Raw genomic sequence first — 576,716 nt, 5'->3', positions numbered from 1 at the left:
TAGAAGCTGGAGTTTGAGTTTTTGGTCGTATAGAAGACACACAATGTGAATTTAATCAGGAAGCTCTTCAGTTTTGTAGAGGAGCGGTTCTCTACATGCGGTTTTGTCTCGACATTGCTGCTGCTGCTGCTGCAAAGCCGCTGCTGCCAAGGCGCGTCGGGCAATGCTGCGCTGGCGCCCCGGGAGCCATCCGCAAGGTAAACAACCTCGTGCACCTGCACGAGGTAAAAAGGGCGCAAAAAGGGCAGAAGGTCATCTCTAGGGCACGAACCGCACGCACTCATTTGCCATCTGCGCATGAGCAGGAGACCCCCAGATGCCCCAGCCCGTTTCTGGAAGGTTCCGAGAGGGTGGACTGTGCATGACAGTTAATCTGCATGGGAAGTGAGGAAGCACCTCCCAGAGGTGGGGCAAGAACCTATAAAAACTGCAGACTGTGTGACTGGGGGGGGGGGGGCTTGCTTGCGACAACTGAGGAACTGGAGCAGAGTCAGCGGAACCAGACGGGAGCTTCCCGCCGCTGCCCCCCTCCGCCACTGAGACTCCGAAGAGAAGAGGACCAACGGGACACCGCTGGATCCACGGGTGGTGATCTCCCTCTCTCTCTCTCTCTGTCTTCCCCTTTTCCTCTCTTTTTCCTAAACATGTGACGCGGGACGTGTCTAGTTAGTTGATTCCATTTTGCCTTAATAAATCTTAAAACTGGTTGGCTGGTGTCGTTTCATCTTAATTCAGTCCAAGGGCATCATGAACTTGGTCGTTTGGCCCCAAGGGGAGGGAGGTCGTCCTGAATGACTCCCTTTGGGCCGTGACAAGTTTAAACTAATACATGAATCTGTGCATGATATGATCTGAAAGTCCTGATCTAGGTTCGTGTACTAGACTGGATTTGAAAAAATGAAGCAGATGGGCAATGCCCAGTCTGTTCTGTCTAACAGAGCATGGTGCCTGAGGTACCTGGTGGTGTTAAGGCTTGAGTGTGTGTCTGACAGCAGGCATGAACACACCATATGCATTGTATTGCTATCGAATTTGATGCCAAAGATCTGGCATTCCCAGAGTGGGCACGTTTGTGTTCTGAGGACTGATATGCTGGGGATTCCTAAACATACAGTCTCTTTGTGTGTCTGGCTCTGAATGAAATATTAAGAATTACTTGTTTTTTATTCAGTTTTTATGTTATTTTTTTTTAATAAATTCATTAGCCTGATGCATCAAGATGCAGCTCTACCATGATGCATTTTTACTGAAATAAATGTGATTAGGCTCTGAATTAATCTTATTTCGTACTTTTTCATCTGTTTGGATGGCAAAGTATGTGTCTTCTCAGATGCAAAACTGTGTACTATTTGCGGTAAGTATAGATAAATATAATTTGACCCTCAGGGTGGTGGTGAGGAAACCCAGGCTGCCCATCAGTTGAGATCCAAGTCTGCAGAACCTTAGATCCAGCACACAGTTTTCTTGCTTTGTGTCTCATAACCATTTGTCTGTTGAACTGTGTTTGGCAGGAGGGACCGAAAGCAAAAAAGGCAGAAATAGAGAGATTAAATAATAGGTTTAGATCGAGTACATTTAAAACATTCAGATCTCTAACCAAATAGAAAGGGATGTATTTCTGCAAAAATTACTTGCATTTTTTTGCTTTATAATGCAAATAATACTAACATTGTTTTATCAAATACATCTATTAATCTTAGAATGCTTTATCCTTTGTGCCTTTTTGAAGAAACTTATAACATGCCCCAAAAACCTGGTGGTGATTTGAGGGGCAAGTACTGATTTTTCATGGCAGGTGTAAAAAACTGTTTATAATGGTTGTGAATAAATTAGATTTGTCAATACTTGTATAGTTAAGAAGATTTTTCTTTTGAGGTGCATTTCAAGATGGTGATACTTCGTTCATAAATTGTACAGTTATTCGATAAATCATATATGGTGGCGTTAGAGAAGATTCAATGGCTTAATCACCAGACCTGATGAGGACCTTTTTTTTAGCATCTTGAGCTGTGGAGAGTAGGGATCTATGTTTCTAGCTGTTCCAAAATTCCCAGGAGACATACAAGGCTTTGATCACTGTCCAGAGACATATAAGTCTTGCTTATGATAGAACTAGATTTTTCCAGTCTGACCTGCTGCAAGTTCTGTTCATGTCTGACAGACCAAAATTGTCCCAAGAAGAGGGCTCAATGGAGATAAATTAGCTTTTTTTGTTTAGAAGACCTGATGTCTGAAATCTGCTACTGCCAGAAACCAAACATGCTGCTGAGCTAGGAATTAGCTCCAGAAACAAAATATTCTTAAGATCTGTTGTAGCAAAACTTTCCTTCAAAATTGTGCATTTCCTTGATCATCAGGAAAAAGACAGGGTTAGAAGAGACCTCAGGAGACCAACTAATTCTTCCCCCTCATCTAGATTTTATTGCCCTACAAGCAGGTTGCAGCTGTACTTTTTATGCCATAATAGATGACATTCTAACCTGTTCTTAAATATCTCCAGTACTGGAGATTCTACAGCAGATTCTGGTAGCTGAATATTCTCACTGTTTCTCTCTCTCTCTCTCTCTTTTTTTTTTTTTTACTATCTGTCCTAGTTCTTCCTTGCTGCAGTTTGTTTATTTTACAATCTGCCATGGACTTAGAGAACAGTTTATTCTGAGTAATGTTAAGACTGAGGTTATCTTCCCTGCATCTTTTTTCCCTGAAGTAAATAGACATACAGTTCAATCTTTCAGCTGATCATTCCTACTTTTCTGCAGACACTCTCTTTATTTAAGGAAAAAATTGATCCATTCTGGACATATTATTCTGGCCTTACCATTTCTGAGGAGAATGGATATTTTCCATCTCCGTCACAGATGTCCACATTGGGGATGTGCCTCTATGGAAGCATTGCTGAAGAGCTTTTCCTTAGGGATACCTATGAGAGGGATCCCTGTTCTGTCTTTCTGCATGCACTGTCCATGAATCTCTGAGTACATAGTCCTCTCTGAATTTTCCTCAATTATTTAACTGAGAAGGAACAAATAATTCCTCCTCTCAGAACTTGGCCTACATCCTCCCTTTAGGTAGCACAGACTATTTTTTTGTTTTCCAATCTAGCTCTTGAGCAGAGCCTTTTTTTTCTTTTATGAATGTTGTTCCTTTTCTTCAGCTTAAAGACCCTTGCAACCTTCGCACAGTGAATAGCTGCTGTTTTTCTGTTAGCGTTGACCATCGTGTTACATATGGAATATTGACATAGTCACAATTCCTCCTGCCTTGGTGTGAAGCACATTATGACCACTTGACCTCTTCAGATACGAATTAAGGCCACTGGTGAAATCTGAGGGGTGTCATATCTAAACCCACAAAGTCTTCTAGGACAGTTAGAACAAGTCCTACAATAACAGATCAAACTTCAAAAGAAGGAAAGATAGTGTCTTAGAATCAGAAACGTTCCTTACCAGTCCTTTGTTCCTCAGAAATTGGTTTCTCCCTCTCCTTTGTACTGTATCAGCAAAGTTGATTAGAATCATTTTTCAAGCATCGCTGGATGTCACTACTACTACTGTTGGTGTTAGTCTGGTGCTCAGAACTTTCAGGAGACCTCTAGTCTTTCAGAGGACTCCAGCCTTCAAAAGAGAGTCTCAATGTCAGAGGAAAAGGACTTGCTCAGTACTTACGCTGCTGAGAAGCTGTTCTTCATGCACACATACACATGCTAAGTATTATTTTTTGAGATTTGGGGAAATCTTCCAGGCAGCCTCTTTAAAGAGATGGCCCTCTTGGCTCCTACTTATTGCCTTCCAGATTTCAGAATTCTATAATATCATATTCCTTTTTATACAAAATTCAGGATCCTGAGAGAGAAAGACAATATACGTTATCTGCCAGGTCACTACACTAACACAGTTATCTTGCCTCCAGTACATGATTTAGTTAATTCAGAACTAGCTTGCAGTACTCACACAAAGCACTGCTTTGTGGTTTGTAAATGCTAAAATTTTGCTACAGAACAAAGATAAGACTGTAGCTGTCTTGTGCATGATGCCTGCTGAGATTGCCAAAGTAGATCATACCTGTGAGGGCCAACCTCTAGATGCGTTTGCAATGTGCTTTACATGCATGAACTTTTGTGCACCCTGAGTGGTGGTGGTCAAGGTTGGCAGAGGAGGATATGGTGTTGTGCTCCTGTGTACCGACTAGCCAGGAGATTTGGTAGAGTGCTCACAGGATGATGCAGATTGTATTTTATCCTCTGTCTGGACTGACTAGTAGATTTTACATCTAACAGTCGTTAGATTTAAAAACTAGAAATAGCCACTGAAAAGGGAACAAAACCCTGGTCTCCCACACTCCTGAATGTGCAGCTTAATTGCAAGGCTAGAAAATATTGCCTACTGTCTTCCCCATGTTCTGTCCTCAGTGAATCATTAATTTCTTCATGCAAAGGAAGCAAGAGTGACAGCTATCTTTTTCTCTATAGCTTAGCAGCCAAATCTTTCTTCTGGAGTATATTGATTAGTTTATATTCCTTTCACTTCAGCACAAGCAAAACTGAGCTCAAATTTTTAATATTTGGAGTGAGATCCGGAGGGGAGGATGTCTCTGGACAGTGATCAAAGGCCTCGTATGTCTCCTGGGAATTTTGGAGCAGCTAGAAACATAGATCCCTGACCTTGTGATATAAAGAACCTTGCTGCGCAATTTGTTGCTTGTGTTTTGCTTTCTTTTCTATTTTTAAAGGTACCTTCAGAGGAAACTTTGCAGATGTGAGTTCCAAGCAGAGGCACATTTCTCCATTTGGTCCTCCAACTATACGAGGTAAGTGCTGTGCTCACTACTAGTTTAGGCTGGAACAAGATGTGGCTACTTTCAGAAGAATATTGTTTAATGTGCTGAGTAGTGTAGTCTCTTCCTTTGTCTTATGGGAAGCACATTAAAGCAAACCTACCACAGGAAAGATGAGTTCCCTGACCCAGATCCCCTTCCTTCTTTTTAAGGTTTATATTTTGAGGTCCCGTTTTTTTTTTTTTTCCTGCTTGTGTTTTACAGTAGAAATTAGTCTGCTCTTTTGGTCTTGTTACCACTTGCTTAACACTTGTTCTATGCATTATCAGTTCAGAGGAGAAAAGCCCATTTAAATATGTAGAATTCTCATTTATTTCATTTAAATGCAGTGGAAGTTCTCAGGCCCTCAAGCAAGTCCTTTAAAAAAAACTGGGTAATCATCAAATATGACATTCCTGATTTTTTTTTTTTTTGTAGAAAAAACCCTTTCCTAACACATGCATGGTCCTTCTTTGTTTCATATCTGAAAGCGTAAGATAAATGAGCTCAAATCTGCACTTGTATTTTGCATGCCTTCTTTTAAATTGGAGCAGAAAAAAAGTCGATAGACTCTCCAGTTCCTGAGATCAAGTCCACTTTGTTCAGCAAGAATCAATGCTAGTTGCAATCTGAGGGCAAGTATGTGTGCATGACTGGTGCAAGTGAAGTCATTATGAAAATATTGACAGCAAACCACTGACCAGTTTAACCATTTAACAAAGGCAGTCTCAGTTTTAAAGGGTAGTGTCAAAAAGAACAGGAGTGAAGTCCAAACATGAAGGTTAGAGGGTAACCTTTTTGCTAAGAACACATGGAGGAAGTGTCTTGGCAGCCTATATAGAAATATTATCTTTCTGTGTTAACAAAAGATCTTCCCATCTAACCCCATGGTAAAAATAAAGCTTTTGCTCAGGGTCATTCTTTATAGTTCCAACTCCCCTCTCATGGTTTTATTCCTTTGGTTCTCCTGAGCTGCCTGCTGAACCAGCTCAACCCTGCTTCCATGTTTGTGTGAGTAAACGGAGTCCCCTTCAATGAACCCAACAGGAATGGAAGTGTCTTCACTATCCTTCCACCAGCTTACATCATGAGTGAATTTAGCTGAACGTCGTCTTTTCTTATTTACGCTTTTTGTGTATTTGAAGCTGAGTAAGTAGCATGCACAAAGATCTAATCATGCAAATACTTCACATAGAAGCATGGAAATTTGCTCACATTTTGTGGAAAGCCTTGAGTTTATACATCCAAAATAAGCAACCAAAATAATTTTGCTTGTCTAATCTCCAAGCCTACAAATATTTTCCCCATTGGTTATTTTGGTTGTATGACAATGGCATGATGGCAAGGACTGTAAAAGCAATCCCTATGTGATTATCAAATTTCCTTCTCACTTTCTCCTGTTCTGGCCTTAAAAAATCCTGTTAGTAGTAACTAAGTTAGTAAAGATGTTTGTGCAATGTTTAGAGCATGCTGCTCCTGCATCATTATCACTCTATGAGACAATCTTTAGTGTTGATTGTACTATTGACTTGCTGGCGTTACTCTTATCTGAGATCAGTTTTGATGCTGATATTTGTTTAAAAGTAGTTCTTTTTCATATGAGATATTTATTTTCTATCTGAATGTCATCTTCTTTAAAGCCCCTTTCAGTTGCTGGCACTGTTTTAAAAAATTCCTGGTGTTTAGAATCCCACACACACACACGCGCACGCAGCTTTTTCGTAACCAATGCATTGTTGTGTAGTTTTGCTTTAAACTCTTAAACCTGTTAAGCTATGCTTCGTAATTTTTCAGCTGCTACTTTTCAATTTTTTTTAATAATAAAAGTTAAAGTTACATTTTAAATTGGACAGTGGTAAGCAACTATCAGTGAAATCCTTCATTTTCCCTCTACCAGACTGTCTACTTACATGATCTTTTATTCTTCTTTTGGAAAAGCTAATCTCAGAAGCTTTGTTGCTTTTCTTTTCCCTTTCTCTTTTTCAAAGAACTTTTTGTCAGAGGCATTCTGACCAGCCTTACACGATTTTATTTATATGGTTACTGAAAATTTCTTACTTGTAAGAGGTGGAGAACAGATTCTGTCTATGCTGCAGTCACAGTGAGAATACTGATAGTGCTGAGAATAAATGGAAAAGATAGCCCATTTAAACCACAGAGATGAAAAAGACGGGAAAATGTAAAACTTATTTTCTTCAATGCTTTTAATGTTTAATCAAATTTTTGCATTTTACAGCCAGTCATTCTGGCCCCTTTCACGAAATCATCCTGTATTGAGATTGCAGAAGTAAACAGTAATTACTGATTTGATCATCTGTCTCATTGTATTATTATATTTACTTTAAAGAATATCTCTGGTTTAGAATAATTGTTGTCTACAGAAATTTCAGATAAATTGCTGACTTCATTTTACTGTTTTACCTAAGAACATTTCCGAATCAATTCTGTAAATATACTAGATACAATCAGTTTTTCCTTACGACTGTAATCTATGATATAGCTTACAGACCACTCTGTTCATGTCTTCAGTACACCTTAACAAAACCATAAGCCTTAGGAAAATGACTTCATTTTTCTTTAACTCCTTCACTAAACCCTTTTCTGCTGTGATGACATGAAAATTTGAAAATTTTTGGGCTGCTGCTATCTTACTGTAACGCTCACCAGTCCTGCAAGCATGACTGCTCCACTGAGTTTCGTGGCTTGCTTGTTTATATTTATTGCACATCGTAAATCCGTAGCCATCTGAGATGAGAGCATCCTTTTGCTCCATTTCTACAGTGTCTGTCAGAGTGGGGTCATGTTATGATTAGTTATTAATAATGAACAACAATCATCAAATAATCAATGGTAATTTCAGGTTCTGGCTTGCAGTGGCTTCCTATGATTGGCACTCTGGAGTCTAAATTCATTGCATATCAAATTTATATTATCATTGCTGGTTTCACATACTAATCTCTGGGATGGTAATGAGGCATTCTGTTCCTCAGCGCCTCTGCTTGAGCTGCAGTCCACATACCACCTCTGGGCTTTGTGCTTGCTGTGCTAAGGAGGGGGATTGCGCAGGATGACGTGACAGATCCTTTCTGGATTTGATGTCGCCTTTTCTGAAAATGTCAAATCTTCCCTTGCTGCTTTTTAAATGTAAAATGTTTTATTCTGTTTAAATTTATATTATCATTTCTTGAAAATCTTAGTTAGTTCACCTATATTAGTCTTTCCCCAGGTGGAAGTCATCAAAATGAAATCGCTAGAAGAACCTATTATGAGAAAGCCTATTCAGAAATGGTACTGATAGCTTCTAGGCAAATGGGTCATATCAATAAATTCTGTCACAAAACACAGTCCTGCAGCAACATGTCAGATACGTTGCACATCTCTGGTAACAGGATTAGTTCTTGAAAGTACTTCCAAATGTATTAATGTGAAGAGTGTGTTTTTATATGCTGGTGTGAGTACGGTATTCTAGAAACTTAGAGCGAATGAGGGGAAAAGAATAATGTTTTGCATATATATTGAATTCCATTCACAGAAGTGACATTGAGGTTTGCAGCAGATCAGAAATGTCCTGGAACTGCTTTACTGGTATCAAGGAAAGGGACAGGGAAAGATCAGATAACAGCTCTAGATGATATGGTACATGAGTAACCATTTCAGATCTGTGACCTCGCAACCTGCTGAAATGTGGCACAAACGACAGGTGTGACGCTCCCCCATATCTCACTGCAGAATGGAGATATAAAGTGTTTCTACCTTGAATCTTTTACGCTGTTGCGATACAAAGAGTAGCAGTTGTGATCAAACAGCTAGGTTCAAAGAAGGTGTAATTGAAATTTATGGTGCTTAGAAGGTATCATAGGCATCAAAAAGAAAATGACAATCAGGAATCTATTCAAAGAAAAGTACATATGTACTATATACATTATGTTCACATTTAAATGAGAGATGTGACAAGTTGCAGTGCAGGGAAAAGATCAGTGCAGCTATTTCGTATTTGTACTGACACAAATACTGACACATTGAGATGACTCTATAAGGACTACATTTGTCAGGGTTTTCTGCGAACCAGTTGTCATTTCCCAGGATCAGAGCTGCATTTCCAGAGCTGCAATGGATTCTTTTCTGCCTTTCAGCTCTCCCACATTTTCCTGGCATTGATCAATGCTGCATGATGTCTGCTTGGCGGAAAAAGGCCATCTTACCTCTCTGTTCTCAGAATCTGGCTCTGCTTTTGTTGCTGGGCCCCTGATTATTTTGGGTCCGTGTTTCTTCTGCAGTTGCTGCTGCAGCCTCATTACAGAAGAGTTGGCCAGAAGTTCCAGTCCTTATGTAGTATGACTTTTAAAATGGGCTTCTTAGTTAGATTTTTTGCCAAGGTTAGTTATTTCTAATGCATCTGAATTTGTAGATTTGTCAAAAGTTATCATGCCTGTGGCACATTTGTATAAAGTGGTATCTTTATTGTGCCACTGCTTACCTATTTGTTTTTGTATTTTGAATTACAGGTATTTAACATTGCATTTGAAGTAAGGCACTGGTGAAGTTTATGAGTAGCTTTAAGGGTAAATGGCCTTTTAAGAGGCTTGAACTGAAGTGTAATGACTACCAGAACACTGCTTTCATCATTTAGTGCTTGGAGCTTGATGAGCAGCCAGAATAAATTCTCCTGCTCTCATGAGCTTTCCTTCTCTGATGTTTAACTTACCTCTTTTGTTATATTTAAAGAATGATAATTCTGAGCCGTAACTTGGGCTTCTGATTATTAGATACTTCGTATTACTTACAAGTTTATCATTGGCTTAACTTTGGTGCATGAATAAGCTTCCAAAAGGTCTGACACTTATAAAGAAAAGAAAGTCTCTAAATTTGTATTCAGATTTTGCTGATGCCAGATAAGCTGTGTGAATATCTCTTTTAAATAACTGGCTAGGGCTTGGTTTTTGTTGTTATTGTTGTTTGCTGTTCTGGGGGATTTTTTTTTCCGAGATCTGGAAGTTCCATTTATGGTTCCGGAAAGACCAAGTATGTAGAGAAAAGAGGGATATCAGAAACACCCGAGATATTATTTTGATTTTTCAGGACAGGCTTTTTTCTAGGGCTGTTTCTTTCCTAAAATTGAGATTTCTTTTATTTAATTTTTGGATTTCTTATTTGTTTTAAGAGTAAGGCAGAGTTTATTTGTAATTCTTTCACGATGGCATTGAATTCTAATTTTTTTATTATTTTTATTATTAATCTTAATAATTTATTTAATCTTAATAATTCTGATAGAAAGACTTCTAGCACTTCCTCAGTTGGGCAAACTAGTTACCTAAACAGAAATATTATCTGCAGTTGTACTTAAATGCACGTATGAAGAACAGACATTTAAAATGATTACTACCCTCATGTAATCTCATGTAGTGATACTGAAACGTATGTATCTAGCAGTGACAGAGACATCCCATTCATTTTTTGTCAAAATAAAAAAGGCTAATGCAATTTCTAATGGTTTGCTTATATCTTCTTAAGTTACATTACAATGTGTGTGTGTGTGTGTGTGTGTGTGTATGTATATGTAAGAGAAAGGCACGCAGATGTGCATGCACTCCTCTCTGGGCTTTAGTGTCCTGAAAGCAAATTAATACATTTCTGCCCTACTGGCAGATTATAATGGTTATCAATCTACAGGACATAAGTTACAAAACTCATTTTCTGAAACAGGACAAAAAGCAATTTGGGGCACCAAATTGTGGGAAAAAAAAGCTATATGGAGTTATGGTACTGTTTTGATAATACTACTTCAGGGTGTTGTGTAATATGAGTGAATTGAGGTGCAGGACTCAAATTGGTTAATAGCTGTCTTATACAGTACTTGCTGATTTTTTTTTTTTAATTATTTTTTTTTTTACGGATATACTTTAAAAAGGACCAAAATGTCTGGTAAAATTTCCTTTTCATTTCCCAGAAGCTCACTTTCTTAAGACATACTAAATTATCTGGCACATATATTCAGCATTTCTGGGAGATTCGGAGGAAAGATAGCACAGTACAGAGTTCTGGTAGGCAATGAAAGAAATGGTGGTTTAGCTGTCTCAGTCACATCCTTAAGATAATTTATCATGAGGGCACTGACTGACAGCAGTGACAGCTGGAGTTCCTGAACCAAGTCTCTTTTGGGCTTGCAAGTCGATTCTTTCTAGACCATCTGGAAGCAAACCTGGGCAGTGTGTCACCTTTGTAAGCCCTGATATTGCCTGGGTGCTGAGATGACTTACTTTGCCACAGCCGTTGCCAGCCAACTGTTATGTAGGCACAAAGACAAAATTTCCTTCTTACCCACTGGCTGTCATCACTTTTTTTTTCAAACTTTTGTTTTTGGCTGATCTGGCCAAGCACCTCCAACCTCATGCTTTTGCTTGCGAGAGTGCAAGAGACCCATTCCCCTCCTCCCAAAACATGATAATGTGATGCTGTAGGTCAGGTGTTGAGTAACGAGAAGAGCAGTCAGTTGGCCTCTCAGTGGTGCTTTTCCTTGCTAATCATAATTGGCACTGGTGTCTGAAATGGTCCATTTTTCTCCATCCCCTCTTGTTCTCCAGTTACAGAAAATTTCAGGTATCAGTTATCAGAGTTATAGTTTTCAGCAGTACAGAAATCAACTTCAAAAAAAAGTTTCTCTTTCTACCTCTTTTCCTCAGTTCACTTCCTTACACCTAGACTTTGATCAGAGCCAGGGTGTGAATCTGTGGTACACTTGGAGTAATTTCATCAAAATTGGCAGAGCTACTCCTGACAAATACACTATTAGTCTAGTTTGAATTTGTTCCCTCATCTCCTTCCATGCCTTGCTGCTCTTTGGAAAGGAAAAGTGACTGTTTGAAAAACCAGACTGTGATTGGCAGGATTTTATCCACCAGAATACAGCTGATATGCATGCCTTGCCAAAAGCAGAAAATTTGAGATACCCAGCTTCAGATCGTTCAGGGTCTGAATGCTTCCAATCTATTGCTGAAACTGGGTTTCAATACAGCATGCAGTCTTTTGCCAGTTGGTCTGCTATTTATGGGCATTGTTATGCTGTGCATAAAGCCGGCTGTCTCGAAGTTGTTTCGAGAACTGTGCTGATGACCTACATTGGAAGGCAATGTTTAATTCCTGATTTTTGAGACATGCAATTTATAAAATTTCTGAGTAAAATTGCATTCTGGATCAATGTGAGCAAGGAGAATGGTGAAGCTGCCATTTATCTCTTGCAACCCTTCCAAAAAAGTTCAACCTCCAAAGAGGTTAAAAGCCTGAGATTTATTATTTTCTATGCCGGTTGAAGGCTGTCTTAATGTTCTGTGTACAAAAGACCATTTGGTTGTTACTGAAATTGCTGACTAAAATACCCAGGGCTGACATACTTGTCAGAAGACTGACAAGCAGCTGATTCAGTAAAGGCTTTCAGCCTTTTGTTTGACATTTTGGTGGTTGGGTGATCGTTCTGAAGGGTGTTGTTAATGCGTTATTTTCATCTCATAGCTCAGGCAGATATAAGGTTGTTTATAGCTCTGCCGTCACCAAAACATAAGACAACAATTTCTTCCTTTCCATGCACTTAGGTGAACTTTGTTTTTAGAAATACCAATACTCTGAGAGAAAAGATTTTCTTAAAAATCTTTAGACTCTTTTCACTGCAGACCATCATCACTGCAGGCAGAGGAGAGCCAAATCTGTGGCCACTTCCCAGGATTTCAGTTTTAATATCTTCATGTGGTATGATGAGTACTTCATAATTCCCATAATACCCATGACAAAAACCAAAAAAACAAAAAAACAAAACACCATAAATCTGATGCAAAATTTCGTGTTCCTCTAGTTTAGAAGCTACGAGGACTATCTCACTGTGAGAGTCTTGGATCTGTAGCCTCTGCTCCTATTATCTGAGGGACATTGGTCCTAGCCCAGATCAACTTTCATGAAGTGCAGCATTGAGTGCAATGGCAGCTCCAAGAACAACGGCCCCTGCTAAACATGGTGGTACTTAACTCTGTTGGTTTAGTTGCATGAGAGGCATGCATGCCAAAGTTTTACTCTTTAGATTCCCCAATGTCTAATATGAGGATTTATGGTGTCCTTTGTTGCGTGAAAAAGGCACTCCAAGGTTGCAGTGTGCCTTCATCTCCAGGAATCTGCCTGCTGTCATAGTTTTGACTGTGTGCAAGACAGTAGTTTCCGCTGCCAACCTAGCTTCCGGTTCTGTGTTCAGCAAAGCATGTATAAGAGATTTCCTTGCTCTAAGGCCTCTTCTGGCAGTGCATTCTCGGCTGAGCCCTTGTTACCTTGCCACCATCACTGAGAGTCTGTCTGAGAGCTATCACCCATTTCTTCCTTTATTCTTCCTGTCACTGCTGTTATGTCTGTTGCATGCTGTTATGAACTATCTGTAAAATAAAAATAGTCACTGACTCTTATTCTGATAGCTATTTAAGGAGGGACAGATCCAAGACTCTCTCAACTTAACACATCTTTCTCTATCTCCAGGTGGATGCAACATATGAAGTAGTTATAACTCCATAGAATCAGGACAATTACCATTCAAAACCCTCACATTGAGGATCAATATAACTCTGATTTTTTTTTCCAAAGTATTGTCTGTCATAGCAATAATTTGTTCCATCTGAGGTTAGCTGGTGTTACTGTACTTAGGTGTTTGTCCAAAGAATAGGTTTTTTATCCTCAGTGGAATGCATTCAGTTCTTGGTCACCAACCATATCCAAGTTGGGTCTCCAAAATTCAGACACTGCATTTTACATGAGTTCTATCTTTACAATTCATTGAGGTGGAGCTGGATATTTTGACAAAAGTAGCCTTTCTACCTTAAACTAGTTTCATTAAACTAGCACTACGAGCTGTTTTATTATTTATCCCTCTATTCCCACTTTTTTTTCCAAGATAGCACTTTTAAGATGTCTCAGTGCCACTATGCCTTTGAATTCTAGGCTGAGTTTGGCCAAGGACCATGCATTCTTCAGGAAGGCATCCTCTCTGCCAAGCACAACAGTTCTCACTGCAATGCACTTTCTGGACTTCTGAATAGTTCTAGCTAGTGTCTGTAAGCCAGTGCCCTGTCCAGCTTTGATATGACAGACTCCATATCTCCTTGCTGGGTCACCTACTTCAGCATCCTGAAGGAGGACACTGGTTTTGGAAAGAATGGAAACCCCACAGGAACATGCGGTTTCAGAGCTTGCAGGGCATTTCGGATCTGCTTCTAAGGTCATCATGTTTGATGGTGACAATACTGCTGTGTACCATGCTAACAAAGTGGCACAAGATTCCCACTTTTCTGCTGGGAAGTATTACTGGTGCCTTGGGCACATGAATATCCTTTGGTGAAATGGGAGTGTCTCTTACTGCAGGAGTCATCATTCTGCTCAGCCAGAGTTCCTCTGGCTTTCCTTTTGGATTGTCACCTTCCAGTGAATGCATAACCTCTGTGTTCGCACACCAAGCAGTTCTGAAGCTTCTGGAAAAATGGGTTCATGTGTTCCCATTCTGAAAGGACCTTAGTGGTACCTGAGGAGTCCCATGAGCCAAAGTTTTGAGCCTTTGGTGGTTTGTTCACTTGCATCGTAAATCTGAAAGCAAAGCTTCCTGTAGCTGATACTTTGTCCAAAAGAGCAGAAGAAATCCAAGCTCTTCGGGGTGACCCTTCTGCCACCACCCATAATTTTTTTCCAGAGTTAATGCATCTGTCTGTCCCTGCAAATGTCTTGTCAAGGTATTTTCCAAGTTTTACATCAAGACAGTTTTCTTAGCTAAGTCCAATTCCTATAAGACTGAGGCCATACCTCACTCCTTTGATTTTAAATGGGCTTTCTTCCTATCTTTAAAGGATGCAGTCATTCAGATGCCATAAGGCCTGCTTGAATTAATAACCATTGTAAGGACTGCTTGAATGAATAGTCATAGTTCTAAAGGAAAAGCCATTTCCACATAGTCAAAGCTGTTCCTACCATTACAGAGTAATACAGTACCAGCTGCATGGGGGATCTCAATGAGAAATGTTTTCCATTCAGACATTTGCTTAGTACACCTCAAAGTACATTGGGGGTCAATCTCAGTCTTTGAAGTTTTGCATCACTGCAGAGGAACTCACTGTGGACGCAGCTTGCTAGAATGGTCCTTCAGTTACTGCTTGCCTGTAGGCCACAAAGATGCTGTTAATTGAGTCTGGATTTTGCACTGCTCAGGAGAGACATGTTGCCTTTTCTTGCTCTATTTGAGCACACTCAGACAAAACTGCAGGAGCAGAAAAGGAGGAAATACGTCCCTGACACTTCTTAATAGGGCACTGATTACGGTTTCTTGACTTACAAAAATTCATGTATTTTTAAAATAATGATAAAAGTACTTGTCTTCCTTTCAGTCTCCATTTCTGACTGACAGCTCAGTTTCTCTCTTGTTACCATCTCTCTCTGCATGGACTGGTCTTTGTATTTCAACTCCCTAGAAAAAAAGCCAAGACTAATGGGGCAAAATGTGATTTAGAAAATCAAAGTCCTGTTAGTGGCAACTGGAAAATTTCAAAGAAGGTTTTAAAGTTGTTTCAAGGTTAATTATTGTAATTATGTATTTTTTACATTATCAAACTGTATTATAAAAGTTAATATTAATCTTATTTTGCCATAATTGACAAAGGGCTCTGGTTTCCGCAGCCTTAAAACATGTTCTTCATACCTAGTCCATATCATGTCATATCAACATTTCTTACAATTTTTTGATTATATGTAGAGATCTAGGAAAAAGTTTAGTGACAATAATTTGTGGCAGAATTAAAACTGTTATATTGCATTGCAGGTTTACTTTAGTCAACCTATTACTCACAAGCCCACAAAATAAAAATTGTAACAACCATTAGTTTTGAGTTAAATCTTCACGGTGATCTGTGAGACCACTTGAGTTAAAGGTGGATGAAAGTTTCAGTGCATCTTTTGAACTATGAGCCTACAGGAAAAAAGCATGCCTGGAATCCCACCTGTAAAAAGCTTGAAGCAGGCGCTTGTGTTTATGCGCATCTGTTTTGGCTTACCTGATGCTCTCTGAGCAGCTTTGATGTATGTTTCAAGCAGACATGTTCACCAGCTGAAGACTGGGCTTGGAGAAGTCTGCAGAACAAAAGTGGTGCTCTTCCTTCCAGAAAGAGCTTCTCTGACAGCAGCACCAGTCTGGGACCATATGCTTCATCACAATGAATTGCATCTGCCAGTGGGATGTGACTGTACCAAAGACATTGTCTTTTTGATGTGTCCTTTCTATGGTCTTATCTGTGGGCTTGAAATGGAGTCCACATGAGACCAAGATATGGAGAACTCTGGCCTCCTTTGAAGACACTGGAAGTTTTGCTAATGATTCTCTCTTACCTTTGGAGTTCATCATATTGTTGTGTTATATGTTCTGTCCTACTGCAAAGGAAACAGCTTCTCTTTCCTAATCCCCTCTTGTCCTCGGTAGGAAGTGAGTTCTCCCAGGTTTAGGCTGCAAGGTCAAGCCTCACATTAAAAGAGACTGGTTTTACTTTCTTTAAATCCAGATTCTTCTTGTTACTTTATTCCTTCGTGAGCAGGGCTCACCCAATACTCACCATTTGCTCTGCAAGTAGCAATCTGATTAAATCCACAACTTTACCTGCTAGAGGCTGTTCTAGTCTCAGAAGCTGTGATTGCTTCCATGATTTCAACCTGTTCTTGCTTAAGCAGTATTCCCAGGTGTTTTTAAAACATGCCGTTACAATTTGAAAGGAGTTAGCCTTTTCAGCTTCATGTTATCTCAGACTTCAGGCAACAAGACTTCCTTCACTTTGATAAAAACATCATGTGAAGATGCATTTGAATAAACCTCCAAAGCTTTGTTTTGCTGTAACAGGGGTAGACAGCTCAGTTTTTCCTCTACTCAAGCTCATGTAGCAAGCAAACTCCTTTCAAAATCCTTTAGAAAAATGCTAGTACTAGACGTTCTTTTGTCTTGGAACTGGTTAGCATCTCTCTCAAGCATCTAAGCCCCAAACCAATTCCTTCTTCCATCATCTCTGTGGTGGTTTTTTTGCCTCTGTTGAAGACAGCGAAACCATCTTCAGCTCAGGTCTCTTCATATATATGTATTTATTTATATTTATATTTTGTCATAAATTATATTTATAATAAATCATATTATATTATATAACAAAGTATACTTTATAGTAATTTTATTTTATATTACATTTTATTATTATTCTAATTTATATTTTAATATACTATATTTTTATTTTTATATATAGATATGTGTATATATATATATTTTTTTTTATTGACATAACCCCTTTTTAAGGATATGTCTTAGACATTTGCCTGTGTCACACAAACTTGGGCTCTTGTGCTGTCTGACTCCTTCCAGAAGAAACAGCAGTAACTCTTCTTTGTTGTCTTGAATTAACCTGTTCCCTATAAATTCGCTACTTGGTTGTGCCCACTGCTGATTTAATCTCTTGTCTCTTTGTGTTTATGTTGACCATTGAGAAAAAAATTCCTCCAAACCTGCGGGCTTGAATTCCATCTGCCCATTTCAAGGAAGGAGCTACAAAATTTCAGAAACTTTGGTTTTCCAAGAACCCTTCAAACAGTTCTGCAGTTTTGAGGATGTATAAATTTCTTGATGCTAGAGTATCTATAGAAAAGTCTAACCTTGAGGCTGCATTTTCTCTCCAAGGAAGAAATGTACCAGAAATAGAAACACTTCAGTAATATTACAGACTGCTTAGTCTTGCTTTCTCATTGCAATTTCAGTCTTCTGACCCAAATGCTAAGCAACCAACTGAACGATGTCAATCACAACGCTGCCAGCCTGGAATGAGACAAAATGAATTTCTTTTATTTGCTCTGTTATATGCTGAATGACTGGTATCAATTATTTTCCCTTCTGTCTCCATCGTTTTCTGGCATTATGTGGTGTTACAAAAGGCAGATTTGCATAGCAACTGAACAACAACAGATTTGTCAATCTGCCTGTTTCTCCTATTACTACCAAGACAGTTAGTTTTGTGCTTATTCTAGAATGTCTTACACAGAAAAAAATATTCTTTTGCAACTGTGCGTGAGTGATAGCTGAGACAGATGCTTACTTTGGCTAGTTCTGTCTTAGCCCTGCTTTCTGTTAGGCTTCAGGTAGTAACACTGCTCCTGCTGCTGTTGATAGCAGAACACTTCTCCTGACAGCCAGATTGCCCACTGACCCCACGGCAGTCAATGTCTTGCTGTGATTTGACTCTTAGTTGAGAATAAATCATGTTTTGCCTTTTGGGTGCAAATTTTGAATGATGGCTTCTGGCCTAATGTATTGTAACTTGAGTCAGTGAGTGTGTGGGACTACTGTCTGAGGATAGTGACATAATTTCTATCTTATTTAAGTATAGTTGTGCTTTTTTAACAATTGCTTATACTAATATTAAAGGAATGTTTGCACCATAATAATCAACTCTGAAAGGGACTATATGTCTTAATTTTATTGAGGAAGTCATTTTTAAAATAGTTTCAGTACTATTTTTGATTTTCCTTATCCATGTTTGCTAAATGCTTAACCATGTTATGCTAAATGAGAGTATTAGGGTATCTCAGGAAGCATGAGCTTCTTACCAGCTATTGTTCCTGATCTAAGCTGTACTCATTCACTGAGTGAATGCATTTTAATCTGGTGTGTCAAAGGATTAGTCTAGGAGGACTTTCTCTCGGAAAGTTTTCTTGGTATGTCCTTTGCACGTGACTTGTTTAGTTTTCTGTGAAGGATTAGTGGATCACAGGCATTGTCTATGGAAAACATGTAACTTTATATTGTGGTTTCACATGCTTTCCTACAGATATATATCTATATCCCATATCTTTGTAAAATCTAAGTATTTGTGGTTTGCGATTAGCTGATACTGGGCTATAATAGGATATGAAATTGTCATTTAATAATAAAAAAAATTTAAGAGTATAATATTGTTGCTATTCAAGTTATGAATTTTATTTGGGAAACTGTCAGTTTCCGTTTTTACAACTATGGTTTTGTGGGCAAGATGATTTCAGGTGAAATTTTGTGTAATGGAAGCTTCCTCACTTAGGCCTCTAACATCCTGACTAGATAGACATATTATGAAGCTGGATATCTAAGTGATGTTATTGTGTGTCTCTACATAATTGCTGGCACCTGTAGTATATGAGTGCCAAAGCAAAGGCAAAATAATAATAAAAAAATCTGTAGTTCTTTCTATAACTCATTAAAAAGCTTGAAAACTGATGGATGCTGTCTTTTTGCAAAATACATACTGTGCAAGTGAATTTACATTGTAAGTGAGAAATATCTCCCACCACATGAACTTGCAGGCTAATGGCCTCAGCAAAATGGATATAGGATTCTTTTTTCTGTAATAGTAGTAACATTTTCAGAGATAAAATTGTCGAGGGGTTAATACCCCAGATTAAGTCTTTAGTATAATTTTTCCCATGCAGAAGATACTTCTTGATATATCCTTTAGGGTATCTATACAAAATACTTGGCCTTATTTGTAGTTGTCCCAGTTGTAGTAAAGCTGCACATTTCTTTCTCTCTCTTTCTTTATCTAGTCATTGGCAGCTGGAAATTTTCAATAACATTATGAAAAAAAATTGCTATTCAGATCTCAAGCTAATGCAATGTCATCCTGACTTTGAGTTTTACTCACATGTGTTAATTAGTGTCCAAATCACTGCATTTATTTGGGAGCTGGTGACAAGAAGAGGTGGCAACAACTGGCGGGTCTAGTGTTAGAAATAGGGAAATGGTTACAATGGACTTTTGGCTGGATACATGTGGTATAGGAACACCTAAGTTCTGTTTCTGTCTCTGATTTGTATATTGGTTTTAAAGAACAGCGCACTCAACCCACCTGTAAGGGTGCACAGCAATGGTTGTTCAGACTAATTGGCCTGAATTTTAACTGATACAAGTTTATGCATGTAGAGGTTTAGGTGTCAGCAAAGTTTGCCAGGGACGAAAAGAGTTTAAGACATTTGCAGTATCCAAGAAAGCATTGGGGTAACTAGTTCACCTCCATATATCTTGGTTGAAAATTCCTGTGGAAATTTTACCCTCTGATTTTGGTGAGACTGTCCATGCACTGAAGGGACCATGCTTCGGAAGTGGAGAGGAGAAGTAAAGTCTGTTGCTCTATATTGCTCCGCTTCCTTCTGCTGGATGTAAGCAGCTTTTTATATCAAGGGATACTTGACTTTTTGAAGGAAAAGTTTTCTTTGATAGAATTCTGTCTCCCTTTGCAAGCCTAAATTTTATACATTCAAAAAAAGCATGAAAACCAGGTGGAAGTTAATCAGTTTTTTAAGGTTCATGCAACACAGAAGAGAAAATGCTTGGAAGGGAGCAAAGTACATATTGTGGTTCAAGTGGTGTTGGCATTCAGGATTAGTTTGTAGCTTCAGTATTGAGTCTCCTGCATTCTACGAGTGCATATGTGTGCATTTAGTGGTGTGCCTGTGCAGAAAAACTTGAGGAATTGGGTCCTTTAGCATTACAAGACATGAGTCAGATAAAATTGTACATTTCTAGACCGTGTTAATGAAAGTTTTAAATAATTCATACAAGTCATTGAATAGAAAATACTTAAAATAGGTTTTGTGAAATTTATTTTCAGTTTTGTAATATACCCACCCACATTTTTGAAAATTGTAATTTAAAGTGGATAATTCAGTAATGCTTGTAAGAGTTATTACCCTGGATTAATACTTGGGCATTTTAGAAAGTTCCGCATAAAACGTTAATGCTTTTGTTTTTAGTGAAGTCATTTCAGTGAAAAATTGATCCTACTGTTTGAGAGATCTTCATATCTACTATCTTTATCTGAGTTGCGAAGATGTGTTTCAAAAAGCTGTGATATTTTACCTTTTCTAGTGAAAAAGTAAATGATGACTTAAGTTGTTGTGTGGTGATCTCTTACCAGCTTGAAAAATCCAGGATGGGTTTAGTAAATTGGCTTATTATAAAGATTTGGGATGGTGGTGGATGGGCACCAGTGTGTGTTGCATTTATTACTGTAAATTTAATTCCTACTTGACAATTTCAGAATTTAACTCTTTTACCTTAACATAAGTGAGGAATAACTCTACTGCCAGCGCTAAGAAAATGTGTTCAGTTTAGTTGTTGAAATGCTCCCAAGCTGATTTGTGCCAACAGAGTAGGAGCAAAACTTTGGTAATTAAGACAGCACAACTCTTGGGTACAAACAAGGCCCCAGGCTCAAATGCTTACAGAATTTGAACCACTTCCTGCTGGCTATATTTAAATCACCCACAATTCCTGTGCATAATCTTATTTCAGTTTTGACTGGCTTATTTTAAATTTCAGTGAACTATAGATTTGACGTAGAATTAATTAAAACAAAAAGGCTGGGCAAATTAAAGTGCTGGAGGCCAACCGCATCCTGGATTGTATTAGCAAGAATGTAGCCAGCAGGTCCAGGGAAGTCATCCTTCCTCTCTATTTGGCCCTTCTGAGACTACATCTGGGCTATTAAGTCCTGTTTTGGGTTCCCTGATACAAGACATCGATGTACAGGAATGAGCCTAGTAAAGGGTCTCCAGGATGGTCTGGATTTGTTCAGTTTTGAGAAGAGAAAGCTTAGAGGAGACCTCATTGCTGACTGCAACTATTCTCCTGATTGGAGGACACAGAGAAGGCAGATGCTTCTTAGTGGTGCACAGTGACAGGGTGACAGGCAATGGACAAGAGCTGGAATGTGGCAAACTGATTAGATGTAAGGAAAATATTTTTTTCTGTGAGGTGGTTCAAATACAGGAACAGGTTGCTAAGGGAGGTTGTGAAACCTCCATCCTTAGAGGTGTTCAAGACTCAGTTGCCCTGAACAACCTGATCTACTGAGACCTGCTTTGAGCAGGCAGTTGGACTAAATAATCTCCAGAGATCTGCTTCAACCTAAGTTATTCTATGATTCTGTGAAAATGTACTATTTGGAAACCAAATAATCATTCACGCTGGACTCTGATTTGGCTTCACAGAACTACCTTAAATCTGGTGAAAGCCTATGTGTAGATGAGGCTGTAGGACAGTTTCACTGAAGTTTTTATCCTTGATTTATCAAGTTGGAAGGTAACAAGGAGGTACCTGCTTTCACACACAGAAACTTGGAGTGCTTTCTCCCCACCAGGATGCCATACTCAAATAGCTTTCTTGATTTAGTGACTGTGATATCCCTCCCAAACTGATAACTAAAGATATATTCCTACCTGTAACTATCTACTACTCTGGGACCTCTCAGGCCCTCTGGGATCTGCAGGAGTTCATGGGATTGGGAGCCTGACTTCTTGTGCTGCCCCACCTCCTGAGGCTTCAGCCTGCCCAACTGTGGCAAAGTCTACTTTTAGTGGAGAATCCAGTTTGTCTCTGTGTCTCTCCTTGTGCCAAGAATAGATGCTAATCATGCTGTTTTACCAACATGAGCTGGACCCTTTCTGAGCTTGTCTCCCATCAGCTCCCACCAAGTCACTGTCATTCTGCTCCACAGTGTGGGACCTCAGACTGTCAGGCAAAAGCATTTTTGCCCCTGGATTTCTCTGGGATTTAAGCAGCCCCTTCTGTATCACGTGCTGCTCCCAGTCAGTTTTACATAGGTTCTCCTTGGAATAATTTGTATAGTTCCCTGGAAGTGGTGTAATGCTGTTTGCTGGAAAGAAATTTCTGCCTTTTCTTCTCCCAGCTCTTAAGTTTCTGCACCAAAAGGAATTGTTCTGCCTTTCTCATTCCTCATTTTTGGTCTTGTTTGACTGAGGTGTCCTCTGCACACAACAAAGGAAGTTGGCATACCTCAAGCAGCCTTGGTTGATTGCAGTCCTGCCGTCATTCTCATGTCAATGCTCTGTCCTGATCCTGCTTTCGATATCCTGTTCAGATTCCTTGAGCTTGGGACTTCACCTTTCTCCAAGCCTATCCAGGAATTTTCAGTTTATATTTGTTGGATGACCAACAGTCTTTCCAAGATCTTTTCCAAGAAGGAGTCTAGACTCCTATGAATGCTTCTTGAAGATGAGGCTGGGAGCTCAGATAGCCAGGTAGATACTTGCAAAGTTTATCTGCAGCCTGGGACTCCTTGCCCACTAAGGAGGCTATCGCTGATCATGGCCCAGAAAGCCAGTCCTTCATTTGCTTCAGAGCATGCTTCATTTTTCTGAGGTAGACATGAGTAGATGTTTTCTCTTTTGAACTGCGAACTGTACACAGATGTACATTAGAGGTGGGGTGCAATGACTTACCAGTAGTAATGAATATGTATACATACATGCATGCATGAAAAAACTTTGAAAATATTGGAGTTCCACCTAACAGATCAATGTATTTTGATGATCCAGTGCATTCTGATAATATTTTATGTTGTTTTTTTCTACTCTCTTTTAGAGTGCCTCAGATGTAGATAACTGTATACCAGGGCCCACGTTGTTTGTCTGAGCTAAGATGACATTTAATTAAAAATAAACAGTGGTACTTTTCGTTCTTACAGGCTTTTCTGGGAGTCAGCTTCCTGTCTAGAGTCACAAAGGGGCTGAGGAAAGTGTTTCTGCTCTAATAAGAAGGATTATATTATAACCAAGAAAAGCAAAACAAATGAGTGATAATAGAATGTGTTTGAGTCAGTTTGTGGTGTAAATTAAGCCTTAGTAACACCGCTGACCTTTGCCTCCTTGTAATAGAGGCAGAGAGCCACATGCACTATATGACTCATTTAACCTCCTGTGGCATGGCTTTGTTTTTCAGGATGCCCACTTTCAGCAGGGAAGAAGGAATATTAATGCTTTACAGCACAAACATGCCACCTGATCCTGAAGTGGTACGTAGGGCCTCTTTTTTGTCCCAGCAACCAGCTCCTGCCTTGTAATTGGTGTCATTACACATAGGTCATGTTAATTGCATGTCTTACATGACTCATTTTACAATAAATTCTTGTGGGTGATCAGGAAAAATCAGTGCTGGTGATGATGCACTTGGAAGACCACAAGGAGTCTTTGCTATGAATTTCTTGCCTGCACTGCAAGGTTTGAGCAGGGGAAGAGAGACTAACACTTGAAAATACGTCTGAGGGTGATGTATTTTAAATCTGACTTTTTTTAAACTCCTTTCGTTTTCTGTGTTGCAGAAATCCAGTGTAATGAAGCAGTGAGTGGAATTTCTCTTTTTAAAATAAGTATATATATTCCTGTGTACCTAAAATAGGTTTTATCTTTTCTTGGTGTTTAGATTACTTCATGAGCAATGGGCTAGAGCATCACTGGTAGGAAATGTGGAGGTAGAAACCTAAAGCAATAGAAGCTCTTATATCAAGAAAAATGTCAGTAACGTTGTTGGTGTCTATACAGCAGTCCATTTTTCCTGGAAATTTCTATTTTCCCTTTCCTGTGCAAAAAGTATTCAGAGAAATGCTTCTGAAATGCAGCATTTCAGGGAATGCATTCAGTTAGCATCGGAAGAGATTTGCTTTTCTTACCTGCTCAAGAGGGCTGGAGCACCTCTTTCCTCTGCCCTTCTTAGAAATAGTTGAACTGACTGATTCAAGTAGTAACTGCTTGAAACTATTTCGTAAGAGTTTTCCTAATCATCTTTGTTCTTGTTTTCATTGTTTCTTACAGTTCTCTTCTAAAGAATAGAAGGGAGCTTTTTTTTTTTTCCTTTTTCCCCTGAAGGATGAAAAAGAGCAGTGAATTAGGCATAAGGGGTAAGCGCCCTTGTTTCGAGCATTGAGTCAAATGTTCCCTCTTGTATGCTTTGGGCTAGAGCCCAATGGTTGTCTAATCACAGTCCAAGTCCTTTAGTGACCCTGGTTCAGAGACACTGTCAGATATAAATTGACCTATCCAGAGCTGTGGGGGCATCCAGAACTGTATATCTGCATTAGCTCTAGATATACTTTATTCTAGTACCTTGTGTTACAGGTGCTTGAAATTCTCTCTGAGACCTTGCAGGAAATGTTTGAAGTAACGAGATACTCTCACTTTCTTTCAGAAAAGGGCTGAAATACTTTCTCAAGAAGTTTCTAAGCATTTCAGATTAAAACAAGTTTGAGATTAGACATCTGCCAGGTGATCTGAAGCTGTGATTGCACTTAAATTTTAGCACCTACTCATTGTTGAACTCATTCTTTTTCCATATAAAGAACTGCCCTAGGTGCTTTTACTGAAAGGCTTAATTAATGGGTTTAATCTGTATTGTATTTGCTAACTAAGCAGCAAGTGGAAAAAGTTTGCCATTTTAGGAATTCCATTAAGGAATATAGGTTTTAAAGGTACATCTGTGTCTTTTAAGCAATGAAGAAATGCTCCCCCCCCCCCCAACCCTGTCAGGAAGTTACTTTGCATAGATACAAATGATCCTATTACAAATGAAAACTGGAGCAGTATTGAAGGGATGGAATTGCTGTGTGACTACACTTTTGATTCTTCCTCTTTTCGTATTCTCAAAATTGTTCACTTCATGATGAACAAACTTACTGAATGTCTATACTGGGGGGTGAGTGCTGTAAGTGGTCTAAACTTTAGAGATAAGGTTATCTTCTACTGCTCAATTACAAAAGGCTTGATCCTGCAGACATTAAGGCAGATGAATAACTTGTGTGAAGTTCTGCCAGCTTTATGAGGCGTACTAAAATGAGAAAAGTTGGTCATGTGCATGGATATTTGCAAAGGGGGATCCAAGTTAATGCTGCATCATTCTAATAGAAAGTGTGTGGTGTTAGTTAGGTTATACTGGTAAGCTATAATCATTCCAATGTTTTACATATGCTTTTCTTCTCCTTTTCTTTTGCACACACTTTAAAGCAGAGCACGTTTAGGAAAATAATAACTTCCATACTGGATAGCCAAAGATCTAGTGTGCCAAGGATACTGTTGTGTATAATAATCAGTATGGGATGCTTAACAAGATATAAAAATTGGGCAGCTGTGAAGTAGCATATTCTCTTAGCTATCAGCAATTGGATACAAAAGCGTATTTCTCCTCTTCCATTTCTTGCATTGAAAGAGAACTCAGATGATGATAAATAGTCTTTGGCTTGCATATATAGGTAAATTTTTCTTCTCTCCTTTATCTGATTTGTGTCTGGATAACTTGTTATGTGTCCTCCATCTTTCTGGGAAGCTTGTTATCCTCGTTTGTCTGTCATCAGGAAGACCAAATTTTGTGGATGGACAAATTCAGGATTACTTGAGTTCCTTTAATCTTGTATTTGTAAATTCAGTGTGCTGATTAACTGTATAGATAATTAAAGAACTGAATAATTGGTGAGGAACTGTAAAAAATAAACCAATTTTTCAAGCAGATTTGTTGTGCTTGAGGGCTTTTTTGTATCAGATTATCTGCATGATACTAAAGACCAAATATCTAACCCACAGCAGAACTGTTTATTTCAGCTGCTGTACTGAGGGCATGGAAGATAAAACTGGCCAATTCACATATGCTTTCCAGGGATCATGTGTTGGAAGAATGTCTCTCTTTTCATTTACCATCAGAAAAGAGGGGAAGGAATCATTTGTTTTTCCTTCTGGACCATTTTCTCTGCAAACACTGACAATCATTTCTTCCTTATGTATTCTGCTAACGCAGATGATGCATTAGCAGTATCTGCTAAGATAACTAGATTTTTCTCTCATTAAGTGTGGAAAGTATTGACCTTGGCTTTTTATCTGCTCTTTCAGAAATTCATGTCTGAGAATGGATGACTGCGAATTATAGTAAGAAAAAAATCTAAGGCTGAAATGTTTATAAATAAGACATTTTGTTAGAAAAATGAGGGAAAAGAAACTAAATCAAACAGAAATGGTCTAAAAGTGAAACCTCCCATAAAGGTCAAAATCCTTGCTGTCAGAGAAGAAATATGCTGTGGTCAGAGCTCCAGCTGTGCTGGCCCCAGCCTTCTAGAGCTCCAGCTTCTCCTCCTCAGAAACCCACTCCCAGCTGTCTCTAGAGCTGCTCTATATCCTCCGTTTCTTTCAGTACGACCAGATGTGAATAGGCATTTTCATCTTTGCCATGCCTTATATAGAATTTTGAGAGAGAAGAAGCTGCTATTATTAACATAGTACGTTGTTGTGTGCAAGATGAAGTTCATAATCCTCTACAGAAGTGTTCAGTTCTCCTTTAAAATCAGGCAAGAGGTTATGAAGCTTCATCCATAACCTTATATTTCATTTAGCTGTCAGTGATTCTTGGCTTTTCAGTAATAGGAAAAGGTAATTTTTATTGTGTGACAGCTACGGCTGACACCAGGTCTTCAACACATGAAAGAGAAAGGATAAAAGATGAGGTGGTATATTTAATTTTTTTCTCTAAAGTCACTGTGGTGGAGTTTTGAGGATTGGGAGCCAGTGAACTTAAAGAGAATTGGAAGTGGCCGTTGTATGAAATGGAAGGCATACATACACAATTATCCCTGAATTTTTAGAGTACTGTCTCTTCCCACCTAGCAGTTGAGAACATTTTTATGGTGGAAATTTTTTTTTTTGGTAAATAGCAGCCACTGATACTCCCCAAAACTCCCACTTGAAAGACCTAGCTCAGCTCTGGGGATATACTGTTATGCAGTATTTGACAGCTGCGTTTGAAAGTGGTTGTTGAACGTTTTCACTAGCAGATGGGTCTAACACAAGACATTACCTTTCTGAATAAGAGGCAGCAGCTGCTGCTTTATTCTAATAACTCTAAGGTGCTATTGAACTATTTTATTACTCATTTTAATGATAAAATATAAATTCTTGCAAATTTGTGACAAAAAGCATTCAGCGGTGTATCTCTGTTGACAATGTATGTGTTATAAGGAACAATAAAAAAAAATTTTTTTTTTGAGTTCTCTGTGCAATGCTGAAAAAATTCACACCCTGTGCTCATCTGGTTCGAAAGTCTGTGCGAGGGAAAATTTGGTGCCACTGAAATTAAAGGCAAAACTCCTGCTGATGTAGCTGGGCCAGGATTTGAGCACTCCTAACCAAGTTAGAGCTGCAGGACTTTTTCTGAATCATTTGACAAAAATAGGGAGCCATGGCATAAAGGGAATAAATATAAAGCTCTATCCAGAGGCAGCACTGAAGTCAATGTCTTTATAATCAGAGGGACCTCAGACATCTTAGAAGGCAGAGAGTCAGCTGCTTGCTTGGTGGTGGTGGGGAAGCTCAGAGTTATTAAGGCCTGTTCACATAGCCTTCTCATATCAACTGCAGCCTAACTGGCAACAGAAATCTAGACTGAAGTAGGCAGACTGAGGTCTCAATTTATTTTGCAGTTACCTAATTAGAAAAAAAATAGAATTGTGGCACCATTCTAGTGCTCTTCAGGCTATCTGTCTAAATCCTAAGGACAAGACTATGCTCCTCTGGCTTAAGATGTCTGCATGAGCTAGCTGTGCATTCGCCCTTGCAGTCAGTGGAGGAAGGAATGTAGCTGTAGAGTGTGACTCATCATCAGGTGTCCATCCAAGGGTGACATAAATTGTACCTTGGTGTGCCTGTTTCTGCTTTTTGACTAAAAAGGTAGTCTAGGCAGCTAGCTCAGGTGTAGATGCCTGCTCAGTAGACTTCTAAAGATAAATGAGAACAAGCCATATCCTTTAAGAACAACTTAAAGCATTTCTAAATGCTCACCATGGCCCTGTAGTTCTGTTTTGCCCCCACTTTTGGTGCTTAGACCAGTATTAGACCAGCAGCACGTGAATTCTCTTCACACTAACTTCAGAAACAGGCTTCTGTGCTGAAACGCAACCGAAGTCTTGTGTATTTTTTTGTAGTATAAGAGTTTTCTTTTTCCCACCAGAAAAAAAGAATTAACATGGCTTTTAATTATTCAGCTTCTACTTACACTGCTATAATACTCTAAATACTTCTGAGATTTGCATAGTAAAAATGCTTATACTGATGATTACCATGCAAGGAATTGCACTGCATGGTTGAATATTAATCACTGCTGTTTAGTGATATATTAAGATCCTTCTGAGTTCATTCTTTTCTACAGCTCAGCTTGCTGACATCTTTGAATTTACTGAAAATAGACTTTCTGTTGCATTGTTGAGATGATTAATGAAAATATCCAGCAGTATTGGGCAGACCAGTGCAGAGCTGTGTTAACTGCATAGGAGTTACATAACTATTAGTTTTCACTTTCTGTAGCTTTTGACCTTGGTTTCCTAGCTTCCTTACAAAAATGTTACATGAGATACTGCCAAAATCTTTATAATTCATAAAATCTACTGCTATTCCATTATTCACAAGACAGGTAACTTCATCAGAGCTGTACATTAATTTGATGTGACTTATTCATAAAGAATCCGTCTTACCTTACAATTTCATTTATTATAGTACTTCTTTGGGAATTATGTAACTGAAAATTCCCCGTACCTTTATTTTCACTCTTTTCAAAGATATGGTCTGTGTTTCTTTTTCTCATCATTTGCTATCTTTTTTTTCCTTTGAGGGCCTCAACGATAAGAATTTAATTGTTATGAGACTGCTTCAGCCTTAAGTATTTTAGCATGAAATTCATCCCACCTGGGCAGTTTGAGAATATTCAGTTTACCAAAGCTATTCTATTTTCTAGGCTGAGATCCTTTGCTATTAAAATAATCTCAAATGAAATTGAGCGATTGCCATGATTAATGTCTTGTTTTCCTTACACTTTACTAAACTTTTCTGCTTTCGAGGGACGTATGTTAGTAGTTGCTGAGTAGTGGACCCACACTATGACTCTTTTTTCCTCTTACTAATAACAAACTTTTTTCTTGTTATCCTTTGTATCCTCCAGTAGTAGCATTTTGTTTTGTGTCTGGACGTATTTTTTGTTTCCTTATATGACTGTGCTATTCTTTCATACTTACTCATAGTTATCTGAATTAGATTTTATTCTTCCTGTACTTCCTTCTTGTGTTTGAAGTAAAGCCAAGAGGTCTCCTACCTGATATCTTTCCTCTGTAATGAAATAGCTTGGATTTATATTCTTAATTTGAAGTCCTCCTTCTTCATGTCCACTGTTTTGTGTGGGTTTTTTTTTTTTTTGTCCTCCTTCCTTGTTTCCCTCGTAAACACTGTGAGCCCTATTGTTTCATGCTTGCTCACACTCAGATTGCTTTCACTGTCAGTTTTTCCCTACTAGCTAGAAGCAAATCTTCAAGAGTTTTCTAGATGTTTTCTTCCAGTTTCTGTGTTTAACATACCCAGAACTTCTTAGACACTTAGCGCCCTGCTCTGTTTCTTTTGCAAAAAATATGTGATTTTAAAATTGCCCATTTCCACCAAACCTAGTACTTTGCTGACCAAAAGCCTGCTAGAGGTTTCCTTCTCTATTCATTGCTCAGAAGGTTTCAGAGCTCAACAGCCTGGACTTAAAGTTTATATAGCCTTGATATACCTGACAATGTATTATTCCTTGCTTCTGTGTGTAATTTTCCTGAACACACTGGAGAAATGGTCTTATACAGAAAAAAAGTAACAGTGCAAGTTTCTTCTCTCAGGCAGAAATCAGAAACTATAAATTCAGAATGGGGAAATTATCATGTGGCAGTTCTGCAGATGTGATCTGGAGGTTTTAAAAGATCACAAACTGAGCTGATGGTATGTTGTCCTTTGCAAAACAGGTAGATGACATATTGGGGTATATATGTGAACAGATAGTATATATTGGGTTATACATAGGAACATGGGTCCCAGATGCATGAAGGTTTGGTCTAAGCAGTGCCGATCAGGGTTCTACTGGAGCAGTGCACTCAGTTTTGGGAGAGCTGCAGACCTCCTGGAAAAGGTCAGGGAAGCAATGAGAATCAAAGGTTTGGAAAACAGAGTCTGTCATGAGAGACTGAATAAACAGGGAAGCTTAGCAAAAAGAAAACTGAAGAAGATACTAGTCTTCAAATACATAAAAGGTGCTGCCAAGAAGATGAGAACAAACCATTTATTGTGTCAGTGGAGGACAGAACGAGAATTAGTGGGCCCAAATTGCAGTAAGAAAAATTCAGATTAGATGTTAGATTTTTATTTTCTTAATGATTAGGATATGGAAGTGCTAGAAGAGATTGTCTAGAGAGGTTGTGGAGCATCTGTCCCTATCTTTAAGAACTGATTAGACAAATTCCTCTCTCGTCTTATGGCAGAGGCATGGACTAAGTGGTTTACTGAAGTTTCTTTTGGCCCTAATTTTCTGGGTTTTTGTTGTTGTTGTTGTTTTCTTCCTGTGAACTCAACAGATTTGCTTTAGTTGTCACAGATCTCTTACATGAGACCTATGTTTCAGCTCAGTTTTCAGATAGATAATGGAGATAATGGAAAAGTCACATTAGTCCTCTTTCAGCCTTCCTTGTGCTATAGGCTGGTTATGGATCATATGTTCCAGATGTTTTTCTAAAGAATTTGCATGTTCTCTTCAATATTTTTAATCTTGGCAAGTCTTACTCCCAAAGTTATTGCTACCTGAAGTGTTTGCTTGTGCTAACACCCTAACTCTAATTCCATAGCTTGGCTGCGTATGGAACAGCATACCAGCTACCCGTTTCTGCCATGTTTGTGTTCATGTTGCTGTGCAGAAGGCTTCTTCTACAGCTTTTGCTTTGTTTTGTTTTTTCTTTTTAAACCATATTTTCCTAATGGTGTGGGGGTTGAATTGCAGCTGTTTTGTGTGGATTTATAAATGGAGGGGAGAGCCTAGGCAGCTCCTCCTTCACTTTACTGTCCTTTCAGAGCTTAGGCTAAATTATAGCCTTTGCATTTGGTGGAGCTCTAGCCATCATATTGGGGAAAAAGTAGTCAGAGCCATGCCTTTGTTCCTCTGACCTGGCCAGCATAAGAGAGAGAGCATACTTTTCTTTTTGAAAATATACTAGTATTCTGCCCTATTATATCTTTGATAAGGAGCTTTCCCTGGAGTTCAGTATCTTAACTTCAGGTACAACATAAACCTGTGGCTTAAGGATGCAATCTGGCTTACCACATCTGCAGCAACTCATCAAAAGTCCAGGTTATCACATGAACAAAGTTTGATCTAATCTAAATGATTTAGGAGTCACTCTGGAATAAATTTCATGTTCTTAGTGGCTGATATTGTTGTGTTAGCAACTAGCCCAACACGTCTTTAGCAAAAATCCATTATGCTTTTGTCTGTTTCAAATAGCAGAAAAAGAGAAGGAGGATTAAAACTGAGAAGCAAAAAAACAGTACATGGCAGCCCTATCTCATGTAAAACACAAAATTGCTATAACAATAAAACTATTTTTGTGTTAGTTTGTGTGACTTCTGCTCATCTCTTGTGCTTATCTACAGACATTAGTGCTCAGGAAACCAATGGAATTACTCTCGTAAGTAGCTGTCAATCTCACTAAGTATTGCAGAATTCATTTTTGTATATTAAATCTCTAGTAAAAGAAGGGGAATATTTGAGTGGATGACAGCCTTCGGATTGGTAGCATTTCGATATTATCTTAATACATATTATAAAGCATTTAAGGTTTGTAAAGGGCAGAAAAAAGAAAACATCACTTTAAAATATGTATTTGCAATACAAATTTCACACATTTCTGGGGTGTTCACCAGTATCATCATAATTGCTCAGCAATTATCACACTCTTAAGTGTGATGTGATTGTTTATTGCTGAGACCTTCAGAAATTGCAGAGGCTCTTCTAGCCTTTGAAAAGACATGCCTATCTTTACAGCTTCTTGGGGGATATTGAAGAGAAATACAGGAGACTGCATATGAAAGTATTTTGATTGTATGTAAGTTACCTGCATAATTTGGCATGTAAGTATAATCTAGTACTCTTGCGTTTTTTGAACAGTTATTTAATCAGTGGCTGAGACGGTAGGAAGCCATGCCAACTTTTTAAAAAACTTTTAAGTATGGATAGTGACTGTTTTGAATGACAGGGTTTTTTTGACCACCAGCTATGACTGTAATGCTGCCTTGTATCTTTTAGTTCTGTAGATACACTATAAATTTTTCCATAGTAAATGCATGCAAGTCAATTAACAGAATATCTTAGCATTGCATAGGTTGCAATTTAAATGTGTTTGAAGAAACCAACTCTCATTCGTATACTTTGCATACTCTGTTCATTTTGAGAACCAATTCAGATTTGTTATTTTCTCAGTTCTCCATGAACTTGATCCAGACTGTGTGTCTGTGCCATATGGAATTATGGAACAGAAGTTATACAAGAATTTAAATAGCAGAATTCATAAGTCAGTAGAGTCTTTAGAAGATGAGGGAAGAAGATCTCAAAGTAATGTGGTCACTGTCTTATAACCAAGCAAAGAAAGAAGTGAACCACAATTCAGAAGCACCAAGGAACTTGGAGAGCTTTCAAGCTCAGCAAGGGAGTCATTGGTTGTTGAATGCACAAGTCGATTGATGAAGCTGCCCATAGAAATGGAATGTGTGTGGGTTTTTTTTTTTCTTTTCTTTTCTAATCTCTGCTTCAGTGCAGGCATCTTCACCACAGAGGGATGACATCTTGCTAAGGCTGATAACACCACTGTATACATAAAGGTCGTGTTTTGTTTCCTGAAAGCAGTTTGTTCCTTTCTCCCTGATGTTATATCTGATTTAAAAGTTCAGATGCAAAGCAGAAGGATAATTGTCTTCACATCTCTTCACTCATGGTTGATTTTATTCATAAGCCTTTGTGACTTCTGTTCTTAACTTAGCATGCTGCTTTCTGGCATAAAATAAAGCTCTTTGTTTGGTTTTGAATTAGCATAATATGGATAAAACCATGAATAAAATGACATGATACAGAGAAACAACATCTCCTAGCAACTTGTGCTGTTTTCTGTTAATATTTTTATGTTTAACTTCAGGGTGCCTTTTAGTATTGCAGTCCAGTAAGAGATTTTTAAAATGTTAAGCTGTATATGAACTGATGCTGATTGTTTTCAGGGTTTTTTGACAAATAATTTCTTATCTTTTCAGTAAGGCTCTTCTTTCTCTGTGTTTTTCTCTCCTGACAGGCATTTGCTACTTATGGTCCAGGACGGTCTGATTGCCTACAGCGATGAGGAAGGAACTGACTACACATTGAAGTTCCATATAAGTAGGTACCTTTCACCAGTCTCTGAAAAGCTAATGGTTGCTTTTGTTTAAAGGGACAGGACATGGTATCTGTTTTGGCATGGCAAGCAATACACTATATATTCCACTTTGAAAATAGACCATGAAGCCATCCCTTTAAGCCTCAGTAGCCTCTGAAACATCCATCCACCTCACTACAAGACAAATATTATACATCTGCAGTCTTTTGTGTTTGTATTCTCAGGTTACAAAACTGTTTTTTTCTAGCAACTAAAATGTTCTGGTTTGGAGACATGGATGCATTGCATTTGTATAACAAAATTGGGTAAAAGGAGGTCAGGGAACCTTTTTGTCTTCTGCATTTGGTGCCCGAACTATTTCTCTTTTCCACTAGGATGTATTAAAGGCAATGTATATTGTAGGAAAGACAGTGATGTTCTCTGTGAGAAGGCTGTTGAATTTGTCCATTAATAGCAAGAGCAAAGGTTAAAACAGGTGCTGTGCATATGAGTCACAAAATACTTTACCTATTCCTAGTATTCCATGAACTTTCTGCAAGGAACAACCACTTTCTGTAGAACACTGCTTTGCAATGAAGGCTTTTGCTTCTCTCCATGTCAACAAGTCTGGGTAAAGGTTAGTACGTTCCTGTGCTTGCTTTGAGGAGGCCCCTTGTCTGGGAGTCTCCAAGAGCGGTAGGTACTGTTTTGGGCACTAAATTTTCTCATGCTAATATCTGAGCATGCTGAATTTCACTAGGTGAATACCTTGCCCAGCTGCTAGCTCAGCTAATGTAGCTCATTCCCTGGGAAGTCTTATTCTTATAGCTTTACGCTGAAAATTCTGTGTCAGTTCCTGCCTCTGTTTTCTTCTCTCTTAACATTTTGTCCAGCTGTTCTATGAAAAGATAGGGCTTTTTTTTTGCTGCGCTGAAGCTAATGGTCTGGCAATTCTTTTGGTCATGCTGTATCTTCAGTTGGCAGTTCTTACATGCCAGCTTGTCATTGCAGTGGATCCTCTGTCCTGCATACAGTTCTTCTCTCTTCAAGAGGTCTGCAACCTCTGTCTAGATCTGGTTGGTGGCAGCACACTCTTGTCCATGCCATCCTGGTTGACTTCTTTGGTCCTGCTCCACCCAGACAGTACATTTCTCCTGTAACATGTTCCAGCACATATTGTTGCTGTGCACCAATCAGAGCTACATGACTGGCTTATTCTGAAGCTTCTGACAACATTTGTCTTTAATGTTTTCCTTACTGGTAGAGAAGAGCTGCTTTCAGAGCCTTATCTATCTCTCAGTTCTACCGTCTTCATTCAGAATATCCTATATAGTTCCTCCAAGTAGACTACATTTCTCTCTCTTTAAAGTATGATAGCACTGTACTGACATGTGGCCAATCCAGCCTCCTGTCATCTTGCTCAGTTTAGACAGGAAAAACTATGGGATTTCTTCGTGGTTTTCATGGGCAGACTGTATTTAGACATCTACGGAACAGCTACTTGCAGGATTGTTATTGCTGATCTTTACTGTCTGCGCTCCTTGCTAATCCTTCTTCAGAACAAAAGTTGGCTAAACCTCTTTTTTTGGGTTGTGTCTTGCAGATCAAAGTGACAGCTGGTTCAGATACAGATGCCATTTTCCTAATCCCATAAACTCTAGATTCATTCATATTGGACAGATATAGTGCACTTCTGTTCTTAAAGGTAAGGCAGTTGACGATGTTGATGATTTCTGTTTTGCCTTCTTTTCTGAAATGACTTTGGCTTTTATTGATGTGCTACATATTATAACCTGGGTGTATAATTTTCTTCACCATTTATGAAAATACAGTACAATTCAATAATAGTATCATAACAGCAATAGCTTAGTGATTAGTAGTAATTTAGTAAGGTGGAGAAACCTACCCAAGTATATTACTGTTTGGTGGGAGGAAATGTATGTAGCACTGATGAATGACCGAGTTACCTATGTGTCGTGAACTGACTTTCCTGTTCTTGGGAACAAGATGCACGATTTCTGTTTTACCTATGTATTTCTGTAAATACTGTGAGAAGTTGAATAATTTTATTCAGTTGGAAGTATTTCAATACTATGAAGTATTGAAAAGTTAATGTTACTATTGGGGTGCAATTGCAATATAGAAAAGAAAAAAAAAAGAGAAAAATTAGGGATAGATTCTGTAAAGCAATTATGCAGTAGGTCCAGATCCGCACACCTAAATAGGAATGCAATACTAAATATCTTTATGTCCCACCTGGAGCCAGCCCATAGAAAATAGTGGGAACAGGTGTGAATTCAGAGGCCTGGTTCCCTCTGGGGCTGGGTCTCTCCCTTTGAGGATGCGCCTGGGATTTGCAGCCCTGGTACCCTTAGAGATGCCTAGGTCTTATCTAACTAGTAGCTAGGAAGAAGCAAGCTTCTTTTGGGAGAATGTTTGAATGCAGCTGACATGTTTTTCGTAATAATTTAGTAGGATGACTTTTTCAGGAAGGGGAAAACTTTAGTCCTCGCTGCCTCATGAACCGAAAGGGTTGATACCTTTATTTGTCATCTAGTAAAGTGTACTTGCTGCTACACTAGACTTGGATAAGATTGTTCTCCTCCTCTCCTGGTGTATCTCTGTCAGTGTACAATAAGGTGTGTGAACTTCTCAGGACCTGAGTGAGTGAATGCAGGAGCAACTAACCTATGATGGGATTTATCTTACCTAACTTTAGGTGCCAGCATGTTGGCATTAATTTTTAGGCTGGCATCAAGACTCCGTCACAGTCCATGAAAATGTAGTCAGCGGTGACTCATCTGACTAATGTGTCTGCTGCAGTTAGTTGCTCTTTGGTCTCCTTTGACTGTATTGGTTTGCCCTCTCTTAGGGCAAATAGAGGGAGTTTAGACACCTACGTTAGGAGATGAATACCATGCTCGGTGCTAAGCTGGGAACATATGGTCATCCTGGACATCCAAATGAGCTTGTATATCCAAGGCCTGTTTAATGCAAAATTCAATGCAGAAATCCTGAAGCCAGGGACAGAACTACAGCTGCATTTGCAGAGTTGTGATCTTGTTGGTGTTCCCAGAGATAGCTACCATGCTAGTGCCTCAGGAAACTGAAGTAGGGGAACTCCCAGTTTCTGTTTTTCACTCAACTGATGGCATGAATTACGTACCAGCAAGGATGCTGTCCAGAGCTGAGACAGTTCTGAGCATGCACAGTTACTGTTCCAGGGCTGTGGGTCAAACTGAGAAGTGCCTGTGGTGTTTAAATGTCTTCAAGATGACCTTCAGAAATACAATCCTGCAGTAAGCCAGATTATTTTTAACGTCTCTGTTCCAACGCTTTTCTGAAACACGTTCTTCAGCATTTTTTTCTGTGAAGAGCTTCATAATTTTCTTTCTTTCTTTTCTAGCACAGGATACATTACACAGTTACTTTAGGAAATATTCCTTCTGAATTTAAGACAATAGTAAACCAGAAGTGATCCTTAAATTGTCTTCTTTCATCTCAATTTCATAGAATTTAGTGCACTTTAATTTTCTTTTGCTTCTCCTATGTTTTCATCATTATTCTTTTATTATGTTTCTTGCTGTCCTTGTGATGTTGTCACACTCCACATTCTCTATTCATTTTATATTTATAAGCATTTTCCTTATTTGAATTTTATTTGCCTTTGAAGATTTTCTTTAATTAATATTCCACTTTTGTGCTATTTTTATAACTATTTGGCCAGGAGAAACTATTAGTCATTTATTGTCAATTTCTTACAGATTTTTTTTTCATTTCAGGAGGTAAGTCTTCTGAAAAAGCAAATGTATGTGTCTCCATATATTGCTATTCACATTATTCAAACCAGTGGATATTACCATTGTCAGCTCTTGATTAAATAACTGTTGTAAGTAGTTCCTCCAGATACATATATATATATATAAATATATATAATCATGACACAAAGTTTAATCCTTAATACTGTTTGTTCTGTTCAGAAAAATTCAATCATCTTACTTTTAACTGGCTAATTAAATCATTTACAGTTGTACGTCATCAGGAAATTTTGCTAGCTTGCTGCCTTGCCCCACTTTTGCAGACCAATATTATAGCTGTAAGCACCAAAACAGTAAATGAGACTGTCGATGGGATCATGACCCTAGAAAAACTTCACCCTGTGGGAAATATATCTTTGTTCTTGGAATTTGTTTGGTTTTTTTTCTAGAGGGCATAACTGTTTGTACAGTTTGTATAGTATCTTGTTCTAGGCCAAATTTAGGTTGGGTTTGGTAATGGAATTAGCATGTTTTTGCCTGTGCAGAAGGGGTCTCTTTTACAGTAACTGACAGGCGTGCAGTAAATCCTGGATTCCTTATAAGGGCAAACCTTTTTATGTAGAAGAGGCTGAGAACATGGCAGTTTTGAGTGGCTGACTGGTCTGATAAACAGACATTTATTTTAGCTTTACAAAAACACATTTGGATATGTACATGAAGGCTGCCTGGAGCCAGCTCTAAGCTGCTATCTGGACTTTATGCAAGGTTTATTGCAGCGATTACTGAGCATTTCCACAGAAGGGTAGCAATTACCACTGCAACCCTTACATTAGATGACACACACATAAATAGAGAAATACTGGAAGAGAAAAATAAACCCAGTCTGAAAAATACCCACAGACCAGAACTTCTCTGAGCAACATGCCAAGAGAGGATCAGTAAAACTGAGGTGCTGTACCTTCAGCCTATGGTACCCACTATTCATTATGCACTTCATGGGTAGAGGAGGACAGACGTCTGGGAGTTTGGGATGCAAGGCAAAACATACCTCATCCAAGCGAAATTAGATACTGCCTCCCCTGTGCAGTATGTCTGCCTTCCCTTTCCTCTGACTGCACTTCTTTTGCAGGAGCAGTGAGTAATTTGTGATCAGATTTACAATGGAAAAATAACAGGATGAATAGGAATCGGAGCTGCAGCCTGGTCACCTGCGCCCGTGAGCTTCCCTACGGTTCTTAACCTGACTCAAAACGACTGAGAAGAAAGAAAATTGGAGAGGGAAAAGGGTGGAGCAGACCCTTTTCCTGAGTGGGACTAGCTAGGTTTTGAGCCTGTCGTCTCTTGAGAAGTATGAAGGGATTAATTAGTCCATGTAAGCCAACAGTCTTCTGAAAGAACAGTTTGGTGAAGGTCTGAACTGGAAACAGGAGGATTCCTTGACCCAAGTGAGTAGAAAGAAGAAGGTTTGCATGGAAATGCTGTATATTGTAGCAGTTTCCTTCCCCCACAAACACCCAACATCAATTTTTATTGCTTTTGTCTTAAGTGCTAGCTGTGTTTTTGTTTGGTATACTACACAATATGTTTACTCCTCTCAGTGGCTTGTATTGGGCTTGTTCAAAGATGTATCCCTGAAGATCACCATTGTGTTTTTTTGAACTTTTGTATGAACTCTAAGGAAGAAATTATTTTTTATGGTGTTAGACGTAGGGAGAAAGAGGAAAGTTTGAGGCTTCCCAGTTATTTTCCTTTTCTTTTAGTGGCCTTTCTTTAAAGCTTTAATCTAATAACAAATAGGTTTTGGCCTGAAAGTAGATGCAGACCATCCAGATTTCAATAAGCATTGGGTGAGTGTAAGCAGAGAACGAAAGAAGGGGAAAAGGCAAGCGAAGAGGAGGGGGTTGGAAAGACAGACTGCAGCTGACAGATGTTGATGATACAACTGAATGAGCACTAAAGATGTCACTGCTTCCCATGCTGTCTTTTCTAGCTGAGTGTGCTCAAGCTCTGAAAAGGGAGGGAAACATGGGCACTACACTATGCCCTGGATTCTGATCACACAAAACCTGTTTTATTGTTAACTTATGGTCTAGCCACTATTACTTCTTCAGTTTTCTTTGTATTTGCAATTTCAGTTTCTTGACCCTGTGACAACTTTCTTTGCTTCTACTCGCCAAGTAGCTCACCTTCCTAAAGCAGTAGTCTCTCCTATCCACTATCCCTTAGAAAGATAGCATATTTAAAACTTATATTTAGTTTTGTTTGATAAATTCATTCTGAGAGTTACATAGTATGTGTATATCTACGTAGTAGGTTCCATCAGTGATTTCTAAGTACTGCTGCATTATGAGCAAACAATTATTATCTTGAATATACTAGTAAGAGGTAGTACTAGTATAGGTTTTGACAGTTCAAACATCCTAAAAGTAGTGATAAAATCAGGGGATACTAATAATTGTTCATGAGGAGAGAGCATGGCTGATAAGAGAAAGATATTTTGTGTTTAAGCACAATAAACAAATTCTAGGTCACATTTTTTTACCTTTTTTATTTTCTCTAAGAAAATCAGCAAAAATAGGTAGAATGAAATCCAGTGGAGCTAGCTAACAACATATTTTGTATCTGAAAATTTATATACGAAGAGTTTTCCATATGAATTTTTATCTCATTGAATATTTTAAAATGAAATTAACTTTTAATTTCTGCTGAAATTAACATATTTGATTAAGTCTGTTTTCAAACATTCATTGGATTGTGAATGTAGACATGAAAAATGCAAGTCAAGCAACTTTTCATTTCTAAATTTCCTCTCTTAAACAAAATTCCATATTTGGCAACTGAATTTGAAAAAAAATTACCATCTCTAGTAGCCCCTAATTTTCTTTACAGTCTTTTCAAGTGACATAGAAATTTGGGGGGAAAACAGTGAGAGGAGGTTGGATTAGACAGGCATAGTCTTCCTTTGGGAGTGATGTGAACTTAGAAGTTATGTAAGATTGTGAGGCATAACATAGTAGGAGACTGGATACAGACGTTTAAACAGTAAGTCTTCTGTTTCTTGGTTCTCTCTGAAAAACCTGATTCTGAACCATTTTTATTGGCTGATTTATTTTTCTCGGTCAGTACTAAATACATACATTTCCTTTAAATGCCTTCATGTTAGGCAAGGAGTGCCTTAAGACGCTTGAGTGCCTCAGCCTTTTGCAGAAGGTGCGAACAAATCGGGTGAGCCAGTCAGAACGAAACGGTGAGCAGAAGGTACAGCCAGTGAAGCAATCGGGCTCAGTAAGCATTGCCCGCTCATTTGAGGATCGTAGTCACCCAGGTGAGAGGCTTGCTCACATTCACTGAGCAAAGAAATGCAGCTGCAGCCCTTGTCGAGACACTGCCGCATGCAGTCAGGCATCCCCACAGTTGCCACCCTCTCTGCAGGTTTGGTAAAACATGTGTGTGCAGCTCAGTAAGCTCGGTTCCTTGGCTGGTGTCTTCATGCATATCACACCTCCATCAACGGCTTAAGCTGATACACTGGGCTGTGAACTGGGGGAGCCGAGTCCCGTGTTCCCTTGTGCTGCTCTGGTATGATGTGATAACCTCTACAGAGTGGTGAAATAGAGAGTTAGAAGTGGTGATAGATGAAACCATTCCAGCTAGATTTGTCCAAGTTCATCTGTCAGAGACCTAATTCATGAATCTGAAGGATTTGATTTGCCCCCTTTCCATCAGTGTAGCTCTGAAGTAACTGCAAGGAAGCCCCATGGAGTTATAGCTGTGTTCATTTGATGTAGATGAGGGGAGAACTGTGAGTGCAGCAGCACTTGGTGGTTTAGAATAGGGTATATTTGTTTTAATAAAATATCCTCAGACCAGATTTTATGGTAAAAAAGAATATGTGTCTATTCAAACCTTGCTGTACATTTGTGTACTTTGTTGTCTGCTCATGCACATAACACGGGACACATTTGAATCATGATATTATGTTTTCTGATGTGCAGGTTGGGTGTAAAAAAATCTGTTCATGCTAATTAAAATGTTTTTTTTAGGTGGAGTACTGGAGCTAGATATATTTTGAATAGGTTTATGTGAGATGGTATCAGAAAAAATAGGGGACTAAACTTGATGACCGCGCAATGCTTCTGTTGCAGGTTTGGAAGAGTCACCATTATTTGCGTGGCCAGTTTTCCTGTTTCATTTACGCAGTTCTGTTACCTGCTTGCGTGTACAAGCCTTTGGTTCATACAAACATGTACTTGTGCTTGCAGTCCTCCTTCAGAGAGGGCATTTTGAAGTGTGCTATGTTGGTGGCCAGGGCTTCCTGCTGCCCTCCGCCTGGATGCAGCTGGATCGGCTATTTGTTTTACACTGCTGCAGGAAGCAACCCTCCCCCTGTCCTTTTGGAGCTAAGCAGCAGCTTGGATATTTCATGCGAAACGTAAGCCAAGTGCTCAGCTGAACTGTAGAAGTGTCTGGGAGAATCTGTGGTGGCAGGGTGGGCCGCCCCCCCCAGCCTCTTGTCCTTTGCTCCCAGCGAAGCCAGGGCAGCTGTTTGCTTTCTTGGTCTATTGAAACACATGGGCAGGAGCCTGTTTAATGCTACCAGGTGAGTTTTTCCATGAGAAAAAGGAAGATTAGCTGGGTGGGAATCTGTGCACCAGGCAGGGAGAGAAAATATAAAGCAACGACAACAGGGAAGCTGGAGAAGCAAAATTTAGATAATGTTTCAAATAGTCTTTGAGATACTGGTAATTCTGGTGGTTTCTCCGCTCTACAGGCATTTACAGCAACAAATGGTTCTGTAGCTTATTTCAGGATAAGAATTGAGCTGACCGGCGTATTCATTCAATTTAACCAAGTCTAACCAAGATTTTTGAGAGATCATCTTGTATTCTTACTGTAATAAGGTTTTACATTGACTCATTGTGAATTTTCTGCAAGGTTCCCTTGTCAAGCTAAAGAAGTTTGCTCCTCCCACTTCTAAATAAATGCCAATATTTGCTATCGTTACTCGTGCCTGTGAGAATGAATGGTAATCTGATATCAACATGTAATATTTAAAATAGCCTAATTCTTCATGTAGTGAGTCAAATAGCCTCAAAGAAAAAGGAAAAGAATGACCCCCAGACCTGTTATTCTTGCCAAGTAGTTCCATTCGTCTTCAAAAACTTCTGCCAATGAATTCTAAAACCCAGTGTCTACACTGACTTTCCCATTTCTTCAAGTTGGGAACTGTAACTGGAACTTTGTTTAAACAGTGATTAATTCATAAGAGGCAGCCGATTGCTGAAGCACTGGTATCACGGGCTAAAAAAAGGGGAAACTGTTCTGTATTACATGAAACTCTCAGAGTTTGCATGAATCAAATTCATCATGGAAATCAAAGAGCTTTGGCTGCAACACTCCGTGGCTCTGCCTAGAAATACCCAGGGAGATTTGTTCATTTCATGCAATCTATACTGTTTCTATAAGATGCTGCATTAGCTTTTCTTTGTAAAAAACAAAACAAAGAAATCTCTTGTATTGCTGCTGTCCCCTTTCTAGATGAAAACAGGTCTTTATCTTGTGGCTGGATATGGATCACCTCTTGCCTTCTTTTTTTTCCCTTTTACCCTTCGGTAAACCAGCATACTTCTGAAGATACTTAGCCTCTCCAAACACTTCATAACCTGCCCTGTATTGAAGAATGCAGAATTATTTACAGCAGGTTCCTTATACAGCACAGCTCTTGTGCCATCCTTGTGTAGCTCCAACGGGCTTTGAGAGCCAGCCTGCCCTGCCCAGGTGCTCCGTCCTGCGGCCAGGGAAGTTCCTGCAGTGGTGTCAGACTTTGTGAAAGTGGTTGCAGCGCTAACTGAAACTTATGAGAAATAAGCAGTTTAAGTCGGGAAATGTGTGGAGATATGTATGTTTGCAAGTGACTTCTATGGGTGTGTTTTTTTCTTTTCGTTTGCCTCCTGTCAGTTTGGCCTTGTGGCTCATCCATTCAGTAGCAGAATTGGAAAGCAAGGCATTATTATACTTTCAGGAAGTGCTGTTTTCACTCTGTGGCATGTAAGGTCTAACAAAACTGAAAAGTACAAATTAAGATCCATTAAAGAGATTTACATGCATTTCCTTTGTGGCAGCCGTATAGATTTAAGACAGCTTGCTGAGGTTTTATTTGTTATTGAAATAAAGGAATTCATTATGCAGCTTTGCAGTAAGCGCAACAAACAAAAAGATAGGCTTTGAGAGCTGAAGCAAAATATTCCTGCACAAGAGAGAAATGCCATCAGGAGAAGGTTACGTGTTTGTCAGGGCACTGCAGAAGGAAACGTTATACAAATAAATAGTCTTGGTTGTATTCCTAACACACAGATTTTCCAAGTTGTGTTGCCGTAAATGTAACCAATGCACAGCCATAGCTGACTTGTATATAATGAGCATTTTAAATAACAGTTAAGGACTATATATATCCATAAAAAAAGAATATGACTTTAAAAAGGCAAAGAAAATAGTGCCTCTGACTTCATTGACCAAGGCAGAATAGTAAGCTTGTCTAGAATCAGAGTGAGTGAAAATATTAAGTGTGAGCACTGGTCAGCTTTTCGTATTACATGAGATTTTTTTTAAATTAATGACCTTCATTTAAACTAGAAATTGCAATAGATCCACTGGATTATTGTTATTTCAACATGGAATCAAGCCTCAAGACTAACAGCTACAAACATACTGCGACATAGTCCATCAGAGGAAAAACAAATCTTGAAGCATACTTGCTGAAAGCCTACAACAACCTCTTAAAGAATTACCTAGAATGTCACAAATTTCACAGCACATAGCGAAGCCTAAAATTTTAAATGGAGTTCTGCCTGCTGTGGCTGGTGAATCACAACCAGTTATACTCTCATTTTTAACTTGAATACAGTTGCTGTTCTTCTAATGGTTGCAACTTACTTAATGCTATTTTGTGTAACCAGATAAAAAGGTATACCTTTGTGATCTCAAAGATGCGTCCTTAGCAGGTTGTCCCTTTGTTTTAGCATTTTCTTCTCTTTTTGCAAAAGCTTTCTGTTTCTTTTTTTTTCCTGAATTTAGCATTTCCAGATTATCTCTTTGAAAAGAATTTCTGTGTCAGGATAAAGCCCATTTTTGCTGATCTATTAGGAAACGACAAGATAAGTGTAAATTGGCTGAAATGCAAAGAGCTTTGAGAAATGACATTGTAAAAAAACTTTAAAATGTCGCAAGCTTCACAAATGCTTTTTTTTTTTTCCCAAATGACACCATCTCTCTCTTTTGCTCCCCCACAGTTATCTTCCCAGTAACAGAATAAGCAAAATGTCACATTTTTATTGCATTATTTTTTTTCTAGCTGGAAAGAACTTCTTTATTCTGTCTTTGATATTAGAGAACAAAGATACTAATCTATGTCTAGCTCCATGGTTTAGATTTATGTTAACTTACGATTCTGAAATGGGTTGATAGGACAGTAAGCTCCAACAGTGTGATCATGCCAGAAGCAGGACAACAATGCCAGATTACTTTCTAGCCTCTTCCCTTTCTTGTGGTTTGTTCTTCAAAATAACTTATGGTGCATTTATTCTGCCCTGTAGGAGATGGTAGCAAGTGCAGCCCAGGGCTGGGAGGTTGTAATGCCCTGGCCGTGCTTCTGCTTGGGTGTTTCTTACCCTCAGATGTTTCTAAGGGAGACTTGGGTTGATACAACTATTTCTGCAGTGGAAGTTTTTCCAGTCTGGGGGTTGTTCTTAAATATACTGATAGTTTTTGTAATCTCTTTTTGGTGAGATGTACCATCTGTGCCCCTGAATTGCTCCTCAGCCTTTGGTGAATTCACCTGAGGAACCTAATAAATTTTAATGGGATTGTTGCTTTTAACAAACACTCAACAACATGAGGAAGGATTGCATTTTCAGACCTTTAAGTTCATGCTGTTTCTATCAGTAAAGACACACTTTAGCCTGCCACCTCCCAGCACAGTACTAGTCATTTGAAAAAGTAAGAGATACAAAACTTTGCAGATTATCAGCAGGACAGACATGCTGAACAGAAGGAAAAAAACCATCATTGCCACTAGCCCTAATTATTAATAAAATATTGTTGCTAGTAAAGCCTAACTTGAAATTCTGGAGGAGAACTGTCTTGTTGTTTTAGTGGAAGAGAGACAAAGTGTGTCTATAAAATCCAACTGCAAATGTTTTCCTGTGCTGCCTCATTGATTCCCAATGTCTTGCTGTGCATCCTTTATGATTAGGGGTTTATGAACCAAGCAGGTCACAGCATCGTGCTCAGCTTTGGTTAGCTCCTCTTTGCCGAGGGCCCTGTGTGTGCCATACGGCAGGTATGGCCTGCAGGCGGCAGCCGCGTCCCTGGGGCCTTCAACACGGTAAGATTGCCGCAGCCGCTTTGCGTGTTCGCTTTATCAACTTCAACAGGAAAAGAATCAGCAGGTTTGCTGCAGAGCTCCATCTTTATTTTTCAATGCGCTTCACTTGTGTTTTAAAATCTTCAACTACACCATAAAAAATGGTAGGGAAAGGGAATCAAAGACCCTGGCAGCTGTTAGATTTCAGCTGGATCTTTTCACCAAGAAAGATGCTGAAGGGAGTTGCTTTGGGCCACCCTCTGAGCTCATTCATAGGATGTTGCTGCTAAAATCAGCAGCAACAAGGAGTCTAGCTTCACAAAAACTGTGGTGTTAGTCCTGTAAATTCCCTTTTTTGGTGTGTGACTGTCTCTGAGCTGCTCTGTGGAATTATCTGATTTTAAAAGTGACCAGACCAGCAGCCAACCCTCAGTCTTCCCTTTTTTGTGGACAATATTTTATTCTGCTCTTCTTATTACTGAATCCATATTAACCACCTCTTGCTTTTCTGCACTTCTGAAGGTGAGACATCCCTGCTAACGGGTGGTGCAGACCCAGATAATAGCATGTATTTGCTCTGGTGCGTACAACAACTGTTTTGTCACCAGACACACAAGCAGTGAAGGTTCGTGCTGCACACTGTCAGGGATTTACCTAATACTGAATATAATAGTTATGGATAATGCAGTATTCTACCTCTTTTTCCTAAAGGTTGAAGTTAAATGCCTGTGTATCGTTCAGGCTGAAATATCATATCATGTTGGTATAGTGTTAGCACAGTGACACTAACACACATCCTCCTAGGCATCTATTTGCCAAAAAGAAGAGGAAAGCTGCTCTGTCTCAATAACTTCCCTATTTTCCCACTCCCTTTGCAAGACATTTCCTCCTGCCCACATGAGGCTGGTGCCTGCAGGCATAAAGCTTTGGTTTATTAGCCTTATTGAAACTATCAAGAGAAGACTTTAAATTTGAAAAGACAGGCCTCAATGAACTAAAAGTGGTGATGGTGAGTGTGCAGAGGAATGAATTCCTCTGGCAAGGGGAATATCTCGTTTTGGTTAAAGACGTAGCAGGTTGCTAAATGTTATGGTATGTCAGGTTGTTAGAACTGGAATGTGTTTCAACCTGACAGAAAGAAAAAATTACTTTATACTTACAAGTGATAATATATTTCATAAGTGTTGTGGTTTCAAAATATGTGCTGTATACGTGCAAGGTAATGTTCAGATAATTTAATTTCTTTTTAAAAAGATATTATGTTAAAAGTTTATTCATGATTTGTTGTTGGTTTATGTATGTTATATAGTATTATACATTAGATGGATATACTACATCTTATGTATTTTAATATAGAGATCCATCTGTTACTTAATGTGTAAATTAGTGAATTTGATGAGAGGTGGCCTTGACAAGGAAAAATGGTGCCATTTGTTGTTCACGTCATGTCAGCATACCAAAATTGTGAGTATGAAAATACTTGTTTGTTATAACTGTATTTCATTTTAGTAATATAAATAACTTATATGGTGTTTGTTTTCTGGGCAAAAGTCAAATTCCTACAGTAAGCTAGTAACTATCTCACCAACACCCATCTCCGTAACAAATTTAGCAAACAAAAAACTTAACACATGAAGTAGAAACACAGCTAAATCAATACTACTTGGCAGTAGCTGTGCAGGTGCACAAAAAAATCCTTCCGGTTTTGTTTGTCTTTTGTTCACTTTTTTGATTTTTGCCATACTAAGTTTGGTTTCTGGCTGTACTAGGAAAAAGTATTTTGAATGGACTTCAAAATCAATGAAAGTGTAATCTTTGCTCCAAAAATAACTTCACAATTATTATTCATCACATCATCAGTTACATTCTGTTCTCAAATGACTTTTAACCCATCTGTGGTCTTGCTGTTTATCGGCTGAGCTTGCACTCCTGTTTCTGACAAGATTTTTGCTACTCAGCTCACAGTCCGTAGTTTTCCAGAGGTTTATTTCAATTTATGTATGATCTTTTCAGGGTTGCTAGAAGGGGACACGGAATGGATTATTAGCTATATTCAGCAAAGTATATTAGAACTATTGGTGAATGCTTGTTGAAGTTATAATGAACACTGAGGAAGGAAAATCTATTGGGAGCTTGATGGTAGCTTTCAACGGATATTTAAAGAAAGGAAAAGACGAGTTTTTTTTTTTTTTTTAATATGAATCATGAGTTTTAGAGTCCCTACGCAAACATCAATATATACTCTTAGCGAACTAAGTAACCTGCTGCCATAGCAATATCACTAGGTCTCTGTTTAAGGCTGTAGCAAATAGAGGCCTAAACACATTAGAATAATTTATCAGCAGGCAGCGCTCAAGGTGGGGCACAGCTTTGGGGAAGATGCCTGTTGGGAAGGCCCGGAGGTACCGGGGCATGGTTCCTGCTGCCTTGCTGCCTGCATGTGAGCACGGAGCCAATGGAGCTCTCTGCCTGTTGGCTGCCCATGTTGCCGGGGAGCAGCAAGGTCTGGAGCTGGAGCTGAGGCTGACGCCAGCGCAGGCAGTGCCCTCGCTGATGGGGCACAGCCTCAGAGCAGGCAGAGCCAGCTGCTGGTAACAGGGTCCACTGAGAGCTCCAGATGTGGCACACAACGAACCAGAGCCAGGGTCCATCCAGGGAGCCCAGTAAGGAGATGTAGAAAAAGACAGGATGGGCAACAAGGGTACACCATGAATCCAAAGTCTATCGAGGAGACAGTGCCAGAAACTGCACTGAAGGCTACAGCATATATCTGTGGGGTTCATCAAGACAAGTCACCTATAGTATGGGTCTCAAGTCCACCCAGGAGACAGGGCTAGATTCAGGCACACCTACAGCATAGCTCAGGCAGAGACTGAAGACCTGAGCTGAAGCGGAGCCCATGAGCAGAGGGTGTGGAGTCACCAAGTGAGGCTGGTCAGGGCCATCAGGTGCCAGCTAGTCACAAAAGGATATTTTGCTTCACAGATTAGCAGGGTCTCTGAGCCCCTGCTGAGATCTGAACAGAGTGGAAAGGAGATGATGCTGCCTCTTATAGGAGACAATTTCTCCTTCTCTGGGGCAGAAGGCAGTGGCAGCGTCAGCGTCAGCCAGTGTTCGCTAAGCTCATACGTGCTGGTGATCTTGCTGAGCTGAGAACCCACCGGAACGTGGAAACCGAAACCCACAGCTTTTCTCAGAAGCAAGGCTGCCCCACGGTGGAAATGGGCTTTTCACTGAGATCAGAATGCAGCGGAGAGGAGGGAGCCAAGAGCAGCATCTTGGCCCAGAAGGGAAATCTGGTCTCTGCTGAGCAGCAGGAAGCACAGCAGCAAAACTCCCATTGACCTCTGAGCTTGGTTGTGGAGAGGTGATAACCTCTGTTACCTTACTGCCATGGAGATCTAACTCAGGCAACTGCTACTTATTCTGCCACCCTGAGAGGCAAAACATTGCTTCCCATCAACAGCAGGACCACCAAGCCATCACTAAAATCTTAGCAGGGTTTACTGATCCTGCCATTCTGGAAAGTGAGAGTCGGATTCCCATGAGTGGAGAGTTCATCTCGGCCCCAGAGAGTTTTGAACTCTGTGAGTACAGGCTGATCCCTGGCAATTTGGCAGACATCATTGAATGTCTGTATTAGGCTCATAGTTGACTCAAGATAAAGCTGGTGAAACTCTTGCTGGTTAATTATTTAGTCTGTTGTTATGTATTCTCATCTCTCGTTTCACTGAGATGTCCTTCGTCATGGGAGAGACAATATAATACAGCAGGGAGAGGTGGCAGCTGCTGAATAACCAGCTTTCATTGAGCACAGTGGTCCCTGCTGCTCCTGGAGGACCTCCAGGAGTGGTCGAATCATTCACCGTGGGCCAGGGGCTGCTGCCTAAACCACTGAGAAAATTTTGCTGTTACAGGAGATGAGCTCTTACCTCCTTGCTGCTGAAGACTCCAGTGGAAGCTGCATCCATGGAAAGCTTGGGACAACCCCCCTTTTTTTAGTTTTAGTCCTGTCCACAAAACCTGACTCTCAGCCTCTATTCGGTGGTTAGCTGCAATTGTGTTCTACAAGTAAGGGTTTTGATGCAGTAAAAATAAGTTATTATGTTATACTTTTCTTTGTTTTCTTCTCTTGTACCAGTCTGTGGGTCACTAGCCACACTACTAATTAGAAAATTTTATCCAAGAGTATCTTCAAGCCAGAACAGAGGAGCTGTTGGGAACTCCAGCTGAGGCTGCATCTGGCCCAGGCTCCTCTCCTGCTATGATGCAGTTTAAGTGGTTTTCTGTGAGTCATTACCTGAGATGAATTAATATGTAGTTCAGTGAGTGTTAGAATTAATGAAGACTGGTCTCTGATGGATTTTTATCTTATGATTGTGTTCTCTGATGTCTACGAAAGTATGAACTCCAATTGAAGCTTTTTGTGCAGCTGGAGCATTGAAAATCTGTTTCTGCGTAGGCGTTCTGTTAAGGATGACTGCATGTTATAGCTTTTTCTTCAGTGGAGGCACTGCTTTGGGTCTCTTTTCTTTCCAACTCCCTATTTCAGTGAAACTTTGGGATGTAATGACCTTGGAGAGTTTCATCCTGCTGTTGAATGTGGTTGAAATTGGCTAGCGGGTTCAAAGGCAACTGGAGGAATGGAGAGGCAGATTATCATGTACAGACACAGTGTAATTGCATGAGATCTGCTTCCTTCAGAACTCGCTTTAAAAAGAGGTGGGAGAGGTGTTGTGCAGCAAGTTCATCTAGAATGTGGGCACTAGAGGGGTGGAGAAGAAGACCTCAGTCTATTCCATTTTATTTATAAATAAAGCTAAGCTCAAGTAAGCAAGCATGGTCAGTTTGCATAGCATGTTTGGAAAGGCAGGAGCTTATTCCTAAAGCTTGATTCACTAGACTGGGACACTGTGAACTAATATTTAACATACTCATAACTGGCAGTTCCAACTCAGCAAAGAGATATTGGACTTGTCATTAACATTTCTGTGAAACCCATTAGCTCAGTTTGCAGCAGCTGCCAAAAAATTCAAAAAAATCTTGGTCATCATCAGGAAGGTTGTAAAGGACAAAACACAGTGCATCATTTTGCTGTTGTGTAAAATCCTGGTGTATCCATTTCTTGAGCACTGTGTGTGCAGTTTTGGCCTCCCAACCTCAAGGAGGATGTAGTGCAATTGCAGAAGGTAAATATAGAGGGGCAACTAAAATGACTGTGTAGGTGAAGCAGCTGCCTTTGAGGAGAGACTGAAAAAGGTCTAGGTTTCTTCAGTTTAGAGATAAGGGTGAGATAACTGCTAAATCACAAAGGCAACAGATAAGGATTGTTGGAACTGCTGTTCAGCAATTCCAAAATGCAGGAACTGAGAGGCACTTGGTGAAAATAGCAGTAGAAAAATTTAAAACAGACAAAAGAAAATATCTTACAGTGTAGGTTGTGAACTTCAAGCATTTGTTGCTGCAGAAAGCTGTGGAGACAGATAGTATCAGAAGCTTCAAAAAGGAGTTAGATGAGTTTATGAACAACGGCTCCATAAATGGATAGTAAAAGCACTGAGCAGGTTTATATGTCCAAGATCCATAATTCAGTAAGTCTGGATGCTAGAGGCGTTATGAGGGGGTAGACTGCAGAAAGTGGCTAGGCCTGTGATATTCCTGAAAAGCAACTCTTATAGCTGCTGTTGGAGATGCAGCCCTGGGCTAGATGGACCTTTGGTCTGACCTCATGGGGCATTCTTTATTCTTGCATAGTTTTCACCTTGCATGGAGACTCTTGTTGTGAATCCTCACACAAGGCAAAAATGAGAGTGTGGATTGGAAGTAGTGACATATAAAATACCAGCTAGATTCCCTAATTTTATCTGGTCTGTGTCAAAGACAATAAGAAGTTCCTCCCAAATATTGGTCTAGCATGATTATAAATCCAAGAGGCAATGGATGGAACCATATTAGGCTAATTGCTTGAAGAATAGAGTATAGATTTTTCTCAGCCTACCTTCACAAATTATTCTGAATCACATGTTTAGCCATGGCTAATAATGGAACTAAGTGCAGAAGACAAATGCTGGTGAGTTTTAGTTTACACCCCCCCCCCCCCCCAAAAAAAAAAAAACCCAACTCTGAAATTGCTTGGAACATACATTATTAACCAACTTTTCTTCTTTAACAAGAAAATGCCTCCTGTGTCAGCACCACGCTGTAAGTGTATTTAGTTAAAGTAAGCAGAATAAGGTGACTAATTTGAGGAAAAGGAGAATTGTATTCATCTGCTGGTAACCAAAATTAGTGCAATGAATTTTGTGTATGTAAAGATAATGCATTAACTTCAAAATGAAGATGCCTGATAATCTGGGGGTGGTAAGTTATTTCTGAATCAATTCATGAAGCATTTTCTAAATGGTATTGCAAGAAGTTGCAGCAAACTAAGAGATCATTTCTAGAGCCAGGAACTAAAATTGTCAAAAATCTCTTGTAATATGGTGGCTCTAAAGGCAGTGTCTTTTTCTCAAATGTAGCAAAAATAATAACAGAATAAACCTCCTTTGTTTATATTATATAGTACAGGGTGTTGCTTTGCCCTTCTTACATCATGCCAAATATTTTTTTGTCGCAATGAATTTTTCATCAGCACAATAAGTTGCATTTAAAATAACACAAGAACTTAAATGCCCTGTGGAAAGTCTGGTACCTACAAGTTTTCAAGTATTAATTGGTTACTATTTTTAAGTGCTTTGGGGACAAGAAAATCCTTAGTTTTTTTACAGAACCAGATACCTTATTCACATTTCTTGTCCTAATCAATGAAACTTTTCATGGAGGAAATTAAGTCTAGGAGAAACATGTTCTTTCAAAACTAGATGTGTTTTCTGAAAATGTTAGTTCACCAGCTGTTCTTTACTATCCATCAGTCCATTTAGGGCTAAAGCTAGCTTCACACTCAGTGGTTCTTAATGCTATGAATCATTCCACTGTTTATAAAGGGATTGGTACTGATATGAATAAGGATACAGATCAGAATGGAAGCATATGGCCCTTGTTCTATGCAGTTTCCTCTTGTTTGTTGGAAGAAATAAGTTAAAGATATGAATGAAGAGAGTGAGATTGAGACATGGAAATAAGAGAAAACCCTGTATAAAGAATGGTTAGGAAAACACTTAGAAACATGAGGATGGATTTTTGAACATTTCTCATGAAAGAACCTGAAAGATTTAGTGGCATCTTGGAGGGCAAGGAAGGAAGGTAGTTAATTTTGCCTCTGAGATTGCATAAGACAAAGTAGGATGTAGAGAAATCACTAGCAGGCAGAGGGCCAAGAAGATGAAGTAATAGCTTCTGACTGAGGACTTCAGTGATAGCAGGGACAGTATTAAGCACTAGTTCTTACTGCTTGCCCATCTGGAAAGCCTGCAAAGAGCAGGTAGCTGCTTCCTTTCCTTGAGATGCCAGGGCTGTGCCAGATCCTGGCATGGCTGTTATTTCCTTGATGTGTGCTCTTCCAACCAGATGCTTTTCATCGAAGGTAGCCTATAGGGCTGGTGCAAAGTGTACAGAGATGATCAGCATGGATAGACATGGCATAGGCTGCACAGGCTGTTCTTGGGCCAGCATGTGAGTGGTGGAAGCTGAGGTGCCTCCTCAGGGCAAGAAGTCAAGACAAAAGACTTGGTTAAATATAACATACATTATTTCTGCCAATAGAAACCTGTTTATTGCCCAGGCCAAACTGCTTTTGCTTTCCACATGCACATGGACAGTGTGAATAAATCTTCTTTATTGAATCTTGTGCAGATGGTACAAGCTTTGTCCTTCCTCTGTCACTGGTATAGCAGTGTGGGTGGGCAGGTACAGGAGAAGGCCTGAAGGGTCCTAAATGTGACACACGGCTTTGAGTGTCAATGCTCTAGGTTGGCTGCTGATAGGTGTACATGGGGTTGTCATGTTGTTTGTGATGACCCAGGAGAGGGTGCTGTGTGGGCCAGCAAGTTCCAAGGTTTTCCTCACTTTAGTGCTCCTGTGGCGTTTTCCCCAATGTGCTTCTGTTTTGCCCCTCTGGAGCCTGTGCCACACAGAGGGCAGGACAGGACTGGAGAAAGAGGGCTGGCAGGCAGGAAAGGCAATTACATACTCTGCCCCTAGCTGCTTCTAGAAAGGGTTAATGAGCTCACTAAAACTCTCCCTGGCAGGCAGCAAGCAGAACCTCAGTCTGGGTCCCGGAGAATGTAACGAGTGGGGAAAACCAGCACAGAAACAGCAGGCAGCAAAGTAAATGAAGAGCCATGCTGGAGCATCGCTCGAATGGTTTATGGAGAATAGCAGGAAAAAACATACAACAAAGACCGAACAGAGATACGAAGGCTTGGAGACACTAAGATCAATTTTGGTTGAATGGTTTGACCATATACCATTTTTAGACTGTTTGACTGGTAGCTAATAAGCAGAAGAAATAGATTTTGAAATTTTAAAAGCTGTGCCTAGCACTGAAAGGAAGCAGGTAGAGAGAGACAGAGGGTTAATACTATTAGAGCATGCTCCTAAGCTGAGCAAGGAAAAGGAAAGTGAAGAGGATGAGGTATTAACACTGTGTGTGAACAGGGAATAATCACTGAGTAGCTTGGCTATACACAGCAGATTGAACAGATGACCTGGATTAGAATTAACAATATTATAATTTATGATGTCTCATTCAGTCAGTACAGTTTCTAATTCAAACTTCTGGTGGTTTTAATATGCTCTTCTCCTATCCCTGCTATTTTTAACACGTATGCTGGTTTGCCTTTAGTGCTGCACTGATGTAAGGTAAGTGGCAGAAGCAAAGCAGTACTTATCCAAAAGTTGAAATTCCGTTTCATTTTTGTGTTTCTCCTTTGATCACTGTGCCTTTCATCTCTACAGTCTGAACTGTCTTAAAACAGTGGGACTTCTATTCAGATTTACCTCCATCCTGTGAAGGTTTGCAAGCTGTTATATGTGTTTCTGCTACAGAGAATAGTCCTCTGTTTGTATGCGCTCTCAGGTTCCCATCAGGCAGGGAATCTCAAACATACTAAGTCTGACTTAATAGTTTCTCACCACAGGGTCCTATTATTTATCTAGGTAAGATTTTTATCGCAGAAAGAATAGAAATAATGACAAAGGGGATGGTTTTACAGGTAATGTAAACCAGTAGATTTTTTTTTCTTCATTTCTATAGGTCAAGTTAAAAGGCGAAACGATTTCCTCCTCCACCCCAATGCGCAAGTAGAAATACGAAAAAACTTTTCTCTGTTATAAATTAAACTTGAAATCAGTGCATCTGGACAGCAAGAAGAACAAATAGTCTAATCCAAAACCCATCTAATCTACAGGCTCTTGAGTCCTGTTGAATTCAGTTGGCTTTACATCATGGTCTAAATTGGAAAGATAAAGATCAAATTCACTCTTCATCATGATGATTTTTCTGCTGAATATTAATCATAGTGTCATATTGTTCAGACATCGCATTGGCTTTGTGCATACTATGGGGCAAGCATGAAAAAGTTTAACATTTTTGTTTGGTTTGGCCTTATGGCTACAACCAAAGCTTGTCCACATTATCCATTTTTTTTGGCACCAATTTCTTAAGGCAGTGAAGTCAGCCTCAGTATTGATGGTTTGGGGCAGTAAGGATCTGCATTTCGCAGAAGTCTGGTAACCTGTATTCAGAATGTGTATGTATCTGTCCACATATGCATTTATCTGGCTACAGTCATACGAGGAAGGTTTTATGTAAATGAAAATGCATAAAGATGATTTTTTTGTTGTTCAGAAGATTGATGATGGGTTGGAGGCAGCCAAGTGAACCTGAACTGTTGCAGGAACATATTCTCTTGTGAGCCTTTGAGCATCCGTAGCTCTGGTATCAACAACATTTATCATTGTGTCCCACGTAGCACTGAGCACATTGGGGATATTTGTCAAAGAGGCATCCATAACAATCATAATTTCTGCTTCCACTATTGGATGAAATCCAAAGACATAACATTAAAATGATGAAATCATAGCTGTTATCCAGACTTTTTCGGAGTTTGATAAATGTTTAGTTCATTAGAGGTTTGAGATAAATTGTACCTGAGTTGTTCTCTGCTCTCATGAAGAGCTTGGGACCGGAGGACAGGGAGAGACATGGAAAAAGTCAGCAAGGTTGCAAAAAGGGATGTGTGTTACAATTCATATTGACTGCTGAAATGCTCCTTAGTTTTGTCATTTTTTTCTTCCTGGGATTGAACTTTAAGTTTTAAAGTATAATCAGCCCATATTTTGTCTTAAAGTTTGCAGAGAGCACTAGAAGTAAAGTGCAGGAGCACTAGAAGTAAAGTGCAGGAAGGCTGCCGTGAGTTACATTTACTTTTCTGTAGAAGAAACCATTAAGGAGGAGAACAACTGAATACAAAATGCAGAGGACAAGCAAGCAATGCAGGAATACAAATAGGAACCTGTATTCAACAAAACATTGAGAAGCAAATTCTCACTTGTCTGGCATGTTATGTTAAAAAATGTTTTAGAAATATGTAGGAAATGCCCTGGATGTGAGCATTTGTTAGCCTCATCCAGTGTCCTGTTTCTGACAGTATCCTGGAGATTTAGAGCATGATATAGGAAATAAAATGGTAGACAACTGTAGAATGGACTTGCCATGGAAGAAGGTAAATTTTGACCATCTCTTAGAAGTGAGTCTATGTATGGAACACTGTGGAATTGAATCTTCTTCATGGGTGTGTTTCTTTCTAATTTAGGTAGATATTTATATTAATAAATTCTACAATAAAGAAGTAAATTCAGGTGCTTGACAATAAAGGTATCTTGTGGCAGTGAATTTCACAGACTTCCTGGGTACTACTTCAAATAGCTTTTCAATGTGTTGCCCATGAAATGGGCTGAATAGCAGAGCCTGATCTATACTAAAGCATTTTTTATTTTGTGTATTGTGAATTATGTGTCTCATACTCACCTGCTCTGTAATCCATGTGGTCCCTTTCGATCTTTTTTTGGAAAGAAGTTCTCTTGATATTTCCAGTTGTTCCAGTTACCTTTTCCATGTTCAATACTACAGAAATCAACACTTTTTAAATAGCACAATCATGTTTAAGGTGAAGGCATTCTACTGTTTAACACAGATGGTTTTTATGGATCGCAGATAATTTTTATGGATAGTTGAGTTACACAGGCTCAGTCTTAGACCTGTTAGCCCTGGTTGCCATCTGCTATTCCCCTAAAATTATTTGCCCTTGAGTTTTCTCTCCTTTTGCCTCTTGAACCCTAAGCCCTATCCTAAACCCTACTCTCTAACACCTGGGAGTAAGTCTGTATATTCACCACTGCATATAATCCTTGATGCCTGATGGTGACTCATTTAAAAAGATGATTTTTATACAGCTGACTTCCAAGAAGAAGAAAGCATGCTATGATATAATTATATCTCTGTTTTTAAATTCCCTTTGTCTGAATCCAATAGACCAGAAGCAGAGTATTTTTAAGTGGCTCTGGAACAGTACTTTTGTACTAATAATTCTTTATTTCCCAGAAATGTGGCTTTCTTCAACCAAAACTATTTCAAATTTGATCTGAATTAAAAGCTTATTTCAACAGAAACATTTCTGTGGACCTTCTAGATAATGAGGCCTGAATGGGAAGAATATATTCCGCTATCCCCCTTTTATTCAGTAGTTCAGTGGTTAGGTCATTCACCCCGGGCATGGAAGGATTGCCTAGAGATCTGCAGTCATGCCGAGGAGTGCACTAGTCAGTGGTTTCTGCAATCTGCCTTGGTTAAATAACCTAAAGTCAGTGCTTGAACTAGGTAGTTGAAGACATAGGAGTATGCTGTGGAGCTCACCAGAAGTTGGAGCCCAAGTTACTCACAGGCTATCAACGGCCCCTGAATTTGGTGCTTAGTGGAGACCAGACACTAGGAGTCCTGTCTCAGGCTGGAGCCATCTGCTAAGAGGCGGTGGCTCCAACCTGGTGGCTCCAGTAAATTTAGAGCTTAGCAAGATGTTGTTCACAGTAATGTAGTTTTGATGAGCTATCTGAGGCTGAGCGCATATGAAATGAAACAGATCCTTTTTTTTGGTTTTCTTGTTGTTGTTGTTGTTTTTGCTTTTAGAATTTTCCAAGGAACGCAGCCAGATTTTCAGTTTGAAACTAGCTGAACGGAGACTTGTACAGCTTCGTTGCAGGTTAGTGCTCGCTGACTCACACGTTACATCTGCTTCATCTGATCAACGTTAGCCTCTCACCTAAAAGATGTATTTACATCTCCTGGTTGAGTATTGCACCACAGTCTTCAAGCTGGTGCTTGATGCTTGCTGGTGAGTCACCCGCTGCAGCCTTGTGCTAGCAGATTTAACATCCAGCTATCTGTCCTTGAGCTTAGACTCCATTTTCCCTTACCTTCTGGGATTGAACTGGCTTACACAGGGCTCTCTTGAGTGTAACTGCACTTCCTTTTGGGGTGAATTCTTGGGATACAGAAGCATTTTCAAGTATTTTTTCTATAAAAAGCATTTGCTGGCTTTTGTAGGTCTAAGTCCTAAAATAGGTAGTATGGTACCGTGATTTATAAACAAGAACATTTTAACCCTCAGTCACTTTGGTAATTGATGCTTCACAGTCATTTATTAGTCCACTTATCACTGGTGAATATTTAAAATAATAAAATGCTGTTATCGTTGCTTCATGTTTTTGTGGCCAAGTTCATTTCTTCTTATGCCATTTCAGAAAGAATGTAAACAAAACCCTACCTTACACTTATAACTTTCCTGTTTGTGGGTGAGCGAGAGGAATGCTGGGAAAATTGTTAATGCTGCAAATTAGAGGTGTAAATCTTGCAAAATATGAAAATAGATGCATTTTTGCAGTGTCATGGGCTTTGAGCCCAAATGGTTGGATTTTCCATTAAAACCCTATAAATAACTAACCCAACTTATAAAACTTATAATCACATAAATATGTTTCCATATGATGATGTCGATTTTAGTGGCTTGTCATTAACCAGCTGTGTGAATTAAAAAGAAAGTGCTTGCACTCCAGTTTTCTCACTTTCTTGCCAAATTTCTGTGTGCTTTTTACGTGAAAACAACAAACTAGTAATCTGCTTGTAAGACAGACTATGAGCATATGTAGTTAACCTAAAGAAACTCTAAAACCATAAAATTATGGATAGGAAAATAAGCATTTGTACTATCCAGATAGAAGCAGTGATATAGCTGAGGATGAGCAGTTTATAATGCAGAATATCTTTGAACTTGCTCTAGATGACATTGCAGGCATTGCTGTATGTGGAAGTATACATATTGATCCTGTGCTATGTTAAATAAACATCTTGTTCCATGTTGCAAAATGCACAGTAAATAAGGATGAAAGGAAGATGAATTTTGAAACAGAAACCTCACTCTCAACTTTTCTGAAAAAATTGTTTTCTCAGCTGGCAAGAAAAACCATTGTGTATCAGCTATAAATCTCATAGTCATCAGTAAAGTTGTTAAATAAGAAACGTGACTATCCTTTGAAGATACCAAGTCACCTTCACAGTTTACTCTTATCTCTTAAGTAATGACCTAATTTCTCAGAAGCTGGTTTCCAGATACTAACAGATTCCTCAGATGCAAGAGAGGTGCTGTTAGCTGGTATGCCAAGGAACAGAAGATTTCTAGTCCAGCAGGTTGAAGAAAATAACTTATTTGATACAGAAAGATGTTCTGAGCCCTGCTGAAAAGAAGCATAGGAAAAATGAGAATATAGAAGGGTTTTATTATGTTTTTGAAGTGAAGAGGGTAAACAGAAAAAGAGCAAAGCAGTTCTTAGGAAGGAAGAATATATTTGGGAGAAATAGAAAGGAAGGTATTAAGGATTTGATATCATTACATAGAATCATAGAGTAATGTCGGTTGTAAGGGACCTCTGAAGATCTTCTGGTCCAACCCTTACTCAGAGTAGGGAAACCTAAGGTCAGGTTGCTTATGGCCTTGTGTAGTCAAGGTCTAAACTCCAAGGATGAAGTTTCTGCAACATCTTTGAGCAACCTGTTCCAATGTTTGACTAATCTCATGGTGAAGAAATTTTTTCCTGGTATCCAATTATTTCTCTCAGGCTCTCCTTGAATGTCATCCACTCCAGCCCCCTTCTCGCTGGACTTGCTCCAATATGTCAGTGTTCTTGCCCTGGAGAGGCCAAAATTGGACACAGTACTTCAGGTGTCATCCCCCAAGTTCTGAATAGAAAGCAGTAATCACTTCCCTTGACATCCAGCTGCCCTACTGCTAACACAGCCCAGTCTGTGTTTATATTCATGTCGTGTTTTGTTATATTATTCAACTTGCCAGCCTTGCTTTTCTGCAGAGCTCCTCCCTAGCCAGTGGGTGGCCAGTCTAGGGTTAGTCTTCCCCAGGCACGGGATTTTTGGTTTGCTGTTGTTTTGCTTATGGCTCCTGTCATCAGCCTCAAGGTCCATTTGAATAGCAAACCTGCCCTCCAGGGTACTGATCACTCCACTAAGTTTACTATCATCCATGAATAAATCCATTGACAAATATAGTTGAGGCTTTGTGTTTACGTAGGTGCTCAGTTCTTTCTCCTGTCTTAGCCCTTTGAGGCTAGGACACAAGTCCTTTAGGGCCTTGTATATTAGAAGAATTTTTTGAGAGTTTTTCTTTGATGTGATAGAGTCAAACTGGGGTTTTGCATTGTTTCCTATGTGAAAATCTACTGTGTCTTCCGGTAGCTAGGTATCTCTTTTCCTGTCTGTAGCTGCCCATCAAAGTAGGGATGTCAGGCTTAGAAGAAATTATGGTTGTTATTTAGGTAACTGGGCTGTTGTGTAAGGTATTACAAGTAAACCATGATAAAGCTATGCAGGATTTTTCATTGAACATAGGAAATGAAAGTCCAGAACTTTTCACTCTGGGTTTCACTGTATCCTTTTCCACAGCATCTCAGCCCAGGGTTCATACTGGAGAAAGAAGCTGGTGGTATTTGGAGCCCTGCCAGCAACATCAGCTTTGTGCACAGAGACCATCACTTGCAGTAAATTGTGCAAAATAAGGTCACTCATGGTTTTTGTCAGTGAGTGCTCTCAGTAAATTCTTAGCACCATCTGCACCCTTTCTAACTGGATTGTTCTTCATAAGCCTTGTTTGTTTTGGTGGCCTTACAGAGCATACTGCCCTTTGGGGACTGGCACTGGGACTCAGAGGCTGTGCTGGCCTCTGCCAGGCTCTTTGGTCTTTGTTTTTCAAATTCTCAAGAGCTTTCTAGGTTAGGTAAACCTTCAGACTCTGCAAATACAGGCATATTTAGGGACCTCAGTTACAAACAGCTTATCCTAACGCTAGGTCAGCAGCCAAGGTATCTCAAGACTTTGGCCTTGTTTGCCTGTAGTTAGTGCAGATTGAATGTGTGTGGCTTTAAATTGCATTAGGTACTTCTGACTAGTTCCTTCTGTTGCATATCCCTCTTCCACTTCAAGAGCACCTCATTTCAAATTAGTTTAATACATTTTGGAAGAAAGGTAAGCTACTTCTGAAAAAGGCAATCCATCTGCAGTAAATCAGTCCTACAGGGAATTAGTCAAATTCAGCCATTTCAGAATAAACCTCTGCATGAATAGTCTCTTACATCTTCTTTATTTCAAATATTGTGTTCAGGAGAAGGGGTGAGGTGTCTGTGCCGCTATGCATGTACTTCTGAATTTAACCCAACCAAAAATGATTTGTACCTGTTCTTTTTTCCCCAGCTTTATGGGAAAGGGAAACTTTTTAACCAGGCTTCTCCCTGTCCCCTTTGAACCATGCTCTAACAGGACAGCTGGAGATTCATGTTGCAGAGAATATTATTTAGATGCTGGACAGGAGGTGATGCAATACTTGGCACGCAAGGAGAAGAAGCTATTGCTGAAACATTTGTACGTGCTTAATTCTGGGCCAGCAAATCTGATTTATACTAACCTGGATGCCAGTGAGCTTCATGGGTCAGAGTTTCTCCTGAACCACTTTGCAGTAGAGCTAAGAAAGGACTGAGCTGTTCTGAAACTGATGAAGTGACAGGGGTGTGAGTAAACCCCATAACTACATAGTCCTTAATGTGTCAGACTGGGTCTTAGCTCCACTTGCTGGTTTATACTTCTGTTTGTATTGACTTGGCTTGCTGCAGAACTAATGATGTGTGTATATTGTCACACTGTTGTGTTTGGAAGGGTTATGCTCAGGAGTGAAACTGTATGTATAAAATATATCTATTGCATCCTCACCTAGTAAACGTAATAATGACTGAGTCAAGTGGTAGTTGAATAGATGGCCACATCCTGTCCCAGTGAGACAGATGTGGTATCAGTTAGCAGGGAGTAGTGGTTACTGGAGGTACCTGAAAAGGTGTTCTCCTTTACCATTTAACCTGTCTGAACACTGTCTTCTCACCAAACTGACTTGAGATGTTGGTACTTTGCTCAAATTGTTTTTCCTTCTTAAAGGGTCCAGCAAGTCAAAATGTAATTTCTCACATTTGAATCTAGCCCTAACCTATAATCTCATGCAGTTTGTTCAGGTGAGTTATGCCTTCAGCTTCCTAACGAGCAAAGCAGACAGAATGTCTGCAGTGTGTCTGTTTCAACACTTATAGTCTCAGTTCTGAAATTAATTCAATTATCAGTTAATTATTAATTTATTTATTATTCCTGATAATTTGCTTTAAAGTCTTGTTCTTCACATAAATTACACCCCACTCCCAAAGAAAAATCTCCTTGTGCATTTAGTTCTACTCAGTGATATTTTTCTAGCATTATAATTAATTTTGCCTGATTTGAGGAGTGATTATTTTACTGGACGTGGCTTCATAGAAAATAGTGCTGTTTATATGAAGCAAAATGGTGAATTTCACAGAATAGCATGTTCTTCATAAATATTTTAACAGCCAGTTTCAACTAAGCAGTACTTGATAAGACACTAGAAATTATATGGTATAGTTCTTCAAAATCAGAGAATATCATTGCCCTTTGTAGCTTGTTGGAGTTTTATTTTTAGAGAATTCAAGTCCAGTATAATTATAGCCATATCTCAGAAAGCATTTTTGTATATGCAGATAGCTTAAAGCTTTTGGCCAGCCTTGAGCTGGCCAAACCTTTAAAGTGCATCTGCCTGGATGTGCTCTTATTAGATGGATCCCCAAAGACAATGACCAAAATGGCTTTTAAACCCAAAAGAGCCTAATTTTGTTGAATATTAATTAGGAATAATTAAGGTTTTAAACAGAGAAAATTTTAAGTGACCAGGTAGGACAAATTATATATAAGAATAATTCACAAACATCTCTCCCCTTACTTGTTATTCAAAGGAATCCTCGCTTCCAGGCATTGCTTCTGCTAGCTCAGCGGTGGGGTGAGTTGCAGCATAGTCCACACAGACCCCATAGTGTCTAGTACGATTTCTTTCTTTCTTAAGTTCCAGAATCTCTGGTGCTTTACTGCTCTGGTCCTTCAGATCCTAACTCCTTACTGTATAATGTACTTCCCTTTTTCTGTGTGCTGCACCTTGGAGCCTGCTGTCCCTGAAGACTCAGTCGTACTCTAGAAAAGGAGCTACCTCCCTGCTTCTGCAGGGTGCTTCTCAGACCAGTTGTTTCTTTTCAAATGAACATGCACACAATCTGAGAGCAAACAATGAAACGGATACTGTCCATCAAAGTGAAATTATGAGAATCTGAGACTTCTTTAATACAGCGTGTTGCTGTAAATCCATTAGTTTTATTCTCTTGAAGTTACAAGTCTAACATTAAAACATAGTATCATTAGGATTTTAGTGGTTGCATTCTGGACTGGCACAGAAATAAGAAGCTGTAATATATGTCATCTTTGATAAACATTCTTCACTGGTTTTTAAAATCTGAGTATTTTTCATTCAACTTAGGTGGAGCTGAGATTTTTTTAAAGTACCTGTATTTAGGTTCTGAGTTGTGCTGACAAAGCCTGGTGGCTCTGTCTGCAGCATATGATCCCCAAATTTCCAGATGGCTTTTGTTCCTAAAGAAGTGGATTTTGTGATATTTTCTAAGTGTGTATGATTCCTTATTCCACAGAAAACAGTATGGGTGGTGTTTCTTAGCCTATACAAGTCTAGTGAATTTGAGTCTTATATTTGTCATGGAAAAGGTCATCTCAAAGGTCACTTTCCTCCAGTCTTCTCCTTTTGCTCATGCCTATTGCAATTCTGCCTCTGTAGATTATTTTTCTATTGCCTTTACTGATTGCTTTAACATTTCCAAGTATTTGAATCCTTTGACTTTTATCTGGGATGTGTGTGTTTCCAGCATTGCACTCCTCTTCCAAAAAACATTCTTTATAATTGAAATTCTGTAGTGATTCACTAATATAAAAATGAAGAGACAGAGAGAGTAATAATGGTGCTGTGCTTGCATATCATTCTGCAAGGGCTTTAGGGAGAGATGATCTGTTCAGTTAAAATAACTGAACCTCAATATAGTTGAGGGTGAGAGAATAATGCTTTTTTTCTATTTGTTGGTATACTAAAAGATATTACCTCTCATTATATGTTGCTACTCAGAAAGTACATATTAACAGTTAAAAATTGTTTCTAATTCAGTTTCTAATTCTAAGCTAATTCAGTTTTTGGAATTATAATACCATCCATTAATAAGTCGACTGTTCTGTCTTCAGAGTTCCAGCCAGGGGAAGTAGTAGCCAAAACAACTTTGCTTTCCTGCTGCTTGATACTAGCTTTCTGAGGCTCATTCCACCTGCAGTAGTCACTGCATTCAGAAGAATATCAGATAGGTTACTATATTTGGCCCGACAGCAATAATTGTTGAATTATTGCATTCCTTCCCCTTTTGCTGCTCCTCGCCAATAATGCTGGATTTGGAGAAGAAAATTCTGTGTTTGTATAGGTCTGTTCCAAACTAATATTTCCTCTCACAGCTGAAAGCAATCCAACCATGACCAATGCTATATTACTTATACATATCTTACACAAACCTGTACATCTGTAGGACATGTTATTCCAGATTCAATTGCTTCCATTTCTTCAATCTTTTATATGCTTTTTTTCTCAACAGCACGTTTGTTAAAAAAAAAAAAAATCTGGAAGGCTATTAGGAGAGACAAAGGACACGATAATGAGATTTCTAACAGAAGTTTTCTCATAATGAACATGATTAAAATTTGGAGAAATCAATTAATGATGCTAGTTAACAATGAAGTTTTGCTTTTGGAATAATATAATCTTTGATCATAAATTTCAAGATGAATACTCAAAAATTGTCCTTTAAAAGACAACATTTGGTAAGAAAGATCAAACAATTATATGTAAATTGCCTAATATCTCCTTGCACTGAAAATAAGAGATAACTGTGGTCATCCAAGGTCAAAAAAAAAAAGTTTAAATTAACAGTTTAACAAAATTAACCATATGAAAGCAGACCCTCGAGTCAGCTGCAGGTCTTCCTGACCTCTTTCCTAAAACATGATTATGCTTCTCCTGATATGACCTCTAAGAGAGAAGGATATCGTATTCCAAGATATATATACATAACCTAACAAGAAATGGAAAAATTGTTGAGGAAACAGCATTTACCTTCCACCATCCTGCTATTCAGGTCAGCTTAATAAAGTCAAAGCAAGCTGAGTCACAACAGTGTGCGTCTCAGTTGTTTTTCATGAAAGCTCCATGCTCACAGCTGAAGCTGGTGTAGCAAGCAATGTTTTTTAAAAACAACTGCTGCATTCTCAACATCAATGCAATCTCAAAGTTGATAAGTTTGATTTGAGGGACTAGCTAGGCCTAAGGCAATGGAGCCTATGCACAAAGAGAGGGGGGAAGGGGTTGTTTGGTTTTGCTTTAGAGTTAGGTCCTTCCTTCCCTATTTCTTCTCCTTTTTTATTGCCATTTGAAATGTCTGATCCAGTTTCAAACTAGCCATTATCATATGGGACTGAAATATTATGAAAATACCTATTAAGACATTAGCAACAGCGAAACTTGAATGCAGTCTGGCATTCAGCCTATGACTCCTTGTAAGGTAAATTTATTTCACTGTGTACATATATAGCTGCTGAAATATTTCATCAGTTTGAATCTACTGTTGGAACTGACTCTGCACGTTTTCATTTATCAATTAAAACATGCCATTTTCAGTCATATAAATTCTCTAGTGTTGTTGACTGCACACAGGCATTGTCCTGATGTAGCACATTAACAGTTTATATTTTCTACTGGTAAGACAAATGAAGAATGATACAGCTTGTGAAATAAAACACATGTGTTTTAATCATATTTGAATGATGGCAGGTTGACTGTGGTTTATGCTGGTACATCTCTATATCTTAAAATGTAGTAAGCTTGATAGATCTGTATGTCCTGACTTTTAATGATTTATTTTTCCTACTTTCATATCTAGAGATACATAGCATTTTTAGATATGCTGCATCTTCCAAACTATAACTCTCTCTTACTATTTTTATATTTTTATGAAGACATAAGGAAAGTGTCTCTACATAATGTGTGACCATAATCTGATTGGGTTTTGTGATATGTTTGTTTTGGCATAACATGATTCTGCTAGTGTCCTGAAGGCTAAAAGTACACACATCCCACAGAATCTGTGGGTAAATAAATATTCTAGAATCAAATATTCTCAACTGAAAGCACCAACACATCTGGGTTTTATGACTTAGCTGATCATGTTTGTGAGAGTGGAGGGGAAAACATGGGTAACTTCTTAGAAAGCTAAATCATACTACATAGGGACATGTAAAGGCAATACAAGCCCTCCAATTTACATATACAAGGAATGGACAACCAGCAAAGTCTACGCACACCTGATGTAGTACAAGCCCAGTATCAAGCAGACCACTCTATTCACCACCAGTAGTCTCACAGTACTGAACATAAGTTGGAGCTATGGAGTATTAATACAGTCTGGGTTGACAGAAGTACAAACTAGGAAAAAGGAAATCTATCAAAACTGTATTGTTGCATACAAATGGGATTAAAATAGTCTATTTAACAGTTAACAAAATTACCCTTGGATTGACTAGTGGCTTGGTAAAGGACAAAATCCTATTATTAGTAGAAACTTAGACATTGACCCTAGTGTATTCTCAAGGCCATACTTGAATAAACAAGGCACTGCTTATGTAGTATGAGGTACCCAATATTGAAGAACTACTTCAATTGAGCTGACATCATCCCCTATCTTAGGAAACTACAGGCAACCAGATATCTGATGGAAAATAGGTGCAGGTAAGACCATCCTTTCAACAGAGACAGTCCTGACAGTTTCTTCCCTCCATCATCTTACCATTTTCCAGGGGAAGAGCAGGTATGTGTTGAGCTCAAGTTCAATAAAAGATAGGGAACAATCTTGTGGAAATCTCAACAAAGGAAGTCATGAGAAAAATGAATAATTACATGCACTGTGTGCAGAGACTTCTGTAAAAGATACACTTTAGAATCATTCTAATGCCAGAGTGCTTAAATTAGTCCACAGTTGTCTCTGAATAGGGCTGCTCTATCAGGCTCATTTTATAGGCTGATAATCAATAAATGAGCACTTAATTCATAGATCTCAATAAAGTGGCATCTGCTATTAAAGCACAGATGGGAGGGAGTTATGCAATGAGCTGGGAGCAGTGGTAAGAGGAGGACAAAATTCTCTTGATTCTCAAAATAATGCCCTGGCTACTGTGAATTTTTATAACAACTGTGTCTTCTGCAAAACTTATGTGAACCATGAAGTGAAAAGGTTTTTCTAAATACCCAGAATTCCCCCTGATCCCTCTTCACTCAAAAGGAGTCAAAGTCCTGATGATGTTTTCAAATCCTCTGCTGTTTGTCTTAGTTGAGGAACAAAAGCAATGTGATATTAATTATGAGTTAGTTGTGCACCTTAGACATAGAATTCAGAATATCATATACTTCCAGACATTATCCTGGTGGTTTGCCGCAAGTTTAGAAAGAAAAATTGTTTGCGTTAAATTTGGCTACTCCTTCACAAAAAAATCCAGCATACAGTTTCCAGTTTCCAGAAAACTGTGCCATAGGGGCTTCCTGAGCTACTTTTTTTGTGTTTCACGGTTCATGAGGGAGTTTTCTTTCATTAATTTACCTAATCCTTTTCTGAAATTTTGTAATATTCCACAAAATCCTATGACAACTAGGCTGCTTGATTGCACTCTATATTGAAAGAATACTTAGTTATGTTTGTTTTAAACCTGAGTCCTGATATTTTTCATCTGATGTCCCTTATCAGTTCTATTATGGGGAGCAGTGAGTAAATCACTCCCTATTCACTTCCTTCATGCTGCTCTTCATTTTATCAACTTCTGTTATACTCCTTCCATAACTCCTTTTCCTGTCTAAAGTATCTGATTCTGTTTGGTCATTTTTCACAGAGAGATGTTGTTCTTATCATTCTTTATTTTTCTTTTTCTAGTAATGGTGTATTTGCGAAATGCAGAAGAGCAGCAAGCTCTGAAGTTGATCCCATAACTGATATATGCGGTGGCATAATGATGATCTCTGTCTTCTTCTCTGCCTGCTTCCTAATATTCCATTCTCCTTCTGATTCCCAGAGAGTGCTTTGCTATTTGTTTCCACAGAACTATCTACAGTGACTATTAGATCTCTTTCTTGAGTGTAGCCAACTTATTTGTTACCGTGTGTGTAGTAGGGGTTGTTCATTCCAGGTATTTATCATTTATCGATGCCTTAATACTAAGGGCAGCAATGATGTGTCAAGCACTGGAGTTGAAGGTGAGGTGCATCATGGTAACAAGAAAATACAAAACAGTAATAGTAGAAGGTAAATTGCAGTAAGTTAAGGGTGATGTGTTATTACTCTCGATTTGGAAGGCTCTAGTGATTTGATAAGGACGAGCAAGTGTCATGTCTCACAAGTTCTCTTTGCTAAGAGAGCTTATTATTGCCAAGGACTACAGTAACATCACATACTAGGAAATCAGAGAAAGATGTTTTCAAGACAAACTTGTTTTTTATCACGGTTCTTGGAAACTGTGCGTTTGTGCTACTTCCCTGTGGCTGACTCATGGGGATTGTACTATGTGCCTAGACATAGTGTCTAGTGCCATGTCTTGTGACATCTCACTTAATCTCCATCTGCCTGACTAGAAAGTCCCCTATGGAGCCTATGTTACGCTTACCCTGACTTGCCTAGAAATTGTGAGTGTCAAAAACAGTGCTCTCTTTAATTTTCTGCGAATGTCTGTGGCTACTGAATGATTATAACTGGAAACTTGGAAAAGATTCATTGAAACCCTGCTTACTTTCTATTAATAGGCAATTAAGATCTTATTAGAAAAATTATTGTGACTGGAACTGCTTTAATCCTCTCTAACAACTTCATCTGTAACAGGGTATGTTTTCCAAACACAAAGGTTGTCTCAGAGTAGTTTTTTTTTTTTATCAGTCTTTGCACAGCACACACCACTCAATGGTTTGTATAATATCCAGTAACAGAAGGAATCTGGGTTACTCTGGTCTAAATTCTAAAGATAATTTGTTTTACAAAGGGTGGAGGAAGGGGGTTTATAAGAAGATGACTATCGCGCTATTTGATTGCAGGAGCTGGTTGAAGGGTGAGTAGCAGGATTCCATCTAAAGTTACTCCTTGTCAGAGTGCTAATGCACAGCTCCTGAATACAGCATCAATTTGCCTTGTTACACAGCCTTCCCTTTAAGGATCTTGAGGATTTCAGCAAGTGGATAGAGTCTTTCAAATGTAAGTGTTGAAAGATAAGTATCTAAAACAGATGTTGTTTTTTCCTGGGATCTCCAGTATCCCTGAGAATTAGGCATGAGTTACAAGACCCATTTTACAGAAGAGAAAGCTGAAGTAGTGAGACATTTGGGCTCCCAGGAAATCTGCTGCAAAACCAGAGTGACAAATACCTGTCACTGCAAATTTATGCATGTGTGCAATCTATGATAACTTTTAAGATTGGCATTAACAAAAAAAGATAGAATAACATTTAATTATTACAGGGCCTTAATTTTCTTTTAGTGGTGTTGATAAGCAACTTCTAAATTGTAATTCCAGGACATTCCTTTATTCTGTCCTTACTCCTTTGTAACTTTCAAGCTGCTCAGTGCAGAGGAGGCGGAAGAGAAATGATTTTTTATTACTGTGTCAGGAAGCAAATTCTGAGAGGTATCAGTCTTATATCAGTAATTTATTACTAGAAGTACAACTGAATGAAAGAATCATTCTAAAATAAAAGTGACATCTATCAGAGCTTCATGTCGGCAATGAAAATAATGTGTATGCTTTCCTTTGGTAGCACAGCTTTACATATACAAATGCTTGCTTTTGCAACTAACAGCAAAATCTGACAGGTAGCAAACTTATAATGTTATTAACAAAATACTGCTTCAAGAACATCTGACAGGTTTGCTGAAAAGATAATTTGAAAATGTAGTCTTGTAAATCACTGATTAAATTCTCAAACAAACATTAGAAAATGCCTATAGAAAGCATGATCTAGGCCACAAATGGGAACGTATTGTAAAAATATTAATATAGGAGGAAAAAATCAAAAGAAATTAGAGTGAGCAAATGATACGGAATATGAAATTGATGTGATATATAAAATAATCTAAGGGGCTGAAAAAAAGGGAGGTCATGGCATGATAAGATGCAAACAAGCAAAATTAAGATAATTAAACCAAAGATACAGAGTTAAGGATAACTCTTCCTGCAGTTGCAGAATTAACCTGCATACAGCAAAATGCTAGAAGTAAATAGAGAAGCAGATACAATCCATTTAATTTATGATAGTTGCTTGATATATGGATTCTTTAAATGAAACGTAAAGGTTGCTATTGGGAAGAATTATAAATTTAGAAATAAACTTTAGAAAAATGGATGTCTTTCAAGCAGGTAATGACTTCTCCTTTATATCCTATGGAAAATATTAGAATTCAGTATATTTGTTGTACAATTTAATAATCTTATTTTATATTAGGGCCAGTTTTGAAGGAAAATTTGGTTTGGCAAGTCAGACAAAAATATTTTGTTTTCTCCTCCACCCATATCACCAATTTAAAAATAGGAAATACAGCTGAACAATTTCTAAAGAGCTGGGAGCTTAAATTAGTTTTAAGCATATATATTTGCTTATATTCCTCCTGAGAACTTGCCTCAGGAGTCTGCCCCAAACTATTGCTTCTTTCCTCTCTAGTACTCAGCCTAGTTAAGGAGCAGAAGACCATTCTTCTAAAGGGGAGTGAGAGGGCAGTTTTCAAAATCTGATAGTACGCTCATGGTCTATGTGAAAAGTCACACCCAAGAGCTGTGAGAAGCCACCAGTTGCCAGCCTCCAAACTGATGCCTTGAGTGACCTTTTGGTTCTACAGTGTGTCCCACTCCAAAGTCTTATAAGAACAGGAAGACTGGCTTTGACCTACATAGAGGTAGGTCATTAACAGCTTAGTCACTGGGAAGATAAATTTTAATGTTACTTCAAAATGCACAGGTCCCTAACGATGACAGATCAGGTTCTTCAGATCATTGCTCTGAAAGATGCTGGACTCTGTATTACCACTTCTGAGAGCCATAGCATCAAAGACACCATATCAAGTTACTACCCCCCGCTTTTTTTAAAATATCTTATAGAAGTCACCTCTCTTTACTTTGATATTTTTACTTTGATTTTGTACTTTTGAGATACTGCTTTCTACTAAAAACTTAATAGCTGCATTGCATTGAGGTGTGCAATTCAACTTCAAAGATCACACTGATGTACTCTTCTCAAATTCCTCCTCCTTGGCAGAAGTGCTCTCAGGCTTCTTGTTGGCAGTGGGAAATAGGGCCAGATTCCTTTGTGCTGTACACACCAGTGGCCAGACTGAGCTTTTGGTACTAGGCCAGACCACTGCACTCCATCCATCTACTTTATTTTTCCCACCTTCCCACCATGTCAGCAACAAATTGTTGACCTTCCATTGAGCATGATAGGCTGTAATTTGAGAAAAAAGGAAAGTGGAACAAGTTCTGGAGCACTCAAGCTACCCTTCCTATGCAGTCCCCCTTGACAGGAGTCATGGATCTAAACTTCTCAGTGCCACGGAGCTGGTCTTCATTATTATGAGTAGGGCTTTCATATGTGACTAGGAGCCACATGCACACTTGGAGGGAGTGCAAAAATGAAACTTTTAGGGGAAATTAGTTCAAATGGTGCCTACACATTTGGGGTCTCTAAGGTAGCAAGGGCACAGGCTAAGGTCCAAATTCCCAGTGGGACTCTCAGATCACAATATTCATAAATTGAGTTTTATTTCACTTAAATAGAACACAGGAATGTAGAAACATACATATCTTGTTACACGGTTCCTTAAAAATAGTTGCTGATAATACAGGATTTCTACTATGAAGAAAGAATCATACCTTTTGTCAGTCTTTGGTTAATTTAGTAACTCGCAATTTAATCAAATAGGGACTATATCCCGAGGAATTTCTCTGACAAAGGGTCTCCTAGAATCTGGAAAATTATCCAATTATAATTTTAAAGCAACTTACAGCAAGGATGACTGACTAAAGACAGAAGGTGCTGAGGGGGTTAGGAAAAGAGAAAGAAAGTGAGAGTGTGTGTGTGAGAGAGAGCAAGCTTCGCTTTCTCATATGAGTAAAGTGAGGGAGGAGATACCTGTTCTAAAGTTTCTGGTTAGTGAAGTCAAGGCCCCTGGTGCTGGGTCTGGATCTGCTTGCTTTCCTTCCTTTCTTCTTCTTTTCTACTCTTATCTCTCTCTTGTTATGTGCAGACCCCATATTTATAGGAAAGACTTACAGTGACTCTTCCAGAGTCTTTTTAGATATACATGTGTTAACAAAAATGTTAGCTTAGGCAGCTAACAGTTAAGCTCTTAGTTTGAAAGCTCTGTTGGGGCAGTACCAGCAGAGAATAAAAGATTACTGTTAATCCTGCACTGCATTAGGGGAGTGCTAGGTGGCTGCTGCTCCAGAGAACCAAAGGGAGGTTCCAGAGAGCCCTTATCCTGCAAATCCCACCCAGAGCAGGATCAGCAGGAGCTAACAGAAGTTCTTCCTAGCTCTCTCTAGCTATTGGGAGTTGTCCCCAGAAGGAGACTGTATTATCCTGCCTGGAAGGAGACTTGCACTTCATGTGTTCCCATGCAGACTATAGGTTTTGCAATCCCTGAGCTTGTGCAGGAAAGCGTCCAATTGATCCAGAATGAGATTTGACTTTTGAGATTGACTGCCAGTCAAGCCCATTTACTCCTCTTTATTGTGGACAGCTCATGCCCCACTCAGCCTTGGGCCTGGCTGGGCAAGCCTTACTGTTTAACCCTTGCAGCTCCAGATCTGACCCTGTGTGTCAGCCAGCGTGGCTGCAAGCCGGTTGCTTGCCTGGGCGCAAGCTGGGAGCTCTGTATTACTTTAGTCACCTCTGGATAAAGGAGTTTACAACAACTTTCTTCTGGTATCAGATAAAAAAGGAAGTAAAATTCCACACCAGGCTTCAGAGGAGAATAACTTGATGACTTTTATCAGATAAAAGAATCATATAAGTAGTACCAGGGTTCGTGACTGAGAAGAGAATGCACTTTGCTGCAACAAGGTCTAGCACTGGAAGTATTTTTGCTTTATCGTGGGCCAAAGTAGTTCCTGATATATGTTTCTGCCATTCTGTTTCCCCATGACCCTGTGGATATTCTTAGAGTTCCTGGCATTAGACAACACATCTATGGAAAGAGCATTATTTTACTTACGTACATATTTGGTTCTTAAGAAACTGTCTCCCAGACAGAATTGTAAAGGCCTGTGTCTTGAACACTTCAGAGCTAAAAGTAAGCATGCAAAAGTCCTAGCTGCCCAGTTCAATATTGTCTATATATTGTTCAAAGGAATTTGAATATTTTTCCATGAGCATTCTGCCTCTCACAGGGTGGTTTTAGCACCTGAATGTGGATTTTTAAATGATTCAGTTTCTGCCCTTTTGCTCAAATGAACACATGTATGTCCATTCTCAGACATTTGATCATTTGCTATTTATCTGATATGCAAAGCTACATTGCATGTACAGTGAACAACCATCCACTTTATGTTCAGCCTCTGAATCAGCAGTGACAAATGTTGCTCTCTTTGACTAGGAAGCTCAGTGCAGTGATCTGAATTCAGAGGCCATGGTCCTCTGCTGAGCACAATTTAAAGTGAGTACATGCGTTTCCTTCTCCTTTTCCCCTGCGCTGAGAGCTGCCTACAAGTATTGGCGACCTCTCTGGCTTAGGACTGTCAGTAATGTGTTCAAGGACTATGTGCCTCTTCTCTCAGACTGTGATTATCCCCACACTTGGTGGTGCACGTTAGACAGCTGTTGTGCCTTGTTCATCCACAGTACTACACCTTGCTGTTTTTGCTGGGGCAGAAAACTTTTTATTTCTATAAACCAAAATCTTTAATAAAGGAAAGTATTAAAATAATGTTTTAAGTTAAAAATCGGATGACCTGGATAAATGATGGTTTGTAAGAAATGTTGAAGCTAGGCTCTGGTCCACCGGCTCAAAAAGTTGGGAGTCAGTCTCTCAGGCTGTGTTGAAAGTGCATGGACACATTTCTCTCAGACTGAGTGAGTAGTACTGTAGTTGACTGCAACAAAGAAGTTATTATATTGGACATTAGAATCCCGAACAACTATCGAGACAATGATTTTTATGATGTGACATCCATTTCATTTTATTAATACCTTTTTGCATGAATTACTGAAAGGCTCAATAAATTAAGTGAAAGCTTATGTTCTGTATATTGTTGTCTAAACGCCATCTGCTTAACTTATTAAATAAAATAGTTGCAGAGTTCCAAAGCCTAGTGGTGAGCTGTTTCTTGGCATCTATTAACATCACGTGGCTGGACAACAATCAATCTCTGCCATAAGCAAATTTGTGAGATCTAATCAAGTATGACTGTTAGATACATCCTGCCCTCCCTCGTAAAACCAGAATGAAGAAAAAGGGTACATACAACCATATAATTTTCAGTAATATACTGTGTATTTTCAAACATGAATTTTTAAATACATGTTCAAATAGTTATTTTTGACAACCCTCACAACACAATGTACAGTACTGTGTTTCCTAATTTCCAGTGAACTTTTTTTGTTGGAGAAAATTATCTTCTTTCAGTTGATCTATCTCTAATGTTCACTTGATGTTGAGTATCTCCTATACAAGCTTAGATCCTTGGTATTCAGTGGCTGTCTATTACAAGACATCTAGCAAAGAAGTAGTTTTCTGATGGTCTGTTGGGAAATATTAACAATTCTTGAAAATGGTTGTCTGAATGAACTTCGGTTCTGTATTATGCAAATGTAAAATACAACAAATTAGATCTCATATAATTTGTTGCACTGAGAAACAAAGTAACTTACCCCCCTTCTTAGGGGAAGAATCTAGTGTCTGAAAAGAGATTTCAAGTAAAAACTATAGTGAAAGCTCCTCAGAAAGGAGATCCCTAGTAGCAAGTCTATAGATTTCTTTTATTGACCATCTGGGGACTTTGCTGTCAGCTGCAGACTGGGTATTCAGTGGTTAAACCACTTTTTACTATTTTAATAACTGGAAGGTCAGAAGACCATTTGTTACTTGTTGCCATGGGGTTGACTAATGACACCCTACTATGAAGTCCCAAGGCATTTCGGGGGATTGGGGGAACACTCTTCGTTTTCCCTGGTCTGTTCTCCAGGAATTGCTGATGGTCTGTCCTCCTTGCTATTACAGCAGTTCTTCTGGTGAATAAAAACAAAACTATGTTTACTTTTGCCCCTGAGGCAACCATTTTACCTATGTGATGACCTTGTGAAGGTCTGATCCCTTCTGTTGCCTGTGCCCTCCTCCTCTTTTAAGTGTTGACAGGACAGCTTAGGCAGCACTTCAGTACCTGCCTAAACCTTGCATGCAAATGACTCCGTTAGCTTCAATGGAATCATTTACATAGCTAAAAACCCGCATTTACTGAGGCCCCTGTAGGTTTTTGTTTGTGTGTTGGATTTTCTTTGTAACAGAAGCACTTCCATCCACAGTCCATCATTGTAACAATAGCCTTGTTAAAGAAGGACCCGGGGTTTGAGGCTATAACAATTAATGCTTTTTCTCCACTTTATTATGGAAGATATGTTTTGAAATAAATTTTAAATATTTTCTATTAAAGCATTAAGAACTTGCTAAGGCAAATGAAACAAGTCTCTTTATACAGCAAATATAATAGTAGTATATTCAATACAAACAATTGCAGTGATGCCATAAAATGAGGCAATGATGGCAAAAGGAGAATTTTCTTAGAGCAGTTAACTGTTCTGCAAGGGACACATTTTTAATCTTGCTAATACTAAGCAAATTGAGTACACATAAATACTAAGCCCAATTCTGTTTTTAGTTATACTTGTGTTAGTTTACAGTAACATTGCTTACGCCAGTAACATGCATGCAATGAATCTTATGTAAAAGAAAAAAAAATACTTCAGTTGGCTACTTACCAGCAAATTGGGACATCTTAGAAATAGTTGTATGTCTTTATAATAACATAAAGACTAATTCAGAAGTGATTAACAGGTTAAATGATATGCAACTAATTATATGTAAATACAAATGAGATTCCGGTAAAATTATAAAACTCACAGATAAATGACAAGGCATTTATCAAACAAGAAATCCACTAAAGGAATTAATATGGTTTTGTAAACCATATGTAAATGCTCAATTCAAGACATTTATCCATGAAATCCTGATATAAAATTTATTGTTGCTTATTTTTATTCATTAAGTTTCATTTCAGTAGGATAGTGAGCTGACAATGAAACTCTGAATGGTTATAGAAAGGGAAGTATGTACAGGTTCAGATAAAATGTGAACTCACCTGAACTAAACACTGAAGAATGAGTGTTTACCTCTGAAATATAATTACCAGTTTGTCATTACAGCATCCATATCACTATATAGTGTATAAACTATAGTTTAATATAGAAGAACTCCTTGTATAATCATTTGTCCATTAATATCTAGCTATACAGAACTATTGACGCAAAATGTTCAAATAGTTCTGTAAGCAACAAACGTATGCTTTGTAAATACAAGCATCCATGCCCTTTATCTTAGGTTTCTGTCTGAGTAACTCTGAAAGTACATCTCATACTCCTTTCAGAAATGTCAAAGTGTCAGATCTCCTCATTAGTAGATGTCCTTGTAACATTATTTTATTTTTGTTTTTTAAAGGCAATTGTTTCTCCACAGAAAATACTGAAGTTAATGCAATAAACCTTTTTAAGAGCACAGCACTTCTGTCCACCTTAGCAGGTTCATCTGGAAGGCTATACAGGCAGCCCAGTCTGTTGTTAAACAATGTGCAAGGTCTGAGTGCACAGTTCAAGGTTCAAGATTCAGATTTCAAGTGGAGATTGTAGTTATTTCAAGATCCTATTGGAGGGGAGGAGGATTCAAAATTTAGGGACCAACCATTATTCAGATTTGGCTTTTAATCATGTTAACATTGCTCTTTTCATAACCTTTTCTAGGTTATGGCAATGAGGTTGGTCAGAAGCAGGAAAAGTATTCTGAGCAAGGTAAGACTTCACCAGTTTCTGCTTGGTAAAGAGATGGTGGGAAGGGAAGGGTTTGATAGAGATCTATAAAATCATTACTGACATGAAGAATGTGAACAAGAAATAATTTGTTCACTGTTTTTCAGAATACAAGAACTTGAGGCAGCCAATGGAATTATTTTATTTAAAACTCAATTAAGTGCTTTTTCACTCAGTGCACAATTATGTTGTGAATTCATTCCCTGAGAGATGTTGCGAGGGCTGGAAGTGCAAATGGGTGTCTAAAGGGACTATATGTATTTATAAAGAATAGTTCTACCAGTGACTAAAAAAAACCTCTGGATCAGCCTCAGGAGGCCCATATCTGATGACCGTGAGGATATACGTGGGTGATTTCTTAAAGCAATTCCCAAATATCTTCAGCTGGCCACTTCTGGAGAGAGGGTTTAGGCTCAGGAGACCAGCGTCTCACTCGGTATCGTAATCATTCTTGTGCTTCCTGGGCCTCTCTATTGCTCTGGTCTCTTTGCCAGTGCAGGTCCTGAGTGCACCTCTCCAGCTGCTGCTGGCACGGACCTAGATGGATACCCTACCACACCCCACTGCTAGGGTCTACTGGGGAATTACCATGCCATATTTTGTGTGCTCGGAGCCTTACAAAGCAACTTCAAGCTTCCTATCCATGAACCTGTTCATGAAAGTATCAAATAATCGGATGAACAAATTCACCAGGCATCATGTGTATCCCAACTGTCTTTATTCCTCTGAATTTATAGTATTGACCAACTTTTAGTTGCCTGCAATTTCAGCATTCATGGAATAAAATTTAGAAAAAGAAAAGGTGATAAAAAAAGGGTGATAGCAAGGAATATGGCTTTAAACAGCTAAATTGAGAGACATATGGACTCAGAATTTTATCCTGTTAAGATTTCTGGGGAGGGAAATTCAAAGTGAATGTTGATTGCACAAATAAATGTAAAAGTTCAATATGAAAAAGCCATGATGTGCCATCAGCTTTCTCTCAGCTCTCCTTATTTACACTAGTAGAGAATGGGACAAAAAATGATAACACTGGATGACTTAGCAATAACAGTTATCATCTGTATATTCGAGGTATACACACTGAACATTAGTTTATTCAAGATGTATTCTTGCTAGGAATACTAACTTCCTGAGATCAAGACTGGTCATTACAGGCTGTATTAGACATACATTCATGCCTGACAGCCAAACCAGTAAATAATAACAAATGCATTTGGTCTTAGCAAAAATGTACCCGATTTTTCTTATATAGTTTTTCATAAACCATGGGTGCTTCTTTTTTAACAGCACAGACTGCTATCTTCTGTAAGAATCAGGAAGAAAAACAGCAGACTAAAGATCTTTTTAGTCATGTCTTTACATGCTTTGGATTGTTTTGCTACAGTACTTAGATGGTGGTGTTGGTTTTAGGATGCTAGCTACTTTCCTATATCGTGTTTTAACTGGGAGGATCCAGAGAGACCCTCAAGTCTTTCACAAAGCCTATCTGCATGCTTCTTTTAAGAAATGCGTGAGAGTTATTTTCAGATGAACATGGTTTGGGTTTTTAAAGTTACCTCCTGTGTTTCATTAGATTTCAGAAATGTTTATGGTAAGAATGGATATCCACTGTTAGAATTCAAATGTAGTAGAGTATCAATAGATAATATTGTTCTGATTAAAACTCAGTGGTACTTTTTACTGGGAAATTACCATTTGAGGATGATTAGCAGTGGCTGAAGCAACTGGTTGTAAAATAACAGGCTTTTCTTACAGCGTTTGTTCCTTACATTTTAACTTTTATAAGTTAACAACAACAGATTTTTCAGCAATGGATTTTTCAAAGATTTTAAAATATTTACCTACCTCCCCCTAACTTCAAGGCAGACATAGCTGCTTTTGAAATCTTCACTAGACATGCTCGTTCTCAGATACCTTGGAAAAATTAGACCATGGCACATCTGCAAATGAAGATGCCTTTGTGGAAGTTTATTTTCCTTAGTGCACGTTATTTCTATTGGATTGTATTATGCTTTAAGTACTTAGGCCACCTCCAGTTAATGTTGGGCCACTGTACAGGAAAGAATGCCAGAATCCTTTTAAGCATATCAGCAGGAGCAGGCTGCCATTGTCTAGTGTTTCAGGCAATTGGTTGGGCATTTCTTGAATTCCAGTTACTGTGCTTAGGATTCTTTCTGTCTTTTTTTCCCATATTTTTTCCCATTTTTTCCTATATTTCTCTTTTTTTAATACATTTTACTTTAAGTAGTCACTGGATAAAGACCTCTCAGACCTTCTTAAATATTTGACCTATGTGTAAGGAAAGGAAATTTGGAAATGTATAAAAAGGGTTAGGGCTGTTTTTTGTAATGGCCAACACTTGAGACTTATGTGCAATATAAAAATCATTTGTCTCACTATCAAAATCCAAATCTACTTCACAGAAATACATTTGCTTTTCATTTTAGGTTTCAATAATCACCGTTAAGTTGTAAAATACAACACTTATGATAAATAATGGAGTCATATCTCTTCCAATTTAAAAGTCTATAGTCCTAGTTTTGGTGCAGTGTGTCTCCTTATTCAGCCTTGCCTGTAAAGACTGTGCTAGTTAGAGAGAATGACAGCAGAAACCTACAGGAAGTCTGCTGTCTCCATGTATATACTTCCAGTGATGCCTAAGGCAATAAAATAGTGGCAGAGCCCTGTAAAACGCACATACACGAATACCTATGCTTAGGATTTCAAGCAGAAATGCATCTTAATTCCACTCTGGCCTGAGTCTTTCCAGATGTTGGCCATCTGGATATAAGCTAACACTACTGTGTCTGATATAAGGTACACTTACACATTCATATAAAGACCTGTATAAAGATTCATCAGCTCCAGTCTAGTCTATGTCTAGTTATCTGACATATTTGCTTAGCTTTTCCAGAGAGAAAGAGAGAAATTCAAACACACAAAATGAAGCTTTTAAAGTTTTAATAACATGGGCCTGGGCTTCTGTTGGTTGAATAGTTCCAACTGAAAAGCAGAATGAAAGGTAAGTCTCTAAAGAAAAGGTCTGAGACATCAAAAGACACCCTTGCAATCAAGGATACTCTTGAAGGGAAATGATATTACATTCAGAAAGATAAGACACCTCTGAGAGAAAGAAGAACTAAGTACTATGAAAGACAAAGAATTAAAACATTAGAAGAAATTTAAAGGGAAAAGTGTACTAAAGGTAGCAAAACCCCACTTCTTGAACAACTTTAAAAAAAATTAATTCTATTTAGGCAAAGTAAAAGGATTTCGGAGGCCAAACCTGAGCTGGATTTTATCCAATCACTTTTGAAAAAGGAGATAGAAATGAAGCTGGAGTGAAAGACCCAAGAAAATTAGGGCACTAAAATAAATGAACAAGAGGAGAATATACATAAAATGCAATAATGATTAAAGGATTGATTTTTTTTTCTTTGATGTTTGAGAAGAGTATTTAGGATTTTTGAACAGCCTAGCAGTGAGAGCAGTGAGAACAGTAGTAAGCCTCAGTAACAGAGCTTCTCCATTCTATTGAAAGGACCTTAACAGAAACCCGGTTCATTGACTCACCGCTTCAATGCAGCATAAATCTCTAGCATACACAGAAATAGTATGTATATGGCCTACAGATGATTGTTTGTCAGTAGTGCAAGGACAAAAAAGGCAAGGATGGTGATTACTGACTCAGATTATGTCATCAGAGAGAAACGGGAGACGGCAAACATCAGCTCTACCCAGCGCAATGACAGTTCTCTGGGACTTGTGTGTGTTGCCTTCTTGCAGGAAGTTTGACTCCCAGATCAGCATGCTGTTGGGGCCCTGAGGACACCAGTAGTCTGTAACGGCCCTGACCAGCCTCACCAGGGGCCTCTACCCATATCCCCTGCCCATGAGCCTATGGGCTCCGTTTCAGTTCAGCCCTGGGCCTTCAGGTCCCGCCTGAGCTGTGTTGTACATGTGCCTGTTTCCAGCCCTGTTTCTGGCCTTGTCTCCTGGTTGGACCTCCGATCTCTGTATAGATAGCTTGTCTCCTGGACAGACATATGTTGTAGCCTTGTCAGCCCTGGGTCCAGCTTGTCTTCCCTTAGGGAGCAGCCAGGCCTTGCTGCTCCCTGACACGCACAAGCAACAGACTTATCAGCCTTCCTTGGAAAACACACGTTATCATCTGCATGACCAGGCAAACACCCCACTTATGTATTATTATAAGCTGAAGTATTTAGAGTAGTGCAGATTGCAAAATATGTCAGCCTACACATATTTACAGAGTAGTTAAGAAGACAAAGAAGTGGAAGGAGTGGGTATGCTTTTCAGGAGGTTTACTTGAACAGAAACAGGGAAGAGCTGAGCTTGAACTATTCATTGTTTAAAAGCTTACAGTCAGTCAGTTCTTGAATGAATGCTTAATTTGAAGTGTGCCCAAAACTAAGCTCTTCCAGGACAAAACGTTAAAGAGCAGAGCAAGGGATTACTGAGAAAGTGGGCAGAGAATAGGAAAAGAAGGAGAAAGAAGCTATCACGTCACTTTAGGGAGCTTGTTGGAATTGGAGAGTAAATGAAAAACATAGTGCAGTCCTAAATAAGTCTCCACAAAACCCCACAGAAAGATGAAAAGGTTTCATTCCTTTTAATGGCTTTTCATTCCTTTGAAAAGACATCATTCTTCATTACTGAGGTGCATGGTGTGAGAATGAGAGACAGTGGTTATTACTTGGTGACATACTGGAATGAGTTGCTCAGAGGCACTGTGGAGGCTGTGATCTTGGAGATTTTAAAAACCCAAAGAACTCAATCTACATTCGGTGTTAACCCTGGCTTGTGTGGGAGGTTGGACTCAATGATATCCTGAGCTCCCTTCCAACCTGAAGGATTGCATGAGTCTGTTGCATCTTCTCTCTTATGTATAAGCAGCCAGGAGGAGAGTAGGAGGCGAGGCCTTGTGAATGTGTCCAAACAGAAGCTTCTATATGGAACTTTAACTGTTACCAAAAACAAGCAATAAACAAGGAAAAACTGGCTACCTGCTTTTTTTGTAGCAGTTCTAATTACTGCTTGTTCTCAAATGTAAAATAAATGCAGAAATCAAGAGATTTATTGCTTAGGGTTGTTTTAGCCAAACCCTAAACCCATTGCAGTCAAAAGAAGTTTTTCTTTGGATAGCTACTCTGTAAAGGCCTGCTACAGACACCTAAAAAAGTCAAAGAACAGCAGTTGTTGGAAACTTTAATAGCAGCTTTGTATCAGTGCTGGTTGCACACCTGGCTGATAATCCCACTGCTGGAGAGAGTTGTCCCAGCTGTCCAATTATTTTTTACTTCTGCAGAGATAATTGAGCTATCAAAAGTGCTGTGCCATCAAGCACACAATTTACCCAATAAAATTAAAATCATCAGACTCAAAGAACCTGAGCAGAATATTTGTTTCTCAGAGTATGTAGTTAGTGGGCCATAGTACAGAACCTGACAGACACATATGTGGTTCAGAAGCTGTGTTAAGGATGTTAATTTGGTGCACATACACACACACATATATATAATATATATATATATATATATTAATTTGTATATATACATATACATACTACAGAGAGACAGAGTATATGTGTGTCCCTGTGGTGCCTACTGGGAATACATACTCAGCCTTGCTACTGGTTGTAGCTGGGACATGGACCTACGGCAGCCTCACCCTGTGGGGCAACTGGATTTGGGCACCTTACCTAGTGTATTCCTTGCTGTGTCATGTATGAGGGTCTAGACTGGGTAAGGAGTCTTGGATAGTCTCATGCCAGCTGAACTGGGTGTATCTCAGCTGGTAGAAAAATGAAGCTGATTTTTAGAAAGGTCTGACTAATCCTCTAAGTGCTTCCCATTTCAAAATGTGGGGTAGTGAAAGCACATACTCTCTGGCATTAGTTCTGGATGCGTAAAAAGATTCTATTTTTTATGGCAGGTGTTAACATGTTAGAATAACCAGACTGAGAAAGAAGGGTAAGTGTAGGTCCACCATGGGTTTCATAATTTATATCGCAGATAACAGTATTCAGATAGTTTAGTGAAGACCGTCTTGATGCACCAGGATTGCTGCCCAATAACATGATGGACAGATCCAGAAACGTCCCCATATTTGTCTGGGATAAATTTTAAAAGTTTTTCCCCTCTCTGTCCTTCCATCCACCCCCTAAGCAAGAATCTCCAGTTTGTAACTGCTCTTTTGTCAGTTTATCTTTCCCTCACTATTACTTTCCTGACTAATACCACCATCTTAATGTTTACTGTTATCGGTGAAAATGCTGGTTGTATTTTTCAGTGGAGACCTAGAAGATTTCTCATCAAAATCCTGTTTTCATTCTAGAAAATGTCTTTATGAAAAAGCATTGACCAGCTTCAGTTTTTATGTCTTTCTTTAAAGCATCCAGTATTGATTAGTGACTGGTGCATGTGTCACGTTTGACTCTGTAGAAGAACATCCATGGGGCAAAACCTTTTTTCCTTCATAAAAGAGAGGTTGTTAGAACACCAGTCAAATTTTCAGACAAAACCTTTGCAATTCCTTCTTGGAAATAAATAACAGAAAATTTTGATTATGAGTCAGACGCTGAAAGCAAGAATGGCAGACTCAAACCTCAGTCTTTTTATCAAGGAAGAAGATGAGTCTTTTTCAGTCTCACTAAAAATGCATTTATTTCTCCTATCCTCACCAGAACACTGCTGGTAAATCCAGCAGCACTCTACCAGTCATGTAAAATTACATTCACGATATGGAAGGTCCTCTGCCAATAATGCTTTTTGTTTTAATAAGATTACTGAGAGATGTGAGAGAGAATGATTATCAAAAAGTTCAGCATTTCTCCACATACTTTCTTTTTTTTTCTGTTCTTTTCTGCAAAATAGTTTCAATGACAGATGCTGATCTAGCTTCTGACACAATTTTAGTTTGCTCCTAGCTGAGTTCCGTCCCTCCCCCCCGCCAATTATGTACAGTTTCTTTTGGCAAAAGGGAGAACTTCAACTAGACTGAACTTCAGGATGTGTCAAAATGTAAAGGCCATGGGGCCTTCTGTATGCTTACATTGCTTTTGCAAACATGCATAATGTCAGCCTTGAAAAATTACCCCTTCTGCCAGAGGTTGGGCAGGAAGCTGCACCCTCTCTTCCTACACTTTAACTTGGCTATGTTAACCCATGTTTACGATTGCCAAGTGTGATTGCTGCAACACACTGCACTGAAAAATAAAAGTGTTAACTAAGTCAGCAGTCCTACAGGGGGAAATGGAAGTTTCCAGAGAGGTCTCTGGGCTTACCTAAATGCAAATTAAGATAGTTAGGTCCAAGGAGAGAGGTGTCTTTCCCATAGCAGCTTCCTGGTTTCTGTACGTGTGGAAACAACACAATCTTGTGCAAATCTAACCCCTTCCTCCCCCCAGGAAAGCGTACAGTTCTATCAATAGATTCTGAGATATCACAAATTAGAAGGAAAGTGTTATGTATTTGCATGCTCCATAAAACCCAGCAAGGAACTGTAGTCTAAACTGTGTTTGCGTTGTAATTCTGTTCCTCATACGTGGTTATGAGTATTCTTCCATCGCTGATACGGTTCACTGCTCCTGTCTGCTCTGTGTGACTATGCCAGGTTGTTTCCTGGTGGGTGAATTCACCAGCTGAACAGCATAGGTGAAACCCAGAGCTATTGATAACATCATGCATTTCCTTCCCTACTGCCCTGGTGCAATTTGCTGGAGTTCGCAGCTCATTCTTCTATTCCAGGCTAGGTGACAGTAAGCCATGTCCCTCCGTGTAGCAGTAAGCTTTTGAGCAGGCCTTGGTAAGCTTGATGTTTTTTTAGCTACCTGGAGTTTTCTTTATTAACACAAGACCCCAGAGTGTCTTACTGCTGTCAGTGAATGGGTTATTTATTTTATATACAATTATGTCTATACACTCCTACTTTCTCCCCAAATGTGTGGAAACCTGTGTAAACAATCCTCCCACTAGGAAACACAGTCCCTGTTAAAATGGTGAGAAAGAACACTAGGAAACAGTTAAAATCTTTCCTTGACTATTTGTAATTTTGCATGTCACCATTTTATTCGTGACCCTCACTCCTCTTTTTCTTTCATGTTATGTGAATGAGTTGTATTTTTCCCTTACCGCTGCCAGGAAGCCAGCTGTTAGCACCAGGGTCTAAACTAACAGCCAATTTCAACTTACTTTCTCTCATATATAAAAGAAAAAATCCTGAACTATTGAATATCCCCATTTAGTATCTTACTCTAGCAAGTCCTCTAAATGGGGCACATGCAACTACCGAGGAAGCAGGTTGGGACTTCGAGACTCTGGTCAGTTTAAAGTGCTGCTTTTTCTTATTCTAACCTCTACTTATCCACTGCTTGTCTTCACTTTTGGCTCTCTCCAGAATAATAATAATGTGATTCTTCCATCTTTCATTTTCCTTCGCTGTCAACTAAGGAATGGTTGGGGAAGGGAATGTGCACCGAGGTCTTCTACACTAACACGGTGTATTTGTTTGTGGCAAATGGTATAAAATGTATTAAAATATGCCATCCACTTAGTAATAATGTGTTTTGCATAGTTAATGTCTCAGGAACAACTGTTGACACAGATTAGCTAAGAAGCAGGCTTATATTGTATGAGAATTAGACTGTTGTTTCTTCTAATGGCCATTAATTTTGCCTGCCTATATTGAGGCATTTTATGTTTTTTAACCTAAAGTCCATTTCACTTGAAATGTCTTAGAAATTACACAAATAATAGAAGGGCACATACTTTAAAGCAAAAATTGCCCCCATGACAATCAAATATGAAGAAGCACATAGGCTAAAAGGCATCAAAATATAGTCTATTTTCAGTTCGATTTCTGTCCAGTAATTTTTGTTGCTCCAGTAGACAACGTGAAAGATAATCACTTTGTCTTTCTACCAAGTGAAAACAAGGGGTAGTACTGATCCAACAATTGCTATGGAACTATGTTTCAAGAAATCTTTATTTTCAGTAGAAGTAAAAAATGAACTGAATACCAGTATGACTCTCTTCTGCCAAGGAGCTGTCCCTCAAATACTTACTGTTTCTTTTACCATTTTTTTTTCCTCCCTGGGATTACTCATTGCAGATGAATGGAGGTGGGCATATGATTTAATCAAAGTGATAATGCTAGTTACTATCACGTCTTTTGAACACTCAGCTGCTATCCTTGTGCCGTGTTTGCATGCACACAATTCCAGAGATCTAAACTGCATGACTGCTGTCTGAGGCTTTAGGAAGTATCTTAGGAAGTTTGACATAATGAAGACAGAACAGGACTACCAAGAGACAAATTCTTTAAAGTTTCTCTCTCTCACTCATTTCCATTTTAAAAGGACACTATTTAATTCATCGAGTCTACGTTTCTTTTTCTTTAAAAGTTTTTGGGTTGTAAATGTGCTGGTCCTCCTGTCTTGATATGGGTCACAAGATCTCTTTTTCGTGCAGTCTAACAAAGACACATAAAAATGGATACAAATCCTGAAGTAATGTGTGGTAATATCAGTGCTACATCCAGAAGTATGATGACAATTTGTATGAACGTGTCTCAGTTGTGAACCTGCTAGCTCAGGTACCAATAGCTGCAAACTCTCCAAATCTGCGTAAATATTTAAGACTAAACTGCACCCATTCCTTGGTGCCCTGTTTGCATGGCTCACAACACTCAGCAGAGAGAGTTTAAAGCTAGCTTTGGACTTCTGCATGAGCTGCAGTCATATCTTTTTTTGCTGCATAGATGAACTCTAAGGCGTTGTACTCTACATGTCTGTGTGAGCTATAACAGAGAACATGAGGCTAAGTATTCGTTACATCTGGTTTGGCTTTTGCTTGTGTTTTAGAAGGTTAATTCCATACCAAATGAGCTGCTCTGTGGCTTGTTGTCTCTGTTTTGCAAAGTTAATGGTAAAAATATTTGTAAAGAAAGAACTGAAACAAGATCCCTACATAAACTGTTGAACATAGGAAAAAAGAAAAGGTCTGTTTATTAACAGGCTGGACCAGTTATTTCTCTAAATGTGCAGCATCCTTGTGCACCATTTTACTCTCTGTCAGTGCTGAAGGTCCATATCATTGTCCTGGGCCGGGATTTACTATTTCTGTAGCATTCTTTGCTCTTCCTCCTTTAATAACGTAATTCTTTGCCTAACACTTGTTATTAAAACAAAAATCCACAGGAGACTGAAAATGATTCAGTGAAGGTGTTTTGCTGTTGAACTTTACCTGCTGGAGATGGCTATTTTATACTGGATTTCCTGAAACCCATGTTTTTCAAATGTCACCGCTAAAATGACCTGTTTCTGTTCTGCCAAAACGTTAATTGTCTTTAGATTTGCTTATTAGTTTATTTTCTCTTTGACCTTAAGCATATAGATCACTGGAAATGCAGAGTTAAAAGGGAAGACCTCTTCTGCTGCTATCCAGCCCACGTCTTTCTGCAAGGGAGAAAAGCTGGGTTATTCTTCATTGTTATTTTGTTGACTCTGACAAAGTCCAATATTCATGCTGTGCCAAAGAAACAAGCTCTTTTCATTGTTCCCTTTATCTGTATGTAAGGCACAAATGAAAGTATTGCAGCTTGCAGCTACCTAAACATGGCAATTTAGACTCTGCACATTACCTTCTAGAAATGCGTTATTTGCCATGTCATTTTAAAATAACTCCGCAGACACAGTGTTATCAAACACTCTCTTTTACAAGATTTGCACGGTTCTGAGGACAGCTTTGCTCCTCATTTCTGTTGTTCTCAGACCACAGCCTTTCTGTGATGCTCCTTCCTATGCGCTCTTTCGTGTTCCTTTCTAGCTCTATACAGACAGTGTAAACTATATTACCACCAACTTTTCATGATGATTCAGTGGAACCCTGTAATAATGAAATGCTTTAGATATGGTAAAGGTACCTAATATCTCTGTAGCAGTGCTAAAATAATTAAATGCAATGTATGTGAGGCAGCTTATGCCAATGGTTTCTCATGCTCTTACTCCGCTTACATTGATGTTTCTGTCCCCCTTGCACTTTGGTGCCATCTACTACAGCTTCTTAAAATTTAGTTCCCATAGATGCTGTTTTACCAACAACTCTCTAAAGTAGTATGTTGTTTTCATTCAAAATGCTTTGACTCTTGCTCCATAACACTCCATAGTGTCATTCTGCAAACTTTCTTTGTCTCCTCTCGTACTTCTGCCAATTTTCAGCAAAACAATCATTGACTCTCTCCACTCTATTCTTGATAATAAAATATTTCTTGTTGCAATCCAGTACAGATCTTTCTCTCTTCTAGTTGAAGGCCATTCACCTGAAAAATCTTCTGCAGTCAGAAGACTCCAGCTGCCCCCTTTCTCATTCTAAGATGGCGATAGTTGAAATGTCTTTATGCACCAGCTGCAAACCTCATTTCACACTGAATTGTAGGTAGTGGGTCAGTAGACGTGTATCAAAAGTGTCTGTGTGTATGTGTGTGCAGAATTAATGCAGAGACTTTGCACTGCTTCTGAAATCTGACTTCAGAAAAAACTTAAAAGAAAAAGCAAAATAATATCCATCTCATCTCTATTCAAAATGATTAGTCAAGGTACTCGTGGACCTCTCTGTGCCCAACTGTAGTCTGGCAGCAGAGGAAGGGCATAAGTGAAGGAGAAAGCTGTCACCTTCCACACACCAGGCTCAAGCAGGTGGATGGGGGATGAGAGTGTAAGAGCCAATCTTATGCAAAGCTCTGCCCCATGCCAACTATTTGCTTTTCTTCCCTATGTCCTTCCATGCTGGTGAATTTAGGCAAATTTTAAATGTGGATTGCCGTTTCCTAACCAGTGAGGAGCACACTGCTGAGCTGTGCCAGCAGAGAGGGGGAATGTAGAGCCAAATGCAGTCCAAAGCCAACAATTTCTACTCAGATGCTGCTGAAGCTAATGGCTGGGAATGAGGTTCTAGCAGCCCACAAGAGGGTGAGAGACAACAGTATCAATCCCAGGGAAAGAAGGAGAAGGGTAGAGTGACAAAGAAGATGACAAAAAAAGCAGTATATGGGCTCTGGTACAGAAGTCTGGATATCATTATTTAACACTTTCTTGAGTGTGGGGGCCTGTTTTTGAGTACAACCTTAATGCACCTACTCAATAATAAGAAATGAATATGACTAGGAATGACATGAGCATAGCTGTTAAGGGCTCAGAACTCAGGTCGTTGCAGTTCTGTCAAAGTGATTTCCCTGATGTGGCAATGGAGTTGTTGCTATTATGCCAGCCCAAACCTACGATCTGTCCTTTGCTGAATTAATTTCCACGTGCACCAACGCATAGCCACAAGAGGGAGATCTGCCCAAGGCTGCTCCAGAGCAACCTTTCTTGCACACCGCAAGTATTACAGCAGTGAGGTTTTGGCACTAGTTTGGGGGATCAGGCAGTTTTTTTCCTGCAGACCAATGGAGCTTCTCGTGGCATCTCTGGAGTCCTCTATGCCTGCCACCTCGGCTGAACAACCCCAGGGCAGGGCAAGCGGCATCTCCCTGGTTTTCTTTCAGGATTCTGCAACTTCACATGATCACTCTACCAGCTATTGTTCAGCCCTGCTTGTCCTCCATTCTTTGCGTTTCTGTTTGACCACTCATTTTATCACTCTGCATTTGGCTGGCCTTCGGTCAGCGCCTGTTTCCTTTCTACACTGCCGCAGACAATACTTGGGCTGGGAAATGGAACTGGTGCTGCTAACTTAATCTAATGTTTTTATACAATAATTGTTCATAATTAAACCCTTTCTCATGCAACTTCTTGAAATGTTTTATTGTCCTGCAGTTTGTATGCAGAGGCTGTTTGGGGTAAGGCAGGTCATCCTCCAAGAGACTTTTCAAGCCTCCACATGATTGGACTCATTCAGTGCATTGCTATCATCCTGGACCCCTTTTTCCATCATAACAATGATGTCTTCCTATTTTTTTTTAATACAAAATAAGTAAACAAACTGACAATAAGTTGACAAATCAAGCCTTGCTGAGTCTCTGAACTTGAAAACGAGACTAACATTTCCAGTTGAATTCTGCCATCTCTGTTTCTTCCTTTGAGGATTTCTGTTTCTAAGTATAAATTATTGCATCATAGCACAAAAACTATAATTGCTCACACATGTTGATGCATTGTGAGTTACAGTACATGAATACAGTCATCAGTTGTGGTTTGATTTTTAAATCCCAGTGAGATCTACTCAAAAAAAAAAAAAAAAAAACTTGTAGAAACTTGGCTCAGTGCCTTTACACTTATTAGTTTTCACAACTTGCTTTAGCAAGTTGGATTTTGAAAGATAAAAATGTTGAAATCTATCAATTGTATTTCTTTGACTATGTTCAGTGATAGCTGTACTATTTTTGTGTTCAGTCCCTAAATCTGTTGTCATCATTTAGACAGACCTCCTATTAAAGGAAAAGTGAAGTTTTTATGTTTAGAAACCATAGGATTGGATCTGAAATAACTAGCCGTGTGTTAGTATATCATCGTATTTTTTTTTAGAGAAGCAGTCTCAGTAAGCAAAAGTAAATGTTATTAACTGTACTAATGCATGTTTCTGTAAGAGGGCTGGTAGGTTGCAGAATTGTAGTGGTCACCTGGTGACAACTTTGCTGTCTCACAATCAATGCCGGTAACATCCAATTCAAGAAATGCCGTTTGTCAGATCTATTACAAATATTTTTCTTTTTCTGAAGCTTTTTATTGTTGGGCTGCTACACTGTTGCATCTTTTTGTATCTGAAATAGCAGGCATGAGGATTCCAGGTGAGCCAGAAAGGTAATTTTTTTTTTTTTTAACAAGTCACCTAAATATTTTCTTTGTGGGCTACAGCATATCTTTGATCCAAAAGGTTTCATATGTACCTAAAGATCATACTGCTGAGCAGTGCCCATTAAATAAGTAATAATAGTAAATATAGCCAGGAGTTACTTAGGGCAAAATTAGGCAATATACATATACTTCATTTTTATTAACTTTTAGTTTACTAAATCTTTATAATCAAAACCAGCTGAATTTAATTTTTTGCTTCCAACAAAATTTCAAATCTTCAGATGAAATTTAATCACAAGTGCTAGCAATCACCACATAGTTTTTCATTATATCACAGCCACAAATAAAACAAATGAAACTGTGTAAAACCTAAAACAAATCTTTTGAAGAACAAGTCTCACAGGACTCTGTCTTTCCTCATACCACGTACAGTAACTATACTGTGTGCTGTATTTCAGTGAAAAGCAATTATAGTATGGACATCATTGCTGTAGTTAATGCTGAATATGCAAATTACTACAACAATTTCATGGTATAGTTGAGTGTAGTTAATTATTATGCTGACTGTAGCATCACATGGGCTATGCTGCAGTACAGTACCCAGTGACTCCATGCGTTGTAAACTTAACATCTGAAAGTCTTAATAGTGTATCTTGGTACATGTGATGTCAGTTTTAGCAAAGTTCGGGTAATCCATTTAGAAATAAATGAAGCAGGAAAAGCGAATAAATACTGGCTTCTCTGGAGATCACTCCATCTGTTCACCTTAGGACAAAATATGAGTATCTTGTCTACTTCAGCTAGACACATAGCATCCCACAGGGAAATGCTAGCACAAGCTTATCTTACTCTGACAGGAGGTTAGGAGTTAACAGGAATAAGAGAAGAGCAGCAGAAAATTACCTACAGGAAAAAACAGGGCAAATGGGGAAAAGGTGATGTGCATGCCTAATACTGTTAAATCAGGTAATATGATTGGCACTGCAAGAAAATTTATCTGCAAGTCTTCTGTATTTTTCAGGTAGAAAATAAATAGGCTTCTACAGTGCTTGGGGAGTCCACACTATAGTGTACCCTTGGGCCTGAGTACTCTTGCTGTTGGCACAGAGTAAGGCAACACATCTGCCTTTGAAGTATTTCCTTTATTATCCTGGCACACAGAGAGCTGTTGCTAGCAGGGGAGTTTGCAAATGGTTTTCTGTGACTCAGTTGTTCAGATAAACAGTAGTATGGCACCAGATTCCCCTAGTCAAAATCATGGAAAACAGCCAGTCCTGTCAAGACCAAATACGTGAAAGGCAACTAATTGCACAGGCTAAAACAATAGCAGGAGGAACAATCAATCACCAATACAGTAAAAACAGGGGTTTTTTTGTCAAAAACATCAAGATTGAGGAGCCCACCAGAAAGACTATGTGGCAGTAGGCAACTGCAGAGAGGCTAAAGGAATTCATTGCATTGTTGTTCACTGCTGGAGAAACTGGGGCGATGTTCATGAGAGAGCCCTGCTTCGTGACGTGCTCCAGAGAGAATTTGTCTGACATTGAAGTGAACAGAGAAGATGTTACCGAATCAATAGATGAAATGAAAAGCAACAAGTTGCCAGGGCCAGGTGGTATTCATCCAAGAGTTTCAGAAGCATTCAAGAGGTCAAAGAATTCAAACAGCCGAAACACAGTTTGTCATTAATCTCACACTTAAAATGGCCTTGGTACTCGTGGATTTGAAGGTGGCATTTGTGATGCCAATTTTCCAGGGATAAACTAGAGAACTAGAAAGCTAGCCAGTAAGCCTAATGTCTGTACCAAGCGTATTGGTAGAAATTGCAATAGGGACTGAAGTTAGTGGACACCAAGATAAATGTGACGGACTTGAGAAGAATGTTTATGGCTTTTTGAAGGCAGGACTTCCCAAAGCTTTTGGAATTTTTTGAAAGGAGAATGTGAATAAGTGTGATGTATTTGATGTTGTCTACTTGGATTTCTAAAAGACATTTGGTGTGTCCTTCATCAAAGGCTTTTACAGAACTTAGGCAGCTGTGATGTAAGACAGACAAGTTTTTGCATAAGCAAATAATTGATTAAAAGATGGGAAACAGAGAGAAGGTCTAAATGCTTCCTGTAGTGGAGGGAGATCACCAGTGGAGTTCTCTAGGGATCTATGCTGAGACCTGTGCTGTTCAGTACATCTACAGATGACCTGGAAAAGAAAATGGAGGACAGATGTACTTCAGTTCAATGGTGATAAAAATTTATTCAGGACAGAAAGGACTGGCATATACTGTAAAGAACTGCAAAAGAATCTTTTAAGACTAATGCATCATTTGGATAGCAAATGAAATTCAGTGTGGCTAAATATTAAGTGATGCATGTGGAAAAAAACCAGACCCTCTTCATATATGAAGTCATGGGCTCTGAGCTGACCAATATAAGAGAAAGTTCTTGGGACTGTGATGGGTAATTCCAGCAAAGTATCAACTCATTGTTCACTAGTGATAAAAAAAAAAAAAAATCACGTACTAGGAATTATCCAGAAAGAAGTAGTGAACAAATCAGAACATCATTCTGCTACTGTAGAAATTCATGGTTCAACCACAGAATGAGGACTGTGTGTGGTCCTAGTCCCGTTAGCTCAAGAAGTATATTGTAGAACATGGAAAAGTTCAGAAAAAGGGAACAAGGTAAACATCAAATGGAGTGTTAAAGGGGTAACAGTGATGAGTTAATTAAACCTCTCAGTGGTCTGCAAAATATTTTCCTTATTTTAACTTTCTACATAAGTAACCTAGAACACAGAAGGAAAGTGTGAAATTCTGATCCACTTAAATCTAAAAATGCCCCTCACTGGGATGGCAACTGTATTTCATCCTTGAATTTTTAAACAAGACTCTGCATTGTGTCTAACCTTATCTGCAATAGGATTATGACTAGCATTCTGGCAGTGTGAGGGTGAATCTTCTTAAAGACTTAGTTTGTATGAGTGCAGTAGAATTTGCAGAAACATAGAATATTCTAATGTGAAATCAAAACTAGTAATAACAGGGGGCTGGGGAAACTTCTAAAAAACAATAAAATATGATCAAGAATGAAATCCTATTTTATTTTTAAACAGTGCTCAGTTCAGTTTGTGTATGTGACAGAATTTTTCTGAACGATACTGTTTTATCTAAGTATTTCTATTTCAAAATGTGCTCAAAATATGCTGATCCAGGAGGATGGTCCAAATCTTAGGAAAATATTTTGAAAATCTTAGTTGCAGGCGCTGCAGTGGGAACAGTTGTTCACTTGGGCTTACAATCAAATAAACTTTTTAACAACCTCTGTGGCAGCCCTTGGACACTGAGAATCCAAAGAGAAGTCTGGAGCCTGGTGCTGTGAGGATGCAGTCAGTTCTTCTGACATGTGGCCAATATTTAGAAGAACTCTGTGTGTTCTTCTTGGTGTCTACTTCAGTAATGATTTCTATAAAGTATTTTCTTTATAATATGCTACTTCTGCTCCATTAAGAGAACTAACAAAGCTCTCATTCCCTCCAGTGAGAATAAAATTAGATCCTGCATGAAGATTAAGATGCCAACTCTTGTCATTTCCAAATTCAGTTTGATGTCATTTGGGATATTTTCCTGAAAGCTTTAGCTAAATTTTTTTCCCCCTCCAGAATAGGGTATATCACACCTTTCACTATTATCACCAGAGTAATATAATTAGCTATTTACTCTTTCTGTGAGAAAAATTGCTCTTCAGAAAATTGGCTGTTCATATCAGTGAACACTGGTGAAGTAAGTAGGATGAAATAGACTCAGAAATACCAACTTGTTGTCATTATGTGCTGCTGGTAGCGAAACAGACCATGATTTGAGTTGATGTGGCAAATTTAGAACTCAAAACAGGGAAAAATGGCAAGCATAATTATGAACTATTTTGTTCAAAGAGACTCTTCCCTTCCCACTCCTTAGCTTTTCCAAAAACAAAACAAAAAAAGCAAAGAACCTGGAGAAACTGCAGTATTTGGAAATATAAAAGAGGACATATTTTGGTTGAATATATTTCAAATTTTTCCAAGAGACTTTAGATCCATAAAAACAACTTTAGCCTCTAAGTCCCGGTAGGTAGATAATCAAAACCCATATCGTTACAACATAACTCTGAAAGTGTCTTAAATGTGAAAGTACTTAAATGTGTGCTCGTAACTATCTTTCAAGTGCCAACACATGTCTATTAACAGTGCTTAATGGTTAGCTGTCTAAGGCTTACCAGCATCTGTTTTGGTGACTCTTCCGTGAGCCCAGTCGGGTACGTCATTACAAAACTGACTTTTGGGATCACCACATAAAACACTGCTGCTAAAGGAGAAGGAGAAGAAAGTATCCTCTATTTTAAATAGTAACCCAATATTTGGAGAAGTCATCGACCATGTTGGAAATCCTGCTCCTTTACCTCTTCTTCCTGCAGAGAATTGAACTTCCGTCTCCTGTAAGTGCTCCAGCTACCAAGTTCCAGTGGTCAGTGTTGTGCTTACTAGTATTTACCTTGATACCACCACTGCTGCTCTTTCCTCCTCCCATGTTCTCAGTGGTGTCCAGTGAGAGGATGAGAGGCAACAGGCACAAACTGAAACACAGGAAGCTCTGTCTGAACATAAGGAAAAACTTCACTGTGAAGGTGACTGAGTACTGGAAGAGGTTGCCCAGAGAGGTTGTGGAGTCTCAATCCTTGGAGATAATCAAAAGCCATCTGGACAGGGTCTTGGGCAATGTGCTCTAGGTGACCGTGCTTGAGCAGGCGGGTTGGACTAGGTGATCTCCAGAGGTCCCTTCCAACCTCAGTCGTTCTATGATTCTGTGATTTTGTGATGTTTTACAGGAGATGGATGGGCATCTAGCTCTGCAAGAGGACTGGAGTAGAGAGTCTCAAGTAAGAGTAGGTGCTTTCTTAGTTTAGGGAATTTAGGTACCAAAGTCTCTGAAAGAGGGAGTGCCAAGGCATAGGCTATATATGTTTAAGTGTGTCTCATTTAAGTGTCTCTGTGCTGCCCACAGTGTTTTTTGTGGACCTTTTTTTCTCAAATCCCTCTTCTGCAGCATGGCTGCAGGTTCCACCAGACAGCAAGGTACCTGGATGCCAGATATCGTTATGTTTAGTGTGCAGTCAGTTTTCTGTCAAAATTTTAGGCCTCCTCATTGAGAAACTGCAGATGACATATCTGAAAGTTCTTCCCTTTTGAAAACTCCTACTGATTTTCACTTCTTGAAGCAGAATTCCTCTGCCTTTGTTAAATTTTTGTGTGTCCACTATGTGCTATGTTTGCCCATTTAAGAGAAATATATCGAAGGCATGGCTATAATATTTAGAAAACCTTCAGGCTTATCAGCGTTTGCATCTGGCATACCCATGACATTTTGTATGTCCTGCTGCATATAATGCCACAATACCTTTGGGGTATAGAATAGTACATGGCCAAATAGACTAGAGTACTTGAACTGAAGAAGATTAGATCATTCTGTCTGACAGCAGTAAGGATACTTTGTTGTAAACAAACTCAGCAAGTGGTATCACATTAGTGACAGATAACTGAAATGTGTTAAAATATTGTTGAGATAAAAATACGTTGGAAATGAACTCAGAAGTGAATATTATAGGTAGTCTACACGAATCCTGATAAATTTCTTTCTGATGGATCATCTATAAATATCCAGATACAGCTTTTAAAAGCTATTTGAAGCAAGCACATTTTGACTATAACTCCAGTTTGCTGCTCCTACAGTGGCGCTTTGTTTGAATTCCTTATGATTAGAGCCCTTAGTATGTTTCGTTATTGTTCTCTCAGTGTAGTTCATATGCAGAGTCTTTCTCTCACTAATTTTGATTTAGTAGAGTTTTCAGGTACTTTTCTATAGTGGCAGTGGTAATTTCTTCATTTCTTCCAACTCTGGTTGCACTCAGATGGTGAAGATAGAAAGCATGTTCCTTGCATTATTTTTCATTTCTATTACCTCTTTCAATAACACTGTATGCATGACTGGTACTGCGGGATCAAAGACTCATAGCTTTTGTATTCAGAAACAAAGAATGTTTCTTTCCTAGAACACCTGTAAGAATCTACATATACGATTCAGTGGCGGTGGCATGAAAGATTTTTAACTGTGTAGAAGTCATGTGAGGTGTCCTTAAATCCAAGTAGAGATTATATTCATTTTCTGTGCAACAATCTGCACGTAAGTATAAATTACATTGTTTGTAAGATTTCAACAGAAGATGATATAATTTCCCATAAAGTGCTAAGGGAATGTGACTTATTTTATATTGCATATACTCAGTTGCAATAGAAAATATTAGTGGTATTCTTTGACACTTGTTCCCCTTTTTCTTCAGGGCAATCAAATTTCTGCAGGGAAGAAAACATAAGCAGATGATTATTTGCCCAAATCAAGTAAGAGGCTCTAGAATGGAAAAAGTTAATGGTTGAATCTACCATGTCCAAAATTCTTGGAATAAAGAATATCTATTACAGGGCTAAGCAGCATGAACTAGCTACTGAGCCAGTTTTGGTGGGTAAGTCCCTGCAGTTCTGTGTGCTAACAAAATTGACTGACTCAGCAAATCGCTGATGGCCCCAAATGAATCATATTGTGGCTTAAAACATTTTGTTAGGGAGGCAGCCCTGAGCAGCATTACACATTCTGCTTGCCCAACTTTAAGTAGGTGCATAAATCTCCATTGTGGCAGTAAACACACTCTTTTTTAGCCATTGTTTGGGCTGTGTTATCACAGACCCATAGAGTTTTAAGTAAGCATTGGATCACTCTGTCTGACCTACTGTATGTCCTACTACACCTCTATTAATAATCCAGAAGGCCCAGAGCTGTGAGTCTATGTTGTGTGTGATATAAAAGCCTTTCTGTGCATAATAAATCTGGCTCATTGGACTCACCTTATGTGTGTAAACCAGGTGGGTGTCATGTGCACCAGTTTCATCAGACTCACTGCAGTCAAGTGTCAGAGTCCTCTTTTCAATGCAGTGTCCGTAAGGGTGGATGAGAGCCCGTACTGTAAGATGGCCACGTTTTGCAGCTTGTTCTATTTTTCCACCTTCACCCCCTGTTGATCAGAATAATCTGTGTCTGAAGAAACTTGCATTTGGCTAGTGTGCATTTTTCCAAAGAGACCACATTAATTAAAAGCAGTGCCTAATTTCCATTTTGAATTTGACCGATGTCAGATTCTGCCCACTAGTACATATTTTTTTCCTTTAGTTTAAGGGGTCCATTAGTACTTGCTGTTTTTTCTACCATGAAGATACACTGTGAGCAAGTTGTCTTTCATTTTCAACCTGTGGTAAAGTGATAGCCTAAATGATTTAAGAACCTTTTCTCCAAACTATAGGTTGTTTTTGTGACCTTTTTCTTGTTTCTCTTCAAGTCTCAAAGTCCTTTTCAAAATACAAATATTAACACTGGATGTGTTATTCCAGTAACAAGTCTCACTAATGCCACAGTCAGAAGTGATTTCACCTGGCTGCTACTGCTCACTGCTTTCCCATTTATCTGTCCTTTTGATGTAGTATAACACTGGAAGTCCATTGCTGAGTATTTTGTCTTCCCTCCCATGCAAGCAGTCTGATGTTCCTCCTTAGCCAGATAACTTAGCATGAAAACACATTTTGTTTGAATGGCCTATTCAAGTGTGTGATTCAGATGATTGCTCTATATGACTGACCTCTTCTCCCAGTGAGTTTGCTCAGTTTACCCAAACTATAGCAGCTTTCTGCACCAACACTAGGAATCAGCTGTCATCCAGTCAACACTGGTGTGCACTGTGCTGCCCTCTTCGTTTGACATCCGGTTAGGTGAAGCATGGGCCAAGGGAACTCACACGTACTGGTAATCCTGGCAGCGAGCATACAGGCACCTGTCTACACTATGGACATACCATATAGACATATAGACATATAGACCATACAGACATATCCACTGTTTGCCTTTTTGCTGATCTTTGTTTCATCTGAGTTTATTTCAGCAGTCATTTCCTTTTTGCTCATCTCCAGATCTTTGATGGGAAGCTGGATAATGTGAGCCATGGTCTTGCAGTGCTTCACTGGAAATTCCCCCAGGGAAGGACAGCTCCCTATTATTTCTAGGTATTTCTAGCAATTTCTATCCCGTGTTAGATATTTCTCAATTAGCTCTTTTTTGATGAGTAAAGTATGCATAAAATGGTACCATGTAGCATTAGTCCTTTGGTTAGTATGTCACTAGAATGGCACTAAATAAAATGCTTTACAGAAGTCTAAGTTTATGAACAGCTCGGCAGTTACCTCTGTCTTCCAGACTGTTATCTCCTAAAAGTAGGAAATGAGACCTAGGAAGACCTGTATTCCATAAAAGCACAAATTGTGTCCTTCAAGACTTTGTCCATGCTCTTTCCATACTTACCCTGGTATCAATGTCATATTGACGAACACATTGTAGTGTAAATCAGTCTGTTTGTCTTTTTTGACTTTAATAACGGAAAGGGGAAGTTTATTTTTTGCTCTGTATGCTGTGGAATGATGGATTTGCTGCCCTTTGCATTAGAGGTTTCTGATCCTTTCCTTTGTTTGGCTGGGTAATGAATACAAGTGACGCAGGGATGGGAGGCAGGATATGAAGTGTGCCTTACTGACAGCAAGCTTTGTATGTGCTTCTCCAGAGCTGCGTGTAGCTAATTGCTGTGCTTGGGTGCTGCAGCAAGCGCTGTAATGCCTCAGAGAGATCCTGTGTGCATTCCCAGTTGTTTGTGTGCAACAGGCAGCTCTTAGGAGAATCTGTGCACGAGCATGAGAGGGCAAGGTTTGTCATATCCTGCTATGAGATGTTATGATGTAAAATCAATGCAGCTTACAAAGAGCATTCCTTTAACACTTATGGGCTGCATAACACCCTTTGCTTGGTGTTGTCTGAGACATACATTACTTATGTTACAGGTAAGTGTCCGTTTTTCCTACGTGGACAAGTATTTTGCCACAGCAAAAGATAGCCTACGTGAAGCAGGCAAGTAGATATTTCACGCAGGAATGCCAACAAGAACTAACTTCACAATTTGCAGCCATCAAGGGTACCAGCAGCAGAATGCCCGAATGATAAAAGGCCACATTATCCTCTGTAATTTCTGCTACAGAGGTTTTTGTGATGTGGTCCACGTCACCTCTGGATAGTGCATGAAAAACAGGATGAGAATATGGCTTATTATCTTGTCTATTTTTTTAGCCAAGAGAAGCTGAATAGATTTGAATGCAGATATGAACCTTTGCAGAAAACCTGCTCTGTGGAGAACAATTCTGTATCAATACCTTTGTTAAAGATCTCTGCCACCAGCCAGCTGCTAATCAATAAAGCATGCACAAAGGGAGACTTGCTCTTTTAAATAAAAATCTAAATTGCATTTGAAGTAAATGCAATATATCAAGCATTTTCTTACACCACCTTTTCCCACTTGAATCACGGCATTGTATTTTGCAGGGAAGGGAGATTAAATGCTTCTTTTGAGTATGGGTTGGGAGGGGGTCCTTCTACTGGAACTCTCTATTAATACGCAATTTCTCCTATAAAAACGTATATGAGTCACACAGCAGCTGTGGCAAGACCAGCACCAGGGAAGAAGGGTTGCAACAGAAGGCAGCTCACTGCTCCAGCATAGCAGCAAATCCCACCCCCAGCCCAGCTCAGGAAGACCAGAGCAGGAAGGGGAAGTGATGAGCCTTCTGGAATTTGTCTATTAACACCTGTCTGGACTGTATGAACCCCTTCAAAGAGAAGCTCTTTGGGAACTTCTTTGTATAGGGCCTCATTTACCCAACAGAAAACATTTGTAGCTGATCGAGGGTCAGCTGTCTGCAGCTAAGCCAAGCTGCACGCTGCCTGGCTACAGCTGCAGACACAGACAAACTCTAGTCAGTGTTGTGTCAGAAATAAAACTCGAGAGCAGTTCTTGAAGGGTGCCAACCAGAGGCTGATGACGGTTTTTGCATTTCAGTGCCTGCTGTTAATCTTCGTCCCGTACCTGTGCAGCAGCCTCAGTCGCTGCAGCCAGTTGCGTGCAGTTTGTTATGCTGTTGGGTAAGCTGGGTTAAGAAGGGAGATTCATTTTATATCAGTTCATCAGAACTGATTCCAGTGTACCTAAACAGGTGAAAAGACACAAGTGTTCACATAAAGAATTAAATGTGTTTTCCTAGTGTAAATGAAAGGTATGCAGCCTGTTCCACTGTTTGGCTAGGAATGAAATATGCAATATATTTACAGCCAAATAGAGCAATCCTATGGTCTTGAATCAGTGAAACATAACCTACTGTTAAATGTCCTCATCGTGACTCCGTTGCATAGTATTTATAGCAATAAAACATAAACCTTAGAAAATAAAATGCAAATTTTGCAAGCTCATGAAAAACCCCTCCTCCAATATAAGGCAATCATACAGCATGAACTAAGGTTTGAAAATCCTCTATCATCTGTACAGTTTGTTGTTACTGCTTGTTTTGGCAAGTAAAAGAAATGGAGGGGGTCCAAGTACTTGGAAAGATATTCTGGATCACTGAATACATTTCAGAGAAGTTTAGCCACAGCTGAATAGTATACTCAATATTTGTGTTTATATAAAAGTAATACCTCTGGGAGCAACCCCCTCCATTCACGTGGATTTGTTAGAGATCTTGGTCTCATGTCCTGGACATAAAATAGAATACTACAGGAATATCTCATAGCCAGTCCTCTTCCACAGAAGGGCAGTAGGGAAGCTACGGAATGAGCCAAAGAAATGATGAAGTTTGCGCTCTGACCATGCCAAGCATCAGATTTGAGTTGGAGGATGAGGGGTAAGGAAGGTAACCACATCTTTTTCAGGTATAGCAAGGTCTTGTTTGTAATAATCATAGTATCTTCCCCTTCCTAATCTTCATGTGGGATGATGATAACTACAGTGATAATGAAAATCTCCTCATCTAAACAAAGTTTAAAGATTGGAAGTTTGCCTGAAAAAAGGCTTTGCCAATTGATGACTCCAGCACCTGCTTCTTGTTACTACTGCAACAGAGCCAGCAGAATGAATCATGTGCTACAAAATAAAGTCAGGTCAGCTGGTGCAGATCATTTAAATTGCCTAAGCCGACCCAGCAAGTCTCACATGATGTCTACAAGCTATATCATTGGCAGAGCAGTGGCAGAGGATGGTGATGAGACTGGGAGAGGAGAACCTCTTCTATAGGCACTGCTGGTTGGAAGAGGATGTCTATCTCCTCTCAAAGAGTGGGCTTGCTATAGAAAGACTTGCCCTAAATCACCAAGCTATGTCATCCTTGTGTTACAGACTCATCTTTTCCCACTCATTACCCTTTTCTCAGCTTCTGCTTCTTACACCATCTAGCTTATGATTGTGTTTAATATTTCTTTTTCTGTATCTTTGAATGTGTGATAAGTGGGGGTAGGCATAATCAATAGAAAGCATTTTCTGTGCACTACAGTGATGCACCAGGTCATTCGCATATTATGCTTACTTATTTAAATAGCTAGTGAAACCTGGGTTCATAAGAAAGATAATTCAGCTCAATTTTATCTTATGTACTGAATGTCCTGTATGACATACTTATCAGAAAACAGACTGTCTTTGCAATTGTTTTATATAATTTTGTAAATATGAAAGGCAAGTCTGACTCTTAAATCCATTTGCTACAAGTATTTAAACTTTTTCATTTAGCACAACAACTATTTGTTCATATTAAAAAAACCAACCAAACAATAATCTACACTGCCCCAGTCAATATCAAAAAAAAATTGGCTCAGTGACTGAACTGTCAGTGCTGAACTCAGGGATATAGAAAAAGAATCTGTACTTTAAACTTCCCTCTCTCTGAACAGATGCTAATAACTTTGCAGAAGTACCTTTTTTGACCTTTGTTTTTACAACCCAGAATCTGTGATGGTTCTTTAAGTGTTTTTCTGTATGGAAACCACTCTGGATATACATGGGCCCATGTAAATCACGCTCAAATCTTTGAACAGAAGTGCTGTTTGGGCCAAGTATGTGATTGGTAATATAAGTTCATTCAGCCTTTCATCCCACAAGGCCATAAAAGGAAGAGTGACAGCAGTCATCTAACTCCCTCTAACTGCCTCTGAATGCCTGCTAATCTGTAGTTCCTTCTCTAACCTGTCCTTCTCAAGCCAGTAGGCATTACTTCCCCACAAAGTCTACTGTTTTTCATTCTATTTTTTCTTTAGTTCTTTAAAACATTCTTTTCACCATGTTCTGCACCAAGGTGATTTGAAAAGTTGGACTGAATACATGAGAGACTCGCATTCCTCCCAGAGGGGCAGAGCTTTTGTCTGCATGGTTTTGAGAAGACCCACTTGGCTGCTGCATGGGTCAGTCATTCTCTTCCAGGAGAAAGAAATACTGATGCTCACAACAAAATGAGTTTGCTCTTCAAAAGCAGAAAGCAAGAACTTAAATCATTTCTATTGGTAACTTCCATGATCTGTCACTTTTGCTGTCAGCAAGGACATGATTCTCAAGACAGGTACTAGCAAGAAGCTGGACCAGCTTGGTTCTTAGCATAGAACTTCCTATGGTAAGGAGGGGAAAGTGTAAAGGGTTAAAAAAAAGCACCCAGATTGCCTTTATTTTCTTATTGAGAACTGGGCTCAAAATGCCATTTGATCATACACGCTGGTGATGCTGGTTGGCCAGCCAGCTCAGCTTTCAAGGTTATTTTGGTCCCTAAATTTCCTATAATTTCTTTATCCTCATAGGGTATTAGTATCCTCAGTAGCAGATGTAACACTGAAATAGGCAGCAGGAATCATGACTGCAGTTAATTTATTGTTGGTGAAAATTATCTCCTCTCCAGTACTATTCATAGTAAATTTAGTGAAGAATTTGTTAAGTTGCAGAAGCAAGTTTTCTTACCACTTTATTTGCAAGAGACTGCTAATAAAAATGGCCTGGGTACTGCTAGTAAAAGTGGCTTGATTATCCTGTGGCCTCAATTTCGAGAACTCTCAGAGAAGCTGTTAGAAGTAGCAATGATGAACACCCAAAAAATAAAGACAACACAGATCTTGAATCATGAGGACTTCAACTTCTCCCCAAGCCGCTTCATCATCATCATGACATAAGTGCAGACAGTTCTGCTCTTATATTGCTTCCCATTGGCTTCAGAGCTTTGCAGGAGGTGTTGTCTATAGCTGGTACCACCCTGAAGACTGAAAAATCAGTGATCAAGATAAAAGGTCCATCAATCATTTGTTATCTATTTAGTTGCTGCAGACAAGCTAGTGGTGCTTATTAGAGAAAGCATCTTGAAGTCATCTAAAAATGATAATCGCTACTATCATGCCAGTTGCTAAAGAAGCATAATAAGAGATGCTTTGAACAGCTCTGGTAACTGGTTTAGAAGAAGGCTAAACAGTTTTCTCTCATGACAACTATAGATAAAGAACTCAGAAAGCAAGATTATCAAAAGTTTTCCTCCGTTTCAGTCCAATGTTCAGCAATGGCATTTGTGAACAGCTTTCATTCCTAAGCTGAATGGGAATAAAAGGCTAAATTTTCGGAAGGATAGCTTAGTTTTCATGAGCAACTCTGGATGTTTTGTGCATATAACTGTTTATATTTCCATATAATTTGCCATAATAATTGTAATGATGAAGAGTTCATGACAAATTCTGAAAAGAGAAAAAGAGCTCAGCTGAGGTTTTTCCCCTTTGAAGGCATAAAACTCTTAAACTATTGAACAGATGACGTGCAAACTCCCAGAAAGAATATCTGCCCATATATATATCCTGGTCTTTTGTTGGAAGCTCTTCAAATACCAGGGCCAGACAGTTAGAGTACCTATCTATTTGCAGCGATAAGCCATTGACTGTGCTTTGCGAAAAAAAGATTTTTTTTTCCTTTTAAAAAGCTACCATAATTTATAGATACAACCAACTTGTGATATAATTGAGGTTTGGAAGAGAATAATCATTGGGCAGGTCCCAGAAGCCATCTCTTTTGGGTATTCTCATCAATTACAGATTCTTTTTGTGCCTTTTTTTCACCCTTTTCATGGATCCTTCCATGAAAAGTACATAGCCTTGTTTGATTGGGTATATGACTGATAGTCAACAGATTTGGAAATCAAAGGAAAAAAATTCTACAACTGATCATTTCTTTTTCCAAAAGAAAAATAAAAGTCCATCTTCTGTCTTTGACTTGAGAAAACTGGACTGCCTAAGGTTCAAGATTGTAACATTACTTTCTTTTCTCTCCTCTTTTATTTATTTTTATTTTTTTCCCCAAACTCTGGGACATTTTTAACCTCAGGGCACATGCTTCCATATTGTGGACCGTTGCCCATAAAATATCTGTGATTCGCAGCAAAGTAATACCATTCAGTTTATCTCTGCAGTACTAAGGGTGTTTATAAAAACTGTTCATCAGGCAGTTGCTCATATGGAGCAACAATGCAGTTCTGTCTGTTCAATTAGCTCATCAAAAGCACAGTTTTTGGGACAACACTACAGTCCTTGAATGTCATCTTTTACAAACAGCTGAATCTGATAATAAACTCAAGCAAATTGTCACTCACTGCAGCTGAATTGGACTGCAAATAGCAATGACATGCCTTCCAGAGGAGAGGTTTCAGTCCATCTGGATGGTCATCTGTAACCACGAAATAAACCTGTCAGCCACAGATTTCAGACTGTTTCAGACTATTGCACCACATGTCAGTTTGCACTTATGCGGTTCCTCAAGCCAGTCGTCACCCTTTCTGCATTACGGAGCTGGCAAAGGTTGGTATAACAAGCTGTGGAATGGCAAATAGCTACGTATGCCTCCTATCTCTGCTTAAAATGAGAATGTGCATAAAGATGTATCTTTCTCAGAAAATCTCTGTTGCTCATTCATATAGCAGGCTGCTCACTGGGACCATTGGATGGTCCTTACTATGTGATCCCAGGTGGAGATGATACACAACCATTTTTGAACATGAGAAAATCAGGGTAGCCTGGAAGACATCTAGTGAAAGACCTACTCACAGTTAAAAATACCTCAGAACCTTTTTTTACTTGTTTTTTTGCTTCTGCAGAGAGTTTGATCTCAGAATTCTTGCAAAAATCAGGAATTAGGTCTCATGCATGAATTTCCTCTGATCCAGGTTATAAGAAAGGGTAGATGGAATTTGTCTGCTTTGATCCTAATAACTTCTACCTCTCTGAGGCAATTCTACCTAATTTCTTGCTGTTCATCTCAATCTCTATGAACAAAAGAGGGGAATATTTTCTACATAACTTAAGATGAAATAGATATAACTCTGAGCCTTCATTGCTTAAGAAAGTACAACTAGTGTGGAAGAATATGTTTATATTTACTGGGCAACAAAGGCTGCTGCATATATATTAAGCTCACGTGTTTCTTTCTATAATGGTTATTATAGAAGTCAAATTCATGGTTTGGTCCTCATCTTCAAGGCATTCTGTGGGTGATGTCTAGCATATATAAATGGCTGCCTAAAGCTGAGATTAGGACCATAGGCAACAGATTCAGTCCTCTGGCAGAATGAAACCAGAGAAAGCCAGTCTTATGCAAAGGTGCTTGGGGACTAGTCTATCACTTTGAAAGAGATTCCTTGGGAACTAAAGATGATCACAGGTGTAACACCTTATCCTCCCACTACCAAATGCGTTTCTGTGACCTTGCTCTCTCCAGCAGAAATGCAGAGCAACATCTAGAAAACTATCAAAGGATACTCGGTTCCATATGGACGTTCCCCTTTGCAAAGAGCATGAAAGAACAAAGAATTCCTCACAGGTTATTACCCACTGCTTTATGCTTTATTGGATGTTACTTCCATAGTGCTGATGAATCACTGTGCAGCTAACAGAAGCAGCCAACAGACTCAGCAGTTTACACAGCAGTTCTGGGCTCTGCTTTCACATCTTCTGAAGACTTTGTTTGAGATTGTCATGGATTCCTGGGAACCTCTGAGGAACTCAATGGTGCCTGCTGCTGACAAGTAGGAATAACCATGTAAGCACTGCCACAAGAGGCCTTAACTACTTCTGAGAAGCTTTAGTGAGCTCTGGCAGCTGCCAACAAGCTCTGTTGGTTGTCCCTAATCAGAGGGAGGTGGGGGTCTTTGTTCCAGCTGACTCTAGCCAGTGCTAGGGTGAGGCCTTTTAAGAGCCAGGCCTAGAGCACAGCTAATAGAGGCAGCAATTTTTGCAATAGTTTCTGCAGAAGGGTGTAAAGAAGGACCTGGTAACACTAATCAGACTGCACTTCCTCAGCTATGGTGTTAACATGCCACAGGGCATGGTCCCCAATAGCTATTCGAGTAACTGTCCCTGCAACATCAGAGGCTTAGACCCAGCTGGAACTTTGGAAGGAGGGCATGGCTCTGCAAGTCTGGGGCTGCAGACAGTGCCTGGGGCCTCTTGCTGAAACTGATGATCTCTCTGCCTGCAGGAGGTGTGCGGTGGTTGAGGAACTGAGCTGCCAAGTCAAGGAGCTGCAGGAGGAGGTCAGCAGACTGTGCAGCACCAGAGAGGATGAGAAAGAGATTGACTGTATTTTCTCTGAGACTCTGCAGCGTCAGGAGCCCAAACCTCGAACTGTAGCAGGCAGGCAGAAGTCAATGCCTATCGGGCCAGAGAGTAGCAACTCCCATGACAGTGAAGACTGGAAGCTGGTGATTTCTGGCACCTGATGAGGTCTCCCGCTCCACTGGAAGACTTGCAGATTCATAATAGGTTCACTCCCCTCATAGCTAACAAGGAGCTGGGAACACTGGCAAACAGAGCATCTGTATCCGCTGAGCCCCAGCCATGTAGGAGCACCAGGAGGAAGTGGTGAGTGTTAGTAGTGAGAGACTAGCCCCTTGCGGCAGTGGAAGGAGGCCCCCCATCTACCAAGCTGACATGCTGTTTAGGAAAGTATGCTGTTTAGGAAGGTTTGCTGTTTGCCAGGGGTTTACATTCAGGATGTTGTGGAGAGGCTGCCAAAGCTTGTCCAGCCCTTGAACTACTGCTGCTTTTCCATGTGGGTACCCTCTTCCAGGGATGACCTGGGAAATATCAAGCATGACTACATGACTCTGGGGCTATTGGTCAAGGGCATGAGTCCCCAGGTGATGGGCTCCTCAATCCTGCCACCGAGGGAGAAGGGCCTGAGAAGGATTGAATGGATCCTGCAGATCAACAATTGGTTGCAAAGTTGATGCTGTCAACAGGGTTTTGGTTCCTACAACCATAGGACCCTCTTTAAGGATGAAAAACTGCTTGGTAGATATGAGATCTACCTGACAAAACAGGGTGGAAGTATCTTTGCCAACAGGCTGGCCAATCTTGTAAGGAGAGCTTTAAACTAGAAATGATGAGGGTGGGAGAGAACGACCAACAGTCAAGTAAGGAAGTGGTGGATGGGGTTGGCGACCAAAGGGTCTGGGGTAATGTGAACAGAAGGGACCTTTTAATCGGCAAAACAGGGCTGAAGAGGAATCAAACGAAGAGTATGCATGTAAATAAGGAAGTGCCCATGACACCACATTATGGGGAAAACTCTCATGCCCTTTCTAGGAAGTCAGAATGCTGGGGTGTCTCTCTGAAGTGCCTGTACGCTAATGCACACAGCATGGGGAACAAACGGAAGAAATTAGAAGTCTGTGTGTAGCTATAGGGCTACGATCTCATTGGCATTATAGAGACATAGTGATACTTTGTATGACAGCTCACACAACTGGAGTGCTGCAATGGATGGACACAGGCTCTTCAGGAAGGACAGGCCAAGAAGGCAAGGAGGGGAGATGACCTTTATGTGAGAGAGCAGCAGAAATTCATGGAGCTCTGCTGCAGGACAGGTGAGGGGCTAGCTGAGAACTTACGAGTCAGGATTAGCAGCATGGGTGACATTGTAGTGGGTGTCTGCTACAGAGCAGTTAATCAGGAAAAAGAAGTAGACAAGGCCTTCCTCAAACAATTGAAGGAAGCTTCACGTTCACATGCCCTGGTCCTCATGGGGGACTTTAATCACCCTGATATCTGCTGGAGGAACAACACAGCAGGGCACAAGCAATGCAGGAGACTTCTGGAGTGCATGTTGATGACAGCTTTCTAATATAGCTGGTTGAGGAGCTGATGAGAAGTGCTCTGCTGGACCTCATACTTACAGACGAGGAAGAATTGGTCAGAGATGTGAAAGCTGGGGGCAGCCTTGGCTGCAGCAACCATGAGATGCAGGATTTCAAAATCTGAGGAGGGGAAAAAAGCAAAAAGCAAGATTTCAACCCTGGATTTCAGGAGAGCAGATGTTGGCCTGTTCAGGGACCTGCTTAGAAGAATCCCGTGGGATATGGCCCTAGAGGGAAGAGGCATCCAAGAGAGCTGGCTGATATTCAAGAATGTCCTCCTCCAAGCTCAAGAATGGTCCATTCCAACAAGCAGGAAATCAAGCAAGGGCTGCAGGAGGCCCTGTATGGATGAAGAAAGGGCTCCTGGCTAAACTCAAAAATACAAAGGAAGTGTGAAAGCAGGGACAGGTGACCCAGAAGGAATAGAGAGACACTGAGCATGCAGGGATGGAGCTAAAACTGACAATGGGTGTGAAAGACAAAAAGAAAGGCTTCTATAAGTACATAAGCAGCAAAAGGAAGATAGGGAAAGTGTGAGCCTGCTGCTAAATGAGAGACCGCGGATACAGAAAAGACTGAGGTACTTCATGCCCTCTTTGCCTTGGTCTTTACTGGTAAGACCAAAATTCAGGAATCTCAAGCCCTGGAGATTAGAAGAGAATTTTGGAGCAAGACTTATCTGTGGTGGAGGAGAATCAGGTTAGGAAACACTTAAGCAAACTGGGCATTCACAAGTTCATGGGCTCTGACAGGATGCACCTGTGAGTGCTCAGGGAGCTGGTTGATGTCATGGCAAACCCACTCTCTGTTCTCTCTGTTAAGATGCAGGGGAAGGATGCATTACTTGCACACTGCAATACCTGCACACTGGATTCATGCTATAGCAGTTCTTGCAAGAGAAAACCTGTGGAAAGCATAGACAACTTGGGGTGCTGAGATAAAAAGCCTGTGCAGACATAAGTTGGCTGCTGTGGAGTAGCATAGACTCATTTAATCACTTCTTGAACACGACACATCATACTCCCAGGTAAAAGTTCGGAGAGGAAAAAAAAAAGCTTTAAAAGTAGGCTTAGTTTCTCAAGTTTGGAAGGCAGGATTGAGACAACAGATGGGTTAAAATATTGCCCCTAAATTCAAGCATTAAGGAAATATGTAGACGACAAAGCCTGGCATTTTAACATAGGTAGTTCTGCATTTTAACATAGGTAGTTCTGCTAATCTGAAGTTGTCTATTTCCTAGAAGGCCTGAGTGACTGAAAACTTAAATGGTAACTTACGTACTAAATTCTGTACAATATGAGAAAACAGGTGGTCTTTCCAGGAAAATGAGAGAAACTGGCTTCACTATAAAGGATTCCACTTTTATCTGCAACATGATAGTGTAAAACTTATTAAGAATAAGCAGTTCAGGAAACATCTTGTTCCGTGCTTCTGACATTTTATGTAGTCCACCAACATCATTTATATGTAATTATACTAGTTTTAGCAGGATCTCTGGAACTCTAATGAGAACATGTCACAGTGTTGCCATATATTTATGCTTTTCTGAACTATGATCTTTGAGGAAGATCCCAGCTGAGGAATTTATTTGCTGGGTTGGATCACTTCTGCTTCCATATAATAGAATATGAATCTTTTTTTTTGTTACCATTGTTGTTCTTGTGAACCCCAAGAACAGACTGGGCACCCACTATGAAAGCTGATGTACAGTCACAGTACTTAAAAGTGGTTTCTGCCTCAGAGAACTTACAGTCTCTATCTGAAACAAAGGATAAAAAAGTGAAGACAAGCATGTAGAAGGAGACTTTGAGACAGTGTCTGCCATTAGACTGGGCTTGCTTTCCACTCAGTAGCAGGTTTACCATTGCTTGTCGAGGGATTTTATGCACTACAGCAAAGAGGTGCATGTGAGGTGGGTATGGAAGAGAAAGGCCTAAACGTATGCACGTTCATGGGAAGCTCCATGAAGGCTTGAGTTATAGCATTTTTGAACAAATAAACAGATGAGTGATACATGGACTAATAATAGCTTGAACCTCATCCCTGGATAATGAATGGAAAATGATTCATGTGTGCTGTCAATGTCCCTGTATTTCTGACAGTTCCCCTCATGAAAAACAGAAACTTCATTTTCAAAGAGCTGCATGAGCTGATTGAAGTGCTGGGTTTTGAAGAGAATCTTGGCAGTAGTATATAAATAGGTATGCCTGAGACAAAAATGCCTTTGTCATGGCCAAGATGTTACAGTAAGTGAGATACAGAATAGCTATGTCCTTAGCGAACATTCTAACACCATGAATGTATAAAAAAGGCCATGTTTTTGAGATGGTTCTGAGGGCAGAGCCTAAAATCTAGATTAAAACTACCTTCCAGATTATGAATGGCAGGATGGTAAAAGTCCTTTTAGAATATGGAAAAGAGGCAGTGAAGAGAAGGCTTGAAGGCAAAGACTGAGAGTTTGGTGTTAGCTATAATAAGCTTGAGATAATGGCCAGATATTGCTGAGGGGATATCAGAATGATGTGCCTTGATCTTGCACGATGAAGATACCTCTACACTCCACACCTTTCTTCTCATATCGAAAAGAGTTATCTGTGGTTTTTCAGCTAAAGATGATAGTTTTATTTGTAGCTGATACCACCAGAAATACATGTACAAGGAGAAAGAAAAGGGCCAAAGACAGAACTATAGGAAGCCATTTGTCTCTACTCCAAAATTTTGGAATAGAAAAGAGGATGCTGTTCTGTAAGTCAGGCTGAAGGAGCATTTGGAAGGGATTGATAAGAAGGGAACCAGAACAAAGAAATCGAGAGAGAATGAGATTTTAAGAGGAGCTGCTCTGGGGCCATCAAAGGTAGCTAACAGGTCAAGGGAGATAAGAAAGGAGTATTGGTTCCGAGCTATGAAATGGAAATAATCAACTCAAACACAGGAAAGGCAGCAAATGACTTCAGCAACTGTTGAAAAGAATTTGTGGGTTAGAGCGGATCATTAGCTGAACATGAGCCAAGAATATCATGTTGCTATGAAAAAGATGGGCATCATGCTAAGAAGAAGAAATGAGAATGTTATCTATGAGCCCCATAAAGTCATCCTTCTGTCAGCTTCTGGTTCTGGTAAAGGTGTTATTTGAATAATGGGACCAATTGTGGAGCCTGCTGTAAAAAAATGATAACAAGTAAGAGGCAATCTGGAAGAGAGGAACAAGAACTATTGGAAGTGTAGCAATGACCTTTGAGGACATGAGGAAAGAAGTAGGATTTTTCAATCTGAAAGAAAAACTAATGAAAGGTGTGATTACAGTCTATATATGCATTACAGGTAGTTATAAAAATGAAGAAAATAAACTGCTTTCTGGCATCCACTGCAATTAGGACAAGAAGTGGTGGGTTTATGTTGTAACAAGGGCTATTTAGGTTAGGCAGCAGAAAAAAAATGCAAAAATAAGGATAGCAATGCATGAAGGCTGTGGTGTCCCTATCACTGGATGTCTTCAGGAACAGATAGGCAGCAGCCAAGAAAAAAACTAGGTACAGCTGACCTTGCCTAAGGCCATAAGGATGGTTCTGATGGTTTCTTGCAGTCTCTTCTGTCTCTAAGACTTTATGAAAACTTGAAGTTCTGTGAAAAATCTTAAAATGGAATAGCTAACATGTATTTTCCAGTATTTAAAATGTTCAGATGCATCTGTTACTGTAGGTGTTGGTTTCGCTGATATTTAACATTTTTTCATGTCTAATATGGTTTGAAAGCCTAGGCCATACATAGGGACTTCTGTAATCATTAATATATGTAGGCCAGTAAATATGGTTTTTGCCATTACTAGTAAAAGTTCTTGGTACAGACCAGACAGTGCCAGGTCTCAGGATGTGTCTGGGTCTGTCATGGCCTGGGCTGGTTTTAGCCATGGCACCAATTGCCCTGTGGCCAAGCGCCTATTGCCTGGCCTGCATTAGCTTTGCTTTGGGGATGCCCTGGGGGACAAGGCTGGGGCCGGCACCTACATGGTCACTGCAGAACAAGCAGATGCCTACCAGGGCTGTGTTCCCTTTTCCCTGTAACAGTATTTTGAGTGTAACATATAATATTTCTTCTGTTTCAGAATAATGATGAATCTTTTCATATGAAGGATTGATGCCTTCCTCTTAAATAGAATTGCTTAACTTATTAAATGCTTTTTTTACTGTATAAAAATCAAAAGGATACTTGATGGATAGGATACAATGTTTTAATGCTATATTTCAAAGAGGGCAAATAGAAATATTCTGAATATTAAAGGACTATGACTCACACATGCTTGGGTATTTTCTGTGGCAGTGACAATTATGCAGAAAAATCTCTGTGGCCTAAAATGGCACAGTAGTAGTATGTAAGTAGCCTTTCACAGTGACAGTGGTGTACAAACTGCTAGAACCATCACAGCAACAAGAACAACCCTGGTCAGCCAAAGCACTTCTACAGGGGCCACAATGAATTAAACTAATGTAAGGAAACAGCTTGCCTTAAAAGCCCAGCCATGTCCAGTGGCTGTGTGTTAAACACAATCTTTGAGTGCAGTATTCCTTCTCTTCTGTCTCTGAAGTAGCTAGTTGTTTAGCTTTTTTCTTAAAACTCTGAATAAGGGCAAGGGAATGAGGGGAGGTATGAGCCTGCTGTTCATGCTGGGCCCATCATATTCTCATAGTTCAACACTTACTGAATCCCGAGAATAGGAATTATCAGAAGAGGATCAGGTGCCTTGAAAGAATGTAAATCCAGCCCTTTTCCTGATTTTTGTCTGTTTCCAACAATGTTCCGTTTTCTTCTCATTTTTGAAACTTCTTGTTTCTTTTCTTTGTTTGTGAAGATATCTCCCAGAATTTTTCAATGTATTCAGAAGCCAAAGAGACTTATTACATGGATAATTTACCAAACTTTCCCATGAAAGATGTATTTTGTCTGTCCTTTTATTTTTTTATCATAACTCCTCTTGTTAGTTCTCCTTATAAGTCTAATACAGCACTGAGGGAGGTTTTGGAAATTGCATTTATACATAAACATGACTTATTAATATTATTTGGTGGGCTGAAATGAGGAATAAAAAGGATGGGGAAATGCTGGCCAGCCCGTTATCTACGAGATTTGTGTGTCTGGAATTTGAATCTGTTTTGCACATATTGACCAAAAGCATTAAATCATCTGTTCCATCATTTCAAGTGGTGACAAGTTAATGGTAAGTAGAAACTGAAATGAGTTGCACTGAGGCAAGCTGTGAACTGGTCAGGTGCTGTGCACTCCCAGCGAGTGGTTCTCATTGATACCGTTCTGTCACTGCACCTTCAGTTCCTAAGTGACCACAGCAGAACTCAAGCTGATGCCAAATGCTCTCACTATCTGACCACTGTTTAAAACACTTCAATGGCAGTTGCAAATTTGGCTTCTCTTTTTTCATCGCAACACTGAGCTCCCTGTCAGTATTCATCACCGAATCTTAAAGTTGCATCCTCAAATGAACATTCTTACCTGGACTGGTAATAAAGCCATCTCTTAGATTCTGATGCTGTTCATTAAGGAAATAACCACAGCTGTTGACAGTTGTTTTGAAATCAAAATCTTCCATGTAAAAGTGGTAATTCTGACAGTTCTTTTTTTTTTTTTTTTCCAGCTCAGTTAAAGATCAGGATGGAATGCTCTGTTTGTAGATAAAGCATATTGTCTAGGTGTTTGTAATACTAATTTAGTATTGTTGTCTTCTACAAACATGGAGAGAAATTTATCTTTTATTCTTCATGTGCTGCAAGAGATAACTGAGGATATGCTGATATACGAAGTTATTGTGTTTGGCAAAGATGAAGGGCAACCACAAGTAATTACTGACAGACCTCACAATCTAGAGCGACTGGATGATAAGAAGGGAAGTGACATTCCATGTATATAAATGTAATATGATGCACATAGAAGAAAACAGCCCTAACTTCACATGAACAGTGGCAGATCTGAACTAGCCGCAGTCACTCAGGAACCAGATATTGGAGTTGCAGTAGATAGTTCTGTGGAAACATCAGCTCAACGCTCAGTGGTGGCAAAAAAGGAAACTAAATATTAGAAATTAGTAGAAAAGGGTAGAGAATGACACAGGAGACCTCATGTTGCTACTGTGTAAGGCTTATTGCTATGTAAAAGCATAGCACACCCAAGCCTAAAATGCTGTTTGCAGTTCTGGAGACTAAGCTCAAAAAACTGAAATTCATAAAATCATAAGAGGTCTGGAGAAGGCAAATAAGGAATGACTAGTGACTGTGTCTTAGAACAGGACAAGTGACAGTAGGTGGGAGCCTGCACAAAACAGGAGAAAGGACTGCTTTTAAGAAGTCCCTTCAGCTGCAGCATTCCTCACCCTAGGGCACTGGAGGTGCTCTAAGTGACTGCATAAATCAATGCCAGACAGGTCTATAAAGGGCTGTATACACATACCAAGATCCTCTGCTACCGGGTGTCTGTGAGTCATAAAGCATTGGAGACTAGCTGTATGTTTGCCAGGCTACAACCTCCTGTAAGCATTTGATGTTGGTGAGTGCCAGAGAGGACACCTAGGCTAGGTGGGCTGTTGCCCTAATCACTGCTCATATACTGAGGAGCCCGAGTGCTCCCAGTGGAGGGGCTCTATCTGAATGCTGTTGGGGAGAGGATGGATGGGTTTCAGGCATAGTACTGAGAAAGCACTTTAGTGTTTTGTTGCCACAGTGAAAGGTGATATATTTTTGCCTTTTCACTTTCTCTGCACTCCTTGCTTTTTTTGTGCCTTATTGCTTTTCCTCACGTGCTTGCTTTTAGTCTCTTTCATTTCTTATTTCTTTGTCCCAAGTAATCCTCGAGCTCTATACACAGAACAGAAGTGAGCATCCACATCAGTAAAACTATTCCATAAAAAGTTTCCAGCTTTCCTTCTTTGCTCTTGGTTTTCTACTGTGGAGCTGAGTTTAGCCTAGAGTCCTTGATCTTCTAGCCTTCGGTCCGTATCAGGGGATGCGGTAGGAGGAAATTGGTAGAGAGTCACAATTCTTGTCTAAAGTTGTCCTCTGTTACTATTACTTTGCTGAAGAGCATGCGGTCTGTCATACGCTTGTTCACCTAGAGCTTAGAGACATGTTTGCAAAGCGGTCCCATGGCAACTGCACAGCTGGAGCTATTGGTGCATCATTAGTGACTGACACCTTGATGGGGTCTTGGAGGAGTCAGCCCATGCTTTGGCTATGCTAGCAATAATTAACATTTGGAGGGATAAAAGGTTTTTTTTGTTTTGATCCAGGCATTGGAACAAGGCTCTTGGATTTTTCCAGGATGGAGCTTTTCTAATAGGGTCACCTCGAATGGAACTAACACAAACATATGGGGTGTTGATGGATTTTCAAAAGTGGTGTATTGCTTCTTTTTTAAGTGGGTGGAATTAAAGCTGGCCTGCAGCAAACTCTGTTGAAAATCCTACATTTAATATTTGTTATGCTCTCATTAATTCTTTTAGAAAGTGTTTTAAGTGATATATTGACATAGCACAACATTTTCTCCCTTCTCTATTCTGAAATAATCAAAAGGACTTAGGTAAAAGACATGGGATGTTTTTGAAATGAGACAAGAGACGTTAATTTGGCCTCCACTCCTCTGTCTTGGCATTGAGATAGTAATTTGTTGGCAAGTTAAAACATTCCCCTTTAGCTTTTGATGACCCAAATTAGTCTGAGCCTGTAAGTCATCAGTCTTTCTTCATTTACCCTTCCTTCCTTGAGGCCATTGCTATTGATTCTATAAGAAGCAGGGTCTGGTATCATCAAACCCAGCTGTACACATGCCGAGTGACTGCTGTGACATAACAAATTACATTTTCCACAGGATTTAGTCAAATGTGTTTTCATTTATAATCTTACTGAAAAAACCCCTAATCAGTAGGACTTGTTTGTTCCTCCAGCACTTTAATTTCAGTTACAGGGCAGGGAGTTGCAAGAAAAAGCAGAAAATAAATACCAAGGAAAGATATGTGTTAGTCAGGAAATTAAATTCTGAGAAACCGAATGCAGCCTTAATGACATTTTAATTAGATATAGTTAGACACTCCATTCATAAGTCCTGGGTCTTGTAGGACTCTCCATATATCTCCATTATATCTGAGCACCTATGGCTTTTTTCCATCACACTTGAAGAGACCTTTTATCAGCCTTCCCAGAAAAATCACAGTGCATATCTTTCTATGCACTTTCTATATCTTCTGGTGTAACAGTAACACCCAATGGTAGATCCAAACTAAACCAGAGTCCTGTTGTGCTAGCCACTGAGAAAATACACAGATATAAACACTGAGATTGTTATTTTCTAAGGTATGATATTTATGGATGAAAACACAGTGTTCGTACTAATCAGTATTGTTGTGCTCTTAAACAGATCAAAAGATCTGTACTCTTGATGTTGCCTAGCTATAAAACACAGGCTATATGTTAGTTATGTGTATTTTTGGATGAGTGATCTGCATATTACAACTGAAAGGACAGTTACTGTCTAAAATGAGAAAATTCTGTTTTGCTTTCGTGATCTCTACTAACAAATTCAAAGTGTGTTTTGCCACCCTCTCAGTCTTTCCTCACTGACTTCTCCAATCACAGTCATTATGCAGAATACCTATTTTAGTGGTGTGCAAGGAAATGTAGGCACTTCATTTGCTTAAAGGGCTTCTGATCATGTCACTCTAGAAATGATACAACCTGGTCTTGCTCCTGGTAAAGTCAGAGAAATCTTTGCCAAGGATTCGCTGTTGACCAAAAATGCAAAATTTGTGATGCAGATGCCCTTATTGTATCCAGCAAGGAAGAAAGATCCCAGGGAATTAGCCGAGCTGGTGGCTTTTCCTGGCAACCTGCTGCAAAGCAAGGCCAGACCTTCTCTAGCACAGCTCTGTGCCTGCTGGCCCTGGGAGCGGTAACCATTAAACTTTGAATAGAGGTATGTTAATCTCATCTTTTCATCAACAAAGAGCATGGGAAAAGTGGCAAGAACGTGTTGGTGTGAGGGAGTATAGGCTGCACAGCCAGGAGGTGAGACTATTACAGGAGCAAGTGTATGAAAAGCCAGAGGACCTGAGGGTACGGCCATTGAGATGTCAGACACAGCCCAGGGAAAGCAGGCTTCCGTAGTTCATCTCAAGGAGCTGCTTGCTTCCATGTGCATCTGCTCTGACATGGCATTGACTTCTGGTTCGTGGAGAAATCTACCTAAAATCCTCCTATAAATCACTGCTAATGCATATGTACATAAGTAATTCCTTTTTGTTAGATGATTTATCGTGCCACAACCAGAAGTTGCCAATTCCGTAAAGTCCAGTGGGCTACTTGTTGTTCTCCTATCTGGATGTATTCTGGAGCCCACCTGTTGTCTCTTTCTTTGTGCTAGATGTCTCCATTTGCAAAGCACTCAGAATGCTTTGGGAAGATTTTTCTTGAGAAAGTCCTTAACTTTAGAATTAGTTCCCATCTTTTTGTCCAAGCTGCTGTGTCTGAGACATAAGTTGTCTATTTTTAAGAAAATTCAAGAATGTTGGCACACATGAGGGGTTTGAGCTGCAGCTGGATGAAGATGTTCTTTGACATCCTTATTTTGTTGAGGTGATACAAGCCCCCAACACGAGCATGCACACGCACTCATACTGTTGTTGAGAGTCCTATTTTTAATGTTGTCTTTCTGGTACTAGAAGGAATTGATTATTAGAATAAAGATAGCATTAGCCATGTAGCTCCTACATATTACTTTCTCTGCTTCACTGTTGTCTTCCACAGTTGCCAAAATCTATGCAAATCTGACATTTTTATGCAAATTATTTCATTAGCTAGTTTGTCTTGCTACAACTACTTTAAAGCTCCAGCCTTTAAAATCCTTTGTGAAGCAGGGCTGGTGATTCAGCAGTCGTAATGAACAGACACTTGCCCTGTTTATACAGCACCATCCGTGCACATACCAACCCACGCAAAAGCTCTCAGCTTCTGCTCTGAACTGAGGATGGCCATGTGAGAGGAGAAGTACTTCGGGGCATGTGGATATTGCAGTCTTGGTGGTCTTTAGGTATCTGCTGGTAGCATTTAAAGCATGATAATAGACTTATAAGGCCAACATTGCTTTCAGCCTCCTTACTCTAATCTGGTATCTTTTATGAACCTCAGAGTCCTGTTAGGTAGAAAAAAAACCTCAATGAGTCTGGGCTAATTACGAAGCAATGGTGGCTCTTATTCTTTGACAGGACCTATTCTAAAACACTAGTATGTGTTTTAGAATAAGGCTTGTTTTTGGAAAGTTTAGGCTTGGAAAAATCATATTCTGGCTTCCTGGAGCTTACTCAGGCTAGGTGTTGCTTTCTTCAGCAAAATCTCTTATGTGTTTTCATGTGTCCAGCCAAAACGATAAATAATCAACCCAGAATATTTTTAATGGAGCAGCTTTTATTGACCAAAATACAAAGAAAATCAGTAAAAACATTTTTAAATACAGTGTCTGTGATTAAAACTAATTCAGTAATTACAACTGTTTCAGGCAACGGAAAGCAACAAGAAGGATACAAATTTAACAAAAAAAAGTAACTTACCCCAAATAGCTGACATTGCATCCTACTAAAGTCAAACACTCAAATGCTACGTAATACTAGAATTAGAGTTACCCAGTGCATTTTCAGTGTACCTCCTGGTAACCCTACTGCTTCCTACATTTTTTTTCCCCTCAGGGAGCATCAGCTTCTTTTAGCCTCAGAACCAACAAAGTTGCAGCGCAGGCTGATTTATGCAATTTGAATGAAAGACCAGTTTGCAGTAGAAAGAGCTGCATGCTTTCAAATGGCCCGCCCGCACTAAACACACGCAATTGACTTCTTTGCTAGCAGAGCTCACACCTGCTTGCAGAGCGCGGGGAGCCCTGTGCTCCGAGCATTGCTCCAGCGCAGAGCACTGCGTGATGGCGAAAGGCGCGACCGCCGGCGGCTTTAGCTCCATGCAGGCTTCCCGCAGCAATGGCGCTCTGCCCCAGGAGCTCTGCTCGTGCTGCTGCAGAAAGGCAGGTGGCCTGCAACTGCTGTTGCCATTTGTGTAAAACAGGAAAGGAAGAAAAACACAAAAACCCCCCAAGCCACCATTTTCTTTCCAGTTGTTAGGTGTTTTGTTTTCACAATCCCTGTGAATAACACCACCTAGCTTTTACATTACAAGTGATTGACCAGAGTGTAGGAGCAACAGAGGAAAAGCTGACTTGAAATGGACTTCTAACTTTCCTCACTACTACTAAATGATTTGATCTGATAGGGAACGTATGGCAGCAAAAAAAAAAAAAAAAAAAAAAAAAAAATCATGATATGCCCTGTATACTTTAAAGTTCCTGTGTGTGTTTTGCTTCTCATGTAAACCCGCTTGATGAGTGCTTCTCTTCCTGCCTGCACTGTGAGTGTTATAGAGTGAAATGGCAGTGTGTGAGTGAGAGCTTGGCCATACACTTTATAAATGAACTCACTGAAGTCAGGAGGTGAGACTTTTTGTACAACCAGCTTTCTTCTGATTAGACTCTGTAGTTTATTTCAATTTAATTTACATGTATTTTTAATGGATTGAAAATGTGCTATATTTATTTAATATTTATTTAATATTGTTTAATATTTATTTAAAATAAGAACAGACGCAGCAGTTTGCTCTGATTTAGCTAAGCCACTTTTTTTAAAGCCACCTAAGGGCTGAGCCTACTTGGGGAACATACTCCGAAATCCTCGGGCACAGACAACCCCCCAGTCCCTTCCCCTGCCGTACTCCCAACTGCTTGGCACTCACTGGTTGTTCGGCGTGCTTTCCTGGGGGAAATTGGATGTAGGGCTCCTAGTCCTACATCAAAGCGCCATGGCCATTTTGGCAAAGTATGATGACTATGCAACTGGTCTGGATTTGTTCTCAAAATCGTGATGCTCCATCTCTACGAAGGCAAGTCTTACGCCAGGTATCACCTCTACCACTCAGCCATAAAAAGGCCAATATAAAAGCCTCAAGCCTAGATAAGCCCTATACTATGTGCTTTAGACCGTTTGGCAGTAATACGGTCATACACACGTGCTCTTCACCCAACTCGCCCTTGTGCTGCTGGGCAGTCTGGTAACACAGGGATCCAGTATTGATTATGGAAGGGCAGACAGAGGGGAACAGCCAACGTTGCTGATTCACAGCCCACCCTCGCATGAGGAGGGGTCTCGGGGCTAACCAGCAATAAATCAAAGTTAAAGTAGTCTATAAGGGAGAGCTGTGCACAGCTAAAAGCAGCAGAATGTAATGTCATCCGGCATGGAGGAAAAGACATGCTAATATTTTTATTATTTATTAAATTAAAAAATCCACAACCTAGGTTCAAATGTAGTAAGGCCACGTTTATAACTTTTCCTAATTTTAAGCCAATGTTCTGACCTATTTAAGAGACCAGAGTTATTGATGTTTCCTATTAATTCCACTCCTCAAACTTTAGGACTGGATTTCTCCAAGGCACTCCTTGTTCTCACCCCATCTTGCTCCTCATTTGGAAGGTGGCGGTTCAAGGAAGTGGCTGAAATGAAAGACAGAAAAACACACACAAAAATTGTTTGATTTGAAGATATTCTTTCTAAAATATTGTGGGTTTTTCCCCCCTAGAAGAGTTATGAAGGTGAATCAGGAAATGGATGGCTTTTTCAGGTCACATGGATCAGCACCCCAGAAGTCATCATTTTCACCAAATATCTGATCATCATCTTTTAGGGACTTGAAATTAGATGGTCCTTACTTAAAGTTTATTTAACAACTTTTAACTGCCTTATCTGTCAGAGACTTTAATGAAAAGAAAGAGGCAATTAGTAAAATAAGCTCACAGAACGCATTTATAAATACAAGTGCACCTTTATTTATACTACAGAGTTGTGCTGAAAACATCACCTTAAGCATTCATAAAATTATACCATTTTGTTTAAAAAGATCCTTAAACATACAAATACTATGAGAAATACTGCTTTATTCTCTCTTTTGATCACAAACAGTAAATAAAAAAAAAACTGTCCGGAGAACATCTAGCTCTCAAAAGTTGAGTAATTTAGAATCTCATCTTGCTGTTCCTAATCTCTAGATATTACAGATGCTAGTCAGCGTAACCTTCAGCTACAGCACATAATCTGAGACAATAATTTGACAAAAAAAACCCCAAACAAGCGAGAGTTTGCACCCGTGACATTCATTTCCCTGTGATGCAAACTGAGTATTGCAACGGTTCTTTTGCCCATCAGAATTGTGTTCAGTCTGAACTAGTCTTTTGTCTGCTCCTGGGGTGTGCACTGCACAGTCTTGCCTGTCTTACTTTTTAACAGTATATGTCCCTACTGGAACCCTCTGCACAGGGCCAATTTTAATCCTCTGCTTTCCTGCGATGGAGAAGGCATCCATATTTTTCCATATAACATCAGAAGTCCCTGACATTTAAATATAGCAGATTCATGATGACCCAGCCTTGGAAGATGACTATGCTCAACGGAGGCAAGAATACTGAGGAGTGGCACACCTCTGACCCGGCAGGCCAAACATCTTCCTAAATCTCAGTAGAAAAGAATTAAGAAACAGTGGTGGTGAATAGATCTCTGGCCTTTTTTAGTGAAGAGGGTCATCAGCACCTCTGTGTGTCTCCATCCCTCTCAGCAAAGTCACATAAACAAGGTGCATTCATGATGCTGGAATGCACTGACTTGGTGCTTTTTTGGAATTGGTTCAAAAAAGGGAGCTTGTTTACATGCCCCGTGGTCCTGCTGATCTGCTCTGAAAAGTTTCTAGTCAGCAACAGGGTTTCTCCTGAGCAGATGATGATGAGGTCGGAAAAAAAAATTAACTGTGGGATTTCAAAGTTTCTTGCATATGTCTCTGCTGAATTCAACAAAAACAACTAATGTTTTCAATGGAGTGAAAAAGCAAGCCTTTGAACTCTGTTATTGTGGAGCAAGCTAGCCCTTTTCCCTATGATGGGGGCACAGCTCAAGGCTTAGTTTTACTGAAGCTAACTCCTTTTCTTCCTCCTCTTTTTTTTTTTTTTTTTTTTTGACCTAACTTGAACTTTGGACTTTTACTATCTGACATTGTTTATTAAACCGATAAAAGGCAGACATACTGCCCAAGGTGCTCTTCACTGGCAATCTGAAGCCAGGCCTTCCCTTACCCCATGGCTTTCCTACTCAAACAGATGGAAATCCACCCCCTTCCCTGCTTTATATCCTGCCACCGCAGGGAGGAGCTGGAACCTGGCTTCCCACCAAGCTGGCCGAAAGCCGGGTGTGCAGCCTTTGCTCTTCCCACTGCACCACCTCCCAGCTTCCTCATGCTGCCACCCCTGAGCCTGCTGGGCCCTGGTTTGTTGGAGGGAGGGATCCAACAGTGAAGAATTTAATGATAGAAAAACAGAGTGCGCAGGAGGAGGAGGAGGATCTGTATTGGAAGAAGGCAGGATGGAGTTGGGACTAGGTCCTGCAAGGATGTTTTTCCTCTTTACATCAGCTAGTAGAACTTCCCCTGCTTCTTTCCCTTCCCCCAGCATAATACTCCTAGATCATGTTAGGACATTCTTATTTATCGCATTCTCATTTAGTAGCACATGGAGGCTTAGCCTGGGATCCAGACACCACTCTGCAAGGTAGTTGTAGAGACCCAAACCAAAAATCAGTGGGACTTATAACTCTAACATGCCTGGGGATCGTTTTGCTTAAAATTTCATGTCCGACTTCTTCAACCCATCTGACTTAACTCTGCCCTGGGACATAGGGCTTAAACAATCTTACGTTGTAGAGCTTTATTGCAAACATGGTTACTCTAATGAGCAGTTTCATGGACCTTTTAAGTTCTTTTCCGTCAAGCTTCTCAAAACAAAGTAAAATGAAAAATAATTAATCATTGATCTCTGTACTGTTCTTTTGTGAGATTGGTGGTGAAATCTGAAGCATGTGACTTAAAAACTCTGGGGATTATACAGAGAAAGTACGATTTCTGGGAATTTTTATTAGGATTACTGTACATCAAAATTCAGTATCATTTAATAGCTATAAAAGTCTCTTTATCCTTTTTCTTACGTGTGTACCTGTTCTTAGACACCCAAAGTGCAGAAGAGTTGTTAGGGGCTAAAAGTACATCACTCTAGGTATTAAAATTTTGATTTTTTTTTTTTTAACTGGAAGAGGGTTTTGCGTGTACAGTGCCTACTTTTCCATGTTAAAATACTGACACTTTGTTTTTAAGGAGTCAGAAAAGCACATATATGTCCTATCAAAAAAATCTACAGCTATTGTAATAGATGAAGATATATAGAAAATGTGAGATTCGGTGGCGTCCCCAGACACATCCTAAAAACATTCCAAACAAGTTAACAGACTGTGTATATGAATCATCCTACATCTGCAGTTACTTTGATGGCAATTTCAAGACCAGACACATTATTTTCTACGTGAGCATTTTCTTGAGATAAGGGAATTTCACAGGAAAGTGACAAAAATATACATTAAGTCTGAGTGATATAAAACTGTGTTGTTATAAATAGGGAAGCATGCTTGGCTGTCAGGATTACATGACTGGAATGGAGTAAGAGTTTGGCCTTTCATATTTCTGCTTTTTTTTTTTTAAACTAACAAGCAGCCATTAAGGATCTTCCAAATTCAAGAGCTTTCATTTTTAATGATAATTATGAACTTTCATTAACATTTCTCCTTGAACACGTTTCTTTTATAACATAGCCAAAGTTAACATTCTCCCTCGAGTTGGATGTTTCAGGCAATTTGGGTTTGCATTTTGGCTCGCATAGAGCTTTTGATTCTGGCTGCTTTAATTAAGTATATTTTACAGGATTACTCTACTGTGTATCAATTCCATGCTTTTGTTTGTTTTAATAAACTCTCGGTGCTTTATTCTTCTACCCGGAGATCCTGCTACAACTAACAGAGTCAGCTTGTGCTGCGGTTCGCAGCAGAAACATGCAACTGCTTTCATAAAAGGAGGAAAAAAAACCACTTTGATGGAATGCATTAAAATATATGTATGAACAAACACAACCTACCGGTTCAGTACGGATGGATGAGCTAAACGCAAGAAGGGCACGCACAGAAACGCCGCCTGGGTGCCGGGACGGCAACGCACGTACCTGCGGAAGATGCGCCAGCCGCGCCGCGCTGCCACGTCTGCGGGCCGCTCCGCTGCACGGGACCTCCGCCGCCAACTCTCCCAGGGCCTAAAAATAAACTTTCGGGGCCGGCACGTCGCCCTGTACGTAGCCGGGAAGGCAGGCGGGGGGGGGGGGAACACCCGCGGGCTCTTACGTGGCCGCGGGGCTCCGCGCCGCGGCCGCCCGCGCGGCTCTCGCTTGCTGCGCGCCTGCGGCCCCGCGCCGCCGCCGCCGGGGGTGCCGCCCCCGCGCTGCAGCGTCCGCGGGTGCCGCCTCCTACCCCGGGGCGCCGCTACCTGCGGCGCCTCCGCGCAGCCCCGGCAAGCAGAGGTGGCCCCGCCGCGCTGCCCTTCGCTGGCCGCCTCCCTCCTCTTCCTCCCTCCCCCGCCGCTGCGCGCCGGTGGTGGTTGCGCGGGGTTGTGCGGGCGCCGCGCGCGGAGCTGCTCGCCAGGAGAAGCCGCAGGTCACGCTTTTTGGGCTGCGGTAAGTTTAAAATAAATAAGTAAAAAGAACTAAAAAAAAAGCCCAGCGAGCCCCGGGCGCAAACATCTCGGGCTGCTCAACCAGTTGCAACTTCGTGGCGGGCCCGGAGGGGGCAGCGCGGGGGCGGGCGGGCAGCCGGGCGCCACCCCCCCGCCAGGGGCGCGGCGGGGTCTGCGCGGGGGCACCCACGCTGCGCGGCGCCAGGGCCTGCGCGCGTGCCTGCGCGGCGCTGCGCTCCGCCCCCCGCGGCGGGGCTCCGGCTCCGGGGCGAGTGCGGGGGGCGGCGCGCAGGGGCCGCGCCTCCAACTTGCCGGGAGCCCGCGGGGCGCGGATGCGGCGGCAGCAGCCTGCAAGGTGCAGCCTTGCCGGCATCCCCAGGTACCGCTGCCTGCTCCGCCTGCGCGGGGGGCGCCCGCCGGGCCGACCGGGGCTTTCGGGCAGAGCCGCCTCGGCGGGCGCGGGAGCTGCGCGGGGGGCGCCCGGGGGTCTGCGGGGGCTGAGTGCCGGCAGGGGGAGCCGGGAGCGCGGGGCGCACCGCGCCGGGGGGCGGCCGCCTCCGCCGTGCTGCCGAGGGGCGGCCGGAGCCGCCTTAGGGCCCCGCGGGGCGGGAGCGGTAACCCCCCGCGGGCTGCGCTGCCGGCTCGGGAGGGACCGCGGAGGCGCTGCGCGGGTCTGCGCCCGCCGCGGCGCGCACTGAACGGCTGGTCGCTGGGAAACGCGTTGGAGCGGCGCTGCCGGCTCCCGCAGGGGAAGTTTCCTGCGCGTGCTGCCCGGGGGGGAGCAGCAACCAGCGGCACGGAGACCTGTGCTGGAAACTTGGGGCTTCCGCGGGATGCTGCGCAGCCTGTTCCTGCGGTGCGATGTGAAGTCCTGGTGTACTTTTATTGTCACTGTGGTTTAATGCGGCAGCTGCACCGGCTTTGACCTGTTGTGTAAGTGTATTTTGGCACCTTTTGGGGAGCAGAGCTTGAGTTAGCGTTCTGTGATAACACAGAAGGAGACACCCCAGTCGGTTGTATTAATCCTTATTTTCATGAGGATTACTCACCAGATAAATGATAGCTATGGTGGTTTCTCATACCAGCCCAGATGCTCAGCATGCACGTTAGACTTACACAACCGTAATTGCCCAGTGTGCTTCGGGGGGGGGGGGGGGGGGACGGGGACGGGGGGACGGACAGGACTGTGAGTGGCGTGCGGTCCTTCAGCAAATGGTACTATTAACAGGAGAGGTTTATGCATGCATGCATGCACACAGAGCCTTGCTTCGCTAAAGACCTACTGTGTTTACAGCTAGAAATTGCAAGATTCCAACTCGGAAAAGCATTCATAAAGCCTACAACTAAAAATTCTTGTTAGAGTTATAGCAAATGCAAGCTCTAGCCACACTAAAATAGCTTAATTGAAGACTGGGTTTTCTGAAAGCTGCCTGAATGCTCTTAATTTGAATTTTTGTATGTAATACTAGCCCAGTTAGAGCTCTGTAAAACAGAATTTTCACAAGGGAAATTGCACTCAAGTTTTAATTCCAGCAGTTTCAGCGTCTTTAGGGTGATAAGTAAGACTCCCTTGAATTGCTGATGTGTTTCATATGTTTTCCTGAAGAACCTGATGCATGATACAGTGAAAAGCGTATTACCATCTTGAAGGGCTAAGATGTGGCCTAAAGCACTTTGTTCAGCCCGTGAAAGATTTTGCTAGGCTTCTGTGTTTTTGTGCTGTGTTCCCTTTCCTCCCCTCCAGTAGGTAATGATAACCTAATTTTACTGTATTTACTTACGGGTTTATCTCTCTTTAATGTGGCACATCTGTGAGAAGTCCTACTGAGAGCCAAGCCTTTGCTCTGGAGGGTGGCAGTTTACTTTTCTGTTCAAGAGGTTGTTTTGAGCTAAGCAGTGTAAACACTTGCTTTTAAGTTGTGCTGCCTCTTCCTTAGGATGTTGGAACAGAGTTTTGTTTTGATGAAGCTGAAGGCATTAATATCACTTCTTTTAATCTTTAACCAGTGCTGTTTTCTTAAAATGTTTACGGGTAGTAAGAGTGCTTGTGCACTTTGTAATCATCCATAAATTTTGGTTGTAGCAGGATTGTTGAGCTGGTTGCCCGCTGCGCAGGGGGTGATAAGCACGTATTACTGTTGCTTCCAGGAGAAAAGGCGTTTTCTCTCCAGCTACTTAGCAAAGCATGTGGATTCTAACCCCTATTGATATGGTATCATAGAAATATAGGATTATCACTGAACGAGGTTCATTACTTCTTGGTGAATAACCTGTGCGCTGCAAGCTGTAAATGGCAGAAGTGCAACATAAGCATCCTGCCAACTTCAGTTTGGCTGTTAAAAGTTGTGGGAAGGAGTTCAGCAGACGGATGAGCTCCCTGGATGAACAGGAGCAGACCCTTTTCTGCACCCTAATCTTTCAAGTGCGACATCGCCGAGTGTTTGCAGTGAGTTATTTCTGTGCTGTGAGATGCGTAGGTGGAGTTCAGCTGATAGTATGTGTGCGTGTGTAAACCCAGTGCTGTGTTATTTAGCATAAAACAGCATTTAATACTTGGTTAACATGGTGTGTTCACTGCACTTTGAGTAGCACTGATGTATAATTTAGCTGTAGATTTAATAGCTGGTTTATAAAATGCTGATATTATCTTAATATTTAGTAGATATATGCTCTGAAGTTACTATAGCAACTGAGATAATTTGGTATGATTGCTGCTGTAATTAGAAGGAGGAGCACTGAGGAAGTCTAATTTTCTGTAACTTCATTTTATGGATATGTATAAGTGGAGTTCTTGTCAATGCTGAGTTTCTCCAAATTATTGTTAATCGGTCCTTTTCTCTTCATTATTATCCTTTTGCCCTCTTTTGCATGTGTACATATTCCTTATTGAAAATAATTTTAAGCTGCAAAGTGTGTCTTTGGTCTTTTCTAAAAGGATTTTTAAAACTGAAGCTGATTCCAAAGAATAAAGGTTTTTTGCAAACATCATAAACATTTTTCAAACTGACCCTTGTGAGATAGCTAGCTTTTTGTCAGCTGTTTATGGTAGGCTAGTTTTCACTTCCAGCTTGCAGCATTGCAGATGTGACTGGTAAAAGACAGGTGGCAGTCTACTATCTGCAATTTTTACAGAAACCTGGTGAATTGCACAGCTTGAATTCTGCAGTTTAGGTATAGTTTGCCATTAAAACAAGCATTTTTCCATAAAAGGTTGGGTTGTTTGTTTTAGTTTGTTTGCTTTGCAAATGTGTCCAGTTATTTATTTAAGAAATTTGCCAGGTTGCATCTAAATGCAACCTTAACTAACATTTGCTTAATGTTAGTCAAGAAGTTAGCAAATGTAAACCAAGCTACTGTCCCCAGAACTGCAGTCTAATTAGTGCTTTGGTCTTGATTTTACTAAGACTGTATATTCCAAAGAACAAAGCGTGTAAATCTCTTGTCATTTAGTGGATTTATTAATGTACTTGTTTCTAATTTGTATCTTCTCTGAGGTCCTGTGAAACAATGCAGCTGTCTGCTGTATAAATCAGCTCTTTATCCCTGTACTCATTATTTTTGAATAAATATGTTAATAAAAATGCTAATAAAATGTGAGAGATTCTGAAGAGTTTTGGAGGGTCAGGGAAGAAATCTCTACTTATATCCCGGTGTATGTTAGAAAGTCAGGTAGCTTCAAAGGACGTGATGTTCTGTGAGTGATAGTAGTAGCATTCAGGAATTGATGTGAAGTCTGCCTTGAAAACTTTGCAGATGTGTTGCTGTGTGTTTAACTTGGGTCTTTAACTGTTGTCATGGGTTTAACTCAACAGTAGCCTAATGGGAATTGCTGCTGTTTCCCTTGAAGGGCAGTGATTGCGTAGCTCTGAATATTTGACATAGAATTTGATGACTTTGAAATCCTTGCTAGAAGAACGGCAACGTGCAACCATTTAGCACTATTTTATAGCTTTAGCAGAATTTTATAGAAATAACTTCCCGAATAGTGAAATGCAGCCCACTGCTGCCTTCTGTGCTTGTAATGTTGGGGGTGCGTCCACAGGATGAACGCATTACACTGTGTGTGATGGCTACTGAATTGGCTTATAACATGAACGGGATGGCCTGAAGAGATGCCGTATTGCATGGCCATAGCACAAACTGTGGGATTTTTTGGTTTTTAAAGCCTCCTACTTTCTGAATTCCAAAACTGAGCTGCCTCATCTGCTTCCTTCCTTTTCTGTGTTGCAAGTCTAGAGGCACCATCAGCATGCTACTGGAAGGTGCTTTCTGGTTAGAGTTAGGTTTATCTGAGAATTGAGGGTGCTCAGTAGACTTAACTGTGAGGCCTCTGTAGCTAGAGAGGGAAGGTATTTTAACAATTTTGCTCTCTGTTCTTATGGCCCAGGGTAAGGTTGTTGCTGAATCACTGTTTCTATTGCTGGTGAGCTCTCCAGACAAAGGTATCTGGACAAATATTTGTGTTGTGGTTTAAAAAAAATATTCAGGTAGTTGTTCTGTGTTGCGTTTTCTCCAGCATAAAGTCACTTCAGAAATTCCTGCCTCTGTGTTTTTCTCCTCTGTGCTGTTCCTGTTTTTTTTACTTTTTGTAGCTTCTTTTTTTTTCTTCTTTTTTCTTTCTTCTTTTTTTTTTCCTCCTGCTTAACCCGGATCATTTCAGTGGCCTGGTATCAGTGGAAGCCCAGTGACAGTTGTGTTGCCAGTGACACAGGAACACTGCTGAAGTGGCTTTGGTATGGGAAAAGGCACCTTGGGATGGAGCTGTTTGTGTTGAACTTGTCTGAAAATTCAGAAAATTCTTCAGAAAATTCTTGACTTCTACAGTTACAGGGAGGTAGCTCATGCATGTTGCCTTGTGCATCTCAAAGCCTGGCAAAGTTTTAGTCTTTCTGCATTAAATAATAGTCAGAATTGTAGGCTGTGAAAAGAGACTGGATTTTGTCTGTAGTCAGTGACCGCTGTTTTCTGTGGTGGGCTTCCTGGCAGGTCCTCCCAAAATTGCCAGCGCTGCTGGGCTTGCATGTTGCTTTATCTGATTTCCGTTCTTGATGTCCTGGTCTGTTATGTCATGTTCAGCTTCTTATTTTGAACTCGCAGTAGAATGATATGGTTATCTTATCAAAAACAGTGGGTGAAAAATTGTGGTTTTAATCTGGCTTCTCTTGTTCCTGTGTGTGCTTTTCCTCTCTCACTTTTCCAACCTAAGCAATGATTTTGAAGTAGCTAGTATGAATGTTTAAGGGGAGCCTGAAGACAGTAAGTGCAGAAAATTGCTATTAGCATGTGATGTCTTATCACCTAGTACTGCCAATATGGGACTCACGTTGTAGCTGAGATAAAAAAAATGGCATTTTGGCTTTGAAAAGGAGTAAAGAGGACAGTTTCCTCTTAGTGCTCTTCAAGGCATATCAGCCCTGGAGTGGGCCAGGAGACTGAATGGTCAGCCTCGTAAACTGCCTGGAATGCTGACATAGCTAAAGGTGGTATTGGTAGGCTTGGCATCTTTTGTTCCCATTTCTGACATTGCAAGTACACATCCTGACTCTCCCTTGATAATATACTTAAGTTTTTATCTCCCGTCTTTTAGTAAAGCCATCTTTGTGTGACCTGACAAACATTGGGTGCTGCATTCCCCAAAGACAGGCAGCTGTAGGTACAGTATACTGTATTACTGGGAGAGTGGTGATGTCGTTGTGTTTTTTGTCCTCTGGCAATTCTGGGTCTTTATGTTGATCAGTTGTCTACTGGCTCCTTTTAATTGTGCCAATGTAATTGATTATGTGGAGCCGTGCTGAACTGATCCTTTTAAATACAATTTTTGTCTTTGAAGTACACATGGCCAGTGATCCCAGTAAGGCCTTACGGGCAGTGGTCTCAACATCGCTGAGAGCATGGGATGAATATTGTGACATGAGGAAGGAGGGGAGAGGAGGATTTTGCGTGTGGACAGCAATTCTGATTAGTCTCTTGAACAACGACGAGATTTAGGACTGACAGAAGAGCTCTGGTGGATTTTGCCTTGGCGGGTTAGTTTGTCTGTGTAGCCTTTTGCTGTGTTGCTTTTGTGTGAGGCTACGGGCGCTCTCGTGGAGGCTGCAGGTGGACAGAGATGCAGATGTATGGACATCCTCACTGGCAGTCCAGGCTTGCAGACTGAGGTAGCTGAGGTGCAACACCTTGTTGCGTTGCCCTTGAGGGTACTGGAAGTGGGGAAATTCAGGGTAATTGCCTGTCTGAAACCTGGAGCTCAGGCCACCAGAGCTTGTCTGTCGGACCTTAGACCCCCAAAACTTTGGGACTTGAAGGACAGAGTGACATAACTGTTCTGGACACTTGCTTTGATTTGTCAAAAGCACCAGTTCCTACATCCAGATCTAGAGGGGTGTGAGAGAGAGAAATCTGGATCAGAATATATGTGTGTGTGTGTGTATATAAGTCTTGGACTACAGGTAAACACTTAATTCTGATTTTTGACTTGAGTCTTTGCTCTTGTCTCTCAAATCTGGTATCATGAAGTGCTTTTGCAATAACTTGAGTGAAATGGGTATTTCCATTGAATACCCATATGAACATGTTGCCTGCAGTGGACTATCTGCATCTTGGAAGACACACGTTCCTCCTCTTATAGATGGCTATTGACAAAGCTCTTCCTTTAACCTCAATTGTACAGTTGCTGAGTTTTAATTTTTTTTTCCCCAGAAGGTAAAAAAGAGTTCCAGTTTGCAGAGATGTAGTACTAATGCTTTAATACATGGAAATACAGGAATTGTGTGACTTCAAAAAGGGGAGCTCCGTTTGTTTGCAGGGAAAAATTCATATGCTTTGCTTACCTTTTTGATCTACTGTGAATTACTCGGAAATTGGACTTGGTTCATAACTGTATGTATTTGTTAGTTTTGTAGATGTAGGATTCCTCAAATCATTGAAAGGTAGGTCTGTCCTTTCGGGGAAAAAAAAAAAATCCTACTCTCACCTCTGAAACTCCTTTATCTTCTATAAAAAGTCCGTTAAAAGTCAGACAGTTTCCTCTCTTACTGCTACTCTCATCAGCCTCAACAAAAAAATGTATAGTTTTCTTACCTTTTCCAGTAAGCTCTGGATTACTGACAGTGTGAACACTGAAAATTTGGTCACTGGTCTGTGAATTAACATTTGAAATTGATGGAAGAGTTGAGACCACAGTTGTTTCAGGTGCTCTGCACACAGGGACATTTTTAAAGACTTACTTTTCTAGACCTGAAATCAGATCTAGAGAATTCAATTACAAACAAAACCAAAGGATCCAGAAATTTCTGGTTGTAACCAGTGGATCTGGTTCCCTTCTTGCAAGCGAAGTGCTTGTCTCCCCTTGCCTTCTTTCTGCATTGTGGGAAATGCTGCTTTATGGAATATTTGAGTCCCTTGTAACCTTCTCACTTATTTGATGACTACAGCATTTTAAACCTTGTAAGAAATTATGGATAAGAAGTGTTGAATGCTCTTGCTTCTGCATCAATAATCTTTTTCTGCAAATGAATCTTCATAGGAAGAACAGCGATTCCATGAGCATTTGTATAAATTTCTATAGAGATCTGATAACTGAACTGAGCAGTGTTGGGGAAGAAATACTTGGCTGTTCCTGAACATCCTTCATGCTGTGTATTAAGTACTTTTAATCCCAGCCTGTGTCCCAAGGTGTCTAGAGGTGGTGTCTCCATTCATGCAATGTTGCTCATACTTTTTTGTATGTAATGACCATTCCCAGCGGGTTCAACTGTATTTCTGCACATGAAGTGAAGCAGGTGAGTCACTCTGCAGAGCCATCTAAATAGTAAGATTTCTGGTATCTTGTGCACTATGTTATGAAGTAAACTGGAAACACTAGCTAATTGTAGACTTCTAATGTTTCTGTTGAGTAGGAGCTGACTGTGACCTGCAGGTGATATGTTCAGTTTGCTGAGGATTATGAAGCACCAAAGAAAGATTAACGCATCCATATAATAAAGTCAGTGTGGTGGATAGATACTTCAGAAATGTGTGAAAAATGTATTATAATTATATCTGGGCTATGATAGGCAAAACTCATTTGGGTAGTAACTTATATGTAGGAACAGTTCAGTGGGGGTCTGAGAATGAAATTCATCTAGTGACTGGATCGTAACGATGCTCCCTCCTGAAAGTAAAACCTATGTTTAATTCATAAGCTTTCTGTGAATTGTGAAATGCATCTATGACATTTGTAGTTTCTTAAAGAAATGTTCACAAACAGCATATGTAGAGATTTCCTGGCTTACTGTATGCATGGTCAAAATTAACCGTACCTTCCAGTTCTTTTACATATATGTGTGTGTGTGAGTACATATACATGCACACATGTGCATATACAAATGTGATGGCAGCCTACTCCAGTTTCTGAAGCAGCAGTGTTGGCTACGTCGTATTGTCCCTGTTGTGTTTTAGCTAAACTGCTGCTATAGCCTCCTAGACGAAAAAATAATAGCGGAGGGATAGACAAACCTTTCTAAAGGGCAGTAAACTAGTCAGCCCTAGTCTGGTGGTTAGTGCACAGGACCATGCCAAAAGACAAAGTGAACTGAAATAAAGATCCGAACACTGGTTTTGATAGTTTTATTTTTGAGCTCGAAAGCTCATCTCTTTGAAGAGCAAAGAAATGTCAGAATCAAATACTGATTATGTGGAGTATCTAAAATTCATAAACTTGTTAGCTTTATTCGAGCAAGCTGGACTGCAGGAAAGGCTGGAGCCAGCTTAGCTTGACAGTGGGCGAAAAAATGAATAAAATAAATGTAACTTAATCATTAATCATGGCTATACAGAGATCTTTTAAAGGCAGAAGGCATGATATGATTTGGCTGGATTCAGAAGATGTAATTTGAACTGTAGGCTTTTGGTATATTATGAAATTATATTAGCATAGGCGGGCTAGAAACATGGCCAAATGAATTGGGCTACAGTAATAAGAACTCACATGCACTAGGAATTTGGGGTTTTAATACAGTGTTTTTTTTTTTTTTTTAAAAAAGCTGATGAGCATTTTCTAAGTGCAAGTGGTTCTTAAAGTTTACCTTAGGTATTATGATGCATTCTTGCTGCAGATTCTGATTAAGTCTACCTATGGTTTAAGATTTAAGTACAGTTATTAAATATTAATTACTAAATCTTTCAGACTGCTTCCTCTTCTGCTCCCTCAGATTTGCAGCTGTAGTTCCAAAAGTGTGATCGGTAAATCCTAGTATGTTATCCGAGACCATCTACAGTACTACATTGCTTTTATAGGGTGCTCTATTAAGGGTTGGGTGCTAAGGTTGCGTAATGATTGTGAAGGGGAATATTGAGGGTGGACGTGGACACTGGTTCATGGTCCAAACAAATTTGGAAATAAATGTTCTATGGGATATAGTAGCTAAATTTTAGCATAGTTTCTTTCTAGTCAATAAAATGAGTTTTTGTGCTCTGTGGAGTTCCTTTTTGCTTTGTGTAAAGCAAATCTTGAGGCAAAAAAAATCTGAATATCCCTTGCTTTGTTTCTTAGTAATTTGACTTAATTCTACTAGCTCTGCCATGTGCAGGATGGAGTCTAAGGTAAGGGAGGCCGGGGCACTCCTGCGTTCTGCTACTAGATTATAAATGTTTTCTGAAACAATCACTTGTTGTAGCTTGCAAGATTTTTGGTGTTTATATGTTAGTAAAGAAATGATTCTGCAGGTATTCAGGGCGATTCTTTCGTGTGTGTAAACAAAACTGAATGGCAGTGCTGGTGTAGTTTGCAGATCATGCTGTGACTTGCCCATCGAGGATCACAGTCTCTGTATCTAGCATAGGGACAGGAGGAGAAGTGGGAGAAGAAGAAGGACAGAGGATATATTGGATGTGTGGGGATGAAAAGCTTCAGAAGAAGCCAGAGCCTCTCCGTTGTAGGACATTGTGGACCTGGTGAGTGCTAGTAAACTGGATATGGACAAATGGGAAATTGTGACGGCCTTTCTTGCTTCTCTCCACCACTATGTGCAGGTCCCCCACACCCTGCTCAGGCTTGCACCCTCTCCCTATGTTCTTCCTCACCCAGCCTTGGCTGTTCATGGGCTTGGGTTCCTTTTTGAGTAGTTCGAGAAGCAAGGTTAGCTGTGTCCACTGCTCCGGTTCTGTCATTCTAAAGTACGCAGAGATATACAATTAGCTGATGAAATACTTGATGGAGAGTTTCTCTCACACATACCTGCACGAAGCTTGATGGCGGTGTTGCGAATGCAAATAATGGGCAGGCAGAAGGATTTGGTGTATAATATGAGTTACAGAAACAGAATCTCTGATCAGAGAACTAGGTCAGGATAACTGGATTCATGTCACTAGCTTTGAGGGCAGATGCTGTTTTCATTTGGATGTCGAAGGTCTGTGGATCTGCAGGGCTTTCAGCCCTTCTCCAGGTACTGACTTTCCCTTCGCTTTGTTAGTTACTTGGTTTGTGCTTCTGAGAGTTATGTGCTTCACAGTACAACTCGGGTGGTTATACGAACCGCTTGATGCTGTGCATATGTTATGGAGGCAAATAAGTTTTTGCAGTTATAAAATGCACTCTCAATACATGCTTTAGTTTATGGATTAGCTTTGGTTATCTATTTTGGGTTTGAGAAGTCAGTGTGAAATAGCTTGTTTTAGCGCTTAGAGAGATCTGTGGTTCAGCGTAATTTCTTTAAACACAGAGCCAGACTACTACTCTCCACCTTCTGTTTCTGAAAAACAAATGTTTCTTCCAAAAGTGATCAAGAAGCCAATCCTCCTGGTCAGCTGAGGACTTGTGATGAGAAGAGCAGCTGTGAAATGACATTGCTCGGTTTGCTGTGGGAACCCGGTTCAAGTAGGCTGCAATAGCATGGGGGCCTTCCTGCCTGAACGCCATTAGTTATGGCCAATAAGGAACAGATACATGTTTGCTTAGATTATCTCTAATACAAAGTATACTTGAAGATAGTAGAATTTTGGTATGGCTTTTGTCATTCCAGTATCAGCATGTCCAAACCTTCCCTCCCCCCACCATGTCTTTTAAGTATCTGCTTGAAAATTTTCCAAAGGTAATTTTATTAACTTAACATAGTGCAGACGTCTCTGGCTGTGAGGAATAAGTCACAGTGACTTGTGGGGTTGTGTCAAAAGTATCATTAGAAGGCTCAGAAGGAAGGGAGCAATTAATGAACAGGCTTCGCTATGAGCAAATGTCAGCGGCTCCTCCAGGGCTAAGCTGCCGCCTTGCCATATTCATTAATTGCTCTTTTGAACAAAGTTGGGTTTAATTAAGCATACCTGAGAAAACCCGCAAAAACAGATCACAAGTATTAGAATGGGAAAAAGTGGCCTTTAATAAATAAAGACTTTTTCTTTCTCATGGGTGTTCTTGTGTTTCATGTAACTGTTTCTGGCTTACATTTCCTCCTGACTCTTGGGGTTGTCTTCACTGGAGCTTTTGACCGAGGATGTGCTGCCTTGTTTACTTCAGGCCGCATACCCAATACTATGGTCACATTTGAATTTCTGTGATTAAAAATTTATTAAAATCTATCATAAGAAGGAACAACTCTCAGTATGGTCTGAGTCTGCCTGTTGAAACATGGCCCGTATGGGGAGTACACAGGAGCAGAGGTGCAGAAATCTTAACCCCTTGTTGTTAAGGCTCACCCCAAACTTGCCGACTTGGCACCGTGGTTAAAAATGTCTCCTTGGGAAAGCTGGAGAGCAGCTCTGTAGTATGAACCCTTACTTAAAACTGGATTGTCCATTGTACTCGGCGAATTATGGGTCTAAATTTAAATTTGCATGAATGGCGGTTCCCAGCATCCATGTTTTTATGTAGAATGCAGTAATATGTTTATTACTGTGTTCATTCATTCACTACGTTTTTGACTCTATTTTCTCGCTCAGTAAGACAGAGGTAGTTGAGGTCATTATAGTACAGACAACTGGAAGAGTCCGTCTAGAGAGTGGAAACTACTTCAGTATGATTTTTCTGTGCATTGAACTGAAATTTGCAATAATATATTTAAAATACTGTTCTTTTGGTGTGAGAGACTGTGGAGAAGAGGGAGAATAGTATACACTGCAGCTGACCTCTTCTAAATACTCCATTTCTAGATACTTGTTTTGGGTTTGTTCCTAAGCTTCTATCATTTAAAGATGGTCAAAATATGAGGAAAAGTTTTGCAAAAGGACTTTGTGGCAATTTGAGCCAACCGGTAACTGGAGATTTTAATTACCTTACACTGTAAAAGTGGAGCTGTGCCATTGGGCAGGCATGTTACAACTTGGTAAAAATAGCATATCCCATAGTGGCATTCATCCAGCAATCTAAAATTAGCCTTGTATTCTGGACATGACACTGCTGGTGGTCACAAGCGCTCGATAACATTCAGCACCCTCCATCATTCAAGCAAATCAGAACACACTTATTTTAAGTGTTTTATGGTTTTATGCCAGGCTGGCTTACTGTTATTCCTGTTAGTCCGGCATCAGAACGTGCAGTGTGTTAAAAGAAGGTCTTGGCAGAGACATCTCAAACGGTATGATCCAGCCCCGCGTGAGTGGAAGTTGGTGGCAGAGCTCCAGTGAGTGTCGGCCTGGAGTTTGAGTAGAGCCCGACTCATTTCTGATAACGCGCGGGCAGCCAGCGGGCTTCAGCACGGCAGCACTTCCTTCCATGTTGAAGCAGCTCGCCTGCAGCATTCCCGCGGAGTTGGGTTGCGTGGGCTGCAGGAAGGGCGCTGCTCCCTGAGCTAGGGGCCAGTAACACTTGGGGGGAGAAAACAACGCAGGTATTGCGGTCCGATTAATTTGAATGTTTGTGGGCCTTATAATAGAGCATGATTAGTTGTATGGGGAAAGGCTACATTGACTTTTTTGTTTCCATGTATGACAGTCAGTATATTGATATAGAAATGTAGATGCCTGTCAATGTGGAGGGAGATAAGAGAGAGACAACAGAGGGTAAGCATGTATATATAAATACTGTCTTAGAAGAAAAATATCTAGAAACAAAATCAGTGTTTCCTTTTTCTGTTACACTTTAACTATATGTTGCTATCATTTTTAGTATTCAAACTGAGTGTCTTAATCTTATACTTTATGGAAATGATTACTAAAGAGACTTTCAAATTAAGGTTTCTGGCTCTAAAAATCATGATTCTGTGCTTCACTCCCACTTTTTTTTAAGCATAGTTTTTTATAATTATTCACAATATTTAATAGGTGAAAATTTTAACAGCTGCTTGGTGGATTAACTTTTTCCCCCATCCTTAGTTGAAATGATATCTAATATCTTCAGTTGACCTCACTTTTGAGAGTGAAGCTATCACTGGCATGAAGAGTTTGGATGACTGGACGTACAGTTCACTGCTGCAGTAAAGAAAAACCTATTTACAAATATGCAAGGGTGATGGAGTAGGTTGGGGGGGGGGAGGCAGAGGTGCAAGTTGTTCACAGTCATTGCAGAGGCCCTTTGGGTTTGCCTGCCAGAGCGAGGTAATGGCAGGCTTTGAAATAGCGCTGGAGTCCTGGATGCTTTTGGGGTTCGGAAACAGAGAGAAAAACTGTATGAGCTGGTACTGCTTAATAAAGGTGAGTATTTTGATGCCTTAGGTGAGTTTTGATTTTTGCTTTTGGGCGAACACTCAGTAAGTGGTTTTGGGAAGAAAAGTAGGCTTTTACCCAATGAAATGGGCCTATAGTAGGGTAGGGTGCCACAAGGCTCTTGGGTCCTTATTTGTTCCTTGGAGGAGCATAAGTTCTGCAGATCTGTTTCACTTTCTAAGTGAGATTTATTTATTTATTCACATTTCAAGTTCTTCACCTGCAGGAAAGCAGTAATACCTTCTAAGAAACTGTCTAATGCAGAATGGGTTTTTGGGAAAGCTAAATACCAAGCTGTGGCATCTAGTGAAGCCGTAGTTGGTATAATACATTTGCCCTGCTCTGGGGGGGTGAAATTACTTTGTATATGCTGTTTGCCAAATATTTTGTAAAGGCATTCCGACTTTTTCCGTGGGAGGTGCCGTAGAGGTTAATAGGTCAATTATATCCAATTTCAGTGAAATGGGGGGTGGGGGGGTGGGGTGGGGTGAGAGCACATAGAACCTGCTGCTGCTCTGACACAGAAGAAATCCTAATGGTGTTGCAGAGCTCTTCTGGGTGGCAACTGCATCAAAATGGCAGAAATACTGCAACAAAAAATTGCATTTAAAATCTGAAACTTCAGAAGCGCTTTGGTTTCTTAAGTCTGTCTTTTTTAAGCAGTGCTGATTGCTTTCCAAGGCTTGCAAAAATGATCAGAAAATGGCCAATTTGATGTCTGCTTCAAATATAATAATTGTGCGGGTTTGGAGGGCTGGGGAAGATGCCTCGTCCCTGGGCTGCCTGCTCGCCCCCGGTGCTGGGCTGCTGTGTGCATTGGCGGCCGCGCAGCGCCGCAGCAGAGCCCTCCCATTCCCAGGTCGTCTCTGGGAACACGCCATGTCTGGGCCTGGCAGCGCTCCGCTGTTCTCATGAAGGGCTTGACCTTCACAGGAGTAAATTATTCCCATATTACTGATGGGTTTAACACTGGTTTTAGACAGAGTTTGTTTTCGATATGGGAGGGGGGAAGCCCCCACTGTGTTATTTGTTTGGTTGACAGCTGCGGCCTTGCGTGGCGAGTAGAGAAGACGGCTCCTTCTGCACGATGTGATGTTCGCAGGCGGATTGACAAACAGCTTGAGTGGCATTGGAAAACACAAGATGTTATAAGAACTCCTTGGCTTCGCCAAATGTAAACACTGTTGGGGGGAAAAGGCTAGCTTTTATTTAAATTATAATAATAATAAAAAAAAAAGTAGGGGAAAGAAAAGGAAGCAAGCTATGCTTTAAGCTGTTTTCTTGTATGCTTAACACCTGGACTGTCTTCAGAAAACCCTGTGTCTTTCTGCTTTTATAATTTCAGGGTGGTTATTGAGCAAGCAGTAGGATGTTTTTTTCCTTTTCCTTTATCTGATGCCTTACTGAGTTCTGTGCTGTTTTCCAGCTTTGTTAGGAAGCTAAAATTCCACTTTTTAGCTATCAAACTTAGAAATCATTACCAGCGTTTATTGACTTCTAAATGCTTTTCTGTTATCTTAACACTGTCAGATCCCCTTAATCCCCTTTCTGATAATCATAATCGAAAACAATGAAATTGCTCAACTCTTGTGGACAGGTGAAAGACTGGAGAAGATGCTTATCTGTGAAAGCTTCAGCTTGAGTGATACCCGAAGCGGCATGTGCTAGCAGTGGGAACAGCGTGCGCGGAGGAATCTGTACTAAAAGGCCGCGTGCCTGCTTTAGTTTGTCCTCTGCATTCGACCGAGAGACGTTTTGCAGAGGTCAGATAAGAAAGTCATGGTGGGAGTGACACCAGAATCCATTAATGGCTGACTTCAGATTTTTAAATTTCGGTATTTATTGACTAGTAAAGTTCAGCTTTTATGAAAACAATTAATACTCTGTGTTTTGAATCTTGAAATTTGATTTATGTATGAAACTCTCCTTCAGAAGACTAAGTGCTCAATGGCAAACTGCTGCAGGGTGAGGAAGTGAATAAGAGGAATTAAATGCAGCTTTCAAGGAGGGATCCGTTCTGTTTATCAAAGAGCCTTCCCCAGAAGGAGTAGTTATATCCTGTTAGACAAAGAAATGGAGAAAGGCTAGGGAAGAGATAATTAAAACTAAAAAGCAAAGAATTTTTTAATAGAGCTGAAAGTAGGACATAAAACTTGGAACCTGAAAAAGGCCTGATGTGAAGACGTAGACTCTGTAATACATTGGCAAGTCAATATATTTTTCTTGTATTTCAGTTTGTCGTCTTCTGCTTGGAACCAAAGCTGCGTACAGACGGTGCTTGTGGGAAATGGGTGATTATTTTCCTTGGAAGATTGTGAGTTGCTTTGGGTATTAATTAGGGTGGTGGAGTGGGTAAATTGATAGATTAGACAGTTAGAAGTAATATGAAAAGAGCTTTAGATGGGTAGTTATTTCCTGTCAGCTTTTTCAGTTTGGGGATGGCAAGGTCTCTCACGTTTCAGAGTACAGTATGAAAGTTGAGAGTGATGACAGAAATCTGTTTTCTAATTTCATGGAAAAGTGCAGGCTGGAGCAAATCTTTGGCCATTTTGTTACAGATTAATCCATTCTCAGAGTGAGATGGCTAGAAGCATTCATTTTGACCCCTTCCCTCCCTTTAAGTTAGGCATTGATAAACACAATAAAATGCTGCCCTTATTTCCTCAGCTTTGTGTGTTTTTGTTGTGTTTGAATGCTTTTGCTCTCATAGGTCATCCCTCCTCTGTAAAGTTACCAGTGGCAACACTTTCTTCTTAGATGTCCTGTGCTACCAGGTACTGGGAGATTAAAATGCTAATCAGGATGCTAATGTGGATTGTGTTATTTTGTGTTCATGTGGAAATTGCAGTTATTAGTATACTTTCTGGATGCTGATTGTGCCATGTGGCTGCGGGTCCTTGCTACTGCCTGTTGCAATTTGTTGCATTTAAGCTGATCTTACAAAGTTCCCATTGGGTTATGGTGGTGTGGGTATGGGAGCAGATGCCTGTGTTCTGGTTTCTGTCTTCTATGGTAAGAAGAGCAGCAGGCAATGCTAATGCTATGGGATACATTGGGAAGGTGGTGCAGGCATGCTGCAAATGGTGTTTGCGGTGGGGAATGTTTTCTCAGTCAAATATTTCAAAGTTTCAAGTGCACAAGAAAGTACAGCAAATGCAGCAAATCATTATGGGGCACCTGGCATTTAAATGAAGACACAAAACTCCTCAGTCCTGACAGTTCAATTTGTTACATTCACACTAATCATCCTGGTCCTATAAGAGGCCAGGAAGACCTGCCCCTCCATGAAATACCAAGTGTAGCCTGGCACCAGGCACTGAGGTCTTCTGGAAGGCTGCTCGAATTGCAGTTTGGGGGAATCCTGGTAAGATAGGTAGGATGCTATTTTGTTTTTAACAATAAATTTGCAAATGCTTGCAGAAACATTTGTTTGGTGACTGTAGTTTGCTGGCCTCTCTGAAGCATATTTGCTGTATTGTGATGATTAGAAAATACTAATTTCATTGCACATAGAAGTCCCTAATGAAAGGTTGACCATTTTCTGCCACTGTTAATTTCTGAACTTTTTGCAGATGTAATTGCTGCTATGATTACAGAATGCTCATTTGAATCTGGGGACACATGCAATACACTTTTACCACTAGCCTAGTCAAATAATTTTTAGTGAGACAAAGAGCTAGTTGAGCAGCCAAATGGGTTTGTTTATTTCAATAGCTTAATTGCATTAGAATCAAAGAGCTTGCATGGGCAGGGAGTAATCTGTGTCATTGCAGGACTCCATTAATCACCTCCTTGACTGAAGGCAACAGTTTGGAAAAGTGACTTTAGATAATTGAATAACTTTACTCTTTACACCATTAATGATTCCCAGCAGGATGCTAGTGTGCAATCACAAACATCTGTGAATGTGAAACTTTCTATTTCCCCAAACAGAGGCACATTAAAAAAAAAAAAAATAAAAAGGAGAATTTGTTTTTTGCATGAATGGCAGCAGGGTGTTCTTTTGAAGAAAAAAAAAAAAAAGATTAACTGGAAATATATCTGCTTGGGCTTTTGTATGTGATCGTGTTATCTGAGGTTACCTTTAGATCTTTATGCTCTTGATGGCATTACTAGATTTTTAAAATTCATATTGCTTGTTTTGGCTCCATGGCATCTTTTTGGCATTTGATGTCCAGTAGTGAAAGAAAATATATTCCACTTGCCAAACAACTTAAGGATGTTTGTGTTTTAACAACATGTTTAAAGTAAATATAGTGCTCTACCATAGACATGGCACAATGTGCATTAGTTGGACAAAGATGACATTTCCAGCCCTTTTGGAAATAAGCTTAAGAGAACAGTGAACAAAAATTGTATCTCCAGGCTATCCTAATACTCCTAAACTAGTCTTTTGGACAAGCATGTAAATATGTGAGGAAAAAGCGCTGAGCATTGACTACCCTTCTCCTTATTTGCAGTATCTCCTAGTTTCCTCTTGGTTCCTTACTGTGTCGAGGGTGTGTGTCCCTTATTTGCTGTTGCCATCACAGTATATGGGTTGGCTGGGACTGGTCAAGCTGTATTTGTTTTCAGCTTGCATTTTCTAGCACCTTTTCTGGAGCATCCAAACTTTAAAAATATTCAATTCTTGAGAATTTTCGTTGCTTGACCTAAATACCCTATGGAGAATTAACCTGAGACTAGTATCTTGAGAACTTCGATACAGCTATTTTGCAATTCATTTTTTCACTCTTCTTGCAGTGAAGAGGCCTTGGCTAAGAGTACCTGGTGTATATATATGAAAAAAAAAAAGAGTGACTCCTTCATCGGTCAAAGATAATTGGTTCTGTACTGAACACGCGTTTTATGCTGTCTGTGGACAGGGATATGACAGGTTTAATCAGGTTCACAAAGCAGTCAAAATTTACTGTGTAGCTGAAAGGTGAAAGGTTTGCATCTGTTAATCAGATGCATAGTGGGATAAAATAAAGATATCCTTAAGTCTGAAGTCTAACAATTTACAATAAAAGGGAGAATAAGACCAATTGTGTTTTGTTCTTGAATGGATGTGCCGAATGATAAGCCTAGGTAAATACTACCTGTTGCTCCTGAACAGGCTGAGGGAAGGTATATCATGGGAGAACAGCACTTTTAAAGTTTCTGTTAAATCTCTCTCTGATGGAGGCTAACCGTGACCCTAGAAGCCTGGGTTTCTTCTGTTGTACTGTCTCTGCATTGATACTGGGGTTATTGGTGACTGCAACTTAGTTATTTATCTAGCCTCTCTTCTGTGCTGAAACTGCCAACGTTGGTGCCTGGTTCTGCTGATGGACCTAGTACAAAACTGGGCTCCGGCCACCAGTTTTATGTATGCAATCAGCAAGCAGCGATAACTAGTGATTTTAGCAAACTGGGTCATGCTGGGCCTGCAGCTGCTGCGGCATCTCCAGGAGACCTTGTTGTATGGGTGCGTGGGAACTGCCGGGACCTCGCAAATGTGGGAAACGGGAGTGAGACACTCGCTTCCTTAGATTCAGCCTCGGAGGTGCTCTAGCTGGCAGCTTATCTCTTTGAAGACCGTGATGATTGAAGCAAACAGACTTTTACATGTTTAACAAAGCCAAGCAGCCTTCACAAGAGCAAATAGAAAAAAGTAGGTAAATTCCTCTGCCTCAATATCTTCACTACTGTAACTTTTTTGCTCTGAGGCTGTAATCCTCTGAAGTCTCGGTGTCCTTTCCTAGACATGGCTTTTTTTCCAAATTGTGGAGTCCCACCCTCTCTGGTGCTTCTAGCAAACTCTCTTTTTCTTCTAAGTTGGTAATGGAAAAGGATAGTCGTGCATTGTACTCTCACCTAACCTTATTCTGCTTCTACCGTTGCTGACTCCAAGTTTTGATGTTAGATTTTTGTTCCCCTATTTTAGGGGAGAATTTTATAGCTGGAAGCTGGACTCCTGGAGAGAATGGGAAAAAATAGGTAGAGTGAGCAAAAGCAAACCTGGATATTTCAAAAAACCTCTAAAAACCAAAAACCCCAGCCCCAACCCCGTGCCTGAACAAATTGCTAATAATCATAAGTAGCTATAGATTAAGACTGAGATGCTATATTTGGTGGCGATACCTGTTTATGCGTGTTCCTAATCCTAGATCCTTGTTTCTTCTGTGGCTTAGGTGCAGCAACAAGAACTGTTTATAAGCTTGTAACATGACCCAGATCAGGCAACTGGCCTGCTTGAAATGATTTTTGTATTTTTCTGCAGAGTTCTACATTGTAGTGATATTTTTTAAAACAGTAGTGTTATATTAGGGCAAGAGCCAGCTTCTGATAAAGTGAAGAGCTGAGAGGAGCATTTTTGTTCTGGAAGTAGTCCACTCGAAGGGCTATTTGGGGACTAAGGCACTTGTCGGTGAGTTTAAAGAATAATGAGTTTGTCAGAGTTGCTTCATAATAAAACATGATCAGCTGTGTGAGACAGAGATGCTAAAATCTATTTCGGATCTATTCTGAAATAACAGAAGAGTGCCTTTTTATATATATATGCATGGTTATGGGTGTTTTGAGTACTGTTGGCCTAATTCGGAAGTACTTGCACATACCATTATTTTCACAGATTCCACTGGGGTTATTGTACATAATTCTTTTCCAGTATTGCTCTGAAGTGTGTAGGTGTTATTACACAACAATTTTGTGCTTTTCATCTTCAGCTGTGAATTTTTACTGCTGCATAATAAGTACTAATATTTGTACTTGAAGTCCATGATGGGTCAATACATGAAGGAATTATGGAAGGAGTTCTGGATGATCTGGGTTCACAGGTTTTATTAACTGAAACAGATTATCTTTACATAAAAAATAAGGGTAATTCTATCTGCTAGAGGAAAAAGTAGAATAGCTTCTAATAAGAACTACAATAACACTCTTTCTTTTTTTTTTTTTTTTTTTTTTTTTAAAGGCAACTGTATTTTGCCATAGGTTAAATGTGTGTGCTGATGTAGCTTCTCAAACAAAAGTACAGTTTTCCTAGATGGTGTAGCATTAGCATAAAGTAGCTCTTTTGAAATGGGAGCTTGAGTCGTGGCTTTCAGACTTCTGCATGGAAGTGACAATATGCATTTCCCAGCGCAAGAGAAGAGGCTCTTTTGCAGCACTTTAAGCATTACTTGTTTTCAGTCATGAAAATTGTGTGTGAACTGCAGAAAATGATTAGCTTCAGTGTAAAAGTGGAAAAAAAATCGGAGTGAAATTAATATTCTCTACTCATTGGTAATTTTGGCAAAGAACAAGTGGTGAAAAGGATACACCTAGCTATTTTGTGTTATGCAAAATTGTGCTTTTATCATCTGGTTTGCATTAGAAAGTGAATGATACTGGTAAAAGAAGTGAACAGGAGAAACGTGCAGCAAAGCTAGCTACTTTACTGTATTTTAAGGTAGAGATGTAAAGTCCACTGACCTTTTTCATGCTTGCAAGCTTGATTAGGGCTTGAACAGTATCCTTATAAGAAACAGGTTTTCAGCCTTGGGATACTTGGGATTGTGGAAGGTATTCTTTCAGAATAAAACCAGCAGGCTCAAGTATCTTTTTTCAGTTTTTTCTAGGAATATACAATGATCATTTTTCAGTTTTGAGACTCTGGAATAAATTAAAGCAGTGAATTTAAAAACTTTCTCCCCTGTGTCCTCTAATCACTGTTTTTTTGTCTGTTCTTCATACTTGGCTGTATTTGAGGGAAGAGGGTAAGAGATGCCCTTTTCTCAGAATCCTTGAAAGATGCTGGTTTTATTTCCAAGGGGGTGGATGTTGCACAGTTACAAGCCTCAGCTGCCACCTCTTTCAGCATGTAGGGAACTATTCCCCAGTTTCAGGGAAAAGCATGTGAAATTTGTAAGATGAAGGTTGCTTTTTAGCAAATTTAGTTTTAGTATTTATTTGCTCACTTCTTAGCTTGTATTTTGGCTACAAGTTGTTTGTTTGTGAAGAACAGAACATAATTTGTTGCTAAACAAGAAATAAGCTAACATAGGCTCATGTTTCTTTTCAACAAACCATGTATGATGCTTTCATTTATTTATTTTGTTACTAAATGCCATCTGCGTTCTTCCACTATAATACTGCAATTTTAGCAGCTCTGTGCTATGTTGCTGGAGCAGTACCGCATATGTTAATAACTTCTTTATTAGTTGGCATTGATCTGTGCTCCACGCTGTTGGTTTTGTCGCATGCACCTTTTGTTCCCTTGGCAAGTGAGGAACTGAGCTGCTGGGTTAGACTCTAAACCCCGTTGACTTTCGCTACCTGCCCAAGCCCGCTTGCTGTTCGGAGTCTTTAGCGTTTGATGCTTTTTCTGTTTAATTACTGTTTTTCTAACTGCAGAACTTCAAAAACAGGGTATGGAAGTGAACCACAGTCAAGAATTCTAAGTTGGAAAATTTATAACCAACTCTAAAACTGGAAAACATAACTCAGAGCATGTCTATGTTGCTTCAGTGTAGTCTAACTAAGGGATGGGGAGCTTTGCTAAATAAGGAAGCTGACCTCCCCTCTATTCTCTGCTTTACCTGGCTCCTGGGGAACCAAATTAACACAGCAGACTGTCCGTGTGGGCAGCTCTGTTTCGTGGAGTCATGCTTGCATGCTGGGGAAAGTCTGCTGGCAGCAGAGGTTCAGGAGGAGACCAGGGTAGACACACGCCTACTGTGTGGAGGAGTCAGCTTGGCCCGGCAGTGATTGCCTCCTGCTCGAGGTAAGCCCTGTGGAGCTGGAGCCAACTGAGTACCTCCGCACCCTGCTCCAGAAAGCTACAGAAATAGTTATTAATAGTATCATAATAATGTTCATAGTATGTCAGGGAGCTGAGAGGGAGTAGATGATTTGCTGGATTCATGTGGAGCCGCGGCTCACCTGGGAGGAAGGGGCAGAGCTGCAGCTGGTCCCCAAGTAGTGGTTGTGGCTGTGGTGCTCCCTGTGGTAGCATTGTTGACAGAAACACCTCTGTTTTCCCCCCTCCTCTCCCGAAATCAGTTTTATCATTGGGGAAAAAGTTTATTCAGAAAAAATAGCCTGTGGATGTTTCTTGCTGGCTCAGCAATTTCCAGTGACTCGATATCCTTCTCGGTTCATGAGTCTGCAGATGTATGTGCAGATATGGAACAGTTTGGGCAAGAGGAATTCTGTTTTTGTGTGAAATTCAGAGTTCCCAGTGGATCTACCGAGCTCTGCAGCCTCAGCTGCATAGTACGGTGCTTAAGTCCTGTGCCCCATATTGCCGTTGTCCTAAAAGGAAGCCACGTCAGTCGGTGGTTATGCCAGCCTTGTATTTACGACTTCTGTTGTAATAATTATTATTCACTGTTGAGCCAATTGTTGTTTCAGCAGATGGTAAAAGTGATCACCCTTTGCCTTGTCTGACGGGTCTCGGCATCCAACCATGCCAGAAAAAAATGGAATCCACTTAGTGCTGAGCACTTCTGGGGATTTGGCTGCTTTATTCAGGTACTTAAATGAGAGCAAAGTTCCAAAAAATCTAATCAGATTTTCCTGTCTGCATGCATTGTATCATACGAACTTGCGGTACTGCCAAGTTTGATCTGTAGGGGCGTTATGGAAACTCATGTCAGCTGTTCCATGTATACCCACACAAAACACCTGACATGGATTTCATTATTGTGCGTAATACACACGCACACACATTTTTCTCTCTGTATTTCATGATGAATGGAGCAAACGTGGAGACAGAACAAAAGAAATTTTCTTCTTCGTTGAAATGCTTTCAATCTTTAGGGTGCAAAACCAGATGAACTGCAGGAGTTAATTTGATTATTGGCCAGACTCCTTGCTCAAATAATTGACAGGAGGAGTCTAGTCCTTTTATTATATTGCGGCTGACTGCAAGAGGAAAAACAAGTCACAGTGATGCATCATATCAAGAACTTGAAACAAGCTGGTCAGTTTAGAATTCTATTTACGTTGTTCTTCTGGCATGTACCATTACTGGAAGTCTTTTTAAAATAATTCCTGGCAATCCAGATGTCACCTGGCATTTTGGGATGGTAGATATGTTTTAGTCCAATGAAAAAAAAAATAGCAATCCCATCTTTATTTGATTATAACAAGGAAGAGGTAGAAGCAACAGAACTCTGCTATGGGTTGCAAGGTCAGCCACTTTTGGGTTGTCTTCTTTTATTTTAAGAATAACATAGGCATCTGCTTTACCTTTCGGGATTTGTACGTGATATAAGTCTTTGAGGATACATGTCTACTGTAAATTAAATATTTCTAGGACCGCTCTCTGACACTGAAGCCAAATGGCACAGGGCATCCTGCACGGATCCTGTTAAGGGGCTCTTCAATAAGGAGAGTAGCATGCAGGCTGCCTATATGGACTATCCTAGTCATTACTGCTGGGGAGAATAACAGCACCGATAAACTGTTATAGATAATGAAGTTTCTAGTGCTTGGGAACATTTTTTGGTACTACTTAATCAGCTCGTATAGATGTAGCCTATTAGAGGAACCTTCTATTAGAAGCCACTAGGCTTTTAAGAAAGCACATTCAGCTGGGGAAAACTGATAATTATGTTCGGGTTGCAATAAAACTGCAAGCTGCACTGGTGGCGCTTGCATGCAATGAGACGCTAGTTGTGCATGAATTGTCTGTGCCCTGTGTTGGCCTCCTTGCTGTCTAGTTCTAGGTCCAGTTTTTAGCATGTTGGCTTGGCACATACATGTGTGGAATCTGTGGTCTGCGAACTCCTGCTAATGGACCCAGGCTCAAGGTGTGACTGAGCTCTCTACCAAACAGTGGTGGTGCCTTTAAAGGAAACAAAACTGAATGTTTCGCAAGGTTGTTTAGCCTATTTGTGTGAAAAATCGTGTCCAGCTTATTTTGATGTGAAGTCTCTACTGAAGTATATGAACAACTGTGATCGGATCTGCAATGTATCAACTTGCTTATGATAGAGGGGAGTGCGGTAGATAATGTGTTTTTACAGCAGCTATCCCAGGAGGAGCTGCAAAGCAGCTGGCTTGGAGGCTGTTATGGGTTTGCAGATGCGGGAGCCAAGATGGACTTCCCCATTGGTTTTGCTGAAGAACTAGTGAGAAAAAAGTTATTTAATAGAGTCCAGTAATAGCATTGGACTATATGGTGCTTTGAGACTGGGATTTGCTTTGTAAACTGTCCTTGAAACTGCTGAACGGTTTCTGCAACAGGTTCTAAAGATAAAATTGATTAAGGCTTTTAGAGAAATGTGCGCTATAACAAATGTCTATACTTAATCGAGCAAAGTCCAAGCAGGTATGTGTTATAATCAGCAGATGAATATTATCAATTTTTCTTCCTGTGCTGAGCCTGTTGGCAGGGCAGCTATGAGAGTGGTCTGCTCTCCGCACTGCCTCGAGGGACCGCAGTTACACCTTTCAGAGGTGTTGCCAGGCCACCCTTGCAATCTATATTTGCTATAATTACAAATGAAATAAGAGAGCCTAAAAGTAGAGGTTGCATTTAATAACACATTATAATGGCATAGCAATGTATGGAGAACTAATCAAAACTTTTTTTAAACTGGTACTAAATTGATTCAGTGATTTGTGTTTGGCTCAGTGCTGTGTGCTGGTTGACAATAACATTTAAAAAATTGCCTTGCAATTTTCTCTTAATTGCACACGGTATGCTTTAGGGTGACAGCAAAGATATTAAAATATGAGTAACAGATGTGATATTTGCTAATGGAGCGCCAAATCCCATATATTTTCCTCATCCTGTTATTTATCTGCAGACGAAGCCTTTACCTTTTAAAAGGAAAGAATCCACTTTTTCATAGGAAGTGTTCTTTCCCACCCTCCCCCTCAGGGGGCTGAATGGGTCGTCTTTGCCTTGTAGATCAGTAACTGAAGAATAGCCAAGCATGACAGTTGTATGCCACAACATTATTGTTATTTAGGATTATTAAGTTGTAGCCTGGCCTTCAGTATTTTAGATGTGCATCATTCAGGGTCTGAGCTAAAGACTGCTGGAGGTAGGTTAACTCTAGGCAGCTTTTGTTTCCAAAAACCCAATTCTACTTGTATTTAGTGCATGTTAGCACGTTAGTATATGCATATGCAGATCCATGTTTTATATCCTGAATTCCTATGCAGCTGGTGACACCCTTGATCTACCTCCTCTCAGCTGCTCTGTGCAGCCTTCGCGTCTCCTGCACTGTGGGATGGTAGCGAAAGAGCCCAGAGTTGTCATGGCTTCCCCAAGAGGAGATACTGATTTTGGAGATGTGGTAACGGAGAGGTACTAAGCGTGTTTCCCAGCTATGGCTGTTGCAGCCTCTTACCCTCTCCCTCGAGAACTGTGGTGTCTTGGTTAAAAACTTTTGAAAAATTGTTTCTATAACTCATTGCTCAATCAATCTGAATTAAAATCCTTTTAAGACAAATTGCTTGTCTATGCTCAGGAGTAAGTAAGACAAACTTGAGATTTTGAAAGGTTTTTTTTCTGATTTACTTAAACAGGGGAAAAAACTGTTAAACATGTATTAAAAATGTATTTTATGTTTTACTAAAAATGGTTTTCTGCCCATTTGCTTCCTTACTAACAGTCAGACAGCTCCAAAAAACACTGTTTAATAAAACTTTTCCATGGGGGGGAGAGTCTTCAATGAAAGCATAGGAAATTTAAGCCCTAGAACAGTACTTCTGTTTCCATTTCCTCTTAGTTTTCTGCATAAGTCTGCTAGGAATGAAAATGTCATCTGAGCCCTGTAGCTAATGCTTGTTGTGATATAAGAATATCCTGTAAAATCCTTTTCTTATTCTACCATAGCAATCTTCTTTACCACTCCTGTTAATATCTAGAACTCCATCCCAATATATTCCATCTGCAAAAAGCTAGTGTTCGTAGTTTATGACAAGTATTCACAGAATCACAGCACGGCTGAGGTTGGCAGGGACCTCTGGAGATCATCTAGTCCAACCCCCCCGCTCAAGCAGCATCACCTAGAGCACGTTGCCCAGGACCCTGTCCAGACAGCTTTTGGATATCTCCAAGGACGGAGACTCCACAGCCTCTCTGGGCAACCTCTTCCAGTGCTCAGTCACCCACACAGTAAAGAAGTTTTTCCTCATGTTCAGGTAGTTTCAGGTGATGCCCGTTGCCTCTCATCCTGTCACTGGGCACCGCTGACAAGAGTCTGGCCCCATCCTCTTGACACCCTCCCTGCAGGTATTTGTACGCCTGGAGAAGATCCCTCTGAGCCTTCTCCTCTCCAGCCTGAATGGTCCCAGCTCTCTCAGCCTTTCCTCATCTGAAAAATGCTTCAGTCCCTTAAATCATCTTAGTGGCCCTTTGCTGGACTTGCACCAGCAGGTCTGTCTTTACTGGAGAGCCCAGAGTTGGACATTCCAGGTGTGGAGGTTGTCCATCTGTCACAGAGAGACTGCGTGGTTCATGTAATTCCTTATTTTATATATTTTATATTTTAGTAGCCTAATTTAGTCACTCACCTGTGCTTCCATAGAGGTAGAGTGCAGCTTTCTGAAGAGCTTTTTTCACAGTGAAGTGCTGCGAAGGATTTTTCATTTTCTGCGTTAATCATTCTCTTTAATTCCTTTTAATTTTTAATCATCTTAGAAGGAAATAGATCAGAAAACTAAGTTTTACTGCTCTATTTAAATTATCATAGCACACAATTTCTTGGCCAGATGCCTTTTTGCTCCCTTATGATTCCGTATAATAGATACTATATAAAATAAAGTTAGACAGAATATATAGCAGCAAGTACTAGAAAAATAGCACGATGCAATTGTTGTCTGGGAAACTTTCCCCCAACTGTCAGGTGCTACCTCTGCAGATAATAACCATGTGCTGCTTTTTCAGGGTAGTGATTTCCCACACAAATAATAGTACTACCAGAGATGGATAGGACATAGGTGTATCAGATGCTACTTAAATTTATCATCTGGGTTATCATCTGGCTACAGATCTAAATACTCTCAGTGAGTAGAAGGACACTATATCTAGGCTGAGACTTATAATATGACTTGGGGCGGTCCAACCTAATTACCAACGAATTATTGGGGACCCCTCCCCACCCACTGTAGATGAGAGGGACATGATAGCTGCAGACTTTGAACAGCTGCATAGGGTGACATGAGTTGCTTCCACTCCTAGGCTTCGTGGGTGTTAGCTCAGGCTTGGGTGCCTGCGTATCTGTTGGTACTAGCACATAGCTATGTGTGGTCTGCAAACACCATGTGTCTGTTGAATTGTGCTGGCCAACTTCATTATATCTGATAGGATCTATCACATGTGATAGGACAGGCTCGTGTAGCAGCTTTAGCTCGTTATCTACCTGTACGGCCTCTGTCTACCCTGTGCACTTCTCATGGGTGTGGCTGCGCTGAGAGATGGTGAGGTGTGAGGTGTTACAAAGATTTTTGCTAGGAAAAAGAAAAAAAAATTAGAGCAGTAAAATGGAACTCAACTTGTTTGACTTTTCTTTGGCTCTGGTTATGATTTTGCAGGATTGGTACCGAGCATAACTTTGCCAGTGTGGCTGCCCCTGAGTGAAAGAGTTTTGTTAGAATAAAGTTCCTATGCTAGTAAGACACTCCTAATTTTTTCATAGGATGCTGTGCTGTATCTACTCATGCTTTTGTATCTGGATCATCTTGCAGTAGCTCACTTCTCCCAGCAAGGATTTGGGTGCAGAGAGAGAGGGTGTTGTAGGGAAAGCAGCACTTTGGTTGTCCATACTTTCCCTGAGCTGGGATTAAACAGAGCCTCCTGTGCTGACAGTCTGGCCACCGAGATCTTAGGGATTGTGTTTTTTTTTTTTTTAATATGCCTATATGTGAGAAACACTGAGGAATTCTTGTTCCGCGTATGTTCATTGTACGTTTGATAGCGGCAAAAGTATTTCTGACAGTCTTTTATTGACAGGTATGTGACAAGTGTGATCCATTAATGTGAAAACCAGAAGCTTTTGTTTATAGTGGATAGTGATATTCTGGAAATAAGCTTGTTAACTTCTGTGCCAAAATATCTGTGTAGTAGTTTTCATTTTGACAAATTTTGGCTTCATTTAAATGAAGTGCTTCTCAGCCCTCTCCTGTTGCATTGGATAAAACCCAGGAGCTGAGTATTCTTCACCTTGCCAAAATGAACCGTTGCCTTCGTAGTGTCCTTAAGATCCTAAGAAAAAGCTGCTCCTAAACTGGCCAGCTTTTTCTGGAAATGAGCAAGGGGAGGCGGGAAGGTAGTAGTTATGGTCAGACCTTAAAATAGTGTGTGTTGTGGAAGGAAAATATCAAAAAGCCTTCACAGTTCAGATGCTTTTCTCATAAAGCCTTCTGCAGCTTTCTGTGGGTGTGGGGGAATGAAGGGGCTGTGCATGCTTCATGTTGGTGTCCTTGGGGGCTGGCTGGGGGTAGTCCTGGCTGGAAGAATGAGAAATGCTGCGGTGTTTCCCTGTTCCTGCCCCTCTTTGGCAGGACCCAGCCGGACATGCAAACGGCGTGGAGCAGCCAGCGGGTCTGATGGCAGGGAGGTGCAAGGGAACAACCTGGCTGTCGTCGCCTCCGGCGTGCTGCCTGCTTGACCAACTTGCTGAGTGCTTTGTTTCTATAATCAGCCTGTTTTGTGCTGTATAAAACATGCACAAGTTGGGTTTTTTGTTTGTTTGTTTTTGTTTTTTCTCTCTCCAGTCTGGTCTGTTTGGTGTAATCTTGTGCCGAGATAAAGCGTGGAATTTCTCACTAAGCAAGGGGACTTGCGTAGCTGTTCAAAAGCCTTGTGTGACTGCAAAATACATACAAAGACAGGTGAAAAGCGTATTTTGTCTCCTTTTAGGACATTCAGGAATTGTTTATCTAGCTAGTTTTAAACAAAATAGTTTAGAATGGAGGGAAATAAGTTCATGTTCGGTTCAAATTACTGTGGATTTCTGACTTCTACAGATTAGGTTTTTCTAAGCACATATGAGTGAAAGTGAGTTCTTGATTGCATCATGCACTTCAATGCTAATGTGTGTAGTATTCGCTGTGTTTGAGTATTCAGAAAACAAGATACCTAAGTTAACTGTTGAAAATTGATTTGGGAGCAGTCTTGGCTATGAAATGCTGCGCCAGGTACCCTGTCATTCCACTCTTTGCAAGTCATGGACCGATATCGTTGTTCTCTTCCTAACCAATGTGGGCATTTTTCGTCATGCTAGCTTACGTATTCTTATCATAAAAAGATGAAAACAGAAACTCAAGTGATCGTTATGCAACTGGATAGTCAAAATAGCATTTTATTCAGACATTTTCAAATATGAGTATATACTTTATAATCTTCGAGACTGCTTTTGTAAAAGAAAAACACACTGAAGTGAACAGACTCATTTTCGAGGGAAAAATCAAAAAGAAAAATTCTTCAAGACCCCACATCTTTTTATCTGTGTGTCATTTTCATTGGCTGCTACATAATCTACGTGTCAAAAACTGACCCTTGACATGTAAGTATCTCCTTTTGTAGCGTTCATGCGGAAGGCTATTTGTAATAGTAAAATATTTTCAAAACTATGAACCATGGAGTCTGGGAATGGGACAATATAATAGTGTATTGAGGTAATGTTATGTTGACTAAATGACTAAAGAAATATTTGACCGGAGGTGGTTGATTAACAAGATAAGATAAATCTGGCAAATCTAGAAATGTATGCTTGTAGCAGGAAAACTTTGAGGGTTTGCTTTCTTTGTTTGTGTGTGTGTTATAGTGAAGACATATGAAATCCCAAATAGGCAAAATAAATAATTCCTATTTCAGGATATTACACTAGAAATAATATTGTACATTCTTCTTTACTCTAAAGGGCTAAAAAGTGGGAAAAGGTTGATATCAAGACTTTCATGAAGTATGTTATTAAAACAGATGAAAAAAATTGTAATTTTGGCAATAATCAAAATAACAATAACTTTTGTGGTATAGAGGGTTAGGGTTTTTTCTACATGTATATTTGCTATTCATTGTTAACCATTTGCTTAAGAAAACTCTGCCATTGCTTTCAGTGAGCATCTTGAGGGCTTGCGAATGTAGGAATATGAATGCAGGTTTCCAAAAAAAAAAAAAAAAAAAAAAAAAGGGGGGGGGGCAAAAAAGGGAAATGTTTAAAGAAAAACTGAGTAATCAAATTCTGTTTCAGCTGCGCTACTACTGGTGCTAAACTAGAAGATACTAGTTCTGTAGGTGCTGTGCTATTGGGTATGACTGCACTGTAGTTGGGAAGCACGACTGACGCACAGCATACAAGCTGCAAGAAGGACTGTTTTTCTGATCTGTTTGCACGGGAGTTGTACAATAACCATAGCTATAGAATTAGGTGTGTGCATTTCCCTGTGTAAACAGGCACTGCCCTCTGCTCAAGATTGTATGGGTGCAGCTTTCTGCCATATTGCCAAGACTTTGGACTTAGCATGTTGTAGATAAGGAATCCTTGTTCCATGTCACATCTTAATTTACGACTTAATTTATGGATGTTTAAGGCATGAGGAATGGCGGCATTTGGTTTATTATTCAAGCTGAAGTGATTTTTCTGCTGCTAGCTAATAATGTGTGCTCACATCAGGAGGCAAGAGAAGGGATGTTGGCAGTGGCTTGGGATAACTTTGCTGCCCAGGGTCAGAAGCCGTGAAGCTGCAAATGAGATTAGGAGGACTAAGCCAATGCTTAGAGTACAAGTACAGCCCCCTTCCCTGCCCCCTCCCCCCCCCCCCCCCCAAAAAAAAAGAATAGGTTTTTTTTTTGTTTGTTTTTTTTGTTTTTTTAAATAGAATGGAGTTAAAGTTTTGGGTCTCCAACTTGTTGTGCTTTGACTATGTTTCACTGGGCATGACTGCTTATTCCTCTGTTGGTGCATAAAATACTTGTGTGTGCTCTCTAGAGCTCCTGGGAAAATATTGGACCAGAAACTTGTAGCTTGCCCAACACTTACCTGTAGAAAGGAGAACATCTTTCAACATTACTCATTTTGATAAAATTTAACACAAAAAGTAGGAGAATATTTTTAAAAACTTGCATTCAAAATTATGGAGCATTTTCAGTATGAAAAATTTTACCATAGATCCGACATGTGCAAATGTGAGTACTTTGAGTTTCCGTTTTGATCCTGTTTAATGTGTATGTTATGCTGTCAAGGTGTTTCTTGCTTTCCATTTTCTTTTAAGGACACTAGCATCCTTTTAATTGTGCACTGGCTGCTCGCGGGAATTTCTAAAACACTTACTCCGTTGCTTCCTAACGCAGGATCAGTAACTTCACAGATAATTAAATGAGCCACCTCCTAAACACAGATATTCTCCTTTATCTACTTTGCACTCCTCCCTCCCACTCATCCTTTTTTACAGCCTCTGGTTATGCTAATCTGCCGAGCTGCGTATTAACATACAGGTGCCAGAACGCCTGGTCGTAGCCAGCCAGCGATCCCATGCAAACAGCAGCACCGCAGGCTTTGTAACCTCATAACTTGAGATGCAAGGGCATATTTGTTTACCCTAAATATAACTGATGGCAATAGAAATACATGTTTTTAAAAAATTACTCTTAAATATCAGCCAGCTGTTGTTACGATAGTTTGCTTGGATTTATTGTTTTAAAAGCATGTTTGGCACTTTAAAACTGGCATACACTGAAAATACTTTAAAAAATACTTTTAGCGTATTGAAACTGTGGTTTTTATTAAAACACAGCTAGATGTCTGTCACAAATGTGTAACCTTGAACTGCTAAACTGATCTGAAATTTATACGTCTTGTTATGAAACATGATATTCTGCAGAAAAATACATTAAGTTGGTATAACAAATGCCATCTTCATTAAGAAAAATGTGTATTCGTGGTTTAATGTTCTTGATCTAAATCAGCACAGTTACTGTACACGTTAAGTGTACTTATAATTATTCCTGAATTGTGTTTTCAGACTTTCTGATATAAGCGATCCCCTGCCCACCCCCTCAAAAAAAAATTCCTTTGGAAGGTAGAGCAGATATATTCCTTCCTAAGACAATTCTTGTTTGTTTGTCTGACTTGGATTCTCTGTAAAAACTCTCTATTAAAACAAATCAGATTAGTTAATATTATTGGACATGATGAAAGACCTGGTACCTCTGGTGTTGTTGTCTTAGAAGAAAAAATGAACAATGAAATTGAATTCGGTCAGACTGAGAACTCAGTAGCAGGAACGTATTTTTGATGAAGTCTGTATGTGTCTTGATATGTATGTTTAGGTTAATGTTTGTTCACATAGCTGCCCCCAAAACATCCGCGGACAAATCACCAAATGGAAAGGAAAATACTGGGAGAAGGAGAGATCATCCCAATAGTAAAGACTGAGCAAGCCTATGGATTCCTCTACTGCATCTCCTGTAGAAGTGGCAGGACCCTTCTCAATATTCCAGAACATTAAAACTGGTATCAAACTAGTTTGTGTAGATGTCCCTGTCAATAATATTAGAATGTTTGAATTGTATATGAATATTCTAATATGGTAACTGTATAGTTATGGCAAACTTATTTACTCAATTAAAATTAAATCTTAATTTTAGACCTTTTCCTTCCAGCAGGGCGGTGTAAGCGCATTGTGGTGAGGGAAGGCATTTGGGCAGAAAAGGCGTTCCTGAGCTCTGCTTGGGTAAGCATGGCTCTTGCTGCTGCCACCTCTCCCCATCAGTGCTGCTGCTTTTTCCCTATCTACCTTCTCCTACTATGACCGGCACCGGGGACTGGCCACCCTTGCCTTCATCCTTGCTGCTCTGCAAGCCTCAAAGAGCTTTCCAGTTTATTCTGTTGCACTGAATTCTTTCCCTCACATACAATTTGGGGAATACATAGTTGAGAGCAGTTTTATTCTGAAAATCCCAGCATGCTGGGATGACCAACAGTAGCAGTTGTGGTGGTTCCTCACAATTTAAGGCAGCCCTGGACTGGAATAGAGTTACTATGGTGGTTGAGTCCAGTGGAGGGGAAAAAACAGAACTGATGATATCCTTCCCCCTGCAACCACCTTTCCTTACTTTTTTTTTTTTTTGACCTTGTTTAAGCCAGTGATTTGCCTATAGGCTGCTATGACAGCGTACAGATTAGGATTAAGCATCTAAATGGTAAAATTGATTGCAATCTAACATGACCTGCCTAGCTTACTATTTTCTAGTTTGAAGGATCTACGCAAAAGTTTGTGGGTTTTTTTTCCCTTTTTTTCTTGTCCCATGTTTTAAGACCTCATCAGAGGTGTAGTTCTTACTGTGGTGAATGGTTCCAATTGTTTATATGTAAACTGTGTATATTCTTCCCCTTTGCAGATTAATAGTACTCAAATGGTGATAGTTAAACTCATTTAATTTTCTCTTATTATGGCTGAACTGCTCTCTAAATCTGCTTCTTAAAGGAGTTGATTTAACCAGTTTGGACCTGTAAATGATGGTGGAATTTTTTTTTCAAACTGCCTTGCCAGCTGCTCAATATGTAGCTCTTCATGAAGGCTCCCTTACTAATGAAAATACTTTAACTTAGCAATAAAAATGAAAGAATGCTATTACAATCTCAGAAGATAATGATTCAGGCTAGTAAAGTCAAGTTAGTTAAAGGTAGCTCCTCTGAAGTAGCTGGCCACAAATAGGACCAGCCTCAATTATTCTTTTAGGTAGGGGTCTTAATATATCCACTCACTTCCTGCATTTTCAGTAGATCTTCCTGCATCGAAGAGACTAAACAACATGTTAACACATCCCAAAATTTGGATTCAGCTACATTTGGCAGCCACCTACTATCATTTTATGATATTGGGCCACTTGAGAAGGCTTCTAGGAACCTTCTAGGAGTTGCCTGCTAGTTTGGTTGGGAATTCTCTTTGGGAATCTGATTTTCCAGAGGGTATAGGTACCTGCAATGTAGATGGTAGTAGCCTTTATTGAAATCAAAGTGTTGTTTCATTTGAAGCTGGTGGCAATTATGATATTGGATGGAAGATCTTGATAGTGGTAGGATCTGAGTTCTTAGAAGGAAATAGCTGAGTAAGTAGAACAAGGGAGCAGGGGAAGAAAGAAAACAGTAGAAGTATTTCTAAATAAAGCATTCTTGCCAAAGTATGGAAGGTGGGCCACAACCAAATGCCTTATTTGTTTGAAATCTAATGAGTTTAAAATAGTTGCAGATGTCACCTTGAATATTGGACTTATTTTTGCACTTTTATAGTCATATGAAGAGAATAAGCAGTATTTTTTGAAGAGCGTAACATTTAGACTGGACATGTCTTTAACAGTCAGCAACTCCTGTAGCATTGTTTGCCAAAATTTTGAGGCCTTAATTTCAGACTGCTATGTTGTTTTATGTTCTCATTTGATAATTTGGCACTCTGCATTTGTGTTTCTGCCGTAGCGCTGAATTTGGATAATGAAACACAGAGATGTACAGCAACATTTGACAGTGTGGTTTCCAGAATAGTCTCAGCCAGTCTAAGGATGGTTGTTGCATGGATGTGAAGATGCTTACTGTCATGGGAAGGGCTTCCCTCCTCTTTTCCGATTCATCCTGCTTCTAGCCGTGTGGCCCTTTCTGTGGGCAGTTACCCCACCTTTTATGAACTGTTTTAATTCATTATAATGGCAACTTACTGAATGCTAGAAGTACTACAGAAGAAGCAGGGGTTTGTGTCGCTGGTTGTTAGCAGGAAGAAATTCCCCCTTTGGGACCAGAAAGCTGTTCTGTTGGCTCGCTGCGTCTTGTCAAATTGTGTGTGGCAAGCTGTAGTATGTACTGATGCCGAAAGACATTGTCCCCAGTATTTTTTTGCTTTGGCTCCCAAACCAGGGAAGAACAGAAGCAGAAACAAAATAACTAGTTTTTGGGGAGATTAGTTCCTGGCGTGACTGACCTGGTAGCTTTGTGAGCGGTGGTGCTTGCACTGGCATGTTCCTAGCATGGGCTGGGAATGGGAGTTTAGCTGTGGGGGCACCTTGCCCTTTGGTGATACCTTGGAAGTAGGACAAAGCCAACCTTGCATCTTCTCCCCTGCTTAAAATTCCTGGATGCAGCAAGGATTACTTCCATGCATCCAGACCATGAAGAAGCTAGCTTCCTAACAGTATTTATCCCCTCTGTGTGTGAGATGATAATTCTCCAGTCAGGCAATTTTCCATCTAGAGGATCTCTGTGCGATGGTTGTGGGCTTTGTTATATCTGAATCACTAGAGTTGGCAATAATTTTATAGGGTGTTTATCTTGCATATTTATGCTGAGCTGCTCATGAAAGCATTACATACATGTGTTGAACATTCCTCAACTGAATTTTAGATTTTGAATTTCTAAATATGCACTCTGGAAGACATGAAAATTTCACAAATGCAATTAAAAGAGTTGATTCCATTTTTCGTGTAAAGGTGGTGCAGGGTTAGGACTCTAATGAATACTTGTTCCTGGCTGTTGGGAACAGTTAATCTCTTGTATGTAAGTGTTTGATCTGAAAGCTTATCAGAGTTACCAGTACAATGTGTTATTCTGTTAAAAGCACATAAGTATTTTAGAACTGGATGTAAGGTGCACATTGCATTTTTACAAAGGGATAGGCAACTATTTCTCGTGGTTTCAGTCTGCTAGTACACTGAATTTATGTACAGACACCCATATAAATACTTTTCTTATTTTACATCTTCTAATCCAGATTGCCACTAATGGGAACAGAGTATCAATTGAAATTGGGAGGGGTTTTAGTTTTGGAAGGAGAGAATGAAGCTGAAGTAGCAATACTTTTCTTTCTTTGCCCACTGACCAGATTGTTGTGCATTTAAGTATGAAAATAAAAGTCCTCCTAAGCTTGTCAAAGCTCTTTCCAAAGAGGTCCATTTCTCTTTTCTAGTCCCTGTACTTGTATGTGATCCATTCTTTTCACACTAAAAAAAAAAAAAAAAAAAAAAAAAAACAAAAACCTAGCTAGGAAATATTTTCCATCAGAAGGATTATACTGTAGTTCAGAGCTTCAGTTGTGTTGCTGGGGGAACCTGGGTATCATTAGATGTAGATATCATTATGATGATAAAAGTCACACTGTAATTGAGGTGACTTCATTTAAAGTTAATCAATGTGGGAGCTGGTTGACAGTGGTCTCAACATGAGTCAGCCACACGCCCTAGCAGTGGTGAAGGCCAGCAGCATCCTGAGTTACATCAATGGGAGTGCAGCCAGTAGATCGAGAGAAGAGACTATTCCTCATCATTCACCATTCTTTTGACTGTATCTGGAACAGTATGACCCTTTTTGGGCCCCCTAGTACAAGAAAAGTGTTGAAAAACTTGAGCAAGTCCAGTGGAGAGCCAACAAGATGGTCAAGGGCTGGAGCATATGAGGGAGGAGAAGAAACTGGGGGACCTGGACTTCTTCAGCCTGCAAAAGAAGGGGCTTTGGGGGCACCTAATAGCAGCCTGTCAACATGGATGAGGTTGCTGAAAGGCTGCTTTATTGAGTTGCATGGCAGAAGAATAAGAGATAATGGTTGTAAATTGAAACAGGGGAGGTTCCAGCTCCAAGGGGGCAGAGGGAGGATGAAAAACAAACACTCTGTGGATAATTTAGCACTGGAACAGACTGCCCAGAGAGATTGTAAAATCTTCATCCTTGCAGTTCATCAAGAACAGACTGGATGAAACCCTGAGCATCTTACTCTAAATTCACTTTTGATCCCACTTTGAGGGCAGCATTGGCCTAGAGACCTCCTGAGGGCCCTTCTAACTGGAAGGATACTATCATTATATGAAATGTTCTCTAAGTGATAAGTGCAAAGTAGGACATGCTGTAGATGTGGAAGGATGGTAGACTGCTGAAAAGGATTTGGTGCAGAGCTAAGACAAGTTATTAGAGAAAATTTGCAGGTAAAATTTCTGTCTTTGAGATTACACTGTATTCAGATGTTATGGGGGTTTAAAGAAAGTGTTCATATTCAGAATATATTTCAAATCTAATATGTAGCTATTCATGAACTAGCATTATCTGATTACCACAAGGTTTTATAAAAACTACCTACAAATTCTACTACTAGAATTTCTCCTGTCTCTCTTTCTCAGCACCTTTAAAGGTCATACACATGCACATTTAAATTACTTTGATTTATTTGCATTTGTGTTCTTCCTGTGTTTCCGGTGTGTTTTCTTTTTTAATAACAAGGCAAGTTCAGTCTCGAAAGAAAGCAGTTTCCTGCTTGCCTGACAACTCCTGTTGGAAAGGTGTTTAAGGTCTCAGTGTTCTTATAGGAATCGTCTGGATAACAGCCAGTTTTTTTCCCGTGTCTCAGTTTATCATCAAGACAGGTGATGTGGTATTGATCGTCAGCTTGTATAATTCTCTTTCCTGATAATTGCCTGCTGTAGTTAGAGAGATCCATCTTGCTGCTCAGCTCATTTTCTGTTGAGCTCTATGTCTTTTTATATGCTATTCTTTCCTTCACATTTGATATAAACTTTGATGTATACCTAAAGTAAAACCTAATGATCTACAGTTGTCCACATCACTTTTTTTCTTCGCTCAGTACTTAAGGCAGATGTTAGGTGTTTTGCTTTCCATTCAAATGGTACTTTTCCTTGTCTTGATAGATTTGCTTTTAGAGCTCTTAGTTGTCTGACCCTTAACTTTGTGGGCTGTTTCTTCCTGAGTTCTGGGATGAAAATTATTGTGTTTCTTCTATTAGAGCTCACTTTGCTCGTAAAGTTTTGCATCCTCCTTGGACATTCTTATTTCCAGTTATAAACTGTCATGTCATTCCTGTTCTTAGTCCTCACTCAAAGTAATTTTTTTAATGTAGTAATCATAAAAATGAATGTCACCATATCTAGGGTCACATCCAGATTAATCAATACTATGTTCTTATTTCACTTTTTCCTTTATATTTATGTGACTAAAGGAGAGAAGGAAGAAGAAAATGTTTTGTGTCTGCAACATTTCCACCACAGATACATATGATGTGGAGTAATGGGATCCCTGCAGAGCTGGAGTTGGTAGGTGGTGAGGAGCAACTGTAACAGGAAAAGGAGGACACTGAAAAAAGTAGGAGTGAAACAGGAGACAAGTTGCTTGAAAGTGGGATGGAAGAAATTGTTGGTGTTGGTGACTCGAAAGCTTCAGTTACTTATTCTCAGAGTTATGCAGTCTTAGTCTGTGCATCATGAAGAACCAGTGGCACAGAGTTGTCGTTTAGCAGAACAGATGCTGAAGCTAAATTTCAGAAGGAGTATCACTGCAATGCACCATTTTTATCAGTATGTTTAGAAAGCTAAAATCATTCCTTTGAATTGTACTTCATTTGCTTCCAGCAGTTTGATTACCTAGTGTGTGGATTTACAGTTTAAGTAATCTCTATGTGATGAACTAGAATGGATAAGTTGAAATAGAAATAATAGTGGGTTTTTTTTTTTGGGGGGGGGGGTGCTCCTTAATATGGAATATTTGTTCTAAGGAAATGTTACTGTGTAAGCTTCAGAGAGAGCAGAACAATTCTTTTGACATATATGTCAAGTTATTTAACCTCTCTTTTTGAACTTATAGTGATGCTAATACATATTCTGTGTGAATTGGAAAATTATCCCCCAAATGTTGCTGTGGATTGAACCATAAACTGTTGATGATAAGAAACTAATATAGAAATGGCCCTACTTTGTAATATTGGAAAGAAAGGCTGTTCAGTGCATCAGGCTCATTTAATTCCTTTGTACGTCCATTCCCTTCTTTCTCCGTCTCTGTATGCTGGAGTAATTCTTGAATGTGCTAGATTTATGTACATGTCTACATACAAAAAGACATTGTGAAAGTCATTGTTTGCAACAAAAGGCATTTGTGCAAAGAAATAGGATGCCTAATAGCTACCATAAATGAGCGGTATTTTTTCCAACTCAATCCTGTTGTGCAATCTATATGAAAAAGGAACATGACTTAACAATGCCTGTTAGCACTTTTTTCTGTACTACTTCTAATCCTCTCCTACTTGACTCTCCCTCTGTCAGGATGAACTTAAACGGACAGCAGGCTCAACTTGTTCTGTACTTCATCAGTTTTAGTGCTTTTTGCCTTTTCTGTTCTCCCGGAGGATTTTGTTCTGTTGGTTAATTTTAATACCTTGAGTATGGCTTGAAGACATTGCTAGCAGGATTTTGATCAAAGGCTGTTTTTTTGGATCCTATAACCCTATTTATGCCCATGTACACAACGGGGTCCATATCTGTAGAGTAAGAAGTGTTAAAATACATGTAACTCACTGCAGTAAGTTCTGGTCTCTCAGTCTGGAGTGTGTAGAGGGTGTTGGGTGCCATGCTGTTGAAGTATCTGTTTTGGATGACTAGCACTGAAAGTACATACAGCATGTGCTCTTTATTTTTCATCGTCTTCCTCATGAGAATTGAGGAGAAGACTTTAAAAAGCCCTGTCCCTCCTCTCAAGACAGCTGTGTGCTTTGCTCACAGTATGGGTTCACTAATATGACGCTGATAATCTTTGTTTTCAAATTTGGTACCACAGAACTCACAAACATTGCAACTTGTGAAATCTGTGTTGGAGAAGAGAGCTTCGAAGCATGGGATACAGATGGGTGTCTTGTTTTATAATGCTAGAAATTGCTAGGTATTTTCCTATGGTAGCCAGTCCTTTTTCATACATTTGAGATTTGAAGTATTTCCTTGCTTTTCTAGTGTAGAGGATTCACTAAAAAAAAAAGGAAAGTAAGTTGTTGCTGGTTGGACTTAATACCCCAATTTTACATTGAGGGCTAATTGAATAGTTAATGAAACCAGTAGATGAATTTTAAGTATAAAGAGTTTAAAATACTGAGGTGTTTGTTAAGTTGGGTAGCATTCGTTTGAGTAAAGCTGCATGCCTCTGCCCATAGAGATAAATCGCTAGAGGCTTGAGTTTTCTCAGGTGCTGGAGCCCAAAAAGTCCTTTGATGTTCATGCTGGTTGCCCAAATGATCCTCCCCTCATAAAGCTGGGACTTGCATTTATGTAACTAAATGTGGATGTGGTATAAGCATACTTTCCTGAAAACTTTGGATTAGAAGCAGTGATGTCCTAAACAATTTAGCAGCTTACTTAAAGGGCATGGAGGAATGATGGATAGGCAGTTAAAAATGAACAAACACACCTTCCCTTTCCTGCAGCAGAATTAAAAATCTTGCTGGATTAGAGTAAAATAGTTCAGGTGGATCTTTAATTTACTCTGGGAAGTAGATTTTTTTTAAAATTTTTTTTAGCTAGTTTACTGTTGTAATTTCTGGTACACAGGTAGGATCTATGTTGCTTTTGCACTCATTGTTTTCTCTGAGAAAGTCTGACAGCTTCCAGTCTGTGTAATGCTTTTTTCTTTTCTTTTTTTTCTTTTTTTTTTTTTAATATATATAATTGTTACAAAGCTTGCTTTCCAAAATACTAAGCATTACTGCTAGAGTGATAAAACCTTCAAAATCAATAAACATTGCCTTCCATTTTTTTGCACAAAGCCCCGTTTTAAATATTGAATGACTTGATTTTAAGGATACTTGACTTCATTGTGAGTCTTGGAAGTGAAGGCCTGGTTCCCTCGTTCGGTATTTGCCTTTCTTCCATTTGCTGAGGTCACTTCAGTTATCGATAGAAGCCGATTGTCTGACTTATCATGGCTAATTTGGGCTTTTGTCCAAATAAGTAGAGCCAATATGAAAATGTTTTGTGAAAGGAATACGAGAAAATCAAATATGCAGCTTGTGAGGCCTGTAGTGGGTATGTTCCAGAGACTGTAGCTGGTCTGGCTCACTGAAGAAGAGACCCAAAACAGGGAATTTTAGACTGTGCTGTAGAGAAGTTAGAACTTATAACAAAGAATTAGGGGACTTGCATGAACTGCGAGACTCATATTGGTTCCCTGCAGAGAGCAAGACCAAAACTAAAGCATTCCCAATGCTGGAAAAATCCATGGCCTCAGGCTGCCAATGCAGTAACGGCTTGTCACACTGTGCTTTCTGAATGAAATAAGCTGTTAATAAATGATGTGGGCAGTAGTTCAGTAGGGCATTTTAGTTACACGTTTGCATCCTTCTGCCTTTCCTGTAGATTAGAGAGGACTGTTAAACATTAGCGGCAGCAAGATACCCCTCGTATGCATGTTAATGGATTATAACTTTTTGTAGGTGCAATTTGTACCTGTCCCTCAGTGGATTAGGGAAGTGGTGCGTGAGGAGTGGGTTGTTAAGCACCAGTAGCCAAGCTTTGCTAATTAGCACATCTTTAAGTGCCAGCTCCGTTTTGTCCACTGCGAGAGAATATAAATTGTGCTTCTTTCGCCCTTAGTCTTTTGGGCTGCTCGTGCAGTGTATCCGCGGGACTGGAGGGCAGATCAGCAGTTTGCGAGTCTCATGATCAAATGAAGAACATGCATGGTTTAATCATAGTTACCAAAGCAGGGGTGCTGCCAAGAAGCATCTAATTGGTTAAATAAATAACCCTAAGCTTTTATTGCTGAAAGGCTTTTTTTATTGAATTATTAATGTTGTATCACCCTCCAGATCAGTACTGGTTAATGACCTATTTGCCTGAGGCTGTTAATATTTTCCAATCAGCTGTAAATTTGCTTTCTTTGCAAACTTGTAGCTTATGTTATCTGTTCTCTTGGTAAAATGGTGCCGATCGTAAAAGTGTTGCTTGTAAGACAGCACTGAAAAATAGCTTCCAGTGTAGTCCAACTTTATTTGGTTTTATTTTTGTTTTGTTCCTTTTTTTGAAATAGTTAATTCCATTCACAAGAATGGTTATGAAAGACATTTCTGTAGGGAAGGGGTGACAGAAAGAGGGAAGTATTTTTAGAGAACTGTTTGGTGTAGATTAAAATGTAGGTAAGCTTAGTCAATTTATTTAGAGTATTTTCCTGTGAAAAAGGAGGAGGAATTGGAGCACTGTATGATTTCAGTGATGAGTAGTATAGTGAGTATCCAGTGATACCTCGATAGAAGTGTGCACAAAGAAAGGATGCAATATAGCATGGAATGGTTATGAGCAAGTGCCCAGAAATAGGATGAAAGAGGGTCTGGTGATCAGAGCAAGGCACTGAAATGTCTTAAAAATTAAGTTCAGGTACTGTGTCTTTATATCCAATTTTGGCAAAGACAGCAAAAAATCTCTGTGACTGCATTTATGTATATCAGCAAGATAGGTAACCATCTAGATAACTACGTGAAAGGATTATTATGAATGTTCATGAATACGTGGGTGTATTTCTGAAATGTCCCATTATATTAAAAAAGAAAGGCTTTTCACATGAGAAAAATATTTGATGTTATTTAACATTAATGGATGATATTACCACATCTGTGTTCAAACTCATGTTGAGTTATGTGCTTTTTGCTATCTGGAGCTGTTGTCCATCATGTGAGGCTTAAGTGAAATAGCTACAAGGAATACTTCCTTTTGTCTCTTGCCAGATGTTTTAAATTTTTTTTCTTTTGAAAATATATATGAATGGACTACGCTGCGGCCATGGCAAATAACTGATCCCCTTTGCCCGGAGTCGTTTGCAAGGAGGCACAGATGAGTGGACACCAAGAAGTGAACGTTGCACGAGGGCTGGGACTCTTCACTGCGGAGAGGAATAGACTAAGTGGTGGGAGGAGAGGTGACTGAAGCTTAGGAAATCATGAAGGCAGCGGATAAGGGAGGTGTGGAAGTACTGCTTACTAATTTCCCGCAATACAAGACCTAAGAGGAGCTTGAAACTTGAGGAAGCTCCTGAAGGCGGTGAGCTCCTGGAACTTGCTGCCACAGGAGGTTGTGGAGACAGATGGCAACAGACGGGATCAAGAATGGGTTTGTCAAATTCATGGACAACTGTTTATCTCTCTATAGATAAATAATATCTATTTATGATACTAAAAGTATCATAAGTAGATGCTAAAAGTACTAGCCTCCAACATCCCTAATTAAAGGATGCTAGATGCCAGAGGAGTATGAGGGGGTAGTCCCAAAAGCTTCTCTTACTGCTCTGTGAGAGACACAAGACTGGGGTATATGGACCACTGATGGGACCCGGTGGAGCATTCCTTATGTTCTGAGAGAAAACAGCACTGAGATGTGGAACATTTTTAGCATTAAAAGTTTTAAGACTTTCGCCAAATTCTTCTGCCTGAACCCTTCAGTACAAAGGGAATGGGAAGCTCCCTCAGCTGGCTTCTTGCTGCTGCTGCCTGCCAGTGGTATTTTTTGTTTTACCAACATGGCTCCTACCCTGAATTTGGGATCGTCTTTGAGGGGAGGGCAGGTAATAGTACTTTCTCATTCTGATAGTCTCTTAGCTATAGGAGCAAGCTCTTGGGCTCATAGAAAGGTGGATACATAGAGCAGCTATGAGGATATGCAGCCAGAAGTTGCCCAAAGGCTCTAAAAAAAGCCAGTCACCTTCATCCCTGCCTCCTCTCCTGCTGCACCTGTTTTCTGCTGCTCTTTAGAGCCAACGATTCAGATGAAAAGACCCAGCCCTCTCTAACTATGAAAGCACGTAATAAGTAGTTTCAAGTAATTAGATTTTTGTATGTGAATATGGTAATAGTACGGCCATGAGGAGTATTCTCAATTTTTGTGCATTTGCAATTTTCATGCAGTCCTTATAAACTATTTTTTCTATTCCTCGTTGCTAGGTGAAAGACCCAGGCAAACAAAAGGAGAAAGTGACTCCCTTGCTCATTTATTATACTCAGAAAAGGCTGTTAGATGCATGGAGGGAAAACCAAGACAGCATTCTTAATTTCTTTTTTATTCTAATGGCATAAGATTACTTATAGCAAGGTAGCATTTTTAGAAATAAATGGACTTTAAATGACTTTTAACTCTATTTCAACAAAATGTTGATATAAGAACTCGCTGATTACATCAAGAATTGGGTCCATTTTCCTCACAGAGGTCTAATAAGTTACAAAATCAAAAATATATATTTTTTTCAGTGCAATGAAAGGAATTATTGATTTCTTTGGCTTTTATGGAAATAGCTCTCTTTTTACAGGCTTTTTTTTATGAAGTCCACATGCATAAGCCCATTTAACTAGAAATGTACGGCAGAGAACAATATTGCGTTGGCTGTCAGACAGTCACACGCTAGGTTAGGTGACGTGATATGTCTTTTCCATTTTCAGTTTCTTTGTAACGTGTATGGTTGCATGATGCAGCTTTGTCAGTGGAAGAGAGGTCTTAGCATGTGCAGAGGAAGTAATGGTATAGATAAAGGTAGAATTTGTTGTATAGATGACTTCCCCCCCCCCCTCCCCCCCCCCCCCACTGATAGGTCTTTGTGCAGTATACTCTTTTGGTTGTTGCCTGTAATGAAACAAGTGTATTTCTGTACAGTGAAAAGATATACAAATGAGTTGGTTGTAAGTCTGCATTCTTATTATGGGATCTAAAGCCTTATAATCTTGTACCTTATGAAGAAACATAGTGAATGAAACTAGTATTTGTTAAGCTAATAGTTTTGGATTGCAAGTCGACCATCATTGCAGCAATCACATTACTAGATGAACTGCCTGTGGGCTCTGAAATGAGCTGCTTAGAATATGACATTCTGCATCTCCGTGTTAAACTCCTATGGTGTCCAGGAGTTCTTGAAACAGAAGTGGAAGGATATGGTCACACCTGGGATCTTTTTCTTTAAAGGCCAAATCCTGGTTTTGTTCCCTGTGTAGAGCTTCTGCTGAAACATGAAGCAGAGCAGACTTGCTCTTCGTCATCATCAGGAGTTGGATCATGGATTAAGCCTCTAGAGTACTAGGTATGCCAAGACTTATTTTGCTGTGCCTTGAGGCTGTTGGCTGAGGAAACATACCCTGCCTGAAGAAGAACATAATATTCAGTATATGTGCTAAGTTCTGGCCAGCTGGCACCTAGAATAGAAAAGAACAAAGCTTTGTTGCCACTTCTTTATTTGAAAGAAGAGAGTGGGCGTGTTTTTTCTTTTAATAATAATAATAATGGGAGTGAAATAATTGGTACGGTGAATTGGTCATAGTAGCAGTATCAGTGAGACTTCTGAATCCAAAAGCTTGAAGTCAAGCACCTAAAAATGGGATGTTGCCTGTCCATATTTGTCTAGTAAACTTCATAGCAATCTGTAGTCTTGGTATGTGGATATGCAGGTGATAATGATTTAAATCTCTTGTTGTCTGACATAAAAACATATTAATCATGGGACTGATAGCTATCCATATAAATTATATTATATATATCTTTACTTCATGCTGTTTATTGCCTACCATTAAATGCAGTTTTTTGTCAGTGCCTTTGACAAATAATACTGCAATCAGTACTGCAGAAATCCAGTGCTCGTTTGTGCAAGAAGAGAAAGTTTGTAAATAAATCCAGTGAATTATTCTGCACTGAACTATTTCGGTACTTTAAAAGGAGGATTTTTTTAATAGAAGTGCTTTTTTTCTGTTCTGGACACTTTACCTAATTATATGTATCACTTCAAAAAGTTAGGTTCAGAATTAAAAAAAGGCAGGGAGGGGAGGATTTTCTTACTTTGGCCACTGACTTGCCGGACCTATTGGGTCCCTCACACAGTTGAGCTTCTGCTTTACTCGATTAGATGACACTCGGTCATGCCCCTGTTAGCTCGTGGTGGGAGCCACGCGGGACGTAGTGCACGACTTGGTGTGTGCTTCACTGCTGAACTTGAGAACACAAGGCTTTGCTCGCCCTTTCCCTCTTGCCACTTCCCAATATCTGACGACTCCTGCATCTGCTGTTGAACTGTCCTTTACCTAGGGATCCTTCAGTGCTTGGCAGCTCTGAGCTGGGGGTGGATGAGGAAGGAAGCCCGAGTCGGAGCCATGGCTCGAGTTTTTGGCTTTGGACGTGTATACATCCCTGCACCTTTTTCTTCTCTAGACTAGGGTGCTGCTGCTTAAACAAGCTGCAAGTCAGGAATACTGAATCCAATACACATCCAGTACCTTGGTGTAGTGACGTGCAAATGCCTTGGCAGTTGTTCTGCTGGACCCAAACTGTCTGTGAAAATAATGATTTGATGCATTAGCACTGTGCTTCTGGGCTGGGGAGATGGATGGGACTGGGTCCAGGGCCAGGCCCGTGCTGGCTTTTTGGGTTTGTCTGAATCTTTGCTGGAGCTCCTGGAGATCAGGCGCTCCCGAGTCTTCGTGAACACAGACATGTGAAAGAGGAACAGGACGATTAAGGACACTTGCAAGGTAGAGTTAAAATCTGATTTTAAACTTCAAATATGAGCTAAGTGGTTTTAATATATTTGTTTGTGAATGCTAAACATGCTATAATTTTCACTTAAACTTTTAAAATTCAGTTTAGTTGTCAAATTCTGCTCTGGCCAAAACTGAATGCGGTTTTTAGTCATAACTGCTATTTCAGTGCTGGCAGAAATTCAGGTGTTGGTGTGGGCTGCGCTGCCCCGGTGGAGCTGGGCCCTTCTGTGGCACTGTAGATCAGCGAGGATTGCTGCAAAGTTCGCCGCTGCTCACGGGCGTCGTGGGCACTGAGGCGCAGCGCTTGCAAGCGTGCTTCTCTGTGAATTGCAGGACTGGCTAGTGTAAATATAAAAATGGAACTTGTGCTTGAACCTTCCCTACTGTTTTGTTTTATTTAATTTTCTATTGGCAAACAGCTGTTTTGAACAGATGCATTCAGTGGTACTCTTTTCTTTTTTTTTTTTTTTTTCTTTTGAGTGATGTGTTTGTGTGCTGTACTATGGTTGCTGGATATCTCCTCTTGAAAACCAGAGAAGTTCTTATTTTGAAAAGGTATTTTTTTTATTTTAAATAATTAGCTAGTTAACTTAGTTTTATAGCTTTCACTTTTATTGTGTTAAGTATGTTATTCTATGTGAAGTGAACAGCCTCTTTCATTGGTAGCAAAGTAGTTTGATATTTTGACACTGACTTCGATCAAGAACGATCACTCGGCTGAGTGCACTTAGGCCTAACATAGGGTTAGTATATCCTTAACACTTTGACTTTTTCCCAGATATATCAGCTGAGAATCATGAGGCAAATGGAAGCAAGTCATTATCACAGACATCCGTGCTTTTTGCTTGCCAGCTTCAACAGCATGTGCTTGATGCTGTGTGCATGCATCTTTTTGGTTGTACTTGTCATATAATGCATTTTCTACTTTTCTGAGTGTTTTCTTGAAAATTCTGTTTGAAAGAGAGTTGTTTGCTCTTGTAAGATAAGAAAATACAGCCTAATTAAAGGGTCTTGTAACCTTCATATTTTATGTTAATGGTACAATGGCTTCATGATAGTAAAACAGTCAACTTGAGATAAATAACTCTGTAAAGCTGATTATCGAAAAATGTGAAGTTTAATGAAGAATCACAGGAAATAAGAATCAATGGAAACAGTGTCATCCTTTGTCTTTTGCTTTTATGTTTTGTTCTTCAAGGCAGAGTTGAAATGATGTGTTTTATTTTCATCATGTGTTTCTGAACACCTTGAACTGAAGGGATCATATTTTCATATATATGCAAGAGCTTGTTCTCTGCTTAGAGTAAAAGAGGGCAGAAAGTACTGCACGTGGACTCAGCTAGAAGTTGTTCCTACTGTACCACGTGTGTTGTTGGAGTGTGTATGCCTGTATGTAATAGTTGAGCTGCAGTGATGTCTGTAGACGTGAACACAAGGATGAGTTGTATTTATTTAAAGTCTGCTCTGATGATTCAAAAGTGCAAGGTGTTGCAGGAGCAGGGTATGTAAGATGATGACACTTACAGCTCTGAGGAGTTGTAACATAAAATTAAATGAAGCCTGTTAGATTTCTAAAGAGATTGATATCTGTTCAACATATGAATTTGGAGAAAGATTAACATTTAGGGAACCATAGTTTTGAGTTGTAGTCTCTTTAAAAAAAAAAAAAAAAAAAAAAAAGAGAGAGAGAGAGAAACAGGATACTGGTAAAATAATAGATACTCTGGAACATGAAGATGGTCATGTTGGCATAGTTTGGGTGCGAGTGCAGAAGAATAACTCTAGAAAATATCTGTAATATACAGCCATTAAGATTATTGCACATGCATTTCATTTATAAATAAATTCTAGTGCCTAGATAACTCTTGGGAAGATCCAGTTTGAAGTCAAACTTTGACTGTCTGACATAAATTTGTGCTATCATAATAGATGCCAAATACTTAAATGTTTTGGTGAAGTACAGAATCAGGAAAAGCTCATTGGCCCTTAAAAATGAAATGTGCTTTTTTTGTTATTATGGAAAATCAGAGCATGAATGTCATTGAGTTGTGGTATCCATATTCCTGGAAATGCAGGTGATACACAATGACTGGCCATATGAGAAATAATTAATCTTATCTTCCCCATAATCTGTATGTGGGCTCTAGAGGTTACATTTTTTCTGGCTAGTTCTTTCCCCTGTATTACTCATACCACAGGGGTAGAGGCTTCTAGAAAGTGGGATTTTTCTCTGTTTATGTGATATCTTATTACAGACTCGAATGCATGTTCTGAAGATACTTCTTCTCTTTCACAGCTGTATATAGCCCCTATATGCAATTCCCCAATGACCCCATCAGCCTGCAGAACAACTGAAATTACCGATGATGTTTTGACTGACAAATAGCATCATTAATAGAATATGTTGTTACGGACATTTAATGATGAGTAGAATAGTGGTTAATGACAACAGTAAAGTTAGCACTTTGCGTTCTATAAGCATTAAGTAAGTGATCAGATATTCAGTGTGCCTCTTCAGTGTTAAATGACAAGGAAAAAGGAGAATCTTTGTGTTTAGAAAAAAAAATTGCTGGGCAGAAAGAGGATTTCTGGGAGTACCGTTTTGATTGCATGATGGTAACGAATGGTAAAAACACTGACTCTTACTTGACTTCCTTCTGCCCCCAAGATCAGTTTATTTCAGAATACTTTTTGTTAAAAGTTCCCATATGCAAGGAATTAAGGGTACAGTATACCTACATTGAATTAGTCTTATAATGCTGTTTGTATTAAAAGCTAAGTGATGATGCCAATGATGATACCATTTATTATTCATGAAAACAAGAAATGTGGGTATGTAACTCCTTACGGTGAGACAGATTCTTATAAATGGAAATAAATTTACCTTTCTTACTGTATACATCTCAGCAAGTCCATATTTTCTGTAATTGTATAAATGGTAAGGCATGACTAGCTTTGACTCTATACCTTGTAAAAGTATGCCTGTTCTTGTTTTTTCATAATGCATGCCAAGATAGACACTTTAGTAGGCAATCTTAAACTGGCAGAAGACCAACCTTATAAAGCAAATGGCTTCAGATGCATAAATGATGAGCAGAACACTTTTCTCTTTTTGTTGAAATTTGGATAAGTTTAACGTGTAGAATGCAAGTTATCTGTGCCTTGTCCTTTGTAACCTTTAAAGTGGCCATCTCACTGAAAACTTTGCCAGATATTATGGATAGCAAAACAGTCCTGATGTGGTATTTATTTGATATACAGTTATAGTAGCAAACTATCCATGACTTTTCATGCTAGATGAGAACATTCTGCCTTAGAAGATAAGTGGCGAGTTTACTCAGAAACATCTCAGACTAAAAGCACATGCACAGTAAGTTTTGAAGATCCTGTCTTAAAAAGAAAAAATAAACTGAAACTGGAAATGTCATCAACTATATTCTTGTGATCATTCATCTAATAAACATTATTTTGAGGCACTTACTAAAACAAAAGTCTTTTTCCTCTTTATGTTAAAATGGTATATAGGGTACCTCAGGTGTCTTATTTTTGCTTTTAGGTTTATGATACATGTGAATGTTAAAGCATATGTGAATGTTGATATAAAATCTTTTTACAGCAAGTGAGCACACATCGTTTTTATATATGAAAAACATTACAGAAACAGAGTTAAGAGAGATGCTAATAAAGATGAAGTAATGAGCCAAGAAGATGCATGTTTTTACATTTCTTTCTTAGTTTTTAAGGAAAGAAGTCTAAAGACAGGGAAGTACAAGCCTACTATGCTGATCATTGTGGCTCTGGTGTCATAAAATAACCCACTATCTTCATAATATTAAGCAGATGTCTTAAATAGAATATTTTATTTGAGTTTATTGAAACCAATGAGACGCTTGACATTGAATACAATGATGAGTATTGTGGTATTTTAGGCTGCATTTCATTGGCATCTGTATAAAGCTGTGCATCTTAAAGTAGTTCTGTATTAAGTATTCATTAATCTTCATTGTTGTTGAGATTATCTTTAATCGCTGTTTGAGGTATAATAACAGGCACATAAATAGGAAATAATAAGTCTTGTTTCTTGCTGAAAGAGATTTTTGAATTATACTGAAAAGAAAATTGTTCTTTATATGAAGAATTTACTTTATTGTCTCCATCTTCTGTTGATGTTTTTCCTTTGTAAGGAATTAGACTGACCTACTGGGAATTCTGATGGAGGGTGAGAGGCTCTGGCAGTTGTGCAAAGCCATGATACTTATTTTTATCCTGGTAATTTTATTGTCAATGAAGTTTTAACCAGCTAATACAAGTTTTTGTGCACAATTGAACAACAATTTTACTATGTTTTGTTTTTATAAAACAAACTAACCTTTTTGTCTTAGTTGACCATATCTCTTTAGAGATAATATCCTTTGACATAAAAAACCAACCAACCAAACCAAACCAAACAAAACAAAACCCTAATAAATTGCATCTATTCTCCAGAAATTCCTGGGTTTCATATTTAGGTTAGTAGCTGGGATCAATCTGCCATTTTTCCAGTGGCTCACTTTCTCATGTCATTTACATATATCGGAACACTTGCATATATTGGGTTGCTTACTTGGCTTTATACTATATACTGAGCATTATATACTATATACTAACTATATGCAGATTTGTTAATAAAGAACATGTTAATATTTTATTATTGTATATCTATTTTATTTTGAGAAGGGTAATTATCATATAAGTGGTCCCTGACTGCCATATTGTGCCTTTTGAGTAGAGGGCAAAAGGGAGACTTGCAATAATGAAGAGCTGTAATCATGGAAAGTTCTGTTAACCATAGAAGAAACAAGCAACAAGGCAAAATGTTTCCATCTTCAAATAAAACCACAGTCTATGAATAGAAGGGAGTACCAAGGAATAGTGAAATAAATTTGTCTTGTGGTATAAATGGTGATATTTGTGCTAGCTTTTTTTACATCATTGTAGCAAAGAAGTGTAGGATGGAATAGGAGAATAGTAAAGGGATTTGAAGGTGCTGATGTGCGGCTCCTCTTAGGAGGGATTGAATGGAAGAAAGGCCTGATGATAGGTGAGCAGGAGTGGCTGGATGCAAAGGCAGGTAGGAAGCAAAAGTGGCCGATTTGGGAGGAAGAGAGAATAGTCCATGTAGGCCTTGAAGGTGAAGAACATCAAACTTTGTTTTTAGCACAGCTGAAACCTTCAGAAAAAGGGTGGAAATAGTGCCTTAGTGAAAAAGATGTGCTGCAACAATATTTGTTTGCAGCCGTGTGCTGAATGGTTAAGAATAGGTCACAACTGGGTGTTTTGTGGCCAGTGAGGGATGTTGCAGTAATAGCAGATCCTTTGCGTTTCACTTGTCAAGTGGGTCTTGCACAGATGGGTATGGAGGACCAGACTGTCAAAAAATGTATGTGGACAGACTATTCATACATTAGCTAAAAGGTCTTGAGTTTCAGATGCTTTCTGTATTTTGGCATAAGTGAATGGCTATATGTAGTGTTCCTTCAGCTCATGTCTGTCTGTGGCCTTCATCTTCTCCAGCAAGTTGAACTGCAGAGTGACTTTGACAACTGCTTTTGTGGAAAGCATGCAGTGTGCTAACCGTTTGTGAAAATGAAGCGGGGGTGGCAGGGGAGAGGATGCTTTAGAAAAGTGGCTGCTGAGGTGAGAAGTTATAAGCGGGTTCTGAAAGAACATCATCCTTCCTGCTTAAAAAAAAAAAAAACTCTACAAAATATTTTCAAAAATATAAGTAATTCCAGGTCTTTTAGACAATTATGCCTTCAGGAAGTACAGACATCTGGAGAATGATTTTGTTTCTCAGGTAATATTTCCAAGAAGTAAAATGCTAATTGTTTTACAAAGCACCTTCAGGTAAATTTTTCAACATTTTCAATGTGGCTTTGAATATGAGATTCTAAAATTCAGCAGTAGTCACATTTATGCATCTTTTCAAGCGACTTTAAAAAATCTTTCTTATTGCTGTATAGAAAAAGTTTTGTGAAAGCCAGAAATAGTTCCATTTCGATTGTTTCTGTAATCTTCGTGAAGAAAAAAGAACCAAAAAGCTTTTTCTTTTAACTGATGTTTTACTTAAATTATTGTATAAGTGTGTGTGCCTTTGTTGTTGCAGATGGGTCAGTTTAAACTTGTTTCTGGCCTCAGGTTCCCCTTCTGCCCCCAAATGTTTTTTTGCCTTGGAGCTCACTCAGCCTATATGAAGTTTGTGACAAAGTAGTAGGAGGTTGGCAGTGGCTGAACACATGTTCTGTGTTTTTTCTAGATGTCCTGGCTGTCCTTGGTTATTCTTGATACACTTAGGAGGAGAGAAGCTCTAGTACTTTTTTTGTTTTTTAAACCTCCTTCCTTTTCTGTTTTAGTTCTCAAGAGGAAGGAAGTCTTGTTTAGTATTTGATACCCTTCTGTTGGTCCTCCTTCATATGACTAAGTGCTGGAATATTTATGACTTACCAGTGCTTAGAGAAGGTTTTAAACTACTAAGAAGTTGCTGTTTCCAGCCATTTTGCTAAAGAGGGTTTAGCTTTTTCCAAATGCAGGTTGAAAAGTTTGTGTGCTTATGTCTGGCAAAGAGCAGCTCCTCGTACAGCTTCTCTAAGAAGTCCTCCTTCCAAATGGCTGCTGCTAAAAAGGCAATGCCAAATCAATTCTGAGGGGCTGCTAGTTAGGAAAACAGTGTAGATTGAACATGAAGCACTCAATGGTCCTTGTCATTCTGCTGTTGTTTTTTTCACCTTTCTGGAGCAACAGCTGCCTTTTGTCATCAGATCTCAGTAAATTGTGTTTTGTGACTGGCACTGTAAGAATGGATTAGGGTTAAACATCTTGATGGGGTTGTGGTTAATTCCAAGAATTGATTCCTAATACTTCATCATGCATGCAGTTGCTCCTCCCAGCCTTAATTTCAGTTTTTGGAGAAAGAGAATTTGTGCTGATTTCTTGTAACACTGAGAGACCACTCAGGTTATATGAGTGCTTGCTGCGGAGATTGTGGCCCTCTCTGTGCCTCTCTTTGCAATATTTGTTTCTTGCAACTACCAGCAAGTTGTGTTCTGGTGAACACCTTGAACACTGCTCATTTTCTTGTTTCTGTTATGCCTCAGTTCTTACCTTCAGTTTCTGTATTGTTTTGAGTCATGACTGCTTGTTTTATGTCTTTTTTTTTTTCACCCTTGTATGAAGATAACGATGGTTATCAGGGGAAGTGTAGAATATGTCGTATTCAGTTCTGCACAGGTAATGGACTTTGATTTACCAAGTCTAGAAACAGAAGCTTTGCAGAAGGTGAATAGCTGTCCAGTGAAATAATTTTGTGTCTTGTCTTGGAAAGATTCTGAGATTCTGAACTTTAATATCATAATTACGTCCTAGGCTGGCATGAAGCATCATCTCGTGAAGAGACCTATTTTGTGAACCATGGAGGAAGCCTATATGATAATGCAATGGGGGGGGGCCTACATTTTAGAAAACTAAGGTTCTTTAAAAATCTTGCCCTGAGAGTGTGGCTGATTTTCGTTACTTTAGTGCATGATACCAACATTTTAGTCATAAAAGTAATCAGTTTGTTGATGTTGAAATAATTGTACTTGAGGCCTGTGACTGGAAAGGAAACAGCTTGTTGCTGAATCTTACATTGCAATTATCTAGTCATCGACTTGCACAAGTTTTTTTTATTATGGTAAAATATTTTAAGTGTTCTAAGTTATGGTTTGGATGATTATGATCAGTAAATGGGATGGTGGGACATGGTATTAGAAGTAGTAGCTACATCTCTTGCCTATTTCTTCTATTTTGTGCATTACAGCTATCCAAGTACACCTTGTAAAATAAAACTAAATGGTCAACTCTGGTGTTTAGGATTTTTGTTGCTGTTCTTACTTCTGTCACTTAAACCTTAGTTTTAAAACTGATATTCTAAAAGATGGGAAGACAGGCTGAGAAATATGGGTCAGGGCATCCATAGAAATGGCTGTAAATACTGTGTCCCTTTTGTGGCTGGACAGGACCAAATTTTATTAGGCCTTTGAGGGTTTAGTAAAATGAATGCTGGCTGGGCCATTTTTACTGACTTGTATCCTTTTGTTATATTTTAAAAATATTCATCCTTTCTGTTCTGTTTAACAATAATCCATGACATAAAAGTGGTTCTGTGAGCTGTTTGGCAGGCTCAAGTGTGTGTGTATATAAATAAATAAATATATATATATATATATATTTTTTTACCAAAAATCAGGAGGGAACTCAGATTGCTGTCTGCAGGATGAGGTACTAGCATTTTTAAATTACTTGCTGCTTTGAACTCCTGGTGGAGAAAGCTCTTTGCCTTCCAAGGTGTGGCAGATAATATATTTAAGAGGAATTTTGGAAGAGTTGCCATGATACTTTAATTTGCGCAACCTTTCTATTCAGAAGAATATTTGAGAATTCAGAAGACATGTCACCTTTGTAGCTCACTGAAGTGAGAACTTTGGGTTCTCATTAAGGAACCAAGATAAATAATGAAAAATTGTATTGTAAAATTAGATCACTAAAACAGTGCAATAAAACTTTGAGTACTCTTAAAAGTGGGCCATGAATGAAGCTTTACTAGATTAATTTTGTTTGGGAGGTGGTTTATTGTGAATGATTTTTGCATAAGACTTCAGAGATGTTGATTGCTGGTTTTTTTGTACGTCTGAAATTCAAAGAGTCCAATGTATGTAATGCATCTCAAAAAAAAAAAATCATTCCTGCAGTGAATCTTTGCGCATGTGTAATAGATTATTTGTTAAGGAGGAAGAATACCTAACATTTCAATAAATATCAGCGATTTTACATCTTCGTGAATTTTCTTGAAGAACAAATGTAATTACTATCTTGCAAAGAAGAGCTTACTAATATCTTTAGGTAAATCTATCTTGAACAAGTCTGGAAACCCCGTTTGGATGAGTAAGTAAAGAATTGGAATAACGTAATGTATCTGAGTTGTCAAAATCCATTCAAAGCCATTCTTCTGCGACATATAATTCTGCTCTATTTCTCCTCTCACATCCCATTAGTTTCAGAAGGTCTTGCAGCATTTCGTAATATATAATAGATAGAGCCATTCCATGAAACAAATACTTTAAAAATAGAACTCTTAGAAGGACTGAGCAGACAAATGTTTTTCTTTTTTAGGATGGTACTGTTGGAAATGTTACATTCATTAAAAATCCACTTCCCTCACTCCCTCTTCCAGTATTTTAAGGGCTAGCTTCATCTTGCTGCACAGTACCAAGTGTCTTGCTCTTTGATTGTCAGCATTTCTTATGAGATGGAGAACTGGCTTCCTCATTAGTCCTTTGGGAATAATTATAGACATTGAAAGGCTGAAGCTGGAGTTGAATGAATTCCTGTCTTGTTTGTTTGTTTTTTTTTTGTGGAGAGCAGTGGGAATTCTTACAGTGACCTGAATGGAACTTTTACTGTGGCTGCAACTTTCCAGCTCTCCTTGTTCCTTTGCCACCACGGGGACAGCTCTGGCATTCTTAACCAATTTTATTCTGTAAATAAGTGGACCACACATCAGAGGTAGCGTGTCAGTAAAAATAAATTGAAAGAAAACTCAACAGCTCCCTTTGGTTATGCTGGTGCAAATGAAGGTGATGTTTGTTCTGAGACAATTTCTACGAAATACATTAGAAAGGTGTGGAACTTAAGTTGGTGTCCTGACTTTTCCCACCTTTTCCTTTCTTTAAAGCTTAGACACAGACAAGTAAAAGAGTATTTTAATAAAGGTCTGATATAATCTGTTTGACAGAAAACAAGATAAGGCAAAATGGGAGAAGATGCCTTAAGGAATGGACAGTGTCACCATACACAGTTTATCACAGAATGAATGCAGTTGGAAGGGACTGCTGGAGATCATCTAGTCCACCCCCACCCCCCCAAGCTCTCCAGGAACCTCCTGGATTGCCTGTGCCTTGCTGTGTTGAGCCTCCAGCGGACATGGGGGCGGTTAAAGTCCCCCATGAAGACCAGGGCCCGCAAACATGAGGCTACTTCCAGCTGTTTGTGGAAGGCATCATCTACTTCCTCCTCCTGATGAGGCGGCCTGTAGCAAACGCCCACAAGAGTGTCACCCATGCCAGGCTGCCCCTCGGGCCTTACCCAGAAGCTCCCAGCCAGTGCATCGTCCAGCCCTAGGCAGAGCTCCGTATATTCCAGCTGCTCTCTCACGCAAAGGGGGACTCCCCCTCCTCGCCTGTCCTGCCTAAGGAGCCTGTAGCCACCCACGGCAGCAATCCAGCCATGCGAGCTATGCCACCACATCTCTGTTGTGGCAGTGAGATCATAGCCCTGCACCTGCACACAAATCTCTAGTTCCGCCTGTTTATTGCCCATGCTGCGTGCACTGGTGCACAGGCACTTTAGAGAGGCATCTGAGTGTGCTGATTTCCCCGAGGGGGTGCAAGAGGTTTCCCCCAGTCTTGCCTTGTAGGCACAGAGGAAGTTCCGAGGAAGTGCCTGTGTGAAGGCGTTGGGGGGCAAGAAGGGAAAGGAAGGGCTGGAGAGTTGTCCTTTGTGTGCTGGGGGGCCTGTGGGGGTGCCCTGGCTGCTGCCGTGTCCCATCCTGTCCGCAACACATCCCTGTTGCCCAGGCGTGCGCGTGTTGGCTGGCAACCCTCTATGAGGCGAGGGGCGGGGGTGCAGCGGGTCACAGTGTGTGTGGGGGGTGGTGGGTGGTGGGGCCGGGTGGTGGCCCCAGTGTCCTGGTGCTGGGCATGGGAGGAGGTGCTTGAAAAAAGCAGTGCTGTGCGTGGGCAGTGCCGGCAGCCAGCGTGGGGAGCTTGGGAACACTCAGAGGTGAGGCTGTGCCTTGGCTGGCAGGGCCCAGGCTGCCCTGCTGCTGGGAGCCAGGGATGCTGGCAGTGTGCCAGACTCTGTCCACGCAGGCTGAGGCCTTGAGTCTCCTCAGCTCCTGCCAGCATGTCCAGGCAGGGTGCTGCTTAAAAGGCAGGCAGGGTTTCTGTTTGCCCTGAGATGCATCCCCAGTGTGCTTTCTCCCTCCTTCCTTCTTGTTTGCTTTTGCTAGTGGGAGCTTTCCTGTGCAGCAGCGTTGCTGTGGGAGGAGCAGGAGGTGGTGGGAGATGCCTGTTGCAGGCTCGGCATGTGCTTGCTGGAAGCTCTTTGGGCGAGGGAAGTCCTTGTGGAGAGGGGCTGTGTTGAGCTGGGCAGCTGTGGAGTTGGGAGATGCCTCTGCAGGGACTGAGGCCTTGCTGTGCACAAGGTGCTTAGGCAAGCCGTGGCTTGCAGCAGGAAAGCCAAGGCAGGAGTGGCCTGCAAGGGCTGTGCAGCCCAGGTCTCTCTGCCTGCCACTTGCGCTCTCTGTTGCTTGCTGCCCCCTGCCGGTGTCCGGTGACCCCATGCGTCTGCGGCAGCCGCACAAGGCCAGAGCACGCCATGTGCAGGCGTGGCTGTGCTAGGGCTGGGGGAGGCTGGTGCTGGCAGTGGGGATGCTGCCAAGGCGGTGGTTTTCGCCTGCATTTTGGGTGGCAGTGGGCAGCCCCCCTTTGCCCTAGATGCAGTGCTATGAGTAGCTGAAGTCAAGGCAGTGGTGGTGAGCACAGGCAGCGTCCAAGCAGCCTCCTGGCTTTTGGGCAGGCCTTCTGGTGCCTGTGTGCTTGCAGCACTTGAGCCTTGGCTTTTGCTACCGGAGCGCTTTTTGAATTGTCCCTTGTTTTGACTGGGGGAGCGTGCTACAGCTTTTGCCTTATGACCAGTCTTTTTCTGCAACTCATGCCTCCTAAGGCCCTAATGTCATAGTTTCGGTGCCCTCTCCCGCCCAAGAAAAAGTCCAGGTGGCAATGGGTGGAATGATGGGGGTCATTTGCTTGGTACAAAAAGTGAGAGAAGCGGTCCTTCTTCCAGCCTGTGCCTTAGCGCTGGAGTAGAAGAGAGCTTCTTTGACCAAATGGGAAGAGAAAGGAGCTCTGATGTTGCAAGCCCCAAGCTCCTTCAGTGGGTGACTTTGCTGGTGCTCAGCCTTGGCTGGATTTTGCAAGTGGCACGTACAGTGCGGCAAGCTGCTGGCTTGTCTCAAGGCTTTGCTTGCGAGAGAAATGCCAGCCCTTGGTGAGGCAGTGGCATCCAAATTGCTGAGGCCAGCGGAAGCCTTGTCCCATTTTCCTCTTTGGAAGGCTGCTTGTGCAAGAGTGCTGCATTGGCCTTGCGCGTGCTGGTCAGTGTGTCTGTGTGGCCCGGTGGGATCCTGGGTGAGCCACGAGGTTCCTCCCCACCCATCTCTCCTGCTTGTTGAGGTCCCGCTGCGTGGCAGCACAGCCCTCTGCTGCATCAGGCACTCCTGGCAGCTTTGGATCATCAGCAAACTTGGCTGAGGGTGCAGTCTACCCCTTCATCCAGGTCACTGATGAAGAAGTTGAACAGGACTGGACCCAGGCTTGAGGCCTGGGGGACACCGCTAGCTACAGGCTTCCAGCTTGACTTTGAGCCACCGACCAGAACGCTCTGAGCTCGGCCATGCAGCCAGTTCACAACCCACCTCCCTGTCCGATCCTCTAGCCTGCCCTTCCTCAGCTTGCCTCTGAGGGTGTTATGGGAGACAGTGTCAAAAGCCTCCCTGAAGTCAAGGCAGACCACTTCCACGGCTCTCCCCTCATGTCCCCAGCCAGTCGTTCCATCCAAGAAGGCTCTCGGGTTGGTTGCGCATGACTTCCCTTCTGTGCATGCATGCTGCCTACTCCTGATCACCTTCTTATCCTCCATGTGCTTGGAGGTGGTGTCCAGGCTGAGCTGCTCCATCACCGTTCCGGGGGTGGAGGTGAGGCTGAGTGGCCTATAGTTTCCCGGGGGCTCTTTCTTTCCCCTTTCAGAAGACTGCAGTGGCATTTGCTTTCTTCCAGTCCTCAGGAACCTCTCCTGATTGCCTTGACCTATTGGTACATTTTTTGCTTGTGCAGGGCTTGTGCAGTAGCATTGTGCTGGTCAGCGTGTCTGTGTGGCCCCATGGGATCCTTGGTGAGCCCCCCGGAGCAAGTCCTGGGAGAGGGAGAGTGGTGTCCCAGGGCCTGGGCCTTCTCCAGTGAAGGCCCAAAGGGCCCCGCAGGAGGCAGGCCCCTTGGGGGAGTGCCTCGAGGGAAGCCGAGGCCCAAGAGGGAGCAAGAGCTGGCCTCAGGAGCCCCTGTGAGAGCCCTGGCCCTCTGCTTGCTCCAGGGGGGAGCTGACACTGAGCAGGCCTGTGCAACGCTGTTGAGAGCAAGTGCCTGTTGGGGGCCCAGAAGGGAGGGGAAGGGCTGGAGAGTTGTCCTTTGTGTGTTGGGGGGCCTGTGGGGGTGCCCCGGCTGCTGCCATGGCCCATCCTGACTGCAGCGCATCTCTGTTGCCCAGGCACGTGTTGGCTGGCAACCCTCTATGAGGTGAGGGGTGGGGGTGCAGCGGGTCACAGGGGTAGTGGTGGGGTGGGGGGTGGTGGGGCTGAGTGGTGGCCCCAGTGTCCTGGTGCTGGCCATGGGAGGAGGTGGCCGCAGAAAGCATGCTGTGTGTGGGCAGTGCTGGCAGCGTGGGGAGCACTCGGAGGTGAGGTTGTGCCTTGGCTGGCAGAGCCCAGGCTGCCCTGGTGGTGCGAGCCGGGGATGCTGGCAGGGTGCCGGGCTCTGTCCACGCAGGCTGAGGCCTTGAGTTTCCCCGGCTCTTGTGCAGGCAGGGTGTTGCCGAACGGCCCGGCAGTGTTTCTCCTTCCTCATATAGTTGGCAGCACTGAGTGCATTTGCTTTTTTTATAGGGGTTTACACACAATGTTTCCATTGCCCACTTTGAGGAATCGGGATGGGGTGCTGTTCAGTATGAGTAGTTGCTTTTACTGACTGTTTGCATGTCATTGTGCAGATGACACGCTTAGAAAAGGAGCTTGAATTTGCTTTGTTATTGTCATAAAGAAGACTTTTGATAATTTTAAAGGGATCACTCAGTAGGCTTTCAGGTCTGTAGAGAAAATACTGTGTTGACTGTAACTTTCTTCTTTAGCTTTCACTTATTACTGTAATTTTGTTTTTATTGATAAAGATGGTTTAATTTACAAATTGCAAGCAAAGCACTTAATGGTAAGAAATGTCTTATGTGCCCAAAAGATATGCTGTCTTCGAAATTGTAATTAATTCTGTTTTATTCAAAAACAACCAGAAATTATATAATAATGTGCATTGCTCACACATCAAAATTTTAAGTAACCATTTGTCCGTGATGACCCTTCTCGTTTACGGATGCTTCATGAGATGCTGAAAGGAGCCATGAATTGGGAAGTTGTCAAGATATGGCAAAGAGCATTGTCTCTTACTGCTGTTTTAAGTGTGTAAAGCTGTGTAGCCAAGAACAAGGTGCTTAGAGCCAAGCTGATTAACCTGCCACTTGATGACTTCTCGTATGCTTTCCATTCCAATGTTTTCTTTTTTATTTTCTCTAGTGTTTCTGTTGCTGAATCAAGATTTTTTCTTTGGTCCTCTACCTTAATGCCTCAGATGGGGATTGCTTTTTTATTTTGAGGCTCCGATTTTCTTTCCTATTAATGTTATATGTGAAAATGAGGCATATTTTTTGAGCACTCAGCATAAAAATAGATGATCCTTGTACTCTGTGAAAAGGAAGGTGACCTGTACACCAAACACCAGTGTACCAAGAAGTGTTTATTGCTTTCTTTTGTTGTTGTTTTTTTTCTTGAAATAGAAGGCCTTGCCTTTTAGTTGATAGGAGGCTAAGTAATTACTAAACTTTTGTTTTGTTTTGTGCATATAAAGACCATTTTAACTGCTTGGAGACTTATGATCAGCCCTTCATACAGAGATTTGCATAATGAGGTGAGAATAGAGTGCTCATATTTACTATCCCTGCTCCATTTGGTCTCTGACTCCAGAACGGCCTAGCTTTGTGTCCCAAACCATGCTGATTTGCCCCATCAGCTCTTTTCTCTAGCTAGCTTCAGCCTTGAAACACAAGCACAAGGCCCGCAGGTATTCTGGGGAAGAGCATGGCCCAACAAGGGAAAAAACAAACCTTTCAGATTTATCTCAGTTGTAGCAATTTGCAAAACAGTATGAAAGATCTCTTTTGGAAAATTGGTACAGGAAATTTTCTTCTGAATTATTGCCGAACCTGAGCAGTGTCCTTAAGAGAGTATTTCAAGGAATGAGGAGACACTGTGAGATAGCTTAAAGTTACTGTAAAGAAGAACATGTTTTAGCATAATATTTACATATTTGGAATCTGATTTTGAGTCACTGGGGGTGTATTTGGTCTGAGAGATGCATCCTCCATCTGCAACTCAGTTAATAACGTTGAATGGTATCTGGACTCACTGGAGTAACCATCTCACTGGAGTAACCATCTCAAGTTAATTCTTCACCTAGAAACATATAGATGCAAACAAAGGCAAAAGGCATCTTTTGACGTTGTCGTCTTTTGTGGTTTTTTGATTGTCAGTGAGTGCTGATGGTAGTAGACAGACTGGTTTTGGTTTCCTTTCCAGCACTGAGGAAGGAATGTGGGGAAAGAAGGAGAGAAAAAGGAAATGGAAAAAAACAACACAAATGTTGATTAGGAATTTTTTTTGGAAGAGTTGAGTCTCCTATTCACTGAAAATCTCAGAAAAGCCAAATATTTTACACTTTTAAAAATATCCAAAAAGCATTAAAAATTTGATTTTGATGTGTTTTTCTATTAACAGGATATTATAGTTCTGAAACTAGTTCAAATGGTTGAATCATTTTAGATTGAATAAGATAGAGCAGAAAAGCCCCCAAAATGTGAATTAGCTATCAGAAATTCTTAATCTTTGTGAAAGCAGGAGCATCACTATCAGTCTTCTTTTTCACAAGAGAATAGATGTGAAAAAATAATGAGAGGGAGGACACAAAGTCATCTTCAAATGCAATTGCATCTGATCTGGAGCCGCAAGCAATATTTATATGCACATTTAGTGCATAGTATAAATAAAGCAGAAATTTAAAATAGTGTGGGAGTTTAAATGGTATTTTCCCATTTCCTAATACATGCACATTTTTGTTTCATCTCATCTGAGATAAAGATTGTAAAAGACTGTTTTATTATTTTTGTTGTTATTTGTTATTTTCAAAACTATATGTATGTTTTACACTGTTACTTTGTTAATATTGTGTTTAAATACCATTTTAACATTGTTTTTTCCTGGAATAATTTGATATACCCTCCTGCATGGTCTAACTTTCATTTACAATCACTATGTGTCAATGCTGCCTCAAGCACAAGGGAATGGAGAGCAAAATCCATTTGTTCTGAAGAAGATCAACCCTTGTGGTAGAAAGTTAGAGACTACGTTATGGTATGGGCTACTGGCAAAGGTGGCATGGCTCCTACTAGCATGATAGCATTGTTAAAGAATAGTGAATTGAAACTGTCTAGAAATGGCTGCTTAGCACAACTTATATAAAACTTGCTTAGCATGAGTGGCTGGATTTGCTGAAGCCTTAGGCCAAGTGTGGGAAAAGTAATGAATCTTTACTTAGTTTAATAAAAAATAGTGCCTCAGAGCTCATTCAGGCTGGGAAGATAAGGGAGCCACACGCAGTCTGCGCAGCTGTGTCACCGACTCCGAGAGGGAAGATGCCAAAACAATGGGGAAAAATAAGACCTTGGGAGACAACCGCCAGACCCAACAAAAACAGAGGTACAACCGTCATCAGAGACTGTAAAAAACAAGAATAAGGAGAAAAACAGCTTGCCTCAGAATGACAATGAGACCCAATGAGGAGCAGGAGACCCCAGACCAAAAAATTATTATTGGTCTAACTATCGCGTGAGGGGTGGGAAATATGAGTCGAAAAGACTATAATTACCCAGAATTTGTTTATGTTAGGGTCCCTCTTCGGAGGCACCCAGCTCGAGCTGTAATTACGGCACGCGCGTGATTAAAATTATCTGATTTATTTGACTTGACTCTGAACTTTTCTGCGGGAATCTAGGGTCGAGCCCTGTTATGGTGGCCGACAGGCCTAATTTCCTTAACAGCATGACTGTAGGCTCAGTGCGTGTATTTAGCCACTGTTAGAGGTCTGAACCCTCTTCTCACATGCAGCTTGAGTATCTTGCAGAATTACCTGCAGTGCACATCTTTTCTCTGTGTGGGATCATGTCAAGCTCTCCTGCCTTTGAAGAAGGATGAGGATTTTTTAACATGGCAACTTTTCCAGCAGTCTTATTTATATTTCTGAAGGAAGGATCAGTCCTAACATTAGGATTTCCACATCAAGTCTGGGTGCTTCTTACTTCTCTCTTCTACTTGTTTGTGCTATTTATTCCCACACTTGTTCTAGGAAAATTTCAGGGACGTGCTGTAGTGCAGATGCACTGTATCAGATGTCTTCTCCTTCGTACATAATTACAAGTGATTGGAAAGAGCGGAATTGTAGAAGTGCTTGCATGCAGGGCATATCTCCTCCCATCCTGTCCTGATAAGCAAAATCTTTTGTGTCGCAACTCAGCTGAATGTTGCTAAAGGCATTTATAATGGGAGTTTCCTGTCTGTCAGGCAGTTTGCTGCCATTAGTTCTGTATGTGTTACTGATTTGTACTGTTAATGGTGAATTAACATCTAAATTGTAAGTGTTGTATGGTGACTTGTCAGAGAATAATGAGAGCAAATGCCAGATATTGAAGATAACATTGCATTTCATCCTATAGAGCCCTCAGGATAATGTGCTTAATGTTTTTACATACTTTTCTGCATAAATTCCCACAGATTCTTTAGTGCAAAAAGCCAGGTCATCCCCAACATCAACTTTCAAAGCCTCTTGCTCTCTTTTGATGTGTATATTGTGGTTACAGGCAATAGGTATCTGAAGCAAATCTGAAATACAGGAGCAAAATCAGGTCCAGGTCTTCTTGTTTAGCTGCCTTGGGTGTATATGTACGATGTCAGTGTGGCAAATGCAGACTGAGGCAAACCATGTTCTTCTGTGGCAGCTTTTTTCTAGTGAGTGATTTAACTTTCAAAAGCAATCAAATGAAAGTAACCCAAAAAAGCTATGGAGGCAGCATAAAATAAGGTGAATGTAGTTTGCCACTTGGAAGTAAGGGTACGTTCTGTGAAGGCTGGAGATGCTGAGTGGGGTGGGCTGTGAAGGGAGGTTTAACGGTGGGCATGATGCAGAGTAATGGGGCCCGGGGTCTGCTCCCTGCTCTGTCATTTAAACCTGGTGCATCACAGAAGATAGACATTTGCTTTTAATAAGAGCTTATGATAAACTGAGGTGTGCAATAAGATTCTCGACAGCGATCCTAGTCATCCATTTAACTCTTCTCCTACCCTAATTTTTCTTAGTACTAAACAAAACAAAAAATAAGGCTCCGTTGTGGGTTGAGAAGGAGCTTGGCAGCTCTTATCTTGTGTGCCCTCACTGGGATGATGCCTAAGGCTGAAGTGTTTACCTCCATATCTTTGCTTTGCCTGAGGCGTTCGCGATTGCTTCAGCACTGCACATGCTCTGGGCCATGGGAGCATGCCTGCGGGTTGGGTGGCAGAGGGAGGGACGGGCTCTTAGAGGAGTGCCAAGGCATCGGGCGCCTTCACTGCTGGTGGGGAAAATATTTGGCCTGGAGTAAGAATGTTTCAGAGAGGTGGTGGAATATGTCCAGATCACAACCACCTTGTGGTTGTCTTGCTATCTCCCCGGCCACCTTGGAAAACAAAACAACATCCAGCTTCGTGCAGAAGGCAGAGGAGGGGAGCTCGGCCGGCTGGTGGGGACGGTGGTGGCACCTGTCAGCTTGCGATCTGCAGTACCAGGGGGACTGTGCTGTGTGTTGCGGCTCTGGTGATAGATTCTGTCTTTCTGTCACGTGTGCTGAGATGGAAGGAGAGTGAGCATCCATCGTTGAAAGAGAACAATCGGAGCCAAAAAAATTAAGAGGAAGAATGTGAAAGCACTGTAGATTGAAAAACCTCTTATTAATTTTCTCTCTTATCTTTCTAGCATACATGATTCCAATGCATTTGGGATGGGAACTTAAATTGTCTGAAACTTGTTGATGTGTGTCCTACCAAAAAACCCTAATATTGTTTAAAACTCCTCTCTCCGTTTCCAAAATCAGAGTCTGGATCCATTTTTTCCCTGATATATCACCATTAAAATTAATAGGCTTACCCAGGATTGAATTTGGCCTCCTGTCTTTAAAGTGTAGTGGATATGATTTTTTTTTTTCTTAATCATTTTGGAGCATTTAGATTACCAAAGTGGATCACCCAGCTTGTGGAACGAACTGACATTCATGAAAATTGGCACACTTGTTAAACACTGAACATTTTAATGGCATTTTGCTGGGGTATTATTACTTTAGCTGCACAATTATGGGAGCCTGCTGCATATTAGCAGATGCTTTCCTTGTAACCTCAAGCTCTTAGCACTGAGTTATTTTCTTCTTCAGACAATCATCTCGGATTCTCCCAGACTACATACCATTTTTCATTTTTTCTCTGTTGCAGTGCATGCTGAAGGCAATAGTGGCTGTAATACTTTCTGCATTGTTAGGTAATGCACATTAGCAGCAGATGCAATATTCAGGATTAATCTTTTTGTTATTTTTTGGCATCTGCAGTACCTATGTGAATCTGTTCAGTCCTCTTTCTCCAGAAGGCAGCTGGGCTCTGATTGAGAGAAAGCAACCATAAAGTTGCTTTTCCAGAAATTGTCGCTGTACTTGAGAGTTCAACCTTAACTGGAACCGCGGTTTTCACAGTGCAGCTCACCGAGATATTTTAAAACTTGCATCTTATTCAAGTAAACTGGGATATATTAAAACTTCAGTTCTGAAACAACTGTGTATCATCTTCCCGTTTGATAATGGTGAAAGGGAGACAAAGCAAGGCTGCACTACAAATCACTCGTTTAGCCAGGAATACAATCCAGGTTTTATAAGGCCAAGCATCCTCCTTGGTTCACTGGTAAGCAGGTGTGTCTGAATTAAGTATGCTATAGGAAATATATCAGCTGGTATCCTGCAGTAAAAAAAAAGTCTTTCAGGGTAGTTGGTTTAAAAAAAAAACCTAGGTAGATATTTTCCTGATTTTTCTTTTTTCTTCTGAAAGTTGCCAGTGATCTAAGTTTCATTTGAATATTTTAAGTCTTTTGCAAAAATTAGTGAATCTTTCAAACTATCAGATAAAACTTAATATATTTAATACATTGTTACATATCTAAAAGTCTTCTTGGCTAGCATTTCTTTTATACAATGTCCTCACTTTTGTTTTGACCTTTCTTAGCTTACTTGCCCTCTTTGGAAAATAAAGTAGCAGTGTTCTGGTTAATGAAAGAAAGAGGGTGACTCTATTGGGTTTTGTGCAGACTAGCGTTTTCTGTTTTGTTTGCTTTTCCTAAAATGGCATAGATACTGAAGGACTAAAATCTCACTGAACACCACATAAGATTTACATGCTAACACCAGCTTTGAGTATGAGGCCTAGGTTCCAGGATCAGTTAGACAGGACATGAAATAACTTGGTAGAATTCCAAAAGAGAAATAACTCCGTATTCCATGGGCAGCTTCTCTTATCAGAGTGGGTGCAGTAATGTTGAGGATGCTTTTTTCTTACAAGTGGAAATGGTGGAAGAGATAGATGCAGCATAGTACTGCATTTTGGAGAAGAATGGAGATCCCTTAAGATGGTTACACAGTTTCCTGCCTGCAGTATGCAGTTAGCCAGAAAGCCACAATGACAAATTTTGTCACTCTAAGAAGAAGAAATATTTTTCAGAGAAAGTTTTGCTCTCAAACTCGGAGATCGGAGTTGTATCAAAACTGATTAATTAAAAAAAAATCAGTTTTGTAATTTGCAGAAAGTTAAAGACCACCTTTCCCCTCCACCTTGCAGTTTTCATGAAAAATAGTACTTCAGTGTGAGCAAGACCACAATAATTTCTCCTTTATTTCCATTTTTCTCCACCTCTATTATTTCAAAATGGATAATTCTGTTCACTTTGTCAATGTTCTTAATGATTCATAATTCTTTAAAATGTACTATTCTGGCAATTGTGGTGGGTTTTGGTAAGAGTTAAGCAATGCTTTTGGACTAGAGCTCTGTGGTGGTTAGTGAAAAGATTAAATTTACACTAACATGTCTTATCACTTTTACCTAGACAGAATACGAGTAGGTTGGGCAAGTTCAGCAGCTTTTAACAGACTATTATTAGTCACATCCCTGCAAAACCAAGTAAATGTTATGTCACTCAGTTTTATGGTTTCCAGCCAGAGAACTCTGGTGACTTCACGTATTTTGATCTATGCTTTCCCTGTCAGCAATACGTTTCCTGCCCTGGAACTCCAGTTTCTACATTTGTTCTTGTTTTGGCTTAATAGAGAAAAAAGAGATACTGTAATTAGCATTAAAGCTGTGGATAATTGAGGAATCTGATTTTCCTTACCAAGCCCTTCCCTTCCAGCAGAACTGGAAAAAGGGAACCATGACGAGTACTATACACGTAGGCATAAAGAATATGACCAGTGCTCTTATTCCTGGGAACTGGCACAGCATACAGAGCGAGTTTGCTTCATGGGACTTCCCCCTCTCTCCCCCCACAGAGATGCTTTTCATGTGAGCAGTGAGTCTGGTATGTTCCGATTATGTTGGATCAACTGTGTATGTGCCATAAGTCTGACAAAGTGTGGATGAGTCAGATCTATTGCCTGTGTGATTTGCCCGCGAGAGTATGTATGTATGTATGTGTGTGGGTATCTGAGTTTCTTAATGACTGGAGCCACAAGGCAAGAGCATTTCAAATGCTTGGGTACTTGGGAGTGCTCCTGTTTTGCGCAGGTGTGATTCCTGAGCATGAATAGGGAAGTGGTGGTACCACTCTGTACTTTGGCCTTCTGTTTGAGAACTTGCGTTGAAGGGTCTTTGCCTGTTTGGGAGTTGTGAGTGTGTCGATGGGTTCTGGGAAGTTTCCAATGGTGCCTTCTGGGACACGGAGGAGGACACTGTTGATTTTCATTGTCTCTGTGTTTTTTTTCTTCTCTTCTAAAAATTCTTAGATGTATTTCATTTTGTTTTTATTTTTCTCAAAAGCATATTGTGGTTTGAAATGGCATATAAACAAAATGCAGCATGGTAAGAAGGGCATTCCTGTTTCTTTCATGGTCCTTGTGGCTAGACTTCAGCTTTAATCGTTGCCATCTTTCCACTTGAGTTCTTTAGTCCAGCAAATATGCTGCATCTCATGAGATTTCCTTCCTTATCTGAGGACCTCTTCAACATGGAAAGAAAAAGAATCTGTTTCTGTGATAAGTCAGTAATATTAACTAGCACCCATTATAAGGAGAAATGTTAGTTTTTGTAGGAACAGAAGGTTGTATACAGCAGCTGTTGTAGCCATTCATCCTTGATTCATCCCTGCAAGTGGGATATATTTGCATCATGCAGGCGTGTTTTGGAGGAGGGGAAAAGTAGGGAGGATGTTTCTTACTTTTTTGTTGTTTTATTTTTTCCCTCTCAATTTCAGTACTTGTTCAGTTCTGACATGATTTTCTCTCCTGGTGCCAGATAGCAGCAAAAGCAAGAAGTGTCTAATTCATTGAATAGTATTTTAAATAGTACATAAAGTTTACTTCTGCATGTTCGGTTCTTCTCCTGTGCTATGGTAAAGGGCGAGAGCACTGAAGTGGGCAAAATCCCCCCTTCTCCCTAACACTCTGAAGCTATTAACTCCGGGCCACTATCATCAGCAAAATCAGTTTGGCAGGATGCTCTAACTCAAGTTAGGATGTCTGTGGAGCAAGCTTTGAGGGCTGGCAGTCCTGGGAAAGCAGGCGTACTGTGTTAAGAGTTGTAAGGGAGGCAAGACATGAACTTGTAGAAATCCAGACTTTATTTTTTGTTTCTCTGCGTGTGTTCTCCCTAAATCACTAAGGCGAATTCAGACTTTGCTCCCAAGTTTTGTTTATATAATTGTTAAGATTAGATTAAATTCGTTGCTAGAATAAAAGTTGAGACTTTTATGTAGAAATCCAAATCATGAAATGAGTGGTGAGGGGACAGTGGGAGGGTTGACATGCATGTAGAAAGCACTGATATTGCCAGGTTTATTTAAAAAAAAAAAAAAAAAAAGGAGGTGTATAGCCTTCTGTGTAATGTTTCAAAGCCTAAAAATTCAGCTTCTCATTCTGGTGTAGCGAGCGTATGCATAAATCACTGGATTACTTTATCTTAGAGACGTGATGCTTGTAGTTGTCTGCACGACTTACTCTATGGGTAATGTTTATAATTAATTACGCGACACAGTGAAGGGCTCGCAGTACTTTGTCATCAGTGCACGCAGGTGGCAGGCAGTTGGGTGCTGCTGAGGCGTTTGAATATTTTCTGGTGCATAGTAATATAAAAAAGCAGAACTCTGTCCTCTCCCAAGATTTAAATTTGCCCTTACCTTTCTGAAAAGTGGGAGGCAAGGAGAGGGTGATGCATTAGCTTCTCAACAATACTAAGCTTCAGCTACTGCCTAGATGCTGCAATTCAAGATGACTTTCCCTCCTTCAGCTTCAGTTGATCCCCGTGCTGTAGAGACACCATCTAAATCCGCTCTTGGCAGCTTCTGCAGCAGAGTTTGACACGGCCAGGTTTGGTGGAGGGCTGTGTGTGTGTGTGTGTGTGTGTGCATAGGATATGAATTTGTAGTTTAGAAGGAAATAAGTAAATGATAAAAATCTCAAGTACTTGGTGATAGCGAGCAGGGCGTTGGTGAGAAAATGTGACACAGTAAACGTAGGTCCCTGGCTCTTCCTTAGCTCACCTGGAGGAGCCTTCCTGCATATGAGAAGTTTCCTTGGTCCAGAGCATTTTTATGCAGTACTGCTTAGGTATTCAGTAGGTTTCTTGAGACTTCCATAGGTCAGAAAAGCACTGGAAAAAAATGTGAGCGCTGTCAGTCACCTAGTTTAGTCACTATGTAAGTGAATAAACAGTGACTCCGGGCAGCCCCATGCCTTTGACTAGATTCATGGGTGAACCGGTCCTTGTTAGTATCTTGGGTGTGCATCAATGCCTTTCTGAATCAAAGATAGGAATGCTTGAATTAGGTAGACTGTTACTGTTCTTCACTTGTGAAATACCTTTTTGTTGAAGTGTATTTTGCTGCTGTATGATTCTTGTCATGCTGTTCCAAGTAAGATAGCAATTGATTATCAGCAGTACACTTTCTGTTTCAATAATGAAAAAAAGATAATTTTTTGGATGTTTATATTTTTATTTTTGGTTCTTACAATGGATTAACACCTTGAAGTGTTCTTGATGATGCATCTGGGTTTTTTTTTGAAAATTTTTTGGTATTGTTTTGAGACCTTAGTAACAGTGTTTTTCCCTTGAACTTTTTCCAGTTTGTGAGAAGGTGAGCAAACACTGAAGTTCTGCCTGCCTGATATTTGTCATGGATTTCACTCAGGCCCACATTTCATCCTATATTTGAGGCCTGTTTAATTTGAACAGTGGTTAGGGCACCAGGGGAAATGTTGAGAGTTTTTCTCAAATTCATGTCTTATGGATTTTATTAATTCTTTGATCTCTTTTCTGATTCTTATCACCACCCGATCTGCCAGTTATTTTAAAGAATGAATTTTTTTTCCTGACTCTTTTTCTGTTTGGGTCATTACAATGTAGCTGAGTGCCTTACGCTTCTGATTTATTGTCTTGAAATACAGATGTTTTATGACTGCTGTAAATGTCTGAGAATTGGCGATGAGCTGTCTTTTCAATCCTTACTATTTCTTTGTTTCCTTATGACCTAGGAGCTGATGTGATAGAGCCAGGACCCCCGGTGCTAGTCTCTGTGCAAGCACAGACCAGAGGCAGTAGACGATTATGGAGTGATGGTGACTAACGGGCAGGTAAGAGACTGTATTTTGTTCAGTAGGTAGACAGTGATGTCATGGACAGATTGTAAGATGCTGTCTGAGAAAGTGGTATTGAGACAGCCTTTTAGGTCTTTACAGCTATTCTGCCTCTCCCTCCTCCCTGGGAATGGGAGGAGTACAAGAAAAACAGAAGCTGCCATTCTTTCTTCTCCAAGAAGAATTCTCTCAAATTATGCTTATACTTCAGAAAGGGGATCTATGTAAAAGTGAGGATGCTTATTTAAAGAAAAGCTGAAAGGACAGCTGTAAGAGTAAAATGTTTGCAGGTAGCAGAGATGCAATTTCAGGATGCTATTTTGGAGGCTCCACACAAATGCTTACCGTCAGCCTATAAAAGACTTAGGAAGAGGTAACCAGTATAGCTAAATGACAAGGTACAGGGAACTAGTAAAAGCAAGAGGACACTCTTACAAAAGCTGAGGCTATATCCAAAGGAGGAAAATAGAAACAAAAAAATCCTATCAGGCTAAACATAAAATTAATAAATGCTTTTTTCAAGCAGGAGATAGCAGGAGGCCTGCTGAAGAGTCTGTGAGGTTTATGTGTGATCACATTATAGAGGAAGAGATCTAAGATAAAGCTACAGGAGAAAACTAAATACTTAATTTTATGTGTCTCTGCTCACCTTTGAAATGCTTGGGCTGGGTCTTGTTTTGGAACCTATCTTATGGGCACTTCTCAGGTTGCCTTTGTCCACTGGAAGCATTTGTAGGAGAGTTTATGGAGCAAATTTAATGTTCCCAATTTAATAGGACTGGATGCAACTCACCCAAGGCTTTAAGGAACTGAAGGATGAAGTAGACCAGCTACAGACTGTCGTGTGCAGCCTCTTGCTTAAAGGGGTCTCAGCAGCTGAAGATTTGAAGTTGTCTAATTTGATGTTAAATATTAGAAAGTATTCACAGAGGATCTGAGAACCTACAAACCAGTAAACCTCATGCTTAAATTGGGTGGATTAATTAAAAAAAAGTAGAAAGATTAGGTTAGTGGATGTGTTAGGTCAAATATAGATAAATATTATGCAAATATTGTGAAAGAATTGACTTCTGTAAAGTGGACCCTGATGAAGAGGGGGCTTAGACAAGCTAGTATTAGCCTACAACTGCTTGAAGGGAGATTACGAAGATGACAGAGCAACAGTCTTAGTAGTGTCTGGTCAGTTCTCATAGTGGTTAGAAATCACCTGTGGATTTCTACAGAGATCTCTGTGGGTGCCCACAGGGATCATTACAGTCATAAGTGTTTTGGAACACAGAGCGAAGGGTGGTAATAGTTTTTTTTCTGATACTGAGTTATTCATGGTAAAAGAAGAGAGGGCAGAGTTGAAAACTGCAGAAGAACCTTACCAGACTACGTCGCTACTAAAATGGTGGGTGACATTCAGGGTCAATACTTGCCAAATGTTTTGAGCTGGCCCTTGCCAGGCAAGAATGAGGTCTTGGGATTAGAAGCAGTAATTTCATGAAAAAAATCAGCTCAGTACTTAATAGCAGTCAAAAAGCAAATTTATGTCAGGAATAGCTGTGAAAAGATAGAGATGAAAATGTCATTATGCCAGTCTCTAAATCAATGGTGTGTGTGTGTCTTGAAGACAGTGTGCAGTTCTGGTTTCCCTATCTCAGAAAGAAGTAGAGTAGAAGTGGAGAAAGCTCAGAGAAGGGCAGCAAGAATGATCAAGGCATGGAACAGCTTCTGTGCAAAGAACAGCTAACTATAAACTAGATTTTCTAGGTTGCAAAAGAGACAGTAGCCAGATGATAATGCTAGAAGTCTACAAAATCATTAGGTGTGTGAGAAGCATGAATTCGAAATTACTGTTTAGTACCACCTTATGTTTTTAACAGAAGAACTATTGGGTAAGACAGGCAGGTAGCAGCTTGAAAGCAATGAAAGGAAATTACTCTTTGCCCAATATCTAAGTCAGTTCTGGAAGTGCTTGCTACAGGATGTTGTGCATGCTGCCTGGTTATAAAAAGCTACTGAGCACAGTTAGAGAAGAAAAATAAAAATCAGAGCTGACAAATACAAGGATACTACCTCTAGGTTAGGAAGCTATTTGCTGCAAAATGTAGAAAAGTTGAAGCATGTGTTCTTGGGGTGAGAAAAAAGTATATTTCTGTGCAATTACTCTGTTTTTTCCCAGTTCCCGAGGCCTCTGTTTTTCAGCTGCTCCTGGAGACAGGGGACTGGGTCAGACTGGATATTTAGTCTGAGACAGTGGGGTCCTTCGTTCAGGCCGAACACCCAGGCTGGCCCACTAGGGCCATTCATATGCACTGAGCATTTTATAAATAGTAAGGTTGCAGGATGTAGTCCCAGCAGAGAACCCTGGTAGACACAGTTAAAAAAAAAAAAATGCCAAGCTGTTATGTAATTTGAGGTCCTGTGCTGCACTCAGAGTTTTCCCTCAATGCAAGATGAATGTCTTTTAGCTTATTTTAGCATTTGATAAATTACAATTAAATTAGTCTTAATGTGTTCAGGCTGTTTCCCTGAGAGTTCAATTCCTAGTCCAAAATCTCACTTTTTTTCTGACTGTGTTCTCTGTACAGTCTGTACGGCCTGCCAAAGAGGGAGGAATAACTAGAATACCTTTTCTCACTACATTAGTCCTAGTGACACACATTTCTGTGTAGAGAGGGTAGATTTTCAGGGGAGAGATAAGCGAGAAGGAATGACAAAGCCTGGAGAGAGTTCAAAGAGAATGAGGAAAGAATGCTAAATTTGGAGATACTTCTGGGTTAGCGAATTTGCATGAGAGGCAAAATGTTAGAGTTATATTATGATGATTAAAAGAGAAAACATAAAGGCTGTAGAGGTGCATAATGACAGCAGCTAAAATGGTGAAAACCAATAATAGGTGCTGGAGAAGAGAAGTGAAGATTAGTGAAAAATGGGTAATTAAAAAAAGAAAAAGAAGGAATTGAATGGGAAGTTTTAAGTGAGAATGAGAAACTACTGGAGAAGGTTTTCAGCGTTAACAAAACATGAAATGAGGACAACACAACTGCAGGAGCTTAAGGAGCAGATACTGGGAATGAAAGAACCCAAGTCTGTGATTTTGATTCAGTGGTTCATGTACTTGATATGGATGCACATATGAAAGCAGTAGGGACTCCTTAAATTTGCTATACCAGTAGCTGAACTTCCCCAGGAAAGTTTTCAAGGGGTCTGCAGATCAAATAAGATGGGAGAGGATAAAAAGGTATCATGAGCTTAGAGAAAGCTTTTGCTCTTGGTAAAGAGGAATTTTGGTAAAATAGTAGCAGAAATAAGACTAAAGCAGCAGAAATGGGGACATAAAGGGATTCTAGGCAGCACAGCCCAAAATGGTGAAGACTAAGGTGACATGAATATTTCAAGCAATAATGTGCTGAAAGTCCTGAGGAAAGAGCAGCTTTTCTTGCAGGGGGTGCAAGGGCATGATTTTTAGATGGAGAATGGTAAGAATAAGAGCAGTTAAGGAAAAAAGGAGGAAGAAAAGAAATTGCTGTGCCAGCCGCTTCCCAAACAGCCTATTTCTCTGAGCTCATCAACAAGGGAGATTCCTTCCTCGTGCCCTTTCTGCCTGTGCATCTTCCTTGCCATTTGTGCACTGTGCAGGGAGGTTTGCCTTTGTGACCAAGCTTGGGGAATTGCAGCAAATGAAGCAGAACAATGAAAAGCTCATGATTATTTGTTGAATTTGTTTATGTTAAAATTTACCTGCATTGCTTCAAAGCAGTAATAGCAAGTTCAGGCTGGAATGAAGGAAATTAATGCTCTTTCAGGAGCTCCGTGCCTGGTATATAACGTAATTGCAGACCACTGAGCTGCAAAAAGGTTTGTACCAAAATGATGAATTGTGCTGTGCTTGACACTGCATATAAGGTGAAGGAGGATCAGAGAGGAATGGCTGCGGTCACTATGTCTAATGGAAAGATCCTTTGTTTCATAGTACAGGGAATAAGCCTCTTCCCATTAAAGCCTGTTAAGTCCCTAAGATTAATGGCATCTAGAAGCTGGATCTTAACACCTGGTGTGAAACTAAATGGTCTTTGATTTATACTTTTTAATCTCCTTTTTAGCCTTAAATATCTAACTAAGAATAAGGTTCTCTGTGCCCACCTGCCCACCCCTCCCCCCCCCCCCCCAAAAAAAAAACAACACACATTTGCTCTTCTTCCTGCCCTGGAATGCTGCCTTTAGGTATCCCAGATATCTCTCAATTGCCCTGACTCTCATGAGTTGCTTTCCCTCATCTAGATTGTTGAAAATGTCAAAGAATTTGCAGAAAAGGGCACTGTTTTTGAGACTTAGATGTCTCTGTTGCTGCAAGTTCTGTGCATATGTTTTACATTAATTGATTTTTGTACCTGCAGTGTGCATTAACACAGGGTGTATAATTTGTTTGCTATGGAAGCCCTTTTCTACAACAACACTGAAAGGAATTTGAGTTATTTTTCACTTGGCTTTGAGTTGCATCTTTATGAAATATTTTGTGGAATCCACTGTTGGAAAACATGCAAGATTGACACCTCTGGAAATTGAAATCCTTATTTATCCATGGACTAGATAGTGCAGCCTAGTTGGTATAAGCTCTATATCTTGGCAGTGTGATTCATGATGAACCTGCTGAGATGACCTCTGTTTCAGTTATTTATTATTTACAGAGCTCTGAAGATATGCAAATATTTTTGCACAGTGAGAGTGCCATGTTTCAATTTGTGCTTTCGTTTCTTTGTATATTTTATGTTTAGTACAGTATAAATACATGGTTATAGCTTTAAAAAGCAAAGGAGTATGAATTCCCCACTGAAGCGCCCATGTAAAAGAGATGTGCTTATCTGTAGTTGTATGATATCCCTAGAAACTGATATGGGTGTAGCGATCAAACTAATAAATGTTAAAATGTGATCTTTTATATTCAAGCAGGAAGCGATTAAAAAACTCAGATACATCATGGTGACTTTAGCAATACCGCTTGTCTATTAGGTCATTCATGCTAGGAGCCGCTTGCTGCGTTCCCATCTCTACTTTTGGGACTCTTTGGGAGCACACGAGTGCCCTCCTCTCTCGATGGTGAAGCATGCTGAGGTACAGCATAATCAGCTCACCATGTGAGATGATTTCTGTTCCTACTCTTTGCTAAGCTGCGTATCATTCATGGGATACAGGGTGATACGTATGGTGCTTGTGTCGTATTGCACCACTGCTGCATAAACTAACACGGTTTTCTACTCTGACTTGATCATTCTTCAACACCGCACCTACAATCAAAAGGCAGGTTTTAGTTGTACTTTTATATTTCTTTGTGAGATGTTTTGTTGTACTTCTGTTCTTTCTCATATCATTGACAAAAGCCACTTCAAGTTGTTAATTTTTTTCCCCGCAGTCGTTTTCCTTTACTTGCTATTCCTTCTAGACCTTTACGGCTGGACTGTTGTTCTGGAAGTAGATGTGACAGTGTGTCCTTCTGTAGTAATATACAAATGACATCAAAGCAGGGAGCTGATAAACAAAGGAAAATTTAACTGCAAAGAGATCATAGAAGAACAAAAAAAAATCAGGTTATAAGATACAAGAGAGCATGCTTAGTACTGCTGACATGCTGAGGGGAAAAAATATGAGAAAGGGAAGAAAATATTTTAGCGTTTTCTTTTTGTTTAAATGTATGCCCTCTCTTGCTGGACAAAAGAGTGGTTTGGTGGGCTCAGAAAAGAGCAGTAGGAGGCAGAGCCATCCTCCAGTGAGCCATGCTTTTCCCCACTGGGGAATCCAGGTCTGCAGTGCTTGCTGAAGGAAAGGGTGAATATGCCTTGGTTTGCAAGGGGACTAATGCATTCCCCTACTCTGAGCCGAAGTTGTCAGATTAGCAATCCATGTTTGCTTAGTGGAGAGAGTCCTTCATACGGGGGGATAGCTGGTTACCTGTGTTAAAGTAGATCAAGAAGGGATGGGAGCATCAGCTATCCCACAACAATGTACAGCATCTTTGGCAAGATTTCACAAGCTTTCTTATTTGGTTACACCCAGTACCTGCCATGATTCTGCCACATAACTCTGCATGATGGAAACTGCCTGGTCATGTCATTATCTGCCAAGGATCTGTAATGAAAGGGAGGTGAGAAACCTGTAAAAGTTTCCAGTAAACTGCTGGAGAACTGATTTTTTTTTTTCCCTAGTTTTCTCTTCAGTGCCTGTGCTTTTACATGGTAGTCTGCACTAAGTATTTTTTTCTCCCTGTCCCCTTGACTTGCCAGTTCACTGGAATCACTGCAACTTCTCAGGCATGCTTGAGCATTTGAACTCAGCGATTTCCAGGGACATGGGGTGCATCCCTCAGATTTTTCTCAACCCTGAAGCCATTTCTTGAGTCTATATCATTTTCCAGTCCTGAAGAGATGTGTACTTGAAAGGAGTTTCTCCAGCAGGATTGTCAGTGTGAAGATGCTTTGAAAGGATCCCATGAAAGGGGCACTTTGGGGTCTGTTGTCTTTTAAAATTGACCTGAGCAATGGCCTGTCTGCTTCTTTTGGAAGAGCTACTGGAGTGGTGGGGGGAGGAGTGTTACGCATGGTCATGCAGAGAGTTTTCTTCTGTCTTTTAACCCATCCTTCTCTGCAGTAACCACTTGCATCTAATGTAGCATGCCAAGTCTTTGAATACCTAAGTAAATGGAGAGAAGGATTGGCATGGCCTGTGGTGATTGCCCTGGCTGACAGGTCTGCAGCTCAGGGTGAGCTGAGGGAGCGGACTCAAGTTGCCATTCTCCTCGCTGTGTGTTGCAAGGAGATGTTTGCCTTCTGATGAGCACAACTTCCATCAGCCTTTTTTTTCCCCCTTCCTATATACAATGGCTATGGTGTTTTTAAAAGTGCTGCTGCTGGCTGGTTTCTGCTTGGGACAGGTCTCAAGGGAGAAAAAGATGCCAATCATGAGTGAGTGCAGAGTGCTCGCAATGTTCAACAGGGACGGAGACTTGTGGGTTGGGAGAAGATGAAGGGGTGAGCCAGGAAAGTGGAGGCCATACCGGTCTTTGTGGACTGTAGTCTGCAGGGGCACGTGGTCCTCCCAGGAGTGTGTGAAACTCAACTGTGGTGTGTCAGGGCCTGCACTGGTGTTGCGATCATTTCTTTGTCCTGGCGATTGGGAATCCTGGCTGTGCCGTGTGTATGGTGTGGTTTCATGAGGCATGTGAGATGCAAGGGTATGAAGATGTTGCAGGAAGTTGTGCAAATATGGGATGCAGGCTGTCTTATGTGGCCTCTGAAATTACATCTTGGTGGTCTCGGGCAACACTAAGAGCATTCTTGAATGTGTCTCATCCAGCCTTGCCTCATGGTGTGCTGGAGAGCTGGCAAAGAGGAAAATCTGGATGCAAGCAAAACAGCTGTTACTTCGCCTTTATTTTCCAAAAGTCTAAGGGAAGATGTAATTGTCCTGCATATTTCTATCTGTGAGCTCAAGGTGACTTTGACACACTTGCTTTTTGAATTTTAGACTCCTCAAAAGTCTATATTTTTCAGTGTATGCAATTTATGCATACTGCATGCTTATAAGATTCCAAAATGCTAAATGAAAAATGACGGCTACAAAGTTACAGAAATCTGAAGTGCTTTTGGATATAGTGGAGACATCAGTGACACTTCATGTAATTTAGTGTGTGACTGATTGAAACTGTCAACCACTGTGTTTTTTTCTGTTGCACTTCTCAGTTGAATGAGACATCCAAATGCAAAATCTAGTATGGAAGAATATCATGGGATTAGTGGGTCCCTTTTGGGCACTATGGCCCTTAAGTTAATGATGGGGTTAGAATGAACATTAAACAGTGCTTTCATTTATAATTGTGTGGGAAAACTTTTGCTGATATACAAAAAACTAAATCATCATCTTTGCAGTGGTAAGGGTGCAGAGCCAAGAAAAGTGAGCCAGTAGCCTATTCCTCCTAGGCTTTTTGTAGAATCACTGTAGAGACATTGGATGATTCAGTTCAGCTAAACATTCTCTGTAGGATGCTATTTCTGTTTCCTGTACAAAAGTTGAAAGAGGACTCAAGAAGTTTGGTGAGGTGAACAAGTGTTTTGAGTGCTTATCTTGATAGAAAAATTGCATATAAATAGATGGGGAGAAAAAGTCTTCCATAACATTGGTGTGGAAATGGGAGCTCTCAGCTTCCTCACCCATCCCTATCCTTCATGTCAGTCTGTTAACTCTGGCTGTCACTCACGCTGTTGCTGTAAACAGGAGCTATGTTGGGTGTTGATGGAAAGAAACAAATGAGAAGCTGGCCATCAGCTAGGAGTGGAGAGGAGGTGGGAGGCTGAAATGCAGCTGCAAAGGGTGCTGACTGGATTTGCCACATGAGGGTGTATTCTCTTTCATTGCATTTAAGTTAGTTGTGAACACCGTGAATTGCTGAAATTTGTTTAAGAACCACTGCTTGATAAAACTGTACCAAAGAGCTTCAGGACTGAACCCGCTATGAGAAGGATAAATTCTTCTGTACTATTTGTTTGAAGCAGACTGTCACAGCAGTCATTCCATGACATTTTGGAGCTCACACAGTAGTTCTTTTAAGTACTAGCTACTCAAACATAATCTTTATTTTGGAAGTTTGCCTGGTATTAATGTGCAGACTATCCACTGATAGCTTTGTTTTAGAAGTGCAATTTTGTCCTTTAGATTGGTCATTCTCATTTCAAAATGTGCTTATTTTAAGTCCATATGAAAGCTAATTCCTAAGTACTTTCAAGATTTTTTTTTTTATGTAGTGACTTACTACGTGATACAAACCTTTTTTCTGGCTTTATGTTTACTGTTTTTAGCGGGATATTAAAAAATATCAACTATTTGAAGCTCCTGTATTACGGTCTTTCTTCTGCCTTCTTTTGCATCCATATAAGAGAACATTCTGACATAATATCCTGTACAATTTGCAAATAGAAAAAAGTGTGCCTGGATGGCTCCAGTGATGATCAGTGATGTGATGATCTTCTGTCTTAGTTACTCAGTATGTACAGCTTCAATCTGTGTGTTGCCTTTTCCCAGTTTATCTAGAATACAACAGCTAAACTTGCGTTACTTCCATACTATCTCTTTTCTACCTGCTCAAAATTACTTTTATGCATCTTCAGGATCTTACACAAATTTTCATCCAGCTCTAACCTTCATCTTCTTTGTTCTCCCCTCGGCTAATTAAAATTGCCCTCTATCCAGCTAAATGTTTTCTCGTGGTCATCTTGGTGCATTGTCCTCTGCTGCATGGACCTCCTCACAGTCCCAGACTACTGCCCTCTGTTCAGTCAAATCATGTTTAAACTTGCTGCCAATACAAGAAGGTTTATAGTAATGTGAGAGGAAAAGGAAGAATGTTTTGGTAGAAAACAAAGTGCATGGCCAGCTTTCAAATCGTGAGCTTCTGTAATTTAAGAGTAATTTTTGTTTTATGTATTATGAAGCGTCACTGCACCGCTAATGCGAAAGAAGTAATAGTTGCAGCTTTACTAGTAATAGTGACTATGATCTGGCATAGGTTCTTGATTCCTAGTGGAGAAACTTCAAAGTTCGCTTTTTCTGTGGGTCGAAAAAATAGCAGATGCCTCTGAACATACGCTGTATTATGTAGGGAGCACAGATGCCTTTTTTTACTAGAAGATAATAAGTAGCAATAAATAGCAAGTAGGAGGAACCATTGCAGTGGTTCCTCTCTAGATTTACTGCCCTTCTACAAAAATATTTAGTTAATTATGTGAAATAAACCTGTAATTTGAAACAAAGGAAAAAGCAATGCCATATGCATATGCCTGCAAATATAGTAAAAATGTTAAAAAATATATTAATTTTCTGGTCATTGTTTTTCTTAAGAATCTCTGCTAAATGAGGTGGAGAGCCATGCTTTTGTTATTTACGCCTTAAATCTTAATATAAGATTTTTCATGAGAGACTTTCATGTATTGAGGTGTAGAAATATGTAGTATAGCATCTTAATTTGGGGACAGCATAACTAAAAGTACATATAGCCTTCAAATTGTTGTCCTCAGCTTTACATATTATTTTTTTCTCTCAAGAGTGTGCCAGAGACATTTAGAACACATATGTGTAAGAGCCATTAACAGCATTGCTGGATAGATGGAAAGAAGCTTCTGAAACTTCACTTTTTACCACGTTTTGTGAAGGTTAACAGTGTGAGAAAGTCCAGTTGATAAGGACATGAGTGTTCATGTTGAGGCCTTTGCTGACTCGGCTGTAACCAAAAGAAGCCTTTCCAAACCGTAGGGCTTCCTAATTAATTGTTTGAAGGAGTATTCACGAAAAAATGCAGTGCGCTGGCTACTCTGGACACAGTTTCTCTGTATGGTCACAGCACACGTACTTTGTAAAAAGCCATGCAGAGGATTCTTCTTGCCTTAGCAGTCAGGTATGTGTATTCACTTTTCACTAGGCTTTATGAATAATAGATAAATACTGACTTGTATGCACCAAAAGTTCATAAAACACAACCTGTGAACATTACATGGTGCAGAGTTCAGATCTTTGCAGAACATAAGATGGGCTGTGCTTGGCTGGAGATCCACCTAGCCCAGCATCTGGTCTCCAATATAAGACAACAGCATGTGTTTAGGGAAGTGTATAAGAACCAGGCAAGCATCTAGGGTTACTTTTCCCAAATGTGTTTCCCATATCAGGTCCAGGATGTTCAGGAGTTTCACTTTGCCAGATAGGAGTGTCTAGGTATCAAATAACCATCAGTGGATCCATTTTCTATGGTGCTGCCAAGTCCTTGGTTGGAGCTATGCAAGCTTTTAAAATCAATAGGATCCAGTGGGAAGGACTGGCTGCTGACCTGCTATTACTCACAACAACTGCGAGTGTTATACAGCCAAATGAGCTTACAAGAGAGAGTTTTTTTTTTTTTTTTTTTTTTTTTTTTTTTTAAACTACAGAACAACCTGTGTTGCATGCCATCCTGATGGTCTTGCCTATGCTTTGGGCCCTGAGAAAAGGTGCTCGGTTTGCCAGTAATGCGATCAGCTGAAAAAGGAGCAGGCAGATGTGACGGAGAGAGACAGGTGAAGATGAAATACAGGGATGTTTGTGTGGACCTTTGAATTGCTACGATTCTTCCCCCTCCCTTTCCTTCTCCTGCATTTGTTGTCGCTTCTGCCCTCTTCTGGCTCGTTTTCCCTCTCTTTATTTCTTCCCTTTGGCTTCGAACTCTGATTCTTCTTTCTCCACTTTTCAGGCCTGTATTTCTGGTATTTACCATTTAATCTTCTCCCATTAGAGCTATTCTGTGAAGGAGAGCGAAGCCTGGGGTAACTCTTGGTCTGATGAGGAGAATGCCTCCGTCCATCTTCTCGGCGTGCCCTCGTGTTGCCAGAAGCGGTGACTTCGTGGGTGCCCTGGGGCCCTAGTGATGTGCGGGGAAGGGGCTCCGGAGGGATTGGCAGGGGGACGTGGGCATTTGAGGCCTGGGAGCACCGAGGCAGAGAAGGAGCTTTGGTGACAGGTTCTTCTTCTTATGAATTGTCACTGTGGGCTGCAGATACCAGCAGGCTCTTGGCAGAACGTCGCTACGAGTTCAAGGATTGATTTTTGGCTGCGTTAATCGATGATGGCCGACGGGCGGCCGTCTCGTGCAAATCTCTGCGTTTGTGCCACTGCGGAGATGAACGGCGCTATTAAAAAAGCCGAAGGAGCTTGGTGACCAGTTTGGCAATTGGGGCTGCCCCTCGCTTTATGGGACTGCGAATTGGAAGGAGCCAGCCTGGCGTGGCAGCCCCACAGGCTGCAGCAGCGGGGTGCAGCGGCGGGACGCTGTGCTGCATGTTTGGCTGTTTTCCCTGAAACAGAAGTGCTGTATCCGCCACTCTCATCTCCGTCTCCGAGCTATTGCTGTGATAGAATTGTGTGTCTGAATGATGTGCAAATTGTTTTTCTAAAGCTAGATTAAATGCGGGATTTATCTCAAAGTAATTATGTTGTGACGAGGTATGGTTTTTATCTGCGTATTTGACAGAAATACAGGATTAATCACTATGGTAAGAATGACTGTTTTTTTGGTAACAAGTATAAATGTGTTCTGGTATCTATTCAGCTTGTGTATACATATTATTAGGAGAGCAGTGACTAAAAAAAAATCACGGTTCCTCTGTGAGAAAAGTGAAATGTAAACGTTTTTGTTACCCAACATTTGCATTTCTCTCTGGAACAGAAAGGAATACTTTTATTTTAGATGGTTGTGGCCCAGCTGTCCCCTCCGCCGTGTCCCAGCCAGGTCCCATGGTGTGTCCTCAGCGTTGTCGCCAGCAGTGGGAACTGAGAGCATAGGCATCTCCTCAGGTCTTGGCTGTGTGTCTGGTAGCCACCCCACACGTGGTAAGAAATACTGTTTTCCTTGAAAATTCTGGTTTTGGCAAGTCCTAGTCCTCTTCCCCTCCACCTTGGAAAGGTATCTGTTAGGTAGGGGTGCTGTCAGTGCCTTCTTATAGTTTCTGTTCTCTAGCACTCCTCCTCTCGATTGGTTTATATAAACTTGAGGAGTTTGTCCTAAGGGATCGAGCCATTGCAAAAAATAGTCACCGAGCTACGTCCTCACAGCGTTCGTGTGCTTCCGTTCTGTAACGGCGCGACTGTCTGTGCTCTGCGTTGGGGTTTGCAGGCGGGTTTATTAACTACGCACAGTGCCATGGGCTTGTTGGCTGAAGAGAAAACAAGAATCCTCCCTGTCCGCCACATCGCGTTAAAGGATCAGTAGCAGCAAGTAAATGTTCTGCTCTTTAGACAGAGTTGTGAAAAGGTACCGCTAGCAGTACAGTGGACAAACAAAGTATGTGTAAGAAAACTGGTAAGATTAAAGATGAGATAATTATTGGTAACTATTTTACGGTGTGCACACTAATAGTATGGAGCAACTTATTTGTTTTGATTCATAATTCTGTTCTAATGCAACAGTACAATGTGTAGTCTGTATCATTTGTTAAACAATTAGTTATCTTTGTGCACGAGCATGAAACAGAAGTGTGTTGTTCAAAGAAGGTACTTAGTATGAGTAAAATTTTATCAAACTGATCTGTCTTACAATCTGAATTTTTTTGCAAGTAGTTGGTTTTTGGAATATGACAAAATATATTAATGCGCACTGCAGTCTTATTAAATGTTGGATGCATACTGTTCATTAATGGCCAGCTTAATTTCAGAAAGAAATATACGATCTGCCATCATGTAAGCATGTGCAGCCCTGAGAGAGTTGCCTCTTCATGTTTGAATGTTGTTCCCCCTTGCTTAGTCAGGCCTCAAATACTTAATGAGCCTGTTTCATTCTAAAAAGTTTTTCATTTTGAAGGAAGATGAGATAAATAAGTGATGAAAGATAATCCAAAGGGGGGCACCAGGCAATGGGTATTGCAGAGAGGATTGTCTAGGAGAATAAACGTCAAATCTTGTTTTTGTATACCTGCAGCTCATTCTTTTGGTGTGGAACAAAGCACAAAGGGGAAGAGAAATGGCTCTCCCATGGCAGGTTACAGCCGCAGCGTCCGCTAGAGTGCACACTGATGCGCGTGGAAAGAAACCCTGGACCCACTTGTGAGGCACATATTCAGGACCGTTCGAGGCATCTTCTAACCATGCCAAACTTCTCTGTTTGCATGTTCATTTTGACACAAGTTCACTTGGTCATTTAGTGGAAATTACTGTTAAACCACTACTTACAGTATCAACAGAGATAATTATTTGAAATCGTTGTTGCTGCTGGATGGCTACAGTTCATATGGCAACTTTTTTTATAGAGCAACTTACTTAAATAAAAAAATAGCCACTGTAGTTTATATTCACAGGTAAACTGTAATTCAAAGAGTGTGGTTTTTTTTAACTGACCTAGAAATATTCATGGCCTGATTATTTCATTTTGAATGTATTGCTTCAGCACCTGGAGAGAATAATGTCTAATGAATCTGCTTGGACCTACCAGTCACAGCTACGTGCCTTGTATGCTTAGCTGTTCTTTTTTTTTTCTTTTTAGCAATAGGCATCTCTTGTTGGCTCAATTAAATAGAAAACCTTGAATAAGATCTTTTCAAATGCTTGTATAAATATTACTTTCATGGAAATAATACTGTTACCTAATGGGCTTCATTCACCTTCACATTTCTTCTAGGCAAACTAGATCCAAAAAAATAATTGAGGAAAAGAGAGTAAGCACACAAGTCCCTCTACGTATAGAAATAAAATAATAAAGCTGAACCTGTATGGAAATATATTAAATTCTATATTTTTTTTAATTTTTGCATATTCAGATAATATTATGGGCTTGTAACTTGTCAGACATCTGATAAAAATTTGTTCTAGAAAAACTATACAAATAATGTAGTTCTTATGCGCTAGCTCCTAAAAGTATAGCAATAGTTAAAAAGAATGTCAGCGTAACTCTTATTGTTCTGTTCCTCTGAGAGAGATTTGTATGTGGAAACTGTACAAGGAAACTAACCTAAACTTTTTATCTTTAGGGTTCTCCTGGCTTTTAAGTCTTATGCCTCAGGCTAAGCATGGCTTCCTAGCACAATAGTCTTAGTAAGGAGAAAGGGTGAATTCAGGAGAGACCCTTATGCCTGCTTTAAGACTTTTGAGTTTCAGGAGCCCTGTTTCAGAGCTGTGTGGGTGCACTGAGTTCAGGTGCTGTCTGCACAGGCTCTTTCTTACCACCAGTACTTCAGGCAGGGAGGGAACTTGTGCAGAAGTCTTCAGTCAAGGATGAGTAAACGGGAGCAATCTACGCCCTGCAAAATCTGCGGAGAAAGAGAGTGCTTTTCTAGGTGTCTGTCTGTACTGGGGGTACATGTCTGTGAGCACAGATAGTTGGAGGGTGGGGTTTTTTTGCGTGTATGTGTATGTGTGTGTGGTTTTTTGTGTGTGTTTTTTTGCTCTAGGAGTATCTTAGGTGCAGACTCCAGACTTTTCCTTTCTCCTTCTGTGCATACTGTACAGTAATGAAGTGTTCAGTGTGTTCCTGTTCCTCCTAGCTGCTCAGCTGACTTAAAACTTTTCCTTTCCTTATGAGAGAATGCGTGATGAAGTTGCTATCTGTGAACTTGATTTACTGTTCTCTTGTTTAGTTAGGGACTCTGAAGCCCCTGCTCTGCCTAGTTGCAAGTGAGCTTCTCCTTGCAGTTATCCACAACATGTATGCACATTTAAACAGGCAGAGGTTGAGGGAGAAAGATCAGCTACTTACCTGTTGCTCTTTTTCTTTGAGATGTATTATCAGGAAGTGCCTTCACATCCATTTTCCTCTCTCCTTCAAAGTCTAGTCTTCTCTTTGGACCTTTTCATTGAGAGAAAGAAGTGTTTGCTGCCTCCGTTCTTACCATGTGAGATGCATGCAGGGGGAGAAGGGGTACATCTGGGTTTAAAAGTTCTTTGTCCCCCAAATTCCCCTACAGTGTGACAAAACACCTAAACGACATATTTAACACCAACAGTAACAGCTAAATAACCTGTCCTTCCCAAGGGTGCTGTTTGGATTTAGTGGTTTAGTTCTGAGAAAAGGTATTTTTGTGAAGATGTTCATGTCTTCAGCTATTGACTGAGTTCTCCTGTACACAGGGGCAGGTGGGGAGAAATCCGCTCGTAATGCATGCGATATGCAAGACATCAAATCTATGAATGTTTAAATCTTAGCACTTACTAATATCATGAGTAGCCCCATTAAAGTCAATAACTTTTTTGTAATGGAAACCAAGGCATCCATAAATATCTACAGATCTAGTACCTGGATGAAGATAAATAGTCCTTCTTTTTTTTTTTTTTTTTCCTTTTTCCCAGAGGGTTCTCCATTTTTAGTGCATTCTTGGTAGAACTATTTCTTGAGACTTGGCTGGGATATAGGAGCCTGACTGGGAGATGCTTCATTTACAATCAGGGAAACAGAAGGCTGAGCTCCCAGTACAAATATTTAATTTAATTCCTGTTCATTTTCTTTCCAGTATGTTCATAAATATTTACGTGTCTTTCTGAGACTTTACAAGTTAAAAGAAATAAATTGCTGTTTCTTCAGTGTAAATGCACTGTATTCCTAAGTGTTGGAATAGCCCCTACTGCACTATGTGCAAGAAAAACAGCTTTTGAGAGTCTGTGATGTGGTATTTGTCCTTCGTTGTGCATCCTAAATACAGGTAAATAGTCTTATGGAAACCTGGGTTAGAACTACCTGGCAGTAATATACTGGTACTATCTGTACGTTAGTAATATCCTTTCGTTCTGATATAGCCCACGTAAACTGGTTGAATTTGGATGAGAATGGTACATAATGCTTGAAATGCCATCCTTGCAGAAAATGAACTGCAGAAACACTGGAACAGGAGCTTTATGCCCCTATATACATGAGTGCCCAGAATTTCTATGAGCAGATACTGCCGGCTGTGAGCCACAAGCAATTTATAGGGACAAATTCACATTGGAACATGGCATCATAAGACATGCTACTTAGAAAGGTAGCAACTTGAATTTAACTGACAAAAAGCATCCCCCTCGCCTTTTTCTTGGAAACTTAAGCAAATTTAGCAGAGAAATTAAATTTGTCTACTGCTCGGATGTATTATCTCTGTCATCTATTTGTTTTGACTTAAATTAATAAGGATTAGATGTGTCCAATGCTTAGATGAAAAGCTTTTACAGGAAGAAAATATGTAGTAGTAAGAGAGGAGCAGTTCATCTTATGTCACTCTTTTCTGTAAGTAGCCTAGGCAGTTGCTACAGCATGTTATGGAGCAATGTTTTACTGCTCATGCTGCTTTCTAAGTGTAGTTTTTAAAACCCAATGGTCTTACTGTGGAGTATTTATTGATTAACAGTCCTTTGTTTGTGTTTAGGTTGTTAGCTTTACACAAATAGAAAGTTTCCACCTTATTAAACAACGTAGTGGAATTTGGTGAGATCAAACATATTAGGAGTCAGTATTGCTGATTATTTTTTCCTGAATGGCTCCATTAAGTTGCAGAATGACATTTCTGCCATTACTGAGTTATCTGAAGTCTCCAGTCTTCCTGTCCTAAAAGGCAGCGATGTCTCATAAACAGTGTGCTATCAACATGCAACCGCATGGGACTTGGTCAAGCTGCCTGTGGCAAAGTGTTTTGAGTCACACCATTAGGTTGCTACTGCTTGGAATGTTTACTATGATAAATCTAAGGGAATTTTATTGGAACTCGTATCATTTTGGCACCGTGAATATTCTGCTACTTACAAAATAAGTGTCTGGTTATTGGATGTTTCAGAAAGTTAGGGAGATGAGACTTCATCAACTTTATTCTGGTACTGAATGAATACGATTACTATTTTGGTGATTGTTGTCTAGTTTTTACTAGAAAGGAGTCTCCAAAATTAGAACCTGGTTGCAATAGGCAACCTTTTCATCAGTCTCAGCAAGCAGGTAGGCGTTAAGCAAATGTCAGAACCACAGCGACTCACTTCTGTAAAACCAGAAGTATGTCAAGAGCATTGAGGTGAGCTTTGCCCTACTGCTTCTGTGCTGTACGTGCTTTATGGATAGGCAGCTGATACATCCTGTAAGGCTGTTCCTTTGGCAAAATGGTCAGTAACATGAAAGACCAATTCCTGTCCTCCCTTATACTCACAAGGAGTCAAATACTCTTCTTTTGTCTGTGAGGAAGGTAGAATGAGGCGCAGTGGATCCAAGTGAACATGGAACAGTGATGGTTTGTTGGCATTCTCCGATGCATTACGTTGGGTTTGGTCTCCTGTTGTCAAGTGAGTGTCTGGATGGGGGGAACCTACTCCAAGATTTGGAACTGCAATAACAAGCATGATGTGATGTGATTGAGACCTGATTCCTCCTGGAGTGTCTCCGTGGAGTTCGGGTACGTGGTGACTGGACAGGCCATCAACCTTCTTGATTGCCTTCTCAGATAGAAGCCCACAGGTGTTCTTTGGTTGTTAAACTAACAGAGTTTGAGACGACTGAAGCCCAGTTATGTTCTACAGAAAAAGCATAATATGTCTTCATGCCTCTGTAATGGAAACTGTATGTCTGCTGCTGTTCTTTGAAGTTACTGGCAAAATTATTCCTGTCGATGCAGATTTTTGTTTTTCTAGCTGCATCCTTAGGTTTCAGTGTCTTAAGTGGAAGTAGCTTTGGCAAAAATGTCTTAGTGAAAGACAAAACAAGTACTCTGAACAGGTTATTTTTTAGCAACAACTTGGTTAGAGCCTTTTAAAGGTCTTCATTTTGGGGATGAATTCTACTTTAAAAAGCACTGTTTCATTAGCTGTATCTTCAAAATAATAATAAAAAAAAGCTATGGTATATTATCTTTCCTCCATCCTCAAGTACGTCACAATTACAAAAGGAAACATAAAAAAAGAAAAAAAAAAGAAGGGATGAATAACAGTTTTTCAATGCTGCTGGGCAATAAAAAGAAATAATCATTCCCAATGTATGCAACTGATGGTAAATTTATGAAGTAATTGTAGAAGCAGCTGATATCAGACTTTTGAGGAGTCAAATTCTACATAGAGAGAAAATGAAAATTTATTTTCATTTTAAAACATAAAGAATTGCCTTTTTTTTTCCCCTCCCCTGTGGCAGTTACTCTAGTGATTGTGCAAATTTCTTTGAATTCTCCAGGTGCTTTTCACACATGAGTTCAAGAAGACTTCCTAGTTAGAAGAAGTGATTGCTTTGGAGGACAGCATGACCACCATGAAAGGAAGCTGCCTCCTTGCACTGCTGCTGGCAGAACTTGGGGTATTAGGTATACTGGAGTCAACAACAACAGAAGATACCCATTGCCACAGAGCTGAGCACCCAGTTATTGCATACAAAGGTATGGAGTAAATGCAACAAATGTCTTTTCCTCTTGCTAACAAATTTTCCTTAAATAGGCTAAGGATTGTGTAGTTTCATTCCTGGAAACTTCTGTTTGTACTGTAAAGTGGTATGAAAAAATTTGCATGCAGTGATGTTACAGAATCATGTTGATTATGTTCCATACAGGTTAAACACAAGTTTACAAAGTTTGCTTACAATCTGGTGCTGAATGTGTCAGGGAGATGGATCATTTATTTTCCTCTGCAATTAAAATACAGAATTAGGATCATACTCTAATGAGATAGTCCAGGTTGGAAGAAAACCTCAGGTCATTGAGTCCAACCTGCTGCTTAAAGCAGAGCTAGCTGTGAGATCAGACAAGGCTGCTCAGGGCTTTATGGAGTCTGGTCTTGAAAACCTCCAAGGACGGAGACTGCACAACCTCTCTGGGCAACCACAGCTTGACTGTCCTCATCGCGGAGAAATTTTTTTCCTTATAGCTAGTCTGAACCTTGTGTTTCAACTTTGGCTAGGTGTCTCTTGTCCTCCTGTCATGTACCACTGTGAAAATCTTGTTTTCATCTTCTTGATAACCTCATAGGTTTTGGAAACTGCTATTAGGTCCCCCTCACAGCCTTCTCTTCTCTAGACTGAACAAGTCCAATTCCTCCACCCTCTCCTTATACCTTAGGTGCTCCAGAACTGAACTCACTTCAGTGTATCAACACCCTTCTTGTAGTAGGAAGCCCAAAACTGGATGCATTATCCTAGATACTTCTAGTGATTTTATAATCTCTCCCCTTGATCCTGTTTCTTTGAACAGGCCATGCTCCTGTTAATACAGCCCACGATGCTGTTGGCCTTCTCTACTGCAAGGCCACACTCATGCTTGCTGTCTCATGTTCAGCTTGCTGTCTGCCAAGACACCCAAGTCCTTTCAGTAGAGCTGCTCCCTAGCCAGTCAGTCAGTGCACCCTGTCACCTCTTTCAGGTCATTGATGAAGATGTTAAACAGGACAGGTTCAAGGATTGATCCCTGTGATACTCCACTTGTTACCAGCATTTAGGTAGAGTACAGCCCATGAAACATTTATTCATCCAGCCAGCTTTTTACCTATCTGGTTGTCTATTTGTACAGACAAACTGTAACATCCTAACTTGCATACAAAAATATCTTGGGAGGCAGTGTTGAGCATCTCACTGAAGTCGAGATAAATGACATCCACCGCTCCTTTTATCCTCCTGACACTGCTCCTGCCATTTTATTACAGAAAGCAATCAGGTTGGCTGGGCATGATTTACCCTTGGTAAATCCATGCTGACTGTTCCCAGTCACCTTCTCCTTCATATGTCCATAAAAGTGCGTTCCAAGAGAACTAATTCCATGACTTTCTCAGGAACTGAAGTGAGACTGACTGGCATGTAGTTCCCACATTTGTTTTCCTGCAGTCACTGGAGACCTCTCTTGACTTTGTGGAGATGGAGAGTGGCCACTTCTCTCAAAATCCATGAGTGGAGCCTGACTGGCCCCATGGATTTGTATGGACTGAGTTCGTGCAAGTCATCCCTGACTCAATACACTGCCACTGCTGGCAGTTCTTGAACCCTCGCACTAAACACATTGTGAGTGGTCTGGGAAACCTTGTTGGTGAGGTACCTCAGCCTTATCTGTGTCTGCTAGCACTCTATCACCTACCCACAGCCTTATCTGTGTCTGCTAGCACTCTATCACCTACCCAGTTCAGCAGTACTCATGTTTTCCTTGTTTAACTTTTTATTGGTATTGTAGCAGTAGAAGATCTTCTTGTTGCCTCTGATGTGCCTTGCAAGTCTCAACTCTGGTTGAATTTTGGCTTATCTTGACACCATTCTTATGTGCCCAAGCAGTATTTTTAATTTCCTTGTTGGTAGCCTGTCCTTGCTTTCACCTCATGTATACTGCCTTTTTGCATTGGAATTCTATGACAAGTTCCCTGTTTAGCCAGGCCAGTGTCTTAATAAATGTACTTGTCTTCCCAAGTATTGACACAGATGGTCTTTCTAATTGGAGGAGGCAGTACCTAAAAACTTGAAGCATTTAATGACTAATCAGAATTTTTATTTATTTGAATTGAGTTTTTTCCATTAATATAGCAATTTAAAAGGAGCATTACAGTTTAAAAAGTTTGTCTCTGTAAAAAGAGTAAGCATAATTTTTATCATAACACATACAAAAAGTTGTAAATTAAAGTAGCACAGATGAAGTCTGGCACTTAACTGCTTAAGCATTCATGCTTAAGAACTAAGCATTCATTGCATGTATATTTTTTGAGTATGTAACTGTAAAAACAAATAATTGAGACTTATTACTACAGCAACATACTGAAAGTCGATTAGAAATGAATTGATTTATGAATCTGACACTGTCCATAAATTTCAGCCAGCATTTAGGGAAGTAGCGTGAATTTAGCACAATCCTTCTTTTAAGGCCTTTATTGTTCCCTGTCATATTTAATGTCTAGCATTGTCCTTCCAGTTATAAGTTAGTTATGCTAAGGCTCACTGCCTTTGGATTGGGTATAGAGACCTTCTCTGTCATCTTGTTTAAGTTGTATCTTCTGGTGTAGCCACAGAGTGTGTCACGGAGTTTACTGAACAACAACAATTACATTTTATTTTAACAATCCCAAAGGTTTTTTGCATTCTGTGTTTGGAGTGTAAAGAATACTCTCTAAATATATATGGGAAGCAGAAATATGTAGAAACATCTATTTCCAGACTGTTAATGTGAGATTTCTGATAAGATTTTAAATGCCAGACCGCCTCTTGACCTTTGCAGTAGAAATCTCATCAGTCAGTACATACCCATGACACATCTTAGCTTTTATGAACGGACATATCGTATTAAAAAAAAAAAAACTTAAAAATGCTCTGACAAGCTGTAGCTCATATACAACAGAATAATCTTTAGGGAGCCTTCATTGAATCTTAAGAAATACGTGTAGGGGCATAGTTGCAATGCAGTATACGGTGTATGTGAAAGCTAGGTAACTGCTGGTGTAGGCATGCAGCAATTGACTAGTAATTGCAGGGCTGCTAGTTTAGTGAAAACAGAAGAATATGACAGACCAAAGGAAAAGGTGACTAAGACAGAGGCTTTTCTTTGAAGCTTTTAGGAATGTACTACTGGACACTTGGTTGAAGTATTAAAGTATGAAAAAGAGGTATGTGTGGGAAGAACTACTGGTGAATGAATACTGCTGTAGTTTTATGATGCTGCCATGAAACAGCTTTGGCAGGGCTCAATCAGCCCTCTTCTTGATTGCTGTATTCCTCCTGCAGCATTTAATAACTTTATTAATGCCTACAGGAAAATGACTTGCCATAGCCATTGGCAATATTAGTGCTGCTGGAGTAATGCAGGGTCCTGAAATCAAGTGTCAGCAACTAAGAAACTTGTTATTTGACTGCTAAACTGATAGCCCATTCTGTAAACTTATCTTATAATGATATCAGATCTGCCAGTGCTAAATGCTGTGCAGGGTACTGAGCACCAGCCAAGGCCCAGTATGATTGTTACTGTGTGATAGGTACTTTCCTGAACTCCAGTGCTAACTTTACAGAGATATCAACTCTTTTGTTTTATTTATAACTGACTAAGACCATTTTTTGTAGTTTTGGGTATGCCAAAATAGCAATATATTTATTTGATCTGTTTTCCTTTGGGAGGACTATGCGAAGCATGGTAGATGGACTATAAACTATTATATGAAACTAATGGAGTGAGAATCTGCTGTAGTGTATGGATGAACAGCTGCAAAAAACTAATAAAAAGAAAAAGTAGTCCCCAGGAGTTGTCATGATGAAATATGGAAAGGGAGCATCTCTCTTAAAAGAGCTTACTTTTTGTCCCACTGCCCATCAAAAACTACTCAGTTGCATGATGATCCTGTCAAGCTACCTTTTGTAGAAGGGCATATACCATTTCTATCACTGATTTTCTCAGCTAAACATTTTTAGCTGAAAGATGCTGATACATCTTCTGATATCAAAGGGCAAGAATTCCATGCACCAGTTGAGAACCTTTATTCAAATATTCAGTTTTCCAGTCAAAGAGGAAAGGAAATAGAAGTTGCAGAAGCAGGGGAGATATACACACATTCGATGGATTTTCTACGTGACCTAAAAATCTCTTTGATTGTATTTGTTTCACATACATGGTAGTAATAATCCTGGTGTAAATTGTTCACCTGCATAATTAATGTTATGAATATATCATGAACCTTTTACCCTTCCCAGGAACTAAAACAACAAATAAGAAAGCCTATTCTAGATATGAACATGTTTCAACTTTAAAATTCTGTCTTAGATCTTTTCTAGAATAGAAGAAGGCACTTTGTGTCTCAGTGGTAAGCTGGAAATTTCCTTTCTGTTGTTTAAAATTGGTGAGAGCTATTACAGGGATCAGATTTATAAAAAGCAGACCTCTAAGTATGGGACGAGTTGACAGGATCAGCCCCTGCAATGTACAGTGTGGTGTGTTTTATGTGATGGGAGTAACCAGGATGATGCATAGTCCCTCTTTTAAGATCCCCCTCTTTCCAAGAAGGTGTCTACCTCCACACATGCAAATGTGTGTTTCCCTGCTGAAATGTAGGCCTTTTTTTTTTTTGTTTTGAAATTGTTTGCATATGTTACACACTTCTACTGAAGATTCCTCAAATATGTAAGTGAAGAAGTAAATAGAGACATTGGAGTCAGGAGGTTGTAAAATCTGTGCATATTGGAGATTTGGGTACAAGGAAACAAAGTCCAGGTGACTGAATGGACAGGTAGAGAGACAAACTGTAAGGTTGTTGGTCTGTGCATATGTTTATATGTGTTTACAGTGCATAAATAAATATATTTATGCTCGAAATAAGAGTTTAGAAAGAAGAAGCCATGAAATAAGCTGCTCATTAAAGATAGAAAGCAAAAGATAGAGCATTACAATTTTTATTAAATATTATTTCATCTGGTTATGCTTTTATGTCCACAGAGAAATTGTTAACTGTGTAAAGTGTATTGAGGTTTATTGATGGCCAGCTTGTTCATTTCTTGGAAAAATGTGCCTGCTTAATATACTAAAGGGACGTGTTTAACATAAATAGTTAGAAAAGGCTATTGAAAACAAGCTTCCTGTGGGTATGATAAGTAAGGAGTAAATCATATGCAGACAGTGTTTAGAAAAATAACAGAGAGGTCTATGGAAAAAACAAAATGTTTATCAAAGTATATTCTTATGCAAAAACAAAGTGAAACAGTAGACTAACGCTTGTCTAAATCTTTCCATAGGTTTCAAAGCTCTTAGCCTCCCACTCTACAGAAACTCTGTGGTGGATAGAGGTGGTGTTTTATTACCGATTAAAAATGAAGAACAAAACCCATAAAAGTAGTTGTAGTGGCACCTTGTTCCCCTCCCGCTACACACACACGCATCTGCTGAACTTTGAATCTATTAATCAGACCCATCAAAACTCACAAATTCAGTAGAAGACCCACGATGCAGACAGGTACCTTCCATTAGGTTGATGGGACCATACCAAGTGCTTAGCTTTAGCTCTGTCTCTTTTTGCAGGTTACCATGCCAGTCCAGCTGTTAACAGTGCAATTTTCCTGCTTTATTTCAGGCAAACTTATCTAAGTTACTTCAAACAATTTAAATTAATAGGATGATTTAACCTGGCTTGTTTTGTGTAAATATGATAGTAATTGCTGACAAGCTGCTTCACTGGCAGAGCAGTGTGTGTGGTGTGTGGTAAGAGTTGTGGGGTGTGTTGTTGATAGATTTGTGATGTATATGTTAACAATTCTGGGATGCAGGGTCTCATTTGTATTTATTAGGAAAAGAGGGTAACAATAAGCTGGAAAAAATTTACCCAGGTCCAGTTTCTGGGGTGAAACTGTTCATATTGGCTCTCCTGCATTTCAGCTGCATAAAGTCTGATTTCTTAGGCTTTTCTATGGAAATAAAAAGCAATTGTGTACTTGACTGAATCTTATTTCATGTTCAAGTTATAGTTGAGATCATCTGCTCTGGGGCAAATCTCATTCTTTTAGACTCTCATAAAGTAAACAGGATTTAAGACAGTGCTATCTCAGCAAAAGAGGAACGGTTGACATAATTTTAGAAACTGTGTTTAGTGCTATTTTAAATACATGTTGTGCTGTGCAGAGGTTATCTGTTGAATAAACATCTCAAAAATAACATGAAGTCTCAATCCATAGAAGAAACAAAGATGAACCCTTCATTTCTACTTGAGGTTAACCAGAAGAGAAAAATGGCGTAGTTATTTTTTGATTTCTTGGTTCAGGAAACCTACAAAATATATGTTCTTAAGCTTATTGTCTAACCACCATAGAATTCCCTCACTTGGTGTTTGTCTAAGTAATATAGAGCCAGTACATCTCTATTCTCATTTTATCATGTGGATTTGTATATGGAGCGCATGCACTTAATGCGTGCCAAGAGGAAGTAACTTGTGGGCTGAATGAAAAAGGATACGTGCTGTATGAACTTGTTTTTGTTTGCATTCTCTTCTCTTTCCCCTAATCTTGTTGCAAACTACTGTTTAAACTAGTACAAGTCTACTAAGCTATTCAGTTTTTATTGTCCTTCCCCGCCCTCCTCCTTTCCTCTGGTATTCAAAAATACATTTTAAAGACCTCCTGCTAACTTCAGCAGTGGGATTGAGGTGTGCTGCTTTCCACCCCCTATCTTCCTTGGAGTTTTTTCTTTAAATAAAGATGATTCATTGGTGGAAAAAAGTTGGTTGCTAGATATTACAACTTGGTTTGTCCAGACAGCAGGACTACAAGATTGCTTGTGCTGCCCTGCCAGGGACCAGCCCCTCTTAACGAGGAAATCCATTCTTCCTCCAGTTATGTCTTTTTTATAAATATATATATGGCTGATTTCTTCACTGTTTGCCTTAATATGTTTGAATCATGTGGAATTTCGTGCTTGTTAGAGAAGAGGCAGAAAGAGTGAAGGGCTGCTGCAGCATTTTGTTATCTGCACACAGCAGTCAGGTGGAGTTAGAATTTATTTTTTCTTCAAAGGATATAAATTTTTAATGGAGATGGGCATTTTTACTGAAAGGTTGCAAAAGATAGGTTCCAAACTGCAGTATGTTAGAGAAATGGCTCAGCCACCAAGAAATAAAGCTCCTAAGCAGCTGAGGATCTCTACTTTTCTAGAACTTCTGGTATGTTTAAAGAGAACATGAAATACACTATTTCTTCAAGTTTCTTCATTTTTGTTTTTGTTCTGTCAGACAGCTCTTTTTTTTTTTTTTTTTTTTTTTTTTGCTGTTTAAAGTACTCGGTATCCCTTCTTTGGATGGCCATCAGTGTTGGATATGCTACTGGTCTTAGCCCCTTGGAGAAGCCATTAATGACGCATATCCACTGTTTCTAAAGCCTCTGGCACAGTGTGAATTATGTTTTGCTGAGGAGTTAAGTTCTCTGTGCATCATCTCCACTTTGGTTCATATGAATTTGGTTCTCCACCCTCTTCAGGGACTGCCTTGTGAAATGTCCAAAGCTAACTAGTGTTTCTTAAGGAAAGAGAGCATGTAGATGGCCAAGTTAACATTGGACAAGTAATACATAGAAAGTCTGCACTCTTAACTTACCTTGGATCCTAACAGCCCTGCGCAAAGCAGGAGGTATGTTCTTTGGAGCCAGGGAACATGTGGGCCCCATCACTGTCTAGCGTAGCAGGACAGCCGGACCAGCCTCTCTGGAGAGCTCAGCATTAGCTTTCACAAGAAACACCTTTAATTCAGTCCTTCCCGGTGACTTCTTCTGAAGTACCTAGCCTGTTAGTTCATCACAGACATCAGGAATTGTGGTTACTGGCCTTCTGATGCAGGGCCATTTGGTTTTTTTATACTTGGTAGTGACCAATTCCTGCAAAGGCTAGCTCTGTTTTTTTTCCTAGTGGCTAGTGCAGTCCTCCTTTTTTCTGTTCTGCATAGCATTTTGGCTAGTTTGATGGGGGGTCTCTTATCCTCTGTGGCGCATGTTGTCTTTATCGCTTGTCACTTGAAAGTAGTCTTTTGTTGGTTACTGCATGAGTTGAGATATTTGAGGAAATCCTGGCCCATTCACTTGCCTTGCCTGGAGTTCTGCAGTTTCCAGCAATCATACAGGTGTGGAGAAAAAGCATTTTTTAAATTTTCCTTTTTCTCCCAGGAGAAAAAAAAAGGAAAGGTAATTATAAACTGTAAGACAAGTAGTGTGTGTGTTTATTTGACACACTGAGGGGAAGCAGAGAAGTGTAGTCAGTGCTGCTTCAAAGCGACTTTGAGATGCTTTCTTTCCTGCCTCCTGTCGGCAGCACTCGCTTGCTGTTGACAGGACTATGGGATGCTGAAGAGCAACTGATTTTGTCTGGGTGACTGAACATGGAAGATACTCAGGTGTTGCACGGCAATTTCTCATGTTTGGATGAGACCGTACTTTGACTTGTCATAAGCTAACCTCTTTCTACTAATAGTACTTGATTCAGGTTTTTGTTACGATGACTTTCTGGACAAAGAGACATGGCTCTTCTTTATCATTTCTGAGGATTAGGAGCTCAACATTTCACAGCCAGCTCGACAGTGCATCCACTGAATTAGTTAATAATGACAAACACCTGGAACTTGACAGTGCCTTTTACTATAAAAATCATTCTTAAAAAATAGCTAACCTGTTGCTTGTGGGGTTGTGGGTTTTTTCCTTGCTCTCTCTCCCCCTCAGAGCTTTTGTGTGTGTGTGTGTGTGTGTGTTTTGGGGCGTGGAGGTGGGAATATTCCACTTGGTAAGAGCCTGGAGACAAGACTTCCAGGACTACTGTCAGGCTTTGCCTTCTTTGCCCTTTATGTTACAATGTGACTTATTTTGTTGCCTTTTCTTTTTGTCTTTTTTTCCCCCCCCATTGGATACATTCAAACCCAAAGGCATTTCAAGAGCTGTAGTCTTGGGTAGAATTGATAGAATCAAGAAATTTCATGATGCTAAAAAATATAAGTAAAGAAGTTTAGTTTTGTCATGCCAGCATAAATAAGAATGTGTCATTGCAAGGCAGGGTCAGTTTCAGAAACAAGGTTTTACTAATTGAAAGAGAGATTTTTTTCAGACTCTTTATAGATAGCTGACTTTATGCTTCTCCTCTTCTCCATAATAAGTAAAAAAAAAATTGAGCAAGTTTCTTTATGCAACGCCTCCTGTTGAGATGAAATACCAGTTTCCCCCAAACTACAGAACATGATTCCCTTCAAAATAAATTTGAAGGCCAGTTGCCAAAGCCAGCTTTTAAATATCAAAATGTGGAAGACTGTGTTCCTCTGAAAAGAGGGCTTGGTAAGGGTGTTCAGTTAAGTGCTTTGCAGCACCTCTGCATCACTTTTCGGAAGTCGAGTAGCGACAGTGCAGAGTGCCAAAGCTAATAACTGAGAGGAGGGGCTGTGCTTAGCAGGACGGAAACACAGCCTGCGCTGGTCGAGGTGCGCAGTTGCTGTTTTTGCCTGCTTTGGAGTGCCGATTAGCAGAACTTCCCCATTGCAAAATATATCTTTCTCTAGTGTGGGGAAGGACAGATGAAGAAAGCAGTGGACAAGTTTCCACATGTCCCAGTACAGCTGAGATTTACAGCATAGGTTTCACAGCTCAGAGGAATCCTTATTTTGGTAATGTAGCTCCTTTCCACCTAGGCGGCTGGATGAGTCACTACCCCTGAGCGTGCATCAACTAACCCACAAGGTGCTTTACTGCGTGAATTGGGCTAAAGTCTCTCCCTTGATTCAGCCCTCTTCATTTGCTGTTTTTTTTTTCTTTCTCAGAATTCTACAGAGGTTTCTCACATCCTTTTTTAATCATTTTTAATTTTTCTTAGATCTCTTGCTTTGATTAGCTTTCTGTATTCTATCTTATACGTTTCAGGGTGTAGGCCCATTTCTCATTTTTAGAGTTTGGACTGAGACATACTGTTAAGACTTGATAATACCTCTGATGTCTACAGCAGGCTTCTAACGCCTTCTTCTGGGCCACCTTGAGCCAGCTGCTGATGCGAACAGGATATTAAAACAGAAGTAATACTTCTAGTATACAGAAGTAACTACTTTCTGGTGTACAGAAGAGTCATCCTAGCTGTGAAGTCCAGTAGAGGTGACTCCTTAGTTGCCTGTAGAAACAGGACACCTGAAGTCTATATTACTGTTCTCCAGTTGCCTCCTTCTGTTGGGTTTGTTTTCTCCTCTAAGCACCCGCTGCCTCTCAGCTCCTATCTATTGTATCATGTGTATATGCAATTCAGTAACAGTGGGGATTACTAAATCTGCTCCTGACAGCTTCAGAAAAATAAAAAAAAAAAGTTTATTGACTGCTAGGAAGACAGCAGTTTTGAATCAGTTCCCACCAGGAACTGCAGAGTTCAGGGAGCATGTTGCAATCCCCACAGTGTTTCTGCAGCAATAGGCTTGTTTATGTCTCAAGGTCCTGTCTTTCAGACTGGTCCTTACAAATTTTTCTTTGCCAAATGAGGAGAGTGAATATACACAGTAAAGTAATGGAGGAAGGTTGATGGTCATGGGCAATCTGCACGTAGAAAAACACAATTCAGTACTGCATTTAAATGAATCGGGGGGAAAACTCAGTTCTGAAACCCTGAAAACAGATGCGTCCATTTTCCCTTCTCCTTTTTCCTTAACTTTTAATCCTTTTCTTTTTTTAAAAAAAAGATAGCCTGCTGGCAGGATATTTTTAGTGGTTCCTAATTTGTGCAGTTAGTAAATATTGGTAGGCTTTTTGCTTTAAAATGGACCAGGATTTGAAAATCTTGTTTCACTTTTGACTTACCTGCCAAACTGTAAATCACTTTAGGATTATTGTTCAAAATATAGCTGAAAGGTTGGGCAACTGAAAGTTTCTAAGCACAATTGTTGCCAACTTACGCTGTTGTTAAACATAATTAGTTAATATTTTTAAGTGCCATGCTCTCCTCAGATGACTGGTACTGTATAATTTAAAAATATTGTAATATCAGGTACTCTACTTTTGAGTCAAGGGTTTGTTTCCTTAGAAGTGGGAAGAATATGGTCAGTGAGATCTCTGCAGTTGACAAACATAACTTTGCAAAGCAGGATATATTGCTTTTTTTTTTCTCTTTTTCTGGAGCGGTCTGAGGCTCTAGTTTCCTACTGTTACTGTGCATGAGAGAGGCAGAAAGCTGAAAAGGGCTCTTATTGGATATCATGAGCGATACTTTGTCACTGCTTAATTTCTTTAGAGCTCTTCACTAATTCTAAGTGTATAAAACCTCTGCTTGTAATGCCGAAACCTCTTTCCTCTAGGTGGGAGTTCGTCCTTTTTCCCTTGCACCAGCTTGTGTTTGTATGCAGCGTGTATGTTTGGACAATGAAACATAAACAACTCCAAGCCCGTGTTCAGAAAAATAAGGAGTAAGTAGTCATTGTAGCAGATGTGACTGTCTTTTCCCTGAGGGCACAGACAGTTAGAACCCAAATTCCCTTTAATTATCCCAGTAATAGACATGCGTGCAAACATAGGAACGCAGAAATGGGTACTTCTGGCGGGGGAAGCTCTGCCGGGACAAAGAGAAGAGGAATGCGGGCCGGATGTTGGACCTTGAGACTCTGGAAGTTGGAGCGAACTGTAAAAGCAGGTCAAGGAATGGGGGCAGGGCAATTGCTGCGACGGCTCCCACCTCGCGTTGAGTGCTGTAAGCAAATTGCTGGGGCGACGGCTTTGTGAATAGTGAGCAAACCAATGAAAAATATGAGGAGGGAGGGTAGAAAAAACACAAGTTTTAAAACACAAGTTCAAGTTTTTCTGTGACACAGAACTTGTTTAAAATGAAGAAACAAATACTTTAAGTATGCTTTATCTTCTATTTTTCCCAATAATAATAAACGAACTGCTTATAACCCTGCCTCAATACCTCAGAAATTGTTCTGTAGCTGATAATGGTCATATAATAAACAAAGGCCAATAAGCAGGGTATGAACTTACTGGTTTATAGTTTATAGAGGTTTATAGTCTTGGCATTTGTTTTATTATGGATGATTTAAAGTGGCAAGAAGCTCCAGAGGCAGGTAAAGCTTCTAGATAAGGCAAGGACTGCCTGTTTATTTCTTTGCTTTTTGAGTCCTCTTTGTAAGGAAAGGCAGGCTTCAGGAATGAGTTAGGTTGTGTTGGATAATATAAGGAAGGCAGCTGCTTTATTTGTGAGCTGAAGAGATCTCCAGGAAACTCCCGAATCTTGAAAGGAAGCCATAGTTTGGGGTTTGGTCTTTGTATGATTTTTTTTTTCTCCCTATAAACAAAGATGAGCTCTGATCTGCAGATGGAGATCTGACTTGTTTTCATGTTGATTTGACTTATTTACATTTCCAAATGTAGCATTGTAAGACATAAAAGAGGAGTCTTTTAGTTTGTGGTTGCTGATTTAATCTTGGTGGGCAAAGCAGTAATTCCCGTAGTTTCTTTTTATGAAGGATTGGATCGCATTAGCTAACCTTGCATAAACAAGAGTCTTGCAGTGTTTTTATTTTTTCCTTGGAGGGAAAAAATGATGTTTTGTTTTTGTTGTTTCTTCCTGGATCCCTATTTGAGAAACTGCTCTGTTCTCCTTTACTGGGTAATCACCAGAATGTCTACTTTTTCAATGTATTATCTAGATCAAAGAATATTCTTAATTTTAATAACAAATGTTCTTAATCTTCTACTTTATTAACTGTTGTGGATTAGCTACTATAAATGCATGTGCTTTTGTTTCCCAGGTGCAACGGAAACATACTCTTAATTCTGTATCATTAAAGTCAATTGTGCAAGAAGCCCCAGTATAAATGTCTTCTATATGGGGAGAGCTACATGCAACATCTTTTTAATTAAAATGCGATACTGAGGATGTACTTATTTGTCCTGATCCTTTCGTTTTACAGAGAACCATGAAACTTCATAAGCTGATGTCACTTTTCAGTGGTCGAGGTTATACTTTTCTCTGAATATCTTCCATCCACTCAATTTCTGGTATACTCAGTTTGGACTATCAGAGCCTTCTGCTAGCACAACCTGTTAGGTCTGTGTTACATGCGTGATCTGATCCTCCTTAGCCTTGACACCTGAAGGTTTGTACCATATATAGAAAACAGTGGACGTGCCGACCCTGTTCCAGTCTCAGTGACAGGTGGACCAGGAATTTCACTGGGGCTTTGGACCTAGATTATTCAGAAAAGATCTTTTTTTTTCATTACTCTCTCTTTCTGCTATGTTTTAAATGTTCGATAGTTACTATTTTCTTTTTTGTCGTTTTGATCAATGTAGTAGTTTGAGTCCTCTTGTTATACTAAAAATTTAGAAGAAAGGAACCAGCCGCACCTTCCTGGCCTGCAGTTCATCCTGGTTGAGTTTATATATGCTATATATGTGTGTAAGAGAAATGAAAAGGTATTATTTTCTGTGTTTATTACATTTAAATTGAGTTGTTTTTTAAAATTTGCTTGTCTTGTATTATTCTCGAAAGAAAAGGCACTTTTAATGTTTTCATGGTAAATACACTCAACAGGAGATGCCTTTCTGACCTATTTCGCAACACAAGCTAGTTTAGGTAGAGGACGGGTTTAGTCCAAAGGAAATACAACTATGTAAAGAGCAGCTTGTATTTGCATGGTTTTATACACTGTGAAGCAGAAGTAGAACAAATTAGCTGTGGTAGAGCTTTGTGGCACCATAGCTGAAGCAGCCTGCTGGGTGGTTTGTCCAGTTTTACTTGGGGTTTTTCCCCGCTACAGTGATGCACAGACAAACCCTGACGTCCCATCTACAATTTTGTTCACAGCTGCGTTTTTAGAAGCTCACTTGAGAAAACAAACACCAGTATATGATAGTTTATAGTCACCTATATGTATGGAGTTATAAGTATTTTCTTCCAATTACTTGCTTTTTTTCCTACTTAGAGCTCAAAATTATTTCAAACATGAAGTCACTGTACACAAGTGCTGAGCAACACATACCTTGAATAAGTCCTAGAAAAACGTTGTTGACGTACTAAGCCTCAGCCCCTTCTGGATAAGTAGGGGTGAGTGAAATGTGATTGGTTTTAGATGAAGTATGGCTGTTCTTTGGCTGAATTTTCTTGAAGGAATTCTGTTTCTTTTTGGATAGTATTTGCTCGTGTTTCCTTTCTTCCCTCTAGCTGTGATGCCTTTCTCCTTTCACCTGCTGCAAGTCAATGACTTGCACTGCAAGAGCTGGGAAAGACGGCTGGTGAGGGGAAATGTAAGAAAGAAAGTGTATAGAGAAAAGTTGATTGCAAAAGATGAGAGAGGCTCTTGCATGCCTTCCTTTCTTTTTTTTTTCAGCACAGAGCAATGGTTGTTCTTATGAAGTTGTTTTGAGAGAGTTTCTTATTCATGGCAGTATTTATGTAATAATGGGAAGCTTAAATGGAAAACTTAACAATAGCACTCATAGTGATACCAGAGATGCGCAGAAATCATTCAGAATGTGCTGTTTTTCTCAGCCTGTGTTTAAAAATAGTTAGGGAGGGTGGCATATGGAAATGTCACAGCAGAGAGTTGACAAGTGCACCGCACTGGGTCCTCGGAGAGGGGAGCGCTGTGAATACACCGCTGAACAGAGCGCGCTGGATGGTGACCAGGTAGAGCGTCTCTTGCCAGCCACGACAGCAGACTTAATAGAAGTCTCTGGGGTTAATGAGGCTGGCACCAGGGGTGATGTAACGGGGTCAGCACGGCAGACCACAGCAGAGACTTCTGCCTTGTCTTGTTGCCTTTGAAGATGATACACAAGTAACATGAGTATCGCAGGAATAAAAGATCTAAGTGACGCTAAAACTGTTATACAACTTCAGGAAGGCTGGAATTATTGTATCATCCTGAGATTAGATATGTTTGATTATAAAATCCCTTCGGCATGCAGTAGAATGATTCAGTTTTCCTCTGGTCAGTTAGTGAATTTGTGGTACCGATGCCACCCAGAGACTTCTGCTAATATTGCAAATCTAGTAGTTTTAAGCAGTAGTATTTCTCTACTAGCAGTTTCTTCAAGAAGATGGCACTGCCCATATGTTTAACTTTGTGGTCACTATTTGCACAAAATAACACCATGACATAAGGTGCCTTATATCTACGTTATAAACCCTGCTGAAACTTTTAATATCTATGTTAAATTTTTAATGCAACTGGGAGTTCTCTATACCTGTCTTTTAGCTTTGTTCTTTACCATGCAAGATCACTCCTGAATTCAGTTCTAAACCTACCACTCTATTCTTACTGTTATTTTGTTAATTTGTTTTACTGTTTACTGTAGCTCTACTTGTCTTTGAAGGGCCAAATGATGCAACTAAGTGTAGAGACAGCTTTGTTTCATTTACAAAGAAATGCAGAGGTCAGCAGCCCTCGGCAGGTCCCTGGACAATGTGAACTGAACAAGCCATGGCCTGTTGGGTAGACATTAATTGTAAAGTAAGATCGAGACAAATTTCTGGACTTTCATTATTTGAACAAGTATCTAATGATGTCCTGCCCAGCTTTGATCATCAACCTCATTGTCTACAAAGTTCTTTAGGAGACTCTCTTGACCTTCAGTGCGTTTGCTTTGCTGTAGGTTTATGAGCCATGGCAAACTTTTGTTTCCCATTAAATCTAAGCTATTAAAAAAAAAAAAAGAAACAGAAAACAACCAGACCCTGAAACACCCAGGAAAACGCACTGTGATTCACAGCATGTGAAAAGAGAGTTGCAGCTTTCTTGGAATCTTCAACTCTTTCAAAATTTGTATCTTTTAAGTCCATGAGAAAACATGTGTTTTATTTCAAGAATGTGTTTGAGTTGCAAGTCCTGCAGATTTCAGTTGTATATTAATGACTTTCTTTATTTGCCGATAATTGATAGATATGTATTATGGTTGTATTGAAAGAGCCCAGCGTAAGTTGGAGTCCAGTTGCTGTCATGATTTTACATATGCAACAACACGCTTTTGCACGGACAGCTTGAAGTCTGAGACTGATGTCTGCAGAATAGTAAATGTATATGGTAAACTTAAAAAACAAAACAAAAACATAAAAACCCCACCAGAATAAGGCTGTGTCTGAGCAAGTGTTTTCACTATCAGGAGAGAGGTAATGGAAGGGAGAACAAAGTACTGTAGTGTGTTACACCAGCTGGGAGCAGAGAAAGAGGAGGGGGACATCAGGAACAGGAGAGCTGGAGGGGGAAGGGGGAGGGACTGCAGCAGTTTGTCGTACGCTTTGCTGGGATCAGCAGGCAGCAAAATTAACTTACACATTTATTTGTGGAACTGTTGTAGTGTATAAAATCTATAGCTGTGTTATCTTATAAAGCACGTCACGTTGCATCTGCCAGAAAACCATTAATTAAGTGAAGCTGTTATTACTCATTACGTAACCTTGAGCTTTTAAATCAAAGAAAAATATTTTATAGACTTTTAATAGCTTCATATTCACCTCTGACTCTAAGGAGATAATTCTTATCAAAACTGAAAGATCGCGTTTCATTTATGGCTCTTCAGCTATATTTTCCTGTTTAGATAGTAATAAATCTGAAATTAGTTACTTAAATTATTAGTAGAGTAACTGGAAACAGAATTTCACCAATATGCTTTTGTTCTTACAATTTAGTGGGGTTTTGTTTGGATGTACTTTTTTCTTGCTTTTTAGAAAAAGTTTTCCTTTACAGAAATGTCACAAAAGTTATAACTTTATCCCATATGGGCGTGCCCCTGAGGCATGCGATGCCACCCTAAGACACAGGATTTGCTGTTTCAGAGTGTTTGAGGCAAAGAATAATGGTTGCTCTTGCTGCCCTTTGCACTCCTGGACCTCATTCCCTCTCTATCTCAAGCAAGACCAATACTGAATACAGGAAGGATAAAATAATTTATATTTTGGAGAAGGGGAGGGGATATGATTTCAGAGAGATTTCTCAGCAGGTGCCCTCCAGCCTGGGTGTGCCTTGCCCTAGAGGGCCTTTTCCTGCCTCCCCCAAAACAGTGGGGAATTTACAGTTAGCGCAACAAATGGTGAATTTAGCTACCGAACTCTACTGAACATATACAGATAGACGTTATAGGCCTGTGATTGCACAGATGCATATGGGCTGTCGCTAAAAACGCAGAAGTTGCTTTTCTGGCACCCACGTGATTCCAGTGCAAGGGCCCCTCTGGGGGGGACCCAAAGCCTGTGGTGCTACAGCTTCTGCACGGTGTTTAACCATTCTCAGCAATAGCTGAATACATTTCTGACACCAAATAACATTTTTCACCTGGGCCCTCTCCTTGGAAACCAATAACCTATTTGTGCTAAAACTTAAATATTTAAATTAGGAATAAATCACCCTGGAACAAGCACCAGACATGGATCATTTCAATCCAGACATTTGCAATAGGAAAAATATGTAAGTGAGCATAAAACCAGACCTTGCAACAGGGCCTGTTGGGTGACCTGCACTGTAACTGGCAATCTCAGTTGTCAAAATTACACGGCGGTGGCGCTCTGAGAGGTAGGTGTTGACAGCATATACCAAACAGTCGTCACGGTGTACACACCTCTCATCCTTGTATTTGATCATTTCAGATCTGTTGTCTTTAAACAGGCAGTTCCACAGCGCCGTTGTATTGTACACATGTTGTCCTCGTCTCCTTCCACGCATGTTCATACTGTTTTGTGGCTACATTAAAAGTAGTAACAAGGCTTTGATATCCTGCGAACTGGAAGAGAGACTTCAGGGGATGAGGCTTTTGTACAACTGCTTTTTTTTTTTTTTTTTTTTTTTTAAGTACCATTAATATCATTATACTTCATAAATAGCAATTTTGTGTACTTTGTGTGTCTGCCTAAAAAATCTCTGTGCTCCCAGAACAACATTTGTGCTAATACAACCACACTTTGGGTACCCAGCTAGTGATATGGATGCAGAAACAATTAATAATAATGGCAGTGTTTGAGAGGTTGGTGCAATTATTTATATGTGTTTAACTTTGAAACTAGAAATAGATTCATATTCTGAATACGAATAACATTCACTGCTGAATTTCAGCAACTTACCCACGTCTGCTGTCTGCTTTTCATAGTGTTACATTGGCCTGAGAAAGGCAGGTAAAAAATGCTCTTTTTTCTGAGTGTCGGGCATCTTCCCTTTTTCCTTCCTCATGTCTTAACCACTTTAAAAGTCAAACGTGCTGGTTTTTATTATTATTTTCCATAGAATTCAGGTCATATTTTTCTTTAAAAGACATCCTCAGCTGCTTCTGGTACACAGGAAATTAATCTGACCTCATTTGATTATCTACTAATGAATTGTGGTTGTACTCTGTTGTTGTTTGCCTTACCTAAAGAAAAAAACATGTCTGGCTTATAAATTAGAATAAAATTTTGATATTGGGTGGCTGTTTCTTTGTTTTATAAGATTATAGTGCAGATTATGTGATTTTATGTGGTAAAAGTCTCCTGTGTTCCCTGAGAGGACCACACTGAGAAAACTCTCAGCCCCACAGTATCTGCAAATGTGATGTTGGCTACCTGATGTCTTACAACTGTGACATTTACAGTAGACATTTACAGTAACAAGTATATTTCTTTTTCATTTTTTTAGAAATCGCCCCTTGGTTACGTGTGTTCAGAGCAGAAGATGCTGTAGACTTCTCACAGTTAACGTTTGACCCAGGACAAAAAGAGCTTATTGCTGGAGCAAGGTGAGAGAAGCATGTCCTTTTCACGCTACATCAGATTGAATTTGTTCTTTGTAGACAGGTAGTATTGAGCCAAATTTTATCACCAAGTTGCTCTCATGTGACTCTCCAGCCTTCCAGACCCACTAAACTGAATATTGTCTCCATTTGTTTCTCTTATTCCTGACCAAAGGTAAAAGATGGACTGCCTGGTTTCCAGGAGCCTAATAACTTAACGCTGCCCTTCCTGTTTTTAAGAGGACTGTCCTGGAGTGCTCTCAGACTTTGGTGTGTACAGAAGAACACGGCAGATGCTTTATGACAATGTGGCAAAAGTTAGTCTAGCGTAAAATTTATGACAAACGCAAATTTGGCTACTCAATACCGCGCTTCTTGTTTGGATGATCCTAATAATTCATCAGGGCAGTCTTGGTTACAGTCTATTAAGGACTGCAGAATTAGATGGTGGCGAATAATCATAATTTTTATACAGTAAGACAGTATTTTGCAAACTGTGACCAACAGTGAAACTGTCTTAGATGTCAAGAATGAAGCTGTGTCAGGGTTTAAACATGATTTTTTTTCTTCTCTTAGCGTATAAAGTATAATAAAACCTTTTAGATGGCAAAAGATTTTAACCAATTGAACTTATTATTGAAATCTGCATTTTGACTGTCTTTTTCTCTCTCATTTATAAATTTCCAGTCACTTGATGTTTATTTAACACTGGAGTAAGCTTCTGTTTCCTGCTTTGGTTCTGAGCTGAAAAAGAAGTTCAAAATACAGAGTCAGAAAATGCACTGTGAGAAAGTTTTGCCCCTGTAGATGAGCAGCTTCATTGGCAACTCTGTGTGCAGATATGTTTGTCTGGTACCCTGGAACAGGGATATACTGCTTACCCATGTTGATTTGCTCTCCTGTAAGCCACCAAATAAAATGAGATACAAGATCTCGAACTGTTTGGTGCTATTCCATAAAGACAGACAGCTTAAGTCAGAGTCTGAGCCTCTCCTCAGTCCCAAGGAAAGGCATTTTGGATCAATGCACACCATGTGGATCTCAGTAAAAAAGTAGATTAATTTTTTTTTTTCCTTTTTTTCTGCGTACTGTTTACCTGGGACCCCAAATCTCAGGGAAGAATATGCTCACTAGAGTCTGTGCTTTTGAAGAAGTCCTTTCAATCACGATGGGTTAAGTTTCAGACCATTTTGATGAATAATCAGTGACTACCAAAAAATGCCAGTTGCCAATTTACCAAAAAATGCCAGTTGCCAATTCTGTCTTTGCCAAAAGGCCAAACACAATAAGAGCAATGCAGTTCATTTGGTTTCTCTACAGGATGTTATTGTTTTAAAGCTTGATATCTCTTTTTGGCTAAAATTATATGATTAATAATATTCAACATTTTAAAAATCACAACAGAAATCTTTGTTTTCCGCTGTCCAGTATAGCTGGCTGTTATTTGTTCAATCATTTCCATCTCCCACTCTCCAGAGTGCAGCCCCGGAGACCTTGTTCTAGGATGACTATATGTGCCAGTAGGTTTCTCCAGTTGTACATATTATTGATATTTGTATCTCCTTTTCACTAAGCGTTTTTCTCCTATTTAAACATTGTGCCATGCTATATGGTGAAAGATATTGTATGTCAAGGAATCATAGACAGAATAGGCCAGCAACCAGTTGCCAGGGTGCTGTAGTCCACAAATGCAAGTGGTGGTCTTCTTGATTATGCACCTTTTACATGTAGTCCATGTTATCATGAAGAGCAAGTCCACTTGCTGTCAACATGATGCTCAAGATATTTCCATCAGGAAGTCTTCCAAAGTCTTGACCGGCTCCACAGTTGTCAGGAACATACGAATTTTTGCAAGTTTTAAGAAGAGAGGAAACAAACTTCTGAATTAATCTTTTTTCTTTTTCCCCCCCTTGAGCTATCAGTTCTTTGTGTTTTTCCTTAAAGCAGTGTTTGTAGTTATCTTTCATCCAAGGCCATCTGAGCAGAGCACTAACATTACTATAGTTGTGCCTGTGGATCACATTTGAGTTCAAATTTCTTGTGCAGCTGCCTCCCAGGATTCATGCATCTGAAGAGCCATTAGGAGGAGTCACTTCTGTCCTAATCCTCAAACGTTCTCTTGTAAAGATAGTGCGGAGGCTTTGCTAATTCTTCCTCACTGGTGAAATATCTTTTGATTTGCAATTATTTCTCTTGTATTATTCCAACAAATTAAGTTTCCATTATGTTCTTATGTCCTTGTGCTAACGGTTCAGTACAGAAAAACTAGTAGCTATGTCCAAAGTGATTTTACTAAGAAAAGCTACAAGTTCCTGTTCAGTTGTGAAAATGATAGTTGTAGTCTTCTGAAATGTTTTACCTTTCTCTACCCAATCATTCAGTAGCAATGTGGCACACAGCAAAGCTGCAGATAAACTCATATTAGTGTATGGCTCCATTTACGCTGCAAAGAGAAGCGCTCCCATTAGGGTTTACTTGTCCAGCATCCAAACAGAAGTGGGGCATGATGCTCTAAGCTTCTGTTTTAGAAAGGTGGTGTTCTCCCAAACTGCAGGAAGGATTTTCACTAGCCCGATTTGGAGCTGTGTCCTCACTCACCTTAAGCTTATAATAGAATGTTTTCACAATAGTGGAGTATAGTGTACTCCTCCCCCAAATTCATCCATCTTAGAGGAAGAGGTTAGAAAGGGAAAGGCTGCTTAGGCAAATGGGAATGAATATGATTGGAATTTTAGTACAGCAAAGCAACAACTGAGCATGCGCACGGTTACCGCCTGTAAATCCATCACGGGGTACCACTAGGGAAGGAAACAGCTCTATAAGCTACACAGTAGAGTTGTCAAAAAGAAAAAAAAAGTTTCAAGTTTGCCGTAGGTAATTTATTCAAGAAGCAATGAGTTTTGGAACTGTTTCCCAGTGCAAATAAAGCAAGAACAGAACTGTTTTTGAGGAAGCAATCTCTAAATATTGAAAGGGACACTATGCTGTACTACTTGCCATAGCAGGCAATAACCAAAAAGGTCCCTTCCAGTCCTATATTGCTAACATTAGTCTGGATTATCCAGTTTTGGAAATAAAGTTGGTCTCCTGGATGCCTGGGGATGTTCTATAGTAGCAGTACAAATATAGATTTTTTTTTTTCTTCTCCATTGAATACAGGTTGTATTTCAGTACTTGGGAGATGTCTCCAGTTGATATTTCACTTTGTTTTGAGCAATGTTCAACTCTCTTATAGGTTTTGAGTTGATTAATTTGACATCTTCAAATGTTATTTCTATTTTCTTACATAATTTGTAGACTTTTGTGAATGTTTCCTTTAGCGGTCCAGTACTAGCACACATTTTCACTTTACTCAGCCTGTCCATGCTGGCACTAGTGTTTCTCTTGTTCTGAGGTTTTACCTAAGATTTAGAACCCACTCTGCTCCACTTCCCTATCCCACCGCTCCCATTTTGGGGGAGAGATTGCTGATCCTAGGGAAGTTTTTCTGTTGTTCAGCGTGGCTTATTGCTAGAATGTGAATAAAGTCCCGTTTTTCTGGATGCCATAGAAACAAGTAACTGCAGCCAATTTGTTTTTTCAAATTTCTCACAAGTCTTGTAACTCAGCTATGGCAGCATCTTATCTTGTAGGTCACACTCGCATGCTTTTCCTACAGTGAACTCCAATACCTTTAAGTAGTTTCTGATTTTCTGCTTTAGTTTCTGATTATTACTATACAATACATCAGTTATACCTTCCCCTTGAACTGTGAAAGAAAAGTTAGCACAACTTTCGGGCTTAACCAGGTTTCCACTTGTCCTTGGGTTAACAATTTACTGCACAATTGTTAATGTCTTCCAGCATGACAGGTTGCTTAATAACATACATTGAAGCTGAGACACAAGTGTTGTAATACTCCTGTTTTAAAACAGTGCCTTTTGTCTTCTGTCAATCTGCTGTGCAAAAGAAAATATATATGTACTATTGGTAAGGGCTTCAGAGGGAGAGGAGCATCTTCTAAAATGACTGATGAGTTAGCTTGGATCTCCGTAACAACCTGCAGGTGACTGATTTCTTGGGTTATTTTTCTACAAATGGCCTACGTAGAAAAACTCATTTGGAAAGCTTTGAGAAGTGTGAGTGGAGGGAAAGGGGCGAAGTGGAGGGTGTGGAGACAGATGAGGGGAAAGGTAGAGGGAGAAATTTATCTTGCCCAATTTCAACTATGCATTTTGGGTCATTTCATCAAATAAATGTGAAGATTCCAATCCAATTTAAGAAGCTGAACTGGGGGAAGAAGAACAATTTTTTTTACGGTTGCTGGGTTTTAAAACTTGCATTCGAAGAATATCACAGATTTTTCAGTATTATATCAATTAGGTTTAGATTGAATGTAAAAGAACTTTTTTCATAATAGGTCTGTGTAAGTTGTGTGAGATTATACATTTAAGTAAGATGAAAAAAAAATAAAATAGATTCATGAGGGACTCTCTAGACAGAGAATCGAACATAGATGTAAAACAGTAGTTGGTATGTACAAGAAGCTAATTTATTTTTGACGTAGGGCAATATAGCTATTCCCATGAACCCACATCTTAAAAATTTGCCCAAAGTATTATTTTAAAATCACATATGACCTGGCAGATAAAATAAATGAGTTCTCTTGCCATCTGAAACCTCTTAGGGAATTCAGTCTTTTTCTTAAAAAAAAACAAAAAACAAAAAACCCCACACATATGGCCGGACAGAATTTACTTTTATAATTAAGTGGCATCAGCAAAGGATTACTCTTAGGGCATTAGCTCCTCAGTTAAGCTCGAGGAAATGAGAAGCTGTTCATGTGTCTTATTCTGAAAGTACTCAGAGGAATATTTCTGTGTGTGTTTTTAGTGCACCGACTTAGCATCTAAACAAAAATAGTAATGATTACTATATTGTGAAATGCCTGTGAGCACGATAATTCATGGATTTGTCCAAGAGCAACCTTACCTTTTTTTTCCTCTGTGGAGCACTTTGCCATATCTCCTCCAGTGTTTTCTTTTTTTCCCTCCCTGAAAGGTCAGTTTATGGGGAAAGATGAGTTCAGAGGGAGGATGCAGCAGTGTCTCAATTGCCTTGGCAAAGTGTGCATTGCCGTTTCTTCTTATTCCCTGACAGTGCACTAAATTCTTACGAACTATTTCTTATAATCCAAATAAAAAGTGCAGGAAGTGTTCTAGCCATTTTGGGTAAAACAAGCTTCAGCTACAAGGTCTCAAACCCAGTAGGTCAGGACAGAAATGTTGCTGAAGTGCAAAATAATTAGTTAAGTTTTCCTTTTAATTCCTTCTGTTTCTGGGTGTGTGTGTGTGACTTTTAATTTCTTTTTTTCTTAATGGTTCTATTAAGACTATGCAAGAAGCATTATATCAGAAGCAGCTTGTGTATTTAAAGAGATAATGAAGTAGCCTTCCTCCTCCCAACCTCTTCTGCTTGAAACTATCAACTGGTAGGAGTCTAGCTGGAGTTTGTTCTTAAACTGTGGTAATTTAGTTATTAAAATTCAAGTTTGGCTTTCAAAATATATAGTTTCGTATCAGAAATCGGTCTTATATCTATGGTTCAACGTTTTTTTAACTGAATATTATATATCTAGACATATCTTACATTATTTTTTACACAGAGCATCCTAATAGCAGTGTTTTTCTCTTGTAAATTCTCCTGCAAGTTAATTAAACTTGCTTTGAGGATTATAACTTGCTTTGAGGTGGCTTATTGCCTGAGGCACTCCTTATCTGCCTGATGAAGGACTGTAGCAGTATGCCTTTTCACTAAATTTAATTAGGTGCATGTTTGGGAAGGTTTATTTGAACCATTACCACTACTTGCCATAATAATGGAAAGACAAATTGAAGGATTCATTAATGGTAGTTTAAGAATCTCTTTAATAAAGAAATAAATAACTGTACAGGTTTGCTTCTCCCTGTTGTCTGCACTCAGCAGGAGAATCTGAGAGCTTCTCATTATTAAGATGTTCTGAGCGCTACATATTGGGAGAATATACAGGCAGCACAAATTAGTTGGTATATACTTTGAATTTCCATCTGGGTTTTATCACTCATTTAATACTTGGTTCAGGGCAATCGATGTCTGTCCTTCCACTAATTGATTTGATCTCATCTAAGGTATGGTTTCTTGTTAAATCGAAGAGAAATTACCAGCTTACTGCTCCTGAAAAAGGAGTATTTTTCTTCCCCCACTAGCTTTCCTTTCTTACCTGCTAGTAAGTTCCTAAATACCTGTAAATGCTAACACTTTGTACCTCTCTTGCTTTTTTTTTCTTCCCCCACTATGTAATTTCCCCTCTTTTGCACCAGCTCTGGCAATAGTCATATCACAGAGTAAGCCTGGTCAACTCAAAATTGCTCACTTTCTTTTCCTGGGTTAATATTATTTTAATATTTTAATTAGTAGAACTAGCATGATGCACAATCAGAGAAACATCAGAGCTGACTCAGGGTGATGGGAGTGGGTACATTGCTGGCAGAGGAGAAGGATTATGGCAGGAGTAAATGGGACATCCCTGTTTTGATACAGTGCACTGTTACTTCAGTGCAAGCCATCTAAAGAAATCATATCAAAAGAAAGGTATTGTGAAGGCACCTGTCTTAATTAAATTAAGTCTTTGACTTAATGTGTATACATTTCATCTGTGCTAGTCTAGGTACGTATCTTGACTGCAGACTATGGCAATTTGTACCTTCCTTTGGTTCCTTGTTAGACTGTGTTCTCATATCATCTACCAGCTCCTTCCTTCTGCAGTGGATGTCTGACTGAACATACTGCTTCAGTCCTGCATTGCATGCAGAGTGGCTGTGCCTGCTGAACTTGTCTACTTCTGTGTGCCCTTACGGCACAGAACTGCAGGGTGCTGCCAGCTGGCTAGGAGTGGATATCACGGTATGGAAGATTTCCTACAGTGATAACACTCGAAGCAGCAGTTAGAGCTGTGACAGATTCCCTCCGCCTTTGAATGCCTTGCATGAGTTATTGCAGCTGTCTTGGGGATGCCCTTACATGTTTGAACTCATCTTGTGGCAGGACTGCTCAGGTACTGGGTAGGCAGGTTGGCCTCGGTACCAAGAGTGCAGTCAGGAAAATTCAGCAGTGCAATGATGCATGCTGTATATGTGACCCTCACGCTTCTAGATTTGATAGGAGCAAGATTGTGTTTTACATAGAGATGCATTAAGATCATATGCTTGTCTTGGTACGCATCCTGCTTCTGAATTTTCCATATGCACAAAGCTTCCATTGTAAAGAAGGGCATCTGTTGCAAACAAACTGTTCTACCTGAGGACCAAAACATGATCATAGGAGGGAAATTCAAGGCTGGCTTTGAAAATGTGGGCCATCAGGTTTAATATCTCCTTCCTTTAAGTACTTTTTAATTATCATGATTACTTATATCAGTTCCTGATCTTCTTGTTTTTTCAGTTTTTCTTAATTTTCCTAAAAAAGAAAAAAAAGCTAAAACATTAGCTAGCTTAGGCTCCCCCCTCCACAGAAAAACAGCTCAAACAAACCATTTTTGCCAAAGTTGATTACTACAGGAAAACAGGTCGGAAAAGGTGTGAACTGTCTATGATTTCTATGTTTATCTAAGTCTATTCCCATTATTGTTGGGAAGGGGGGGGATATAACAGCAAAATTTAAATTTAATTTAAAAGAAGTCTTGAAAAGAAACAGAAAATTAATGTGTTAATTACTGAAATGGTAACAAGACCACATAGCGTTTGTGTGGCTGTGAATGTGGGTGTAAACTGGTAGTCCACTGCATGCCTTATCTACCAAAAGAGAAAAGCTCCATTGCAACATAAAATAGAGTATTAAAAATGTGGTCAACCACAATTGTGATATACAGGGTTAACTTTTTGGATTATACTTAAGGTGATATTCCATGATACAGTTGAATCTGATAAACAGCTTACCAAATCAGTAGCTGAGTAAGCTCAATAACTTCTCTGGCCTAAGGCGTAATATTCAGAAAAGCCTTAATCTGGAGACAGCAGAGGTGTGCAGGTGACAAATATCCCAAGACCATCTCCAGTGCACGAACGTGGGTGCTCTGTGTGAGAAGCATGGGCTGACAGGAGAAGACAGTGGAGCTTGTTGAGATGATATGTCATGATGGGACTTCAGGAGGGGCTGCAGGGACAGACCACCAATGTCTTTCTGCTATTCCTGGAGAAGCCCATGTCAGGAGTTGTCTAGAAGTGATGCCTGGCTATTCTTGGTCATCCGTGAAGGAGTGGTACAGTGTAGAATCTCGTGTTGCTGCCAAGGCTGTTTGTGGAGCCAGAGAACAGCGACTGCCATAGGACTTGCTAATCCTGACGAATAACTGTCAAAGAAGGAAATCAGATTTGGCAAAACCTATGGTGACTGGATTAATTTCATTTCTTACAATATATTTCTTTCCTAAAGGATTCCAACAGCAGTTCTCTCATTCTCCTTGCAGAGTTCGTTGTCCACTGCTTAGCCTATAATCATCAGGGTTTTCCTCCTTTTCCTTTTGAATATTACTGAAGCATTGGCAGTCTTTCATTCTTCATAAACTCTTGCAATTTCAAAAGTTTATGTTAAAAAGAACAATATGAAGAGCAAAGATCACTTCACCGTTTTCTTTTATGTTGAATTAGCATGACCTGCTCATCTGAAAATGTTTGTCTCTGTGTTTAGTGTTTTCACATCATGTCAATATCGACAAGATAATAGGTCATTATTTGCACGTGATATGAATCTTCTATTTCCTACAAAATACAGACTAAAAATACGTATTAAATAAACTTATTAAATAATACTTATTAAAATACTTACTGACCATTCCATTTTCATTATTGTAATTTGACCATTTTCACATAATAATTCAACTAAATTGCTTTCCTAGGGTTTTTTTTATTTCCAATATATTGTCCTTAGCTTTTTTGCATATTTTTTGTGTAGTATCTTAATACACCCAAATCAGTCTACATCATAAATTTTGATTTAGATCAATTGTTGCTTTTACTACATTCCAGAATTAGAGTTAGCTTTACTCAAAGGTTTTCCCTTTCTGGATTACAGAATCATGACCTTTTTCCTTGAAAATTGGTTCTTAAATAGCTTGTACTTTTCACTTTCTGTCTTATTTTTTTTCCTTCCAGTAAATTTCACTAATTTTGTTTTCCTTCATGTGAAATCCAGTTTCTTGAGAGAAATGCACAGGAAGGAATCTTTCAATGTTATCTTCCCAATAGATTTGGCTCTCCTTGAATATCTGAGTTTGCCGGAACCTGTGTTTGTTGACTTGGGCTCTCAATTGCAGAGGTGATGGGGGACTTCCTTTTGCTATTGTATGAGTTTTCTGAAAATTGAGTCTAGTACAATAATTGCTCTTTGTATTTTACGTCTCTGAGTCTGAACTGGATCCAGACCCTGCTTCGTGTATAGGGAAAGATGCAGATCCTTGGTCTGATGATATATAAGGATGTCATCTACATGTGTCTAGTTTCAACCTTTCTCTTTTTGCACCCCAAGCCCTCTGCCCTATGTAAGCAAACCACTCCACTTGTGTAGAGGATTTTTCTTCATTTAATTTGAACATGCCCAGAAAATTAATTAAATCTTTGTGCATCTAACAGTGACAGACAACCAGAGGAGAGTTATTTTATGGCAGTTTGGTGGTATAACTGACTTCTGCAGTAAAAGGTGTATATTTTGCATATACCTATCCAGTTCTTTTCGTACTTGCTGTGACTGAACTGCTCACTTCCACGATACTAGTATCATCCTTATCACAAGAGGACCTTCTGTGATAGCAGTGGCTGGCATCACTGGCAATATTCCTCTGAAAGGTAATAGCTGAACACTTGCTGGTACAAACCTTTATTGTTTGGTACCTGGTGAAGGTTAAACATTTGGATAACTTTTCCAGATTTGTTCCTTCCTTCAGCTTCTGTTATTTAGTTTACTTTGCTGGACTTTCTCCAAACTTTCTCATTTCAAACTATTATAATGTTTTATTTCAGAAGAGAAGACCAGTTTGGGTCCTACAGAAGTTACATGAATCATGCAATTAAAGACTTACTAGGATTCATAAACAGAAATAGCTTGAATTAAAGCGATGGGCATTTTCTTATTTTTCAGTCTCTAACTTTTCCACCTTTATGTTCTTCTAATTCAAAGCTGTGCTGAGTGCAAAGTACTTATTGTTGCATCCACTTTTTGCACCTTGCTGTTTCAATTATGGATCTGCATCTTTCCCTATGCATGAAGCAGTATCTGCATCCAGTTCAGACTCAGAGACCTAAAACAAAAGAGCGATAAGGAAAATGAACTATAGGCTCATTTTTCAGAAAATTTGTAAGATAGCAAGATATTTTATTCTTATTTATACTTATTTTAGTGTATTATATTATACTTTTCACGTATAGTTAACTGAAGCAATGCAGGATACTTTATCTCATACTCTTAGTAGTGTTTTCTTCTCATTATACTGCCCTTCTGCATGCAGATTTATGTAGCATATTTGCTTTCCTCATTCATTAAGCACCAAATGGAAGCAATTTTTATCAATTACAGCCAGTGTTGAATCAGTTTAGTTTCAGCATGCAAAGTTGTATTTATCTTGCTTTTATCACCACCATGCTTAGACAAGAGACATGCCTACATGCTAAAAAGTCTATGTCTATGCTTCAAAAAGGTACTTGGTAGTTTTTATTTGACGTCTGTTGTTGATTTTAAAGCCTAAGGGCAGTAGAACTAAGGAAAATAGATGTAGAGGAAAGGCCGTGCCAGGGCGTAATCTCAATAGTGTATTGAAATAAGTGTTGTCGCTTATCTCATGAGAGGCAGTATGACTCCGCATATGTGGTTAAAATTGGCATTGACTTTTTCTCTGGGCTGGTAAATTGATTGATATCATATTTCCAGTGTGGTTTTTTTTTTTAATCTCAGCTTTGGCTTCTTTCTAGATTTTTCTCACACGTATCCTTTCCTAATGAGTTCTCACATGGTAAAGAAGCATTCCTCAGAAAGTGAAGCTATTATTATATTTATAGATCGAAATGTAGTCCTGCTGGTTTTGCTGGAGTGGATGCCTTTAGATAGGAACATCTCTGATTGCTTTCTGAGTGCTAGTTTGCAGCTTGCCCTAACATTGGTTATGTAACAACAGTCCCTCTATGCTGTCCAGTTGCCCAGTTTGCCATTATGTTGCAGTGTTTTAATGCATTTTATAATGTCTTAAACCCTTTTTTCTTCTCCTTCCATCTTCTTTCTTTTCTTGCTGGCTTTATGAAACTGAAAAAAGGTGAACTATTTTAATTGGTTATTGGCAGCTACAGGAAATTGAAAAATATATACTAATTAGCTCTGGCTGTGGGCTTATTCACGTGTATATAGACATTTTAGTCTCCTTAACACTTATACGGTCAATATTTATAATTCCAGGGATAATTTCTAGTTCTAGGGATATTTCACAGGGGAGAAGTGTTGTGCTGTCCTACACAGGGTGTAATTCTTACTTTGTAGAATGAAAAACTTCCAGGCTCTGCTTTACTTAAGGATGGTACAATTTTTATTTATTAATGTATTCATTTGGAATTTTTGCTATTCGAGACAATAGCTTGCTTTTTAATAATTAGACTGAAATGATGTAAGAATGAAACACCATAAAAAGGCCTTATCAGTAATGAGACGTTCCGCCTTAAAATGCCACATTAGGGATCAATCTTCAGTAGAGATCTCGAGATGAAGTGCACACAAGGAAAGACATGACACTATGCGAAGTCCTGACCTGGGCACTAAACACGTGAGATCAGACAGTCTGCACATACGTTCTGCAACAGACTCCTTTTGTTTGTAGAGGGAGATGTGGCATTTACATGCCACTTCTGTGAGTCCAATACCAGGGAGTTAAGAAAACCATTTATACCTGCTGGGAAGGCAGTTCAGCTTCTCTAGAAGAAAATAGTTGTCCTGCTTCTGTAAGTGGAAACAAAGATTTGCAATGGCAGTGATGTTGGAAGTTTCTTTAACTTCCATATCTAGAGTGAATGAAATGCAATCAGTGATGGCTGATGAAAAGTGTATGCAATGAGAAGAGGAGCGGTCTTCATATTCATGTTCCCTGCTGAGTATGCCTGGGCAAGACAAATTTTGCAAATATTGTGGTTTTGGCCTTGCAGAGGTAGTACGGGTGTAGTAGGTAAGAAAGAGCATATGCATCGTTTTCTGACTTTGAGTGAAAGTCTTTCAAGTTAACTTGCGTTTAGTATGTGGGTAGAGCGTAGGTGAGCATCACCCTACAACGTTCATTTTCCTTGTTTGCCTGTTTCAGGTCCCTCCATGACTCATACGCGAGCACTGTAGTGATTTCTCTTTGGTGATTGCCGTGTGCTAATAACAAAAGCTCTGTTGTCCTTTTGCTTTCTCATGAATTCTTGCTTTTAACAGTCTCTCTCTCATGTTTTGAAGAAGTAACCCTCTCTAGTATCCATAGGAAAGATTGACCTGATTCTGGTAAATAGATTATTTAAAAAAAAAAGCATATATGTACCAGAGTCACACATGCATCTCAGAGTCCATAAATAATGTTGGCCATGGTAGTGGCTGTGTTTCTGAAATAAGTGGCTTGACAAAGTTAGAATATTTTTCGTTGTTCAGGCACAGGTTGATGTTTTTAAGACTCATTTATTTAAAATATTTAATAGAGATATAAAATACAGGTCCTGACCATCTGTGCCCGTTAGCGATACCTGATGCCTCTTTGGAAAGAAATAGGATTATTACTTCCAAAAATCTGGCCTCATTTCAATTTGAATTATACTTCTAGCAGTCACATGGATGTAATATTACAGATGATCTGCAAATATTTAAATTTAAATTTCATCATTTCTTTATTAACAATGCTTGCTTACTTCGTTAAAATGAATTTGTTGAAATTTGTTAGTGGTTTTACAAATTTGTTATGAATAATTTAAAATTGAAGTTGTGTTTATATTTCCATCTTTCAAAAATGTCTTTTCATTTTCATTTATAGAACTTAATAACTCTGTGGTGCCTTTTTGAAAAGGCAGAATGGCTTTAAATAAGATCAAAGGTAAGGAAGAGAGGACTGAAGAAATTTGTGTATGTAAAACTATAAAGAAAAACTAAGAAGTAATGAGAAGAAAAACAGGTGTGAGGAGAGGATAAGATGGAGAAAAAAACAGTGAGCAGTAGGAATTGAGAAATGAAGCATGTAAGAGCCCTGTTTGCAGACCTGCCACAAAGGAGAATCTGCACTAAAGAGATAAGGATCTGATAAAATCGATTCAAAGTTGGTGTACTATTCATTCATTTTTATGAGGATCATGAATTGACACCATGGGCACTACTAACAAAGCTGATTTATCTGAACAGACCTAACAATACAGCTACGTTAACTAGATAAACACGGTAAGTTTGGAGGAATTGTGGCAGCGCACATATATTGTAGCAGTATGTGCTGAAGAAAAATTATTTAAGCTTCTTGTCAGGCAGGCACGCTCCCCCTGCTAGGTGTAGTAAACCGTCATTTCCCCAGACTCCACGCAGAGGGACTTAGTGACCCTCTGTTATAACGGGATCCAGCGCTTCAAACTTTATGTATCTGTGGTTGAGCTAATTGCACCAGGTTCCCATCAGTTTGGAGAGAAGCAGACAGTTTCAGTCTGGGTGTCATCTTGCTCTCGTTTAGACATCTAACGTCGGCCAGATGAATCTGCCTAAGCGGTGTGTGTTTCTTTCCACTGAGTCGAAAGGAAGACTGGAGTGAATGACTCAAAAGTACATGTATGAAGTGTAAATGTATACTTTTTTCATGTGAATCCAGTCCTTCAAGCTGCAAATCAGAAGTTTTGGAAATTGCCTTAACCCAAGGGCTGCGTATTGGAGACAATCCCTGAAGGAATTCAAGTCCTGACTCCCAGGCATATTTTTGTTGCTTCTGCCTTTTATATTCATAAATCATGTTTTTATTTAAACACTAGTAACAATTATTTTTATCTACTTTTTTTAACCCCAGAAACTACCTCTTCAGGTTGCAGCTTGAGAATCTCTCTCTAATACAGGTATGTTTACTATTAATTTTCTCAGTTCCTGTGCATGATGTAGGTTAAGCAGATGTTTTAAAGCAGATAATCAAGATATTCATAAGCTTCATAACTACAGATGACTGTGTATCCGTTTTCATCCTCTTTGCTTCCCTTTATTCTATAACTGATATTATCCATTTAAATTCCACATTGGCCTTTGTCCCAGACCACACAGACCTGATGTTACCTTGCTTTTTGCTGTGATTTTGCTAGAATGAATTTCTACAAAATGAAGGTTGGGAAAGTGGATCGTATTCTCTTAGAGGAATGGTCTAACTTATTATTGTGCACTTTGTTAAAGCTGTCTTCAAAAATGTATTTTAGAGAAAAGTATTTAAAATAATTGTAAATAAAAATTCATTCACACTTGCTAAAGGAAAATAAGGCAAATGAAAACAGCAAGTTTCAATAAAGATACATAGTATGAACACAGGTAAGTGTTGCATATAAGGTAGCTAGTTTGGTTAAACTTGCTAGAGGTTGGAAGGTGAAATGTGAAGCTTTTTAGAGCTGTTTAGGCTTCATAAAAAGGGTAATGAAGAACCCCAGAGCAATTTATTTTACCCTGAACTTTGTATGACATCCACACTGAGTTTGTCATCTGTCAACAGTCTCATCTTCCCCCAGTCTTCTGATCTTCTGAATGTTGTTCCCTGCTTAGATTTTGTTGAATTTCTTTTTCATTATTTTCATTTTTAACCTGTATCAACATTTCTGTGTTTTTGGCTCTAGGAGTTGCTTTACTAAATTGAACTATGTTGGTTAATTTGTTAAGCTATGGACATAGAAAATCTCAATAAAATAATAATCTTCATAATCTTCATTATCTTTCTTCCTGCAGTTTAAAACTAGCTTTAAATTCAGTGCTGTGGCTGTTATTCCACAAAGTAATCCTATACAGTTGAATATAGAAAAGTAGAGTGCATTCAGGTAAAGCTATCTTTGTGATATGCAGAACACCTACAACCTCTAAATGCTTCAGTTAGGCTTGCAGATTTCCCTCACCTTCTGAGGCTACTGGAAAGAAGATCTGAATTTGACTCATAATTTTCCAAAATGGCAATTTTGATAAATAGCCAATTTTGCTGTTAGCGCTTAAGGCTGAACACTTTCAATATTATTTATCCAGAATTCAGATTGTGTACTTTCACCTTATCCGATGTATCCTGACATATTTGGCACTGTGGCAGATTCTTATTGACAGGATGCATTCAGTTGCATGTGATACCGCGTTGTAGTTTATTGTGCCAATTTGTAGATTGAAGTTCCCAGCTTTCCCCTGGTGGGGTAAGTGTCAATAGGCTGAGGTCACTAACGAGGGGGAAGAATCTGTGGATTACAGACATTTATAATTATTCTTAAACCAAAAACCTCATTGGATCAGCAAAAGCCATAAAATTATACAGAAATCGTCATGTTGGTGTTACACAAGGTTTTAGTCTTCTGAACATGCGGAAGCCTTCAAACAGACACTTGTCTTAAGTTAACTTTTGGTATCGTTTCTTATTCTGTCTTACAAGGCTGAAACACCACTGGTTTGTCACTGTATCTTCAAACCCTTTTCCTTAGAGGAAGCCCATTGGGGAGGTCATATTTCTAAATCAGAACCAAAGTATGACTTTTTTTATCCTCTCACCAACAATGTGTCTTTGCTACTCCTACTCCAGGTTTCCAAGTTTTCTTCCTTATTTTTATACCCTACTGTTATGACTCCTTCATATTTGTCCTTCACAGATCTTTTCTTTCTCTCTTCTCTATTTCTCTTTTTGCTTCTGTTAGAGTGCTCCAGGACACCCCAAAAGATAGGTTTGTCTTTGGGTTCTTGCAGGCTGGTACATGTGCCTGTTAGGGCAGCTCCCGATCATCTGTGAGATAACTAAAGCCTATGTTTTGTTGCAAGTAACCCGGGATGTCAGGTGTGGTGTTTAGGACTCTCCAACTTGGTAAACAGCACATTCGGATCTTCTTTCTTACAGAAATGGTAACCATTCCTATGGAAACTTAGAATTCAAAACTTGCCAGCAAAGAATCTGAAACCCACCTAAAGCCAAGACTGTGTTTAGCTAACGATTCACCAAGATTTACAAGCCTTTCAGATAATTTTTGCTGGGTCAGGTTAGTTTGCACTTCATAATCCTAGTTTGCAATCCCAGTCATTAACATATTGTAAGATTCCCTCAGGGATAATAAAAGTGGAATTCTTTTAATTGAATTTTTGAACCTTTAAGGCATATGAAATTTATCTCATTCACATACAGTGAAAAAAATATTTTAGAAATGAAACATGTAGTATTTACATAAACAAATGACTGTAGGATTAGAGGATATAGAATTTACCAATTTAGTGCTTAAAAATTACAGTATTTCGAAGCTGTAAATCTTTCAAACCTGAAACTCTACAATGGTTGAGGGAAGTGGGGGCAATAATGAAAAGCAAAGTAAAAATTATATGAAATCCTTGAAAAATAAAATGGTAGAATTTCACAGGAGAAAAAGTATACTGTGATTTATTTAGCTCATTAGTACCATATGTACTAGTTAGCATTTGCTTGTTCAGTGACTGAAGACTTTGACACTCTGCACTGACGCAAGAATTTTTCTATTAGTACTCTTTTCTTCACACAGTTGTTCATGCTAACAACATAAAAAATTCATTCTAGTTTTTCTGCTTATGTTGCTCACTAGGATTACTTTATGTGAACCCATTTTTGTAAAAACATACAGCTGTTTTGCAGGCTAATAAACTTTGTTTTCACATCTGGAGGAAAAGGCACGCAGTGAAGTGCTAGCAGTAAGAAGCTTTGCGCATAGAATAGTAAGAACGCAAAAGGACTGGAAACAATACAACCCATAACCCATTGTTAAATTATTTTAGAAATTGCCCAAGCTCTATCATTGTTATTTCATGTATGAAAAAGGAGGAAGAGTGCTGACTCTTTCTCATGCACAGCAGATCCTGCCATTGTGGGAGCATCAAGGACTTACAATTTACAACCTGCTTTTGCAGAATTTTCAATCAGACTTTTATAACTGTTTATTTTGTTTACATTGATTGTTTGTGATTTAGCTTGAATCATCAATTTAATCTTGGTTACTTATCGTACATTTCCTGAGTGAGAATGCCTAAAATTTGGTCTTGACAATTGCTGCACCTCTGTTGCTTTGGTCTAAACAAATATTTCCCTTCTGCCTTGCTTAAATATCTGTTGGAATGTGTCCTTAGGTTGCTCACTTGACTCTGTTATGAAAATAAAAGGCTTCATGTTAGACATAACAAACTGTGTAATCCTAAGAATCATTTAGTTATAGCAAAAGCACCTTTGTGCATTTTGTGTTTATAATTTTCCTTATGCTTTTTAAAAGATGGAAGAGCCATTTTATAAATAAAGTATTAATTTGTAATAGTAAAGCTGTCCAAAATGGAATGGAATAGAATAGTGACAGCCTGTTTATTTAAATAAATAAATAAAGTCTAAGATATGCATAAACCTTACTTCCTACAAATATATACCTGGAAAATATTTTTTGAAACACAGGATAAACCCTTCTTTCTAAAACAAACAAACAACCATTTGAAGTGCACGTTCTTGCAAAAGAAGTGCAGAACAAATAGTTATTTGTGAAAAGGGTGCCATTTCCATCAGTTCAGTGAATGTAAATCCCCCGTAAAAGTGGTGGTGAGGGTGTTACTAGATTGTGTCAGACAGGATGTGTACCTAAACGTGAGCTGCGACTGTCTAGTGAGCCATCCTTGCCCATTGTGGATACGTCAGAGTTGTCATCCCACATGTCATGGCTCTGGGCTCTGTACTTTATAGGAAAATCCTTTTGTTTGAGTAAGCAAGTTTAATATGATAGTATTTGATGTGTCTCAGTGATTTCCTTTGTGTAGGAGAATAAAGAAGAGTAGAAAGAGTCAAAGCCTTTTAATCTCTTGCCAGAGAAACATATGAGTCAACTTGTTCAAAGCCGACTGTTGTAACAATGAGTGTATGGTGATTATGGATTAGGAAGGAAGCCCTCCCTGGGCTGTAGTTGTCAAAGAACAAATATTTTATACCTCTCATTAAAAAGCGCTGGGTTTATAGACTCCTTTTCATTATAGAAGCCTTGACTTTGTGTGCTTTGAAAGTAGTTTTGTTTTGTGAGTTTTGTTCTGTTGTTACTCACCTCGAATGAGTAGAATAATCCATAAAAAACATGTGCCAAGACTAAAGCTAGATTTCCTAAAAACAAACAAACAAACAAAAACAAAACAAAAAAACAAAACAACCCCCCCACAAACAAACAAAAAAACCCCTCTCATGTGTCCCTTAAAATACAAAAGCAAAATCTGAGTGGATAGTGTTTTAAAAATCTTTCTGAAAAAAAGTGGTGTCTGGACAATGGCAAGATTAACAGTGAGGCTTGGACATTAGGTAGAGGATGGTTGTAACAAGTGTCTTTATTTTCAACAATTTTTTCAAATGCTTTGAAAAGAGTGCTTCTGAATTGAAAGGTCCATTTGTGTTTACCTGCCTGAGCCTTGAGTAATTTGCTGATACACCTGTAAAGAGATTCTTGTAATAGGTGAAGGAAGGATGCATGTGCCCTTAGCAATGCCTTAACAATTTGAGTTTGCCTTTCTCATCTGGATCTTCCAGCTGTGGAGCTTAGTCTCTGTCTGAAATGCCAGCAGGGTTGGATATGGACCTGTTCCACCCTCTCGTACATACGTAATCTCCTGAGATTTTACTCTCATGTTGAATCTGAACCTCTTTCAGTTACAAATGTACATACCTCAAAATCTTTTTCTTAAAGGGAATTTTAGCCATCCGTTTCCTACAAAAGAGGCAAATTTTTTTTTTTACACAGGGTAAGAAGGTTGAAGGTTCTTTTTTCTTGTTTTTTGATCAAACTTCAAGTTTTGGAGTCTTGAGATGATACATGTTTTTTTAATTCCTGTTAATTGGGCATTCCGGGAAGTAAAGGCAAGGTTGGATCTATGAGCTGTCAGGAAGAAGAGTCGCTTTAGACAGTAAGTTTTACCAGTGGAAAATCGTGCTGGTGTTTGCATGCTTCAAGAATGTCTGAAACACGTGTCACGTGTGATAGTTCATCTTTATGCGTTCTTAGTGGTTGAAGGTAGTCTAATAATGTTAGTTAAACGGTTAGATACTTTGAGTATAATCCCTGCTTGTGTACTTAGGTTAAAAATAGAGGGAAACTGATTTCACAGCTGAGACCTTTTACAAATAGATGTGTTTGCAATGTGAAACAGTTTTATAAATTAGTACTTTAAAAAAATTAACACAGAATATAATTTTTAGCAATTCTTGATTGGGATCAAGGGATCAAATATTTACCAAGGTTGTAATCCCTTTGAAAATAACATTTTTTAAAATATAAAATAAAGGTATATTTTTTCTTTTCTGAGAGGCTTTTATAACCATACCTTGTTTTTTTTGTTGAGGTAGTGATTTGGCCCAATCCAGAGAGAAGAGCATTCCAGCAGAGACCTAAATCACTCAAACTCTCCTTTCTGTTCATTTTCAGGACAATGCCTGCGAGTCCTCTTTGTTATAAACACAATAAAAGCTTGTGAGAAGTCACCACGTAGAATCAAAAAGATCCTAAGATCTTTAATTTATGCTGATGTTGGGATGAATTTGCCTTGAATAATTTTTAAAAAAAATCTGTTATCAATAACAAGTTTAAAGATAAGGAAACTGAGCTTTAATCATTCAATTTTGAGTTGCCAACTAAGTAGAAGCCTGTAAATGGCAGCTTGATGCTGTTTCTGTAACTGTAATTCACTGTATTTTGGTGCATTTATTTTTTGCTTTGTATGCTACTTGTCATTAGTTATGGTTACAGTTGTCTAATCTGTGAAATACATGAGAGAAACCTGATGAATCATCATTCTATCTTGGGGTGAAGCTAACTGTGCAGAAAGCTAGATGTAAGGAAACTTTATCTGATTCCACACTTGAAGGCATAAGGAAATTAAGGATATCCTTAACTTTTGACAAACTTAGGTTGACAATGATGAAATTGAAAGTAGACTGAGATTTAAAGTTCTATTTGGATCCTTAAGAGAAACCTTTGACTGAGTTCCTGCTGTAGCTGGAAGCTCTGTAAGGGTGAGGGGAGAGAGGGTAATCCTCCCTATTACAAGACTTCTTTCCTTCTTTCTCACAAGGGATCATCAGCCACCAAAACATTGAGTCCTCTCTGCTTGGATCCTTCTTCTTCTTGGATGAAAAATGGATAAGCAGAAGGACATCGCATGGCGTAGATCTGTCTTATGTCAAAACACTGGAGGATCCTGTAAAAGTGGGTTTTACTTTTGATGCTGTTAGGGTTTCTGTGAACTCTTCCTGGACAACTTGGAAGCAGAAAGAGCAAGAAACACTCGTAAACCTGTTTTCTGAAGGAGATTGAGGTGAGCAAGTTGCAGAGTGAAGAAAAGGGGATAGGGCAGGCAGACATATGGGTGATGGCAGACAATGCCTCTGCTTAGGCTCGAAGGGACAAGCAAAACCATAGGAGGTGCTTGAACTCTTGCCTTTCGTACAGTCGTAATGCCAGTTCTGCACAATATTTCTTCCTCTTGTTGATACTTTTCTGATGACAAAAAGAATGTTGGATTTTATCATATAGCAAGTCCACAAATAATTAAATTAGGCAACTGGGATTTTAGAGAACAGTTAAAAAGCTGCCTCATAGCTAGAGCTAGTCCTTTGTGGCAGATAGGGATGCACTTGGTGACTGCTTTGAGGTCCTTCCCAATTCTTTTTCTGTGGTTATATTATTATTTTTGTGATGGTGTTTTCTGCTCACAAACCAGTACTTTTTGACCAGACTTATAACCTGATTGAAGCCAGAGAGGGATAAATTTGGTCATCAGTGCTTAATTTCATGTATGTCTAATCTTTACCCAAATGAACTCTTCTACATGTAGCTAGAAGGGGTTTCCTCAAGCTAGGTAAAACATGCTGGCTCACAGAAATCATTAGATTCACTCTGTAGTGTGTCTGTGGGGAAACCAGTTGCTAGCCAACAGTACTTCATTTTGGATGAAAAAAGTGAAGTTATTGAAACTGCTCATGTTCATAGACTTTACCTACATGATATTGTGGGAGACTGCTGCAATTCTAAAACCATCGTTAGCCATATCTGGCCACATTCAGATTTACTCCTGATTCTGAATATTCTCATCCGTAGGATTTTCAGCCCACATGGGAGTATTTATATATATTATGTATTTGCTTTTTCAGTGATTGAGTTCACATGCAGACTTCCATTACAAAACTATATTCTATGCAGAGTGCAGTAAGGAGGTCAGTTGGATGTATGGCTCCTCTTCTGCTCAACCCCGTTTGTTAGTCATTTATACTTGGCTTCTAAACAATTGGGAGGTTTCAGTCTCCAGAATTTGTATTTTCCTACCCTTCATCAGAGTTGAAATTTTTCATTAAATTTAGAAAAAGTCCAAGTGAAACCAAAGAACAAACTTTGCAAACTGGCAGGGCTTTGCTGCTGCCTTGGCTTATCTGTATGTGTCAGGATTTTGGGGGAGGGAGGAAGAGAACAGAAGAAGACAAGGCAGAGACATCATCATGTGTCATTTATTTGCTGTATCTGTCATTATTTTGTGCCAGCACTGAAATACAAGGACAAGTGCATTTCTGAACAAATGAGACCGAACACATCCTAGAAGAGCTTAGCTTTTCATTTATTTTTATATTTTCTTTCATACCTCTGCACGCTAGGCTGCATTTCTCATTTGTTTACAGTAATTTTCTCTTCTGGTTTCACAGTAAAGAAAAAACAGGTAGTGGGATTTTTCGCTTCCACTACAGAAAAGCTTCTTTTTTCTTTAAATTTCAAACATTTTATGGGGTTCTAATATAACGGGGAAGTCTGGATTGCCTGAATGTGTAACACGAGTGCATTTGTTCTCATGAAAAACAGAGATGATACGAAAAGATGCGTGCATGCATTTTATAGCAGATGTATGTAAAAAGCGAATGTGGATTTTACAGTGGTAATTTAGCTCTTTTTGGTGGATATATTGCTAATTTTTCCTGGTATGTACTGGAAAACCAGTCTGTAAACCAGACTGTGTTACATACAGTAGAAGTAATGATTTGTGAGGTCACTCTTCATAGTGGAAAAGTCTTTTCTGAAGAATGCTGCACTAATGTTTGTGTTCACAAACATGAGAATACTGATACAACTACACGAGAGTAATCACCAAGTGGCATCTGTTTCAAAGGAAATAAGGCTGCTGCTTTCCAGTGTCTAGAATGTGTAAGACCATGGCAAACTTCAGCTGATTCTGTGGTGGAGCAGTATTTCATGGCAACTGGGTAATCCTTCTGCAGGAACTTGGGCTCTCCTTTAAGAATTATGCAGAAGTGCAGAAATGATGATAACCTGTAAGGACAATGAAGCAGAAAATATCATATGGAGACTGAGAACAGGTTCTCTTCCATTTTACCTAATTTGCCCAGGTGAAGAGTCTCCTACAAGCAGTTGCTGATGAGTGTTTCAGCTCTTTAGCATCCAGACACTACAGTGCTGAGCAGCTTAGAAAAGATATGAGATCTACAGTTTGCTTTGAAAGAGATGTCCACATTAAATCTGTAACACTGTATCTTCAAATGTGATTATTAGCTTTTGCTTATGAACCTCAATATGGAACTGCATTGTTCTTGCCTGTAACAACTAATCTGAGTGCGGCCAGAGTTTGTATGCCAGGCTTATTCAAAGAGTAGGCTTAAAGACAGATCTCTTCAGTCACCAGAACTGCAGATGTCTGTTCAACAATTCTGCTAGGCTTTCAGGTAATTTTAAGTATAGGAGGTGTGTTCAGCTTACACCTCTATGTTAGTGGTCATCGTTACCTAGCTTTTGGGCAATGTATGGTCTATAGCATCCCCCACCATTGCTTGTTGACCCATGAAATTAAAAACATCAGAACTGAGAAAATAAAAGAATATGGTGAAACAGCCTTATGTCCCCTTGCAGAAAAAATTAAGATACACATCTAGCCATTGAACTCTAAGGAGCCTTTGACACAACGCTATGAAAGGATGCATCCAGCTGCTGAATTATGGGAAGGATTAGTTATGTTTCCATAAGGCAGAAAGTTCTGCTCCCTTGATCCTTAGGGAAGAGGTAAAAAATTTTCAAGGTCAGAATCCTTTCCTTCCGTAATTAGGGAGAAACAGGGTCCTGAACTATTCAAGGAAACAAAGCCTCCTTATCGAGGATGGAAAACATGTTGCTATTACCTAATGGAAAGGAAAGATCTGAGGAACGTTCAACATGAACACTGGTAGCAAGCAGACTCGCAGCTGTGCTTTCAGAAGTGGTTCAGAGCACAAAGGAGGGTCTGTGCTGCTTCCAACACATGACCTGCCGTGGCCAACGCTACTGAACCTGGTTTCAGATGAGGACTGTTGCTCCTAAACATTTTGGAGAGATAGTGTTTAGTCATTGGATAGGAAGCTACTCCTGTTCTGAATTAAGGATAGATGAGTAAAGTCATTTAGAGTTTTATTCTGATAGGCTTATCCAATGTTTTGGGATAAACTCTGCCTTTGTTTTGCCTATCTTTGTTTTTCTACTGTCTTCTCCCTCTCCTTTTTTTGTAGAAGTTCGCTTCTTTTTTGGCATCTATTATTTTACCCATCCCAGATGGTACCACAGTATGATGCTTCTGCTGTCAAGTTTGGGAGTTATAAATTGTGTCCAAATATGGAAATCATTTTCTTTATTAAAATTGAAAACTGGATGTGCTTTGAAATATCTGGTGTTAGACATATGTATGAGATTTCTGTATTAAATCATTGGTTCATGTGTTATTTTGGTTTTATTTGAAGGCAAACAAACTGAAAACATGCTTTATTTAAATAACGTACTAACATCATAAGGGGCTGTATTATTTCTCTTAATTGCAATTAGATATTTGATTTATGGCTAAGATTATTGGCTTTAGATGGCAGTTTGATATAATGAGCATTTGGCAGCTATACTTGCTCAGTGGCTAGACCTAGCTGCCACATCAAAGTATTTTTAGGCGTCTGGCCCCAGAATGGAGCTTGGGGTCCTAGGTTAGGTACTGAGACTCACTGCTCAGTGCATGGGGATAGCTAGATACCCAAGAATAGGATCCACAGACATCTGAACTCTGGGCTTTCTAATGTCACTGATGAGGAATGCTGAGGATACAGAGAAGCATAAATGTCACCACCTTTTTTAAGTTAGGCATCCGTATGCAATTTGATTATAGGGATTTTGTCCATGTTGCCCACATGCAGCATGCTTCCAGAGTGAGTAAATTGCATTTTAAGTGTGTATCCAGTTTCTTCTTTCACAGTTTCTAAAGGGGGTTAACAGTATGAAGCTGAAGACTATGCAACCACTAATGAGCAGTTCTTAAGCAAGGCTTCATTGCTGACTGAGCATAGGCTGGTCTATTACATAATTAACCTCGTTATAGTCATCTTTGCTGTACATCGCTTTGTTTGTTTTTGTTTTCTTCTTCCTCTTTCTGGCTTTAATGCTAGCCAAGTCAGTAATTATGGATTTCCCCTGTTTATTCTAGTGTCTGGAAAATTACTTATTTTCTTCTCTAAATCTGTAAAATTGTGTGGTGTGATGAGTGTTGGTATATTGATTCACCAGTTAAACAAAATGTAAAAATAAAAACAGATCATTATGAAGCCATTGGAAAATAAAAAATGGAGGGTGTATACCTAGACCTATTCATATTTCTTGATATATTTATAGTAATTGAAATAACCAATGACATGCATATGGTTCAAAGAAAACTTAAATCACAGAATAGTTGAGGTTGGCAGGGACCTCTGGAGATCCTCTAGTCCAAACCCCTTCTCAAGCAGCGTCACCTAGAGCACGTTGCCCAGGACCCTGTCCAGACAGCTTTTGGATATGTCCAAGGATGGAGACTGCACAATCTCTCTGGGCAACCTGCTCCAGTGCTCAGTTACGCTCACAGTGAAGAAGTGTTTTCTTATGTTCAAGTGAAATTTCCTGTGTTTTGAGTCTGCCTCTTGTCCTGTCCACACTGGGCACCACTGAAAAGAGTCTGGCTCTTATTCTTTACACTCTGCCTTCAGATGTTTGTACACATAATGAGTTTATCGTAAAGGAATTAGATTAGAGGTTAATATTTATACCTGCATTTGTGTATATTTTCATTTATGAAAAGTTACTTTCTTGATGAATTAGTCTTTTTCCCAGAGTATTGTCACTATTGCAGTAATCAGAAATATTGTCAGTCCCAAACTATGTTTTGGTTTGGTTTTTTTAGTTGACTTAGCTTTACTTAAAGGCTCAAAAATATGACAGACTTGAGCAAATGTAAGGATCCCATACTCCCTTGGGTATCCAGGATAAAGCAACACCGGGAGAATTAATTCTAGTAATACTCAATAATTCGGGCAGAATGAAAACAAATCTCTGTTAATTATTACTTAAATATAACTTCACTGTGGCTTTGACCATTTTTGTTGTCATGATTCAGTTCTTTAATATTTTAGTTTCTAAATGAAACCTAAGGCTAATAATTTTTTAATTTAATTTTTAAACATTTCTTTGCCTAGATATTTTGACCATTCTGTGCAATGGTTCTGTACCTCCTCATGCTCTTCTTGGGATGCTGAAATGATGAATGGTCAAACTGTGCCATACTTTTTCCCTGCCATGTGGCCATGAGATTTAAAAGAAGAAAAAAGAAAAAAAAGAAACAAATAAAGATCTTGTGGAGGCAGAGATTTTGTCTAAAGTGGAATCGTGGAAGCTAGTCTGCACAAATCTTCATTTCCACTGAAGAGATGAACGCTTCCTCTGGTGTGCTTTCTGACTCCTAAATCCATAGTTCTTGTAGTTACTCCAGTAGAATTTAGCATACTGGTCTGTCTAAAAAGCTGACCACTTAATTCATATACACATATATATATTTTAAGTTTTATATTCTCAAGCACATACACCAAGCCTTTTGCAATAGCATTTTTCTGTTTTTAATTAGGCTTCAGGTTTTATTACTGAAGCTTTAATAAAATACCAGGACAGGTCTATAGAAACAATAATGCTTTAAGTTCACAGCAGATCAAAAATATGTTGTTGTACATTTACAAGGACTGCTCTAGGCATGCTTCCCCAAGCTTTTCTCACATGACTGTCCATAGTGTTACGTGTAGACTATTGTAGTACTGAGCATGAGAAAATAAAGCTCAGTGAGTTGAACTCGCAAAACCTTGCATGTGCATAGACAAATAAAAGCTGAATGGAGAATTTCATGTGCTAACATGTTTGTGGACAATAGCCTCCATATTTTGGCCGTTGTTTTACATAATATAGCTCTGTGAACAATTTGTTATACTTATTTGCTAAATGACTCTAAATTTCAGGATTTAAAATCAGCTCTTAAGGAAGACAGAAAAACAGTGTTAGGACTAGGCCCTTACTTCCCTGAGAAACAGGGACAGGAGGGAGAGAATGTCTCAGCTGGCAGAGTTGTTCCCAGCATTTCCTTTGGAGGAGATTGCTTTGTAGGTGACCCCAGAATGATGGAGCGATTCTAACAAAACTCTGGGAGTATCAGTGATTTGTAAATGAAATGTAAAACCAGACCCAAACAAAAACATCATTGCAAGACGTATTTCTGCTATAAATCATAATTTTATAAAATTATTATTTCCTGTGGCAGTGTCAAATATTTCAAACTCCTCAAACACATTCCTTTTAAAAGGACTATAAAATGAATATTATAATTGAGGGTTAAGCCTAAGTAATTATTTTTCCAAAATGTGAAAGTAAGGTAGCTTTGTCAGCCTAAGCTGATGTTTGCTATATCTGCAGATTTGCTCCTTCATACTTACCTTACTTGGCTTCCTTCATACCTTGAGGCGGAAAGGTCCAGTAACAGTTGGCGATAATGCCTTGCTTATCTCCAGAAAAGTATTTTGTTATAGGCTTAATATTTCGTGTGTGTCGCTGGCTTTACATCACTTGTAAAGTGTTATCTAGGCTGTGTACACAGTGCACTGAGAGGCAACCATGTGCATTAAAACATTACGTCTGAATTAAGATGGTAAAGGATACTGCTTCAGTTGCAGTGCTTTATGCAGATCCCAAAATATTTTAAATGCAAGTATCTGTCATGTGTGTGAACTGAGACACTAATGCCCTGGTGACATTTCTTGTTCTCTTTTAGGCTTTTTATATATACAGAACAAAATCTTTAGATGAAATGTTGATTATATATCCGTAGTTTTAAGAAGGAAAGCTTTTATGAGAGTATTTTAGGTATTTAATAGCTAAAATCTCTCTCTGTCACTGAAAAGCCAGGAAATTAAAAGTTAAATTGGAAAGGAAAATAAATTCAAATGAAATGGTAATTTTATTTTAGAATCAATATGACCGAATTAAGTTCTGTTCTTTGATTCTCTGCTTCTCAGGCTTTAACATCTTTATCCTTTCTGCATGTTTTTATCTTCTTTCTTCTCTATAGACCTGTGGGTTATTTGATTGTTAAATACAGAAACTATTACATTGGATCGTGCCTCCAGAGTGAAAGATCAAATACCAAGAAATTGTGTTCTGTTTGGTTCTCTTAGTGAGAAAGAATGACACTCTGACCCAACGTGTCTGACAAAAAGGCACTGTCACCTTCTGGTGCTGATGATGGATTAATCTTCAATGAATCAAAAAGCCAAACAGAATTTTCATGAGGGAAAATGACTTAATACTAGGAAGGTGTAAGTATAATGTATAGACTGTATGTCTGATAATACTATTTCTTCAACGGCAGTCAGAAGGTCCACAAGGTCAACAACATTACTTGGATCTCTTCTTTTGCTTAGCTAATTTCATACAACCTTCAGGTATAGCAGAATTTGTGGTTATGACAGGATAAAATCAGGTGTTTGCCCTTTTCCATGTTTTAGAAAGCAATATATGAATAGGGGTCTTGATGAATCCCCATTGCTAAGTGACTTCTTTCACAAAAGCCTTCTTCATCTTTCTGTTTGTCTTCATGTAAGTATGCGTTTGTGTATACGTGTGTGTGTAGACAAAGAGGTATATGTGAGTGCCCTTTGCAGATCTTCTCATGGATTTTTTTTTTGCTTGGTTTTGTTTTTTCCAGCTAGTATACTTCTGGGGCCTTCAAGTCAGTGTACTATAGAGGAGAACTGCCAGAACATCAAAGGATCACCTCTGATTAATCTTTTTCTATGCAGAAATTCTTACCTTTTTAATTTAATCATTGTGTCATTGGTTTCCTCTGCTTAGGAAGAGAGTGATTATTAACATTTGTTTGCAGTTCAGTTTTGTTTGTTTTCAGAAAACATGCAAAAAGGCCTGGGCACAATGGTACTCAAATAGCGAGAAGACAGTTTTGTTGGTCTTTAACTTCTTTCTATCCATAGAAAGAAGAACATAGCTGTTCTCAAGACTAAGACATTAATACATCTTTGACCATACCGTGACTTTCTGTCTTAATCTCTCAGGTGTATCTATCCTTCTTTCCTACTTGTGCAGACACATGAATCAGTCCTCACCATATTTTCATTAGCACGCTGCTAGGAAATCCCTTGGAGTTGCGCAGTTCTATGTGTATCGAATCCTCAGGCAATGTTTTTCCTTATGGTGCAGTTCTCCGTCTTTAAAGAGGGCATTCACTTTTTTTTGTTTGTCTGTTTTTGTCCTTCTTTAGCCTGAGGGGAAAGTTGCTGTCATGATACAGAACTCCACCATGCTGTTACATAAAAGAAAAAAAAAAAAGATAGATCTACCCAAGCAGACATTAAACAAGTATTTGTCACCACCAAATTTGCCAAAACTCCATTAACATCCCTGATCAAATAAAACGTAGCATGATGAAAAGACAGTTTCTAAAAAGTGCGTTCTCCCTTTAGCTTACAAGCTGCAAAGAAGAAAAACTAAACAGAGTGGCATAGAGGAAAAGAATGAATTACTATGAATGAAACCAATCAGCCTGAGGCACTGTAAATGCATTTTAGGGTTGAATACCCCTGTGTGTCAGGAAAGAAAAGGCTATCTTTTAGCCTGAGAACACAGCCATGACCCTTGCAGGTAGTGTCAGAGAGATCACAAAGGGATAGTTTCTTATTTACCGCAAGCAGCAAATAGAAGTGTATTACTTGCTTTTAGCTGTGAAGAACTAGTAGTATTTATCAGACTTTTCCAGTACTGCATTGATATGTGCAATGCTGAACACGACAGGAAGATTCCTGGAGCCCTTGCTGGGAGAACCAGCCGGACACAAAATCCCTGCTGCTTCCAAGTAACCAGCTGAGGGAAAAGTACCAAGAAGCTGGTGGTAACTTTAAAAAAAAAAAAAAAAAAAAAAAAGAAAGCACAGATTGAATCTGGTTTATGTAGCAAATTAGTGAAACAGATGAAAGAGCTTTAGTCAGCCTAGCCTAGGAAATGGAGTTCTGGGAGATAAAATCTGAGAAGAAAAGAGGATTAAAACCAGTAGTTTCTTCAGGAAGAACAGCTGGTCTGGCTGAATACGTTGCACTGAAAGTGACTATTTTAAAACAGAGACAACACCAGTGTGTCCCTGGAGGTCAGCCAACAGCAAAAGACACAAGAGAAGAACACCTTCTCCCCACCCCCATCATCATGGCAGAGAAGGCTCTCATGAAGTGCCAGAGCAAGATGGAAACGGTCCAAGTGTGTGATGAGCAGACTGAAGGAGAAAGGCTAACGCTGTGTTTACCAGGCTGATATGCATAATTTTCAGCCAAAATTGTCATGGAGCTGGTGGTTGAGGCTCTCCAGATGTGCATCTCCACAGACACCTGCAAACGTCTGTGCAGGTCCTGAGTGTAGACGTTCAAGTTTCCTGGTGAAGACGGGGCCTGCAGAGAGCTGAGCAAAGCCCAGAGGCTCACCAAGGTTATTTACAGCTCCTAAATCTGCAGTCAGAGCAGCACATTGTGCTTCCCATCGGGGGTACCACAGCTCAACGCAATCGTTCTGTTACCTGTAGCGAGCCTCTCAGGGGACGCGAGCCTTGTAGAAAGTGAAATGGAGTACTTTAAGTAAAAATCCCTTTAATGCAAAAGGTAGGAAAGGGAAAACTGAAATAAAGAACATCTGAACCAAATGATTCCCAAACTGCTCCTACTGTAGAAAAAGCACTGTGAATTTTGTCATGTGGCATGCAGACTTCCTTACTGCAGCTATTAAGCTTACCTGCTTTTCCTCTGCAAAGTTTCCTGTAGCAGACATGTATCAAACTCCATATTTGAAGTGTCAAATCAGTCTAAAATGAAACCTATTTTGGGGCTGAAATAAGCCCACTGAGGTGGAGGTGGACAGCTCACTCCTCTCACTTGCCACAACCCCATAGCAAAATGCAACGGTTTTATTAAAAAAAAAAAAAAAAAAAAAAGGAAAAAAAATCGGAGAACTGGAATTTATCAAACACAGTCTAATTCCCAGAAATGGCTGCTATCCTGAAAGGAAACTGGACAGAGCTAGCCAGTGAAAATATATAGTGGATTAGAATACTAGAGGAATTTAACTTTTCTGTCTCATTCTGAGATAGTTTGTCGTAGCCCTGAAAAACACTTTTAATTGTCTGCGTGAAGTGGAACGTGCCAAAGAGGAGAGGTGGAAAGTGAAAATACAGTTAATAGTCTAACAGCATACTGCCTTTGAGTGCAAGAGACTCTGGCTCATGTCTTTATTTGTCGTCTGATTCACAGCATGGCTTTAACTGCACAGCAGCTTCTGGCCCCACAAATGTGTCACTGACACCTGAAAGGTATTGAAAGCTTCCGCTCCCTTACAGCCATTACCTTATAGCACACAAAGCCATTAAATTTAGCCAGGACAACAAATGCAGTGCATATGCCTAGATTTACATTCTAATTAAGTAAATATTCAGTAAATCTAGCATAACGCAATTAAAAACAAAACAAAACAAATCTTGAGGTTTAAAAACTTGTTTTACAAAAAGGCCACATTAAATGATAAAACTAATCCTGTAGGGCTTCTCAGCACAGATTTATACAGATTTAAATTTCTTTGCTGCTAAATTTTAGTTAATATTCTTCCAGTTCTAGCATTCTTCCATGTATAGTTCAAGAATGATTATTTCTATTCAACATTACTTATATTAAAGAAAATTCCATTCAAGAAGTCCTCTTTCTGTGGTTTAAGAATATCAACAATCTCTATATATCTGATCTAAATGTTTCACTTCTTACATCCCTTTGTTTTTGACAGTGTGGGGAAGTCAAAACCATTTGTGAAAGGAGACTTCACAGTAAAAGCACCAAGTTCAGAGCTTAACAAGATTTGTAAAATGAGTATAGTGAGAGTTATACAGGATGTAGTAATAACTCAAATTTTCTATAGATTTATGTAATACTGTGTTTACTGTGTGTCTGTCCTTCTCACTTGCTCATCTTTCCACATATACCAACTAGCTTTAGAGGAGAATTCATTATTTCTTCAAGGATGCTTATGAAATCCCTCTGCTCTGGCTCTAGACCATTTATTTTATAAAACTATGGCTCACAAGTCCATCAAGTTCCATTATCAATTGTATTTCTTATAACAAGCTCTTTAGTATATAGTGTTCAAACAGCTTGGTTTTCAAGTCTAAACTCTTAAGGTTTCAATCACAAAATGTTATGTCCCAGATACCTTTTTAAGTTCAAAAAATGGGGAATTTACGGCTCTCTGAAAGTTAGTTAAAATGCAGAGACAAATTCTGTGTTCTCCTGTTTGAAAACTATAATAAACTGACAGCATGGACAGGAAAGATTAGAAGAATGGTGGTGGCAGTGCTCAAATGTTCAACTTTTTATTCCACAGCTGGATAGCCTTGTAGGAGCTTGCCACCTGCCACTGCCTTCTCTTCTTTCCATTGCTCATTAAAATAATTTGCAACATATGAATGGTTAACTTGAGGGCATAGAAGAGTAGTGATCATTTTCAGAAACTTCAGTCTTTTGTAATTTACTGAAGATTTGAGCACGTCACCATGACTTTGGGCCTTTATACCAAAGGTGGCTTCAGATCTGCTGTATGAAAAACTCCGGCTGCTCTGCTGCCAAAGGGACATATAAAGAACAGCCTTTTTTTTTGCAGTCTTTGCCTTATATCATTGGTAATTCCAGATTCATAAGTGCTGTAGCACTGAAGAAGTAGCACTCAAAATGCTATGTGCTCAATTTTTCCCTGTTACATGCAATACGAGTTGCTAGGAATTATGTGTTGTTGTTGTTGTTTTAAGCAGACTTAAATACGGAGTCTTACTGTTCAGGGGTAGATTTGCTGTGGAGAGTGACAGACGGAGAGGATGTGTTGAGGTGACTTTCCTTCATCTCCATTGCTCTCACCTGCAAACTGAGGCTGCATCCACCGCAGCAGTGGTTTCCTAATTTTGAATGTCTGAGCTTCCTATTTTCCTAAAATTAGGAAATATTAGTGTAATAATTTTCATTGAAGGACCACTAAATGATTTCAAAAGAATAAATAAATGAAATTCCTCAAGGGATGATGAGAATCACTGTAGTATCAGTTTGACAGCTCCTCAAGTGACCGAGTTACTCAGGTTGTGTTTGATCTGATTTATTTGGGGATATCACTGTTCCTACCCTTCCTCTCTTGCTCTATCTGAGGCTGAGCATTTCCTTCCCCTCCTGGTCAGCACTGTCACTTCTCTGGTCTGTAGGAGAAAGTGAATGTTTTTATGCCATTTTATTTGGCTTAACTAGCTCACTGCAGGATCATACGAGTGTGGTGGCACAGAGGAAGAGGCAGGAGTGGGATTGGTTTGTGGTGAAGGGAAATGCTGGCAGTGCTCACCTGGGTTGGCTGAAAGGGTCATGGAACCGCAGCTCTGTTGTTCCAGGACAGAACGGCAAGTACAAAGGGGAATCCGCTTTTCAAATCACCAGCTTTATTACTAGACATTAACTCATCTTCTAAAAAAAAAAAAAAAAGCTGTGAAATACTGATTGTTATTTGTTTTGACTAATACTTTTTTGTTTGTTCATATCTATTCATTAAAAAAGAGAAAGGGAGAGAACTGTGATTTGTATGTGGGTACCAGAACATGTGTTGCTGGTAGGTAAAAACACGATGTTCATGAATGTACGTGCCGTTAAATAAGTAATTTTTTTTTTTTTTACCCAAAATCTCTTAAGAGCGTTTTTTAAAAATTAAAATTAAAAGGAAAAAATCTGAATTTGTGAGCTGAATTAGTAGAGATGGGTAGTCACCTGGGAAAGTGGTAGTATGGCAGAAATGGCCCTGCCATTCACTGGCTGTTTTCAAGTGTTACTACCAGAGACTGCAGCACAGCCTGAAATGGCCTAAGGCTTGGCCAGTTTAGAGCTTGAGAGAGAGTAAATGGCATTGATTTTTCTTTACTTATAAGGTTCTAAACCCGCACTACCACTTTCCTCTTAAATCTTTGTCCTTGAAACTTTTTATTTCCTAGTGTTTTACACAATCCGTATCTTTGAATGCAGCTGGAATGAAAAATCCTATAAAAATAGCTATTTCCTTTTCGAGGAAAGTAATTTCTATTGAAAACCTATTGTGCCAGTTTAAAATCTCCGCTTTCTTGTTGTCCCCCTTCAAAATTAAGCTGGTCAGCTACTGCTGGGAGTTTCAGGATTTAATTACTTTGAAGTATCATGCTGTCCCAGGAATGTAGGAAAGGGAGAATAAAAATAATCAGAAAGCAAAACCAACTCCAAATAGACCTCCTAAAAAGAGTGGAGGAAAAACCTCTCAAGTTTGATGATGTGAAATCTAGTTTTGGAAGGTTGTTGGGCAAGTTTGCAAGGAGGGATTGGTACTGATGCTGGAGTAATGGAGAGTCCTTAACAGAAATGTCCCAAATCTCACTGTTAAGCTAAGTAATGTTTGCTCTTCCATGGCACCTTTCATCATGTGAGTTCCTTTCTGAATAGAAAAATCCATATAATCTGCATGAATTTGAAGAGTCTCAAAATAGTTACACTCAAGTAAGTAGAGAGTTCCTTTCTTTTTACTGGTGCAAAATACAGTGAGGCTAAGATGTTTTGTAAATATGCAACTGAGAAACAGTGACTCAAATTATTCCCTCTCTAGAGCATTTTCATGTTGTTTTTCAGGGTTTTTCAAGTTGTATTTCATTTACATGAACTGTAAGGTAAGGTGCTGTCTTTTGTTTGCATTTATACCATGGTCCAGTCTGACATTAAATGGCTAGCAGAGGCTGGATAGCCACTCAGGAAGATAGTTTTATCATAGGAACAGTTACAGCTGGTCCTTGGAAAGCTCTTCTGTCCTCTGTATTGGCTAAACTTGAAGCCGTGTGGGTCTCTGTCCTCTGTGTAAGCAGCTGAGGGGAATCCAGACTGCCCCTGGCCTCTGCTTAGCTCTACTCTGCTTTTATTGCAAGGACCTGGCTGGCAGACTTTTGTCTATTAATAAACTCAGTCCAGTACAATCCCTGTGAGAAACACTGACTAGGACAGAACAGGGTGTTTCTCTTTTTAAATCTGCGTCCTGCCTTCAGCGTCATGACATCTCAGATGGAAAGGAAATGATAATTTGGCTTAAACAAGGGTCTTGATGCCAAAATCCATCATCAAAAAAACAAAACTAAACAAAAAAGAATACTCAAAACGGAGATGCCATGTTAAATAGTTTGTGACTAAACTAAATCTGAGTAACTTGCCTATATTTCATAATTGGGGTTGTTGCTTGAGCATCCCAGCTGGAAGTCTGCAACTATTGCAGTAAGAACTAGCAATCATGCAAGACTTGAGCAGAGTATTTGCATGATGCATCACTGTATTACATGTGTAGAGGTACTGGTCAGCAGACTGAGATAGGCTTTTTTCATTTATGTTTATGCCTATTCATGTGGGCAAAACTCATCCACTGCAGTTTCTCCAAGTGTGGTGCTTAAATTGAAAGCTAAAGCTATGTGGTTTTTTTCTTTGATACTTATCTAGGCAAGTAATCATCCAATTTTATTTCATTTTAATCACTTCATTTTACATTGACATCATTAATAACGTGATTTGGGTTAATGTCATAAGAAGAAAAATTGGAAGACCTACTAGTGTTATAAAACAAAAAAACCAAAAAAACCTCCAAACCCAATAAACTTGTCCTAACCAGCATTATAACCAGACTGTTAATAAACATAAAAAGCAAAGATGAGGCTAAAAACAATAAAAAAGGCATTTATTTATGTTTAAGCTCTAATCATAACCTCAGTCTTTCTCTGTAACTATTTGTGTGTTCGCTTTTGTCCAGCTAATTTCCAGTTCCGGTTGGGAGGATCAGATTATCTGCCTTCCAGTGTGTGCTCTTAATCTGCATGTCTCTGCTCCTGCCTGTTAGTTCCTGCTGACTTTGAGCAGCGTCTAGTCTCCCAATGGTCTGTGTTTTTTTAGAGGATCTTCAGTATTTTCAGTAGGGTTTCTGGGCTTAGCCTTAAAAAGGATAAATAGTTCTTTGCCTGTTTAGAAAATATCCCACACAGATCTTGAATAAGCAGTCGCTTTATTTTTAATATGGTGACACTATTTTTTTTCTGCCTGCTTGTTCTCTTTATCACCTGCTTTTGTCATGGGCAAACACCTGGGGTTATATGCTGTGTTCAGAAAAGAAGCTTTCTGAACAGCATGGGGTTCAGTTTAAAATAACTCAAACATCATGGTTACAGAAGCTTCATGGTAGGGAGGAGAGTGTTGGAAGTCCAAATAGGTCTAAAGAAAGAGACAGCAATATCCTAACCTAGGTGAAGACTGCAACCAGATAATTTTTTTGAGGGTAGATGAGAAACTGAATCTTACAATGACTAAAATAACAGTGAATTCTGTTCAGTCTTAGTGAGCTGTTTTAGCTAAAGTAAGGGTGTCCGACCAGGGTGGCCTGGCTTCTATGTTGCAGCAGTTCCACTTCGGACTCAGCCTTCTTCATGTATTGGATGTGTGTGTGGATGGGTTCCCACTGAGGGGTGACTCTTTGCACAGTTTATTGCTTTTTAACTTAGATGGTTAGCATAAAGTGCCAGTGGCCTCATTGGTCATGTCACCCTGTGCCAATCACTTTGACTTTTTCGATACCTAAAGCCAAGTGACTGATGTTACCTTTCACCTTGTCTCCTGCCTCAAGTGTGCATTAAGAATATAAGGGTGGTTAAGAGTTTGTCTGTGCTGCTTTGTTTCTTTCCCAAGTATACCTAAACTGCTAGAGTAGGGCAGATGTAGACCAGAGCTTCTGGGTAGGCCTCCCCCATAACAATTATCAGTGTTTGGCTTGATTTCAAAGCACATAATAATATCATCTAATGAGAGCAGGGCAGATTTAGTCAAGACCTCATCTGAATGATACTTTCAGGTAGGCTTTATCCTGCGATATTCAGCTCATATACACTTTTTATATCTTTTGTGTCCCATGGAAAAGAATTCTGTAGCTCATCATGTGAATGTCTGGTTTTTTATATCGAAAGAGCAATGAATATGCTTTGAACTTACTATTAAAAAACAGTGAACAATATTCCCTGTGCACCTTTTTCATGATTTTATAACTGTCTATTATCTCTCTCCTCAGTCGCCTCTTTCTAGGCTGAGGAATCAGTCCATTTAATCCTACCTTGTAGAGAAAACACAAAAAGATGGAGGACTTTGTCACCTTTCCCTGCACCATTCCTAGTTCTACTTTTAAATTTGAAATTGAGGATTGGATCAAAACTATACATGCTATTCAAAACAAGAGGTAAATGGATTTTTTCACTGGTACAGTGATGCTTTCTAATTTTCCATAGTTCTCATAATTAATTCCCTTTTTTATTATTGTAACTGAAGATCTTATTCCTGAATAGTAATGTTCAGCTCCGAGCCCATCACTGAACACATGAAGTTAAGTAATGTCTTTTATTTAAGGTTCTTTCTTCTGATGTGCAACACTACATTTATTAGAACTCCACATGAAATTCAGTATATATGAAAAGCCATTCAGATGTGAAAAAGTTTCCTAGAATTCTATACAGTGATCCCTGTACTACCCTGAATAATTTGGTATCATTAGCAAACATTGTCATTTCACTTTTCATTCTCTTTTCTGCATCACCTAAGGATATGTTGACTATTATATGTTCTGCCATAGGTTTCTGTGGGACTCAACTGCTGACCTTCCTCCTCTCTGAAAATTGACCATATTCATATTCCACCTGCCTTTTAACCTGTTCTTTATCTATGGAAGAGCCTTTCCTCTTGTGCTCTGGTTGCGTAGTTTCTTAAAGAAGTTCTTAAAGGTCCTTTGGTGAGGAACATGTCCAATTCTGCTAATACACTCCAGTCTGTGGTTGGCCTTCTTCGCTGCAAGGACATGCTGTTGATTCCTACTCAAATTGCTGTCTGCTAGGACTCCCAGGTCATTTTCTGAATGAACAAGTCCACAAGTCTACAAACTTGCTGAGAGTACACTCTGTTCCATCTTCTACTTCGTTAATAAAGATATTAAAGAGTATTGGCCCAAATATCAATCCTTGAGTGACCAGTAGTTAGTTGCCAGTTGGACCTTGTGCCACTAATCACAACCCTGTAAGCTTTGAGGTTCAGCCAGTTTTTCAGTCATTATCCAGTCCTTTTCTCACTAGTATGGCTACGGGGATGCTGTAGGAGACAGTGTCAAAGCTTTGCTGAAGTCAAGGCAAGGAACATCTGTTGCTGTCCTCTTGTCTGCAGAACGAGCCTTCTTATTAAAGAAGGCAAGCAAGTTGGTAAGGTGTGATTTGCCCTTGGTAGATCCATGTTGGCTGTTCCCAATCACCTTTTTGTCTTCCATGTGCTTGGAGGTAGCTTCTAAGAGGATTTGATCCATAATCTTGGGTCTGAGGTGAGGCTGATGGGCCCGTAGTTCCCCAAGTATTCCTTGGCCTTCTTGAGGATTGGTATAGCAAACAGGTCAGGAGGAACTTTCTTGAGTTGCCATGACATTGCAAAGATGATAGAGAATGGCCTTGCAATGACATTGGCCAACTCCTTCAGCACCCTTATATGCATCCCATGTATACGTTCACTTATCTTTAAGTGCTCCCTAACTCTTATCTTCCTCCACAGTTAGTAACGCTTCACTCTTACAGACTCTGCTAGTAAGGTCAGAGACTGTGGGCAGATTTTATCAGTGAAAACTGAGGCAAAGAAGGCACTGAGTACCTCAGCCTTTTCTGTGTCATTAGGTCCCCTAGCCTTTGAACAGTGGGCCCATGTTTTCCTTAGCCTTCTTTTTGCTGCTAATGTACTTACAGAACTCTTTCTGGTGCTGTTCACATTCCTTGCTAGTGTCAAATCTGGATGAGCTTTGGCTTTCCTAGCTCCCTTGCTGCATGCTTAGGCAATGTCTAGCAAACCATCTTCCCATGTTGGCTTATCACTTGCCTGCATCAAGAAATTGTCATCAGTGCATCCCAGAAATCTCCTGGATTGCTTGTACCTGGCTGATTGCCCTTCAGGAAGCTATCAGGGTAGTTGAAGTCCCTAATGAGGAACAGGGACTGCATCTTTATGTTCACTAGCTCTATTACTTATTATACAGTTTTTGATAAGACATCAGCTTTGATAATTTCTGGGTCTTCCTCAAGCCCATTTTAGAAGTAGGTATTACGTTTGCCATCTTCTAGTCCTCAGGTACAAAAGCAGTTGTAAGGTAAAGGTCTTACAGTAGTTAATAATTCAGCAATTTTATCTTTGAGTTCCTGTAAAACTCTTGGACAAATAAATGTCATGAAAATTTGTTTCTTTTCATTTTGTATGTCTATTCCATAACTTCTTGTAACAGCACTGTGATTTAAGGCAGAATTTTTGATGAGCGGCTACCCCCGTTCTGGCATGAGAACTTCCTTGAGCTCTTCCGTGATGAACTCGGGGGGGAATCTGCTATGGCTTTGTCGTCTTCTTTTATCTTTATCTTAATCGCTCCTTTGATCATATACTTGTTCTATAAACTGCCAAGCTTCCTGGTCCTAATGTGTTTGAAAAAGATTTTATTAGTAGTATTTATGGCTTTTGCAAATTGTTTTTCAAGCTCTTTTTGGTCTACTTTATTAGGTTTTTAGATTTAGCCTGCCAGACTTTTGCTCTATTCTGTTTTCTTCATTTTGACACTGCTTCAGTTTTCTGAAAGATGCTTTCTTCCTTTTATTACCTTCTGCTGTCCTGCTGTTAATCCATGCCAAGTTTACTTTTGCCCTTTCACTTGTGTCTTTTTTTGATAGGTGATGTTCATTGTCCTATGTCTCCAGCTAGGTATGCTTGAATGCTGCCTGCAAAATTTTAACTCTTAGCTGCCTCTGTTAGCTCCCTTTTTTGAAATTCCTCATACTGAAGTTCCCTGTTTTGAAGCCGAACACACTCTAGTGGATTTGGGGCTTGAGTTACTCTTGCGGTGATGCTGTATCTAAATACAATGTGGTTGCTGTTACTAAATAGTTCTTTTGCACCAGGTCCTGCACACTGCTCAGGACTGAATCAAGAGTTTCTTCTTCACACATGGGCCCCATGTTGAGTTGCTTCATGAAGATCTTGGTTTGTGTTTAAAATTTTATTCTTGATGCCAGGCTTCAGTGTGATGCTTACCCATATTTTCTGAGGGTAGCCGAAGCTACTGCTACACTACTGCTGCACTTTCTGACCACGCAGTATCTTTGGTCTCCTTCGGCATATTTCAGTGAATTTCATCATCCTAGTCAGACGGTTGTTATTAAAGACCCAGAGCCGTATTTTTTCCTATGTAAACATGGAATTTTTAGCCACAGGGATTTTGTGTTTCTCATTGCTGCAATTAGCCTGTTAATCTAACTTGAAAATAAACGTCAACATGGAGTGCTGTTCCTTCACCAGCACAGCACACTGTCTTGTATGTGTGTGTGTGTACCAGCATACATGTATACTCATATACTTTGTATCCTTGTAGTTTGTTGGCCACAGCTTGTCTTCCACCGAATTTCTCATAGGTATATAGTAGGTCGATATCATCATCTAGGGCTCAACTAGTTCAATTTTTCCGTCTTATTCTTTAGATTTCTAACATTTGTGCAAAATGTGCATACCACTGTTTTGGTTGATCTCTTCTCTGCATCTGTTTTGAACATTTGTCACTTGTTTTCTATTTGGCTATTACTGTCTCTATATTATCATCTCCTGGAGGATACTGAGGCTCTGTGATCATTGTCCATAGTGTGTGCAGGAGAATTTCTGAGAACGATGTTGATACCTAACAGCCTAAATTTTGCCTTCAGAACCTCTCCCCTCTTCTTCTGTAGGTTAGTACCTAGACAGACCGCAGCCACCAGTTCCTCCAGCAGCATGGAGATCCTACCTAGTCACTTGCTGTGGTTCATGAACTTTGTGCCCAACAAACAAGTGGCCTTGCAGCCCTTTCTCAAGTCACAGGTCTGTGACTACCTGTGTTGCTTAGTGCCTTAGGTGTCTTAACATCAGTGTTAGTATAGGAGTAAGTGTCTTTGTCTTCATGATCTTACACTAGCAGGTTCTAAAACACTGTTGTGTTTGTTTGCTGGTTTCTCATGGAAAGTGATTGCCGTTGATGTTTAAGTCACTCTTTTCTCCATCTGTCTCTTCCCCTTGTAGCTTTTAGCCTCCAAATCCATATTGAGATGGCTTCACTCTTCCCTTTGTAGTTTTCAGTTTATAACTTTAGAGCCTAGTGTATAATATAGTAGATGATTGGTATTTATGTATCCAATAAATATTGCCAAATAATATACCTGTGCCAAGCTCAACCAATCATCATGCAATACCAGCACCTGATCAACTGTGTGCCAATAAGTTTTAGTAGCATCATAAGCAGGAAAAACCAGTAGGGAGTTTGAGTGGGTGCTGACAAACTGTGTTGTTACTGTGAGAAGAGTGTTTGAGAGGGACCGCCTGCTGCACTGGAGAGGATGCTCATCTCAGGACCTTGACCACTCACCCCTCCACTTCTCCCCTCTGGGGAGAGGTTTCCACTTTTCTGTCTTCCTTTTTATCCCTGTTTATTTTCCATAAGTTACTTTGAAGTTGATACATGGTATGAGCTGTGGGCCTCGCTAGTAAAGCCTGTCTCAATTTTCTTTGTGTCTGATGATCCAATCACTTGCCACCCCACCCCACTTCTTCCCTTTTTGTTGGCTTCTCTGCTCCCATATGTTAGCATGTGGAGAACCCAACACAGGATTGTTTCCTCTGCCATCTGCTTATTGACCTGCTACCACAGCATTGGGGCTTCTTTCTTGGGCATAATGCCATTCCTGAAGGTTGTCTCAGCAGGTGTCTGCATCTCTTTATTTAACTCTTCAACAGTGCGATGCTCTCACTGTCCCTGTGTGGGTGTTTTCAGTGAACTTTTCCATCTCCCTCCAGAAAAGACCAAAAGACATCTGCTAATCATGTGTGGTAGTCAGTGCTTGAAGCTGGGAAACCCTGGCCCATTGCTGCATTTCCTCCTGCTTTTCTTCTGCTGGAAGGGGTAGACAGTTGCTTTCTTTCCTTTCTGCTCCGTTCGTCTGTCTTCCCTCATGCAGTTTGCCTCTAGATTTGGAGATGGCTGATCTCCTCTCGCTCTTCCACTTTTACTTTTCTAAAATGCCCTGCTCTTCAAACCAGGGGTTGTTTTTTACTTGCTTTGTTCCAGCATAGAAACTAGTAACTACTAGCCTAAAAGTAACTATTACTACTAACCACTACTGTTAACCTAATAGTAAACTACTAGCCTAAAAAGGTGTTGGGTCATGCTTGCGTTATTTAAACAACAGTATCGTAATGATAACGTCATAGGCCACTTGCCATTATGTCAGTTTTTGTGAAACCAACCTATGATTTTGTTTTATTTACCTATGTTTTGCAGGCTGGGAACTTCTCTCACATTTTACTTTAAGACACAAACTACTGTATTGGAAAAATGTGTTTTCTTACTAAACTCAACTTGTGTTTACAAGGTGATTAAATAATGATGGTGGGGCATGAAACCTGAGTTAGCAGGATAATGTCTAAAATGACAAGTAGGCTACTGACCCTTCATCTGCAGTCTCCTGTGTGGTGCTGAGTAAGTTAGTTCTGTGCTTTGTACTTAGGCAATACAAATAGCTACACTCAGTTGGTGGAAGTACACATCGGATTAGTTTGTTGGTCCAAAATCCTGTCTTTGGAGGAGAATTCACTATTTCATCTTGACTTCAAGGTACATGCAAGAGTCCTCGTACGTGTGGAACTGTGTCCTAGAGCCGCTGCTTTGGGGATGATTCATGCCATTTGCCATGACCCTACGTTGAGAAATACACTGATACTTGCTGATGCTGTAACCCTGAAAAGCCTTTTCAGGGCCATAGCATATTTATTCTTCGTGATCACCAGCACTGTTAGCTGATGCCTGTGTGAGATACATGCCATCTCTTCATCCAGTCCTGCTTCCCCTTGGGGTGTTTTGATTGGGGAGCATGTAGGAAACATGTAACTTGGGGAACTGAAATTGAAATTGTGTTGGTCTGTTGTGCTAAGAGGTGAGAGAGATTCCGTCTATACTCCCTGTGCACTGCAATGCCTTTGTCTCTCGTGAACAAAAAGCAGCCAACCCACTGAAATGCAGGGCTTATTGCATTGCTTTAATTTATACAACTGTATGTTTCAGTTTGGAATGGGAGTACCATTTGTGGAGAACTTGTCTTCTAAAACTGCTCGGATTTTGATAAGAGATGTTATTGTGGTGGTGGCCGTGGGAGGGATTTGAAAGCATGCATTTCAACCATGTTGAGCTTGTTGCCAAGTCAGAATTCTTGTCTGGGCTTTCCCTGGCATCAGATTAATATTATCCCCACAGGATTTTTTAGATACCAATCTCTCTTCATTAAAACAGGAACAATAGCCAAGTGGTTGAGATTCCTGCTTAGTTTATCACATTTAGAAAGTTGATGTTCTCTCAACAGTAAGGCATGACAAGCCTTGTCTACACCAGAAGAAAAAAAATAGTGTGTTAGAAAGTATCTTTCAACTAACACAGCATCAAACATGATTTTGTATGTAATTAGAGTGTTTATTGAACCTTTAATGCTCTATCCAGTTGTTGTGACAAGTCTTTACTTATTTTATTGATGCTATGACTACCTTATTCTGAAAAATTGGTCCTATGAGCATTGGGAGGCATTCAGTGAGTTACTGGACTAGTTAGTTAAAATGTGCTAATTAACAGAGTGAGTTTCACTCTAGAGGAGCTCATGCATATGTTTGGAAGGAATGAATTCACACAAATAATTCCTAACCGCCATCAGTCCAGTGCAATAATTTGTTAACAGTGGATTTAGGAAAGTGGAAGAAGGAGGAGATGAAAACCAGCAAAGACTGAATCCTTACCTCTCCCTCTTCCTGTTTTTGCTTATTAGTATAATAGCTTTTGCTTAACATTAGGTTTTTTTAGCTCCTTTCATAGTCTGAGAATATATTTGTGCTTCGAGTGTTCTCCTCTTTGAGCAGTTAGTTCCAAAAAGACAAGGGTAAGGAGGAACAATCAATGCTGTAAAGTGAGGCATATACCTGTCCTGTGTTGGGATACCTCTTTTCCCTTGCTGTTAGTGTTGTTACTACTGTTAGTAGTTTATGTTTTAAGAATGCATGACATTCTTGCAAGGTGGCATATTTGGAACAGGTGTCTGGAACAACTGAGTTTTCCATCTTGAGGATGGCAGCCATTCCTACCAAGTTATTGATATGTGGTTAACAGTCCCACGAAAACAAACAAATAAAAAAAATCCAAGACCCAGCATGGTATTATGATTATGAATTTATATAAGCTTAAGTTTTACTACTTTAATAACCTTTTAAAATCAGAAGAGTTTTCCAGCCAAGCACAGACTAGAACTCTAAAAGCTGTCTTCTATATTATCTTCTTCTCTCCCATCGCTTTAGGATGGCATATGTGGAAGAAGAAAGAGATAGAGGAGAGTTTTACAATAAGAAAGGTTGAAATAGTTTATTTTCATTGCTCTCATTCTTACAAATAACTGTTTTTACTCATATTTTCCTCTCTAGCAGAGTCTAAGCCTGGGAAATTTCAGTCTAAACGGTAGATGTTTCAGAAAGGTGTGAAGTACTGAGAAGAATTAGAAACAGATTATTTTATTAAAGGTCTGGTTAGACCTATTGATTAGTCATAACAATATTACCTGTAATAATGGACCATTACCATTTTCAGTATAATCCAATCTATTGTGTAAGAATAGGGCATATGCATATATTTTGGAAGAGTGATAAATAACCAAAGTAAGTTTGTATCAGAATCAATACTCATTGAAGCTAAAGTGGTTGTGAAAAGGACGCTTCCCCCTTTGTCCCCCCCTCCCCCCAACATCCGATTTCTGGCAAACTCAGAGCATCATGAATGAAAATAATCACATTGGATTTTAGCTGATTTGACAAGGGCAGCATGTAAACTATTACCAAAAAATGCAGAATCCGGGCAAAAAAAAGAAAAACACCCGTATAATTCCAATTTAGTGGCATGACAGTGAAGTTTTGTTTGGCTGTTGCTTCTGTTTCTTGGCACATAGGCTGATCCTTGTTTGCATACTACTCGCATTGAAATCCATCTGCCCGATCTTGCTGACTTCACAGAGTACAGATTTTGTGGGATTTACTGGGAGTGCTTTCTTACAGGGCTGCGACTTTCAAAATCATATTGGATTAAATAAACAAGTGTGTAGGGGAGTCTACTGATTTGAATGTTGCTTGTTCAAGCTGCTAAGATCATCCTTTGAGATCCTTCACTGGATGTGCTGAGTCATTTAAAGTAGTAAAACCTATTTTCTGGATTTTAAAATATACATCTTGTTTCTCTATAATTTCTTTCGCTGTGTGTCAGCAAAAGACTGGAGTAGCCAAGATACAAATCACTGTATCTGCAGTCACAGTTCAGCCAGGATCACTTGATTTGGGGAGAGATGCTGTGTGAGGTGCTGCAGTGAAAATCAGGAGATGGTGCTTCTCTTTTGACCTCTGCCACCAGCTTTGACCTTGGGCAGCTCTTGACACTGCTGTGTGCCTTTGCCTCCTCCTATATCCTTTCTCTGTTTAAAATGTGATCTGAGAGACCATCTTTGACTTCTAGCAAGACAGGTCCCTGATTTCAGGTAGTACCACTAGCTCTCAGTGCTGGTGCAATTAGTAACGCCTTTTTTTTTCTTTCTTTTTTTTTTTAAAGGAGCTTCAAGATTGTCCATGCATTAGCTTGATGAAGTAGGATGCCCAAATCACCAACTAGATGTAGTCCATATATTATTGCCAATATTTGGAGTTAATATTTAGAGTTTTAGTATTTATTTCAACATCGTCCATATACCATGTTGGGTGAGGAATTCTTAGCGCACGTTCTTAGTGTTCCTAGTGACTAAAATCAGCATCTCCTTGAGTGTTCTGGGACATGTCCTTTTTCTGCCAGAAATTTTGTCTGGGTTAGATTTTGAGAATGGTCTTTATTTTTCTGAGACTTCCTTATTTGTAGCACAACACATGTACAGATCAACTGTATATAGCAAATGCAAGGAAGGTTCTTTCCAAAAGTTTGCAGCGCCCATGTGCATATTTATGACTGGAGAATTGTGGCAGAAATATGTTTATATAGGTCCTCCCATTTAATGACTTCAAACATGTCATAAGTCTTAACATGCTGGAGCTCAAAGCACCTCTGGGTGTAAGACGATGAAACTAAATCAAGGCTAATTTTAATGGCAGCCTGGAGATGACTGAAGAAAGATACGAAAGAATTGGGAATAAATAAATATGCAGTAGTTACCAGGGCATTGTCATATGCTTGTCATATATACAGACTCATTCTTTCTGTCTCTCTTTCCCTTTTCTCTCACCAGTCACTCACAGATTGGAATTAATATTCAAAGTATCTAAATACAAAGCGCCATGGTGAACACACAAGGCTGAGAGCCAGGATAGTGTTAATAGATGCAGGGCTTATTCTCAAAGGGAGCACTGTGGGAAGCGATTTGCTGGAACATGAACATCCTCAGCGACCTTTTCATGGCATGGAAATGCATAACATAAATTCGGGATTATTTAAGTAATTCATAGAAGGAAATCACTGAATAGCTATCCATTTCTACTTTTTTATATAAAATCTGGCATATGTAATTTATACATACGCACAGGCGCATTTCTATGGGCTGGCATAGCCTTGCTGAACGGGCCAGTTGATGAATTCCCCTGTTTAATGTAGTTGCCTGAAGCACCGGCTGGCTGCTGCCAAAAGTGAACAGACATGAGCCATTTGCAGCCTTCTCAAAGAAGAAGGAGGGGAATGCCTCCTTTGCAATATTTTGTGGAAGTGCTGTTTTTGTTTTTTTCTTTTTGGCCTTGGAGGCCGTGTGTTGTGAACAATTACAGGTTTATGTTGCCAGTTTTATTATTTAGCGTAATATCCAAAATTTGGCCAAGATTTTTGCTGTTTCTGAGAAGGTGACTAGGGAAGAGTTGTTGTTTTGCTCCTTTTGAAAAGTTCTGTTCCCCGTAACACAGACTCAGATCCTAGTCATGTCAGTAACTTCAGACAGAGCTTCCTTGTCTCCCTGAAGATCCCAAGCAGTTTAAGGGTCTGCATGCTGGAAGCAGTTGCATGTTCAGGGCTGAAGTGTACTTTAAGAAAATTTATTACAGGAGACTTTCGTTTGGTCCTGTCTGATTTGAGGCCTCAAATATCCTTCCCAAGAAGGCAATAGTCTTGCTTACATTCTAGGTTCAGAAGAATTCCCTCTTCTCTTTTGAGCCGCCTCTTCAACTCTTTTGGATTTGTAGCCATTATATTTTCAGAGTGAATCAATTATGTCCATATATGTCAACTTCTCCATGAGTCTTGGGCTCTCTGTGAGTTTTATCTGTTCTTTGAATTTAGATAAAAGAACTGCTTGATTTTCAGTAGGCTTCACTGGGAAAATCTTCCTCTTGAGCCTACCTGGGACCAAATTCTGTGTCACGGAGCAGTTGAGCAGGATCTGCAAGGAGACAGACAGACTATTCCGACGGTCACTATTAAAATCTCACAATATCTTTCAAAACCATGAGTCTAATTTCTTAACTAACTCTGTGAATTTGGATTTGGCCACTGTTAAAAATCTAGAGTGCTTGAGGTGTGCATCAGAGTGAATATTATGGAGGAAATGCCAAGCAAATGTTTGTGCCATTAAATTGTTGTAAAATAATGTGTATTTCTCCCTGCACTTTAATGTGGAAAATCTTTATTTTGCCATATATTAGAATTGTAATAGCAAATTCATTCTGAGCCTTCTCATCTTGCAGCTTTGTAAAAGTGCACTCAGAATAGACTGGTCTGAGTTTCAAGCCAATCTGTCTATTCACAGGAAAGTAGCTACTGTACGTGAATGGATTCAAACCTAATTTTAAAGTTTCTCGGTTCTCTGGGCATATGTTAAGGGGTTTGCTTACTATAAGCTACTGTGCAAATGCAGTCCCTTTTCTTTAGTGAATTTTGGGTATGTTTACAATTTCTAGCCTCCTTTCTGCACTTCTTAGACAAAACTCCCTTTGATTTCAGAGTGTTTTGCTATAGTAAAAGCTCTGGGATTTGGAACACTGACTTCAAAGGACTTTTGCTTGAGCAGGAAAGCACAGGAGAATTTTAAAGAAATATTTCCTAATAATAAAAAAGAGGTTTTTGTTTCTTTCTGTTTATAGGGCTATACTAACCTCCAATATTAGAAAGCTAAGAATTATACCCACCAGGAGAAAAATTGTTAATAAGGAATAATTTGATGGGGGAAGGCTGATGGCATTTTCTGAAAGAAATAATGAGCCCCGTGGCTGCACTGAAGTGCCTTATTAATAGTTGCACTGGGCATCCTGTTGAATGAGCTTTATTTATCTTGGTTTTGTAGTCATCCTCACTGAGCTTTCAGCTTCTGAGAGGAAAACACAGAAGTATGGCGTTGTTCTTCCACTGAAGCAATCAAGGGGATTTTAAACAATGAAAAATGGAAAAGAGGACACGGGAAGAGGAGGAGGAGATCACACAGCTAGTTCAGAAATTAATTTCTTCAATTAGGCTTCTAGTAGGAGATAGTTACTAAAATTTGTGTGTATCACTGAAGTTTAGGAGATATTCTCGTAACACTTAAATGTTAAGGGCTCCTTCACTTTGACTTTCTTGGTATAATTTGAGATTCGAGGCTTTTCCGAGGGCCTGTGACCTTTCCAGCGTATTTCATCTAAGTTTTTTTCTGGGTCACTCTTCAGGGTTCTGCCCCATCTGTGATACAAGCAGTTTTGCCTTACTTGGTGAGTTCTCCCGTGGCTACCTTCTTCTGTATAGCTTTCAGAAAAGCCCCAGCAAAGATATTTGTGTTATTCAGGTATCTAGACATAGGTCTTTGGGGAAGTGTGATGGTTTTTACAAATATCTGTTTGTTTTCCGCTTGAAAAACTGCAAAGAAAGAATGCTGTCAGAAGCTTCTGCCAAAGTGCTGTCACTGTAGAAAAGTCTAGGAGCTTGTCAGTAAAACTCTTCCCAGAAACTCTGATACATTGAGGCATCCATTTTTTAATGATTTTTTTTTCTCCTGTTTTGTATGTGGTCTTCTAATGCTATAGATCATGCAGTAATATCAAATACAGCATTTGCGGTCTGTGTGGCAGACATCACACAGATTTCTGTTTTTCCCACTCTCCAGTTCCAATCTTTTATTTGTTAAGTTCCAGTAGTAGTCTAATGAATGATTAATTGATCATTTATTACATGGTCAATATATCGTTATAGAAGATTACTCAGTCTATCAGATAATAGGTTGCATATAGCTCACACAGGTATCAGTAGTGTTTTTTACAGATGAACTCATAATCATTTATAACAGATTTCTCAGATTTTGTAACAACCATTAACCATTTATTAAATCTATAAAAATTCAATCTCAGTGTAAAATATGACTAATCAATTTAATTTTTTCAACACTATTACAAAATAATGATTATTTTCTAAGGAGTGCACTGTTGAGAATCCAGTTGACTCGTTTGTGGAGTTCATCTACTCAGGCAATGGAGAGCATACTATACAGTTTATTAGGATATGATGGTGAGGATTGTGTCAGTGACTGTCTGCTTTTCCAAGATCCCTTGCCAAGTGCATTGAGGGAAACACCTTTAGACAGTAAGTCTTTCTCTCTAAGCAGCCGTTCTGTTGCATCTGCAAAAAAAAGCCAGTTATTGCTCTTTTTTGATCTGAACATGTGTCTTCCAGAAATTGGATAGAAGTAACCCACTCATTTTGCACAGCTAACACCAGGTTACCGGCTGGCACAGACCCACACTGATTAACAACTTGAATGACATTTAACACGATGTGGAGGCGAATGCTCTGTGGGTCATTGACATGACTCCAAACCATTCACTTCTGCTTTATCAAAAACAAAGAAAAACAAACTTACGTTTAGCTTTTTTCATAGCCTTACCATTATTGCAACTTCTCACCATAAAATTATGATTTAAAGTTGTATTACTGGCCTCCTTGTTCCCTCTGTTCATTCCATTGCGACTGGAATATGGGGTGCTCTCCTGAAAGCCTTTTCCTATTGTCAGCAGATATTAATCTTAGTCCTGATCCTCGTCAGTTTGTCTTCCTCATGCTTGATTTCGGTATAATTTATCTATGTAGCTACGTTCCAGTGATTTTCCTAATAGCTGGAGGTTCAAGCTTTCTTGTTGTAATAAACATCTTTTGCTTTGTGTATTTAAGTATTTTTCTCAGTCTGCTATTCTTTTTTGCCTTTCTCCACAGCTCACAATATTATCTCTATGCTGATGACAATCATTCATGTGCCTCTTTTCATTTTTAATCTTCCCCAAATTCTTGCAATTTTACTTCTCTCAGATTATCTTACTGTTGGTCAAATTAAATCTGATTATTCTAAATTAAGCATGACCAAAATGCAATTACCTTGTTTCTTCTTTCCCTGAGCAACCTGCCAGTCATGTTCCTATCAACCGTGTTGCCAACTCTTGAGAAATTTGGTGGTGTTTTTCTTATGTTGTTCTGTTTTGTCCCATCCACTTTCTAAAGGCTTTATCTATCTGTGCATTCTTCTTAAACGGAAAGAAGAAAATCTATCTTGGTTTTCAAAAATCACCTTTCTGGTAATTTAATTTAATTAGAAGGATGTAGCAAATCTCATCTTTGTGTCCCTTTGCTGTTGAACCAGTTGTGGCTTTTTGTTGTACAAACAGTACAAACTGGTTCTTCTTGCATTTCTTTTACTATTCCGTAGCATCTTGCTTTCCTTCTGCTTTCATCTGTCCAGAGTCGTCTTACCTTCACTTGTTTACGTATTTCCAGTTTTAATCAGTGCTTTCTTCCCTTCCTCTCTTTACTCATTTCATGTCCATTTTTTAAGTTCCTTCAACAATTTTTGTGTCTTCTCTGTCTTGTGAGATGCCAATTTTGTACTGTTTTTAAAGTATTATTCTAAGTGACTCCGTAGTAGTTTCTCTAGAACTATAGATGGGTACTACTATTATCAGAATTAAGCCTGCTGTCATTAAAGTCTAATGGCAGAACTATTTCAATAAATAAGTAAAAAATACTTAAACAGAAATGATGATAGAATTGTTATTCTCTTGGTAATAAGATATTACGTACAACATTGCATACATACATGTAAAACAAAGACTTCTTTTTTTCTATTGTGGATCATGCAGAATAACGTTCAGCTAATTCAAAAGTATCACTTAGGAGGCGTTACAATTTTCATTCCCCGCTGTATCTTTCAGCTTCCTGTGTTGATTTTTGTAAGCGTATATCTGGAAGCTAGAATCCAGCTGTTTTGACATTCCAGGGGCAAGATGTGGTGTGTGGGCTGTGCCTCGCAGAGATGGTTTCAGGAAGGCGTTCAGTTTGCGTGGAGCCCTGCGAAGCACAAATCCTGCTCTGCCACTTGGTGGTTCAAGGGTGAGGAGGGCTGATGACTGGGCTGCTGCGTTAGCCCTGCATGCCGTGCTAGCCTGGCTGTTTTGAACTGCAAGGTAACGTGGTAAAATGGCACACCTTCTCGTCCCTCCTTCCCCTTCCCCATTTCCATGTTTCTTAGAGGCAATGAGCAGGAATACAGAAAAATAAACTTCTGTTTACTGATATCCACGGTCCAAACTCTCGGAATGCAATTCTTCTTTCCACTTACTCTGTTAATTAACTAAAAGGTGTAAAGAGAATGAAATTACACTGAAATGCATTTCCTTCCTTGAAATAAAAAGAATTCTGACTTTCTCATCACCATTTATAAGTTTAAAACACTATTTGTAAAAAATAAATTGAAACATTGCTTTCAAAAGGTTGTGGAGACTAGCAAGATAAATCTGATTTGCCAGAAGCAGGGGATGCTTTAAAATTCACTGTGTTAACACAGATGTTACTCTTAAAGGATTCACATATGATTTAGACAATATATTAAATTTAGTGTATCTAGTATAATTTCATAATGTGCATTAAAACCGTGTTATGAAATCTCTGCATTCCTACCTGCAGAATGGCTGCCAAGTTTGGGAATGCAAGAACATTTTGTGTTGTTTTACTCCTTCAGCACAATCCTGCATTTACTTTTAAATGTCCTTAAATAACAGAAAAGCCTCAAAACACCAGATTGAACATTCACAACTTTGAAAGTCCCACTGTAACATTGTTTTTTGAATAACTCTGCGTGAGCAGGACCCAAAACCCTGGTTCCAAACATGCTCAAGTTTTGAGCTCTTGATGCCGAAGTTTGGAACTAAGCTTTGCTTTATAAACCTGCCCCTATTCAATATAAACCACCCGGATGCTTGGTGTCACTTAGAAATCTTTGCAGAACACGAAGTGGGAATGTGGCCGTGGGTGGCTGGGTGGGTTTGTGAAAGTGTCCAATCTTGGACAAAGTCTTGTCTCATTTAAGTCAAGAGATTAGCCCAGCTCTGCGAGTTTGTGAATGTCTTAGTAAAGCTAAATTGTTTTCTAATATGTTTAACTTTTTATCTTAATTTTTTCGTATCAGTTCTGACAGAATTTTCAATATCTATTTATTTGCGTAGCCAATAAAGTAGGCCTATTAAAACTTTGGCCACCTCTTGGATTGAATGACTGTTTTAGTGTGTCTGTGTACTTCTCTCCTGAGGGTTTTTTTTTAGGTACTTCAAACTAGAATATTTGAAACACAATTCAGCTGAAATCAACTTTATCCTCAAAGCCATATAAAGCTTTATATATTACCTGGTTTAAGTGTGAAATATATCCATTGGGGGTTCTCAGTTCATAGTGTATATCAAACGCTGGAAAATTCAAGCATGATTTGATGACTATTTTCATATATTTTACACTGCTTACTTCTTTTATATATATATGTGTGTGTGTATGAATATATATAAATATATATTAAGAGTATATATATATTCACTATAATTTTCTAGCTATGGATGAACAGTAAAAGCTGGTTCTGAATAAATGAAAGCATGCATAGTGTTATTCCCAGGAGAACTGGCTGTTACGTGTGATGATTGATGGCAAGGTACCAGCAATAAAAGTAACCAATTAGCAAAGTTGTCCATACTTTGTTGGACGTATTGTATAAATTGCTGGCCTATCACTTCATAAAAGCGTCTAACCAGGATGCCTTTGGTCCCCGGAAAGCAGCTTTCCTTTTTGGGTGAGCCAAAAGGGGAACCTATGTTAAAGGGAAATCCTTTTTCAGTATCCTTTTTCTAGCGTTTCCACAGAGAATGGCCCCTCTCCGAAGTTAACTGTTTGTCAAAAGTCTGTTGGCAAGACAGTGCACAGCAAGGGCTGCGAAGAAGGAAGGGTGCGACTCTGTGGAAGGCAAGGAAAATGATTCCTCTGAAGCATGCAGAGGTATGAATTCTTCTTAAGTGGATTTTCATATTTGCTGGAAGCAGGGATGTCATTATACCCAAACACGCCTTAAAATTCCTAGTAACCATCAAACCCACCGCTGCCTCTGCTGCTCCTTTTTTCTCACTCGTGTCTGGCTGTTATGTTTCTCTGTGGCTTCATTCTCACTTCACGTTTCCTCTTCTGATACTCTTCTTTATGGCCTCTTTAAACTTGGCTTGTGAACTCCAGCATGCATGTTCGCTGGGAGCTAATTATGTGTGCTGCGAGAGATCCTGACCAGACAAGGCACAATGGTTTTGAAGCTGCTCCTTTGCTGGACTGATGTGAACAATAAGGCCACACTACTCATGTTTGTTGACATATGTTATTACATTTATGGCCATTATAGCCCAGCTCCCAAAAGTATTGTTTAAATACATGATATGAGAAATGAAAGCAAACAGATAATGAAAAAGAAAAAAGGAAATCTCGTGTAGTTGTTACTTTTTGGCACCGTGTAATTAAACCATCTTCTTTATTGCTATTTTTGCCAGTATCTAATTAGCAGAGCCATCTGCCTAAGGAGTGCTGGACCATCTGTCTGAAATGTTGTTCTGTTCATTTTTTTGGTCCTTGACTAATTAACTTCTTTTACTGTGAATGTAATAGTACATTCTGTTTTTACACTTTAAAGGAGTGCATATACATAAATATATATGTATTTGTACTTGCCTACACGTATACCTCACGAATATCTGCCTAGCCAGAGGAGCACAGTTATTCAAGGAGGTCTGAGTGTGTAGTGGGTTATGCATGCAGCTTCCATTGATGAAGGTACAAGCCACGTGTTTTTTGTTTACCTGTAAGTATAACTAATACTTACCTTAACTCATACATCAAATAGAAATTCTGATTGACTAGTCTTTTCTTGATTATGTTCGTACCTTGCAAATTTCCGGTCTAAATTTACTGTAAAGTAATTAAAGCTATAACTGTGTAAAGTGGCTATATTGAATTTAACTGCTCATGGTTTGAATTTTTATTTCTGCTTTTGTAGTTTGTAATATTTCTGGAAAATCATAGAACAATTTAGGTTGGAAGGGATTTCCAGGTGTCTTGCATGAGAGCCGACAATCTTGCTGCATGTTGGGCATGAAGAGAACTCCTTGGCAGTTGTTTTTCAAATGAGAGGGACACTTGAACATTGTTCACTGTTTCCATACTTTCCACAATTTTCTTTTAGAGTTCTTTCAAGATGAAGAAGTCTGCTTAGATTGGTGATATTCTTTCAGTTTCCCTCAGAGCTGATTGCTTTGTATTTGTTTAGGTTGCCCACTAAAGACACAATTGTTTAACTTTTGAGCAAGACTTTGTCATTGATGCAGGCAGAGAGTTACTGAAATACATTTATTGCTCAAAATAATATGATTATTTTTAATATTGTAACTTTTACTTAATATTGGTACTGGATGCATATTTTTCTTCATTTTGAAGATAATGGTTTCATTATGTAGCTTGAGTTAGAATTTGTTTCTTCTCTGGAATTTCTCTCCTCCCACAATCCCTTGAAATTTCCATAGGGAATTTCATCCAAAGTTTTTGAAGTGCTTTACAAACATCAGTGATGTAATGTCTGAAAACACGGATATAGTTATTTACAACTGAACTTTTACAAAAACATGTCTGACGTCAGTTTGAGACTTGAGTATAAACTTAAGACTTAAATGTGTACCAAAGACATGTTTCTGTTCAGTCTGATTTCTCTGTCAAATCTGTATGGAGCTTTGTGTTTTGTTTATTTTTTGACAGAAGAAAGCAATCTATGTTTTTTCAAAGATGACCTGTGACCTGGGCACAGGGAGTGAGTGTACCTGCCAAATCCAGCGCTCACAACTAACCACACCAGCTGGATTTCTAAGGACAAAAGATCCCACTGCAGATACTTGATACTGCTGTACTGATGGCTATTAAATAATTAAGGTTTATTTATGTCTACTGGAATGTAATTAAGCTGAAGATTGGGAAATAGCAAACCAAGCCAAGACATTAGCTTTATAGAGGTACTTGAAGGAGTTTATTGATAGCAGGATTTGTAAAAGCCGTGCATATAAGTAGTGTCAGCCTGCTATCAGAGACAGAATGATGCTCTGCTGTTAAACCTATTCCTTACCTATGCAGGTGTGATCATGGTGGAGACCACGTAGCAGTAGCTGATGTACGACCCATTCTTGTTTTCTGCAGCACTAACGTTTAAATTCCTGTTCCCTCTTTCCCCATAGCAAGCAAGCCTGAGCGTCTATAATTTAGTTTGATGAACTTTGTTGCCATATTAGATAGAATTAAAATATTAAGTAGTTATAAAACCAATGCACAGAATATTGAAGGCTGTGTTTTGTTACATGAAAACTGGAGCTATTTATTAAGCAACATTAGAAAGAAAAGATCTTTGCACCACTCATCTAAACTTCGTGGAAGTATTTGCAAATAGTGCCAAGCAAGAGAATATGTCAGTTAACATGAGCAAGAGATGACAGTAAGAGTTTTAAGTTAATCCAGTTTTGCATTTGTTTTCTAAAATAACAATTAGTGTGTGTCAGTCTAATATTTCAGAACTAAAACTTTAAAGTCGTAATCTTCTACTGAAAAAATGACATTGTTATTATTGTGTTGCGACATTCTGTTTTGTCTTATGTATGAAAGATTCAAGACACGCTTTTCTCCTCTTTCTTTCCACATCAGTAAGGGCCTATTTTACGTGAGATGTGTTCCTCATTATCTTCTCCCTTTGCCTTATCAGTAGACCTTGTTGCATGTCTGAATTTCCCTTTTGTGGAAGATTCCTACAAATCCATAAAGATCAAAAGAAAAAGTTAGCTATATAAATGTTTCTGTACACAGACACAGTATAATATGTTGGACTACTCAGCTCTTGTCAGATGCCTTTGTAACCTGTTCTGTTGGTAGCCTGCTTTATTATTGTCCCCTCCAGCAGTGGACCCCAGCATGACCTTGTAGGGCTGTAAGCACACTTGCGTTCAAAGATGGTCCTTAACTTTGTCACTAGCGTAACTGCACCTATTTCCTATTATCCAGACAATTTGCTGTCATCAGCAGGGTTTTCCCAGAAATATTGCCATTTGGTTAACTTGCAAGCCTCCATATATTTAGTTATAATCATTTATCCAATTTGAGTTCTTGGATCTGTTGCTGTTGTATCCAGAAGTATCATAGAACATTTTAATATTTCATATTCATATTTAAATCTATCCATTTCCTGGGTGTCAGAGAAAGAGAAAAGAGAAAGTTTCTTTTCAGTTATGCTAATAATAATGTTAGTGGTTTCTAGACCTGCTTGCCAAGTGGCGTTGCTTAGTTTTATCCAATTGCATGGAAAGCCTGAAGAACTGTCACTTTTGCCTTTGGAGCTTCTCCTCCCCAAAGTCTTTGTTTGGCCTTTCTTTTCCAAAAAGCTTCAGCACCTAAGAAATGTCTTTAATTTACCTGGTTTGTAACATTGTATACTTTTTGTCTTTCACATCTTTTTCCTTCAAATTACTCTTTTACCTTGGACTTCTGAGCCAAATGAAAGCTGGCTATTTTGTCACTGAAAATTGATTTACTGATAAACATTTCATCTTTGAGCCAATCTTTCTGTTATCTTTGTTACTGCTGTTCATGCTTGGCATATTCCTCTCATTTTGTTTTTGACGTGAACATTCCTTCAAACCTGGATTTTAAGTACCCGTATTCCAGTCAGTCTTTCTCCTCTGACCTCCTACTGGTAACTCTTGCATTTCTCCAGGCGTTTGAACCTTCAGTTCAATTTAGAGATAATGTATTTGATATCAGATACTTGCATTAAATGCCATGTCACATATAGGTTCAGTGTGTCCTACTGGATTGGATTGGGAACTGACACTGGTTAGCCAAGAGCAGCCTTTTGCTGTGTGTTTTGCATTATGGAGATAAATTGCTTTTTTGCATGAGAGTCAAAAGAGTTGAGCTGTTGTTGCCTTTCATCTAGCACAGTGTGAGATTTCTTTTGCACTGCTAGGTACAATTTGTTATAAATGCAGTGGTCATTCACACATGGATTTTTCCAGAAGTTTTCAAAGTATCTCTGTATGTTGTAGTCATTAGTCTGCAAAAGGAAATGCTTTAGATGGGAAGGCTTTGGGTGGAGGAAGAGAAGTAGTGGCATTAGTTTTATAAGGCTGCTTTACTTGACATGAAAAAGCTCAATCTTGGGCTTGTTGAAAAGCAAATTAGAGCAGTGCATAGGCATTTTCCCCTTTGTTTAAACAGCCTTTCACCCTATTTTTTTTTAATTAATTATAGAGTCTGCTTGCTATTAATATAGTCTTCATTAAAAGACAGGTACAAAAAATTATCTATGTTATATCTGAATGAATTGTCTTTCATAATTTCTTGGTAAATAAAAGTGGAAAAGCTGTGGTTTCAATTGTTAGGCAACAGTGGCTAGTTTAGAAATCTCAGTTCTTCCTGCTAAAAAGTAAAGTGTTTTGTGGCGTTTTCACCCAGAGAACACACAGATGTGCACCGTCGAGGCAAAAGAGTGTACGCTGGTTTAAACTGCACTCCGATCACACAGTGTATACAGGCAATCAGATATGTGCATGTGTTGGGATGTCAGTACCAAGCATACGACCTGAACCATAACATTTGTAATCCATAGCTGTTCAAAGTTAAATATAGAAATAAGTGGACTTAGCTCACGTGGTGAAACTGTAGTAATGCAAACTCGTCTTACAGTCCTGGAAGAAATCTGTTGAAGAAGAGTGGCAGCTCAGAAATGAGGGTAAATGGTATCAAATGTGGTTGTGATCATTGCTGCTGCAGGGGTAGGTAGAGTGGATCTAGATGGAGATCACCAGCTTTGCTTCAGATAAGACACTGAAAACCCCTCAACAGCAAAACTACTTTTCTAAGGGGAAGAGGCTTAGAAGGTGATTGTGACTAGAGTCACCCGCAGTTAATCCCAAGGACACCTGAGGCACGTGGCTCAGGTGTGGGCTTGGACGTCCCCGAGTTCTCTGTTTCTGTGTTCCCCGCGTTTATAACTAATTTCTGTTGGTTACAGGCAGTGGAGTGGCAATGTGACGAAGCTACTAAAAGAGCCTGTTACAGTAAAGGTAAATCAAAGGTAAGCACACGACAGCTGTTCTGCTTAAACAAAATTTGTATTTTAATAGCAGGTATAATTCAGTGCACACACCTCTACTTTTTGCATCCTTATTATCTGCTCTTTTCTGTGGAAGTATGTAGGAAAGCAGCGTGACACTGATGCGTAAGCAGAGTAATAAAAAACTGTAAAGGGGAGTGAGGTTGAGTAAGATCCCGTGATTCTCTTCTGAGAAGATCAAGGACTCTAGTTCTTAACAATTTAATGTTTTGGCTCTGGAGCCTGTCATATGTAATAGGATTTATTCTCATTTCATTTTTGGTGCTGTAAATCCAGAATAGCTGTTTAATTCTTCTGTTAAATCCTCCATTTATTGCCCTGTGTATTAGGTGCAATTTTAGGAACATTTGTACTTCATATTTACTGAGGCTATGATGAAAATAATATGAAATTCACTAACTCGGTAGGCATGGGACTTGCTATATTTTTAGTATTCAGAGCCACATCCTTATTTGGCCACCTACAGTTTCGTTTAGTCTGTATAGATACTGTATTGATGCTATGTTCTTCAGTGGCTGTTCTGAACTGAAATTAGTTATCAAAATAATTAGGAAATTAGTTAGAAATCCATGCAGTTAATTATTATGCTGCTTTATAATTAAAATTAATTGAGTCAAAATGTAAAGGAGAAACACAGAAGTACATCAAGAGCAGTAACTACAAAACAGGACCCTTGATTTCTGGACTCCCATTCAGTAGAACATGCTGGAATACGTTATTGATACCCAAACCCCCAAAAGATGCAAGCTTCAAAAATATATTCCAAATGCTTCTACCATCGAGTAGAGAAGGGGGTCTCTTCTGCATAGTCTGTTATATACTTGTAATCACTGCCTTTTCAACTCCCTTCAAACGGATAATTTCCAGCTTTTCTTAGCAAGTGCTGGAAAATAATGTTGCAGCGTAGCCTTGGCCTATCCATTTCCATTTGAGGATAAAGAAGAAGGTGGCTTAATTTGTGAAACATGACCATGTTATATTTTGAGGAGAGAAAAAGGCAGAATTATTTGGAAAAAGAAAAAGCAAGTATAGTGAATATTCAGTATAAAGCTTCATGTGTGGAAGATGGTTGTCTTTATGAAGGAACACCTTTCACTGGAGAAATGGCTTTACAGTCTTGGGAAAAGGCACTAAGGATGGAGGTGCCTTTTTTGTCCTTCTCCTTTCCTTCTGCTCCCGTTGCAGTTTGGAAAACAGTTGTATAGGAGCTATTGGTCACTATACATTAGCATGCAGAATTTGTTAGGTGTATTAACAGTAGCCAAAGAAAAGGAATGAGTGAGATTTTACTTAAAGATTTGTAACTCTAGAAGACAATTTCAGGTAGAAATTTATGCCTCTGTTTTACTACATGATTTTTGAAGTTTAAAGCTCTGAGAATTACATTCAGGTCATGTCTGAAAGTCACAGTGCAGTGACTGTGATCTAACATGATGGTTTAAAGTAACAGTAAATTTTAGAGTATACTAGTCTACTTTGAATAGTATCTTGACAGTACTGTTTGTGATTTAATATCCATATTCAATTCAACAATGCAGAAGCATATATTTCTATTAAATAATTTTGCTAGAAATACTTTACACTCATGAAATGTGTGTAAGAATGGACCATAGTAGTGCAGTACATAAGTACAGTTTTTCATTCACACTTATCACACCCTTTCAAAGAAATAATGAATGGTTTCACAGCAGTGCACTGTTCCTGTTTTCACAGCTTCTGTGCAATAATACATACACTTTTTTTAATAAAGACCTCTAATATTGTTTTGTAGTATTGGATAAAGATTCAGTGTTTGATTTGGATCCACAGCCCTGTTCCTCATTCACATCTGGAAGAGGAATACAGCCCTTTAGATTTCCTTATATCCGAATGTAATCCTGGGTGGAAATAGGTCTTTGCTTATTGTTAGAGTAGGGTTTTTCTCCGTGGGCAGACTTTGTTAAGAACTACGTGGCCTGAAAGCCTCATGTGGGAATTGGCGGAGAGCGCAGAGATATTAACAGAGGCCACTGACCCAGATGGAAGGTCAACTATCTTTTTATTTGAAATTCTTTGGCCTCTTTTGCTTTCACAGAGGTGACCAAGGTTAAACTGAAAGGATAAATTTAGGGCAGAGAAAGGATAGCGTGAAGATGTTTCTGTCTTTTAATGCCTTATGTCCAAGATTAAAACCAGCTCATCACATAGGATATGCTTCTTAAGAGCCATGCTCTCTGTATAAGGAGAGCTTGTGCATGAAGATGAGCAGAACACCTTATCTGTGACATGCCTCCTCTTTCTAGTCAAATCAACCTTCCCTTGGGAAAAATTGGGAATTATCAGCTCAGTTAATTGTCTCTCTGCAGGGCAAATTCCCTGGGAGACGGTTGCAGTTACTGGTATCAGAAGGACAGCTTCCTGCTCTGTTGTCATATAAAGGAGTCCAGCCCAAACTGGGCAGGTTGTTGGGGTTCCACGATGGCTGTGGCTAGGCAGTTCATCGAAATCCTGGATTTTCTGCCCATGGACCGGTGTGGGGGGCAGTGAATTCAGGTAGCAAAACTAAAAGTCAGTTTGCTGATCGAATGCCCTGAAATCAAAAGCTCTGAGCCATCCCTTAGTAGTTTTTGGGTAATGCTCAGTTAAACATAACTTTTTTTTTTTTTTTTTTTTTTTTTTGAGAAAGAAGCTGCACTGAATTTTTGCCTCTAGCTGTTATCGGTAGTTGCCATTCTGAGGTTTGTTTTAGAAGCGAAGGAGAGAAAAGGGTCGGAGAGGAAAATATATAGGGACATCTGTCACTTTTGACAATGTGATGCACACTTGACCTTCTAAGGCTGTTATTTGTTACTTGAACTTCATGCATTTCTCCACCATAAGCAGTTGCTTAAAATAACTGTTGGATCAAGGAGTAAGACAGACAAAATGATGTCCTTGTGGCCAGCATGTGTTAGCATTTAGAAGTCTAAAACATCATACGCAGCTAAGAGAATAAATGAGACCATTTGGACTGGCACTTGTGATAGGAACTATTACAAAGGAAAAATATCAGTACATAAGGTAAAAAATAAAGTAAACCAAAGAGAGATTGGAAAAATAAATTGTAGCAAAGTCTTTTTGCCTTTGCTTATTTAAGATTTTAATGGCTGGGTGTATTAGCACCTGAACTTTTTATAAAATATATTTAAAAAATTGCAGATATATTTAAAACGTTAGCCTGTACAACAAACTGCTGCAAACAGATAACCAGATAGTCCTTCAGTTGTCAAGTTGGTATTAAACTGAAGTAGTAACTTAGCCTAACAACACTGAAGAATTGTCTCAAATTGTTGTATTTTGTTTCAGGTACGCTAGTATAAAAGTAGACAGTGCTTGCTAATTAAATTTCTTCCTTTCAGAGGTTTTTCTAGGGGAATAGGAAAATATATGGCAATGGGGTCAAAATCAGATCCAGAATAAGACTACAGAGAAGACGGCCACCAAACATAGCACCAACTTCCACTCTGAAACACCTTTGCTTTGAAGTCCATTGAATTCACAAATGCCACTTTCATTTTATGGCACAGACTTCTTTTTTATATATCCAAAAAGTGAACCAGCACAGCTGAGCTTGACTCCAGAGCTAGAAAACTGACTCAGAACAATTCAAATGACTAAATAACTGGGTGCTTTTTCAGTGTGTTTTTGGGTGGCAATTGTTTCATTCATGGCTCTTTGTTTAATTTGTTTTGTTTTATTGTGCATTTGCTGTATGAAGAAAATATCTGATTATAAAAGTAATTCTTTGTGTTTTGATTTTGTTATACTGTAACAAATTTGACATGAGATGTATTATTTACCCTGCACTGTGAATTGTCGCACAGTTGGCTGAGAACTTGGGAACACAGAAGAATCTTGTGAATCCCAAGAATGTCAGTGTTCAAAAAATGGACATTATTTTTGAACAGAAAGAGTGGGTGACCACTGCACAACTAATTTTGCAAAGGCACGATTTCAGGGATCTCTGGAAAATGAGGAGGAGAGGTTGTCTGCATTGCAATGCCAGAACCCACTTCTTTTTCCTACACTTAGATTCCACGGCTTGCTGCAAAGGGCAGCAGGATGGCAAAAGCTGAAAAAATAAAATAATGTATTATTTTACACAAATGTCCTTGACTGTCCTTCTCACAAAAAACGCAAAACCTGCATTCCTTTCTCGGGTAGTTAAAACAATCTGCATCAGTGAAAGCATCCAGAAATGAAATAATCATTTAGAAGGCTTTTTTTGCACTGCCAAACTCTGTTATGTGGTAGTGTATTAGCTTTTGTTTGTTTGAAAGAATATTAAGATGACAATCTTGGTAGATTCCAGATAAAGATACTATATTTTTATTCAGTGGAGATAAAATGTTAATTATGAAAATTATGCAAATTCTGAAACTAGTAGTGATAGATCTGCAACTGGACATCGTCTCTAGAAGTTTATTTGTAATGGTTTCAGCTTACTCTTGTTAATGACAAGCTGTTCTTTCGCCCATCTTCCTCCCAACTTCCTCCCTTGCTGTGTCTTGGGAAACAGCCATGTGATCTCTTGAGGCGTCAGTGTATTATTTAGGTTGTGTATATTACTTCAGAGTATAAACCTTTGAAATACACATTTAGAAGATCTCTTCAGTACTGAAGAGGTTTATTGTCATCCCATTAAGAACTTTTTTGCAAGGATTGATAGATGCCTGCGTTGTCATTAGGAAATCTCTGTACGTCGTGATTGAGAGCACCTTGGTTAAGCTTAAGCCTTGCTCATGTGAATTTCATATGTGGACACAAAGCCATGAAAAGCATGTCGTGATTGATCTCCCTGCTCATTTGAAGTATCCCTGAATATGTGGTTTCTTTTCTGCGTGGCAGGAGGAATGCCAGAACTATGTTCGCGTGCTTCTCGTCGGAGGCAACCACCTCTTCACCTGTGGGACCAATGCCTTCACGCCTATCTGCACCAACCGGACGGTACGAGTTAAACGTTTCCTCCCACAAGCCAGGTCCATGTTCAGGACCAGCTGATTACGAGGCAGAACATGCTGTGCTTGGGTCCAGGCAATTTGCAGGTTGACCGGTAAGCGTAAAAGGCTGATTTGGCTAGTGGCAGGCCAGGGATGCAAACCAACTGATGAGCAGTTTTTGCAGTCTTTTCCTCAGCTGGGGGAGAGAGCACAGATCCGAGCAGCCCACTTCCTCCCACATGCCAGTTTTCATGAGACTTAAACATTTCTGCGACTTCTGTCCCTTTGCCAGGTTGAGTTGATATCAACAGGTTTGGTTCTAAGAACTAGTTGGGTAGCTGCGAGCTCTGCATGTGTAGTTCTGCGAAAGAGAAGACTACCAGTACTACTGACCCCTGACTGGTGGGAATGAGAAACCTTCACTGAGAAAATCTATCATTCTGCTTCTGAAAGCAGCCCTTTTTTGTACATTATTTGTTAGCTAAGAAAGAGAATCCACTAAGGATCAATGATAGTCATAATAAAAATCAAAACATCACTGTTTGGAGTATGTTGGCTGTTTATTTCAGGAGTGGGGAGGAGTTTAAATATAGAAAATATAACTATCACCAAAAAACTGCTTGGCACATTTATTGTATTTAATCTTATTGCACGTTTATTTCCAAATAACATATTAGCATCACACCATAGATTGATTTTTGTTGTGTACTGAGTACTGAAAGTAAGTCAGACAGATAGTTCCACTGAATTGGAAAGCTCATTTTTTTTATTCTCATTCTTCATCTGTGGTTCTTTCCTAGAAGACACCAGCAAAACAAGAAAATTTTCACCAAATGCTATGGTGATTTCCTTAGTTGATTCTGGCAGTCAGTTGTTTTTTATTGTTTTTTTTTTTTTAAGATAACAAACTGTAACCATGCATGTAGATTTTGGTTTCTGTTTGCCAAAGAATAGGAAGTCTCAGAACCAGGCTACTGTCAAAACATATATACTTTGATATTATTAATACCATCAGTTTAGATAATTAATTTTTGAGTTGCATCTAATGCAAAACATTTTAGACATGGTAACTAATGATTAACTTACGTGTTTTCTCCACCCAAAGTGCAAAAGGGATTTCAGACAACGTTACAGTAAGACCTTCTGTACCAGACAGTTTCAGATAGATGTAAAGGTCAGCTCATTATTGTCACACAATACCAAAGCAGATAATAGGTGCTTATGATAGGATTTTGACCAGATTGATGCATCTTGGCTGAAATTATAATTTTCCTGTGATTTTAATTCCTTTTTTTCCTCTCTCTTTTACAGTTAAGTAACTTGACAGAGATACATGACCAAATCAGTGGTATGGCTCGTTGTCCGTACAGTCCCCAACACAACTCCACTGCTCTTCTCACTTCCAGTGGGGAGTTATATGCTGCTACAGCCATGGATTTTCCGGGAAGGGATCCTGCCATTTATCGCAGTTTGGGGGCCCTTCCTCCTCTCCGCACTGCACAGTACAACTCCAAGTGGCTGAATGGTGAGTACTGCTAAACCATAAGGCTTGTGTATTTTTTGACCTATGTTCGCCTGATTCATTTTCTTGAAAACTCGTCCTGAGAATGTGAATGTTATTGGAATATTGTTTTCTCCTTTTAAAATTATTTGCATAGTACATTTTTGAATTTACTAGTGTAGTTATTGCTGTTATTACTGTTAGAATTACTGTGGTATAGAAGCCCACAATCATACTTGATGTAGTTTTCTGTACTTTGATGCAGGATTTTTTTTAAGGGAAGCCACCTATATTTCCTTTTTGCACATATAACTGCAAATACATTTCTCATTACTCTCACAGGCCATAGAAACTGCGTACAGGAACATATGTATGAGAGCAAGTTTATCTTTAGCCATATGAGCAATCCCATTAGCTTCGTGGGCCACATGTTGCATGAACACGTGTGTAAGGTATGCATCATTTTGGCCCAAAAGGGATATTAGCTGTAATAGTTAACTTTTTTTTTTTTTAATTAATGGGTTCCTTGAAGAATAAAACAGAACCCATGCTATGGGTGGGAAGCTACCGCTTCAATAGTCATCCACACTTCTTCCTTCATGTCTTCCAAGACATCATGGATCAATTACAACCACAGTGGTTTGGAAATCCAGTTCATGAAGCAGCAATGGACTCGACACTGGCTTCTTTATCAAGGAGAGAAATGTACATATTTTTTGTTAGAAATATTACAACATTTGCCAGGTAAAAATGTTCAGAAGTGAACTTTTTTATATCCTAAGATCCTGCAGATTGATTACTTTTAAGTTCTCCTTCATAATGCTTTTGCAGAGTTTAATTATAAATATAACTGGAAGGTGGTGAACAGCCTAGAATAGAAGCCCCAGAGGTGTATTTAGGATGTCTTACTAATTTTATGCTGATTGTAGAACGTTGACCATCATGTCTCCCATTTTTATATATAATTTTACAAGAGTTAATCGTCTTAAATTTGACAAAATCAAGTTTACTAAAACTGTTGCATCAGTTAAATGAACATATATATATAGTACCTGCAGATTTATGTGATTTTACCCTTGTCAGGAAATGTTTAAATAGATGAAGTAAGAAAAACCTAGGGAACAGTGTTTGGTACTTTGACAAATAGGAAACCACCAAGAAGACCTTATTTGAGCCATTAAATATACCAAAAAAGACATGGCAGCCTTCCTACTGAAGCATGCTTTCAACAAAGACAAGTGCAGGCCTCTGATTAGTATTCCAAATCCTTAGTCTAGAGCAAGAGTGGGCAGCAGGTTTGCAAATACATGAACAAATACAACTATATGAAGATTTGAAATGAAACAGTGTGGGACTTCTAATTTTAGGAGCTTAGCTGACAGACCTGCTGCTCTCAGTGAAGGCTCAGTGTTTTCAGTATTGTGAAACAAAATGTAAATATAGCTGCAGTTTGTAGAAATACACACTTACATATATAGGTTGTGTTTACAAGCATAGGGATGAACCATACAGGCTCTCTCAGGTGTGGTTACATGGAAGAGCCAGGAGCCAGGAGCAGTAGCTTGCCTTGAATGTTCTTTAGCTGAATCCTTTGGAAACCTAAGGCAAAAAGTAAACAGTTTAAAATAGGCTGGATTCTCCTGGCTTTCTCTATAGGTCCCAGTCTTGACAAACAAAAAAAAAAGATTGTGCTTTCAAGCTGCTTAAGTGGCAGACTAGCATTTTTGAAGCTTACTATAGCTGAAGAAAGGGGACTAGTCTGTAACACCTATCGTAGTCACACTGCAGCCATGCCTCCTGTGTCATGGATATTAATCACCTGATGAGGATTTCCAGCTGGGAGAAGCCATAAACGAACAGGATTTACTGATATATAACAGGACCACTTGCCAATTAATTTATTTATTGCATAGAAAAAAAGATTCAGATTCTTCTAAAATGAAAATTACTGTTTAGCATAAAATGTAAAATTATGTACATTATAATTTGCACCATGCTTGTCCCTCTAGAAAAAAATCGTATTTTATAACTCATGCTTAGTGACACCACAGTGACCATCAGGCCCTGCTTCTGCAGTGTGTTTCATGTTATGATGGGATTATTCTCAGGTTTACAATTTGGCACATGTATAAAACCCTTCCAACCTCAGAACATTAGGGTCAGTGACAGACTTTATGTTAAATATTTCAGTCCACATATATGGACTCATTGTATAGGTATACCTGTTCAGGCAGCATTTATCCACACAGCTATGGTATTGGAATTAACTGCTGTGCCCCACCTGGGTACCTCTTTCACAGGGTAAATACCCTTCACACAGAGTTTCCATTTTAACTGGATATGTCTTCTGTCAAAGGGCAAAATAACATTCCTACCCTCCTCCTACCTCCTACCAAAATTGCTGTAATTTATCACATTGCCTGTAGTTACATTTTGTCTATTAAAAGCTTCAGCTGCACCTATAAATTCTCTGTGAAAGCTTGTTTTCCTACCTCAAAAGTGTTTAGAATTAAGTTGCCAGGAAAGCGTAGTTTTTATCTTTGGGAGGAAAAACAAGATGAGTTTTGTAATTGGAGCTAGTTCAAGCAAATCCAATAAAAGGCTGGAAGCATCCCAGTTACCTTCACGAAGGGGAGGGGGGATATCTTCTGGGGTAGCTTCATCTGTTTTTATGTCTGCTTGCCTGCTCATGTAGGACTCAACTTCTTCCAAGAAACTGCGTTAGTTTTTCAGTGCTTGGATTGAAGTGAAGACTCTTGATAACTTTTAGGGAGAAAGTAACATAAATAATTCTACAAGAAAAATAAGGCAGTTGGATCAGCTGGAATGGGAGCATCCTATTCAATACCCGTTAGGCAGCAGTGCTGACTGTTGCTCTAATTGAACTTCATTGCCGGCATGCGTGTGCATGTCTGTCTGTGAATATTTACAGTTTGGAGTATGGTGTGCTTTTACATCTGTGTTTCCCTAAGAGGCATAGGTTTTTTTTTCCCAATTAAATTTGCTACTCTGTAAATCACTTTGGATTGACTCAAATGGTCTCTGTGGATGACGGCAATATTCTAAAACTTAGTCAACTATATTGTTCCATGCTTTATTGCTAGGAAATAAAGACACCCTTGTCTTAATGGCTAGGGGAGTTCTCTTTTAGTGCATTGAGGGATTTTGAAAGCTTTCAGTCTGGCCAAAGGGACGTGCCCACATACTTTGGAGGTCTGCTGTCACCGTTCGCCGTGTCTTGCAGTGAAGGACCTTCACATGGGAGGCTCTGAGGCTTCACCATAGAAGAAATCTTGTTCCTAATCTTAATTGTCCGGAGGTCAGTAGTCACTGGAACCGTGATACGTGCAGTGGGAAGGGAAAATGGAGCTATTGTATCGTAGGGCTGGTGCTTGAGCTGGTGTACCATGTTGAGGTTTCAGCTCTTGGAATCACAAAGGTCAGAAATAGAATAAATTTGGATTGCTGGCCTGGCTGGGCCTCCAGGTTCATTCTGGATTAGCCAGAATCATGTATGTATTATCGGGTCCTGTCTTCTGTTGGGCACCTGATGGGTTTGAAAGTAGTCTATGGCAGCTGAATAGGTAGGTAAGCAGTGTTTTCAGCATACATTACTGAACACCATTCTCATCAAGTGCTTAGCCTTAGTAAGGCATGAACTTGCATTGAACTTTTTGAGTCATTGAACTTTCATTTCTGTATAGTCATTTTTGTGATACAATCAACACTCAATTATCTGGTGTGATGAGGAGTTGGGATAACTAGGATAAAAATATGAAATATTCAAAACACATGTAAAATTAAGCTGCAAGAATATACTGTGAGAGTGTAAGTGAAAGGAAAAAGGAAAGTTCAATGACATGGTCACATGGGGAGCACCCAGATCCTGATCTAGCACTGATCCAAATTAGTAAGTGGACAGCACAGCAACACTGTACAAAAACAGATGCCCTGTTGTTGATTGGAGCAAGCTATTGTGGAGCCACCTTAGAGGGCTTCTGAATATGCTGCTTATTCACTCACTGGACGATCTGCTCACAGTATTCAAGTTTTGACTTGACTGAATTTTGTCCATTTTGTCAATTTTGATGATAGACAGAACACTTGACCAGTTGTTACAGCTGTCTTCCCACCTCTTGAAAGTTGTTTCTGATTCGGAAATTTTTGGAATGTAAACAGTCATTCATGCCTTCCTAAGTGATGGGGGGGCGGGGGGAAGAAGCATGTGGAGGCAGGTATCAGATTTACTCTCTTTTAATTAAGCAGCACTTCCTTCCTCTCCTACAAAAAGAAACCAATGCTCTATTCACAGAGCCTATTTTTGTCTTCTTGGTGCTCTAATAGACAACACTGAATGCAGCTGACCAAACAGTGACTAGATTTTTGACCGCTGTTATCCCCATAGAGATTCTGCTTGTCTCTGTAAGGGGATGTGGTTGAAGGACCAGACTGTCTCAGTGATAGGACCTGAGAGTTCACCGTAGTTCAGCAATTTACAGATCTGCTTACTCACTAGGAATTTATCAGCTGGCACTGAAGTCACCATACTATCCTATATTTTTTTCCAGCCCTGTCAGTGCTCTGTAATGCTGTCACTATTTTCGTCCAAAAGGAACCTGTTGTCCCGACTAGTTAGCAATTGGTGCAGACCAGGAGCTGGCTGCACGATGCTAAATCTGAGAGTGTGAAAAAGAGAAACCACCTCTCCCTCTTACGGTGTCCTGATTTGGCCTTCTCTTTCCCCATGTACAGAAAGAAGTAATGCTTGAAGTTACCCACATGGATAAATATAGATAGATAGATAGAGATATAGGTATAGGTTAAGACTTGAAGAAGAGAGAGAGGCTGTTTACCAGTAACTTATTCTTTGAGATGTGTTGTCCGTATATTGTTCTGCTATCTACCCTTTCTCTTTCTCTTTAGGTACTTCTGTGTTTGAGAGAAATGATTTGAGATCATACAGCACACATTACATCTAAAGTAGACAGCTCTTCCATTCATTTCTTCTCCTTGACCAGAACAATCAGGAAGGCCTTGGGCTTCAGCCAGATGCTCTGATTAGTAAAGGGCAGCATGTTGCTAGAACATGTTAAAATCACCTTAATAGTATTTCATAAAATGAGTAGTCTGTCTTGGCAGTCTGCTTTAGAAGATATTAAATGCTAGCAAATAAAATAAATCTTTCATTAATAAAAATACACTTGATTTACAGCTAGCATGCTGTTTATCTGAGTCTAACTCTCAACATAACAAAATTTTATAGCTGACTATTTTAGTGTTCTTCTAGTTGGGCTTTGTTTTGGAGTTCACTTACAAGATGCAACAGGGGCAGAATTCATCATTGTTTGGTCTATAGGATAGAGTTAAATAGTTATATTTGTATTCCACCAACTCCAGTGGGTTCAGATTGAGAAGGAAAAGCTTTATTGCTTATACTTGGAAACTTTTCCTCTATTCCAACATTTACAGGTAATAGTGGTATTGCTCCTTTCAATTTACCTCCTTAAACCAATGAGTGTTTGATTGCATGCCTCCTTGTCAAAGTTTATTTCCATCTACAGGGGTCTTTTTGCTTTGTTCAGACAAGACAAGGGCAAAACAGATTAAAAAAAGATTAAATTCTAATTATTCCCTTTCTATTTCATCATATTAAGAAACACTGGGACATCTGATTTCATTTTTTGCCAGATTCCTTTGCTTACAATTGTATATTAAGGCTGCTTGGGTCTCTGACTATTCTGAAATACATTTTGTTGGTTTCCTAGTCTTAGACTTATAATGGCAGATGCTCTTGGAACATGTTAAATAAATAAAAAGTTGATTCTAATTGTCTAGCCACTACGGGTAGACCACAGATGATTAAAATGTGATCTTGTAACATATGTAGCCCCAAAAGGAGGGAAAAAAAAAAAGAAAAAGCAAACTCATACAGATTAGAAGGTTCTCCAGTTGAGAAGAGTATAGGAATGTTTGGGATGTTTTGCTCTGCTGGTAGACATAATTTTATCACTTCTTCCTCTTGCTGCTCTAAGTATTTGGTTCTTAGACACCTTCAATAGTTCTTTTGAGAGTATTTTTTAAAATATTTGACATATACCTTCAGGCTCTGCAAGTAACAGTACAATTCTCACAATGATGGCTTGGTTAGAGAGATTTAATACAGCTCTGAATCCATTTCTGATTATGGTTTTGTTAGTGCATTTTTATTATAACTCCTGCTGGTAGCTGGATGTGTGGAGAGAAATTATCAGCTAAGAACAAGATTAATCCATTCACTTTTCCTTTTAAGGATTAATGGAAATGGTTGTAATAATTCAGGGTTATCCTTTTTTTTTTTTTTAATAAAAAGCCCTGTAATTACCTGAAGCAAGCTTTTCTTATTATGTAATATTTTATGTAACTCAAAAATAGTGTGTTCTTGCAATGTGCAGTTTTGTCTTTTGCTTCCAGATAAGAGACCTGACTGAGAATATGCAAAGCATATGCTACCGGTTGTTGCCTATTTTGCAAGAAGATAGATAATTACTTTAGTTATGTCACCCATAAGCTGGATTCTGTTTCTTGGTGTGTATCGTTGTCTTTGCCAGCAGCCTAAAATTGGATGGCAATGCCTAGTGGTGTTGAAATCCATCCTTAGAATTCTCCACTGGAACTACCAAAGGCAAAGTTTGAGCAGTTTTGTTGTGTTTTTTTTTTTTCTTCAAAACTGTACATCTTCCCTAGACCTCAATGACAGAGTAAAAGAGAAGTAGGCTGCAGCAAGATGGAGGGACCTCCCCATGACTTCTTTCGTCCAAGGCCAGACTAAGTTATTACAAAGCATCTTCATACCCCTTCCTCATCCATTTAAAATGGTAGAGATGGGCACCACTTCCCATGAAGGAAAGTACAGTGACATTTCTGCTTCTCATCTATCCCAGGTAAAACAGCAAAGTCCCTCTTTTCTTTCTGAAAAGATTAGGAGTTTAGTGAGGGCAGAGCCTATTCTATTTTTGCTTACCTGCTGTGAAGTGCACTGCATCTCTCAGAGCTTTCACCTTTCTGGCAGATTTGTGCAAACATCTCTGCGTTGGTTACAATCTGGTCACATCTTCAAACTTTGCCTTGCAATCCTACAAGCTAGAGCTATCTTTCATTTTAAAGGAAAATGGAGATTTCAAGGTGTTTATGAGATTCCAGGAGCTGGCTCCATGGCCTGGAGTGCTAATGTCTCACCTTTGTGGCTCACATTAACTCGCATCAGATAGCGGAGAGACTAAGCCAGGGAGAAAGGAAAGAGCCCCTGCAAGCATATCATTTGTGTCCAACACTGCCCTGGCCCTGCATGACAGGAGCATCAGCCTCATCAACATGGCACAAAACAGTATCAGAGAACTGGAGAGAAAAGAGGAGCATAGAATGGAAGCACAGCTCAAACAGGGGAGTGTAGAAAAAGGGACAAATTTGAGGGAACATGAACACACAAAAAGCAGCATTCACCAAGGAAAGGAGGACAGAAGTGTTGGAGACAGACACAGAATTTCTGTGGTGGCTATAGAAAGCCTTAAAGGGATAGAAAAAAATGTATGATTATGAAAGTGAACTCTCTTTTCCTTTCTCATATGGAAAAAAAAGAAAAAGAAAAGAGGCCCAGGTCTGCAGGGTAAGTTCTTTGATTGTCCCTTTCCCCTAGAAAACTAGATCAAAGAGGAAAAAGAAATGACAGTCAGAATGTTTGAGGAAAAATGGTTGACCCATCATAGCTGGGTTTTACTTCCAGACTGTGTCTGCTAGTTGATAAAACCTGCTTAAGGAAGATTTTTCTTCTTGGGTATGTAGTATTCTGAATCCATAGTAAACATTCAAACTTTTGATGGATCCATACAGCACATACCTCTGGAGCTTCTGAATGAATGGAGATAGTCCTCTGTATTTCTCCCAGCCCCACTGCTGCTGCGCGACGTGCCTCTCCAGTGAGTACAGATGACCCAAAGTCCACTGAACTCCAGCAGGTATTAGACCAGAATAGAGAATGGTTCCTGTTACTGAATTTATAACACTGGCAAGTTTGTATCAACAAAATGATATAATAAATTGCAAAATGTCATGCCATGTAAGAACGCTTCACCTTGAAAACCGGGTAGATTTGTCTGAAATAAACAATGGATTATAAAACAAAGCATTTTTAATACCGTTTTTGAAAACCACTTTTCAGAGAAGAAATAATTGCATTTCAGAATTTATTAGAGTACATCAGTAAAATGTAAAGTCTAATGAGTTCATCCACTTTTATGATTACACTGAATTATATTTTGGAATCTATCAGCAATATTAAGAGAAGATTGGTTAAAAAAAAAAGTCTGGCATACACATTTGTAATGTGTTTTGCAGCCCTTGTTCTTTCATACCCATAAAATCTTCAATGTATCAAAAAGGAAAAGAACGTAAAAAAATTATGAAGAGTTGAAGCACTTCAGGAGAAACAGTAGTCAAAGTAGCTGGTACCCAGCTATGGTATGCCAGACTAGCATTTCAAGCGTGTGTGTTAGGTGATTATGAAACACAGAGGAAAAATAGCTATTAATAAGCAATGATTTCTACCAGTTTTATATTGGGACTTCACATTTTTATGTGCACATATTTATGAGCAACAGTAGCTGGGTCACCCTGAAACAGGATCTGTACTGTTCTCCAACAGCTGGGCTACATTAATGAACACACTTAAAAAAATAAATATTGAGATGGCAAAACCCAAACAGGGAACAGACTTCATTAATGTTAGTAAGGTGAAAGAAAATAAAATCAACTAGCACATTTGGTGCTTAGATTTCCATTTTTTAGGCTTCTGTTTTGGACCGTGTTTCTAGGTGCAAGTCGAAACTTATTCATTCCACAGGTAAGTATTCCATCAGTTTCATTCAACTTGGGAGAGTCTGCTAAGCCTGACACATCAATAAAGTGAATATATAAATGCCTATAAAGGTCATTTACAATACGATGGCATTATTACAGATTGACATTTTCCTGTTGATCTGTACTGGCGTCATGCTGTCACATACCAGAATCCTTGCACTTGTTGCAGTGGCATACGTTCGTTATGGTAATCATTCGCAAATTAAATGTGTTTACCCTTCCAGCGCTATCTGCGAATTCAGCAGGAAACAAAAGTCACTTCATATCCTGTATTACAAAGGTTTGAGAGAAGAACTCCTCCATGTCAACAAACACCAGTTCACAGCACAGTATTTGGAAACATATGAACTATTTTTTCCTAGACAAGAATCTCCCTTTTCGCTTGGAAGTTTGAGGTGATTCAGTTTATTTTTCCAAAAAAGGAAAATGAAATAAAGTGTGGCATGATAATCCCCCAATATCCGCAGAATTCCCCAAGGTAGTTCTGAGATTATTACATTTCATGCAAAAGGAAACAGCTCTCACAAGTTTCAATAGCAGGTCACATTTTCAGCATTTTGTAATCAGTGAAGCATGCACACAGGTGTTTGCAGATGTACATATCATTTCTCAGTTTTGCATCAATGAAATATCGGTACTGGCTGTTGTTGAGACATGTATTGTGATTTTCAGTGCAATTTTAAATTATTGCGCTATGGAAGATTGACAGGGAATTATCAAAGAACCCTAAAAACATTCTGAATGCATTTAATATGATTTTATTCCTACAGTTCATGAACATGTTATTCATAATTTGTAATTCTTCACGCTTTGAGTGCTTCCAGTAGAGTTTTTGCCGTTGGAGTGAGATCTTCCTGTGCCAATATAGAGACCTTTTTATTTGAGTGGGCCACCAATGAGAAGAAGCATCAGCTGGTCTCTGTGCTTAATGATTTTGCAGAATTTTTTTGTAGGTGGAACAAATTGATGGTGAATGTTTGCACAATAAGTAGATTTTTTTTGACTCAAGATATTTTTGGGCTATTTTCAAAGAGCAGGTAGGGTTTTAGGCTACGAAATATCAAAGACAGTTGGAAAATCTTACTTTTTCTTGCTATTTCAGGTGGCTTGTTTTTTTCCGTCTACTGTTAGTGGAGACTGCTTTAAATAAGACCTAACCTTAATACTGTGGACAAGTAGCCTGAGTCGCACTAAGACTGGGGAATCCTTTTTCTTTCTTCAATGGGTATAAAAACATTCTAAAACAATATAACTTGGAGTGAGGGAGAAAAGTAACACACATTACAGATCAAGAGAAAAATGGCTAAACGTATTATGGATATAAAATGAAGTCAGATGATGAGAGACAGTAGGTTCATTTATTCATCAGCCTGGTATTCTTAAGAAGATTTTACTTATATTATGTTTTATTTAAATAAATAGATTTGTTCCATAGAATTCAAAACACTGATATTTCTTGGGAATGAATGAAACATAATTGAGGTTTATAATAGTAATAATAAAATTTTGCATGCAAGTATCTGTTGATATATATTATTAGTATTTGATGCCTGCCAAAACTCTCTAGCCTAAATGTGATGGTATATAATGTTATTATTTTTTTTTAGTAATATATGTTTGTCATTTCAGCATTAATACTTGTAATCATACATAGGGGCCATTTAAACATGTATCATTCTACCCTGTTACCTATTCAGCATAGAAGCACATTCTTAGAGAAGAAAATTTTAACAAAGTTAAAAAGTAAGGTTTTTATTTCAGCTTCCTCTGCTTTCAGTATTCAATGTGTATATGTGTAACAGTATTACATTTATATATTTAAAATAATGGGAACTCATGAGCAACTGAGAATTATTTCTATAGCTCTGTGAGCTCTAATAATGAAGTTAAAGGTTTTTGAAGCCTTTGAAGCAAAATTTCTATTGTAATGAAAATTTTACACACATGGAGTGAAGAGGTGAGGTTCCATTAGGGAAACCATTACTAATAAGTCTGATTTTATCTTTATTGCCATCACAAGCCTTGTTAAACTCTTGTGCCTTTGGGTTTTAAGACAGAAGTGCAGTGGTGCAGTGTAGCTTCTGAGATCTCTGGAAACCAGCAAGGTTCCCCGCAAAGCCCCTTGAGTGCCAACTTCCAGTTAAATTCCTTTGGGGATCCCAGTTTGGGGAAAATGTGGTGGTTTGCAAACCAACCTCAAGGAAGCAGTTAATAGGCAAATGAGTGAAAGTTGTGGCGAGGAGTAGGAGAGCTGCCTTATCTGCTCAGCTTCAAATACCCCAGGGAGCTATTCATCCTGTTGCCTGCTATGGAGCTAAGATGCCCCGGAAGCTAGCAGTGTACTGAAGGGGAGCAATGTGGAAAGCTAGGTAATCTGGTAACCTAGTTCCCCTCCAAAGTTTTGATATGTTTGATGTGTTCCTAGGAAAAGTTTTGATTCGGTTACAGCAGCTTTTTCAATAGAACGATGCTGTCAAAACATGTTCACCTACCTCTGCTAAAAATTCCTCTGGCATTTTGCATAACAGTGGATAAACATAATTAATACAGGTTGATTTGCTGTTTTTTTTGCACTTGAGAATAGAATTTGAGAATGAAAACAAAAATTTTACTAGTTTCTCAGGGAAACCAGTGTTTTATGATGACCTCTTTGCTTCTCTACAGATCCATGTATCTAGTTTGTTTTTCATTTGAGAGCTCATCAAGTTGTCAATCTCTCTTAAGCTCATGGACTCTTTAGTTTTAGTTTTAGTAATCCTTATGGGAAATAGGTTATTATCTTGTTATCTATTGTTTCCCATTTTTACTTTTAAGAAATGCTGTCTGTCTTTTCCTGCCCCCCCCCCTTTTTTTTTTTTTGGTGTTCTCTAATTTCTCCAGTATTGTCATCATTTTTTTTATCTTTTCCAAAAAATAAAGATGATATTGTAAAGCTATCAGAAATTTTAAGTGAGATAGGACTGAAATAAAGTTCCCTTACCATCAAATGCCTGCTCAGAAGTCTCTCTCTATTTTCAGAGCCAAATTTTGTGTCGTCTTATGACATTGGGAACTTTACCTACTTCTTCTTCCGGGAGAATGCAGTGGAGCATGACTGTGGGAAAACAGTCTTCTCTCGTGCTGCTCGGGTGTGTAAAAATGATATTGGTGGCAAGTTTGTGCTGGAGGATACTTGGACTACTTTCATGAAAGCTCGTCTGAACTGCTCTCGCCCTGGAGAAATTCCATTTTACTATAACGAGCTACAGAGCACTTTCTTCCTGCCAGAATTGGACTTGATTTATGGGATTTTTACCACTAATGTGTAAGTAAATTCCATGATACGTTTTATTTTCTTATGATTTATGACAGTAAAAGCTAAAGCTTCTTAGCTGTCTCCTTCTGTAGATGGAAAGGATATGGAGTAAATGTTATGAATTCAAACAACTGCTTTCTCCAGTCCGCAGTCCTTTTGTGAACACGTATCAGTTCTAAATGCTTTGCATTAAATTGTTGAAGGCATACAAAAGAAGGAAGAATTCTTAATCTTTCTTTACAGCACGGTGATGGTTGTGTTTAAGGCTGTTTTGTCATCGTACATTATTATAAACACATGATTATACATGTCGTGTATTATTATAAATAAATAATTACGTAATATGTTTATGAAATACTGTTATCATAATTGTAGTTTAATCATATCAGTTCTACAATTTCAATCATGTCATGCTCACCTTACTCAAAAGAGCATGAAAAGTGCTCTTAAGTATTCTGAATTAGTACAAACATATCCTAGTGTGGGTTTGAGAGTCAAACCCAGTGTTTACTCTATTTTCAATTGAACCTGTTATGTCAACAAGGTAAAATTCTAAAATGTACAGTTTGGTCTTAAAATTTAACATTTGATTAGCATTAAAGCATTGTGGATGGACATAAAAGCTTCCTAGACTCTGAACTTGGTATCAGGAATAACTTAATTTTTAGAAAAAAAGACACTGTTGTCCCAGAAACGAGATGAAATATTACTTAAAACGTGATGACTGGAGTTCATATGTTGCTTGGTAAGAGCAGCCAGTTATGAGCAGGGTTTCAGATTTAGGTTTCTGATTTTGTTACCTGCTTGCAGTATCACGCTGTGTAAGGCAGTTTTGCCCAGAATTTTAAAAAGTATTTGGGCACCTGAAACATAGATCCGTGCCACTTTCTACCACTAGAAGCACCTGAATACCTACCTTCTGTATATTAGGATATATCCATATAGCCAGGTGGAAGCAGTTATAAATTAATCCAAGCAAGTTGTGATCCCTAAGTTGTCTGGCAGTGAGCATGAGTTTGGGCCTGAGTTAGTTTCTCCTGCTTTTGGTGCGATCCTGTGTTACCATGTCTAAATGGCTTCCAGACTCAGGCTGGCGCACGGAGAGGCAGCTCAGACCATGAGCGTGGCTAATGGGTGGCTGGTTGCACCAAGCTGCAGAGGTCTCCCAGTTGTAACATGGGGATGATAAGCTTAACCCTGATGAGCAATGTATTGAAGTTAGGGGCTGCTTTTTAAAAAAGAATAGTAGAGACTTTGGAATTACTGGGGACGGGACAATTCAATGCAGTTTTCAATAGTTTTTAACATTTCATTAGTTTGTTTTACTAACTAGCACAAGTTTTAGAAGACACAGGTTTCTCAGGTGACGTGCTGATGTTCAACATAATCCTTCATGAGGACTCAAAATAGCCCTTATGCTCTCCTGCCAAGGAAACCCTGACCAGGAGGATTCTGTTCTAGAAAATCTACAAGGCTGCTGCCATACAATGGCAGCAATGCTCTTCTCCCCAAAGGAGAGCTCCATTGAAATTATATTCGTTCTTATCACCACATATAACAAATACAATTTTAGAGGTTGCTGAAATGTTGCAGAGTTAGGATTGCTTCCCCGTATTGAGTACCTGTTCACAGAGATCTGCACAACCCATATGATTTGCATTTCAGTCCTGCAGCCTGATGATGGAGAAGCGCCATGGGTTCCCAACAGAGGGAACGACATGCTCCTTTCCCTTGGTGTAACAACATCAGATATTACGAAACCACACTCAGCATTTTTCAGTCTCAACATTTTCAGAATTGTAGTGATTTTATTTTAGGTTATTTAAAAAACTGTGCCCCAATGACTGTTTAATATACTGTGAATCGCTTTGTGGGGAACCCCCCCCCAAGCGTCTCTGCCAATAGAGATTATGAGTCATAGCAAAACCAGCACCATTTAAGTGTAGACTAAGTAAGACTGTTAAATCCAGTATCACTGCTGCTTCTTAATGAAGCTGATTTTGTTTCTTTCAGACTATCAGAAGATTTATAAGCATGAGTCCTTTAAGGAAATTCAGGAAATTCAAGAAGACCTTGGTATTGTTAATAATATGAGTGATCTGCCTTTAATGGTAGTTTATATAGGCAAAGTTTTATCAAATCCAATGCTAACTGATTCTGCAGCAACTATTAGCATGAAACTTCTAGTTTTGGAGTGACAAGCATTAGAAAGCAAATCGTTCTTTTGTGCTGCTATTAAATTCATGTTGCCTTATTGTCTTTTCAGTTGTTGGTAGATTTGATCCCCTGGGGTTATTTTTTATTTCCATCTATTTGGAGTGTCTATAGCAGGCCTTCTAAAGCCCTGTGTAAACTACAGAAGTAAAAAAAGAAACAAACAAGCCATGGGGATCAGGTGTCACCAGTTTTACCTGCAATGGAAATTTGTGTAACTGTCTGCCACCTTCACTCTCCATCCCTTTATCTCACATTTTGGAAAAGAATAATGCAGAAGCTCATTTCCATGACTTATATGCATTGTAAAAGAATTATTTCAGACTTTAATTTATTGCTAGCTGATGATAATTTAGCTTTATTACATCTGTTGAGAGTTTTTTTATACATATTAAAACTCCCAAATGCTGCAGATTTTTGAAATTTAATTTGCTGTCAAAATAAAGTAAATTTTCCATATTAAGCATTCTCACAGTCACTTGATTGTATTACTTACACCATACAGAATTACTTTATTGGCACATATCACATTTTGAACAGAAGAACAGGAAATTATATTTTGCCTGGTGACTGTTTATTTCTCTAACAGGTGATCTTGTACAGTATGCAGTCCAGGTTATTTTGTCTTGGGACTTGCATTCTTATTGCTGTACAAGGTCGTTTGGAAGATGGGATTTTTGTTCTGGTGCCTTACCCAGTACTTCCATAGGGTCTGGGGACATATCATGAGTCAAAAATCCTTACACTCCATGCACAGATGATTGTATAAAATAAATATTTATGACCTCTGAGAATTATCTCATCATCAACTTTGTAACTAGAAGGAAGATACACTTGATGAGTGTGATTACGTGTGGGAGTAAAGTATAGCCTTGTGGTATTAGAGCAGCAGCAGAAGGAAGGAAATTCTGAGTTTTTCGAACTGCCAGCTACTTGGCAAGGATGACAAAAATTTTAAGTCTGCAGCCTGTGCCTAAATCAGCACATCATTTCCCTGAGATATCATCTCCTGGCTGATCATATCCATTTTGTTAATTACTGGAAGGACTGGAGAGTTAACGAGGGAAAATATTGCCTGATATTTTTATTTCTTTTCAGCAAATGGACTTCTTAATGTTGTTAATTAAGTTAATGTTTATATTTCTTCTGCAGGAACAGCATAGCAGCCTCAGCAGTTTGTGTCTTCAACCTGAGTGCCATAACTCAGGCCTTTAATGGACCCTTCAAATACCAGGAAAACTCTCGTTCTGCTTGGCTTCCATATCCCAATCCAAACCCTAATTTTCAGGTACAAGTATGTGGGGGAAGAACAGTAGTTTACATGAGTTTTCTTCAAAGTGTCGTATGGTTCATAGTTAACGAGCCCAGTTTTGCACTGTATTATAGCCTAAGATGTCAAAAAAACAAAAAAAGAAAAAAAGCCCTAAGATTACTCTCTATTTTGTCATACTTAATCATACTTAATTTTATCTTTCCACAAACTCGTGTGGTTTGAAAAGCAGATGTGCTTTGAAGGGTAGGAGTATAAATGCTCGACTTTGATCTTCTGTCGAAATGAAACAATATTATAGTCATTTGCCAAAGTAATGTTAACTCCTGGCTGAGGAATAATCAACATTCTCTTCTCTTTTACATTTTATTTGCGTTGTTAGACCCTGGAAAGGAACACTCTGACAGAAAAAAAAAAAAAGGAAAAAAAAAGTAGTAGTAGGAATTTGTAAATTTGGCAGTGCAATGTGGTCCACGCTCCTTGAAAGAATCTGTTTAAAGGAATTTGTGAAGCGGTGTGCCCCTCATTTGAACTTGTCAGCCTCCGAGTATGTAGTCATCTGAAGCTGGCTGGCAGTGTAAAACTAATTAGTCCAGAGTGGGTTAGTCAGGGGAGCTTTCTGCAAGGAGGAAAGGGTGTTTCAAGTAAGCACGTGTGTATTTTTTTAGTCTTCTGCACAGTCATAACTCCTAGCAGGATAATTATCATGAGAGAGTGGTTCCAACAAGAGAAATAGAAAGGAAAATAACATTTATTTAGTTAACAACGATATCTTTCCATCAAGATACTTAAGCGCAGATCATCCTCTCACCCTCTCTTTATCACTGTGCAGTTTCTTACGTTCAGTTCCCGTATAACAGCGAATCCCACAGCAGCTTTCCTCTCTTCTTGTAAAGGTGTGAAACCCAGTCACCCTCAGGGGACTTGCTGGTAGTTTTAATTTTCTTTAGGACTTCCTGGTTTGTGCAAACAAAGGAGAATAAAGCACTGAATCTGCAGTGAATTATAGGTCAGAGCCCCGTTATCTTTTCTAAATAGTATGTTTGGCACTATGCCCAAATGAGAGAACACCATTTAAGCAAGCTAGATTATGGAAACAGGCTATATTTGTGTATAGCTTTTTACATATTGTAGTAATATTTGTATTGCCAGAAGAGCGATAGCAAGATGGTCAAAGTGAGGCTACATTTGTGAAGGAAGAGGCCTGAAGAAAGGTTTGCATGTAAAAAGTCTTCTCTTTTTTCCAACTATATGAGTAAGTCCAATAAAAGTTATTAACACCTCCCTGTAAGCCTTGTCTGCCTTAATGTGTCAGTAATTCCTGTGCGAGCATCCCATGGAGAATGGTGCCTGCAGGTGAGGCACAAGTCTCTGCTGTGTTGTCCGTGCTTGTTTCTACCTCCCAGTCAAGGTGGGGAGGTGCCGCAGAAATTTCTGACTCGGATTGCTGGCTGATTTGAATGTGGCTCTTACATCCTTTATCAGCCTTACAAGAGTTGCAGAAACAGCTGTACCATCTTCGAGCAACAGCTTTGCTGACCCGCTCTCTAAAGTTATGAAATGGCCTTTTGGAACACAGTATTTAAGCCAGTTCACTTTTTCTGACCTCCATGTGCCTTTAGTGATGTCAAACTTCTGTACTTTTACAGATGCAATTTTTTATTCTGCTGAACTGTCTGTCTGATTTCTGGCTCCTCAACTGCAGTGCTGGCATACATCGTCTTCCCAGAAGGGATGACTTTTCTTTTGTAGCATACTTACCATAAAATATCAGGAGTGCTGATTGTATAATCTCAGAATTGGATTTATCCTCAGAGTATTCAGGTACTCATCAATAACAGGCAGCAGTATGTGGTTGTGAAGGAAATCTATTGCTAGATAGCGCTGGTTGTATCAAGCACTCTATTTCCAAGGCTAGATCATATTAATGAAATACTTTCCAGCTCGCTATTGGAATCCCACTCCTGAGACACGGCAAGCCTTTAAGGACACTCTTTCTCTCCAGAGCTTGTTACTTTTCTCTTTACACAGGACATCTTGCATAATGAGATCAAGGACTATATGTATTTCAGTGTACCATGAGCATTCCAAGTGGAAGCTTTCCTGCTTGATACATTGATATAATATTCAGAGAAATTCTTCTTTTGCTTCTTTGTTTTAATTTTTCCCTGGCCTGACATGCTGGGTGCTCACAGAACAAGTAGTTGTCTCCTGCCTAACTGTGTTTCCTCCCTCTCAATCCTCCAGTCTGTGGAAACTGGAGGAATTTTTGACATCTCATTGTAAAGTTATTGATTTGAGTTTTTCTTAAAATTTGTGGATTTGGGCTGATCAGTTAGTCTCAGATTGAAAACATGGCAATAGTGTTACTCAAAAATAACTGGCAGGGTTTTGCACATTTTATTATTTAGTTTATGCTGTGATTCATAACATCATTTATGACACAGCAGAATGCTTAAAATACAGTGAAAAAATATGTCTTTGGCATGCCTTTCATATCACCAACATATTGACAAATGCTGTAAAGTTCTGGTTTTTTTTTTTCTGATATGATAATGTAGAAGTAAGCATATGGGGGTTTTCCTGCTCACATGAAGCTCTCTCTTTAGTGTCCTTTAGTTAGCTGAAGACTTAAATGTGAAGATGCCAAATTAATTGCCAGATATTTTGTTTTATTTGTGCTTGGAATTTGTGCTTGCAATTACTGAATGTTTTCCTGTTAGAAATTAGTACAATTTTCTGTTATATAATACAGTCAGTTCTAAAGCAAAAATGTCTTTGCTGTGGACAACACTTTGTAGTTAGAGCTCCACACCGTCCATTTTTGGCTTAATGAACACAAAGAAGCTTACAGACTCTACATCGTGCTTTGACCTGGGATTTCTGTTAGTCCCTGGATGTGGTAAGACATGAGATTTTCTCTGTAGCACTCAGTGTAAAATAGTAAAGAAAACTAGTTAGAAAAGTCTGTGGTTTGTTGGATGGTAATTTTTCTCCCCTTAGGACTGCATCAGGAAAGTGGGGCTTTCTCAGTTGTTTTGTGCACAGTCTAGCTAGCTCCAAAATGAGACCTGAATTTGGTATACCACAGTATCACTACAAGATATACTGCTGGTATTTATTTTCTTGTACTGTAAATCAGAGAGCAAATCTTGCTATCACATATAGTGACATTACTTTTCTGTTTTCACAGTGTGGCACGATGGACCAGGGTCTGTATGCAAATCTGACTGAGAGAAATCTTCAGGATGCTCAAAAATTCTTTTTAATGCATGAGGTGGTCCAACCAGTTACTCCCATTCCTTACTTCATGGAAGACAATAGCCGATTTTCCCACGTGGCGGTGGATGTGGTCCAGGGCAAGGACATGCTTTTCCATATCATCTACCTTGCCACAGGTATGAGCGCTGTGTTGCGGAGATACCTGCAAAAGTCTGTGAGGTCTATGCATTTTAACAGTCTGTGAGTTAGTTCTGGACTATGTATAACACCTAGAGTAAGTTTTTCCTCCTTGGCAGTGTTAACTCTGTCTTTTCCCTGTCCAGAGTAGATGAGATAGGCAGTTTGCAATGTGTTTGTTTATATTGTGAACTCCAGTGTTGGTCTCCGTTCTCTCTCTGCCTGTGGAAGGGATGAAGCCTACATGCTCTTATGGGAGCAAATGGCTGGAAAATCCATAAATAGGAACTCACTGAGTTTCTCTGTCTTTTCATTCTTTTTATGTAGAACCCTAAAAAGCTACTGATTTGATCTTCCAATCAGTGAAGTCATTTTCAAAAATGTCATCAGTTCAATAGAAACTGGAAAAGTCATTTTGGTTACGGAAATTATGATTTACTAATGAAAATTGCTTATTCTATAGTTTATTGCTTAAAAAGCCTGAGAAAATGTGCATTGTGGTTCAATATATAACTTAATTTAAAGCGTGATGCTCATTTCTGATAGAAGACTGCTTCTTTTGCTTCTTTCTGAGTCTGAATAAATTTTATGGTAGCTTGCTGTGTTCAGGTGAGACAGTATTTCTTGGGCTGTTATCCTGGTAGATAAAGCTTTCTCATTGTGCTCCTTGAAAGATAGGCAGTAAAATAAATAGGTTTTAATAGGTTTTAATAAGTTTAATAGCTTTTAATAGGTTAAAGCTGTGCTGGAATTTGGCCAGTTGTAATTAAAACAATTCGCCGATTGGAAAATTGTGGCATTTTAACTGAAATTGTGCCTATACCGAAAGCTGTTTATATTGCAGAACTCTAACAGAAACTGAATTTCAGAAACAGGTATTGAGTTGGTTTTATATAAAGGCACTGTCACTGCATTGTGGGATATTTACATTGTAATGACTGCACCTAGAATGATGTAATTTTTCATAATTCTGATTGTTTTTGGTTTTCAGTTTAGCTTCCTGTATTTCCTTTTACATTTGATTCAGTGAGTGAGGAACCAAAATTTTAAGTTTCATGGTTCATTAATAAAGTGTGTTCAGTAAAAGGTCTGTGTTCTTTTTATGCATCTTTCTTGCTGTTGAAAAGATACTGCTCTTATACTCTTTATTATATACATGCTTGCCCTGCACTTTCGTTCTTTTCTATACCTGTTTGCAGTTACTCATGGAAGCACAATGCTAGGCTAAATGGATCTTTAGTTTGACACCATTAAATGCTTTTATGTAAACAGAAGGTGGATTTTATAAATGTGAGAAACTGTACGATGAAGAAACCTAATTATAAAAAAACTAATTATGTAGTGTTTTTTTTAATGTCATGATACTGGTAGTGATACAAGGTCTTATTTCTCAATAGCATTATCTTAGCTTGTGTAGGAGCTGTGGATCAATTAGCAATGCATTAGGATCCTAAACAATGTGTGATAAAATATTACAGAGAAAACACCACTGCTTGTATAAACAACCATAACTAAAAGACAGCAGCCTTAACTTTGGAAACACCCCAGGGAGGCACACTAAGTCTGACAGTTTCTAACTCCTCTAGTGTCCAGCCTTTCTTCCTTGTGCAATGGCATCCAGCCCAAGCTCCTCACACCATTGCGTGTGTGTGTTTGGGAGAGCTGCAGCAGGGTAATTGGCTGTCATCGTTGTATCTTTTCTATTTTAATTTTGCTTGCATTAACAGTGGTGGCAAATTCAATTTAGCGTTACATTTTTATCACTATGTTCCATCTTCAAAAAAGTGAAAAAGACGCACTAGAGAACTACAGGCTGGTCAGCTGCCCTTGAGTCCCTGGGAAAATCATGAGACAAGACTCCTTGGAACGCAGTTTTGTGGGCACGTAAAGGAGAAGAAGGTGACTGGGAAGAGTCAGCATGGATTCGTCAAGGGTAAATCATGCCTGACCAACCTGGTTATTTTCTGTGGCCAGATGACCAGATTTGTGGAGGAGAGGAGAGTAGGGGAGAGTAAAGTCATTTACCTCAGCTTTAGCAACGTTTGTGACGCTGCCTCCCATGATATTTGCATATCTAAGTTAGGATACTATGGTCTGAATGAGTGGACAACTAGATGTGCAAAATGCTCGTTGGATGGTCAGACTCAGAGGGTAGTTGTTAATGGGTTGCACAAGTGGTAACAAGTGGAGTACTGCAAGGGTCTACTGACACCTGTCCTGTTTAACACCTTAATCAATGACCTGAGACAACAGAGTGCATTCTGTTAAGTATGCAGACGACACCAAACTGGAGGGACCAGTCGATATGCTCGAGAGCGGGCTGGCCATCCAGAAGGACTGAGATAAGCTGGAGAACTGGGCCACCCAGAACCTCTCAAAATTCAGCAAGTGCAAATGCAAAGTCTTGAATCTGGGAAGGAATATCCCTATGCAGGCTGAGGACTGACTAGCTAGGAGATGGCTGTGCTGAAAGGAACTCGGGGTTTTGGTAGACAACAACCTGAACGTGAGCCAAGAGCATGCCCTGGCAGCAAAGAAGGCCAACAGCGTCCTGGGCTATATTAACAGGAATGTAGTCAGTAGATCAAGGGAAGGGATTATCCCCATCTACTCAGCATGCTTGAGACCACATCTAGAATACTGCATCCAGTTTGGGCCCCCTAGTATTAGAAAGATGTTGATAAACTGGAGCAAGTACAGCAGAGGGCCACCAGGACTGTCAGGGGGCTGGAGCAACATGCGCTGTAGGGAGAGACTGAGGGAACAGGACCTCAGGGGGGGCCTTGCAGCAGGCTGCAAGTACCTGTGCGGAGGTCACAAAGAAGAACAGAGCCAGGATCTTCACAGTGGTGCATGGTGGGAGGACAAAGACAACAGATAGAGATGTCCAGACTGGATATAAAAAAACTCTTCTTCACCCTGAGGACAGTCAAGCAGTGGCTTAGGTTGCCCAGAGAGGCTGAGCTGTCTCCATCCTTAGAGGTTTTCAAGACTAGACAGCAACCTGATCTGATGTTGTAGCTAGCCCACCTTTGAGCAGCAGGTTGGGCCTGAGACCTCCTGCCGTCCCTTTGGACCAGGATTATCCTATGATTCTTTGACTCTGTGATGTGCCCATGCAGTATGGAAATTCATGGGGCTAGATTTCACGTTTACTAAACCCTGTGATAGTAGATGATATTGTACTACTTGGTGCCAAAAGGTAAGTGTGTTCAACTCCGAGATAAATACTGGCAGTAAGCAATTACACCTATTGGAATAAAGCAGGATGGATCCAATCCATGCTGTGTAAGATGTACTCTGCATAACTTTTGCAGTTACAATTCATTACAGCATTCTTACAAAAATTGTCTGTTAAAATGAACCAAGCTGATTCACCGGAAAGGTAGACATATAGATTGAATTGAATGCAAGTGAATGCTCTGCAGTCGTTGGTATCTAAAGCAAAATCCTCGTTCTTTGAAGCAGATGGGCAGTAGTTAAGAGAAAAATTCTCTCTTCCCTTCTCTTACATTCAGGATAATGACCCTGCCAGTGTAAAGAGGTATTTTAATTTTATTAAACTCTTAAAAGAGATAATATTATTTTAGGAGAGAATGGGAGTAAGCAAACAAATGCATTAATATGCTGTGTCAACAGTCTTCACATTTCCTAAACCTCTGCCAGGTCATTTTTCTGCTAGGAGAGTCTGATGTGCTGGGATTTAACAGCTTCTGCTGGTATCAAAAATGTATTTTACTACTTTGGAAATGCATCTTAACCTTTCACTGCACTGACTTCTAATGCAGAATAAGGTGATACATGAACTCCTACACCTTTTACCTTGCTTTGAACAAGAACCGTGCTGTTGACTTTAGGCAGGTAGATATCCCTGAAACAATTTTCAGTGATTCAGAAAGGAAACGTTCAAAGAACGTTCAAAGAAAACGTTCATAAAAGTTGTGAATTAAGAAGTCATCTCTAGTAGTAGGGCAGCAGTAGAACTGGCTAGTGCGCGACTCATTTTTCTGACAACTTTTCAAGTTTAAAAAGCTTGATTTTCTTCTTCATTAGAAAAAAAGGCAAAGAAAAATGGTACTATATATGTCATATTTTCATTCTCTCTCTTTTTTCCCCCATTTCTTTCCCCCATTTCTTTCTCCCTTTCAGTTTTATGCCTCGTTCACCCTCTGGTGTTCCCTGGTTAAAAACTTTGCCAATAGCAAAAAGTCTCTAGGGCATTTTTCAGAAAACAGGATCCTTCAGCAAGAGCAAAATCTTGAGAAAATATACTCCAACTAGCCCTTGTTTAAAAGGCTGTTACAGAATGCATTGATTGGCTAGAGTAAATAAGATCTTAGTTATGGTGTCTAGCTTGAGAATGTTCTGAAAACAGTTTCTGGTTGCTGGTTCTTGAGACTTGGGGGATTTCAGAAATGATGATATTTTCACTCTCTGGGAAAAAAAAAAAAGTTGAAGACTATACTGAAAAAATGATGTGGTTGAAAACTCCCACATTTCCTCTGTTCTTCAGTCTCAGTGAGCAGAGGCTATGCCCTCTGTGGCCTGAATAGAAATGGTGTCTGCCCAGTGGTGGGTCTTGGTTGTGGGGATTCAGAGTGTAGCAATGATGAAATTAGGGTATGGTTAACCTGTACAGAGGGAATGAGCACTCAAGAGAGGTTTATTGGTGGCTAAATAGTTTTTTTCACTGAAGAGTGGATGATTCTCTGAACTGCACCTAATTTTTTATACAGTAAAGCCAGTGGTGATCTGAGGTTTAAATGTGACTTGAGTGTGCTACAGCAGATTTTAAACTTCCCTTTCCAAGCAGTTCCAGGAAGTGTTTTTCTTTCCCCTCTCTTAAGACCTCAAAGCTATAGGTAGCAATGCAAAGACTAATGATAAAAACAGTTCTGACAAAAACCATGCAGCAATGATTATGAAGGAGTGGAAGATGTACCATGAAGAGACTTCAAAAGGTATTTTTTGAAAATACAGATGGATTTTTCCCACAGGTGCCCTTAGCAGGAGTGGTAGAGCTACACAAATGTAGTATTTTCTGATGAAGCCTTGATGCTTCAGGTCATCATCCAGAAAGCAGTCGAGAATAAATTGATGCAAATTAGTGCAGGCTTTGATTCCTCTCTGCTTTTTGTTGCAGTTCTGTCTTTTTACTTTTGTTTATGTAATCAATACACCACACTTTTTGCTATGCAACAACCTAAGGTATTAACAACAACAACAACCGAAATATATACATATATATATATTATATATCATGTGGGTTTTTTTGCTAAATAATCTTGGATGAAGTATTGTCATTTTCCTGGCAGACTGCAGGTTTTGATCAAAGGGCACAGCTTCCACTATTTAATGTGCATAATGTCATAATACATGTAGTAGGTGTGAAGCTATGAATGTTAAAATTACATGCAAAAATGTATGCTTATATGCATTTCATACCTGGTGAAGAGAGCAGCAAATCTTAAATTGTCTGCAATTTTCCTGAGCGGGTGCTGTTTCTGGCCGGAGTGTCTCGGGAGTGCTGAAGTCATTGGAAGTAATTGGCAGATAATTTTTGTACAAAAAGCTCTAGACTTTTCCTCTCAGTTTGAGAAGCAACTTTTTAGTCTGGAAACTAATATAAATATGATAATAATAATAAACAAAATATTCATGACTTGGAAAAGCACTGGGTAGACTATCTGTGTGTATTAATACTTTCTGGTTCAAGAGCAGAGTGGGAGGGAAAATCACAGGGCAGATAGATGATGGGGCATTTACACTGTGGCAGGCAACAGTCCGCTTTTAAAACTATTCAGTTTCTTTTTTAGCTGTTACCTGTTGTAGCAGATAGCACGGTTGCTTTTTTTCATATGTCTTTCCTTCACAAAGGCATAGTGTGCCTTTACACAGTTGTAAAGCAACCTGGCAATGTTTTTAAAACTACTTTCCTGAAACATCTTACCCTTCTGACCTTTCTAAGTATGCTTTTTAAGTATCCTTTTTGGATAAAGACCTTTAGGTCCTACTTTTAAAGTATCTTTTTTAAGAGACTTGAAGCAAGTACAGTCATCATTTGCTCTGCTGTCTATACATGGTGCGCACTGGAAGACACCAGTCATAACAGCCACATGATGATCTTGAACTTTTTTTTTTTTATTGAGCAGTAAATCATCAATATTAATGATTTTATTCTCTGCACCTTTCACAGTTACCACTACCATTGATAAAGGGAAACCTTAGCTTTGTACAATATGAGTGAGTAAATTGCATATCTTATTAATTTTTCCAGGAAACATTTTGCTGCAAAGCCTAAAAAAAGTTGCATCACTTTGCCTTCAAGAGTCTAATGTTCGGTGTGGGATTTGAGCTAATGTTATTGCTACAGAGTGCTAATCATGCCTGCATTTACGTCGGTGGTTTGATTAGATTTTTTTCCAATAGAACTGTATATTACACTTAATGTGGAAATGTTTTCTTTTTCCCCCATCTTCTATCTGGATACAGTTTCAAAAGGCATATGTGGATCACTTGCTGTGTTAAAAGTACTCCCAAAACAGTACTATAACTTTTTTTCATGAGTGCTTTACTTTAAATAGACAGGGCTAAATCATGTCCCCTGCAGTCCTGTTGAGGAATAATGGCAAGGAAATGGGAAAGCTTTTTCCCTTTAGTGAAGCTGATGTGGTCCAGGCTTGATGTGGCTGGCCTTTACTGGCAGATGCAAACTTGGATGTGGAGAGAGTGAAGGCTGCTGGTGGCCAGCACTGCTGGACACGTAAGCTGGATGTGCTCCAACTTCCGATGAGGCTGGGAGAGCATGAGCACACTTTCCCTACCAGTTGAGTTGGTAGTACGGGAGAAATCAGTGACTAGTCCTCAGCTGTTAGATATTACACCTTTAAAAAATACATTATGGCCAGCCTTTCTCCTCCCCAGAAATTATATGTTACAACCTGGTATGTTCCTTTTCAAAACTTCTGTAATCAATATCAATTAAGTACTGTTCTCCTTTGTTAGATAATATTTTTAATATCTTAGCAAAGGGTATCAAGTATAGCTTAATCTCCAGATCTTGTTATATGCTCCTGTTAGAATATTTGTGTTATTTTCCGTATAGAATACCTTTTTTAAAAAAAGAAGCATAGTCTAAGCCATAGCTGTTGTAATTTAAGCACTGAAAGGCTGATCTGCCACTGTCTTGTGTATTGTGTCAGCTGTGCTGGGCAAAGTGGCTTTAAAATGTTACCAGATGAGAACAGTCATGTCTGCAGTGCAGTCTGCATAGTTATAAATGATAGTACAGGGCTCTAGAGAATCAAATCCAGAATTTTAAGTCTCCAGTAGTACTGATTTCCCTTGACTTTATCACTCGCTGTTGAGATGTATTCTTCTGCAAGCTCCAGTCATATTGCTAAAGAGGTTTCTTGATAAATAGATGGTGCTAACTAGAGACACTAAATTATTCATTGTCAGCAATTTATATGTGAGAACCATAGCTCTTTATTCAGTTCGCAAATTACCCACCACTTATTTATAGTCTTTTTTTGTTGTTACGATCAGCCCATAAATAGGTTGTGATTTTGATTAGTTTGTTGTCAACATTTGCTTAGATAGTTTGTTCATATTTTAGACAGCATGTTCATGAATTGGTTGCTGCAAGTAGATGGCATGGTGTGCTGTTCTCTCATGGGACAAATTTAAGTAGAAGACCTTTTTTCTATTCACAATTTATCATTATGTCTTTATAATTGCCCAACTCTATCGGCCAAAGAATATAAATACATGTCCAAAGACCATATACAGTGTGTGAACTTCTGTGTCACCATTGAACGCTGGAAAATGTATGTTAGCGAAACCAATACGCTGGTTAGAAAGGGCAAAGATTTTGAAGCCGCCACCACCTTCCATTAAAAAGAGACAAGACCCTCTTGGTCAAAGTGACACTGAGCTTTCAAATCCTGCGTGACTACTTTCTGAAGTTAGAATGACCAGAAGGCCTTTCCTTCTTCCTTTCCAGTTTTGTAGGGACTATTGCTTCATCTTCTTGCAGGGAAACCAGACATACAACCCACACAGTCATTTGTTATTTTCAGGCTGGCTGATTCTAGTGCACAGCATGTGAAGCTGAGAGTGCAAAAGGTGTCTTGCGTGGTACCTAGTGATGTTCCTGCTTTCTTCAAAGCTAAGGTCTCTGTGATCTCTTTTCTTGCCCCAGCTAGTGTGCAGCACTAGTTAACAGACTTAGTCCTAATTTTGAAATCAGCTAATAGAATTAGCATTATCTATCTCAGGGGGAAGTTTGACTTTTGAACGAACTATGAATTCGTGCTTTTGTTAACATTTATGATCTTCATTCTGCAGCATTTTTCCCAATAAACCTCAATAAATCTCAGTAAATCCAAATGTTCATGGCTAAGCAAATACAAGCAGTGCCACTAGTAAGCATTGGGGTTTTTTTCACAATGGTATTTATGGATAATTTTTTTCTTGTGTTTACCCAGCTCTGGTCATAGAATGTGTCACATCCTCATCAGCAACAGAACTTCTCAATAAAAATATATCTTATTTTGTTCTGTGATTTGGAAGAATCATCATAATGTATGGAGGTGTCATTCCCAGTACTGTGGTCTGTCTGTGAAGAGTCACGTAACCTGCAGGCAGATTCACAAGAAGATAGATTAGGTTCCATATGCATTTTACTTTACCAGGTCATTGGATAAGAGTTATAAACTGCATTTGGAGCAGACTCACTTGCCTATAGATTCATTCTTCTTTTTAATTTCTTTCTTTTATTATTTTTATTTCTCATTCTATGACTCTTGGAAATTTGGTTGCACAACTGCACAACTTCAGGAGGAACAGGAGTGACTACAACCAACCTGGTGGTTCGATCACTTGTCTAGGAGAAAAAAGATTTGAAGCACCAGACTGGGTGGGATATCCAGGTCATTGCCACATGCCCTAACTCCTAGACTATTATATAAAGAATATAGTGTAATGTATTATATGCTATGGCTCTTACTGCTTTAATGTGATTAAGAGTTGGGAGATGAACATTTCCTTGGGAAAGGATCCTAGGTTCATGTCTTAATCCCAGCTTTGCTTCTCTCTTGTCCATTTTCTCCTTAAGTTATATTATATAAAAAAAAATGAATGTCAGCATCAGTCCTTTCTTCTCTATTTCTGAAAAAAGTTGTTGTTGTGCTTCCTCGTGAAATTGCTGCTGAAGTGCCTTGTTTTCAATAGATATGTACTGAATTTGGCTCATCTGGGGGCTGAGGTGTAGAGGCATGTACTGTACAAAATGCAGATGGGCTTAAGGGAGAGAGGATGAGGACAGTCACTGAAACGTTCCAAGTCAGGCAAGTTGATGATGCTTTGGGACTGGTACAGTAGTCAGGTGTCTTTCTGACATTTCCAGTGAAAACAGCCACATGTGACTCAGTTAAGAAATTAGGCAAGATTTATTGTGGGTTATTATTTTACAATAGTTTTCTCTGCTTGTGCATGTAAGTGCTCTTTTGATCTGGGCACTGGCAGATTTATCCAGTGGGAAAACACTATCATATTCATAGCGTGCTTTAGGTAGTAGAAGCTATTTATTATTGTAGTGGCACAAATGGAAGGCAATAAAAAGTAATAGGAGCAATAAGCACTCCTCGTCCGGTCAGATCCAATCAGAGTTAATATATCTCAACTTTGGGAGACTGGCAGTGAGCCAGGGTCTGTAGTCTATAGTAATATTATCCTTTGCGTACAGTGTGGCATTCTTCACTGGTGGGCTGTGTCAGGTAACAAGCCTTAAATCATGAGAACCAGTTTGTCTTGCAATTAACCGTCAACGTTTACTATCTACTCTATTACTATAGATTGAGGTTGCACATTTCTTCGGAGATGCTCATCTCCACTAGTTGAGAAGTCCAGTCCTAGCAATGATTAAACTTTTTAACGAGCCTCTCCTAAATTGGAAAGTGTTTTTTCTTCTTGATGTCCACAGGTTTCTTGAAACTTCTGGAAATGTAGGTTCTTCTGATTTGTTTCAGTGCAGTTCAGTTGCCTTATTCATTTCCAACATTGTATTTCTTTTTCCTTTCAAAACCCATGTGACCTAAGTTGCACATCTCTTGACAGAGGTAATGTTAAGTGATACTTGTGATAATACTGTGATTTAGAAAAGAATTCATATACAATAGACCAACATATTTGAAACCTAAAAATGTATATTGGAATTCTTAGTAAAAATATCCTCATAATAAGTACTCACAGGCTGATGTGCATATTGGCAGTATCTGTTATTTTCAAATAGAGTAACTACAGTCAAAGACATTGAATACATACATTTTATTTTGTCTGTAGGTTTGATGCACCAACATAATCTTCATATTTATTCTATTTCTTCTGGAACCTGACATAGCTGAAATGTGTCCTTTGGGTTTTTTTTGCTTTCCAAGTTGCTTCAGTCTGAGGTGACTGCAGACCAAATGGCATATTATACTGGCCTTCCTCGGGAATGCTGGGTTCATTTGTCGTGATCCTTATATATTTTGTATTACTGAGTAACTTTATAGACACAACTTGAAAAAATTAAATGCAAAATGAGGTTATTGTTTGGTAAAATCAAAGACTTTGTGCTTGATGGTGTCGTGGATTGTGTCTTTGCTTCATATTGCCTACATGAAATTTCCTGATACCTCCCCAAGAAAGAAATAGTGTGTGGAGTACTAGAGTAAACATGAGATTGTTGTCGGTCACCTGTTAGTTTTAGTCCGCCAGGTCCTAAGAAACAGTTTGCTGTTCCCCACCTCAATAAAGCCTCGTGTAAAGATGTTATGCTGTAGTTTTAACTGTGTCCTTCCTGTTTGAGCAGCATTTCCTAAACCAATGTTAGTATCTAAAGTGTTTGTTGCATGTTTGAATATATTGGAAGAGGATGGACATGGTGATACTTGGCATGGGGACGTCATCAAGTAGCTCAAGCCCTCATGGGTTTCAGCAAGTTTAAAGCTGTCTCTTCCACTTCCTTGTTGAATGCTTAATCCACTAGATAAGTGGCTACTCTGGACATGGAAGGCACTCTCGCTTCCACTGTCTGAAGGGGTTTTAACCTGCAGAAAGAGCACAGGATTTGGAGCACAGCTCCAAAGGAGCACAGCTCTCCAGGCAAATAGGTAGAGAATTCAGCCAGAAAGGTTATGCCTTGGCTCTGGTCCCTGCTGGAGGGACTATTACATTATTTTTCCAAGTAAAAGATCATGCAAACATGCTGTTTAGTAAAGACTTAGAATAACTAATGCTTTATATCATATAAATAAAAGTAATGTAGCACAGATTGGAACGTTAGTTAGTAAGTGGGTTTGCCTCTACTGTAGCCTGTAATGGAGCTATAGCTGCTTTAATTTTTGTTTATAGGTATTCTAAAGTTATGTGTTACTTCTGAGTAAGTTCAATGCATGAACTGTTATGGATGGATTCACTTCCTTAAAATTAGACATAATTTTATAGCCTCGTATCTTATGTCTCTCAGTCACGTCTTTGTCAAGCTGAAAATCTCGTATAAGATGGAAAATGGAAGAGAAGTGAAGGTGTGATAATGAGCATGATCCATGAAAAATACATTCATTTCAAGATTGTTGAAAGTACTGTATTTTCTTTGTCACACTTGGGAAGAAACATTTGTTTCAGAGCTAGGGAGGGTAAAAATTTGCCGCTAGTGTATATAAGCGCTAATCTAGCAAGCTGCAAAAAAGGAGTAACTTAGTTTGTTATTCATTCTTTGTGAAAGAAACACTGTTAACTGATGTGGAAGGTGAGACATGTAATTTAGCATGTGTTGCTTAGCATGTTTTATACATATATATACACACACACACATATATATATATATATATCCAGAAAGAGATCGAGTGGAAGCGAAGGAAACGTATTTCAGTTTTAGGGGTTAGCATCTTCAGCAGCGGCATGCTGCTTTGTTTTAGCTGCTGGTTACTTTGCATTTCAGTTTTAGATGAATCTGCATTTCCCTTTAGAACTTAAATTGCCTATTTGTTGGAATAATTCTGAACCTGTCTGACTGGAACTGGGTTTCAATTCCAGTTCTCGATCCGAGACCTGAAAAAGGCATGGAGGGATGGTACGCAGGTTGTGCTACTGTTTGAAATGTAATACTTGTTTGGTTCCCAGCAGACATTCTTAGTGCAATCCTTAATACTGCCAGCTTACGATCTATTGTATTTTAAGGAGTACTAGATCTTGTCAGTATTAAAACAGGTATTTAGCTTTTTCATGACAATTACCGGCAGAAATTTTTGCTGATTCAACTGCAAATTGAATATGCTCTTGATGTTTTCGAGACATTACAATACATGGGAATGGTGTCTACAGGAGACAGCAGTGGCCTAAAGAATGCCCTCCATTAAAGAAGCTTTCTCTGGAAAAAATAGAAGTTTGAGATGGTAGTCTTCCCAAATTCCTTTGACATAAGTATTCCAAATTTCTTATATTTGAAAATTCAAACTGAATTCCTTTTTGGGAATAGTGGGGGCTAGTTTTCAATGAGCAAACAATCTGAGTATTTTCAAGAAAATGTGGCAGTGCTAGATTATTTTGCCTTTATTTCATTCATTGTTGGGGCAATATCTGCCATTAATTTGCATGTTCCTTCTGTCCTACCAAGCACATGGTTTTTGTTTGAAGAAAGCTCCTTAGCTAAGAAGAATGAGTATCTAGATCTGTGCTTTTTCACTCAGAAGAACGCTGTGAAGCAGCAGTTCTAATTTGTGTGCAGAAAACATAGGCCATAAATACTCCTTTCGTAAAATAAATGTATAAAAGTCATGCACATGCTATTTTAACACTTCCTTTTTCTTTTTAATTGTCAAGACACCAGAGAAACTGTATGTTCACGTGTAAGGATGCCATGAACAGCGTATACACCAGAGAAACTGTATGTTCACGTGTAAGGATGCCATGAACAGCGTATAGTATGACAGTAGACAGGAGATTTTGATTAATGAGTTGTAGAAGCTGCTTTTCCTTAAATTTGGGAGTCTTTCCTTCCTTGCTCATTGTTGTTGACTTTTTTCTTTTTACTAAAAGTATTTGCAGACCAACGATGACTATATTTTTGCCTGGACTTCTCCAACAGCTTTTAAGCTATGAAAATTTGTGCTCCAATTTGACTTCGGATTCTTAGATTTGTGTTACTCTCTACAAATACTACAAATAAGTAAAAAGCCTCTGAAATCCAAAGCCCTTTTGAAAACTGACATGGAAAGAGAATGATTAGATATAAAGCCTGGAGTCATAAGAAAATAGCTCTGGTTTTGTTTCTGGAGCAGACCTAGGACTAGAAAGGATTGGTTTTTTTATTTACTACAAGTGGGGCCAAAAACTCTGAGAACACCACATTTTCACTGTTCTGGGATAAAGTCTCACATGAACAAGCTGGAAGATTTCTCAAGCCCCAGAATTTAGCGTTTTTGTCTAAGAGCACTTGTTTACGCATCATAAGGCCCAATTTCATGGGACGCTCTGATGATGCTGTAATGGTCCAGCTATAAATATGGTTGAGTTGGTGTATTATGTAAGCTTACAAGCTGTTTTCCATTTTTTGAACTACAAAAAACAAGTAGGGAATCGGGTCTGAGAACTTCAGTTAGGCCAACAGTCAAATGTCCATGAGCAAATGATTTGGGAATGCTCCAGGTTGCTTGTGTAACTTTTCTCCAACTGAAAGCAGTGTCCTACAGTGGAGTAAGAAAAACTAAGACACTTGAGAAAATGTCTTAAGCTTAAAATTTCCAAGCTGTTTCCCGCAAATAAATGATTGTGCAAAGAGTATCAGACTGTGTTTAATTATAAATCTCCATATTAGTAGGGCAGAATGTAACAGCTTACAGTGTTTCTCAGGAAGTTGCAACAAAAATCTAATTTTTTTTTTTTCCAGCTACAACATTTGTCAGAAGCTTTTGTTTTACAATTATGTGATTGCCTTTTTAAACTAATAAATCTGCTTTCTATCTGTGTTTCTGTTAATATCTGCCATTGTCTTGTTACCATCTTCATCATGATAATGAGCTATAATAGCAAGACGATAGCAGTGGTTTATTGTTGAAATTCCTCCAGTGTTTATCATAGTTTTTATTCTCTTTCAAGGCTGCAAAACTGAACGTGTTCAGATTTTGTATCTCCATTTTTGATTGACTGATGCTTGTTGAAAAATTACCTCATATATATTTTATTATACTGAAAAATATTTTAGAAGTAGAGAAAAAGAACAAAATAATCAGGATGCTGGCCAGATTGTTCAAAGGATGATTTGGTTTCAAATGGAAATACAAGATATGAGCACGTAGAAACAGCTCTGAAAATAAAGATTTCCAATTTGGAATTTGTGCTTTGATAAAGCATCAGAATTCCCTGTTCAATTTTTGAACTTATGGTTGGTTTGGTTCCCCCAAAGTTGAGATGAAAATTAATCAATATACATTTAAAAAAATTTTTTTTACGGTACAACTCTCCAAGTAAAGATGGGAAATTAGAAGTGAACCTATTCTTTTTGATTTCTGTATCATCATATCTTGTACAGGTACTACATTGACTAAGAATATATTGTTAATTCTTAAAGCAAAAGGTGTTGAAGCTCAGTCTTTCACTTGTCCTTTCAGCTATAGTGTGATAAAACCTATTTCTGTGAATCAAGTGTACTTCAGAAACCTGGAGGTAACAGATAGATTAGGCAGCAGAGAATCATTACAAGCTCTTATTCTCTAAACATACCCTTGCTTTAAACCAAATTCTATCCCATCCCGATACTGGAAAACAGATTATAGCAATGGCTTAAATTATCCATATACTAGTGATGATTTAAACTAATTCTACAGGTATTTTTAGAAAGGGCAACAATTTTTAAATCCTCTTATATTCTACTTGGACCATATGCATCTCTTTTGATGTTATGCGGATTGCAAAATTGTAAGTCCTGGGTTTTCCCTTTGTAGGCACAACCAGCTGCTGCATTAGCTGCTCCTGAGCCTTTTTTTCTGTGAGGAGCACGTAAGCTGTGATGCAATCTAATACTTTCTCATTTTCTCATACTCTCTAATATTCTCAAGAGAATAATTTTCTCCTGTTAAACAAATGCACGTTCTCCCTTGTGACAGGGTTTCCTTTCAGTTCCTGCAGTGAAGGAAGGCAAATACTCCTGATGTATTTTTTGTCAGAGACAGAATGCTAGTTGATCACTCTGCAGTTTCTTTCTTCTTTTTTCCCATTTTGCATGTTCTGTATGTCAGTTTTATGTTTGCTATCTCAATTTATTTGTCTGGAAGAACTCTGCCTTAAAGACCATATTAATACCCTTTTTTTCTGTTTGAATGCTGTACAAGGAATACAAAGTTTATATGATGAATGTAAGCACTACTTATATAATATATAAAATTTACAAGTTTAACACTGACACATTTTTCTTTCATTTCAACACTGATATATTGTCTGAATGCTTTCATTTTCCCACTGACAAAATACTTTGAATCCAGCAAATAATATGCAAAAAACAGTGTATAAAGAACAAAATCAGATCAGTTAATAAATAACATTTTCAAAAGTGTATATCATATTATGCTCCTTGAAGAGCTATGTAATCTGTAGTTGTTTCAAATATCCATCTGTTAATTTAAGGCTTTTGTTTAAAGCAACAAATATGATTATTATGTTGACAGATAGGTATAAATGAGGAAAATGAGGCTGTTTTCACATAAAATACATAGAATAGTGTTTCTTGCATAGATGATACCTTACTCAGGCTCAGTTACAAATGTCACTTGAAGTACTAAGTATAGCTTTAGCCTCCATTTTCTGTGTCTTCTATTGACTGCTGCTTTCTTTTGTATTGACCATATTCCTCCATCTCTTAAATTATAGTGGATAGATCTGGGTAAACTAGACATCTTAATTTTCTAAACAATATTTTCTTGGAACACTGTGTAAACCTCCTAATAGGCCTTTTGCAGTTTCTCTAACATGGACTGTTCTCAGTTTATAATTTGCAGTGGATTTTGCTAGTTCTTGACTTTTTCTTGATATATGCAAGCAGTGGGGTTTCAGATCTGTAAAAGAAACTCACAGTGTTCAGGAATACATGTAAAGTCACAAATACAGGCACACAACTGGCCTGAGGATATATCTGAGACTAATTTACACGTTTCTTTTGCTGGCAGTTCATACAGTTTAGAAAGCTTTAGCTCTCCTGACCCCATCCCTGCATGCTCAGACCGCGTCTCTATATTCCTCCTGGGCTTGCACACTTCCCTTTTTAAGTCTGAATGTAGTCAGGAGCTCCTTGTTCATCCATGCAGGCCTCCTGCTGCCTTTGCTTAATTTTCTGCTTGTTGGGATGGACTATTCCTGAGCCTGGCGGAGGTGATCCTTGAATGTCAGCCAGCTCTCTTGGGTGCCTCATCCCTCCAGGGCAGTATCCTGTGACTTCCAAGCAGGTCCCTGATCTGGCCAAAGTCTGCTCTCCTGAAATCCATGGTTGGGATCCTGCTTTTTACCCTGCTCCCTCCCCACAGGGTCCTGAACTTGACCATCTCATGATCCCTCAGCCAAGACTGCCCCCAGCTTTCAGATCTCTGGCCAGTTCTTCCTCGTTTGTAAAGATGAGGTGCAGCGGGCCTTTGTTGGCTCCTCAGTCACCTGAGTTAGGAAGTTGTCATCGATGCTCTCCAGGGACATCTTGGATTGCTTGTGCCCTGCTGTGTTGTCCCTCCAGCAGATGTCGGGGTGCTTAAAGTCCCCCATGAGTATCAGAGCCTGTAAATGTGAAGCCTTTTGCAATTGTCTGAGTACTATATTGCATATTACAATGAATATTTAATTAGGTTTTGTCTCACTGTCCAATATGGCAAGACTTAAGACTGAAAATGTTTCCCCCCTAAAAAGGAATAGGTGGAATTTTTTCCCTTCTTTTAAAGTAAAATATATACACTTCTATACTGCCCCATATCTGATGATTTGTAAAAGACATTTTTACTTGAAGAATACAGCCATCTTTTATAAACATAATAGCTCATATGAATGTTTATTGTTTTCAATAGCGAGAAGTTGCTACAGCTTCTTTGAGTGTCTTTATTTCTTGTAGGGAGCTGAAAAAATGGCAAGTTTATTAATTTGTTGCTTTTAACATTTGTTTTGTGAATTCATTTTCTCTTGTTCTTTGCAATTGTCACCACAAATGTAATAAGGATTTCAACTACACTCTTGTTGCAGTGTAACATTCTCTATTGCTGGCTATTTTTCTACCATTTACATCTTAAACTTGGCTTTTCAATTTTAGAGATAATTGTTCTCTGATTTTGTCCCGTTATCATTTTGTTCATTATGGACTACGTAGTCTGCAAGCGTATTGTCTACAGCCTCATTTGGGTTTTCCATTCATGCCTTAATAGTCTCCAATGCATTAGAGAATAATATTTCAGCTAGAATTTTTCTTTCGTCATCATCTTCATTCACAATGATTAGATTTCTAACATGCAGTTCCTGGTTTTGCAGATCTCTTTAAAAGTATTGCAGTACAAGTTAAAAGACTACCTAATTTACTCAGTCTGGCCAATGTCATTACCTTTTACTACTTCTGTATATACTTAGTCATCCTCAGTGGAAACCAACGCTGTCAGGTGTCTGGATCTGTTCCAGCAAGTCTTGCTTAGTCTCAGGATGTGAAGATGCCATTCATTCAGAGTCTTAAATAGCTGTTGGACTCACCATTGACATTTGTGATGAAATTGGAGCTTTCACTATATCCATGACAATGAAGTTAGATCCATTAGGAAGATCTGTGTTTACTATTCTTCTTTTGCTGTAGCTATTCCTTGGCAGAAGTGGACAGGCATTGTGATTATTAAGTAAATATTTACTTGAAAGATTTTTGACAGGTCTGAAAAACACAATGTCTCAGAGTTGTATTTGAGACTCATCTATTTCCCTACTTCTGTCTTTATTTTTCTTTACAAGTATGGCATGAACAGGACTAAAGAGAGCACACTTTTGAGGATGGAGTTATTAATACATTCTTTAGGAAATTTGCACTCTTTGGCAGAGGGTGGATGCATAATATTGCACACATGGTGATGGAATTAGAAACACTGGAGCAAAGTGCCTGGCTTTGATTTTGAAAGTACTGCTGTAATGGTTTAGTTTAGCTGAGTATAGTTTGAGGAGGCTGATGACTACATACCCTTGCTAGGTGTCATAGTCTCATGAACAAAGCCAACAATACAGGTCATCTGTGTATCCCTCAAAGTTCCGGAATAAAAACAGGTCCTCACAATAACTTTCACTCTCAGATGACCCATGCAAAATCACAGTGTAAGCAGAAGGAATTTAAAGTAAAGGAGATAGGATATGGAAGATCCAAAGGAGGGGAGGCTACTGAGGCAGAGGTAGATCTTGGGTAGGATTTTGCTCCTTTTTACTGTGACCCACATTGCTGCTGAAGTGCAGTGTTTCTTTCTGAGAATCTCTGGGTTCTCTGGCACTGCTACTGCACTTAAAGCCCGGTAATTTATGACTTTAAACATTATCTTTGTAATTGCTGATTGATTAGAAGATGAGATGGGAAAGGAATGATTTAGGAGATGCTGAAAGAAAGCAAAAGCCTATTAGGGTATTGTGCTCCCCCTTTCAGTGCCGCTTCAAGTCTTAAGGTTGACTTTTCAGTCTTCCTTAAGAAGGGCAGTTGGAGAGAGAAGGTTACAACAGTAATTAGCTTCTTGAGTTCTCCTTCTGAAGGAGTGTTGTGTTCATGGTGGGGTTTCCTCGTCTGCAGTTCTGGGGCTACTATTATACATTTTCCTATCCTAGCCTGCCTCCTGCCTGCTTCCCAGGCACAGCCTGGACACTGCACACCACCCTCCCGCAGCCCAGGCACCCTGGCGGGCGGCTGTTTGTCCCGTAGTGACCACGTAGGTGCTGGCCTAGCTGCTGGGGCATCCCCAGAGCGAAGCTAATGCAGGCCAGGCAGTAGCTGCTTGGCCATGAGGCAATTGCTGCCACAGCTAAAAGCAGCCTAGGCTAAGGCAGACCCAGACATATCCTGAGACCCAGCGCTGTCAGGTTTGTACTAAGCCCCTGGCCTTTTACTAGTAACGGCAAAATTGTATTTAATGGGCTGCAGAACAGAACATCCCAAACATTAGTCTTGTGAGTGTTTCCTACTCACAGAAGATGTTTCATTCTTTCTAGGCTGTGCACGATTAAGAACTGATCTCAGTTTGCAGTATTGGATCGTTAATATTTACTCTTGGTGACACATAGAAAATTGCATAATGCTGTTTTGGTCGGACAGTTAGCTAAACTACTTACCAAGGTGAAAATGCGGTGCTTTGTGTTCAGAACAAATGTTCTTTGATATTTTTAAGTTATTGAAAACCTTTGAATGAGCGAATCAGAAGTTTCTTCAATGGCCTGACACTGGTTTGTGGTGCTTAACTGTCTTTGCTTAGAAACCATCATAAGAATAGAAATGAAGAGCAAAACCAGAAAAGTTGTGACTTCTCGGAAGTCAAAATCAAGATTGTTAAGAGGTGAAGCATCCATATTTTGGGGTCATATTCACCTAGACTCAACTTTTAAGACATACATATGTTCATGCATATTAAATGCTCTGCATATTTAAACCCCAGAGTTTTTAACACTTTCAATTTTTAAAGAGACTAAGGCAATAATGGACTTTATTGTTTTGTAAACTGCTTTAAACATAGTAAAGTGCACTACAATCTGGTAAATAAGAATTACTAATCTGTGCTATGAATGTATTTTCTGAAGGTACATTCATAATAACCAAACTTGGAACACTTATTTTCTAGTGTCTTACTGCTGGGAAGCTTGTCCTGCATTAATAAACTTCTTTTTTACTGTATTACATTATATAAAAAACTTTAATAGTTGTTTTCAGGTTCTTTTCATTGCACTGTAAGCAATTTAGGAAACTCCAGTCAAAGCCTCAAAACTTAAGCTTCTTAGGAAGCATCCAGAATGGGAGGAATATGCTTCACTAAATGACACTGAATGGATGGAATTACTAGTATGATTTTTGATAACTGATTTTCCTCTTGCCTTTGCAGACTATGGCACTATTAAGAAAGTACTCGCCCCAATGAACCAGACATCAAGCAGCTGCCTGCTCGAGGAAATTGAACTCCTGCCAGCGAGTCAGAGAGAACCCATCAGGAGTCTCCAGATCCTGCACAGCCAGAGTGTTCTGTTTGTGGGCCTTCAGGAGCACGTGATTAAGGTCCCCCTGAAGAGATGTCTTTTCTACAAAACATACAGGTATGAAGGATCACTGAGCTGGATTCGAGAAAAATGCATGTGGGCTTTGCAGGAAAAGTGGGAAGGAAAAGTAGTTGCAAGTAGTCCAAATTAATTACCTCTCTATAGCTGTGGCTCTCTATGTACACTGCTTATCAGAAGTCTCTGGAGATTTCACATAGTAAACTAGCTTGCTAGCACTAGATGAGACTCCCAAGAAATTGTATTGATATTTAAATGCCATCATACAGAATTTGAATTGCACAAATGAAATAGCAAGGAATGGTTTATACTGCAATATCTGATAATGTGCAACATAGCTACTGATGTAATGTATTTAAAGCTTAAAATTAAAAGATAAATTTAAGGTCTTTTCAGGTGATCAGATTCTGCCCTGGAAAGCTGGATGGACTAGGGAAAGGGAGAACTGTTATTACAAACCCTCTTCGTTCATGCTGTCTTATATAGCAGCACTGAGCTTTCTTTGCTTAAAAAAAGGTTGGTTGCTCCCAATTCTTTTCCACTAAAATAGTAGTGATAGGAGATTCAAAGCCCCATTGAAGGTCATGCAAAGCTCACTTTAAGAAAAAGTTGTAGGCAAGTCTCTATGTCAAGCTTCTGGTTGATTTAGTGTCCGTCATAAATTCAGTTTTCTTTGACGTAGCCAGTTGAAACAGGATATTTGATGGTACCATAGCCCTTTTTGGGTTGTTTTCTCCCTTTGGTTATGTGATGGACATGTTTTTTGGGGGGGATGTGGGGGGATGTCTGTATATCTGAAGAAGGACAGTAGTCTAATGACATGTTCTTGTGCTTCTCTCTTCCCTTGAATATGAGATGATTAGGTCATTCTGGTTGTGCAAGACATTGAACATGTTTTCATGAATACCTCTGTATTTATGAATACGGATGTATTTAGCAGGACTGGCTGCTATCCCTAGTTTTGTTAGGGACTGTGTATGCGACAGGCATGATAGAATCAGAGAGCTTGATAGCTTGGTGTACCGTATTAGCACCAAGCCTGCATTCCACTTGAAACAACTCCAGGCTGGATACAAATTCAGTGCACCCCAGTGCATATGGTATTAATGAGGTGTGAACTCTGAAAGCCAGAGTTCAGCTCTCCAGAGTATCTGCTGAGCTGTTGTCTGTGTGGCAGCATCACAAGTTCCTTAGCACCAGGGTTTCCATCAGTAGAATTCCCTAAAATACTTCAATGCTACCCTGATTGCGTGGGCAAAACATGTGTGTCCTAATGCAGGTGAACTGCTGGTTCAACACCTAAACCCTGTTCATAGCCACAGACTAGGCATTTCAATCCCAATTTGAGTGATTGACTGACAGTGATTTGACTGACTAGATTTAAGAACTAACAGCGTCCAGTCTTGTACCAAAACAGTGAGGGAAGGAAGAAGTGGTGCTGTCCCCATTTCACTGAGAAGAACAGTAGTTAAATGTCTCATATTCTGGTGGGTGCTCCAGTGATAATTTATTCCTCTGCCCAGAGGAATTTGAATTATCATCTTCCATCGACGTGACTTACTCAAAGGAGTTAAGTTATTCTTCATGGGGGTTCTCAGTCATTTCTGTTGTAGTAGTATCACTTTGCTTGGAATAACTAAGTATTCATTGCACCAAAAGGGTTACCGTCCATGCTTTCTTCCTGGTAAAAAAGTTCACCAACTCTCTCTTCTTCTCTCTGTTTTTGAGGAAGGAGAGGATTTACACCTGTGACCTAGATGAAATAAGGCATCTCCTCATACATCCATCATTAGGAACTGAGATCCTTTGGATAACCCAGGCTTAATCTTTCTCTCACCTATCACTTACTTTTGACTTGACTAGGCTGTTCTGGCTTATCATGCTGGGTTTGGAGAATATTTGGTTCTGTATGTGCAGAGAGAATGTAGGTACCTTACTTGGGGCTATGAATTTCACTAGACAATAAAAACCTAAGCTGAAACTTAGTCACTGCATTACTCAAATTCTTGTTATCTCTTGCCAACTACTACGTCTATATTATAGCAAAGGGTAATTAGAGGAAAACCTTATCTAGGGAAAAAGATACTTGCAACAGCTTGGAGCATTGTAGTTCTTTGTTTTTGATTACTTTATCTTCTCACATTTATCATACTTAGACTGTACAACTGTACCAAGGCTATATTCTGAACTTCCGTCAATAAAACTGGAGTTTCTTCCACAGATCAAGGGCAGTGTGTAGTCTTTAATATCTACTTCACATAATTTTTGAGAAATAGAGCATGCTTGTATATAAATAACAGCCTTAAAGAAGACAAAAGTCTGAAGAAGTATGAGCTCATCTGTTCTGTTTTTGTGTGTCAATGGCAGAGGGCTCAGAGTCTAATCTTTTCTAATCTTTTTGTTTAGTTTTATTGCAAAAGTTTCAGACAATGTGATTTCAGTCTTTCTGCTAGGCAGACTGTTCCACAACCTAGTATCTCAATGTCAAGATAACTTTCTTGAGATTGTCTAATTTTTCTTTATATAAATATAAAAATAATTTTTATTTCAGTATTCCTTGTTTTATCTTCATGTGCCAGCCTCTAAAGCATGTTGTTATCACTTTTCTTAGCATTATGTCCCCTTAATTGTCACTCTGATATGCTGTACATATTTAGGTCACTAATATTTCCTTGTAAATCTATTCCTCTGGCACTTTTGTAACTGCGGTAGATATTCTGGTTGATTGTTGCCCCTGATAGACGTTCTCTGTGAGTTAAGTCCTATTCCACCAGCATCAGCTCAGCTCTGCATAATCCCTGTCTTTTTCCTTTTGTAGGCTTTTGTTCCCACAGTCACTGTTATCAAAGGCACTTGAAAATATTATTTTACAGTTGGAGAGGAATTTGATTCTTTTTTCTGCTGCTCTAAATGCAGTTCATTATATCTTTTAATAATGTGGCAGTAGAGAATATCACAGGCAGAGCCCGTTATCACGCCTGTAGTTAGGGCTATTCAGCACTTACCCTTATGGCACAATGTTTATGTTCACTGTTTATGAATTGCTGCATGTTACTTATTTGGGCTAATGATTTCTGTGGAGGGCGTCTCCCTCGGAGTTCTGCCAATGCCAGAATAATTTTGAAAATCCTGCTGTAATACTGCTGTTTTCAGGAATCAGCTAGGAAAAAAGAGTTTGGCTTACGTGAATTACTACAAACAGTTGACCAAAAAGCTTTCTGTGCTTCAGAACAGACACTAAAATCAGCAGATCAGTTGCCCTAGTTTGGCTATCCTGGCAGAAAATGCTTCCAGTTTGACCAGGTTGTTATTACCTGGGTATTGCAGTTCACGCATGCTTATCATAATTTTACTAAAGACCAGCAACATTATTTGCTGGAGAAACTGTTTTCACTATGAATTTTCCAGCTCCCTGCACTTCTTCAGAATTGGGCAGGCCAAGCATAAAGTACAGCTAACTTTTGTACACCTAATTAACCATAATGGGAGGTAATAAAATAATTATCACAAACTATTAAAATCTCTAAAATTGCAATGTTTACTATTGACTTTCAGAGCTTTTTGTATCTGTAATAAGGAGTAAGAAATAAAGGGTAAGGCCTCTAAAACAAAAAAAAGGATCATCTCTTTTTTATTGGCAGCTGTAGCCAAATTTGGCAAGTTTGTTGAGGTTGTAATTTGTACTGGATTTTTTCAGTGTATCAGTACTAGAAGTAGGGGCAATGAAAGCTTATAGCATATGTGCTTGCTCTTGCAAGATCTCTTGTCAAGCAAATCATCAGGAATTGTTATTCCTGATGAAAGATAGGTTTCACGCACTTAAAAGGCTCAAAAACTAATCTTAATTTGAAGTTATGTCTAAATAAATAGTGCCATCTGCTAAAAGCTGTACAAATAGTGACTTCTCCGGTGTAAAAAAAAAGAAAAAGAAAAGAAAGAAAGAAAAGAAAAGGAGTTCTTAAGTGATGTTTTTACATTATGTATTTAAAATATTATTGGGTCACAAGATTGTTTTGCTAATTAAGGCTTTCATAGCTATTCTGCTATAACCCTGAGTTTTCCTTCTCCATTTTACTCCATGTTTATTTTGGTTTCTTTGTTAACCAGCAGCTAAGCAATGTGTACATACGCAAAAGAAAACTGTAGCAGCACAGTACTAAAATGGGTGTTTAGGTAAACAAACAGGTTAAAACAGTTAATGCAGATTTGGTTGTGATTTATTTTATTCCTAGAATTCTAGCAAAATTATTGGATTAAGTATTTCAAACACTTGCATTCCTTCATTTTGTCTTGGTTTTAGGTGTTGCTTCCTCAGCAGTACTCTTGCACTGATTGAGAGCCTGTTTTCCTGGTAATAAAATACTGTAGCTATCATTACATAATAGAATAATTATTCCTATATATTATTAGTGTACAAGTTGACAATCAGTACTGTGTTTTAGACTATTACTAGATGCTAGTATTTCTAGAAGAGTTTGCCTACACATGGAAATTAATTGAAATTGCTATTATGAAGTAATCATTCCATAATAGTTATTTTTGGATATCTAGGTTGTTTTTCCTTATTTCCAAATATGCAAGCCTTTTCCAGTTTAAATCATAAAAATGCACTGTTACATTAGAATATCAGAACTACTTGATGCTTAATCTGAAATAGTGATTCCAGAGAAATATTCCAGAATAATGGTTCTCATAAATTTCCCAAACTGGGATTAGCCATAATCCTGCCTGGAAGATTAGATTATGGACATGGTTTTTTAAATTCAGAGTCTTTTTTTACGTGTTAGATACACTGAAAAAATAACTTCAATTGGTGTGAACTTGTGCAAGCATCTTTAAAGTCAACAAAACTATGGAACAAATGACAGTTGGAAGTCTTCCTCATTCAGAGATTCCACTGGAGGTGGAATCAATCCAAGCTATATAGATCTGAGGTTGAACTATATTTTGTGTTTCCTCTGTGAGAACCAAGGTTTTTGCAGGAAGTGTCTTTGTCTTTCTAGCCCACGACATCGATCAGAGACAAACTGGGCATTCACATTTTGCTGTACTTGAAATTTTTTGCCCAAACTCTTCAAGATGGTCAAACCATTTGTGTAGTCTATGCTTGCATGTATTTTCTTGTAAGCACATGTTTCTGGCAAACAAGAAGGAATTTCAATAAACAGAATTTTACAACCTGCTCACAATATGTTTATTGCAGTAGTCTTATGGGGCAAAGAAAAATGTCTTTTCCTTTTAATTTGCAAAGTCCTAAGAAAAACAGATTTTATTAGTAGATTTTTTTTTAAAGAAGTAACCTAAGAAATAAAAATTTAGAACAGGCTTGTGATTCTCCTATGTTGTGATTTCTTTGCTTTAAACAATACCAAAGGATGATGCCTAGGTTCAGGGAATTTTAAGTTCAGTGTTGCTACTGGTAAGTGGGTCTTGAAAATCAACTGACGTGTTTAAAGCAACCCATCTTCCAAGAGACCATTTTACTAATGATTTGATACTTGGCAAGTATCTCTGAAAACAGAAGTTAAAGGGATTGGAAGGTGAAAGATATGAGCAAATCCGGAAGATTTTTATTTTAAAATAATTTAAGATGTCATATACAGGACTACTATCCAGACAGGCCAGCACATACACTATACGTCTCAGCCTATAGTGCTCTGCATTACACACCAGTTGTTTTCTCATGAGAATTACTTGCAGCGCTCTTAATCTTTTTGTGGACATTTTCTTTTTCTTTTCCTTTTCCTTATCCTTATCCTTTCCTTTTTTTTTTTTTTTTTTTTTTTTAAGTTTTACAGAAAATTAACATCTGAGCTGGGACTCTACTATGGATCTGGATGTATGAGAGAGAGACTATTCTTGATGTGACTGTATGAACCGTGGCCAGGATTCCAAGAAGTGATTTTAGATGCTACAGTTCTGGGAACCCAAACTGAATGGCTTTGAAGGCCATCTGTTTCCCATAATATGCTGTCAGGCCAGTAGAAGTATATGCAGTTGCTTTTGGAATGAGAGGGAATGGTGCTCTCGAAATGTTGTCATAGCTGTAATCTCCTCGATACTTTTAAAGAGTCAACTCGTACGTCCTAAATCTGGGCCTCTTATCATCATAACTGATGATTCTTAATCTGGTGTAAAGTTAAACTAAAAATTTAACTTCAAAGGAAATTAGGTCACAGCTGACTGAAAGGATATGGGAGTGGTGTACCCTGTTTACCTCTATGTTTATACCTGCTAAAGATGGGCAGGTCTTCTAAAGACGTAGGATGCCGTATGGAAACAAATGTGTCCCAGATCTGGACAAGCACTATTGTTGCTGTTCTGCTCCAGGAAGAGGGAGGATAGCTCTACAGTGAAGGGTTGCATGGGAGGTAGCTGTGAGGGGTCTGGAAGAAGAAGGAGAAGTAGTGTCATGTTAGGGAGGTGTTTTGGATGCCATAACCTCTGCTTGCATCAATAACAGCACAAGTATGTGAAACAAGTAAAGTTCTATTCCTTATTCCTCTTGACCAAATCTGTTTTCTCTTAGCTGTCAGGCAGGAGACAAGTAAGAACTGCAGGCCATACTTACTATTAGCATTTTATGCAGATTCGTATCTGTTTGTGAAGAATGTAGAAATGCAACACATTGTCCTCAGACTTTTGCCTTTGGCAAGTTCTGGTGTTATCATAGGATAGCATATATCCCATCCACTTTAACTGTGTCACAGTCATTCTAATGATGTTTAAAACATAGACACACTGTCTTCATGACTTACATATCTGATTTCCAGCATAAATTTCACTCAGCAGTAGCAGTTTCTCACAGTGATTGGATCCAGGTCTTTCACGAGTGAGTAAATGTTTATGAAGGAGTTGTATCTGTGAGTGTTTTCAGGCTTGGAAAACCAATGGAAGTGAATGAAGAAGTTGTCTGCTCATCCTATTTAATTGCAGAATATTTTTATGGTAGAAATCAGTCTGTAGTTATTACAATTTAAAACTAACATTGAAAGGTAAATTGACCATATTTCTTAGTTGACCATATGGCAAGCTCTGAGCTTTGACTTTTTTATTTGCATTATATATAATTCATAGTTTACATATCTAGATAGATAGACAGACAGATAAATGTATTTTATACACAAACACACACGCATGTGCACATCCTTAGTATATACATCTCTCAGTATAGAGTCATATTTATTATTAAAGATGCATAGAAATTAATTTTCAAAAGTGGCCCTTAATTTTCTCACATGAACTTGCAGGAGAATCCCAAAATCTGTTGCTCTGGGGTAGCCTTGTAATGTAGCAGCTCAGCGGTTCACAGCCTATTTGCCAACCATGGATTTGCACCTGGCAATCCCAGCATTTCCTGGCTGCTATGTCCTAATCAGAGGACTGGAAGGTCTGTCTTGGCTGATTGACCATGGATAGGGACCTGGGATCCCTCAGATCTTACTTCTTTGCAATGAATGACAAGCCTACATTCTCTTGTGGAGAAAGCTCTCTTAAAGTTGTCTTTCAAATTTGTTCCCCGAACCGTAGTAGAGCAACTTGCAAGCATCTGTATTCAAAGAACTGAGAGTTATAAACACTTCAGTAAATAAATAATACATAAATCCCTGGTTCTGGCTTTGAAGGGAGCAGCTTGTAGATTTAAGGCTAGTGTTGTCGGTGGATGCTGCTATATTGAATTGTACCTAGATCTATTTTGATTATCTTAAAGAAATGGAAGTAGGAGGAAGCAGTGGTCCCACAGAGAGTGGCTGAGGTGATTAAAGGCTTTGCTTTTTCTTAACATTACAGGGAAGAGTTAGGCAGGATTCTGAATATTTCATACACATCTCAGTTTGAGCTCACTGGACCCTGTAAATTGTATATCTGCATTTATGTTCTTCTGCATCAGTCACCTCTATCTGTAGATCCCCATTCTTCATTGCATATATATGTACTAAACCAGTAATAATGAATACACCAACAGATATCTGTTTATAGAAGTCTAGTATCAGATTCATGTATTCATTCAGATGTGAATGGCACAACGGCTTTGGATCTTAAGGCAGTCTTTTATCTTTAGTTCCATGCACAAATTTGCAGTGAGGAATCTGGTTTACATGAAGCAAGATGGAACTGACCTCAGTTCAGTTCCTAGTATACAAAATGTACAGATCACAGCTGACAGTAATTGGAACTAGGTATGCCTAGCTATCTCAGTAGAAACATTTGAAAGGGTCAGAAGACTGAAGTAACCTCTGATCATCAAAATACATTGTATAGGTAAAGAGAGAAGAATGTTTCATTGAACAGTCTCAGAAGATGCACTTCTTATGTGTATGCATTCTTTGAATAAAATGCTACAGCTCAAAGAGATATTAGATTAGCAGTTAAAATGTATATTAATATAGGACTACATTCTTCCACTGAAATGAACTGTAAAAGTCTCATTGAAATCAATGGTATCAGGATATAGCTTTTAATCTTAATTTTTTTCATTATTGCATAATGAATGCATATGCATTATGCATGCATAATGAGTTCTTTTTAGTCCAGACTGTATGGGTTTTTTTACATGCTGTGTTCTGAATGCTGTTCATTTGTGCCTCGTCTTCTCTCTGAATAAATCGCCTCAGGTATTACTGAAGTAGAGCAGCTTTGCTAGCCTGCTTGGTGATAACTATAAAATAGCTCGGGTAAACAGCCTGCTCTTGCTAGCCTGCTTTAGAATAGTGTAACTTACACTTCTGTTACTAGTCAGTAAAAATCCGATGTTTGATGTTGCATGACTAACAGGAGACATACTGAACCTTCACAGCCAAATGAATGCCTTGAAGAAGAGATACTCAACTACCTATCATTTACTTTTGGTAACAAATGGAAAATGACGACATAAGGAAAATTGGAATAAAGCAGTAGAAGCCAAAAACTGTAGAGTGATTTTGTAGAGAGAACCTACTCGCTAGTGTAAACTGCATTAAGAGTCTTACAATGAACCAGCTCACCTTTATCTCTAGATTTCCTTCTTGTGCAAAATTGCTGCTTTAGCAGACCAGGGACAAGTCATGTCAAGTGCTAGAGAGGTGGGCTGGTGCCTGTTGGGAGTAACAAACAACACATTCACTTTCATATCCAATGAAATTGAAATTCTGACTTCCAGAGACAAGATAGCTAATATATTATCCAGGTCTGCCAGTTACTCTGTCACTATTTGAAAGGGTCTTTCTGTCAACTGAGAAACCTAATCCTAATTTTAAAAATTATGTAATGTTCTAACAGTAGTATCTAAAATGGTTTTAATTTAGACAGGGTTTTGTGAAGGGGAAGGGGATAGAAATAAATAGTAGTATCTAATTTTCAAGTTTACTTACTTAAACGAATTTGGAACCATGTGATACAGTTAGTTTTGTTATTTCGTCTGTACACTGAAGCAGTTCCCTCTGCTGCTTTCTTCTGGGAGAGAGATGCATTAAGAGTTACATCAATACAAAATTTTCATTGATTGAGAAGAATAAAGACACATAAATATGGGTTAATAATAGTCCCTTTAAATTTCACATTTCAGATAGAAGTTCTGATATTTGCATACTTAAAAGCTTTAGTCTCTTTCTATCTCTGTTTTTTGGTTTTTTTTTAATCTAGACATAGCAGCACATGCTGTTGTCCCTCAAAAGAAAGAAAACAGTTTTAAAAGATGGCACAATAAAACAAAAATGGATAAAATTTTAGGCAGATATTACCTCTCTTCTCCTTTCTATTTAAAAGCAGGAAGATGTATATACTTTTGAGAGCTATTAGTGATCAAAGCAAGTGATTATGCCCCTGTGCAAGGGCATAAATAAGAAAACCCTCTGAGGTGTGAGGAAGGAGGAGAACAGAAGTAGCTCTTGTCTGAAGATAATGTTTAAGCCAGGCTCTGCCTCATTTCATGAATACTGCATGCTGAATTGAACAGCCAGAAAGAGGGTGATGATGAGGAACTGTTGGTATGATTATCCTGCCGAAGCATACAGTTTCAAAAATAAAACTCTTTACAGTATGAGACTTAGATATAATGACTGGGACAATTGCTTAGAATGTAACTTAAAAAAAAAAAAAAAGCTGACCTAGAGTTTCTCTTGCCAGGAGTACCTCTCGGACAAAATTTCCTGTCACTTTGCTTGGAACAGTTAAACTATTTCAAGGATTAATTTATAGATTGTTCTGGGCCACCCTCCCCCGGCCCCAATCTCCCTTTGAGAGCCTGAAGGAAAATCTGTGACTGAAGTGTCAATACTGCTTTATCTTAGAACCGACATCCTAAATTAGGGACAACTAGGGAGTTTTGCCTATTATGTCTCTTACTGTCTGAGCCCATTTTGTTGATGGGAACTATCCTTCCACCTAGTAGTGGCAATTCCAGTTGCCTAGAATACTGTAGAAACTAATTCTATAATATTTGCAAGCACTAGGAATCCTCTGTGATGGGATTATGGAATAGCCAGGGAATTAGTAAGACTGCATTTAGGGTGATGTTAGTGTGCAACTACATGGGAATGCCAAAGATGAATAGAAAGACTAAGGAAACAGGATCTATGAGGACAAATGTAATGTGAACCAGTAATTAAAAAGAGAATGAAAATGCCCCCGGATTTCGGTTGAACAGGAATGATCAATCCGGCGTTTTTTACAATATAAATAATATTTTTGAATTTAGTGTTTGTATGTTTAGTGCTGTATGTTTTAATTTCTAGATATTTTTATGTAGAAAAGTATTAAAAGAATTATATTATGTTCCATTACAGCAAGACTTCCATATCCTTTCTTATATATCTGAAACTATGAAGCTTCAGACCTGCTTGGACTGTTAACACTTGATCTATCAGTAGCCGAAGGAGGCTGTCATTTAATGGGGGTGGGGGGTGTGTGTGGAAAGGGGCCTTCTAGTTTTAGGCACTGGGGCACTGGGTCTTTCAGAGCCTGTAGGGAGCTGGACTACCATTCTTCTCTCTAACCTTTTCTCCACCTCATGTGCTGCTAGGAGGGAATGTCTAGGGCAATGTGTGGTATGTAAGAGTGATGGCAACCTGTCTCCTGAGTGAATCCAGCCTGTCACACTTTCATCCTCTATACTGCTCTGAGTATTCTCCAGATATTCGTAGTGCAGTAATTTTGGCTGTTTTGGCAAATATGTGGGTCCAGGTTTTGAATGTACTATTAGGGAATCATTTTAACAAAGTGTTCCAGAATTATCTAGATCAAAACAAAGGAAGGGTAGTGACAACTTTCAGCAGTTTATAACTCTGATATATCTGAGTAGAATTTCAGGCAGTGAAGAAAAAATTAGCCTGAAGATTATGACCTAATAAATTTCAAAGGCCTGACACAAACTTTGGAAGCATTAAAATACCTTCATAATAGGCTACACAAATCTCTTACAGTTGCACAGTTGCATGTATAAGACAAGTTAAATATAGGAAGCATTACTAGCTTCCTCTGTAACATACAAATGTACTATACATGTACATTTCTTGATGCCAAAATCTGATGTCCCTACATTCTGCCTACTAAGAGCCAATAGCAGCACCTCGCACTTATTTCCAGGGATTCTATAGCAGTGCAGAAAACAAATGTCTACTGTTATAGAGGGCTTTCTAATTCATTTTCATCAGATTTCTGACAAAGATGATAACTGTCACTCCAAAACTGATAGAAAAGCATAAGAGTTGTAACTTCTGAGTTCTTTACCTGGAGCAGACAATGTATGCTTTTCCCAATTGCTGTAATTCTACAGCAGTTAAGTACAATATTGGGTTTTGACTACATATCCTTCGTGCAGGTGGAAATTCAGTTTTGCACTTAAAAGGAATTCTAGCTTCGTATAGGCATTCACATTCATTTTTCTCTATTCACTACTTTGTCATTTCATCTGGCCACAATAACAGGGATCACTTTCACTGTAGGCTTTAAATCTATGAAATATGAAGAGATGCCATGTAGTTTTTGAGAGATCTTTGGGCCTGTACAGACAAGGATAAATGTTCATGTTGTCTGACCGGTTTTCATTCACAGTGCATGCATTGGATCCCAAGATCCTTACTGTGGCTGGGACATGGTGATGAAGAAATGCACAACGCTGGAAGAAAGTCTGAGCATGAGTCAGTGGGAGCAAAGCATTACTGTGTGTCCAGTAAGTCCAAAAAGCCTTCATTCATCCTTTAAGACTTTTGGTTCCATGTGGATCTCATAAAAACAAGCTGACATAAGATTTCTCAAGTGCAGAAAGCTTTATGCAAAGCCTCAGGCCTTCACGTCAGATTTGAACCGAGTGTTTAGTTTCTATTTCTTATCAAACTACTTTATCGTGATCAAATTATTTACAGTTCTTTCAAAAGATAGTTGGTTTTTTTGTTGCATCATCTGCATTCCTACCTTGAAAGCGAACAACATTCACAAATATTAGAGATATTGACACGTTTTCCTTTGCAATATTTTTCCCCATTTTGTGCTTTAAAAGATGTAATTGCTGGAAGATCTTTCCTTTTAAGATCATTACTGCTAGTATCAAAAGCCATATAGTGTCTTTCAAAGTCCATAAATTGGAGGGATGAATTGTGTTGGTGTTAGGTCTTGCCCACATAATGACATGAATGATAGTTGCAGCAAGTGTAGTGTTAATATTTACAGTCACTCAACACTTCTCTTTAAAAATGATTTTGAATATAAGTTTAATATGAAATAAATAGCAACAAAGTTGGTTTTATACCCCTTCTTTTCAGTGTGACTCCAGTGTTGTTTTAACAGTGATTATCCCTCACTTCTATGAGCAGGAAAGAGGGGTAAGAGGGATTTTCCTTCTGCTACCAAACTCTCCCCTTTGTAGCTTCATGCTGCTTTTTCTTTGTCTCCTCTCCATGAAGAGGAAGCCTTTACAGTTCAGTTCTTCTTTCATCAGTAAGAAGGGCTTCCTAGACTTGTCCCCACATGCTACTGGAGCACATGCATCTATGAATTTATACTCACTCATGACATCTGTGTCCTATTCTTCATGTGTTTAACAAGCTCATTCTTACTCGGTCTTCATCTCAATCTTACTGACACTCATCTCTATTAAGCTGTGCTTTGTTTAGCGCATTAGAGATTTGCAAAACGAGTATAGAGTACTTCTAACTCTCACTTATGATCTCTACATGTGTTGCAGCAATCTGATAGATGCAAATCACTACACTGATTTTGAGGTCCTTGAGAACTAGCTCCTGCGTTCTGATTGTCAGTATTTGACATTATTAATTATTCAAACAACATTTTATCCTGTCCTCTGCATCCATGCTCTGACATAGTGGCCTAATAAAAAAGGTTTGCATTGGGTTCATCTGCATTAGCATTCTAGTTTGAATCAGGAGCAACTTTGGGGATAAATAGCTTAATTTTTCCCATTTACTGATCTTTGGTTCACATCAGAAAGCCATCTTAAAGTACATAAGCTGCATTACTTTCACATTAAATTAAATCAAAAATGAGCTCCAACTACTGATAGACAGATCCGTGGCCAGAGGCCGTCCAAAGGAAACCCCACAAAATGAGAATGGCATATGCAGTATATATGTTCAGCACCAACTGTTTTACTTGCTAGATTTGCAATTTATGTCCATGCCATTTGGTAATATAGACATAGCCACTGTCTCACAGGTCTGGATTCAGTCACTAGTCCAGCCCTCGAGTCCCTCATTGTCAAATAACTAGATGCATCATACAGTATATTCAATTCCAAGTTTGAAGTATATCGTATCTCCCTGCAGTAATCACACAGAACAAATGTGGTTACGTGGAGAGTTTGCTGGTGGTCTACTTGGGGTGCTATATTGGGAAGAATGGGTGGGTTTGCTGTTATTTGCATGGGCAGTCTGCCTGTTGCTTAGTCTTTGAATTCTTGCATTAACTCTTATTTTCTTTAGTGGATATAAAAGAGGGGGGAGGAGTGGTTTAAAAAGCAGACTTCAATTCTGTCCTATTCAACTGAAAAACAATTATTTAGTATGTATTATGTGGCAGTTTTGTAGGATCTGACAGTCCAACCAAAGTAGGGGAGCACCAAAGGATTGCTCAGAAATCCATCCACATCTCTGAGACTTATTCTGCATATCAGAGGTGAAAAGATAGAGCAAGCCTCAAAAGGAATTCCAGAGATCAGTAGATTGGAATTGCATACTAAAAGGAAATTTTTAGAATTAATGAACTGTCACTGTAAATTGAAAAGGGTGGTTGTGGCACTTTACTATCGAAAACCTCCAAACTCTAGTAGCCCATTATTGAACAAATTTGAAAATTTCATAGAAACTTTATTTTAAAATAACAGTGTATTCTGGCAAATTGCCATAGGTTACAATTTTGCTTAGCTAGGCTTTCAAATATTTGCTTTTATAGCATTTTGCATGCTATATTCACAGGATATACAAGCCAAGATATAATTTCTTTTGTTTTGTTGGCAGCTAAGCTATGTGCATCCTTGGCATTTGCTGTATACAGTTAAGATAATGTTGAAAGCGGAACATAACAGGGTATTGGAAAGCTTTCTACCATCTATTCTGGTTCCATTTGGTTCCAATGCATTAACTTTTAGTAAAACTACACTGATCTTCTTAATGCTATAGAAAATTTGTCAGACAAATGCATGACCAGTTTCTTCTAAATGCAAATCATTTGAGGCCTCTTTATACACTAGTCTGGCCCGAAATTAAGAGTATGACCAGTTGCATTTGAGAGAAATTATTTTCTAGGGAATTATTCATATACCTAAATATTTGCATTTCATGGCAGAGCATGAGGGCTAAAAGAGGTAGCTGGGCTTCTGTGGCACCATTTCTCTCATCTCTGAAGATGGTATGTGACAAATATGGTCATTTTGGTTATCTTGCTTTGGTTTATAATTCTCAAGTGAGTGTTTTAGGTTATTGTTTCAACTGGCATGAGTACACCAACTGTGTGTGACCATAGATAGTAATTAATGCTATAGTACATATATCTCTTTTGAACTTCTCCCATTTGGTCAGTTAACGCTATTATTCTTCTAATACTTTTTGCAATGGTGAAGAAGCTTGTTCATTGTTCTGAGAAAATGTTTTCCAATGGGACCACTTGCAATCCATCACTAAAAATGTACTAATATCATCAGAGAGCTTTAAGAAGAAAAGTAAATATATATATATATATATATATATAATTTAGTTATTTATGTAAATACGCAGCATGAAATGGCTTTATTTTTACAGCTTTGGCAAGCAGCGCATGCTGGGAAAGAGCATAGTATGGAATCTCACCGGGATGCATTAACTTTAGGAATTATTCCCTAGCTACACAAAGTGATCTCAAAACCACAGAGCACATAACAGATTTAAGGCCTAAGTCACTGCAGATGTGACCTGGCCTCAGCGTGAAGAGGCACGAACCAGGAAGACAAGATAGGCGCAAAAGAGGATTAAGACACATATATGGAGCAGAGGAACGAAGAGGGGGGAGGAGGGAGAGGGGAAGGGGATTAGAGGTAGCTGCAGGTGGGAAAGGGTGATGAAACCAGGGTGTTAGACAGTGAAAGCAGAAGGCAGCTGTGTCAGAGACAAGTACAGACATATTGTCTGCCTGGGTCTGACCTGCCCCTGAGGCTCTCAGGTGGTGAGAGATTAATGGGCAGTGGCTTTTCATGGATCCTGGTGAGGGCTAAAGGAGGCCCCTGACCAGTATACTTTCCTTCCCTTTAGTCATGGTATGAAATTGTTTGATATCAGTTGTTAAAAGGAGATGTTCACAGGGAGGTAGAGCAGATCAATCCTAGGGAACAGAAGAGATTGCCCTAGGAAGATCCTTACAGCAGTTGGGAAAAAAACAAGAAAGACAAATCTGCCATCAGTATGTGTTTCCTAGCTCAAGCTTTTATGCAAGTTTTATGAATACTTTCCCTGCCATTTCATGTAAATTATAGTAACCAGAGGCAGCTGTAGTAGGTTTAGTTTGTAATTGTAGCTGTGACAGTAAAGATGCTTGGTACAGCAAAGAAAAGAAAGCAGTAAAGATATTTTCACACCTCTGACATTAATTGGGTTGGGGACGTATCATTACTGGTTTGTGGACTATATGTTTTTTAAACTAGCAGTGTAAGAGAGAAAGAGTATTCTTGTCACTTAAGACAACACATAACACTTCTCATTATGAAAAATAAGCGTATACTGCATGTGAGCAAACATCGGTGAGTTATTTTCAATCAACAGGTGTCAGTGGAGTTCTGAAATGATGAATTTATGATAAAGTCAGTTGTAGCAGACACAATAAAAATATATTTATTCTTTGGAGAAGCAGTATCTGTGATGGATAAATCATGAGAAAAGTAATTAATAATGAAGTTATAGAACTGTTACCACAGTGGAAGGAATCAGCCAATACCCAGTAAGGCAATGGAAACGTGTCTTTGTTGTGATTGATTTTTTTGTATCTTCAGATTATTAGTGAAACATATGATTCCCACCACGGTTAAAATGAAGCAATACTAAAAATAGCAAAGGGAGACACCATTTCATATCATTCATAACAATTCTGCAATTGTGGTTCCTAGTGGAGTGTATAAGCAAGTGTTAACATATTATGTTCTTACACATTTGATAAAATGTGAAGGACTACAACAGATATGTATTTATTTTTATCTGAGAGTGACTTTAAATACTATTTACCCTTCACTTGTTAGTACTCCTGTGTTGACTGAAAAATAAAATGTGATGGTTAAACCTGGCAAATCCATTAACATTTAAGTGAAAAAAATGGCCCCCTTTCCCATTTATGGGGATAATCCTGGTAAACACTCCAGTAAAAAAATTAGTAATACAAAAGCCTATCTGTCTTAGTCAAGAGAGCTGAATTCCCTATGTCCACCTCCACAGTTCCGTTAAAAGTTCCAGTAGCAGTAAAGACTGATACAATTTGAGTTAGCACATTTTATTTAGCTGGACGGTTCCTCATCAAATATATAGGTAAAAATCTCTTATTAACGTGTTATGACTGCTTGATGGTAACTTTCCAATTAAGGTGAGAATGGTCTGATCCCTCTAGCTGGAAGTGTTGAGAATTGACTTTAGCAGGAGAAGAACTGGTTCACCATGTAGAGTTATATGCTGCTTTTGCTTTTTAAAAGATATTTTTAGGATACATGCATATAATGACCTATAATGTTTATAGATAATCATATTTAAAACGACATTTCACTCTTTTGAAATGATTTTTTAAGATACCTGTTTCAAAAAACTATTGTAAAAAAGAAATACTTATCATGAAGGTTTGAGGTTGATTCAAACCATTTTCTTACCTTGAATATTATCCTCTGCTGTCTCTTCCTTTTGGTCTAGATCTAGGTTTCCACAAGCATTCTTGTGCATGCTATCTTACAGTCGGTTCCCAGATTCCTAATCACAGGCAAATTTGAGGAAATTTGAAATACTGTTATCAGAGGATAATTGAGAAAGTGAAACTATATTTTCTATTGAATTACTGTAGGCAGGCATGGTTACCAAAGGTAACAGTTAGTTGCAGTTATTTTTCTTGCAGGTGTCCAGTGGCCCATATCAATTACAGGTGGTGGAGTGGGTGCTGGGGATCACACAGCTGCAGAAATTACAACTAGGAGAGCTTACTGCCTGGAAGGCATACTTCTCCAGTGGAGGGTTTTATTTGGTGGCTGAAAGCTGTACCTGAGTACACTGTGGAATTAAGTGGTTGCATGAAAAAGCTACCAGGCTTCAGATAAGCTTTTCTGTTCCGTTTGTTCCTAGATCAGGAATCTGACGGTGGATGGGAGTTTTGGAACATGGTCACAGTGGAAACCTTGCACCCACACTGATGGCGCCAGTGTTGGCTCCTGCCTCTGCAGGACTCGTCTGTGTGACAGCCCAGCTCCTCAGTGTGGAGGCTGGCTGTGTGAAGGACCAAGCATGGAAATTGCCAACTGTTCCAGGTACACAAAGCAATTTTGGGGTCTGGTATTTAAGTTTTGAAAAGTTTTAACGTATGCAGAGCAGAATCTACCCTTTGAAAACTCATTTGCAATCCATTGGCCGTGTTCTGTACATGAAACAACTCCTAGCAATGGCCACAGCAAATGTGCTGGAATGTATCTCTCAAGTTTGGCAGGAGAGAGAATGAGCCAGGTGGCAAACAGTGACTTCAGATGCTGTCTACCATATTACATTGTCCTCAATTAATTTTAAAAGCTAAGAGAGAAAAAGAGCAATGTTGGGTAATATCTAAAGTATGACACTTATTCTCATTCAGTGACTCTTCTGGGCAGGGTAATCAGAAAAAGAGTGAATTGTCCTGTGAGTTCTATAAGTTATACACTTTTTTCTCTGGAAGTTACAACTGTTTACCTTTTTGTTTGCTTCACATCACCAGCATATTGCTCTGTCTGCCTTGAGGAAGATGTTTTCATTTTGTCATTTGGTAGTACCACAGCATCTAGATCTATTAACAGTTTGTATGCTGCTCCTCAGACACTTTTTAGTCTTCCTCTTGCACATAACAACTCCCAGAAAAAGCGGCGAGAACAGGATTGTGTTTTAGGGACTCAGAACACTTTATTCTAAACCGGTTTGGTAAATGCAGAGGTTGTTGGCTCGATACCTTTGAGCTGACACCTGGTGATTGTGAAAAACAACTCAGCTTCATTTGGAGTTCATATTTAAAAAACTGTACATATTTAAATCACAAGACAAAACTTACATACTGGTCCATTCTGCTTATTTTCAGAAGTTCTTTTTGCTTCTTGTCTCTACTTTTTTTTTTAAACATCAGAAGCACATGCTATTTCATAGTGAATAAAACTGATTATCCTTCATCATAAGATAACTGCAAGCACTATAAGTTAAAATAGTAAATCTTAGGGTAATCATTAGAAACATAACAATATAGTATTTACACCAGATCAGGAGAATGATAGAACAGAAGATAAGGATGCTGTGTGATGCTGAACAATCAAACAATAATTATTGGCTGTCAGGCTTAGAAGGGAACATGATTTGGGACTTGAATCACGCTGCCATTGCCAGTACCACGCTACTGGTTTAACATTTTGCTTTTTTAAACACTCCTATATTAGTTATTGATTATCAGAATTCATGGATACCCAGATATCATGCTTGTTTTACCACTTAGGCCAGACATTCCACTGACAGAGATCTTAATTTTTGTCTAAATGTGTTAGCAAGGATATCTGACTTTTTTTTTTCACAAATGGTTTTCTGCATTATCAACTTGTGTATCCCTTATAATAACAATACATCAAGATTCCTTTCAGAAGAGGGAGCAAAACCTGACATTTTAATCTCCCTGTAAAAAAGAGCAACAAATAATAATTAGATTAAATATATAATTTAAAGCTATCTTCAGAACTTTGGTACAGGAATTTGAAGATCAGATCTACCCAGAATAAACTGACTGAAAGAAACTGAATAGCTTCATATCTTTGGACTTTGGACTTTACTTACTATGCAAAGGGGTCTGTTTAGCAGCTGCTGATTACAATGCATGGAATATGGAAGGATCAAGGCACCTTTATTTTAGCTCAATATTCTTTAAGAAATGGAACATCATGCAGTATAAATGATTTCTACAGAAATATTAATGGGCCAGATTCTGTTGTCAGTCACACCTAATCAGCCATTCGCTATGTATAACAGATGACAGAGCCTGAGCTTTTTATTCTACCAGAAATGGAGGCTGGACACCATGGACTTCTTGGTCACCTTGTAGTACCACTTGTGGAATAGGCTTTCAAGTTCGTCAGCGTTCCTGCAGCAATCCAACCCCTCGACACGGAGGACGTGTCTGTGTGGGACAGAATCGTGAGGAGAGGTGAGTTATCTTTTCTCTATCATCTGTTTTACTTTCTTCTGTCTAGCTGTATTCTGCAGAGCATTTTCTCCTTACCTGCTTTGGCTTTCTTCTTCCCCTCTCTCTCTCTGTCTCTCTGTCTCTCTCTCTCTCTCTCTCTGTTTAATTCCACTTCTAAATGACAACAGTATTCCCTTTAGCAAGGATGTGGGTCTGCAGCAGTTCTTTCATCTTTCACTTAGCTGCATCCCTCCGAAGCTAGCTGAGCTCCTGGTAGTGCCAGAGCATTGTGCTGAAGCAATCCTCTTCGCTGCCCCTTGAGACCCTGAAAATTGATTCTCCTGGAAAATTGATTGCAGTGTGTTTGAAATGTATCTTGCCCAGGCTCAAGACCTGGAATTCATGGCAAAATATAGTAAGGTCACAGCACTATGTTACTGATGCTCTGAGTTAATTTTTCCTGTCTTAAATGAATTAAGCATCTATATAGCATGTGGGGAAGTTTCAAGGGCTTTGTTTTATATTAAATAAAAATAATGCATTCTGGACTCAAAAATGTTTTAGTAAGCTTTCAGGATAGCTTAAACTGTTTGTATATATATTAACCCCTCAGAAGATCAAGTCAGGCATCTAACTGAGGTTTTGATTTCACAGTCTACTGCTTTGCATAGGACTGGGCATTTTGTCGCTTGCCGAGAATGTAAAGCTTGAGTCTCCGATTCCATTAGCCATACATCCTAAAGTCGCTAATTTATAAGTTATATGCCTTGAATTTTAATAGGAATTAAATGTTTCTTTAAACCAAACTAAGTTATATTCAGGCAAACTACAATTCTTGTATGTATTATCTTGTTTCCTGAGGCATGCCAAAAAGCTAGATAGCAGAAGACTGTTGTTAGTGTTAGCATTTGGAGTACTGTAGCTATCATTTCAAGAGATGTGTGAGGGTAAGTTTGCTCTCAGTGTGCACTTGTAGCTTACTTCAGTGTTTCTGAAAAATACTTTCACATAACCAAAGGAGAAGGAATGATTTAGCATCCTATATTGCGGTCAGAGAAAAGCGAGATTCAGTAAGCTTTGTGATGAGATTCAGTGAGGGATTTATTACACATCAACCCTACCATTTTGTCAGATGAAGAGATTCCAACGAAGAGAAGTTGCATCCCATATTTATGTATTTACAGAAAATCAAGGACAGGACCCTGTCCTCCCAACTCTAAGTGTAAAGAATTAGTATGGTAGCACATGTGAACACTTCTTGCTGTCTCAGAGCCACAAATATTTACAATTATTTCATCATAGAGGGGAGCATTTTGTTCTTCCGTAAATTACTTTCTGAAACTAAGTTGTCCAACAAAGAAGCTGTCACCACTGAAGGCAGAGTTATAAGAGTTACATAACTCTGTCCAGCATGAATAACAGTTACTGATTTCCTTGAAGTGAGAGGTCAGTCCAGGGCAAGACACAGTAAGAGTGAGTATAGAAGAAAAGAGTTTTGTTTGAATAGATACTTTGGTGATGGAACATGAATGTTAGTAATTGCTGTATGTTAGTAATCTTAATGTTAACATGGAGTAATAAGGAGATTTAGAGAGATGCAGAAAACAGAAATACTTAAGCGACTGTAAAAGAGAAAATGTCTGCTCTTAAGAAAATGGATGCACTAAAAAAGCACTTACAAAATGGAAAGTGATACAATGAGTTGAAACAATAATCACTTATAAAGATAGAATTTTGGTATGTAGTAGTTCCAAAGAAACAGGAGGCTTAAGGCACTCTGCTTTTGTAGCCTGCAGGGAACCTGTCCTTTTGCTCCTCGTTCAGCTGTGCAGCAGTCTGGGATGGATGTGCCTGTGAGTTTACTGCAGAGCACCTTTGCCTTTCATAGCTCCTCTGTCTGTGTCCTCTCTCCTAGAAACACCCTCAGCTCTCACTGACATTGCATCTCCATATCCAGCCTCCTCCAACTCAGCAGCTTGCTCACAGCTAACCTTCCTACCTCTACTCTGATTTTGTTTAGGTCGCTGGTTGTGTATACTGATGCTTTCAAAAGGGTGCATATAATTTAAGTCAAGAACATGTGGTTTATTAGAAAATTTTGCCATATCACTTGTAAGGCTGCTCTTCTGGAGGAATGGGGCAGTCTAACAGTTATCTCCCAGGATTTCGTCAGTGTCAGGTCAAGTATTTGAGTAAATCGTTTTGGAGCTGTAAGGAGCAAATAGTCCTGAGGACAAGTCAGTGTAAGATTTGTAAAAGTAAAGGTATTTTTCTTGCCTTGTAGAGAGTTTTGAGCTGTGAGAATGGTGAGTATCAGCTTTATGGTAGTCCTAATTCACTGCTTCACTCAAGTACCAGTGGAGTTAAATCTGCACCAAATGGAGACCATGAATTTGAGAATTGTATATTTACTATTTAGGACAGCTAAGCAAATAGTCCACATGCAGTAATTCGTAAGAAATATTTAGCTTGTTTTCTGCATCTAGAGTACCTGTAAGCAGCTTTTCAGATTTCATTGAAATTAATGGATGTTCATAAATAGCTTAACTTCTTAGTTCCTCTATGGCCCAGCCCATGTGTGAAGTCAATATATGTACAGTCTTAGTAAAAATTGGAATTAGGTGGTTTACACATTGTTTGCCTGTGTCTTTGTAAAAGTGCATATTCATGTCAGCCTCCCACATTCAGGAGTGCAAATACAGAAATTGGTTTCTGCAGTCACCATCGTGCCTAGCTTTGAGCAGCTTTTCAATGAGCATTGGTTCCAGCAGAGCTCCATTGCCTCATGCCATAGAAAGTAAACACAAAAAAGGCAGCATATGGCTGAAGCAAATTCTCCTACAAATGTGAATGAATATTCAGAGTATTTGTTCATGCATTAAGGGCTAAATGTTTGACTAGATTATATTTGGTTTTCCTCATGAAAGCCATGCTCCTAAAATGACTTATTTATTAAATAGTTTTGTGCTTGCTAGTCATTCCCTTTGAACCAATGGCAATAGTTACCTACTTAAAGTCATGCAGACAGACTAAGCTGTTGTATGCTCTGTTGCTAAAGGGGGGAATGGAAAATAGTTAAGAGATAGCAGCAGAGACTAGGATACAAAGCCAATTGTAGATCTGCACTGAAGAAATAGGTCAAAAGTGCAGCTGATGTCCTGTGTGTTTAGACAGAATATGGAAAGGGAGTAAAAGTAGTATTTTAATAAAATTTGTTTATCAGAAGAAATATATTTCTTGTTGAAACTCAAGATGGAAGACATCTTGATATTCCTTAGGGACTTACAAATTTACATTTTTTTCCTGTGGGTGGAATATTCCCTGAAGCTGCTGGAAAACTCTCCAAGTTTTAGTTTATGTAGTTTATGGTGTCCTCTCTTTATTTCTTTGTTGAGTGAAAATGTTTGTTCAGCCTCTTTCTGTGGAAAGAGGACTTTCTGTATATGGGCTCACTAAAGCCCCTGTCTCCCTCTAATTTGTACAAAAATGAGGGGCATTAGAGTGAGAAGCCCTTGTTTTTAGCGAATGTATTTATCTTCCATGACATAAGAAGAAAGAAAAAAAGAAGAGGCAGAGCCAATCAGAATAACAAATTGGCTGGAGGTGAGAAGTAAAGGTTTGAAAACCCTGGAAGTTATCTTGATGTGTAAGATTAGAAGTAGTGGGTATTGTCATCTTGGGCTCTCATGCTCCTCGGTTTTGTTGCTTCCTCCTGCTCTGTAGAAATTCCTGAGAACACATGCCCCAGCCCTGATCTACGTGCCACAGACTCCTAGGTAGAGATTTCTGTTGTTTTAGCAATGTGCTCCCAAAAGACATGTTTGCATCATATGTCCATCTTCAATTACAGGAACCCAGCGTTCCCATCAACTTCAGTGTAGACTGTGCTTCCCAGTAAATCAACAGCCGCAAAAAAGTATCTCATAGGAACAAGCAGACAGTGATGGAGGTTAATTTTTTTTTCTTAAATACGCTCTAGCGCAATACTGTTCAAAATTAAGAATTATGTGTTTAAATAAAATAGCATCTTTTTGGAAAATAAAAACAAAAACATTTGTAACTGGCATGCAATTAACCTGAGGTACTCAGTGCTGCATGACACGATGGAAATAAACTGATGTATTATTAAAGGATTAGATCTTCATAGGAACAAGAAAAGTTGCAGTTGCACTGGAATTGCCTGAGTAAAAGTTAAAAACTGCTCTAGGAACTACTAGTTATCAACCAGACCTGGACAGAGGATGCTCTCCGTCTCCCCAGTATGACAGTTCATTTATTTAGGGCATTCGAACTTGGATTCCCCCTTGTAGGGGAAGGGTCACTGTACCAAACTTGGATTTTTCTAGGCTGTTTTCCCTTCTGACCTCATCACAGTTAGAGATGAGATTAGGGGAGAGGGCAGTGGTTTCACAGATTCAAGTTTCTTATATTCCATGTTTTGCTGAATTACTGTAAACTGTTAGCCCTGTGGGTCCTGAGAACAAATTTTAAAAGGGGAAGAAAGAGCAAAAGTGCAAATGGGAAAAAGGGGTTACTGAGAGACTTGAAATGCAGCCAAGAAGAGACACAATAAAACTTGGCTCAAAAACCCTTGCTGTAGCAAAGTTCTCGAAGACCAATTGCAGGGATGTCTCTAACTATAAAAGCATACCTGATATTTTCAGAAGTTGGCTAGCTGAAGTGAAAATAAGATTGCACTTTGATGTTTCTTTTTTTCTTTAAAAAAAAAAGAGAACACTCAGCTCTTTTTTTTTCTTTCTTTTTTTTTTGCCTAAATGGAAGTTAAGCAGATTGCATGGGAATTTTGGATGTTTCACTTTGTAGGTTCAGCTCTATCTTTAAAAAGTCTTGTTTAACAGAATTCTGACATTGCCAACCTTTGAAGTGCTTGCTCTGTCAATTGTTACGTTTCTTTTCTGTCTCCTGTTTAAGTGACAGAGCAGGTGATATGGCACATTGGCATTGAAAGAGGCACTGTACAGAAGTAAAGTGTGATGAATCTGATCTAAGTGAGATTTATCACACCTAACTTCAGGTGTCCGCAGTGTGAGTGTTTATCTGTGAGTCCGATGTCTGGACTCCCACTATAGTCAGTAGAAATCTAGTCAGTATGGGCAGTGGAGAACAGAGAGTAATTTGTCTGGTTTTACTGTAGATTCCTACATTTGGTCAAATTAATCATTCTAGCCTCCATTGCTTGTATTGATGAAGTCTCCATTGCCTGTAATGGGAGTTTAGATGCCTATCTCCTATGCAGACACTGAAAATTAGATGAAATTAATTCCTCTACTACATCAGACTTATCTGTCTAGACTGCCTTTATAGTCAGTGGAGAAAAATCAGTTTAATGAGGGCTTGATTTGTAGGACCTATATTAGACACCTACTTTAGGGTGGCATGAATGGTGTTTTTAAAAAGACTGTTTCTTACCATTGACTATTGCTCAAGTTTAGATGACAACTTTATTTATAGACATCTACACTGTAAACGTCTATATTTAAGTGAGATGAGCCCTACCATCAGTTATACGTTTTATGTGGCAGTGTATCATTAATTGCCAACTTCACCACAAAGACTTTCTTTATCCTGTGCGTGTGTCCCAGACTAACTTAGCACATCTACATTAAAAACTAATAAGTTCTGCAAAATAGGTACCCATGTGAATAAATGCATGGTGATAATTGCATCTATGTCTTACTGGGCAAACATTCTCGACAGATGATCCCAGAGAAAAGCTATGGCAAATATTCTCATAAATGAGAGCATGTGACACAGAGTATATGTGCAGCTGTTTGAATTTTGGGGGAAGACCATCCAGTCACAGAACATTCCTCTGCAGCTTCAGTGACAGCATAGTGTGAACTGTGAAATAGAAATAATAATCATGCAGAAAAAAATAGTCTATGCACAAGCCACTGTTGAAAAGCATTTACCCAAATCATGCACTGAAGAATTTTGAGAAAGCAGATTTGTAAATAGTGGGAGGAGTTTTTCTCAGTTTACTGGAGAACCACAGAAAATGTCAATACATGCTGTTAATAGTTTTCTTAACTATACAGAAACATCAAACCAAATCTTACTCCCTTATTTATCCCCCACCCAACCTTTTAAATTGCAGTGGAGTTGCTGAGGCCTAAAGACAAGCTTTGAATCATAGATTCCGATATATATGATAAACCTACAGCTATATATAACATACAGAAACAACATCCACAGAATTTGGAACATAAAACTTCCTTGGTAAAGAAGAATTAGACCTTGAGGATCATGGGGCTTTCTGCAAAAAACATGGTTATGGTTATTCTTATTGAAAATAATAACAGTTTATACTGTAATTGTTTCTGTTTGTGTAGAAAATACATTATTTATGTTTTCATTGCACGAGAGTACAAAGTGATGGAAACTTGCTAGAAAGGTAAGAAGCCAGTGGATTTTGAACGGCCCATGTACAAAACCAGGAAATAACCTAACAGATTGATTTGTTTGTTCAGGGCAGTCAGAAGTAGTAGGAACAAGAGCTACTCAGTGACTTCCATAAAAGATCAGAACAGTCCTTTAGGATCATCTGTTTTCTGAACATCTGTCATGGCTTTAGTTTATCCTGAATAAGAACTTAGTCTCTTTAAGATACCCAGTCACACCTTCTGGTGGCCCAAATCTTTTGGACCTGTGGAGAGGGTCTTTACCAAGCAGCACATGATACGCCTAGTATTACTAGATGACAAGCTCAAAAAATCAGGAGTCTTAGGTTTTAACAAAAAGTGAGAAAATTCACTAAAAGTTGGGACCATCCCAACCAACTGAATGTCTTGTTACAATAACAACAACTTGGCAGTAAAAAATTCCTTCTTCCCTCAAGAAGCTGGTAGGCCTCTGGATCACTTTGCAGTGCACTGGGAAATCCTTTAAGGGTTACAATAACTAAAAGCACCCTTTAAGAGATAAAGTACCATCAAAATAGTACAGTTCTTTATACCTAGAGTCAGTGTTTTAGCTTTTATTTTACCCATAAAATTGGGAATACTGCAGAAGGCAAAAAAGCCATTTCAACTTTCTAAAGAGGAAAGAAATGGATCCTAATCAAGGCTTAGCCAGAGACTGATAAAAGATTGCCTACATAAGTGGTTACCTTTCATTTAGTTGAGTCAATCCTCCTCCAAGATATATCTACACTATTTTTTTTTTTTTTTTTTTTTTTTTTACTGAAGTAGTTGTCAAACTTGCTCACATGTTCCCAGTGCAATGCCGTGGTTGTATCGCATAGGTTGCATAAAGGCACTGAATAATGAAAAAAAGATGTTTCACCCCTTCACCCCCATTATGGCCTAAAATAATCTCCAATGTTAAAACACTCTGTGCAGTGTGACAGCTGTTAGTTCAGTGCTTTAAAAATAGAGAGGGGCTCTTTGGATAAAGTATTTCCATGTGCGAACATCTGTCTGAATAATGCAAAAGAGGAACTTTTGGGGGAGGTGTCTTTTTGGTACTAAATCAGTTCTTCTCCTCCTTTGTTGCCTCTTCTCGCAGGTACTGCAATGAGCATTTGTTGTGCCCTCCTCATGTGTTTTGGACAGGCTGGGGTCCATGGGAACGCTGCACTGCTCAGTGTGGAGGAGGGATTCAGGCTCGGCGTAGGACATGTGAAAATGGTCCCGACTGTCCTGGCTGTAGTGTGGTAAATAATCCTCTGCTTCTCCTTCAGCAAATGTGCATATGCCCATATGCCCCACCCCTAACATGATTCATCAGAGTGTATTTGTATTGTGGTGCTCTTATGTGCTGAAATTTATAGTTTATCAGTCAAAAATTGGCACCATTCAGCTTCTGTACAATAACCTCTGGAATATGGGCTTTCTGAGACTAAGTTGGTGCAGATGCAGATATGTCATTGACATGTGTATGGTATTTATTATTTTTATCACTACGGTATATAGGAACCCTTGCTATGAGTCCAGGGCTCCAGTGTGTCAGGTCTTGGAAAGCTCAGAAAATTGTAAGATTAAATCTAATACAAAATGAGAGAATAGGTGAATAAAGATTATGTGGAGCCATGAGGAAGTGCTGAAATAAATTTGATTAGTGATAGTACACTGGGAAAAATACTCTGTATAAGTATTCTTGAATGGGGCAACACTGTCGAAGCCAGAGGAAGGGAGGTTGTTGAAGGATAATGAAGCTAAGGGAAAGTCTTAGCGAGTGTGGGTATGTATCAGAAGATGTACCTTAGAGTCTTGTTTCATCTTAAAACTAGTATGAGTCTAATGGTGGGTTACCACTGAAAAGAGTGATCCAGCTCTCTCTCATCTCTCCTGCTGTCCCCAGCTACACGTTCCTGCTGCTCCTATAGTATCAGAGACAATGATCGTGCAACAAGGCAATCCAAATGGTTTTTTGATTATTTTGAAAACTTTTGCTTTGATGGTTTCAATAAAATTTAGTTTCGGAGTACAGGATTGTCTTGCCTGATAGTATGTATCAATGGAAACAACCTAAACCAAAAGTAGGTAGAAACCCACTATAAACCCTACTGTTCTTGCAAGACAAAGGACACAGGTAGGAAGTCTGTGTTTTGCTTATTAAGTGAGTTTGAACCTAAAAGCTGCCCCTCTTGAGTCAGAAGTTTTGCGGTCACAGAAGGACTTTGTGGATAAGTGTACCTGGACAAGAATGCTTTGGATAATAATTACTGTATTGGCTTTGTTATTTCTTAGAGTTTATTTTACTAATGTAGAAAAGAGCGATTTGAAATATTTTTATGCCTTCTCATAATTGTTGAATGGGTGAAATATATATATGTATAGGGCAGTAATATCAAAAGGGGAAGGACAGTAATATAAAGCCTATATATAGTTTATTCCTCAGAGGTTCTTCTGTTTCAACACCATTTTTCCTTTTTATTGTTACAGGGATATATCCTTCAAAATAATTAAAATGATGGATTTTTACTGTAGTGAATAAAGGAGAAATTATTGTGCCGTGTTACTACTAATTTCTTATCTTTACTATGTGTAGTAAGGAAATACTAAACTTTGATTAATATGTAGTGAAAGATGTTTACTGAGTTTAATTTGTTTTTAAAACCTTTTACTCTGAGGATCTTGCAGCAATTGAAAATTGAAAAGAAAAATTGCAATGGAAGCAGGAGCGTTCAACCCTGTCTGTGAGATATCAGATCCAGCATCAAAGATGTAAAAATGTTATGAGCCCAACTTTTGCCAAATAAATTAAAGGCATATCTGAGAATAGACACAAGGACTTAAAACATTCTCTTTTCCAACCATTAGGTGATAGTGTTAATTTTAAAGGAGGTTCACTGGGTCTCCTATTTACCTTCAGTAAGGATGTCTTCTCAAAAACTTTGATAATACGTTCATAATAGCATGAGTTGCCATAGGTCTTCTGTAGCTGTATAGTTCAAAGGCTGTGGTCTGTATAGGCAAGACTTGTGTTCATAAAAAGTGGGAAAGAAAAACAGGTAGATAGAGGACTGAAGAACTATCATTTAAGAGGAGGCAAAGTATTAGGTTTCATTTCATCTTGAAACGAAAAGAAATTTTTGAGCCATCGGAAGTGTAGCATGGACTAGATACTGTCTCAGAAGCCCTTTCAACTATGCTATGATTCTTTGTTTTCAGAACATTTTTCCAATGGGAAAATAGAGAGGAATAGAGAAGAAACAGAAAACATTGTTTTCATAAGGCTCATGAAAGAAAGTCTACTGCCTGTTTGCCAGCAGGATCAGGGTTACCAGATTTTATGTCATAGGAGAACTTACCTCTTCTGTTTTCCAATCCAAGGCCACATTGTGGAACTTTGGTATAGCCAATCCTAAGCTATTTATCTGTTCTCATTTTGAAGCTTTTACCATATTCATAGCTGTTGTCTGTGTCCACCTAATTATTTCTACTAAGCATTTTTGGCTCATCTTTTTTTTCTCCCTTTTAGCTTTGTTGTATTGCTGTTTGTTTGCAATAGCACAGCAGGTGGTTACTGCCTGTGTTTTGCAACTTTTTGTTTAACACACGTTTCTCATCAGCTCATTCCTTGGGTTTGTTTATCCTATAGCAGAAATCAAGCAAGTCACCTGAATAATTTTTATCAGGACTGGATAGAGAGATCCCTGCAGTCATTGCAATATTAACATCTTACAAAATAATAATAATAAACCTCTGGATGAGGAAGGTAAATACAAATATTCCAAAGACAGAATGCTTGAGATTATCTAATGAGAGATAAGACCATCATGGTTAAATTTAAGAGCAGCTAGACTCTAGCAATAGAAAGCTTAAGTGGATCACAAAACAGGTATTATTATAATGAATTCAGATGATACATGAGCTAGAGAAAGCAGGGTGGAATTCTGTGGACCAAACTAACATGACTCAGAAGAAAAATCTCTTCAGATTTTAAGCATACTCTGATAACTAGTGCATTTACTTCAAGACATGCTTGTTTTCCTCTGAGAAGCATAATCTCAATTGAATTTGCCTCAGGCTATTAATAATTTTTTTGTTTGTTTTAGAATTATTGCTTGAACAAGAACTCCAGTCTGAGGCTCAAGCTAGGTGACATATTTTTGCATATAATTGTCCATGTTCTCATTTCCCTCATACTAACATATAGGTTAATTTTATTAATTGCAATGGAAAACTGGTAAAACATATACACTTTCTGTATATCTGGAATATCTTGCTGTGGAATAAAACAAAGGAGGAATTTTATTTGTTTCTTAGAAGTAGTTGCCAGTGTTGCATTTATAGCTTCCCCCCCACCCCGAAATGTTCCAGAAGTGTGCTGAAAACAAAACTCTAGGAAGAAAAAATACGTGTATCCCAAAATTTCTGTTATGACACCAGATGAAAAAATTTCTTACTTGGAAAAACAAACATCAGGAATATTCTTTTTCATTCTTTCATTAAGACTTTAAAGTGAAGTTGAAGATGGAAGGTATTCAGAAGTACTTTGTCCATCAGAAAGGACACAGTCTGCCTTTAAAATATTCCCACCTCCCAAAACAAACTCCAAGTGCTTTGTCTAGTGAGAACAGAAGTGAAGACTGTTGTTATGCTTTTTTATGGGTCTTTTTAAGTTTCCCTTTGACTTCTTTCTATTCCAAAACGAAAAAATATATTGTCACAAGCATGAGGTGCAAAAAATTAAACTTCCTACATGACGTTTGCCTCCTTATTGCTCATTTCCTTTTCCTATCCTTTGGCTCTAATATAAACTCTTTGGTTATTAACTGTTTCTTGTATGTTTTAAATGTTTAGCAAAGTAGAGCCTGGCTTCTTTTGATGCCATATATATTATTGCAGTTACAAGCAATGATAAGTAATTTTACAGAGTAAAAACAAAAACTCAATCAAAAGAAATAGTTTCAGAAAATGCTAACAAACAAATGGGATAATGGTACATGTGGCACTGAAATTAGAAACTTAGTGAGTGAGTTATTAACTTGGCATGCATATTCAAGTTAAATATGAAATATAAACTGGTTGAGCTGATGTGCATGTATATCCAGATGTGAGGCATTTAAGGTAGTCATCAACTACACATCTAGCAATTGTTTTGCAGGGTGATCTATTTAATTTTGAAAAAGAGAATAAACTTCAAGTTAAAATGTTTGCTTTCTTGCTTGAAGTAGTGTAAAGGATCATTTTTGAGAACCATGTAATTTTAAAAGTAATTAAAGCTGAAAAATAAATATTCAGCTTCTGAAAACTGAAAACCCCAAGTGTTTCTACCAGTCTGTTCTGGGAGAGAGGTTATTCTTATCCTCAATTTAGCAATCAGTCAGGTGAACAGGATATACCAGGCAGCCCTCTAGTAGTGCATCTAGTATTTTTTGTAACATGTCACAGCGTACTGGTTGAACTCAGTAAGGGTCCTGTCTTCAGCTGCCGCCAGTCCCAGATGACAAAAAGAAGGTAAGGAATAAAAATACTATATAGACAGTTTTGCACTTGCATAATAGTTTTTCTTGACCCCTACAAGCCCCTGGCTAAAACTCAAAATATGACAGTTAATTGTAGTAATCCCTGTAACTTAGAAATATACCAGTTCATAGGTGGTAAATGTAATGCAAGTGTTAATATGGGCCACTATGTTTTTAATGGCCTCTGAGACCTGAGACAGGACCAAAACTCATAGATTCTTATTGCATGCGGGTAGAGGGCACCAAGAATGATGGCACCAAGTAATTTCTGACATGTAATATTGGAAAGAAATCTTTGAAAACAAGGTCTCTAAATTTAAGGACAAGAAGAAAGTGATCCAGGCAGAGAGAGGCTATTTCTTCTAAGTGCAGAGCAATTTTAGAGTGAAAAATAATTAGGGTGTGGAATGGAAAGTGGAATGCAATGCCTTAAGATATCACCGAAGTAGATCGCCTCATACTTTAAACTTCTTCTTCGAGAAGGTAAGAGTGGGGTTTGTTTGTTTGTTTGTTTTTGATAATCAAGGTATAGCAGCTTCAAAGTATCTGGTTTTAAATTTGTGACACAGTGTTGCAAAGTGGGGTGGTCATTACCACTATACATAAGCAAGATGTAAGAGTTAGATGGTAGATAAAGCTAACTGGACATACTAGTGGGTTGTGCTGGAAAAGGAAACATCAGATTATTGGGAGATTTCTCTAGATTTCCTAGAGGAATGAACTGGGGACAGAGCCTATATATTACGTCTTTTTAGTCATTTTAGCAAAAGAAGTTGGATTACATTTGCTAGTGACCTGAAAGTTGGGAAGCATCATCAATGCAAAGCATGATTTAATCATGCCATATAGGAGGCACTGAAGGACTCTTGAGGGCTGAAGTAATAGAAATGAAAAGAGTTGTATCACAATTGCAAGGTCATGGACTTAATGTAAAATCAGCAGAAACATCTGCCATCACTTTGAAGCTCAGTGTAGAACAAGGCAAGAGAAAGACCTTGGTGCATGAGTTGTTTATAACGCTAGCTATAAGCCAGAAAAGTGATTCAGCTGTAAAAAAATATACAGCATTTAGGATGTTTCAGGCAAGGTATTTCCAATTGAGGCAAAAAAGGTAGTCCAGGGATTCACATAAACTAATTTCAGAAGAGATGCCTGTAACAGCCAGCCTAAAGTTAGTTAAATCACACTTTTCATGTTTCATGTATTGCCAATGATGGTGATTTCTCCACCACTCCTGGTAAACTTGTACTGTTACTCACCTTCAAAACTGAGAAACTGAATCTTATTTTGAAACTGCATTTGTCTGACTCCACTGGATCAATGACTGAACAGTAGTTGGATCTTGTTATGATTTCATCTACTAATTTTAGAAGTTTCTTCCATCAGGTATTTCTTTGTTGTGTAAGTATGCAATAATCTTGATTTTTACTGTATGCAGCTCAGCAATACCTTGTGCAATAACTTGTGCAGTTGCAGTCAAAACAGGGAAAAAGAAGGTGAATAAATTATGGTATAGAAAATGACCTCAGAAACTTGATAGTGCTGTTATATAAATCAGTGTTGTGATCACACAGTTCTCAAAGAATATTGCAAGTGGTAGAAAGGAGCTGTGTTCTAGCAAATGTCCCACAGAAAGAAAAGATTGGGATTTTGATAAATCAGAGGAGCCATGATTCCAGTGAATGACTGGTCTAGGGAGGAAGTGTTGGGGTTTCTGTCCACTGTGTCTCATAGTATACTGAAATTTAAAGAAATATGGAGCCAATTAAAGGAACTATTTTTCACACAGGGAGCTGTTAAATAGTGTAACTTGTTGCAAGAAATTGCTGAGACTTAAAATTTAGTAAGAATTCAAAAAACCCACACAATTGAAAGTGTACATGACATCAGGAAAAACTAAATTATAAGAGGCAAAACACTTTATTTAAATTTTAGATGGCATTGTAAATCACATTTTAAAGTTTTAAATCGATTTTTTTGATCAATCAGATCAAGAACTATACTTTGGGCGCTTCCACTTACTGCTACGCTGTACTTTGACAATAGCCAGAGACAAGGTACTAGGTTACATATCTATCTGATCTAGAATGGCATTTCCTTTGTTCCTCCTTATAAGTGAGTATTGAATCAGCTTAGAAGAAATTGTCCCTCTCATTCATTTGTTCCCTTTAGATTTAACCTCCTGTAGTTAAAAGGCACAGTGCAAACATTTAATAATTGTGTTTACACATTTTATACCAAAAAGTGCGCTCACAGACCTGATAGTTAACACAAAGCAGTGTTTTGTTTCAGAATTCTTCTTCACTTGGATCTCAGATTGAGGGATGGGTGAAGCCTGAATAACTAATGTGTGCTACTGCCATTATAACTCCGCTACTGCAGGGACTGTTGAAAAGTGTGAGATTGATTTGTTAGCTGGGCTAATTGGCAGCAGTTGTTAGCCATCAGAGTGCAGTTAAATAGAACTCCATACAAATTCATGACATGGTCATCTGCTGGTTCATCTTCTGTTTTTACTTAGTCTCAGAGCATTACAGTAATTTTTAATTTATTAGGCTATCATAGGATTTGCTTTTCAGTGAAAATAATATCAGTCAGCTCTATGCTTACTGCATTGCATCAGGTTGAGGCATCAATTTAAATAATCTTGTGAATATTTATTGATGGAGTTATTAAAAAGACCTGTTTTTTCTTCCTGTGTTGATTCTCTCATCCTCATCTCTCCTACATTCAGTTCTAGATTAGAAGATTTCTGCACTAAGACTAGACTAGGCTAGACTAATACACCAAATCAAAGGAGTTAGGTCATTCAAGGCCTGACATTCATCTAGAATAAACATGATCACAAGCCTTAAGAAAAGGCAAACATACACTTGGATTATGTTTATTTATAATTCTTTGTGCATATTCAGGATTTTGTGGCTTTGAGTCCTTTGCAGCATTCTGAAATATATTTAGGCCTGAGTACTCCAGTAGATGGGATCATATTCTTTATGCCTTTAATTATAAGTTCATGTGAACACTGAACTCATTTACGAGTATGCACTGTAATTTGTCCTCTCAGCTTGAAGGGCAGGATGTAGTTCTACAGTCTCCTAACAGGACACTTTAGGGTATTGAAAACAGCATTATAAAGCTTTTTTTTTTTTTTTTTCCCTAAGAAGTGCAGCTGAAAGTTATATTAGTAGTCCTGCAGGTTTCAGGATAGAATTTTCCCTATTAAGAAACACTTGTTACTTCATTTGAAATACCAGAAAGATGAATGAATTCAAAGTCATAAGAATGTCTTTCAGTTTACTTTACTAAAATCTCTGACTTTGTAACTTATTTCTTGTATGAGAGATCAGTGAAGCATCTACTACCTTGTGAAGACAAAGGAGCCAATTCAGCTTTCCTTTGAAATTGGTGAAGAATTGGTATGCAAAGTTGGAGTGATCCAGGAATAGGCCCGCCCCACAATGTGATTCTTGCTTTGTTTTGTTCAGAGAGGTTCTAGCTGGAAAAAAGTAGATATAGGCCATACGTTTGTTTTGCAACTATCTGATCAAAGAATGGACAGACACACTTTCATCTCAGTGGACTTCGAATCAGTGTCCAGAAGGAAAAGTGAAAAAGAAACTGTAGAGTCGACATGTTAGCTCTGTTAGCAATTTACTGGCATTTAAAATCAAAGAGTTAATGAGGTCTTCAACTGGTATAAATTGATGAAAACCTGCTGATGCCCTCTAGGATGCACACTGAAGTCTAGCATGAGAAAACTTGTAAGCTACAACTTGACATATTAATTACCTAATCATGAACCTTGCTGCAAAATAACACAGTGATAGGAGAGCCTGAATGCCTTTGTGGTGCTTGGCTGAGGGTACCCTGATTGCCTGCTCTTTGTGCAGTTCGTTCTGTTGTGCAGATAACTGGGCATTTCCTCCACAACAGTCCAGCTAGGAGGCTGCATGGATATTGAAAAGAAACATGCTGTATCAGTGAAAGTACTTGAACCACTCATTTCCTTCATGGACTGAGAGGAAAAGGAAAACTTCTATCTCTCCCTAGAGCCCATGGCAGTACAGCCACTTTGCCCTATTATACCGGCTGGATTGCTAGGTGTCAGTTCAGATGCGAGTGTTATGCTGCCAGTGTTCACACAGTGCTCAGCATAAGACTCCTCTGTGTGATTGCCTTTTACTCACAAGCAACCCCATTTTTTTACATAAAGATTATTTCTGAAGATAGTAGCAGATTCTAAGATTCTTTATAAAAGGCCATTTAAATGTCAGTGAATGTGAAGACATTATATATAGCACAGATCTGCAATGAGGGAGCTTTGATAATGTGACTATGTCAATTTACCATACTGATAATATAATACTGGTGTAGATGTACCTTTTACACGGAAAAATTACTATTTTTACAGCTGAGTTTATTCTGTCCCCTTCCCAATCAACACAAGCTAGGTGAAAATTCATAGAATTGGTCAATAGAGCCACATGTACTCTCCTGGCCTTGCCTGACTTAGGAAAGTTTTTTCACAGCATTGAATGACCTGGGTAGGTGGAATTCCATAGACTGTATCTGGCTTATGTTACTCCACCTAGAAAACTAAGACCTATAGTCCTGCTTCAATCTGAAATGAAGTAAGTGCGTTCACTGTAATTAAAGCGTAGAGAGATATTCAGTCAGAAGTTTCAAAAATTTTCAGGCAGTTGCTCACAAGGCTAGAATTATTCTTTATTCATTCACATAGGAGCATATAACCTTCCTCACAAAAAAAAGCTCCACATTAAAAACGGTTAATTTATGTGTCTTATCCCTTCTTGAAAAGCTGTTCCAGAATCCTCATTCACATATTGAAGCACTTGTGTGAGACAGCTTGGCAGCATGAATATTTTGTTAAAGAGGCTTTAAAGTACTTAGAAAATGAATTAATATCAGTGCATATAATCTGCTTCTGCAATGGAGGGCTAAAAGGAATATTAGACATATACTGAAATCTAGCATCAGCAATTTGGTATGAAGTATAAAAATGATGCATGACACAAAAGGTGGGGAAAAAAAGCAAGTGATGGATTACAGGAATTAATCCATCAAAAACCTGGCTGTAAGTCATATAAATGTAATTTTTGAAGAAAATGAAGAATGCAGTGTCTTTTTGGAGTCTTTAGCTAGGGAAATGTTTGCACTGTTTTGTTTTCAAAATGTCTGGCATTTTATTTACCATTTAGTGTAAAGATTTTAAGTATAACTAAAGCAATGCAACAATATGAGATGCCCTAAAGCACCTAAAGTAAAATCTGGCTTTCCATTATAGTCCCAAAATGTCAAGTAAAACTAACTTATGTTGCCTTAAATTTCATAGGCAGAATATTCTGTAGGAGCAAAATTTCCTGTATGGTGAGATGCAGGTGGGCTGGAATGTGGTGGATAGGAAAACTTAAATCATGCAAAGAGTGCAAAGTTTAAAAAACAGTATTCGTCTTTGCCAGAGTAACAGAAAAGCTTTACATAAAATAGCCAAACAGACAAACAGAGATGAAAATGGATTGTTAATCTTTGTTTTTGACAAGGGAAGTGCCCTTGACTATTTGGGGGAAATTTATTGACAAGTTTAGATCTTAAAACTGGATTCTGCATACAGTACAAGCCTGACACAGAGCATGTACATTCTTAATTATATACTTTACCTTTCTCTCTTCCTCTGAAATACTCCACTGGAGAGGGCCTTTAGAATGTTTTTCTGAAAGTGTATGGCATTTTAGATACTAAAGTACTTCTGATGTTGTCAAATATGTTTAACAATACAGGCACAGACCTTCTTGGCCACCCTCCCCTGTAAAAACCGACCATTTACTCCTCTCTTCCACTTCCTGTCTCGTAACCAGTTTATTGTCCATGAAAGGACCTATCCTCTTAGCTTGTGACTGCTAAGGTTCTGTAAGAACCTTTGAGAGATGATGTCAAATGTCTTTTGGAAATCTGGGTTGACTATATCAACTTACGTCTTTTATCTATGTATTTGTTAACTCCTTCAGAGACTCTGATAGGTTCATGGCTTCCTTTTATAGAAAGCGTAGTATATCATGTTCTCCAGTAGATCATATTTATCTGTGTCCACTAATTTCATGGTGTATTACATTTGCCCAGATCAGATGCCAGGCTGTTTTATAGTTCCCCTGAATTTCATGAAGCCTTTTTAAAAATGTGTCACATATACCACATTTACCATTTATCTCTAGGCATTAGATAGAAAGTTAATTTTAAGCAAGAGGTTATGTGCCACTAGGATCAATTCAGTTATTTGTTTCCTTATAATATTCTTTGATGATGTGCTATGTTCCTTTTTGTCTATTTGTCTGTGGTCTTACCATTCCTAAAAGGTTCTTTTATGCCTCTCTAATAAATTGCACCTATAGACTGTGTAGCAATCTGTCTATTTCTGATGTTTTTGAAATAGGCTTCAGTTTTAGTTTTTATACTTTTTGCAGATTTTTCCTTAAGTTCTTTTCTGGCCTGGCTTATTGTGTTTTTACATGTAATGTGTCAGATTTCATAATTCTTTCAATTTATTTTTCATTTGTACAGAACTTCAGCTTTTTTAAGAGTGGCTTCATGCTTTTAATGACCTTAATGACCCTACCGTTTAGCTGTGCTGGTTTCTTTTTGCCCTTCCTCAAATTTCTTGATAGCAAGCATTTGCTCTACGCCTTTAATACAGTGCTCTTGATAAGCCTCCCCTCTGTAGCACTCTGCTGATTCAGATCCCTCATCAATAACTGTACTCAACTCACAGCTATCTTCCCTGTTCATTTGTACTGTAGAGAAGAGGTCAGAGACTAGTCCCTTAATACTTTTCTCTTGAGTAGAGTCAGCAGAGTCACCTCTCAAGAGAGGCAGCAGCAAAGAGCAAAGACTTTTTTTTCCTCTGAGGGAAGAAAAAAAAAAAACAGTTGGCCAGAATGCAGTGTTTTTTTCCACTGTATTCATATTTCTTAACTTTGGGCTCTTCAGCCAGGATCCTAGTCTACTTATCAAGGGTAAAAGGTGAGTTCCTGCAGGGAATGTTTTGGAATTGCTAAGCTGGGCAATAGTTACATTACACTAAAAATAGCCCCATACTTTCTCCCTGACAAGCTTATGATGGTTGTGTGAGGACTCAGGACCCATAGTCTTTGAAAAGCCGTGCAGAATACACATCATTTGATTTCTATAGTTCTTGAGAATCATATTATACTCTGTATGGAGTCGCAAACTAATACAGAGTTTTAGTACTTAATTGTCACTGCCTAAACAGGGCCTCCTCCAAAAGTCGTTGAAGTTAATTCAGTCTTCCTTTGATTTCAGTGGGCCTCTGGGTCAATCTGACTTTCTTCTAGACTGCTTTTTAATAAAGATAAGGAGTTATTCATAAACGGATTCCTAACAATCAAAGAACTGCTTAACACTGACATCCAAGATTTTTTTATGGTTCTGGTTGGGGGGTTCTGATTTTGGGGGGCTTTTGTTTGTTGGCTAGTTTAATTGTCTTTTTAGGTTTTTTTTTTTTTTTTTTTTAACACAGTTTAAGGAATATATCCAAAAATATTTTCTGCAAATCTGTCTTAATACTATAAAATTGTCACTTACCAAGATCCAGTAAAATAGATGGCCAATGAAGCTTTAAAGTTACCATGTTCTTCTAATGAAATACTACTAAAGGCTGTGGGAGTGGGAACAGTCCCTGATGAACTCACTTTCTAGCTCTGTAACTTAACAAAATCAAGGACTTACTCATTGGAATAAGGAACATGGTTAAAAAAATAAAAAGCCTGAAACCCAACAGCTGGAGCACAGATGCCAACAAACACAACGTTGATGCTTCACAGATGATTTTGAATACAAAGCTGTTCCAATTGATTCCTTCCCCACATTTCCCTTGGAAAAAATTTAAGTGCTTTGTGGTTCATTTGTTTTTTTTTCTTTTAAGTGGTGAAGAAATTATATAAGTTCATAAAGAAAGGCTTTTTCATAAATGGATGTATACTTATTTGATTCTATTAATTAAGGTTAACAAACCATATGTTCACATATTTTTAAGTGTACAGTACAAACTCAATGTAGTTTTTCTGGCTGTGGTTTTTGAAAAGTAGATGAGGAATTGATACAGTTACGCTATGACAGAAAATTCAGGTTTAACTCTGCAGAGTTCACACATTTTTTTAAATATCACAAGACCTGATAGGCATCTCTAAAACTTTCCAATTAAAATCTACTAATAGTGGAGTCCTTTCAGTTAGTGTTTAAGCTAGAAAGAGATGGTATGTATCTTTATATACCTGTGACATGTTTTGCATTGTAAATACACATTTATCTGTGCAATGTATTTATACACAGAAAGTACATGATAGTTGAGCATATTCTAAGTGTTTAGTGAGAATCAAGAGCACAACCATATCAGGAGTGAACAACAGGTATCTACATTCTGGAGATTAGCTTAATCCAGGTTTGGATGGCTTCCTGAGGTAAAGGATAATGAAGAAGGAGGCTGCAAAACTGAAATGTTAAATGTCAAGCAACCTTGATCCTTGACTGGATCCTTGTAATTCATGCTAGGGTCAGGCTCTTCTTTGGAGAACGCACTTTCATCTACATTCCCTGAAAGCCATTCTGTTGTAGAAAAGTGACTTACAGCCAGAATGAATTTACTTGTTTCAATTAGTGGTGTAGTTCTTAGTATTTTTCTTAGTTCTGCTATTTTTGAATAGCACCAATCATTGAGTGAGCTTGGGATTGTTTCATTCATCAAAGATAGCAAAGCATGAACGACTTTGAATTACTGCCAATAATACTTTTATCTTGGTTATCGTATGTCCCATACAGTCCACATGTAATTGAAAGCATTGTGTAACATAACTTTTAAACATTATATGGCAGTTTTCCAGATTACATATGCAGATTAGAGAAAGACAGCATTAGGAAACTTAAAGAGCTATCTTAACTAGCTTGTCTAGCAACAATGCTGTTATTTTCAGATCAGGTACCAAGAAGCAATAACTGCAATCCCTATTGTACTGAAAGAGCCTTCCTGACTTTCTAACATTATGATGTCTCCATTATATAGCCCTTAAACAATGACTAGGACAGAATTAGTGCAAATTGCAGGATTTAGAGTAATGCAATTAACATTGAAAGATTTCAGATTTAGAGGAAGGTATTCTTAATCCATTTGTAATTCTCTGAATTTTTGAAATGGCTTGGAAATTGCAAGCAAGTCTGGAGGACATGATCTGGTGAGGAGCTGAAAGAGCTGATGGTATAGGATGAATCCAATTTTACCTGTAGTGGCATATCATACAGCTTCATAATTTACCAGTTAGTTATTATTGTCACAGTAAGGTCTTGAATTAAAAAAAAAAAAAAAAAAAAAAAAAAGTAAAGGTGAAATTAAATTGTGCTAAGACTTTTATTACTGTTCTCTTCTTTCCACTATCTAAAGCTTTTAACTTCTTGGGCAGTTTTTTATTTTGTAAAATCATGACATGCTAGCTCTTCACAAAGTCACAAATGAGGAAAATAATTTCAACTTTTTTGCAAAAAAAAGAAGAAAGGGAGAAACTTCCCTTCCTTTTTCCATTCATCACTGCTTAAGCTTTTCAGAGGACTGGTTTGTACTGGGAAGTGGTGGAGCAGAACTTCCCTTACCTCTTTTGGTATCCTAAGAGGAGGTGAGTGGCTGCCTGCAGTTGAGGAAGCAACTCCACCTGGTTTAGGCCTCACTGTTTTTCCTCACTTTATGATTTACAATATTTTCCTTGACATGGAGGTGATGGAGGGTGCCTTTCTGTCACTCTTCTTGATTCCAGAGCACTGAAATGATATGTTGTATGATACGATATGAAGGGATAAGAAGTCCAGCTTTGGGTCTCAAAATGGTATGAAAATGGAGGCTGGAAGCTGTGGAAATGAAAATGTTAAATGTCAGTCTCTGCCTTACATCACTTCCCAGACTTTTATGAAAATATCCCAATATTCAGAAACAAAATTTGATCATTTCGAGTAGTTCTATTCTTCCTTGTCCTGTGTCTTCATTCTAAAGAAACTTCCACTTTATAGTCCTGCTTGCATCTTCCTTAGTAGATAAATATAATCAGGCTATCAGTCCTCTGAGCAACAGCTAGGGAGGTCAGCATGTTCATAGTCTGTGCTAATATCACACTCCAACCAGGCCAGCTTAGATTTGGAGGACAGTTTCATGACAGTGATCATGAAAGCGTTTAAAAGGTTAGGATAATAACTGCTAAATTGTGCTATTGGTTCTTCCAGTTCTAGGGTACCTGTAAGTCTCCGAACTAAATGTTTTTTCCCACTTCTCTGGAGACTTAGAGCTTTTTTAATATTGTCTTGAAGAGATTCATTCACAAAGCCAAATCATCTGTATAGCCTTTTCTGAATCGCAAATAGTTACACATGCCATAAGTCTTTTTCTCCTGTAAGTTGAACAGAATGTTTTCTGTTTTTTCATTCTGTATTCTGAATGCCTCTACGTTGCCTAATAGTTGTCTTCAGCCCTGCCAGTCAGCATTAGAAATACATCTGCAGAGAACAGATGAGGAACAGAGAACTAACCAATATTGCCAGTGATTTGGGTTCGTTATATCACTAATGCACATTGATAAGAGCATTCATAGTTTTCCCTCAAGCTTAACTTCTTTTTTTCCCAACACAAACAACCTTTCCTGCAATTGGGATGTTTTCAGAGAATGTGTAATTTATTTTTTTGTCCATGTGTGTTTTGATCCAAGACATCTAATTGTGTAAGGTTCGGAACTTTATTTACTAGAAATACCTCACAAAATGCTGTTATTGAATGCTTCTTAAGTATATTTGTAGAAACACTGCTTTTTAGACCAAATATTAGTAAATGCTTTTAATTCCTTTTCTAATAACTATAGACAAAAAACCAAATATATATAGAATATTTAAGCATGACTAGCACTAGTTCGATTAAAGATTTTTAAGAACCATTAAAATATTTTACCCTTTGATATTTATGGATGCTTTATTTACCTTTCCAAAGCACTTTAACAATATCAAACAAAAACTTTTTTATATAGCAGAACTGTCATGTGTATACAACATTTACCTCAGGTACCTGAGACCCGAATTTTCATCATACACCCATAACAGGTGGGCATCTGAGAATATGTAAAACATTTATACCCTCTGAAGTTGAGCAGTGCTTTTATTCTCATAGTTTAGGAACTGCGACATAGAAAGGCTAAGGTTCAGAGCATCTGCTTAGTTGCTGACCTTTCCTCCTTGAAGATTGAGTGTCACTTTACCATCACAGAGGAAGCTTGTGCAGGGACAAGAACAAAAGCCTCTCACATATAAGACTTGTCACTGAGCCATCCTTGCTTCCATCTGAAGAGCTATTCGAAATAAGTTTATTGCAGTTAATCTGTATAATCTTCTCATACAGACTCTATACTCCTATACTTTTTTCCTTCTAGCAGTTTCATTATATATGTGAAGCACAGAAGAGGAGGAAAAAATATATGGTGCAAGGACAGAGCTAATTCTGAACTGATAGTAAAAATGTTTGCCTTGATACACTGAATCGGGTATGAACAGCAGGGCTTCAGGTACTGGGTGCCCTGTGTGGGCGGGAGCCCCGAGCTGCCCTGAGCCAGTCACAGCCGGTTCCAGCTGGCTCCAGCCGGTTGGGAACAGCCAGGCATGCCAGAGCTGCAGCCAATCAGAGGCTGGCGGCTGAGGCGTGGGGGAGGAGGGGCGGGAGCCACTGTGGGGTGGAGAGGGCTATGGAGGTGCAGAGATGTGTGTGAGGACATGCAGGAGGAAAGGCCTGAGGAGATACCAAAAGGAGACATAGGTGGTTCATCCGCGAAGGGACTGCACCCTGCAGGGGGACCCACACTGGAAAAATGCATGGGAAGCAGGGGGCAGCAAAGAAGAACTGTTGTGTTCTGACCCCTGTCTCCAGCGCCTAAACCCACTGAAAGGAGTGCAATGCGTGGCAAAATGAAGGGAAGTGGAGACAAGGAAGGGAGGAGAGGAGTTATCAGAGAGAAGCTAAGCCTGGGAAAGGGAAGAGGAAAAGCCTTTCCCTCAGAGCTTGTTTGTCTTCTTTGTTTTTCAATACCTGAATCAGTAATTAAAAGTTTGGTAATTGGCAATAAATTAAGTGAAATTCCCCAAGTCAAGACTGTTCTGCCTGCAACATATATGAAAAATACCTTCCTGCTTTGAACTTATTTTTTGCCTAGGGGCATTCTTCTTAAACTCTTACTCTGAACCAAGTGAGATCAATGTCTGATACCTCACCTTTATTAAAGACTTCTGTCCCCAGATAAAAGGTTATAAAAAGCCCTAAGGGGAGGAAAAAAAAATCTAATCAGAAAGCTGGTAAAAATTAGGTCACAAGGACATACTGTTAGCTTATGCCTTTGCATTGTAGGATATAATGGTACTCACAGTAAATGTTGAAGAACTCTCATCCTTAACAATTCAAATGCATTAGATAGTCTAAACCTAAGGATTAAGAAGTAAAGTTCGAAATCAGTTACTAGAGAAAAATGTTGCTTTTGGCATCAAGATTCCTCCTGTACTATGTTCTGAGAGAGGAAGCTGAAAAACTTACATTCAAGGGAAGATAAAATTCTATCCAATATATAATCTGTAGAAAGAACCTTTTTACTGACATGATTTATCATGAAAACTTACCAGCACACACAGTGCAGGGTTTGCTTGAAAATTCATTGCACTCAAGTTGCTTGAATTCCCACCAGTTTGTTATGCTCATAATCCTGTTACAGGCAAAAGGAACATGGCATACATGCAGAGCCAAAAGTTTTTAGTCTAATTAAAGTCTTAACAATCTAATAAACTCATTAAAGCCTAATCAGAGACTTACTACTAGTCTAGTTGCAATAATATGAGCACAGTTCATATTTTCTACAATTAAGATATATACACAAACCTTCTAGTATCTCCCCCCTTTTTCTGGTGTTACGCTCACTCTTCTGCTGCCCCTCTAAGTGTTGAGGTTGATGGGGATGGGTATGCAGCAAGTTGTCAGTATCCCAGATCCTTTGCCAGAAGTATGACGTTAATGGTTTCTTTCTTCTCACTGTAGGGTTTGGTTGGGGTCATTTTTATATGTTTGCTAACATGCTGTACAACTTGTTCTTTATTCATTGGTTTGAAAGCCCATGTTGCAGTTGAATTTATTATATATGGTGTGTTTTACATTTGTTGGATGCTTGTTCTTTGTTTTGTTACCCCTAAAACTGATTTAACCCTGCTCCCAAGGTTGTGTTCCTCTGATAACCAGTAACTGGCCATTTGTGAGTTTTTCTATAGCCCTGGGCCTCAGGTATCATTTTGTGTCTGTACTTCCAGAACTTCTGCTACCATGCCCTTACTCCTCTATGCTGTGTTTAAGTCTAGGGTGAGATAGTTCGTTCTACCCAGAGTAACTACATGTTACAAGTATCTAATTGGGTACACAGTATATATAACAATAGACTTTACATAGCACAGTTATGCAAAGGTTAAAATGAAGTAGGTAGTAGTGATCTGGGCATTAGATAATTAATGTTACATGCCAAAACAAATCTCCAGGTAGGACAAGACAAGCACAAGTGAAGTTCAACGGGTCCCAAGATGTGTGTTGTTAGCTCAACACAAAGCCTGTGGACTGTTGCAGACTTCGGCAACTCCGTATTTACTGAGCTATAAAGCTATATATGTAGATAGATGTGTATATATAAGCATTTAAATTATGACCAGATTTCAAATGGGCTGTGTATGCTGGAATGCCGAATGTACATCCCAGGAGGATAAATGGTACTTTCCATACATGTAAAGTCAAAGCAAAAGGAACACTGAATTTTAAGTATTTGCACATGTAGATGTTTACGTTAGTGTTTCAGAAATCCCATTTCAACTTTTGATTGTGATGACCTTGATTTGAAAAAACTTTCTCTGTTTCTGGAATTTATGTAATACTCTTGACTTCCACTGGAATATATTAAACAATGTTATGAACCTCTCATTCTTAATGCTGGATAGCAGTGTTATCCTATGAGCAAATAAAGATAAATCTACTTTGTTCAGTCCTGGTAAGGAAAGACGGGTCCTTCTTGTTTAGCTGCTGATTCATAGATAACTCTTCTATTAAATGCAGTTGTCATAGATGCATGTCTCATTGTTTCTGATGCCAGACAGATCCATATTTGCTCTCCTAAAAGAAATGAGTCGGTATGGTGTATTGATGTGACTACATAATCTTAACATTACACTCTGAGGTTCTGATCAAAAGCCCTTCCAAACCAGATATTCTTCAGTTTATCACTCAAAGTAGATGTAAAGCACATAACTCTCCTTCTTATTCCTGTTCTTAAAATCCTGTGCCTAAAATTATATGTGTATAAAAAATAATCTCCTGTCTATAATCTCCTGTCATTAGCATGAGATGTGGTTTCTTGTATTTCAGCTTCCTCCTCTGTTAAGAAACATGTTCCGAGGTTACACTGTTGGAAGGAACGATGGGCATGTGAAGTATTTGAAGATATCGCTTGATTTGTAATACTGAATGATCTCAAACATTTTGAGATTTAATGTCACTGAGTACTATCACAAGTAATTCACCTTTTCGATAGCATTTGTTATGTTGTACTTTTCAGACAAATGAACAGCCATATGAGTATAGATTCTCTGTTCAAGTATTAGCTCTTCTGAATGTTCCCATAAATGAAATGGAATGTCCATTCCCTTCTAAGCGTGATAAAACTATGCCACCTCAAACTGTTTCTTTCCCATGTCCTTTAAAAAAATTACCCATATGCATCCATCCATCACAGATTCTTCCAAAGGAAAAAGCTAGTGAGCTTTCCATTTTGTAAAATCAGAAACTTTCTTTGTCATCCTGCAGGGTGATCACTCTACTTTTTTTCCTTTCTTTTTTTCCTCTCTTTTTTTTTATTCTACCAGATTAAAACAAAAACAAAAACAAAAAAAACCCACTTCCATAGTTTAGAAGTGTTTTGTCTACATCAGCTGCAGTTCAAGGAACAATAGCTTCAAAGCTGTAACTTCTCACAGACCTATCCAAATAAGAATACACCAGTGTTCCTCCATAGGTAGTAAAACTCACAAAACTATTCCTTTTCCTAGTATGTAAAGAAGCAAATATTTTTTTAAAAAAAGATTCTGTGCCAGAAGAATACATATTGAAACAACTCGTCTGAGCAATGCTTGAACTCAGAGTAAGAAAGTAATGTAATAATGCATGATCTTGTAAAAACTTAAATCTTTAACAAACTTACATGTATGGTTCCTCTTTACTGAAGTCTTTTTAGGCATCTTTCTCATGCCCTTCTACCAGCATAATACCTGGGGGATGAATCTCTTAGAGTTCGTATTGTACTGGGATCCATTAATACAGAAAGTTTATATCATTTGGTATTCACCGTGTGATTGCCTTTATAAACCAAGAATGGACCACACAGCATGCAGGCCTCATGTTCCATACCTCATCACTGCTACTAAAATACTTACATCTTGCTGAGAAGCCATTGTCCAAGGACTTGCTAGGCTGTGACCAAAAAGCTTCATGCCTAAGCCCCACATTGTGCACATTTTTGAATTATGGAACTAGAAAGGTTTAATACCTTTCCATATATTTTTTTTTAAACTGGGAGAGTATGAATAGGAAAATTAGTTGCTACACTTGGCATTAAAAGAAATAGTCATTTGAGCCTTCCCTTTAAGGCATTGTGATAATTTCATTCTGCAAAGCAAAGAAATTATTGAAATTAACATTCTGTTGCCTTCATTCTCCCCCTCCCATGGGATCCTGCAGGCTGCCTGCATCCTCACACTTTCATCCCCAAATTCTTGCCAGCCACCTGCGTTTTCTTGTCAGTGAAATTTCTTTATATATTACTGCTTTTATTTTATGTAGTCACGTTAACATCTGCCTGTGGGTATGCAAACTCAACCTCGTGTCATTATGCTCTCTTTATCAAAGACCTTTGTTATTTTTATTTTTTTCTTCCTTTAGGAATCTTAAGGAAAAATTAAAAACAAGGCATACTGCCTATCCTACCTGTTCTGGACCATATTCTTGATATCCTTGTCCTTTCTACCATTACTGCTCTTAGTGATGTTGCCTTGTCTTTGGGTACCTAGAAGAAAGATTTCTTTCGCTCAGAACTTTTGTATTTTGGTTGCAAGTTTTACTGATTATCTTAGATGATAAGAAAAAACCCACAAAATTCCTAAAAAAAACCCACAAAAATCTCTTTCATTATGATTTTTCCCTTTCCAAATTTGCAGCTTTGATGAGCTGCCTTTTGCATCCATGTCTTGCCTTCCTCAAATGGAATTCCTCCTCTGAGCTTCTCTAACTTCCCATTCATGCTGCAGGACAGTTATCTTAAATCAGCTAGCTCAGCAGACTCCCTTCAGGGTTTTGTTCGATGAGCCAGAGCTCTTTCTAAATGGACTAATGTTTCTATTTTAAAAGCACAATGAGAATGCAAAATACAATGGGAATGCAAAATACTTTCTATTATTTTTATATAAAAAGCAATTTGCAGTCTATAGCTAGCACTTTTATATGTCAGTTGCTAATGTTACTGGCCTGAAAATGCCAAAGAGTTGATGGTGTGATGACTGAACTGTCAAAACAAAGAGTGTATTACAAAGCCTCCAGAATCAGTTTGCGGTGCCCATGCTGACCATGAGCTAGAATTCAGTCCTTAGAACTTGACTTACACATTCCAGCCGTGTTTACAGAGTTAGTGGCAATAAGTCCTCTCCAGGTTGCTAGGAAGCACTGAAATGGATGTCATGCTTTACCCAAACTTTGTATTTTCCGTAATTTCATGTGGCTTTATATATTGCTTTGATAAGTAAACAGAACACTACTATCTAATGGCAGTCTTCAGCTTCAGCATCCCAAAGGCATGGATCGCTGTTAAATTTTCACATCTTTGGAATTTAATTCTCATACCTTGTAGCTATCTATGTCCCTTTTCTGGTTTGTTGCGAAGAAGACTTTTTATTAGATAACGTATTCACTGACTTTTCTTCCACTGCAGTGTGAATCAATCCCTTTTTATCTGCTTCTTTTTTCTTCCTCAGAAATGTGGTTATGTGACATTAAGTGGGGCAAAGCTAACATGTGGCAGTTTGATTTGGGACAAGATTGAGATAAGCACAGCTGGGTATAAAGAAAAGCTAAGGTTCCTATGTATGCATTAGATAGTAAAGTTCTGTAAGAGCACTCGTGAACATTGTGTGAAGGAAGGATATTGTTACACATTCAGCTTGTTGAAAGGCATAAAATGCACCATTTGAGAAGTGCTTTTATTTGATTTTACACAGGAGACATATTCTTTTCCTGCTCAGCTTATTTTCATTACCACAGCATGTTCCATCTTATTTTTGTGTGGTCTGTAATTGCTTTCTCCTTTTGTTTCCTTCATTAACCTTATGGTTTGAATGTCTTTAGCCATGCCACCTTTCCCCTATATAGCATTTAGCCCTTTTATTGAAACTTCAAACAAGGTGTAAAATAAAAGGATTTTAATCCTGTCTTGAAGAATTTTCCCAGAGCAAGTGGAGCATTGGCTTTAGCAGTTCTGAGTGGCAGAGAAAGACACAGGCTATTGTCAATTAGAACCTGATCTGATTTATGCTGGGGTCCTACCAGCTATATAGCATGTAAATCATGCAGAACAGATACGTTGCTTTGCAGAAATCCCCAAGAGTGTTGTGTCTCTTAGTTGGCCTAGAACAGATAGTTGTCTGTGTGCATGTACTGGCACATGTTTTTATTGTCTGCTCTGTTGGTGGACTCAAGGTCAGGATTCAAAATTGCCTTAACATAGACACCTGTTGCTTTTTGAGAAGCCAAGACATCTGCATGGAAGTGGGGGATATGTCAGAGGCCATGTGAGAGACTCACACCCTTTTGGAGCGGTGCTGAAATTAGGTGCACTTGAAATGGCAGAAGAGCCCTGTGTTTGGGCAATCAAATCCTATCTTAAGGATACAGGCTTTGGGAAGTTCATAATCACACATGAAAAAATTATGGGCATGTAAATATTTATCCTTGCCTGTGCAGTTTCACTTACCGACATTTTAGGTGCAAACCTGTGAATGTTCTTAGGGTTATTATCACAACTAGAGGCATGTTTTTGATGTGTTTGTTTCTGGGTTTCTACTTTTCAACCAGGCAACCTGTAAAATTTTATGCTATGATTTGAATTACTCATTTTTCTTTTTTTTTTCTTTCTTTTTTTTTTTTTTTTTTTTTTTTTTTTTTTTTTGGCCAACATTTGCTAGAGCATAGCCAAGGGCTCTGACAAATAAGTTCTACTGACACTTGCTAGGGTGGTTTAAGCAGCTCATAGCTCAACTGTTCCCCTTTGCTAGAGGTCTTATTTTCTTGTAGTGGAGGTGGCAGAAGCAAACACGTGTCTGCATCTCAGCTGCTGTGCTTCCTGCTCCAACTGATTACAAGCTATGACTGAAGATAGTTTTGTGTTTTACATTGGACTGTAACAGTAATGACTGAGCTGTGGGCACACATTCACTTCTGTCAGCCCTGCTAAAACTGCTGCCTAGGGGAAAGGCAGGTGTTTGTGGTGTGATAAAGTTTTAAGTTGCACTTACGTGCACTGTGAGTTGCACTACTGTTTGCTTCAATGTGCCTCTGTCAAGGCCTGAAAAAGAGGTTTATAACATTAAAAAATATTTTTATCCTACCTGCTAAACCCATTTCCTGCATGTGTTGTCCTCTTTCTCATCATCTAGAAAGAGAAAAATTATGCTTGGAATGGATTTGGGGTTTTTTTGTGTGTTTGTTTTTTTTCCTTTTTGCTCATCCACAGGTGTATAGTGTGGCCTTTGAGCTAAGAAGACATGGGTGTTCATATACACATTAACTTATCATTCTTGATTTCCCTGTTAGTAGGTAGTTAGAGCTTCCTAATATTTGGAGTTTATGGAAGCAACAACAATCTGTGAGGTGGTGGGCTGATGTGGGCCATATTTTGCTGAAAGGATACCTTTATCAGGCTTCCAAGTTCATACTCAGATCACCAACTAAGTGGCTTTGTTTTTTAAAAGTGCAGAAGGCTCTGCTGCCTTCATTAGAAGCTGTGGATGATCAAAATCCTTGAATGTGTAGCTACTCATTTGCTGACAAATATAATTTTAGTAGATTTAAGTACTTACACATCTTGATACATTTTAGCAAGCAGCTCTGCTTTTTCGTGCAACACCTGGGTCTGAACTGGCAACTCTGAATCAAAGTCCATGGCTCTTTAACTATTCATTTTGTCTCATTTCTGTCACTGACACATTTATCATTTAGCAGGTACTTAGGGTTATCTCAGAAATGGTGACATTGTAGATTTTTTTCCTAGTGATTTATATGCCATTTAAATCATTCTTTGGCATGAAATATGCAGTAAGGATATTAAAAGAATCAGATTTTCAGAGGAAAACTCAACTTCAGATCATTCCAATCTTAGCTTTCTCAATTTTTGCTTTCATTTTTTGTGTGGAACATAGTTTATAGGTCTTTTAAATTAAAATGGGGGTGGGGGGAAACCAAGACAGGCTGCAATCAAGTGCTTGCTGTCCAACTGAATTGTTAACTGCAGGGTTAACAGTTTCATAGTCCTAGGTCTGTTTTGATATACATCTATTAGTGCCTTGCATTTTTGCCCTCAGATTCTGAGTTTAAAAATATATAAGTTCAGTTAAACCTAAGGAGCATATAGTTGTAGGAAATTAGAATAATGATTGTATAGCTGTAGGCTGATATGGGCACTAACTTTTATTTAAAAACAAGGCTGCACTGACAATATAAAGAATGACTGTGGACAAGCAATAAGAATCTGAGAGGGTGTGCTCTGTGACTAGCACGAAAATAGTAATAACTGTTTTGTTTTTCCACCTTATTTGTTGGCTTTCTTTTCACACAGTTGTTTTTTCCAGGTCAAAATATTATGTAGGTAAATGTGTCCTCACCGTGTAACGTTCCAGAACTGCTCTACCACTGTGTAATTTGGAGCCTGGTGAAGAAAATCAGGCATTTCTCTCCATAGGAATACCACTCCAGTGCCTTATCCTCAATCTCAAGAGTACAGGCTATGCAGCTTTTACTTTTTTCTCCTCTGTTTCACAGTTGCACATTGTGGTAGCAGCCTTTGGAGTTAATGATACATGATGGCAGACAAACAAAACTAAAACTCATCTGCAGATCTTTGATAAATTCAGGAAGAGGCATATTGACTGTAATTATAATTAACAATATATAAACCATGATAAAATTTGTAAAAACTTTGGGAAAAATTGTAAAATTCCTTTTCAGGGATCTAAGACTAACTCCTTATAGGTCACAAAGTTGCAAATAAAACAGTTGTAGTATTGCCTGTGAAAACTAAACCTACATTTCCAAGCCGGCACAAGCAGATACCATTTTCCAGTGCCCTCATTTCAGAGTTTCTGGGCTTCCAGAAACCCCTCCAAGGTCTACAATGTACCTCCTCAAGCTCCTTCCCTTTCATTCACCAGCAAGTAAGAAAACAAAACAAAACAAAAAAAAACACTGTCTTCTTCAGAGTCACAGACTTGCTTCCAATTGTGATGTTTAAAAATTCCTTGCTGTGGATCTCACAACAAGAATATAGTTCTTGTTGTCTTTCCAGAAGTCTAGAGGAAGGAAAAGCTAAGCCATGGAGTAGAAATCAAGGTAATTTATTTGTGGTAACAGATTTGCAGTCATTACAAAGCAACAGTCTCTGTAATTGAAGAGTCAACAACCTTTTTATGCCTTTTTGACTACTGAATTTTCTTGTGACATCTTTAGTAGTTAATAAATATTTGGATAGCCATGTTTCCCAACAGTTAAAAAACTACATTTTAAGTTAGCAATACCTATTTCAGCAATGTAAAGGAGATTTTTTTTTTGTCAGGAATTACAAAGCCCATGTGAAAAATACAAGCTTCTTAGTAAGGGCATGTGAAGCTAATCACAAACAATTGAGCTGTTACAGCAAAGTAAATCACCAGTTATCCATATGACTTAATCCACCTTCTTTTACACTTGCATTTGCATTTGTAATAGTCTAAAATCACATGAACAGATCACTAGCATGGCCCAGCTGAATGGTAATTTGTGACACTGCAGCAACTCAATTGTTCCAATAAGCTGATCATACTCTAATAAATGGAATTTTGAACAACCTCCCTTTACCCACTTCTGAAGTATTGAGTGATCAGAGAATCAAACCCACAGCCTACAGAGATTTACGTTTCTTTCTCTGATTTTTTCAAATTGCAGGTAGTGCCCCCTTATTTTCAAGGTAAAGCTGAATTTCCTCTCTTTACAATTAGTTGTACAAATACAGATCTAATAGCTGATGATAACACACTAGTTGAAAATGCTGTTCTAAAGATTCATTTTGACTCATGTACAAGTGGAACATAATTTACTGATATTTACGTCTCACCACCTGCTTGTCATGTTGTTTCTCAGATCTGCAGGTCATGCCTTACTATAGTTGAGGCCTTGTCTGCGTGTAGATATTTTGCCTGCTTAACTGAAATCAGTTTTGGACCAATATAGTTAAATCCATACAGTTATTTATAGGTGGACAGTCTCTTCAGCCTTATGGCCTTGATTTTTTATTATTTTGTGTCATCTGTTTTCATCAGCTCAATAATATCTTGTACTTTCTTTGTTCAGGCTTTGTGGCAGTCTAAATGCTACACAACATGCAGGGCAAAAATAACTGAATCATTAGTCCTTTGGCAGCTCCCTCCTGGCTCGCTGAACTGTAGTGGTTTCAGATGATGCTCTCCCTGGTTTCTCATCCCACTTTCTCTGGAAGTTCCTACTCGCAGGAGAGTTGCTAGAGCAGGAGGCATATATTTATGCTCTGCCAGGTAACAGTTCAGCATGCTACACCACAGTTAGAGTGGGGATGTGCAATAAGATTCTGACTATGAACTGAAGCAACTGAGCCCTGGATACCTATCCCCTGAACAATAATCAATCTGCAAGACAGTAATTTTCATTAGAAGGATGGGACGCACTCTTGGAATCATTAATGTCTTAAAAACTTAATCAGCTTCCATTACTAGATAAACACCCTTCGTGGCTCTTTTAAGCCAATAGAATGATTGGAGGACCTGGATTATTATTTATCAATATTTAGGACTGGCAATTATATATCTTTGGTTGCTAATTACTGTTAAGTCTCTAACAATTTCCATGACAGAATACTTACAAAAATACTCAAGTGTGACATTAACAGCGAGCAGTGCACACAAATGCAGAAAGATGTATTTGCATGAATGTGGTAAAAATAGTGAAAGTAAAATCAGTTAACTAGAAAGATTTCAGTTGGGGAAAACCTGTTTGCTAGCTCCTTGGCTGTAGCTGAATACATGCTTCTTAAGAGCACATTGGATAGCTCATCCATTTTGTGAGGTTTTTTGTCATAGATCCTGGGATAGAGTAAAAGGGAGGGAGGAATGAGAGGAAGAATTTTCTATTTAGTCCGTGTGTTTTTAGAGGCATTTCTCATTTCCTAACAGTTAACAATGTGTTCAATATCTTCAGTGCACTGAGAATGAAAGGAACAGGGTAATTTACAGGAGGATTATATCAGTGTAGAGAAAAAGTGGAAAGTGGTCTTCATCCAAAGAAAATCTATGGTTAAATTAGTAAGAGAGGTAATTCCATATTCAAAAAGGAATAGGGTAACCAGACAGACTATTAATTCCCTTGTGGGCTTTAAACACACTCCTGAAGCTGAGGTGAGTATCCATAAAAAAAAAAAAAAATTGTACAGTCTATACTTTCAGCCTGTTCAAGATGCTGAATTCTGAATGCTTATTAGACAAGCAAGGACATGCCAGAAAAGACATCAGTATGCAAGATTCAAATCCATCTCATTGAAATACATTACGTTTTAAGTAGACTTCATTCTTAATTTGAACACAGAGAGTAAATTCCACTAGTCAGTTCTTTGAATGATTTTGAGATATTTCCGTACTCAAGTTTTAAGAACACAAAAACACTGAGAATGAGATTTTTTGGCATTTTTAGACTTAGAGTCCCATACTGACTATAGTTTGGAAACTGTTTCTTTCTTAGCAGTCTGGGAAAGACAACATGGTTGCAATCACATGTTGTTGATTTGCTGCTCACTAAGAGATTTGAATTGTTGGATTGAAAGTCTGTTGCATACCACAGTAGGAAGCTAACCTCTAAAGCATTACAGCATTATTGATACTGTTTTGGTGCCTGAAAGCCATAATGATGAACCAGGATCCTATTATACAAAGGCCTGCACAGAGGCAATACAAAAGGCTTCTGTCCCAGACTATTTGTAGTCTAATTGTGTAAGAGTTAAGTGGATGTGTAGAGGTGAGTAACAGTATTAAGTGTTAGCAAGCTGCTCTGTGCACAGGGTACAAAACTGGGCTCTTCTAGTATTAGCGCTGGGATCACACCAAGGTCCTGAAGCATTGGTACACATGCTGAGCTGTCAGCAGGTAGACTTGCTAGTGTGGTCTTGTTGTGGTTTTACTACTTGCCGTTATGTTGACTAGCAGTTGTAAAAATACAAATACGTTCTTAATGTGCTCAGTTATTAAAAAAAAACCACAAATTTTGGTAAGTTCATCCTGTTCTGTATCATATAACAATTTCATTTGCTAGGTACGTTTGGATAAGGTGGTTAATTGCAATATAAGTCCATAACTGGATCAGGTTTGGAAGAATCCAGATTAACTACTATGCCTCTTTCCTATGCTATCTTGAAGCCTTTGTCAGAATAAAGAAGCATTTTCTGACTTGGCCATTTCTACTTCTCTTTTGAATATGAGTTAATTCCAAATACCAAGCATTAAAATGAGCTCTTATACTATTAGGAATTGTCGTACAAGCCACATGAGCTCGCCTCATTCTAAATGGTTCTCCGGTGCTAATGTGAATGTGTGCCTCATTCTAGAGCGTCCGTGGAACAGCGCTGAAGAATAAAATTCCCAGTCCCTCAATGCAACTGGGCAATTCTGCTGGCTCATGTGGAGCTGAGGGTGCTCCTAACGAACTCTGTCCTCTTTGAGATATTCATTTAAGCTGCACAGAATTGAATGATTAAATTTTTATAATGGTTTTCTTCATAAAAATTTGGCAGGGTTGACATGAAATATAGCTTCAAACACAAAATTATAGAATTAACAGGGAGAGAAAAGGTAAGGGGAAACTGGTGGTTTTCTTCCCTCCGTAACTGTGTGGTTAGAACATAAATACTCAAGTTCTTTGTACAAAGTGTAATGATTTTATCAAGAGATAATGACAGCAGGAACTTCCCTTCACTAAGTAAAGTGAAGTGGTTTAGAGTAGAGGAGAGATTTGAATACAGATCTCAGATCCCAATCTAACGACTTGCCCCACAGGTCCTGAACTCCTGCAGGGGGAATGGTTCTGAACTCCAGCCTTAATTCCTTTTACGTTTCCCTTTACCATAATGGAAATTTTTGCGATTCTTTTGTTAAAAATATACAAAATAGAATGAAAAGAAGATGCTCAGTTAGTAGTTGGAGAAGCAATAATCAGTTCACTTCAGAAGAAACCTCAAAAATGTTGCTTTTGCCTAGGGCAAAATGATTTGTTCCCTCTCTCCATTAAAATATCTTCTAAAAGTCCATTGCAAGCACAACCTACCCACCTTTACAGCACTCCAGGATTGCATCTGCCCTCAGAAGCAGTCTCTAAAGTCCTGGTTTCACTGAAGTCAATGGAAATATTCCCCCTGATTATAATTGAAGCTAAAATATTGCCTATAAGCTAGGATATAGTTGGGCCTTTGCATGATTAATGTGCAATCAGGATCTAGAAATCTTTTTCGTTTTCTTTTTTTAAGTATAGCTGTGAAATCTTCAATGTAGAAGGTGTTTTGCTTAATGGAAGCAACGGAGCTTGGGTATTCTTTCACATCATGCTTTTGAAGAAGTATCGTAATAGAAAAATAACAGTAGGTAATGTATCTCTTACCAGGCAATGTGATCGGAGCTGGTTTTGTCTTCTGTATGTTTTAATTTGAAAATGCTTTCTAAATGGATAACACTACATTTCTGTAATGAAAATAAATGAGATAATCCTTTTTTAAGGATTCTTCTGAATGTGTTTTTCAACTGCTGCATAATAAAAGCCCAGTCTTTTGATTCTTGACAAGGAAGAGGTTATTTCAGACCTTCAGAAAATGTATGATTTGATGGATAAGCAAAACCATTATAAATGGAAGCTGGTTTTCTCTTGAATTTTGTTTGCATGCAGGAGCTATCCTTTCTTTTAAATACATACTGCAGTTACAAGCTCAAAGCTTGAGAGGTGGCTGAGAGACTCAGGTTGTTCTACGTTCGAGCCCTATCTTGTCCCAGATGACACACTAGACCATTCAATTTATATACCAGTAACGTTACTTTCTACTGGTGTCTTAACTTCATAAAAATTAAACAAATCTTTTGGGCCTGACATACTAAAGTTTGCCATGATGGAACAAAAAACAAAAGATGTGTAAATATTTTTAATCAATAGACTATTCAGAAATTCTGAAAGAATATTTGAGATTTTAATATACAATATATTAAAAGTAAATCATAAAAGATAACTATTGGGCTGCTTGTATTTCAGTGTTTTGTTAATGTTGATCTAGCTGCCTTGTGAAGATAATCTCTCACACCAACAGATGAGAAAGCAAACCAGAGAACAAAAAATAGTGCATTGAACATAGGCATACTGTATACTTTAAAGAAATTATAAGAGTCTGTAAAGAGAAGCCCCTCCAAAATACAAGAATGTAGTATAAATGGGAATAGAGCAATCTATTTGAATTCTGTTTTTGTTAATAAAAATTGTGGTTAAAATACGTAAGATTTTAGCTTGGTTTCCTAAGGAGGTGAGTCTCAGAATATCACACTGTCTGCAATGACTTTTGAACCATTCGGTTAATTAAAACCAAACATGAGATAGGGGTAAAAGTCTTGGGAGATCTGTAGATTTGTAAAAATTTTGAGAAAAGTGGCTGTGTAGAAGGAAAAAAGAAAAAACAGGCCCCACCCCCATTCCACTGCCCCCAAATGGAAAATAGCAGAATTCTGTTCTACACTGTTTGGCAGCAGTTTCCTCCAATTTAAAAAAAGATATGGTTTGCAAATAACATTTTGTTTCTCCTCTTGTAAAATAATACAAAAAAAGTCTAAATAAATCATGGTACAAAACATATTTGTATTCTCTTTCATTATGCACAAATATTAGGAAACAATATTCCTTAAAGACAGAAACAACTGAATTTTCATTTACTGTGCCTTTTCTTGCATTACTGTCAATATGCTTTGTAAGAATTTGATGCTTTAATTTTAATAGCTTTAATTAATTTGTCTTTAATTCTTTTTAATGTCTTCTTTTAGTAGACATATGTATTTTGTGATTGAATAATTTTCCAAATTTAATAATTTGCCAAATAATTTCCCTCTAAATGTTGAGCTGTTCCCAGAAATCTAATCTTTAATGGTCTTACTGCATGTCTGCCTGCGCTAAAACTTACCAAATCTCAACTGATTAACCCACGCTAAAGTACAAGTTACAGTATGGTGAGTTAGGCCACAAAACAGAATACCTCACTGCTTAGGTTTTTGTAGCTCTTATTGTTGGTTTCCTGGCTCAGTGGTTTCATCTGAGGCATTTATACCACTGTGTGCCATGTTTTATTATTGAATCCATCATTCTAGCTGCTTGAATTGCTTTGGAGAGCACCATATGTCTGAAATCCTACTTCTATAAATTGTTCAAGCATTGGACAAAAGGAGAAGAGGACTGAAAGCCTCAGAGTGTGCTCAGGTGTGTCATGGAGGCCTCTTTCAGCTTGGGAGGCAGCGATCAAATGGATGCTAGGTCAAGCAAGTGTAACTGCTCATTTCCCAGCATTTTCTGAAGTCTCTCTGAACAGGGTAGCTAATCACTGGTAACAGATACTAAAGAAAGAGTACCTGAGTGCCTCTTTGATTCCTTCTTTAGGACAGCTCTTGATAAAGAAAATTGAAAAAATAATAGAAAAAATATAGAAAAAAATAGAAAAGACCAGGACCCCTGAACTCTGCAACTGGAATCTGAGTGTACAGGTAGGGTAGAGAAGTGAGTGCAATCCATGATGCAGTTTAGTTATGGCTGATAAGCAGTGCCTGGTATTGAGCACCATTCACTGAGCATACGGTCAGCCTATTCAAGCGATCTGTGCTCAGAATTTTCTTACTGCTGACAGAAGGGAGGAATTCACAGATATCTTGTTGGAAACACAGCTCTCCCATATGGTACCACAAACTGCTCTCCCAGCGTCAGATGACAGCCTCCCATACTGTTACCTCAGTCATGCATCTCTGCTTCTGAAGGCAGCAGATGAAGCTGTCAGTTGCAGGCTTTCCTGTCAAGGTACTTCCCATTTAAGAACATATAATCAGAACAATAATACCAAGTCAGACCTATGGCTTGTCAAAGCCAACATCCTATTGCCCACAGTGGCCAGCAGCAGGAAGAGCAGGAAATCAAATGTGCCTTAATATTTTAGCATCAGAATGCTATCGAAGCCTCCTAGTGTCTGTGACTGAGGAACTTTCTGAGTCACAGGGTTAGTGGATTTTTTCTCTTTTCATTTTTTTTCTCGACTTCCAAACTGTACATCATAGGTGTCTTAATTGCTTTGAAGGGGAGAGGACAAGGTCCCATGAAAAGTTTTCATTTCATGTCTACTTCCAAGCTGGAAGAGATGGTGAACAATCATTCCCTACTCACTGAGTCACCCGTGATTTTACAGATTTCTGTATTCTTCCTTCAGTTGTCAGTTTTTGCTGGCTGAGGAGCCTTGTTCTGCTTAGTTGCTTCCCATATGAAACATATTCAAGAGGTGGGCAACCCAGGGCTTTATACAGCTCTATTTTGTTCTGATGCTCTTTTCTAAGTATTTGTAGTCCTCAGATTGGTTTTTATGACCACTGAGCTGATTTTTTTCATGGAAATGTCTACTGTAATCCCAAGATCTCATTCCTGAGTGGTGAAGTCAGCTGAGAATCTGTGATTTCTTACATAATTGGGAAATGCTTTTTTTTTTTTTTCCTCATGTGCATCACTTCATGTTTGTCCAAACTGAATTTTGTCACACGTCTACTCCCTTGGTCACATGAAGTTATTTCATCCTTTACACTGATTATACCTCAGCACTTCAGACTTGCATGACCTCCTAGGTGATCTAAGCACACATAGCAGTTTAAATATCCCAGTCTCTGATGCATCCTTCCAGTCAAACTATGTCTTCATGGTAGCAGCACTGAATATATCCTTGCGTGTTCTGAATTGTGCCATTTCTGTTGATTTCCAAATTTGAAACCATTCAGAGCAAGATCGTTGTTCTGCTTGTGTTGGCATTTTATAACATCAGAGCACACCAATACTTTCACCAACCACTGTGCTATTCATGAATTCTCTATGGCAAATGAATTCTCTATGGCAAATTCTCTATGGCGAATGGAGTGCAGCAGTCACTGTGAGAGAATCCAGCATGCTCTGCTGGGTAGTTGTTAGTGCTATGACTTCTTGGAGTTACCCGTTGTTAAAATACACATTTGAATTTTCTCAGAGAAAGTTTATTTACTACTGTATATATTCTCTGATGGGAGTAATCTGCGTGTACATTTGTTTCCCCTGATTTTCCCTGCCACTCTGAGCCATTCATGGGTATTACCAAGTGGTTGATTAGACAGGCATGGCAGCAGACACACTTTCTTATAAGCTATGCACCAAGAAGAAGAATGAACTAAAGAATGACCTCTACAAATGCTCTGAGGAATATCTTTCTTTTCTGGCTCAGGTAACAGGATATGAGTATATCCTCTATTAGGGTGTATGTAGGGACCACATATCTTGAAGCATATTAATTACTGGTAGCCTTTCTTTCTAGGATGGGTGAGCTGACCAGTTTATCTCAGAAATTTGTTAACAAAGTAGCATTAAACATGTTAACTCTAAGTTAACTGCTTCCTCCCTTGATTGTTTTTGTTCAAAAAGCGGTTTATTGCTTATTTCACAAATTCCGTTTCTCATGCCTCTTAACTATCAAATCCATATCCACTTCAGAAGGACTTCCAGTTTCTAGCAAGTTTTCTTTCTGATTTGAAAAATATCAATACAAAAATCAATAGCAAATGAGGAATTGAAGCTTTTACATCATTGTGAAATAATTATTAACCTTAATATTGCAGAAATTACTTCACTGATTAAATTATTCCTGTCTATATGCAACTAGATAAAAAGACTTATTTACGGGACTTTTCCCAGTCATTGAATTTTTCCAAGAAATTTGTATTAGTAACAAAATATACTTTGATTTGGGAAACTAAATATATGGAATTAATAGGGCAAGCATTAAATGGATTAAAAGCTGGCTCACTGACAAATTGAAAAACGTGGTGTTAATGGACAGATATAAATGACTGGGGAGATTTCTAGCAGGGTCTGCCTGGAATCAATTCATGGATCAATAGAACTTAACATTTTTATTAACAGTCTAGTCTGTAACATAAGACATGGTCAGTAAAGCTTGACTGTGGCATAGAGACTGGTGAGGTAGTAAATAATATTCTAGATAATTGCAGAAGCTAATAAAATATAATTTGATATTGCCAAACACCAACCTCATGTGTGGGATAGGAAACTATATGGAGTTGTAAAATCGTAATTGAGGGAAAGACTGGATCATCAGAGATAACTGGGCCTGCTTAAGCTCTTTGTGCAACACTGTGGAAGGGAAAAGCACTAACACAATAGATGCCTGCATTAAAGGGAGACTATCAAGTGGAATAGGGTCAAGTTCTTATCTCTGCATGCTGTATTGATAAGAGTGCTTCTAGAATGAGAAGTCAAATTTTGGTATTCAGCCTTAAAGAAGATATGAAAATAGGGCAAAAGGGAGACATAAGGATGCCCAGGACATAGAAGTCAGGTTTTATACCTTATAAAGCTTTAAAAAGTTCAACTTACTTAGTTTATGACTGCATGTGGGTATTTGGTGTGAAAAATACGTTTGTAGGTGTGGGACAGGGAGCTCTTTCAGCACCATTGATAAAGGAACAGCCAAATTCAGCAACTGGAAATTTAAATTAGGGAGAAAAATGAAGCCTTGAATTAACTTTCTATTTGTTAGCTCTGGGTATTACTAAATAGTGGAAGAGCCCATGTGGGGAGGTGATCAGCACTAAACATATATTTGAAAGTGTGAGGTGGAAGAGAGTGAGTGCTCTTTCTAAAAGATGCACTGTAATTCAGCTGTTGAAGTAGATTGTACATTGGAGGTGAATAAGCAGGTGGGATAGTAAGCTGGGTTATCTTAGGGGTTCTGGCTGTCCCGGATATGTTATTGTTACGAGTTCCTCTTTACAGTCAATCCTTCATTTGCTAGGAGGAGAACAGTCATACATCAGTCTTTACTGTAAAGACTGTCCTCAGTCTTTACAGTAGGACTGACTAAAACACAGTCTTGTGATTTAACCAGTTGCCTAAAGGAGTCATGAGGAAATTTATTTCCACTGCCACCCACAGGATCAGATAGTTTGCATGTTCTTTGCTGTCTTCTGACTTGGAGACCAGTCAAAGCTGAAGCTCAGATCCTGGAAAAGCTGATCCAGTCCTCTGGGCCCCCCTCTTTCCTAGCTTTCCCCTAAGTATGACCCATGTGTTCATTATTATAGTGATCACTGGACTTTAAGCTGGGGAGAGATTTTGCACAGCCCTGAGGCGTTAGCAGTGGTGGTCCAGCTGAAGTCTTTAAGCTTAGGAGAGAGCATCGAGCTGCAATTTAGTTTAGGCTTGTGAAGTTCTAAGAGTCCTTTCTTGCCCAAAGTACTACAAAATTATGAAACCAGTAAATTTGTCATAAAATAGCAGTCCACCTTGCCTCAGAGCATGTGGTCTTGAACGCAGCATTAATAGGGCAGGGGGTTCTGGGCAATATTTGTTATTAGTCCAGCCCTAATAGAGGGAAACATTAGAAAAACTTTCAGACAAGCAAGCTTTTTTCAGGTTTGAAATAGCAACACAAACTTTAAAGCAAAATACAAGTTGAGAGCAATTGCTCTCAGTTTAATTGGATATGTTAACAACTTAGTCCATCTGAGGCAGGAGGTAGTAGACTGAGGAACATATGAGATAAAAGCATTGTTATTTCCAATGGGAAAAAGGGAAGCAGGCAATTTATTGCTTGTTGAAACATGGTGGTACCAGCAGGGGTAGGAATAACAGAAGAAGGAAATTAAAATGCGTCATGTAACTGTTATTTCTATTTTGTCTGTGATTTTTAGTATCTAGAGGAATTACACATTTCAGTTACCAGGCTTGTCTTCAAAAGGTGTCCTTCTCTGAGCATCAGAGGATCTCTAAGAGGTCAGAGGTCAGAGGTAGAGAGATCATTTTAAAAATGTTGTCCCACTGATGACTACTACTTTTTGCCTTTTATGATTTGTCAATGTGAATTCATTCTGATACTTAAAGGTTGTTTAATTTTGTCTGTACAGAGCACATAATATGCATCAGATGAAGCATATTATGTTCTGGGAAATGAAGGGGCAGGACCTACAGATTTTGGTCATTCTCCTTGGAGAGCATATATTGTGAGGCTTGAGAATATTGGCAAGTTCTACGTTTATTTCTTCGATATGGTCTGTTCCCCTTGGTGCATATCAATCCACAAGGAATTTGCTTCTGATAATGAGTCTGATAATGCTGGAAGCTATGGATAACATGCACCAAAGGGAAAAGGTTGATGGCTGCTGGAAATGAAGGGAGAAATATCAGAGAGACTTTCTTTTTGTTTGTTGTTGTTTAATGTTATGTTAAATGTTTACATTCATTCTGAAATGTTTACATTCACGTTTTCTTTCAGGAATATCAGCCATGTAACACCAATGCCTGTCCAGAGTTAAAAAAGACAACTCCTTGGACACCTTGGACTCCAGTCAATATTTCAGACAATGGTGGCCACTATGAACAACGATTCCGATATACCTGTAAAGCGCACTTGCCTGACCCAAATTTGTTAGAGGTGGGGAGACAAAGGATTGAAATGCGTTACTGTTCCAGTGATGGCACCAGTGGATGCTCGACAGATGGTAAGCAAAGACAGAGCAGCTGAACAAGGCCACCTGCTAGTAGGATGCCTGTAGTTCCATTTTCAACACAGAGTGGAAGCTTTTGCTGGATGATGTTTTGCATAACAGAACTGATAGTGAAAAGGAGGTCATAGGGATCGCAATGGGGAAACTAGCTTTTATTTCTTCAGGACATAGCTCAGTAATTGAGACTAATCAGGCATCTTTTACCACTATGAGATTTGCCGGGTTATTTTTATGTTCTTTAAATTAATCTGCAAGCAATGACATGGTGGTCTAGCTCTTGGAGAAATTCTGTCATCTCCTTATATTCTGGTGACTTTTTACTGGGGAGAGTTTGTGCAATTTTAACGTATTTAGTAAGTATTTAGCTGGAATATTTGGTATTGATAATGAGTAGAACTTTTTGCTTAGTAATTCTCAGTAAAGTAACTTGCTCAGTAAGGTAATAATTGTCAGATTCATGCAGTTTATGAAGTGGGTAATATCTGTTATAAACCTTTAAAATGCTGGCACTAGCATGGTATAAAGTTCTGCTGGCTTCTGAGGTGGAAAAATGAACTCCTCCAAAATGCTTTTTAAATCTAGCTGCCTTTAGATTTGAATTATTTTATTTCTGAAATCTGTTTTTCCCTATCAGTGATACATAGTTTTGAATAAATTGAATAAATTTGAATAAATTTATTTGAATAAATTAAATATATATATATACACACAATATAATATATAATATAATATTATATATGTGTACAATTTCAGGAGAACTTCTGACACACTCAGCCTAATTTTATTAATATATTTCATAAACATCAATATTTAATTATATTCAATTATATAGTTATATATCAGCATTTCTTTATATATCAGTATTTATTTTTATATTATGTTATAATTACATATTTTTATGAAATACTGATACGTAATTATTATAGTTCAATATTTATTGACCTGCTTTTCACTTATATAGCCTTTTATGTATTCACAAAACCCACGTAGCTGAAGAGTTTTATAACTGAAGAACACAAAGAGAAAAAGGTTCCTGAGTCCTTGGGCTTTCTAATTCTCAATATTTTTTCAGACAGTCAGACCAACTATTGTGAAAATCAGTGTTAAGCATCTTCTGTTCTTCATCCTGGGTAAAACCTTCTTTAATGAACATGGTCATCTATGCCTCTTTGAAGGGGGCAGGATGTTAGTAAATATTTACAAAAATAAATAACAATGAACTGCATGAAATACTGTAATAAAAACCATGGTCATCCAGATAACTTAGTTACGTACCTTATGGCTAACCTGTGTTAGCCAATCTGCAGTCTCCAGTGTTTATTTTCTAGGTCTGGATAGTAAGGCAAATTTTGGCATGGAGCAATTATTCTGGGAAGTGTTCCTGCCATTTTCCTGTTTTCATCCAAATTAAGTTTAAACTATCATTTAGCAAAGATGTTGCTTTAGTAGTGATGATTTATGACCAATCTTTCTTGTCCTAAACCAGAATTCTGGGTGATGGTGCTGGTCTTTAAGCACTTAGACATTTATGAAACCTTTCTGAAATTTCATGAGATTAAATGAAAAAGTGAATATAATTTTTAGCCAGATAATACAGAATTGGGAGACTTATGACAACAACTAGAAGGAGATCTACAGAAGAATTTAGGTGTCATGTACAGTGGAACTGACAGCTGAGATGTCCTCACATAAGGATGGAGTGTGCTAAAGCCAATGCACTAGTTAGAGAGTAGGTTAGACTAATCAGTACCGCAAACCAGTGCAAGTGCAAGTGTCTTAAATCACATTGCTACAAGGAAGTTAAGCACGGAGACACCTTTTTCAGCTCTAAAGTCATGATCATAAGTCCTCTTCTGGAGCTGGGTGCATAAACTGGCCCTTTCTTACAAAAGACAGTGCCTACGTTTTGTTCAATAAAATGTTGTATTCAGGCAGAGTGCAAGAGACAAAGGTGTGGATTCAAATACATTCTTTGCCTGATTAGCTTGAAGGTTTTTCTTTTAACTTCTGAACACCAGATTCCTGAGCATTCTGGAGTCGTAGCTTATTTGTTGCATCTTGCTGAAGCTGCTGTTTTGCTTCCTTTGGAAATAATTAATCATTGGACAAAGGTATGAGAATGGCTGTGTTGCCTAGAAATCGAAGTGTGCATATGGGAGGATCTTTGCTGACTAATCCCAGTACTACTGAATATTTAAATACTTTATATTGAGTAGTCAGCAGGGCGGGAACTAGAATACATCTGTTCATTCCTCCTAATGAGTGCCCTCATACCTGTGTCATAAATTTGTGCTCATTCTTTGACTTTTTCATTGTCCAATGAGTCTTTAATTATTCCATGAATAATGAAATTGCTTTAATGACTACAAGGAAAGGCTAGTACCCAACATATTCTCTTTGGTGCAAAAGGTGTGGGTGCAAATGCCAAGAGCAAAGGAAAGGATCAAACCGAGCTCTCCAGTGTTTCAAGTGGCTGTATCAGCCCATATGCTTTTGTGTAAAGGAGTTATTGTCATGTCTCCTTTAGCCATGTCCTGTTTTGAGCCTATTTGCTTAGGTGTTTTCTGATTATGGATGTCAGAACATTATGCAGTGGAATAACCAGAGGAGGCAGTATTTCAGTTGGTCGATATGATGGAACTTACTGACTGCCTCTGAACTACAGGATCCAGGAGCACTTCCCTGCTCCCAGATTTGGACTTGGGTCCACACACCATGCCTCCACTGCTCCTTGATTTCATAGTAAGAAAACACATGGGGAAGAAAACACATGTGTGAGAATGATGTAGTGTAGCTATAGCTTTAAGAACAGAAGGATCTCTTGAGAATGGGAAACCATGGGCTATGGGACACACCTTCACGATTTCTGGAAAGAAAGCAAGGAAACATCATAACTTACTTCCACCTCACCAGAGCCTGGATACTATGAAACATTCTTTTCATTATCTCCATGTTGAACTGTGGCAATTTGCTGGCTTTTATTGAAAGATTAATCTTACTACGGAGTGCTTGGCATACCTCATTAACAACCTCTTCTGCAAAGATCAGATCCGTTCTTTGCATAAGAGAGGTATTTGTTAGTAATTTTCTCATTTCCTGTAATCTCCCACTGTACAACTGTAGTCATGCTGTTTTAAACAGAATCACATTTCACTATCAGAGAGTAGCAAAACAAACTTTCTTTGTATTGTGAGCCTAGAGGTAGAACTTGCCAAAGAACACTGGACTATTGAATATGGTAAGGCTTCTGCTGGAAACAGTGCTCTTAATCAACCAAGCAGTAGCTTTTGCACACTGTATTCATGATTTTCTGACTAATTCGACTAAGAAGAAGAAAAAAATGCTTTTTCTGTCTGCATCTGGGTTTTTGAGTAGTGCTCAGATAGGGAAGGGACAGGCATTTGAAATAAATGGAGAGAGATTTTGTAGACTATTGCACAACTTAACATGAATGTCCATACAGTCAAGCACTAAAACAGTCTAGAAATTACATCACCATAGCCTTTAATGTGTGCTTATGAAGCGTATTAAATATCTATGCTAGACATGCTAATTTACACTCTAGGATTTTCTTATATGCAAACACTATGAATCATATTGGAAATATGAGCATTTCATCCAGGGGTAAAAATTTCACATGGTTTGCAATTGCCTGATTTTTCTGGCTGAAAGACTCTCTTCCCCCCTTGTATTTGAGAGAGAGAGAGAGAGAGAATAAAATCAGAGAAAATGATTTCTTCAAAGGACACAGAAAAACACACCTGGAATCCAGAATTTAGATTCCCAATTTGTTACTTCTTTCACTATACCTAACTTAAAACAATAATATTTTTAAAGGTGAGATGTAATTTTGTCTCAAATTCTAGTTTAGACTGACAATAGACTATGTCTAGTGGACATAGTCTATTGTGAAGAGATTGATTAAAGCCTAGTGTTACCCACAGGAAATCTACAGCACATTCAGAATTTAGCTGAGAATAAAACAGGTGCTGGTAATCTATAATATCCTGCAGTTGGAAGGAGTACATGCTGAGATATTATCTCTTGTACTGTCTTATTGGAGCTAAGTTGTGTTAGTTTGAGATAAGAACAAAATGAATTGTTACAGTTAAAACTGAATTTGATGAAAAACTCGAGTTTGACAAACAAAAACTCTTTAGTGGAACTTTGGGATTAAATATTTAAACACAGAAAAACTAGATGCAAGAAATAAAGTTCTTATGATAACATGGGAATCTTCCCTCTGCACACTGTCATCTTTTTAAATATGTCATCTGTACGTTACATTAATGTTTGTCTTTTCATAATACCACATAGATTTTACTGTGTAGGTTTTGAAGGTTTATACTTCAGTGATACTGTCAAATACTTGCAAAATATCTTCAGAAAACAATGTTTGCTTATCCTGTTGCCTGCTGCATTAAACAGTGTTTCATACTGTCATTTAGAAATGATTTAGGATACTTAGATTTTGGCTCCAGATCATCTTTTCCTCATAGTCACGAAACTAGACTGATTGATTAATTGAATTTTGTTATGTTTGAACAGGAGGACATAAAGCATAAATCAGTCAAGTAGTATAATTAATCAGGTATCATTGCTACCTCTCTCTTATTTGGAGCTGTATTCCTTAGCTAGAGACTAGACCAGAGAATTATTATAAGAGCTTTATTAGCAGTTTAGCTTTTAAGCCAAATTAAGACAAGTAAGAAGGGTGTTTTACTAAGTGTCAAAAATAGAGCTGATCAGAGAATGCTGCAATTTTTAAGAAGAATCAGGTCAATCAAGTCTTACTGTTTCAAAGGCAGATTTTTCTCCTATGCTAGTCAATGCAGGTGACTTTCACATTAATGTTTCCAGACAAGGTTATTTTGTAGTAGAATTAAAAGACTGCTCTGATTTGACCAGAGAAGTATTACAAATAGTTTAGAAATTGTCATATAATCTCAGTTTAGATCAGAATTACGTAGCTTAATTAGACAAACTTTGTCCATTATACATACTTGCTATTGCTAACCACTGGAAAAAAGGAAGTCGGCAGTGAAGCTATGCTATTTCTGTGTAATTTTGTCCACACTGAAGGAAGCATAAGCACTTAAAATGAGAGTAAAATCTTTCATTTAAATGTCTGTTCATATCTTCTGTATCCTCCTGTCTTAGAAGCTGATGGTTCTTCTGAGCATAAAATCCATGTAATTGTTTTACTGAACTTTTGGAGTACTTGTTTTCACTTGTTGAAATTTTTGCTTTAGGGAAGCACAGCTGCCTGTTTAAAATTCTAGTGGAATTAAGTAGTTAAATTCCTTTTTCTAGCCTCAGAGCACAGCAATTAATAAATTGAGTACAACTTCTACACAACTAAAATTAAGCTTGTTAGTAACTAAAAGCACATATCATACATTATAGTCATTCACAGGATTTTAACATGGCTGTAGACTGAGAAACATTTAGTTTAAAATGTTCAAATGATGAACCTAGCATAAAGGTTGAGTCTAGTTTGGATTCACAGCTATTATGAATGGTTTTCCCAAGCTAGATACTTAGATAGTTTACTCAAGGTGCTTTAACTTACTTCTTTTCAGATTATACTGTTTCCTTAGACGAGGTTTTAATAAGGAGAGATTAGATGGTACTTTTAGCAACCAGACTTTTGCTACTACCTAGCTGAGGGCACTGTCTCTTGCATTCTCTGCTGGTCAGATATTTTCACCTTGGGGGCAGTACACAGAGAAATACAGAAGGCTTCATGTTATTCTCTTTGACTGGCACAATCCATTTTCTGTTCTCGGAGGTGGATGTAGGACCTCTACAATCTCAAACAAATGTATGAAATGGCCAGCAAGAATACAGCAATTTCATGGGAAAAGTAGCAGTCCCTTTTATAGTTTCATACTATTTTATCTGAAGGATTCCAATGCTTTTTTTTTTTATTTTTACCTTATCTAATCTGATATTAGCTGTGTTGCAGATATGGCTTGGTTCTGGATAGCCACCTCTATTTGCGTCCTACTTTCTGAAGCAACTTTTCTCAAAGACATTCAGCAGTGTAACTTAGGTCAATTTTTTATGGCCCTTGCCACCTCAATGAATAAATAGGTCTTCTTAAGTGAAGAACTCTAATGACTCTCATTCTCGGTCCATTTTCCATATCTTAACAAACTACTATGCAGCAGCTGGCCGATGAAAGAAAGGGGAGATCGAACTTAACGTTTGCAACAGACTTAGCGTCTTTGCATGGACAGTTACAAGAGCTCAGCATACATGTAGAAATTAGACCATGAGTCCTAGCTCTAAATATATATGTGTGTGTGTGTGTGTGTGTGTGTGTGTGTGTGTGTGTGTGTGTGTGTGCATATACACATATAGAAGTATGTATTTATGATATATGCATATGCCTAAATATATATTTTTGCATGTATGTATATATGTACATGGGCACGTGGTTTATTGAATAGCCCTCATGCTGGTATTATGCTAGGCAAGTTCACCTTAAAGATTCATACCCCATATTGTTGTTTCAAAGTACCATGTGAATATATCAGTATTTTAATATTAAAAACTTGTTAGGTGATTGCCTTTATTAAATATTATCTGTATAGCATATTGATCAACTTTTACTTTAAAGAGACTGCATGGTCTGAATTGTTTGTGATGCAGTGAAAATGCTTCAGAAGCACAAGGTCCTGAAACTGAACATGGCCAAAGGTACTATTTAGAGTTCTGTGGTCAGAGAGGTGAAGTAGCCATTCTGTGCCTTGCTGTCTTCTGAAAGTAGTCATCTTGCTTATTTTTTCCTTAATGCACCTGAAGGAGAAAGCCACGGGCTTATTTGCTCTCCCGACATCTTCAGGGGCCCTGCAAGAATTGTTATAATACTCAGGAAAGATCTTCAGAGTAATCTGGAAAACAGATCTAGAATCCATCTGTTCACAGCGCTCCCCTTTTACAAGAAGTTGTAGGTAACTTCTGAATACAGTCAGCAAAGGTGATTGCCTCTAGGTAGAGATTTTGGGTATAGAAACTAAGAGCATGCAGGAGCAATAGGAATATATTCTTGAGTGGTCTGTAAAATCTCCTCTTTAACAGAGGAGATAGATCATGTTTACTTTTCATAAGAATCTTGTTAAAAGTTGGCTGGGATCAAACGTTTTACATTTCTACCTTTTTTTCCATTTTATTTTACTTAAATATGCTACTGTATATCCAGAACGCAAATTGATCTTGATAGTTTTAATGATTTACAGTTTCCATCGAAAAAGAAAATTCTAAAAATTCCTCTGTGAACACTGTATAAATTGGTGTAAAACTGTGGAAAGGCTGCTCCCTGTAATAGATTTTTAATGCCTTAGAAGGAACAAAACACAAGAGAACACTTCCTGCCGACCAAACTGCACACTGAAAAGGTTTGATAGAATGTTCTTGTTTGGGGTGTTTTGGAGCTAAAATAAAATACCTCAGAGGTTTCCCATAGAAGATTTCTCTCTTGCCCCTGACCCCCCCACACACTTCGTTTTGCAAGAAATCTAATATAATTTTGACAAATAAGGTTACACATTTTCCTTAGCCTTGAAAAATCTACTCCTGTCTTGCCAAAGTGTCTTCAGAACATTATAGTACTGGTATAAAGTGATGCATGCTGCAGTGCTTTATCCAGAGAAGGCCTGGCAAGCTAGCCTGATTAAGAATAGGTTTGTGTTTGCACTGCTGTTAATTTAATAGCTAAAATACAATGATTTGAAATTCTGATATTGAAAAAATACTGGGTTTTGGTCTCACAGCTCACTGCGTATGTAAATTGGGCATTTTGTGACCAAAACTACACAAACTTGCAAAAAAAGGGCTCTTACAGAGCTGGAAATTAGACCTGTATTCATAATTCCCAGACTCTTTCTCTGTATTCTGTCCCATTTTGGATTCAAATCTGTGTCATGTTTCTTGAAATGGTGTTTATAGCATCTGTGTGCAATAGAATCTAGTTCAGCAGGAGGAAAATAGTTATCCACTATATCCACTGAATGGTTTTACCCATTTTTAGTCATTTTAATATTGCTCTTTCACTGATTTCTCATTAATCTCATCAGTTTCTTATTACAAAGTATTTATGTGTCACTGCACTATCCTTACAATACTGCCAGTTTTTATAAAGTGCTGCATAAAAATATCCAAGGACTCATCTACTTTGGGATGATTGTGAGTGTAGTTAGTAGGGGTAGAACTTAAACAGTATTACTAATGCCATAAACATTGGCAGAAATAGGGCTTAGTTGTTTCGGTACTGGACACCACAAACGAGGGGCTCCTTCCATTGTATTTATCCAGAGTACTTGTGCTGGTAGTGACTTGAATCCGGTTTGGCAGTATCTTTGCAGTATTACTTGCAGCTATTTTCAGTACATGGTTCAGTATATCTTCCGTTTGTGTATCTCTGTTTGACTCTCCCACAATACCTGTGCTTGTGAGTAGAATATAAAACAAGTCTCCAAAGCAGAAGTTTGTTTTACAGTTTAAGCTAAAACCGGTCCTCGCTGTTTCTCCACTGTTGGTGATACAGTTCATCTGTCCTTATATTTACGATATTGAAGCCCTAGCATAGGCAGGCAGTCATGTCCTCTGCTGTTTTAAGTACCATTCATGGGACCTTCTCTCAACACAACTGATTAAATACATGCTTAGAACAAAAACAGCAGTTAGTGATTCATCTGTCATAGAATTTCCAGTGATGATAAACCCTGGTGAAGGTCAACTGCTTTGGCAACGTAGGAAACCCCAATAGTGTCACAGATGTGTAGAGATAATGCTACAGCTCAAGAGTTGGGCTATGTATAGTTGAGGATGTCTGTTTTCATACAGGACCATGCTCAAGAATGACCAAGACTCTCAGTTTAGCTGCAGATTATTAGAGGAACTTAATCTGGCGCTACGTCAAGGCATATTGGTCATATGATCTGAACAAGATTCTGTGTGTTCACTTTCCGGTGATAAATAGTGGGCTTCAGTCTCCATCACTGTTTAATCTGATGCCTTTTCTCAGTACTAAACTTGCTTAAAAACAATGTTTCAGGTCCCACATGGTCATTTTCACCAGGAAGTGTACTATCCATGTGTCTCAGAAAGTGTGTCTTAATTTTCATAGCTTATATGCAGTTTAAAACACTTTGGCTCAGTGGAAAAAAAATGCATTTTAAACTGGGAAAGCAGTGTTCTTCACAAAAGGACAGTCTCCCTACACATTGTAGAGTTATTGCTGTGCGCTGTCTAAAGTCTGAATACGGTTATGACAAACACAGTTCATTCCTTTCTAGGAGACTTACCAACCTCTGAGCGCAAGTGCTGGTGGAGGCAGGGTGACCAGGTGGATAGAGCACTGCAGGGTTCTGCATCTGTCACTGGCTCAATGAATGACCACAGGCAGCTCAGTGCTATTTTCTGTGCCTGTTTCTTACTCTTTAAACAAGAGGCAGTAATGCCTATGCAATGTATCTGGAGATCTGCTGATAACAATTACTGGGCAAGAGAGAGGTAATTTTTATCATCCGCAGGTGGCATGAATTGACTAAGGTTCATTCATTATTAATTCCAATGCAGCTGCAGAGCTTGAATGAAGGAGCTGGATCCTAGTCTTTACTGTAGTTCTGTGTGAGTGGTTATAAAATTGCCATTATAGCAGAGATTCTTGAGACAAAACTAGGGTTTGGATTGTGAGATTAAAGGATATGCTGCTCCTTGTCTTATTACTATTAGAAGCCTAAGAGTAAATTTGAAGAGGAAAATATTGTTTTGGGGGGAGATGCTGTTTTAATTCAGTATTGTTTTCTCAATTATCATTTCATTAGGATTGTCAGGAGATTTCTTGCGTTCTGGACGATACTCTGCTCATACTATTAATGGTGCCTGGTCACCGTGGTCTCCGTGGTCTCAGTGCAGTCGTGACTGCAGTAGAGGTATACGGAATCGCAAACGAGTCTGCAGCAATCCTGAGCCCAAGTATGGAGGACTTCCTTGCCTTGGCCCATCTCTGGAGTATCAAGAATGCAACATTTTGCCTTGTCCAGGTAAGAGTCAACTGAAATGGGAGAAGGATGTGAAAATAATAGAACTTATTTTCAAGGCTGGATCTTGCAGTAGTTTTATTTGCTTTGTTGCTTGGTTTTTTTTTTGTTTGTTTGTTTTAAGTAAACTACAGCTCAAGTAACTGATTTTGCTGGCCATTTTTATTTCCAAGGAAACAAGTTAGCCTAGTTCAGCTGAGCTTGCCAAGAGTCTACACAGAAATTTCAATGATCATTTGCTATATTAGGAAACAGAATCATGGTAATTGCATATAGCAGTGAAACCCGTTATATTTTATGTTGCAGAAATATCTTTAAGGTTAGTATTCATCTCAGACATGAATGATTAAGGATAAGTATCACATGGAAATGTCTTTTTTGTTGCCTTTTCAAGAAATCACGTGATTTGGCCTCTACCAAGAGGGATTTTAATTTTGCTCAGTAATGTGTTCATATCCACTGGAATCCTGACAGCCAGTTACATTTACAATGTAATTGGATTTGGGCAAGATGCCAAAATGATGTCAATCAGTTTATCAACAAGAACATAAACACAGCTATGTCTTCTTTCACTTGTGAAACATTGATTGTAAAAATACAACTTTTAAAAAAAAAAGCCCATAAGAGGGAAAAGAAAAATTATAAGAACACTGGCCTAGTCTTCATTTAAACTCAAAATATCATTTTCATCACAATGGTTGCTGAGGCTGCTGAATTAAATTTTTGCTAGCTTGTGAGTGTAGAGCCTGCAGCAAAGAAGGTTCAGGACAGAACACCAAAATAGCTGGTATTTCAGGTAGGCTGTAAAGTAAAGGTTGTTCTTGGAATCGTGAGCTTCTCCTTCACTAACATTTGTTTTATGATTCTACAAAAAAGATTGCAAGTAAAATACATGTTTTCAAGAAACTACTTTGGGTTATAAATCATTGCTGTATCTTACGTATTTGGGGAAAAAAAAATGTTGGTTCTAGTCACCTCTCACCCTTCCTAAAACAGACATGCGAGTTCAAAGGCTTTTGAACTTTGCAGAATGCTTTGTAGAAAAAGAAAGGGGAAGGATATAAGAGAACATGTGAGGAAAAGAAAGTGCAATTGGAATACGAGAGGAGAATTCAAGGTATAGAAAGTCATTGGGAATGGTAGAGAAGGAGAAAAGTAATGATTGAAAGACTCAATACTTTCCTGTATCAATAAATAATATAGAAATAGCCTTTCATACATCTTTAATTGTATTAATTATGTGTTTATTAAGTGCTGCATATCTTATTATTGAAGACTGAGCTTGTGGCATTGTAGTGTGAACCTGAAGGCTTAATGTAGTGAATATACAAACACACATACACATATCTGTATGGTTACAAGTTTAAACTGATTTTTTTTTAGTATAAGTATTTTACCCAATCTTATCATTGCAACACATTTTGTTAGATTTGTGAGCCCTTTGACAACCGCTGTTCTTTCTCTGCATCGGAAACCAAGACATAGATCTGTCCAGAAGGCAGGGTTTCCCTTTCAGGAGGATGTAGTTCCTTCAAAAGCATACTATCTGCTTGAATTGAACCTAAATAATATTTTGGCAAGTGGAGAGTGACCATGTTCTCTACACCAAGCAGTGTGAGAGACAGGTGAAAGGGAAGAAGCAAAGAACCAGCATTTGACAGAGAATCACAAATTTGTGGCCCAAATCTTCAGCACATTTGCACAGTGCTAGTGCATGCTGTAACTACATCTCTAAAATGGGTCCAGTTTTGTTGTTTCTCCCTTGCTATTGATTCTTAAATCAAATACTGTGTTGGATTTCTTTGTGGTTAAAATAAGTCATAAGGTTTTCAGAAGTGGTATTTTTATTAGGTATCTCTAACTAGTACACTGTTACACTTTCTGAAGGAAACCAGTAAAAAGACACAGTATACAGAAGTTTAATATAGAGACCCGTATTGTCTGAATGAGCCAACACCCTAAACTAAAAGCACAAAATTGTAAGATAGAACTTGAGGTTGTGCTCTATATCGAAATTATTCCTCTTCAGTTGTCCTTAGCTTTGAAAATACTTTTCAGGATTGGTTAGAACAAAGTGTGGTGGGTGTTCTTCAATCAAGCAGGGGTATATTTAATACCTTTCTTAAGAGACAAGTTTCTTTTTTCTTTTTAGTGCAAATTTGGTTTGAATAAAGCTGTACAGCTTGGATGAAGTATTTTGATGTCTGATAGCCTGCAAGAAATAACAAAACCTCAGCCATAGATCTACTATTTGCCAGTAATTAAAGTGAGATATAAGGGCCCAAGTCAGATCTCAGATAAATCTGAAGGGAAAGCATTGAAAGTGGCAGATGTAACTGATTTTTTTTGTTTTTTCTTTTTTTAAAGACATGGGAGAGTAAAAAATGATTGCAGGATAAGGCTTATTCAGAAATTCAACATAAATGTGTAGAAAGAGAGTAAACTTTTTTTGGAGAGGCATACTAAGGACATAGAAATCTTTCCTTTTCTAATGAAAGTCACAGAAAGTTAAATGGGTGGATAGAAATGGAGATCCGTTAGGTTGAAATTCATGCACTGTAGACAGTCTGAGGTAGATCCCCACATCTATAGTTCTGCATAAGACCTCACTGAGAAGTGAAGACATGGGTGAAGAGCCTTTGGTCCAGGCTTACATGTACAAACTTGGCAGACCCCTCAGCAGGGGTGTGGAGGAGAGCGCCAGTAAAAGAAACTGTGACTGGATCACTTTACAACCTTCTTGTGAACCACTCTGCTAGGTGACTAGGTTTCATTTCCCAGGAGCTTTTATTCAGGATAGCTATATAAAGTCATTCTTATTCTAGCTTTCTAAGTGAGTTTCTAAAGTGTCTGTTTTAGGCTTTAATCATACAGGCCTTTCACTTTGTACAGTGAGACCAAGTTCAGTAAAACTCAGTTTCAGGCATGTTTTCTCTGGACTGATGCAGCCTCACTCTGTGCTTTGATAAATGTGCAAGATAAAACCAAACAAGGACAGGGTGAAAAGCAGACATTTACGAGAGAGGTTGGTCTAGGTGCGGATCTCATCATGCTATTGACTATACCTTCCTCACACAGGGCAGACTGTAGATGGACATGTGGTGACTAAGTAGGAGTAAATATTTCAGGCCCTTCTTGCCACTGTGGGCATAGATATAAAAACAGGGACTATGCATAGTTAATACTTGCCCATGCAAGTAAACAAGGTATAGATAGGGTTAGGGGAAGGAATGAGAGGAAATTTTGACCTGACCCTGACCCTAATGTTACAGACTGTAGTACTGGAAATCAAAATGCAATAAAGAAGAATTTCATGCTTTTTAAGACATATCTGAGCCCCCTTGAGATATGCACAGCTTCACATGCTCCCCCTTGTACAGAACTACTTTGTTACAGTCCAGTCCAGCCTTTAGCCTTTAGGAATTATTCAGGTTAGTAGGAAGGAGTGAGATGGCAGCTGTAAAGAAGCATTCCTGTTAATGCAGGCTCAGGTTCTGCTTGTCTCCCTACTCTACTGACTGCCTATATGTACAGTGCTACAGCTGTTATCAGACAGGATCAAACCCTTATGATTTCACTCGCTGGAAAAGATGAGTGATGGAGAAAAACGTTCAACAGTTCTTAAGTCCTGCTGAAAGTCAATAGGACTTTATGCTTCCCAATCAGCTAAGTTGGGCTCGGCGCCATTTGACAGATACAGAGTTCTCTGAAGGACTGATGCAATGAAAAAGCCAGTGTAGCAATCACCAGGTATACAAGACTCTCAGCTGGTTAAGTATCTTGCAGCTTAGTTTTAAATGAGCAGATTAATAGTCAATAACTTACTGTTAAATGTGCTGCAGGATACCATAACTTATAAAAAAAATACTGAAGCCATCTAGAACCTGTCTTTGGCAGCTACTATTAAATCTTTCTCAGCCTAGGGCGGAAGAGAGAAACAGTAAAGTTCTCCCTACTCTTAGCAAAGTAAATGGTCCACTGAAGTGTGGGTTGGTAGGAGTCACCGAACAGATTACTTTTCACTCATTATATTTGAAGGCTGAATATATTATTATAAATTGAACAGTGCCAGAAACTTGTCAGAAATTGTACCCAGGCCTGGGAATAGGATTTGTCTATACTGAACAAGTTTTGGAGTGATCCCTTGTACAGTTTTGGCTGGGCCTAACTGCCACTCTCTCAGATAATCTGCAGAAATAATTTGGGAGTTAATATAAGGCAAGGCCTGTTTCCAGCAGTCCATCTCCATGGGGCCAACTGCTTCAAAGAGTAGGAGAATTTGATAGTATGGATATGTTGTTCTGTGCCAGCAAAAGGGCTTTTCCTGGGGCAGATGTTACCAGAATGTTCCATGAGGCTGCATGCACATTCTTGCCCCACCACCTCTGCTTAGGGATGTTTCAAACAAAGTACAGGGAGGTTATCTAGGACCGAAGACAGCTTGACTTAATGCCACAGGAGACATAGGAGTCTCAGCCAGCTCCTATTTCAATCTACTAGACAACAGTCCCTCTCTAAAAAGAGAATAATTTTAAAAGATGTCTTACCTCTTTTGGCTAGATGCTTTGATGAGATCAGCAAAACTTTGCAGAGCAAAAGGAATCTGAGAAACACCACATATTACTGTACCTACCAGGAAAATAAGTTTTGGGGAGTTCTACCCTTATACTCACTTGTATTCTAGCTTTAGCAGGAATGCATGCTTTACTTTTTCAGCCGCTAAGATATGGCTTAAAATTTGGAATACAGTCCTTCTCTCATTGGCAAATAGGTATTGTTTTCAAAGAAACTAAGCCACCAGATACAATACGCTGTGAAAAGAATGAATTGCACTTGCACTATTGTCTTGCACTAGCAGATAATGTTTTGGCCCTATGCCTCAATTCCTTTTTTTATGATTCAGAGATGTGGCGAATAGAGTTGAGCTGACAAACACCGGACAGTTCCAGTAACTAAAGAGAAGATTTGTGAACATTCACTGACATTGCTTTTTTGTTTCAGTTACTCACATGTGGTCAATACAAAAAGAAAGAAATTTGCAATGAGCTATACAAAGTGTTTTTTTTTTTTTTTTTTTTTTTTTTTTTTTAATCGTTTCATCTGAATAGTGAGTCAATTTGGGGCTTGTGGGATATTTCCATTATGATAACAAATATATGATGAAGGAAAGTATTGTTTGAATGGTAAATTCTGTTAATTTAAGAAAAAACACTTGCTTAACTTACTAACTAAAAGACTTGTTTGCCTGAAAATATTAGTAACCAAATCAAAGAAGTTCCGTCCTGGTTCACAGTATTACAAATCTCTCCAGTTATAACTACATCAAAAGACAGCTTTTTCTTAGCTTTTGTTTTGTCTTGTTTTTTTTGTTGCTTTCTTTTTTATTCTTTTGCTTGCCTTCTCTTTTATTCTTTTGCACATAAAGACACTTACTGAATACCTTAATTAGCAGTTTAAAGCATATGTACATGATCATCTTTGAGTGAGTTTCTATTTCCTCTTCTCAGAGTGTACTGGTGGGTCAGAGAAAAGGATAGTTTCTATCTTTGGTTTTAAATTCTGATACTTCAATTGAGGCTTTCATTAGTTGCAGCTTTTTATTATAATAGTTTTATTTTGGTTTGTTTATGACATTTTGGCTGAGGAAAAACTCAGTAAGTTAGCCGCAGGCATCCAGATATTGGTGAGTGTGTTAATAAAATATAGAGAGATATCACAAAACTTCCTGAAAGAATAAGTTATTTATGCAACTCTTGAAGCCAGTTATCACTTGCTGATTTTTTTCTTTATTACTGTTACTATTTTTTTCTTCCATTTTTTTCCTTGCAGTCATACTTGGCCACCAGGAAACAGGAGTATATTTAAAGAAATGGATGAAACTTACCCTGCAGTAACTTCCTAAATGGGGAAAAAAACTACTCCAGTGGCAAAAAACCTTGTCTCTGAGGCTCTTGAAGTCCATCGCTCCCCATGTATTGATCTCTCTAGGCCTCTTGTGTAACCAGCAAAGACAGAGCTGAACTGCCCTTTGGAAGTGGCTCTTGCTCTCTTTTGACTCCAGCTAACTTAGGTGCCTCTGTTACAGACTTAACTCTAGTTTGATCCTTAGATATTCTTGTTCTAATTTCACTGGAAGCATTAGTTTGCCTTCTGTGTTTCTGCACTGCGCTGGATTGACTTTACATCCAGCATTACTTTTATGAATAAAAGTTAACTGTAGCATCACAGAAACAAAATTTTCAAACTTGGATGTAAAAATTGCTCTTTCCCACAGTGAGAAATATGCAGCGATATGCCACAGGAAAAAGAAAGAGCAGTAGGCTAAGTGATGTGGAGTGGGATGATCTCAGGGTGTCTGAAAGGCAGCTGCACTGTGATAGGTCCATAGGCTGCCCAACATCCAACTGCCCTGAGATTTTGCTTTTACTCATCCACTGGGAATGTAAAGGACTACTGCCCCTCTGTTTGTATTCTTCCTTGCAAATAGAAAAGACACTGAACTTTCTCAGTATTATTTATTCTCTTTTACTACACTTTCAAAAAGACAAACATGAAAAGTTATAAACCTAAAGGTACACACCATAAAAAAAAAAAAAGAATTTTTATTGGATGTTCACATTTGAAATGAGACAGGACAGTATATGGAAAAGCCTTCAGTCTTACATCTTATCTGTGCTTTCATGAAAGCAAGGGAGATCAGTATGTCTGCCCATGTTTCCTTCCATCTTCTTATAAAACCCAAAGCATGTAGCAGGGTATCCAGTTAACTTAAAAGTCTCGTAAATTCTCCAGTAGTGGATGTTTTATCATGTCCCCAGGAGATCTTGTTCCTATATGCCGTTTCTCCCAAAACGTTCTCCTCCCCATGATTTTTCCTTTTTCATTCATGTGGCTAAATATTTATTAACCAGGATAACAGCCAGCAGGCAAAAATTGGCTTGCTTAGGAAGACACTGTAAAGGAAAAAGCATTGTTTGAGAGCAGCCTGCTTGCTAAAGAGGCCTTCTTGCAAAAGGGACCCACCTCAGTAACTGCCAGAAAACTTAAACACTGTATCTTTCATTGTGAAATTGCTTTAGCTATTTTCTTTTGTCCTATAGCTTGACAAAACCATTAGGAAAAAATTGTAGTGACTGCAGCCTTCCTTGCTGCTCTTTATTTTTCTTCCTATAAGAAGCAGAAATAACATTAAGGGGTCCATGACAAAAGGAGAAAAAAAAACAAAACAGATGGTGCTGTGTTGCTAAGCAACTTTAAAGAAAGATGAAAGACACCACAGAGTTCTATTTAGGTCTTACAAAAACTCAAGCAGTAAATACCCACTCCTTTGATCATCTTTAACCATGATGATGCTTTATCATCCGCCGTGGCTGGGAAGGAAAAGTTCTGGGGACAAATAAAAGAGGTAGTTATGTTAGTCTTTGAGAGGCCTAGAGATTTAGGATGGCAGTCTATCACTAAATAGTCAGTAAGAAAAATAGTTATCATTGTACCATCTAGCTCCACTATGATTAAGTCTAACATTCTTTATTATGTTATATCTGTCCTTTCCCTTCTTCCTCACTGACCCACTTCTCCCTTTACATCCAAAAGCTTATAGTGTAGCCATGATGCCTGTAGTTGTGGGATGTTACGTGACATCAGGAATTTTAGGTCTCTATGTTCTTGGTTACCTGTAGATAGAAGGCAGATGTCCATATGAAATACATGCGCATTTGTAATCCTTACCATTAAAAATAAGCCCATTGGTAAATAAGCAGAAAGTGTTGGAGGTCACTGTCTCCATTACAACGAACAAGACATATTATCTTCTATCTAGGCAGTCTTAGGCTGTCATTCTAGTTCATGCAGGTGTATATACACCGTGGCAGAAATGCTTCTGATTATTCATTTGAGCTAGTAAGGTGTTTTTAAAAAAAAAAAAATCAGGAGTATTTGGGAGGGTAAAGATCTGATATCTCATGAAATGGATAGCTAGATAACAGCTTCTGCTTTCATTTGGTGTCATTACAAAAAGAGAAAAAGGAGGAAAATTGTGGAGAAAAGATACCATGTCTTGAAGATGTTATAAAATTACACAGTATATTTTACCTGCACTGAAGACAAATAACCTCTGACTTAGGTATGAGCTTCTTTAATACTACATTAATAGGGTCTTCTCAGGCAAACAGTCATGATATTTGTTTCCAGTGGCTATATGAATAAGGGAACAAGTCAGACACTGTACTGAGATGCACTATTATTTCTCATGGGTGGTATAAAACTCATTTAACTGTATAGCTAGATGATTTGGCTGGGTTTTAAATGAATATATCCTAGAAAAATGTAGCAGTAATTTAATTCCTCAATAATGGAAATAATTTATTTAAAATTAGATACCTTGAATATAGCACTAAGTTCCCCAAATACTGTCTGTCCAATCAGGCTTTTCAGAAGCCAGATACTTTACTTCTTACAGTTACTACAATTAATGTTCTTGGCAAGGAAATGCCAATTCTATGAATTCTTGATTTATAGGATAATACTGTAAAAGCTATAGAAAATAAAATGTCATATATTCAACAACTTCACTTTCAGGATTAGTTAACTAGTAGCCTTAGGTATGCACCAATGAGTTACCTGTTTGATTTGCGTAGGGGGATATGAGGATGTGCTGTATCTGAAATTACATGTGTAAATGCACAGATAGACTTTAATATCAAAATAATCACCTTCTCCTAGCTCATTTTCTAGCAATTACAATCTTTGCATAGAGATTATTCTATTTGACTCACGGGGTGCATTTGTTTTATGCAACGCTACCAAAACAAAATGAATATTTGTTAATGTTTTACAATGCCTCTGTCTGAGAGAATTTTAGTGCAAATGCTGGACACTTTCTTAGTAAGTTATCTTTTTTTTTTTTTTTTTTCAGATTCAGAACCTGCTTTTTGTTTATAAGAGATAATTATGGAATAGCTTTTCAAAAAAACAGTGGAAACTTTTAATCTCTGAAATGCTGCTTGGTTAACAGGACAGAAAGGATAAAAAGGAGTCATTAAGGAATGCTGTGTGAATGTTTCAGAGATTTCAGTGGCAATCAGTTATTTCAATGGATCATGAAGTAAAGTCTCACAAGGAATGTCTTAAATGAGTGCACTGTTAAAACTGTATACAGCAAATGTGCATTTCCTTCCTATTTTTAAGAGTAGACAGTAAGGAGTTTCTGTTTTGCATTGTAAAACACCCACTGCTGATGTGACTTATGGGAGAAGAAAGCCAAGAATTGTGATCAATCTGGGGCTCTGTAGTGTAAAAAGAAAAACAAAAAACAAAAAACAACCGCCCCCCACAAAACACTTCACTAACAAACTGCCTTTATTTTGGGAGGGGGTCTAATCTGCCAGTGTCAGTTTAATTACACACTCTGTATTGTTTTTAACAAATTGTAGATGTGGCAAATCACTTTTTTTTTAAGTATTAAGAGAGCAAGTGATATCACTAAAAAAAAGAGATTTGAAAAGAAATTCTTTTTCTGTAGGATTTGAATATTTTGAAAGTCTTTTTTTAAAATGAAAGAAAATGATATTATTGAGAGGCTTTGCAGGGGGAATTCTGTATCTGAGAGAAGTAGATCTGACTTTGTCATGTGGCTACATATAGGAAGCCTTTGGCAGATGGGCTGCAATATGACCTTAAATAACAGAAATACATCCTGCAGCAGTAGCTCTAAGAACAGAGAGAGGCTGCAAAGGAGCTGGTCAGGTGCAGGCAATGAGGCAAACTCTCATTAAAAGCCTGTCTGTTGGCCAGGTATCAAAAGCTGTTTGACAAATAGGACTCCTGTAAAATCCAGCTGAAGTTTCAGAGGAACTTTGTGAAAACTCAGACCACAACTGCAGAACAGTTTGGCTTGCCTGAAGCAGTAAATACTAGTGAAAAAAAATCTTGGAATTTCTTCAACAAGCTGTGTTTGAAATTTAAAACTGCAACTCCTTTTGGTCATTTTTCTATTGCTTTTTTGAACGGGCATCATTCTGCTATAACTAGAGATGAGTTAAGATTATAACATTGTATTGGCCCATGAAACCCTACAACTTTTATGGATCAATTGCAATGGATTGTAGAGCCAAGGCAATACCACCTGAGCTTAGAAAATAAAATCAGCTTTCCTCAGCTTCTCTTTATATATTATTGGATTAAATTTTATTTTATGACTGGAAATTTACTTTGGGCTTATTACACTTCTGCTAAATAAGCTTTGGTATTTTATTTCCTCATGAAGGAGAAAGGAGAAAAAAAAAAGAAAAGATTTTTGGATTTTAAAACTATTATGCTATCCCCCTGAAGGTATATTATATGGATGAGTAACATTGTTAGGCTTCCCAGTATACCAATGGCTTTATAAAGATGTAAATTTACTTGTGAGGAGTGATTCAATTCCTAGGCCTCTCTTAGGTGGGATCTAAAAATGCTCCATAATTTCTGTAGGCTATGAATTATATCTATATATATAGAATATGGGAAAGGCAGACTGGATTATGTCATCTTTGTACACATCAGCCTGCATCAATATGACATTTTGTGTCTTTCCAGTTGATGGAGGCTGGTCTTGTTGGTCATCTTGGTCAAAGTGCTCGGCAACTTGTGGAGGAGGGCATTACATGAGAACCCGCTCTTGCACAAACCCCGCTCCAGCATATGGAGGAGATATTTGTCTTGGACTTCATACTGAAGAAGCACTGTGCAACACACAACCATGTCCAGGTATGACAAATCAACCAGTACAGCTTTGTTCTTTGTCTACCACAGAATAAAGCATTTTTTTTTCCCCTTGGTCTATTGTTTAGGAGCAAATTATGTCTCTCCTTTATTAAATGCACACTGAGCTCTTAAGTGCTGCACTCACAGGGAATTCAGTAAGAGCAGAATATCGCCTACTGGACACCACCTCATCCCCAACCCTCCCTTAAAAATTGCACAAGAATTAAAATTTGAGTAACCAGGTTCCAGGTCTCTATAAACTAAAATGATTTAATACTTGAAGTGGTGCATCAAAAGGTCTGGGAGACTTTTAATAACAGTATCACAAAGGAATACTTTTGATATAGCACTAAACATCCACAGCAAGCAAATTGCTGAGGTTGCTTATTCAACGGTATGAGTATCACACTTTCAAGTGTATATTGTCTTATATCAACTTTTGCTTAAGCCCTGTTTTCGTATACAACAAAGAGCAAACTGAAAAGGTCTTTGCAAAATATGCTATTCAACTTCAGGTGTTAAGGAGCAGAGAATTCATCTTTTAAATGGCTGTAAAGTACTTAGCAAATGAAATGTCTTAGCTCTCTTACTAGTTATATAATACTAAGGATCATGACTTTGTAACTTCGACTCTGCCTTTTGACCAATATTAAAGGAACCTAACATTTTTTGTGAAATTAAAGTCAGAAGTAGAAAATAAAAGCACACAAACAAGGTAAAATCATGAGTGAAAAGACACTGGGAAAGTTTGTTTTCATTTATTGCTGATCAGTGGGTTATAAGCAACAGTAAAAGAAAATGCCTGCAAGCAGCTCTGTTATCACATTGTACCTGCTTCACAGAGAGTTGCTAAACTTCATCACAGAAGTTTTCTGCTCATATGATGAGGTCATGCACAGGAAAGCACGAGCTTCATTAGTGTGAATTTATGGATCCTATTACCTGTGCAGAACTACAATTTTACTTAATTTCCTTTTCTAGGCACTGCATGCCTTGTAGCAGAATGAAAGTACCTACTTTGTCAAAATTAAAACAAGTGTAACACTCTGAGTTGGGTTTAAAAAAAAGGAAAATATAAATCAGTTGATGGTTTGATTTTTTCAAAACAAATAGTGTATATTTGTCTGTAGAAGTTATGTAGCTGTCTTGGGATCCTTAAGGCATATTTAAAGGTCAGAACTGGAATGCTCACTGTGCTAGTATTATAGCTATTTGTCTTGTGCATTTATTTTCTATCAGCGTTTTTCTAGAAATGACAGTTTGCAAAAATTTATAGGTAATTCTTCAGCTCATTTTGACCTGGTTGTTGACCAAGTTTTGGAGCAGATGGGGAGGTTGGTTTCATTTTGTTTCAAGAAGGTGAACACTTTTGTAAAGCATTACAATTTCAGAGTGAAACACATTTCTTGCATATCTGTGGTGTTTTATTTATATTTCAGTCTCACTGAAAATTTGCTGTATGTTTTTGAAACAACACATCTTACAACTAGCTGTGAGAATGAAGCCCTTGCTTCATGTGCAGAGGCTGCTTCACTGCTCTTATTTCACATCGGTAGGGGACAAAAATGACCCCAGTGCTACACATTGTCAAGTTTGGACAGATTCCCACATCCTTGCAGAGTCATTTTACTGTGGTGAGAATCATGTGGCCAGTGATTACTGCTACTGCAGATCTGGAAATACCATTGGTGACATTTGCTCAGTTTATTCAATATAAGAAAGGAGTATCAGTGACAGTCGGGATCTAGAAACTACCAAATAACACAGAAAAGCATATGCAAAAATAGAAATTATTTATAAAGTTTATTAGGTTATGGAAAGAGAAGAGGTTTCTTGTCCTTTGAAATAGTACTTTTTTGGCAAAAGCAAAACTGGAAAAAGGCTAAAATTTGCAGGATCCTTATACCAAGGACTTCTTGAGGATATGGAGGGCTAATGACAAATCCAGCTGAAAGTATACAAGTATACACTTAAAAGTAGTTACTGACCTGCGTCTTCACAATACATCATTTTTTCTCATCCTTCATTTTAAAAGCTGTATCACTGTATGTTTGTGTTTTGTTTTGCTTTTTTAAATCTGATTAAAGCCCCATTAATATGAATGGAATTGCTGCACTATTCATCAGTAGTGGTTTATAGACTGCTTACCATTACATATAATCTGTTGCAACAGTGTCTGTAATGTACTGACTAAAGCAATATTTTATTTTTTTAAATAATTACTGCTGGAGGGATATATGTTCTGTCCTTGAACTGCTAACTCACACATGCAGATAAAGTATAAAGCAGTTGAGCATTTAGAAATTATACTGTAGTTCTGCATGAAAGAAATTTATGATCTTATGGACTGGTGGTCTGATTTTTCTGAGGTACCTTCTTCACCTAAAGGAACCGATTGACTTACTGGCTTCAAAGGCTAGCCAAAATGCTTAAGGCAGAAGACAAGACATCTGAGTAAACCCTGCAATGTTAAAGATGAAAGGTAGTCCAGGTTAAACACCTTTCCAGTCCTCCCTCTCTCTTCTGCCCTCATGACTTTTGTAGAGAACTCGGGAACAAGTTAAGAGGAGCCTTGACAAGGTGAAAAGCAGAAAGTGGTGTGAAGGATCTGCTTGAGGTGCCAGAGAGCCTTGGATACTTCGAAGATAAAGAAATCAAAGGGATGAGACAGGATAACAGTCTATTTAAGTGCATACAAAAGACATAGGGTCAGCCTCTCCATAATGGCACAGGTAGTGATTCCACAAAGGGCAGGTCTGCCAGTTTGAAATGACACACCTGCAATCTTAGGTGTCCTATCTCTGTGTGACTCTCTGAGCTCTACCATAGCAGGGATGTCCACCCATCTCACACCTGCAGTGATGTCAGCTCTATCTTCTTCTGTGATTTTATATGCTGGATGGAGCTGATCAGCATGATGCCGTACCCACTGACTGCCTGTGCTGTGCACCCGGGATTCTAGCATGGGAGGGAGGCACACTGTGTTGCACCTGGGGAAAGGTCCTAAGGCACATAGTGTCTTTTACAGGACCCCATGCTTAACATGTCTTGACAGAAGGCAGGTGCATTTAGGACAGTCACAAGCATTTTTAGCAGCTGCTGTGTACACCATAAATAGGCCTGGATTGGGCAAGAGTGCTGGCTCCTGCTTAAGCATGTTCTCTGCCACAGATGAAAGTTTGTGCCAAGGTCTGTACTGTGGCAGTGTTTCTTTAGACTTGAATGGAACGAACAACTGTGCAAGTGATGGCATACACCTGAACCATAGACTGAAAGAGACTGGTAGGATTGATTGCTATGACTTACTTCTACGAAGGCAAGGCTTGCTCTTGAATTGTAAGAAAGCTGACCTCAGTAAGCTCGCAGCATCTCATGTGAATCAGATCAATTCACTTAAGTGTTCTGAGATCACACAGAGATTGTTTGGTATGAAATAAAAATGTCTTAATCAAAACTACGTAGTCAGAGGAAGAAATCTAAAGAAATAATAGAAGTTGTTCTTGAACCAAATGTGAGAGAAGGAAAAGAACAAGATATCATCTGAGATATAAAGTATTCTCCTTTATCTACAACAAAGAAACAGACCAGAACAAAAAGAAAGAAAAGTGCGTCTGCAAGATACTACTTTTTTGTAGTTGAGCAAACATCCTCTCTTAGACTGGGAATACATATTTCTGTAGTTCTTATTGCTACTTGTCAGGAACATAGATAAAAGCTACTGTCATTGCCATCGTAAAGGCCTATGGTGAAATTAAGTCCAAGGCAATCACGCTTTCAGTCATGCTCTTGGTGCCACAGCCAAATCCCTTAGGCTACTCACTTTCACCCACAAACACAGTGGCAGAAGCTAAAGTTGTATATACTTCTGTGACAAATTTACCATTGCACTCTACGTTTTTGAGACTTCTGCCAGCTTGTCAAAACTGGCTTTTCTTTATCACAGTCAGCAGAACTGTCCTTCGTTAGTTTGTAGAAGCTAGGGACCAGGCCCTCTGTCATAGTTTAGAAAGATATAACATTTCACTCTCTCTCTGGGTACTTGAAGCATTTAAATCCACTGTGTGTGTCTCTCTCTTTCTACCTGTTGCAGACAGCTGGTCAGATTGGTCTGAGTGGTCCGAGTGTGACTCGTCTGGAGCTCAGTTCCGTGTTCGGCAGTGCATTATTTTATTTCCTGTGGGCAGCCAGTGTTCCGGGAACACCACGGAGACCCGAGCCTGTGCTTTTGGCTCTAACTTTGTACCAGGTGAGAGCAAGGTTCTCCATTAACAATAAGTGAAATCTCACATTTCCGGAATGGGGCGTTTTTCATATTTCATATTTCAATTTCTCATACTGTACTGTGCAGAGAGTCAAGAATTTAAATAGAATTTGCCTTTTCTCAGCCTTTTTGCTGGTCTGCTCTTTAGAGCATATGTTGCTGGATCATAAAAATCTGTCTAATTCCACTGAGTGCTGTGGAGCTGTCGTATTTGTCACCACTTGGGACTTTCATTATTCAGTAAAACAGTATTCTACAGGTCCCTTTCATTCTACTTAATAAAAGGACGCAGGGCTGACAATAGACAGCTAGAAGTCTTTTGCTTTTTTTCTCTTTTTTGGGGATTCTGGGGTTGTTACAGAAACATTCCTCTACTTTTTGTGACTTGTGTATGCAAAAATGGATACTGTGGTAGTTATGGAAATCATTTCATGGAGTCCCTTAGCTTAACAGCTGTTTGGAAAGTTAAATACTGTCAGCTGTGTCTCAGGTTCATATCTCCCACGTGACCGCTAAATGCTTGATGGACAGTCATGTCATGCATTGCTCCACAGCATTTGTTGAAACTTGTGCCTGTGTTCTTTTTTGAATCACAGCAGTCATTGAAATCCACACAACAGTATGGGTGGAGACATTGCATTGCTGTTAGCAATCATTTTTCCATCTGAGTACTTAAAAGACAGCAGCCTATTCACAGACAGAAGAATTGGCATTTTCATGTATCATTTGAAATAAAATTACGTTTACTCAGTGCAGCAGTCTTTTTCTCTATGACAGTGTTGTACAATACAGTGCAATATTACAAAGAAATCAATAAATATAAATAGTGCTTTTATGGATGGTACAGAGACAATAGGAATAAGTTCTTTATCTCACAAATACTATTTTTTTTCTCCAAAGCCACTGTGAAAGAGTTCAGTATGAAAGCAAAAACTCCCACATTGTGTTTTCTCCTTTTGCTCGGGGTTTCCAAGCAACTTAGTTAATATTCACATTCTGCAAATGCTTCACTTAATCCAATATAAGCTCTACATCTTGTTCTGGAAAGTGTGCATTTTCAACATCTGAAGTGAGGAATGTTAGATGAATAAGCAGCAGCCACCTCTTCTCTGGGCCTTCTGGTTTGTTTGCCACTCCCCTTCAGATTACCCATGCCACAGAATGTAAAGGCCTGTCCTTTACAACTCACCTTGGGCAAACTAGCTTTCTTTTTGGGATCTTTCAGCTCACTTTCATGCCTCCATTAAATAAAGGTCCTCAGACTCAGCGTTCTTTCCCTCTCAACTTCTCTTTCCTTTTTCCAATTTACCTCACTCCTTTTCTCAGCTAGTGCGCCAGCATGTCCACCCTCATGTTCTCTTCTCATCTTGCTTACTTTCACTCTGTTCTTGCACAGAACTTAATGAATATAATATGATTCTGGCAGAATGCAAAAATTAATCCTTATCATTGCTGCTACTGTGTTTCCAGAGTTAATCCGTGTCAACATTACCTTGCAGAAACTTACTGTCTTTGCGTACATTCTTTTCTGCTTTTTGTTTGGGCTGTGAATTTACTGTCTCCCAGCCTTTAACTATCTGTAATAGTACTGTTGTGTCAGATCTGATACTTCGTCACTTTGAAATTAGTTTGCATTGATTTAGCAGCTGAAGAAGGGTAAAACCTTGTGATTCACTTTAGCAGAAATAGTCTGTGGTATGTTAGAAATGCAAAAGTCATAGCAGTTTGTTTCACATCTGGTAATATGCTAAAGTGTCCTTCAGCCTGGAGAAGAGATTAATTTTTAAGCCAGAACCACTAATATAGTGTTTGCTTCTCTCCTGTTTTCCCGTCAGGCCTCTCTTATCACTTCTGATGCCCCCAGAATCATACTACAAGGGTTTGTTTCACTGTCTGGATACAGATTCAGATTTTGAAGCTGCTTTCGTAGAAGAAGTTTGAGACCCTTACTTTCTATGCATTCTTACAGTAGTAGTCTTTCTCCTTAATCAGTCCTTTTCCATTATCACACATTTTTAATTTTCTTAAAAGAACATCAGAATGGCCACACTGGTTCAGAGCAGAAGTCTGTTTTGCCCAGTTTCCTCCTTCCACCAGTAACCATGATGTCTAGGGAAGGATAGAAACTGGGCAAGCATGTATCAATCTTCCCTCCCCTCCCTATAGTCTCCTAGCCTTCAGCTGCTTTCAGTTCAAGAGAGTGCTTAAGCCTGATGTGGTTCATCCGTTTAACACCCTGAAGTGGTTCTTTCTCTAAATACTTGCCTAGTTTTCTTGCATCTCTGCATCTTCTTCATCATCTTTTGGCAGTGGGGTTTCCTTTCAATAAAAGCAATCTCCTCTTTCCTTTTAAACTAGAAGAAACAGCATACCATCAATCACTCTATCGACTTTCTCCTACCATTCATTATTTTGTATCAGACTCCACTAAACTGTTCCTTTCTTAGTCCAAAAAGTCCAGTCTACTCTGTCTTTCCTCGTATAAAAGCCATTGCATACCATCATTGCTGCCCTTCTCTGAACTCTTTTTAGTTCTGCTAGAGGCATTCTTGAGATGGGAAAACCAGAACTGCACACAGTGTTCAAAGTGTGGAAAACCCATGGATTTATAAAGTACTATTTTCCTGTTTTGTTCACTGTTGCTTTCTTGGTAATTCCTGGCATTTGGTTTCCCTTTTTGATTGCTTCTGAACACTAAGCTGTTATTTTCATGGAACAATCTGTCATAACCCCAAGGTCTCACTCATGAGTGGTAACTGTCAGTTCACAGACCACTGACCTATATGGATGTTGTTTTCCACCCTATCTATCACTTTACACTGATCTATGTTCTGTTTCATTTGTTATTTTATTGACTAGTTTTGTAAGGTCCTTCCATAGCTCTTCACAGCATGCCCTTGTCAACGCTACCTTTAATAACTCTGGATCATCAGCAAACTTCAAACCCAAATTGGTTTTCTTTTCTAGCTCTTTCATGAATACATTTAACAGTATAGGTCCCTGCAGAACCGGTAACCTTCATCCACTTTAAGAACTGATCACATAGTACTACTGTCTGTTTCCTGTCTTTTCCTTCATGCCTTAGGGCTACTTTGTTTCTGTGGGAGCCTTTGACAAGGGACTTGGCAGCTCTTTTGAAATCCAGGTAGACCCCATCAGTTACCTCACCCATATTCAGGTGATCACTGACCCTTTCAGAGAGGTTCAAGAGATTTGCAAGGCAGGACTTTCCTTCACAGAAGGCATGGTCCCAAGGTAGAAGAGTAGGACATGCTGATTGTCAACATATTGTTTTGAATATTTATTCAGAACACCTCAAAAATAAGAGTAGCCAGGACACAGACTGGAATCAGAATGTATTAGTTTACTGTCAAAACCCATGAAATTGGCAGTCTTCTTTTGTGAAGATTTTTAAATTCTATCTTTTCATATTAGTAATACATGTGACTCCTAGAAGTAATGAGTCCATTTCAGCTCTGAGCAAAATAGTGAAACCTACATTAATTTTACCATTCAGATATGCAGTGATTTCTCAACATGTTTTTCCTACCAAAAAAAACCCACAAAAATATGTTCATTTGCACATGATCTGTTTAATTTCAGAGATGTTTTGAGGCAAGATTGAAAAATATATTACTGCTTTTGCTTGGGAAACTGAGAAACCTGAAGATGTCATGGGACCTTTCTGTTATTTCCACCAAATAATGAAAATCTGATTTACGTAGTTCTGACTTGGAGTAAACACAGTAGAATAAATTTTGAAATCCTTGAATCCTTGAAATTCTGTTAATGAAATTGGTAGCTGTCTGTAATATTTTACCTCTGTGGCATAACCACTTTATTTTTCTAGAAATAACAGTGGCACGATCCAGCAGCATAGAAGAAAAACGATGTGGTGGTAAGCTTTTCATTTCTGTCCTGTGTATTAAAGGCTGAATTACTGATTCCCTCTTGTTTCCATTTGTTTCACCTTTTACACTCTCTTAGTTTTATTCCACATTTTAAATGCCACATTCTTATTATTTACACTTGCCTAGAAAAAGAGATGTAGTTACTACAGGATTCTTCATTAAACATCCAGCTGCCATTGCCAACATTTGAGACAAGACCATGTATTACTGGATGGTTTTTTTTTCTTCTTTTCCCTTATGTCAGTCACCCTTTTTTCCTCAAAAAGGAATTCCTATCATAAGCTAGTTATGAGCAGGTCAAAATCTGTAAAGTTGTTGCACCTTTTGCAGGATAATAATTTCACAAATCTCTTTGGGACTCCAAATGAATAGCAGAAAGCCAGCCTGTTAACCCATTTAATAGAAGAGCCTGTATCTGTGGCTCATTTTCAGCCTGGCTGCCAAAGCCAGAACTAAAAAGTAAAAAAAAATGTTCTGTTCCAGAGAGTCCTTATGCTAGCAAAACAAATCCCAAAAGAGGAAACTGAATTGTTGAAAAAAAAGAAAACCATAACAATAATTAAAAAAAAAAGGGAAAGATGACCATTTTTTGTGTGTTGAACTATCACCTTAGTCTGTGTGATCATGGTAATAACTCTGGCTGGTTCTAGTATTCTTCCATGCACAGGTAAGCTGTATTTTTAACCTAATAAGAGACAATGATATCATAGGGGCTATGAAGGGATATGTATGGCAATGCATTATTCTACTGTTACCAGGATAATGCAATTTGATTTCTCAGGTAGAAGTGGAACTCTGAAACCATTTTGCCAAGTTGCACAACAGTGGGAAACTTTTGTAAAAGTGTAGAAGGATATTTCAGTGATATTATACGTATTAGGGCAGTCTGCCTAATCACCTAAGTCTTCTTTTATGTTCCTAAATTCCCAGTATGCATGTAAAAGTTCTAACTTAGGCACTTGCCAAAACTGGGACTCATATGCTAAACCCTTTTCTGCATTTCAACGACCAAGGCCTAACATCTGTTTTTCAGACTAGTCCAGTCTTTCAGTTTAAAATACTTCATTTACGCATGCAGGCAACCACATATGAATTTTCACTGATGTTAGTATGAAAATTCCAACTTGAGCTCCTCACTGGTGCTTCTTTCTTCATCAAAAAACAGCTTCAGTTTGAAATAACAGTGCAAAGCAGTGCAATTTATTTCTCACTAATATCTGTGCTGCATATGACCTGTTATTTCTCACCTTTCAGTGACATCATGGGATGATTGCATTTTAGATTCCCTTCTACAATTTCATACAGCAGTGAGCTTTCTTAGTTTTACTTCTTGCATAGGTGGAGAGAATTTCCCATAGTGTCTTCTGAGGGAAGAACAGATAGGAGAGTCTCAGGTGAACAATGCTGCAGCCTCAGTTGTTTACTTTACCCTCTCTGGCTGGTGTAGTTAAGAGCATCCTGAGACAGACTGCTGAGGAGTCTCTCTTCTCCCCATTTTCCCCTTAAATGCTACCATTTTTTCCACACTTCCCACTTACACATACAAAAAAATCCGAAGACTGGAGAAGTGAACAAATTGGCCATACTTTGAGGATAAAGAGGCAGTGAGACAAAGCAGGGGATGGCAAAGAAGTAGGCCATTGGGCCTGGGACATGCATCAAATAAAGATGATACTGAAAATATTTTAGGGAAAGCAAGACTTGGGATTCAAAGATTGGGGGTTTTGTTTGTTCTGCCACAAGTCACTGTGTACAAGAAAGAACGAGAAGAACAGCAGAGAAGGAGATGCTGTAGTTCACTGAGAATAAACCATGTATGTACATTATATACATAATTTGTATTTATAACAGGTTATATCATGTGCACAAAGAAATTAAGCTGAACTTAGAAAATGCAGATCATTTGTCTTATTTGGGTTCTTTGTTAAGCACATTTCAAAAATCTCAGTCTGAGTACTTACAGAGATGTATGGGTATCTAAGAGTCTCATAATTATCCCTCCAAGGAAATAAAATGCATTTGCTACTGTAGGGATAGGCCTTTGGAATTGAAACATTTCTGAGAAACTCATGAAATTTCCCATATCTTCATTTAAGTCAAGCACTACTCTACTTTTTTTTCCTGAAGCTTTTGTTATTACTTCCTTAAAAATAAGACTGTCTTCTGCTGTTATTACTTCCTTAAAAATAAGACTGTCTTCTGCTGTCCACTGTGCAGAGTTCAACATGTTTCACATGATTGCAGTGGGATTAAGTAGCTCTATACTTGGTTGCCTTCTTACCCTGCTTGTTTACACCTATTGCCAACGTTATCAGCAACAGTCCCATGATGCAACTGTAATCCATCCCGTATCACCAGCTCCTCTAAATACCAGCATCACCAACCATATCAACAAACTGGACAAATATGATTCTGTAGAAGCCATCAAGGTGAGAAATGGGCTGGGAGCTCTATAATGCACAACATAGGGGGTCCTGTATGGCAATTATGCTATTTCAAAAAAATTCTACTTACTAGTTTTCTGGAATGGCATTTGGATTTTCTGATTCTTAACAGCAAAAGGAGATTTCACTTGAAGTATCATAATTATAGATCCTTTCCTTTGTCAATCCCTATTACACAGGAAATTGGATTTTTTGTGTAATTTATACGGCAGCAACATTTCCTGAAAGAAGCCCGACCACTAGTCAAGTTCTTTTTTTTTTCATAGTTGTGTTCCCCAGCAGCTTATTTGAGAGGTAGATAGGTCCATTAACAATCATCATGACATATATAAAAGATAATCCTTTGGGTCAAATGGTATAGTGTCAAGGGCATGGTTTGTCTTCCTGCATGTCTCTGTATGGGAGATTTATCTGGTGAATATTCTAGGTCAGATTATCAGCTACTGTTCATATCCAGAGTATTCTGTAAATTAGCAGTACAGATATACATTAGCTGAGGGCCTGGTATGATATCTGTATTACATGACCATTGTTCCTGAAAAACTATTTGCTTTTTATGACCTTTTAGAGTAGCTCAGCTTTTTAGATCTACTGAATTAAGGAAGGCTGGGCATTCTGAAAATACTTGGCTCAGTATCTTCAGATTATGCAGTTTATTACTGCAGCTGCAAAGCTTTTTGTAAATGAGGATTTTTCATAAATCCTAACTCGAGAATCCAGTTTTTAGTTTCTGCATTCTTCTTGCTAATTAAAGATATTTTAGGAAATTTTATTAGAAATGGTAAGAAAAGCCTAGATTTTGTCATCAGTAGGGGAATATGTACCTAACTTAAAGCTTTTTCAAATCCTACTAAGTGTCTCTCTGGATCCATGCAAGAACAAAATATCTTTTAAAAATCTTATTCTAAATACCTAAATTGCTTTAAAAAAATGGGATTTATACTCTTAAAACATTCAGACATTTCTGCTACGTATTCCTACATATATTGATGCAGTAAAGAGAAAATAGTTCTTAATAAAAATATGATGAGTAAATCATTCTAATAATGGAAGAACTGAATAGATATGGTTAAAAAGTATGTAGAGTCTTGTAATATTGGGGGGAAAGTGCATAGTTATACTCTGTTGAGTAGCATTGCTTTTTGTAAGAACATTATTTATGAGCAGACACATACAAATGCAGGTTTTTGCAAATGTGCAGGTATTTCTGGATGCATTTTTGACTGACTTACAGTTCACAAATATTTCCCACAAGAGTTGTCTTAATGAAATAGTACTTAGTTGCTATCTTCCCTTTATCTCATTTTCTTTTTTTTTCCAGGCATTTAACAAAAACAACCTGATTCTGGAGGAGAGAAACAAATACTTCAATCCACATCTTACTGCAAAGACTTATTCCAATACCTATTTTACAGATTTCAATAATTATGATGAATACTAATGGGTTTGTGTATTTTCTGGCCTTCTGTAACTCCCCAGTCCCTAAGGCCTATGCTACATGACTGCTCGTGTGATTGAGGCTTCAGAGATGAAGTTCAGAGACATTTCTAGCATGATCCAAGCCATCAGTGTCCCATTGCTGCAAAAAACCCCAAACACCTGTTTGTGACCTGATGTTTTCTTTGCAGGTTGGCCTTCAGTGCAGGATGCAGCTATAGCCCCTAAGTGTTTCTGAATCCCTCCTGAGGAATGCATCACTTCACTCAGTTTCATAAGCATTCAGTCAGATTTCTCTAACAAGGGGCTAACTAATTTCAAAGCTTTTAGAAAAAATCTGTTACCCCTGAAAACTGTGCCAGGAGTACAAATGTAATTTTGTTTTGGGCATTACGTTTTAATTTCTGTGAGTTAGTAATGGAGCCCTCTGTGGAGTCTCCCTGAAACTTGTACCATCAAAAACAGCTCACAGAGTATTGAGAAAAATGACAAGGACAAATTTGGTTGTTCAGTGATGTTCTGTAGCAGCTCTGCACTCTCCAGAGCTAATCTTTCTGGACTGAAAATCATTCAGGCTAGAGTTCTTTGAGCCATTCAGCTGTGTGAAGAATAAATGTGTGAAAAATAAGGACGTACCAAGTGATACGATCTTGTAACAAAACAGAAAACCTTCAGGGTAGGTGGTTTCCAGTTGTGAGTCAAGTCAAGTGACATAAAGCCTATGCATTGTTTACTTTAATTTTTGGGATGGTGTTGGGGAGGGAAGGAGGACAGAGAGGAAAGGCACACTGGAATATTTCTGCATGCCGGTGGTAAGCCAGGGTTACTGTAGCATACAGATTTGGATGAGTTGTGGTGGTCCAGAGGCTTCCTCTCCTTGATATGTGCATATGGAGCCCGCTTGTCTGGTCTGCTGCAGCACTTACAGTCATGCCTCTCAGTGAAAGATGCAACTGCGCCATATTTTGTATACTGTCTCAAGGTCTCTGGGGTATGTAGACATAATCATAGAACTGCTTTTCTCTTTCCAGCTTTGACTTCATATATACATTTTTGACAAAGCAAAATCAGAAAATGCATATGCATTTGTAAATCATTGTCTGATCTTACTGATGCGTCTGATCCAAACTAATCTGCCTTTGGGGGAACATTGTTAAGGCGTTTTAAGTGAATATCTTGCTGGACCTTATTGATGTAAACATTTAAAATACTGGTTGAGTTTTAAATTATCAGTTTTAATTCCTTTTCTAGTGGCAGGTGAGGAAACAAAGGATCTTCACATTTTTGTACCATTTTTCTTTGTTCTGTCAGTCTTCATCCACATTCATGACATTTTTGGAACTGAAATTCCAGATGTACAATTAAAAAGAAAGTGCAGAGATTTGGGCCCGGTTTTACAGCGTATTTATTATTAAAGTGGCATTTGCTACTCTTGGAAGCTTGTGTAGAGAAATTAAAAATGAATATTAAGGATTAAAGAATTAGGCTTTTTGTTTTTTCAACGTATTCAATACAAAGATCATTGCAACAGAATATCAGGAAAGTATGCAAGGAGAAACAGAGTGGAAATGTTTCCACTTTATAGTCTGTGATCATTAGGTTATGCTATGATAGGCAAATAATAGAAAAATTTCTACAAATTGTTAAAATTCTAAATTATGTTAAAAAAAAATGCAAAAAGTACCGAGGAACATTGATAATGTGAGACGGCATCTGAGCACCGCTTTGGTGATCCAGCAATTTACATAGCAAGGGTAAACACTGTATCTAACTATGGCAATGAGTAACATTTTTGAGTGGGGATAGATCCGAATGTAGTACTATGCTTCCAATCTCTCTTCTGCAGTAAAAAGAGAAAAATGCAAAGCAGGTGGTCTCTGAAAAGCTGTAGAGTAACGTGAACACACATTTACCATCTGTGAAAATAATTGAGAGCACCTTCCCAATTTTTCCAACAGAACAGTTCTCCCTGTTATTATTAACTGTGTCAAAAGAAAGAGCTCCTACTCTCACACCAGTTCACCTTAAAAAAGTATGATAACACTAGTTCTCTGTAATTTGTGATTGTTTTACTGTACATTAGATTTGTGTCACAGGAAGAAATTACCAATATCAATTGCCCTTGGGTAAGAGGGAATTTTCTCTGCAAGGAAATTCAGTAGGATGGATAGAGAAGGAAAAAGCTCTCCAAATGGTAACCAGCATGGTATCTGAATCACTGTCTTCATGCCAAAAGATAAAATTCTAAGTTTAAAAAATATAAAGCAAATAAAAACTATATTGCTGTCACTGCCAAGAAAAAGCAACATGTGTATGTGTGTGTGCACATACACACACATACAGAAAGTACTGTTCCTCTCTGCCACTGTACTAAGAGCACATTAGTCTGGCTTCTGAATTTTATACTTAGACTATTAGTTATGAGTCCAATATTTTTTAAGTATTTAAACTATATTTTTATTTTAATCTTTTTTAATTAAAATTATCTGAAATTAGCTTTTTTTTACTCTTCAGTAGTTCTGAGGTGCACCTATCTATACATTGATCTATTTTCCATTCCTTGCACAGGTAGGTACATGTGTTAGATACATGTTATATATGATATGTGATAATACCGTAGGTTCAGTCTGCGCAGTCATAGTTAAAGTACATTTAGCAGATGCCCAGTCTGCCCTCACTTCTGTCTCCCAAAGGAGTGTTTCTGGCATTCCCACTCTTTTGACTAACTAACCCCAATGTAATGTCATTTAAAGACCATGCCAACTAGTCAGAGAAGTGTGTCTTTTCTTTTTTTGTTTTTTTTTTTCTTTCTTTTTTTTTTTTTTTTGGTCATTTAGCTTCCTAAATTATGCTATTCTAAATTGCAGGCAGAGGTATGTTCAAACTTCTATCTAAAGCAGCTTTAGGTCTGGTTTTCACATTCCTTCAGGATAAATGTGAAAATTTTACATCACTTCAATGAGAAATATTGATCCCAAGATCTCCTTGTCAAGCTAGATTCTGAGACAGCAGGTTTTAAAGCCATTAGATTTTTGTGTCTTAGATAATTTTAGAGGTGCCTAAGGTGTGCTAAGTATTATCAGTATTTTCATCTTCTGTGTTCAGCACAGCTGCCCAGGTGGTTTGATACAGCCTTTCCTAATACATGGAGCAGTGCAAAGTGCACTTTCCATTAGGCTTCAATTTATTTTATTTAGCATTTTTTTCTAAAATGGGCTACACACATTTTGGGGCAAAGTAGTTTTCTGCATGAGAACTCTTAGGGTTTTTTTGCCAAAAATGTAACAAAGTGCAAATCTTCCCATGCAAATCTTGTTTAAGCCAGTAGGACTCTTGGATTTGTACAAGAGTAAAATTTAGTTCTTACAGCATTGTTGTTTTTGGGAAGGGAGAATTAACTCCCTTAACCCTTAAATGCCATGTGGTACAAGCAGGCATGCATTTTTTGCATGGGAAAAGTGATCTGTTCTGGGTAAACATACATATTACCTCTGATGCCAGTATTTAATATTACTAAACCACTTCTGCACTGATTGCATTAATTTAAAAAATGTGTTTCTATTTTGAACATGAACATTTTGCCAGATGGATCAAAATTCTCAGGATACATCTGTAGCATTGCTTTCCGTGTAGCACTGCTGCACACAGTGAAGAGAAAGCGGGATTGCAAAGTCTGATCCTGTACAGTGTAGGCTTTCATTGGATAACCCAAGTTAGAATTGCACTTAAGTACACTTTTGGGGCTTAATTTAGTGTCTGATATGTATAGTCTGTTGCTTAGTTGCTTAGAAAATTGATTCCTGTGCTTGCAGATTTATCTTGTACTTTGATTTGAATCTGATGATCTTTGTGGTCATGTAGTTACTTTAACTGGGAGCTTTTTCACCCAGTTGCAGTCACCTGCTGTGGGAGCAGTGTGGCTTGGCTAAAACTGATCAAGAAATTTCTGACTAGGATTTGAGTTTTCATAAGAGAGTGGGGGAAAGAATGGGGATTAATTGGCTTTGATTTCCATGCTATTAAGCAGTACTGATTAAAATCTCGGGTGGGTATAGGACAGTGTGTATTTAGTTAGCGTTATCAGAATTCAACACTAACCTCTAAGAAAAAACCACGTCAATATACAAATCAAGAGCTACTAAAGCACTTAGTTATATTAAATGAAAGAGTTCTCAGATCATGAGACCATATGGCTCCTCAAACCAGAAAAGAAAATAAGAGGTCCCAGGTGCAATGAAAATGTTAATGAGAACAAATGTTTCAAGACTTTTCCCTCATAAATGTAGAATATATATGTGCACTTCTTTTTCTCTAAATGTGGGACCAGTTTTAGTAAAATCAGCATAATATAATCACATTCCTAAAGCTAATTGTGTGCATAATGGCTTTGCTGTATGAGATCCAATTCTGTAAACACTTTGGTCTGTGTTCATCTCACTCTGCTAGAGGCATCTGGCCAAATTACGATTGTAGCTGCCATCAGCACCCTCTATGCCCAGTGGAGATGGGATCCTCCTCTCTTGTCTAGTCTGGGAGAACATCCTTCTTAGATTTTCAGAGTTACCTCCTGGAGAGGGCTTGTGTCTCTCCACTGACAATATAATGGGCCTAGAGAGATACACTCCTAATTTTGGCTGTCATTTAGATGCCTAAATTTAGGTTGGCGAAATCTAGGCTGGCTCTTGAATACAAGTGTGATTTTACTCACCACGTAAGTAACCACACTGAGTTCAAAAGTACAGAGGTAAGAAGTTGCTTATTTTAATGTGTTTACAGGATTGAGCACAAAATCTATAGCTTCTGCACAAATCCATGCAAGTACAAGATGACTGCAGTAGTAACAAAACTGGTTCATTTAAAATTGTTCACAATCAAATCTGCATCTTGGTATCAGGGAATAGATATGTGTTCATTGTGTGGGGTATTTGAATTCATTCTTTTCTTTGCTAAATAAATGAGTGATAAAACCAGATACTGCTTGATTTCATTTAAAAGCCATTCTCCCCATTGAAGAAGCGTTCTGGGGTCTGTGAATGTTTTCTCTTTCTTTCTCTCTCCTCCTTCTCCACCAAAATGAATCTGTGTGCAGTTGAAATGGCCTTTAGACAGACTGTTCTGTATAACTGAATGAATGCTTTTCATCGTGTTGCCATGCAACAAGATTTTGTAAGTGGGATGGTACAGAAAGGGAAATGTGTTAACCTGGGGGGATTGGCAAAAATTTCAACTCCAACAGTAGCAATGGAAGCGTAGAAGGGTGTGACTGATGGCTTGGCAAATTCATCAGTACAACTTCACACAAACTTCAGCCTGTTAGGAACTGGTAAGGGCAGGCCTCATAACCTGGAAACTCCTGAATAGTCAAGCCAACTGGTTACTCAAGCAAAAAGCAGACTAACTGGCATGCCTGACTGATTTCAACAGGTCTTCTGCAAAGTTGAGAAGCGGGAGAGAAATCAACTGGAAACATTCTCAGTAGCAGGTTAACCAGAAGGGAACTCAATGTTTTCCCCAGCAGCAAGCACTGCAGCACAGGTGGTATTCTGGCAACGTCTGTGTCATCGGGTAATGTAGGGCAATGGGAGCCGATCTGTAAAGCAAAAGAGGTGGTGCTGGACACATGGATTTTGGACTAGCACCAGTCTAGTCCCACGGACTGAATACCCAGTACCAGTTAGTGTGCCTGTTTAGTTTCATGCATGCATTCAGGGGAAAAAAGAAAAAAAAAAGGAAAAAAGGCCAATTCACATGCTCTGAGATTGCTGCATGGTACAATTGAAAGCCCAGTAAGAGATGCACCAGGAACAGATAAACCTTTAATTTCCAATTGGCTATTTAGATCCAGACTGGCCACTTTTCCGCGGCCTTCTCCCTTGGAATTGCTTTTATACCTGTGTGCATGCTGGAGAGTGCTTTCTGTTGTCACAGCCCTATGAAGTGCCTCATACTGCAGAAAGATTGTCTCTAGTAGTGATGTACCCAAGGTAAAAGTAATTGAAATACAGCTCAGATATTTTCAGAAATAGTAAACACTTTTGATTTGCTCTCAGGAAAATGCTATTGCTTACTACAGTAATGGAGGTGAAAGATCCTTGTCCAGAACTTCACAGGTAATGATTTTCCCTTGCCATTATCTCCTTCAAAAACTGCTTCCCTAGGAAAACTTGCCAGGAAAGCTCCTGAAAATACCCATATTTAGGCAGAAACATTGGTGTAGTGGCTAAAGCACAGAATCAGGAATGCAGGGATCTCAGCCAAATACTACTGCCAGTTACACCTGCAGAGTCCTTCCACTGACATGAGGTCTATTTTGGATTTACACCTATTCAGACTCATAACACAATGTGTATCCTAAGGTCTAATCTTAATTGTCCATTGGTTTTACTGATCATGTGAGAGAAGCTCAACTGATCAGTAGTAACTTTTTAAGTCACAATGACCAAAATGTTTTTCAAACCTATGTTTACACCCTGCATTTCCCTCCCCAGTGGTATTTTGGATAATTTAAATGTTTTATTTTGATCTATTTTTTTTTAGCAAGTTGAATTTCAGTTTGGGGCTCTTGCATTTTTCTAGTCTCTATCACTCATGTTGATATTATTTTACTGCCTTGATTAGTATTCATAATTCCTTCCCCATTTATTGTCTTCTCTCAGCTTCAGTAATATGTATTTTGCTCCCTTTTTCATGTCTTCGGTGTCACCATTACCTGAACTGCATCCCGTCGTGCTCGTTTAACACTTTCCCCAGATCAAGACACTTATCCTGAACACTTATAGTCAAATCTCAGTCGCATATCTGTGATCTTCCAAGCCATACTTATTGTTTGTCTGCTTTTTGCACTGGGAAATGGTAGCAAATTTAGTGGGAAATGGTACTAATCCACATGAGAGTACTGAGTTCTGCAGTATTAAGTTTAGATTCTGTAGAGAAGAGAAAGTCAAGCTGTTGGCCTTTTTTTTACTGCTTTTGAATCCTTCTGCTTGACATTTAGTTACTGTCTAGGGCCTTGACCTTGGGGTATATTCCTCTTTAAGAGAGCTCTTCAAGTCAATGCTTACAGTTAAAGGTGTGTTTATGGGATTTCCTCATCTCATAAAATGTTAAATGTGTTTGATGTTAAAAATGACATAAGCTAACTATGCTGGCCATCTACCCTCATCACAGAGATGGGTAAATGTGGCGGACTGATGAATGAATTTTTTGCCTTAAACATTTCTTGGTGCATGGGGTGCAGGCAGGCCACAACGACTGAGCTGCTGCGACCCCTGAAAAGGTCTCCCTGCGACCACCCGGGACACACCGAGCCTGCACTGAACGAGACCGCAATCGGGCAGAGACTTTGGGATCTGGACTGTAAATTATTGTCCGTTTTTAGAACAACTTCTATAAAACCTGCTTGGCATGAGTGGCTAAATTTGCTGAAGCCTTAGGCCGCACTCCCTAGTACAGTGAGAAAGGGCCCAGAGCTGCTGCAGGCGGGAATGATAAGGGCGTTACCAGCAATTTGCATTCCTGTGCACTGCTGAAACAGTGCTAATTGCTGAAGTTATCACCTTCTTTGTCAGGACCTTGAGAGCTAATGGCTGGACCTAAGAATGGAGACACACCTGTCAGCAGAAACGGCAACAGTAAACGGCCTACCTAGGGACAGTGATGAGACCCAATAAGGAGCAGGAGACCCCAGACCCAAATATTACTATTGGTCTGAACTACCACGTGAGGGGTGGGAAAACTTAATTTGAAAAAGCTATAATTGCCGAGGGATTTCTTTGTTCGGCCCCCCCCCCCCCCCATCTCTTTCTCACTCCCTCTCTCGGCCCTCGCTCCTCGTCCCTCGTCGGAGGCCCCCAGCTTGAGCTGTGATTCGAGCGGAGTCAGCGGAACATCATCGGCCTCGGAGTGGTGGTAGCTAGCTTCCTCTCTCCTTTTCCAATTTTTCTTTATCTTTTCCCCTTACCCTTGTTCCCTTTTTCCCTTCGCCTCCCCTTCGCCTTCCCCCCCCCACACACGCCTTTTCTCCCCACTTCGTGGAAAATAAAGGTAAAAGGTTGTACGATATTTGACCGGTTTTAGCGTCTTAATCTCGTCCTTGGGATCGTAACGAAACCCTCCCGATATTGGATCGGGACATCTAATTGGCGTCACGGACAGGATCCCTTGAGACGAGAGTGTCGTACAACCTTATGGTGTGCTGAGCGAGTGTGTGTGAACGAGACGTACGAACAAGTACGAAGTGAGTGCGGAGTTCCGATCCGCGGTTCCGCTCTCCCGCGAGGGAAGCGGCCGGAGACGAACGAAGCGCAAGGAAGGAGTGAATGGTGAGATTTTTAGTATACTGGTTTGTGGTTTGGCTTCCTGAGGGCGTATAGGGGAAAACTGGATTTTAAGGTGTGACCCCCTCAGGACGATATCCCCTTTGTAGGACATTTTTTGTACTAGTATACGGTTTGGCCTCCTGAGGGTGTATAGGGGAAACTTGGATTTTAAGGTGTGACCCCCTCAGGATGATATCCCCTTTGTAGGACATTTTTTGTAGTAGCTTACGGTTTGGCCTCCCGGGAGCGTATAGGGGAAACTTGGACTCCTTTAAGGTCTGGCCCTCCCGGGACGAAATCCCCTTTGTAGGATATGGCTGCCCAGAAGGCAGGCGATTTTTGTGAGGAAATCGAGAAATTATATGACCTTTTGGAAGTACACCGTTCTCGTCCCTCGCCCCCGGGACGAGACTGGGCACGGGACCATTGGTTCCAATTGCAAAGTGTAGTGGACCGAATAGCGGTCTTGCAAAAAGAAGCTAAAGCAAAGAGAGGAAAAGGGAAAGCTATTGTTTGCGCTGTGCTAGGAGCGTGCCTAGCAGCGGCGGTGGAGGACAGGCAGCGGGCACCTTGTCAGGCGGAGGCCGTGGCTGCCGCGCTGCAAGCGGCGCTAACGCCGCTGCAAGAACAATTATGGGAAACCAAGCGGGCACTGGAGGAGGAGAAGCACCAAGGTCTGATACTGAAAGAGGAGCTAAGAAACCAGCTCCTGAGGGAGGCAGACACCCTCACCGAAACTGAGGTGCTGCTCGAGGGAAAAGGGGTACACCAATTTTACCCCCAAAGGGACCTAAAAAGATTAAAGGAGGCCGTAGACGGCCCCCCCCATATGTGCCCACTAGTCAAAACGGAATATGTATACGAGGATGACAGCGACAACCGCCCCCAGGTTGTTACCAAAGAAATCCCTTTCACAGCTACCGAACTGGCCAAGCTGCGAAAGGATTTTGCCAAAACGGCTAGGGAATCCGAAACCGAATACGTGTGGAGGGTATCCCTGTCGGGGGGGGACGGAATCCTGCTATCTGAAAAGGAGGCAGAGGGATATTGGGGCCCAGGCGTGTTCCTGACAACCGGCGATCGCCGAGCCCCGTGGTCCCTGACTCAGAGGGCCGCATATTGGGCGGGGGGGCTGAACCCTTTGGAAAGGGGGGATCCCCTAGCTATAACAGGTTCCGTCGATCAGTTGCTGGAAAGTGTACAAAAGGCAGCTTGTCTGCAAATGATGTATGATCGGGAACTCAAGCCAAACCTGAGCTCTCCGATGTTATCGCCAGTAGATCCCGAGAGGATGACACCCCTAATACGGGGACTTCCTGATTCCCTGAAACCTATTGGGATCCAATTGCAGGGGAGAATCCAAAATGTACCCCGCGAGGAGAGAATTGCGGCTGCCCTGGAGGGGATGGTAACCCCCGAGCATCAGCGGCTGGGAAAAAGGGTGTGGACCTGGGGGGAGGTAGCCCAGGAACTGATCAATTATGGGAGGAAATATGGGCCAGTCGGCCGGACTTACCAAAAGCAGAAACTAGGGCCGTGCGGGCGGCAGAGCCAGCAAACAAGCCGCTGGCATTCTCTGGGAGGAGCCCAGACTTGGCCAGAAGAGAAAGATCCCTGACCCGGCAGGGACTATGGCAATTGGGGCTGCAAAAGGGTGTGCCCCGAGACTTGATGGACGGGCTCTCAACCAAAAAACTAGAGCTTCTGGTGCGAAGGTGGTCCGGACAGGGACCCCCGCCCAGACCGAAACAACCCCCCGCACCGGCGTTAAACGTGGGGGAGGAGTTCGAGGAGGATGAAAGGGCGGTGGGAAAACTGGTTCCTCCGCCCCCTCAGGGTGTGGGGGGAGGCGGAGGGCGGATGTTTATAAGACAGCTCACCTGCAATAACAAAGGAGACTTGTTAATCACCCTAGCGGTGGGGCCGAAGAGAAGGCCTGTAACTTTTTTAATTGACACAGGGGCCCAAATTACAGCGCTAACACGGAGTGAGGCGGAACGGTGTGGCATCTCGGTCCCCTCCAAACACCTAATAGTTTTAAGTGCTCTGGGGAAGACCCAGACTGTGCCCATGACCCCGGTAACATTGTGGTTCCCAGGGGAAGAGAGTCCTGTGGACACTATGGTGGCTGTGGGGCCTTTTCAAATGAACCTCTTAGGCATAGACGTCCTGAAGGGGAAACAGTGGCGGGATTCCCAGGGGAATTCGTGGTCTTTCGGTGTTCCTCAGGTCAGAAGACTGACCGGAGATTTCGGTGTGGCAGTGCGCTCGCTGCAAGCGACGCCTCCCCTCCCCCCTTCCCGGCTGACTAATGTAAAACCCTATCCGTTACCTTTGGGAACGAGAGAGGGAATTAGCCCAGTATTGGAGGACCTGAAAAAACAGGGAGTTGTGATCCCAGCACAGTCCCCCTTCAATTCCCCTGTATGGCCAGTTCGAAAACCAAATAAGTGGAGACTAACTGTAGACTATTGGCAATTAAATAACAATACAGGCCCATTGATGGCAGCTGTGCCAAACATTGCTGAATTAATAGTGACTATCCAGGAGCAGTCCCACCCTGTGATGGCAACAACTGATGTCAAAGACATGTTTTTTATGGTCCCTTTGCAGCCTGAGGACCAAGAGCGTTTTGCCTTCACGTGGGAGGGACAGCAATACACGTTCACCCGACTACCTCAGGGGTACAAGCACTCCCCTACGCTAGCCCATCATGCGCTAGCACAAGAGCTTGAAACTGTCCCCATACAGGCAGGAGTCAAAATTTATCAATACATAGATGATGTGCTCGTGGGAGGGAGCCGGGTAGAGGACGTTGAGAAAACGCAGTGCGACATTATTGCCCACCTAGAGCGGATAGGGCTGACAATTCCGCCCGAAAAGATTCAAACTCCCTCCAGCGAGGTAAAATTTCTGGGAATTTGGTGGAGGGGAGGGATGACCTGCATTCCCCCGGATACCCTATCCTCATTGGACTCAATTAAAATGCCGGAGTCCAAGAAGGACTTGCAACATGCTTTAGGGCTGCTTGTGTTTTGGAGGAAGCACATTCCCGATTTTTCAATTATTGCTAGGCCATTATATGACTTACTACGGAAAAGGGCTCACTGGGAGTGGACCTCGGTCCACGATGAGGCGTTGCAGCTGCTGGTCTTTGAGGCAAATGCTTACCAGGCCTTGGGGCCAATCCACCCCACCGACCCTATCCAGATTGAATGGGGGTTTGCCCGGACCGGACTCTCTATCCACCTGTGGCAGAAGGGACCAGAGGGGCCTACACGGCCCATCGGGTTTTATTCACGTAGCTTCAAAGACGCTGAAAAGCGGTATACTACATGGGAGAAGGGGCTGTTTGTAGTCAGCCTTGCTCTAAGGGAGGCTGAACGAACTATTCGAAAACAACCCCTAGTTCTCCGAGGGCCATTTAAGGTGACCAAAGCAGTCCTGGCAGGGACCTCGCCCCCTGACAGGGTGGCTCAGAGAGCCTCTGTACGAAAATGGTATGCACAAATAAAGCATTATTGTAAAATCTTCTCCGTAACAGAGGGAGCCACTAAAGTATTAAATATACAAGATGAGGCAGACTTGAATAAAGAAACCCCCCAACTTCCCTCTGTAATTCAAGTAGCTCCCACATTTTCCGATCAGATCCTAAATGCATGGTTCACAGATGCTTCCTCAAAGTGGGAAGGGAAAACCTGGTGATACCGGGCTGTGGCGCTCCAAGTGGGGACTAAGGAGCAGATCATTACAGAGGGAAAGGGCAGTGCGCAGGTGGGAGAGCTGGCTGCAGTGTGGAGCGTATCCCAATGCAAAAGCCAGGCTACTTCCCCTGTACACATCTACACGGACTCACATATGGTGTTCAAAGGCTGCCTGAAATGGCTTCCTTTTTGGGAGCAAAATGCCTGGGAGGTTAATAGAATAATAAATATATTCGGAGAGCAAAAGATGCTAGTGGGAAAACCTACAAGATTCACACAAAATGGATTATTCCCTCCTCCTGACCCGAGGAGCGAGTTTGTTCTTATTTATGTTTTCAAAGGTGGTGGTCTGACCAAGATGCATCTACTGCTCTGGACCATCCAGATTCAAGGATGCATCCATGAGGGCGACGAACGACCACTCCCTCTACCTTCCCCCAACCCATTTAATCCCTTCGAGAACAACGAGTTCGTGTTGCTGGCGAAAGCAGTAAGCCAAACTTTCAATTTAAGCCACTGCTGGGGTTGCAGAGGACCGATAGGGTTATCAAGCTGGCCATGGATGTCCACACCCCTCACCCCAGACCAGATCGTAAACAATTACAGCGAAACCGCGGATGACACGTGGAACGACGGTGGGACCTGGCCAATTCAGTTCCCAGCCATGGGACAATATTGTTTAAATTGTACCCAGGAGGGAGGGATTGAAGTGGGGGAAAGTCAATGGACATTCACTTGTAAGCTACTCGATAAAGACAGGAATCTCCAGCTATGGATGTGGCTCAATGAAACGGGGCACAACTGGGGACTTGGGGGATACTGGTCAAACAAAAATGAAACTGTAACTCACCAACGACCCAATTATCCCCCTTACAAGCGAGCCTGCGAATGGAAAGACACTTCTGGGGCTTGGTATTGTACCAGCCGAATAGGTGATGGGGCAACCACATTTTTCAGCCCTCTGGGTGACAGAGACACAACTTACTTTCAATTCCCACCAGGGATAAACGGGCCATTTGCTCAGGGCATTGGAGCTAAGAAGGGGCATTATTGGATCTGTGGACATACAGCATATAAATTTTTACCCGCGGGGTGGTCGGGAATTTGTTACATAGGGATTATCAGACCATTGTTTTTCATTTTACCAGAAACAGGCGGACCTCGGTTAGGCATAAAGGTATATGATAACCTCGGGGACAGAAGGGTTGCCCGTAAGACGCGATCCATTAAGGTAGATTTGGGTGGGATGCAAAAATGGGGAAATGAGTGGCCTCCTGAACAAATAATTCAACATTATGGGCCTGCAACCTGGAATCCTAATGAACTAATATCGGGGGTGAGAGAACCAATTTACAACCTAAAAGTGGCTCTAGAAATTATTACCAACAAAACCGCTGATGCAATAGATCTTTTAACTCTCCAGTCCCAACAGATGCGCACGGCAATCCTTCAGCACCGCATGGTTTTAGACTATCTGTTAGCTGAAGAGGGAGGGGTGTGTGGGAAATTAAATATTTCCAACTGTTGTTTAGAAATAGATGATGTAGGCAAGGTAGTTCTCCAGTTAACCAAAGATATTAGAAAAATAGCCCACGTCCCCGTCCAAACCTGGAACGGCTGGAGTGGCAATTTGTGGTCCTGGTTACCAGAGGCACCATGGGTGAAACAGTTCATATTGTATTTGTTAGGTGCAATTGCCGCTTTAATGTTTTTTACCTTGTATAATTCCTTGCTTTGTTCAATTAATCCGACATGTTGTGTCAAATATGCAATTTGTTCCTACCACACCCTGAAGGAGGAAATTGCATATTGACATCCATACCGCATTTGTCAGCTGTTATACCTGTTGTAACAATCACTTACCTTCGTTAACTCAATTTTGATGTCTATTCTGTGAAGTTAAATGTTGCTAAAATTGTTAAAGCATGAACTTGCATTGGGCAACACCTCTGTTTAATCACTGTTAAGCACCTTTTACCCGAACCTATATCCTTCCTTTTACTCTTCCCGCGACGTGTTACACTTTCTATACTTCCTTCTGATCTCTATCTCATATCACCACTGTGAACAAAGGCTATGAAGACTTCAGGAAGGAGACATACCAATCAATGTTTAAGTCACGGGGTGGTGTGGCGGACTGATGAATGAATTTTTTGCCTTAAACATTTCTTGGTGCATGGGGTGCAGGCAGGCCACAACGACTGAGCTGCTGCGACCCCTGAAAAGGTCTCCCTGCGACCACCCGGGACACACCGAGCCTGCACTGAACGAGACCGCAATCGGGCAGAGACTTTGGGATCTGGACTGTAAATTATTGTCCGTTTTTAGAACAACTTCTATAAAACCTGCTTGGCATGAGTGGCTAAATTTGCTGAAGCCTTAGGCCGCACTCCCTAGTACAGTGAGAAAGGGCCCAGAGCTGCTGCAGGCGGGAATGATAAGGGCGTTACCAGCAATTTGCATTCCTGTGCACTGCTGAAACAGTGCTAATTGCTGAAGTTATCACCTTCTTTGTCAGGACCTTGAGAGCTAATGGCTGGACCTAAGAATGGAGACACACCTGTCAGCAGAAACGGCAACAGTAAACGGCCTACCTAGGGACAGTGATGAGACCCAATAAGGAGCAGGAGACCCCAGACCCAAATATTACTATTGGTCTGAACTACCACGTGAGGGGTGGGAAAACTTAATTTGAAAAAGCTATAATTGCCGAGGGATTTCTTTGTTCGGCCCCCCCCCCCCCCCCCCCATCTCTTCCTCACTCCCTCTCTCGGCCCTCGCTCCTCGTCCCTCGTCGGAGGCCCCCAGCTTGAGCTGTGATTCGAGCGGAGTCAGCGGAACATCATCGGCCTCGGAGTGGTGGTAGCTAGCTTCCTCTCTCCTTTTCCAATTTTTCTTTATCTTTTCCCCTTACCCTTGTTCCCTTTTTCCCTTCGCCTCCCCTTCGCCTTCCCCCCCCCACACACGCCTTTTCTCCCCACTTCGTGGAAAATAAAGGTAAAAGGTTGTACGATATTTGACCGGTTTTAGCGTCTTAATCTCGTCCTTGGGATCGTAACGAAACCCTCCCGATATTGGATCGGGACAGTAAACTTATGACGAAACCTCATGATTTGGCCCCAGATATGGACCCATTCATTTCCTTAATTTCCTAGAAACATGCATAACCTCCCAAACTCATTCTTTGTTTTGGAATTTTCCTTCTTCTTCTTCTTCTTTTTTTTTTAACTTCATCAATTATTTTTCCATGGCCATAATAAGCCTACCTTTACCCATGACTTTGTAGAACAGTTAACAGTTTTATGTTCACTTGTTAATTCCCTTAAAATTACCCACCACTCCCCAAGAACCCTAAACTAGTATTTCTCCTGAGGTACAGATGAGATCAGATGACACTTTGAGGTAATGAAGACATTTCTGTTAATGTATGCAATGCTACAGAAAGGCATAGATTGAAGAGGGAATTGTCTTCTTGTTTCCATTGGTGACAATTATATAGAAAAGGCAAATAGAGAAAAGTTAGCTAGCTTGGTTTGTTGTGAAAGTTTTTTGAATATAAATCCCTCATATAGATTGCAGTAATTAACATGGCATACTGAGAGCTAGCGTCCTGGCCCAGACCAAGGGCCTCTTTAGGCCTCTCTCCTGCAAGTAACCAATACCATCTGTATTTGTGCTTCGATTGGTCTGTATATTGTTATAGTCATTTTAAAGGTGAGTCTTTCCTTGCTAGAGATTCAGAAGTTGTTTTCTGCTTTTGAATTTTAAAACTGGTACTTGTGTGTTCCCTGGTCAGCTGCCACTGGCTTTCTGTAGACTTGACAAAAGGCCTGGATTCAACAGCAGACAGTGGATTTTAGGAGGCTCTGGTATTCAGGGACAGCAGCGTTATCAGTGTTTTCTGGTTTTTTTTTTAAGGATAGAAACATTTTAGAGCCAAAACATGGTAGTTAAACAAAAATGAGTGTAAGCCTCCATGTTAACAACTGTTTATGCCATGGAAATCTATGTGGTGGATACCCAAAATCTTATACAACTCTTGTGATTAAAATTCATAGCAGAACTTGATAAAAAAAACAAGGCCAAAGAAACATAAAGAGAGGAGCATTCATCTACCATACCTGTCCAATGCATGGTAATCATCATTTTGATCTATAGTCCTTTTCATAGAAATTAAAAACATTTCTCAAAGTGCCATTAAAACCAGGTGAAAAGTTGAATAAGCCAAAGTGTCCTAACAGTCTGGCGAGCTGCCATCCTGTCTTACTAGAAGAGGTCTGTGACCAGATCAGTAGGTCAGGGAGATCTATACATAGATAATTACATTTACACATGGGTGGCTGTTTTAGACAACTACGCAAGAAACCTCACTCAAAGCTTTCCTGGAAAAACAGGAAGATGTTTGCTTTTGAGCAGGACAGGGTTTAGTTCTCCTGCCCGTGTTTTTCACAGCCAGATGCAGGTGAGATTGGAGGCTGCTTTTTTAGCATAATGGCTCTCAGGTGTGTGACTCTACTCTTTCAGATGTATGTGGATTAAAAGAACCTGCTCAAGGGACCAGCCACTGCACAATTGCCTTATGGCTTTATGGCTTTTTTATCTGCTCTTTGCAGCACATTTATGAAAAACCCTATATACACTTGTGTATCTGGACTCCCATGCTCTCCCTCCCATGCACGTGCACATAAGCACACAAATACCCAGCACAGGAAAAGCAGACTGAGACAGAGATCCTCAGAGGCCTGTGTGCTCCCTGCAGCTCTGTTCGTTACTGCTGCATGAAACTTTGCATGCTGAATGAGATCTGGGATATAAACACGAAGCAGAAAATCAGGTTTTTGTGTAGGAGTTCTCAATGTGAGTTGCCTCAGTATTTGAGCAGTAGGTGCTGGCAGCCTTTGTCTTAAAGAATGAGTTACTACCTCTGAATGAAAGCTGTTGAGGGATTACTCAGCCTGTCGATACAGAGTTCAATATTGTATTGATTTCTTCACTGAAGAAAATAGCTCCAAGTTTGCAAGGGGCAGTTAATGATTATTAAGCGGGGTGCCACTGGATCGGTAGCAAGTTGGCCTGCTGGCTTTCTGCTCCAATACTGTGTTCTATAAAGTTTAAAAGAAAGCCAAAAACAATACTAATGAAAACTAGAGCACCCTGCATGAAGCTTGCCTCCTGAAGCATCCCTGCACCCAGGAGACTCCAGGAAACAGCATCTTAGAGCACCAGCTTCCCTGGTGTGGGTCCACCAGATCTTTTCTTATGCTGGAGAATAATGTTTGTGTTTATGCTTTTGTGTAAACAGCTTATCTCTCAGTTGGGTGTGAGGATGGGAAACAAAGCTTTATACTTAGGAGATACCCTGGGAAGCTCTTCCATTTTATTTTTATTTACTTATTTATTCATTTTTCTGGACCTCTGGATTTTTCCCTTCCTGTGGGTGTGATATTAACCATGCTCTGGTTCTTTTGGACCACTGTCTTTGAGCACAGGAAGAACAGAGAACAATTTCTCCCTTTGCAAATAAACCTGTTTCCCCTGAGTACCAGAAATCTCTTTTCCCAGACACTGAATCAAAGCTGAACTAGTATTTTAGCAGGAAAAAAATATGGCGACCAGCAGCAACAAAGCTCCTCTGTGGTGGGCACTAAACCAGGAGTCTTGCAAGTTTACAATGGACTTGGTGAAATGAACTTAACGCTACCATTAAAAAGTGGACAGTTGTCAGGAGTGTGAGCCCTCATGTGTGTAAGTGAGCCAGTCTCCGTGACGAACACCACCATTGCCACGCCAATTTCCCTCCAACTGCAGGCGCAGCATGGGGCAGATACTGCCCATTGGAGACGGTGTTTGTTCAGTGATGTCCCCAGATGTTGGGCTTCAGTCTGCCTTGTCAGCATGCTAAGAAACTGCCGGTTCCTCTGCACCAAAGAAAATGTCCCCAAGAATTAGTGGAATAAGATTAGTGACTTCAACCAGCTATAAATTTGAATTAACTTCAACAGTAGCCCTGGAACTAACTTTGTGGACCTTTTCCACATGAAAAACCTGAAGTAATAAAAATAAGGAACAGGAAAAATAGTATTTCACTGAATGGATTATGTCCATTACGAGGATCCAAGTTACAGTATTCTTGTTCAGTATTTTGTTACACTATTTGCTTCAGCCAAATCAACAGACAGAACAGGCTATTGTCAAGAAACTTTATCTCTGTGAGAACAACTGAAATAGAACTTGTTTAATTTGCTTAATTCTGAGCAAAATTTGTGAAAGCCTATTTAAATACAGTGATCGCATGGTTGCAAAAGAGTTCCAAAGAGGACTGAAACAGAGTTTAAAGTAAGTATCACAATGTATCAGTGTTTATGCATCATTTTCTTTTGCTGCAGCTCTGTACTGGTGGCAAGTACAATTGTAAGAAATAGAGTGAGAATGACAAAAAAAATGGTGATAGTTTACATAGCTCCTCAGGAAATTAATTTCACCTGATACACAGGAATCTTCTTGTGCCTCTTACAAGTGCTCGCAGGGGAGATAGGTAAGTGACCCCTGCCCTTTTACAGCTGGATGGCTTGAAATTATTTATGATTCTGGATCAGATCCAGGGAATAAATCTACTCTGCAAATTTAATCAAAAAAGATCATCCTTTCTCTTATGGTGATGGTTTCCTTATTCAGAGTCAAAATGCAGCTAGGCCCCCTATCTGATATTTGACTCACCTCTAAAATCCTGAAGAAGCTGCTTGGGTCTCGGTTTTGGCATGTGTCTGTCACCAGAGAAAAAGCTGAAGCAAATTCAAGCAAGCTCTGTCTAGCAGCTGACCAAAAGCATATCACATTTTGAAGTACCTTCTAACAAACTTTTTATTATGTCATATCTCATTGGCAGCTTTGGCAAAAAATTTGATACAGATCTTTCAAGTGTTCCTGCCATGACCAATCTGCAGAAATCTGCTTTGGCCTTATCCATCTCAGCAGCAGGAAATGTGAGAATACTGAGCAAATACAAACAGTCCATCATCTCACTAGCCTTTATAAATCTACCTATGGAACTAGGATGCTATAAATCCTTGCAGAATTTAGGAAAATTCTCCTAAAGTAATTTGATTTATGGATATATTCTTTGAGAAAGGAATGGCCATTACGTGCTGTATGAGCTTGGTCATCTTGTTTAGGGCCCTGCTATTTCCCTCCCACAGTCTGAATGCTCTTGCATGGCAATTTCACTGCAAAGCTAAAATAATACCACCAGGAAGAAACACAAAAACACTGGCTAATTGATAGGTCACCAGCAAGGAATTAAAGGTCAATGTCACAGTAGATAGTTAGATGACCATGACCACAGGTACAGGTGGAGTCAGCAATATTACAAGATCATGAGTCTCCTTCTGACACAGTAAAATATCTGGTAATTAAAACTAGGCAAATTTTGTTTAGAATTAAACTGTATATTTAGAGCATATTTATATGAATATTATATATAATGTACATATATGTTGCATATTTAGAATCGTTAAGGTAATTAACGATTAGATTAACTTTCCAAGGGCTGTGCTCATTCCCCTTCTCAAGCTTTCAGTCCTTATTGGATGTTCATGTTATTTTTTTCTAATTCAAGTGGAATCCATTCGAGGCAGTCCCATAGAGTCTTATACAGAAATCTGAAGATAAGACCACAGTGTTCCTCTGGGTTTGTACATCAAATCCATGTATTTCCAACAAAGGAAAGAGGTATAACTCAGTCCTTTCTTTAATTCGTTGAACCTCCTTTACTCCTTTTGAGACACGTTATAGTAAAAGCCCATGCAGTTGCCTGCCAGATCACAGGGCAAGATTATGAGGCATTGGAAACAGCCCTTACTCATGGAACGAATGTAGCTGATGAAAGGAAAGGAAAAAAAAAAGTAAAGATGCAACATATGGAACTTCATGCTGCCATCTTTAAGAAGCTTCTTTAACTTCTTGAGCTTCTTATTTTTTCAGCTGTAACTAAACATTAATATTTGCCTGTCTTATGGTGTGTACATTAATTAATGCTTTGTTCCTAAATTCTCTTTTGATTGTCAGATTCACCACTGATGGTATTGTGATGCTGGAGCTATGCATATATTATCAATAAAGCTAATCTTGTGCTTCAATTATTTATCACTTGTTCATCTTGATGTGATGCAAATGACTGAAGTGTTCATGACAGTCTATGCTATCCAGATGAGCAGTAATACTGAGTAGACTGACATACAAACAGCACCGAGCATTTGCAAAGAGATTACCAAAAAAAAAAAAAAATGAGCTGTCAGAATTTTTTTATGTAGCAATTTGCAAACTTTTTACAAGTGTGGCCTGCACGCAAGACCAAAACTCTTGTGTGTTCCCTGAGCCCTGACATAAATATCAGATATCACTAAAGTTCTGTAAGGCTTTTGACCTTAATCTGAGCAGGTACAATGCAAACTGGGATTCTCCTCTTTAGTTTGGGGACCTTTATTCTAGATACTAATGTAAAAGACAGTGTGGAGGGAGGTGGCTATTTCTAAACAATTCCTTATACCAGTGATTCCCAGACTTCTTGGAGTCAGTGGAAAAGATTGAAAAACTTTGAAATTGATTTTGTATTTGAAAGCAAGACAGGTTGGAAAGCCAGTGTAAGCTGTCTGCAGTGACTTGTGTGGCTTTTCCTGGACACACAGTTTCACACCTGCAGGTAGAGCTTGATGACCGCAGCTGATTGTACCTAGATGTGAAACCAGGGGTCCTTGGGAAGCTAGGACCAGTTGCTGTTCTCCTTATCAAATCCACTGACCACCTGTGGTCAGTGGTGTGTCTGTGTGTCCAAGGGGGTAACAAATACCAAATCAGGGAATGGGAAGATGGGAAGTGAGCATTTTTGTCACTAGGATTATCCAATGCTTCAGTAAAGCAGCAATGTTCAAAAGTACTGTTAAAAATGCTTCCTTGAAGTCTTAGCTATGGTGCCCCTTGCCACTACCCCTCTCACAACTGAAAGAACGGATCATTTTTTCCATGAAGAATATTGTAATCTTGGAGGTCTTTATAAACTTTGATCATGTTCCCCTTGAGCCTTCTTTTTTTGTAAGAAGAATTGCATAAATCATAGAAATCAATATAGTTTGTTAGGTAGATAATAACAGAGGTTTACAGACTGAGTTGTGGAGTCATTCAGCATTCTAATGGGGAAACTCACACGGAGGTGGATGGTACCCCATAAAATACAGTCACTACAAGAATGTAATTTTAGCTTCAATTTTGGCTTTATGTAATGGGTATGTCCTTCATTTGCCTCTCTGCTATGTGAGGCTGATATCCTTGAATAAGAAATTGAGAGGTACACAGTTTATTTTTTTCCCCATTAGCATTCTTCCTTACTGCAGATGCAATCAATGTTAAGAGCAAGACTGTAAAACATACTGGTTTTTGGATACCTATACTGACCAGATGTCAGTTTGGAATGCAGGTGTTCATCAGCGAATGACCTGAAAAAAGATCTATTTGCAAATCTTAATAACAGTGTTAGAGATAGTGGGAAGGATGGACAATGATGAGAATTAAGAGTTGTCTAACAGACATTAATATGCTTTGAGTGTAAACAGAATGAAAGGATTAAAAATGAAGTTATGGGCAGAACACTAGTCATCCAAGGCCTCTGAAAAACTGTTAGAGAAAGAGAATGCCCCCAAGGAATGAAATTCTCAGCAGGAAATCCTACTGAGATGTGCAACTTCTCAGAGGAGCCATGCAACTGCTCCTACCAAAGCCTGGGCTTCCCAAACATCTGTAGACGTAAAGCAAGGGCATTTGCGAAATGTTAGTGCCCACGATTTTTCCTCCCCTCAGCCAGGCAGCCATGCAGCAGGCCTCTCTATGCTTCTGAAGGACACCGGTGAGTGGATTGACCTTGCCTCTCATTTGCATGCATCCATGTGATGGCTGAGTGTAAAATGCTGCTAGTTTGATCTGGCAGCAGATTTCAGTGACTCTGTGCAGTTGTCAATGGCAACGAATGATGGAAGAGCGGCGGTGGTGATGATTGGCAGCAGTATTTTCTACAGGCAGAAATGGACATACAAATGAAAATGAAAGGAAGCACCTGGAGTGATTATGAAGTTCTCGGACAGAGCTGGTGGAGTCAGCCTAATACTCTGAACATGCAAATGCAAAAGCTTTACCTTCAGCTACCCATTCAAACCCTGGAGAGTCTGTCCTGCCTCTCAACACTGAGAAAGTGACTTTCATTCTGATGCCCATGCAGAGGTTTTCACACACAGGATAAAACTGGTTGCTGTGTAGAGCTGGCGAAGATCACCTGAGGCAGATCATAACAGGGGGCAGATGCCTGGGAGACTCTACCAACCCCCTTTCTCTCTGGCTGCCGGTGACTGTTTTATGTAATGTGGTTTACAGAGCTGGCAAATATCGTGCAGTGAATTTGAGCGGAGCAGATCACAGAGAGGTCTCTGAGTCATATAGTCACTCTAGTCCCTCTGTCCCTGCCTTGTCAGTCCCTTCTCATAGATCCATGAGAGTAACACACACACAGCCATGACAGTGAGAGAGAATGGTGGAAATGGATAGAAGATGACAAGAAAGTGAGAAAGGGGTCAAGCAAAGAAGGAGGCAGAGGCTGCTGTCCTCATTGGACTTGGCAGCAATTTGGATGTGCCAGCTTTTCCAAAGAGTCTCTTTCTGTATTCAGTAAATGCTTGGATCTTGGGTCATTTAACAGAAGTGAAAGAGCACCGGGAGGAACGGCCACGTTCTCAGGAATGAAGACCCAGCTCAAAGTTGTCACTGCATGGGAGCAAGTGGCAAGGATTATCAAACCCCAGTCTGCAGAAGATATGGTGGTTGTGAGCTGTGGGCCAGTCAGAATGAAATTTCTCCCATACTTTAGAAGGGCAAAGACAGAGACATCCTCTATGTGCTGGCTTTTTCCTTCACCCTTTCTCTCAAGCTTGCTAGGGTTTGCAACGGTTCCCTCTGATACGTGACTAAATCAGGAAAAACAGGCTAATTAGCGATGTATGTTACAGCGATGTCCTAGCTGACTAAGACTTTTGGCATGACTTTTGTATATTAATACATACCAAGGACTGACTTATATGTTTATTCTGCCTCCAACAGAGCTCATGTTACTACTTAGGTGGACACACACACATGTGTCAGGTTTATATGACAATTAAGTTTTACTAATCAAACCTATAAAGGCAATTCTGAGATGAAATCGGTAACACTTCCACTCAAGAAATGCCCTGACTGCTGAACAATGGGCTACAATGGCACATCCTTCAGAACTGCTTCTTCTTTTCTCAGTCTGAACAAGTAGGATACAGTCACCCTTGTGAAATGATTGTGCTCAAGTCTGGTCTCAGTATCATTTTTGCTTCAGTTTGGAAAGTAGCTAATCACAAACTCACAAGTTAAAATAAATATAATGCCTGCTCCTGCTGTTCTTCTGCAAAAGTCAATAGACTTCTATCCATGCAAAGCCTGAATTATTGACCTCTGCATTGAGAGGCACTGAAATCTGTCCCCCTGAAAAATCTCAGACCTCCAGGGATAACTAGCCTATTTGTATTAAGCAGGTAAAATACATAAACATATATATATACACAAATATACATATAAATCCTTTCCTCTACTGCAATCTGTCAGACGCGATCATTCATAATGACACTGCTACATCACCCATGGCCTTGCTGGGGATGGGGGGAACATACTTCGTAGTGTACAAAGAAGGGATGAGGGACGGGGAGACCAACAAGATCTATTTTGAGGATATATTGAAACAAGAAGTGACTAAAATATGTGGCATTTAGGTGGGAGCACAATGCTTTGTCAACCATGTCCTCGTTGTAGTGTCAACTAAACGCACATAAGGCACACCACAATAAGACACCGGAGTAACAGGTATCCAGACAGACACGTAGGGAAGCTCATTCCAGACACGTGTAGTAGAGCAAAGAGTGGAGCAGTGCATTCATCCTACAGCAGTGGCACTGCAATAGGTTTTTCCCTGGAAGCAGTTGCCTGAGGTTAGAGGAGAAACAGACACTCAAGTGTCTGAGTGAACAGTTTTTTGGGAGTGGGGGCAGCAGCAAAATCAAAATCTTTTGCAGGATAATATCAGTTTCGAAGAAATAATTTGCCACAGAAAAGAAGTTTTGAAGTAGAGCAGCGATTCGGTGCTGAGTTAGACTCTTTTATTCTGGTTTTCTCAAATTCTTTCAATTCTGATTTATTTCTGCTCATGAAATTGCTTTTTCAGCTGTCCAGCTGCATTTAAGCTTGTGTAGAAATAGCTTTGTTTCAGTGCAATTGGTCAATCTTGTTGCTGTTTGCCCTGTTCCTCCCTGTGCAGTTTTCAGATTTGCCCTTTTTACACAAGAGGTCATCTTGGATGGGGTGGCAGCCGTCACTTAGGCTAGGCTCAGCCTTTGAAATCAGTAATAGGCGTCAATGTGCATCTGCATATGCGGCAAGGGGAGCTGGGACTGCCAATTTCTGTGGCTGACTCTCATATGTTGGGTGCTGATACGAAGCAGTGAATACTCATTAACTTTATAACATAAAGTCTATCCTCCCCTGAAGGGATGTGGAATCGAATTTAAGTCCTACTCAGGACTTATCTCATTTCCTAAGCAAAAATTTCATGCAGCATTCCCCTCACCTTGCGATGAGGCACTGTTTGAGTGCTGTGCTAGTCAAGCAGATCGCGGCTGCTCAGAAAAGGCACTCCTCCTTACCACTGTTTCGGGCAAGAAGGGAAAAAAAAATCAGCGTAGGGTTCTGACCTTTGAGTTTTTTGTGTGCTAGTTGGTGAATGTGTGTTACAAACCAGCTTTGCAGCAGTCCCCAGCTGAGATGAGCTGGCCCAGCACCTACCCTGCGGATATCACTTACTGGAACTGTGCTGATCCCCAGCTCAGCCCCGAGATAGCAGGGGAACTGTTGACGCTGCCTGTGAATGCTCAGCATGACAAATCACGGAGCAGAAGTGAATCGCCGCTGAAAACAGCGGACAGCACTGCTGAAATAGTTTTCTGAGGCACAGTCAGCCTGATATTGCTGCTATTAAAAATGAGTAGACAATAGTACATTTCTCATAGGCGTTAGAGCCTGGCCCGCAGACTAGCAGTTGCAGCTCCTGAAATGTTCTTCTTCTGCTTCAGTTAGGATATAGTTCATTGAAGAATGTAGTTATTAGTCACAATGCAAAGCCAGAAAGAAAAGCCACTTTTAACAATATTAAAATACATCTTTGAGAGGTGTCAATGAATGAAATGCATATTCCCTTCCTTTCTCCACTCTGACATCTGTTTAACTTAAAAAAAAAAAAAAAAAAAAGAAGAAGAACAGAGAAGAAAAATACAGAAAAAAGATCACACAGATGACTCCCACAAGGTTGGGGTTAAGCTTCCCCCCCACAAGGTTGGGGTTAAGCTTCCCCCCCCATCCCCACTCTGGTTGGGCAAAGGTTTCCATGCAGAAGGCACAACTAGTTCCAATAAATGCATAGGCTCGATTCTTTGGGGGAATGACATGGGATTGCAGTAACTCAGGTATAGTTTTATGCTATTCTTGCTCACATCCTAACCCAGGATAAGCAACGAGGCGATAATGGCCACTCTAGGGTCTCCCACTCCTGGCCAAATGCATTTCTTTTCAGTAACATTGAATAATATTAATTAAATTAATTCAAGTATATATTTGTTGTACATACATGTATTAATTTATAATACTGTAAATTCTGTAATGTATAATGCACAATACATTATATAATAATTTAATTTTATAAATTAAAATAACATATCCACATTCCTGAATCAACGTGCCTTTCTACAATACATTTGAAACACATACGATTTTATTAATGGCATAAACAGCTGCTGAAAGATCAGCACTGTCCTTTTCCAGACAGATCTATTTTTAAAGAAAGGTGCGGGTGACGCTCCAAATGCTGTCAGGAAAAGGCTGGGGAAGGAGAGGCTGCTAGGGAGAGATGGAAGAAGACATGTCTGGCCAGGATGAGTAAGAACTATGCTAATATAGCAGGAAGCTAAAATAACAGCAAGCAGAAAACGGAAGCTTGGCCCCATTGAACCTGCTCCTGGCAGCAGGCTCTGCAGGCAGCTGCCTACCAGGGGCAGCCGCGCCACGGCCCTTCCTCGTAGGTGAGCGCAGATGGAGCCATTGTCCAGCCATGGGAGAGTCTCCTGCAGACCGGCCACGCATCTCCTGCCGGGCACGTTGGCTGGCTGCCCAAGGTGAACCCATGCCAAGCCCCACTGGGCTGCAGCAGTGCTGCTCTGGCATTAGCCAGCAAGGAAACCAAGCAGCTGGAACACGTTGGCTTCAGATACCATTGCTGTGAACGGAGAACGAGGCGTAGTGGGCACCTTTCCGAGGCCGGGCATTTGCACTCCTCATGGGCAGTGGGGCTTTCATCCTTCTGCTCAAAAGCATCCACAAATCACTGCTCGTTTGATCGCAGGGTGGGCCTTTGTCATGGAAACAAAAACAATCAATCAATCAGTTCAAGCCCAGGTGGCTGCATGCTGCTCTTTCACTTTTTAATGGTAATTTCATTTGCTGCCCACTTCTTTTAGCTCATCAGAAGTGTTGCATATGGCCCTTTTTCACAGTCTCAGGGCATTACTCTCTATTCACTTGAACATGGGAGATGATGGAAAAATCCTCCAGAAATTTTTTGATAGGACCTGGCCTGAGCTGATTTGCTTAGCTCTTCCCCCTGTGGGATGCCCCAGACTACCCAAACGGCTTTTAAACCGAAAAGCCTGGATTTTAATGGAGCTAGAACACTTTAGAAATAGAAAAAAAAAATCTCAAAGTGACTAGATCAGACCAGGTATAAATAAAAAAAAAGGCTTTAATTATTCTTAACTCCCTCTGCCCACTGTGGCCCTGGAGGGTGGATCCGTGTGGCAAGGCTTGGTGCTGCCTACGAAAGACAATTTTGGCATTGCAGCAGACTCTCATAGTGCTCTCTGCTGTCCCCCAAGGCCAGGCTGCAGGTCCAAACCCTCAGAAGCCTCTGAGAAGTTGGAGACCACCTGGATCTTCCTCCTTCTCCTGGCCCCCTTTTCATAGACATATAACATGCAAACCAAGAACCAACAAAGAAATTCTTTGTTATAGACCCAAAGAAAAAAAAGAGGAAAAGTCTCTAGTATTCTTGGGCTAAGAGCTGTAGGGACCTTGTGTTAGCAACCAGCCAATCTTGATGGGAGCAGAAGTGAGGGAGGAAAGTATTGACATCTTTCCCAAAAGAGGTTTTGTGTAAGCCTCCAGGCATTTTCCCCTTCTTCAGAGCAGAGAATATAGGACATGGAAAATACTTGTCAAAGCAAACAACACATATTTGTATTCCATAAAATGTGACAAGTTTTTGATATGAGTTAAAGCAGAGGTTCAAGTTATTTTCTAATAATTCATACTGTTTTGTCCAGCCTTGACATAAATGAAATGGGGATGGGGGGGGGGGGGGGGGGCTATTGATTAAGGCTGCTTGGGACAGTTTGAAAGAAAATCTGGAACTTGGGCTGTATTTATGTAAAGATTACGTGATAATTATAATCCTTCCTAGAGACACTGACAGGTTCTAAAGCCAAGCGAGGGATAAGCTGGAGTCAGGCAAAGCTTGCCAGTTGGAATTGAGCTACACTTCAAGGTTTATCCACAATGGGAATCAGAGAGTAGATAATATGGCTGTTGAAAACGTGTTCTTGCTTTGGAAAAAGCTATTAGAACTTTTGGGTGAAATTTCAGCTATTCAACCAGCATGCTGCTTACTTCCTGTCACCTCCCCCAACCCGCAAAATCCCAGAAATATTTATGTTCGAAACTTTTGTATGACAAATCAAAATGTTGACTGGCTATTGCTTCCTGGATATTGTGCATCTCGTGCTGTGTCCTCCTCCTCTGCTGTAGACACGGTGCAACGCTATACCAGCTAGTCACAGTGCGACTGCTGCTGGAGGCCTGAGGCATAGGAAATGTCACTCCTGAGAGATATTCAGCAGCAGCTCTGAGCTGATATTTTTTAGTATTCAGGTATTCACATTTTCTAACAAAAAGAAATATTTAATCTCTTGCAGAAAAACAGGCCGGTGTGACAGTGAAATCACACTTACTGCTGCAAACAATGCTACAGGAAAACTTCAAACAAGCTGCAGGCCAGAGCTATGCAAAGTAGAAGAGAAAGAGAATTCTTAGAAATTGTGAACAGAAAGGCATTCGATTTTCCACAGGTCCTCATAAAGGCATATAAAGCTCAGCATTTAAATCCATTCAGGATTTAAGAATCTTTGTTACAGGGCTGAGATCCACTCATTTGAAGCCGCTAGAGTGAAGAGCAGTTGCTTTTTGCCATCTGCCACCTTTTTTTTTGGTTTTGATCTAATTTTAGGTGTATCTGTACTTAAAAATACTCACATTTATTTCTGTAGTCTCTGCTATTGTGTATGAACAGGATTTCATCTCAAGCTCCAAAGATAGTTCCTCTTGTCAATAGATGAACTCCACTTTGTTTGGAAAGGGAGTTTTGTGTTTAGCTAGTTCTTTTTCTATAACATATTCATCCGAATCACTAAACTTCTTTGGTTTCTTCCAAATAGTTTTTATTGGTGCAAATGCTGTTTTGGAAAGTATTTGCAACTGATAAGACAAACTAAATAATAATGACAACAACAACAACAACAACAACAAAAAGCCTCCTGGGCCTGGGATTTTACCTATAAATCAGATGCAATTGCTATGATTTCCTTGCAGAAGCCTTATTAGGTCTATGGAGATAAAAAGCATGTAGAAGAATTATCATCTTAGTTAAAAGTGGATGGTTGTACAATTTAAGAACCGGATTTTGTGTACTTGGCTGCCTCAGAACAGGACATGAGCCTGGCTAGACAGGCTCATTTCACTCTTGGTGAGAATAGGGTGTATATCGCTCTTACTTCATTTTGATGCTGGTTGTCAAAATAGGACTGTCTGGAAAGAGTTAAAGTATTGATCTTACATTAAAATAAAACCAAAGAGACATATTAAAGCATTAGCTTTTGAAGTTCCAGTTCAAAAAAATAATTACATATTCTCTTGCCCTGCCCCTTTCTAGACTTCTGTAACAGTTTTGCCAGGAGTTGATTAGTAGCAATAAGGGCTACCTCAAAATTCAAAAAGGTTGCCAACAAAACACCAGTTCATGCCCCATACAGAAAACAGAAGTTAAACATTTTGATGCTATGAGAGCTTGTACGTCCTCAGGTGCAACCACGAATCGGTTTGTTATTGTATGTTATTATAACTGTGTGTTATTAAAGAGAGAAAAGAAGAAAACAAGGTAGATGAATGGGAGTGCACAGCATTAGTTACCTGAAGGGTAACTGATTCATCTGATGGTGCTTTTCCTAGGTGAGGCACCTCATGGACCCGCTGGTTGCTTTCTGGCCACGTCACGAGAGGGAAGCACCTCACTCAGGCTGGGATCTCCAGCTCTTCTGAGGTCTGCCCCAGTGGAGGGCACCAGCCCTAGTTTATGTTCCCTGTTTGTATGCATTGCATGAGCTGTTCTCATGTCATGGCTGACTGCTCCTCATTCCCTGCTACCAGCTGGGAAAAACGGCAGCTCCCTGCTCTTCCCGCTGTCATCACAGCCACTACCAGTGGTTTCTGCCACTGCAGCTCTGCAGCAAGAGTAGAGATGGTGTTCAAGATTGGCACAGTTTACAGGCAGAAGACTTTTAAACAGATACCTTTATTTCACAGCTTTCATAAAAGTCTTGGAGAGGATTCCTGTCCTTGTTCCTTTCTCCTACAATAACCAGTGCACAGTTAGTAGGTCCAGACTTTGATCTGCTGTTGCAAAGAAAAGCATTTCCCTCTTTATGACAGGCCTCTTTTTTTAACAGAAATGGTTCCCGAGCATAATAAAGCAATATAAGAGAAACATGCATCAGGCCCACCCATTAGTCCCTTCCATCCTTCTCTCTTTTGCTTTCCATCTCATGCCAACAAAGTGATCCACATTTTTTTTCTTTAATCTTCTGAGAAATCTTTGGGTGGATGGTATGAAAAAATCTTTCGGGTCTCTATTACCAGGTTTAAAATGATCAGAATACCTTCAAATAATAGATTGACTTCACCAGCTGTTACAAAAGTCAAGACAATGCAGTTTTTACTTTCAGTGACAGAATTAAGACTGGGAAAAGATGCAAATGGAGAATGAGTAGCTTTTGGTTTTGCCGATAATGAAGAAAGGCAGTTCTTTTCAGAGGGGAAGTGTTTCTACCCAGAATTTATTTGAAGGCCACAGTAATTTTGCTCATTTATTGCTTTTATTTCAAGGGCTTAGAAGTATCTGAGATTACTCATCATGCAGTGGATGACACAATTGATCTGGCTACTATAGGAAATGAAGTAAGAACAAAAGGGAAGCTTCAGTTTTCAACCTTTTCCACTCAAAAACCCCTTCATCTTTCCCTAAGCAACATGCTGAATTTCTACGTTTCTGTGAGCTTCAGCACACCTGATGGGAATAGGTCGATACATTGCACTTGATAAAGTGCAGCATTTACAAAGCAACGTAGCAGAATGTGGACTGTAAATTTCTGCCTTTTGAAGACAGCTGGACAAGATGTTTGGTCTGACTGTGAAGATTTATTCTGTTTTCTACTCCCCTGGACAGAAAGAAATTGTTGACAGCTACTGAGGGATGCATTGATAGGGGTGGGCTGTGAAAGGAGACACTGCAGTGAAGGAAAGAAAAGGAAAAGTATGAGTACAAATACTTTAGTCAAAAAATGCATCCAGCCTTTTAGACTGAATAGGCCCTCTTTCTGGAACTTATACAGAGGCTGAATAGGAAAACACTAAGTTGCATTAAGACTAAAGGGAGCCCAAAGGGGCATTTTACCTAACTGAAGCATTTTACCTAACTACCTTTCAAACTCTCTGGGAGGATAAATGATGAAGAAATCGATGAACAGCACAGAGGGTGAAGCAGCTTTGAGCAGCAGGACGTTGATGGTGCACCTTGATAAAAGTAAAAATGTGTTTTCTTTTTCTTTGTGTGGCAATGCAGTGCCTAGTTTTGCCAATCACCTTAATAGTTCAGCCATCTGAAAGTACACTTACTGACTATGCCTCTCTGCTACGAAGAACTGCAGCTGAGCAATTTAAGGAAGTTTTTCTTTTTCTTTTCTTTTTTTGTATTTGTAGGCAGGTGGCAGTGATTGGCCTGGAAACTATATGCTCCATGTTTCTCAGTATTTCAACCTGAATAAAAACAAATCTGCTTTCTTTGCTTTGTGCCTGTCTATATCTATCTAGCCCTTTCACACTCACACAAGATAGCAGAAGGAACTAAATCCTCAAATTGTAGCCTGAGAGACTATCATCATCATAATTGGATAAGACACTAAAACCAGAATCGGCATGCTCTATAAAAAGATTTAAGAAAACATGATGATGTAATACCTCATTTAAGATAAGCAAATCCTTGGATTTCTGGAAAGACAAACATTCTAAAACAAGCAAAGCACCGCTAACATTCATTTTTCTCCTGTTGGCACAGTCCCTTGAGTCTAATGGGATAAGATACTAGACATCCAGAAATGTACACAGATAATTTGGAAATTGATGACTTATACACAGAAGCTTAGCTTTTTTTCAGACGCTTATTGATAAAGTTAGAAAGTATAAAAGCAATGATAAGGTAATGGAGTTTTAAGGTTGACTACATGACATGAAGGGTTTTAGGCAGGAAACCAAGAAGATGCTACTATTTCTTTCTCTCTCTCTCTCTCTCTTTTTCTCCTTGTGTCTTCTTCTGCCTCAATAATCGACTTCTGTGCTGCCTGGATTGCATCCCAAATTCCTGCTTTGTATGTCTGGCTTTTCCTCTCTTCCCATAATTCTTCCTCCCAGTTACTGACAAGTGGTCAACCCTTTTCAACCAAACTCCTCTTCAGGCTGGGTTGCTAGTAAAAAGAAAGTCTAATATGAGAAGAAAAAAATGGCCACGTACCCTTGGAGATCCTGCTAGCAACTAAGGCTAAGACTGAAAGAGTTTGGTTGCACTTGTTCTGGTAGCATATACCTTTGAGCCATTCTGGCTGCTCAGGATTAACTTGTTTCTTTGATTCTGTTTATGCTTCTTTTCCTTCAAAACCTTTCAATGTCTTTTGCATGTTTTTATACACTTTTTTTTCCCTTCTGGAATGTTTTTAATTAACTAGAGTATTGTACGGTTTCCTGCTTGATGCTGGTGTCAGAAGAATGCAGTGGGCTTTCCTGGGAAAATGAGCAGGGCCTGTGGGACACATGGTTACATACCCAAAGAAAGGGCAGAAGCACTGCACCTTCTAGAAGTTACTAGGAGGCAGTGGTGAAACAGCGTCTAAGCAGCTTGTTATTCTATTTTATCATCAGTCTTCTGATCAAAATATGGTGCTACTCCAAATTCAGAGAAACGTACGTGAGAAAACACGTGACTGTGGAAAGAGAATGTGAGGTTTTTACTAGCATAATCTTAGCCAAAACAATACAACTTCCTCATGCGGATCATCTTAACTGAACAAGGAAATCTTTGTAGGTGAATGGCGTCATCGTATGTTTTGTTCATGACATCTGCATTTCTCAAAAAACTTTTTAAGAGTTATTATAGGAAATTCTTTAAGGTCTAATGAGGCTCACTGCCTCTACTTAGATATTCAGAGTGACCCAGTTGTTAGTAGAACAATAGAAAAAAATACATACATAGAAATCGTCAATATAAAAAAAAGTTTATTCCTCTGGAAAGCCTCATTTAGTGGATGCCTTTGAATTTCCTTATAGTTGTTTGTTCATACACACAAAGAATTTTAATCGACATAACAGAAAATATTTTTCTTTAAAGAAATCATGATTCTAGCTGGATATCATGCTCACTATAAAGTTTTACCATTCTATTTTTAACGATTGTTTCAATGAGTTTACCTCATTTGTATGTTTTGGGGCCAGGGCCAAACAATTGCATATATTGAAACAACACTCCTTGTCTTCATTCTTCTAGTGTAGGAGCTAATTTTAATGAGAAATTATGTATTTTTATTCACAAGCAGACCCAACAGAATTCTTGCCTGCTTTCAGAAGTTCTGGAAAAATACCATCAATGCTTACTGGTTCTTTAATTTACCAGCATATTCCATCGTTATGCAAGTAGTAAATAGAACTGAAAGAGGTTGCTCCCAGGATAATGTCCTATTTGACTAACATCCTATTACTTTTTAGTAAGAGTAGCAGAATCTGCCTCTAAACTTTTCTGCAATATTTTTACCTGCCTTTTTTTGCAGCCTGTTGTCTGAACAGATTTGTCTTACTTCACCCTCATTTTGTTAGCTGGATCTCCATCTTCCAAGTAGCTACTTTTAGCTTCTATAACAATGTGTACTTCACTATGGTGGCGCTTTCCTTGACTTTTTATCTCCTTTCATGCTTTGCAGATGCAGCTGTGTTGAGATGTCACGGTGAGTAAGAGAATTTTTTCCCTTTCTTTAAGTTTAAAGATATTTTCCTGTCCTTTTTGATGAATTTTAAGTGTGCCATTGATGACATTTAAAAAGTTTTTGAGATTGAGATGAAACAGTGAGATAAAATTTTAGCTGCATGTTAATAAGGAAATTTATATAGTAAGAACATGGTTAGAAATGATATGCTTGGTAAGTTTTGGTGCATTATTTTCTTTTTTTATTGGAAATGTTGCTCAACATATGATAAAGATAGAATTTCTTTGAACGTACAAGTCATTTTCTGAAAAAGTACAAATAAGCTCATTTAACTGTCATTAAAAGGAAATTAAAACTTCTCTTAAAAATAGTATTATCAGTGTCAGTAGCTTGTTTGCCCTGAATGATCTTAATATGAAAAAAAAGATGCTTCAGATCCATCAATAGTGTGAATATGTGCTAAAAGATTATAATTAAGATAAATTGAGATAATGATATCTAGCTGCTAAGATGATATATTGGCCATAGATTCATATGTGAACACCTTAAACATTTTCCACAATATTTTGGTGAGATATTTAGGTTTATTTGTTGCATAGCATATCTGAAGCTACTAACAATAGATCTAGTTGGGGGGAAGAGGGAGGCTGAAGGATAAATTTAGTAATTTTTTGCAGACTCGTTATAAGAAAGGTCATAAATATCCATGGTCCACAGCTCATAATTTGAAAACTGCTGGTACTGGGCTATGGGCAGGGCCAGGGCAAAAGTGAAGTAAATTTTAAATTGGACTTTTGTGGCATCATCAAGAAGCTAATCACCTATCTCCACAGCTGATGCACTACAGAGTTCCCACAGCAGTAATGACTGAGTCCTGTGATAAAGCCACATGCACCAAAAGTTCCTGGAAAATTATTTGCTTCAGTAATCCAACTATTTAAAAACTACATTTAACTATTCGCCACTCTTGTCACAGCTCTCCAAGCCAGGAACTTAAATGCAAGTGAAGGGCCAAATCTGGCAGCGTGCTTTGCGCTGCCACACCAAGGTGACTTAACAGATGACTTTTGTGCCTGCTCCCAGCCCAGCAAGACAGAGCCTGAAGGCTGCTATCGTCAGGTGTGCAGGAGATGTGTGTGGCAAGAGGCAAGCAGGAGAAGTGGAAGCAGCTGCTCTGGGGAGAGGGAAGGCCTCTCCCAGGACTTGGTCATCTGCTGCCTCCCAGTTCTGCCAAAGTCATCAACCGCTTGAAGACTTTGCAGCGCTTTGCTACTATGGAAAATTTATTCTTGAATGTTAACATTACTGAGCTGATTTAAACTAAATGTGGTATCCCTATCATCATTCTTCCAGCATCAGCCTCAGAAATATCATACCATGGCACAGGGATTTCTTTTTTAGCATTTATGAATAACATATTTTAACTTTTTCTTTAATGAAGAAATGACACCAAAGGGGTAAGGAACTGCAAATACTTTAAAAGAAAGGGTCCAGTGGTCTTGATAACTTGGAGAAATAGCTCAAAACCATAGAAATAATATTCTGTGAAGCTAAATACAAGGCAGTACATTTAAGAAGAAAAAAATCACAGAAGAGAAAAAAAAAGGAAAAGAGAGAGGAATAACAGGTTAGGCTGCAGGTGATGTGGAAAGGGTGAGTGTTTACTGTGGACTAGAGACTGAACATGATCTGAATAACACAACAGATGTTATATGCAAAATTTGGGAAGCTATTTGATATACTTAGCATTAGCGATTCCTCACCTGGGGGGACCGTGTCTCTAAGAGGAAAGCTGGAGAAACTACCAGAGAATAGTAAGTTTAAAAAGTGATGAGTGGGAGAATGATTAAAAATTTTCAAATATCTAAAATATATCAATGAAGGGAACAGGCTCAGCTGTGCTGTATGGCCATGCAGAGTAAGATAAGAGGTAGCTGGGCTTAACTAGCAATGGGTAAATTAAAGACTGACTAGCCAAAAAAGCTTTTCCACTCTCTAACAGCAAGAAACATTGAGAGACCTGTCACTGGGGGGCTTAAGAGGAAATGGGAGATGCACCCGGCAAGGAGCTGCAAAATAGCCTCGGTGCCTCCTTAGAGCAGATGCACCCGGCAAGGAGCTGCAAAATAGCCTCGGTGCCTCTTTAGAGCAGGAGAATGAACTGCATAATGTCCTGATGACATTTCTACAAGTCATTTCTACAAGATGAGCTTTCTACAAGTGTTCACATAGCACTTCCTAAGGGCAATTTTTAGGCATTTCTTTGCCATATGGCACTCCATATTGTAGGAGGGGCCTCATCCCTATTTGAAACACACTGGGTATGTGGCATGAGGGCAAAAGAAATGTAAAAAAGTTATAGTATGCAGCCAGATACACCCAGAAATCACAAGCATTAATCCTTAGTGCAGTAATAAGTTTTTTGAGGTGCCAAAATTGCAGTTGTCTATATTAGCATACTTAAATTTATGGTGTTTCATGCCTATGGTAAACAATACTACAGGTGATTTCTCTCTACATCTTCAAAAGTTTGCATGACTTGAACATAACCAAGTCGAAGAGTACTCTCTGTGCAATTTCATGATGAAAGAAAACATATTATGGGAAAAGTTTGCCCAGACACTAGTGTGCATCGCCAGCTGTTCCCTTTCATTTGTATTCAAAGGGCATGTAGCTCTCCTGTTTTGATTACTCAGGGTATTGGCTAAATGGATGGACTGGGACATGCTATTTGCATATTGATTTGTTTTGTATGGAAATTATTTTGATGAGTTTTTACCATATTAGACTGTGCATTGTTAGAATCTGTACATGAATACAACAATCTCAGACTGGGGAACAGTTCTGAAAATGGAAATACAAACAAGTTAATTCTATTTAATTAATGCATGTTATATATTTAATTAACGAAGTCTTCTGAATTTAGAGATTGGAAGTGGGAAAAAACACAGGATTTAGATACTTGTAGCTATCAGATGTGAATAGGTATACCAGGTGTGGAGTGACTGGCTCTCCCCAGCTCAATGCAGAGATGGTGGTCTGGTGGGCATGCTAGCATAGGGCTGAAATTGTGGTTGCATTAGTCTGTCTTTGATTCTTATGCAGCAGCCTCTGTATTCTAGTTCCTGGCAATTTAAAACTTTCACTTAAGTGAGTAAACATAATCTGTGTTCTGACATAGGCAACTGCAAAAAATCTATGAAGGGTAGTGTAGGACACAGAGGTTGTAAGAATGGGACCAGATTTAGTGAAGAAGCTGTTCTCATGATTTCTTGAATAAACAATTATTCAGCAACAGCTTAATTTTACAAGTAATTACCTTATATGTATATCATACTTCTTTCATTCCAGAGATAACTTTATTTCATTGGTGGCTGGAGTATGCCGTGTTTAGTTATGTATGTCTTTCTACATAAAACCAATGGGATGCTTGCTTGACTGAATATTAACTAAAGGATTTCAAGACCTCATCCACAGTGTGGACACTTGGACACTGTTGTCAAAGAGGCCATCTAATGGTGCCGTGTCCAAGGCACAACCATTCTGGCTAATTAGCTGTTAGCCTGGCAGAAACATCTTCTTAAGGAAGTTTCAGTGCAGCCTGTCTTGCTTTCAAGAACTAAGTCTAATACATTTTCACCAGCAATGCCCGTTTTCTTGTTTGCAATGCATTGTAATAGTTTAATTTATATTACCTTACAATACATGTGCAATGTCAGTCATCAAGGAGAATCTGACCCATTGCATTTGACTGTCTTGTGGAAGTTCATCATGGAAAAACCTCAGAAGATGGAAACATCAATCAAAAATTGTAGAACAAGAATGTTTTTTTCCATTAAATAGATCATTCTGTTTTTCTCTAGATTTCGTAATCATTTTGTCATCAATGTGAAACCTCAACCTTTGTTAGTAGAACCTCTGCATTTCTGTTGTTTCATTTTTTAAACACAATAACTAATCATGTCACTGCCTAAGACATCAGAGAGAATTTTTTTTTCTATAACTCGTAGGGTAACTCTGCAGACCAACAAACTGCAAAGCTCAGAAATATGCCAGATGGTCAGGGAAGAGAGAGTGCATCACTGCTGCATTTTCAGTAATTAGCATTGCAATAGTGGGATTTGCAAGGATCTGCATTCATACACTAGCAACATACATAGATACATATGCATCCATAGCAACATACAATTTTACCCCTGAAAATTCTTGAGACCTCAGTGGTTACCTAAGGCACTAAGCAGTGACCACACTGAAGATCTCTTTTTCTCTAAGAGAAGCAGCAGGTTCCTCCTATCCCAATGCATTCAACGGACTTGAATGACTTTGACGCTATTTTTTTTTTCAGTTTCTCTTATAATTTATCTCTACAGGGCTATGTTTCTCACTTTCACAACCAGCAAGCCACTTTTAAGAGTGGGAAGCAGAGGTGAGAATATTACTGTATAGAAAGTTGCCAGAATTTCAACTTTCTTCAAACAAGATAAAAGGAATGAATGGCTAAGTGGCTGATCATTTCTTCTAGCACCCTTGATGCTATTAGCAAGATGTACAAAAAACAAAAATGAAGAAAAGAAAGGTAATGGGCTAGAAATGAGTTTAACCCCCTCTCTCCCTCTTCTGCATTACTCATTAGCTGCAGGTCAATAAAGCTAGTCTGACAGAAAGCCTGGGAGCCATGCTTGTGGCTTGCTAGAAATCTCTATCAGCATCTTACAGTTTGTGTGTCTGTAGACTTGTTTTGGGGTGTGCTTATATTTCTTGGCAGGCACTCAGGAGTGGCAGTGAGAGGAAAAACGAGGAGGGAGGGAACACAGGGTCAGTGGCAGGTTTCTGTTTTCAGAGAGGTTTCAGTGTTTATATTCTTTACACATGAATACATGTGTAGGAGGTGTTTCGGTAAGGGTTCAGGGATGGCACTTAGGAGTTTGGAGAGTTTTTGGGCCTAGTCTACCACTCTTTGAAGTCAATGGGGGCCTTTTCCAAGGATTTCAAAGGGCTTTAAATTAGCCCCAAGAATGGAAGATGGCCACATCTTTAAAAATACAGGGATTTCTGTCAGTCCCTCATCAGATGAGTTCTAGAAATGTGGCCCACTTATTTGATCATTATTACCTCCTTTTGAAACAGTGGTTGGGAATTTTATAATACGTCTCCAGAATAAAGAGGAGAAAATTACAAAAGCCCAAACCCCAGAAATGGATAATGTAAAGAAGTAGTTACTGCTGTTCTTTATTTCAAAGGGATATCTCAGAAAGTATTTTTGATTTCCAAACTAAAGTAGCCTCTACTGGAAAAAAATATGAGATAATAGCCTTAAGGCATCACAAAAAGTCTAAAATGTAATTATTACCTTTAGCTCTGTCATGATGTCATTTCAAGGACACCTGTGTGATCAAAAACTACTGAGATGGAAAACTGCCAAAATCTCCTAATCAATGTAATTGTTGAATGAATGGTGTAACTATTCAGCTCAGTGTTTTTAAATAGCTGTGCAGTGATAGTGATCACTTAACTATGAACTATGTGCAAGCGAATGTTGCTTTTGCGGCTCAGGCTACAATGTGCAATACAAATGAGAACTAACAGCTACTCAGAATTTCTCTGTACAAACTCTGAAACCCAGAATGGTTTATCACTTCTTGGCTGCATGCAGTCTCAATGTAAGCTTATTCATTTTAAAAAACAGCTGAATCAGACTCATCCTGAACGTCACCCACCACAGTCATACCACTGCTCTGCAACCTGCACTATAGACAAACGACCATTGATTTCCTCAAAAGCAGCTCCCTTCCTTTTAATCCAAAGATAAAAGCAAATTAATCATGGCAGTTTTTCTAAGCTAGCATCAACTGGTGTGTGTGTGTGTGTGTGCATTCCTTAGCAATTTTCTTTTTCTTTTTTTAAATCTGGCTTTTACAGGCCTGTGTAGTTGATCATTGTGCCTGAGTCATGACAGTCCAGTCTTGCTAGCGTGAATAGTTAGTAGCATACCTGAATCTCTCCCGTAGATCAGATAACATGTAGGAACTTGAAGGTATTACTGATATTTGAAATGGAAATAATCCTCATTCTTTTGCTTTCAAGAAGTACCCTGCAAAGCATTTGGAGAGCTGCAGATTCCAGGTCTCAGGGCTCATGGTGTTCAGAGGCAGGGAAAGTGCACTTGACTTTTTTTTGATTTGAGCACTATATAGTACTATTTTCCTCCATACTGTAAGTGTAAAGTGATATCGAGTCAAAATAAAAGAACATTATACTTACTTTACACAGAAGTATAAAAGCACTCAGAGGCTGGATGGATGGGTGGGAAGATGGAAAGAAGCAAGTGAAGAAAAACCATAGCATTAGTTATAGCACACTAGTGATTCAGATCACAGGGGAACTAGTGCTAGTTACACTATTACTCTGCAACCTACGTTGAAGACAACCCACTACTAATTTCCTCAAAAGCAGCTCCCTTCTTTTTAATTCAAAGACAAAAGTGAACTGTGCGGGCCAACCTATGCTGCGCCCCTTGGGAGCTGACTGGGGCACTCCATGCACAGTGCACAGCCACACAACCTGCTCTGTGCGAAGCAGCTTGGGTCTGAAAGCAATGCCGTAACTTTTGCCCAAGTCAGTCCTGGGCCATCCTACTCCCTAAATGCATGCCCTATCTATCAGTTTACTAACATTTTGCAGGAGAGGAAGAGGAAGGCTGAGGAAGAAAAATGTCGTCATATATCCTTCCTCCTGAGAGAGAAAGCTACGTGCAGAGGGAAAGGATGGAGAGGGGAGTTGCTATTAGCTCTCAACCTGTATTTTTAAGGAGAGAAGTGAGCCAGATTTTCTTTCTGAAACCAATATCGATCTACATGAGGATTCAGTCCTGAGCAGAGGGAGCGTGTCAACTCAGAGGAGGTATGATTCAGTGCTGTGGTTGCTACTGTGGTGGCCAAAGGGCTACGTCCTTTAGTACTACTGTTTGCGCCCACTAGTAAGAACAACACTATTGACTATGACAGCAGGGTTCCCTCCTTCTGTTCCTTTCTCCCCCCTTCTGTCTCACATGAACTCCTATAGGATTTTTGCGTACATTTTTTTCCCCCAGCATTAAATCTGTAGCGTCTGCTTTCTTTGGAACCTCTAAAAGAAGAGAAAAAAAGGTTTAATTAACAAGTTCTACCCTGTGCTCCTTCTCAGTAACGTGATCATTAATGGCCATGTCAATACACTTCAGTCTCTAAAAGCCAGGGGCTGCAAAATGCTAATTTTGCCTTTCTTGCTAGAAAGTGCTGTGAGCATCTTGTCTTTTCTTTACAGGACCTTACTTGTTGCTTTATTGCCAGGCAATATATCTGCAGTGAGCTGTAGGTATGGATGCATGTGCGTATTTTAACTTGTTTTAATACCACAACATCAGGTCACAGAGTTTGTGCAGCATGATGAGAGCCCCGGCTCAAGCCTCTACTTGCCTTCCCTCAGGGATGATAAGATAGGAGCTGCCAAGAGCAGCAGAAAGGGCTGGGGCCATTAATTACAGGCAGCAGGCTGAATGGCAGATATGCAGTGTCTTCACTCGCACACCTGTACCCTGCAGTCAGCCTAAATCTTTTGGCTGAATTAAGTGGTGATACCAATACATCTGTCTCCTTCGTTTTGGCATGGTTTCAGCAGGCTCCATTTCAGTGTGTAGATTTCTGTTGGGAGTTACTACAAAAAAAGAAGGATGAAGAATCTGTGAAATAACAGGCAAAGAGCGAGCCAGAAGTATTTTAGATTCCCCTCCTCACAAGGCTGAATTTTGATCTCCTGACAGAAGGTCACCATGGATGGAGTCCTGTGGCTTTTCTGTCCTTTATTCCATGTTTTCCCACTTCGATACGATTGGGAACATAGAAGTAATCTTCAGAATAACTAGATTATTTCAGATCAGTTGCAAATACGCTCAGCATCTTGGCTAGAGATCTGGGTAAGAAATCTACTGTCTTCTTACTCCAAGCTTAGATACTGCCAGTACAGTGCAATCAGGCTCTTCCAGTTTAGAAAATGAAGTTTCTTAGCATGTGTGATAGCAGACAATATAGAAATGTTGAAATAATGTAGTCAAAATAACTTCATAAAATGCAATGAAGGGGCAGATTCTTATGCAGTCACTATAGACAGCAATGCTTTAAGCAGGAAGAGTTCCTAAAAAGAAAGAGACATGAAGATATAGGAGCTACTTGGCACCTGAAGGACAACTGAACTGGATCTAAGAGAGCAAGTATTTCTCTTTCGTAATTTGCTTTGTAAAATTATAAACAGTTTACTATCCTTTGTGACTTGCCCAAACGGTCTGTATATTTTATCTTTTAAATCTTTTGAATTGTTTGTTAAATACCTTTTACATGCATATTTAAGGTATGTTTGTATGCTCTCAATAACAGAAAGTTTTGTTTAAAAAACAGGAGTGTTTGTTTATATTTTGGAGTTACCTACTTGGAATATGTGATTGAGCACTTTGGCTTGAATTCATCCCATCTAATGCCAGCCTAAGAGACAGGCCTGCTCAGAGCATGGCTGAGCCCGCCCAAGATCTGCACATTACACTGGCTGTGTAGAAATTGTCAAGGGAAGTGCCCAAGTGCACAAGTTAGACTGATGTGGTAAATCTAGACCCTTATGATGTTTTTGTTTTCTGCACTGTCTTATCATTATCCAAAATTTTCATTGAAGTACATTTTCTTTGCCTGAAGAAATACTGTGTTTATTGGTTCTATTAAATACAAGTGTTTTCTGAGGCTCAAAAGTTTCTGCTAGGCAAAGATTCATGCAAAATAAACGTTCATCTTAGGAACTGACCTTGCTTTAAAATTCCAAAAGGTCATGGCAGTGCATATCATAGCGTAAGTATGCAAAAGACCTGACAAAAAATTCAGAATGATCATTAAGAAACTGAATTATTCTGACATTTCCTCTGAAAGCACTAATGGGATTAGTAATGCAGACTCTATATTTTTCCACAGCTGATAATAACAAAACAATTAGTTAAAGCCGGGTAAGGGTGGGCATTAGGGGGCCTTTTTAATTACAATGAATGAGGAGTGAAGTGCTCACATCTCTTTAACAATAATAGCAGATACCACGTGTATCACTCTTCTTGCACATCATCCTAGACTAATGGATGCCTAGGTGCTTTGTTCTCACTGATTTTCATTTCAGTGGTTCCTGTAAGTTATAGTACAGTTTCGGAAAGACCTTAGTAAATCCCTTGGCAATAACTATTTTAGCACTGTACAAAATATACAATCGTCTTTAATGTCCCCTGTTTCATGTTGGAATAGAAGAATGCATCATAAATTTAAGTGGAGTAATGTAATCTATATAATATCAGAGAAAACAGTCAATGGAGTGAAAAATTTTGCCCTAAATGATTTTAATAAAAATAAAATATTTATAAAACCAGAATTGTTATATGTTGGTCACATAAATCTGCTTTGAATAACCTTCTGACATTTGGTACATATGGCCAAAGGGTTTTTCAGATAAAAGAGTACCTACTAGGACAATTGGTCCATCTATGCGGCACTGTAAAACCATTTCTGAAATATCAATATTTTATTCTACCTAATCTATCAAAGCGCCATCACTTTGACATCAACAGATGACTCTAACTTTAGACATGCTAGGTAGTGACACTGACACTAGTTTATTCCACAGGTAAGTAGTTCTCATCTTGCACAGGCAGTCAGAAGAGCCACCTCATTTTGCATTTGTTACATTTCTCATTAATTATTCTAAATAACTGTCCTTTCTTAATGTTACACTATTTTTAGAACACTAGAGCCTCTCTTTTTAATTCCTGATCAGGCTATTTTCACAGATCAACCCCCTCAAGGTTGCTAACCCTTTTCATTACTCTTTTCCATGCTCCGTACACCAATAGTACATTCCCAGAAAGGAGGCACTCTGAGCCATGTGCATTAGTTCAGGTGTAGGAGTATGTCGGATCTTGCTTCTGCAGCTCTGATTACACTAGCTCAAACCAGCCTGTGCATCATTGGCCAAATCTGAGAGGCCTTCTCACATGAACCTTTGTGGCATTTGTTTGTCAGAATGGATGTGACAGGATAATTTTTATCACTACATTCTGCTCATTTCCACACTTCACAGGATATTCTAGGTCTCAGCGGGCAGCAGAAACCTGCTGAGCTTGATGGAGCAATTGAAGTGCTGAAGACAGAGAATGAGAAGGAAAGAGATGTGCCACTGCAAATGTTTAGTATAGCCATGGCTTTAGCCCTCTCACTGACTGTCAGCAAGACAAAGAACTGTTTGTTTGCAGCAGCTGGCACCTTTTGCAATAAATGTGTTCAATTTTTAGTTCTTCATGCATGGAGCAAGGGGGGAAGGAGGACCAAGAGGTAGCCAGCGCTTTTGGTGGCATAAATCCTATCTCTCTTAAAGAGGAAGAGATGCAGAAACTTTGGTAGAAGGGAGGGAAGTGAGAATGGGGCATAATCAGTATTCTCGAAAGGGACAAAACAGGACAAAGCAGAAAAAAATGAGCAATTCCCCCCCTTGGGAAAGGGGAAATGAAAGAGTAGTAGTGGGATACAGGCAGCTGCAAACAGTGCGAAGGCAGCCTTTGCTTGGAGCAGCACGGAGGACCCTGCAATGAGAGAATACACAACAGTAATACCAAATTATAGGTATGCTGCAAGAGGGAGCTGGAGATGATGCAAAACACTCAAGCAGAGGAGAGTGGCTGGGAGGGATCTTGTGTGATAAAGAGCAGAGGGATGTGGGGAGTCCTTGAAGTCAATAATGGTCTCAGTCACTAGAAGGCAAAAAGTGTGCAGTCTTCTTTTTAATCTGAATTTGCTGTCTAGGCCTTCTGGCTCTGCTCTTCCAGTGCATTTACTGAAGTTTGCAATGGAAACTGGTATTTGCTAGGTCTCTGCTGAATTCTGTTCAGCAAGCCCATTCCTTGGAAGAATTAGATTCATGCAATTGAATTGATAAGCTTTTTGGTTCAGACCCAGTCTGAGTTGAGCCGCGATTCACTTTTTTCTGATAAGAGCCAATTACAGACTGTAATTGACTTGGTGTGTTCCCAGGCATGTGAGCTAATTCACGGTGGAAATCAGTTACCTAAATTTTAAAAGATACTTAATACCTTATTTGAAAATGAAAATGAAAATTTGTGAAGATGCCCAAAGGACGGTACAGTAATTGACATTTGTGAGAAGTCTAGATTTCCCCACTTTGTACTTCATCATCTGAAAACTTGGACAACAGGGCCATTTTTCATTCCTTTTGCTCTGAGCTATTTGGAAAAATCTTTAGTTTTGAGCTTTCAGGATTGTGGAAGTACAGGGGAGGAAACTAACCAGTGCGGATTTCTGTTACAGCTGTCCACTCTATGGTTTTAAGCATGGCTTCAGTTGAACTATCAGCAATCCCAGTGCATCAAAGCACTGACCACCTTCTGGATGCAGCTGCCCCAGGGGGGCTGGAGGTGGTGATATTGGTGACTGACTGTTTCCTCACCAACCCTCTATTCTCTTCTATGTGATCTTGCTGGAATTTGGTATCCAGCCTCAAACACCATCAGGCCGTAATGGAGGATATCATGAAAGTGGCCAAAATGGGTGAAAATCCAGGTACTGTGAACACAACTGAACTCCAGAGCATATCAGAAAAAATTACACATTTCTGAAACAGCAGAAGTAGCTGATGAAAGAGTCAAAGGCTGCAAAGACACCCTGGTGTCCCCCAGACATACAGCTGTGCAGCCAGCTTCAGTAAGTCCTGTCAGGCAGGCTTACATACAAGCTAGGAGACGAAGGGCAGTGCTCTCTGAAGTTGCAAATCTTAGTGGGTTTTTGTCCCGTGTTCTTGCTGCTATTCATGTGCTGATCCTGCAATAAACAAAGCAGCACACAGGCTGATTGCTTAAAGCCAAGGTCATCCCATCTCAGCACGTGTGGTTCCACAAACACATCTTGATCACTACTGCGAGAAAGAAATATTGTACTCGAGGATCATGGTCAGTTGACTGAAAACCTGTTTAAAAGGTTAAAACGCTCACTGTTCCATGCCAATTTTCAAATGAAGCATTTTGAATGGTGAGAAGAAATACTTTATTCAGTTCAGTCAAGGTTCAAGAAAACTCCCAGCTAAGCCTCACAAAGAAAGTTTAGAGTCAGACTGAGAAAAAATAACACACTTTTTGGGTTGTGGGAGATCAGTTTAGCACATTCCTTTTCCAATGCAGCGTGCTAACTCTTCTCTCTTGCTTTCTCTCTTCTTTGACTGGGTAGCTGAGTTTCAGATAATTTCTCACTGTATTATCTTCCATTTTTTATGTTTGGATCTTCTTTTGTTTCCTCACATTTTGTATATCTGTAATCCCCTTGGCTCTGATAGGTATTTGCAATTTCTGTCCATTTATTAGAAGTGAATTTCTTTAAGGTTTTTATTTGCTCTGTTTTCTAAATTGCTAATGCTAACTTGACGTATTTACACTGCATGCATCTCCCTCTGCATTGCATTCCTGCCTGTCAAGGCCCTTGCATAAAGATTTTTCAGTTATATGCCAGGGATCACACATGGACTGGATATGAATTTTCAGAAATTATTCAAATGTTAACAAACATGAATACTTTTCATAGACCTATCCAGTTTTGCTACCAGTTTTCTCAAACAAAAAAGAATCAAATTTGCCTAGAGACATTTCTTTACAAATCTTTCTGCTGTCAGCAGTGATTCCTGTGCTTGCCCTTTGGCCAGTCACCAGGGACCTTAAAAGTGAAGGCTATGCTTTTTTTTTTTATTCAATTCAGTTAGTTTTTAAGACTGAGACTATCCAGAATCGAATAGGACTTTAAAAAAGAAGTGACTCAATTACCCCAAGAGAATGAATACTCCTGTCCCATAGTGTAGCCAGAGGAAAATACCAAGAAATTTTAGATTAAGATGGAATTAAATATTTACACTACTTTTCACTAGAATGTGCTTGATTTGCATGTCTTAAATGGACATTTAATGGACACACCGTTCGGCCAATGAAGAGTCACTGACTGGGCAGTCTAGGAGCCACACCACAATGGACTAGGTTCAGAGACAGCCTCTTAGGCACAGGACAGCACCTTTCAGGCTTCGGCGGAAGCAGTAACTAGTCAGCAAGTGAAAAAACAGGCTCTGCCTCCTTATTTCCCATCTCCTCCGGTATACACCTATATGCCTGCTTAGACTCGAAGGCTGAATAACTCACAGTGGAGTTCTCTTTTTTGCTGCCCAGCCTCTGTGTGCTTGACCTGCTACAGTGTTTGCTATGGTTTGGTGTTAACATTTAAACCTAAGACCACTGACCAGTCTTTCCTGATGTAACACTGGCCAGAACTTTTCATTTCTAGAGAATTTTTATTTTGTCTATGAAGAACAATTAACCAGCTCACAGCAAGCTATACATACTAGAGCAAGAAAAATCTTTTCCCCGTATTCGTGCAAATTATAAAATATTTTTCTATTGCCAATTCTGATGTATTTGTGGGTGGTTGGAAGAAAGAAGGGAAGAGAAACAGCATTACAATAACATCAGAGGTATAAAGGATCTTTCTAATAGGCTAGGAAACAAAAAATAGATGAAACTTTGCCTATACTTATTGAGTTTCTTCTAAAAATACTGTGCCTTGATGTAGCTTCTAATTTCACTGGTTACAGGAACTTTGATCTAATCCAGTTACTGTCTTTTAGAAGAGGATTACAGCAGCCATGGGGTACTTTGAAGGTCCTGAAAAGAGACACTACAGAGTCATCCTTTGAAATATTAAGTATAAATGGTCCTACCAGATTAGCTATAAAACCAATATGCAGTGATGAACTTTTCCCAGGATTAATTACCCACTTGATCATGCAGATTTTCTGAATGACAGAATCAATTTTCTTTTGAGTGAGTGCAAATCCTTTTCTGGTAATGAATGACGCCACATACCTATAATAATAAGTGCTTTGTATGGCATTTTAGCTCCTTATTATACAACATGAAAAGTAAATCCTTCACTAGGTTCTTTTGCTTGTAAAACAAAAACAATTTTTTGATGATTATATGCATTAGTTATGTCTATCTAGGCATACACATCTGTAAGGGCAATAGATTAACTAGTGGACTTAACTGAATCTGCATAACAAAAGTGAACTACACTTTCCAAAAGCCAAATCGCTATTGCATTGAAAGACTTAATAGCACTCATTATTTTGATGAAGTATGTGTATGGGAGATAAAGGCCAGTAAAAATGTTGTCTTTATCACTGTTATGATGTTTACAAAAATTTAGAAATAGTAAACATTTATTTTATACTTTTTCCAGCAAAAGATAAAGTTTCACAAACCAGGGACAGGTCTTCCAAGGAAGCTATGTGAAGAATGTGATTGTAAGTTAACAGTAAAGTGAGCGAGTGACAGAGAATAGCAGCCCTTTAAATCGATGGGCCACTTTATTCAGAGAATATACAGAGCAGTCAGAAGTACTCAAAAGCGCATCAGAAAAATAAGCAAAGTTATTGCTTATTCAAACACTTATTCAGTTCATGGGAAGCCATCAAGGATAGGAAGATGGCTGAAGAGTAACATATTACTGTTATTTCAGAAAGCCTTGGGATATACCATAAAACTGCAAGAGAGATCTATGAGAAGCTACACTTATTTTTGGAAAGGCCTGCCCTTGAAGTGGCTGAGCTATGGGAGGTGAACTGCAGCAATATATTAATGTTTGCTCAGTGTCAAGTCAGTAAACTAAATAGAAACAGAAGTCTTCTCTCTATGTCACAGTAGTTACAGTAAAGAAAATGAACTGACTAAACAGATTTGTGTATTCAACAAGGCATTAACAGCAGGAATTATTCTTCTTATAGCTAAAGTCAATTAAAGGGGTTGTAATGTTCAGTTGTGCCTGACTGAGTCTCTGTGATGTGAATATTTCCTCTTCTCATGCCTGCCACATATGTATAGAGGGATATCAGCTCCTGAAAGGCTTGCAGGGGACCTTGGGCATAGCTGAAGTAGGAACAGTCAGGCCATTAGACCTAGGATGAGAAGTCCGGGGAGTGCAGGTTGGTGCTGGATTGGGAGGAGGTGCCAAGGTTCAGATGAAGAGGACTTAACTCTATACTGTTTCTTATTTTGTATTTTTGTAATTTATATTTTGTATCCCCCGATGATGGATGAGGTTTTTTAATAAGTTTTGTATCTGCTTTTCAGTGGTTTTATCTAAGCCACATTTCCCTGGCTTGCTGAGGATATCATCCCCTTGAAAAGGTTTTCCACTGAGTGACAACATGTTCTCTTTTCCTACTGGATTCCAGTCTCTCTTTGCACACAGACACTTACTCCTGGGAGGAATTAAGGCTGTGTAATGAAGGATGCTGTTTTTCTGAAGGATTGCTGCTTCATTTGTAGCAAAAGTTGTGTGTGGTAAATGGAAAAGGAAACGGAGGAACAGGATGAAAAATGGTCTCGTGGTTTTGGGTTTTAAATGTACTTCTGCCAAAAAAGTTCTCAGTATGCTACAGGGCAGATCATTCAACTAAACTTCTCGCAAGGATTTGCTGGTTGTGTTTATAAATCTGGTGTCTAAACTGGGATCCTGCTGTTTGACTTGCAGAAGTGCCAAGTACTCACAACTCAGAATGCAAAATCTCTATTATTTAAAGGATTTGAAGATTTTGAAATATGGCTTTGTTCCAAGCCAGCATGTATTCCTCAGATTAGAAAATTGATGGTAGACCAACAATTTTATTTTGTCAAAAAAGCAATTTCAGGTTGTTAAAACAGAATAATGCATTTTATATTGCATTATAGCATACAATAAGTCTATCAATCAACTTTTTGAATGCTTGAAGCACCATAAAAAAATCAAACCTCAAAGTAGGCATTTTGACATTCTCAAAAAACATTCCTCCCCTCAAGATAAAATTTCAGAGAGTACTGAAATGGAACCATATTTGCAAAAAGCTTGGTTTCAAGAGAAGTGTCTGTCCTGAGACATATGATTTCATTTGTGTTTCCATCACCATTACTGTTCACAGGGGTGGGGGGTCTTGAACACAGTGCTTTATAGTGTTGATGTTCAGAAAAACTAGGCTCCTGGAGTCTCAGACTGGCCACTATAATTAATGGTTATTTTTCACCTTAATGCCTCTGTACCTTGGTTCTGCAGCAGAAAGATGAGGCTAAAATACTCTCAGAAGTTTTGTGAGAATATTCAGTCAACAGTATCAAGTGTAATGGAATAGGCTATGAAGAAATCAATATTTCTGTCTTTTTAGAATGGTTTGAATGTTGTGCAGCAAATAAGACCTGGGGCCATACTTCACACACCATGAAAACACAAGTAGCTCACCAGTAATTAAGCAGTATTTATTCTGCGCCCTGAGGCGGCTGATGTGTCATGGACAAAGACGTATCTGATAATGCAATTAAAGAGTAACATAATACATTAACACCAAGGACCTGACCTGAGATTTCACAAGCAACAAAATTCTGAGACTTGCTAACTTTGATCCGTAAGGGTTTGTAAATTAGGAGGGATTGCAAAATATAAAACTTAATATTGTTGCCAGGATAGTAATTAAACAGAGTCTTTTCAGTTGACTTCATGTAAGCTATGTTTAAATGTACATGAATGATATCGGCAGACAACAATTTATACTTGTTTATAATTTACTCTATTTTTAATGCAAATTGTTCAGAATAATAAAGGAAACTTGTCGAAAGCATGCTCCCTGAATGATTCCAGTGCCAGCAGCTTCCAGGAGAAGTCTCCCCTGTCCGCAAACCCATGGCTCCGAGTTCGAGATCCAGCAGCAGGCTCTGGAACTCTGCAGCGGTTTTAGAATTTCTGATGTGCCGTAATATCCTCAGTGGTCTGTTTATGTAACATTGGAAGGGAATTGCTGAATCCTAATTATTATGAGTCCCCTATAAAGAGTTTCATCAGCCTTTTAAGTTGTAAATTGTGGGAGCAGAGCTGCTGAAGGACTGCTAAGAACATGTAAGAACTATTACATGCAAAGCAAGATACTTAGGAGGAAAGCATCTTTCCCTTCGTAATGATAAAAAAGAAATTGTCTTAGGTGCCTTTTCAATGCCATCCAAAGCTATAAGAGAGAGACAGACACCTTTCTTTTCCACTTTCCCATTGCTTTCTGTAACAACAAAAAGGTCAGTTTGAGCCTTACAAAAGATTTACAAATACTCTGATTAGAAAATGTTTTTTCTATTTTACAAACACACTAAAGATTTTGAAAACTTTTAGGAAAAGATACATACATACATCTTTCAAAAATACAGTTTTGGCACTATACAAACTTTATTATTATTATCATAATTGTTACCCCTATTATTAATACAGTGCTCACTACTCTCAATATTTATTACATGAAAACCTGCTTCAGTACAGAATATTTATAACCATCTGAGAATTAGCTGGCTATGAGGCATTATTTATGCAGCTGACCTTCAAAAGGAAGATAAACAGCGCTCTCCTCTTCTGAATTTTAAAGAACTGTTTGTATGTCTTTGGGGACTGTTTATGCAAAAGAATCATTTAAGGATTGTGAAAATGTAAACATTGCATTTGGAATGACTTATTTATAAAAGCAGGCATGTTTGGATTAACTTGAAACAGAATCTGAGCTTCTGTTAAAACCTAATTCAACCAAAGAAATATCTGAGAAAAGGGAGCGAATGCAAGAAAGACTTGAAATTTGAAGGATCTTTTTTGGAGTTACTGCCACAAGGCATGTGCGTCCCATTGCATATACGTGAACTGAAGAAACTGCCAGCACTGCTGTGCAACTGCTAAGTCAACAGTGAATGGCAGTAGCTAATATGCAAAATCAGGTAAGCCCTAAAGAAGTGTTCTGCCTCTTGTGAAACTAGGGAAGGAGGAAGGTGAAAATACCTTTAGATGGGGCTAGGAAAACAAACACTCTTCTTATATCTCACCTTCAATTGCATTGCTATCTGTGCATGCTTCCCTGCCTTTTCCAAGCAAACAAATAGTAGCAACAAGACGACCAAGAACGAAGCTGCCTGGCAGCATCATGAAAAGCTATCTGCTGATTCAGTGCTTCTTCTGTAATACAATGGTATCACCTTAGTACCAGCACCGTGGCATGAAGACCTGGAGAAAAACTGCAGAAATCCCACCAATGGTTGTATTTAACTGTTTCTTCTAGTGATATAATGATAAATTAAAGTGTCATTTTATTTTAAATAGCAGCAGACTTTTCTGTTGCATAACATGAGAACTTAGGCTGTAAACTCCTGTAAAGAGGCTTACAGTAGATTCAGTTTGCTGACTCAAAGCAGTTCCTCAGATGACTAAATAACTAAAAGCTTTAATACTTCCTTTGACTTCATGTGTCTTATTTATGATCCTTCCATCTGGGTTTAATAAGCTTTTTGACTGAACATAACAGAGGAGAGAAACTCAGCGACACTGAAAGGAATTCTCTTGACTGTCTACAAACTGTGCTGTTAAAACTTAAAACAGAAGCTAGGCCTTAATTTGAATAAAATATATTCTAATGCTGACTTAGTGGAGAAAAACACCCCCTCAGAGGTCACATCACTTTCCGAAGTGTAGTGTATAGAGGAAGCCAGCAACAGATGTATTGCCTCATTTATAATCATTAATAATAAAAGAACTATAGCTGATGCATCTGATTGTTCTGCTTATTTTTCACTTGTGATATCCCTTCAGATATGGCAAAGAAGGCATATAATTAAAATAGTGAGCCACACTCCTGAGGGGGTTTTGAGGACAATAGTACTTAAGATTCAGTCTGATCCTTTTTGCTTCTCTAAACTGTACAGTGAGGTAATTTCTTTGGTATAGCACAAGCTTCAAACAACTCTTTCTGCTCTAAACTGTACAGTGAGGTAATTTCTTTGGTATAGCACAAGCTTCAAACAACTCTTTCTGCTCTGGTGGGTTCTTTCAGCATAATGTTGTCCATGTGTAATGTACCCAGGGGCTAGCAGAAGCGCTCAGAGTGGGCCCACTTGCAATTTGCTTTATACAATGAGCATTGCAGCAGATTTAGCTCCGCTGGGTTCTGTGGTGAAAACTGCAGGGCTTTCTGACAAGTGTTTCACAGTTGTCTGTGGTATGTCTAGCACTAATTGGTTTCTGGCACTTTGGAGGACATTTGAATTCAACCATCTACCTTGTAGGTTTTTCTGGGAGAATACTCCCAAATACTGTGTGGTCTAATAAACCCCCTAATTAGCTTCTCTGAAAGTACATTCCCATGTGTGCAAGCTGGACATAGTGTTGTCTGTGCAAGCAGAAAGTATAAGCAGAAAGTGTCAGGCTGATTTAAAATACTTTTTTCTCTATATAGAGAGTACCTCAGCACTCGCTTTTGCTGCACAGCTGGACTTTCACTAATAAATTACAAAAAAAAAAAAAAAAAAAAAAAAAAAAAAAAAAGCTGTTTATTTGTAAGAGAAAAGCCTAAGTTTATTACTTGTGCTAAAACCTTCACAATACTTTAAAGATAGGACTTGCCAGGTTAAGCTCAGATCACCTAAATCTGCCAGGTGAGTAGTGCCTTACATCTTTAATCAACACTGCAGAAACAGACAGTACTAGCTAAAAGACAAGACAACGGTGTGGCAATATATGAGTGAGAGATGTTCTTCATGATAAATACCCAGGTGGTATTTACCACTTAAGGAGCTGATGAAAGAGTATAAATTCAGAGGTTCATCTACTGCAACCTAGAGCCTATAGATAGCCAGTATCTGTAGAGCGCTACTGGCTACTGCAAAGGACTGTTCAAGTCACACACCACATGCAGGCATCCTAGCAAACCCATCCTCTCAAGGTGTCTCATATTAGCCAGTGTAAAGACCAGTTTTCCCTCTGTCTCCACTCCATGTCAATGCCAAGACAGAGAGACTGCTCATTCATGCTGACAGTCAAAAACACAGTCTTGGAAGGGGTGGAGATGAGAGGTCATAGAAGAACAGGAAGAGAGCTCTGGGGTTAAAGCTGTGTCCTATGGCAGATGGGCAATATCAAGGCGGATGGTAATGTATGAAGCAATGTTAAGAGTAGATGGTGGGCCTGCAGGAGCTTTTAATCTTCTACGCTGTATCCATGGCATCTCCAAAATTATTTGGGGAGAGAAAATAATAAGGATATAATTATACTTTATTTATATCCTCTTTGGTCTTTGTTTACCACTCACAACTATCTTGGAAATGCCTGCTGCTTAGGCTGAAATTCACTGATGCATTCAGAAACCTTACCAGTCTGATTGCTTTAAGCAGCCCTCCAACCCATACCAAGACCATGTTAAATGCTGACTGACTCTTTGATTTGCAGTAGAAACTTTATGTGACAGCAGGCCAGATTAAGCACAAAAAAGAACATATAGTAAAGGAAATACATGCTACCTGGACAGTAAGGATCACGAGTGCTTCACAAAAACAAGTGCAAGCAACGAAGTTAGGCTCCGACAAAATTCTCTCCTAACTGCACCATTCTCTTCCAGTACGATCCACCAGAGGACTACAGAAGGCATGGAGACCTCTCTGCAGAGCAAAAAGTGTCTGTCAGGCAGACTGTTGATAAAAAGGCTATTACAAAACCCAATAGTACACATAAGAAAAGGATCAGGATTAGGAACATATGAATTTCACTTCTCGCAAGTGCTAAGCTAGCCACCTCGAAGATATTTATACGTATCATTTTGAACACTTTTCCTGGCAGACGGGGTCATGAAATGGCAGGCTGCTGCCACAGAGCTAGCTACCTCAGGGTCCTGTTCAGTTGAAAAAGTGTGTCGTGGAGTGCTTGAGTGTAGAACTCTACGAAATGTCATGTTCTCATGTGACCACAAAACCTCCTCAAACATAAAGCTGAGCCCTTGCAGGACTGGGCTAACAGGTGGTGGCTGCTAGTGGTGGGGTGGGTCAGCTGTGGTACCACTGGTGATAATCACACTTGGCTTGAGGGCAAGTTGGGGCATAGATGCCAGGAAAATCTCTTCATAAAAAATCATCTGTTTGTAGCTAAACCAGCTTGGACTGCTTTGTACTGCAGAAGAGTCAGAGTAGCTACATGGTCTCAAAGAGCTGAGGGCAGAGATAACAATCCATGTTGACTTGCTCACTGACCAAACTTTCAGTGAAGTAAGCTTCTTTTATGAATCAGCTCTTCTGCTGTCAGATCTCCTAATTCGATCCTATGCACAGCATGAACTGCATGCTGTAGGAAAGGAATAGAAGCAGTCTGTTTTCTTTATTTAGTTACTATTTCCATTTTTCTTCCAGGTAATGCAGCTGCAGGTGTAGGTACACTCAGTAAGAAAAGTGAAGAAATGAAGGTTTCCCATATTGTAAGCAATGGTGATCTCTTGTTTCCTCTCTTGTAACTGTAGAAAATGAATCAATAATGGCGTGAGGAGCCCAGAAAGAGTCCCTGCTTTGTCCTCTTTAGCTAGAAAATTGTAGAAGCAGAATCAGACCAATACCAATATTGAGAAGAGCTCAGAAAGGAGACTCAAGATGTACAAACCATCAGGGAGGCAAGAGAATGAAAGTAACGATGAAGAAATGTCTTTAAGATAACTTATGGTTATTTAAGCTATTTAAGAAAAAAAGTTGGAAAAAATCTCTTTTGTTAATTGCTTTCCTCCTTTCACTTCAGAAATGCTCCTGCAGATCTTTCAAAAGACTGGTTAAACACAAGCAAGGCAAACAAACTAAACAACTTGTTTTTATGCTGTATGTGCACATCTACTTTAAAAAAAAAAAAGCAAGTACAAATCCCAATGAAAACAAATTACTAGTATGGAAATTTCTAACTCAGACTAACTGCATTGCATCTACAACAATTTTAGTGTAGCTACTGTAGAAACTGATTTATTTCCATTTTCTGAGCTGAAATTCTTCTCCACTCTTAGTTTTAACTTAATGTAAAGAATATGACTCTGATTTTCTTCTTCTAAACGTAGACTTCATTACTGAAATACCTCAGAATTGTTATGATTCACCAGGCACTAGAACAGCTGTTTACAGAACAGCCTATTGTCATCATCCAAACATCTCACAAGGCAGCAGAAAAATTGGGTTTATTTTCACAGTGGGAAAAAGGCATCATTGTGAAGCGCGGAAGGAAATACTCTTTAATCTCGACTTCTCAGAACAATATGACTTTGCTCAGAGGTCAAGTCGTTCCAAGGAGAATTAAGAAATGTTATTTTTACTCATGGACAGCATGTTTTCCCCTTGTTTCCTTCTCAAGGTTAATGGAGGGAAAACTCTCCTTCTCCTTCCAAAGTGAAAGGATGTCTTGGAGAGTAGGATGCTCACTTAGGATCTCACATTTGGGACCTGTTCCTTGGTCTGCTGTAAATTATTCAGACTAGACTTGAAAAGAAACTAATGCTAAAATGCAAAACTGAGGCATCACTAAAATTCATAGTTGTAAGCACAGAGAGGCTTGGCACTGTTAACTTATGCGTATGCATAGGGGTTATTCTCAAACCAAGACTGACATCTTGAAAGCAAACCTGACTTGAAGAAAATGAACAGCTGCAAAACAAAATTTTCAGGGATGGGTGTATGCTATTTTATGCAACAAACCTTCTTGCCAGAAAGGCATATTGCTGGCTCATGTTCCACTTGGTGTCCGCCAGGATCCCCAGGTCCTTTTCTGTAAAGCTGCTTTCCAGCAGGTCAGCCCCCGGCTTGTACTGGTGCAGGGGGTTATTGCTCCGTAGGTGAAAGTGCAGGCACTTCCCTTCATTGAACTTCATGAGGTTCCTCCCTGCCCATCTCTCCAGCCTGTCAAGATCCCTCTGAACAGCACCACAGCCATCTAATGTTTCAGTCACTCCTCCCAGTTTTGTACTCAGCCTATGTTTCCCCTTGGTCTCTTAGCTTCTCTGAGATATTTTTATCCACTATGATGCTTCACATACATGATGGGGGTCTTTGGGTAGCTAAGCTTTGACTGCTAGTTTCATAAGACAGTGGGAAAGATAGAGGTTCTTTGAAGTGATAGATTTTACTATTAAGCTATATCTAAACTGCAGGATGTGAGAATGCTTCCCAGATCTTCTCGTCTACTCTAGTTGCACCCTGATTCCATGCTGGGTTGTGATGTAGGTATGCACTTATGTACTTTTCTCTCTCTCTCTTCCTCTTTCCTGCTGTCATTTACATGGGAAGAACTACTGGGTACACAGACTGGCAGGACCCTAGGCATCCCACTCATGAGGTGAGGATACTGCTACATTATCACACAATAACACTTGAAGGAGTTTTCCAAGGGTTTAAGCTTTACGAGGGTCTTGAATGAGCATTCACTTCTGCTTTTTTTTTTTTTTTCCACTTTGTAATCAGTAATGGAGAATAAACACAATTTAATCTTTTTGAATGTCCCTCTATTTCAGAACCTGGTGATGTGTGTAGGTCTGACTTTTGTGAGGTCTGCTTTCCATCTCGTTTCCAAACCTTGCTGCCACTGTATATGTGTGTTCACCAGGAGATGCAGGCAGGGCCCTAAGAGGGGTCTGCTTTCCCTCACTTTTGACTAAGTTGCCCTATGATTATGCATTCTGCAGTGTAGTCACAGCCCTTCTGAGCAAGATCTGTGTAGTCTTGTTCCAGCTTCTCCCACCATCTCTGGAAGACCAACAGACAGTTTCTTTCTTCCAAAGATAACACCATTACATAAAAAATATTGGTTGCTGACAGTTTCGTATGTAAGATATTGTAAATCTACATGTCATTGGCCAGAATGAAGTCTCAAAGGAGAGGTTATTTTGTGGGAAATGGCTGAGAGCTGTGTTCTTTCTCAAGGGAGAAGGAAACATTTCATGCTGAGCTAAAAGCTTATATTTGTTATTTTTAGTTTAACTAATAAATCCTCCATGTTGGCAAAGATAAAAGTAAGGACATGAAAAAAGAAATACATGGACAACATCATATTATGTTAAAGGGAACAAATAGAGTCATATCTGAAGAGGCTCTAAGAAAATTAAAATACAAGTGCTTCCTTACATGATATGAGAATCTTTATTGCTTAATTTTATTCCAGTACTGATCAAAAATTGAAATGAGCCAGTTTTTGCTTGTGGAAATAGGCTAGAATTCCTCCCCATTGTGCTAGATTCAGCACATTTTCAGTCGGCAGCTACAAGATCCAGCTCGGTTTTCATCATTGCTTTCATTTAAACTAAGTGAAGCGAGAAGGGTGGAAGAGGGAATACCACTATTACCGCCCTCACCATCACCACCAGCAAAACTATGATCCAGTCAAAGGGAGGTGTTACTGCCAGGGGCTTTAGCAAATCCAAGCATGCAAATAAATGACAAGGAAATGCTGTAGAAGAGCCAGCTGCTGTGAGGACTGGTGGGAAAATCTCTATCAGTGCATAACACGCATGGAGAAAAGCTGTTTTCTTGCTGAACGAGTACAAAATGAGAAGGAAAGTGGCGAGAAGATATTATAGTGATGATATCTTCTACACTGAAACTGTACAATGAGAAAAGGGAAAGAAGTAGCACAGGAAAATGGCAGAAAGAAGTAACTGATGGACATAGAACAAGGCAAACAAAAAATGAAAATAATATTTGTCAGCTGTACATGTCAGAAATACCTAAAGCCCTGTCTTGTTAGGCAGCTCCAGTGCTACCACTTGGCATGTTTCACAACTCATGTCCAAGAAACAGCTGAAGTTTTATAATCACTCTCTGGAAGAAAACATATGAATGATTGACTCAGGCTAAATATTGTTTTTAAAGTGGGCAACCTGCAGTGCCTGAGGGTACAGAAAGGGTCTCCATTGGAATAAGTGACTGGTCAAGTTAACTTCTGGTCTTTGGGATGAAATATGCCACTTACAAAGAGACTTAAATTCTTTCCTTGTTAAAAAAATCATGTCCTTAGTAGGTAAGGAAAAGGAATGGTGATACACATATATTTATAATTATAATTTATGTTATAATAATAACATAACTATGGATTATTAATGTTTGCAGGATATATGATTCAGTTTCATAGGGTATAACATACCAGAACTAAAGGTTCACAGACCTGAAAAATATGGAATTGGTTAAAAACAAACACAGGAACCCAAACATCAAAGCGGTATCTGTGAGCTTCCGTAAAGCACATTCTGGATCTACTACTATTCAGTGTTTTACCTGTTACATTTTACATTTACTTGAAGGGAAAATTACCAGGAGAATTTCCAAAGCTGACATGATTACAAATGCTTTGGAAGATAAAAGTGAATCAAATAATTAAAATGATACTCAGCAAAGAAAAACATGAGTCCTTCAAAGAGGATGCATGACTATTGCAAGGGGTTCACTCCTAATGAAATTCTTTCATTCGTCAGGTATTCCATGTTGCATCTCCTGCTGGAATTGCCTACAAGCATACCCCATTCTTCTAGCTAAGGAACTGCAATTGCTGATGGAGGACACATGAAGAACTAGGGCTTGTAAACTTATTCCATGCAAAATTCACCCACTAGTTTAATTATACAAACTTCATTTACAAAAGAAATGGCTCTGCAGTCTAGATGATCTGAGATGATTAATGTGCCTTTTATTACCTGGTGATGGAAAAGGAGTTAAAATGGTAAATAGGAAGCAAGAAAAACTGTAAAATCCAACGTATACACACTCTATCCAGAACATGCTGGAATGCAGGAATCTGGAATGCCGAGGAAGCAGAGGTGAGGGTAAGAGGGGGAATTTTTGTCTGGCCTTTTAGAAAGCGCCCTATTTCATTTGCCTGGTTTGCTAAGGGCAGAGCAGACACATTGTGTAGAGTTGCATTCACTGCATACTGTTTTAATGTGATCAACAGAATAATATACTTTCTAATCATTTATTGCATCCCCACCTCAAGCAATGACCCCATTTAATCTTGTTGAAAGTTGAGTGGAATCTGACCCTACCTCTTTCTAATGGAGAAAAAGATCTGATTCCAGAATGGAGATGTCAGGAACTGCAGAGCAAAATCCTCCACAAGTAATTAATATTTGTCAAAGATAGAGACTTTAATATATATATTACTCAGATGTCACTTGCTTTCTTCCTCCAGCATTTCAAGAGCCTGTGTATTTAAGAACTAGTGGGATGATGGATACACATGCTAGTCTCAGCCCTTACATTCAGACAATGATTGATTAGGCATGAGAAGGAAAAGGAGCAAGTAAGGTCCATATCCAGACAGATCCATTCAATACTCATTTAATAAGGAGGCAAGAAGAAATTCAGTTGGATCTTAATTAAACTCACAAAACCAAAAGGTTGCCAGTCTACATTTGAGATAAAGAGGAAGGTCCATGCTTTAAAAAAACGTACAAAATTAAATCAAAGGCATGTTTATGCTAAGGTTGAAGAGGGAATTGCTAAATGAATTGCTTCTAAAAGACAATTAGGTGCTGAGAAGAAGAAACAAAGGAAAGTGAGTGAAAAGGAGCATGAAGAAAAGAAAATTGCATGAAATGTGAAACAAACTGCAAAAAGAAAAAAGAGGTGTTTTTGTTCCCCGTATTTTGTGTGGTCAAGCTATAAGAATGATTTGGTTCATTTAGATAGAGACTTTTTCTAAATATTCTTAGGTTTTTTTCTCCTCCGTTTTCTCTGGACACGTCATGAGCAACTGGAAAACTGGTAAAATTATGCCATCAGCTGTAAAGCAGCTGTTTCCTTGAGAAAGAAGTAGTTTACATTCACACTATTTTAAATTCTGTTTTTTATTTTTTAAGCCTTTTGGGAGTAACAATTTAACTCAAATACCTGAAGAAAAAAAATCAGTTCAAGACTCAGACTGCCTTGTCTGTTTAGGAAAGGCCTGAGATAGTTGCCCAGCCACTTCTTAACCACAGAGACTGAACCAGGAATTACTAAACTTGACACTGAAGATATGCAAAGCATATGTTAGAGGAATATAATCTTTTACCACTCAGAAATTACATTTAGTATCATAAAAAATAGTAGTTTGTAAGGGATGGCTGGAGTTCATCTGATCCAAGCTGCACCCAGCGCAGGACTAGCCTTGAAGTTTAATCCAAACCTGAAGTCAGAGGAGGTTGCTCAGAGCCATGGCCATGAAGGTTTTGAGGATCTCTAAGACGGGAGATTCCAACTCTGGTAACTGGTCCAGAAAGCGCAAGACTTATCATTAATCCATGGGAGAGGAGTTGATACAGATTTAAAGTGTCCTCTCCCCCATCTCCTCTCCTTAAGTAGAATTCATAAATATTGCATGTGACTCTATCTTCCAGATACACACAAAACTGGAAAAGACTGTCAGAGCAGAAGTCTGTTGCTGTAGACAGCCACCAAGAGTCTGTGTGGGGCAATTTGCTGTCACTCAGGATTTAAGGGGGTGCTGTCTCCATCTTGGAGTAGGACACAACAGAACAAGCCCATGTGACCAAGTTGGGTTAAGGGGGAACTGCACTCTGGAAATCCCCACATGTTTCTCTAAACTTCTGTGGTTTGGCACTAAACCTAAACTTATTGCAGGCCAGCTTTCAGCCTCTTTTCAGCAGGCCCCATGGGCACTGCGCAAAGAGAGGTGATTAGCCATGCTCTCAGCAAACCATAATTGAAATGCCTTTCTGGGGTAAGATATTTGGTCCTTTGTCTAGAAGTAGCCTCTTTTACAGAGGCAAAGTTCATTGACTACTTCCTTGATCTTCTGTGCCTCTCTCTGGAATAGAGGTGGATTTTGTGTTTCATTCACGCTGCCCATTGTTAACCATCTTTCCAGATATCTCATTGCACTGCCCTAGTTCTTCTGTGCTATTTATTTCCTGTGCTGTCTGAATGGCTTCTGCCTCCTTATGAATTATTTCAATCATTGAGCCAACACTTAGCTTCCTTTATAGTTTTCAAGTAACACTATAAGAAGCTGCTTATCTTAAAAAAACTCCATAAACGCATGTGTGTGTGGGTGTGTGTTTGTGCGTGAGTTTTCAAGCCATAGTACAAATAACTTGCTTGTTATCACCGGGCATTCACTGAATTAGTGCTTAGTAGCAGCGGTGGAGATCCAGCACACTTTTGCTATGGCTGATATATAGCATCCTGTTTAGTTCTTTATTGGCTGTCCTTTTCTAAAGTATTGCTTGTGTTTCTACTTCCAAAGGCTATTGATTTTTAACTGTTATCTAAAAACGGTATGAAGCGCAACACCTCTTGGCTTCTCTCCTCAGCTCTTAGCTGTTCACACTGTATGAGTCATTGATTTGAAGGGAAAGTGGCTAGCAGCAGCACTTGTTTTTTAGATCAAGAGAAGTCTTTATCTTTACCTTCTGCTCACTTTCTGCTCACCTATCCAGAAAGAAAATCTGTGGTCTGAAAACTAATAAAATAATTTATTTGTCACAGTCATCTTGGTGAAAACACACAGTCAAACAACATTCTGTGAGAAGATGGACAGCAATAGCTTGCACTCCAATAGTCTTTCGTAATTTGTACTTAGACTATTCTTGAAGAACAGGGCAAGGGCTGATAATTAAACAGACACAGTATACTCTAAATGAACAAAAATTGCTATGCCTATAATGAATGCAATATTTTTTTTGTTATATAAGGACATTTTTCTGCAATAATAAGCACAGCTGCTGATCTCAGATGAGGTAAAGAAGTGGTGCTACCTCCTGAGAGGAAATCATCAAGGCAAAGCATGAATGAGGACCATAGCATGGCTTTTGCACTGAGATCCAAAGCAGAGCAGTACAGAAGCACTTAGCAAATAAAGAAAAGTCATTTACAATGTCTGACTGCAGCTGTACTAAGTAGCTATCAAAAAGCTTCTAACAGACAATAGTCTCCAAAATGCTGATGCAAATAAGGAAGGAGTTGGCAGGAACAGCTAAAATGCATTACTGGTGCTTGTTTTACAAGAAATATCCTGCTGCACATTGCAAATGAGACTGTTTTCTGCCACTGTATTTAACGTGAACCTTTCACCAACTGAAGTGGAAGCCAATATCTGCTCCGGAGCTTTAAGTGCAGTCTACTGCTAGGATAAGGCCTAAGACTCTGCTCACACATCTGTCCCATTGGAGCTTTGGGCCCCAGCCATGAAGCGTGATCTGCTCTATAATTTTGGCATTTTAAATGGAGGAAGAAAAGAAGAGGCAGATGTAGACTGACTACCTCAGTTACTTGTTTATGTCTGTCCTTATATAGGAAACCATATCCCTAGCATTTTCTAAGCATTTGCAAGATCTAATAGCCCTGTGACATTATTTGTTATAATGTCTTACATCACCAAGAATAGAGATGCACACATAAGACACTAAGTATCAAAAAAGAAAAATAAGACTACTATTTTGCAGAATAAGTTAAAAGTAAATGTTATATCTCAGCAAATGTGTATCCATTGTGCCTTGTGTTTCTTATTTTTTTTTTTTAATCACGAAAATTAAGTTGGGGCACACACAATCATATTTTCCATATTCATTGCTTCCTTTCATGTCTGCCACAAAAAAAAAAACTCCTCTTTTATACCTCAGCTTGCAAAGCATAACACTTGTTGCTACTGGAAAAGCCAAGGCAATTCAGGAAGCACTGTACCTTTCTGAAGGACATTATGTTTCCTGTATAAGGCTGTGCACATCAAAAGAGCCACACATCTGGCTTTGTGCAGTTCTTGAGGAGCTGAGGATATTCCAGCCAGTTGGACAGATGCGCTAAACAGATGCTTGCTTTGGAACATTTGGATTTCTTTAAAAGTGCTTTCAAATGTATCAAATAGTTAATTCTCATGCAAATACTTACATGAGAATTAATTAACTCAATTTAATTACATGTAAATCTCTTTTTCATGGTTTTCTTGGCCATATCATATCCATATTACTGTCCATCATTTTCATTTGCAATGCCAACTGCTTCTGCTGTTTCTGTGTCAAATCATTTGTTTTTCTCTCTCTATCACAAGAAATACTAGAGCTTTTTGAAATTGCTGTTCCATTTACTCCTTGATAGGCTATAATAGTCTTAATCAATGCTGTGCTGGAGAGCCCACAGCATTTTCATTTTTTCAGCAAATGAGAGTCATTTGCTACCTTATGCAGAAATAAAAATGAGATTTATACTTTTTATTCCCATAATTAGCTCTTCCTGTTCTTTGTGCAGAAAGAAAGTTACAAAAAGTAGTGGTTTTTTTTCTAGAAGAAATCAGCAATACATTTTCTGTAAAAGGGTAGGATGAGAAGGGAGAAGCCTAGGGACTTCCTGCCCCTTCAAGAAATTTGTCACTGACTGTCATCCCTGAGAGTATGGACAGTGCTCATAGCTGGAATTAATGCAACAAAAGGCCTTTTCTGCAGTTTTTGTTTTATAGGCTTCTACATTGCTCTGGGTTGACATAAGTTTACCTGGATATCGCTTTGATATCAGTTAGAAATGTTATACGCGCACCAGTTGAAAGATAGGAACACATTTCATATGACTTTTTGGCATACTGTTCCCATTTCTTATCTAATTTCAGAGAAAATGTGATCACTACATGATTTTTTAAAATAAAAACTGCATAGGTCAAAATAAGTAGGAAGGGAGCATATCTATATACAGTTTTTACTCAGCCTACCAGCTGCATAGAAGAATGTTGCTAAAATATCATCAAATGCTATTCTAGGGTTAACCGTAGTGTTCTCCCAGCCTTTTTTATCCTTGATTATCCTCTGCAAGCAGAACAATCACCAAATACAGCAAAAGCTTGCAGGTTACTTTCCTTCATCTCTCTGGCAATGTAGGAACGTGCACAGTGGTGAACTTCAGAGGCCATCCAGATTTTAACAGCTTGGAAGAGGTTAAAAATGGTGCAATTGTTCACTGTCTCTTCCAGTGGAGAAGGGTCTATTAAATTTATGAGTAGGTGGTAAGATCAATAGAAGGAAAAGTAAGTTGTTGTTCTTAGAAAATGCTGTTAAACTGTGGAACTTCTTGCCACAGGATGTTGTGGATAAGAACATATACATGGGTTAAGAAGGCAACCCTAGAAATCCTTGGAAGAAAATTCAACTCAGAGCAAGCTGCAGGATATCATCTCTGGCTCTCAAAGGTCCTGAGTTGCAAACTGTGAGATTATTCTGGGGAAATATCACTCTGCACTTACTCTTTTCTGATATTTTTTCCTTGCCATGTGCTGTTGGACATGCCTGGTGGCAAGATACAGGACTATATGGCTCTTGGTCTCACCTAGAATGTATGGATACTGAACACTAATGGCAATGAGCAGGGTTTAGGCACTATACCTTGCTGTGCCCCTATGTTTAGGTGCACACTTTAGATACAAATGTCAAATCTATTTTTTTTGAAAGAAATACTTCGCATTTTAAATGTCTAATCCTTGAAATTAGAGTGCTCTTCCAAGAAGCTCTTCCTTGTTTCCTGTGTTCTTTCCCTGTTTTCCCAGACATTAGGCTCCTGTACACAGAGAACTACTTCTGGAACAAGTGACAGATGGAGAACGCAACACACGCAAAGCTAGGCTTTACACAAGGTATCTGAACATCTTCTTTATTCAAAGATAAAATGTGGAAGAGAAAACATCTTAAACAACAGTCTTAAGCTCTACTCTTTTTTCCCTTTTTCAGTTTCTATACCTCTCTGAAGAATTCTTTAAGCTTAAAAGCTCTGCCAGGGTCCAGAGCCACAACTTCCCTTCAAAATCACAGCACCTTCCCCCCAGTCCATTTGGAGCTTGTTAATTTTGCAGTTAAGCCAAAATATTACCTGCTACAAGGCATGTCTGTCTTCTCATCTCTTCTGCTCTAAGTTCTCTGAGTGGCTCTATCGTGCCTGTGAATCTTTTCAAGTCTCTTTCTGCACTTTAACTGAGTCAGGAATTTTTCCATTCTCTGCACTCTTCTGATGCTGCAGAGAACCTTTGTTAAATGTTTCCCAGCTCAGTCAGCCTCCTTTGCAAGCCTGTTATTGGTGTGTACATATGAGATTAACTAGGCCCCATATTGCCTGGTGCTGCAGAAGCGTTCAAAGCTTCACTGCCAGGATCCTGGATTCTGCATCCTCACAAAGGCAAGCTATATCACACTATTAGCTTCCTACCATCAACTAGGTATTCTCAAAGCTCTTAGTCGTCAGCCTGCCATTTGGGATTTCATTATCTCTGCTTTTCATTATGCTCTAGTCTCAGCTCAGATGCAGATCTTTATTCCATCTCAAAAAATTGTTCCTTTCCCCCTTTTCCTTTCTCTGCCTCTTCCAGCTCTAGTGTGTCATATAATTTTCCTCAAAATAAATCTCCACAGAAAACAAAGACCTTTAAAAGACAACTTTAACTTTTACGATAAAATCTGCAGCCAAACCATCATAAACTAATTCTTCATGGACTGCAATACTAAAAATACATTGTTAGTTTTCTATGTCTCCCTCCTTTCATTTTTGGAGAGTTTTTTAGAAATCCATTTAACAGTGTTTCAAAGGACATAAAATTCCACATTCTTCTCCCCTATGTTTCTTTTAACCTCATATCCATTTAAAATATTTTAGATATTTCCCTCTCTCCCCTCTGCAAAAGCACATTCTGCTGAGAGCAAACCTTTACATATGTCTTTTGTGGAGTTCTGGTGACTTCTGTTAATGGGACTGCAGATGTTCTCTGATTGACAAATTTTCATTGATTGTTTGAAAGCTTCCTCACCAAAAGGAATTCAGTGCTTTAGCATACATTCATTCAGATGAAGGCAAAATTACCCTTCATGTCCATGGAAAGGACTCTTAAAGAGCTGAGATGGCTTGCCATAAGCAGTATCTAGTTGTATTAGAACTTGAATATTTTTTTTTGGTTCACAACTATGTTATGCTCCCTTAAGAAGACAGAAGATGGGTTAGGTCAGGCTCTCTGGAAGAAAGGAAAAAAAAAGTTGTTTCCCTGGACAGGTTTGAAGGAGAAGATTGGAGAGATTACAGGACATGGTTGGCTGAGGAAGGCAGAAGAAACACAGCATGCACCGGGGGCCTGCAGTTCATGTTCTGAGGGAGAATTTTGAGAGCAGCAGGGAGCTAACAACCATGGCTCTGAAATCATCGAAAGAGACCATCCTAGGAACCAGATGCAACTGGATAGTTTGCTGCAACTCATAAAGTCACTGAATGGACTGAAACTAAGCCTGTCAGCCAGACACAAGGAACATGGGGAGAGCTGCAGCCTGTAAATGCTTTTTACTTTTTTATTCTTTCTTTTTCTACTTTAGTTACAATTTTTGATTAATGGATCTGATTCTACATTTGCTTCATGGTCTCCACCCTCAAACCCAGCTTTTGATCTCACTATGTAACTCAGCTTACTAAGCAGGTAAAATACTTCACAAATGATGTTTCCTCAGGTATAAAGAGGATTCTATTTGTCATAAAGCCAATTATATGCCACATATTCGAGAGCTGCATACACGCATAATCTAATCTGGAAATCCCTGGCTTGGAGCAGAAAGTTGCCTTAGAATTACTTTAGTTGGCCAAGCCCTGGTGAATCTAGGGGCCAGCTGAGGTACAACTCTGTGCACAACATTGTCTTCATAGGAATTTTGTCCTAAAAGTGTCTTGTTTCATCAAATATCTTGAAAGTCTTGCATATATATTGTAGACGCCTGTGACTTTCACCTGTTTTCTACTTAAAAAAGTTCCTGCTTCACACTGGTAAGGACTCATTTTCACATACCTTTTGAAACTAGTTACCACTTGAGTTGCCATTAAGGTCAAGGAGAGCTAGGTAAGCAGAAGACTTGTGTAGTGACAACACCTGCGGAAGATCTGGTGAGGAGTCAGTGACTGTCAGAGTACATGGTAGCAGGCCCAGCATGTGAAACTACACACTGACCAAATTCCCATCAGGGCCAGGCAGGCATATTCCGTTTTGTCAGCAACATCTAGCTGCTTCCTGGGCAGTAGCTGCTCCTCAGGCAGTAGCTGTTCAAGGTTAGCACAGATGAGATGAGGAAATAGTTCTAGTAGATTTAAGGGGCCCTTAGGAACAACGAGTTGTGTCCCACCTGGGCGTCTGACCTGTGCCTCCAGCAGCCTCCCATCAGTGACCCCTCTCATGGTTCCTGGGGCTCCCTGTGCAGCTTGGAGTGTGAGTCCTTTATTAAACTTATCCTGTTCAACCCCTTATGAACATTTAGTGTCTCTCTCCACTGGTATCCGACCCTCTCGTCCACACCTTGCGGTCACAGCTTGGCGCATGTTTAATAGTTCTAAGATAAAAAAAGCTTGTTCTTTACAAATCTCTTTTCAAATGGTTCATTTTTTTCCTTCCTGGTTCTGCAAATAGGTAATGTCAGTCAGTCAAATGCACACCAAAATGTTACCTAAGCTGTGAAATATATATCTGTCAAAGAAGAGTCAGAATATTGTGATTCTCTCTTTTTGTGTCTGAATACTAGTGTTGATGCCACAGTCTTTTTCCAGATTTTATCTGAGATGAAGCTTTTACTATTTCTCATCTTTTCAGACAGACAGTGTTATTTTGGGCATGAATAATTGAAACAGACTAAAACAAAAGAACACTAAATGTTTGCTAAGAGGCATATATGTCAGATGTTCTAAAGAGTTCTGGGAAACTCATTTAGCTTTTTTGAGGGGCTTTGCATATGCTGTAAAGGTTATTGCTTCTGACTAAAAGAAGGAAAGGGAGGGATAGTGAAGGAGAGGACGGGGAAAGCTACTTATTAAAAGTATTAGAGTAAAAATCGTAGTGAAGTAAAATGAGAGTTGTGTTTCATTTTCATAGAAATGATGTTCCAAGAGAGATTCCAGGCAGTTTCATCCAATTTATTTTGAGAGGAACCCATAGTAAAATCCCTAAACATTTTTGAATCCAGTAATTTCCTGGAAGAAAGATTTTAAACCTTAGCACGCATTTTCAGGAAAGGCCTTCTGTCATTTGCTTGTAACTATTGCACTTGCAGGCTGTCTTTGTACCATAACATTGCTTGTACAATCTGTAGAGGAACAGGAAAATACCATTCCCGATTAAATTGCAGAAAATTATTTTTCCATTAAGTGATAATGTTGAAATGTCAATTTTGAGGACTATAGGAGAAAACTAGAAATGAAAACAAGTGCTTCATGCCATTGCAAAGAGGAGGTGGAGGGTAGGTGCTGCTTGTCATTTGTTGAATTTCACCCATTTTTAACCTTGCTGGATTTGCAAACGTCAGGGATGTCAGTAGTCCAAGATTGAGCACCTGTATCCTCAACTGTCAGAACACTTTTTTGTCTTGAGGGAGTCAGGAAGGAGAATAAGAATGGTGGTATGTAATAATAAAAGATACTAAAACTTTCTGAAACTTCTCAGAGGTTTTAAGTGTTCAAAACAATCCTTTCAGAAGTGGACTAGCGTGCAGAGAGGTGGCCAGAGAGTTAAATAGATTCTAAAGCCTTCCTTGGCCCTCAGCACTGTTTAAATAGCGTACATGACAGCAGGTATGTGTATTATAGCTTACCGTAATATCTGTAGTTAAGACTATGTGTCTGTTTCTAGTCTAAAGAGCCATTTAGTTGTTTAAAATGTTATCAGACTTCTAACTTCTGGTGGCAAAATGTTCCTCATTTGGTGTCTGGCCATGAATAGATTTTTTTTTTTTAAGTTTAAGAGAAAACATGTCAGTTATATTAAAAGACCAGCAGCAAAATATTTTGCTACCACCGTGCCTCACAGTAATTTGTTTTATACCATTGTACTTTGTCAATTAAAGCAAGCATTTTAAATTAATCACAGGTAGGGGCTGAAGTTTGCAAATTAGCTTTCAGCCTGAGACAAATCAATTTAAAACTGCCTGACTTAAAAGAATATGAAGAAACATTAACATGCAGTGATAGTTTTATTTTGCTATATATCTCAGTGCTGTGTTGGATAAATAAAAACAATGAGTAGTGCAAATAAAAACAGTCAGTAGAATTTAATACTGTGTCAATGTTACAGTTATGCCTTAAATAATACAATGAAAACTCATTGTTGTACTTCAGTTTACATTACAGATCTGTGACAATTAGCAATTCTGTACTGTCGTTTCATTTTTGCCTATTTTATTGTCTCTCTGTGTTGCTATCATAACCAAATCTCATGACTCTAGCTTCCTGCCATAAATTACTAACCAGTGACAAAGCTTATTCTGAAAATGTCAAATGCAATGTGGTATTATTACAAATGAGAAAAGTGGCCATCAGCTCCTTCTGTAAGAGCCTTCTTAGGGATTTATCGAGATTATTCTTGTCCATTATACACGTGTACTCACAGGAAAACAATGTTACTGTCTTGGATTGTATACCATGGTGTTGAGAATCAAAAAGAAGAACTTCTGAAAGAGTATTTAATGTCAAAATTAGCTTTCTAACCAACCATTGATGTAGTTAAATCCCACTTACTCTTCTTTTTGTCCTGACAGCTTAGGAAAGCTGAGCAATCACTTGACTTTCCCTCAAGCTAATAAACTATAGCTTGCCACATATTACATTTTGTAATACCCAATTCAATATGTATCATATTGTTGTCAGGAAAGGAGACTATTTAAGCATAGACCTCTAAGCATGCAAGTCTAAGAGGCCAAAGAGGAAAGAGACTTAAGTAGAAAGGGAACATATTTTTATACCTGGAGTACTGAGCGGGGTTGAAAAAGGTGGATAACTCCTGCTATATTTGCTTAGGTCTACTCCCAACTGCCTCAGTTTTACCCCACAAAAAGAGAGAAAAATAAACAATAGTTTGAGATTATGAATATTTCTAAAGAGTTTCAAATGAAGAAGACAAAATATGAAACATAAGGTGAAGAAGGTACTGCAAATGAGATGTGATTAGGGAACTTTATTTTCTATGGGGAAGAATGACAAGCTTGCAGGGAAGGGAGAAGATCTGCTGGTAAAGGTACCGTTTTTTTGAATTAGACCTAGGTCTATAGGTTGCTTAACAGCATTTCAGTTTCACGGAAGTTAGTAGCATAAAACAGATTCATGATGATGTCTGAAAACATTCATTGCATCACTTACTATGTTTTTCTATACAGAAAATAGCAAAGAAAGTAAAACACACTCTGCATTGACTTCAGATGGCAGAGAAAAGGGTTTTCAGGTAAGGCTCCACAGAGCTGACAGTAGCACAGGATTTGGAGTAGCTGCTCTAATGACGATTTGAATGCATGGTGGGTAAGAGGTTGACAGGTTGACGGGTTGTGTTGTTATCAGTGACACAGAACAGCTATTGGAAAGAGAACACAGCAGGGGCAGACAAGAGAGGTGATGATTTTGGATTAAGTAGAGATAAGTATGCATTAAGGCCTATACAGTTTAGTGGTGGTGAAAAGAAAAAGTGATAAATAGTGGTGTCGAATTGCTCACAGATGGAATGTTTTAATTGGCCTTGGGTTAGAGGGCCTGGGTCAGAAAAAAAAAGAAAAAGAAAAAACATTTTCAGAAGCAGAGAAGAAGGTAAACAAAAAGTGCAATGCTTTGAAGGAAGAGTTGTGAGTATTTTTTAAGAGAAAGGTACAGAAGAGGTAGAAATATTCTATGCATTTTCTAAGTGGGGTAGGTGAGCCAGTTAAGGCAAGACTGCGCAGAATTCAAAGGAGATGATCTTTGGCTGTGGAGAGCAAGTGGAGGGTTTTATCACCGACAAACAAAATGTGTTTGTGGTACACAGAACAGGGAAATGGTTTGTTAGAAATATAGATGGGCAGGTCAACAACAGCGGGGGAAAAATAAGATGAAGATTTTTGTAATTTGTGAATGGGTAAAAAAACTGACAGTGGGAATAGGTGATGAAAGATGAGACAACAAGATAAAGAATCAGAAAGGAAATGAAATTTAAGAAATAGTATCACAGCAGGGCAGCAAAATGCATGGAAAACAGTTCAATGCAAAAGCAAAATGTGGAAGGTTGAGTGTCAGAAGATATATGTATTTGGAAAGAATGGTAGTTGTTAGTGATTCATGGCAAATAATCAGCAGCATTCAGATGACAATCACAAAATGGCAGAAACAGAGGACAATCATTACAAACAAAGTAGAAACTAAATGCTGGCATCTAATAATTCAATTCAAAGTCAACCAATTGCTTAGAAAAAGATAAGTGGTTGACATGAAATAGCTATTGCTTAATTGTAATAGATAAAAAGAGATGGTCTTCAGTGGCAAAGCAAAGCCAAGCCTTCATTGCAGACATTAGAACCTTATTCTTTGAGATTCCATAACAGCTTATCTCAATTACCTGAGGGCAAACTAGAGTCTCAAGTAAAGCAAAGAATTGATTAAAATAACAACACTTCCATGAAATAAATCAATAAAACATAAACAATATTCTATTGGAAGTCTTTGCTTATTGTGATTTTCAGAGCCCCAATACAATATTTTAAAAACTGCACTATTAAAAAAGACAAAGCTAACAAACATAGATTTGAATGATAATTTTGTGAACTATCATCATGCTGTGAACCTTTTTTAACTACCAGCTCTAATTTTCTACACGTGACTCCCATGAATGGAAGAAGGGTTACGGGTAAAATTAAAATTTAAGCATAAAAGAGTTCCTGCTCCATACCTCTAATCCAAAACTGGGTCAGATTCTCTTCAGAAAACACATTAAGAAGCAAACAAGAAGTTGCTAAAAGCTTAATGACAGCAGGATGATTTTGAAATATTAGCAAGACAATTCTGGAGAACACGTAGTGTGACAAAGGACTTACTTTATTCTACTAACTTGTTTAAAGAATCTCTACGTGCTTTTCAATTACTGGCAAGCAAGTAAGCAAAGCATGAGGGAAAGGCATTCAGATGTACTTTTGGTTGCAGCTGCCAACATCCAAAGCATGGACTTTATTAACAAATGATTACACAAATCCCAAAGAAGAAATTAAAGGGCATTTCAGACCTTGCTAGAATTAGGGCAAGAAAGTAGAAGACTTGGAGCACATAAGGAATATTTACTTGAGAACAGAGTTTTCTCTTTCTGGTCTATAAAAATACAGTTGAAATAAAACATTTCATAGCGAACCCATAGTCTCCCCTGAAAAAGAAGATATAGTCAGTGTAATACACTCTAATGGAATATTGACAAGTTTGGTGACAGTGTACTTTGCCATTTACACTGGAGGAGATAGGGAACACAAGTAACTTCTGCTATAAGGACTAGGTAAATGAAAAGAAGTTTTGAAAGTCAAGGATCTGCTAGGTTTTCTCATGTCCTTTCAAACTTTTCCAGTGCTAAGCATGTCAGTGTCAGGTTCACAAGCATGTTCCCGTTGCTCCTGGGGGTTAGGCTGCCTGGGCTAGGGACTAGCTGTGGTAATGTAGCTGCATGGCCTTGAGAAGCCTCAGTGGGGACCTGCCTTTCCTTTGCTAAAGAGCAGCTGTTAAGCTCGGACTCTTGCCCTTGGTCTCTGCTTGAGATATGCTGCTGCCAGGCCGGCGTCTTACCCTGTGCTTCATTGATCTAGGCCTGACCCTGACCTGCGGACTGGACTTCTTGGTCTGACCTTGGACCTTCCTCATCACTATCGACTTGCCTGATGATCGCTGAACTTTGGCTGAACCTGGTGGCCCTCACCAGGCCTGCCCTGCTCTCCTTCTGTGGCACTGTGGGCCTCCACCCTGGTTGGTGAGGTTCCTGCTTCTGCCTGCCTTGCTGTCCTCGGTTCCCAGCTCCCCTTTCATTACAAAGCAGCTCCCTCTTGCTGCTCCCGGGTGGAACAGTTGGTTCCTCATTATTGTCGAGGCTTTGATCTGTAACAGTTTCTTCCAAGACTCTTTCCCAGGATTATAATCCCTATACTGGATATTGGCGGTGAGGAATGATTTAGTAGACAGGAGGTGCTGGGAAAATTTCACCCCAGAGTTCTACGATTAGCACACAAAGTTGTGGGTCTCAGAACAAGGATTTCTAACAAAATTGTGGTTAGTACTGTATCACTGAACAATTGAAAATGCAGTACTGGTATTTAAGAAGGAGAGAAAAAAAAGACTAAGACAATTATGGGACCATTAGTGTAATCTCAACAAGATGAAAAGGAGTAAGAATACATTTTGAAGGAAAGTATAACTGAACTCATGAAGATAAGGTGAAAATGAAGATAATGCAATGGACATTTGCCAAGGCAGAGTACATCAGATAGATAACCTAGTAGCTTCTTATTTTGCAATAACTGATTTTCTAGACTGAGGAAACCAGGAAGTAAAGGAAGTATTTAACCCAAAGGGCAATACTGGTAAAAAACAAATAGGTAACTGGCCATTATTAAATCTGAGCTGGTAACTAGATGGTTTCCTAATGCTAAGTTTCCTAATGACCAAAGTTATGGATTTTTTATTTAGGACTTAAATCTTGTTACTTGTTTTTCCCTCCCATGATCCTTAAATATGTCTTGCTTGGCCATTTCAATTAGCAAACTACTTGAGCAGTCAGAACGTGAAGACTACATAAAATTTCAGAACTTCTTTTATCACTCAGTGTGAATGTCTTGTACTTCTGAGAAAAAATGGGGAACTTTTAACACTGTAATTGTAAACTACTCTTCTATCCTAAATTTTCTGAGGACTTTGAACCTCTTCAAAAAAGGTGGGCAAGCAGAAGCATAAATTTATTAACTGAAAATGTCATTTGGCAGGAAGACACCAAACTCTGTCAAAGGATACAAAATACACATTTCTTTCCATAAAGCAAGGTAAATCTGTATCTAGCAAGGTAAATCTGTATCTATATACTTCTGTAGTCTTCATAGGGAGTGAATAAACTGTGCTGGTGGGATTTTACAGCTACCTTGGATTACACAGGCCATGAAGTACCCCAGGGCTTTTTGAGGAATCTGGAGAGAGGTGAGAGGGAAAATTGTTTTCATGGTTTTCCTTAATAATTATTGCTTCCTTAGCTTCTAACTTGTCCCTTGAAATTATAGAGCTCCATGGGTCACTGGCATTGATAGGGTGATGGACACACCCATATTTCCTCGGATTTAAGAATCCCAAAGAGGAAAAAAAAATCTGATCAGAAAGTTCGCTAAACAAACAAGCAAACAAACAATACATATTGGAAAAAAAAACCTCTATGTACATACTATCTAAAAAGAGTTATTAGCTGAATTAAGCTGTGAAGTCACTTTTTATTAACTGCTTTTTGCGTTCTTCATCATATAATAATATGGTAGGAAAAAGTGTTGCCAGACCACCTTGGAAATAACCGAAAGATATCAATATCTGTTCATTGTTACAGGTAAAACTTAGGCTCATCATTGCACTGATACTGAAAAGAAGGAATATTAAAATACCCATTTTTTGAAATTACAGAACTACAGCACTATTTATGTGGAAGAGGCATCATGAATTTACAGAGAAATTAGTTTATGGGCAGTCACACAATGCTCCTGCTGCTTACTTTGAATTGTAGGACATGTGTCCCTCAAGCACTTAAGTATCTGAGCCCCAGTGGTGGATCCAGCAGTTCTATACAAACTTAGTAAGCTAATTTACTGCACCAGGTGTGCAAGCCCCCCAAACATACATGCAGGCTAATTTAAAATAATCAGAGGCAGAAGAAGTAACCCCACTGACCTCAGCAGGGTCTGGGTCATGTCCAGATGCATCATTTCTTGTATCAGCAACATTAATGTATAACCATATTGTTCTGTTCACTATCAATAAGTCCGTCAGACATCTCTCAGATGCACAGCATAAAGCTAGCTAGCTAGCTACTGTGTCATGGAGCATAAAATGTACATCTGAGCATGCAAGAGTGTTTCCTGGCTTATGTAGCTCCTTTCAGGGTGCTTCACTATTAATTTTTCTTTGGAGGCTTGCAGATCTGGCTCTCTGATCATGTCAAGTCATTCCAGATTTGGTATAAAGTGCTTGGACCCTCAGATATACTGTTACAAGAATGCTAAAAGCACCACAACAGGATTTCTAAGCTACAACAGCAGTTGCTGTGCATTAAGTTTCTAGTAGATGTTGCTGATCAATGTCCTGCCAGATATTGTCCATGAACTGCATTGTTGTAGCACCAGGTTCACAAACAAGCCCTATAGATTTACAGAGAAGTGTTTGGGACCAATGTTATGAGTTGCTGCACATCTATTACTATTATCATTATACTGAAGAAAATTAATAGCTCAAGTCTTGTGTTGTTAAACTGTTCATAAATTTAATATTAGCTATATATGACGAGTTAAGGAGAACTCATCCCCCAGGACACTCCTGGACCAGTGCGATTAAAAGCTGCAGGCAAATACACTCCCGATTTTAGCTTGGTGTTGAAAATAGAGCACTGTGACAAAGTAAGAAAAACACTCTACCTTGCGGAGAGAAGTAAAAGATCTCAATAAAGAATGGTTTCAGTTTTCTGTCCTCCAGTGCTTTTTTTCTGTACTGCGCCTAAGTGTATGTAAGCGGTATTCTAGCCATTTCATTTTGGCCTTCACTCTTCTAGGAGCATCTCTGCTGTCTTCCATTCTGTTTAGATAAGTGGCATCTTTTGCATTGCAGCAGGGTTGAGCAGCAAGAACACACGAACTGTGTCATAAAACAGCAAAAAACGAGTCCAATCACAATCTATATATAAAAATAAAGGCTCCTGTGAAGAATTTTGGGTCATAATGCTTGGCTTATTCTTTGCTCATTTGGGCTAAGAGACCATTCTGGAACGGTCAGATTCACAGGCAAATACATACAGTAGCTTATGATATATTTTCAATGCAGAAAGAATGAAAGCTTCTGGATTTTGTTTTCACTTTCCAATTGTATTTTGGATGTTTCTTTGATGGTCAGAGAACTGTCTCTGACAGCAACGAGGCTAACAAGAATAGTTAGTATGTTGCAAAAAGAGGAAATCTCTTTACAGAGAGATTTCATCCTATAGTCAGCTATTTTTATCACCAGTTTGAGATTCTAATGCTAGGTGTTAAATGATAACACGAATACAGATAAGCAGTTTTACCAACTATTAATTTGTTTACCTCAGCAATATTAATCAAAAAAGTTCCTGTCTTTCCTCCTGCCTCCAAGCCTTTTTCTTCGTTCCCAAATCCTCACTTCAAAATCAGATGGAGTGTAGCCCCACAAACAGCAACCTAGTTGGCTTTTGAAACAACAGCTGTCTGGTGACAATTAAAGTGCAAATTAATAAAAAGCTGAATTAGTGGATACAAGGATAAATGTGGTGTCTATGGGAATAGAGACCAGTGTGTCTGTAAAAGGAAGCCCTCCATCACAAACCCCTTGGTGTTCTCTGGAGGGTCAAAAGCAAATTAGATGTAGATCTCGGTCTGCCATTCTCGATACACTCACAGTGGGTCAGTCAGAGCAATAAGTATTTCCATCAGTGACAGGTATGTCCTGGGAGGTTGCTGCCTCTCCCCCGCCATCTACTCTTCCCGGTCAGTCTGGCAGAGGCTTCCACACCCTCAGTTGTTGTGAAGGAGAGAACAATAATAATTTTTTTCAAATTGATAACCACTTCTGCCTATGAGACAAATTGAACAAACCTCCATCTAATTCACCAAGTGACCTACTACCAGCCTGTTATTCATACTAGGATGAATTTACTCCTTGGAGCTCAGAGGTTCATGAGTCACTGATCAGTAATGTTAAGCAGAACAGAACATTGCCACTTTGATTCTTGAAGTAGCGTTTCATTCAAAGCTTATCTCATTAAATGAGTGTATGTTCTCTAAGTTTTGTCAGCTATCTAACAGGGTGCAAATCTTGGATTTTTGTGTGTGTGTGTGTGTGTGTGTGTGTTTTGCTTTATTGTGTGTGCGACCTAAAGCACTCAGGTAAAAATGAATATAGCTCAAAAAGAGCACCTCTTTGGAGACACAGTACTCAGTCAGGGCAACATTCTTCTCAGTAGATAAAAAAAACACCTTCTAGTTAGAAGTTATTTCCTTCACTGCTGTTTACTTTGTGCTTCTTTAGTACATTTAAATAAATATTTTGAGCCTAGTAAATATTATCCAAATGACAATGATAGTAGTCATTTGTTATCCAATGACATGATAGTGGTTATTTGTATATGTTTCAAGCCTGATATTTTGCCACTGAATTTCAGGGTTTTTTCCTTTAATGACATGACACCATTAATGTGGTTTCCTTTCTCTGAAAGATCTTGTGTAAGAAGGCCGCTATTTAAGACGAAGCAATTTGGTGTGAACACTGATGATTCTATAATCTGAAGTAGAGATATTTTGTTCCCAAAGTCTCAAGGAAAAAAGCATATTCTATAAAAATATTGCAGGAAATATCCTTAGGAAGAGTTTCACTATTCTGTATTAGACTAATATAGAACAGCATGAAAATGTTTTCCTTTGTGTGATATCAAACTTGATGAATAGTTGAGGTAGAAAACTGTTTAAATCTTAGTAGTTTTTAGCCTGTGTTCTCCATGGATTGTTGACTTGTTCTTCTGTTTGCTTGCCTGAAAACAGTACATCAAAAGGAGCTTGGCATTGAACTATTATTTGGACTAAAAGATTGGGACCAAGCATTTTTCATGTCAGGGTACAATAACTTGGAAATCACACAACAAGCCAGTACCTACCAGTAAAGAAGACAGGAAAGGATCTTTGATTTGGGCCTGTGATTAGAAAATTAGATCTGCATATAAAGTCTAGATCACTTTCCCTTTTTCTAAGTATCTCTTTTTTAGGGTCTTGGTTTAACAAAATAACTCAATTAACAAATGTCTGACATACTAGGCCTCGATTCTTCTATAATCAAAATTATTTTACAAAGTTTCTTTTATCCTTTTTTAATAACCTTTTTTTAAAATTGTAACACAGAACACAAACATTTCTGACAAAACTTGAAAGATCAATAGTTCAAACTTCAACAGTTCAAGGTTTACATCCCAGGGTGACATAGAAGTAGCAACTGCAGTTCTGAGAGAGAGTGAATATGCACAAAAAAATTATAATCTTCTAACAACACTGCCTGTGAAATAGCTATTTTGCTTCTGATTATGGCTTTAAAATCCAGTATGTCGATTTAGAGTATGCAAAGATTAAAAATCCCTACTCTACCTGAATAGAGTCAGTGGAAATAGCAAGAGATCTAGGGCAAAAGAAGAAGCACTTTTCATCAAGTTAAACAGAATTAAAAAGATATATATCTTTGTTTATTCTCATTCTGATTTATTATTCGTGGAGCAGTTCTTTTCAACCTACATATAAGGACATTGACAATGATGGTGATCCAAAATCTGACTTGTTTTTCTTCTTCTTCCACTGAAATAGATGTTAATTTGTTTCTTTTTTCACTTGTTTCACACTCATCTTCAGTATTCTTGCTTCTTCACTTCATCCTTCAGGTATGTAATCTGGCTTACACACCCCATGATGTGCATGAAGAACTCTAGTTTACCGTCAACTCGAAATAGCTTCCATTTGAGTATGCTCATTTTTAAGCAGTTAAAGCATTTAGGAATGGTTACCAGAAATACTGATTCCATTTCCTTGGAACAGTAACTTCCATTATCTGTGCAATGTTTTGATTTATGTTTGATGTCTTTCTGTACTTTAAAGGTGACATTCTGTCATGACATTCCTCTCTTTTGTTTCCATATGAGCTAGGCTATTTCTTCACTCTGCTCTGTGCTTGCTTGTGTATACATTGCTTTGCAGGATGCAAAAATACTCTGTAAAAGAGTGTATGGATTTGAAAATTTAATACTAAAAAATATGGCAAACTTCTCCTGTATTACTGCAGCACTAGAAAGTATTGACTACCAAAATATAATTTACAAGAAGCTATTAACACCTTAAGGACTCCTTTCTGCCAATCAGTTTTATTTTTCTCTGCTTTGTGTGTTGTTTTCCTTTTATAGTGAATTCTTACAAGACCAAATGGGCTAAAGTTTGCCACCTGGGATTCAATGATTTAGTCACTGAAATCTGTTGCAAAGGTTTAGCTGAAATCAGGCATCTACTGCTCAAAATGTCATTTCCTAATGATGGACTTAAAACACCAATGCTTAGTTTGAATTGCTATAGATTGGCACAGAGAGCTAAAAAGGAGGAAAAAACACATTTATCAAAAGGACATCTCCAAAACATCTGACAGAAATGTCACTTTAAAGAGGTACATTCACTGCCTCTAGCATTTTTCCTTCTGATTATCAAATAATGCCCCAGTCAGCAGTGAATGTGATTTAGTATCTGACACTGGGCCTGGGAGGAAGAAGGCAATAAAACTGCAGCATCCTACTCCAGGGAAACCCTCTAAAGTCACTTCCAGAGAAAACCTGAGGTCAAAAAGTCTGAAAGGCCCTGTTATCATGAGCTTCAGGTGGCTGCAAATCAGACCAGCTCAGAGTTTTGATTGTGAGCTTATCCAATATAAACCAATTTCATTGGTTGGTAGCTCTTCAGGAAGAGTGGAGTTGTGAAGGGGATGTCATAGTGCTGATGACCTCATCCCTCCCATTCTATTCAAGACTGATATCAACCTCTCATTGTCAAAATGATGATATAAGAGAGACAGTCAACAACGATTTTCCAGTTTTGTCAGCACTTTACAAGGTAAGATGTGAATCAAATGGACTTTTTCAATATATTTAGAAAGAAGAGATGGCTGTTTATCCTCTAGTTCTCCTTAAATATCTCCCTCCTATATATTGGTATGTGCATGTATGTGTGTGAGGGAAAGGCAAAGGGGAATACCAGAATCTGGGCTAACTTGCTTTAGTTTTCAAAATCTCCAAAGTTTATATGTGTCTGGATCAGGCTTTCATTTTACTTTATGACTCTGTGTAGGTAGGAAAGTGCAATTGATCCAACATTCCAGTCATGATTCTCCTTTAAATTTAGACTCTCTGAAGTGAACAGTTTTTGAATCATGCCCATTTCTAACCAATTAATTCAACAGCTGTGGAAATGAAACATCTTCAAGACAGTAGAAGACAGAGGGTAGAGAGGATACCGGGCTGTCTTGTGGAAAGAGCCAAAATTAGATGGGAATAGATGAGTATTAATAAATAGCACTCATCAAAGAGCACTGTCCAGAAAAAAGAGAATTGTTCTCACTTTGATGGAGGAATAGGAGTAGCCTGAAGCCATGTATAGAGATATATAGCTAAGATATGAGAAGTTACAGATTCTATCACCTATTTTCAGGTTTTGAAACTCTGCACAGGCTGATTAATTTCTCTTCAAGACAGTGCATGCCACGGGAATGTAAAGGCAGCTTACAAAGTAGAGGATTTTTCAGGATGAGGAAAGAAAAAAGAAAATGGATTTGTTTCTTTGCAAATACTTTCCCTTCTTTTTCTACGAGGGTCACTTTTATTCATACCAATAAAAAAAAAATCCCTTCTTTTCTACCACAACTCATCCCTTGTACTCACATGTAAGCGATAAGGAATTTCATATGTCCTCATTCAAGGACTGCACTGGTTAACTTCTGCAGGTGTCAGGAAAGATATCCTTTTCCTCTAGTCTTCAACCATGGGATTTTTCCATGTTTTCCTCTAAGCATCAGACATCTAGTTATGTGCTATAAATGCATCTTCTCTGACACTGAATCCCAGAGTTGGATGCGGAGTTGTCATGTCACTTGATCACTTGATCACAAACAGACCTGGCTTCTTCAAGTATCGGGGATACAGAATTGTGCAGGCAGAAACCATGGCAAAGACAGAGCAAGTATTAGCTGTGGGAAATGGTTTCTCATCATTCATGAAAGCAGCACTCTTTCTCACCCTTGATATTGCTAATTGCAATATTCATTCCCATGAGTAGTTTGGATCTTTAGGAGTATCTTAGGTCAAACTAGTACTTACGCAGGAAAAACGGACTAAACATTGTTGCAGCTAAACACTTGTAGCATAAGAGCTTTTATTCATTAAAGTGACTCTTTGATCTGTCAAAAGATTTTTTGATCATCAAATGAGGATATTTAAAGAATATGGGAGTTCAGTGCTTCACTGTTAAGAAATGAAAAACAAAACTAAGCACGGAAATTCTCTTATTACTAGTCACCAACGCATTGATTCATTATTTATGACAGTAGTTCTGTTAACCTTGTATGTTAAGAATGGCAACATTTATTTTAAAATATCAGTGGTATGAGATAATTACATTCCATTAGTTTTTCAAGAAAAAAAGCTGATTGAATTAAAACTGGACTGATGGCTAAGAAGCTGAAATTCCATGGGAAATGTCTGCACTGTGGGACTGGGATCTGTGCAGAGTTCCCTGGGCTAGAAATGGTCTAGAAACTGAGAAATGGACCAGTACTGCTGTGTTACTGTGGTGCTCCATTTGAAACAAACAGTTGACAGAACTGACAACTAAAATGCCCTTTTTAGGCTTTGCTACTGCCAATGTTCCTCAAGGGGATAAAGTGCTTTCCTCCATGGACAGCTGAGGAGTTGCATTGTGTGCACTCGTTTACTCAGTACGCAGCCATGGATTGCACAAGATCTGTTGCTTATGCTTTCTCTGTTGCGGGCTATGGAAAGCATGTCTTTTTCTTCAATTCTCTGAAAGAATTCCTGAGATACCACTGCAGCTGCCAGTGCCACAATAAGTTAGTGTCACAGACATTCAGAAAGAAATTTTTCTTGCTAAACTAGAGTGGAGGGATTTTCTAGGCTTTATGTTGTATCTCTAAGATAGCTCTGACTTCAGGGACTACTGGATACCTTAGGAGCTTTATCAAAGTTTCCTCGCAAATTATAAAGCCTTGAAGTTCTTTTTCCTCAAATTCTCCAAAATATTTTGCAAAACACCTTTGAAAATCTTTCTTGCACAGGTACAATGTTGTGAGGGACAGCTGCCTCAGAGGAGAAAAAAACAAATGAAAAAACCTAAAGAGAATCCCTACATCCTAACTCTAAGGTAAATCTACTGAAGTCTTAGGAAACCAATTTCTTCTCTCCCCATCAGAGTGGACTAGTTTACTAGTCTGAATTCTAGAAATGAAAAGGATTATTCTCTACAGCAGTAACCTAATGTTACATAAAACGTGGTGAGCTCCTCTAAGATGTAATTTCTGCTTAATAAAACAATTCATAAAATTTGGTTCAACCAAGACGTTCTGACTGTCAAATATATTTTCACTTTCCTTCAATTCGTCTGTCTCTCTGACTGCTGCTCTTCCCAGTGAAAGCCCATTATGCACTAAGAAAAGTGTTCAAATCCGTTTTGTTTGGTTGGTTTAGCAAAAACTCAATATAGAGTCAATAATGATATGACTGAACAAAGTGTTCTGGCACAACAGAAAGTTCATTCTCTTGTCTTTTTCAGTTTCAGATGCTTTATATTACGCTTTTTTTTATTCTGAAGTCACTTAAGGGTCAACAATTCAAGTAAAAACTGATTGTTATTCTCCATTTCCTCCCTGTCCAGCCCTCTGCACCAGTATGGAAATTGTAAGGTCCTGGTCCAGGCAGACAAGAGATGAATGTCTCACTCATGTCAGCTCTGCTGTGCTGGATGGGGATGTAGGGACAGGACTTATGTTCCTTCTACTGTTTTGTACTCCTGTGTGCATGCAGAAGACTAGATAACTTGCATGGCCAGGTTACTTAGTCTGGTTATCTAGTGCTAGGCTGGAAAATAGAAATGTGTAGCATCTAAGGTCTTTTCCTGCCTCAAGTAATGTTTCAGTGTATATCATTTCTCCATGCCTTTTAAACTAGAATAAAAATTGACTTGTTTGAAACATGTACAAACTGACAATTTGACCTTCTCCCTAACACCAACTTGATAAACCTTGATGCATTTCCTGGTGAGAACTGTATCACATACAAAGATCATGGCTTTGCTCTGGCTGGACCGTGATGTGCAGTTCACGCCCCAAGGAAATGGAAGTGGGTGGTGCTGTGATTTAATGCACAGTTTGGACCTAAGCCATTCAGGATTTGTTCTTGGCTCTCTCAGGCTCTGTGATGTCAAATTTGCCCTTGGGTGGGAGGATACATCAGAATAATATGTGTACTTGAGTGCAAGTCTCTCCCTTCAGTTGCTACCCCATTCTTCCTGTAGAGCTAAGCTTGGAGCTATTCAGAGCTGTAGCCTGTAGCATGACCTTTTCAGAACACAATCACGAGTTAAGTAGATGGAAGAAAGATGTGTTGCATTTTAGGAGAAGTCACGCAATCTATTCTGTTACAGTATAGAGATAGGAATTTTTCTGCAGACTTGCCAGAAAGATCTGTGAGCAGGATTTGACTATGAAGACTCATGGGCTCCTGCAAATTCCCAGCTCTGGAAAAGGAAACGTTATTTTTTTTTCATCTGCTCGCTGAGGAATTAAGGAACTGGTGAATAATTGTCCTGTTGATTAGCCTCAGTGACAATCTTCGAAGAACAAAGTGATTACAGCAACTAGTTATGTTCCTCAGTGCCCTCCTAGAATGCGCTAAAATACAGTGAAGGCAAAGTATGAGAATACTGTCCATTTAGAAAAAGCAAAACTTCCATTAAATTCTGCATAATAATTCCTAGCAGGACTTTAAATATGAAGCCCTGTGGTTTTTCTTCAGTTGGAATTCACATATTTAAAATATGTCAGCTATACCTCAGACAAATGTTATTTGCAAACATGCAGGTTAATCTGAACAAACATTATAGCTCTGCTGCCAGGCTGGCAATACACAGTAAAACTGGCCAAGCTGATTGGGAACTGATGACTAAGACTGAATGAAAAGTGTGCTTTCCCTTAAGACAATCTATTCAGTTCAATTTCCATTGACTTTTTCTGATATTTCCAAATGGAAATCTGACTTGGTACATCTAAACACAAATAACCTGCAAGATTTGTTCAGGACAAGAAAATCCATGGAATGCAAAATTTTAGCATGGACATTTGTATTCCATTTTTTGTACTGAAATGAAATGGGGACTGCAGGGAAACCGAATGAGCTGTAAATTGCACAGACAGTTTTGTGTTTTATGGCTTTGATCCTTATTGACCAGCTTGAAATGCATTAAATTTTTCTCCATAACTTTTCATGTTTTTCAGTCAATTCAATTCCCTGTGTGGGCAGCACCTTGACACGTGTATTCAGCTTCATCCTAGGGCTCACTAGGAGATTTTTCTTCAGTGCTTTTGGAAGCAAACCTGAGGTTCTAGGAATGCCTTAGTCAAAGCCCATTTTTCTCATAAATATGAGTCCCTTGAATGAAATGATAGCTTGATACTTCTCCATTCAGTATAGGACTGTGGTCTATGTCTCCTCCATTTCTCATTCTGAAGATTTATACAACCTAAGCAGTACCAAAATGACTTAGGTCAGTAAGGCAGTAACAAAATGGTAAGGCAGTAAAGTTCTAGACTCAAGACAAATTTCTAATGGTTGCTTCAGAAGGGATGGAAGTTATTCATAGTTCTTTGAGCAAAACTTTACAAAAAAATATAGAAAGGACTTTAGACAAAATGAATTTATTTTAGCTAGTGTGTTCTTCTAAAAGCAATAGCAGAGGACTATTTTAGAGTGATGTAGTACAAAAGACGGTGTAGTGTAAAAAAATTACACCTAATTCAGCTGTTTGGCAGGTCTTGAATTACCTATGGATGTGTGTGTTTGGTTGTGCACCAAGAGTAGCCTAAAGCAAGTTAAAATGAGCAGTTTTTGTTTTGCCATTTCTTTTGTTTTGGCACAAGGCAGTAAGTAATATACAGACACAGTGAGAGTTGGGAAGCAACAAACAATTAGAGTAAGGCAATCAGCAAGTCTGGCAATTGATGTAAAACTGTCTTTACAAATCATCCCCACCATACTGGCTAAACTATTTGAAATTCCAAAGCCATTTTAGTCATGTTGTTTTATCTAGTTTAAAATATTCTCTCTTACTGTCTCCTAAAGCAGCCACTTTTCTGCCAGTGCCTTTCAGAAATAATTTTTCTAAAACTTTGATTGGCTTCATGTGGTAGAAAATGACAGCTACATGAAAATACGTGGGACAAATTACTCTCATACACATAGAGGAGTCTGTGGGCGGACCTGCTACTGAAATTAAAAAAAAAAAAAAGTTTCATTTTGCTGATTTTAACATTTGAACATAACTATCCAAAGATTTAGTGTGTGTGTAGTTTCTCTCCAGCAGTTCAAACTATGCCTGAGATTTTAATACACCTTCCTATTTTCCTGATTCATCAGACTTTTTCTGGTCTTAAACTGTGACTTTCTCTTTTTATATGTAGGATGATGAGTTGTTCTTATTTAACTAGCCCTTGGAATGGATTTATTTCTTGCAGTAGATTTTGATGAGGATATTAAGTTGCTGAATTGTCATGGTAACAAGAAGTAAATGGTAGCTCATGGAGTAGTGAGGCAAGCTTATATTATGCTTGCTATCAATATATACAAATGCATTAGATTTTGAACATTTCCAGTTCCTTTCACGGAATGATGCGGTGTGGTGGTTTATGTTACATGGCAGATTTATGCTGTGTAGGTCATAAGGGGTAATAAATTTCAGAGGAACAAGTCTTTTATTTTTACAGGGGGAGAACAATATACAGCTAGCTGCAGGAGATCTTTCTCTGTCTGACATTGTATTTAAGTGTGCAGCTTTATGTGATGGAGGCATTGCATTTCACGATATCTGCTTGGAGACAGAATCATCTGAAGTCTTCCTTTTCCAATCATGAATATTCCCAGAAGCTCATTCTTCTACTAGCTCTGGTCTTCTATGCCTCTTCCTCTCCACTAAATAAAAGCCGTCAAACATCTTCTTATCTTTTCTGGATTTGGAAAAATAAAATCCACTTTCAAAAACTGTTCAAGACCCTCTGTGCTTGTGAAAGTAATGGCTGATAAATTGCACCACTGTGGAACTGACTGTGGTAAATTCAGTATGGCACACTGCTAATCCAAACCAGAGCTTGCATGCATGCAAGTTCTGCTAAATCATAATTCTTCATTGTCATACATGCTCATTGGATGTTTGGGGAAAATCCTATATGCATGTGAAATGTAGGAAGAGTTCACATTCTGAATAGGAGAATAGACAAGTCTTTGTGAGTGAAATTCCTCAAGTTATGTTTTATATAAATGATTTTTTTTTCTTTTTGCAGTTTAAGGTTTTGGGCAAATTTGGAAGACTGGAGCTTAAAAGCAGGAAGCTTTATTAGAATTAAGCTTAGCCACAACGATCTTGAAATATGGAATGCTTCAGCTGGTCCCAAAAACAATGTTGTGGTTACTTATCAAAAACACTCATCAAGCACAGGAAATGAGCCTTGCATTGATTTGTGGATATTAAAATAGGCAAAACAGATAGCTACTTAGCCATTCCTTAGAAAAAGAAAAGCCATTTATTACTCAGCTGAAAATCGGGAAAATCATACTTGCTATTTGTTCAAGCTAGAGAGGGAACAAATTAATCGAAAGATAAACTACAGCCACAAACACTTTATATAGAAGGTGTGAACAAGGAGATTCTGTGCAGCACATGTTATAGACTATCCATGGCTTTATATAACCTTTCTGTTTTTACACTCTTGGATTTCTCTAGTTGTTTGAACAGCCTTCAAAACAAAGTAGGAAATCTTATCTTGAGATAACCTGTTAGGCACATCTCTGCCAAAAATCTTTGCTATGATGCTCAATCAGCCCTGACATCAGTGGGCCCTGCTCTGCCCTTTCTAACATGAGGATAAAGAACAGTCTTGCACTTACCTGTTGGAGTGTGAATCACAGAATTAAAGAATCACAGAAAGAGAATCAAAGAATAGATAATACTGGCAGGGACTTCTGGAGATCACCTGATCCAGCTCCCCTGCTCAAGTAGGGTCACCTAAAGCAAGCTGCCAAGGACCATGTCCTGTTGGGTTTTGAATATCTACAAGGATGAAGACACCACAATGTCTCTGGGCAACCAGTTGCAGTGCTCAACCACTTTCACAGTGAATAAGTGTTTTCTTGTGTTCAGAGAGAACTTCTTGTATTTCAGTTTGTGCCCTTTGCTGCTTGTTCTGTCATTGGACACCACTGAAAAGAGTGGCCTCTAGCTGGACTTCGTGCTGCTGGTCACAACCCTCTGAGCCTGACAGTTCAGCCAGTTTTCAGGCAACTTCAGGGAACACTTATCTAGTTTATACTTCATCAGTTTGACTAGGAGGATGCTACTGGAGACAGCAGCAAAAGCTTTACCAAAGTCAAGTTAAACAGCATCCACCGCTTTCGCCTCATCCTCCAAGCCAGTCATCTCATCATAGAAGGCTATCAGGTTCGTTAAGCATAATTTCCCTTCATAAATCCATGCTCACTGCTCTCAATCACCTTCCTGTCCGTCATGTGTCTGGGAAAAGTTTCCAGGATTATTTGCTCCATAACCTTACAAGGGATGATGGTGAGGCTGACTGGCCGGTAGTTCCCCAGACCCTCCTTCTCACCCTCCTTGAAGTTGGGGGAGACATTTGCTTTCTTGTAGTTCTCTGCGATCTCTCTTGCCTGCAAAGAGCTTTAAAGTATATTCGAGAGAGGCTTTGCACTAATATTGGCCACACCCCGCAGCACTCATGGATGCATACTGTCAGGGCACTTGAACATGTGTATGTGCAGTTTGTTTAAGTGTTGCCAATCTTGATGTTCCTCCACCAAGAATAAGGTTTCATTACTCCAGACTAACAATAGGCTCTCACGGCCCTGGAATTCCTGAAGGATGATCTTAACCAGTTATGATCAAGATGAATACGGTGTACAGTACCTTTGCTTTTTAAAAATATCACAGTACAGCTAAGGTTAATAGGGACCTCCAGAGATCCTCTAGCCCAACCCCCCCGCTCAAGCAGCGTCACCTAGAGCATGTTGCCCAGGACCCTGTCCAGGCGGTTTTGAGTATCTCCAAGGACGGAGACCACCTCTACAGCTCTCCCCTCATGTCCCCAGCCAGTCGTTCCATCCGAGAAGGCTCTCGGGTTGGTTGCGCATGACTTCCCCTCTGTGAATGCATGCTGCCTACTCCTGATCACCTTCTTATCCTCCATGTGCTTGGAGGTGGTGTCCAGGCTGAGCTGCTCCATCACCATTCCGGGCATGGAGGTGAGGCTGTAGTTTCCCGGGGGCTCCTTCTTGCCCTTTCTGAAGACTGCAGTGGCATTTGCTTTCTTCAAGCCTCCAGGCACCTCTCCTGCTCTCCAGGTCCTCTCAAAGGGCATGTGATCGACAGTGGCCTAGCAATGATGTCTGCCAGCTCCCTCAGCACTTGTTGGCGCATCCCATCATGGCCCATGGACTTGCAGATGTCTGGTGTGCTTGAATGCTCTCTAACCCAACCCTCCTCCACCAAGGGAACCTCTTCCTTTCTCCAGACTTTCTGCCTGGTCTCCAGGGCCTGGGATTCCTGAAGGTCAGTCTTAGTGGTAAAGTCTGAGGCATGCTGAAGGCCTTCAGTGTCTCTGCCTTGTCTGTGTCCATCGTCACCAGGGCCCCTGCCCCGTTCAGCAGTGGGCCCCCATTCTCCCTAGTCTTTCTTTTGCTACTGATGTATGTGAAGAAGCCCTTCTTGCTCTCCTTGATGTCCCTCGCCAGACTGAACTCCAAATGGGCCGTGGACTTCCTAGTCCCCTCCCCGCATACTCGGGTGACGCCCCTATATTCCTCCCAAGTGGCCTGTCCCTGCTTCCACCGTCGGTGCACTCCCTTCCTCTGCTTGAGTTTTGCCAGGAGCTCCTTGTTCATCCACTCATGTCTCCTGCCCCCTTTGCTTGACTTCTTGCTCCTTGGGACGCAGCATTCTTGAGCTTGCAGGAGGTGATCCTTGAGTATCAACCAGCTCTCTTGGACCCCACTTCCTTCAAGGGCCCTCTCCCGGGGGATTCTTCCAAGCAGGTCCCTGAAGAGGCCAGAGTTGGCTCTCCCGAGGTCCAGGGATGTGATGCTCCTTTTTGCCCTGCTCCCTCCTCGCAGCATCCTGCACTCCACCATCTCGTGGTCACTGTAGCCAAGGCTGCCCGCAGCTGTCACACCCCCAGCCAGCCCTTCCTTGTTTTTAAGCACCAGGTCCAGCAGAGCACCTCTCCTCATTGGCTTCCCGATCACATGTCTTAGGAAATTGTCATCGATGCTCTCCAGGAACCTCCTGGATTGCCTGTGCCTTGCTGTGTTGAGCCTCCAGCGGACATCAGGGCGGTTAAAGTCCCCCATGAAGACCAGGGCCCGCAAACATGAGGCTACTTCCAGCTGTTTGTGGAAGGCATCATCTACTTCCTCCTCCTGATGAGGCGGCCTGTAGCAAACGCCCACAAGAGTGTCACCCATGCTAGGCTGCCCCTCGGGCCTTACCCAGAAGCTCCCAGCCAGTGCATCGTCCAGCCCTAGGCAGAGCTCCGTATATTCCAGCTGCTCTCTCACGCAAAGGGGGACTCCCCCTCCTCGCCTGTCCTGCCTAAGGAGCCTGTAGCCACCCACGGCAGCAATCCAGCCATGCGAGCTATGCCACCACATCTCTGTTGTGGCAGTGAGATCATAGCCCTGCACCTGCACACAAATCTCTAGTTCCGCCTGTTTATTGCCCATGCTGCGTGCACTGGTGCACAGGCACTTTAGAGAGGCATCTGAGTGTGCTGATTTCCCCGAGGGGGTGCAAGAGGTTTCCCCCAGTCTTGCCTTGTAGGCACAGAGGAAGTTCCGAGGAAGTGCCTGTGTGAAGGCGTTGGGGGGCTAGAAGGGAAAGGAAGGGCTGGAGAGTTGTCCTTTGTGTGCTGGGGGGCCTGTGGGGGTGCCCTGGCTGCTGCCGTGTCCCATCCTGTCCGCAACACATCCCTGTTGCCCAGGCGTGCGCGTGTTGGCTGGCAACCCTCTATGAGGCGAGGGGCGGGGGTGCAGCGGGTCACAGTGTGTGGGGGGTGGGTGGTGGTGGGGCCGGGTGGTGGCCCCAGTGTCCTGGTGCTGGGCATGGGAGGAGGTGCTTGAAAAAAGCAGTGCTGTGCGTGGGCAGTGCCGGCAGCCAGCGTGGGGAGCTTGGGAGCACTCGGAGGTGAGGCTGTGCCTTGGCTGGCAGGGCCCAGGCTACCCTGCTGCTGGGAGCCAGGGATGCTGGCAGTGTGCTGGGCTCTGTCTGCCGAGGTTGCGGCCTTGAGTTTCCCCGGCCCTTGCACAAGGGATGGGGAGGAAAAAGAGAGAGGCGAGAGATGGCCTGGGGAGTCCCGGTGAGAGCTCTTGCCCTCCGCCTCGTCAAGGCAGGCAGTGACCATGAGCAGGGCTGTGAAAGAATCACAGCACAGTTGAGGTTGGCAGGGACCTCTGGAGATCCTCCAGCCCAACCACCTCCCCCCCCCCCCCCCCCCCCACTCAAGCAGCGTCACCTAGAGCATGTTGCCCAGGACCCTGTCCAGGCGGCTTTTGAGTATCTCCAAGCGCAGAGACTCCACAGCCTCTCCGGGCAACCTCTTCCAGTGCTCAGTCACCCACACAGTAAAGATGTTTTTCCTCACGTTCAGGCAGTTTCAGGTGGTGCCCGTTGCCTCTCATCCTGTCACTGGGCACCGCGGACAAGAGTCTGGCCCCATCATTTTGACACCCTCCCTGCAGGTATTTGTACGCCTGGAGAAGATCCCCCGAGGCCTCTCCGCTCCAGCCTGAACAGGCCCAGCTCTCTCAGCCTTTCCTCGTACGAGAGATGCTCCAGTCGCTTCGTCATCTTAGTAGCCCTTCGCTCCAGGAGCTCTGTGGCCCTAGTATTGGGGAGCGCAGGACTGGACTCAGCACTCCGGATGTGGCCTCCCGCGGGCTGAGTAGAGGGGGAGGATCACCTCCCTTGACCTGCTGGCAGTGCTCTCCGGAACGTAGCCAGGGGTGTATCATGTCACAGTCTTTGTGGGGGTGGGCTGTGTTAATTTTCTCTTCAGGAGGAGCAACAGCCTTTCTGTTCCTTCAATGAGTGTTGAGTTTCCATCCTTCATCTTGTACGTAGTCATGACTTAACTGTTCCATGTGGCACAAAGCCCATCTGCATCTGCACCGCTGTAGGGTTTTGAGGCTCTTGAACCCTAGCATTTCTGAGACTCTCCTATGTGTCTTTCACTCAAAATTTTGGTGGATCCTGCTTACTTCTTCCCATCCTGTACTCCCCAGCTCAACTCATCAACAAGACAAGTCCTTCTGCAGAAAAGTTGACTGACAACCCCAGCCTCACAGGGAAGCCTCAGGCACTCCCTGCAGCCTGAGACCTACAAAGCTGCATCTGCTCTCAGAAGGTCTGGGTTGAAGGCTCTGACATGGTAGACACAGCAGCTCCAAGAGCTACTGGGGAATGCGTTCTGCAGCATGTCATAACCATACCTGTGCAATATTATGAATGGCAACAAGAATCCCTTCTTTGCACCCTTCTGCACAAACTGCTATATCTGTTCACTGCCTGGCACTTTTATGGCCCTCTCCCTAGCACTGACTACTAGGGTGCTTGACCCATGCTAATCAAGGGTCAGCTGGATCAGAGACCCCACCTCCCTCTGGTCAGGGGCAACCAAGAGAGCTTATTAGCAGCAGCTACGCCTTGCTAGAGGTTCCCCAGGAGAAGTTAGCAATGAGCAATTTGTGATTTGTGGTTTGTTCAGTATTATTAGCAAACAAGATGTTTTTCAATAAAAAGGCTGGTAGGCTAAATGTCTAAAGCTTCATAAATTAGTTAAAAGAAATCATCTCTTATCTTTAGTGGATCCAGTTCCCACTTCATTAATTGCCAATTTTCTACTGCTATGGTAATAAATACTTAATTGTGTATAGGGGTAGGGAAAAAAAAAATTAATTAGAGTCGCATCATCCAGGAATTTTTTTACTGTTATTCTTGATTTCTACTATCTAAAACAACTCATGAAATGAACAGAGCAGTTGAGTCTGATGCTTTTTGTGAAAGGCCGTTTCTGTTCTCCCTTTAAATATGAAAATCTGTATTAGTGCAACATTTGGAGTGAGAATTTACCCAGCAACAACTTCAGTACATTTCATGTTATGTTCACATGAAGCTTTTCTTTTACACTGTCCTAAACTGCTAATAAACAGAATTCTGGAAAGGAGCTGCCTGTATTCCAAAATTCTTTGTACATGCGGTGCTTTAAAGCTCCTGTAGTTTAAGGCACTTCATGAGAGAATACACATTTTGGAGGAAATTTGTCTAGAGGGCCAGGATACATTCAGTACAAACCCCAGCACTTCCAGCCTCATCATCTTTCTTGGGCAAAGCTTGTGGTCACAAATTGAAAAAAGGCTGAAAACAGACATTGTTTGTCTTTAGAAAGTATTCATTATGCCTTTTTGCTCTTCACTTAACAAGACTCTCTTCATTTTTCAATGCTCTTCTGTCTCTAACTATGACCTACAGGAAGATTTCAATGGACATCTCAAAGTTTACATATGAAAATAGATGTAAAAGATGATTTATTTCTGCCTCTGGGGTCATGTAATCTAGTGTCCTACTCAAAAGCAGACTATCACCAACACTAGATCAGGTTAGCTATGGCTTTGTCTGCCTAAGTCTTAAAAACTTCCCAGGATGGTGATTCTGCCCCCTCTCTGGAAAACCTGTTGCAGTGCTGCACCATCGTCTTTGTGAAATGGTGGAATGAGACCAGACTATCTCACACACAGCAGTGAAGTTTCAGGGCCAGAAGACCTGGACAGATGACTTCAAAAAGCAGTCAACGCATTGTGTGCTTGCATGCTGCCAGTTATGTTTGTCAGCTGGTCATTTTTTCAAAGGAATTATCCCAAAAGTGCTTTTTTAATGTTAAATTTAGAACAACTTCATTCATAACCCACTGTCATCTAAGATGGAGGAAAAAGAAATTTGCCATTTTATGTGTAAGGAAGAGAGGCAATAACAGGAGTGCAGAAGGAAAAAAATGCCTTTAAATCAATTTTCACTTTCTTTTTCTCTACTAAATCCTATTTTGATCTCATTTCAGTCAGGTAGACTAGTAGTTGAATCAGCAGTGGCACAAATTTCGCTGTACTGCTGATCTGGCAAGCAACAGTTTTAGTACCTATTTGCTTGTTATTCAGTTAAGAATGATGGGTTTTTTTCTTGTTATTTTTTTCCCTACTATTGCAGAAAGTGAACAGAACTATATTCAGACTGTTTATAGAAAAAGAGAAGAGAATAATTTATTTCAAAGTACTTCTGGCATTATCCCCATTACAGTCCAATATATGTTAAACTTAGTGGAAGAGAAGAGAAAGAATAGGAGAAAAAGGTACATCTGAAAGAGGCAATCTTAGATATCCTATTAAAGGTGGGATATAAGCAGGACTTTTTTATATCAGAGGTCAGTGCAGGAGAGATCAGTTCTGCCTGTGTGACTGGGAGTCAAACCAAGCCCCATTAACTTTTGAAGCAGCAACATCAGACTATGTCAAGGACTGATTCAGACATTGTACAGCAAGTCAGTGAGCACATCTGAATTAATAGCTAATTTGCAAGTGTCAAGCTGCAAAGAGTGTAGACATTATTCTTAGCATGGATCATGACTAGAGAGCACATTTCTAAAGCAAGTTTAATCAGTGTATGGTATCTGCTAAGTGATAAACAGTATTTTAAGCACATGATACTAAAAATGCATTAACTGTTATGCTTTAAAATAACATTGATTTTCATAGGCCTAGGGAAAGTTAACATGAACAGAAGTTTCACATTTTGGGTCCTACCCAGGATTTTTGCTGCCAATCCAAACACCACCAGTTTAAGTTTCTGGACTTTATAGACCTAAAATCACTCTTAGAGGAAAATATACACACAGCTCTGTTTCAAGATAATGTCTGAAAATATTTCATAAGGAATTTTTACAATGAAGACAACATCCTGATGACACACTTCACGACAACTGAAATGCTAGCCTTCTGCTGGCAAACCTCCAACCCAGATAACACAGCCTATGTCTGCACTTTCAATGGAATGTACATTCTTCACTCACTTTCACAAGGATTGTTGTTTAATGTAGTCATATGTTTAACAGTTATTTTTCCTATCACGAAAAACTGAATTTAAAAAATGAATAAGGTTATTCGGTGAAGTGGCTTGGAGACATTTTAAGGATCATTCTGATTTTACAGGATTCCAAAAAAGAGAGGTAATTGCTAGCATCCAGAGCTTTTTAGTCCACATCTGATTTCCTTCTATGGGTATATACATGTCTTGACAAAGATAGGAAGGATATATTTTTCTCTGTTCAGCAACTATGGAAGTCAAACTGAAGTTCACCTAGCAGCAACTGTCTTATCAAGACAAAGTGTCCCACTCCTATGAGTTTCTTTAGTCGTCTGTCAGGTTTTCCCTCTTCATTTTGTCCTTGGGGGAATTTGTATTGCACTTCAGTAGGCTTTCTGGCCATTAAGCAACTCAAGATGAAACTTTCTCCCTCGACTCACGTACAATGTGCACTGTTATCCTCAAAGTGACAAGTTCCTGGTACTTGATCTATCTCTGTAAAACAAAAAATGGGCTTAAAATGAAGAATTAACAATGATGATTATATATTTGAGACACAGCACAAGTGCTCATATCATGATGCCACTGTTATCCTCTTAAACCAAGCAGATTGCAGATTCCAGACTTGCCTCTCTAAGAACAGTCTGTCTTTTCTGTGGTCGTAACTTGCCTTGTTTCATGTTTATTACCCACTCAATCTGTCCCAATATCAAGGAACAGCATAAGCATGATCCTCATTCTCAACAGCAGGACATGCCTATTCTTTTTCAGAAGTCCAAAAGTTCCCAGACATCTCAGTATCCCTAAATGAGCCTCTCTGCTTGCACAAAGGAGCCCCACAGTCCTGAGAAATGATAGATTACCTGTGCTCCCTTTGAGACCGCCAAAGTGAGTGACAAGTTCCTTATAAAGCCCCTCCACAAAGAGGCAGAACTATCACAAAACCTACAAGTACCCACCACTACTTACTACTTTACCAACTGCCCGTATCTTCCATGTTACTGCCCCTTAAGATAAATCCTTTCAACTTCTCCAGGAAAACGTCTGCCTCCTCTCCTCTTACTGATAAGAAATATGACACTTTTAGTAATACAAGCCTTCTTTATATTCTTATGGCATATTCAGTGGCAGTGAGTTTTGCATCAGGGAAGGCTAAGTACCCTAGATTCAAGGGTGAACAAATTCATTTAAGCTCTTATTGTCATGAGGAAATGAGCTTGCTTTCCAACACACATCAGTGGATGATCTCAAATTATTAAGCCTTGCTTGCCTGATAGAAGTTCAAGTTGTTGAACAAGTCAGAAACCGTCTCGTTGCTACAAGGGGGAATTTCATTCAATTCAATGCAAAGATTTCCAAAATGTTCCTTTCACCTATGTGGAACATACACCTAGAGTTTCTTGGTCCTTGGTGTGTGCTCTGGATAGCACCAGAGTTTGTTCAGAAACCTGTAGACAAGCTGAGGACCTCCCATCTGAAGAATTCTTACTGTTTAACCTTCAGACAAAAAGATAGGTAAAGTGCATTCAGATAAAGATGCATTAGGTTTATTTATAACATCAGTTCACACTGACCAAGACATTCAATAGCTGTATCTGCCTTTTTCAGTGGCCCTTTCAAAGCCTGCTTAGATCTGAGTCAGGCTCTAAATGAACTTAGACTGGACATACTTCATATACTGGGTGATGGAACAGGCAACTTTCTTTTCTTTGAACTGCTGCTAAACATGCCTGCCACGGATATTTGGAGTTTTTTTCCAAAGAGGAAATTTAGCAAAGTGTCTTTTCTCTGAGCAGACCTTTAGGTAATGATACATGGAGAAACTACTGAAGAGTTTGTTTGTCACATTTCTGTTTGTATTTTTTTGTCTTTTTTGACTAAAATTTGATTCTTAAAAAGATGTGTTTTTTAATCACCAGCTGAGACAAATCTTTACATAGTGTGACTCTCACTCATTTTAGAAATATGAAAAACCTAGAAAGATCTTTCAATCTAAACAGGGGAAATTCTCATTAACTGGATTTATTTTCCTTAAAAAAGAATGTGGAAAAGACACCTAGATAGAAAAAAAGCTATTCTCATTTCAAAGCTCTGTATATTGTACAATCGTCTGTTTCATTCAGACCTTTAAAAGTCTTCTGTTCCCATTTAAAAAAAGATATCCAACAATTGTATACATGTTAAGCCTGTTTGGAGATCTCTTATCAGCATTTAATTTAAAAAAAATCATTAACTAGACTTTGTTGTAAGAGTCTGTGGAAATTGTTTCAAAAGGGATAGAGTGTTTTAAAGTAATTATGTCGTGGAGATATTCCCATCTCTCTCTCTCTCTCTCTCTTTTTTTTCCCCCGTGAGTAGAATAATTTGTATTCAATTGAATGCAATATTAGGTGTTTTGGTTTTTTTTTTCAATGAGTGAGAAAGATGCATCTAGCTTTGTGAAGTCAAAACCATACCAAAGTATCTCAATGGAAAGTCCTGCAGGTGTGATGTATGCAGTACATGTTTAAAGGTGAAGGAACACCATCTTGGTCCTCACGGAGTTTGAAAAGGGCAAATGCTGATGGATAATCATGGAACATGAGTTCCCTATGTAGCTGTCTGGCCAGAAAGGGCTAAGGTAACACTTTTATGCATATACGGAAGAATAATCCTTTGAAATAAACAGGTTTGTATTTTGTATTGCTCTGTTTGAGCTAGGATAGCTTTCCAGCTATGGTTTCCACAATTCAAGGATTAGATGACAGGCTTTAAACCAAGAGTGAGTAGTTTTCTGGAAACATTCATGGGAATCCTTGTGAATTTGAGAGCAACCCAGCAAGGAGGGCTGGTGAGCAGGGCAGGGTAACTCCTGAGGAGCAGGTAGCAGAGCTCACTGCTGGGCTGGGGAGGGGAGTCAATCTCTGACATCTACTGATACCAGCACCAGTGTCTCCTGCTAACTTTCTTCCTCTCACACCTTCTACCTGGAAAACCTAACTGACACACCACGGTTTAATCATCCCTGCCAGAGAGGTGCAAGCACACACTCAAGTACCTGTCTCTATGATAAGTAAAACAGGATATTTTATCAAGGACTGTAAGAGCCTTAATAGGAAATGGCAGCTTGATTGTAGAGGATAGTATAACAGGCAGGGCTAAAGGTAGATCCACTCCTATAAATTATTCTGGCCTGGCACATGGAAAACTGAAGACTCAATGCTTCTAAATATCATAACTCATGATGAAAATACGTTTATCTCAAACTATATAATCAGGTGCTGAACACACGTGATGTCCAAGAAAACCCACAAAGGGCAAAAAAACCCTTAAGTGAACTAGGGTTGTGATACAGATTGTTTATATAATATGTTTAAAAACATATTGTTGCAAAATGTTCACATATTCAAGAAGGTCTCTGGCAGCTTGGGATTGTTCATTATGCTGCATGTAACTGGGAAATGTTTTCAAGCAGAAATAAAGGGCTGCTTGTTTCCTGCTTTCTTGGTATGACTGCAATATTCTGTCCTGCAGAATTCACAAGGAAATATCACCATCTATTTTTTTGAGAAAACACTTGAAGCCCAGTGTGAAGAAACAAGAACTTTCAGTTCCTTGCTCTAGTATTTATCACTGCCTTGCAGCCTGTAAGACAACCAGACACTTTACTGGTCACACCATAGGGCCTCAAATCGCTTTGGAGAACAAAACCAAAACACTTTGTGTCTGTCCCCCCTAAGCTACAGACTGGTTCCTGTGTCTTTGGGATATTGCAGTTGTATCTGTCGTGCACATGTAGTGCTTGTTACGCTGGTACCAAACACTGGATTGCCTGACACACTATATGAAAAGGCCCTTATGTATAAAGGAGATGATGCTCAAGCAGTGCACTGATGGGGAACACAGCTCAAAGCAAGGAAGCAGAAGGAGCAGCAAAACTTTAGGAAAGACGTCATGATTGAGAGGAAAGAGAGCACATGGGGAGGGCCTGCCTGTCTGGGCAGATTTAAGCTGTGAGAGAAGGGAAGAGAAATGGCATGAAAATGTGCCAGGAATATTGTTAACAAACACAATGACAAATGGAAGAGGGATTATCCTTTTCCTAGCTCTACTATTCCATGAAAATGTAATCTGATCCCCTCCCCCCCAGGGTTTCCTTAAATTAGGGAAACATAATGCATCTAAAGTTACAGAGATACCAAAATTCACAGTTTTATAACAAAAGTTATCCATTTCCTCTCTTGCCTGCCAAAGTACTTCAGGCATTCATGCCAGTACCATAATTGCACTCCAGTCTTGCCCTTTTCTTCCCATTGTTTCTCTTTCTGCTGGTGATAGAGCTGAGTAGTACGGAGTTTAAGGTTCACTTCTTGTCTTTACCCTTCTATTTTCACTGAAGATTTTTCAGCTGAAACACAGCTTTCCCTCTGTCTGGCAGCTTTGTTCTGTTGCTAAGTGCTGCTTTGCTTTCATATCAGTCACACTTTCTTCCTTTCTGAGGGTGTCAACAGGCTGGCTCCTGACACGGGGCTTCAAACGTTATGTTCAAGGTTGCAACTTGGAAGCACATCCTCCTTGAAAACCTCAGCTTTGCAGAGATGTTGCAAGCACGGCTGGCATCACAGCCGTGGACAGAGCGATCTGTCGGTGCCTCTTTTGCACTCTTTCCTCCTGTCCTATGCATGTAGCTCTCTCCAAAAGCATCTATCCAGAAGTTGCATTGTTTTGTCTCCTCTTCCCTTCTTCACCACTGACCACGTGCTCACCAAAAGAAGCATTGTAACAGTAATACTATTACAACTTAACAGAAATACTAATAATAAATAATCCTTTAACAGCCTCGCTCCCTTCCTTGAGGAGCTCTTGGTACCATATGAGACACTAGGAAATAAACATTTTAAAACAGATCAAAATAGAACACAAATTAGTCAGATCAGATATAAGTACAATCTTTTGGAATTATAGAGCACACACCCCTCAAAAAAAACCCACAAAAAACAGACAATTTGGCCAGAGCCCCCAGTGATAGCACAACAATTTTATTGTCTTCTAATCAGTAGGGTGTCATCATTCCAATATACAAAAAGTTTTATCTAAGGTTTGTACAAGAAGCAAAAGCATATTACCAGTAAGCCAATACTCACCTAAATATATACCGCAGCAACATTAAATGATAATATCCTAACCCCCAATGTAATTTTTACAACACAGTTTGTTAACAGTTGTAGTCGAAACAAATTAATCCTAATACGCAGATCCTGCAGACATTTTAATGCACAGATGCAGTCTACCATGCATGTGCTGAACTCCAGACAACCAAGGCTGTCTCTTCTGAGAAGAGGAAAGAGTCTTTCTAGCTTTTTCCCTGTGGAGATGTTCATGCAGCCCATCCTTGCCAAGTGTTAGAAACATTGTAATATTAACTGTTAACGACACTTGTTAAAGGTAATGTAAGTCTAAATAGTGTGAGTGGATCAAACACACAAAACTGTGTGGTAGGATGTTTGCCTCAAACTGACCAAGTTAAAGAGAAAAACCACCATCAACCAGACTGAACAGTAATCAGGGAAGTTTTAAACAGACTTTTGAAAGAAAGAAATTAGTCTGAAAAGAAGCATAAAAGAAGCATGAAAATTCATAACAGCAGGGAGAGACCTTGGAGTGGAAACAGCAGCAGCCAAAACCTGGTTTGGCACTGCCAGAAGTCACACTGGTGCCATCACACCTCTGCCTGGTACATGTCACTAATAAATGAATAAGCTGATTCAGTCTTGATTCAGTTTAAACTAAGTGCACTGAGCAGCATTTCCCGATGCCATGCTATTTCATCAGTTTTCCCCACAACTAGTTCCAGGGACTTTCTGACTGAGTTTACACGCAATGCAGCCTTCCCTTATATCCTGTTACATATGTTAAGCAACACTTTCATGCTGTGCTTTGGAGACTACACTATTTCTGCAAAGGTTGGTGGGAACGCTATAGCTCCAGCACACACCCTGGGCATATGTGAAAGCAGCAAGCTCCTGGTTCCTCAGGCCTTTTTCTGTGGATTGAAATATTAGTACGAGGAGAATAACAGATGAGCTGCTGTTCTTTGTTAAAGATCTTGCAATCCTGTCCAATGAAAAGGTATTCGTGTAAGCAGATAACGTTTGGGGTTTTAGGTTCCTATTTTGGTGGATAGATGAGGAGAAAATAGCTGCTAAGTGATAAGAATTAGAGATAGATCAAGAAAGGAAACTTCTGGAAGAAAAGATGAAAGTCTACATTACTTATAAGGCTTGGAAAGTGGAGTTACCATAGGTAACACTGGTGAAATGATTTGTTCTTATGACTCTCAGAGAACACAGGACAGTAAGAGACACTCTGGCTTAAAACTTGAGTCTTGGCAACCTTTTGCACCTTCATAGTGTGATACGGAGTGGCCAGAGCTTTACATGTTACAAGGCAGGTAAAGGCACCTCTTTTGGAAATCAAGGGCGGGCTAAGCTGTGCTGTGTGCATGGCTTATATGATCCCACACTATGCTCCATGTTACTATAGTCAAGATGTTTCAGGGACAAAATTTTATGCTCACTTATTTAAAACCAGCTTGACTATCATTACTTCGAACAGTTGTTTAGGCAGATCTCAATAAAAGTGATTGTAAAGGACTAGGAGTGGGAACACTGGCATTTCAAACAGGGAAACATCCAATATAAAGGAGACCATTTCCACTTTAAGTGTCCAGCATTTCCTGCACATCATGTTCCTAATACAGAGATGACTGTTTGACAGAAAGATTGGAAACATCTGAAAGTATTGACGTAATGGCTAGTTGTTATGACTCAGCTGAATGTCATTCTATTAATAGTGGGTTTATGCAGCATATCATTATAAAAAAGAAATGTATTGAAGTTCCTGTTGAATAATAATCAGGTGTAAATTCCTTCTGGGACTCCAGCTGACATACAGTTCTGAATACTGGTTTATATTTGGGCCAGTTCTCTACTGATCCTCAGCTGCTTAGACAGTGTCGTTTATATCAGCTGAGATCTGTTACACATCAGGAACAAATCTAATCCTCACATTTACCTTGTTTGTTCTAGCCCCCAGAGAAATAACAAACCTGATATTCCCAGCCTTTGACCAAATAACCAGTCATCACATACGCTGGCAAAAACTGAGTTTTTGATCAAAATGATTATATGGAGTTTCTGTACTGTATTTTCTTGTTCAAATATATATTCCCATGCACATGTTTTCATTGGCAATACTTCTGTGCCTTTGTTTCTGGGGTTTATGTCTTACTCTATCATGTAGTCATGTGGTGTAAGTCTGAGAAGCAAAATCACCAAATCAAAGAAACACAGAATTATAGAAAAGTCTAAGGTGGAAGGGACCTCAGCAGATCAACTGATCCAACCCTAGATTAAGTTATAGAGGTCCCTGTCAAGCTGAGCCTTGAAAATTTCCAGCGAGGGAGAAGCCATCACTTCCCTGGGCAACCTATTCTGACATTTAATTGTTCTCACAGAGAATAACCTTTTTCTTATGTTCAGATGGAATTTCCCTTGAAGCAACTTGTGTCCATTGCCTGCTGTCCTGTCACTGCACATCCTTGTGAAGAGAATACCTTTGTTTTCTCTAAAACTATCCTCTAGATAGTGGAAGACTGGGTTCCCTGAGCCTTCTTTTTTCTAGTTTGAACAAAACCAAGTCCCTTAGCTTTTCTCCAACCATTTACTCATTTTGTTGGCCCTCCGGTGGACCCTCTCAAGCTTTTCAAGGACTTTCTTGAATAGGGCAAACCAGACTGGACACAGTATTCCAGGTGTGGCCTAACAAGGGCTGAGCAGAGTGGAATTATCCTACCCCTTATTCAGCTGGCTATACTCTTACTGATGCAGCCCAGGGCACGGTTTGCCTTCATTGCCCCAAGGGCACACTGCTGGCACATGTTTAGCTTGCTATCCACCAGGTCCCCTGGTCCTTTTCAACAGCTACACCCCAGCCAGTCAGACCTCAGCCTATACTGCTGCTTGGGATTGTTCTGACCCAGGTGCAGGATTTCACATTATTCTCATGCAACTCTTGTTGGTCCAGTCTTCCAGCCTGCTGAGGACTCTCTGAGTGGCTGTTCCTTCTATGATATCGACCTCTCCTCCTAGATTGCTGTCATCCACAGACTTGGTGAGAGTACTTTCAGTCCCACCATCTAGATGGTTTTAAAGATACTGAATGATATCAGACCCAGTACTGGCTCCTGAGAAACTTCACTTGTGACTGGCTCCCCATTTGATTTTGAGGAATTAACCACTACCCTTTGAGCTTGGCAGTTTAGCCAGTTTTTCATCCATCTTCTGGTCCATCTAGTCCATTTTCACCAGATTATCAACAAGGATGTTACGGGGAGACCGTATTAAACACCTTGTTATAATCAAGTTAGATGACATTTGCAGCTCTCCATTCATCCAGTGAGGAAGTTGTTTTGTCATAGAAGGCAATCAGGCTGGTCAAGCACAATTTGCCCTTGGTAACTTTTCCCAAACACATTGTTGTCCATCATGTGCCAGGGAATAGCAAGTCCTTCCATGACACCTATTCCATAATCTTCCTAGGGACTGAAGTGAGGCAGACTCATCTGTAGCTTCTTAAACCTTCCTTTTTGCCCTTTTTGCACATGGACATAATATTTGCCTTCTTCCAGTTATCAGGAACTTCCCTGACCTCCTTGTCCTTTCGAAGATGATGAAGAATGGCTTTGCAGTGGTCAGCCACCTCTTCCAGCACCCTCAGATGTATCCTATTGGGTACCATAGACTGGTACATGTCCAGCTTGTACAAGTGGTCCCAAAATCAACTCTCTTTTACTATTGGAGGTTTACCATTTGCTTTGCTACTGCTTCCTGGCATAGAGACTTGAGAGCTAACTTTACTCATGAAGATCGAAGCAAAGAAGGCATTGAGTAACCCAGTCTTTTCTGTGACATTTATAATTATCTTGCTAGCCCTTTTCAACAGCAGACCTATATATTGTACTTCCTCTTGCTACTAACACTTCTATAAAAGATTTTCTTGTTATTCTTGACATCTCCTGTCAGTCTGAGCACCAGCCTTCTGCCTTCCTAACTGCATCTCTGCATGCCCAAGAAATATTTCTATTTTACTCTTTAGAAGTCTTCCCTGTTTTCCATCTCTCATTTGCTTCTTTTTGGCACTTGAGCTAAGTAACTCGCTATTTAGCTAGGCTGATTCCTTGTTATGCCCACCCCTTTTCCAGCTTAGGAATGGAATACTTTTCATGCTTTAAGAAGGCTGGTTCTGAAAATCTTCCATGATGAGTCTTGGCATCTGGGATCTGGTTCTGGGTAAACAGTAAACTTCCTGTGACCCAATGTCACCTTGGCAGAAGGGTGTCTCAGTCCCCGACAGAAGGGATAGCCCAACTAATAATGCTTGCTGCTTCTTCTCCTTGCTGGTGTTGACCTGTTGAGTGGGAGCTGTTGGCCCAGATGTCTCTTCAAGTGGAACCTGCTCATCATCCTTTCTATTGCCAGGACTCCATATCTGTTTTTGATCTGATTTTTTCCATCTGTCTCGTTGCCATGGGTCGTAAGTTTCAAGAGCGCTTTGTCCTGCAAGTGCAAGTCGTCTTCTTGTTCAGCCTTGCTTCTGGCCATCCCGTTCTGTTTGCACCTTGAGCCCCCAACTCCTGCCTTTGCTACATTGCTGCTAGCATCCTATCCACTTCCTGCTCAGCCTCCCAGCTGCAGCATAACCTGCAGTAACTCTTCCTACAGCTCCTTTTCCTCCAGGTTCAATGATTTAATCAGGGCACACATCCCACAGATGAGGTCTCAATCCTTCTCAGCCCACAAAGGAACAGCAAACAGCAGCTAAACAGCAAATGGCAGCTAGGCACAGGTACCTCCTGGTCCTGCAAGTCTTCCCCCCTGCAGGTCCCTTCTCATGAGACTACAAGAAAACACCTTCCAAGAAGGATTTGCTCAGCTCGCAAGTGCAGCTGCCGCCGCATGCTCCTGCCACCCACACTGCCCTCACAGCAAAATGCAGGAAGAAGTCACCATGTGCTGAATGTTCATTCTTTCCTCCAGCTGGCTATTTTTATGGATAAGCTCTTCTGAAGAGCTGAGTTATCCTTATACACCAATTTGCTGGAGGGGGAAAAGCACAGAATAAAAATGTTCTATTTGTTGCTCATAAGCTAGTGGGAGCAAAGTACAGATAGAACAAAGTATACAAAGTATATAATCTGTACCAGATTAAAAAAAAAAAGAACAGTAATTTATCTTTCTGTTCACAGAGAGATAGCTAGGTATCCTGCTCTTCTGATGACAAACAACGTATCACATTACAGTGGCCACAAAACTAATGAGGAACACAACTATATCTCTTTATAATAAATTATCACATACTCAGTTAAACAAATTCCAGCCTGGCTTCTATACCTTAAGGAAGAAACATGTCCTTTACTTTTGCTTTCACTCTTTTGTTCAAGACATTCATGCAGATTGCACTGGTCAACATGAGATTAATGGGAGATACAATCAAGTGCGCAAAGTGCATATTATTAACCAGTTCTCAAAATTAAAAAAATAAAAAGAGCTCTGGCTGCAATATGACAAACAAATTGAAGCAGCTCTGAGTCTGTCAACCAGTTCTGCACACAGATTAAATACTAATTTAATTAATACATATACATGTATATAGGCATACTAGACAGTGTAATAAAGGATATAAGTTGAATTATGTTCAAGTACAGAGGACTTAGTCTTCTTGTTACAGTATTCTTATATTAAAAAGAAAACTAAAAGTTAGTCCTTGAACTGTACTTGGTAACTATGCAGTGTTTTGCCATTCAGACTGCATATATTGCAGAGCAGTTTGACCTAGCCATTATGCCTATTTTTCAGGAAGGAAAGAGGAGGAGGAAGAATGAATTAACCCACAACCTTCTGTCACTGTTTTTCATTACAAACATTTCCTGCCACATATAGAATCAATCTCCCATCCTGAGATGTTTCTTATCAAGAGAATTACTGATTTTGTAGCATTTACATTACCTTGTTATCACTGTCTAGAAACACAATACAAACAGCACCTCCAAAGTTTTTTAAAAAAAGTAAAAATATGAGATTCCACAGAGATGTAAATCTGAGCTTGTAGGAAAGGCGGCCAAGACCTTTCACACACTGAAACTGGACTTCTCTTTCTGCTATATTATATAATAATGCCATCTCTGGATGAATCTAACCTGGAAGTTCAACCATTGTTTTATTTTCTAGAGAACAAGGAACAACTGGTGTATATCTTTCTTCTGTACCAACATTTGGTATTTATGCTTCCCAAGAAGTGACATCGTTGTCACTTGGGTTGAACTGAAATAAGCTGGCTACAGAAACAATTACTCTCTTTTTCTAAAAGGAGCGAATGGGGGAACCGCTTAAGAATTCCAGTATTCCTGTAGCGACATGAAATGTGGAATTCTTTTTGACATCAGCTGCATTAATTTCTGGTACGACCAGCTGTAACACAGAAGTAACCCAGATACTGCAAATGCACAAATGCAGTAAGAAGTCAATGGTTTTAATATTAAGATGATAAACATTCTAATTTGATCCTTCGCCATATTAAATCTCAAATACTACCTGGATGCCATGTATAAATGTTCTCAAATGTCTTCGGATAATTTTTTAAGAATCTAATGGGAAAGCAATATTTCATGACAGAGTTAGGTACTTGGAGTGAAACATTATGTCATACCCAGCTGTGAATTCTTTGTTTTTAGATATTCATAACATTATTTAAAATAAAGCCGTCTCAAGATCAGAGAAATATAACTTATTTGCATGTCTGGTTTAGCATTTCAAAGTTAGAGGGGTTTGTTATTTTGTAGGAAATAAGGTTTATGATTCTGAGGATGTGTTATACTGCAGGGGATGTAAAACAGATATTTTGGGTGTTCTCCCCCCAGCTGCCAGAGCTGGTGAATAGAAGTTCAGTGTGTCTTTTCTCTGCAGGCTCTATATCAAAACAGTAATTTACATATACAATTTCCTCAGCCCCCATCCTTAAGAAGTTTATGCAAAAAGAGCATCTCTCTTGCTCAGACATTACCCTGCCTTCAAGTGCAGACATGTGCTAGTCATTGTGGGGCTCATACTGGAATAATTCCTGGGTGGCTGAGTATAGCACGATCCGTGAGATTCTGCTTTCTCCTGCTAACCAAATTAAACATGGATTTTCAGCTCCATTTGTCCTTTTCTTTTCTCCCCCTCCCAGCCACTCAGCACTACCTGACTAGTGCAGGGCTGCCAGAAGCTTCATACAGTTTAAAAAAGTAGGGAACTCTTTTTTCCTGTTTGTTCCTCATTCCAAATTTTTCACCATGTGACACTGTTTGGAAGAGAGAGGCAATTTATATATTTTTTTCTTATGCAGATAGGCTGATTTTTCCAAATCATTATTTCATAATTGGCCAAATTCTTGGTTATTGAATCTAGAATGAGAAAGCTTATTTCCATTTAACATGTTGATATTCAGGAGTGCACATTCAATTAATCAAAATCTACTAGGTCACTATGACCATTTTGATATCTATGGGACAATGAATTTAATCCAGACTTTTTAATAATATTTTCACAAGAATTCTTTCAAGGAGACCCATGAAAGGTCCGTATGAAGGGCTTTAGTGAAATTTAGTTGGATGATATAGATGGATCCATTAGATCTCATTTCTGATCTTTTGTTGTAAGAAATGTGAATTGCAAACTCAAATAAAGATTAAAAGCAATTAAGTCTTATAGTGCTCTTTTTTTTTTTTTTTCTTTTTTCTATTCAGTGACGTATAAGTGCATTTTAAACCTATGAAACCGCAGGATATTCACCCAGGCTTTTTCTATGTACATAGGTAATGTACTTTGTATAAAGCACCTCTCAGTTCCCTAACTTGAAGATACTATGTAATTTATATCTACTGTATAAAAAGATTGATGCTATTTGTTCAGTGTGATTTATTTTTTATTACAATTTTTGAAGAGTAATCAGCCCCTTATTTAATGGGTAAATTGGTAGATGCAAGCCCAATTGCAATAATAAAACAGTAGAATTAGTTTCTGAATTATTTTTTCCTTAAAGAATGAGGATTTATGTAGGAAAATCTGATCAAGCAATACATATTAGACAGTTTCTTAATGCCTAAAAGGGATTAAAAAGAGTGTACAATATCTGAATTTTAACAGTGCAGAAAATGAGTTCTCTCATTTTCACAAACAGCATGAGTATACATGCATTGACCATGTGGTACTAACTGTAAGAGGACAAATCCTGTACATTACAAGCATACAGGATTGAATTACATGTGTTATTAGCAGGACTATTAGATATTTTGTTAGACTTAAGCAAAGCCTTGTTGGAAAGATAATTTACCAATTTTAGAACTGATCCTCTTGTGTTGATTGGACATAAGCATTGTGATAAAATCATACAGATTTTTTTTAAATTTATCAAAGACATTTGGTAGTGGAGAATCAGTCTGTTTCAAAACTACCAATACTGTATGCATTATAGAAAAAAAGCTTTTTTATTAGGAGGAGTAGGACTGTAGCAAGCATGTTTTTAGGTGCAAAGTCTAAAGCCAAAGCATTAAAGTTGGGATGCTCGAGCCATCTTTCTAAATTGACTTTAGGCAGTGGTGACTAGATAAAGATTTATTGTAAAATGAAGTTGGCAGCTTACTTTGAAAGCTTGTGTGTTAGAAGCCCTGTGTGGTACCTGGCATATACCTCTGAATTCAGTGTAATTGTGAAAAATACCAAGTAAGGAGGAGTATACTGTTAGCTACCATGGATGCAGAGGTATGCATGTGGAGTTACTAGGAGTATCAGAAGCTGTACAGATGAAATTATTAGAGATGGAGTAGCATATTTAATTAAGAAGCAGGTGTTTGAACCTAATGGGATAATCTGAACAATCAAGGGAACAAACAAGGGAAAAAAGTTTCATTGCTTGCTTTTGCTAAATCTTACTAAGAAATAAGAGCTAAATTATTTCAGCCTGTGTTCCCTTGGGAGGCGAATGCAGATATCAATAGCTCTGTGAGCCATGCAAAAATGCATCCTACAGGAGATGGAGAAACTGATAGATGTAATCCACTTTCTGCTTATACAACAGAGAAATTTATTCCTTCTGTAATGCTGCACACCTCAATGAACCCTGTTGAATCTAGGACTATCATCATGCAGAATTCAAAGTAATGTAGATATAGCACCAACATTAACACATCTACTAATTTTAGCCTAAAAATAATTTCAGAAGAGTGCCCAGTACTGGGTATTTAAACCATATGCAGTCAGCCCTGCATAGTACACTGCTTTTGATGTGAGTATATTGAAACATTCTTATCTTCCTCAAAGTCACTGATATACGTAAGCCTTTGAACACATTCAGTTTCCACAGCTATGAGGTTTAATAGGCCTCCGACATTTTGCTTAGCAATTTGGGAATTCTTGCATACTGTTTAACAGCACTTTAAAGTTTAAATAATGAACATCTTGAATGATCTTGCAGCCTCTTCCACAGAATCAATATCGGATGAATAACTGGTAGTAGATTGTAATCTATATCACAAAGACAGTAAATCTGCCCTCAGATTTTATCTTCTGATTATCTTATGATTTTCCCTGTTTAATCTGAAACATTATCCATTACCCCAAATCAATTCTTAGGCTGGAAAGCTATTGCAGGAAAACACATTAAACTAAGCATGGAATGAGATCAAGTTTTCTTTCCTAAAGTAAGTAGAAGTTCAGAAGAAGCAAGATCAAAACTTATTTACTAAACTTGAAAAGTAAGCAATTGCCATCTATTTTGACGGTTAAATACAAATATGACGTGAATTTTTGAAAACACAGCATTTTATATATTAAAGGCATATTAGCAAAGTATTACAAATGTATTTGTGCAGCAAGTCTAATGGAGGCAGAGATTTGTCACTACAAGGCATCTGAGACATCGTCCCAGAGATGTACAGAAGGGCAAGACAGTAGAATTTAGTGAAATGAGACACTGGGTGACTGGCCTACCTATGAAAATGATTGTCTGTCTTGATGTAAAAATCTTGATCCTTCAAGGCCAGTTACACAACACACACTGGTTAGGAGGGCCTCTTTTAAGCCGAACAGTCTTGGCCAAATGAATCATTGGAAACCATGCTTACCAGCTTCTAGCGGACACAGCGTATTCCTGGAAGGTTCCTCAAAGATAGGGTTTTTCATATTTATGAGGCTGACAGAGCTCTGAAACTCTGATTAGATCCACCAAATGGCTTTTCGAATAAAACAATTTGTGTTCAATCCATTGACATTATAGCATAACAAGGGATGCATGTATCACCTTTATCTGTGCAATTATATATGAAAGAAAAACAGCCCCAAATGATAAAAAAAGCTTGCATCAGCTGATTTTCTTCATCACATAAAGTAGAAACCAGACCAGAGTGGAACATACTGAATTGCCATGTAAGAAGTTTGTGTTGCTGTCACATTTGGCTTATGCTGCCCGAAACATACTTTTGTAGTCCATCACATCTCTAAAGATGATTCCTCTTCATCTAGGTGTTGTTGTGTTCAGCAGTCCCTGAAGGGTCTTTAACAAGGCCAAACAATGTCCAGTTGTGAACAGCTGCTTTTAGAGCATCCCAGAACTTGACTATGCCACCAGTGCATCTGACCTTAAAACAGAACTTTAACATTTGGACTGAGAAGACATCCTCATAGATCCTCAAAACAAAGAAATTGTCCAAGAAAGTAATTTTTTACAATTTGCTCATGAAGAAATTCTATAACAAAACACATGGATGTGTTTTGAGTTACAGAAATGCCACAGGATGAGGAGTGCCAGAAGCTGCATGTTATTTCCACGACCGTATTAAAGCTCTTGTAATTGTATGTAGCAGGCTTTCCCTTCCACATCTACTTGCACACACACACGCACAAAAAGAATGTGTTAATTTTTGGTCAGTATGAAAGAACAAATGTATCTGTGCATACATATGCACCCTACCCAGAATGGCAAGACACTCTTTCCTGGAATTTCAAGTCTCTTTCCTGGAATACAGGAAAAAAATACAGGGTTTGTATCAGTTCCACCACCTATACAAAGATGTTGTTACAATGCAAATAAATTTGATTTTATAACTTAAAATTCCAAACTTTTGCAGAACTCTACCCAAAAAAGTCTTCACAGTGTTATGGTTGAAAGGCATCTTATAGCAGTTTTGAAACTCTTGGCATTTTAGGCATAGATGGCAAATTTGTACAATTGTTAATTACTTTTTCCCCCAACACACAGTATAATGTATTTTTTCAGATACTAAATTCAAAGTGTCAAATCCCTACCCATCAGACTATGAGTATTGCAACACAAGGCCATGATACTACTTAATAAAAATACAGTGCTTCCTGCAGTGTAACTTGAGCAGAATCCAATTCTCAGAGGAGAATGTTAGTGAATCACACTTTTTAAAATATCTCACTGCTCCTAAACTGAGTTAATGTCTTTTTCATTGATATGACATTAAGAAATTTTGAGTTTCCAGAACTTTTGCTACTACAATAGAGATAATACATGACTTTAGTTTTTTAAAGTTTTGTTGCTGAATTTTCAACAATAAATAGAATGGTACAAAGCACATATGCACCTAAAATGTTTTTTAAATCTTTGCATATGGTATTTTCAAACCACTCTTGCTTACAGTCAATTATCCTTCTGAAGATGATATATAGCAGCTATATCAATATAGGTTTTGTTACATCTTTAACATTAAAATTGCACAGCTCTTGTTGCTGGAAAGCTATGCATTTGTTTTGCAAGAAAATCTAAAATTTCCATACAAAACCAAATTTTGGCTTTAGAGATTTATGTTTAGATTATCTTTATGCATGTAATCAGACATTCATGTGTTCATATTTTTATCTGTGCTATATTTAAAGCAAAAGAAAATGCAATAACAGAAGATGCAATTAATGAGATTTTAAGTGCAAGACCATGAGGTAAAGATTATCACATTAAAGCTTCATTTGTAATTGTTTTCTTCTATTGCTTTTGAGGACTATTTTTTGAAAAGAATAGTCTTTTTAGTTCAGAAAAAATAACATGGTGTGATTGGTCTTAATAAAAATGCTTACCTCATATAAAATGTATTATGAATCTTAAGAGCAATTTTCAAGCTTACTTTTACATTTTAAAAAAGATCTTTTGTTCAGTTTTGGCACATGCAGAAATGATCCCCAAATTTCATCTGGAAATTATTTGCAGAGAATTTTTGTAAGAGTTATAAACAAATGAATAGCAGGTTCACAATAGGAATGTTATGTTCGAATGCAATTATTATTAAGAATGATATAAAATTTGGCATCTTTGCTCAAATGCAAATACAGAAAATAATTATAGATATCCATCATAATCTTAGTGCAAACCAAAGAGTTTACCTTATTCTTAGTTCTTTATTCACAGAGAATGGTACTCTTTTACCAGCCTTCCTAAACCTTGCAGTTCACAACATTTAATCCCAAATGTGCTAAATAGATTTTCTATATTTTCCTATGAATATACACTTTTAAAGTACAGCAGTTTGCTTTAACTGTGTAAAATCCCATGAAAATTCTCCTGTCATTGCAAGCTGAGAGTTTGGTATTGGTAATGGCTCTAAGGTACAATGTGTGGGTTCTATTTCTGATCCCTTGCATAGGAAGTTAAACACAGAAAAGATTTTGACTACTTCTCAGAAAAGAGGCTATAACTCATTTATACCTTGAAAACTAGTCAGAAAAAAAAGTTTTAAACTATGTTTTCACAGTTATAATAAGCAACTTGCAATATTTGTGTTATCGATAGAAGATTTGGAAGCTATTATTTAAATTTCCCATTTAGCTCGGTTACTTAAGTGAATGGCCTTTTTAAGTATAAAAACACCCTAAAAGGGGAGTGTCCTGATCTTCATAGAGGTTCTCTATTTTCGAATATGTTTCTCCTTGATTCTGCTTCCCCCACAGTGCAACATCCATCTTTTCCCTTATAGAGAAAATCCAAAATGCTTAGGGAGTCCTCTTACCTATCCTTGCTCTTTAATTTTGTTTGCTATTAGAAATCTCATATCTGTAACACAGCCAACTGCTTTAAAGGGATAAACCCTATCAAAAGAGAGCTGTGTCAGTCCATGTAAGCCATTCATCCAAGAAGAAACATTCACCAGTCTTGTCAACCTGGGCGGATGTGCAGTATTCTCTGCCCCCTGAAAAAAAAAGAGTATGAGCTTGGTGGAGTGGGGACAGAAAGGCTGCAAAATCCCCACACTTTTGCTCTCTGCAATACTCTATTAAAAAAAAAAAAAAAAAAAAAAAAAAAAAGTAAAAAGTCCTACAATAGACCTGGGGACTGAATCTGATGCTAATCCCCAGAATTAACAAGACTGCCCTGGAATGTCTTTGTTGTGCTTCCATGCTGCAATTAGCACAACGTTAATCTGCTGCCTTGACAAGATACACTGTTGGGTTTTTTTTACATTAGTATGTGCTTTTGTGCAAAGTTACACAGGCCTCCTTAATTTCAGCATTTCTGAATTTTGAAGACTCGGTTTTATGCCATTGCCCTACTTTAACGTGCTTGTCAAGGGGGCAGATTTTTTGCTATCTGTGCTGTTGCCTTATTTGCGATGGTTCCTAAAAGTGTGGTGGTAGGTTTTTGTAAGCCAGACCACCACTTAAAAAATCCTGAGTAAAGCCAGATTGACATTTTTGAGAGTGCCAGCTCCATTCAGGGTATTTGAAGTAATTAGTGGGTGCTGGGAAGCTCAGGAACTGGAGGAGGGCCAGAAGGGATATTGCTGAGCAGCTTTGTAATAGACTTGCAGTAGCTTTTGCTCAAACATACATTTCTATACATTATAATGCCCTTGCATGTCCTATGGCAACTATCTTGTAGCCCTTCTGCTGTTGAGACAGGACCACGGCCAGCATCATCGCCATTGCACAGTAACCCCGTTTGGCGTTACATCAGAGATTAATTTGTTCCCTAAAGCCTGTGCCGGGATTGAGACATGATTCATTAAAAAGGAGTGGCCTGAACTTATTTGTCTCCCATATACAGGCAGTGAAGGAAACTGTTTTCAGACTGTTTAACTGAAATCCGTACTCTTAAAATTAGGTCATTGCCCTGATAAATCCTTCCTAACTGTATATCCAGAGAGCTGATTAAAATCCAATCTATTTGACATTATAATTAAGCCTCACATCAAGTTTACAGTTTTATAATTACAGCGCTGCATCCTGAGAAAGATCAGAGGTCTTTCCTGTTCATCTGAGGGATTGGAGTAATTCTGCTGAGAGCATCTGAGGAGAAGCAGCACCAGTCTGCACACACATGTAAAGATAGACTATGCTCCTGAAAGAGGCCTTTGCCAGATAGCAGATCTGCCCACATGTGCAGATGTGCCCTGCAAGAGCAGTGTGGCATCTGACATCTGAGGGGGAAACTATTTTTTCCATTTTGAGCAATGGACAGAAAATTAGGTAATAAAATAATCTTACTCATCCTGCTTTTACATGTTTCTCAAAAGTGGTGGGAGCACAAGAAAGGGGGAGAGCTGTCTATGATGCTCCAGGGTTTTGCCTCACTCCAAAGTTATTTTATAAGTGCCCAGATGAAGCGGAAGCTTTTCTCTTTCCTCTTCTGGCTTCAGCGATCCTGCAGCAAAACAGAAAGTGAAGGGAGAAGGCTGAGATACAGAGTCGCTACTACAGCAGTCCTGGAATTTGCAGAAACAGCACCCACCTTCCAGACAGGCACAACCCCTCCCCCCCACCCTTCCTCTCTTAGACACTTTCACTCTGCCTGGGTTTCTCCTCTCAAATCAGAAGCTCCTTTTGTTCAGTCAAGGCTTCTTTCTTGTCCCATATAGACAGTGCTGGGAGCAACCATCAAGCTGATGCTTTTGACCTCACCCAGCGGTAGCACTTCAGAGCTTTTGCCTTTACGCCATGAGCTGGAACATGCGGTTCTCCTGCTGAACAAAGCAGTACAGGCTCTGGGGTACAAGGGCAATTCATGTGCAACTTCAGCGGGACTGCTTTAAACAGGTAACAGCTTCTAGTGTTACATACTTTAGATATCATATTTACTTACCTGTCAAGCACATGCAAGAAAAGCAGAACTGTATTTGCTCGGTCCATGAGTCCAGTCTTGGAATAAATGTGAACAGGGACACAAGTAAAAAAAAACAAAAAAATAAACCAAAGAAAAAAAGGTTATGCCTAGCAGTTATTATTGCATCCAGTGAAATAACATTATAATCTTGTACATCCTGCTTTTTCATGCTTTTTAAAAGCATCTGGAGCTGCTCCATTTTAGATCCTCAGCACTTCACTTCAGCTTGCTTTACAAAACATACCAGAGCTAGGGTTTTTTTAATCACTCTGCTTAATCCCCAGCCAACTGCCCAAGACTTGTCCTGGTCCAATAGCCAATTTTTCTCCTCTGACACATCTTTAAAAGAGTAAAACATTTTATTGGGTTATTTATCTTAGACAATTTCTGGCTATTGCAGAAGAATAATTCTCACAGCTGTTACATGGCAGACTGTCCCCAAACTTGGTTGTGGTTTAGGTGTCCCAAGAGTCGGTCGTGGGGTGCATTTATTGTCCGTTCTATCCAGTTGTCATTACTCATGCTCCGTTGTGTCATTTTGCTACCAGGATCTTCAACTCTGTATTACACTGCAGGATGAAGAATACAAACTGATCAAATATTTTCCCCTCCAATCAGATGGTGTACTACCCTTCATTGCCCTGGGAAGCTTTCCAATTCATTCTAGTCTAATTTCACTCTTTGCTTTTACACTGTAAGAAAAAAAAAAAAACACCTAAATCGCACTATAGTTAGCTCTCCAAATAAACCTATTTGTCATCTTTTGTGATGATACTATTTTCAGAAAGTGTCTCCTCCATGCCTAACATTTTTATTTGATTTCTCCTCTACTGTGTTCAACTTTGATTTTTTTTTTTTTTAATTCTTTTCTTACGCTTTGGTGGTCAACTACTTCAGTGACTCCAGATCTTTTTTTTTTTTTCTAGTGAATGCAGAATTTTATAAGGGGATTTTGAAAATGTGCCAGTAAATCTCAAATAAAGCAATCCCTCGCACTTTATCATGCTATTTCTTGCTGCATTTACCAGAATACTGCATGTGTTCAGATGCTGCACTGAAGAGACTGTGGAGTATCATCTTATCAGGGCTTTCTCCAGCCGATATCTCATTTCCTTTCTTGTGTGTTGATCTCCTTTTGTAAATGTATTTCTCAGTATGTGCTATTCTAGAATTATCTACCCTTTCTATCAGCCTAATATATGCTTCAAGATGATATTAAATGCTTTCTTTCCTAGTAATCTGAAATACCAGTTTCAGATTTTTTAATTGGGCTTCACTTTCTGCAGTCAATCACATTTTGCCTTTATTTTACAACCCAGTCTAGAACACATATACACCTTATATTACCTCTGTGACCTATAAAATATCCTAGAGTAAGAGAAATAGCCTTTTTTTTCCTGCGTGTCTTTCTCCTTGCCTATTTTGATTGCTAGTATGCATCTCTCGCTCAACAAGAATCAACCCCATGTGTTTCTGACATTATTTTTCCTCACTTTGATTATGTAACTCAGCTTGCATGTACTTATCTCCCTTCTCTCTCGCGCTATCAGCTATGGATGAATAAAATGCATGTGGACAGTTACCTTCTGCCCAGAGACACAAAGGCAAAGTTAATGCCATGTCAGCTCAGAGGGCCAAGTCCAGCAGGGCTTGTTGACTAGGATCTGCTTCACACAAGTCACACCTTACCATTGGGAAGCCACAGGCCGTTCAGCACCATCTCTCTCTAATACAGGCCACTGCAGCAACCACAGGTAACACGAGGAGGTCTGATCCTGCATTGCATCTACATATGTCAATATGTTTCCCTTTTTTCTTGCCTGCTTTATGTCACACTGCGTGTGAATAAACTTTGTCTTGAAACAAAGCTTGAAAGAATGGAGAAAGGGAGTATTTAGCTAAGTCAGCTATGAGCCTCCTCAAGTTCTTTCTCCTCCATGCAGCAGCTTTAGCTGTAGCCTTATCTGAGGGTCACAAACTGAGTCAATTATGGTTACTCGTTGCTTTGTGTAACCACAAAAACTTTTGCAGTTTATTGTTCTGTGTTTACAGAGGATCTAGGCTTTTTCATATCAGTACAAGCACTACTGGAAAAACAGTTTAACAGTGAAGCACTAGACTTGTTTATATATAAATTTAAGTAAGTGATTAGCCCCATTTAACATGAAGTCTTCTGCCCTACTGGCTTATGTAGTTCACCTTTCCAGTTGTTTAACAAGTATGCACAGTCACATAACAGTAGAGAATAACCGCAGTTACTGAATTTCTTTCAGTTATTGGCTGACAGAAAACACTAGCTAATCAAGGCTAAGTTACATCTATCATCTATACAACAACTTCATGAAGAGAATAACTGAACACAATCAGTTCAAAAATCAGAATGTAATTGGAAGAATATGATGGTATATTTATGTATTTTTTGTGTTATATGTATGTATAATATGCATATGTATTATAATATATTATATATTATGCAATTATATATTGTATATTATAATATATTGTATAATATTTTTATTTATTTATTTATTTATAATTATATTGTATACTATATAAATATATTATATATGTATTGTATATTTATTCAGTAACATTCCCTGCACACTGACCACTAACACTGAACGAATTCTGCTAAAAATTTGGCTATGGTGTTTACAACGGCACTTTCCTGGGAGAAGTGATTGCTGTTGTAAGTAACTTGGAAAAGAGAATTAAAAGAAGGAAGTATGCAAGGTTCAGAAGAAAAGAAAAAAGACAATGGAAAAGGTCCTGGTACTACTTTAAAAGTCCTGTATATGACTTGTTTGTTAATCATTCAGTTTCAGAAGTCAAAATGTTCATCTAATTAGTTTCTCCACTTGCTGTTAAGCTTTTTCAAAAAAATGCAAGACAAACATAAAGGAAGATTATCAACATTTTATCCAGCTAATGAGAGTGACAAATTAAGCATGACTGCTTAAGTGTAAAATAAATCCAGTCCCTTGTTTGAAGTGTTCTTGATGTGTATAAGATTTTCAGAGGGATTTTTAACTGAGTCACTTCTGTGGTGAGATAAACGTTTTAATTCAAGCATTCTCCTCTGGCAGACACTTTATATTCAGGAAACCAGAGTCTTGGGAAACAGAGCACTGTACAAACAAGTATGCCGTCCTGAACAAAATGAAGCAAGCAAGCAAGAAGCAGGAGCACTTGTAATTATGCTTGAGCAACATCTAGTGGCTAACATCTCATTACGAAGCATGGAGGCACTGGGCATTATAGTAAGCCTGTTTTTTACACTGAGAGCTCTTAGAAGGAAGTGAGGAAAAGGCAGCTTTGTCTCTCAGTGCAACTTCTGAATAGAAAACTCCCAAGTACTCCTCTTGACTTTTTTTTCCCCCCTACCTCGTGGCCTCAGATAATAAACTACGCCCTTGTGGGGTAAGCCTATACTTGAACGTGACTTTTCTTTGGGTTTACTTTAGTGCACACCAGGACAGCAGGGCAAAGTCCATTTTGTGGTATGCAGAACGTCACGGACTCTCCACTTCCTTTGACAGGCTGGGACTTGTCCATAGCAGTCTCCTTGGGCTACATAGTAAGAAGAAGGGACAAGAGCTCCCTCTTCCCTACTTCTTAGGAGTTATTTTCATTCTGATCAAGCAGTCCCAAAACTCTTTCAAGGAGACATTTTCCTTGTTCCCAAACCAGCTACATGTTGTGCAAATGATGGAAGTGGTCCCATTATAACCCTGTCCCTCATACCTTCTCCTTATTAAGGATATAGAGCTATTTAAGAGGTATATATGGCTAGTCTCAGAGAAGGTTGTTTTGAAGGAGTTTCTGATTACTTTGTCCTGCCACCAAAATAGGCCACTCAAGTGATCAAATAGCCCATAATCTGGTCATCTCATCCTTTCAGAGAGACAAAGCAGTCCTAGAGAATGACACCTCAGCATCCATTCTTCACCATCTACTATCTAGCAGAAAAAAAGAATCAGTATGCAACCATGAATATTTCTGACACCTTCCAATAGCAAGGCAATGGATTGCATGCCCCTGCATATGCACTGGCAATGCTAAAACAATACAGTAAAAAAACATGTTCTGCTCTATGCAATCACTTCATGCTATCTCGTTTTCAAAACTTTGAAGGTATACTAATTCAGAAATTCTCATCATGAATCTGTGGTAAACATGAAGTAGGAACAAAGTCCACTCACTCATACCAGCTTATAAAAAAAATTGATAAAATTTGCATATATCACCGCATGCTTAATCTTATGAGACAACACCCAGTGAATATATTACTTCAAAAAGCAGTATTTTTTTTCTTCAAGAATATTAGGATTTTTTCTACATTTTCCCACAGTCTTGTTCATGATTCCTTCAAATACCAGTTCCCTGATGCTGTTTCTACTAAGCAGTTTTGAATGCCATAAACCAAATCATGCTCCCTCAAGAGGTGCTTGAACTTTTACCAATTAGATGATAGGAATGGATAACAACATACCTTACTTTAGCAAGACTTGTCTAAAATTGCAGTAAAGAATATGTAACTTCACTGCTTAAAGTATTTTCTGTTTAAATTGTATCTCCTGCTACCACTGTTGGAGACAGAGTACTGCATTAGGTGAAACACTAGCCTGACCCAGTAGGAAATTTCTGATGTTCTTGCCTTCTTAATTCTTTGCTAGCTTAGTGTTGACTTTTGATAGCTACTGGAGGAGTTTTGCCTTCTCCCATAGCAATAGCAGATCACTTTTCCTTCATTTTTCTAAAATCCTAAAGTCTTCTTAGAAGTCAACAAGCAGCTATGAAAAGACTATAATCTGGGGAGTCAGTGCACAGTTCCCAGTGAGAATACTAGTGTAATAAGTTGTGCTGTGTGGTCAACAAAGACAGCAGTTTACGTGACTTTCTTTGACCTATGCAGTATTATGAAGGCTCTCTAAAGTAAAGGAATTAAACATAAAGTTGGCAAAGGATACAAGTCCTTGAACTAAAGCCTTCAATCCAGTGCCTGTGCAGTGAGTCTGGAGCTGCAAGCTCATTTTACCCAGTTTCTATGTGCAAAAACACAGTTGTTTGTAAGAGGCTTTCACTGAAAGTTCAGGAAGTATTTCAGTGTTTGTACAGAATACTTCTCATAATTTTACTTTGCTTAGTGGAACACCAGAGCATCAGTACCAATTCCATTCCCTTCACACACTCTGAGTGCACAAAAGAAACAAAAATGCTGCCAGACAAGGACAAGCTGGGATGCCACTTGTGCAAGTCATGTGTCTGTAGCACAAAGCTTGACAGCATAGCTACTGACCTCTGCCAAACTCTGTTTACTGTAGGGACACTATATTTTGTTCATATGCATGTATCCAGTTAAAACCATTCCTTCTAATTTACAATGCAAAGGCATCTCCCCTTGGCTGTTGTGCCCATTGTAATTTGTTAAGAACACAGTATGGGGAATACAACCTCTAATTTTACAATGTCTTAAACATAACACCTTTTATGCCAGCTTACTTTTCTCTTGGGCAACCTTAAAACTGCTCTGCTTGTCTTAAACCAATAAAAGGAATTAAAAATCTTTTTTAGAAACTTTCCTTATTCTTTATTATATGTCCTTCATAGTCCAACATATAGTGTCCTATATGTTACTTTGCCATGCAAAAGATTACAATGACATGTACTTCAAAAAGGCTCAAGATTTTAAGTTGGATTAAAAATTTGGTTTGGAGAAGCCTTTGTGTAATATATGTCTTTTTTTCCTGTGAAATCTTGCCCAAATTTGGTGAAGTTATGAACCCCAGAAAATCAGCTCGCACATACACAACAGAGACGTCTCTGAACTTCTGTAGAAAATAAAATTTTAATTTTTTTTAAATAAAACACCCTCACTGAATCTGTTGCACTTCAACACAGCAAGTGATGCTGACTAGCAGACAAATACATGACAAATATATAGTGTGTGTGACTAAAGGGAAGATTTGTTGACCATGAAAATGGGGGCAATTTAAGACTGGCTGAGAAACTATGTGGGGAGAAGTAAAGTAAACTACAGCTCCCTAGGGAAGTTAGAAGAAGGGAGACATTTAAAAAGAAGCCAAGGTAGAGAGAGAGCTGGAATGTGCTAGACAGAGAGTGATAGTGATGGAACACTCTCCTGCAAAGGGTGGAGGCCCCCATACGCTAACCTCACTTGCTGTCTAGGGAGGTTTGCTGCTTGTGGAGGGCTTGGATCTGGGATGTTGTGGAGAAACCGCTGAAGCTTTTCTAGCTCCTGCTTATCCATGTGGTCATGGTACTGCCAGGCGAGATCTGGAGCATAACAAGAATGACTACATGGCTCTGAAAGTGAGGGCCAATGGCATGGGAAGCCCAAGTGGTATTCTCCTTGACCCTGCCTGTAAGGGGGGAAGGGCTTTAGGAGGAATGGACAGATCATGTGGGCCAACATCTAGTTGCACTAGTGCTGAAAACAGGGATCTGGTTTTTACAACCATGGAGCACTTCCTGAGAGATGAGGAGTGCTAGAAAGGAGTGGGATCCTCCTGACTGAGAGGCAAAAGCATCTTTGCCAACAGTCTGGACAAACCTGGTGAGGAGAGCTTTAAACTAGGAACTACAGGAAAGGGAGAAAAACCCACAGTCAAGTGAGGAAGTTGTGGACCAGGTTGGCAGGGAAAGGGTTCAGGGTAACGAGGACAAGAGACAGCTCAGAAATAACAAATCAAGGCTGAGGGAGGTCCACCCCAGTGTATGCACACAAATAAAGTGCCAGGAAGAAGCTCTCACACTTTTCCGTTGGCACAAGTGGCTACCCATCTGAAGTGCCCGGACGGTCATGCAGGTTTGCATGCATTAGCATGGGGAACAATGGGAGGAATGAGAAGTCTGTGTCCAGTTGCAAGGCTGTAATCTTACTGGGATGACAGAGAAGCAGTGGCATAGCTCACCTGACTGCAGGGCTGCAATGGATGGAAAAAGCCTCTCCAGGAAGGACAGGCTGGGAAAGAGATGAAAGGCAGTTGCCCTTCATGTGAAAGAGCAGCTGGAAAGCATAGGGCTTTGCTTTGGAACAGATGGTGAGAATTTATAGGTTAGGACTGGAGGGCAGACAAACATGGGTGACGTTGAGGTGAGTGTCTGCTACAGACTACCTGATCAGGTAGAAAAGGTAGATCAGGCTATTTTCAGACAACTGGAATAAGTCTTGGGTTCCCAGACCCTGGTCCTCATGGGGGAATTTAACACCACCAATATCTGCGGGAAGGGCAATACAGCAGGGCACAAGCCATCCAGGAGGTTTCTAGACTGAATTGCTGCTAACTACCTGTACAGGTGACCGAGGACCTGACAAGAGGAGGTGCTCTGCTAGACATGATACTTATAAGCAAGGGAATTTTGGTGGAGATGTGAAGGTTGGGGGCAACCTTGGCTGCAGTGACCATGAGATGTTGGATTTCAGGATCCTGAGAGAATGGAACAATGCAAGTAACAGGGTCATAACTCTGTATTTCAGGAGAATGGACTTTGGCCTGTTCAGGAATCTTCTTGGAAGAATCCAAGAATGAGACAGAGTTGTGGAGAAACGGGTCCAGGAGAGCTGGTTCAAAGATCACCTTCTTCAAATTCAGGAGTGGTCCATTCCAATGTGCAGCAAGTCAAGCAGATGTGGCAGGAGGCCTGTATGGCTGAACAAGGAGCTCCTGACTAAACACAAACATAAAAAATAAACATGCAGGAGGTGGAAGCAGGGACAGGTGACTCAGGAGGACTATAGAGGCACTATCTGAGCATGCAGGGATGGAGTCAGGAAAGCAAAAGCCCAACTGGAGATGAATCTGGTGAGAGGGACATGCAGGGCAACATGAAGGGCTTCTACAAGTACATCAGCTGCAAACAGAGGACTAGGGAAAATGTGGGCCTACATGACATGACAATGTAGCATCAGAGCTGGTGACAAAGGACATGAAGAAGGCCAAAGTTCTGAATGCCTTCTTCACCTTGTTTTTTAGATTTTTTTTTAAGAATTTGGGCAAGGAAACAGACTTCTGTATGAAAATTTGGTTCTGGCTCTTCCCATGTAATCAAATTTTCAAAGTCTGCCCAACTTCATTTTTGTTCTCTCCATCTTTTGCAAAGATTTTTTTTTTTGAAAAAAACCTCCATTTCCTGCAGAACATCAGGTTTGGGAAGGGATGGTAAATATCATTTCTATGCTGAACTGTGATGGAAATGTCACTTTTTTATTTATTCTGTTTTGTGTTGGTAATGTGGTGGTAGCACTAGAGAGAACCAATCATGGACTTTACCACATCCAATAAAAAGACAGTGCCTAGCTCAGTGAGGTGACAGGATAATCAGTGAAACTCTCTTCTTTACTAATGCATGCTAAAGAGTGGCTGTGTCAGAGAGAGACATGTTAATATGTCAAGTCAAAAAAGGGAAAGTGTGGTATTTCTTGTATATATTTGAATAGCTAAAGTAATACAATTTTAGTGATCTGTAAAGTAGCAGTTCACGAGGGCTTTGAAACAAATCAAATCTTTTCAGTCGCCTGGGAAAAAGCAGAGATTTTCACTCCGTTCCCTCTAGTGTGAATCAAATTGTGGTAGGAATTATTTACAACTTCAGTGCTCTATATCTTCTCTTATTTTGCAAAACCAGCATTTTATGTATACATCTTTGTAACTCACTTGATGTGGTATTTGTGTCCTATTCTTAGCAATTCACTCCTACCTCCATAATCTGTTAAAACTGCAGCCAACTCCCAAATTCATGCCTACAAAAGCTCTTCACTTATCTGTGTATACATAAAACCTCAGCTGACTATACAAATGTTACAATCAGATATGCAAGGTTGTAAATATCCAGGCAGCTTTGGAAGCATTAACTTTATTTATGGTGTTATTGCAGGAGCTGTTATGCATCAGACCTGAAAGTTGGTGATAATTGTATAATTCACTAGCCAGGAACATGTTTTGCTAAGTCAAAAACTGTGTTGAAAAACAGTTCAGACATATGTTTATATTCAGATCTGGAAAAAAATAAAGAAGTTCTTTTTGGTGTTTTTAATATTAATAATAGTTGATAAGACAAATAAAATCTTCAAAGATCCTTTGAAGTCCAGAACTTCCTTTAATGTTTTTAGCAGTTCTAGTTTTATTACCTTCTCCTGACTGTTAAACAGAATATATGCTATCTAAGAAAAAAGAAAAAAAATTATACTTCTTTCAAGAACAATATATACCATGGCTGGTGCTCACAAAATTCAGCTGCTTAAGTAGAATGTATTCCCAAATGACACAGAGGGAAGCAAGCTAAAGATTCTTCATCAATCAGAAGAAATGAGGAAGGACAAATTTCAGTTTTTACATGAACAGACATTATGCAAGTGACTCATCAGAATTTTTTTAAAACTGCATCTATTGAAAGTCCTGTCTCCTAGTCCTTTTGCCCTGATCTCAGTCAAACATAACCCAAAAGCTTGGGTTTTGGCAAGTGTTCAAGCCATTTTACTTCATTGGAAGTATTTTACTCAAGGAACAATGATGTCTACTGATAATGTTGTGGTCTCTTGGGTTAGCAGGTCACCCTTTGTTGCTACTGATGTTTTTCATTGCCAGCAACTGGATTGCAATATCCTCAAGAAAAAAGGAACTTGTGTCCTTGGTTTTATTAACATATCCTCCATCCCTCCCACTTTGTGTTGTGTTTCATTGCAGTTTGCATAGAGACAAACGCAAGTTTTGCAAGGTACTTGCTTTGCGGATGTCATACTACATTGTTTGAACTGGACAGTTTTCAATTGTATTTTTAATTACTCTAGTATTGGTCCTATGCCTTGATATGCATTTTTAATTTTCTCACCTTTTTCAGGTTCTTGTTTCAGGATAAGTTTTCACTGACTCTGAAAAATGTCTTTGAATCTTGCAGTGTCCAGAATCTATATGAACCAAAATAGACTAGACAGTTACTTGTTCTCACTGGCATTGAATTGCTCTTTTTAATTACCACAAATCATTTACTTTCTGTTTAGTCCTTTAGTTATATATGATTCTCAATCTTTTTCGTACTGTTATAGGAATAAGAACAGAGATAAATTACAAAGCCTCCAACCAATTAGCCAAAACCCACAAATCCCAAAACCTGTTTGTGACTTTGCCGGGTGGGTAGATTCCAAGTTGTGACCTCTCAGACTGCAGCGAATGAATCGACTTTTCTGATCACATTAATGATTCTTATTACACAGCCTTCTAATGCATAATTGCATTGCCATACTTGGTTGCTGCTATCCTGTACAGAAATATGCCTTTCATAAAGGATAGATACTTTTGTAAGGATGAAAATATGGAAAGTACACCATCCAATGGTGCTTTTTTCACCATATTCTTTCCCACGGTGGCTAAGTCTTGAGACTTAGGAAGACATGTTCTGTATGTGATCATTTTAGGTTATACCAAAAAATATGTTCAGAAAGTTTTGGCAGCGTGGGAGAAGACCAAACATAATACTTATCTCTCTGCTGTTAACCACTTATTGACACAAAATTATTCCTACATATGCCTGAACGAAGCGATTGCTTCTCTGCATGGCAGATCATTTTCTTTCATCTGTAGTGTAAATATAATTGAAATATTGTTAATGTTACATCACTGAATTCACCTCCATGTGGAAATGAATGATCTCATGACTATCTGTACCTCTAAGAGGAACAAAGCAGTTCTCAGGATGGGAGACCAGTACCAAAAGAAAAGACACAGTATTACTATTATTTTAAGTTGACTTTGTTTAGCAGCCTGCAACTCGTCCCATGTCTTAAAAAGGATTCATCATAAATCTGGTTTTCGTGTCTGATGAAAATCTCTTGATTTCTTTGCTGTATCAGCTGCTTTCAGGAAAGTTTGGGGACATGAAACAACCTCCTCTAACTTTGTGCAAGACTCAAGTCATCCAGAGAGATACAGTGGCATTTTTTATTCTATTTTTCTGTAATTAATGGAAATTGTTTTTCTCTTGGTATTACGTAAAAACAACACAAAGCATGGAAGTACAGGGTCCTTTTCAAGTTCTGGCATATGGCAAAGGCCAAAGAGTTGTACCTTGTTCCAATGGCAAGATGAATCCTTACTGATTCAGTGTATAGGAGAACTTAGAAGGACTTATGTATACCAACTGCCTTGAAAGTAATAGTTATCACAATGGCTATTCACTAGTAACAAATCTTTGCCATTTCCATGTAGCATGTAGATTTTTTACTAATGCTAGATTTCCCTGAGTAGCACATCACTGTTAAAGGGAGAGAGACAAGCCCTTGCTTCCTCCATCATCAATGATGTAAATTACAGCATTTCTGTATTTTTACAGATAATTGTATCTTTATTAGGAGAAAAACATCTGCTACAAATGATTTTGATTACTCCCCCAGTGCTATACCATTACATGCAGAAAATATCAAACCAAGAATGAAAGTTTTAAAGGAAAATATCTGGAATAGTTTCAAATTTAATTAATTTAGTAATTAAAAACTCTCACTATCTGTAGACACCATTCATTTGAAATGAACAACCCAGAGCAAGTTTAATAGGACAGAATTAGATAATACAGTTATAGAAATTGTAAACTGAGCTTAAGTTGCCTTGAAAGAGATAGTCATATTCTCAGTGACTGATGAAACAATGGGAAAGGAGACAGAAAAAATTTCACTAGAAAAAAGAAAAGTGTCTACTTTAGGTCTGTAGGCACTGCTTAGGTCTTGGCTATTTTATATAAAGCAAGTAAAAATAATTTTGACTATATATAGCCATTCTAAATGAGTTCACAAAACAGAAGAGCTATTAATCAAAAGATACATAAAAAAATGTGAAGCATGATATTAGAGATAAATATCTCTAATACATGGCGAGACGAATTTATGAATCTTTCATCATAAGGTAAACGCATTTTAGTGCTATCTTGCTAGTTTGGATATTTATAGAATGTAGTTTCTGCTCTAATTAATTGAACTAGGAAGTCTCGCAAGTGCAAAAGCATTTTCCAATAATACTAACTTTTTTGCTTGCGAATGAGCCATAAGCAAACAGTGCCTTGAACATCATAGCTATTTATCCCTTGACAAATTAGACTTGTATCTTTGCAAAGAATTCACAGAGCTGATTAAAAAATTCAAAACAACCCAAAACTTACCAAAATGAAGTGATTCTGAATGCTGGAGAAATAACAAAAAAAAAAAGTATGATGATTTTTGCATACACCCAGCTAACAGAAGGAGCCAATTTAATTGAATAAATTATTTATGCATTGTCAGTCTTAAGTGGCCTTACTAAAATCATATTGCTTCCTACTTTACAAATTTTAAAATTATTAGATTGACAAAATGATGTTTCTATTCCCATTATATTTGCAATAATCTTCTCTTACAATCATCAGTTGTATTTGTCCAAACTGTTACTGTTGTCTGTAAATACAGCCGTTACATTTTGCCATCAAGAGCTACCCTTGAAAACTTCATGGCTAAAAAAATTTATGTACCGTAGCTTTACTGAAATTAAATTACAATGTTTCTGTACACCTTTAATATTTATTATGAAAATGGACTACCATCTTATTAACTGATGGTTTTCATACACTTTTGTCCAAAATATAACAGGAGCACAAATCTATGAGGTAAACATTTTGCATTTGAGTTTTCTGTGTATAGCAAAATGTGCAAAATACATGATCTGTAAAATCTCTTTGCTGTAAACATAACTGCTACCTATCAAGAGTGCTCAGCTTCTAATTAATGGTACTGAGACTTCAGGAATCTGAAGGTTTATGAATCATGTGAAGACAGCTGCTTCTATTAGAAATGGTCATCCACTTTCAAGTCCAGAAACAGGAAAACCAGAACATGCACTGTGAATTACTTTTGTGAGGTCAAACTTGATGGAAAGATATATGCATTCAAATGTATGAAAGCACAGAGCAGTGTAAGAAAATTCAAAAAAACTTAAAAGTACAGTATGTAGTTCTATGCCAAATGTGTATGAAAGCTGAAATTTGTCCATATATCTAAATTATAATAATAATTTGATAACTTTTTTTGACTTGAGCAGGAAGCCAAAATATATTATCCTGGGATATGCCAGTGTCCTTCTTGGAGACACTGGTAGAAAGGCAGTATATTTCTTTGATGTAACATATTAGTTTACAAAGAACATATGAGGTCTTTTTCCCCAGAAGAGAGTGAGGGAATCTGTTTCTTGCCCACAGTCCAACATTTCAGCCCTAGCTACCCTTCAGCCAACCAATACTTTTTCACACCATCTCTGTGCTTCCTCTCACAGTCATTTTTCAGTTCCATATCTATTCTGGTAGTGTTTCTCACAGTTTCTAACTTCGGTAGTGATCCCTTATACCACTGCATCAAAACCACTATCCCTGTGTGTTTATGTCTCAAGGAACCTTGTTGGATCAGGATGCTCAGTGGCTGCTCAGGTCTTGCCATATGGCTGTGGTTTTTACTGTGGTATGACTGCTTCAGCTGCTTGGTTGCTTGGTTTATTATACTTAACCTGAGTGAAAGGTGGCAGTTACATCCATTAGCTTCAACAAGGTTTGAACCAACCCACTATTGTACCATATACATACTATGAATAACAATAGTAATAATAATAATAATATACACATTTAATAAATTGCATTTATTATGCTCAAAAATGCATGCTTTCCATGAATACCATTTCTTCACAAAGTTTATTCTAACTACCGAGAATTATTGAATGTCTTCAGATAACAGCTAAGGGATGATGTGATGCAAGTCACAGAATCACAGAATCATTCAGGTTGGAAGGCACCTCAGGAGGTTTCTAACTCAACCTAAAGCTAAGGCCCAAACCTGTTCAAAGCAGGGACAGCACTGAATTTAGACCATGTTGCTCAGGGCTTTGACCAGGTGGGTCTTGAAAACCTCCAAAGATGAAGATTTTACAGTGTCTCTGGGCAACCTCTTCCGATACTTGACTGCCCTCACAGAGAGTTCTTTTTTCCTTTTATCCAGCTGGGATCTCCTCTATTTCCATTTATGGCCATTGTCTCTCATTCTACTGCTGTTTGTAAAGGTGGAAGGAATGTGAGAGCATCTGGTTCATAATTTATTAAGCTATGGACTATTCAGTACAAAATAACTAAGAAAGAGAGAAATTAAATGCACAGATACACAAAGATTAATGAGCAGGATGGTCATTACTCCAACTGATTGATGGACTATTAAAGGAATTCCTCAGGAATAGTCTTGAAGCGGGTCAACATGAAATTTGTAACCAATAAGAAGGGGGAGACATTATTATGAATATTATGGGATATATGAGGAGGCTTGTGGGACCGGTCAAGACTTATTTTGGGATTTCAGAAGTGGCTTGTGGGATTATGTAAAACTTACCTTTTCCAGTCACTGGGACCCTCAGTCTCCTGGATAATAAAAATAGGATAAGAAAGAATGCCTTTGCAATGACATCAGGCACTTCTTTTAACACCTTTGGATACATCCCATCAGGTGCCATGGGCCTGTATGGATCAAGACTTCTCAATAGATCTCTGACTCAATCCTCTTCCATTTCTGTTAGTTCCTCTCCTCCTAGAACCCTGTCTCTAAGCCTAAAGGCTTTGGAGACCATGTAGTGGAAACCAAGGCAAAGAAGGTGTTGAGTACCTCACATTTATCTTCCCTCAGTGTCAGTAAATCACCCATCTCATTCAGCAGTGGACCAACATTTTTTTGTCTATTCTTTTACTGCTAATGTAGCGGTAGAAGTTCTTGTTGGTCTTGAAATCCCTTAACAGTTTCATATGTAGCTAAGATTTGGGCTTTCCTAACACCATCTCTTCAAGCCTAGGCAATGTTTCTGTATTCCTCCTTTGTAGCCTGTGCTTGCTTCCTTCTCTTTCAAATGTTCTTTTTGCATTGGAGCTCAGTCATGAGTTCCACATTTAGCTAAACTACTCTCTGGATACATGTATTTATTTTCCTGAGTATAGGGATAGACCAGTCTTGGCTTGGAGGAGATTGTCTTTGAAGACCTACTAGCTCTCCTGACTTCCTTTGCTCCTTTCCCGAGTTCTTCAGAGCTACTTCCCATTGGATTCCCAGTACAAATTCTCTGAATAAGCCAAAGTCTGCCATTCTGAAGTCCATGATCTGTACTCTGCTACTCTGTTTGCTTAGTCCCCTCAAGACCTTGAACTCCACTATTTCATGGTCACTATTGTCACATCTTCCACACACAGTCATTCATTTCTTTCAATTAACATGAAATTTTATTTCATAAATTTTTTCAATATTTTTTCAATTAACATGAAATAAACAAGGGATTTAAATTCCAGGACATAAATTGTGCTGTAAATATCAGTCCTGCAAAGAAATTAAACTTATGTCTTACTCATCTGTTTTTATGGATATTGAATATAGCTTGAAGACACATACATACTGTAAGAGAAGCTCCCACCTTATTGGATGTCCCCATAAGAAATGCCTAAAAGTGACATTCCAGAAAACATGAATATTCATAATTACTTTCTTCTGTAGGGATGTTTTCCTCAGAGTCACTGAATCCTAGAAGCATTGCAATGAACATTTACAATTGCAATGAGGCACCTGTTCTTCTGGTAAGAATATTATATGTTATCAATTCAGAACTTACGTGTGTATATTTCAGATCAAAGAAAAACAATTAGAGAACAAGGAATGCAAGTGGAAGAAATGTTAAAGTACACATGAGACCCACAGTTCAATTAATTTCATAAAGCTATATGGCCAATATATTTAGCTGAAATATCTGAAGTGGAATTATTTTCTTCGTTGCAAAAATGTAACGACAATATTATCACCAGACTGTTTGGAAAACCTGTTAAGTATGAACAGTTAAATACTTTTGTACACAATCATAGAGCACTCTCAGCTTAAAAAGTGAAGAATATCACTAGTATGGTGTTTTAATAAATACCATAATGTTTATTGAATTGCCCTGGTTCATGCATTAGTTTTCGTGCTCCATGCCACACAAAAAAAATTGATCGTCATCTAATACATTTGGTAATAATAAATACTCATAAAAATATACCCTTTCTTCCCTGTGGTGATTTATATATTAAGCAATGGAATATAAAAAAAAATGTAGTTTAAAGTTTTGTGATGTGATAGGAACAGTATGTCATCGTTTTATTTTGTCTTGGTTGGAATAATTTCACTTTGCATAATCAAATCTATTTCAACTCTTTCTTTCAGGCCGAAGGTGAAAACTTAAAAAAGAGATTAAAACTAGTGGGAAAAATGAACTATTTTTCTCAGTAGATTACCATTTCTTTGAGTTTCAAGAATCTACAGACCTCCATGGGCTGATGAAGGAATTTAATTTATGAGACAAAAGAAAGATAAGGATTTCACAGATTCCACCTCGGAGGAAAGTTCTACTCCCAAGCAGAGAAGAAATATCAATGTGAAGGAGGATTGGCCTTTTCCTACTTCTATATGTTGAGCTGACTCACAGCATCACATAGAAATATTAGTTTGGAGAAATCAAAAATGTAAAATATAGGCACACATGAACAAAAAGAAACACACTGACAATATACAAGGAATTTCAATGCTACATTAAATCACAGGTAAAAATCCCTATCTGAAGAGTAGACTCTAATCTCAGAGCAAATTCTTTTGCAGAGAGCATAGCATTTTCTATCTACGTCATCTGTAACAAAGTAGAGTGTCTTTCCAATACTGTTATATAAAAAGAGATCTTAAAATATTTTTCTGCCAGCTATGCCAAGGTGCAGGGCAGAACAACTTGCCCAAACTCCTTTAATAAATTGCCAGCAGGATGGATGTGAAAAGAACTGGTGGTACAGTCATGTTAATATTTTTATCTCATGTCATTGTTGTATGGCAATAAAGATATCTTAAACAAAGTTATTTAAGCCTTAGAATCCTCTCAGAAATCCATCAATCAGCAGGGAGTAATTCTCGATGGATTAGGTGTTACCGCTTCTCCCTCTTTAGCATTTAGCAAGCCTGCAATTTTATATAGCATCAAAATGCCAGTTTCATAAAGCTGGAAGTTTCCTTCTATCTTTTCTACATTTCACTTCAGTGGGCTATAACAAAGATGCATAAACCAAGATTTACAAATGCACCTGCTCGGATATTAAAGTAGCAAAATAGGAAACTATCACATACAAGAAACATTTTTAATTAGGAGGCTAAGAGCTTTGAATTAGGAGCTTGATGAATTGTTGCACATACTATGCATCATGTACATGTTATTTACTAAAGCAAACTGAATCATCCTCAGAGGCTATTTGCATTTAAATTCAGCTTAATGTTTCAGTTTACCATGGGGATAAGACAAGCCTCTGCTTGTCTAAAATAAAAATTGACCCAAACCAGGAATGCTCCTTAAGGTTTTAAAAGGTTTATGTAGTCTTTTCTTATCTTCTTTGCTCTTTCTGTGCATTTGTCCTAATCTTTAAAGGACTAGAAATGGATGACATATCTACAGTGAAAAATAGGAAAAATGACAGAGAATCTCAGATTGTGCAAAGGACTGTATCTTATCAAAATCAAAGAGAATTACAATTATTTAGCATGGCTGTTAACTTAGCCTACTGCTTTTATAATGAGGCCTAAACAAGCAGCATTCTAACTACTTGCCCAGCACAAAACCAGAATGTCTACATTTACCTATTATTACCTATTACCTTATTTAGAACCTTAAGATAACCTTAGGAGAAAAAAAGAGAAAAAATAAGATGAGCATCAGTTTGTTGACCCAAACCACATGTGCAAAATGTAAGCTTCATTTACAACTGGATGATGATGTTCATCCAGTTTGCTAACAATCTTTTCAAATCAGAGGGAAAAAAATCAAAGATTCCTAATGATTATAACCAGCACTGGTTTCCCAGTCTTAGGAGATATCTGTGGTTTTAGATATTAAATCCACAGGCTGTACAAAGGTTTCTTTCTCTAAATATCAAACCCTCTAACAGTGATGCATGGAACATACCTATCAGTGAGATATTAAGACCATCTGTCAGCAGCCTTACAGTAATCAAACAGGCTTCATCACTTCCGTTCAGCTACTTGGCTTACCCAAAGGCCAAACAGAACTTAGCTGGATATTCACATCTCAGAGGAACTGTGGGTCATTAAACATGCCTCTGAACCTAATGATTCATGAGAGAAAATGTTGGCATTTGCACTGGCAGTAATAACACTGGCTCAAGTACTTGCCTTGCATTCCTAGTATTTATAATAGTCCTGATATTTATAATATAAACATATACACATATAATATATGTGATATATAATATATATAATATAAATATAATATAGTCCTAATATTTATAATATAAAGGCTAGATTTAAGAAAGGGAGAATTTTCTCTCAGACTCCTTGTGCTATTGTAGCTCTTTGTTTCTGAAGACAAATATGTAGATTTTCTGTTTTACCACTGAAATACTGTTACTGTAATACTGTTTTACAGGAACAGAAGCATTATATTGTTAGTATGTCTTTCTGACTGATATGCTAATATAAATATTATTTTGTGGGTGCTGAAAGAACTGTGAGGGAGAAGGCATAGTAGGTGTATAGTCATGTACTCTTAAAATGCATACTTTTTCATGAAACGAAATGAAGAGGAATGCAGAAGTGAAATGCAAACAACTGCAAAGTTTTAATTTTCATTTCAGTAACAAAAGAGTTTATTCATTCTTTCCTTGTATTTCACTCTTCTCTTCCTGTAGTTCAGAACTGAAAGGGCAATGCTTTGTTCATTATATCACAGTCTTCTCTACATAATAATTAATCAGACTGGTAACTAAAGATCTACTAGGTCAAAGTATTTGAAGATAATCACAATTATCTTGTTCCTGTGGTTGCTCATGTTTGACCAAGCTAATTATGCCTTGCTTCTTTACAGATTTATACAGTAGTTGTCAGAGTGCTTTTAGAAGGATGGCTGCCAGAGCACACGAAATGGCTTAGAAAATGCTAATGGAACTTGTAAGCAATAGTTTTTAAGAGCCTTTGATGTAGAATACATTACTTCTGCATCTTAAAGGGGGGGGAAAAGACTTGCTCAACTTTGTGACTTGACTTAAAACTGATGAGACTACTTCAATTCACAGAAAACAAATTTTATACGGCAGAGCTCATATAATTCACAGCAAGCAGTAGGTGCAACCGTAAAGCTCATTCTAATACTTTACTAGGAATGAATATTTTTACATATAGCCAAATGAATGTGATAAAAGATATGGACTCGTTTTCAATTTAACATTTGTTTACACACAGTGGGCACTTCCTTTTAGAAAAGAACCAACTGATCCAGTTTTGTGTATACAAATGCTCAGAAAAGGGCAAGTTTGAAGCTTGCACAACAGAATAATGCAGAAAGTGACACAGAGTTGAGATTACTGGAAGTTTTGGTGGGAAGAGTAATTAATAAGTTACTTTCTCCCAGTTGTGGAATAAATTTAATTCCAAATTTTTCTATTAAAACAGGTACAGCAGATTGCAGTGTCTTGAATTTTTAATACCAGGTTATCCAAGTTCATGCAGCAAAGTGTTTGCAGTCAAACCTTAATCTAGGAACACTTGTGAAAAGATAAAAGAGTGACAATTTAAATATCTACTAAATCCAAAGATACTACCTTTTGCTTAGATATCCTAGGGGAAAAAAATGAAATGTGGATTATTTATAGTATATTGCTTTTGTGCCCTTTAAACACTCAGAGATCCAGCTGAACAGTGCAACAATATAACAACAATAACTTAGATTTTCTGTTTCCCTGCAGTGTTGAGTAAATGACTGATGTGACATGGTAGAAAAGGTCATTTTTAGATTTGAGTGCTTTTATATCCTCATCAGTACAAGCCTCAGAGTGATTAAGCAGCTACTATTTCCTAAACAAAGTAGATTCTCAGAACCAGATCCAAAATGTATTCTGATGCCTAACAGGGGAATAAAACAGAATTTTGTTTTCTAATTCTGAAATTATGCTCCTGAAAACCTTAGTTTAGTCCTTGCGTGAGTTTTGCAGGCACCCGAATGTTCTTTGTGAACTTAAAGATCTTTTCACATATTTTCTCAAGACAACAGTGTTTTGCACAGAACTGAGCTTAGTACCTATCTTTACATGAGACCAATGTAGTACTTGAAAGTAGGGGCCCTTCACCTCTCTTTGGAGAGGTGAATATGATAGATATATGCTGAAAATGTAAGCCAGAATGACATATGGCTCTAAACATGACTGAGTTTTAAAGCAGTGAACTTGGTCCATTTTGATGCAGCAATTTGCACTGGGAAAATCCTCCCCACTTCCAAGTTATGGGAAACCTTGGTCCAGTTCCATTCGCAAAGTGACACAGTTTAAATTTGCTCTTTGAATGTCCTGGGAAGGTGCTCAGCTGTTGGCTGTTCCGGGTGAAAGCACTGAAATTGATAGTCTTGTTAAAAATATTCAAAATGCAGTAGAGCAGAGAAAGGAATTGAGAACAGCAGTGAGCATGACTTTGAAGACATGATTAGACAGGCAGGAGCAAAAGAATCAAGAGTGCTCAAAGAATTGCTGATGTGCTTTATCTGTTGACTCATCTGAGTACTCCGCTCAGATTTCCCACTCAGGACATTATCTTTGTCATGCTTGGACCACCCTATAGCATTTCAGATAGCACTGAGACAAAAACAAACAGGAATGAAGGACGTGCTTTGAAGAGCTGTCACAGTAGCTGATTAACCAAAGTCCAGTGGAAATACAGCTCTTATGTACACTGTACAGGGATATCCTTGTGATGAGCTGGTAGAGTAATAAAATCACCTGTTTTCTGTCCATTTTTATTATTGCAATTCTAGTATTATCTCTATGAACATATCACGTAAGATCTTTTGCTTTACCTATCTCTTTATGTGATAATTTTGGCAGTACTTTGGATTCTACAGGATACACGAGATTAGAATCCACTCTTATAAGCATCTAGTTTGTATTGATTGCATTTTGTAGAAGGTGTATGAAATTTTATGGTACCGAAACATATAGCTAAGCATCAGCACTCAGAGTCCTTGTCCTCTCTTACAAGTTATATGAATTACTTTCTTTTGACACATCACTGGTTTTATCTCATTTCCTCAGATATCTTTAGCATGTTTAAGTGTTAAAGTAATAACAAAATCTTAAGATTGTGGATTGGACTAAGGCAGTGAAAGTACTGAACAATCAAAAGCTAGGCAGATATGAAGTGGATTTATTTTTGATATCACTGAAAATGGTCTGACCATACAGGGTGTCTGAGCTATAGTTTAACACTTTAAATAGCCTCCCTATTGAATTGCTTTTTTTATCTGTTTTGTACAGGAGATGCATTGCAATGTGTCTGAGAAACCATGTGTGGTATAATGCGATATTTTTAATGCCTTCAGGGTACTCTATCACAAATCCCAATTCTGATCTAATTAATTATGGGAATAATCTAAACAAGGGAATAATTTTCCATTCTCAATATATTGAGTCCAGTGAAACAGCTACAGTAAGAGTAATGGAGTAAGGCTGCCCACGTTGCTGTTTTCAGATGATTTTTTTTAAAATGGCCATTTTCAGCTAGACCAGCAAGTCTTACTGACAGTGTTACATTAACATGACTTTATTTATTGTAGAGTCAAGCACTAACAAATGCTTAGATTTCTAAAAATTTCTTTCTTACCAAGAAAAAAATGCTTGCTATTAATGAACACAATGTTGAGACTATTCATCATCCAACAGCTACAAAATATGGACTCTGTGGCTCATTCCAGAGAGGGCTTATCATGCTCTGAGACTGGTGATATTACTAGTTACAAAACCCTTCAGGAGTATGGCAGATAAAACAGCCTGAGTTTTAATACGGCGAAATACAAAGTCTTATCTATTTAAACAAAGAAGTCAGGTTACACAGAGTTGATAGAAAACAAGGACTCTGAGCAAGCTTTGCTCGTCATGGTAAACTATTATGAACTTTGTTGTCATCTAGCCAGTATGAAACTGTTATGTAAAACTGCTCACAAAGATCAGAAAAAAATAAAGATAGGGCAGCTGAAGTAGATTGAACAAAATGACCTACCGATGACATTCATAAAGGGTGCCAAGAAGACCAATGGTAAAATAAAAACCTAGAGTCAAATAGAAATGTACTAAAAATAGTCAAATGAATGAAAAACTTAGTGACAGAATTTCTCACACTACACTTCTTGGACTACTAAAAAGGGAGATTTCACAGTAGGTTTGTGTTGCCTGATAAAAGCATGGTTTGACATGAGTGTTAGCCCATGCTAGGCGAGCTGACAGAAACAAGTCTCATTTCACAGTTGCCAAGCCAGCTACTTGAACTCTAGACTACCCACATCAGACTAAGAAGACAGACAAGGACCCAGAAAAGTGCATACTGCATTGTCTTTGCCTAACTCCCCAACACATGAGGGGAGACTGGTCCTTGCAGGCCCTTCTCCTTCCCACCTTATTTTGTCCCTGTTCTTTTTAGTCTCACAGTTTTTGCCCTCCAATATGAAAAACGTTGCATAGACAGTCAAAAACTTCATTCCTTACAATATGGGTTTGTCCAGACATGTAGACAAAGAGAAGTTTTTAAAAAGCACAACATTTGTACAAATGCATCAGGTTTCAGAGGGCCTTTCTTTCCTGAAGAAAAGTTGTAGATGAAGGTTGGCACTGGAAACAACTATTGCATAGTTTGTTTATGGTTCATTGTTTTCTCCTTGTGTATGCATATTCATTTGATTGTAAAAAAAGCAGGATCAGAGTTTAACAATGATCATGACAATAATATCCAGCTTATTTTTAAGTGGCTTTCTCGTTATTCAGAAAGATAATTTATAGTCTTTATCATTATTACTATTTAACAGCCGCCAAACCTTTGGTTTTCTATAAAAAGAGAAAGGAATAATCTTAAAAGGGAATCCTGACTTAATATTTTGCATTTGGTGTTATGAAACATCCTTTATCTGTGTCTTCTTTGAACAGGTTTCTTAAAAAAGAAAAAAAAAGGTAAATCCTAATTGCTATCATAGGACTAAGCAAACTGAGATATCTGCATTCGCAATGCCAGACCTTGTTTAACTGCTTAAAGCTGTATTTGAGTAAGCTAAATGGATACCATTGTCATTTCAGACCAATTTATTTCACCAGAAGTACTACCATAGTTCTGAATGCAGTGGTTCGCCCAAAGGAATAACGTAATCCTCAGATCTATAAACAGGGGACTCTCAGATGAGAACAGGTTGATTCCATCACTCCTGAGTTTGGCAGTGCTGCAAATGCTCAGCACAGCTCCAGAAGAGTGTTAATAAGAAAAGAAGCATGAGAATGATTAAAGATCTGGGAAATATTTATAGAAATATTTCTTCAAACTCTATCTATTTGGTGAAAAGAAAGTTAATAGTTGTCTTAACTATAGTCCTTGAGTACATACAAGGAGAAAGTCTTCTGATTAGTAAAGGAATTACAGGAAGCAGTGGCTGAAAACTGACACAAAGAAAGTACAGACCAGAAAGAAGTTGCTCTGTTGTAGCAGTGATGGTATTAACCACTAGAACATTTTTTTACCCCAAAAGTATTGTTAGATTCTTTATCCTTAGCAGTGTTTAAATCAGGAAAGAAATACAAGTATAAACAGAGTTCATCAGGGAAGACTCAATGCCTGTCTCGGGCAGAAATGAAATCAGACTACATTATCACAGCAGTTCACACCATTTTGCCAAGCTGTGAGCTGAGCAATTCGCACTGCAGTACATAGATAAGATGAGATTCAGAATTCAATACTTACATTACAAAATGTGAAAGCAGGAACACTTTTTTTGCTCAATTTCCTCTCCCAACTGCCTGTTGGAAAAAGGCAGCTGTCTAGATTGCTGGATGTAATGGAGGGCTTAGGGAAGGTCGTATGCTGCACAAAAGATTTTGTAATATTCCCAGAAAAAATGACAGACTTAATTTTCCCCCCAAAAGATTCACCTGAGTTACCTATGCTCCTAGTATGAGTCTTCTTTTTTTTTTTTTTTTTTTTTTTCCTCCACTGCCTATGCTTCGGTATTACACATTCTTAACTTCATTATAACTTTGTGAAGATCTGGTGAAGAGCAGTGCTTTTAATTAAAAGATCTTCTATAAAAGATCTTGGATCTTTTATAAATAACCTCAAGCCATTTCCCTTGGTATGGAACAGTGATAATTCACTGAAATGTAATGGATGACACATTCAAAAGATTCATTTCAAATCGTTTTCAGAACTGTATTTAACAGCATAAACATATCTATATTATATTCACTGTGACCATTTATTTGATGCTACTCATATAGCACATCACATTTTTTCACAATTTAAACTGCAAAGAATTTATAGCAGACTGCATACTTTTGTGTAGGAGGTAGTAGTTTCATTTGCATAATCTGAACACACAGAGAACAGCACTAGCCAAAACTAATAACATATTTCTGGTGTGTACACATTTCTATACAGAAAGCTACATTTTCCAAAACCTGCATGCAGACAAACATCTATTTCAGCTCATGTTTTGGGATACGGACAACATTTTATGCATGACCTGAAGAATAAGGCAGCAACAGCAAAGTGGGACCAGAGGGGCCTAGCTCAAATAACCAATCAGAAGATATTTTTCTCTTCCCTGCTGTTTCTATATAATCTTTACTTTAGCACCTAGACCCCTGATCCCGTGCACTGTTGTTAGTCCTGATGCATAGTTTCTCCAGCCCTGCTGGCTCAGCAGCTGCCAGCCTACTCTAGCCAGATGATTATTTTCTAGAAGAAACTTCATTGGCATTCCTGTAAAGGTCCTTCTGCATCCTCTGTAGGACTACAAAGAGCATTGATCTTCACATATGTATCTCTCCATCATCCTGTCTTTCTGAGCAAAATGTCTCACCCACATACATCAGCAGTTTTCAACTTGCATTTGTGGGCTGAATGTGTAATAGGCACTGATAAACCCTCCAGAGTTTTTGTCTGTGAGTGGAGCTGGTAGGCAATCGGAGTTTTCTTCCCAGCACCCATGTATCAAAAGTAATTGTACTTTCTCCTGCAGGCAGCTATTGAAAATGTGTAATTAAGGCATCTTTAGGGCACAGCCCTACTCTGAGCCACTCAATCATCCTGTTTCCCAGGCAATACAGGTTTATGCAGCTGTTGAGTGACTGGATTCAGCTAGCTGGTGTAGTGGAAAACAGATCTGGAGAAAGGAAAGTTTTCTGTGAAACCTACCCAGTTCCTAGATCTGACACAGCAAGGGGCCGGGTACTTGTAGCTAGGGCAGGTGGAGAGGGAGAATAGCCCTGCACTACCCTCCTTCAGGGCAGTTTTGTGTTATATTGCCTTAGCATTAACATCAAGCTACATCTGTACCAAGAGCTATGATATTGCCCAAGGCTAAGAGATATTAAGTGATATTCCTGAACTGGGCTTAGCACAACAAGCTAATTAAATTTAGGTAGGAGGTTTATGCTGCTGTTCATCATCATGTTACCTGAGTTCTTACTACTGAAAGTCAATAGTCATGTCCCTGTTGTCCTGATTCAGGGTTGGGA

At 39.2% G+C, this 576,716-nt stretch overlaps 1 protein-coding gene, 2 long non-coding RNA genes and 1 other non-coding gene across 10 annotated transcripts in view; 2 read left to right on the top strand and 2 right to left on the bottom strand.

Moving 5' to 3' along the window:
• LOC135327517 (uncharacterized) overlaps positions 1–707 on the top strand; it is a 17,443-nt gene extending 16,736 nt beyond the window's left edge. Inside the window, exon 2 of the long non-coding RNA XR_010387757.1 lies at positions 1–707. This exon is cut by the window's left edge and continues 2,674 nt beyond it. This is a non-coding gene — a long non-coding RNA (uncharacterized LOC135327517).
• Positions 708–120,019: 119,312 nt separating this feature from the next.
• On the bottom strand, positions 120,020–125,885 carry LOC112982720 (uncharacterized). Its single transcript, XR_003259047.2, has 2 exons — positions 125,753–125,885; positions 120,020–122,161 (listed from the first exon to the last, which is right to left on the bottom strand). It is a non-coding gene; the product is annotated as an uncharacterized LOC112982720 (long non-coding RNA).
• Positions 122,260–122,328, bottom strand: LOC112982728 (small nucleolar RNA SNORD123). Its single transcript, XR_003259049.1, has one exon. It is a non-coding gene; the product is annotated as a small nucleolar RNA SNORD123 (small nucleolar RNA).
• On the top strand, positions 125,853–441,457 carry SEMA5A (semaphorin 5A). 7 transcript variants are annotated; one of them, XM_064506844.1, is made up of 24 exons: positions 126,483–126,634; positions 197,884–197,982; positions 210,230–210,372; positions 216,638–216,836; positions 235,480–235,579; positions 249,624–249,669; positions 293,726–293,788; positions 298,694–298,792; positions 300,097–300,310; positions 312,197–312,482; positions 315,840–315,975; positions 319,151–319,355; positions 339,468–339,675; positions 351,667–351,784; positions 357,405–357,586; positions 359,338–359,481; positions 366,988–367,135; positions 403,411–403,636; positions 413,476–413,694; positions 424,267–424,437; positions 428,525–428,680; positions 432,546–432,593; positions 434,824–435,035; positions 436,372–441,457. In XM_064506844.1, the coding sequence occupies exons 4-24, from the start codon at positions 216,704–216,706 to the stop codon at positions 436,489–436,491; spliced, it is 3,234 nt and encodes a 1,077-aa protein (XP_064362914.1). In that variant the 5' UTR covers positions 126,483–126,634; positions 197,884–197,982; positions 210,230–210,372; positions 216,638–216,703; the 3' UTR covers positions 436,492–441,457. The 7 variants fall into 7 exon arrangements, with proteins under 7 accessions (XP_064362913.1, XP_064362908.1, XP_064362914.1 ...); XM_064506840.1 differs by lacking the exon at positions 210,230–210,372 and adding an exon at positions 159,440–159,510 and having other exon boundaries at positions 126,484–126,634; XM_064506843.1 differs by lacking the exons at positions 126,483–126,634; positions 210,230–210,372 and adding an exon at positions 125,853–125,874.
• The last annotated feature ends 135,259 nt before the right edge of the window (positions 441,458–576,716 follow it).

Source organism: Dromaius novaehollandiae, chromosome 2, assembly GCF_036370855.1.
Source record: "Dromaius novaehollandiae isolate bDroNov1 chromosome 2, bDroNov1.hap1, whole genome shotgun sequence".
Classification (NCBI taxonomy): domain Eukaryota; kingdom Metazoa; phylum Chordata; class Aves; order Casuariiformes; family Dromaiidae; genus Dromaius; species Dromaius novaehollandiae.
This window is presented reverse-complemented; position numbering and strand designations above follow the sequence as displayed.

Coding starts and splice junctions, on each gene's coding strand:
- SEMA5A (XM_064506843.1), top strand. CDS start 216,704: ATGACCACCATGAAAGGAAGCTGCCTCCTTGCACTGCTGCTGGCAGAA. Junction 359,482..366,987: donor GGACAGAATCGTGAGGAGAG/GTGAGTTATCTT, acceptor CTCTTCTCGCAG/GTACTGCAATGAGCATTTGT. Junction 424,438..428,524: donor CAACACACAACCATGTCCAG/GTATGACAAATC, acceptor TACCTGTTGCAG/ACAGCTGGTCAGATTGGTCT.